General features: G+C 47.0%; 1 protein-coding gene across 1 annotated transcript; it reads left to right on the forward strand.

The window, feature by feature from the left end:
• Nucleotides 1–21,754: 21,754 nt before the first annotated feature.
• SPACA1 (sperm acrosome associated 1) lies at nucleotides 21,755–373,535 on the forward strand. The gene is made up of 6 exons (XM_069236607.1): nucleotides 21,755–21,995; nucleotides 29,964–30,065; nucleotides 204,224–204,330; nucleotides 251,857–251,992; nucleotides 265,377–265,503; nucleotides 373,289–373,535. Exons 1-6 carry the CDS (start codon nucleotides 21,755–21,757, stop codon nucleotides 373,533–373,535), a joined length of 960 nt encoding a protein of 319 aa, XP_069092708.1.
• Nucleotides 373,536–576,716: the final 203,181 nt, after the last annotated feature.

A 576,716-nucleotide genomic window follows, 5' to 3' on the forward strand; every position in this document is an offset into this window, starting at 1 on the left:
GCCATCCCGGACACCCGGATGTACTACTGGGCGACCCAGGTGGTGGTGATTAACGAGTGGGCCTTGGTGAAACTCACGGAACGGGCCTATAGGGTAGACAGAGAAGCAATGGATAGCACAGGCTATAAGAGAGTCCTACACAACAGGCGGTGGACCCAGGATCTATGGACTCATACCATGACAGTAGTGCAAGCATAGAAAGAAGCTGGGAGAGGGGAAGGTGTTATCTACAAGCACCCCAGTCTGAACTAGAGATTAATTGAAGGAAGTGACTGTAATGAAGGTGTTCTCCAGATGGGCCTTGATTGGGATAGAACACCTGGGAGATGTATGGAGGGATAACGCTATGATACCCTTTGAGGATCTGCAGACTGAATTTGTCTTGCAAGAAGCGTGAAGATGCAGATATCTGAAACTGAGCCATGCGCTCCGTGGCCACCTACATATGGGGAAGCAAATCAGGGACATGACACTACTGGAGGACAGGGTCCTCACATAACCGATGCTAGAGCAGGCAATCTCGAAAATGTACAGGAAACTTATTAACAACTCCACTAACCCAAATGAGCAGTTGAGGGTGGCATGGGAAGAGGATGTAGGTCCCATGGATGAGGATTAATGGGCAGATGTCTTGAAAAGCACCAGGGAAATTGCAATTCAAACCGTTTCTGACTGGTGCAGCTTCAGATAGTGCACAGGTCTTAGCTTTTCCGGGTGCTACTACAGCTGATGGGACGAAGCCCGTCGGATCTGTGTGTGAGAGGGTGCAAGATACAGAGGACATTTTATCACATTCTATGGTCCTGTCCGCAGATACAGTTGTTTTGGAGGGAAGTGGTGGAGGAGATGCCACAAGTGATAGGAGGCATGGTCCATATCGACCTCAGGTGACTGATCCTATTGATTCTTAGGGAAAACGTATGGAAAAAATCCCACCTTATATGGCTAAGGTTAGCAGCAGGGTGGTTAAGAGAAATCTGGCCAGGGCATAGGGAGCCTCCCTTAAACCGAGAGTGATGGATTGGGTGGCAGATATGGACTGGTGCTGTAGGTCAGAAAGGATGCTCTACCAAAGCAGGAGTTGCCCAGTGAAATGGGAAAAAATATGGGGAGATTGGAACAGCATCCAGGGCATGTAAAGAGAAGGGGGAACAATAGGAAGGGAGGGAGGCTGAAAAGTGTAACAAGACAAGACTGCTTTGCTTGGGGTAGAGGGTGGAGAGAGGAATTAGGCTAGAGTGGATCGGGTGGTCAAAACTCCTGAGAAGGTTTGATACTCAGTTGCACCCATCCACCAAATGTAATATCAAGTCTCTGATGTGTATATTGTATGGCACCTGGTGTTTAATATATTTTTTTTTTTTTAAATGAATGTCGATGATGAGTGAGGGTGTTCCACTGGACTGCAGTGGAAACTGGCTGCAGTTGATGCTGGTGTTGGAATGATCAGAATGGAAGTGGGCCAGGGTGGCCGACCAAGAAACTAGAGGCATGGGCCTAATCCTCCAAAGCCACGAGCCCTAAAGCATTCAACAACATTGGCTTCTATCCTGAGGTGTTGCAGCCAGGCAGCTATCTCCTGCTCTGATGGGTAACCTAGAGTAGCAGGAGTCGAGAAAGAAAAACACAAATTGTAATGCTAAGTGTGAACACTTGTTTATACTGTATGGACACAGTGGCAGAGCATTGCTGGTCCCCTAGAGCAATTGAAATTTTAGATGTGATTAGTTACAGGGTCAACTTTTCCCCACAGGTGCATCACATAATGCAATAGCATGGACTGCAAGGAATTGAGTCTGAAAACCACCATAATCAAAAAAGTGATTTTCATTTAAAGTATTTCATAATGAAATTAAATAGACATACTGGGTTTAATTACTTCTCATTAATGATCAAGGCATATATTCTATACAACTAATAGCACACTTAAAAGTATATTTACAAGATTAATGGAGGCATGCTGGTGGGTCTGCTACTTTGCAGCATGTTGTGGGGCATCTGTAATGGATAATTTATTAGCATGTTACAATGAATTCCAGTGACCCTGCTCTTCTCCAACTATTTCTTCAATTCTACCCTGACTCCAAACGTATAGGCAGATTGAGTACTCTGTCACACTTGTGATTTATAACAGGTATCCTATTTGCCGTAAATTGACAGATCACAGATTATAAATGATGCTCTACAGTACAGGGAATGAGATATATTTTATTTGGTACATTTGTCACAGAGTATCCAATCCGCCAAACTCTAAATCAAGCACTTAGTCCTGCATCACACCCTCTTCTCCAACACAAGTTATTTTCAACAAATGCCTTCATATGGCAGTAGGAAAATGTTATTTTAGTGGAAGGTAGAATAGAGGGATTAAGCTAGGTAGAGGGTTAGCTATAGAATAGTGGGATGTCACTGATCATGTGTTACAAGTTTGCTTAGTCACATTGGTTGATGAATGGCATCTTGATCGAAGGAAAAAATTGGATCAGGTTGAAATCCATCGTGTAAGTCATAAAAAATATCACTTGGGCAGAAAAATGTGGCACACGCCAAGTTGAAATTTACAATCTTTTGGTAGAGAGAAAGAATGATGAAGTGAAGTACTAGTAGTAGGTGGATACGTGAGCACCGGAAGACCATATTATTGTTTGTAATGCATTGTAAACTTTGTAATACTGCACTGTTAACTGAAACAGATTCTAATTTCACAGCCCTACACTGCTGCACTCAATTAAACCATAGTACAGGTTGGTGATGAAGTGCAGTGGAAAGTGATGGGTAGGATATCTGCCTCGCTTAAATACAGTATTGTCAATAAGCAAGCAAGGTGACTTACCACTTTTGCCTGCCATCTCTGGGACTGCTCCGTCCTACTTCCTGCCTGGCTGTTGGTACTGTTAAGAGACTACAATGCCCACTCTGGAACCAAGTCTAACAACATACATGAATCCCATAATTTACATGCAGCATAATAAGATACTTATTTGAAAAACATCCTTTATTTATGTACAAAAATATGTTACATATTCACATAAGAGAAACCCCTATTGAAAAACCAAACTAGAAGGACAAAAGAAAGTGCCAAAAGAACAAGTGCTCGTGATTAGAAGAGAAAGAGAAACATCAATCTCACAACTATCCAATAGGAACAGAGATTAAAAAGAAATACCTGTTGGTTCAACCTTTTCCACATTGAATCATTAAGATAATTACAAGAGTATTAAATCCCCATTCAAGTCCTTCCTTCATTATAAAAAAGAGAAAACACATCCATGCTCAACCACCATCGTCGAGGTTTCGACCCCCTCTGGCTCTTGGGCTAATTCTGGGCTCACACACTGGTCTTCATCAGGACTAAAACGATAGGGGACCAACTTAGTACAATCTCACTCTTGAAGCCGCAATCTTCTTCAACATCACTTCACCTCGCCTCACATCCGAATCAACTAAAGATATACTCCTTCCACCATAATTTCACCAAATCTCTTCAAAGTAATCCTTTAGATAAATTCTACCCAGCCCCTCTGTGGTTTGTAATATAATGGCTGCTGGTACTGGCTGTGGCACTAGTGGTCTCTGCAGCAAAAAAAAAAAATCTTATTGAGATACCTGCTTTGCCACCTATGTAAATATTTTGCACAATGTACAACAGCAATACTTCACACTACAGTTTGGTTAGCAGTATCCTCTATTGAATCTATCCATTTGGGAGGTTTGTTGGTTGACAGCTTGTTAAAAAAGCCAGGTAGTCAAGTCAGCCAAAAACATTTTTCTCCTAAGTGAGGGACCAAGCTATGGAAGGATAAAACTGAAGCGCAATAAAGGGGTAGAAGGGAATGGTCAGTAAAGGACATAGGGCCAGATGTCTCAAGAAAGCCGTCTGAGAATCGCAAATAGCGATTTTTAAGAAATCGCTATTTCCGAGTCGCAATATGCTATGTAACATATTTGCGAAAGGGAATTAGCGATTTCTTAAACATCGCTATTTGTGTTTTGGGAGGCCCAAATACCGAATCGCAATTTGCGAGAACGCAATTTGCGATTCGGTAATTGAAAATTGCAAATTGCGAGAACGCACACCTGGCAGAGCCTGATGACATCACAAGCAGGAAGTGAGTCATCCCAGGCAGTTTGCAGGTGCCACACCCAAAGGAGCACCGAGAAAGAGACAGCCCAGCCACAGTGAGCAAGTCTGTGAACAAGGCAGGACTGCACATCACCATGGACACCTCTGCACAGGGAAAGGAGAAGGGAGAGAGGAAATGGACACTCAAGTTTAGTGAGCAGGAACTGGAGGTGCTCACTGAGGAGGTGGTGAGGAGCCATGACCGTCTGTTTGGAGAAAGCTCACTCCAGGTCCCTGAGAGTGAAAAGCGCAGACTCTGGGCAGACATTCAGACAAAAATCTGCGTTGTGGGAGTTGCGCAGTGCTCTGTGGAGGAGATAAAGAAGAGGTGGTACGACCTGCGTTCCCATGCCAAGGAGAAGGTGGCAAGACGACTCCAGGAGGCAAGGAGCACAGGAGGCAGACCACCCACCGAGACACCCTCTACCCCGATGGTAGACCTGGTGGAGTCGACACTCCTCCTGGAAGCTGTCAGTGGGGTCACTGACATCGAGACATCCGGCACACCAAGCACCAGTAAAGGTAAGTGCAATATTGAAATGTAACCCCATATGTGTATGTACAAATGCCCCTTAGGAATTAGCAAGTAGTGCAAAGCATTGTGATAAGTAGTCCATTCCACATCTTAGAAGCTGCACAACTATGCCTTATGGGAGTGGTAGTCCACAACCCAGAGCTGAAAGTAGCACATAGAATGTAATGAGGCTGGGTGACACCAAGAAGAACACAATACCCACAACATAGTGATATGATGTAACAGTACATTTATTACCATTGTGTAACCTTTGGTGAAACCTACATAACTGACATGCTGCACATTGTCGTTGCAGGTGTCCCAGGCCCAGCATTATCTGCAAGTGCTATTGTGGGGGATACTGAAACCCACCCACCATTTGACTCAAACACCAGTGAGTCACAGAATATAGCGCCTCTCAGACGCAGGGCTAGGGCGGTACCGCTACAGGAATTGAGCCAGGACTCTGACGACATGTAGGATGATGTCCACACACCTTCCCCAGATGGCAGATGCACTGTTAGGCAGGAGTCCCAGCCCCAGCGCAGCACAACACCCCGCAGGAGGCCTTTGTATGCAGGCGCACAGCATATTGAAGAAGGAGAGGAGCCATCAGTCTTCAGTGGCCTGGAATCTGCTATGTTGACACAGCAGTGCCTGCAAAACAGGAAAATATCAGCTTTACAAAGGCAGTTGCAGGCACACAATGCCATACATGGGGGGGCTGCATCGGCAGTTGGAGTGCCTAAATTCCAACCTCACAAAACTGCATGAGTGACAGATCCAAGCTTCTGAGAACACCAGGGAGCTGACAATTGCAGTGAGGGAACTGTGCACAGAGCTGCGGGACAACAGTCAGCCACCACAGGCAGGAGAGGCATTTTATGGGCATGTTCCCTGGTTTCTTTTGCTCGGTCAATCGCCTCGCTACTTCAACAGCCCTCATATCGTGGCATGCTGTGGCCGCACAGGTTGAGGCAGCGCACAGCAGTAGGGATGTGGCACAGGGACTGGTGCAGATCACTACTGTGCTGGACAATATGCTGAGTAACCGCTCCGCTACACCCAGTGAACTGGGACTAGGGGACACAGAGGATACATCTAGCCTCAGCAGCTTAGCAGTGCCCACCACTGATGCCAGGCGTCGCAGTGCCAGGCACAGCACTGCCACTGAGACTGACAACAGAGGTGCCAGTGAGGCCACTGTGCACTCAAGTGGCTTGCGTGGCCGTAGAAAGTGACTGTAATGGCCACAGGGGACTGTTTTCGTATTGTGTTATACAGTAAACTATGATTCAATAGTGAGATACTGTTATCTGTTTTTTTTAAGACACAACTTTTTTTTTCTGCTAGTGAAACAAATGTTACCTGATGTTAAGGTAATAAAATTCTAACTACCAGTACACATGTCGGTGAAGTTGTGTTGTCATTACTTACATCTGAAATGGTTGTGCGTGATGTCAGCACGCCTTTGCCTGCCCTCTGCTGCACTGGTCCTGTCTGCTGGCTGTAGGGGGGTTATGGGATCATCATCGTCATATGAGTCTGAATCAGATATTTCCACAAGTATGCCCCTGATTGTAGCTATATTGTGCAAGATCGCACATGTTGACACTATTCTACATGTCGTCTCTGGGCTGTATTGTAGTGCACCTCCACTTTTGTGGATGTACCTGAAGCGACTCTTCAGCAGGCCAGAGGTGCACTCCACCACATTGCGGGTTGCCCTGTGCACTGCATTGTATCTCCGTTCTGCTGGTGTTGTAGGATTTAGGTAGGGCGTCATCATGTAGGTGCGCACAGCGTAGGCACTGTCTCCTGGAAGGAACAGAGGGTATAATGAGTAAGTGAGACATCTGATTTCACAACAGCATCAATGCGCCAGTGTACAGAGGGACAATACCTAGTAGATATCCTTCATCAAACTCCCCAGCTAGCAGTCTTGTGTGAATGCCGCTGTGGCGAAAGATGTATGAATCATGAGTGCTCCCTGGGTACCTGGCCATGAGATCAGTTATGATGTAGGCGGCATTGCATATCACCTGTATATTCATTGAATGTTGGTATTTACGGTTGCGGTACAGATACTCTGTGGCTGATGGTGGACAGATTGCAACATGTCTCCCATCTATGGCACCTGGGACATGGGGAAATTGTGCTATCTGGTAGAAATCTATTTTTGTCTGCTGTATTTCCTGTGGGTGAATCTGATGTACTGGTGTAGCCTACTCAGAATGGCGTTGATAAATGCATTACAAAATCTAGAGAGGGCACTTTGTGATACACCTCCAACTGCTGCTATAACCCCTTGATAGCTCCCTGAGGCGAGTAGGTGGAGGGAGCATAATACCTGCACATGGGTGGGTATGCTATGAGTCCTATGTGTAGTGCGCTGCAGTATGGGTTGTAGCTCAGCTATCAGGTCAAGTATCATGGCTGAGTTCAACCTGTACTTCTCATATATTTCCTCCTCAGTCTGGTCAAAAAGTGTAATGCGCACTCTGAAAATGTGCTCCTGTCTCCTCCTCCCTCTCCTCAATCCTGCCAGGATCCTCATTCTCCTCGCCAAGACGTAGAGTGCAGCCATTGTGGAAAAGAGTCTGAGGCATTCTGGGCCTCTTTATATAGGTTGCACCTGGTTACCACCTGGTTTCACTTAGTGGTATTTTGCATGTGCAAAAGGCCATTCTGCGAAAAATCGTTGCGACTTGGTTTTGCGAGTCGCATTTTGCGTCTCGCAATTTCCGACTTGAAATACCGAATCGCTAATTGCGATTCAGTATTTAATGTCACAAATTGTGTGTCGCAAAATGCGACACGCAAAACCAGGTCGCAAAACCAGGTCGCAACGCTAAAAATCACTATTTTTGCTATTCCTTATTTTTGGTCTGCGAAAGCCTTTCATGCATCGCAGACCACGTTTTTGCATTCGCAAACTGCCAAATTTAGCGATTCGCATCGTTTGCGAATGCAATTTCGTTTGATACATCTTGCCCTACATGTGCTACATAAAGGCATAGAGAAGAAAGCTAACACCCTGATATACTGCTATATGAATAGTGATAAAAGTCTGCATCACATCTTAAATCAGTCCAAGCGAGAGCCAAGCACCTGGCTACCTCATGCCGAAACAGAATCTAGACAGTATAATTCGACATCCACTACACTCCTATTGTACAAAACCATCCTTGTCAGGCTGACACAGTGCACCACTACTCCCAGGGTCCAGATCTATTTAGAGTTTGTTGTTTGTATTATTGTTGCCTATATGAATTGTTTTTGTGCATGGAGGTGTCCCCTTTCTGCACAAACAATTCAGGGTGTTGTGTAATGTATGTGGCACCCTTGCACTGTGGCACAAGGGTGCCTGCATTTGTGCAGTAGACAGCATTTGATTTCAACAGAGTAGTGCGGGAGCAGGAATGTAACATATTATAAATGAATTATTATGTTGCATTCTTGCCCTCTCCCTTTAATGCAGTGCATCAAGTTTTCTTCCTGCATGAAATAAATGTTAATAACTCTATCCCCGGATGCACTCAGCAAAGTGCATAGGTAAAAAAACCCTTGCCTATTACTAAATCGTGTGCCCACTGTTTTCAGAACAAAGACAGTAGACACAACTGCAAACATCTCTGATGCTAAAAGTGCATTTATTTAGGTGCCTGGCATACACTAACATTAAAAAACACTTGCCTCAGCACGGTGCCATGCTCATAAAAAAATTTCCTTTTTGCACCAGAGGGCACACGTACTCTTGATAATTGTTGCAGAAATACAAAAATATATCTAATACATACATATATATATATATATATTAGTGCTGCAATATTTTTTTTGGGCTGCAATTACAACAAATACAGGTGGATTTTAATATACTTTTGACTGCTCCCAGGGGCTGGGGACCATAGAGAGGCAACTTTTTACCTCTTAAACCATAGAGTTGCTGCAAGGTTGGCGCTGTAGTTGTCTGACATCCACCCCTTCTTATGGCGCCAGTGAGATGGGGACGTGGGTGAAAGCGCTTCTCTGTAGCTGTTTTTTAGGCTTTCTAAAGAATTTGTATGATGCAATTTGTTTTTACTGTTTTAACGTGCTAGTGGTGCAATACTTTTTGGCTGCAGTTACGAGTACGGAGGTATATTTTAATATACTTTTGACTGCTCCCAGGGGCCAGGGATCATAGAGAGGCAACCTTTTACCTCTCAAACCTTAGAGTTGCCGCGAGGTTGGCACTCTATTGGTCTGACATCCATCCCCTCTTATAGCAGCAGTGATAAGGGCATGCAGTGGCCACGCACAGTGGGTGTGTCAAAGGCACACCAAAGGCAGGCTCATCTGTGCCCATCCATGCCCAAATGCGACCACCAGCCAGGAATCCTGGCCAAACCACTTTTAGTCCCATTAGCTATACAGGTGAGCAATTATTGACCCTGAGGCCACCGCATAGGAAAGTACTATGTCCAACTGTTGATTTGTACCATGCAGATGAAATGGATTGCTGCTCCTCCAAGTGTAAGTTTGAGTTAAATTTATCATCACTGACTGAGGAGGGGACAGGAGGTCCTCCCACAACCAAGGTCTCTTGGTGGATGGGGGTTACCAATAGTAGGTCACTTCCCAAACACAAGATAGAAATTAGAACACTATTATAAGTAGAACATTTGCACATCCTTTTTGTAACTGAAAATTGTCTACATGATAATGCGGGCCCTGACATTGTGATGGCTCTTCCACCTGGCTATTATATAAGAAGGCTTGATTGCACAGATAAAAAGTGGCGGTGGAATCACCATTATTTTATTAGAGGAATTTAGGTGTATGAATTCCCTCCTGTGAGAACTTTCAATTTGATATTTCACTCTCCCCTGCTTACACTTTCTCTGGAGTACCAATCTATGGAACACCAGGCCCTAGCCTTGCTATATCTGAGATTTTAGCCAGTCTAGTTGTCAAGAAAAGTCATATCACAATCTTAGGTGATTTTAATATACACCTGGATGAGGAAAGCAATGCAGTTGCACATAGATTATTAATTGACTTAGAAGATTCCAGTTCATTCAGAAAGTCTGTTCTCCCACACACGAAAAAAGATGTACACAGGACCCCATTTTTAGCAATAATTTAAAGATTCAGGTAGAATAACCTCTTCCCGTACCCTGGTCAAATCATTATTTTATTCTATTTTGTTTGGAGAAACCCATAACCATGCCAGCACACAACACTGCCCATGTTGTCTGCCCGTGGTCCATGCTCTCTTCCACAGCCTGGTTGAACATCTTACTGGCCTCAAGACCAGAGGTAAGAGAAAATATGGACAAAGCCTATAGTCAGTGGGAACAGTGGACTGAGAGATCATTAAACAAGTGTACCCCCTTAACAAGAACAGGAGCCAAGTGTAGCACAAGAAGAGCACCTTGGTTTAATAGCCACCTTGCCGTATTGAAGAAACAGAGAAAGAAATTGGAGAGATCAAGGAGGAATAATCATGATCTTAAGCTAAAATTTGAATACAATCAGGCTTTTAATGTTTCTCAAAATGAAATTAAGAAATCTCAAGTCTTGCTCAATGAGAAGATCAGCCAGGCATCCAACTGTTCAAAGGAGTTATTTAGGACTGTCGGATCGCTTATGCCCAGTAGACAGGATCATATTTTACCGCCATCTTCTGCGGATTGATATAATAAACTAACATTTTCTTTCAAAAGAAAGTCATGGATATCCATGACTCACTGGCAGGCAACACAGCTGCACCCATAGTCCAGGAAGACTACATCCTCTGCACCACAGGATCGGCAGTCCAATCCCAGTTCCTAAAGGTTAATTACAAAATTTACTGTGCGTTGATTAGTAATGTCAAGTCAGGTTCTTCCCTAGATCCAGTCCCTTTGAACATGCTATCTAAAGGTCTTCAAGTGCTGCTTCCCTCTATAGTTACTTAGATGAATCAGTCATTAAGGTTAGGGGTGCTGCCAAAAAAATGTAAAGATGCTGCAATTAGACCCTTATTGAAGAAGGCCCACCTTAATCCTGCCATTCCCAGCAACTATCTGCCCATCTCCCTACTGCCAGGGCTAGGGAAATTAGCAATTTTAACTTTTTAGAAGATAACCACCTTTTACATTCCACTCAAATGGGTTTTAGTGCACAGCACAGCCCAAAATCTGCACTTTTGATAGTGACAGAGGAACTAAAAAGTCTACTGGATCAAGGAGGCAATGCAGCTATTCTTCTTTTGGATCTAAGTGCAGCCTTCCCGGGGAAATTAGTAAATTGGTTCGAGGGTCATGTGCCCCACCTCCGCAGCCCTGGGGATCACCACCTCCCCAGGGAAAACTGCAAAAAATTGAAAGGGGGTCCATTTCTAATCCCCTGCAGCCCCAGTGCCTACCACCTCCCAGGGCTATTGTATGCTGGAGGGGGGGCACGCAGCCCCCCTCATGAAGCCACTGATGGTCCTGGGAACTGCCACCCCCCAGGGCCGGCTCCTCCTATGTCCCGGGTGCCCACCCCTGGGACATAGCTGTTTGCTGCAAGTCACAGCAAACACTGTGCTCTGATGAAGGGAGAACTGTCAAACAGCTCTTCCTTCATCGGAGCATAGGTTTCCTTTATGTGCCTGCCCCTGGAGATGCTGGCAGGCACACAGAGGACACTGCTCTCACAGAGAGGGGACTGCTTTAAGAGCCCCCTCTCTGTGAGAGCTATTCCGGCTCCCCAGGAGGAAGGAACTGGCTTGGACCATGGGGGGTGGTGCTTGAGGCTTCCCCCGTGGTCCCGGCTAGCCCGAAAGGCAATGAATAAGAGAAGGACAGCATTATCACTGGTGGTGCCCTGTGCAACAATGTTTGTTGGTGCTCCCCAGTTACCTACCTCCTCCACAGATTCCCTCACCACAACCCTTTATTAGTGCCCTCATTTTTCCATAACCACTCTCTCTCAGATGCATTTCATTAGTTTTGTAGCACCTATCATTTCAGTGTAGGGTGTCAGAGCACTTTACATCGGACAGACATTACATAGAGACAATCATAGTGTGTAAATCAGTGTATAAGAAATGTTACATAAAACAGAGCATTAAAATATGTAGGAGTCGCATGTTATCCATACTGGTAGGTAATATACTTTAAGAGTGCTCAGTTTGGAGAAGTGCAAACTCAGAATTTTAAATGTAACACCATGGTTGGGGGTTCTCCTCAATGAATCAGAACTGATTTACCCCAAAATGGACCCTTTTGCAACATTAGGATAATGAAAGACTAAAGAAAAAATAATAACACTCTAATCTATGGGATTAAATTTATAAACCGCAAGTAACAAAAGGATCTCCCTGACAAATGTAGTGACCCACTGACCGATTTGCATAATATGTACTTTGTGATTTGCATGGTATATGTTCTTTGCAGGAGGCACATTAACCCCCTGTGCTACCTTAATGCTTCCACTAGAGAAAACTCTGATCTCTATTCAGGCAAAACACTAATCACCTGAGTTATCTTGACATATTTATTGCTGCCTCAAAAATTGCTGGAGACAAGGACTGCGAAAACAAGTGTTTATAAAACAATAATATACCTGCCAACATGGCGCCCCCCCCCCCCCCCCCCCCCCCCCCAAAGTCAGCACCCGGTTCGGTGGCACCTGTCGCACCGCCCTAGAGCAGGCCCTAAACAGAAGCGAGAAACCAACAGAAAGGCAGAAACAGAGTGTAGAAACAAAAGGCAGAAACGGAGAGAAAGGCAGAAACAGAGGGCAAAAAACAAGCAGAAAATAGGAAGAGAGGCAAAAAAAGAAGGCAAGAAACGGGCAGAGATGTACAAATAGAAGGCAAGAAACAAACAGTAAGGCAGAAACACAGGCCAAGACGATGCAGGGTTGGGTGATTATAGGGGGTTGGTCGCAGAGCCTGGCCACAGACGAGGCTCTGCAGCCAACCCCAGCTGCACACAGAAGGACAGATAGAATGACAGACAGTTATAAAAATAAGTAAATAACAGATGGGGTTATGATTGGGATGATCAGATGGGAGAGGGTTAGGTATGATTCTAAAAAGTAGGAGCAGGCCAGGAGGAGAAGTGGAAGTAAGTAAAACAAAATGGCCATGCCCTTGTGTATATGGTGGTACAATCAGTGTAGAATGTGCTACCACAAGGAAGAAAAACCGCCTGAATGCCAAGAAGGGCATTTTCTGCCAGTTGGAGAAATTCGGTGGAATATTGCTGAGCTTTTGGTAACTGCAGAATTTTGTTAGTGAAATTCTGCAAGTTCTGCCCAGGCATATGCTCTAGAAACAGATGAAACCATATGCTTCCCTTCTGAAGATACATGCTTATAAGGATGCCATTGAATGAAACAACAAACCAACAAGGGGCCATAAACTGAAGAAGCCTCTTCTGAGGAACAGTCACCAGAAGAATAGTTTTTCAAGTAGATCAGAAACTGAAGTTGACCTTGAAACTATCAAGAATCACATTTTTCTTGCATCGCTAATCCTGGTTAGCTACCCTTGCACCATATCTGGCACAGTTTCAAATAGAAGGTGTAGATAATTATTAGGAACATATGGCTTCTCTTGGGGTAAATAAAAGAAAAAATGAATCTTCCAAGTGTGAGACAACGTCAAGCAAAAGGACACATCACTGATATGTTGAACCAATAAATCATGGCCGTAGATACTCATTTATTTAAAAAAAAATAAGCATTTAAAATTTCAAATTAAACTTTAAAAAATGAATAAAAAATATACTAACAATGACACCTACAATAAATATTTTGACTAATGTAAAATTAATTAACAAATTATATTTTTGACAACTATATTTAGGTCAATTATATTCAAAATAATGATGTATTTTAAAACAATATTACTTGCCAAAAAAATAATATTCTTAACAGCGATATCCTGTGGCACAATAATTGTGTACTAAAGATATTCTTAACACAATCTTATGTACCACAATATTAAAAACTTGATGGTTTGTGCAGTCACCTGATAGTGTTAATTATTTTCCTGTTATTGCTTCAGTTCCTGCTAAATTGTACAATTTCCCTATATGGGATCAGTATTTGGCAGTAAGAGTGTCAACTGTGCAAATAAAATAGAATTTCATGCAGTAGGGTATTTTTGAAAACAACTATGTTTACTTCTTGTTGTGGCTTCAAAGACGACATAATGGGTCTCCAAATAACTCTAGCTTAGGCTGACATCTACCTTCAGCATAAAGATATGATTTTCAACCACACCTTTGTAATACTGGTTTGGCTTCTGTGCAGTTTAGGACTTTAATCTGCCTGCCCCATCTCATTCACACCTGGAATGTGTGATATGTGACTTCTCATGTTGACCTGTAGTTGTTCCCTGTTGTTTTGATCAGGATCTACAAAAAGCAGATTCAAAAATTGTCTCCCCTCTAAATAAATAGGGATATGAAATCTGAGTGTGCATTACATTTACATTACTCCTTAGATTCTAACAGTGCTTCCAAACATTTGATAAATTCTAGTATCTGCAAGCAACACCGTGTGACTTCACAGTGCATAGGGGCTCTCCTTACCTTACACACCAGCACAAGGCTCTGCTGACTAAGGGCTGTATAAAGGACTGATTCCAGAACAGGATCAACACAGAGGACCTGATTTAGATTACGACAGTATTACCACCAATCTACTGCGGCTCTCTCACTCTGTCAAGCTGATGGTCTTCTGACTGCTGTATTTAGATCTATGGGTGTTCAAACGCCATCCTCATTGACTGAGTGTACTCCATGGTGCTATCTGCATCCCGCAGCCGATGCAGCCGACTCCAATGTTGGTGAGTAGCATCCATCGCCGTCGGGACAGCCGCATTGAGCTGACCATATCTAGATTACACAGTCAAGATGGAGGTGTATGAGCGGCGCAGTCCCATGATGACGAGAGTCCATTGCGGGACACGTTCAGCATTGGACTATGGCTGTGGCTTGAATCCAGTGGCACAGTGAGCAAGGGACCTATGTCTGGGCATACCCTGGCCACTTAGATCATATATGGGGTGATACCCTGAAACCGGTCCCAGAATGCTTGTTTTCAGTCCAGTTTAGTCTGTACTCTTCCCAAGGGTAGCAGGATCAGGACTGATTTGCATATGGTTAGGTCCAAACAAAATAGCAACGGATTAAGCCCAGGTCTGTGACTGGGGTGAGTGTTTGAAAAGTTTCAACACTTTGTCCACCATTTTGTTCTGTGGTGTTGCTATGTGCACCCTAAGTGGCCTAGTGTAGGCCCAGATGTGTGTCCCTTGCTCGCTGTACCACTGGATTCAAGCTAGCCTGGCTGATGAGGGGTGACACACCAAAACCAGTCCCAGGATGCTTGCTTTCAGTCCAGGGATGACCTGGCTTGGCAGTTTGAGCTGGACTGTTCCCAGGGGGAGCAGGGTCGAGACTGATTTGCATATGTCTGGGTCCAAACTGGGGTGACATGGTGGGCAAAATAATGATGGATTAAATCCAGATATGTGACTGGGGGTGAGTGTTTGAAAAGTTACAGCACTGCGCTGATCATTTCATTTTGTGGTGCTCCCTGTAAAAGCTGCTGAAATCACCTACATACGTTTCTCCATATTTGTGCTTTTTTAGTTTGGGATGCAATCTTTGTCTTCGGGAAGACCCTCCTCCACAGTATTTTGGAGCACTTCCTTTGTTCTTGATGAATGGGTTTCATATTTTGTCATAAACATCCCATGCTAGTCCCGTTAGTATGCCATATAATTACCTGCTTACCTGTATTGGCAGTGGAATGTGCTCCATCTCCCATGGCTACTTCAGATAAGGAAGAGACAGAACTTTCAGCTACATTGACTAGAAGAATTACAGATGCAGTCATGCGGTTCGTCTTTTCTGATGAATCCCTTAATGCTTTTATCACTAAATTAAAACATTACATTCCTGTTGCAACACCAGTGCCAGTCAGTATTGTCAGTATAGCAAAACCCTCATCTACACCAGTAATGTCTCATTTTGAAGAAGAAGAAAAGCCTCCTACTGGCACAGAAACAATTGTGGACACTGATATTAATCCTGAAGATGAATGGGAACATTTCTATTTTGCTCACTATTTCCACTTGTTCATCTCTCCAGTATGTAATGGGGGCATATTTATGAGAGACTTGCACTGCTGGAGCATCACTTTTTTTTATGCTCCGGCAGCGTAAGCCTCTCAGTTTGTATGGCCCCATTGGTATGAGTAAGACAAAGCAGCAAAAGTTCCTGCATTGCCTTCCTCTATGCCAGTGGGGTGTTTCATGGGCTTTGCAGTGGTTTTATCCACCTCAATGGATTATGACGCTGCCCCACATTTACTTAATCACGTAACCCTGGGACAGCCCCAAAAACCTACGCCTCCCCAGAGCAAAAGTAACAAGGAGAAATATTTTCATTTCTATGAAATAGGAAAACACCTCTCAGAATGGGCCGACCAGCTCCACGCATTACTTCTGCAATCTTCAAGCACATGAAGGACTTAAAGAATGTTTAGGGAAAATGCTTCACTGAAGATATTTAGTATATACTGGTGAAGTGTATATTGAAGCCATTCATTAATCAGGAAGAACAAACGTATTGATACAGAGGATGAATGCACCAGAATGATCCACATAGCACACCCATGACATGAAATCAGCCTGGCCTATTGTAAGAATCATTGGCTGCCCAGATGAGGAAGTGATTTGTGTTCACCTAAAACAAATTTATCCTTTTTTGGCTGTCTGGTGTTCACATTTTGGCACCTGCCTTGCCTTAAAAAATGCAAAAGATACAGACTGCTCAATAAGCCGTTGCCTCAGGTGAACAATTATGCCAATTCCCCATAATTATGGGTCCATATTTATGGGGAGTTGGCATAGGGCAGGAATGCACCATATTTATGAAATATCGTACATTCCTGTCCTTTCCCTTTGTGCTGGAGCACAATTAACTGCACAGGGCCAACACAGGCACCCTTGCACCATGGTGCATGGGTTCCTGCTTTGCATGAAGGTTTGTTTTTGTGCAGGAAGGGATGCCTTCCTGCACAAAACCAATCCCAAGAGGCGTTTTCCTCTTGGCAGCACACATGCAAAAGGGAAAAAAATGAGGCGAAATTAAAATATTTATCCTAATTACGCCTGCTCTAGGATGATGTAAGGTTTTGGCGCTGCCCTAGGATTACGTGATTAAGTAAATCTGGAACAGTGTCAAAATCCATGGGTGTTGTGTGGGAAAACCCACTGCAGCACCCATGGAACAACTCCCTGGCGCAGAATAACGCAATGCAGCAAATTGTGCTGCTTTGTCTTACTGCATATCTAAGAGACGATGCAAAGCCACACAGTGTCGTTTTGTATGGCCTCATGGATATGGATAAGAGGCTTGCACCGCAGGAGGGACAAAATAGGTCACACTTTCGGTGTGCAAACCTCTCATAAATATGCCCCTTTTGCATTCCAGATTTGTTTTTTTACCTTGTTTTAGACTGGCTCCCACTTTCTTTTTAGGAGCATCCCTGGCACCGTATGGAGTCCTCCCTGGTGCAATACTGCACATGTAGCATTTTGATTTAGGCATACTCTAAACTGTCTACATCCGCATGTATTTGCTAGATTCAAAATGCAAACGTAGAAGAATGAGCTCTTTGTAGTGATGGGCAGCGTTCCACTCACTCTTCGCTTGTTGATACAGCCCTTGAGCCCTTCTGCTATTGAGAGCTCTAGATAGAAAAACTAAGGGGGTCATTCTGACTCCCGCCGTCTGCGGTAACCACAGGGCCGGCGGGAGCCGCCGAATGACCGCACCGCGGTCAATTGACCGCGGCGGCCATTCTGGCTTTCCCAGTGGGCTGGCGGGCGACCGCCAGAAGGCCGCCCGCCAGCCCAGCGGGAAAGCGCCTTCAATGAGGAAGCCGGCTCCGAATGGAGTTGAAGGCGTGCGACGGGTGCAGTGGCACCCGTCGCGATTTTCAGTGTCTGCTTGGCAGACACTGAAAATCTTTGTGGGGCCTTGTTAGGGGACCCCTGCAGTGCCCATGCCAGTGGCATGGGCACTGCAGGGGCCCCCAGGGGCCCCACGACACCCGTTACCGGTCACAACCGCCAGAACCAGGCTGGCGGTAAGGGGGTCGGAATCCCCATGGCGGCGCTGCCTGCAGCGCCGCCATGGAGGATTCTGCAGGCCAGGGGAAAACTGGCGGGAAACCGCCGGTTTCCCTTTTCTGACCGTGGCTTTACCGCCGTGGTCAGAATTGGCCTGGATGCACCGCCAGCCTGTTGGCGGTGCATCCGCGGTCCCCGGTCGGAATGACCCCCTAAGACATGGAAGGCAAGAGAGTACACCATAATTTCAGCGTTACGCTTAAACGGGCTAAAGCAGTCTCAGTTGTAACTGCATAGGTTTTACAGACCCAGCAGTTTCCCATGCAGATGCTGCGGCACTGTGTTTCTGATTGTTGGATGGAAAAGAAGCGGACTTATAACGGTTGCAAGCAAAGACCATATCGATATATGTAGCAGAGCTATGGGTTTCCCTGCATTAAATAGACACCCTTTGGTTCGTACACTTTCACTGCACGCAGATATCTATGATAAAGTCATAGATCCAGTATTTGACGCAAAACATTTTTTCATTTAGCATATGAAATGCTTTCAAAAATGTTAAACAGGCATAACAGAAACATTTTCCCTGTGAGGCAACGGCATAACGAGCAATCATGCACTCGAAGATTGCAGGAGTCATGGGTGGAGCTAGGTGTAACTGTGCTATTCCCAGAGAACGAAAAGGGACTGGGGCCTTACTCCAGATACTCTATTTTCCTTACGAAGACTGGATCATTGAGCTGATATGAGATCTCAGAAATATATATCAGTTTTTCTTTGTTGTTTTTTTCCACCTGATCACTTTAACCCAAATTATGGCGTTTGTACAGAGTTTTGAAGTGGATTATATATGTGTATGTCCAGGATGCGTAATTCATATACTTTAAATAGCAATTCACGAATAGCATCACCAGTTCCTGAGAATTACAATTGGAGATTAACACAATACTTCATGCCCAAAAATCTTAGTGTACTGTGCAACACCCTTAACAATCTGTTTTTTTTAATATAAATCTTTATTGAACACCTGCTTAGTACGTGTTACTGAACATTGATTTCTTAGCAACAGTTTCAATAGCAATGGATTTACATATAGAAGCATTACAATTATAGGAGAAAATGACAGTGCATCGTTTTATCTGAATCCCATTGCAATGGCAGCAACCAATGTCCTAATAGCACCCCTCCCAGTATTGCAGTCAATTGTCCTAGACCTTCTTCCATTTTTGGGGACAGCCTCTACTTTGATGTATCACTTGCTCTGCCTGTTGGCACCAATCTAGATTAGCTTCACAGTCTTCAAGTTTAGGTGTCTTCCTAATTGTAGATGTCTATGACGTTCAGTCTCTATCGTCCCGTATTTGGCATGTAGATTCTTGAACGTAATGTAAGAACTGTATTTCCAGATGTCTCCCAGGCAGTCAATCTCTAGATGGCCCCATTTGATAAACCCCAGTAACCTTCCCACTTTCTGCAATAGGTCGCTGTCCCAAAGGGGAGTCTGTTCTGTCAGCTTTCCATCCCCTCCTAGCAACCTGTCGGCCACTCTCCAAATTCGAACCATGTGGGTTGGTATGGTCCTTTCAGTCGTCCATCTATATAGTAGGAGCAGGTAGTCTTGGTTCCCAAAGGAGATACGGTCTACCATCTAGGCAGGATCAGTTCTGTCCAGAAAGACCTAGCCATTAACCATGATTAGTTGGGATTCCCAATAGTATACAATCTGGATTTTTTGATCATCTACTCTGATCATTTACTAAAAATTTCAACTAATCCCATTGCCGATATTTGAGCTTATAGGAGTTTTAATGAACCTACAAAATAGTTTTAGTGTTTTCACCCATGTGTCGGATAATATCCTTCAAACAAGCAGGGAACTCTTTTCAAACTTTTCATCTGATTTTGATATGGCAAATTAATAGGCTCTGCTGTGTAATGACCCCCTTCACCTAGGAGGTGTCCTTGCCTGAACTTTGGATGCAAGTTCTCCCAAGCTATCTTGACCAGTACTGAACTCAGTCTCTCGAACCCCAAAACAAAAATATTTAAATTTAAAGTCTTTCCTAAACGTTGGAGTAGTCTTTAATGTACTCCACAGTACACACTTTTGAAATAGCATTTATTTCACACTCCTTTCTTCAATGTACAGTGACCACAGATTGCTTTCGGAATGCTCTCTATGAAGACAATTCTTAGGATTCTCAAATAGAGCGATTTATACATGAACCATCGACTACTCAAGGCCTTCGATCCTCCTTTCTTGTCATCTATAGTAATTGAGACCAAGTCCTATCAGACAACCTCAATGCAATAATGTGTTTAAACAAGTAGTGGTAAAGGGGGTCTCATCTCTCTCCACCGTATTGACCAAGATGGAAACTTGTTTTTTCATACTGTTACTCTCCCAGTAGCTTACCATGTACAGAGCAAATAAAATGTGAATTCAGACTTCCTAAACAGACTACACTGTGGTCAACATAAGTGTGATCTGAATCAAGAAATTAATTTGCCTGTGTTAAACACCCGTGGCTTCCTCTGAATGAAATGTTCACAGAACAGCACCCAGTGGTCAGAGTTTGAATTTTCCCTGGGATTCGGAAGAAAATCCATGGGAGATGCTTTTCCCTTTTTTATTCACAGAACTTCCTTTATGTGTTTTCCTTATTTCTCATCATTCATTGAACTTTTCTTACATTAAAACAGACCTACTACTCCTGGATAATTCAGGTAGCCATCTTTTGCTTTGACAATAATGTTAACAGAACAAGGCTGTCTACAAACAGATGGCTCCTTTATATCAAAGGTGCTAACTCCATTTCATTAAAGTCAGTTTGTCAGCTTAGACCTCATTTGTCCTACGCTGAAGAACCCTCGCCATGGCAGACCTGCAGCTAAACTGACACCTCGTGAGATATTTAACCAAGGTAGAAAGGAAACTGTCAACTAGAACCACCTACCTTGAGCACAAGCAAAAGGCCCAAGGAGGACTGGAGCTAAGGGATCTGCAGCTTAGAGCTGCCTACACAGCTGTGTAGTATGGTTGTTGACACAGACTGATGATTGCTTTCACACATCAAAGTAATTTATGTGCTGCCAGGGGTCACAGCTGCAACCTCTGGCTTGCCGTTTGCTACCCCTGACACTGCCTTTGCGAGCCTGGGAGGTGGTAAATTCAGTGCTAGGAACACTGTGGCAGCTCATCCTTATGGATGTCAGTTAAGGCTCCACTCTCTCTGTTTTCTGTCAATGTTTTATTACACTTACAATGAATAATAATATTATTCACTATTAGGTAATAAAAATGTAGTACCTTCCATGGTAGTGAGGTATGTCAAACATGCTTTTAAATGTATGTTGTGTGCATGCTTGCAGGTGACAGTGTGTTTATGTGAGAGTGTATGTAAGTGTGAATTTGTGTGTGTAGTGAAAAGGAGGTCAAAGGGCATGTGATGTTATTCCTGCTACCCTTGCTATTTCAGTGATTTGACGTCTATGCTTCCACATTAATTGAAACACAGCTTTATTAAATTAACTTATATCCGATGGGGGAGAAATAGTCAGAAGATGTCCCTGAACGCCTAAAGCAAAAACAAAAATAAATATAAAGAGAGCTATATATATGAGCTATGTCAACAAACAAAACATAACAAGACATAATTACATTAGTTGTCTATTTATCATTTAAAAAACACTGTGTCCTGTTATACCACTGAGAATGGATAGGACTAAATTAGCTGAAGGACTCTTTGATAGTTTAGCCAAGGGAGGAACAGTTTACAATACATTACAAAATAATCTTTGTTCACAAAAGGAGGGTTTGAAAAGTAAATTTATTAGACTTGAGAAGTTGAAAAAGAGTGAGTTCTCTAAGTGGTGGGATGGGGCGACTTTGAAACAATATAAGAAGCTTAACCGCATTCCCAGCGGTCTGCGATCTCCCATTTTTCCTACTTACGATGACCTGGACCCTGACCTTTTGACTCTATGGGATAATTAGTTAACTGCTAGCTCAATGAGACTTATGGATATTTTGATTACCAATGCAGAGAGGAAGGTTGATAAATTGCAGTCTGAAATTGGTATTCTTGAAAAAGAGATTGAGGACTTAAATTTGAAAGAGGCTACTGATAAAAACTATAAAATCCTAGAGGAGGTACTACTTAAATTTCAAGAAGAAGTTACTCAGAGAAAAGCAAGGAAACTCAAACGAGACAAAAGAGATTACCTGACCGGTGGGGTTTTTACCTTCGCAAGTAAATACGACCACTTGGTACACATGAACCTGGATTTAAGGGGTTCTAGTTTATCAAATGTTTTGACTCAACCTCCGTCAGTACCTCAATCACAAGTGATAGTGAGATGGAGAGTGGTTTAGGTACTTCGGCCCAGAAAGACATTATACCTAGTAATAATGTTTTTTTACAAGAACTTATGAGGATCAAACAAGGCAAATACAATTCAAACAAAAAGGTACCACCTACAGGAAAACCAGGAGGGGTGGAAGAGGATCAGGTGGTAAGACCAAAAGATCTAAGTGGAATAAAAATGAGATCCCAGGACAAAAAAACGTAGAAGTAGATGGATCATCATCCATCAATGTGATTAACTTTTCCGAATGAGAGCTCTCTTCGGGAGCTATAGGTCTTCTAGCGAAAGGTCTTAATTTCTGTCCCAGTAACTTTGAGGATCCCTGTAGGTCTAAGGTAGACTTATATAAGTTTGTGCGCAAACTGAAATTGAAGAATTTTTTTTTACTAATCTGTAGTGACCGTCCAACCACTGATTTGGGCCCACAGAGGTTACCACTAAGTACTTTATCCATTGAGGTGGTTCATGATACAGCTCTTCTGCTATCCATTGCAGAGTGAGATGAAGATCCTGTTATTTTGTCACGGATACTACAGGATTTAGATGTGGTGTCTAATACGAGTGTTTCTAGTGGTTTTAAAAGAAAATCACGTTGGACACCTAGAATGTTGGGTGTGAATTCTTTGGACAAATTTTATGACTTAGTATGTAAAGATTTTGATAATTATCTATTGAGAAACAGATTTCGGGATTCCTCCAAAAATAAGAATTTGAATTCTGACGAATTGCCTGCATTGAAATCTCTTAAACAAAAAAAAAATGTAATCATTAGACAAGCGGATAAGGGTGGAAATGTAGTAATTATGAATAAACCTGACTATGACAATGAGATTCTGTCACCCTTGAATGATGGGACATGTTATGAATGTATAAATGGTAATCCCATTCCTACTCTGACACATAAGATTAATAGCAGGTTACACGCCTGGCTACTACAGGGATTACTCAATAAAGATGACATTTTATATCTCAAGGTGGATCATCCCAGGTTTCCTTGCCTTTACACTTTACCTAAAGTACATAAAGAACTACCTTTTCCACCAGGTAGACCAACTGTGTCTGGCATACTTGGCCCGACTGAGAAACTTTCTGAATATGTAGATTTCTTCTTACAACCATTGGTATGTAATCTTCCATCTTTTATTAAAAATACCACACATATTTTGAGTATTCTTAGTGACATAGATTGGGAAAGCAACATGCTATTGGTTACATTGGATGTCACTTCTTTATATACTTGTATCAATCATGATTTTGGACAGACGGCTATTCAATACTTTCTCAATAAAAGATCGGCAAGCCTATGGGAACATACAGGCATGCTGATTGAAATGATGGATCTAATTCTCACATATAATTTTTTTCTGTTCAATGGTAACTGGTTTCGACAGAAACAGGGAGTGGCGATGGGCTCCAAATTCTCCCCCTCATATGCAAATCTTTTCATGGGGTGGTTTGCGGACAAGTGGGTTTGGGTCCCAGGGTCCACCCAGTGGCAGACATATATTTTATACTGGGGCCGTTACATAGACGATTGTTTGTTGATTTGGACAGGTGGTACGGAGAAATTGGTCGAATTTTGTGAATATTTGAACTCAAATACTATGAATGTCAGATTTACTTATCAATTCAGTTCTGAAAGTATTGAATTTTTGGATATGGAACTTTTTATTGTTAATAATAAGATCCAGAGTAGGCTTTTCCGTAAGGCAACAGCATGTAGTGCTATTTTGCACGCTAACAGTGCACACCCCAAACATCAAGTTCTATCTATTCCCTATGGAGAAATGGTGAGAGCACGACATAATTGCAGCTTGGATGATGAATTTATGTCTTATATAGATGACATGGGTAAGAGATTTGCTGCACAAGGTTACCCCAATAATGTTATTAGGAAAGCACAACAACGGGCAAGACAACTGAAGAGAAGCGATACTTTAAAAATGAAGGGTCGTCAGAAATCTGCAAAGGAATCCAATGAGGTTCGATTTGTAACTGACTATAATGATGCATCATTGACTCTGAGGAAATTTATGATAAAACATTGGGATACACTGCTCCAAGATGAGACATTAAGGTTGTTCACATCTTATCGTAGAGGTTTAACTTTGAGAAATATCCTTAGTTCTAGTTTTACTGCTACTATACCTACTAGAACCTGGCTACCATCACGAGGGGTAGATTTTTGCAAATGTGGACATTGTGGTGTGTGTCGTTGGGCATTCCACAGCATTAAGGAGTTCTCTACTTTTGGACAGCAGGTGTTTAAAATTAACCGAACAATTGATTGTAACACTTCATTTGTGGTGTACCTGATACCTTGCAGATGTACTCGGATTTACGTTGGAAATACTATACGTCCATTGAGAATCAGAATCAGTGAGCATGTCAGATCACTTAAAAATCATGATGTGAGATATCCTATTGTGTCACATATTGTAACATGTAATTCACAGGATGCACATAAGAGCTTTGAGTTCTTTGGTTTTGAATATGTTCCTAGAAATCCCAGAGGGGGCAATAGGGAATTGGCCTTACGCAGAAAAGAAGCACTGTGGATTACGAGACTACGGGCGGTGGAGTTGGGACTCAACTCTGATAGATAGTTATAATATTTTTTGGAAGACTAATAATGTTTAATAAATACTGATGTCACTTACAACAATATCTGTATATATATGGGCCCTCATTCTGACCTTGGCGGGCGGCGGAGGCCGCCCGCCAAAGTCCCGCCGTCAGGTTACCGTTCCGCGGTCGAAAGACCGCGGCGGTAATTCTGACTTTCCCGCTGGGCTGGCGGGCGGTCGCCTTCAGACCGCCAGCCAGCCCAGCGGGAAAGAGGCTTCCACGATGAAGCCGGCTCGGAATCGAGCCGGCGGAGTGGAAGCTGTGCGACGGGTGCAGTTGCACCCGTCGCGTATTTCACTGTCTGCGCAGCAGACAGTGAAATACATGTAGGGGCCCTCTTACGGGGGCCCCTGCAATGCCCATGCCAGTGGCATGGGCACTGCAGGGGCCCCGCGACCCCCCCCTACCGCCATCCGGATCTCGGCGGTCCGACCGCCGGGATCTGGATGGCGGTAGGGGGGGTCGGAATCCCCGCGGCGGTGCAGCAAGCTGCGCCGCCGCGGAGGATTCAATGGGGCAGCGGTACACTGGCGGGACCCCGCCAGTGGTGCCGGTCCGACCGCGGCTTTACCGCCGCGGTCGAAATCCCCATTGGAGCACCGCCGGCCTGTCGGCGGTGCTCCCGCGGTCCTCCGCCCTGGCGGTCAAAGACCGCCAGGGTCAGAATGACCACCATGGTGTTTAAACTTTTCTGTCTTTCTCCACTGTTTTGAACCTAACTTGACATTTTGTATATTCTGGCATACTTGTGCACAGTAGGTGTATGTATCATTAGTTGTATCTATTTTTATGTTTGTGATGTTTTGTATATCTTACTTGTATAAACAATTTCATATTATAAATGTGGATCCCATCCATACCGGTAACACTTGAAGTAAGAACCAAAATTATCTTTGAGATATAAATCCATTTCATTTCTATGGGAGGTTGGGTTCTTATTCTGTGACATCTTATATTTTATTCCTTTTGTTTCCCATACTTTTTTGTAATCTGTGGAATGAGCTGCTTTATTTATTTTTCTCCCTGTGTTAATTGGAGGGATTTACTTTTTTCATTAGATTCTCATATATTGCACTTGTAGCTTATTAGCTATAACTGCAGGATGCACAATAAAATTTGAGCTTGCTGCTCTTACTTTTACGTTCATGTCGTTGGTTCTTTTTCGGTTTCTATGATACTGGTGATATATAGAGGAACTTTTGGGTTTGTGTATCGCGGCTAGCTGACTCGCGGTAGTTTGGGCTTGATGTTTCTATTTCCACGATCATAGCGATAGTCCCTTGTCTGTCTCCATGATGCTGATGGCATACATAGGGACTTCCGGGTTTGTCTGACTGCGGCTAGCGTACTCAGTCATTTCGGTGTATGGATTGGAAACGCCGGCTGAGGGTTCCTTTTGTCAAGGGTGAGTTTAGAGTTTATATGTAACCAGCGGTGGTTGTGTTATACTGTTAGTGGCAATTATAATTTTGGAGTTTGATAGTATTACGTCAACCTTTGGGATTATTTCCTCCACAGCTCGTCTGGACAGGATTTGTGGCACTTTTGAGAACGTGGATATTTTTGCATGAAGTGTCTAGAAGGTATTATTGACTAATTATTTGATCTTTGAGTAGAATATGTCACACCTAATTTTTGGTGCTGTCAATGTTGATTCGATTTATATGTATGCTCTTTCAAGCCGGACCGGACCTTGTTGTGATGAACTACTGTTAATTGTGGAGGATCACTATTTTTGGAAGAACGTTATTTCGAGGTAATTGGATTTGTGATGTGATATCACTTTTGATGGGATTACATAATGTTTCTTTAGCATGTGGTTTCCTGCATGGCATTTGGACTCTTTTTCTCTTTCATTTGGTGTAATTGGTACTTTACACTATTGATGGGGTTATATAGTCGTTATAATTCAGGTGTATTTGGTGAGATCATGTTGTTTCATACATGATAATTGCGTGTACTTGATGGCCTTCTATAACAGACACAGGGCCTGATTCTAACTTTGGAGGACGGTGTTAAACCGTCCCAAAAGTGGCGGATATACCACCTACCGTATTACGAGTTCCATAGGATATAATGGACTCGTAATACGGTAGGTGGTATATCCGCCACTTTTGGGACGGTTTAACACCGTCCTCCAAAGTTAGAATCAGGCCCACAGTGTTTTTTTAAATGATAAATAGACAACTAATATGATTGTTTCTTGTTATGTTTTATTTGGTGACATAGCTCATATATATAGCTCTCTTTATATTTATTTTTGTTTTTGCTTTAGGCGTTCAGGTACATCTTCGGACTATTTCTTTCTCTTCCTTTCTATGGGGCTTAGTCACTTACTATGGGTTTTTTACCCATTGCAGTATCTGAGTATTTTGTTTCTTTACTCAAGTGATTTGTTTATAGAATTTACAGCCCTGAAGAAGTCTTTGGGATCATTTTCCCGTGACGAAACACGTGTTGGCTTTGTTTAGCTTCAAAATACCTTGTGAATTTCTGATGATTGGATTTCCTGGGACTTCAGCTTCATGAGGATTCTTCTTCAATAAATCTTAATAATCTGACTACATATCAATGAACTGATTGTTTGCCTATCGTTGATCACGTATTACTTTATTGTGATAGTGTACATGTAATATAATCACATTTTGTTTGAGTGCCTCATGCAGGCGTTTATTGTTATGGTTTGTTTAGCAAACTTCTATAGGGATGGGTGTAGTCCCTTGTGAGGGCACCTTTTAGTTACTGTGTGACCCTTTTCTTTGAGCGCCCTTCTTTTCTCCATTAATACACCCCTGTAGTGACTACTTATATCTGATGGGGGCTGGGCAACGTTTGGAAGACCTGCTAGATTAATGCACTTTACCTTTCCAATTTTGAAACCATCTTTTAACTGCAAATTTTGCACATATTGGGCCAGATGTACTAAAATGCAATTTTGCTTTTCCTAAATAGCGACTTCATAGAAATTGCTATTTAGGAAATGCAATGTAGAAATCACTATTAGGAAATTGCACATAAGGAATCCCATTGCATTTGTGACAAAGGGCAAGTTTTGCATTTCACAATTAGCATTTTCCTGATAGGAAATAACTATTTGGGAAATGCAAAACCAAGGAGGGCAGTGGGTAAAAGGCTCCCCTTGGTGCACCCCAAAAATAGTGGTGCACATGTAGAGCATACATGTGCCCAAGGGGCATGTGTGTGCTCTATTGCAATTTAAAAAAGCATTTTGGGGTGCTTTTATTTAAATTACACGTGCTTCCATTGATTTGAACTCAATGGAATTTGCATTCCCTAAATGCCCAAATCGCGTTTAGGAAATGCTTTGTACATCAGAATAGGAATTGCAAATAGGTAATCCTTATTTGCGAATTCCTGTTCTGGGGATCACAAATTGCAAATTCTACATGGTAGAAATATCAATTTGTGATTACCTAAAGGCCTTTGCACATCAGGAGAGGTTGTTTAGCATTTCGGTAGGTTTCTCTTTAATAATAAGAATTGACCTCTACCCAAATGAACCCTATCTGCAACGTTAGGATAATGAAAGACTGGTGAAAAAATCATAACTCTCCAATCTATACTTTGTAGTTTGCATCCAGCTCTTTGATGATGGTGTTACATTTTTTATTCTTAGCCTGTGCTTCTTCAGAACAAGTACTCTTAAACTACACTGCTTACCAGTATGGATGACTTGTGGCTCCTATACATTGTAGTCCTCTGTCTTAACATTTCCCATACACTGATTTACATATGTAGGATTGAATGTCTCTGTGCTCTGACACACTACCACGGCCGGATGGGCCATAGCGGGATTCAGGTGTTTTCCCAGGAGGGGGGAAAAGGTAGGAACCATCTGTAAAATCGGCCCCAGTAGCAAAAGCAGCAGTGCTTTGCACTTGCAACCCTCACCCTGACCCAGAGGCTAGTCCAACAAAATTGTGAGGGCTGCTTTGGGTTCCACCCCTGCACCCTACCCTACAATGGTATGAGTGATGCTGTACAACTATTTGAATGCATTAGAGAGAGAGTGGTTGTGGAGACATGAGTGAGTCTTTTAAAGGGTGGTATTGGGGTATCCAAGGCAGATGTGGCAATTGAGGGGCACCAGCAATTATTGTTACCCTAGTCTCCACGAGCACTAAAGCCAGCCCTGATCTCATATATTGGTTTCTTTAATTGCTGCATACGTTTGTGATATGCTTGTCTTAAGACTGCACTGATGTTTGGGATGTTTATTTTGAGATGCATTTATGGATTGCAATGGATTTGATTAAGAATGCACTAATAATTGTAAACTTCAAACTTGCAAAGTTTAAACATTGACAGGACTCTGCAGCTTTACGTGGAGTGGACAAAATACTTCTGCTTGATTGAGCATCTGTAACACATGCTGGGTGTACTCCAGGTAGCAAAGAGTCTAGAACAACTATTTTGAGGAGGATAGCCTCTAATTTCCATAATTCTACCACATTTGAACAGTATGCTATGCTACAGTCCTGCATGTCGTGTGTTGTGGTTGGTGTTGCACTATTAAGAAGTGGAGCTCATGCAGAGACTTCAATTTGATTTTAAATGGCAGTGTGGTTTTTGTAATGGTGGGTGAAAAATTCAGCTCCATTGGCAGAGTTTGTGGAGTTTTGCCCACTCTACACTCCACTTGGAGGGCAAAGTTCCACCAAAACCCTGTTAACCGATGCATGGCAGAGTTTTTTCTCATGCGTGGCCCATCAGTGTTAATTTGGTAAACATGAGTGAGAATTTGCGTCCTCTAGCACAATTTTCAGGTGCTAGAAAGCCTCCCGGCAAGATTTCTCAACATAGGACGCGACTGTTGAGAAAGCTGCCACTCGAGTAGAAAATCTCCTCGAGCAGCAGAAAGAACCAGCACCCTCTGGCATGCCATGTGGTGCAGTTTGCACTGATTTTATAGCAAAGAACAAGCTCCAGTGCTAAACATCAGCACAAACAGCACAACATGCCTAAATTGCACCCCTTGCGGAACTCCCCAGAATTTTGCAGTGTTTTTATGTAACTCGGCAGATTTCCGCAGAGTGAAATTCTGCAAGTTCCGCCCATGCCTAATTTTCTTTAACCTATAACAATACTGCTTGCTGCTGTCATCAAATCACAACCACTTTAGAAGGACAATGAGTAAACACTGAGTACCACCATCTTCACAATGGTCATGGCTAATTGTTGCTTTCTTTGTTCTTTTTTATAAGGCATTGGCATTAGAGAAGTTCTACAAACCCATGGCTGTCCTGGATCTGAACCCAAATGTCTTGTACGTGTGGAAGAATGCAGAGGACCAGAAGATTGTAGATGTGAGTCAAAGCCAATGCTACTGTGCAAAGCAGATGGAGTAGTGTTTTCTTTAATGGTTAAAATGAAAACATATTTGTAACTTGTTTAGTTATGTATGACTACAGCAAGAGAGGAGTCAGATGTATTGTTTAGTAGAGTGTCTACATTTGCATTTGACTGATTACTTAACCCCCAGCATTTTGGGGCGGGATCTTAGAAACCATACAGCAGATTAAGGGCCCGGGTTAGAATGTGGCAGATGGAAACGCTGTCTGCCAATGTAGCAGTTTCCTTAATGAAAATAGTGGCAGAGTAACAAATGCTTTTTTCTACAGTTTTCTGTTAGGGTAGCAAAGATTTCTAAGTCAAAATGACTGACGTCATGACTGAATGTGCTAGCTTGAAGAACAAATCCCACTGAAAAATCCATTAATGCTCAACTTGGTTGGTGGAATTTACACAATAGTATATGGCACTGGGAATATAAACCCAACGTGGTTGCTTATTTTTAGTTTCCATAAATTTAGTCCCTCTCACACTATGCAGGATCTAAGTGGTGTCTCCTTGATTGTACAGGACATTATTGTCAAGTCCCTATCAAGGCCAAGAACACTATATGTGACTGTTTCCCACTGAGGAAATTCCAAAAGACATTGCAGATCCACATCTGAGGTTACCGCTGCACCTTAGTGGAGCACATTGTGAAGTTGGAGAACTTTCTGTCAGTGGGATATCTGCCAGTCGCCAAACTTAGGAGAATACTTCCAAGTGGATTTTGCCACTGGTGCATCACTTTTTATGACACACCGGGAGCGCAGGCTGCAGACCCATATCTATAAGGCCACGCAAAGCCACTTTGCGTGTCTTTTCATGGCCTTGTAGATAGGGAGTAAGGCAACTTAGCACAAGTTGTTCCGTTGCCTTACTCTGCATCAAGCAGACATTCCAAAGGCATTGCAGTGGATGTCCCTATGCAACACCCAAAGATTGTGACACATTTCCAGATTTACAATGATTTGCTAACCTGGGAATGCGTTAAAAGCCTATGCCTTCTCAGGGGAACTGTAATCTGAAGAAATAAGTTAATTTCTCCTCATGTTTCCTCTTTCTATGTGTGCTGCATTCTGCAGCACCTATAGAAGGAGGAAAACACCTCCAGTGATTGTTTTTGTGCAGGAAAGTGCCCTTTCCTACACACAAAAAATCCTTCCTACAACAAAGACACCCTTGCGCCATGGTGCAAGGGTGCCTGCATTGGAGCACAGCAGCCAATTGTGCACTAGCAGAAGAGGACAAGAATGCACTGTGTCTCACAGATGCAGCACATTCTTGCCCTTTTCTTTTGACGCAAGGCAGCACAGCAAGAAGCTTTGCTCTGCTGCCCTGTGCCAAGATATTGTAAATAGGCCCCTTAATATTGAAAAGTATTCTGACTGCAGGATGTATCAGTGAAGCTGCTGTTTAGTACAGGATTTATAGGCACACCTAAACAACACAGGCCCTTACACATGTGTAACTTATAAAATCTGCAGGGCTTTAAACCAAATAACTTTATAAAGGCTATGAAAAATCTAGTGCACCGAGAATAATCTTAGTTTCTCTACCCTAGCTCAATGAGGCTCTCTTGGAAACATGACTCTTTGATATGAATTCCAAGGCTATTGATTTTAATGCTGGCACTGCAACAATCCCTTTACTAGTTCCTTGTTTGTTTGGGTGAACATCATTATACATTTGCCATTTTTCCCCTCCTTCCCAACTTGCTTTGAAATGAATCTAGTGCAGATAGGACCAGCAAAGTCTTCCCAAAAGATTCTATCATTTTATTTTGCCTTGGGAAGAGGACAATTTTCTTTTCCAATGAAAGCAAGTCCCAGCAAATACCCTTGTGGCTCCATCTGTCACAGCTCATTTTGCATTTTTCCCAACTATGCAGGGTAGGCCTTTCTTGATTGTCGACATTTTTTGAGGACTGACTTTGTTGTCTCCTTTTTGATTTCTATAATTTCTCAAACTATACTGCATATATTGTTGAAGATCAGCCTAAAGTAACTATAACTTGTGCCCCTCCATCCACAGTTTTGTAATCAATGATGTAATTTCAGATGTTGCAGTAATGTTATCAACGATGTCAAAGAACATGTCATAAATACATACATACATAATTTGAGCTTGAAATATTGCAGTACACCGCTGTAGCATTGCGTCACTACATATCTACATATTTGGACCCTGATTTTTTCAGAAATTCCTGAGCAGGTCAAAACAAGCACACTTTCTCAATAACAATTTAGTTTTCCACAAAATTTGGTATAATTCAGTTTAGCCGTTTTGACTGTAGCATTGTCCAAAGTTCCTAAGGAAAAGTGCACTTTAAAAACATGGTTTGGGATGCTTGATCTTACTTTGCCCCCAGTCGATGGATCACTATGAAACTCATCAGGAATGAGCTGAGTTGAACATAAATATTGTGGACATTTTCAGAGAGATTCATCAGACATCACCAAGGCAATCCCAAAAAATATATGTATTCTTTAAACGTGTCTTGCACTTTTTTTAAATGGTTATCGGCACACCCAGAATGAAATAAAATGGATATATCATTAAGTTGAGCTGAGGTGCCATATGTGCCTGTGCCACTGTGTGCTGGTCTGGAGGGAAGACCATGCTTTTCTGAAAAGAAAAAAAAAAAAATATATATATATATATAGATATAGATGGATAAATACATACACAAACTTGCTACTAAAAGTTTTTTCTTTTATTCCATAATTATAAAGTGCGAGGTGCCACATAAAGAGACCTACGCGTTTCAGCACAAACCTTCGACTGGGCCATCCCATGGTGCAGTGCAAAACAGCAATTTAAAGGAACATACTCCATGTTTTTCTTTTTTTACTTTTTTTTACCATTTCTAGTCTACCCACTCCATAAAGTTACAATGCACACAAACAGAACGTATACATATTTGCTTCATTAAATTTTTCTCACTCAGTCAACCTCTTCCCTATATGGGAGAAAAGGAAGTGTTTTTCGCTTTTGATCTCAATTATTGTCTAGCCCCTCCTGTTCACATTCCCATACCACAGTCTACTTGATCATATAATCATGATGTAATGCATGCGAAATAAGATAATTCAGAAAGTCTGTAAAGGATAATAGCTAATATATCTCTTTCCACAGTTGTCATTCCAAACAGATCAACTGTCCTCCCCATTGAGTCAGGCTGTCATCACATAATATTAATATTAATAAAGTATAATCAATAAAACAATGACAATTCAAACCAATTAGGACCTGAATCCCAAAAGTAATTCATCAACAACCTATCTTAGTGGAAATAAAAATAATCTTGCTATCCCATGATTTTAATCCAGAAAAGTACCGATTTAACCACAACTCCATTCCCAATGCCCTCTGCTCAATGAGCAGTTAGTCTCATATCCACATACAAATTCATGACCATGTGCAACCTTTATGGAGCGTATAAACTAAAGATTACAGGGACCCAGGTATTCCAAACAGTATCCATATAATTATGGTCAATCCCTGAGATCATAGGAGCACAAATCTTCCAAATAATATCAATATAACAGTCAATCGCTGAGCAATCAATCCCTAGATCAGATAGAAGATTCCTTCTCCAGTTCTACCTTAAGTTCATAAATGTACATACAGCTCAGCATCTGTATTTAAACCCCAGGGCATTTCTGTTCCAATTGTCAACCTCGACTCCGCCCTCCTGAGGATCAATTCACAATCTCCTCCTCTTAAATTTATCCTTACATGCTGGATCCCATAGTAGCGGAGATCCTAATATTCTGCATTGTGCTGTTCCCAAACATGCTTGGCAATAACATAGGTAAAGTCTTTGTTGGCTATTGCTCTTAAATGTTATAATCCACGTAACCTCAACTTATTTACTGTACTCCCCATGTATCTCTTGCCACCGCCACATTCCAGGGAGGAAACTACAAACAGAATTTCACACAATATCCGTTCTCTGAGCTTCCTCATAGACCCATCAAAGCATTTAAACTCTGTCATATTTTTAGCATATCGACATGCTTTGCATTTGGTACATTTAAAGAAACTCTCTAACTGCAGCCAATTTCTTGTCTCACTCCTTTGCAGAGGTAGGTAACTTTTATCCAACAAATCATTTAAAGATGATGTTTTTTGTACTTCATTCCAGGATGCTCAGCTATCCATTCTCTCAACTCTTCATCTTTCTTTATAATTTTCCAATTCTTCCTCAGGGCTGTCTCAATTTCCTTGTCTGAGCAATTATAATCCATGATATATCTGATGGTTTGATATGGTTTGATTTAGGTAATTTCCCTTTACCCTTTCATTCTTTTAGATTAACAGATCCTCTCTATCTTTTTTCAAGGCTCTTGTCATTGTATTCTCCAATACAGATATCGGGTATCCTCTTTTAACAAACCTCTAAAACATCTCTCCACCTTGTATTTTGAAGTCACTCAATTCAGAGCAGTTTTTCCTAGCTCTCAAAAACTCACCATATGGCACACTTAAGAGCTTTAGGATGTGAACTGTTGTCAAATAAAATACTGTTTGTGATATAACCTCGTACAGATTTTGTCACATTCAATGTACATTTCAATATCCAAGAAAGTAATTTTTTCTTTGCTTATCTCAGATGTGAATTGTAATCCAAATGGATTATTCTTTAACATGTTTATGAACATCTCCAATTCACCTTGTTCACCTTCCCAGATTAGAAATCTATATACTGGACCCAGAGAATGACTTTGTTTAGTACTTCCGCATTTTCCTCTGTCCACACATGTTCACTTTCCCAGTAGCCCATTGTGAGGTTCGCATAGGTTGGAGCAAAAGATATCCCCATAGCTGTTCTTCTCCTTTGAATATAATGTTCTTCTTCAAAAACTGAAAACGTTGTTAGTGAGACAGAACTCCATCATTTTCAACAGCATTTGTGTATGCTCCCATAAACTTAATGACCTACTGCGTAGAAAGTGTGCACAAGCTCCTAAACCATCCTCATGTTTTATTGAGGTATACGGTGACACCACAGCAATTGTTGTCATTACATATTCTTGTCTTCAGGATATGCCATTAATCCAATGTAAAAATTCCATAGAATCCCTATTGGACATTCTGGGGGATTAACCAGACTCCTGTGTATTTTGGGTAACACATATATTTTTGGTGTTATTGAATATCTTTTTTTCATATACATGAAGTCCTCGACTTCCAGCAGGCCCCTTTCATACTAATTATTCAATTTATCATGAAATGTCTTCATAATTTCACTTGTTGGATTCTCCTGCAATTTCTCATAGGTGTCCTGAATCGATAGTTGCCTTCTAATTTCTTGACTATATCCTCTACGATCCATTACGACTATGTTACCACCTTTATTCAACGCCTTTATCACAATATTTTTGTCCTTTTGTAAATCCTGCAGTGCCCATCAGTCGTCTTTGGTCATGTTGGATGTACACCCCTGATGTTTTTGTTTTTTCTTTCCTACCAATATCTCTCTGGTCATCGGCCATCAGTTCCTGGAACATATCAACTTTATTGCCTGGTGGTAATTGGGGGCAGAACCTAGATTTCCCTTTGGATCCATTTATCAATGACCTCTCCCATTTCCATGCATAACTGCCTATCTGATAGCACTCCCTCATGCTCCATGGGCATCATACTTGCTTCCTGTTCTAACTCCCATAGAGGCCGCAGTGGGATAATATTATTAATCGTCAAATTCGACATAGGCTGAGATGGTCTTGTATCCCTCCTTCCTGCTAAATATTTCTTCAATTTCAATTTCCTGCAAAACGTATACAAATCAATCCTTGAAGTTGCCAAGTCCATCCCTACACTGGGACAGAACATCAAGCTCTTATTCAGAAGGTTCATATGTTTGTCATTGAGGATTTTTGAGGACAGATTGATTACAAGATTGCCGTCCATCTCTGAATTTATTCCTTTATGTTCCTGTTTCCTCTTCCTCTTCCAGCTCCGCCTTGTTCTTTTCGGTTCATCTGATTTTCTGGCTTCATCACTTCTTTGCCTCTCCTTCGAGTTGACACTTGCAACAACCTCATTTCCCCTGGAAAATCTAATCTGGTCTGTGTCACTGAGGCTCCTTCGTCCCCCGAACTCACGTTGGAGCTTTCCTCGCTAGACAGTGTTGCAATCTTGTCTTGGATTCAATCCATTGCTTGTTTACTGTACATTGCATCAAATCTTCTTGAAAATGTGTACACCCTCCCTGCAATGTAATAATTCTTATATCTATTGAATTTTTTAAACTTTTTTTGTTGCACTTCTTTTCCATGTTTATCCAATCTCTTTTCTAGTTCCTCAAAACCTCTTATCCCCTCCTTGGTCATTTTATAATCTTCCAAGGCTTTTTCTAAATCTTTAATTTTATCCGTAGCTTGTGCAAGTCTTCTATCCTCATGAGTGATAAGAGTGTTCATCAATTTATTTGAACATATATATATATATGTGTATATAGAAAAAGAGTATATAAAATATATATATTCTATATATTTTCTTTTTAATGTATGGAGTGCCTCAGTGCTGCCTGTGGAGTATCATGGTACCATAAATGAAAACAAAATATGTTAATAAATTAAAAGTACACTGTAGTACCCCATAATTTACAAATATAGGGTACTACTGTGTAATTACCATTTTTAACATATTTAAATTTTCAGTAAAAAGTCTGTGGTGTACCACAGTAATACCTACAAATTACCACTATTATTTAAAAAAAAAAGTTCAGTTCTTGCTAAACTGTTGACAAAATATATAGAAACTGATAACTACATTTCTCTACCTTCTAGCACCTTAATAATGTGTGAATAGATAGGGAACAACAAGAACACCTACTACATAGAACTAAGATCCTAACCCAGAACATACTACCCTATCACACGCATGCACTGTGGTATACAACAAACTTACAGTGGTTTACAGTGGTACAATATAAAAATATAACTTTAAGTGTTTACACTGTTCACACATACTACCAAAAATTACCATGTGCACACAATAATATATTTTCCTGCCATACTACATCTACATCCATTTACACACTTTCACACTATGGCCCTCATTATGACCTTGGCGGGTGGCTAAAACCACCCGGCAAGATCTGACCGCAGGGCGGCCGCCAATGTGGCCGCACCCCCGCCGCGGTCATTATGAGATCTCCGCTGGGCCGCAACATAGGAGCCGGCTCCAAATGGAGCCGGCGGTGTTGCGGCAGTGCGACGGGTGCAGTTGCACCCATCGCACTTTTCACTGTGGCCCCCAGGGGCCCCGCGACTCACCGTACCGGCAGCCTTTTTCTGGTGGTTCAAACCGCCAGGAAAAGGCTGGCGGTCGGGGACTCATTATCCCCTGGGCAGCGCTGCAAGCAGCGCTGCCCTGGCGGATTATCACCGCAGGGGCAAATTTGGCGGGAAACCGCCAGCCCTGGCGGTGTGACCGCGGTCGTAATCCCCTCTGAAGCACCGCCAGCCTGTTGGCGGTGCTTTGGACCGCCAGCGTTGTAATGAGGGCCTATGTCTGTTTCAATGACCACACCCCACTGTATGCCTCTCCACTCTATGCTACTCTAATCTATGCCACTCAACACTACACTAGTACACTCTACGCATCTCTACTGTAAATCACTCAATTTTATGAAGCTCCAGTTTGCACCATTACATTGTACCTCTTCCACTCTACGCTACTTCACTGCACACTAGTCCACTGTATGGAACACCTCTCTACAACACTACAGTCTACACTAGTCCACTCTGTCCCTCTTCACACTATGGCCCTCATTACAACCCTGGTGGACGGTGTTAAAGCGGCGGTAAGACCGCCAACAGGCCGGCGGTAAAAATTTTGCAATTACGACCGTGGCGGAAACCGCCAACAAAGACAGCCACTTTAACACTCCAACCCCCATGGCGGTACAAACAAACAGCGCGGCGGTCACCGCCAACAGACAGGAGGAAGACAATGTACCGCCCACATGATTATGACAGGCCAATCCGCCACCTTTTCCAGGGCAGATTCACCGCGGATAAAAACACGGCAGAAACAGGAATTTCGAAGGGAAAACGCTCACCTCTACACACTCCATGAGGAACGAGGACACCATGGACCCGGAACTCCAAATTCTACCTGCGATAGTCTTCCTGCTCCTGTACCAGGAGCACGAACGCCGGCGGCGAAGACCACGGTGAGTACTGCATCTAGGACACAGGGGAGGGGGAGGCAAAATACAGGGACACACACATGCAACACCCCCACCCCCACCCTCACCCTCTACAACACACACTAATACATATCTCTATATTATAGTTACACCCCCCACACCCCCCTGAAGAATGCAAAGACCAAAGGAAATGATTGTAACCATTGTAATCTATTAAAATACATATACACTATAAAATATATATACACTATAAACAAATATATACACCAATATTACACCATTTATAGTCCGTGGACCACTGGGCCTAAAATGCATGGACGAGGCCCACACTCGATACCAGATCAAAACAGAGAGAACACTGCAGGGGCATCAGATAGAAATACAACAGGCACCTCAGGAGGAAGGGAAGAGGGGGCACCTCAGCCGGATGGGTGCATGACGGCAGATCCATGAGGGGGCTCAATGCCCACTGTTAAATCATGGGGAGTGCAAAGCCACAGTCTCAAGTCTCTACAGTGGGTGGGTTGCCCACTGTTCAATCCTGGGGAGTGCAAAGCCACAGTCTCTCAAGTATATACAATAGGTGGTTTGCCCACTGTTCAATCCTGGGGAGTGCAAAGCCACATTCTCTCAAGTCCCTACTGTGGGTGGTTTGCCCACTGTTCCATTCTGGGGAGTGCAAAGCCACAGTCTCTCAAGTCTCTACAGTGGGTGGTTTGCCCACTGTTCAATCCTGGGGAGTGCAAAGCCACAGTCTCTCTAGTTGATAAGTCTCCACTGGTTCTGGAGGGGGACTGGTGCCCAGAGTGCTTCATCCTGTGAAGGACAGAGGTAGTGGATGGCTCTCTCCACTGGTTCTGGAGGGGGACTGGTGCCCAGAGTGCATCACTCACCCCGTGACGGTCCCAGTTGCGTCTGAGCCCCTGCCGCTCATGGGCTAGCGATGCTTGAGTTGGCGGTGCCCTGTTCAGCAGTGCTTGATTTGGCGGTGCCCTGTTCAGCGGTGCTTGAGTTGGCGGTGCCCTGTTCAGCGGTGCTTGATTTGGCGGTGCCCTGTTCAGTGGTGCTTGAGTTGCCAGTGCTCTGTTCAGCAGTGCTTGATTTGGCGGTGCCCCTGTTCAGCGGTGCTTGAGTTGGCGGTGCCCTGTTCAGCGGTGCTTGATTTGGCGGTGCCTTGTTCAGCGGTGCTTGAGTTGGTGGTCCTTCATGGCCCAGCGGGGCTTGTGCTGGTGGTCCTTCATGGCCAAGCGGGGCTTGTGCTGGCGGTCCTTCATGGCCCAGCGGGCTTGTGCTGGCGGTCCTTCATGGCCCAGCAGGGCTTGTGCTGGCGGTCCTTCATGGCCCAGCAGGGCTTGTGCTGGTGGGGCCCTCCTGGGCAGCGGGGCTGGGGCTGGCGGGGCCCTCCTGGGCAGCGGGGCTGGGGCTGGCGGGGCACTCCTGGGCAGCTGGGCTGGGGCTGCCGGGGCCCTCCTGGGCAGCTATGATGGGGCTGGTGGGGCCCTCCTGGGCAGCTGGGATGGGGCTGGTGGGGCCCTCCTGGGCAGCTGGGCTGGGGCTGGCGGTGGCCTCCTCGGCAGCTGGGCTGAGGCTGGCGGTGGCCACCTGGGCAGCTGGGCTGGGGCTGGCGGTGGCCTCCTGGGCAGCGGGGATGATGGCAGTCTTCTCCGCTGTGCTGCTCTTCCCAGACTTGCCGGGTTTCTTCTGGCCCTTCCCCACCTTGGGAGGTGTCACAGCTGAGTCCACACTCCCACCGGGACCCCTGGGAGCGGCTTTGGTGGCTGGAGTCTTCCCCCTCTCCCGCCGGGCACTGGCCAACTTCTGATGCTTCACAGGGGGGGGACTGGCTGTGCTGTGGCTCCGTGCCACACTGGCTGTCCTGGTGGCCGGTGCACTCCACATACCTCTGACTACAGCCACCACTGGTCCCGGAGATGTTATGGCTGAGGTGCTAGTTCGGGACCTATGAGATGGACGGGGTGGGGGAGGTGTCGGAAAAAGGTCAAGGCTGGACAGGAAAAGTTTTTGGGACACACTGGGACGGGTAGCTGGAGGGGGTTTGGGAGTGGAGGAAGAGGTGGTGGTAGTAGGAGGAGTACGTTTGGTGACTTTGAGTGCAGGTGCATGGGCTGGAGGCTGTCGTGAGGTGGATGGCTGTTGGGTGGGTGTGTGCCTGCATTTGTGCATCTTGGGAGGGGGCGTCACAGACACACTGGGAGAGGACACAGGACGTGTGAATGGTAGTGGGTGTGGTGACTGCACGTGAGCGGGGTGTGCTGGTGGGTGTGCTGGTGAGGGACGTAGTGGCTGTAGAGGTAGTGCATGCAGGTGTTTGTGTAGATGAGATGGGGAGGGAGGAGGGAGATGACGAGGAGGGGGACACAGTGAAGGCAGTGGATGTTGGTGTGTCTGCATGTGTCTGATGCTTGCGTGAGTGCCTGTGGGATGTGTGGTGCTTATGTTTGCCTGAGCTTCCCTTGTGTGGTGAGGTGTGTGCAGGCTGGTCTGATGGTGTGCTTGGGATAGGCAGAGGTATAGGGGATTGGGTCCGGGTGGAGGAAGTTGGAGGGGGGAGGCTAGACACAGGGACAATGGCTGCCATCAGTGCTGAGGCCAGAGTTTGAAAGGCTCGGTGAAGGGCCGCCTGACCAGAATGAATGCCCTCCAGGAATGCATTAGTTTGTTGCAACTGCCTTTCTACACCCTGGATGGCATTCAAAATGGTAGACTGCCCAACAGTGAGGGACCTGAGGAGGTCAATGGCCTCCTCAATGAGGGCAGCAGGGGTGACTGGGGCAGGGCCTGAGGTGCCTGGGGCGAAGGTGATGCCCACCCTCCTGGGTGAGCGGGCACAGGGCGAAGGCTGAGGGGCTGCTGGGACGGCGGTGCTGGTAGGGGGGTGGCGGCTGTACCTGTAGATGTGGGGGGCACAGATGTTGCCGCCACCACAAGGGAGCTCCCATCAGAGGACGAGTCCGTGTCGCTGGTCTCAGCTCCTGTCCCCGCCGTGGAGCTCCCCTCGCCCTCCGTCCCACTGGTGAATTCAGAGTCCGTAGTGTGGCCCTCCATGGCAATGTGGGATGCAGCTCCCTCGTGATCCGGTGCCACTGCTCCTCCGCCTGATGATGCTAATGCACACAAGAACAGGGAGACCACAAAAGGGGGAGGAAACACAATAAAGACATGTTGAGTGCATGGATTACCGCTACCGTTGGCGGACAAGACAGACACAGAAGCCCCCTGCACTACGCCGCGCTCTTGGGCTCTACAGTGCAATTCCTGGGAAATGGCCTACAAGGCTATGGACGACATCTGCACACATAGATGACACAGGGGCATGAATAGCTGTACTTGGCACTCTACAGAGGTGGGGTGGGGGGCCACAGGGCCATGGCTTACGGAGGGGCCTAGCCTACGGAACTCGCCCTGGCCTATGGAAACCCACAACCCTCCTCCCCCACCCAGACAACTCCACTGCGCGCAAATTCAGCTGAATGAGAGTGTACTCACCCCCTTGTGTCTGCTGTGATGCCCTCAAGTGCCCATCCAACTCCGGGTAGGACACCGCCAGGATCCTGAACATCAGGGGGGTCATGGTTCGACGGGCACCCCTCCCACGTTGGGAGGCCATCCCCAGCTGAGCCTCCGCCATCTTCTTGCTCCAGCGGCGAATGTCCTCCCATCTTTTCCGGCAGTAAGTGCTCCGTCTGTGGTAGACCCCCAGGGTCCGGACGTCCTTGGCGATGGCACGCCAAATATCTTTCTTCTGGTGGGTGCTGACCTACATGAAATGTACAGGGGAAGAAGAGAAGTCATTACCAACTGCACCGTCAAAGTGAGTGGCCCCCATCCCTACCCTTGCCATGTGGCACATGCACCCACCGTCTTTCATGAAAGCAGAACTCTGCCCCCTTCCTTCTTACATCCAGCCCTCTCCACACAGGCATAGCCCATACAACATGCTCCCTGTGTACTTACCTGTTTGTCTGGAGGACCGTAGAGCATTGTGTACTGGGGGAGGACCCCATCAACGAGCTTCTCCAACTCCTCCGATGTGAAGGCAGGGGCCCTTTCCCAAGACGCACGAGCCATTGTCTCTTCCAGACTGAGGTCACAGCAGCACTTGCAGTGTAGGTCCTCTCCTGTCGAAGATCAGGTATCGAGTGATTCAACAGATAGAAAATGGCGGTCACGTCCGCGGCAGAGGGTACCATCACCGCCGGCGTACATCGTCATTGGCTCCTTGGTCCCATAGGGTCCAATGTTAACCAATGCAGCATTGCGCCGCGGTCTCCGACCGCCTACCGTGACGGTGTACATCGCCAGCGCAGTTACCTCCCATCCCATTGTCCGACTTTAGAGGTCAGGCAGCCGCCATTTCAGGGGCCCACATGGCCTAATTTCCAACTGCGTCACACATACCTAGGCCTAGACTCAACACACATACAGGCCACCTTTTGTGTATGATTGGTGTTCTGTGTAAACTGTGGGTACGTACCTCTGAGTTGTTTGACTCTGTGGTCGCTGTTGTCCTTCATAGGCACCATACGCTGGGACATGTGAGGAGATGGCGGCATCCTCTGGTGTACTGACCGCTGGTGGACCTGTCGACAATGGAGGAAAGACGTTTGATAATCACCTACAGGTTTGACCGTGCCACAATCCAGGAACTGTGTACCCAGTTGGAGCCAGACCTGATGTCAGCAATCCGCCATCCCACAGGAATCCCCCCCTCAAGTGCAGATGCTGTCAGTGCTCCATTTCCTTGCAAGTGGGTCATTTCAAACAACTGTGGCCATGGCATCAGGGATGTCCCAGCCTATGTTTTCCAACGTATTGTCCAGAGTGTTGTCTGCCCTGCTGAAACACATGCGGAGCTACATCATTTTCCCTCAGGTGGAGGATTTGCCTACAGTGAAAGGTGACTTCTATGCCCTTGGACATATCCCCAACATCATAGGTGCCATTGATGGGACCCATGTGGCTTTGCCTCCCCCCCCACAGGAATGAACAGGTGTACAGAAACCGGAAGAGTTATCATTCCATGAATGTACAGATGGAATGTTTGGCCGACCAGTACATCTCCCATATGAATGCCATGTTCCCTGGCTCAGTGCATGACGCCTAGATCCTGCAGAATAGCAGAATCCCTTATGTGATGGGTCAACTCCAGAGGCACCCTGTGTGGCTATTAGGTGAGCCCCTGGAAGCAAGACAGTGGGAATGGTTGTCTGGGGTTATCCCTACAGGTTAGTGTGTGTCTAACAGTTGTCCCTTTGCAGGTGACTCAGGGTACCCAACCTGTCATGGCTACTGACCCCAGTGAGGAATCCCAGGACCAGGGCAGAGGAACGCTACAATAAGGCCCATGGGCGAACTGATTGAGAGGGCCTTCGGCCTCCTGAAGGCCAGGTTCAGGTGCCTCCACATGACAGGTGGATCCCTATTCTACTCACCAAAGAAGGTGTGCCAGATCATCGTGGCCTGCTGTATGCTTCACAACTTGGCTTTGCGACGACAGGTGCCTTTTCTGCAGGAAGATGGTCCAGATGGCAGTGTTGTGGCAGCTGTGGAGCCTGTGGACAGTGATGAGGATGAAGCAGAGGAAGAAGACATGCAGAACAGGGACTCAGTGATCCAGCAATATTTCCAGTGAAACACAGGTGAGAAAACATTCTTGCCTACTACATGTACTTTTACACTACTACCTCTCTACTGTCTGTCGTTTTCACACAGTGTATGGTCACTGAGTTGTCACTTTCCCTTACGGTTTCAACGATGTGGGTCCCAACGTGTGTCATCTGCTTAGATTCCTCATGGACTAGAGCTGTGTGACATAGGTATGTTGACATTACTATTTCAATAACATTTGGTCAGAGTCATTGCAAATACACTATTTCGAAATCACAGACAGACTCCAGATCATTTTGTGCTTTAGGTGTGTTTATTTAAATGCAAAATATTGGAGGGGGAAGTTAAATGGTGAGGGGTGATGGCGGAGGAGTGTCCATGGCAGAGTCCAGTCTATTAGTCTCACAGGTGCATTGCCCATATGGGCATAGGAAGTGGAGCTGGGGCAGTTTAATTATGGACAGGGTGATTAGGTGGGACAGTGGGATGACAATCAGGGTGGTCTCATTTCTTGGCAGGGGTCTTGGATTCGTGCTCTGTCTTGTTCCTGGATCTCAGGGACCGTTTGAGGGGTGGTTCTCCGTCTGCAGGGGGTGGGGTGCTGGTGTGGTGGTCCTGTGGCAGGGCGTCCTGTCCACTTGCGCCGGCGGAGGTGGTGGGCAGTTCATTGTCCATGCTAGTGTCAGGGGCCCCTTGGAGTGCCACAGTGTCCCTCCTGCTGTTAAGTAGTTCCTTCAGCACCCCTACGATGGTGCCCAGGGTGGAGCTGATGGTTCTGAGTTCCTCCCTGAAGCCCATATACTGTTCCTCCTGCATGCGCTGGGTCTCCTGAAACTTGGCCAGTACCGTTGCCATCGTCTCATGAGAGTGGTGGTATGCTCCCATGATGGAGGAGAGGGCCTCGTGGAGAGTGGGTTCCCTTGGCCTGTCTGCCCCGTCGCACGGCAGCCCTCCCAGTTCCCCTGTGCTCCTGGGCCTCCGTCCCCTGGACTGTGTGCCCACTGCCACTGCCCCCGGGTCCCTGTTGTTGTTGGGGTGGTGGGTTATCCTGGGTTCCCTCTAGTGGTGGACACACAGCTGATTGACGTGTCCTGGGAACAGAGGTATGGGCCTGCTGGGTGGGTGCTGTGCTGGTGTTTCCAGAGGGGGGAAGGTCTGTGGTGGCCTGTGCCTGTGTGAGGGGAACTGACTGTCCCGATGCCCCGATGGTCCGGGCTGGTCATCTAGATCCAGTTGGACAGAGGTGCTGTCATCACTGTGGGCCTCTTCTGTGGGTGGAGTGGACATGTCTGGACCCTCCTGTCTGGTGACGTTCGGTAGGGGTCCTGCAGGGGTGGAAAGGCATGATTATTGCATCTGTGTGTGTCATGGTGTGCAATGGGTGGGTGACCGTGTACCCCTGTGCTGGCATTCCTGTGTGGGAGCTTGTGTGATGATGGTTTAGGGGGGTGTATGGCTATGTGCAGTGTGCATGCTTTGGTGATGGGTGTCCATGCTTTGTTGTTGCATGCAGGGCTTGGTGTTGGGATGTGTGGTTTGTGATATTGGTACATTTGTGAGGAGTTGGAGTGATAGGGATGGGGGCGAAGGTGGGGGTATGTGATAGCATGCAGGTAGGGTGGGGGATGTAATAGTTAGGATTTGACTTACCAGAGTCCATTCCTCCACCTACTCCTACACCAGTACACTCTGTGCTATTCCACTGTATGCCACTCCACTCTAGAACACTCCACGCCACGCCACAGTACGCTATTACAATATACTTCACTAAGGGCCTCATTCCGACCCTGGCGGTCCAAGACCGCCAGGGCCGCGGGCAACGGAAGCACCGCCAACAGGCTGGCGGTGCTTCATTGCCCATTCTGACCGCGGCGGTAAAGCCGTGGTCAGAAAAGGGGATCCGGCCGGATTTCCCCTGGCTGGGCTGAACCTCCATGGCGGCGCTGCAAGCAGCGCTGCCATGGGGATTCCGACCCCCTTCCCGCCAGCCTGTTTCTGGTGGTTTTTACCGCCAGGAACAGGATGGCGGGAACGGGTGTCGTGGGGCCCCTGGGGGCCCCTGCACTGCCCATGCCACTGGCATGGGCAGTGCAGGGCCCCCTAACACGGCCCAAGCATGATTTTCACTGTCTGCATAGCAGACAGTGAAAATTGCGACGGGTGCAACTGCACCCGTCGCACCCCTGCAACACCGCCGGCTCCATTCGGAGCCGGCTTCTGTGTTGCAGGGCCTTTCCCGCTTGGCCGCTGGGCCGCTGGGCCTCTGGGCCGGCGGGCGCTCCCTTGGCCGGCGCCCGCCGGCCCAGCGGGAAAGTCAGAATGGCCTCCGCGGTCTTTTGACCGCGGGCGGCCATTTGGCGGTTCCCGTCGCCTCCCGCCTGGGTCAGAATGACCCCCTAACAGTGTATTCCTCTATACTCTACCCTGCTCCACTCTAAAACACTTCAGTCTAAGCCACTACACTGTACTCCACTCTATGCCACTTCACTCTATGCTATTCCACTGTATGTCACTGCACTGTACCTAATTACAGTCTACTGTATACCACTCCTTTCTACACCATTCACCTCTACCCCACTTCAGTTTGTAATATTCCACTCTGTGCCAATCTACTCTACACTATTCCACTGTAAGCTACTACACTGTACCTCACTCCACTCTACATCAGTCAACTCTAGAACACTCAACTGTATGCCATTCCACTCTATGCCAATCTACTCTACGCCACTCCCTTCTATGCTATTCCACTGTCCACCACTCTAGTCTAACACACTTCTATGAATGCCACTGCACTATACATCACTACTCACTTTGCAGTCCACTCTACACTATTCACCTTTATGCCATTCCACTGTACAGCACTCTAATATACGGTATTCTACTGCATGGCACCCCATGATACGCCACAACACTCTATGTCACTCTACTCTACCCAGCTCCATTCTACGTCATTCCAATCTATTCAGCTCTACCTGTCACTCCAGTGTATGCCACTGCACTCTACCATACTCCAGTCTATGGTATTCCACTTATTCCACTCTACTCTATATGACTACGCTCTACACTTTTCTACTCTACACTGTTTCACTCTACCACACTACACTATATACCACTCTACTCTGCCATATCACTGTACACTAGTCCACTGTAAGCTGCTACACTGTACCTCACTCCACTCTACATCAGACAACTCTAGAACACTAAACTGTGTGCCATTCCACTCTATGCCAATCGACTGCACGCCAATCCACTCTACGCTATTCCACTGTACACCACTCTACTCTAACACACTATGAATGCCACTGCACTGTACACCACTACTCACTTTGCAGTCCACTCTACACTATTCACCTTTATCCCATTCCACTGTACGGCACTCTAATATACGGTATCCTATTGCATAGCACCCATGATACGCCACAACACTCTACGCCACTCTACTCTACCCTGCTCCATTCTATGTAATTCCAATCAATGCAACTCTACCTAATGTCACTCCAGTGTATGCCACTGCACTCTACCATACTCCAGTCTATGGTATTCCACTTATTCCACTCTACTCTATATGACTACGCTCTACACTTTTCTACTCTACACTGTTTCACTCTACCACACTACACTATATACCACTCCACTCTGCCATATCACTGTACACTATTCCACTGTAAGCTACTACACTGTACCTCACTCTACTCTACATCAGTCAACTCTAGAACATTCAACTGTATGCCATTCCACTCTCTGCCAATCTACTGTACGCCACTCCACTCTAGGCTATTCCACTGTACACCACTCTAGTCTAACACACTTCTATGAATGCCACTGCACTGTACAGCACTCCTCCCTTTGCAGTCCACTCTACACTATTCACCTTTATGCAATTCCACTGTACGGCACTCTAATATACAGTATTCTACTGCATGGCACCCCATGATACGCGACAACACTCTATGCCACTCTACTCTACCTTGCTCCATTCTACGGCATTCCAATCAATGCAACTTTACCTAATGCCACTCCAGTGTATGCCACTGCACTCTACCATACTCCAGTCTGTGGTATTCCACTTATTCCACTCTACTCTATATGACTGCACTCTGCACTATTCTACTCTACACTGTTGTACTCTACCACACTACACGCTATACCACTCCACTCTTTGCCATTCCACTGTACACTATTCTACTGTATTCCACTCCACTCTAACTCTCTTCACTCTTCAAAACTCCTTGCACTCTACGTCACTCCACCATGCACCACTTCACTGTACTGCACTCCACTGTACAACACTCCACTATGTGCAGCTACACTGTACACTCTTCCACTCAAGTCACTCCACTGTACTACATTCCACTCTTCTCCACTCAGCACTATACTCTATGACAGTGCATTCTACTGCACCGCCTCCACGCAACTGTGCCACTCTCCACTTAGTGACACTCCACTCGACAACAGTAAACTCTATGATTTCAATAAATATTTTACTAAAAATAAGAACCATTGAATTTCAGTGACAAAAACAAATGTTAAACCTTATGCACCTTTATATATTTTTTTATATTCAAACCAAACCTGAAATACACAAACATTAGAATTAGATTTTTTCTGGTAATACCTTAAATTTATAACTTGCACACCACCTTAGAAGTAACATAACTTTATTTTTTTAGCTACAAAAAAAGTTAACAAACAAAAAATATAAAATTTCTAAACATATACCTTTCATTTGTAACTCATGCAACACCTTCAAATTATTACTTCCATGCACAGTGCTCAGTGTATTCAATTTGGAAGCCACACTACATAAACAATAGCACACCTTGTCCATGCACTGCATATATGACACTTCCCTTCACTCTATAACACACCACATCACTCCACCGTACGACAATCAATCAATCAATCAAAAAAATGTATAAAGCGAGCTACTCACCTGTGAGGGTCTCAAGGCGGTGGGGGGGGCAGGAGGGTCACTGTTCGAACAACCATGTTTTGAGGTTCTTTCTGAAGAGCAGGAGGTCTTTGGTTTTGCGGAGGTTGGTGGGGAGGGAGTACCAGGTTTTGACGGTGAGGTAGGAGAATCCTGTGGTGGTGCGTTGGATGTGGGGGACTGTGGCTAGGGCGAGGTTGGCTAATCGGAGGTTGTGGCTAGGAGTGTGAAAGTTCACTCTTTCGATGAGGGATGTCGGACTGGTGTTGTTGAGGGATTTGTGTGCGTGGATGAGGATCTTGAATGTGATTATCTTGTTTATGGGGAGCCAGTGAAGGGTTTTGAGGTGTGGTGAGATTAGTTTGTGGCGGGGAGGCCAAGGACGAGGCGCGCAGCTGTGTTCTGGATTCTCTGGAGTTTGCGTGTGAGTTTGAGTGTGGTGCCGGTGTAGGGGGCGTTACCGTAGTCTAGTCTGCTGCTGATGAGTGCATGGGTGACTGTCTTCCCGGTCTCTGGGGGAATCCATTTGAAGGATTTTTTTCAGAGTGCGGAGTGTGAGGAAGCAGGAGGAGGTAAGAGGATTGATTTGCTGTGTCATGGAGAGGGAGGGGTCCAGGATGATGCAGAGGTTGCGTGCGTGGTTTGCGGGGGTGGGTGCGGGTCCTAGGGCGGTGGGCCACCAGGAGTCATCCCATATGGTTTTGTTGGGGCCGAAGATGATGATCTCGGTTTTGTTGGAGTTAAGCTTGAGGTGGTTAGCTGTCATCCAGTTGGCGGTGTCGAGGAGAGCTGCGTGTAGGTTGGTTTTGGTGGTGGTGGGGTTGCGGGTGAGGGAGAGGATGAGTTGGGTGTCATCTGCGTAGGAGAGGATAGTGATTCTGTGTGATCGAGGATGTTAGCTAGGGGGATCATGTAAATGTTGAAGAGTGTGGGGCTGAGAGAGGACCCTTGGGGGACTCCGCAGATGATCTTGGTGGTGGTGGAGTGGAAAGGTAGGAGGCGGACTCTGAGTCCAGTCAGTGAGGAAGGAGGTGAGCCAGTCTAAGGCCTTGTGGCGAATTCCTATGTTGTGGATGAGTGTGCGGAGTGTGTGGTGGCAGACAGTGTCAAAGGCTGCGGAGAGGCCTAGGAGGATGAGTGCCACGGTCTCGCCTTTGTCGAATTTGGTCCTAATGTCTTCAGTGCATGCGATGAGGGCGGTTTCCGTGCTGTGGTTCTTGAGGAACCCGGACTGTGAGGGGTCAAGAGTGTTGTTTTCTTTGAGGTGGTGGGATAGGCAGGTGTTGACTAGTTTCTCGGTGACCTTGGTGGGGAAGAGGAGGAGGGAGATGGGGCGATAGTTGGAGGGCCACTCCACTGTATGATGTGTCACACCACTCTATGACATCCCACTACACTGTACGCCACTCCACTCTATGCCCCTCCACTCTAAGACAGTCCACGACATACCACTCTGACATGACACTTCACTCTAGTCTATGATACACCAGTCCATTCTAGGACATGCCACTCTACTCTAATCTATGACAGGCCACTCCATTCTACAACATACCACTCCACTGTATGTCACTCCATTCTATGCTCCTCTACTTTAAGACACTCTACGACTTGCCACTCCACCTTACTCCACAATACACCACTTCGCTCTATGCTACTCCACTTGACAATACTCTACTCCACTCTGTGCCCCTCTACCCCACTACAACATGTCACTCCACTCCACTCTATGACATGCCACTATACTCTGTGACACACCACTCCACTCTACAACACACTAATCCACTCCAGGAAACTCCACTCTACAACACTCTGTCACTCCACTGTACTCTACCCTACTCTTGCACACCACTCCACTCTATTCCATAAAATGCTACTCCACTGTACACCACTCTTCTCCAAAGTACGCCCCTCCACTCTACACCACCCCACTCTACACCACTCCACTCTCCACACTATTCCACTCGACTTGATGCCACTCTACAATACTCTCCTCCAATCAATCTATGCCAGTCTAAGACACTCCACTCAATGACAGTCAGCTCTGTCACTCCCCTCTCTATACGCCACTCTAAGTGCAATCAGATATCACTGTAGTAATTTAATATTACCTATCTACTATGAAGCCACTATATGACATGTACTTAATTTACATTACGCTTGCCATGTTTTCTTTATATTGTTTACAATTGTGCACTTCTGATACCTGAAAAACATATAGTTGGTATTTTATTTTTTAAAGATTTTTTTAGGGACGTTTTTATTTTTATCAAAGATTAAGATGACCTACCAACAAAAAAAATCTTGAGAGACAGAAGGACAAGAAAGTAAATAAAAACACTAAGGGCCTGATTACAACTTTGGAGGAGGTGTTAATCCGTCCCAAATGTGACGGATATACCACCTACCGTATTACAAGTTCCATAGGATATAATGGACTCGTAATACGGTAGGTGGTATATCCGTCACATTTGGACGGATTAACACCGTCCTCCAAAGTTGTAATCAGGCCCTAAGGCTGTTGAGTTGAGGGGACATTAGTGAACCATGACCAGCTCCTGATTTATGATCATATCCCTCTCTCCCGCAACAATGAAAGCATGGCAAAGGAGACAGCATGTTGCAATACTGTCATGCTGCCTCATAATTTCTCTATTCTGCCTCGGCAGATGGATTGACATCATGGTACCAGGAGCAGGTACTGATGGAGGGACAGATTCACCACCTGGTGATGAAGAGGCTGATGTAGCAGAAGTCGTCAAAGGTGCTGCTGGAGGGAAAGATGCAGTGGGTGGTATAGGAGGCGCTGATGGAGCAGAAAAAGTTGAAGGTGTCGCAGTAGCCATAGAAGGCACTGCAGCTGATGCTTCTGCTTCTGCCTCTTCAATCTCCTTATGATACCTTCTTTTGGCAACCACTAAGCTTGTGAATGACTTGCCTGCAGTAGTTTTCTCATTCCTGTGGCACCAAATGAGTAGTGTTTCACTTTTTCACAGGAAATTACTTTGGTGCATTGGTTGTAGGTTACTAGCATGGAGTTCACCACTGTTCCGCCAGTTACCAATGAGAAAAAATCCTGCAGAATCAACTTGTTTAGTTTATTCCTCTGATGCACCTCTTCTGCCTCCTGCTGCAACTACATCTTCCTCCTTCTGCAACTCCACAAGATGATCATTGCAGGTGTTCAAAAGTTGCAGTGTGTCTTCTGAAGAAAATATATTCACTATTCCAAGCACAAGCTTCTGCTTGGAAGAAATCAAATTGAATGGGGATAATGAGTATAGACTTCCTGTTTTCTAATTGGTAGGGTTCTAAGTCAATAAAAAGCTGTTTTACAAAAGCATAAGTGCTGCAGTACTATTTTGATATTACCACATCACTATTGTGGTACCCGTATAGTTCACAAACACAACCTACAGTTACAACTCAAACACATAAACCCTAAAAAAACAAAACTAGCCAGCAAACTCTGGATCCAACATTTAAAGAAAAAAAAAAATTCTATGGTGTAAATTCTATGATGTAAATATTAGTTCAATATTTTCCAGAGACACTGCAGTACTACTGAGGAACTGCTATTGAAAGCAAAATGATCATGCAGACAATGCTGACATGCATATTTAACTTTGACCTACCTCAAAAGTACTGCAGTACCATAAATGTTTTAAAAGATTTAATAGCATAATTAACAATACTATATCATTACAAAAAATGTTGGGGAACAAATAAAATATATGCAAAGTCAATGAAAAAACAAAGGTTTAAGATGAGTTATAATTAGGAAAATGTAATTTATTTTTTCTATACTAAACCATCTTAAACTACACAAACCTTAGATATTTGAAAGTTACATTTATAACTTCAAATTACATTTTTTACCCCACCCATCACTTACTAAAACATGTGCACCGCCGAACACAGTGTCGTTAACTCGCTAGTTAGACTTCATGAACTATACCTTGCGCCTTCCCTATGCATAGCTTGTACCCTTTCATACTGATCACTTACACCATATTAAATCATAGCACTGCTAGCAACACCCACAACACCTCAAATGACATAGGGGGTCATTACAACCCTGGCGGACGGTGTTAAAGCTGCGGTAAGACTGCAAACAGGCCGGCGGAAAAAAGGGAATTATGACCGTGGCGGAAACCGCCAACAAAGACAGCCACTTTAACACTCCGACCGCCACAGCGGTACAGACAAGCAGCGCGGCGGTCACTGCCAACAGACAGGCGGGAGACAAAGTACCGCCCACAGTATCACAACCTACCAATCTGCCACCTTTTCTGGGGTGGATTCACCGTGGATAAAAACACATCAGAAACAGCCATTTCAAAGGGAAAACGCTCACCTCAACACACTCCACGAGGAAGGAGGGCACCATGGAGCCGGAACTCCAAATACTCCCTGCGATAGTCTTCCTGCTCCTCTACGATCATCAGCAACGCGGGCGCCGAAGACAACGGTGAGTACTGCACCTACGACATAGGGGAGGGGGAGGCAAAAGTCAGGGACACACACAACCAAAACACCCCCACCCCCACCCGACCCTCACCCACTACAACACACACACCAATGCATATCCAAACATCACAGTAACAACCCCCAACCCCCCCAGAAGAATGCAAAGACAAAAGGAAATGAGTTGAACCATTGTAATGTATCAAAATACAGTAAGCTAATATATACAGATACATATACACATTCAACAAAATATACATCATGATTAGTAGTGCAGGTATGCACCATTCAATGTCCGTGGACCACTGGGCCCAAAATGCATGGGCGAGGCCCACATCAGATACCTGACCAGAAACGGAGAGAACACTGCTGGGGCATCAGATCGAAATACAACAGGCACCTCAGGGGGAAGAGAAGGGGGGGCACCTCAGCCGGGTGACAGCACCACGCCAGATCCACGACAGGGCACCATGCCCATTGATGTATACTGGGGAGTGCAAAGCCACAGTCTCTAAAGTCTTTACAGTGGCTGGTTTGCCCACTGTACCATCCTGGGGAGTGCAAAGCCACAGTCTCTCAAGTCTCTACAGTGGGTGGTTTGCCCACTGTACCATCCTGGGGAGTGCAAAGCCACAGTCTCAAGTCTCTACAGTGGGTGGGTTGCCCACTGTACCATCCTGGGGAGTGCAAAGCCACAGTTTCACAAGTCTTTTCAGTGGGTGGTTTGCCCACTGCTTTATCCTGGGGAGTGCAAAGCCACAGTCTCACAAGTCTTTTCAGTGGGTGGTTTGCCCACTGTACCATCCTGGGGAGTGCAAAGCCACAGTCTCTCAAGTGGATGACAGTCGCCACTGGTTCTGGAGGGGGACTGGTGCCCAGAGTGCTTCATCCTGTTAAGGACTGAGGTAGTGGATGCTGTTCTCCACTGGTTCTAGAGGGGGACTGGTGCCCAGAGTGCTTCATCCTGTTAAGGACTGAGGTAGTGGATGCTGTTCTCCACTGGTTCTGGAGGGGGACTGGTGCCCAGAGTGCATCACTCTCCCTGTGACAGTCCCAGTTCCGTCACTGCCCCTGCCGCACATGGGCTACTGGTGCTTGACTTGGCGGTGCTTGCCCTGTTCAGCGGTGCTTGCCATGGCGGTCTTTTCCCTGTTCAGCGGTGCTTGACTTTGCAGTTTCTGACCTGTTCAGCGGTGCTTGCCATGGTGGACTTTGCCCCGTTCAGCGGTCTTTGTCCTGTTCAGCGGTGCTTGACTTTGCAGTTTCTGACATGTTCAGCGCTGCTTTCCCTGTTCAGCGGTGCTTGACTTTGCTGTCTCTGACCTGTGCAGCGGTGTTTGCCATGGCAGTCCCTCATTGCTCAGCGGGGCTCTGGCTGCCGGGGACCTCCTGGGCACTGACTCTGGCAGTGATCACCTGACCAGTGACGATGGGACTGCCCTCCTGGGCACTGACTCTGGCGGTGGTCTCCTGACCAGTGATGATCGGACTGCCCTCCTGGGCACTGACTCTGGCGGTGGTCTCCTGACCAGTGACGATCGGACTGCCCTCCTGGGCACTGACTCTGGCGGGGGTCTCCTGACCTGTGACGATGGGACTGCCCTCCTGGGCACTGACTCTGGCGGTGGTCTCCTGACCTGTGACGATGGGACTGCCCTCCTGGGCACTGACTGTGGCGGAGGTGTCCAGATCAGTGACGATCGGACTGCCCTCCTGGGCACTGACTCTGGTGGTGGTGTCCTGGCCAGTGACGATCAGGCTGGCGGTGGCCTCCTGGGCAGCGGGGAGGATGGCGGCCTTCTCCGCCGTGCTGCTCTTCCCAGACTTTGGCGCTTTCTTCTGCCCCTTCCCCACCTTGGGAGGAGTCACAGCTGAGTCGACACTCCCCCCGGGACCCTTGTGAGAGGCTTAGCCGGCTGGAGTCTTCCCCCTATCCTGTCGGGCACTGTCCAACTTCTGGTGCTTCACAGGGGGTGGGACTGGCTGTGCTTTGGCTCCGTGTCACACTGGCTGCCCTGGTGCCCGGTGCACTCCACATACCTCTAACAGGCACCACTGGTACCGCAGAGTTTTTGGCTGAGGTGCTAGTACGGGACCCATGAATTGGAGGGGGGGGGTGGGAAAGAGGTCAACGTTGCTCAGGAAAAGTTTCTGACGAACACTGGGACGGGTAGCTGGAGGGTGTCTGGGAGTGGAGGAAGAGGAGGTGGTTGTAGGAGGTGTAACTTTTGTGGCTTTGGGTGCAGGTGCATGTTCTGGAGGCTGTTGTGAGGTGGATGGATGTTGGGTGTGTGTGTGCCCGCGTTTGTGTACTTTGGGAGGGGGCGTCACAGACACACTGGGAGAGGACACAGGGGACGTGTAAATGGTAGTGGGGGTGGTGAGTGCAGGTGAGCGGTGTGTGGCGGTGGGTGTGCTGGTGCGAGTCCTAGTGGCTGTAGTGGTAGTGCATGCAGGTGAGAGTGTAGACGACACTGGAAGGGAGGAGGGAGACGACGAGGAGGGGGACACAGTGGAGGCAGTGGATGTTGCTGTGTCTGTATGTGGGTGATGCTTGTGTGAGTGCCTGTGGGATGTGTGGTGCCTATGTTTGCCTGAGCTTCCCTTGTGTGTTGACGTGTGTGCCAGCTGGTCTGATGGTATGCTTGGGATACGCAGAAGTACAGGGGATTGGGTCTGGGTGGAGGAAGTTGGAGGGGGAGGCTAGAGACAGGGACAATGGCTGCCATCAGTGCTGAGGCCATAGATTGCAGGGTTCGATGATGGGCAGCCTGACCAGAATGAATGCCCTCCAGGAATGCATTAGTGTGTTGCAACTCCCTTTCTACACCCTGGATGGCATTCACAATGGTAGACTGCCCAACAGTGAGTGACCTGAGGAGGTCAATGGCCTCCTCACTGAGGGCAGCAGAGGTGACAGGGGCAGGGGCTGAGGTGCCTGGGGCGAAGGTGATGCCCACCCTCCTGGGTGAGCGGGCACGGGGCGAAGGCTGAGGGGCTGCTTGGAGGGCGGTGCTGGTAGGGCGGGTGGCGGCTGTTACCTGTAGAAGTGGGGGGCACAGATGTTGCCGCCACCACAAGGGAGCTCCCATCGAAGGACGAGTCTGTGTCGCTGGTTGCTGATCCGGTGACCGCCGTGAAGCTCCCCTCGCCCTCCGTCCCACTGGTGTATTCTGAGTCCGTGGTGTGGCCCTCCATGGCCATGTGGGATGCAGCCCCCTCATGCTCCGGTGCCACTGTACCTCTGCCTGATGATGCTGATGCACAAAAGAACAGAGAGAGCACAAAAAGGGGGGGGACGACAGAAGAAAGACAGGTTGAGTGCATGGCTTACCACTACCGTTGGCTGACAATACAGACACAGCAGCCCCCTGCACTACGCCGTGCTGTTGGGCTCTACAGATGCAGTTCCTGGGATATGGGCTACATGGCTATGGTGGACATCTGCACACATAGATGACACAGGGGCATGTATACTTGTACTTGGCACACTACAGAGGTGGGGTGGAGTGACACATGGCATGCATTACGGAGGGGCCTAGCCTACGGAACTCACCCTGGCCTAGGGAAACCCACAGCCCTCCTCCCCCACCCAGACCCCTCCACTGCGCGCAAAGTCAGCTGAATGAGAGTGTACTCACACCCTTGTGTCTGCTGTGATGCCCTTAAGCGCCCATCCAACTCCAGGTAGGCCACTGCCAGGATCCGGAACATCAGGGGGGTCATGGTGCGACGGGCACCCCTCCCATGTTGGGAGGCCATCCCCAGCTGAGCCTCCGCCGTCTTCTTGCTCCAGCGGCGAATGTCCTCCTATCTTTTACAGCAGTGGGTGCTCTGTCTCTGGTGGACCCCCAGGGTCCGGACGTCCTTGGCGATGGCACGCCAAATATCCTTCTGGTGAGCGCTGACCTACATGACATGTACAGGGGAAGAAGAGAAGTCATTACCAACTGCACCGTCGAAGTGAGTGGCCCACATCCCTACCCTTGCCATGTGGCACATGCATTCACAGTCCTTCATGCTCGCAGAACTCTGCCCCCTTCCTTTTTACAACCAGCCCTCTCCACCCAGGCATAGCCCATACAACTTGCACCCTATGTACTCACCTGTTGGTCTGGAGGACCATAGAGTAGCGTGTACTGGGGGAGGACCCCATCCACGAACTTCTTCAACTCCTGTGCAGTGAAGGCAGGGGCCCTTTCCCCAGACACACGTGCCAATGTCTCTTCCAGAACAAGGTCACAGCAGCACTTGCAGTATAGGTCCTCTCCTGTCGAAGATCAGATATCGAGTGATTGAACAGATAGAAAATGGCGGTGACGTCTGCAGCGGTGCGTATCATCACCGCCGGCGCACTTCGTCATTGGCTCCTGGGACCCATAGGGTCCAATGTTAACCAATGCGGCATTGTGCAGCGGTCTTCGGCTGCCTACTGTGACGGTGTACAACGCCAGCGCAGTTACCTCACATCCCATTGTCCCAGTTTAGAGGTCAGGCAGCCGCCATTTCAGGGGCCCACATGGCTTCATTTTCAACTGTGTCACACATACCTAGGCCTGGACTCAACACACATACAGACAACTTTTTGGATTATGTTTCGTGTTCTGTGTAGCAGTGGGTACATACCTCTGAGTTGCTTGACTCTGTGGTCGCTTTTGTCCTTCCTAGGCACCGTCAGCTGGGACATGTGAGGAGATGGCGGAATCCTCCGGTGTACCGACCGCTGGTGGACCTGTCGACAATGGAGGAGCGACATTTAATCATCACCTACAGGTTTGACCGTGCCACAATGCAGGAACTGTGTACCCAGTTGGAGCCAGACCTGATGTCAGCAATCAACCATCCCACAGGAATCCCCCCTCAAGTGCAGGGGCTCTCAGTGCTCCATTTCCTTGCAAGTGGGTCATTTCAAACAACAGTGGCCATGGCTTCAGGGATGTCCCAGCCTATGTTTTCCAACATGTTGTCCAGAGTGTTGTCTGCCCTGCTGAAACACATGAGGAGCTACATCGTTTTCCCTCAGGTGGAGGATTTGGCTTCTGTTAAAGGTGACTTCTTTGCCCTTGGTCGTATCCCTAACATCATAGGTGTCATTGATGGGACCCATGTAGCTCTGGTCCCCCTCATAGGAGTGAACAGGTGTACAGGAACCGGAAGAGTTATTATTCGATGAATGTACAGATCGTATGTTTGGCAGACCAGTACATCTCCCAGGTAAATGCTATGTTCCCTGGCTCTGTGCATGACACCTACATCCTGCGGAATAGCAGCATCCCTTATGTGATGGGTCAACTCCAGAGGCACCGTGTGTGGCTATTAGGGGACTCTGGTTACCCCAACCTGTCATGGCTATTGACCCCAGTGAGGAATCCCAGGACAAGGGCAGAGGAATGCTACAATGAGGCCCATGGGCAGACTAGGAGGGTGATCGAACGCACCTTCGGCCTCCTGAAGGCCAGGTTCAGGTGCCTCCATATGACAGGTGGTTCCCTATTCTACTCACCAAGGAAGGTGTGCCAGATAATCATCATCGCCTGCTGTATGCTTCACAATCTTGCTTTGCGACACCAGGTGCCTTTTCTGCAGGAGGATGGTCCAGATAACGGTGTTTTGGCAGCTGTGGAGCCTGTGGACAGTGATGAAGAGGAAGCAGAGGAAGAAGACATTGACAACAGGGACTCAGTCATACAGCAATATTTCCAGTGACACACAGGTGAGAACACTTTCTTGACTACTACAAGTACTTTCACACTTCTACCTCTATCCTGTCTGTCAATTTCAACCAGTATTTGGTAACTGAGTTGTACATTTCCATTACGGTTTCACAGGTGTGGTTACCAATGTGTGTCATCTGCTTGCATCCTTCATGGACTTGTGATGTGTGACATAGGTATGTTGACATTACTATTGAGAACGGATTTTGTCATTGTCACAGCTAATACACTTTTTCTAAATCACAGACTGACTCCAGATTGTTTTGTGCTTCAAGGGTGTTGATTGAAGTGCTAATTATTGGAGGGGGTGGTAAAATGGTGAGGGGTGATGGTGGAGGAATGTCCATGGCAGAGTCCAGTCTATTAGTCTCACAGGTGCACTGCCCAGATGGACATAGGAAGTGGAGCTGGGGCAGTTCCAATATGGACAGGGTTACAAAGTGGGACAGTGGGATGACAATCAGGGTGGTCTCATTTCTTGGCGGGGGTCTTGCCATCGTGCTCTGTCCTGTTCCTGGATCTCAGGGACCGCTTGCGGGGTGGTTCTCCGTCTGCAGGGGGTGGGGTGCTGGTATGGTGGTCCTGTGGCGGGGCGTCCTGTCCACTAGCACCGGCGGAGGTGGTGGGCAGTTCATCATCCATACTAGTGTCAGAGGCCCCTTGGAGTGCCACGGTGTCCCTCATGGTGTTCTGTATGTCCTTCAGCACCCCTACGATGGTGCCCAGGGCGGAGCTAATGGTTCTGAGTTCCTCCCTGAAGCCCAAATACTGTTCCTCCTGCAGGCGCTGGGTCTCCTGAAACTTGGCCAGGACCTTAGCCATCGTCTCCTGGGAGTGGTGGTAGGCTCCCATGATGGAGGAGAGGGCCTCGTGGAAAGTGGGTTCCCTTGGCCTGTCCGCCCCCTGTCGCACGGCAGCCCTCCCAGTTCCCCTGTGTTCCTGTGCCTCCGTCCCCTGGACCGTGTGCCCACTACCACTGTCCCCAGATCCCTGTTGTTGTTGGGGTGGTGGGTTATCCTGGGTTCCTTGTAGTGGTGGACACACAGCTGATTGACGTGTCCTGGGTACGGAGGTATGTGCACGCTGGGTGGGTGCTGTGCTGGTGTTTCCAGAGGGTGGAAGGTCTGTGTTAGGCTGTGCCTGTGCGAGGGGAACAGACTGTCCCGAGGCCCACGATGGTCCGGGCTGGTCATCTGGATCCAGTTGGCCAGAGCTGCTGTCATCATTGTGGGCCTCTTCTGTGGGTGGGGTAGGGATGTCTGGACCCTCCTGTCTGGTGACGTTCGGTAGTGGTCCTGCAGGGGTGTAAAAGCATGATTATTGCATGTGTGTGTGTCATGGTGTGCAATGGGTGGGTGAGCGTGTACCCCAGTGCTAGCATTCCTGTGTGGGGGCTTTTGTGATGATGGTTGGGGGGGTGTTATGGGTATGTGCAGTGGGCATGCTTTAGTGAGGGGTGTCCATGCTTTGTTGTGTCATGCAGGGCTTGGTGTTGGGATGGGTGGTTTGTGTTATTAGTACATTAGTGAGGAGTTGGAGTGATAGGGGAGGGGAGGGGGTGAGGGTGGGGGGGTGTGATAGCATGCAGGTAGGGTGGGGGATATGATAGTTAAGATTTGACTTACCAGTGTCCATTCCTCCACCGACTCCTCCGAGGCCCTCAGGATGCATAATGGTCAAGACCTGCTCCTCCCATGTTGTTAGTTGTGGGGGAGGAGGTGGGGGTCCGCCGCCAGTCCGCTGTACCGCGACGTTGTGCCTGGAGACCACGGAACACACCTTCCCCTGTAGGTCGTTCCACCTCTTCCTGATGTCGTCCCGATTTCTTGGGTGCTGTCCCACTGCGTTGACCCTGTCGACTATTCTTCGCCATAGCTCCATCTTCCTAGCTATGGAGGTGTGCTGCACCTGTGATCCAAATAGCTGTGGCTCTACCCGGACAATTTCCTCCACCATGATCCTGAGCTCCTCCTCGGAGAATCTGGGGTGTCTTTGCCATGGGGTGGTGTAGATGATGTGTGGGGTGGTGTATGTGGTGATGAGTGTGGTGATGTGTAGTGGTGTGTGGTGTTTTGTGCGTGGATGTTGTGTGGGTGATGGTGTTGTGTGCCTCTGTGTGGTGGGGTTGTCTATTCTGTGCTCTCTCTCTGGCCTCCGTCAATCAGTTTTGGTCGTAGGGGTTTATGGGTGATGTGGGTGTGTGTTTTATATTGTGTTGGGTGTGTGGGAGTGGTGTTTGTATGTGTATCAGGTGTGTGTATTTCGAATTATCCAATGTGGCGGTGTTTTGGAGATGGGTGTGTATTTTGAGTGCGGCGGTGTGTACCGCCAATGGAATACCGCGGTTGAAAGACCGCTGCGTGGATTCGTGGGTCATGATAGCATGGGTGTGTTTCTGTTGACGTGACGGTGGAGGTTTTGTTTTCGCCAGTTTATCACTGACCTTTGGTGTGGCGGACTTGTGTGGGTGTCTGAATTTTGGCGGATTCCGAGATGTGGGTCATAATAGCTGTGGCGGATTTCCGCAGCTGTGTATTGGCGGTCTTCTGCACGGCGGTAAGCGGCTTTTACGCCAATGTTGTAATGACCCCCATAATTTCTTAGAACAATGTGCATGGTAACACAGAGTTTTAATTCATGTAGTCTGGTGAGCAAACTCACAACACTGTGTATGGAGGTGCACAAGTTATAGTATCTTTTGGGGTGGAAAATATAACTTTAATTTATAACTATAACACTCAAATTTCTAAAGTTTGTGTAATTTAAGTTGGTTTAGTATAAAAATAATAAATTGAGTATTACGTTTTCCTAACTATAACTAATCTTAAACCCTTGGTTTATTTATTGAATATGTACTGCTGAATGCCATGTGCAGTGTTGTGTTTGCTGCCTGCAGAGGTGGTTGGCCCCAGGGCCTGGCTACAGGCCTGGCCCTTCGGCCAACCCCCAGCTGAGCATGCAGAGTTGGGGTTGGCTGCCTGTGGGGAACTTGGTCAAAGGGCCAACCTGTAGGCCAGGCCCAGCAGCCAGCCTCTTGCCACGCACAGCTAAAGGCTGTGCACAGTGTGGGGTTGGCTGAATGCTGGGGGGCCTTCGCACATAGTGGGGTTGGCTGCCCGTAGGACTGATTGGCTACTAAGCTGAGTCACAGGCGAGTGACCTGTGGTCAACCTCTCACTGTGCACAGCTATAGGCCACAAGCGGTGAGGGTTGGCTATCTGTTGGTGGGCCTTTGTGCAGAGTGGGGTTGGCTGTGTGTTGGGGGTTGACTACAAGGATTGGTTGCGGGCTGGGTGTTACACAACGCAATTGTAGTTTGGATAATGAATTTTTGTGTCATGTTGATGAGATGGGTAAGAGATTTGAAGTACGGGGTTACTCTAATAATGTGATTAAGAGGGTACAATATCGGGCTAGACAACTTTTGAGAAGTGATACTTTAAAGGTCAAGGATCGAAACAATCTTGTTAAGGAATCTAACAAAGTTCGATTTGTAACAGATTACAATGATGCTTCTTTGATTCTGAAGAAATGTATGATGATACATTGAAATATATTACTTCAAGATGAGTCATTAAAGAATGTGATACCAGAAAGAGTGCTTACATCATATCGTAGAGGTAGAACTTTGAAAACTATTCTAAGTCCCAGTTTCACTACCACCACGCCCACTAGTACATGGTTATCTTTACGAGGGGCAAGTTTTTTCAAGTGTGGACAGTGTAGGTTATGTCGTTGGGCATGCCATAATATTAAAGAGTTCTCTACGTTCGTACAGCAAGTTTACACAATCAAGTCAACAATTGATTGCAATACTTCATTTGTTATTTATTTGATACGTTGTAAATGTACTCAGATTTATGTGGGGAGCACCATACGTTCATTTAAAATTAGAATTAGTGAGTATGTTAGAGTACTTGAAAAATGTGATGTAAGATATCCTATTGTAGCACATATTCTAACATGTGACTCACAAGATGCTCACAAAAGCTTTGAATTCTTTGGTTTTGAACATGTCCCTAGGGATCCTGAGGGGGGGCAATAGAGAATTGTCCTTATGCAAAAAAGAGGCATTATGGATAATGAGATTGAGGACGGTGGAGTTGGGACTCAACTCAGATAGAGAGTTGGAATATTTTCTGGGGGAAAATTCAGAGTAATAATTTGATGTTATCAAATATAACATATGTTCAAATTGTATGCAAACTCATATACATTGTTTTGGTGCAGTATGATTTGTTGGTCTTACTAATTAGGTCTCACCTCTTCTTGGGTCACTTGAGATGATAACCAAAATTCTCCAATAGAGATTTATACTTTTATAATTGTTCATGTTGTGATGTTATTTCAACATCACTGTGGTCATCTATACGTGTTTCGCTCTTTTGAATTTTATTTTCTATTTCATTACTTCTTGGATTTGTCTTACTCTTTTTTATATCTTTCCTTTGCATCTTTATTATTGTCCGGTTTTCTTTTCTTTTTGTTTTTCCCTCTATTTGTTGTGACTTTGATGGTGTCAATAGACCTTGAATATGACGGTTTGGTTGTTTATGACGATATTTGGTAACTTTAATGGGAGTTAGGGTTTATAGTTTTTGGTTACGCTCTTGCGAAGTGTGTGGTTATTGATCGCTAGGTTGTGGCAATGATTGCCGTTGGTTTCTGAAGGAGAATGTAAGATTAATGGTCCTATTTTTATGTTTAGGACCGTTGTCCTTTCTTTGTTTCAATGACGCTCGTAGCATTCATAGGAACTTCCGGGTTTAGCAACCACGGTCAGCGTACTTGCTGCTATGGCGTGGTGATTAGGAGACGCCGGTAGTGGGTTACATCGTTAACGGTGAGTTGCTGATCACGATGTTGTGTGCGTAAAGAGCGGTTAATTGTTTTAGTAGCGCCTAGGTTTATTTCCTTTGGAATTTGGTGACTCGTAATGGAATTATTTGTGGTTTTTTCTTTCATAGTTTTTCGGGTCAGCGATTGGTGAGCTTTAGAACATCAAGATGTATCCATGGGGATAACGATATAACCACATGGAATTCGAATAAGGTATTATGGACTTTGTATTCGTATATTGACATAAGACTGGTTAACTTGGCAGACACTCATGAGGTTTGTTTGTTTCTGGTGTTTGATAATACCATTGATTACGTGTGTATGTTTACTTTTCAATCAGATTTGGACCTTGTTGCTTATGAATAACAGATAATACAAATAACACGTAGTATTGGAGCTTTACCTGCACAGATATTGACCTATGAGTATCTGTAATCTTTTGCCAATAAGGTAATTCTATTTGGCTTTGGATAATCACATATGGTGCTATCACAATTTGATCACGTGGTGTTTGCATGGTGTTTTGATCATTTTTCTTCACAAGTGTGGACACCTTATAGTCTTTATTTTGGCAATTTATATTTGTGTTAGTTTAATAGTATATGATTTGGTCACGATTTCTTTCATGTGATGTCCTGCATGGGTTTAGTGCTTACTGGATTGAAACAGGGTTCTTGAAAATAAAAACCCCCGTGGGGTTTACTCTGTGCATTATAGTGCATTATTGGAAGTTTTCGTTGGTAGTTCTTTCTTTGTGTGGCGTTCAGGTATGTTTATTGGGGATACTCTCTTCTTCTTTTCTTACTATCTCTATGTTGTTTGCTTTTATCTTGTAAATAGGGGTCTTTAATACCCAGTTTATTATTCGAGCATTTAGGTTTCTCAACTCAAGTGATTTATTTATAATTTCCAGCACTGAAGAAGTCGTTGGGGTTATTTCCCCGTGAGGAAACACGTGTTGGCTTGGTTTTCTCATTGAATTCTTTGTGATTTTCCAATGAATGGACTGGTGGGATTCCAGCTTTTGGAAGAATTTCTTAAATAAATCATGTGGACTGGACTACATATCAGGAACTAATTCTTGGATGTTCATTTAAATTTACTGTATAATACTTCATTGTAATTTTGTGAATGTATGTTCTTTATTCAAATTCTTTTGAGTGCCTCATGTAGGTGTTTTTAGGTTCTGGTTTACTTGGTAAACCTTTGGAGGGATGGGTGTTATCCCTTGTGAGGGCACCTCATAGATCTATTGTGGCCTGTTGTTCCCTGAGCGCCCCTTTTCCCCTCATTAACACACAGCTTTAGAGATTATCAGGCGTTGTAGCCAACCTTGCAACGTGGAGTTGGCTGCCTGCAGGGACTTGAACGCAGGTCCCGGCTGTACGCCAGGCCATGTTGCAAACCCACCGCTGCCCACAGCCTGCGATGGCATCAGTGGTTTTGTAAATTATGTCATAAAACATGTCATGAGTGATGCAATATATGAGGTCATAAGCAGTGCATGGAGGGGGCACGAGTTATAGTTAGCTCTGCTAACTATAACTAGTGAATTTCTGTGTTTATATAGTTTAAAACATTAATGTTGTCACTGACATATTCACCTAAATATAACTTTACTTTAACCTTGTTCAGTGAATTTCTAAGGCTTTTAAGGGTTTGTTTTCTAAAAACAGTTCTTTTTATCTCACCTAGCTATAGTTTACTTTAAACTTAAGTTTTGTCAGTGAATATATATATATATATATATATATATATGTGTGTATATATATATATATATATATATATATATATATATATATATAAAGAGAGTAAGATTGATGGACATCAATCTATATAGATAGATAGATTGATGGATAGATAGATAGATAGATAGATAGATAGATAGATAAAAGCATTTAAATTCACCAGTTATAGTTTACTGAGCTAAGTATAATGTGCTCCCCTGTTCCCAAACCCCTCATAATATAACACTCATAGCATGCTAAATCACATCATTGACAACATCACAGATGACATCTCAAATTACATTGTTGATGGCATCACCATTAACACAATAGTCATTTACATCAGAGTTACTGAGTGTACACGTGGATGACTAGCATGGAAATGTAATTGTGCATTTTGAAAGTTTTATGATGCACTGTTCACAAATCAGTACAATTTTTCGTGGAAGTAGTGCTCCAAGCTAAACAAGGAAAAGGCTGAACACATCTGATATGTGTTGTAGCGTTATAATTGAAAGTAGGTTGTGGCTTAAATCCTAAGCCTGTTCCAAAAAATCTGTGAGGAAGGCAAAATTTGCTGTTATCAAACAATGTATATCTGCTCATGTGCTCATGTTAAATAATTGCAATATAGTTGTATAAAGACATTCTATGTAACAAGGATGTTTATAAGCTGTGGGGGGTTTTCAAAACTTTAAGGTTTTAATACATTGGGAGTCATTACAACCCTAACGGTCCAAGACCGCCAGGGCTGTTATGATGGAAGCACTGCCAACAGACTGGCGGTGCTTCCCAGGTCATTATGACAGCGGCGGAAGCGCTGCGGTTGCACCACCGGGTCGGCGTTTTCCCGCCACAATGGCCCTGGCGGTAGTAATCCGCTAGGGCAGCGCTACTAGCAACGCTGCCCAGGGGATTACGAGTCCCCCTCCCGCCACCCTTTTCCTGGCGGTTTGAACCGCCAGGAAAAGGCTGGTGGTATGGGGAGTCGCGGGACCCTGGGGGCCCCTGCACTGCCCATGCCACTGGCATGGGCAGTGCAGGGGCCCCCTGACAGGGCCCCGTGCAGCTTTTCACTGTCTGCTATGCAGACAGTGAAAAGCGCGACGGGTGCAACTGCACCCGTCGCACGGCGGCAACACCGCCGGCTCCATTTGGAGCCGGCTCCTGTGTTGCGGCCGAGATCCCCGCTGGACCGGTGGGCGGAAACCAGCCGCGGCGGGGGGGCGGCTCCATTGGCGGCCGCCCGGCGGTCCGATCATAGACACCCGCCAAGGTCGTAATGAGGGCCATTGTGTATTGTAGAATAATGTACAATGTAAGGGTGTCCACATTAAACCTGGTTTATCTGACACTGGTGTTGTAAACCCAGCTCTATGGTTTTATGCCACTGTGCTCATATGAGGAATGTGTAAACTGTATTGTACTAAACTAAGGAGATTTCCCACAGGGCCTCACAAAAGGATACTTTTCTATCACACAATTATACCTGCCAACTTCTCGATTTAAAATTGTGGGTCATGTGAAGTCTTGAATTAGGTAATCCCATTAAACTGAATAGAAATTAGACAGAGGTGTAGCGTATTGAATTATTTTAAGTCCGCAAACCCTGTAGGATGGTGTCACAGTGATCATAAAGTCATCCCTGTCATCAATTAGGTCATTTGAGATGTCATCAGTGATGCCATCAATGATGTCACTTAACATGTCATGAGTGATGTAATATGCAAGGTCTAAAGCAGTGCATGGTATGGAGCATGTTTTAGCTCAGTGTACTATATCTGGTAAATTTCAGGATATTTTGGGGTTTCTGTCAATTTCTCTCTTATTTCAACACCTAACTCTAACAATTCTTTAAACTTTTTTCAGTGAATTACTATGGGGGTCATTACAACTTTGGCGGGCGGCGCAAGTTGTAACCGCCGGGCGGGCGCCAATGCGGCCACACTCACGCGGTGCCCATTTTGACATCTCCGCTGGGCGGAAACCGAGTTTCTGCCCGCCGGCCCAGCGGGGATGTGGGCCGCAACACAGGAGCCGGCTCCAAATGGAGCCGGCGGTGTTGCCGCCGTGCGACGGGTGCAGTTGCACCTGTCGCGCTTTTCACAGCAGACAGTGAAAAGCTGCACGGGGCCCTGTCAGGGGGCCCTGCGACTCCCCGTACCACCATCCTTTTCCTGGCAGTTGAAACCACCAGGAAAAGGATGGCGGTCGGGGACTCGTAATCCCCTGGGCAGCGCTGCCCTGGTGGATTACTACCGCCGGGGCCATTGTGGTGGAAAACCGCTGCGGTCGTAATCCCCCAGGAAGCACCGCCAGCCTGTTGCCGGTGCTTCCGTCATTTTAGCCCTGGCGGTCTCGTACCGTCACGGGCAAAATTACCCCCTAGGTTTTTTTTATGTAACCTAAAGTTGGATTAACATATCTAAATATAACATCATTTTAACCTTTGATTTTTTCCAGTGAATTTTAGAGATTTTTTCATGTAACATAAGCTCTCATTACCATGTCTAACTAACCTTTGTTTTTTCAGTGATTTTCTGGGGCTTTTCTGTTCATATTCACCCAGCTCCTCAGTGAAGCAAGGCTTTTGCCTGTCCTAAGCAGTGGGTTGGTGGCAGGGCCTTCGACCATGTGGGAGTAAGTATTGCCACAGGGCCTGGCTTCTGGCTGAGGAAGCAATAGAATATGTTGAAATTCCTTCCATTTATAATTGCCTGGAATAGCTAGGAAGGTAATCATCTGGAAGGTCTTCACTCACCTAGAAGGGCAAAGAAAGTGCTAGCACATAAGGTGATGTGCACATTATGTGATCAAATGGTCCAGAAAGAATACCCTGGCCTTTACTCATGTGGAACTGTTAGCATGATCAAGCACCAACATGTAAAACCAAAAAGTCATCTCCATATTAGTGAGCAGATAATTAAAGAAGCACCACGAGTGTTTTTTTTAAATCTTACAATAAAACGAGTGCAACTATGCTGCATTAAAGTAGTTTTTCCTTGTTTGAAGAACAACAGTTTTAAAAAATATAACTAAGAATAAGACCATTTTAGGATAAACAAAAAATAGATAATAATGAAATGATCAATCTTCAATGAAAGTTCAACAGATGAAAAAAAACTAACAATAAAACCATATACTCCTAAAGGCCTTCCTGTGCAACTGTGGTTGACCACCAAAAGAGTGGGGTTTTGGGCACAGGGCTTGGCCAAAGTCATGGACTTGCATCCAGTTCCCATGCACACACCAACAGGGCAAATGCAAAAGGAAATGAAAATAAGTATGTCATAAACAACACACATTTAAACTCAGCTAAAAACTGTGTAGTCATTCTTGCTGAAGTGCCCACAAATTAAATATAATACATATTAATACAAATAATAGATATAACATCACATGAACTTCAACCATCCCCCCCTCTCCTTTTAAGTAACCAGAACAAACAGGGAAAGGCAGGTGATATAACATTAGCCTCCTTTTTCTTTAATAAAATCTAGATTTTCTCTTCTTGTTAATTGGAGAATTGCCATTTCATTACAAGATTGTAGGCTATCATTAGGCATGTTTAAAGCTCAAAAGAGCCAAACACTCACATGCTGATTCACTGGTTTCAAATACAACTTTGCAAAAACACTAGTATGTAACCAATCTGCTGTTTTGTAAATATTGAAATTGCTTCCTGACCAAAATACCTTGCTTGCCATTGTACCTGTAGATGAATGAAAACTGTAAAATGTCTTAGATTCACCCCGGACTCTTTCCTCACAGTCTTACCCCATTTTGCTACATAGCTTTCAAAATAGCTTTAAATGATCACATACGAAATCAACAATCATTCTTCTCCACTCAGCCTGAACTCTAACATTCTTTCATCAAATACTGTCATACAATTCCTCAAGATATACCTTTATACAGTCTCCAGACAATGGGTAAAAAAATTATACATTGTCTTTGATCTTTTCCAAATCTCAAAGTGAAGCTGATTCTGAGAATAACACGTTTACAAATCTCAAGATTTCTAACTTCAGATACTCATTTAAAAGAAATTAGGCAAAGTAAAATTGCTAATTTTTGAGTTAATTGTTTTATAGACAAATAAATATTAGTTGCCCATGAAATAAACAATTTAAAAACTAAAATCACATCCCACAATGTATCATAGCGCACTCTAGGTGGTGTTTTGAATCTAATCCCCTACATCACTCTACAGATTAATGCTTTACTTCCTATTGCAGAGTCTTTTACTAAAGCATGTCCTGCTGACACTCCTCATTGATAGTCCTGTAAGTCAAACCTGGTTGAAGCAATTCCACTAAAAGGTTTGCCACCTCTGTTATATGAGCCTCCATGGGATCCAGATCCAGATCCCTTTCCAGGCACCAACTACTCCATATTTTCCAAAATCCTCTATGCTGTTTTCTTATTACTGGTGTCAGTGATTTATCCAATAAATCCTTAGCCTCTCCTGAAAGACTTAAACAACTATTTGATCCCTCGATATTCTGGAAAAAGAAGGTTCAATTTCCGTTCTACTACCAATGGATGTTCTTTTCCTTCTCTCCCTAGCAATAACACTTGAGAATCTGATATCAAAAGAGGTTCCTTTATTGCTAATTCTATTGCTGCAGGAAACATGCCGCGCAACGTCGAAAGTGGGGAGGGGAGGGGGTATTACTAGAATACATTTATATTCCTGTCTCTTTACTTTCAACAACACTCTTTCTATCATTGGAATTGGAGGGAACACATATTCCTTGCCTAATTTCCAAACCTGTTGAAAAGCATTCAATGCCAACTCTTTGGGATCCGGTTTCCAACTGAAGTATTTGTTCACTCCAAAGGTTAGTCTGCTTGCAAGTAAATCTATGTTTATTGGACCCCATAGAGGTACTATCTTTCTGAACTAAACAGTATTTACCATACAATTGCTGCAATCCCTGTGATGTCTCAAGTTTTAATCTGCATTTTGTTTCTGTGAACCTGGTAAATATTCTGCTTTCAGGCAAATGTTGTGTTCTAAACAAAATACCAAAGTTGTCTGGCCAAGTCTGCTAATTGTTTTAATTTACTTCTCCCTGAACAGTTTATAAAGGTTACTGCCAACATATTGTCCATACATATGAAACCCACATAATTTGTCACACTTTAATTTAAGCTCATTAGTGCATTCAAACCTCCTACCTTTTCTAGGCAAAATTTGTTTCCTCTTTGAACATCTTCCACCTGTCTCTAAATTGTTCAAACAAGCTCCCCAACTTGAATTTCTCACATCTGTCTCTAAAACAAAATCTGTGATAACTCAGTTTTCTCCTGAGACATTGGAAAAATGTTGTCTAAATTATTATTCAGTCTGACACCTCTTTTTCTTAAGTATGAAACTTCTCGGTGCAGAATCTTAGTGAAATAACAAGGAGCCAAGTATTTTCCAAATTGAAGACATATAAACTAGAATAAAAGGCCTCTCAATTTAAAACATAAAACCTTCTGGATTACCACATCAATAGAATTTTTTCCCCATTTTATTTTCATTTCCTATGTAAATATTACAAAAATAAAACAGAAACTATTCATAAGTAGCATTCAATAATAATACGTCTTTGGGTGCTGAAATCACTATATTCTCCTCTAATCCCTTCATATTGGTCGATCAGATGTATTCGTAAAAAATTATATTTGCTATTTTACCTTAGCTGTAGAATCAACAAAACACTCAAAATATCCTTTTAATCACTTCCCTGCATATAAACACATCCTAGTTTCAGTCATTTTACATTTTGGCTTGTTATTCCACTAAATTCTGCCATATAGCTATAATACCTTTTAAGACTCCCAACACATTTTGAGTACACTTCTTCATATTTCTTGGTTCTTTTCATCTTATCCCAGCAGCTCTGCAGTGTAGGAATATTTTCAGTCCGCCAAAACTGCAGTATCAATGATGTAGCTACTGCAAAAACAATTCAACTAAAATATTGTTGATATTTAGCTAGCTGGTGTGTTTTCTCAGATACCCCAAACAGAACTAAGCTTGGCTCTATCTCAATCCTTAGGTTGGAGCTGCGATTTATTACTTTATTTATCTCCAACCAAAAGAGAGCTAATTTGGGGTAGTCTAAAAAGATATGTAGCCAATTCCCCTGCCCCTCCTGATGACACCAAAAACATTGGTCAGGAAATGAGGGAAACATTTTAACTATCTTCTCAGGGGTGTAGTAAGCCATCCAACTGGAGAGCAAAGACATTCTTTTATAATTAGCTGCCCTTAAACATTTGTAGCCAACTTCCAAGATAATTCTCCAATCTTCGCTGGAGATTACAAATTGTGTTGCTCTAAAAATGTTATTCCTGAATTCTGTAGTTAATTCAGAAATGGATTGATTGTCTAAAAACCTGTACCAATTTCCTGTCCCAGCTACTTTACTCTTTATCAGAGCCCTCCCTATCGGGTGCTGTTGGGTATTTGCCATGGGTATATTAGTACTAAGAACATGGGATATCTGAAAACAAGCTCAAAAAAGTCTAGTTGCCATGCTCTCCAGCCTCATTACGACCTCCTCCCATGTAAAGTATCTGCCTCTTAGAAAAAAAGTCTCTAATTTCCTTAAACTCTTTACTATTCCATTGACCTATCACCATTTCTGGAAGGTGCAGGCCAAAGTATTTACACTCCAGCAGTTGTAAATAAGTATAGCCTGATGTTTTTTTATGTGTTTTACTTCAATTCTCTGCTCTTTTACTAAGATCGCAAATATACTTGTATTGTGTCTGTTTTGGTAGTTTGGTAGTTTTAATAAATGTTGGAAAACTTATTGCTGATCCTGCAATTATCATTTCAACCAAGAATTTGTCCAGGGGTTCTCTGCTATCCAGATATAGTGCCAATGTGTCCTGCAATGCAGCCTGATAATAAACTTGAAAATTAGGAAGTGACAAACCCCCTTGGCTTATGTTGAGCTGCATTACTGAGAGCCTCACCCCTGGGGCTTTTTTCCTCCATATAAAATCTCGTATCATAGAACCCAATTCACGAAAATAGGAGCTATTTATTGAATAAAAAAAGAAAAAGAGGAAGAATTGGCATCTTAATTAAACAGACTCTCCCTACCAGAATCAACGGGAGAACCATCCACCTGTCCAAAAGTGCTTGTACTTTTTCAAGCATTCGAAAGTAATTACTGTTGAATAAGTGGCCATAGTTCTTCATGACATGTATTCCTAAATACCTAATGGATTTGGAAGAATTAGCCTGCTGTTGCAGTCCAGAGGGAGGATTGTCTGTTCCTGCATTAAATATGAGGAACTCTGTTTTACTTTCATAAATTTTATAACCCTCTATTTGGCTAAACTCATTCATTCTATTCAGGACCCTTTGTACGTTGTCATTCTCTGACTTTAAATATAAAATAATATTGTTTGTAAAGAGCTTAATTTTAGGCATATCTGCTATTGGTGACACATTTTCGTTTGAGCTGCATATTATGGGGGGCATGGGTTGGATAAAAAAGGTAAACAAAATAGGGGAAAGAGGACAGCCCTATCTAGTACTTCTTTTAATCTGAATTGTGCCTCTGACCTCTGAACTAATAACAATTTTGTCATAAGTATCCTGATATAGTTGCCATATCATTGATGTAAATTGGGAGGGAAAGCCGAATTTGGTCAGGCTGTATAGCAAGGCTTCCTAGTTAACTAGATCAAAGGCTTTCTCTGCATCTAACATTATCACTACCGCAGGAATTGCATTAACCGAGAAAAACTTGACTGCCTATATTAAAAAGTTTGTATTAGATACCATCAGTCTGCTGGCTAAAAAACCCTTTGGGTCTTTGTGTATTAATTGTTGCGCAACCAGTGTGATCCTAGTTGCTCATACCTTTGTAAAAATTTTGCAGTCAGCATTAAGCAGACTGATTGGGTGATATGCATCTGGTTTCAGCGGACTTTTGCCTTTTTTAAAAAAAGACTATTGTTGATTCTTTGAATGTTGAAGGTATTTCTACGCCCTCGAATATTGCATTGTATAGCTCCGTTAGAAATTGTACTAATTCCTCACAGAAGATTTTTTAGAATTCTATTGGAAAACCGTCTCCCCCACAAACTTTTGCACTTGAAATTTTCTGAATAGCTCCCTTAATCTCAGAGGGCGTAATTTTCTGTGATATGTCGTTCTGAACTTTTAATGGCATTTTTGATAACGTGAGTGGCTTATAATACTGATCTATCTGTGCAGGTGAAACTGCATAATTGTTCTCATAGTTCCTTCAGTAATGCAATATAAACATCCTGGCAATATCCTTCTCATGATTAACAATTTAGCTTGTCTTGGGATCCTGAATTAGATGTATTATCTGCCTTTCATGTTTTTTATGGGTGGTCCAAGCCAGATATTTACCTATTTGTTGGCTTTCTTCATAAACCTTCTGCTGGTAGGCCCTTGAGCTAGCTACTTCTTGAAAAATAAATTCATCTTTTTACTTTGCTTTTGTTTGATGATTGATTTTACCTCTTGCTGCTTCCTGTCCCTCTGCTTTCGTATAATCGTGTGTAGCCTTATCTATATCCGTCTGCAGTTTTTTAATTTCAAGCTCTCGCTGTTGAGTCTGTGATGCTTAGAAGAAAATAATCTGGCCCGACTGTAACTTTAAATGCCTCCCATATGTTGAACAAGGAAGCGGAGTTCTGATTACGCTGAAAAAACTCCTGTATGAATTTTCTCATATATGTGACCCACTCTTGATTACTAAGTTTAGATCTATCAAACTGCCATCTGGGCCTCTCCTTGCTAGTTGCCTCTAATTATGTTGACATCATAACTGCTGAGTGGTCAGAGAAAGCATTTGTCCATATGCGCGAGTGAACCGCCTTGAGCGTGCGAGAAACTAGAAAAAAATCTATCTGCAATGCTGTTTTATAGCGGTGTGAAACACAAGTGTATTGAGCAGCTGCTGTGTATTCTTCTTGCCAAGTGTCCGTTATCTGAAAATCGCTTTTTATTGCATCCAAAATATTCTTAGTTCTGGATTTTAGTTGTCTTTTCCCCTGATTAGAGGTATCTAATCTGAAATCTTGGATTAGTTAAAATCCCCTCCAATAATAAAGGGGCCTGTGGCATTCATTGCTATATTGTAGAGCTGTAGTAATGGTTCCACTTCATCCATGAGTGGCCCATAATAATTCACCAGATTGATTTGAATCCCTGATGTTATGGCCTTAAACCAAAGCCATCTCCCCCTAGGGTCTCTAATAACCTCTTTTATAATCCAGTAAACTCTGCTACTTAAATGTATTGCCACCCCTCTTGCCACCAGCCCAGATGAAGCAAATAGAGCTGCTGAGTACTGTTTTGGGATGTACACTTCAGGGTTACTTTTTAGATACGTTTCTTGAAAATAAATGACTTTGGGTTTGAATGATATCAGCCATTCTAACATTGCCTTGTATTTGTGCCTATATGAAATCCCATTTGCATTGCAGGAAATATTCTTAAATTTGACCATATCTCTTAATTAATTTAACAGTAGCCCTTTTACAGCCATACCTAATGTCTGCTACTTTGTTCAGCAACCTGAATTTTCTAGACCCTTCAATCAATCAATCATAGCATTTGTAAAGCGCACTTCACACTGAGAGGGTCTCAAGGCGCTGAAGAGGGGGGGTTGCTGCTATTGCTCGAACAGCCAGGTCTTGAGGTGTCTCCTGAAGGTTAACATGTCCTGTGTCTGTCGCAGGTGGATAGGAAGGGTCTCCACGTCTGGCGGTGAGGTGGAAGAGCGATCTGCAAGCCGTGGTCATTCTGTGGATGCGTGGAACGGTGGCGAGGGCAAGGTCGGCGGAGCGAAGCTGACGGGTCAGGGTGTAGAAGGAGAGTTGTCTGTTGGGGTATTCTGGTCCAGTGTTGTGCAGTGCTTTGTGAGTGTGGGTGAGGAGCTTGAGCGTGATTCTCTTGTTGACGGAGAGCCAGTGCAGGTCTCTCACATGCATCCCCTCGCTCAACCCTTGGCCCCACCCCATCCTACTCTTCCCTTCTTGGGTGATTTGAGCTTGAGGCCCTCCCTTCTAGGGACTCCAAGGACTCTCAGAGGACTCCCCCCCCCCTTAATCCCACCCAGTGATCTTGCTTTAACTCTACTAGTCCATTGTACTTTCCCATCCCTTTAACCCTACTATGGTGCCTTGACATAGCACCGTTGACGCAGAAGCAGCCTGGAGGCATCTTAGTCTTTTCCTTTTCGGACGCTTAGCAAGCTAAAAACATTTGTCCAATTGATTTACCTTAGCCTCACAGTCCCATACTAGCAGGCAATATTTTTGCAATCTCCTCCCATCTGTACTTCGTATGGAATTCAGAAAGGTTTTTACCGCTTCCACCGTATGAAATATATATATATATGCACGTCCTTTATATAAAACTTTCTGTTTTGCTAGCTGGAGCAGGCCAGCTGGCGCCCCCAGTTTCTGAAAAAAACATGATCAGCTCTTTCAGTTCTCGGTGTCTGCACACATCAAGTGCAGACATATCAGAGACAATTTTAAATAAATAATTTCCTGGAGTTACAAAGGTCTTTGCTTTAATGGCCAGTGAAAGAATGTTTTTCTTTAATGCGATATTTACCAAAAATTGACCACTGTTGTCAGTGGGTATTTTGCACCTATGGACTGCACAGCTGGAACTCTATGAGCATGTGTAATTGTAAGATCCATCTTGTTGTCAACAGGCTCCATTAGAACATACTGTTTAATCAGATCTGTGACTAATTTAATAACCGTCTGACCCAACTCTCTCCCTTCTGGTATCCCAGTGAACCTCAAATTAGAGGGGTGGGAGCGATTCTATGCATTATCCACTCGGATCTGAAGGTCGGTTAATTCAGCTTGGTATCTGGCAACTTATGCTTCCATCTGTGATCCACCATCCTCCAGGTCTGATACTCTTTTTTAAACGTCTTTATTACAAGTGCTCAATTGCTGTACGTTATTGTTTATGAGGCTGAGTTGAGGTTCTGTCTTACGATTTGCCTCCTCTTGTGATAGCTTTAAAGCCTTAAGTTCAGTAAGGATCTGGACAAGCATAGACTCTGTAGCTGAAGAGCCTTTGCCCACTTGTGCCCCTTCTGCCTGATTATGAGAAGTCCGCCCAGCATGCCCAGAACGTGGATAAGGCAAAGAGCTTGTATTTTCAGCTTTTTTGCCAACTTCCTGTTGCCCTGCTGTAACCCCCCCATCTGAATTGAGTCTGTCGTCAGCGAATAGGTTCTTGATCCGGGTGAGATGTAGGGTTCTGAGTGACGCTGAGTATTGAATAAATTATAGGGGGATGGAGACTGGCGAATAAGCATTGAGTTGCGTCTGGCCTGCCCCCCCTCCTTTAACCGTTCTGCTGAGAGTGCTAGTTTAGATGTTTCTTTGAGCTCCTTTGGTCCAGCCATGGTAGACAATGGATACCTCTGCAGTTGCCCATTGCTATTCTGTTGGGTGGTAATCTGACCTTGCTCTGTTTGTTCGAAGGGGTGCATGTCTTGTGGCCAATTCTGGATATCGCTGGTGTTCTGCAGATTTCCCTCTATCAGGCTCCTAATTCCCTGTTCCTTGCGCTCAGGTTCCATAATTGCACCTTTTGCTTTGGAAATGATCCGGTAATGGAAGGAGGGCTGTGTCACTTGAGAGGGGGAGTTGCTGTACTGGAAAGGTTGCGTCTGGGCTAGAGGTTTTCTCCCATGAAGTGGGACGTTTAGTTTTTAGATTTTGCGCCGCCTTTATATTTTTGCCGGATGGGCATGCCTTAGACTGTAGATCCAGAGGAATCCATTTCATAATGTCAGATAATTGTTTCTTTTTTGAGATACAGCAGGTCCTCGCCCCTCTTTTACTTATCTGAACCAGGTTGGTTTTCACAAACCGCACACACGCCTACACAGGCCATTTCCGTAGCGCACCAATCTTGTGGTGCCCCTATAAAGAAGGCCTAGTGCCACTCTCTCTGGGAGGGAGAATATATACTCCTTTGAACAAGCTTCAGGCCCTCCTCTACCATGCTGTTGTACCACTTTCTGTTCTCTGTCCTCATGCACCGTACCAATGGCCAATGTCCGTGTCTGCACTACTTTTACAAACCTTTAAATTGCAGTCCCTAATACAGTCCCTAATGCCTCCTTCTGTCTCCGTCTGCCAACAGAAGGTAGTACTTCATAGATAGAAGCAGTAGTAGCAAGGCACTGAAGATATGTACTAGAACAATTGGGAGAGCACAGAGCACTCACAAATAATATCAGTCAAGTTATTTAGTAGGTTGAGCATCTGCTGGAGCAAGTTGATAAAAGCTGATGTGCTGAATATTGCCAAATGCAGACAAAATTAGTTCAAGTGCTTAAATGCAGTCAAAAATGAAATCCAATACAGTCTAAGGAAGCCTTTTTATATTAATGTGTTCAATTTCACTGATAGCCAGATACCACCAAGTTGAGAAGTAAGAGGAATCATTTTTCTCCTTATTTTTCCCCCCTTTCACTCACCCCTGTTATCTATGGCCATGACTGGGATTATGCTGCTCATGCTCCTGCTTTCCGTGGCTCGAATCACTCTCCCTTTATTTACAATGAACTTCAGTTGCAGCTCCAGCACGAGTTCCAGAGAGGGGGGCCTTCATGGGCTTTATGGGCTTATTAGCCACGGGGTGTTCCTGAGCCACGTTAGCAACCCGGCCAGTTGCTTTCCTTGTAAAAACTGCTGCTTGCCGCCTGCCCGGTCAAAGCTTCCAAGCTGCATGGATTTCGCGTCCTACAACGCTGTGTTGCTGTGCTGATGCCTCTGTCACTTCGACATTAGCTGCAGAGCATGACGGGAGCTCCAGGCGCGGCTCTTCACCCACATTAATAGATATTGTGGAATAAGCATCCTTAAAGCCTAACTTTACTAACCAATTGTTTTCCTGCAAAACATCTCATAATTGATGGATTTCGTCACTCCTAAGTATATGCACATTTAGTAGCTGTTTAACCTCCTTAAATCTATTATCAGACCCCGGCTTTTATCTTTTACCCTAGGAAAATGTTTCTCACAAAATCATCTACTGTATTTGGCATATTTGCAATTGCAACTTTTTCTAACATCTGGGAAATCTCTGCATCAACCAAATTCATGTATTCCTTCTTAAAAGCTAACTCTTTCGGTTGTGCGATCTGGGCGGCAATTCGCAAAACCCTATCTTCAAACCTCCTATAGCTTCCAATACCCATGGATTGTTGTGATGTTTGATCAATTGTGAATCAAATACTGAAGCCTTCCACCCACCTTTTTTGGGAAAAAAAAAAAAAAAGATATATGTGGCTCACGTTCAGTTCCTGAAGTTTGGGATCTTGGTCTTTGCCATGGATCAATCTGTTCTCCCTCTTTGAGGAAAAAATAAATTGAGGATTAGAAGTTTCTTCAGTTACCTCTGTTGTTCTGGAAGTAGTAATGGGACCTCCGAATTCCACGGCCAAAAGAAAGTTCCCTCATGTCAACCCTTCCAAACACTCTTGAGCCAAACACACCTCTACCTTTCATGTTAGACTGGGCTTTAATGTAGTGATTAAAGGTTGGAACATATTTGCCCAAATATTTAACAAAATCTTCTCCAAAACGTAGGCCACTTGGTTCGTCTGATGCTTGATTATTAGACATAGCACTTAAATTGGGGTTTATTCGTAGAACAATAGAATTTCTGCTATTAAGTCAGCATTGGCATTGCCAAGCATACTGATTGCATGTTGGCCCTAACCCCTTAATAAATCTATGTCTGTGTTCATATCAATTAGGTTAGCTTACTCAGCCATATTCAAAATCTTTGCCAAAGTACCTAGACTACCCTATATTTCGCTTGGCATTGCTTAAGTGAGCATTCTATTGTAAAAAGAAAAGCAAAGAGCACTGGATCAAGATTTAGAGTATGGTTAACCTTATCAACTATAGGGAGTCTGGAAAAATCAACTCTAAACAAATTATACATTTCTTGATCTAAAGATTTTCTCAACCCTTTTTTATAAAACTTTTCACATGATCCATAATCCATCATTTTGAACTATGAGGAAGTCTGATCAAACTTCCATGGGAATCTTTAAATGCCTTTGAGCTTGAAGGGCTTTGCAAGTCCTCCTCTAGACTTACTATCATATTGACTCCCTCATGGGGATTGAAAACATGTTCTTCTTATTCATTATCACCATCCTCATCAAATAAACTTTCACTTTCATCCCCTAATATTATAAGACTTTGTTCTTCTCTGTGGCACAAGGGACATCTTTCTTCTTAACAGCATCAGAGCCACCTCTCTCAAATATGTTGATAAGGACACTCTTTTTAGCATTTCTTTTCAATGTCCTTAGGCTTTTTCCAATACCTTATCTTCTTTCTTAGTTTTACTGTCTTTCTCATCATCTGAAAAGGTCCAAAAGTCCTCTTCCTCCATTGGATTCTCTCTTTCATGTAAACAAAGCAGCTTCAACTGACTCCTTGACAAAGACTTTAAGGCCTTCTTCAATGAATTTCCTAACAACCTCCTGATTAATATAATTGGAAGCTTTTAGAAATGGCACTGTTTACATGCTCACCCCCAATCCTTTTGCCTTCTTCCTCCTACTTTTTTCTGGATTTTTGCTTGTTGGCCTCAGGACTCTGTGCTCTTTACCACTGCTAATCAGTGCTAAAGTGCTTGTACTCTGTCCCTGAAACAGTTTTAATTCATATATACCTGATTGGCATATTTAATTTACATGTAAGTCCCTTGTAGAGCAATACACCATATGCCCAGGGCCTGTTAAATAAGTGCTAGCGGTGGGCCTGCAGCACTTATTGTGCCACCCACTTAGGTAGCCCCTTAAATCTTGTCCCAGGGCTGCCATTGCAACCTGAAGACAGTTTCCCACTGCCATGTCGACTTGTTATTTAAAACATCGTGCCATCTTTAAACTCCCCTTTTATTCCATATAAGTCACCCCCAAGGTAGGCCCCAGGTAGCCCATAGGGCAGGGTGCTGTGTAATTGAAAGGGAGGATGTGTACTCTTTGGTTTTACATGTCCTAGTAGTGAAAAACTCCCAAATTCATTTTTCACTACTCTGAGGCCTACCTCTCCCTTAGGATATTATTGGGGATGCATTATTATATTTAATAAGCTGCAGTTCCTTAATCAGAGGTCGTAGATATATCATGTTTGATTTCTATGAACTTGTAATGACAACCCCTCTTTAATTGTAACTCGGATTCATCATTTCAAGCTCGAAAATGACACTTTTAGAAAGATGGCATTTTCCTGCCCTTGGCCTTCTGTGCCACATAACACATAAGTGGGTGTAACTGACAGTTGAGACTTTGTGAATTCACAACCAGATGCTCACACAATAGCGGGATTAGCAGAGCCTGAATGGGCCATTAATTGACTTGATGGGAGTTTGGAGCTAAGCACAGTCCTACAGGCAACTGAATAGGGTAGGCTTTGCCACCACACAATAGGCGTACCAACCCTGTATTGGCACTGGAGCCAGCTAGGAGCCATGAAAGTGGAGGCAAGTAACTCCTGGGTCTTCAAAGAACCCTTCTGGAAACTTCTCCCAACTTTTAGAGGCAGGGCACCAGGGTATAAAAATAGGGCTCTCAGACACACTCTTCTGTTCATTACTGGACCTGCCGAAGGACTCTCTGATGACTGCCTGCTGCTGTGACCTGCTGTGCACTCTTCCAGACTGCTGCTGTATCTGAAAGGGGTGCTTTGCTGCCTTGAGCCTGCCTTGAACCTTCAGAGGCCAGCCCTGCTCTGGAGCCCTACATCTTTACCTGCACCCAGGACTTTCAGAAGTGACTCCAAAGGCTGGTTTTACTGGCCTCTTGTTCAGAGCCACGGAGGCATAACAGTTTCCCACCAACTTGAACCCACACCTGGTCCCAGTCTGAGTGAGTCTTGAACCCCCAGGGTTTATCCAGCCCCTCAGTTCCATTGCTTTGTTTATCTCCACATTATAGGCCTAGGGCCTTTTCATTTTTAATTGCTCGTGAACCAACCAAAATGGGAAATGAGAGGGAAAAATGCTCATTAAAAGGAGAGTGAGTAAGTAAACTCTTTTCTAAACAGGAGAACAATATAAATCTGATTTGCAGTAACATTAATAGCATAAATTTAGAGAAACACTGTACAAAAAAGGACAGCTGTTTAATATATTGAAAGGGATTCTAACCCTAATTAACCCATACAATTTGGGAAAATTAATATGAAATAAGCAAAATGGCAGAAATTAGATTATCAAGCTGATTTTCTGTGAGAAGCAGTGAAGAGAAGAGGAAGTTGGGTGGATGACTGGGCCTTACATCCTCACTACGAGAATTATTTATTGGAACAGTGTGTTTATAATGTATTACTGTTTTTGTAGCAGGCTGCATGTTGGAAAATAAATAACGGTTGTTGCATAATGATAGTCTCTGGTTTATAATGAAATTGCATGGGCACTCAACTCCATATATTTCACAGGTAGAGTTTTGGGAACTGAAACAGTTGTACAAACCTGCATCTGCAGCTGCAGTTGGGACCTGAACAGAGCTTCAGTCTCAGATCTGTGACCACTTGGGCCAGGAGGAAAGCCCTCATAATCTGTCCGTCCGTTCGTCCATTGAGCACCTAATTTTCTCATTTTTCCTCGTGTCTACAAGGTGCGCAGGTACCCAAATCACAACTCACTCCAGTGAGGAGTCACTATGCAGGGCAGCCAGCCAGGCATGCGAAGGCTTAAAGGTCACCCAGGGACTTCAGTCCTGTGAGTAGGTGCCCTAGATGAGGACAGGAGTATCCTTGTGCGTCCCGGTGCTGTATAATATTTGGCAGGGCTGGCGCTAGGCATGGGCAGTGTGGGCTCGAGCTCAGCCGATAAAAAGGGGGGCCCTGCTTCACTGTGAAAGGCTACACTTTCAAAGTTAACCCATCTGCCCCTCCAGGGCCCCCTTCCCACCCGATCACATTACGAATGCAACATGTCTTGACCTTGCTGGTCAGAGTCTGCTGGCCTACCTGGGGATGCAGGGGTGGGGGAAGTGACAAACAGTATGGGAGACAACACAGTAGCTGCACCAGAAATTATGTTGGCTCAAGGTGTTAGATTTGGGGCATCACCTCTGTTAACTTACTGCCATTCTTGTGTGCCCTTTCAGAATTGTGTTTCTAGGCAAAAGAGCACCCCTTTGTTTCCAGGACCAGCCGGACACAGGTAAGGAGAGGTGGGGGAGGAAGAGAGCAGGCAGATCAGCAGGCTTTTGGTAACCTTTGCATCACCTTTAACAAAGGTTTTTTTCTGTAAATAGGAATTTTGCATTTGAAATGTATGCAGAACTGCCATGGTAGGACAGTGTTTTAAGAAGCATCTCCTTACTGCTTTGAGGCTCAGGGGAGCAGGCCCCCATCCCCTGGTCCTCGAAGCTCTGGATCAGGCTACAAAGTCCAGGTGTGGAGGCCACCTTCCCTGGGCCGTGTAGTGTTTCTTGAATAAGGCCTTTTGGTGGCTTTCAAAATGTATGCGTTTTTGAAGCATGCAAATCACAGTTTTGGAATACACTCATCTTGCAAGACATCTGCATTGGGTACCAGGCAGTGGCTTATCCTACCCTATCCAGGGGCCGGTATATAACTTCTGGGCACTTGCAATCAATGGTCTTTCCTTCCCTCATATTTGGTGTCGAACGTTTTTCCCGAGGACATTGGCGTTTACTTTTCTTTCTCTTGAGTGCAAAGTGAGAGGATTTGTATATTGAACTAGGGGACAATCTTGCTGGTGAGAACGGAAAGGCTATAGGATGTGTTTTTTTATCTACACAACAAAATGTAAAGAAATAAAAATGGGCTCAGGGGAGTTAGAACAGTGCACCATAGATGTTGCTTGATGGACACTAAGGGGCATATTTATACTCTGCTTGCGCCGAATGTGCGTCAAAACTTTTGACTCACATTCGGTGCAAACCCTGCCCCATATTTATACTTTGACGCCCGACCCCGCGGACGTCAAAATCCCACCATGTGCGTCATTTTTTGGAAGGGGGAACCTGCCTAGCGTTAATTATATGCAAGGTAGGCGTTCCCCTCCAAAAAATTACTTTAAGGCCTATGCGCCTTATTTATACTCTGGCGTCATTTTGACACACAGGAAGGGGTGGGCCTTAAAAAACGGCGCAGAGCCTGATGGGTGCAGTTTTTTAACACCTGGGTCAGGGCATGCGTTAAGGGACCTGTGGGCTCGGAAGGAGCCCAGAGGTGCCCTCCCCTGCCCCCAGGGACACCCCCTGCCACCCTTGCCCACCCCAGGAGGAGACCAAAGGATGGAGGGACCCAACCCAGGGAAGGAAAGGTAAGTTCTGGTAAGTATTTTTTCCGTTTTTTTAAAGTGGCATGGGGGCCTGATTTGGGCCCCCCTATATGCCATTGGGCAAGGTGGCATGGTTCCTGTCTTTGCTATGACAGGAGTCATGTCAATGGGGATTGTGCGTCAAAACAAATGGTGCAAGTCCGGTGTGAGGCCTGATTTTTGCCTCAGACCTGACTTGCACCATTTTTTGACGCACAACCCTCATTCTCCCATACACCGGCGCTGCCTGGTGTGAGTCATTTTTTTTATGCGTACCAGTCCGCAGCGCTGGCTAACGTCATTCCATAAATAAGGTGCCCCCATGGTGCGTTGGAATGGCGTTAGCCGGCGGTAAAATGTTTGACGCACAACTGCGTTGGCGCAGTTGTGTGTCAAAAAGTATAAATATAGCCCTCAGAGGCCAGCAATGCCAAGTTTCCTGTCTTCGTACATGATGTGCTGCTCCAGTACGTTTTTTCTATGAATTCTGGCCCTTATAGTCATGTTTATTCTATGATTAAACAGGGCTACTCATCCTATAATTCAAAGAATTGGATTGGAGTAGCACATCAGAAATGGACCTAGGAAAGTTTGCAGCTGTGAGGACCTTGAAAATATTTATTGGTGTTAGTAGAGAACATCTTATAAAGTCTGATGGCTGCACAAAGGAGTTGAAGACTGACTCCCAGGGAGGACACCTGTTCGTAGCACAGACATTTTAACCATTTTAACTCAGTCTGGGAAAAGCTGGGAGTGTTTGCTGCACTGTATGTTTTGTGGCAGGACCAGGACCTCTCTTGGTCTAGGAATGCTTCATGTTTCACATGTCTTGCTTACTTTACTTCCCTAAGAGTGTCAATCGGTTTCTGGATTTTGTTTTTTGTTGTGTTTTTTTCATATCAATATTATATTGTGCTTACTTTTAACCAACTTGCCTATAGGAATCTGTGTGAGTGTAGGCTGTTGGTCGGTGATTATTTATAAGAGTATATGACTGAGAGCTCTGGAGTTGAAATTATAGGTAGTGTGAGGTTCTCACAGAGGCTGCCAGTGGGCCATAAAGGTGTTTAGAATACCACCTATGGGGTTATCTAGGTTGAAGCATTCTTGTAGTAAATATTTACTTTGATTTATTTATTTTGCTGTAGAACTCACCTTATATATAAGTCAAACTGTACCTCTAGAGAAGGAGCAATCTCACTAACAGTGGACCTGGTTACTTGCAAATTATGCTTATACCGCTGATATTGGAGTAAGTGCCTGCAGATCGAGTATAAAGCTGTGTAGAAAGTCCCTACATATGTGAAGGGAGCTTCCTCAAACTGTAGCTTCTTTATTTTTTAGTTTATTTTTCTATTGTGTATGTCATAATGGAAAGACGTATGTTTTGGATAAAATGTACAGTATTATCAAAAAGGGTGATAGCAACATATATTGTCCACAGTGTTTAACAATGATGGCAGTACTATATGAGTCACCATAATAAAGGCAATCTCAAGTATGTTTTATATTGAGCTGGTTAAAGAATATTTATTGGTAAGCAGTAGGGGACAGGATATAAGATAAATGATTAACTTTTCACGCTTTGATTTGCTATTGAAATAGAATCCTAATCATATTTTACTATAGGTTTATTGTATATTTAAGAAACCAACACATGTATGTTCCCATTTCTGTATATAAAATATTTCATTTTACATTTAGGCTGCAGGGTCAAGCTTTTTAACATAAGGAAAAATGGTTAGCCATAACAGTATCACTGGACGGAAATATGCCTCTGGTGCATTCAAGAGGAAAAAGAAGCAGAAACAGATTGAAGAAGATAAAAGTCAGCTGGAAGCATTACTTAAGTTTATGAGACTAGGGATGCACAATGAGATGAAAAGTACAACACAGCAGTCTTCCTGTTCAAAATCAGGAGCCAGAAAAGCCTCAGGATCAGCACCAAGCATCAATTGCCGGTAGTGTACTCATTCAGTACAACAGTAAAGAGGTGAATAGCATCCTGAGTCAAGATCATAAACACATCACTACTACAACAGCCAGTATAGTCTCAAATTTTGAGGAAGCTGATCAAGACGGTGAGCAGCAACTTACAAAAGGACCAGTATCACAGTTGCAAGACCAGGAACTGGAGGACCAGCAGCAAGAAAAAGCCAATGCCACTTCCAACCCCCAAGGGCAGGTACAGAGGAACTTGGAGGGGCAACTGCAAGTTAACGTCACAATTAATATGCCATCTGAATATTGTGATCACGGAGTAAAGAACCAGTATGGCCAGCTGCTGAACATTGTAAAAGTGGCAAAGATTACGGTGAAACTACTGGCAAAACTGCCTGAACATTTTCCCATCACATTGACGATCATCTGGGGGAATGGCCTACTATTCAAGATGATAAAATACGTTGCTACCGGGTTGAAAGAGGACCTACGAAGGCTGGACATAATGCATGTGATTATTTCCCACGTGACTCTTAAAATCGATCCTTCAATTCTTCTTAGTTCTATAGGGAAATGGTAACAGTCAACAAATTAACCAACAGTAACAAGTTTATTCGAAGTACAAAAATGCAGTATGTTTTTTCTTCTGCAAATATCTTCCACTAACACTCAGGTCGTGAGCAGCGGTTTGTCTGACTGGCATCATTTTGGACAGTGTTTATATGAACATGAAAATTCTCAGGAGCATATAAAAAATATTAGGAAGTGGAAGGAGCTTGAACTTCGACTACAGAAGGAATGCACTGTTGATAAGCAAAACCTTGCTACAACCCAGCAGGAGAGGATGTATTGGCTAAATGTCTTGGAGAGGCTCCTAGCAATTGTACAGTACCTAGCAGAACATAACTTGGCATTCCGCGGCAGTGCTGACCAGCTGAACCAATGCCACAATGGCAACTTTTTAGGGCTTGTACAACTTTTAGGCAAATTTGAGTCAGTTATGATGGAGCATGTTTGCAGAGTTAACACAAATGAGATTCATACACATTATTTGGCAAACACATTCAGAATGTATTGATTGAGCTGATGTCTGAGATGGTTCTCAAAGAAACATATGGCATGTCTGAAAAGCCAAATATTACTCAGTGCTCCTTGACTGTACTCCTGATTTCAGTCATACAGAACAAATTACACTTATTGTGAGATTTGTCAGTTCTACAAATGGATATGTGACTTTTGAGGAACATTTCTTTGGATTCATTCCCCTGGAAGAGCAAACTGGACAGGTTCTTACTTCCCCTTGCTGATTGTCGTGGGCAAGGTTATAACAATGGTGAAAATATGCGTGGACAATACAGTGGAGTGCAAGCTCGAATCTTCAAAGAGAACAGAAAGGCTTTTTTTGTACCGTGTGCCTGTCACATTTAGAACGTGCTCTTAGGAGATGCTGCAGCTTCATCCACATATGCTGCCAACTTCTTGGGTATTATTCAACAACTTTACTCATTGTTCTGTGCATCAAAAAAAAAGGAGGAATCTATTAACTGAAGCTGGAGTGACCCTTTTCCTCAAAAGCCTCTCTGCTACTCGGTTGAAATGCCATCTGGAAAGGGTCAAAGAAGTCTCATTTCTGATGAGACTAATACATGAAGCACTTCTGTAGGTGTCTGAAATGGATAAAGATTTCAAAAACAGAGGTGAGGCATCACTAGCATTATAGTTTGAATAAATGCTATATTTGGTCACATAGTATGATTTTAATGAGACTCAACACAGTCAGTAAACTGATGCAGTGAGAGCATGCAGCTTGATGTAGCTGTGAAACACGTTCAGGAACTGCTTGCATTCTTGACAGAGTATCACCATGTGGGATTTACAGCTAGACTGATTTCAGCAAATGAACTTGTAGATTAATTGGAAATTCCAAAATAATTCAAATATAATTGAAGGATATCTAAGAAAAAGAAAATGTTTGGATATAAGGGAGCTGACACGCCAATAATGGACCCAAAAGAGCAATTTTGCATCCAGGTTTTCAGTGCTTTTGTTGATACAGCAACTATGTGCGTTGACAAACGATTTGAGCAGCTGAAAAAACACCAAGAGCAATTTGGATTTTTTTAAATAATATTTTCAGCTTGAAAGACATGAAAAGTGGAGACCTACAAAAGCACTGCAATGATCTACATCATCTTCTGTCACACAGCACTGCTGATGATGTTATATCTTCTGACATAGAGATTTCCTTTCTTGTTCAATCCTTCCTGAACAATGAAGAGCCTCATTTATGAAAGAGTAGTGCAGCATGGTGCTGTGCCAAAACTGGCAACACTGCACTGCGTCACTTCAGAAACGCAGGGATGCGCCATATTTAAAACAATACTGCGCACCCCTGTGTTTGTCCTAGATCTGGCACTAAAATGTGCTGCCTAGCACCAACACAGGCACCCTTACACCATGGTGTGAGGGTGCCAGTGTTGCAGGGAATCATTAATGGCATTTTGCTAGTCCTAGGTGTGCTGCAGAAAATATCAGATGAGAGTAGCCCATCCTCATTATTTAGTTATTGTTTATGTGCAGGAAGGGACACCTTCCTGCATATAAACAATCATTATTGGCGTTTTTCTCTTCCTATGTGTGCTGCAGAAAGCAGCACATATAGGAAAAGCACAAACAAGGAGAAATACAAGTATTTCTCCTCTTAGCACCATGCTAACACCACCTGGGCGGTGGCATTAGTTTTTGGCGCTACCTTAGGCTTACGAATCTTCATAAATCTGGAGCAGCATCAAAATGCAACGGGCGTTGAAGTGGAATTCCAACAGCAACACCCATTGCATGCCCCTCTGCCACATAAAACTGCATCAAGGGGACCATATTTACAGGATGCGTTAAGCCATGCAAAGTGGCTTAATGCCTCCTTTGTAATTATGGAAAATGGCACAGCACCATCAGAGCATCGCTAAAAGTGATGCTCCGGTGGTGCTAGGAGATTGTAAATAATCCCCTAAATATGTTAGTGGCTCTTCAGTATATTTATACTAATAGATTGGAAGATATCTATCTGAATTGTGTGCTTGCCCTAAGAGTACTGCTCACAATTCCAGTAACAGTATCATCTTCTGAACGCTGTTTCTCACACTTCAAATTGATAAAGACCTACTTACGCTCAACGATGTCCGAGGAACAACTATCAGGATTGGCCCTTCTTTCAATTGAAGGAGATATGGCAGCAACATTGGACTACAATGAAATTATTGATGCCTTTAGCAGAGGAAAGGCGAGGAAGATTACATTTTAGCATGTAGTACAATACATGAGATATTGATTGGTCTCAATGACTTTCCTTAATCAATATTGTCCTGTCCGAAATAACTCATTACACTTTTTACTGTGTTGTTTTTCAGAGTTCAACTTCTGTGTCGTGTCTTGTTCCTTCTTCAGATTGGGTTGTGAAATTTATGTTGATGTCTTGTTGCCACCTCTAGTTCCTTTAGAATTTTAGGGCATATCCTGATGTGCTCAGAGGATCGTCACTGACTAATCATTGAAGGAGTCGGTAAGTATTGCACTCATTTTGTTGACTTGTATTGTTTGCTTGTTTGTTATGAAGGAACTGATAACTTGTTATAGGTATTTGTTTGTATCAGAATGTTGGCGAAACAGGGCGGATTCTATCAATGACCTCCAGATGCCTACAGGACATGATACAAAGATGGCAATTTCTTTTATTTTTTCATTCTTACTCCTACTCTCATTGTCCCCAAGTTAGACGACCCCATAAAGTTGGAAATATATACAATAATAGTGCTGTCTTTTTGGGGGAATTGATGGATTATCATCAGAATCCTGCCATTCTGCCATTACTACTCCCTTCAGTTCTGACACCAAATCTAAAACCTTGGTTTGAAAATCACTTGAAACTACAGCATAGCTTCACTTTAAACACCGGGGTACTAGACCTTCCCTAATGAATCAATACCAGAGAGCCATTCAACAAGAATAATCTAGAACATTGGAGTTACTCTATTTATGTTTTAGTAGAATTGTATTTCTATGTGCTTATCAATTTACTTCTCCCCTCATAGTTCAATTGCAATCTTTCCTTTTATCTGCTTTTTATGTGAAATGCAGCTTTGCTCACCTGGTTTCCATCCTCTCATTGCCTTGTGAGGAAAATGTATTAATTCTGTATTCTAAATCCAAAAGCTTTGGTTCGTGGTTTTCTGTAGCCCTTTTTTGTTCTGATCAGTGATACATAGTTTTTAAATAAAAATAAAAAGTACTTGTTTCTAACCTCAACTTCATGTTGCTATTCCTTGTTGCATTATTTTTACCAGTAATTCCATTCAGTTTATTTTCCAAATTGCTCTCCAATTTTTATCATGCACTAATCTGGAAACAATAAATTGTCATGGAGTAAAAATATCCATCTTTGTGAAACCTGCACCTAGCTTTTCCATCCAGTGTGACTAATGTAATCCACTAATTATAATTTTAAAATATATGGACTTGTTTCATTTGGATAATTATATTTTTGTCCTTGTTACTGATATCCATATTAAAAGGCATATTTATACTCCGTTTGCGCCGAATTAGCGTCGTTTTTTTCGACGCAAATTAGGCGCAAAATTAACGCCATATTTATACTTTGGCGTTAGACGCGTCTAGCGCCAAAGTAGGAGTAAAGAGCGTCATTTTTTTGCGTGAACGCCTTCCTTGCGTTAATGAGATGCAAGGTAGGCGTTCCCGTCCAAAAAAATTACTGCGACGCAAATGCGTCATATTTATACTCCCAGGCAAAAATCACGCCCGGGAGTGGGCGGGCCAAAAAACCCCGCATTTGCGCCGGATTTTAGCGCCTGGGTCAGGGCAGGCGTTAAGGGACCTGTGGGCTCAAAATGAGCCCACAGCTGCCCTCCCATGCCCCCAGGGACCCCCCCTGCCACCCTTGCCCACCCCAGGAGGACACCCAAGGATGGAGGGACCCACCCCAGGGACATTCAGGTAAGTTCAGGTAAGTATAAAAAAAAATATATATATTTTTTTTTTTTTGGCATAGGGGGGCCTGATTTGTGCCCCCCTACATGCCACAATGCCCAATGACCATGCCCAGGGGACATAAGTCCCCTGGGCATGGCCATTGGGCAAGGGGGCATGACTCCTGTCTTTACTAAGACAGGAGTCATGTAAATGGCGTCTGGGTGTCGTTAAAAATGGCGCAAATCGGGTGGAGGCGATTTTTTTAGCGTCAACCTGACTTGCACCATTTTTGAGACGCCCTAACGCCATTTTTCCCTACGCCGGCGCTGCCTGGTGTACGTGGTTTTTTTCCACGCACACCAGGCAGCGCCGGTCTGCTTGCGCCGGCTAACGCCATTCAATAAATACGGCGCCCGCATGGCGCTTCAGAATGGCGTTAGCCAGCGCAAACATTTTTGACGCTAAACTGCGTTAGCTCAGTTTAGCGTCAAAAAGTATAAATACGGGCCTAGGTCTCTTCAAAGATGCCAAAAAAAGATCAATAATCCTGTGATTTCACTTTCTGAAATGTCACTTCTTGTGATGTCACATGCAAATCAGTGGGGCCTCACATCTTACCTTTTGCCCAGGACCCCAGAAGTCCTGGGACCTGCTCTGATATTTAGTGTACCCATCATATTGTGTATCCCCTACTCTTCGTCAGACCTCTGAAGTCTTGCTTATTGGACAGCTCGGATGGGCCCACAGCAGCCCTGCCCACTTCAGGAGAGGTGAACCTTGGATTTAGCAGACGGGAAGCAGCAGCACTTCGAGCAGAGCTGCTACTAGGAATAAACGAATTGCTCTGCTTGAAGGACACACTCAGAAAGGGTCTCAATACGTGCTTAACGCTTGTTTGTTTATCCTGCCGTGATGTCTGACTATTTGCACTGACATGCTCAAGATATTCATTAAATGTCAAGCAAAGGAGAAAAATAATCGGAGATGTCGAATGCTAAAAGAAAATATTACTTTGAGGAAATAGAACGAAATTAACCCGAGGAAAAGATAATAAAAAGGAGGGGGACCATCACAGTAACTGGAAAAAATGACTTTTTAGAAAAACAAGGGATATACACACAATTGTTAAAGAATGAGAGAACGCATGAGAGCAAAATGGAGGAAGAAAATATTTTGGCTTTTTAATAATACGTATTCAAATCGTAAGAGATACTGCTACAGGCGCAGAAGCAGCAAAGGCCTTCCATATTTGCATTTAGACATGCCTGGTGGTGATATCTCATATGGCTCCGACTCCCTACTGAACTCAGAGCTGATGGAAATCATACAACAAACATTATGTAAAATATGATAATGTCTGATCAAAATTCAAAGAAGTGTATTTCATGAACACGTGGAAGCTTTCACATTAATATGCCTCATAACAACTCTGCACTGAGAAGTACTCAGTAAAAGTGATTTTTAAACATGAGTTTTTAAACATGGCTGTAGAACCATTCCTGCCCCTGCCTCCACACTGTTGACAGTGCCATTAGTAAACTAAGAGAAAAGGCAGTTGTCATGGGATTGCTGTGTGCGCGTCCCAGATCATTATTGAGCAACATTATGGTCTAGTAAATCAAACATAGTAGGTTTTTTTAGAGCTTGTATACTGAAAACTTTTTTTTAAAGTACTTTAATATGTAATTATGAAGAAAATAGAGTTTTAGTGAAATAAAATATATACTTTAGATCACACAATGTAAGGAGGGACGCTGTGGTTTAGCTAGGCTTTCTGGTTTCACTTTGTGAAAAGCAGCCACTAAATGGGTATTTATGTATATCCTTTTATGTTAAGGCTTAGTTTTTACCTCTCTGCAATTTTCTGCAGTTTTTGTATGGCACAACACGACCCTTAGGCACCTGAGCACTTTACATCAGCATCAGTTCAATTACTCAAGGTCACATTTATTTGGCATGTAGAGGGTGCCCAGAATCACATAATGTTGAGCCGATGTTGAGACATGAACCTGGTTGCCCAGTTCCAAACTTTACAGCTCTAGCTGTAACGTCACATCATGGGCTGTGCAGAGGAATCGGGTTCAGGTTCCAATAAGACCTCGAGCTGAGCCAAAGCCAGGCTTCAAAAAGTTGCATTATGGAACTTGTAGGCTTTCCTTTTAACCAGCGCGGAATGTGGAAAAAATTACTAAAGTACCCCATAAATGGGGGCTGACATTGTGACAGATGAACGCGCTAGAGAAGCCCTGCCAAGGATCCCATATCCCCAGTCCAGGTTTTTTCTTTGAAATCTGGGACTCGTAGTCTTCTTTACAAGACAGGACTACATATCTGAGAATTCAGAGAAAAACCTGGGCTGGAGCAGCACATCGTGCATGGATCTGGGAGAGATACGAGGAGCAGGGATTGTTTTTCAACAGACTCATATATATATTTAAAATAGGGCTCAAAGAATTTGACAAATTACACTGTATGTGTACTTGGGTACTGTTTTGGTCACAAGCAGTCTACATTTAAAATAATTTCACAATAATGCACTTGCTATTGAGATCAGTGTGTAAGCAAATTCCCAGGTATAACATTGGGGAGGTAACTATAAAGGTTAATGCACTTGCTGAACAGATCTTGTACAATCTAGTAACAGGCTTAATTTAGCATAAAATAGCGTTAACTTCTCACAAGGTCTTGTCCCCACACTACCAGTAGATGGCATGACTCCCACAATCTGTTTACACGTTGATAAGTATGCTGCGTTGTATACTGAATTGTCACCCAAACGTATTATGTATTCATTGTATTTCTTGTTAAATGAACAATAACATAATTAAAACAATAAAATACCATTAAGGATTAATATGTCCGTCACAAAGCACAGTGTATAACATGCAAGTATTTTTTCTTTTGTGACAGCTTTGTATCTTAGGTAGACAGATCAGGGGGTTACTACCTTTTTTGTGGTGACCCTTGTGTTAGTAAGTGTGTCCTAATAATGACTCAGACAGATGCATCTGACATTCTTATAATGCATACATATGCCTTGGTTTGGAAACATCAGACATCTATCCCAAATGGTAGATGGGTCAAACATCTACCCCATCTACCATCAAACAAATACCCAAGTTTAGCTTTTGAGAAGTTATGAAGTGACAAGGTCTGTTAGACCTGTCATCCATTGGGTGGTCTTCCCCCAAACCTTTTGCCTTTCTCCTCCATTTTTGCTGATCTCATTTTTCCTAGCCTTAGGACTCTGCTCTCTCTTCCACTGCTAATCGGAACTAAAGTGCATGTGCTCACTCCTTAAAACATGGTCACCGTGGTTTATCCCCAATTGGCATATTTAATTTACTTTTAAGTCCCTAATAATGTGGTACTACCTCTGTCTAGGGCCTGTAAATTGAATGTTACAAGTAGGCCCACAACACTGATTGGTAGGCCTTGGACAGCCCAGAAGCCAGGGTGCAGTGTATCTAAAAAGTAGAAAATGTAGTTTTAGGTTTTACATGTCCTGGTAGCGAAACACAGTTTTTCACTACTGAAAGACATACCTTTCCCATAGAATAACATTGGTGTTACTTTATTAATAAGATGTTTTTCCAAATGGGAGCAGGTCACCAGTTTGGTGTATTTGGAACTGTAATTAAAAATCCTATTTTATGGTGAAGTCGGATTTTACGTTAAAAGTTTGAAAACGCTGCTATTAGAAAGTTGGCATTTTCCTGCCTTAGCCATTTAGTGCCATAACATGTCTCTGGGTCACATGACTGGGTGTAGCTGACAGATGGAATTTGTGTGTTCCTCCTTGACAGCCAAACACAATAGAGAGTTTAGGTGTTCCTGAATGGGCCATTGCTGGCAGGATGGGAGAGTGGAGCTGGACCCAGCCCTACTTATCCTTGAGTAGGCTATGTCATGACTCCACACAAAGGGCTTCCTACCCCCTGTAGTTAGTTTGGAGCTAGGGCAGGGAAGGCAGGAGTTCAAAGGGAAACCTCTAGAAGCTCCTGCCCACTTCAAAGGCACAGCTGGATAAAAAATACTAGACCTCAGACACCAACTCTTCAGTACACTTCTGGACCATTGGCTACTCTGCCAGGAAGCAGGACAACTGCCCTAGTGTGCTGACCTGCTACTTCTGCCCTCCTGCCTGGCGAAGAAGGACTGGATCTGTATATCTTCAACCCAGGACCCCAAAGAGACTCCAAGGGCTAGTTGGCTGGCCTCTTGACTTGAGCCTCAGAGGGACAGAATGCTCCAGTTAACTTGAACTCATCACCTGGATTGCACCATCTGAGTCTACCCTTCCACCACAGTCCTGGATCCCTGGAAGAGGGCCTACGATGCTCTGCCATTCTCTGTAGATCAAGTGGAATGGATGCATCTCCACTGCTTTGTGGCACAACGCTAATCAGAAGTGACGAGTCTCCACTGCTGCATGGATCATTACTGAGGCAAAGACCCACATTGCATCTCAACCAATCACAGCATCAGGACTGCCGATGTGTGACGCATCTTTGGTGCAGGGATTCACATCCCTTGTTGACGCAAGCATCTGCGACGACAAGGAGCTCAGTATCGCAGCCTCTCAGCTCCTCAGAACTGATTGAACACTCCGACTGTGTGATGCATTCTCAAGGCTGAAATTTGCATTCAAAGCCCTCATTGATGGGATCATCGATGACGGCACAGGACCTCACTGCAGTCTTGCCTCCCATCAGAACTGAAGCGTGGGTTCAGCTGAGCGACGCATCTTTGATGCAGAACCTCCTAATGCTTTACAAACCAGGATTTAAGGTACTAAGGCCCGTATTTATACTTTTTGACGCTAAACTGCGCTAACGCAGTTTAGCGTCAAAAAATTTTGCGCCGGCTAACGTCATTCTGGAGCGCCATGCGGGCGCTGTATTTATTGAATGGCGTTAGCCGGCGCAAGCAGACCGGCGCTGCCTGGTGTGCGTGGAAAAAAACCACGTACACCAGGCAGCGCCGGCGTTGGGAAAAGTGGCGCTAGGGCGTCTTAAAAATGGTGCAAGTCAGGTTGACGCAAAAAATCGCCTCCACCCGATTTGCGCCATTTTTAACGACGCCCAGACGCCATTTACATGACTCCTGTCTTAGTAAAGACAGGAGTCATGCCCCCTTGCCCAATGGCCATGCCCAGGGGACTTATGTCCCCTGGGCATGGTCATTGGGCATAGTGGCATGTAGGGGGGCACAAATAAGGCCCCCCTATGCCACCCAAAAAAAAAAACAAAAAAAAGAAATGTATACTTACCTGAACTTACCTGAATGTCCCTGGGATGGGTCCCTCCATCCTTGGGTGTCCTCCTGGGGTGGGCAAGGGTGGCAGGGGGGGTCCCTGGGGGCAGGGGAGGGCACCTGTGGGCTAATTTTGAGCCCACAGGCCCCTTAACGCCTACCCTGACCCAGGCGTTAAAAAGTGGAGCAAATGCTGGTTTTTTTGACCCGACCACTCCCGGGCGTGATTTTTGCCCGGGAGTATAAATACGACGCATTTGCGTCGCCGTCATTTTTTTAGACGGGAACGCCTTCCTTGCATCTCATTAACGCAAGGAAGGCGTTCACGCAAAAAAATGACGCTATTTGCCCATACTTTGGCGCTAGACGCGTCTAACGCCAAAGTATAAATATGGCGTTAGTTTTGCGCCGAATTTGCGTCGAAAAAAACGACGCTAATTCGGCGCAAACAGAGTATAAATATGCCCCTAAGTTCAGCGGGTCTAACTGGGTCCCTGTAGCTGGCCCACGCTCCATCACTCTGGGCCTGAACTTGTGACTTTGTTTCAGTCCAGCACAATCAGATATCCGCAGTTGGTGCTTTCTGACACTATTTTTAGTGAAATCTTAAAACCTGCATGTCTCTAGTTTTATTGTTTGATTTGTTGTTGTTTTGTTCTTGGTTTATTTATTAAAAAATGCTTTATTTTTCTAAACTTGTGACACATCCTGCTCTGTGCCATCTATCCAAGGGTTGAGCACAGGTTAATTTAGGGTTTGCTTGTGACTTCATCCTGAGAAGAATTGTGGTTGCTGACTGAGAAGGGTTTTGCCCCTGTCATCCACTAACCCAATTTCTTACAAGCTCTTTCTAAGGTGCTCTGCAATCAACTGAACACCTGGATAAAAAAATCAATTACATCAGATGCAGGGTTGAAAAATATGTTTTTTAAAATGGGTTCAAAGCTTGATCTGCCCTATGTTATATTACATCCTGTTGACATTAAGACTCTAACCCAACTCGTTATGAGATTGAAATCTGGTTCTCTGTGCACTTTATCGCTGCCAACCAGTGTTAAAGCGCATGTGCTTGCTCCTTCAAATATGACACAATTGGCTTACACCTGATTGGCACATTTAATTTATTTGTAAGCACCTAGTGTATGGTACTACATGTATCCAGGGCCTATAAATTAAGGGGCATATTTCTCAAAGATTTTGTCACCCATGCACCACGCAAGGGGACATAGGGCGCTGCAAAACCTAAAATGAGATTTACTAACCTATGGAAGGTCAGCTTGCGTGGCCCTGTGTGGCTTGGTAAGTCTGGAGTAACTCAAGGATCGCTGCCTTGCATTACTCTGCCCCAGGGAGGTGTTCCAGGGGTGGAGCGTGGGTGTTCCCGTGCAGCCACCCATCAATTGTGGTGCATTCCCAGATTTACCGTGAGTGGTAGGCCTGGAAGTGCATCAAAATGCTATGCCTTCCCTGAGGAGGCATATCAAGGAGAAATCCTTGTGTGAAGGAAGGTGTCCCTGCTTCTAGAGTTCTACCTTGCAGATTGAAGTAGACCTAGATCATCTTAGTGAACGCAGGACCCTCTGAAGTTACTTTAAGGGCTAGTTGGCTAGCCTCATGTGTGAGCTATACAGTTTAAAAAGCTCCAGAGACCTGTACCTGGTCACCCCGCTGGAAAGAGTCCTAACAGCCTCCAAATGGTGCGTCCCCACCAACCTGCACCTTTGGAAGTGGTGTTAGAGGTGCTGCTCCTGCCTACCCTTAAATCTTAGGACTTTAAAAAACTTTCACCACAAAGCATGAGAAGGACCAAAAGAAGACCGGGACCTAACTGTCAGTCCGTCCCAGGTGTATTGCCAGTCTGTCTGACTTTGCAGTAGCTCCTATGTGCTTTACCAAAGCAGCAAATCCTGTTCACCGGGACCTCTCTTTGATGGCATCTGACCTTGTGGAGCCCTATTTGGCTGCAGCTTGTAGCTCTCGCCTTCCAAAAAGTTGTCTAAGTTGGAAGGTAAAAATTTTCACCAGGCTTGATGTCAACCAGCTCCCCATCAACAACATACTCCTCGCCTGGAAATCTATCCTCTTATGCTTTCAGCTTCTTCTACTCAGAGCTTGTTCCTGCCTTTGTCAATTGCTTCACCAAGACTTCATCCATAGCCTGCTGCCTTGGCCCTTTGAGCTCTACCTTCTCCCACACTTCTCTCCAAAATGTCTTCTCAGTCCAAAGATAAGCCGGGATGGGGCCCAATCCACCTTGTGTATCTGGCTTGTGCTCTATCACGCTTAAACTTAACTTTTGACTTTGTGCCAGTCTTGCGCAACCAAATACCCTTGATTGGCACTTTGATCTTTTAGGTCCTAGATTTTACTGAACACTTTAAAAAATCATAACTTCGGTTCTACTGATTGGATTTGTTTTGGAGTCATTCTGTTTATTAAAATGTATCCTACTTTTCTAAATTGAGGTGAGATTTTTCTTGTGTTGTGTTTCATTTTACAGTATAACTGTTTGTGAGTTGCATAAATACTTTACACATTGCCTCTAAGTTAAACCTGACAGCTTTTGTGCCAAGCTAATAAGGATTGTGTTTGTTGCTTGAGTAGGGTTTCACTCCATCCTCAACCAATAACTCAATTTTTTACAGTATTGTGATTCAGTATTTTAAAAATATATTTCTCTACCACTTTTGAAGAATCATGCTGACAACCTATCCATATTCGTACATTAAAATATGTTCTCCATAACAGCTTGAAGACAAAATGCTTCTTCCTCACATTAAAGTCTTTTGCTCAATTCTTTTTATTCATTTTACACTTAAGGAAACAGCACTGGGCCCACGGTTCAATAGTGCTCTAGTTCAATATATGATAGGTAGGTCTCCTTGGTTTATGGTATTTATTGTAAAAATAAGCTGCAATTGATATGTTTCCACATTTATGTGATCACCAAATGTTTATTCATGTTTGAATGTCCAATATGTTTTTGCCATTTAGAGTACAATACAGGGCTCTGAAAAACATTTGCATTGTAGAACAGCTCAAACAGGTAGTTATTTAACCTTCATTATGTTTTTTTTAACTGTTGAATCTATCAGCAGAGCTATTGATTTAGCACTAATGACTGACAATAGTGAAAATTACTAAAAAAAAGCCTAGGGGGGTCATTATGACCCTGGCAGAAGGCGGAGAACCAGCGGTAAGACCGCCAACAGGCTGGCGGTCTTACTTCGTGGAATTATGACCATGGCGGTTACCGCCATGGTCATCCGCCGGTTCTCCGTTCCGCCCGCTGGGCTGAAGACCTGGGTCTCCAGCCCGGCAGCCGTCACTATACCGCCGGCGGTATTTTGATCCGGCTTACCACCGTTGATTTCCAGCGGTTTGAACCGCCATGAAATCCATGGCGGTAAGGACTATCAATGCCAGGGAATTCCTTCCCTGGCACTGATAGGGGTCTCCCCCACCCCAACTCCCTCCCCAAGCCCCCCCACCACCCTTGCCACCCCCCAAAGGTGGCAGGGCCCCCTCCCCACCCCGACCCCCAACATCACATCACCCATACCCACACGACACGCACGCAGGCGCCACCTACACACTTACACGCACGCACACACGCCGACATACATGCCTACATCCACACACAGTCAGACACACACACCCACATTCAAACCTACACGCACACATCCATACAGACATACCCACAGACATACACGCACTCATTCCCATACACACAACACCCCCGCAAGCATACACGCACTCACATACCCCCTCTACATACACACACGCACACCCCCATGCACCCACACAACACCCCCCCCAGCCCCCCCCTCATGGACGATCGACTTACCTGGTCGGACGATCCTCCGGGAGGGGACGGGAGCCATGGGGGCAGCTCCGCCAACATCACACCGCCAACAGAACACCGCCACGGCAAATCACAGGACGTGATTCGCTGGGAGGTGTTCTGGTGGCGTGGCGGTGGAGGTTGAGCAACCTCCACTTCCCTGCCTCCCGCCAGTATGGCTGTTGGCCAATGGTCATAATAGGCCGAGCGGCAAACCACCACCACTGGCGGTCTTCCGCACGGCGGTCCCTCGGCGGTCTTTAAAAAAGACCGCTGAGGTCAAAATTACCCCCTATATTTTCTATTTTCCTGCATTCAAAAAATAAATACAGGCAAGAAAATAAATGGTTGCCAGTCTGTATTTAGCAGTAAAAGACAATAAAAACAAAAATCTGTAACACTTTATTATAGTGTACAAATTTTTTAGTTCATCATAATTGAGGCTTGCACCATATAAACAAACATGCAGATTAAAGGTCTGCATCAAACGGTAGCAACACTAGGTCCCCCGTACTTACTTTTTCCCTCTACATCAGCCAATATCATCTGTATTTTCCAATGTACAACATGCTGCGTTAAATCTGCTATTGTAGCAATCGGTCTAAGCATTATCCAATCCTTGAGGCCTGATATTGCCTTTCAGCAAACAGTTCCGTTTGCTTATTGCAGTAGGTTATGACTTTACGTCAGTTTTCACATGCTGGTGCATATCCTCTGCCCCAGCACTGCACTATTTTTCTCATTGACATTTGGAGTGCTAGTGTGGTTAGTTTCCAGTCCCCAGCATAGATGTACTTAACTAGACAAAGAATATATATTTTGGGCAAGCACTTACTTTGTAAAATATTAAGAACAGGTGCCCAACATTTTTTAGGAGGTAACAAGTACTTCTCCCGACTCCACCTACTTCCTCCACAGGCTCCATCTACTTCTCTATTGGCTCAGCCCACATCCATAAGTGGCGCTGCAGAAAGCCAATCTGAATTTCAGCGAGCAAGCCTTCCTCAAATAAGTGTTTGAGAGGCGGAGCCACACCCCCAACACCCTGAAAGTTGTTGAGAACAGAAATAAAATCAAAAAGTACATGTAAAGGACAAGTGTGGCATAAATGTGCTAAAATGATTAATGCACTGAAAGGGGACACATGAAATATTCCAGTGCTCTATGTGCCAATCTGAGAAAAGGATACTGGCTTATGCCCTAGTTCCTGTATCATAATGGTCAACCTAAAATTACGAAGTTCCCAGTCTGGGATGACCAGAAGACTGAGAGTGGTGCTTTGTTCTTTTAGGCACAATACCTGTATTTATTCCTCAAAGTTGCACATCTCCAGTTCTACTAATTTGTTTTTTGTCTTTTTGGTGTCAAATATTTTTTTTAATTGTACTCTAGTTTTCAAAATTGTTGTAGGAGTGTTCTTGGGTTTTGTTTTCATTTTATCACTGTTTTTATGCTGCATAAATACTTTCCATATTGCATGTAACTTAAGACTGCTTTTGTGCCAAGCTACCAAATGGTTAAGAACAGATTAATTTAGGAACTTTTAGGACTCACCCTGACAGGCATTGTGACTGTTGCTTCAGAAGGGCTAACACCCTCTCCCTCAACCAATAACCCAATTTTCCACACCAGCCATATAATATTGTAGATACACAGCACCAAGATCTGGGCTGTGGCTGTGGTGAGTTTCACAAGGGAAAATGGAACACACTCTTTTACAAAGTAGAGCAGAACTTTAGAGAAATGAGTGACCAGGGGAAGGGACAGGTTAGAAGAAGGCTCCTCTGAGAACAGACGGGCCATGGAGCGAGAGGGGTAAGAGAAGGCCATTCTGAGAACACAGCAGGCAGGGAGAGGGAGGGAGAGTGAGAGAGCATGCGCTGCAAAGGAGAGAGGGGCCAAAGGGAGGAAAAGGGATGAGAGCAGGAGGGTTTGCAGGAGGTTTGTAGGTGAGAAGTTACGGAGGAAGAGTGAGAGCAGTGACTGCTGAGGAAAGAATGCCCAGGCAGGAATGGAATGTAGTGAGTCAGAGCAAGCACTGCAGGGGAGAGAGGGACTAGAGCTTAGAAGGGTGAGAAAGCAGACATTGTTGGGGAAAAAATTGAATTCAGCCCTGTCCCAGGATGCTTGCTTCTGGTCCAGGGAAGACCTGGCCTGGCAGTTCGGGCTGGACTGTTTCCATTGAGAACAGGGTCAAGACTGATTTGCATATGGCTGGGTCCAAACCGGGGTGGCAAGGTGAGCAAAAGAACAATGGATTAAACCCAGATCTGTGACTGAGGGTGAGTGTTTGAAAAGTTTCAACACTCTGTCCATCATCCTTTTGTGTTGCTAAAGTTGCCTTAAGTGGAAAGGGTATGCCCAGACGTGGGTCCCTTGCTCACAGTGCCACTGGAATCAAGCTAGCCTGGCTGATAAAGGGTGATACCTTGAAACCGTTCCCACAATGCTTGTTTCTGGTCCAGGGAAGACCTTGCCTGGCAGTTCGGGCTGGACTGTTCCTAGGGGGAACTGGGTCAAGACTGTTTTGCATATGGCTGGGTTCAAACTGGTGTGGCATGGTGAGCAAAAGAATGATGGATTATACCCAGATCTGTGACTGGGGGTGAGTGTTTGAAAAGTTTCAACACTCCATCCATCAATTTGTTTGTGTTGTGTTCAGTCCAGGCCTGACTCACACTGGGGCATGCACCTCACTTTCCCTGCCCCTTGCCTTGTCATCTTGGGATATTAAAAGAGAGTCATCATACTATTTAATAATTTGTTTTATTGTCTTTTCCTTTCTGTGTTCAAATGTGCAATTGTTGCCACTTAAAATATACATCAGTGCTCACCAACCATTTGAGAAAATAGTTTCTGTTCACTAAGTCCTCTAGTACTTCTTTCCTTTGTCTTATAACTAGTAACCTTCTGCCAGCAGTAAACATACTAAAGATAACCAGGTGCTGCATGACCCGTCTACCATCAAGCATGAAATGCTGTTGGTAAAACTGCCCATATCATAGTTTAGAACCTTTTTATATTCGAGCCAAAACAGACCTACCTCTGTGAAAAAATTATGTAGGTTTCTATGCAAATCATTATTCTGAAAATTTATTTCAGAAAGCCAAGACAAAACGTGTGAAACAAAAGACTTGAGATGATGGTCATACATGAGAAACATCGGGTGCCTGTGGGTATTCCTGTTTATTGTGTTGATGCTTAAGTTATAGCCAATCATCAATTACTGATATTGCATGGGTGTAAACAGCTTCGTATCTCGTATTTATATTTTATTTTTATTTTGTCCGTTTTATGTAGCATAAACTCCATCCTAAGGCATCTGAGCCCTTCACATGTGCACTAGCTGCATTGCACACAGACACACTTTATTTTGCATGAGGAAATTCAGCGATTTGCCCAGAATCACAGGATGGTGAGTATGCAGAGATCTGAAGCTGGTTCACCTGGTTCCAAAGTCGGCGCTCTGATTTAAAGCCAGATCCTCTCCCTTCACGTTTTCATCGATAAGGAAATACGAAATGATCAACAGTCACTTCAAATTTCAAATAATCTACGATATGACATAATTTCTGTCCATGATTAGTTTAACAGTCACTTCTTTGTGAGTGGTAATCCCAGTTCTAATCCTGGCTTTTCACTTTACTAAACAGTTTAATCTTGTGCACAACCTCATTCATTGTCAAATACAACAGCACAGCCACATTCAATGGCCAACCATCTGGAGCTCGTCCTTTCCCCTGGCCATATCTGGTCGCTTTGAATAATTCTTGCTCATGGCCTGTATGGCGCTTTATTCACATCAGAGACTTTGATGGTATAGCGCCAAAAATGGATTCTATGTACACCCAATACAACTATAGAATTACAGTGGTGCATGAAAAGGGGCATCTGGACAACCTCATGACTTGAAGATATGTCCGTTCCAGGAGTGATCTATTGAGAGTGGCCAGTTGAACAATAAAATGTTGCTTTAATGGAATTGCTGTAAAGGCTTGTTTCGGAGCCCACGCTGGAATAGAGCTGGTTGATCCAGTACATACTCTAGCACGTGTGAGGTAAGCTTTGAAGCACTCACTTTTTCTAAAATGTTTTGCAGCTTTATAAACTACAAAATTGGGCCAACATTATTGTAAAGTTACAAATGGATAGTAACATTGAAAAATGCATATTGAAAGGTGTTTAAAAAATAAATAAATACAGACTTACTGGAAAAAGTAGCTGACGGACACTACCAATGGGATGCACTTTACCAATGTCAGACTAGGGTGAGGATATACATGTGCCCATACACACTTACTTTAGTTCAGCGTAATGCTCTTATCGGTGCAGGTCAGGCAGGTGAGTTCCAGTGCCCACAGTTCTGATTGGCCTGCCATGCTTTCTTCCCATTATGCTGCAACTGGCAGGCTCACATAGCACAGCAATTAGAATACTGACTGTATTTATAGAGTAGCAGTGCAGAGAAGCACATGCACACCGAGGTCTAATAGTGACTGCAGTTTGTGGTGGGCCAAGGCTACAAGCACGTAAAGGCAGTATTATGACCAGCTTCAGCTGGCTTCAGTTCAGTGCAAACTGATAAAAAAGAGTTTGCTATGCACTTTAAATTTGTGCCACAGCATCCTAAAGTTTGTCCTGAACTTGCCCAGCTTGACCCCTCAACCCAGCTTAGCCTTTAGCCCGCCCTCAACCACCATTTACCATCAAATTAGAAAATGACAATGTTCCTTTGTGAAAGGTGGTAATATCACGAAAATTCGTGCATTTTTGAATACTCATCATACAAATACCTACTTTATACATTAAAACACATTGATATAAAAAATAAACATATACCCATATTTTAACAATAGAAAATCCATATTACATTATCAAATAAATGTAAATTACCCCAAAAAAATAACTCAATACATAACATCAATAAAATAAAATATGTATAATCACTGCCTTTATTCCACTATATATATATATATATATATATATATATATATACACTTAAATGCATTTGTGCGTGTGTATATATATGTTAAATGGTTTTAATGAGTTTATGTTAGGTTTCAAGCAAAAGGTAAACCAGCAAAAATCCTGTATTAAGTTTTATGGCCCTAAAAGTACAAAATCAAAAAAAAAAAAATTATTGAAGCAAGACCTATTGTGAAAGTAGCTAGCTTTAATTATCTAGGCATTTTAATGGATGCAAACGGGCGTTGGGATAGGTTATTGACTCATAGGGCACAAAAAATGGAGGCAGCAGGTAATGCCATCCTGAATTTGCAAAAAGGCTGGGTCAAAAACTGGTATGGGAGATGGTTCAGCTTTTTAAAAGCTAATGTTTAGCAGTGGGCACTTATGGAGTCTTTGTTTGGGGTTATGCTGCTACAGAGAAATTCCAGGCAGTATATATATATTTTTTTGTGCAGGCTCTTGGCTATTCCTAGAACCACTGTGAGTTTTATTGCACATATGGAATTAGGACTACATTTTATAGAGGACCAAATTAGCCTGGCACCACTCCTCCTATGGTTAAAAAAATGGAGGACACCAAATGCAAGCTTTTCAAAGCAGGTTCTTGAGGATTGTGTAAGCTTGGACAAATTGTCTGCTATCCCATGGCTTATTTACCTTACCAGGCTAAGACTAAGGGCCTCATTATGAGTTTGGCGGTCGTACTGCCAGACTGCCATAGTGGCGACTGCCAAAAGACCACCATGTTGGCGGTCATACAGACTACCATCTTACAAGTTACACAGGCAGAACTGCCAAAAGCCAGCCAAAAAACCTGCCCCACCAGTACTTTGAAGGGTGGGAAATAGGTGGTCCGACCACCAGCACCAACAGCCCATCAACAAACCACCAAACCTATTACAACTACAAAGTCGCAGTGGTGGTCCGAACCACGGCGTTTCACAGTCAACAAAGTAATACACCACACTACATTGGATGGTTTTGAAAACAACACAGCTGACACACATTGCTACACGTGACATTTCTGCAAAGAGTGAGAAAAGGCCTCTTTTTGACATAATTAGCTCCCACGTTGTGCCTGGTAAATGATGTAGCCTAGAAATTGTTAGTGCCCAGGGCCCTTGCTAACCAGGTTCCATGGGCCAGATCTCTTTCCCCAAAATTGTTGTGATGCATTGGTACAATTGGAGACACCTTTAGCTGCCACCATAAGTCCCCAGTAAATGGTACTCAGGAGCCCAGGGCAAGGGGTAGGCCCCTGAGGGGAGCAGCAATGATTGTGCCATCCTCTAGGGCCATGCATTCTGGTACACCCAGCATAGCCTGTAATGGCAGAGTGTCCTGATGACTACCTAAAATGCAAACTTGACATGGAACATTGTCTGTGTGCCCTGTCCGTTACACACGACATGTAATATAGGTAAGTCACCCCTCTGGCAGGCCTTCCAGCCCTAAGGCAGGGGTCCACTATACTGCATCTAAGGGCATAACTGCATGATCAATATGCCCCCATTGTGTCCTTGCCAAACCTGGGACATAGTGAGTGAACAGCAGCTGCTTTAAATGCATGTGCTGGACACTAGTCAGTACGAGTTTCATAGCTACATGATGGCCACTCTGAACCCTGGGTTGTTTGGTATCGAACAACTCAGAATGATACATCCAAACTGGTACAAGTGATGGGCTTATTACAAAATGTACCCAATGGTCACCTTAGAGATACCCCTTGCAAAAGTTACCTACCCTAGCATGGTTGCTGGCCGGTCATATCCAGAATGCCAACACTTCTCCTTGAGGGCCTCTGCTCTCTGGGATTCAGAACAAAGCCCTTCCTGGGTGGAGGTGCAACTCCCCCCTCCCTCAGGAATGTGAACCTTCCTGCTGGCGAGCTTCAAAGGGCTCACCGCCCTGGAAACTCTGACCCCCTGACCCGCTGCTAGCAGCAGATGGCAGCCCCCATTCAAAACCCCCACTTTTGGTGGGAGCAATGGTGGGAAACCTAAACATAGGGCAAGAGGAGTGGCCCCACCTTGTGTGCACCACCCCCAAGGTGTTGCATGCGAGGTGACCTCTCCATTTCATTTTCCTCCATCTTGGATGGACGGAGAGTAGCTAATTAGGTATAGAGATGTGACCTCTGCCCACCAGAAGTTGTCACTTAGTGGGTGTAGCCCCCCTTAGGTAGATGGCCCATTGGCCACTACCAGTTCCCCCTAAAATGTCCACTAAAAATTGTATCTAGTGGGCATCCCTTGACCAAGAACTCAGATTTGATGGACAGAAGACGACAACCACCAAGAAGATCCAAGGCACGAGAACGGTGGACTTCCTACACCAAGAAAAGGTGGCAAACCTTGCTTGCTGCACCCAGGACCTGACAATCACCGCTGAGGAGCTGGAAAAACTCTAAAGAACCCCAGAGGATCTCCAGGCTTCACAGATTTCCATAGAACTCCCTCCAGAATGGAGATATCAATCTAAATTCACAAGGAACCAACACGACAGTGAGGTACACTTCAGTGACTGGATGCTAACTCTGGAACCAGATGCTGCAGCAAGACCAAACTTCAAACCAAAGACATGACTGATCCCTTCACGTTATTTTTTTCATTAATCTCACAATTATTTCCTGTACATATGTAAATAAACACACCTATCACAAAAAACACTGCCTACTACAATTTTTTCTACATTTTCAGTTGTTGAATTGTAAACCCATGTGATGCACATGAGGAAGACATAATGTGGTAATGGAAGGAGGTCTATGTCTCAGGTAGTGTCATGCTGAGGCTAATTAGCAACACAATGATACATGTGTCTGGTCACACTAAACATTTTATTGCACAGTATAGAACATAGGCAGGTAAAATGTCTGGACTGTCATAGCCAAGAATGGCTAAACCATGTTGAGTCAGGATAGATATCCCAAAGGTACTGTCCCCTAGACCACAGAGGAAAGGGCTTTGTCAGACCTTGCCCCTTACAACAGGCTAACAGATTAGTGGATATTGTCACTAGCTTGACCCTTATCATATACCAAAACCATGTCTGCCAACTTAACATACCCCATGGCACAGACAGAGGGCAGTACAACAGTCCCTGATCATAGGTCTATCCTATTACAATGACAAAGCATCTGGTGGCATGATACAAACCTATGTCAGTGTTGTGGCACAGGCACGGTGGACTGCAATGACGAAAAACATCGAAAACTACACAAAGGTCATACAAGATCATTGTCAACACAATGTAAACGGAAAATGCATGGATTGCACTGGATGACATGTTTCAAGGCCACGTGATCACACACATGAGACAATTGGAGCCACATCAAACAAGTATATTGTGCACTTCAGAACTCCATCCATCCACTATAAAAGCTGCTTTGGCACAGGACTCTTACATCCCATATCTGTGACCAATACTACCTAGATCAATCCATGTCTACGCCATATGTCAAGAAAGCAACAGCTACCTGCCAATGTTACAACTCTGAAATGCCCACAGGAGGATAGCATGGTGAGAAGACATGGATAAAACATAATACAAGGACTTAAGGCTGGAATAACTATACATATGACTCAAACCTCATTTCAAACTTCAGTAGATCAACTCACATTGCAATGAGACTTACACAAACAAAGCGGATCATCAAGGTAGTAACATTTACAAGTCTGCATTAGCAAGCAAACCTTGGTTGTATACTGCATAGCGTGAGATCCCCTGTCTGTTGGAGAGAAAGTGCCCTACTCAACACATCCTGACCCCTACAGTTTCCCATATAGTTACAGTAATCACATGATAATACATACTTACACTCAAGTGAAATAGAGGTTGACGAGATCTGCGTGCAAGCCTTCACCTTCTTCTTCATCATTGTCATCCTCACTTGGCATTTCAGGTTCCTCACCTGGTGGCAATGCTAGGTCCACCTCATCTGGAATATATGGGATATCTCTCCTCAAGGCAATGTTGTGAAGCATGCAGCAAGCCACAATGTTCTTATGTACTTTTTCAGGTGAGTAGAGGAGGACTCCACCTGCCATTTAAATATGGCTTTCAGGAACCCAAAAGCCTGCTCCACGACATGCTGTGTTCTTCCATGGGCATAGTTGAAGCAGACTCCCCCTGGCATAGTTGGGTTCCTCACCAGTGTCAACAATCATGGATGGTTTGGGTATGCAGAGTCCTCTGTAATGGAATGGGACATATGTGCAACTAAGAGTCCCTCTCATCGGAATTTTTGCAGCAGACATTGCAAACAAATCTGACTTACCAACCATCCAGGCACTCTCTGGGTACAGTTGTGACATCAGCTGTGGAATTGCACTGTTCCGCATGATGAAGGCATCATGGACTGAACTTGGACAATTGGGCACAGACCTGTGAATTGTAGAGGTGTGCCAAACAAAAGACTTGGACATTGATGGAATGGAAGTTCTTCCTGTTCCGATAGACTTATTCATTGCCATGCGGTGGAACCAAGGCAATATGTGTACCATCAATGGCTCCCACAACATGTGGGATGAGTACCGAATCATGGAAATCATCCTTCACATGGGCAAAATCCTCATGTTGAGCAAACCGAATGTAGCTGTCCAGGTGCTTTTACATTGCTGAGAGTACATCCTTTAAAACAAGACTGAACATAGGCTTGAACATCCCAGGAGATAGGGCCATTGTATTTTGGAATGACCCTGTGACCAGGAAGTGCAACACTGCCATGACTTGAATAATGGATGGTAAGCTATTTGGATGATTAATAGCAGACATCAGATCTGGCTCCAACTGACGACAAAGATCCAAGATTGTTTGCCTATTCAGTTGGTGAATCTGGATAATGTGTCTTTGTTCCACGGCCTGAAGGTCTGGCAGTGGACAGTAGATTGGAGGATGTCTTATCTTTGCCCTCCCTCGGTACCTATGTAGGACATGTAATGAGTTTAAACATCATTCAGTTTGTCCCTTGTAACATACATAAAGCATGTCAATGACAAACTGTGACAAGGCATGTCATAAATTGAGGACATGATACACAGTACACATCACCATTGTCAATTACACAGAATTAACATGTTTCCCCCTTCCTTTGCCACAAATCTGTCACATCATCTATCTGGACAGCAACAATTTGTGCATGAAACTTGCCACTTGGACTGTGACTTGATGTCCCAATGTTCATAAATGGTGTCAAGCTCGAAGGATCTACAGGACAAGGCAAGCACTCATCATTGGTATAAACAACATTTTCAGAGTTGTGACGCATTTTTCTTAGCCATATACCATATATTATGCCACTAAATTGGCAGGTGCCTGCCCTACTCCAGTGGACATTAGGAACCGCCAGTGACTGCTGGAGGAAGGCGTCGTGGTGGTAAGTGGTTGCAACGTGGCAGACCAGCCATAGGCTGACATTGTTGCCTTTGACGGACATAGGCCAATGGCTGTGCTCACCAGCTGTGATGGCCGCGTATGTGGCAGATATGACTGCCATGTTCTAAAAAGTCCCTCACTTCACTCCTGACACTGCTGCCGGCAAGACCTCCATGACCTGAGCTGTTGTGTACCATCTCTGGGAGCAATCATGCCATGTCCAACAGGTGATAGGGTGCCTGCCTTCTGCTAATGGTGTTCATTGCTAGACATTGAGTTCGTAGACATTGGTGTGTGTGTGTGTGTGTGTTTTGAGTGTACCCTGTTGTACCTTATGTTGGATGCACAAAACTAAGTGAGGTGACATCACAGCCATCCCCATAAATCACTTGACACATGGATCTTTTCAATGTGAGATCACATGTATTTGCATGACAGCATGAGCTGTGTATGCATGTTGTATGTGTCAGGTGTGTGCAAAGTGAGCTATGTGTATGTTGGTACTGAGATTAAAAAACACATCTGGCATTACTAAACTGTTACCCCGAATGCATATCCTGACTCACTCTGCCCTGCCGGTTGCCACACACACCACATGCCAAATTGCTGCTGGCTACATGATGTACTGTCATGCATGAAAATGATAGGAAGGGAGTGTCAAATAGGTTCTGTCTGCTCAGCCTGCAGAGACCAGGGCCTGTCAAATGTATATCCCAGTATGGGTCCAAGTCTAGGCTGGTGTTGAGTCATTGTGATTAACTGTGATACTGTGCCAACTCCATGTATCCAAGTATGTCCTATTATGTGAACCAATCTAGGCTCTGTGCTAAGATGCAGCTTATTGAGTTTTTTCCCCTCAATCAGTTATTCAGTTTTTGTAAAGCACAGCTACTCACCTGTGAGGGTCTCAAGGCACTGGGGTGTGGAGGGGGCTGATCCAATGAGCCACATCTTGAGGTTCTTCTTGAAGATGGTGAGCGATGGGCTTTGTATGAGGTGCAGGGAGAGGCTGTTCCAGCTCTTTGCTGTGATGTAGGTGAAGGATTGTCCTCCAGTGGTGGTTTTACAAATGCGAGGGATAGTAGTCAGGGCCAGCTGGGCAGAGCGGATGGATTTGGCAGGGGTGTGGAAGGAGATGCAGTGGTTCATGTAGGCTGGTCCTGCGTTGTGTATGGCCTTATATGTGTGGGTGAGTAGCTTGAAGGTGATTTGTTTCTCGACTGGGAGCCAGTGGCGGGCTCTCAGGTGTTTGGAGATATGTTCTCTGTGTGGGAGATCCCGGATGGGTCTGGCGGCGGCGTTCTGGATGAGTTGTAGTTTTGTTTATGTTTCTAGTTGAGATGCCAGCATAGAGGGCATTGCTGTAGTCAAGCTTGCTTGTGACTAAGGTGTGGGTGACTGTTCTGCAGCAGTCTGCTGGGATCCATTTGAAGATTTTCTGAAGTTTGCGGAGTGTGTGCTAGCAGGAGGAGGCAACTGAGTTTTCTTGACGGTTCATGCATAGGGAGGAGTTTAGGATGCTGCCGAGTTTGCAGGCGTGCTCAGTCAGTGCAGGGGGGGCACTGAGGGATGTGGGCCACCAGGAGTCGTCCCAAGCTGAGGTGGGGCTTCCGAAGATGATGAGCTAAGTCTTGTCGGAGTTGAGTTTGAGCAGCTTTCTTTCATCTAGGCGGAAACAGCTTACATTCCTGAGAGAAAGTTCCTTTTGGCCGGGTCTTCAGTGAGGGAAATGATAAGTTGTATGTCATTGCACATGACACGATGAAATTCCGTAGTTGCGAGTTGATTGCTTTCTCCAGTACTTTGGTGGAGTAGGGTAGCAGCAAGATATTTGGAGAGCCATCTCCAAGAAGGTGTGGACCCTTGGAGGTTCACAGCTGGCAGAGCACCCACTGTAGAAAGAGGTGGGAGGACCTGAGATGCTGAGTCCAGAAGATTGCAGAGGCCCAGCTCAGCTGTCCCCCCAACATGGGCGGGGTGCCTGTCAGACCATGGCCCCCCTACTGGCTTGCATTTTGATGGTGGCCTACCCGAAGTTCAATAGGCATTTGAGGGAAGCACAGCAGCCACAAAGGGGTTAGTAGTTAGTGATTTCCTGCTTGTTCCGTTGTCAGGTGATTGAGTGGGATACTAACTGCTCTCCCTGACAATTAGGTATGAGCCATTTATCACACAGTAGTTGGGAGATTGTTTGTGTCGACATGTCATGTGCATCAAACTGGTGTATCTTGCCTTTTGAACATGGATCCTGGTACAAAGCTGGGGGAATCCTCAAACAACTTTCTCCGCAGGAACCACAAATGGCTGTGTTGTAGGAAAGTACCATCTTGTACCATCTTGCCTGGCATGTTACCCCCCTATTTCACTGTATATATGTTGTTTTAGTTGTATGTGTCACTGGGACCCTGCCAGCCAGGGCCCCAGTGCTCATAAGTGTGCCCTGTATGTGTTACCTGTGTTATGACTAACTGTCTCACTGAGGCTCTGCTATCCAGAACCTCAGTGGTTATGCTCTCTCATTTCTTTCCAGATTGTCACTAACAGGCTAGTGACCAATTTCACCAATTTACATTTGCATACTGGAACACCCTTATAATTCCCTAGTATATGGTACTGAGGTACCCAGGGTATTGGGGTTCCAGGAGATCCCTATGGGCTGCAGCATTTCTTTTGCCACCCATAGGGAGCTCTGACCATTCTTACACAGGCCTGCCATTGCAGCCTGAGTGAAATAAAGTCCACGTTATTTCACAGCCATTTACCACTGCACTTAAGTAACTTATAAGTCACCTATATGTCTAACCTTTACCTGGTAAAGGTTGGGTGCTAAGTTACTTAGTGTGTGGGCACCCTAGCACTAGCCAAGGTGCTCCCACATTGTTCAGGGCAAATTCCCTGGACTTTGTGAGTGCGGGGACACCATTACACGCGTGCACTATACATATGTCATGACATATGTACAGCGTCACAATGGTAACTCCGAACATGGCCATGTAACATGTCTAAGATCATGGAATTGTCACCCAATGACATTCTGGCATTGGGGAGACAATTCCATGATCCCCCGAGTCTCTAGCTCAGACCTGGGTACTGCCAAACTACCTTTCCCGGGGTTTCACTGCAGCTGCTGCTGCTGCCAACCCCTCAGACCGGTTTCTGCCCTCCTGGGGTCCAGCCAGGCTTGGCCCAGGAAGGCAGAACAAAGGACTTCCTCAGAGAGAGGGTGTTACACCCTCTCCCTTTGGAGAAAGTTGTTAGGGCTGGGGAGGAGTAGCCTCCCCCAGCCTCTGGAAATGCTTTCATGGGCACAGATGGTGCCCATTTCTGCATAAGACAGTCTACACCGGTTCAGGGATCCCCCAGCCCTGCTCTGGCGCGAAACTGGACAAAGGAAAGGGTGGTGACCACTCCCCTGAACTGCACCTCCCCTGGGAGGTGCCCAGAGCTCCTCCAGTGTGCTCCAGACCTCTGCCATCTTGGAAACAGAGGTGCTGCTGGCACACTGGACTGCTCTGAGTGGCCAGTGCCAGCAGGTGACATCAGAGACTCCTTCTGATAGGCTCCTCCAGGTGTTGCTAGCCTATCCTCTCTCCTAGGTAACCAAACCTCCTTTTCTGGCTATTTAGGGTCTCTGCTTTGGGGAATTCTTTAGATAACGAATGCAAGAGCTCATCAGAATTCCTCTGCATCTCTCTCTTCACCTTCTGCCAAGGAATCGACCGCTGACTGCTCTGGAAGCCTGCAAAACTGCAACAAAGTAACAAAGACGACTACTGCGACCTTGTAACGCTGATCCGTCCGCCTTCTCGACTGTTTTCCTGGTGGTGCATGCTGTGGGGGTAGTCTGCCTCCTCTCTGCACTAGAAGCTCTGAAGAAATCTCCTGTGGGTCGACGGAATCTTCCCCCTGCAACTGCAGGCACCAAAAGACTGCATCACCGGTCCTCTGGGTCTCCTCTCAGCACGACGAGCGAGGTCCCTTGAACTCAGCAACTCTGTCCAAGTGACTCCCACAGTCCAGTGACTCTTCAGTCCAAGTTTGGTGGAGGTAAGTCCTTGCCTCCCCACGCTAGACTGCATTGCTGGGTACTGCGTGATTTGCAGCTGCTCCGGCTCCTGTGCACTCTTCCACGATTTCCATGGTGCACAGCCAAGCCTGGGTCCCCGACACTCTAACCTGCAGTGCACGACCTCCTGAGTTGTCCTCCGGCGTCGTGGGACCTTCTTTTGTGACTTCGGGTGAGCTCCGGTTCACTCCACTTTGTAGTGCCTGTTCCGGCACTTCTGTGGGTGCTGTTTGCTTCTGAGTGGGCTCTTTGCCTTGTTGGATGCCCCGTCTGTCTCCTCACGCAATTGGCGACATCCTGGTCCCTCCTGGGCCACAGCAGCATCCAAAAACCCTAACTGCAACCCTTGCAGCTAGCAAGGCTTGTTTGCGGTCTTTCTGCACGGAAATACCTCTGCAAGCTTCTTCACGACGTGGGACATCCATCCTCCAAAGGGGAAGTTTCTAGCCCTCTTTGTTCTTGCAGAATCCACAGCTTCTACCATCCGGTGGCAGCTTCTTTGCACCAACAGCTGGCATTTCCTGGGCATCTGCCCACTCCCGACTTGATCGTGACTCTTGGACTCGGTCCCCTTGTTCCACAGGTACTCTCGTCTGGAAATCCATCATTGTTGCATTGCTGGTGTTTGTCTTCCTGGCAGAATTCCCCTATCACGACTTCTGTGCTCTCTGGGGAACTTAGGTGCACTTTGCACCCACTTTTCAGGGTCTTGGGGTGAACTATTTTCCTAACCCTCACTGTTTTCTTACAGTCCCAGCGACCCTCTACGAGCTCACATAGGTTTGGGGTCCATTTGTGGTTCGCATTCCACTTCTAGAGTATATGGTTTGTGTTGCCCTTATCCCTATGTGCTCCCATTGCATTCTATTGTGACTATACATTGCTTGCACTGTTTTCTATTGCTGTTACTGCATATTTTGGTATTGTGTACATATATCTTGTGTATATTTGCTATCCTCATACTGAGGGTACTCACTGAGATACTTTTGGCATATTGTCATAAAAATAAAGTACCTTTATTTTTAGTATATCTGTGTATTGTGTTTTCTTATGATATTGTGCATATGACACCAGTGGTATAGTAGGAGCTTCACTCGTCTCCTAGTTCAGCCTAAGCTGCTCTGCTAAGCTACCTTTTCTATCAGCCTAAGCTGCTAGACACCCCTCTACACTAATAAGGGATACCTAGACTTGGTGCAAGGTGTAAGTACCCCTTGGTACCCACTACAAACCAGGCCAGCCTCCTACGTTGGTTGTGCAGCGGTGGGATAAGTACTTGCAACTACTTACCACTTTGTCATTTTGTACTTTTCATAAGAGAAAAATATACAAAACAAGTTCAGTGTATGTACACCTAACCAAAAAGTTTTGCTTTTCTTCTCTTACTCCTTTGCTAAGTGCTGAAAAGTACCTCTAAAAACTTCCAAAAAGTTCTTAAAAAGTTTTTAAAGTTTTTTTTTCTGTTCCTTAAAAAGTACTGAAACTTTTTCTTTCTTTTTCTGTCCCTTAAACCTTTTCTATCATGTCTGGTACAGGTCAAACTGTAGGTCTGACCAGAGTTGCTTATGACCACCTTAGCTGGAAAGGAGCAAGGAGTCTCTGCATTGAAAGAGGTTTAGGGGTAGGGAAGAATCCCTCAAGAGAATTGTTAGTTAATATGCTCATTGAACAGGATAAGACCTTAGTTGGCACCTCTGGTGAGAGATTAGCTGATGGTTCACGCTCTGATTCTGGGGCACCCCCAGTAAAAGGGTTAGAAGGGAACCTTCCCAACCTGCCCCTTAGCAGCCCACCTAGCAGGGTTGGTACTGATGTGAGTTCTCATCATAGTATAGAGGTTACTCCTTTAGGCCAGGTTGTTAGAGTGCCATCTGTTAGGGACAGGTCTCCCTCTGTTCATTCACACCATTCTTCTGTGTCAAAGCATGCCCAACCCACCCTCCCTGAAGACAGAATGTTAGAAAGGGAACTCAATAGATTGAGAGTGGAAGAATCCAGACTGAAGCTCAAGAAGCAACAGCTGGATCTAGACAGACAAGCATTTGACTTGGAAAAAGAAAGACAGAGGTTGGGGTTTGGACCCCATGGTGGCAGCAGCAGTATTACAGATAGTAATCCTGTAAAAGAGCATGATTCTAGGAATCTGCACAAAATAGTTCCCCCTTACAAGGAGGGGGATGACATTAACAAGTGGTTTGCTGCACTTGAGAGGGCCTGTAATGTACAGGGGGTCCCTCAAAGGCAGTGGGCTGCTATCCTATGGCTATCTTTCAGTGGAAAGGGTAGGGATAGGCTCCTTACTGTTAAGGAAAGTGACGCCAATGATTTTACCGTTCTTAAGAATGCGCTCCTTGATGGTTATGGCTTAACCACTGAACAGTACAGGATCAAGCTCAGATAAACCAAAAAGGAGTCTTCACAAGACTGGTAGACTTTGTTGACCATTCAGTGAAGGCCTTGGAGGGGTGGTTACATGGCAGTAAAGTTTCTGACTATGAAAGCCTGTATAACCTAATCCTGAGAGAGCATATTCTTAATAATTGTGTGTCTGATTTGTTGCACCAGTACCTGGTAGACTCTGATCTGACCTCTCCCCAAGAATTGGGAATGAAGGCAGACAAATGGGTCAGAACAAGGGTGAACAGAAAAGTTCATACAGGGGGTGACAAGGATGGCAAGAAGAAGGATGGTAAGTCTTCTGACAAGGGTGGGGACAAATCTAAAAATGAGTCTTCATCAGGCCCACAAAAACACTCTGGTGGGGGTGGTGGGCCCAAATCCTCTTCAAATCAAGTAAAGAAACCATGGTGCTATTTATGTAAAATAAAATGCCATTGGACAACTGATCCCAGTTGCCCAAAGAAAAGCACCAAGCCGCCTACCACTACAACCCCTGCTGCTACACCTAGCGCCCCTAGTAATAACAGTGATGGTGGGAGCAAACCTACTAATAGCCAATCCAAGGGAGTAGCTGGGCTCACTTTTGATAATTTAGTTGGGGTTGGTCTTGTTAGGGAGACCACAGAGGCTGTTAGTCTCTGAAGGTGCCATTGATTTGGCCACCTTGGTTGCTTGTCCCCTTAATATGGATAAGTACAATCAACTTCCCCTAATAAATGGTGTTGAGGTTCAGGCCTACAGGGACACAGGTGCCAGTGTTACCATGGTAATAGAGAAACTGGTCCACCCTGAACAACACCTACTTGATCACCAGTACCAAGTGACTGATGCTCATAACAACACTCTTAGCCACCCCATGGCTGTTGTGAATCTCAACTGGGGTGGGGAGTTACTGGTCCAAAGAAAGTTGTGGTTGCCTCAGATTTACCTGTAGACTGTCTACTAGGGAACGATTTAGAGACATCAGCTTGGGCAGAAGTGGAGTTGGAGGCTCATGCAGCAATGCTGGGCATTCCAGGGCATATTTTTGCTTTAACCAGGGCTCAGGCCAAAAAGCAAAAAGGACAGGGTGACTTGGATCCTGGAAGTATGGACCAAATGCTCCCTAAAGCTAGGGTTAGTAAAGGTAAAACACTACCTACTATCCCTCCCTCTACAGTGGATTCAACTTCTGAGGAAGAAGAATTTCCACCCTGTGCAGAACCTACACCAGAGTAGCTGGAAGCAGACACTGCTGAGCTTTTGGGTGGAGGGGGGCCTGCCAGGGAGGAGTTGAGTGTGGCACAGCAGACCTGTCCCACACTAGAGGGTCTAAGACAGCAAGCTGTCAAACAAGCAAATGGGGATGTCAGTGACTCTCACAGAGTTTACTGGGAGGACAACCTCTTGTATACTGAAGCAAGGGATCCAAAACCTGAAGCTGCCAGGAGATTGGTGATTCCTCAGCAATACAGAGAGTTCCTCCTAACTCTAGCCCACGACATTCCCTTAGCTGGACATTTAGGGCAAATGAAAACTTGGGACAGGCTTGTCCCCTTGTTTCATTGGCCTAGAATGTCAGAGGACACAAATGAATTTTGTAAGTCCTGTGAAACCTGTCAAGCCAGTGGCAAGACAGGTGGCACTCCAAAGGCACCCCTTATTCCACTGCCTGTGGTTGGGGTTCCCTTTGAAAGGGTAGGGGTTGACATAGTTGGCCCCCTTGACCCTCCTACTGCTTCAGGCAATAGGTTTATCTTGGTGGTAGTGGACCATGCCACCAGATATCCTGAATCAATTCCTCTAAGGACCACTACAGCTCCTGCAGTGGCAAAGGCCCTCCTGGGAATCTTTTCCAGGGTGGGCTTCCCAAAAGAGGTGGTATCAGACAGGGGAAGCAATTTCATGTCTGCTTACTTAAAGGCCATGTGGAAGGAATGTGGTGTGACATTCAAATTCACCACACCCTATCATCCACAAACAAATGGACTGGTTGAGAGGTTTAATAAAACTCTCAAAGGAATGATAATGGGACTCCCTGAAAAACTCTGGAGGAGATGGGATGTCCTGTTACCTTGCCTCCTTTTTGCTTACAGGGAGGTACCCCAAAAAGGAGTGGGCTTCAGCCCCTTTGAACCCCTATTTGGACACCCTGTAAGAGGTCCTCTAACACTTGTGAAGGAGGGTTGGGAACAACCTTTAAAAGCTCCAAAGCAAGACATAGTGGACTATGTACTTGGCCTAAGATCTAGGATGGCTGAGTACATGAAAAAGGCCAGTAAAAACCTTCAGGCCAGCCAGGAGCTCCAAAAGCAATGGCATGACCAGAAGGCTGTTCTGATTCAGTACCAACCAGGGCAGAAAGTGTGGGTCTTGGAGCCTGTGGCCCCAAGAGCACTCCATGACAAATGGAGTGGACCCCACATAATTGTTGAAAAAAAGGGAGAAGTCACCTACTTGGTTGACTTAGGCACTGCCATGAGTCCCCTTAGGGTGCTCCATGTCAATCGCCTGAAACCCTACTATGACAGGGCTGATCTCACCTTGCTCATGGCAACAGATGAAGGACAGGAAGAAGAGAGTGACCCTCTCCCTGATCTCTTCTCTTCCACAGAACAAGATGCTCTAGTGGAAGGTGTAGTTCTAGCAGATTGTCTTACGGCTGAGCAGAAAGACCACTGCATAAATCTCCTGGGTCAGTTTTCTGAACTCTTTTCTACTGTGCCAGGCACCACTTCTTCGTGTGAGCACACTATAGATACTGGAGACAGCTTGCATGTCAAAAGTAAGATCTATAGGCAGCCTGATCATGTCAGAGACTGCATAAAACAAGAGGTTCAAAAAAATGCTTGAACTGGGAGTGGTTGAGCACTCTGAAAGCCCATGGGCCTCTCCTGTGGTACTTGTACCAAAGCCTAATTCCAAAGATGGGAAAAGGGAAATTAGATTTTGTGTTGACTACAGAGGTCTCAACCAGGTAACTAAAACTGATGCTCACCCTATACACAGGGCAGATGAGCTAATAGATACACTGGCATCTGCCAAGTATCTAAGCACCTTTGATTTGACTGCAGGGTATTGGCAGATCAAGTTATCAGAGGATGCTAAAGCAAAAACTTCATTTTCAACCATTGGAGGGCACTACCGATTCACAGTAATGTCTTTTGGATTGAAAAATGCACCTGCCACTTTTCAGAGGTTGGTGAATACAGTCCTGCAAGGGCTGGAAGCTTTTAGTGCAGCATATCTAGATGATATAGCTGTCTTTAGCTCCAGCTCGGATGATCACCTGGTCCACCTATGGAAAGTTTTGGATGCCCTGCAAAAGGCAGGCCTCACTATCAAGGCTTCAAAGTGCTAGATAGGGCAGGGGAAAGTGTTTTATCTGGGACACCTGGTAGGTGGAGAACAGATTGCACCACTTCAGGGAAAATCCAAACTATTATAGATTGGGTTCCCCCCTACAACTCATACTCAGGTGAGAGCCTTTTTAGGCCTCACTGGGTACTACAGGAGGTTCATAAAGAACTATGGCTCCATAGCAGCCCCTCTTAATGACCTCACGTCAAAGAAAATGCCTAAAAAGGTATTATGGACAGCAAACTGTCAGAAAGCTTTTGAGGAGCTGAAGCAGGCCATGTGCTCTGCACCTGTCCTGAAAAGCCCCTGTTACTCCAAAAAATTCATTGTCCAAACTGATGCATCTGAATTAGGGGTAGGGGCAGTCTTATCACAACTTAATTCTGAGGGCCAGGATCAACCTGTTGCTTTTATCAGCAGGAGGTTGATCCCTAGAGAAAAGCGTTGGTCTGCCATAGAGAGGGAGGCCTTTGCTGTGGTCTGGGCACTGAAGAAGTTGAGGCCATACCTGTTTGGCACTCACTTCATTGTTCAGACAGACCACAAACCTCTACTTTGGCTAAAACAAATGAAAGGTGAAAACCCTCAATTGTTGAGGTGGTCCATATCCCTACAGGGAATGGACTATACAGTGGAACTTAGAACTGGGAGTACCCACTCTAATGCAGATGGACTCTCCAGATATTTCCACTTAGACAATGAAGACTCATCAGGTCATGGCTAGTCTTATTGTCCTTCGTTTGGGGAGGGGGTTGTGTAGGAAAGTACCATCTTGCCTGGCATGTTACCCCCATATTTCACTGTTTATATGTTGTTTTAGTTGTATGTGTCACTGGGACCCTGCCAGCCAGGGCCCCAGTGCTCATAAGTGTGCCCTGTATGTGTTACCTGTGTTATGACTAACTGTCTCACTGAGGCTCTGCTATCCAGAACCTCAGTGGTTATGCTCTCTCATTTCTTTCCAAATTGTCACTAACAGGCTAGTGACCAATTTCACTAATTTACATTGGCATACTGGAACACCCTTATAATTCCCTAGTATATGGTACTGAGGTACCCAGGGTACTGGGGTTCCAGGAGATCCCTATGGGCAGCAGCATTTCTTTTGCCACCCATAGGGAGCTCTGACCATTCTTAAACAGGCTTGCCATTGCAGCCTGAGTGAAATAACGTCCACGTTATTTCACAGCCATTTACCACTGCACTTAAGTAACTTATAAGTCACCTATATGTCTAACCTTTACCTGGTAAAGGTTGGGTGCTAAGTTACTTAGTGTGTGGGCACCCTAGCACTAGCCAAGGTGCCCCCACATTGTTCAGAGCAAATTCCCCGGACTTTGTGAGTGTGGGGACACCATTACACGCGTGCACTATACATGTGTCACGACATATATATAGCGTCACAATGGTAACTCCGAACATGGCCATGTAACATGTCTAAGATCATGGAATTGTCACCCCAATGCCATTCTGGCATTGGGGAGACAATTCCATGATCCCCGAGTCTCTAGCTCAGACCCGGGTACTGCCAAACTACCTTTCCCGGGGTTTCACTGCAGCTGCTGCTGCCAACCCCTCAGACAGGTTTCTGCCCTCCTGGGGTCCAGCCAGGCTTGGCCCAGGAAGGCAGAACAAAGGACTTCCTCAGAGAGAGGGTGTTACACCCTCTCCCTTTGGAAAAAGGTGTCAGGGCTGGGGAGGAGAAGCCTCCCCTAGCCTCTGGAAATGCTTTCATGGGCACAGATGGTGCCCATTTCTGCATAAGCCAGTCTACACCGGTTCAGGGATCCCCCAGCCCTGGCGTGAAACTGGACAAAGGAAAGGGGAGTGACCACTCCGCTGACCTGCACCTCCCCTGGGAGGTGCCCAGAGCTCCTCCAGTGTGCTCCAGACCTCTGCCATCTTGGAAACAGAGGTGCTGCTGGCACACTGGACTGCTCTGAGTGGCCAGTGCCAGCAGGTGACGTCAGAGACTCCTTCTGATAGGCTCCTCCAGATGTTGCTAGCCTATCCTCTCTCCTAGGTAGCCAAACCTCCTTTTCTGGCTATTTAGAGTCTCTGCTTTGGGGAATTCTTTAGATAACGAATGCAAGAGCTCATCAGTGTTCCTCTGCATCTCTCTCTTCACCTTCTGCCAAGGAATCGACCGCTGACTGCTCTGGAAGCCTGCAAAACTGCAACAAAGTAGCAAAGACGACTACTGCGACCCTGAAACGCTGATCCGGCCACCTTCTCGACTGTTTTCCTGGTGGTGCATGCTGTGGGGGTAGTCTGCCTCCTCTCTGCACTAGAATCTCTGAAGAAATCTCCCGTGGGTCGACGGAATCTTCCCCCTGCAACCGCAGGCACAAAAAGACTGCATCACCGGTCCTCTGGGTCTCCTCTCAGCACAACGAGCGAGGTCCCTTGAACTCAGCAACTTTGTCCAAGTGACTCCCACAGTCCAGTGACTCTTCAGTCCAAGTTTGGAGGAGGTAAGTCCTTGCCTCCCCACGCTAGAGTGCATTGCTGGGTACCGCGTGATTCTCAGCTGCTCCGGCTCCTGTGCACTCTTCCAGGATTTCCTTTGTGCACAGCCACGCCTGGGTCCCTGACACTCTAACCTGCAGTGCACGACCTCCTGAGTTGTCCTCCGGCGTTGTGGGACCTTCTTTTGTGACTTCGGGTGAGCTCCAGTTCACTCTACTTCATAGTGCCTGTTCTGACACTTCTGCAGGTGCTGCTTGCTTCTGAGTGGGCTCTTTGTCTTCCTGGATGCCCCCTCTTTCTCCTCACGCAATTAGCGACATTCTGGTCCCTCCTGGGCCACAGCAGCATCCAAAAACCCTAACCATGACCCTTGCAGCTAGCAAGGCTTGTTTGTGGTCTTTCTGCACGGAAATACCTCTGCAAGCTTCTTCACGACGTGGGACATCCGTCCTCCAAAGGGGAAGTTTCTAGCCCTCTTCGTTCTTGCAGAATCCATAGCTTCTACCATCTGGTGGCAGCTTCTTTGCACCAACAGCTGGCATTTCCTGTGCATCTGCCCACTCCCGACTTGATCGTGACTCTTGGACTTGGTCCCCTTTTTCCACAGGTACTCTCGTCTGGAAATCCATCGTTGTTGCATTGCTGGTGTTTGTCTTCCTGGCAGAATTCCCCTATCACGACTTCTGTGCTCTCTGGGGAACTTAGGTGCACTTTGCACCCACTTTTCAGGGTCTTGGGGTGGGCTATTTTCCTAACCCTCACTGTTTTCTTACAGTCCCAGTGACCCTCTACGAGCTCACATAGGTTTGGGGTCCATTCGTGGTTCGCATTCCACTTCTAGAGTATATGGTTTGTGTTGCCCCTATCCCTGTGTGCTCCCATTGCATTCTATTGTGACTATACATTGCTTGCACTGTTTTCTATTGCTGTTACTGCATATTTTGGTATTGTGTACATGTATCTTGTGTATATTTGCTATCCCCATACTGAGGGTACTCACTGAGATACTTTTGGCATATTGTCATAAAAATAAAGTACCTTTAATTTTAGTATATCTGTGTATTGTGTTTTCTTATGATATTGTGCATATGACACCAGTGGTATAGTAGGAGCTTCACTCGTCTCCTAGTTCAGCCTAAGCTGCTCTGCTAAGCTACCTTTTCTATCAGCCTAAGCTGCCAGACACCCCTCTACACTAATAAGGGATACCTGGACCTGGTGCAAGGTGTAAGTACCCCTTGGTACCCACTACAAACCAGGCCAGCCTCCTATATGTGTACAGTGATCATTCATGCACTTTTTGTTGTTGTAGTGGGTGTAATTTTGACACACAAATCACTTCCCCTGAAAGTCACGACAAAAGGTAAGTGGTTTAATGATCACTGCCCTCTGCCATGTGTCTGGGCATATTTGTATGTAGACATCTGCCACCCAGAAGCAAGTTATCTTCAGTGAATCATGGGTGCTGGTGTCTCACTGCAGTCTGTGATGTGTTTGTGCCCAGTATAGATGTGGCATGACTTACATGGCTAATGGTTTGCAGATATAGCAAACTACTTTCCCTTGGTAAGTTGGGAATGCCCATTTAGTATAATTATGTCCCATGACTGTGGTCAACACTCCTCATGCCTATAGATCAGCATGTGCCCTTTTCTTTTTGAGGCAACATCCTTAATCTGCAATTTCATGCATGTTCTACCCATGTTGATGGTTGATGTCTGTATTCCCTCACATGTATGTGCCTGGAAAACTGTTAGTGGAACAATACATTCCCAATGGTGGCCCATTTAATGTTGTGCCACAGACAAGAGTATGTCAGCATTATTTATTGTCTAACAGATACCTTCATGAGTCATAGTATGAAATTTGGCATTTAGAACTTCAGTAGCCTTGGGGGACCTGACAAGTAGGCCCAGATTGTGAAAAGTGCACTACACATGTTTAATGATTGAGGATTGTTCCTTGGCTGATGTCTTGTATCTTGGAGTGACTTGCAGTGATGTTGACATCACATGTGTTTGGGTACAGGCATTCATCCACAGACAGATACCAGGGTTGGCATGTGTAAGGTGTGGATAGTGATGTTGTTTCTTATTGGATGACAGGTTGGGGTCCTTCTATTAGTCCTTGCAAGTTCTTTGTCTCGCCAGCATGCAAGGTACAGATGTTTAGTACAGACACACTCATATGAATTCATTGTAATGGGTGTCAGACATTAGTGGTGATTATCCTGGGGCTTACTGATTCATTGTTGTGTGTACTCTGGAGAAATCTTTCCCCGACATATTGGACCTGACGTCAATGTTGTTCCTTTTAATGACACATGTGAGGCCTATCTGAGTGACATTGATACTACCTCCTTGACTCTATTGGGATAGGTGTCACTTTTTGAGCTGTACATTGTGGAAATCTGTCCATTGAGACATGGGGATTTCCATGTCAATTACTCCAGGATATTGCACCTTTGTATCTTAGATTGCTGGATTTCATTTGCATCATCTCCAATTGTTGTATATCATGTAAGTGCAAAATAGATGTGTGCATAAACTGGTGTGTGAAATATGGGAAGATACTTTGCAAAGGGGTACTATTGTTGGCTACAAGTTAATTGGGGTCTGCTGTATGTGACACAGTTGTGAGGATGGAGAGGTCACCTGGTTGTTGTATGGTTATTGTGGTTGCAACACTTCAGCCATGCAATTGTAGTTCTCTGAGATGCTGATTAGCCTGTGGGTAACTTTGGTAAGTCTAGATGGCATGCATCTTTTACTTAAGTGGCACATTAATATACCATTTAGGTAAACATTTTTAATGGAGCCTACTTGACATGATGGTATTGTTTATCAATCAGAGTTGTGATTGAAGTGTTATCATGTACATGTTATGACTATATATCTTGTTCTTTTTGCAGCATCAGCAGGAGGTGAAGGAGATGGGGCACAGCCGAGTGAGGAAGCATCTGGCCACAGGACCACGGGTCAAGATACCACTGGGACAGAGGGACCCAGTTCCCTGGAGGGCAAGGGGAGTGTCACGGGGAGACAGGATCTACATCCTCATCATTGGCTACTCCCTAGTGGTGGCTGGCAGACCCATCGGGGACCCCCCAGTACAATCATTTTCTGCCTCCCTCATTCTATCACTGCCCTTCCTGTTGCTCCCCACCTAGTTGGCTGTACCCGTTCACTCAAAAGGGTGGGTGTCTCCTTTGCCACAAACACCTCCGCCCAGCCCCTGTTACCCCCGCTGCCCTCAGTGAAGAGGGTCTTGACCTCCTAAGATGTATCTCTGTGGGTCAGACAGCTATTGTGAATGCCATCCAGGGACTGGCAAGTCAACACCAAAACACAAATGCATTCCTGGAAGGTATTCATGGTGCAATGTCTGCCATACAGAGATCTTTTCAGGCTCTGGCCTCCACACTGACGGCAGCCAGTCACCCCCCACTTTCCATCCCCCCTCCAACCCCTCTTTCCGGTCCAAATCCCCCCTTTCTCTACCTAACCAAAGCACACAAACACATCCTCATGAACCCACCCCAAAAGACAAATGTGGAACACACAAACACAAGCACCACAAGACACACCGGCACACACGCAAACAACATCCACCCACAGACACATCAACAGTCACAACTTCCCCTGACACCTCCACCACGTCCAGCATCACACACACACAACATCAAGCATACCTACAGACACCATCACAACAGTCACTGACATAGCCACCACACTCATCCTACCCACAGACACCCTAGCAGACCCTCAGACACCCACCCAAGAAACACACTCATACACACCACAACTACAGGCAAACCTAGATCCACCACATACACAATACCTGCAGTGACAACCCCAACAGACAATCAAGGCATCCCCTAGCACCTTCACACCCCTAAGCCAAAGACACATAAACCCCCTCACTCACCCACTCAACAGATAGCCACCACACACAAGCATACCTCTCATAAGCACGCACCTAAGACATCCACACCTACACAGCCTATAACCACTCCCTGAACCTCCAAATCCCATCCCCTTCCAATGACCATCCACATGTATCAAAAAAACATTTCCTATTTGACCTTAACCTTTGCCCTGTTCCCCATCCCAGACCCAAGTAGCCATTTCTCTTCCATCCACCAAGAAGAAGCCCACCCCTCCCAAAGCGAAGACTACTCCTTCCAAGCCCAACCCTCCCTCCCAAATCCAATCTCCCCCCCACCAAAAATCGCTGAGGTGTCTGCTTGCCTCCTTGATGCCCCTTATTGTGAAGGTTACATGGCAGATGGCAGTTAGGAGTCAGGATTAGGCACAACAGTGTGCCTTAATTGGACTTTTCCAATGACTCGCCATGGCCTATGTACAGTCATAGTTGTTCAAGTGAATAAATCCATTTGTTTTGTTTTGTGTTCACCTTTGCCCTGCCATTCCTTTTCTAGCTTTCGGTTGTTCCTGAGTTACTTTGGTTTGGTTGTGAGCCTCTAGTTGTATGTATTTAAGCCTGCTTGTTGCTTCAGTTTCTGTTGTTAGCAGTATATGAGTTTGTGTGTAGTGCTGTTGTCCCCCAAGAGAAGTGTATATGTTGAGTGTATAGGTATGTGTGTATAAATGCAATGGTGGTATCATGGCATTGTGCACTGTTTGGTATGGTAAGTGTTCATTTTTGTGATGTTCAATGTGAGCAGGTATGGTGTTAGACTTGTCCTCTTGATCTGGCTTATGTATACATGTGATGTGTGGCAGCTTGAGATTTGTATGTGCAGACATGGAGTGTGTTGAATTTTGTTTGCATTTTCCTGTGCATGTGTCCATTTAGGTGTGTGTCCCTTGCAGATAACTCCTGTAGAGGTATGTTCCATGCGGTAGGAGTTGTATGTGCTTTGTTGACTTTCCCTTCCCCATTGTTTAGATGTGCATGACAAAGGGCTTTGGTATTGTTTGTCCTTAAGACCCGTGAATGGCCATTTCCTGTGAACATATTGTTTGAGGGTCCTGTTCAAAGTGTTATATGTCCCAATCCAATGCAGTCTTCTTCCCTGTGTATTCCAGATGGCCCCATCCAAATCGTGTAGCTATAGTTGTTATGTAGCTCTTGGTGTATTTGTCTCTCTGTGTTTTGTGCATGCCATTGTGCTTCCATTGTGCTGTGATGTGTGTGTCCATTGCAGGGCTGTTTACTGGTGGTGTTGTTTGTGTTCCATGCCATATCGGTAAGTATTTGTGTTTTATATTTGGGCAGTCCCTGGCCAGTGCGGAATGTGCATGTGTGAGCTGTATTTGTATAATTGCTCTAGGTGTCTTGTTGTTGCTGTTTGTGACCATGTTGGGTAGCCTTCAGTGTCTCTGTGCCTGTGTTGCGAGGCCATGTGTATTTGTGTAGTGTTGCAGTACAGTGTGAGTGTGCTGTCCAAAGTGTGCTTATTGTGTGTGTGTGTGTGTGTCAATGTTGATGAATGTCAGTGAGTGTGTGAAGTATGAAACATATACCTGCTGCCTTTGGTATACCCCCCATGAAGTAGCTGCCGCTACAAGCTGTTTTTAAAAGTTTAATGATACTAGTAGGTTTGGGTACTTAAGGTTGATGGCGTCCACGTCAATATTGATTTCATTGTTATTCGATGAGCAGCAGCAGCGGCATTATGTTTGTGCCTGGCTCCATGACAGCCCGGGCGTGTTAAGCTGCCTGCAGGTGAGTGTCTCTCTTTAAACTGTCCATTCCCGCCAGCTTATACATGGTGGTTGGACCTCCACTGTCACATTGGTGGTGTGCAACATTGTAATTGGTCCGGCGCAAGCACTGTCTCCGCTGGCCTGTTTGTGCTTCCTTGTGACTATGGCCGTCTGTGCTGCCTGGCGGTGCCAGTGGACCGCTGGCGGTCTTCTGTTTGTACAACTGCCAAAATCATAATATGGTGGTCTGCTCTGCCAGACCATTTGTGGTCAGACCGCCACCGCCAATATGGCAGTCATGGGACCGCCAAACTCGTAATCAGGCCCTAAAGACTGCTCACTTTTTAGTGGGTTTTTCCACAGTAGGCTCTTGGTACACTTCCCTCCCATGTTGCCGATATGACACTGTTACTGCACAATCCACCCAGCACTTTATGTTCTTTTGCACATTTGCCCTTAAGGGTGCTGAGGCCAATGCTGAGGCACTGTTTCTGTCAGGCTGACTGGCAGCTTGGTGGTGCACGTGCCCCTAAGGGCCTCACTACAACTTTAGGCTGTCCAACACGCGGGCAACGAAAACCACAGGATGAGACCACCATCAAACCGGTAGCCTCACCCCCCTCATAATACAATGTTTCCACTGGGCAGACCAGCGAAAACATCATATTAGGACGTTTCTGACAGTCAGTCTGGCAGAAACTGCCACAGCATTGGCCTTGGCTCCCCTGCAATGGGCACTGCCATCACTGACCACAACTCTGACCACCGCCACCCTGTCAGGATCTATGATTCTGGTGGTGGTGGTGGTGGCAGTCCCCTGAATGTTGGACCACAAGGGTTGTAATCTGGCTGTTGGACCGCCAGGAGTGAGGTGGCCCGACCACCACCATGAGTTTTGTGGTCTTAAGACTGACAAACTCATAATAATGTTCTAAGACGTTGTCAAACCGGGATGATGGATGTGACCTTCAAAATGTGCCCCAAACCATTCACTCAGATATGCATTATACATGGGGAATATCATAACTCAATTATATCTTTTGTATATGCCCTACTCCCAAATAAACAAAGTAGCACTTAATCCAAACTCTTAAATCATGTTAAACATAAAACAAATAACTACTCCTCACAAAAAAATATACTTTGAACAAGCCATGATTCAAACCATTTTAAAAATCAAACCACACACAGCCATACAATGCTGTTACTACCATTTTAAACAAAGCATATGGAGACATCTTTAATAGATTGCACTAAGTGTAGAATATGCTACAATCAATTTGCCTTTGAAATAAGAAAAAATTATAGCACTAGCAGATGTCCCTATCACAGAGATAGCTAACCTCAATTGTTTTATAGAAGGTATTTTTATTTAAAAAACAGATGCATGTGCCAACCAGAATTCAAAATTACCATGGTGTAATTTCTATGACAGCACCTTGCCACAGGAAGCCAAAACAAACAACGCAGAGGAAGGATGGCACAATGCCTTCCAATTCACACAAAGCAGAACCCAACCCACACTTTATAAATTCATAGAAACCCTCAAAAAGAAAGAAGGTACCAACAACTACGAATGGAGCAATCAGTAGTGCAAATTAAACCTATAATTAGTAAACTAATCAATATAATGTTCGACATGCTACAATGTAAAGTAAAACTCTTCATAAACAACAGAAGAGTAGACGACTTAAAAGTAATAGCCAAAAGCCTATTGTAAATTAAATACTAAACTACAAAACTCCCAAAAAATGAAAAGCATAATCTTAACCAACATAATTTTTCTTTTATATAAATAAACATTATCTTATTTCATCAAACAAAAAATTAAATGAAACTCCATTTTCAAATAAGACTGATAAAGTAGAATAATATGTATATTATGGGCCCCATTATGAGTTTGACAGAAACCTCCGTCCTCCAAACTCCCGACAGGTTGGCCTCCACCTACGTGGCGACTTCCCAAAGCTATTAAGAGTTTCCTGCTAGGTCAGCGGGCGGAAACCTAGGTTTCTGCCTGCTGGCCTAGCGGGAAACAGGCTATAGTATTGTCTCTGGCTCGTAATTGAGCCGGCGGCAATGCTGTTGCCTGCAGGGTGCACCAGCACCCTTGCAATGTTCACTTTCTGCAAAACAGACAGTGAACATTGTGATGGTGCTGGCCGGGTGGCCCTCCTGCCCCCCCTGCACCTGTTCTTTGCCAGCCTTTTCATGGCGGTGCTGTTGCCATGAAACCGCTGGCGGAGAACAAGGTTGTAATCCCCAAGACAGCACTGCTTGCAGCGCTGCCCTGGCAGATTAGAATCTCTGCCACCGCCAGACTGCATGGATCCAAGATCCTGGCAGAGTTGGTGGTTGTCTGGTGGTCCGACCACCAGGGTGGTAGTGTGGAGACCAGGGTGGTAGTGTGGAGGATGGACCGCTCCATAAAACTCCTAACCCTCGCCAACCAGAAACCTCAAAAAACAAATTCAATCCATGGTAAAAAATAATTATGACACATAAAATGTACTATATCAAAATAACAATCATACAAACTGACATACATCACAACATATAATATTTCCCACCTAGACCAAATAAATACATTTTTGCTTACTGTTCTGTAGATAATGCACCATATTCATGTAGTCAAAAAGTACATACCACCATAAATGGAAGAAAATAATTTTCATAAAGCCCAAACAAATGCAAAAATAACACCAGTCCAATAGAAATCCATCAAAGCAATTCAAAGTATCCAGGAACCATAAAAAAACACACAAAAAGTGTTTAAAAAAAGAAACACTCCAGGAAAAATAAAGGAAATCATAATAAAAAAAACATTTGGCTTATTAGAAACCAAAACTTATTTTCTTAAAAAAATGAAGTCCATTTGTCAATAGGACAAGTTTACAAAAAAACCCTGCAATGTAAAGTAGAGCACCACCCACAAAAAACAAGCAAATAAAAAAATAACATACATATCACCCTTAATAAAAAAAACATAGCACAATATAACATAACATATCTAAACATTAATACAACACTAGAATTACTACAATTAAATCCACAAATAACACTATAACTAATTTCAACACCCCAAATCTCCCTTGCCTTCAAAACTAAAAAAAAACTTTAAAAAAAGACTTACCTGTTCTAACGACCAGCAGCACCTTCTGTGACCGGAATCCCAGAAAATAGATTAAAAATGAGACAAATAGACCACAAAATATAAGGTAGCAGTAAAACAAAATGGCTGCAAAACGAGACTCAAAAAATACTATCTCTCCATAGAAGTCAATAGGGAATATGACTTAAAATTTTTTAAAAACAATCACAAAGTTGTACAAAATAGTTCACCATGTTAAAAATGTTGTAAAATATGTGACAAAACTGTAAAGTATACAGTAAGTAATAGTCTAAAAACATACAAGTTTTAAATGTATCTTGAAAGAAATATGCACATTTTATAAAAAAAAAAAATGAAATAAATGGTAAATAGTGGTCACTTATTAGCAATGTAAGAAAAAGTTTAAACATTTAAAAAAAAAAGAAAGCAACTATCATCAGAACATTTGCTAACAATGCATTTATTAAATTTAAAATGTTATTCTGTTAAATGTACATAAATACATAAATGAAATAATATAAAATTACAAATATTTTTTCATTTGTGAAAGTTTATTTTTTAAAACAATTTTGTATTTAAATTATATGTATCAATATCCTGTTTAATTTAGCAGAAAATTTAACTTAAATATTAAATACATTTTTTAGTTGTTAATTAAAAAATAATTTTATGTTATTTTTTTGCATAGCATTAAAAATGCTGGGGCAGAGTTAATGTGGCAAAGCGACTGATGCAGACGGTAAACTCCCTGCACACCTGCAGATCGTTGGATATTCCCAAAATGAGTCTTCAGAACTAATACTAGACCTGAATGCTTTCACATTGCCTACATTTGGAATGGTGACTGAGGTTAAGCCCCTGAGCTGCTGCATCTTTCCATTGACCCACATTGTCAATGTGTAACGTTTACTACTGACAGGCCCCTTACTCCCACAGGTCTGTTGTCACTTTTCCCTAAGGTGTGTTTGTTCTGTACTTGCTTCTATCACAAGTGAGAAACATACATTGCAGATAGTTAGTTAGTTCTGGAGAGATCACTACTTGTGGATTACTAGCTTTGTAACATTGAACCAATCAGACCAAACGTGCCTTGGTATGCTGAATGTCATCTTTGTAAGAGTGTCACATAGAGTAAAATGTGTGTCCTGTGTTACTAGTACATACCACACAAACTCAGTCAGATGCAGCATTAGATTCATTGTATAGTCCACTTCCACACATTCACAGAGAGGAAGCTCTCATTGACACTCATGCCAATCCTTTCATTGTGACCTAAGTCTCAGGTTGTAGTCTTGACTATGATAGTAGCCTGTATGGACCATATGCAACAAGTCAATGTGCCTGGATATAAAGGTGTCATTACAGTCATGCACAAGTAGTTTAACCTTCAGAAAGTCAGTGGTGTGTTATGTTTCATAGTGGCTCCCATTATTGTACATGTTGGGTGGCCCGGGCCACATGATGTTAGTGGATTGGTTCACCAGTGTAGGTCATGACTAAGGTTGTGGATAATCTGCAGAAGGCTACTGAATGTGTTTGTCCCTGTACCTATACACATATGCAGTTTCCACAAGTAATATGTTAACAAATTAGAAATGTTTGTGCTAGGTGTCTACAAAATGTGTGTTAACCAAACAGATATCCTAAATTATGCAAGTATGATCACTTCATTTGCCTATTGTATCCATACAGGTCATTGCCCATCACAAGCAGGCCATTTGGGCAGCCAGCGTCCGGAAGATGCGGACCCTTGGGGTCTATCGCTGACGCAGTATACACTCTCGGAAAAGGTGGGAGGACCTGAGACGCTGGGCCCAGAAGATCATGGAGGTCCAGCTGGTGCGGTCCTCCCATTGTGAACGTGGTGCACGGCGGACCCTGACCCCACTAATGGCCCACATACTGGTGGTGGCCTACCTGGAACATGATGGGCGTTTGAGGGAATCAGAGCGGCTAAAAGGGGGTGAGTCCTGGGCAGATTCATACATGTTATATTGTCACCATTATGAGTTACAAGCAGCCATCTCCCCCTGAATAATCGAGGTGGCTCATGTGTGATGCACAAGAAGAGTTGATGTTTGTGTAGGTCTGGTAGTAGGTACATGCTGATGTGCCTTTCCTATTGTCCAAATGACCAAGTACACAACAGAGTCCAGTCCACTACTAATATGCTCTACTGAGCAGACACATGGCTGAGTACAGTGATGTTATGGGTGACATTTGTACCCAACAGACCACTTGTCTTCAGTGTGTCATGCGTGTTGGTACCTCACTACTGTTTCTCATGTGATGGTAGCTCTCATTCATGTGACATGGCATATAGGCCCTCATTACAACCCTGGCGGTCGGTGTTAAAGGGGCTGTAATACCGCCAACAGGCTGGCGGTAACAAAAATGGAATCATGACCACGGCAGAAACCCCTAACACAGACAGCCACTTTAACACGCAGACTGCCACGGCGATAGCAAGAAACACTGCGGCGGTAACCACCAACAGCCAGGCGGGAGATAATGTACCACCCACCCCATTACAACCCGTCCATCCGCCAGCTTTTCCGGGGCAGTACCAACGCCATCAAAAGCACGGCGGAAACAGTACACAGAAGGGAAACCACTCACCTCTCGACACTCAAGGAAGAACCAGGACGCCATGGAGCCCGAGCTGCAGGTCCTCACCATGCTGGTGTACCTTCTCATATACCAGGAGTACTAACGGCGGCGGCAACGACCACGGTGAGTACTGCACCAGCACATAGGGGAGGGGGAGGAAAAAGAGAGTGACACACACACGCAACACACAACATTCCCACCCCTACCATCACCCCCAAAACCATACACACAAATGCATGTAACAACATTACATGTACACCCTGTAACCCTCAGGAATAATGCAAGGACAAAAGTAATTGAGTCAAATGAGTGTTATATTAGAAAGAGTCAGTTAATATTTCTAAAACAATATTTACAAAATATACAATATGTAAAAAAGGCGTCCACTCAAAATATCCGTGGCCCACTGGGCCAAAACACATAAGTGAAGCCCATAATTGACTCCTGCCTCAATACGGAGAGAACACTGCAGAGACACCAGGTCAAAAAAACACAGGCACCTCAGTGGGACGGGGAAGCGGGGGCCACCTCAGCCGGAAGATGGTACAACGCCACTGCTCCTGGAGGGGGCTCCATGCCCACAGCGATGTCCTGTGGAGCGCAGGGCCACAGTCTCTCTAGTTTCTCAAGTGGGTGATTTGCCCACTGCTTGGTCCTGAGGAGTGCAAAGCCACAGTCTCTCAAGTCTCTCTAGTGGGTGGGTTGGCCACTGCTTGGTCCTGGGGAGTGCAAAGCCACAGTCTCTCAAGTCTCACAAGTGGGTGGGTTGCCCACTGCTTGGTCCTGGGGAGTGCAAAGCCACAGTCTCTCAAGTGGGTGGGTTGCCCACTACTTGGTCCTGGGGAGTGCAAAGCTACAGTCTCTCAAGTGGGTGGGTTGCCCACTGCTTGGTCCTGGGGAGTACAAGGTCACAGTCTCTCAAGTGGATGGCTGGGTGTTTTGTGCCCGGTGAGCGTCATTCTGCCAAGGATAGGGTAAGTGGATGCCTTTCTCCACTGGTTTTGGATGGGGATTTGTGCCCAGTGAGCTTCATCCTGCTAAGGATAGGGTGAGTGGATGCCTTTCCTCATTGGTTCTGGAGGGGGCTTTGTGCCCAGTGAGCTTTATCCTGCCAACGATAGGGTGAGTGGATGCCTTTCTCCACTGGTTCTGGAGGGGGCTTTGTGCCCAGTGAGCTTCATCCTGGCGAGGATAGGGTGAGTGGATGCCTTTCTCCACTGGTTCAGTGATGCATCACTTGGGGGGTGCCAGGTCACAGTCCCTCACCTGGGTGTCAGAGCCACGAGATTTGTAGTGACCAGGATGCATGATAGTCCATGGAGGCAGGGCTACAGTCCATCCGCCGGCAGCTATGGCTGCACAGTGGTGGTAGTGCCAGTGCTGGTGGGGGTGCTGCCAGTGGTGGGGGGAGGCAGCAGCCCTTCTACTGTAGTGTTGCCTCGGATAGCTGCCCAATGGGGCTGCTGCTGTTGGCAGTGGTGCTACTGTCAGCGGTGCAGATGGCAGTGCTTGTGGCGGTGCAGGTGGTGGTGCTGGTCGCGGTCCAGGTGCCGGTTCTGCCAGTGGTGGGGGAGGCTCCAGCCCTTCTCCTGCAGCCTCGGACGGCTGCCCACTGGGACTGCTGCTGACAGTAGTGGTGCTTGCGGCAGTGCAGGTGGTGGTGCTTGCGGTGGTGCAGGTAGCGGTGCTGGCCGCGGTGCAGGTGGCGTTGCTGGCAGTTGTGCTGGAAGCCACTAGGCCTTCACCTGCAGGCGAGGACGGCTGAAGTGTATTTGCTGGTGTTCTGTGCCCCTTCCTGCCCTTGCCAGATGGTGGTGTCACCTTGGGTCTGGCAGCTGGAGTCTTTGAGGTGGCCTTGCTTTGTGGTTGTGGCTCTTTACCCTTGCTGGATGCTGTCCCCTTCTTCACCTTGCCAGGTGGTGGAATGTTCTTTGCCTTGGCAGGGGTTGGTGGCACACTGGTTGGGCTGGCAGGTGCCCCTTTTGAGCCTCTGACAGCTGCAGGAACCACAGCGGACGTGTACTTGGTGGCTGAGGTGCTGGGCTGGGTTTTGGCCACCCTGGCCCAAGGAGAAGGACGGGGGAGGGGTAGGGAAGAGGTCAATGTTTGCCAGGAAAAGCTTCTTAGGGACATTGGGCAGGAAGAGGGTGAAGGTTTGGGAGTGGAGGAAGAGGGATTGCTTGTAGGAGGTGTCAGTCTGCTGTGTTTGGGTGCAGGTGCATGAGCTGGATGCTGCTGTGAGGTTGATGGTTGTAGGGTGGGTGTGTGCTTGCGTTTGTGTAATTTGCGCGGATTGGTCACAGACACAGTGGGTGAGAACACAGGGGACATGTGCATGGATGTGGGGGTGGTGACTGCCAGTGAGGGGTGTGTAGTGATAGGCGTGCTGGTGATGGAGGTAGTAGATGAGGATGTAGTGCATGCAGTTGTGAGTGGAGACGCTACTGGGAAGGAGGTGGACGAGGAGGAGGAGGGGGACACAGTGGAGGCAGTGGATGTTAGTGTGTCTGCATGGGGATGGTGCTTGTCTGCGTGTCTGTGAGATGAAGTGTGGTGCTTGTGTTTGCCTGAGCCACTTCTGTATGTTGATTTGGGTGAATGCTGGTCTGAAGGTGTGCTTGGGATAGGCTGGGGTTGAGGGGATTGGGACTGTGTAGAGGAATTTGGAGGGGGGAGGCTAGAGACAGGGACAATGGCTGCCATCAGTGCGGAGGCCAGAGCCTGAAATGCTCTCTGTTGGGCCACCACGCCTCTCAACACCCTGGATGGCATTCAGAATGGTTGACTGCCCAACAGTGAGGGATCTCAGGAGGTCAATAGCCTCCTCACTGAGGGCAGCAGGGCTGACTGGGCAGGGCCTAAGGGGACTGGGGCAAAGGAGATGCCCACCCTCCTTGGTGTGCGGGCACAGAAAGCATGCTGAGGGGCTGCTGGTAGGGCAGTGCTGGTAGGCGGGGTGGCGGCTGTACCTGTTGTTGGGGTGGGCACAGAGGTGTCTGCCACTGCCAGGGAGCTTCCATCGGAGGAGGAGCCTCTGCCTGTAGTGTCCCCTCCTGTCTCCGTCATGGTGCTCCCCTTGCCCTCCGTCCCACTGGTGCCCTCACCGCCAGTGGATTTGGTCTCCAGGCCCATGTGGGTTGCAGCTCCCTCCGTCACCGCTGCCTATGCTCCTCCGCCAGATGATGCTAATGCACTCAAGGACAGGGTGACAAAACAAAAAGGGGGGGAGGAGAGACAGAGGATACACCTGGTCAATGCGTGTAACAGCACTACCGTTGGGGTATACAACATACAGGGAGCTGCCCTATGCACTAGGCCATGCACTACCAGTTACAATGCTAGTCACTGGCCCATGGGGTACCTAGCATAATGTCATCAGCTGCACACCTGAAACAAACAGGGACCTGACCAGTAGTAGATGCTCACTAACACCATTGGGGTTGGAGTGCGTCAAAGCCTGACCAACAAGGGACCTACCCTGCCATGTTCGCACTGGTCTAGTGGCACCCAGAGTCCACATCCCCACCCAGGTGAAACCATAACGCGCACAAACTCATGAATCTGAATTTTTACTCACCCCCTTGTGGCTGCTGTGATGCCCTCAAGTGCCCATCCAACTCCAGATAGGCCACCGCCAGGATGCGGAACATCAGGGGGGTCAGGGTACGACGGGCACCCGTTCCTCATTGGGAGGCCCGCCCTAGCTGGGCCTCCGCTGTCTTCCTTGCCCAGCGGTGCAGGTCCTCCCACTGTTTGTGGATTTGGGTAGTCCGCCTGTCAAAGACCCCCAGGGTCCACACCTCCTTAGGGATGGCACGCCAAATACCCTTTTTCTGATGGGCGCTGACCTGCAGGAAAAGTACAGCAGAAAAGGGGTTAGTAACACCGTCCGGAACGTCACACTCATGGCCCACCATATCCCTCCCATCCCCTAACGCACGTTCATTGACCACCAATCATGCAGCACTCTGCCCAGGACACCTCAGCCCCCCCTACATGTGGCTTACACACACAGCACTCCATACATTCATGGCCCAGCCATCATCTACACAGTGTACTCACCTGGTTGTCTGGAGGACCATAGAGTAAAGTGTACTGGGGCAGGACCCCATCCACCAGTCTCTCCAACTCCTCCGCAGTGAAGGCAGGGGTCCTTTCCCAGACACATGAGAGCCATTGTCGCTTCCAGACACAGGTCACAGCAGCACTTGCAGTGTAAGTCCTCTGCTGTTGAGGATCAGGTAGAAAGTGATTGTTTAAATAGAAAATGGCAGTCACGTCTGCGGCGGTGCGTACCGTCCCAGGCGGCGTACATCGCCATTGACTCCTGGAACCCATAGGGCCCAATGATAACCAATGCAAAGTTGAGCGGCGGTCGTCGAACGCCTACCACAACGGTGTACAATGCCAGTGGAATTACCTCATTTCCACTTGACCCTCCTCACAGGTCAGGCAGCCGCCATTTCAGAGGGGCACAGGTGATGGCACCTAACTGCGTCACAGCAGACATTGGCACATCAACTGACTCTCGGATTCACATACTGGTTCTGTTAATGAAGAGATGCATCATTATTTCAATAGATGTATGAATATGACCCTCTGCTCACCATTTTCCTCCCTAAGCTTCAACCGCTGAGGATGAATATGAGATGGAGACATCTTCCAGTGTACAGACCCCTGGTGGACCTTGCGACAATGGAGGACAGACACATTATCCTAACCTACAGACTTGATAGGGCCACAATCCAAGAACTGTGTGCCCAATTGGAGCCAAACCTGATGTCAGCTCTCCGCCAGCCCACAGGTATCCCCCCTCTAGTGCAGGTCCTGTCAGTGCTCCTTTTCCTGGCAGTGGTTCCTTCCAAACAACAGTGGCCATGTCATCAGGGATGTCTCAGCCAATGTTCTCCAATGTGTTGACAAGAGTGTTGTCTGCCCTGCTGAAACACATGTGCAGCTACATCGTGTTCCCCCAGGTGGAGGATTTGGCCACAGTGAAAGCTGACTTTTATGCCCTGGGACATATCCCCAACATCATTGGTGCTATTCATGGTACAAATGTAGCATTTGTTCCCCCCCCCGGAGAAATGAACAAGTGTTCAGGAATAGAAAAAGCTTTTACTCTCTGAATGTGCAGATGGTGTGTTTGGTGGACCAGTACATCTCACATGTGAATGCAAAGTGTCCTGGCTCTGTGCATGATGCCTTTATCCTGAGGAATAGCAGCATCCCATATGTGATGGCTCAACTCCAGAGGCACAGGGTGTGGCTAATAGGTGAGCCCATGGTCCCCACCCAGTGTCCTTTGGTATATGGGTGTAGGGTTGGCCCTAAGGGTGAGTGTATGGCTAACAGGTATCCCTTGATATTTACAGATGACTCTGGTTACCCCAACCTGTTATGGCTACTGACCCAACTGAGGAATGCCAGGACAAGGGTAGAGGAACGTTACAATGAGGCACATGGGTGAACAATAAGTATAAAAGAAAAAACCTTTGGCCTCCTGGAGGCCAGGTTCCGGTGCCTCCATCTGAAAGGTGGATCCCTGTACTACTCACCCAAAAAGGTATGCCAGATCATCGTTGCATATTGCATGATGCAGAACCTGGCCTTGAGACGCCAGGTGCCTTTTCTGCAGGAGGATGAGCCTGGAGATGGTCTTGTGGCAGCGTTGGAGCCTATGGACAGTGAGGAAGAGGAGGCAGAGGAAGAAGATGTGGACAACAGAAGTAATGTTATACAGCAGTACTTCCAGTGACACACAGGTAAGACAATGTAACTTCACTTTACTTTTCAGTTTTCTGTTAGACATTGTACATAGCAGCCTGATTTCCCTATGTCTATGGCCACTTACTGTACCCTTTGGCATCTCCATTTTCAGATCGCTGTGCTCCTGGTATGTTTAATGCTGCCCACTAATGGTAATTCCGATGTAAATATAACTGTACATATGACTTGCAATGCTTTGATAACGTTGTACTAATATATATTTGAACCATTTGACAGACTCCAGATTTTTATTTGTTCCAAGGGTGTTTTTTGAAGTGCTAATAGGTAGGGGGGGATATGCAATGGGCTGGGGTGTTGGTGGGGGAATGTCCAGTTAGAGTCCAGTCTCTTGGTATCACAGGTGCATTGTCCAATAGGGCCCGGGAAGGGGAGTAATGGCAGTTCAGGGTGGACAGGGAGACAGAGTGGGACAGAAGGGTGACAATCAGGAGAGTCTTATTTCCTGGCGGGGGTCTTGGCAATGTTCTCTGTCTTCTGCCTGGATCGCAGAGACCAATTGCAGGGTGGTTCTCCTTCTGCAGGGGGTGGGGTGCTGGTGGCCTGTTGGTCCTGTGGCAGGGCCTCCTGTCCACTAGCCCTGGCGGAGGTGAAGGTCTGTTCTTCGGTGTAGCTAGTGTCAGGGGCCTCATGGTGTTGGCCAGCACCCCTGCAATGGTGACCAGGATGGTGTAGATGTGTTTGAGGTCCTCCCTGATCCCCAGGTACTGTCCCTCCTGCAGTCGCTGGGTCTCCTGCAACTTGGCTAGTCTCTGGCCCATGGTCTCCTGGGAATGGTTTTATGCTCCCAGGATGTTGGTGAGTGCCTCCTGGAGAATGGGTTCCCTGGACCTGTCCTCCCCCTGTCGCACAGCAGTCCTCCCAGCTTCCCTGTTGTCCTGTGTCTCTGTCCCCTGAACTGTGTGCCACTGACCCCAGGTCCCTGATCGTCCTGTGTTTTTGGGGTTGCCTGGGGTCCCTGTAGTGGTGGACACACTGCTGATTGACGTGTCCTGGGGACAGTGGCATGGGCCCGCTGGGTGGGTGCTGTGGTGGTGTTTCCTGAGGGGGGAGGCTCTGTGCTGGGTTGGGACTGTGGCAGGGTAACCAACTGTCCAGAGATCCCTGATAGGCCTGGTTGGTGATCGTGATCCAGGCGTGCAGAGCTGCTGTCATCACTGTGGGCCTCTTATGGAGGGGGACTGGATTTTGCTATCAACTCCTCTCCGGTGATGTTGAGTAGGGGTCCTGTGGGGATGCAAATGCAGCGTTATTGTATCTGCGTGTGCCATCTTGTGCATGGGTGTGTTTCCCTGTATGGTTGTGATTTCCCTGTCAGCTTTGCCTTGTGTGCGTGGTGATTTTGTGGACTAGGTCTTTCTCTCTACTGGGCATGCTATGGTGATGGGTGTCCATGCAGGTCTGTGATGGTGGCCCATGGAGTGTTGTGGCATGCAGGGCCTGGTATTGGGATGGGTGGGTTGTGATAGTGGGGTATATGTGAGGTGGTAGTAATAAAGATTTGACTTACCAGAGTCCAGTCCTCCTGCTACTCCTGCGAGGCCCTCAGGATGCATGATCGCCAAGACTTGTTCCTCCCATGTTGTTAGTTGTAGGAGAGGAGGTGGGGGTCCACCGCCAGTCCTCTGTACAGCTATCTGGTGTCTTGCAACCATGGAACACACCTTCCCCCGTAGGTCGCTTCACCTTTCTGATGTCATCACTTGTTCTGGGGTGCTGTCCCACGGCGTTGATCCTCTCCACGATTCTCCGCCATAGCTCCATCTTCCTTGAAATGGACGTCTGCTGCACCTGTTATCCGAATCGCTGTGGCTCTACCCGGATGATTTCCTCCACCACAACCCTTAGCTTCTCCTCTGAAATCCTGGGGTATCTTTGTGGTGCCATGGATGTGGTGTGAGTGGTATGTGTGAGGGTGTGTGTTGTGATTTGTTGTGGTGTGTGCTGTGAGGTGCGTGGATGGTGTATGAGTGATGGTGTTTTGTGGCTCTGATTGATGCTCCTGACTTGTCTCTCTCTGTTTACTAGTTTTTATTTTTGTTGAAAGGGTTGTGGGTAATGTGGGTGTGTGTTTTATAGTGGTGTGTGGGTGTGGTGTGTGTATGTGTGTATGTTGAATTGTCCAGTGTGGTGTGGTTTTGTAAGTGTGTGTGTATTTTGAGCGCAGCGGTGTGTACCGCCAATGGTTTACTGCGGTTGAAAGGTGATTCATGGGTCCTGATACTGTGGGTGTATTCCTGTTGGCGTAACAGTGTGGGTTTTGGTACCGCCGATTTATCACTGACCTTTGGTGTGGTGGACTTGTGTGGGTGTCTGTATTGTGGCGGATTTCTCTGTGTGGGTCATAATACCTGTAGCGGAATCCCGCTGTGGTCACGGTATGTTGGTGGCCGTCTGCACAGCGGTAGGCGGCACTTACCACCAGGGTTGTAATGAGGGCCTTAATATGGGGGGCAGAGCCAACAGTCATTGCCTAATGATGCAGCCGGCTTGAGCTCTTTGCTGCCCGCGATCCCCTGGCCACTCTACTCTGCTGACCCCACTCCTGTGGATATAGAGGTGGAGTCCCCATACTAGCGGTGACCCAGCTGAACTTCTGTTTTTGGTCCACAGAGGGGGCAGGAGGGAGCAGTCCAATCCAAATTCTAGACACTGACCCTCAACTTAAAATGGTTGCCTTGCTATGTTCACTGAGGGTGCAATAAAGCTCGGTGTCAGCATCCTGTCATTCTGCCAACCTTGCTGCACATGTGGGGGACGTCTAGAGAGTTGGGCCCCTGGTTCGCCGTGGTGAATACCCTTGGGGTTCGCATATCGCGTGGGAGGGCTGCGACTAGGCTCCGGCACCGCCCAAGGTGGCAGCCCCACTCTAATCTTTGTGGCATAGTCATCAGGCATATCACAGAGTTTGCTTCACTCTCCCTGAGTTTGTGGGTGAGACTTCTATTGGATTATGCAGCTATGGAGGAGCCCTGACTAAACCTTTGACACATACTGAGATTCCCAGGGAAATCAGGCCCCCCCATGCATTGTTTCCACCATTTTCCTCAAATCAGCACGCTTTGTGAGACGACTGCGACCGAGCACCCCCAATGCCCGGGGTAGCTGACCCAGTGTAATAGTGGTGGCTGCACACTAGCTGCTATCTCTGGCTTACATTTCTTTTCTCAGTGCCTGAGAGTGAGCGGCGTGGTGGACTGTGCTGGATGTAAAGGTGAGTGCTACTTTGGGTATCAGGCCTCCTTGTTCTTAGCCATTTCACTGGCCTCAGCCCTTCTGTTGGTCACACCAATGTTCCATGGACCGCGAGTGCGGGGGATTGTTGGGGATTGTCGCTTCCATCCCAGCAGAGGCCCCTACTGACATTCTTGCCACCGTTTCCTGTGCCTAATGGGCTAGAACCAGCTGGAGGGCTCCCAGATGGGTAGATTACCTTTGTGGTGGCACGTCTGGTCCTATGGGTCAGCCCCTAGAAGTTTGAACTGCTCCGTGTATCTCTGGTTTGCTTACTTTGACGTCCTGATGTCTTCCTTGTGACACTTGGTGAAAGGCTGGTGGGGGGTTTTCTGGCACACCCTGGGGACACCTGCCTGGGCTTATAGCTAACTAGTTGTTCGCTGCTGTACTAACAGTTGGGGAGTCTACTAACCCAGAGTTTTACTGGGTCCCGCACATCTGTGTAGCCTGTGCTTTTGCCCTGTGAACTTCCGTGTGACGTTGGACACATTCTTCGTAGAGAGGGCTATGGGCCCTCCTTGGGAGACAGTTGCCCAGCTAGGCTTCCGTATAGACTGTTGAACATTGTGACACAGTTACATTGCACTCCATTCTGCCTGCTGGGACTCTTATGCGGCACATGCAATGGCCCAAGGAAGATGCAGCTGCCAGCGCCCTCCAGGAGGGGATCAGGCAGAGCGCAGAGGCTGGGGACAAAGCTTATATAATGCTTGTATGGACACCAAATTGAAGGCACTTTTGGCGTCCATTGAGTCTTCTGGTGAGCGCTTGGAGGGTAAAATTGACTCGCTATCGGTGCAATTGGGCCTCCGACTTGCAGACACTGTCGGGTAAGGTCTCTTTCCTGGAGAGCACTGTGCAATCTGTGACCCCCACAGTCCACTCTGTTCCAACTTCCCCCCTCTATCAAGTAGTGTTTTCCTAGACAAATTACTTCATGGTTCCTCATTTTGACAAAGTGTCAAGTTTGAGATTGCCTTGAATAAGTTCACTACATATGAACATTGTTTGTACTAGATTTTATACACAAAACCACAAACCACTGAACATACCGTGGTGATAGTGTCCATCACAAATTGACATCTCCTGCTTCATTCAGCTGTAGTGTCATCAGAGTGCTGCGAGTAAAAAAAAGTTTGTTTAATTATTAGTATCTTTAACAGACATGAATACAGTGGTTAAATCTAATGTGTCAAAGTGAAACAGAGGGGCATATTTAAACTGTCTGTGCCGAATGTGCGTCAAAAATTTTGATGTCAAATTGAGTTCTGGTAATTACTAACTTAAGAAACATAAGGTATACCAAATATTATATAGCCCATAAGGCATTATGGGGGTCATTCTGACCCTGGCGGCTGGTGACCGCCAAGGTCACCGACCACGGGAGCACCGCCAACAGGCTGGCGGTGCTCCCGAGGGCATTCTGACCGCGGCGGTTCAGCCGCGGTCAGAAAGGGTAAACCGGCGGTCTCCCGCCGGTTTACCGCTGCCCCAGTGAATCCTCCATGGCGGCGGAGCGCGCTCCGCCGCCATGAGGATTCAGACACCCCCTACCGCCATCCTGTTCATGGCGGGAAACCCGCCATGAACAGGATGGCGGTAGGGGGTGCCGCGGGGCCCCTGGGGTCCCTGCAGTGCCCATGCCAATGGCATGGGCACTGCAGGGGCCCCCGTAAGAGGGCCCCAAAAAGTATATCAGTGTCTGCTTTACAGACACTGAAATACGCGACTGGTGCAACTGCACCCGTCGCACCCCTGCAACTACGCCGGCTCAATTCTGAGCCGGCGTCCTCGTTGCAGGGGCATTTCCTCTGGGCCGGCGGGCGCTCTTTTGGAGAGCGCCCGCCGGCCCAGAGGAAATGTTTGAATGGCCGCCGCGGTCTTTTGACCGCGGTGCGGTCATTTGGCGGCGGTACCTTGGCGGACGGCCTCCGCCGTCCGCCAAGGTTAAAATCACCCCCTATATTTGGTATCCACCAAAGAAACTTGATGGAAAAGCTTGTAGAATGAAACCACAAATGTCAAAACATACTCTAGTCTGCTATCAAATAAAAGGCAACTTGAATTGGTCAGTTGTTAAAAGATAACTCCTGAAATGTAGGGGATACCAGATAGTAAGCAATGCAGGAGCCATAACATGTGGTTTTCCCATAGTGAAAGATGTTGAAAAACATAGGGAAGGGTACTATTTCGAAGGTGTTCATCCAGCCAAAAGAAAGACATGTCACATTGAATCCTGGTGAATTCTAACTGAAGAAAAACTAGGGGATACCAGATATTATGGCCCTCATGAGGCATTATATTTGTTATCCCCTAAAGGGACTGGATGTGAAAGCTTGTGGAATAAAATTAAAATGTGAAAGATACTGAGGTCTGCTATCAAATAAAAGGCAGCTTTTGTTGGTCAGTGGCTAAAAGGAACCCCTTGGAAAGTTGGGGATACCAAATATTACAGCAATACAAGACTCATATTATGTGGTATCCCATAGTAAGAAATGTCGGAAAACGCAGGGAAGGGTGCTTTTTGGAAGGAAAATACTGCTTTAGGCCATCCAACAGAAGGCCAAGTAAAATTGAATCCTGGTAAGCTCTAGCTCGAGAAATATGGGGGATACCAAATATTATAGCCCATATGAGGCTTTATATTTGGTATCCCCTCAGTGAACCGAATGTGAAAGCTTGTGGAATGAAACAATAAATGTGAAAAGATACTGTAGTCTGCTGTCAAATAAAAGGCAACTCGAATTGGGCAGTGGCTAAAAAGTAACCCTTGAAAAGTCAGGAATACCAGATATTACAGCAACACACAAGCCATAATATTTGGTATCTCCATAGTAAAATATATTGGAGGACAGGGAGAAGGGTACTATTTAGCAGACAACAACTGTGTTCACCTAGCCAACAGAAGACCATGTCAAATTGAGTCCTGTAAGTACTAACCCGAGAAACATAGGTGATACCAAATATTATAGCCCATTAGGCAGTATATTTGGTATCCACCAAATGAACTGGATGTGAAAGCCTGTGGAATTAAACCTAAAATGTGAAAAGACACTGTAGTCCACTATCAAATAAAAGGTAACTTGAATTGCTCAGTGGCTAAAAGGACACTTTTGGAAAGCAGTGGATAGCAGATTTTTATAGCAATACTGGAGCCGTATTATTTGGTATCCCTATTGTAAAATACATTTGAAAACACAGGAAAGGGTGGTATTTCGCAGGGAAATACTGTATTCATCCACCCAACAAAAGGCCATGTCATATTGAATCCTGTTAAGTTCTAACCTAAGAAATATAGGGAATACCAAATATCATGCCCATATGAGTTATTATATTTTGTATCCCTCAAAGGATTTGGACGTGAAAGCTTGTGGAATGAAATAAAAAATGTGAGAGGATACAGTGGTCTGCTATAAGATAAAGTGGAACTTGAATTGGTCAATGGCTAAAAGGTAACCCTTGAAAAGTAGGGGATACTAAATAATACAGCAAATGTATGAGCCGTAATATGTGGTATCCCGTTTAGAAAAATATATTGGAAAACTGAAGCAAGGATTCTGTTTGGCAGAAAAATTAATGCATTCATCCAGCCAACATAGGGCTATGTCAAATTGTGTCCTGGTAAGTTACAGTCCTAGAAAAATAGAGGATACCAAATGTTATAGGACATATGAGGCATTATATTTTCCTTATCTATCTGCCTTAAACGTGTAACCACTTAGATTTCAGATCTCGTTATACATAGCATATAGGAATCTTTTAGAGCAGGGTTTTTCTTGGACCTAGCAGGAAATCCTGCAGGTCTACTTCCTCTGATAAAAGACTAAGATGTTCTTTAACTGCTGCTTAGGTGTCAGTATGTAACCATTGTTGGCACAGTTTTCCCACACTGTATGTAGTAACTATACCAGAGTGTTGACCCGAGACATAGCGAGGGTCTGGCCTGTAATCTTGAAACCCCTGAAGAATTAACAAAATGTGTCTGACATCCATTTGTGTCCAAAGACCACAATAACCACCTGCTGGGACTCGAAAGTCTTTCAAATGAAATCAAATGTGAAAGCTTGTTGAATTATATAAAAAATGCAAAACAAGACTGTAAACATCTAACAACTAAAAGGCCATTTAAACTGGTTAGTGACTAAAAGGAAACCTCTGAAAAGTGGGGAATAAGATATATCAATGCGTGAGTGGGTTTGTTATCCCCTTACAAAAATATATTGGAAAACACAAAGATTGGTGCCCATTGTTAGAAAAATTCCCTGAATGGTCTTGTAGTGTGGTCAGTTTTTACATATCCTTTGCACATTAGCTTCAGGCTTTAGGCCTTTGTGCATTTTGCCCTGGATGTATTTTATTCATTTGCTCGCAGCTTAGAGCCTCTGTGCACTTTGCTCTAAATGCTTTTATTCGGCTTCGTACTGTTATTTTTCAAATAGCCAGTTCTACGGTCTTGTTTTATATTTCATATCACACTGTTAAGCCTACTTCAGCACTGGAGTTCTCCTTAACACATTCCTGTTCACTCTGTGCTTCAGTCAAGGATACAGTCTGGTACATTGTCGATAGACGTGGTAGGAGGTTAGTCTTTGGCATTCCTGCGTAGGGACATTTTGTGATCACGCTGACAAGTTAGTTAGAAAAACACTTCCTTGTCCCAATACACGCAAGAGGGAGATTCCGACCAGGGAACCACAACTAGACGCTGCCTGCCTCGTTGCAGAGGCTGAACCAGATCACAGGCCTTTGCTCAGGTATGAGGGCTGATGTCTCCCGAGGGATTCAGAAAGGCAAGTTAGAAGCTTAACATGCTGTGGTCAAAATAGAACTAGCTAAGGGAGAGTAGAAATAGTTAAACACCATGATAGCGTTATTCTTATGTTTCACTCTCCTCGTGACTATTTCAATCCTACTGTGTTGTATGGTTCTGGTTATTGCGGCTTGCGCCTTATTATCTAAAATGCAGTTGTTTTATTAAAACATTATATAAAACTTATACTGCCTTTGTCATTTGTATATGAGATCTTACTGTAAATGAGAGAGTTGTTTTGGATCTGAGTGACCACGACTTCCCTGAGAAGTTCCAAAGATGTAATGCGCTCGGCTGCCCAATCATCTCTTCCCTTTTGAAGAAATGAGGCACTGCTAGTTAGCCGGAGCAAAACCGGATTTAGAGTGACCGAGGTCCTTCCAAGTGGGTCAGACTCAGTCTCCCACACCATGAACGATCCTGCTGCCTAGAAATCCAGTAGTCTCATTTAGGATAATGAGAGCCCACGCGACAGTCTCATATAGAGTCCAAGTGTAAGGCTGCCTGAAATCACCTTTACTGTCTGAGTTTTGGTGAGGTACTGCTTGTGAGCCGGGAGGGTTGGGCCGACAGTTGCGACTTGTTGTAGGAATGACTCAGTTGCCTATAAAGAGAAGTGCTGTCACCCCTAAACCAGCAGTCTCACTAGTGAGCGAGGGTCCAACTACGACATTGGTGCAACCAACAATGGTGTTTTGACACTAATTTATGGGTATCCTGAGTATCTCTGTCTCACACATAGTAGGTACCCTAAGTACCATTATATGGATGCGTCTGTGGTCTTAGGGGTAATCCTCTCAGCTGAATAGGGAGCACCTAACTAAGCTGTAGGTTGTTCAAGCTTGAACATTTTAAAAAGTTGCTATTCCCCATATTGTGTTCCTTCTATATACCCATTATTCAACATGGCTAATGCACTAAACATTTCAGAAAATGTCAGACACGCATTAACACAATGTATAGTCATCCATGGCTTCACAGATGAGGGTGGGAATGTCTCATTTATAATGGGAGATCATGAAGCTTACCAAACAGAAACATTCTTCTCATGGGTCACCTTTCCTGAAGAAGACGATACAACACATACATTCCACACATATCAAATAGTGAACATACCTGTATTTAGAGATACCACTTTCTTATAAAGAACATCAAAATTGATTCAATAGTGCCCTACCACATATAATACAACCTGTGAGATTAGGTCCCCTAAGTAATGACTGACCAGAGTGGCCAATGTTTGCTCCATATATGCCACATCTTTGCATACAGGCAATGAAAATAGCTGACGTGCGCACACTTTATAATGAGCTAGTAGCACTTTACAGACGACTGGTAGAGAAGATTCCATTCTGGATTGCACAAAAAACTAACCAGCTGAAAGCAGTGTTTCCACATACAAGACCCCAAGTTAAATATGGAATTCTCATAATGTGCTTGTCTTTCGAAATGGTTCCCTCAGTGGACTACTGTGCCACATGGGGTACAGTCTTCTCTTTAATTTACACTACCAAGCATGGTCCCCTGACACTTGCCAACTTACCTGAAGTGTTAAAACTAATTCAAAATGAGCACAGGGCTGCCCCAGCCCTAGATCTGGGTATGAAACTGATTTGCAACTTCTACATAGTCTTTTTAATAATACTCACTAACATTAAAGAGGAAGCAGTAGTGTTGGCTATATGCCAGCGGCTCCAGGAGATTCTACAGTTGAAACAGGGATGTCAATTACCCAAAAATATTTCTGTAACCTATACTAGTAAAGGACAGGATGGTTTGAGAGTGAAGACGAAGAGGCCTGAAATTCAGAGTACCACTCCTAAGGATGGTGCTAAACAAGAACAAGAGGGTTCTAAAAAACACTGGGTTAAACAAAAACAAAATAAAGAGAGAAGAGTCCGGAGAGCTTCGAAAGGAGATATAATCTCAGAAGTACAGCAACTTTGAAGGCTCCAGGCAGATATACTGATGCATGCTCGTCTCGTTCCTTTCAGGACACGCCAGATAGATGTAGTGAGAGAGTAAGCCAGCCAGAGCAAAGGACTGACTACATAAAACAGAATACTCACAGAATCCCTCAGACAAGAAAGAGAACTGTTCTGTGTGAGCCACTCACCTGAATTCCAGACTTTCCGACGGGGCAATGACAATTTCCCAATCCCAATGAGTACTAACATGACCACGATGAAGAGTACATTGCCCTTTCGCAAGTCCTCAAGGGGAAGGGGTTTTGGGAAGAGAACAAGAGAAAATACCAGCTTCTGCTTCGTGGACTGCAGAATCGGACTGCTGGACCCTGGACTGCGTGTCATGTTGGGTGTCAGGACTTCTTATTCCTCAAAATACTGGGTTCATGGTTTTTAGGATTCTGGGCTGCAAAAGAAATACTTCATTATTACCTTGAACTTGCATAAACTATTGTACATAGCATAATGTCAGTTATTTGTTGACAGATTGTTCATACGTTTCTATAAAGCTGAACACTCTCTTCCTCTTTTCACAATACTTTCTGAAATTCTGAAGCAATATCCAAACTCATATACTATCAACTTCACTAATGGGCTTCTTTGTGCTCTGGTGTAATCTCTTGTCAATAATAGTTTTGATAAACTTGCCCTATTTCTGATCTCCTATTTCTCAGGGGAGCACTTGTTACAGGAAATACGTCTTTCCTTAGTGTCTGTTTAGCAGTTTCTTTAATTCCCACTCAAATGATAAATCACACTAGTTTTTATGGTCATAAATTGTCTAAAAGACACAGCTCTGTTTTGTTTCATTTCAGCAATTAATCTTTCTTGCTTGAAAATGTCAGAAGAACCCAAACTGGTTTTTTTTCAGCTTTCTTGTTTTCTCTCTTTTACAGGAAATACAGGATCATCAGCAGAAGACGGAATAGGAGTGCCAGGACTCAGCTAGAAGACAACCGGAGGGCGAGGATCGCCGGAACCCCACTGGAGACTGTTCAGAGGACAAGAATTACTGGAACTCGACTGGAGGCTGGTCGGACAACGAGGAACACTGGAACTCAATTGGAGGCAGGCTGGAGAACAAGGAATTTGACTTGCACTGTTACTAGACTGGAGGAAGGCTAGAGGACAAGGAACGTGACGTGCATGGAAACAGGTGAGCAGAGCAATATGTACAAAGCCAAGCAAGTCCTAAGACTCACAAGCATCCTTAAATAATCAAATGTTCACATGTTCCTTTTGGCAGTTGATTGCTTGTTAAGGAAATGAGCAGTTATCCTCCTGAATGGTACATGTTCACTACAGATTACATTGTGAAGACCACATGTTTTGGCAGTTACAGTCAAAGCAGGTGGAAAGGCAGTTGGTTGCTTGTTAAGGAAATGAACAATTATCCTCCTTATTGTGGCACATTCTCAATACAGATCACATTATGAGGAGCACATGTTTTGGCAGTTACAGTTGGCACAAGTTTAGTAGGTGGGATACAATGTGCCTAATCAACAAGCATTGGTTATAATAAATGAGACATTTAACAAGCATTGGTTAATGCAAACTTGATATTCAAGAATGTAATGCATATACACAAATAAGTCTGAATGTTGCAAGCAACAACATCTTACTGTAATCAAGCTCTTGGATGTGCTAGTGTACCCACAACAAGGACAGAGCCCCACAACAAAAGCCACAATTCAAAAAGACGAAGGTGGCAGCCATTTTATTTAAACACACCAGCAAACTTGAGAACATTGCTGAGGAACAAAACGTGGGCCCTGCTGGATAGCGCAGCAGAAGTCACGATATGTCACCAGAGTCTTAAAGAGCAACTCGATGTGACAGCAACTAATGACCATCTTGTAGTCGAGACTGCAGACGGGTGCGTCATCCTGCCCGACGGGGTTTATGATTTAAATATCCAAATTAGACATAGAGCACACTGTTAGTGTAATTTTTTGGGAATAACTTAACTGTGATGTCCTATTGGCAGAAAAAGACTGGCCAACCGAGTACATCCGCAAACTCCCACATGGGGAGGATGTAATTATGCCTTCTTTCTCAGATCTTGTTCCAGATGCGGTAAAAGAAGCCTACGCTGTTGACTGGGCTGTGATGCAGGCACCAGCGCTGTACCGCAACCACATAGCGTGGGTTAAGGATCCCCCCTACCATTTAAAACCTATAAGGTCTATACCCCAGCCCGAACCTCAATATCTAGTCTAACATGAGGCTAAATTCCCAGTGAGGGAGATTCTCACTCAACTCGAGTACCGGGGGGGGTAATAGAGACCTGTGTCTCTGCAATGAATAACCCGTTATTCCCTGTTGCAAAACCAGACCATTCATATAGACTAGTCTTAGATTATAGACACTTAAACAACTACACATGCACATATGCAGTACACAATGCACACAGCACTGCACTAATTAACAATATAGTGCATAAGAAACACAAAACAACCTTGATATTTCCAACGTTTTTTTCTTCCAAAACTTAGCGCATGAAAGTCGGGACATGAGTGCATTCTCATTTGGCTTGCAAAAACACTTTTATCGTTTGCTCCAGGGCTATAAGAACAGCCCAGGGTTGTTTTCTGCTCGTGTAACATCAGTATTGCATGATATTGATCCTGAGGCGTTGTCCTATGTGGATGACATTTATCGCACAGATGAGGACCTCAGCATTCATCTTGCCAGGGTTGATCATAATGGATTTGCCGTCTTACGCTGCAAATTTAATTTCAGGAAAACTAAAACAGCCTTCCTCAGTGTATTGTTCCTGGGATACAAGCAAATTGGTGAAGGCAAGAGCCTGGCCCTACACTTCTTAGAAAAATGCGTTCAACTTCAACCACCAAATACCATCAAAAACTGCAGTCATTGCTTGTTTTTTTTAACTTTGGTAGAGCTTACATTCCAGATTATGCACAATGCTGAAACCACTTTATGATTTGATTCGCCCGGATTTCTCAAGCAAACACTGGACAGTTGAACACACGTGAAGCCTTAGAGGGTTGCAGCAAGACATGCTAGAAGCAAACACTTACATACATGTGACAACAAAACAAATTTGGTCATCAAAATAACTGCTGGTGCCATCGGGTTCACCTATGTCATCTTAAACACTGTGACACTGTGCCCATAGCATACAAATCACATTTGTACTGAAACGCAGAACAACTCTTTGCACCCACAGAAAAAAATCTGACTGCTGTACAGATGTCTGTCATTAAGGAGAGGCCACTTGCCCAGGGAAATGCATTATTGTCATTACGCCATTGCTGGCCTCAGAGGCTGTCACCAAAGCAATCATTCCTAATGCCAAAGCATTACATCTACCTTGGATTCAATGGACAACCTCCCTGACTAAAACTGATGTTGACTACATCTTTGACCCAAAATTTCAAACACAAGAATTTCTACAGAACAGGGGTACCCCGCACCAACTAACATCTTGCCACTTGACAGATACCAAACTGTCATTTACACTGATGGTTCAGCACAACCTGCTGTAGGTACAAAACATCAATACTCATCCACTTGTGCAGTGTATTTCACCCTCACCATACCTACACGCAGAGGCTGGGGGACTCCACCACTGAGCTGGCTGAGCTTAAAGCTCTTATCTTGGTACTGGAACATACGGATCCAGAACAGCTCACATTGATTGTATGTGATTCGTACTACTGTGTCCTGTCCTACAATGATTACCTCAAACATTGGTGGTTGAATGGGTTGAGACTCAAAGGTGAACACCATAAAACAGAATTCTGTGGGGGAGGGTGGCAGATCTAGAGGATAAGCCACCAGATTCTCATGTAGTACATACACTGAGCCATCAACGTGTATGAAACACTTGGCTAATTTAGCAGCCAAATCAGAACTAGCTTTGGCTTCTGTTGCAGCAGTGACTCGTTCTCACACGAGATTGGATAATAAGATTCAGGCTGCCGTGAAAGCCTCGGCAGAAAGCCAGTCTTTACCAAAAGCATACCCTGCAAAATATTCCTACCATATCAGTGCACAGAATGTTGCCTTTGTGATAATTCCTGCGGGGAGAGGTCGAGTGATTCCCCACTCAAGACCAGAGATTAGATCTCATCACAGCAGTGCCTGAGGGTGTTGCATTTTCTCATGCTGGTTTGGCAGCCCCAATATCACTCTTACAGAAATGTTTCTGATGGCCGGGTCTAAACAAACAGACCAAACAATACATCCTTTGCTGTGACATTTGCTAGAAAATAAAGGGCTCCAACATCAAATGCCCACTGTAGGCATCCCTCTTAGTGTCCAATAGGCCACTGCAAAGTGCATACCAGGACCACTTGGTCCCTTATAACCTGATGGTGCATACACATACATCTTAGTCGCTGTAGATTCTTGTTCTAGTTTCCAGTGGGTATGGCCACCGCGGTAGTATGATGCTTGAACTGTTATTGGTACATATGCGGTTGCAGCATTCTACTCGGGCCCTGATGTTGCCTTGAGAGCATTCAGAGACACCATGAGGATGGAGGGTCTTGAATTCCATTACTGTAGGAAGTTGGCTCTGTATGTGCTATTTCAAAGTAAAGAATAGCATGCACAGAGTCCAAGGGTTCCCCTTAGAGGTAAAATAGTGGTAAAAAGAGATAATACTAATGCTCTATTTTGTGGTAGTGTGGTCGAGCAGTAGGCTTATCCAAGGAGTAGTGTTAAGCATTTGTTGTACATACACATAGACAATAAATGAGGTACACACACTCAGAGACAAATCCAGCCAATAGGTTTTGTTATAGAAAAATATCTTTTCTTAGTTTATTTTAAGAACCACGGGTTCAATTTTAACATGTAATATCTTGTTTGAAAGGTATTGCAGGTAAGTACATTAGGAACTTTGAATCATTTCAATTGCATGTATACTTTTCAAGTTATTCACCAATAGCTATTTTAAAAGTGGACACAGTGCAATTTTCACAGTTCCTGGGGGAGGTAAGTTTTTGTTAGTTTTACCAGGTAAGTAAGACACTTACAGGGTTCAGTTCTTGGTCCAAGGTAGCCCACCGTTGGGGGTTCAGAGCAACCCCAAAGTTACCACACCAGCAGCTCAGGGCCGGTCAGGTGCAGAGTTCAAAGTGGTGCCCAAAACGCATAGGCTTCAATGGAGAGAAGGGGGTGCCCCGGTTCCAGTCTGCCAGCAGGTAAGTACCCGCGTCTTCGGAGGGCAGACCAGGGGGGTTCTGTAGGGCACCGGGGGGGACACAAGCCCACACAGAAATTTCACCCTCAGCGGCGCGGGGGCGGCCGGGTGCAGTGTTAGAACAAGCGTCGGGTTCGCAATGGAAGTCAATGAGAGATCAAGGGATCTCTTCAGCGCTGCAGGCAGGCAAGGGGGGGCTTCCTCGGGGAAACCTCCACTTGGGCAAGGGAGAGGGACTCCTGGGGGTCACTTCTGCAGTGAAAGTCCGGTCCTTCAGGTCCTGGGGGCTGCGGGTGCAGGGTCTTTTCCAGGCGTCGGGACTTAGGTTTCAGAGAGTCGCGGTCAGGGGAAGCCTCGGGATTCCCTCTGCAGGCGGCGCTGTGGGGGCTCAGGGGGGACAGGTTTTGGTACTCACAGTCGTAGAGTAGTCCGGGGGTCCTCCCTGAGGTGTTGGTTCTCCACCAGCCGAGTCGGGGTCGCCGGGTGCAGTGTTGCAAGTCTCACGCTTCTTGCGGGGAGATTGCAGGGTTCTTTAAAGCTGCTCCTTTGGATAAAGGTGCAGTCTTTTTGGAGCAGGTCCGCTGTCCTCGGGAGTTTCTTGTCGTCGTCGAAGCAGGGCAGTCCTCAGAGGATTCAGAGGTCGCTGGTCCCTTTGGAAGGCGTCGCTGGAGCAGAGTTCTTTGGAAGGCAGGAGACAGGCCGGTGAGTTTCTGGAGCCAAGGCAGTTGTTGTCTTCTGGTCTTCCTCTGCCGGGGTTTTCAGCTAGGCAGTCCTTCTTCTTGTTGTTGCAGGAATCTAAATTCTTAGGTTCAGGGAAGCCCTTAAATACTAAATTTAAGGGCGTGTTTAGGTGTGGGGGGTTAGTAGCCAATGGCTACTAGCCCTGAGGGTGGGTACACCCTCTTTGTGCCTCCTCCCAAGGGGAGGGGGTCACATTCCTATCCCTATTGGGGGAATCCTCCTTCTTCAAGATGGAGGATTTCTAAAAGTCAGAGGCACCTCAGCTCAGGACACCTTAGTGGCTGTCCTGACTGGCCAGTTACTCCTCCTTGTTTTTCTCATTATCTCTCCTGGACTTGCCGCCAAAAGTGGGGGCTGGGTCCAGGAGGCGGGCATCTCCACTAGCTGGAGTGCCCTGGGGCATTGTAACACGAAGCTTGAGCCTTTGAAGCTCACTGCTAGGTGTTACAGTTCCTGCAGGGGGGAGGTGGGAAGCACCTCCACCCAGAGCAGGCTTTGTTTCTGTCCTCAGAGAGCACAAAGGCTCTCACCGCATGAGGTCAGACACTCGTCTCTCAGCAGCAGGCTGGCACAGACCTGTCAGTCCTGCACTGAACAATTGGGTAAAATACAGGGGGTATCTCTAAGATGCCCTCTGTGTGCATTTTTTAATAAATCCAACACTGGCATCAGTGTGGGTTTATTATTCTGAGAAGTTTGATACTAAACTTCCCAGTATTCAGTGTAGCCATTATGGAGCTGTGGAGTTCGTTTTTGACAGACTCCCAGCCCATATACTCTTATGGCTACCCTGCACTTACAATGTCTAAGGTTTTGCTTAGACACTGTAGGGGCATAGTGCTCATGCACATATGCCCTCACCTGTGGTATAGTGCACCCTGCCTTAGGGCTGTAAGGCCTACTAGAGGGGTGACTTTCCTATGGCACAGGCAGTGGGAGGTTGGCATGGCACCCTGAGGGGAGTGCCATGTCGACTTAGTCATTTTCTCCCCATCAGCACACACAAGCTGGCAAGCAGTGTGTCTGTGCTGAGTGAGGGGTCCCTAGGGTGGCATAAGACATGCTGCAGCCCTTAGAAACCTTCCCTGGCATCAGGGCCCTTGGTACCAGGGGTACCAGTTACAAGGGACTTACCTAGGTGCCAGGGTTGTGCCAATTGTGGAAACAATGGTACATTTTAGGTGAAAGAACACTGGTGCTGGGGCCTGGTTAGCAGGGTCCCAGCACACTTCTCAGTCAAGTCAGCATCAGTATCAGGCAAAAAGTGGGGGGTAACTGCAACAGGGAGCCATTTCTTTACACAAGCCCCCCCCAGCCCACAGGCCAGGAGACTCAGCCAAAGCTGGGAGAGTCTTCCTAGTCTGTCAGGCGAGGAAGAGTAGAGGAAATAGGCTGGTTTGTTGCAGGGCCTACTCTGCCTTACATCCTCCTGTTCAGGTCATTCCCTCTGGGGAACTGACCCACTTCCACAGTGATAGGACCTAGTCTGAACTGCCTCTTGTCTGTGCTTTTTATGTCTTCACCCATTCTCTCTATTTTGGGGTTAGAGGTATCCACCTCTGCTAATCTTATCTTAGCCAGGGTCACCCCTAGCTTACCCAAAGAGGTTACCCAGAGCTGGAGTAACCCCACCATGACCAACAGGGTCAGGGGGCCTAACTTGCTATTTGGCATGGGGTCAGACCACCATGCCAAGGATAGTGCAGCCATAAAGGCTAACACCCAGCAGAGGCCACTGACAGCTATCAGTGCCCAGAACCACACCTTTAGCTCTTCACCTACAAGGGAAGGGGCTAAGTTACAGGCTTCTTTGGGTTCAGGGTGCCTGTCTGCTGTATTAGAGTGGGGGGTTACCACATCTTGTAGTAAACACCCTTCTTCCACTCTTTCTTCTGTTAGCTGAGGAGCCACCCACTCAGGCTTAACAGTTGCCTGACTAGCCAGGACTTCTTGTGGGTCAGGTTGGACTTTATCAGAGCCACTTTTGGAGTTCTCCCCTACTGGAGCAGAATCTCCTTGGCTTGCTGGAACCTTGGCTAAAGGTTGTCCACCTTTCCTACTCTGTTTCCTTTTCTTTTTCTTCTGGGGCCTACTTGCATTTACTGCAGAGGCAGGCACTCCAGAATCCTTGGGAGAGGACTGGCACTGGACCAGTTCCTCTCTTGGGCTCTGACTAACCTCTGGGTAGTCATTTCCAAGGAGACAATCAAGGGGGAGGTCTGTACTGACTACCACCCTTCTCCAGCTAAAAGTCCCACCCACTTCTATGGGCACAAAAGCCACAGGCCTATCAGTGACCCTGTCTGGGCTAACTCTTACTCTGGCCATCTCACCTGGGATGTACTGGTTTGAGAACACCAGCCTGTCATGCACAATAGTGTGACTGGCACAAGTGTCTCTCAGGGCAGTGGCTGGGATTCTATTCACCAGTAGGTGGTGGAAGTGTCTACTTCCCTCTGGAATCTCCAACTCACCTGTTGGGCCCTTTTTCCAGTTGAAGGCTATGAAGACCTCCTCATCTGAGGAGTCATCCCCAATGGCTACACTGGTCACCCCTGGGATTTTGCTAGGGGGTTTGTTTTTGGGACAAGAAGTGTCCTTGGTGTGGTGCCCTGTCTGTTTACAGTTATGGCACCATGCCTTAGTGGCATCCCAGCTCTTACCCTGGTACCCACCTTTGTTTTGGGTTGTGTTTCTGGGCCCACCCACCTGGTCTGGTTTTTGGGGGCCTACAGGGGACTCTTTTTCTTTGTTTCTAGTGTCACCCACTTTCTCCTGGGGAGGCTTTGTAACCCCTTTCTTTTGGTCACCCCCAGTGGAAGTTTTGGTTACCCTAGTCTTGACCCAGTGGTCTGCCTTCTTTCCCAATTCTTGGGGAGAAATTGGACCTAGGTCTACCAGATACTGATGCAACTTTTCATTGAAGCAGTTACTTAAAATGTGTTCTTTCATAAACAAATTATAAAGCCCAACATAGTCATACACTTCATTTCCAGTTACCCAACCATCCAGTGTTTTCACTGAGTAGTCAACATAATCAACCCAGGTCTGGCTCGAGGATTTTTGAGCCCCCCTGAATCTAATTCTATACTCCTCAGTGGAGAATCCAAAGCCCTCAATCAGGGTACCCTTCATGAGGTCATAAGATTCTGCATCTTTTCCAGAGAGTGTGAGGAGTCTATCCCTACACTTTCCTGTGAACATTTCCCAAAGGAGAGCACCCCAGTGAGATTTGTTCACTTTTCTGGTTACACAAGCCCTCTCAAAAGCTGTGAACCATTTGGTGATGTCATCACCATCTTCATATTTAGTTACAATCCCTTTAGGGATTTTCAACATGTCAGGAGAATCTCTGACCCTATTTATGTTGCTGCCACCATTGATGGGTCCTAGGCCCATCTCTTGTCTTTCCCTTTCTATGGCTAGGATCTGTCTTTCCAAAGCCAATCTTTTGGCCATCCTGGCTAACTGGATGTCCTCTTCACTGGAGTTATCCTCAGTGATTTCAGAGTTGTTTGCCCCTCCTGTGAGGGAACCAGCATCTCTGACTATTATTTGTGGAGTCAGGGCTTGAGAGGCCCTGTTCTCCCTAAATAGGACTGGTAGGGGGGAATTTTCCTCCAAGTCACTATCTTCATCCTCTGTGTTGCCATCCTCAGAGGGGTTGGCCTTTTCAAACTCTGCCAACAGCTCCTAGAGCTGTAGTTTGGAAGGTCTGGGGCCCAATACTATTTTCTTTATTTTACAGAGTGACCTTAGCTCCCTCATCTTAAGATGGAGGTAAGGTGTGGTGTCGAGTTCCACCACATTCATCTCTGCACTAGACATTATGCTTCTAAAAGTTGGAATACTTTTTAAGAATCTAAAACTAGTTCTAGGTTCTAATTCAAACTTTTACCAAACTTTTAAACTCTAAAAGAAATGCTAAACAGGATCTAACACAAGGCCCTAGCAGGTCTTTTAAGAATTTAGAAAACTTTTCAAATTGCAAAAATCTATTTCTAATGACAATTTTGGAATTTGTCGTGTGATCAGGTATTGGCTGAGTAGTCCAGCAAATGCAAAGTCTTGTACCCAACCGCTGATCCACCAATGTAGGAAGTTGGCTCTGTATGTGCTATTTCAAAGTAAAGAATAGCATGCACAGAGTCCAAGGGTTCCCCTTAGAGGTAAAATAGTGGTAAAAAGAGATAATACTAATGCTCTATTTTGTGGTAGTGTGGTCGAGCAGTAGGCTTATCCAAGGAGTAGTGTTAAGCATTTGTTGTACATACACATAGACAATAAATGAGGTACACACACTCAGAGACAAATCCAGCCAATAGGTTTTGTTATAGAAAAATATATTTTCTTAGTTTATTTTAAGAACCACAGGTTCAATTTTAACATGTAATATATTGTTTGAAAGGTATTGCAGGTAAGTACATTAGGAACTTTGAATCATTTCAATTGCATGTATACTTTTCAAGTTATTCACCAATAGCTATTTTAAAAGTGGACACAGTGCAATTTTCACAGTTCCTGGGGGAGGTAAGTTTTTGTTAGTTTTACCAGGTAAGTAAGACACTTACAGGGTTCAGTTCTTGGTCCAAGGTAGCCCACCGTTGGGGGTTCAGAGCAACCCCAAAGTTACCACACCAGCAGCTCAGGGCCGGTCAGGTGCAGAGTTCAAAGTGGTGCCCAAAACGCATAGGCTTCAATGGAGAGAAGGGGGTGCCCCGGTTCCAGTCTGCCAGCAGGTAAGTACCCGCGTCTTCGGAGGGCAGACCAGGGGGGTTCTGTAGGGCACCGGGGGGGACACAAGCCCACACAGAAATTTCACCCTCAGCGGCGCGGGGGCGGCCGGGTGCAGTGTTAGAACAAGCGTTGGGTTCGCAATGGAAGTCAATGAGAGATCAAGGGATCTCTTCAGCGCTGCAGGCAGGCAAGGGGGGGCTTCCTCGGGGAAACCTCCACTTGGGCAAGGGAGAGGGACTCCTGGGGGTCACTTCTGCAGTGAAAGTCCGGTCCTTCAGGTCCTGGGGGCTGCGGGTGCAGGGTCTTTTCCAGGCGTCGGGACTTAGGTTTCAGAGAGTCGCGGTCAGGGGAAGCCTCGGGATTCCCTCTGCAGGCGGCGCTGTGGGGGCTCAGGGGGGACAGGTTTTGGTACTCACAGTCGTAGAGTAGTCCGGGGGTCCTCCCTGAGGTGTTGGTTCTCCACCAGCCGAGTCGGGGTCGCCGGGTGCAGTGTTGCAAGTCTCACGCTTCTTGCGGGGAGATTGCATGGTTCTTTAAAGCTGCTCCTTTGGATAAAGTTGCAGTCTTTTTGGAGCAGGTCCGCTGTCCTCGGGAGTTTCTTGTCGTCGTCGCAGCAGGGCAGTCCTCAGAGGATTCAGAGGTCGCTGGTCCCTTTGGAAGGCGTCGCTGGAGCAGAGTTCTTTGGAAGGCAGGAGACAGGCCGGTGAGTTTCTGGAGCCAAGGCAGTTGTTGTCTTCTGGTCTTCCTCTGCCGGGGTTTTCAGCTAGGCAGTCCTTCTTCTTGTTGTTGCAGGAATCTAAATTCTTAGGTTCAGGGAAGCCCTTAAATACTAAATTTAAGGGCGTGTTTAGGTCTGGGGGGTTAGTAGCCAATGGCTACTAGCCCTGAGGGTGGGTACACCCTCTTTGTGCCTCCTCCCAAGGGGAGGGGGTCACATTCCTATCCCTATTGGGGGAATCCTCCTTCTTCAAGATGGAGGATTTCTAAAAGTCAGAGGCACCTCAGCTCAGGACACCTTAGGGGCTGTCCTGACTGGCCAGTGACTCCTCCTTGTTTTTCTCATTATCTCTCCTGGACTTGCCGCCAAAAGTGGGGGCTGGGTCCAGGAGGCGGGCATCTCCACTAGCTGGAGTGCCCTGGGGCATTGTAACACGAAGCTTGAGCCTTTGAAGCTCACTGCTAGGTGTTACAGTTCCTGCAGGGGGGAGGTGGGAAGCACCTCCACCCAGAGCAGGCTTTGTTTCTGTCCTCAGAGAGCACAAAGGCTCTCACCGCATGAGGTCAGACACTCGTCTCTCAGCAGCAGGCTGGCACAGACCAGTCAGTCCTGCACTGAACAATTGGGTAAAATACAGGGGGTATCTCTAAGATGCCCTCTGTGTGCATTTTTTAATAAATCCAACACTGGCATCAGTGTGGGTTTATTATTCTGAGAAGTTTGATACTAAACTTCCCAGTATTCAGTGTAGCCATTATGGAGCTGTGGAGTTCGTTTTTGACAGACTCCCAGCCCATATACTCTTATGGCTACCCTGCACTTACAATGTCTAAGGTTTTGCTTAGACACTGTAGGGGCATAGTGCTCATGCACATATGCCCTCACCTGTGGTATAGTGCACCCTGCCTTAGGGCTGTAAGGCCTACTAGAGGGGTGACTTACCTATGGCACAGGCAGTGGGAGGTTGGCATGGCACCCTGAGGGGAGTGCCATGTCGACTTAGTCATTTTCTCCCCATCAGCACACACAAGCTGGCAAGCAGTGTGTCTGTGCTGAGTGAGGGGTCCCTAGGGTGGCATAAGACATGCTGCAGCCCTTAGAAACCTTCCCTGGCATCAGGGCCCTTGGTACCAGGGGCACCAGTTACAAGGGACTTACCTAGGTGCCAGGGTTGTGCCAATTGTGGAAACAATGGTACATTTTAGGTGAAAGAACACTGGTGCTGGGGCCTGGTTAGCAGGGTCCCAGCACACTTCTCAGTCAAGTCAGCATCAGTATCAGGCAAAAAGTGGGGGGTAACTGCAACAGGGAGCCATTTCTTTACAATTACTCTTACCCATATTATCCTAAGGGTAATTTGGTTGTGTAGAGGAGGAATTGTGACCTAAAGCAGTCCAGCAAGAGTATTAGGTTTAGGCCACAATTGGCTTCATCAGCTATATGGGGTCCAGAAAGCACTGAATAATCTGCTAAAATAGGTCCTTCGGGATCGCACTCCTTATGAGGTCCTCTTTGGGATACCTATGTATGTCCCAGATCTAGATGGCCCTGGTATGGTTGCGGCAGACATACCATTTGACATAAATGAACACTGTCTTAAAGGAACTTCAACAATTTTGTGATGATATTTCATCTGTCAGTGCCACCACTTTAGGAATAAGGTGTTTACCAACAACATCTACAGGTTGGATTCCTAAAGTTGGGGATCTGGTTCATAAAAAGGTTGATGTGAAGAAGGTATTCAGCCCATCCCAAAGGGGAATGGTTCCAGTCCTGGGAATTCAAGGCACCAGAACTGTCATTCTACCACCGCTGCCAGGTTCCAGAGGGAACAGATTTGCCTCCATTACAAAAACATCAAATTGCATCATGTGGCCGATACTGCACAGTAGACCCCGAAGTCCCTTGGGTAGTTCCCGGTCCCCTGTCACTACCAAACAGGATATACCTCTTCAAAGGAGAAACAATGCTTCTGAATACACCAGCATGTACAACAATGTTACAAATGCCTCCTCAAGCATGGGGAGGGTAGAGAATGAGCTTCTGCTAATTCCTGTTACCACTTTACCAACAAGAAGTGCCCAAGATGAGGCTGTTTCTTTCTCTAATGCAACACAAACTGGCAACATTGTCGACTGTGAACATCAATGTGAAGTGGATCCACCCACCAACTCAGCACCGGCTCCTGTGTTTGCACAGACTGCTGCTGGTTACTTCATCGACCAAGATGACTCTTCTTCAACTTCATCTACATCTGCAACTGAAATTGTTTCAAAGACATGTGAGCTGTAAATAAGGCTTAAAAATAACTATTTGGTCTATCCATGGCATTATTAGTGGATACTACTGACATTGCTTGCCTTTCCGTTATGGAGCGGCTTTGTGACTGTTCTCTTTCTTCTGGTAAATGGTCATTACCCTCCTGAAAGCCCTTCTGTTGAGCCAGTAGATGAAGTGTTAACACCATATCTTTCCTCACTTAAGGTTCGAAGAGACTTGTCTCTTGTAAACATTTCAGCTGTCCATATTCTGGGTGGGATTGTTTGTAATAAAGTGACTTTTGATAGAAATGGGGGTATTGAGGTTATCCGAATTCCTTACGTATTTAAGATTTTAATGACTGATATAATTACATCTGGTGTAGCTTCTGATGACTGGAATATTAAAACAGTTGATTCTATGCTGTCTGAACCGCAGGATTACACTGTATTTGAAAGTGAAGATGTGTATATGAACACAACGAATCATGGTTAAATGTTCTGTTATCATCATTGGGGACATTACTTTCTGCACAGAGCAACTACATATAGAGCAATATTTAACTACACACAATGGGAACATTGTTCAACTCCACTTGTGGGGAGCCCTAAAAGTTTGCATATTTCTCTGGGCATGACAGTATAAAAGCAGTCATATTATTTTAAAATTATCACCTTCTAAGATGCAGAAACATTTGCTTACTGACACCAAATTAATCTATTCAAATTCCTTTGTTTCCGGCTTGCTGTTGAAGTTTATGAATACTGGAAGAATACTATTGATGTGAATACAAGATTCGTAAATTCAGGGTAGGGAAGCTTTGTTTAGAGCATGCCTGTACAAATGATATTTTTAAATAACAGAGTTCAACACACATTTTGCTTAGGGTTAGAAAAAATAAAAGTAATGAACGCGCCCAGTATCCTCACACCAGCCGAATTCACCAAATGACAAGCATTCCTAAATGTCACCAAAGAAAAAACTAAGGCCCTGATTTATACTTTTTTGCGCTGCATTACTGTCATTTTTTTACGCAAAAGTGGTGCAAACTTACAAAATACAACTGTATTTTGTAAGTTTGCACCGATTGTGCGTAAAAAAATGACGGAAATGCGGCGCAAAAAAAGTATAAATCAGGGCCGAAATGCTTGGGTTTAGAATGCTAACTATAATTCCACACTTTCGAGTCCCAGCGGGTGGTTATTGTGGTCTTTGGACACAAATGGATGTCAGGCACATTTTATTCATTCTTCAGGGGTTTCAAGATTACAGGCCAGACCCTCGCTATGTCTCGGGTCAACACTCTGATATAGTTACTACATACAGTGTGGGAAAACTGTGCCAACAATGATTACACACTGACACCTAAGCAGCAGTTAAAGAACATCTCAGTCTTTTATCAGAGGAAGTAGACTTGCAGGATTTCCTGCTAGGTCCAAGAAAACCCTGCTCTAAAAGATTCATATATGCTATGTATAACGAGATCTGAAATCTAAGTGGTTACACGTTTAAGGCAGATAGATAGGGAAAATATGGAAAAGACTTTACCAGTTGTCGATAATGGCATGAACACTCTGTTCAACAGAATATATACCATTAACAATATTGTGTCATCTGCGATTGACATCATTCAATATGACATGTCCCTTTTACAGCATTGGCAAAGTCACCTGCGTTCCATCATGCAGTTGGGTAGGACATTGCAGATGCTGAAAAAATTGCTGCGTCCCTTGGAAATACATCAACAGTAGTGAATTGTTTGCTGCTTTTAAGTTGTCCAGGGAGCAACAGATAATGGCTAAAAAGGAAGCAAGTTATACCTTACTTAACATTGAAAAGTTAGAAAAGTTAGAAAAGCTTTTTACTGTAGCAGAGACACCATCAACAGTATGATTAGTACATGGGGCTAAGAATCTGCAAATTTCCACCTTTTGTTTCACAAAATGTTTGAAACATTTTGCTATGGGCAGATATGAGCAGCTAGAAGATAGAGTGGGAGTTGCCTTTTAAGTTCAAATGTATGAACAGCGAAACAGAGGTCTTTCTGAGCGGAAGTGAATGTGAGATTACTCTTAGTCAATCAATGATTTGCAAATAGGTGTTCCTTCATGGCTTTTGCATGTGGAGGTTGTGAACTTGGCATGCCTTCTAGAGGATACACCCATCCCTTTAATTCGTTCAGCATTTGATATACTTTTGAATGGAAGTTATGTGGTTCTGAACGATGTTGCTGCGGATTGAGACCAGGAATTGCCTACACAATTTCAGTGTCTCAAATTGTACCTCAAATTGTTGTGGACATGTTTTATTCAGCCCAAACAAGAATAGCAGGAATGTGGCCTCACATTGATACTACTAATGTAAATTTTGACAAGCTGAGCAGACTAAAGGTGCTACAGTTCCAAAAGCAAGTGGCGTTGACATTGGCCAAGGAGATGTACACTCTCCAGATAGCAAAATCATCAGCTGAGATCCAATCCTTATTAAATACCAACTTCCATAAAGCACTTTGGAGAACTGGTCTGCAGAATATTCAACGCCTCGAGCTCTGCAGGGATTGTAAACTTTTTTTAAGGCTGGTTGGTCTGGCTTTGTTTCCACCTTCTAGACTGTCTTCGGAGTCATTCCTTCAGCTATCCATTCATTCTTTTCGAGTGTGTATGGTGGATTTCCTATAACTTCGGAGTTGATTGGCAGAATACTGCTACTGCTATTCCTGATATGTAGTGGTTGTGCTTTCTCAGGTAAGCCGAGTGATGGAGCTATCATCAGACCAGCTCTGTCGTGATCGCATGATGCGGTACTTGTGTGCCCTGTTGCTCAGGAACTGGGGCATGATTGGTCATTGTCATTCTGACCAGTCCTTTGGGGCGTGCAGCCCATCTTTCATTGCACCTTGTGCCTCATTGGATGTACCCCGTTGGTGTGTCTTGCTACACATCCACAACATGTGGAGAAGGAACTGTTAATGTTCTAGCTGAGGGTTCCTTCACGGTTGTTCCCCATGTGACTGGGGTTGATTTTCGAGGCCACATATGAGCCATCGCCTGTGAACTACTTGGCTCTAGTAATATCTGGCACTATGCATGGTGCTGCCTACGCAGGTGATCCTGTGTCTGAGGCTTCTGAGCATTTCTGCTCCGTAGATCCTTCTGCCAATCCTGTGATCGATCTGACATCTGCCGATGTGGAGTCCTTCCTGGAGTCACTCCCAAATTATGACTTCAAAGACCTTCTACACAACCATTCGTATTGCTGAAAAACTTGATCATTGGCTTTTTCCAAATATAACGTCAATTTGCCTTTTATATTTGCCCTGTATTTGGTGCACCTTGCTTGTCATAGTTGACATTGTATCTCTTTTGTATGTTTTAGCTCAGTTTTTAATTAGATTTGAGACTTTTCTCTCTGAGCACTCTCTGGACTCATGCACCCTCGCTAGTGAGTTAGCATCCTTGTTTAGGCAATGGCGCATACCTCCATTCCCAGGAGACGATGGGCCAGGTACTGTACACATTGCAGGATACCCAGCGGCTTCAGGAGGGACAGTATCTGGGGATTAGGGAGTACCTGAAGGACATCCACACCACCCTGGTCACCATTGCAGGGGGACTGGCAGACATGGCCATCACCATGAGGGAGGCAGTGGCACACCACCGGATCCCTGACACTAGCCACACCGATGAACAGCCCTCCACCTCCGCTGCCGCTAGTGGACAGGAGGCCCCACCACAGGAACAACAGGCCACCAGCACCCCTCCCCCTGCAGAAGGAGGACCACCCCGCAAACGGCCCCAGGCAGAAGCCAGAGAACATTGCCAAGACCCCGCCATGAAATAAGATTCTGCTGATTGTCACCCTTGTGTCCCACTCTGTCACCCTGTCCACCTTGAACTGCAATTGCTCCCCTTCCTATGCCCCCTTGGACAATGCACCTGTGATACAAATAGACTGGACTCTATCCTGGACTTTCCTCCACCATCACCCCAGCCCATTGCACATACCCCTCTACCTATTAGCACTTAAATAAACACCCTTTGAAAAAATACAAGTATGGAGTCTGTCAAATGATTTAACTATGTATTTGCTTAAAAAGGTTTAAACACTGTAATACAGCTGTACAGTAATGTATACATAGGAATGGCCTGTAGTTGGCTGCAGTCAACACACCAGGTGCCAGAGTGGGTCTCGGATATCTGAAAATAGAGATGTACAATGTCAAATACAAAACTCTCAATGCAAAGTGAAGTTACAGTGTCTTACCTGTGTGTCACTGGAAGTACTGTCGTATAATAGCTATTCTGTTGTCCTCATCCTCACCCTCTGCCTCCTCATCTTCACTGTGCACAGGGTCCACTACTGCCACACGCTCATCTCCAGCCTCACCCACCTGCAGAAAAGGTACCTGCCGTCTCAAGGCAAGGTTATGCAACATGCAGCATGCCACGATTATCTGGCACACCTTCTTGGGTGAGTAATACAGGGATCTACCTGTTAGATGGAGGCAATGAAACCTGGCCTTCAGGAGGCCGAATGTCCTCTCTATTATTCTCCTTTTTTGCCCATGTGCCTCATTGTAACGTTCCTCTGTCCTTGTCCTGGGATTTCTCACAGGGGTCAGTAGCCATGAGAGGTTGGGGTAACCAGAGTCACCTGCAAATATCAAGGGACAGCTGTTAGCCACACACTAACCCTTAGGGCCCACACCGTATCCAAACACTAACATCCACTGGGTGGTAACCAGGACTCACCTATTAGCCACACCCTGTGCCACTGGAGTTGAGCCATCAGATATGGGATGCCGCTATTCCTCAGGATATAGGCATCATGCACAGATCCAGGATACTTTGCATTGACATGGAAGATGTTCAGGTCTGTCAGGCACACTATCTGCACTTTTATCGAGTGAACGCTCTTTCGATTTCTGAAGACCTGTTCATTTCTCCGGGGGAAACAAATGCAATATGTGTACCATCAAAACACCCAATAATGTTGGGGATATGTCCCATTGCATGGAAGTCAGCTTTCACTGTGGCCAAACCCTCCACCTGGGGGAAAACAATGTAGCTGCACATGTGTTTAATCAGGGCATACAATACTCTGGTCAGCACTATTGAGAAGATTAGCTGAGACATTCCTGCTGCCAAGCCCACTGTCACTTGGAAGGAACCAGTTGCCAAGAAATGGAGCACAGATAGGACTTGCACAAGATGGGGGATCCCAGTGGGCTGACGGATATCAGATATCAGGTCAGGCTCCAATTGGGCACACAGTTTTGTCATTGTGGCCCTGTCCAGTCTCTAGGTGAGGATGATGTTCCGGTCCTCCATTGTTGCCAGGTCCACCAGAGGTCTGTACACAGTGGGATGTCTCCATCTCCTTTTCATCCGCAGCGGGTGTAATCTAGAGGGCAAAATGGGGAGCAGCTGGTCAGTATACCACATTTCCAAACAGTACACTGCATTGCATGTTGTGACTGCAACAGTATGTTGTTGGATGGGCCCAAATGGTGCCTATGTGTACTGTGACACAGTTATGTGCCATGGCCTGCCCCCCCTGAAATGGCGTCCGCCTGTCCTGTGTGGATGGACATGTGGAAATTATGTAAAGCCGCTGATGTTGTGTGACGTTGCGGTAGGCGGTTGAGTACCGCTGTGCAACTCCTCATTAGTTATCATTGGGCCCTATGGGTTACAGTGGCCAATGGTGATGTACGCCGGCGGTGACGGTACGCAACACCGTGGACGTGACCGCCATTTTCTATCTGTTCACTCACTTGCTACCTGACCTTCAACAGGAGAGGACCTACACTGCCTACGTGCCATCGCCAAGGATGTGTGGACCCTGGGGGTCTACGGCAGGTGGAGCACCCACTGTCGGAAACAGTGGGAGGACCTGAGACACTGGGCAAGGAAGACGGCGCAGTCCCAGCTGGGTATGGCCTCCCAATGAGGAAGGGGTGCCCGTCGAACCCTGACCCCCTGATGGCTCGCATACTGGTGGTGGCCTATCCGGAGCTAGATGGATGCTTGAGGGCATCACAGCAGCCACAAGGGGGTGAGTACAGTTTCCCAATATACTGCTTGCACGTGGTTGGGTGGTGAGGGATGTGGGCCTGTGGGTGCCCCTAGGCCAGGCCGGACATTGCAGTGTAGGTCCCATGTTGGGCAGGAGCTGACGAACACCACCTCCTAACAAGCTAGTAGGCATCCACTACTGGGCAGGGGTCTGTGAGTGTCAGGTATGCTGCTATAGGCGTTAGGTATTCCTGTCCATGGGCTGGTGACTAGCATTGTGACTGGTAGGGCTTTGCCAAGTGCGTAGGGCTGTTCCCTCTGTGTGTGTGTGTGTGTGTGTGTGTTGTATACGCCAACGATATTGTTGTTGCTGCCATTGACCAAGTGTATCCTTTGTCTCTTCCCCCCACTTTTTATTTTGTCACCCTGTCCTTATGTGCATTAGCATCGTCTGACGGAGTAGCAGAGGCACCGGAGGGAGCTGCATCCCACAGGGGAGCACCACGACGGAGACAGGAGGGGACAGTTTGATGGAAGCTCCCTGCTGGTGACCCCAAGCAATGGGCAAACCACCCACTTGAGAGACTGTGGCCTTGCACTCCCCAGGACCAAGCAGTGGGCAAACCACCCACTTGAGAGACTGTGGCTTTGCACTCCCCAGGACCAAGCAGCGGGCAAACCACCCACTACAGAGACTGTGGCTTTGCACTCCCCATGACCAAGCAGTGGGCAAACCACCCACTTGAGAGACTATGGCCTTGCACACCCCAGGACCAAGCAGTGGGCAAACCATCCACTAGAGAGACTGTGGCCTTGCACTCCCCAAGACCAAGCCGTGGGCAAACCACCCACTAGAGAGACTGTGGCCTTGCACTCCCCAGGACCAAGCAGTGGGCAAACCACCCACTGGAGAGACTGTGGCCTTGTACTCCCTACGACCAAGCAGTGGGCAAACCACCCACTAGAGAGACTGTGGCTTTGCTCTCCCCAGGACTACGCAGTAGACTGTGGCTTTGCACTTCCCAGGACCAAGCAGTGGGCAAACCACCCACTAGAGAGACTGAGGCTTTGCACTCCCCAGGACATTGCACAGGGCATGTAGCCCCCTCCAGGACCAGTGGTGTTGTACCATCTTCTGGCTGAGGTGCCCCCTGTTCCCTGCCCCCTTGAGGTGTCTGTGTATTTTCGACCTGATGCCCCTGCAGTGTTATCTCCCTGTTGTTGCAGGAGTCAAGTGGGGCCTTGGCCTATGTGATGTGGCCCTGTGGCCCACGGACATTGAGGACTGGGCAGTGTATATATATATATGTATATACTGTTTTGATTTTGGAGCATGATTTTCTAGTATTTTATCTTATTACACTCACTTTAATCAATTCCTTTTGTCCTTGCATTATTCCTGAGGGGTACGGGGTCAATATGTAATGTTACTGCATCTGTTTGTGTGTATGGTGTTGGAGGTGTTGCATGTTGCGTGTGAGTGTCAGTCTCATTTTCCTCCCCCCTCCCTTGTGTGCTAGGGGGCAGTACTCCAACGTGGTCATCTTCGCCGGCATTGCTGTTCGTAGTGCATGAGGAGGTATACAAGCATGAGGAAGATGTGCAACTCGGGCCCCATTGGGTCGTGGTTCTTCCTTGAGTCTCCAGAGCTGAGTCCTTTGCCTTCTGTGTACTGTTTCCGCCGTGCTTTTGATGTCATTGGTATCAACCCGGAAAAGGTGTTGGATAGGCCTGTTGTAATATTGTGGGTGGAACATTGTCTTCCGCTTTGCTGTTGGCGGTGTCCGCCGCGGTACTTGTTGTTACCGCTGGTGCGGTCTGGGTGTTAAAGTGGCTGTCTGTGTGGGTGGTTTCCGCCGTGGTCAGAATTCCATTTTTTTCACCGCCGGCTTGTTGGCAGTATTACCGCCACTTTATCACTGACCGCCAGGGTTGTAATGAGGGCCAAAGAGACTTGGGAGCTCCTTTATGGAGCTGTTGCTTGCTCCACAAATGTTCCTACTCTTTTACATTTACCTGCAGATGTGACTAATGACAAAGGTGATATAACCTTTGCAAGACCAGTTAAAGCTGTTTACTCTTCTAAAGCTATATATGTGCTCATTCTCACAAAGCCATGGGAATGTACAAGGGATGGATACAGGATTACCAAAAGGCTCTATATTATAAGAATGCCTCTTTTTCTGCAGCAAATCAGTGCATTCTGGAATTATTAATGTAAGTTTAGTTCAAATAAACAAATCAGACTGAAACACCTGAAAACAATGTTTTGTAAAAGCAAAAACCCGAAGTGGAAATGTTATATCCCAGTAACACAGAACCATCTAATACTTAGGGTGATTTTGTCAAAATAGAAGCAATTGCATAGGGCCCTTTATGAAGTGACCAACATTGTATAATTGAGAGGCTTCATTCCAATCTCTCTCCAGAAGCAAGAAAAACTATGGTCCTGATTTAGAGTTTTGGGTATGAAGTTAACACTTTCAGGATGTCAGTGGACGATACCTCCGACATCCCGAGGGACCTCCGCCTGCCAAATTTACAGTTGTTTACTGGCCCTGTGGACAACTCTCTACATTAACAGGAACTGCTGTCATGACGGTCCTGTCTATGCACAAAACATTTGAATGACAGTGCAGTCAGACATGATGGCTGGCTAGCAAAATTTTAAAGAAATGTTTGTTTTTCAAAAACAAGCTACCAAAGCAGGAGTTTGTTTTTGAAAAAAAAAAAAAACTACTGGCCCCACATGTGGGAGTTTTCTCCCTGGGTGACAGGGTCGCTATTTTTTTTCTGTCCCTTACAGTCAGATTTTACTCTAAAAAGGATAGATGGTATAGTCCTTCCTTCAATGGCCCGTACTTTGTTGGCCCATCAGAGGAAGTATTCTGTTGAGAAGTTACAAGCAAAGGAATGGGATTAAATTCATTGAACTGAATGCCATTGGAATATGAATGAATTTTCAGATTAAGTCAGAGAAAGATATATAGGCCCTCATTTTTACCTTGGCGATCTTTTGACCGCCAGTGTTAATGTGGCAGTATCACCGCCAACAGGCTGGCGGTGTTTACTGCACATTATGAGTGTGGCGGTTTGGCCGCTACCAACTCGCCGTCATAATGGTATGAACTGCGATGCCGTAGATGTTCATCTCCGGCCTGGTGATCTACAGAAGATCGCCTGCAGCATTATGAGCCAGCCTACCACCATGTTTTCAGCGGCAGCAGCACCACCATGAAAACCATGACAGTATGGCTACCAGTGACAGGGAATTCCTTCCCTGTTACCGGTAGATGGCTCAAACCCAGCAAGCCCCTGATCCCCCCTACACTCACAGCACCCCCTCATCCCCGACAGTCACAGTTCCCCCACCACCTACACACTTAGCACCCCCCTCGCCACATACATGCATACATACACCCACACACACCACTCATGCACTCATTCACTTACACTTCCATGCACGCATTCACTCACACATACTCACACACATTCAGGCACGCATACACACAGACATCTGAACACGCACTCACTTCAACATTCATACACACGTTCACTCACACACATAGAACCATGCATATACCACTACACACACAGTAGCATTCACACGCACACACACATGCAGACACCACACACTCAGACAAGGGCACACAACACCCCCCACCTTCTCCCCTGTCGGACGCCTGACTTACCTTATCCGGCAAGGAGGTCGTTCGGCAGGGCATGGGAAGGCGCCTCCTTCTGGGGGGGCAGTGCAGGTGGTAGTATTGCCAGAGTGCTGCCGTCCGCCAGCATGGCCCCTGCCAGATTTCTGCCCAAAGTGTGGCAGAAGTCAGGCAGTACCCATAATATGGCGGTCTAGTCATAATGAGGGCCATAGGCATCAAAGACACAGAAGAAAAGAAACTTTTTTATGGTTATTTTTAAAGTACTTGGCTACCCATAGGCCTCCCAGCTCCAAAGTATACTAGCTACACCATTGAGAAGGAGGGAAACTAAAAGTGGAGGATCATTGAGACGGCTGAGCCAACAACCAGATTTTTAGTTTTTAGTTGCTTACAGAAGTTCTGAATCCTGGCTATTCAAATGGGGGGGGGGGGGGGCACGTTGTTCCACAACTTGGCTGTGTTGAACTGAAATGAGCCTTCACTCCTAGCTCTTTTGATGCGGGGTACAATCACCAAAGATGCATTCAAAGATCACAAGGACCTGGTCAGCATATAAGGGGTTAAAAGAGAATTGCACAGTATTGGACCTGAGGACTCACTGAAATTGTATTTGTTCAATTTCTTACAAATATTGTAAGAAGTAAGACACTGAATTAACAGAGACATTTTGTTACCTCAGTTTTTGTGACCAACGGATCAGTCATTAATACTTATTTTCCAGACACGGGCTGTTGATCCGCTCCTGAGTTTTCAGAACTTATATGGGGTGTTTCTCTTTCATATATAACTTTCTGGCTGTCACTCAGACACTGCCTTTCTGCTAGGTGATGGCTCTCACAGCAGCAGCAATAGTGCTGGCTCCAAGCAGAATAATCCAAAACAAGGATTCAATCAAGCTTAAGATCTCAGCACCTGGCTGTCATCAGCCTTTCAGAGTAGTCATCAGGCTCAGACAAAAGAACAGTCCGGCTAAGAAACTTTAACAATAGAAACCTACGACATATCCCTTGGCAGAGCTAATCACTGGCCTTCAACCAAGAATTACCTGACAGAATTTTGTTTTGGGTAGCCTTTTCTCCATTTTTGTTCAGTGATGGGTCTTCCCCCCCCTATTGACAGGGATGCAATCTATGCACTCCCACTGTGTAGGAAAGCTGTGTCTACTCTCCATCACATAATGCAAAATGCATCACATCGGTATATTCTTTAAGCCTTCCATCACACAAAGAGTCTTACTACTCTGCACTTGGGGGCAAATTTACAAAGTGCTTGCATTGCCCTTGCATCAGGCAAGGTGATACAAGGCAGCACAAGCCATTAAACGGGATTTTCTAAGCCAAGCAAAGCCACCTGGCTTAGTAAATCCAGACTAACGCAAGGCAGTGCAAATTGCTGCCTTGCATTACACAGTGTTCAGAAGGCATTCCATGGGTGGTGCATGGACGTTCTCATGCATCCACCCATAGACTTTGATACAGTCCCAGATTCAATGAGGTGAATAAGTCTGGGGATGAGTCAAAATAGCAGGCCTTCCCATGTGAGGTGCAACAAGGAAAAATATCTGAATTGCTCCTTGTTACTTCCTCTTTCTATGTGTGTGCTGTATTCTGCAGCACACCAGTACACATAGAAAGTGAAAAATGCCTCAGAGCATTGTGTTTATGTAGGAATGTACCCATTCTTGTACAAAAACAATCCTATTTGTAAAGCAGGCACCCTTGCACCATGGCGCCAGGGAAGGGAGAGAACAGAAAAATGTCATATCGCAGTGGATATAGCACATTTTGCTTTCTCTCTGTCAATCAACGGAGTGCAGCAGCTTGTCTTACTGACTTGCATTTCGTGACTTCTTAGTTAATCCATCCTCTTGCTACATACCTACCTCATATGCACACACATGGAATGTCAGCACAAAGATCTGGGGGGGTCACACGCAGTCCCTTGTTTGGCGATCTGAGAGGATCTATCTAGAGCTTCCATCACCCCTTTTCTGCTCATCAGAGCCTTCTTACGATCTTGAGGTTCCATTTTCTGATTGTCATATCCCTTTGACCCCTTTGGTAGCCATTATCCATTTTTTTCTGACTTCAGCAATCTGAGTTTCTCAAACCATTTCTGCCATCCTTCACAGACCACACTCATTTTCACCCATCCACCTTTAAACTCCTGTGACAAGTTTCAATCTCTCTGCATTCAGACCCACTTTCAGACTACCGTACCAGCATCAGGCAATGTCTTCTACACTCAGAGGTCAGTGTGTAACAGTCCCTGCTTTTTATTCAATTTGCATGCTCTGATTTTTCAGCAAATACTTGCCAGTTCTATATGTGGGCTGAAGAGGCGGGGGTTTCTAGGGTTTAGCAGTATTAGAAGAAATTAATAAGAGCCATTTAGAAAAGGAATATCCTAATGCATTTGGCCTGGACTCACTAAGGTGTCCTCCTCCTCCTGGTCTTTTTTTTCACTTCCAGGTCCTTCTGTGCCTTTAGGCGTTGGGGCCTCCTAGTCCTGTTCCAAGTCTGAGTTGTTTTGGTTCTTCTGATCCTCATCCTCATCCAGGTCTAATTAGTTCTGGTCACCTTGGTACTGGTTTCCTGAATCTGGGGGTCCTAACTGTAGTCCTTCCTGACCCTGGCCTTCCTGGCCCTGCTCCTGGCTCATCCTTGTATTAGCCCTTCCTGGGCCTCCTGATCCTGCTATTACCAATATTTATCCTGATATTCTGCTGAGTCCTTATCCAACTATCCATGTTGTTATGTTTCTCCTAGGGCTGGCACTCATTGTCTTCCTGGTTTGGAGCATCCTGATTCTCCTTGTTCTGTTCTTTGTGATCCACCTGGTACTGCCTTCACTCGTGCTAGTCCTCCTTATTAGGTCCTCTTGGACTGGTCCTGGCCATTGTGGTTCTGGTCTGGTCCCATTGATCCTCATGGCTCTGGTTGTCCTGCTCCCCCTCATCCTCGCTAGCCTGGTCCTAATACCTTAGTTCCTAGTCATCCTACTCCTTGGTTCCAACCTCGCTGGTCCTCTTAGCCCTGTTCCTAGTCCTGCTTATTCTGATCCTTCTAATCCACCTAATCCTCCACCATCTGATCCCTGGTCTTAATGACCATAGTCCACCTATTGTTGACCTGATTTGTTCTCCGGGTCCTCCTCTAAGATGCCATGATACTCTTGGCCCTAGTCCTCCTGCTTGTTGTCATCTTGGACTAAATTGTCCATTTTATCCTGATCCCCCTTGTTCAGGTCAACCTGTTTTTAGCAACCTGTATTAGCACCCAAGATAGCCATCATATTTCCTGTCATCCTGACGTTCCTTGTCCTGGTCCTCCTTTTCGATCTCATTCTGGTCCTGCTTGTACTGGTATGCCAGGTCCCGATACTCTGAGCCTTTGTGATTTGAGCTTCCTTTTCCCTTTGATTGTGGTGGCACTGGTTCTCATCACCCTGGTCCACTTAGTTCTTGTCCTTTTGTCTCTGGTTGGCTGGTCAGCTCTTCTTTATTCTTCAGGTACTTATTGTTCTCCTACTCTTCCTCACTATTAGTCTAGTTTGCCTAACAATAGTCTTCTTATTCCTGGCCCTTAAACTCTGTGTTCTCTTCCTGGTGTCATCCCTACTAGACTTTAACCTTTTGTTTCTGGCCCTCCTTGTTTGGGTCTTCGTATGTCTAATCCTCTTGGTTTTGGTCCATCTGGCCATCTTGGTCCTTTCAGGTCCCCTTCTCCTAGCTCTTTCTTTTCTGTCCTGATCCTCTTGACCCTTGTCAATTGAACCTGCTGGTCTCCTCTGCCTACCTACCCTCTTGTATCCCAGCCCTCTTATGCCTTGCCCTCTTAGCTCTTGTCTTCCTGCATTGGAGCATCACTGTGCCTTTTCTTTATAGTCCTTCTGGCACTGCACCCAATGGTCCGGGCCCTCTTGGCCTGTGTTCTCTTTGTTTGGGTTCTTCAGAGCCTGGTCATTTCAGTCCTGGTCCTCCTGGACATCCATGTCCAGTCACCTTAGTTTTCAAGGCTCTGGCTGGTCTTGTGCTCCTGATCTTCCTCACCCATGTCCTGCTACTCCCAGGTCTTGGTCTTTCCACTCACTTGATACTCTGGGCCTTGGCTCTTTGGTCATTATCTCCTTGGTGCTCCTAGGCCTGTTTCTGGTCCTATTGGTACTGATTCTTCTAATTACCCTTGCTCTGGTCCTCATCCTCCTGGCTCTGATCCTGCTGGTATTCTTGGTACTGACCCCTTCAATTTCCTTTCCTAATCTAGCCCCAGGTCCTATTGACCTGGATCTTGTCTTCCTGGATCTGGCCTGATCCTGTTTAACCTGGTCTTCCAGCAGTTTGTCCTTGTGCTGCTACACAAACTCATCTTGATCCACCTTTATTAGCGCCTCTTGGGCCTTGTCATCCTCTAGGTCATCTTTCCAGGACCACCATTATGTGATCATCCTGGTCTTGATGTCCCTGGTCCTCATCCTCCTGATCCTTCTTTTCCTTCTCACCCTGCTCCTCCTGGTACTCAAGGTCCTGATGGTCTTTGTCCTGATCTTCCAGGTTCCCTTAGTCCATTGTTTCCTGGTCCTGTTAGAGGTGTTCCTTCTAATTCTGAATGCCTGTGTCTCTGGTCCCAGCTACATGGCACACCTGGACAAGGTAATTTTATTATTGGTTTTCAAAGTCCTTGTTTTTCTTGAGATTCTGTGCACATTATCCCTGATCCTCTTTGTCATAATTATTATAGTTTGGGTTCTCCTGGACCTAGTTCTCCTGGACTACCTAACACACCTCCTCTCTTAGTCTTGGGCTCCTTGATCCTGTTTGTCCTGGCCCTTTTTGTCCTATTGTGCTTGTTATCATACACTTTACCTTATGGCCTCCTTTGGTCTCCTGGTACTGGTCCTTTTTTTGGTATGTTTACTTGGGTCTGCTACACCTGGCCTTGGTTGTCCTCATCCCTTTGGTCCTGGGTAGTGAGCACAGGCCCCCATAGCCCTTCCTATTGTTATGGTCCAGGACCTTCTGTTCCTTGCAGCTTTGTTCTTTTGAACCCTTGTCCACTGGGTTCAGATCCCCCATTTCACATTCTCTTGGCCTTCCTGGTCCTTCTCATCTGGTCTGAGTACTCCTAGTGCTGTTTTTCATTGTCCTGAACTTCATTTTCTAGTTGCTCCTGGTCCCCTCTGGAATTACCAACCCTGGTCCTCATTGATTACGTTTCCATGGGCCTGGTTCTTCTTGTCCTGGTCCTTGTGGCTCTGGTCCTAATTTTAATCCTCCTCCTCTTACTGCTCCCTTTCTTCCACAGCGCCCCATCCACAATTACTTCAGTCAGATACAGCCTCCAAGTCTGTCACAGAGACTTATTTTTGTCTTTTTTTCAGATGTCTTTGCTGAGACAGCACTGTCAAGTACAACATTGAGGGCTCAGTAGAGGCCGGACTTTGCCCACTTAAACACTGGCTAACATGTTAAAAATCAAAACTACCATTCTCAAAATGCATTGTGAAGGTGTCTAAAATAATAATGTGACTGAAGGGGCTGCTCGTGACATGGGACCAATAAGCATCAATGCCCTAAACCTACTCTGCTGGGTGACTAGTATGAAAAAGTGTAGTTGCAGTTCATGTCAACATGATGACGAGACAAATGAGTTATGTCTTATCAAACAGATGCTACTAACGTTTCTGTACCAGTACTTTTACTGGATAGAGGATTTGAAAACCAGTACATCCATCAATGTATATTTGTATCATATTTTAATTGTTTCACTATTGCATTTATGAGCACTGTGCTGTCTGCACTTTATTGATTTATTGTCTAGCACTTTCTTGGAAGAATAATATATTGCGATTTTTGTTAATGAATAAGATCTGCATGTATTTGAACCTCATGGGTAATCTCGACTGAGACCCATGGAAATGTGTGTCTTCTGTTGGACTGTTATGAGGCACTAGCAAGCAGTCTAGGTGTTCATGTTTCCTCCATCCGAGAGACCATGGACACTTCCTTATGAATGAAAAGCTATGATGGAGAAGCAAATGCAGTAGTGCAGGGAGCAACTGTAAGTTAGCACTTCTGTAGTGGTGATTGGCTGGTGAGCTTTCTAACCTGCAACAATAAACAAATATTTTGTTATGCATTACAATCCACTTAAGTGAATGACTGGATTCTAAATCCAGTCATCACTTCTATGACACAGTGACAGTGGGTAATAAAACTTTTTAACCACTATTGTTGTCTATTTCATGTCACTCAGAGAAACTCAGTGAAAACCATCCCATAATTCACTGTTACCCATCTACACTTCTATATTTTATTGTACCTGACTGTCCAGTCGAGTATGGTACCAGACTCTTACCAGCTCTTCTCTAGCTGAACATTAGGGCATTATCCAGCTCCTCCAAAGTGGTCTTTATAAGTACCCCAAAATATACTGGACTCCCCATGTCCTGCAGAGAGATATCAATAACAGCAATAGTTCAACCATCTCAGAACTAAAGATTTTCAATTTTTGACTACTTCCATGTTTCTTTGCTCTGAAAGCTTCAGAGTTACCAGTCTCCACAGAAATATTGGTGGATACCATTTTGACCATGGCTTGTTATTTTCAAACATATGCGTTTTTGAAGTTTTTCTCAGTAATCTAAAAAATAAAAGCATCTAGCTTACTGGACCTACAACAGTCCCAAATCACCTTATATTACTTAGGCACACCCTGATCTGAGTGTCATATTTGTTAAGCTTCCAGCTCTCTGCGGTCACCCTAATAGTCAAATGCAACTACCCAATTATGAATGACTAGCACCCTTTATCTCACCGGTAGCCACGAGCATTATCTGAGAGCTCCATACACTAGAGGTACACTGAAAAGTAGATGACTGTGGCATCTTGCTGACGTTTTGGTACCTGCCTAGACGATGCTATTACCAGTGCTTGTACTCCCCTGGAGGTTTTATTAAGGAAAATGTAGCATGAGATAAAATATATTATGGGGGTCATTCCAACCTCGGCGGTAAAAGGCGCTTACCGCCGTGCAGAAGACCGCCATAACACCGCCGCGTTCGCGGTAAACCGCCACGGTCATTCTGACCCACAACAGGCAAACCGCCAAAATACAGACATCAACAAAAGTCCGGCACACCAAAGGGCAGCGAGAAACTGGCGATGACCAAACCTCCACCGTCACGCCAACAGAAATACGCCCACACTATCACGACACACGAATCCACGCGGCAGTCTTTCAACCGCGGTATTCCATTGGCAGTACACACCGCCGCGCTCAAAATACACACACATATACAAAACACAGCCACATTGGATAAATCGAAATACACACACCTGATACACATACACACACCACTCCCACACACCCAACACAATATAAAACACACACCCACATCACCCACAAACCCCTACTCCTAGAGATTCGTGAACACGCACAGAGATAAGAGACCCGAGCACCCAGACGCGCAATTCACTGTCACCCAGCAATATTACCACGCACTTCAAACTACACACCAATACACATCACCACACTTAGCACCACACAATCCACCCCACACGTCACCCAAACCACCCCATGGCACCGCAAAGACACCCCAGGTTTTCTGATGCTGAACTCAGGGTCATGGTGGTGGAAATTGTACGGGTAGAGCCACAGCTCTTAGGGACACATGTGCAGCACACCACCATTGCCAGGAAGATGGAGCTATGGAGCAGAATAGTCGACAGGGTCAACGCTGTGGGACAGCACCCAAGAAATCGGGACGACATCAGGAAGCGGTGGAACGACCTACGGGGGAAGGTTGCGTTCCATGATATCCAGGCACAACATCGCGGTGCAGCGGACTGGCGGCGGACCCCCACCTCCTCCCCCAGAATTTACAACATGGGAGGAGCAGGTCTTGGCGATCCTGCATCCTGAGGGCCTCGCAGGAGTAGGCGGAGGAATGGACTCTGGTAAGTCAAATCTTAACTACTTCATCCCCCCCAACCCCACCAGCATGCCAACTCATACCCCCACTCTCATCCCCACCCCATCACACCTACTCCTTGCAAATGTCTCACCCTCACAACCCACCCATCCCAACATCAAGCCCTGCATGAGACCACAAAGCATGGACACCCATCACCTAAGCATGTCCACTGCACATACCCATCCCCCCCCCAAACCACCGTCACAAAAGCCCCCACACAGGAATGCAAGCACAGGGGTACACAGGCACCCACCCATTGCACGCTATGGCACACACAGAAGCAATAATCATACTTTTATACCCCTGCAGGACCCGAACGCCACGTCACCGCGCAGGAGGGTCCACAAATGTCCACTCCACCCCCAGAAGAGGCCCACAGTGATGACAGCACCTCTGTCTCCCTGGATCTAGATGACGAGCCCGGCCCATCGGGGACCTCTGGACAGTCGGTTCCCCTCAGACAGCCACAGGCCACAGCAGACCTTCCCCCCTCTGGGAACACCAGCACAGCACCCACCCAGCGGGCCCATCCCTCTGTCCCCAGGACATGTCAATCAGCGGTGTGTCCACCACTACAGGGCACCCAGGTTAACCCACCACCCCAACAACAACAGGGACCTGGGGGCAGTGGTAGTGGGCACATGGTCCAGGGGACAGAGGCACAGGGAAACAGGGGAACTGGGAGGGCTGCTGTGCGACAGGGGGGGGACAGGCCCAGGGAACCCACCCTCCACGAGGCCCTCTCCTCCATCATGGGAGCATACCACCACTCCCAGGAGACGATGGCGACGGTCCTGGCAAGGTTTCAGGAGATCCAGCTTCTGCAGGAGCAACAGTATATGGGGTTCAGGGAAGAACTAAGAAACATCAGTACCGCCATGGGCACCATCGTAGTGGCTCTGAATCAGGTAGTCACCACATTGCGGGACACTGTAGCACCACAAAGGGCCCCTGACACTAGCATGAACCAAGAACTGCCTACCACCTCCACCGGCGCTAGTGGACAGGAGGCCCCGACACAAGACCAACAGGCCACCAGAACCCCACCCCCTGCAGAAGGAGAACCACCCCGCAAGCGGGCCCTGAGATGCAGGAAGAAGACAGAGTAAGATGCCAAGACCCCCGCCAGCAAAGGATACCTCCCTGATTGTCATCCCACTGTCCCACATTGACACCCTGTCCAACCTTACACTGCCCCTGCTCCACTTTCCACAGGCATCTGGACAATGCACCTGTGATACTGATAGTCTGGACTCTGCCATGGACAATCCTCCACAATCACACCTCAACGATTTGCAACCACCCACCAATTTAGAGCACTGTAATAAACACACTTATTGCATAAAACAATCTGGAGTCTGGCTGTGATTTTGTACAAATGTATTAGACATTACCGTGCCAAATGGCATATTCACATTGTGATGCCACCATACCAATGTCACACAGCTGTAGTCCATGGGGAAATAAAGCAGATGTCACGCAGTGGGGCCCACATCTCTGAAATCGGAAGGGAAAGTCACAACTCATTTACCATACACTGGGGGAAAAGGACAGACAGTAGAGAGGTAGTAGGGGTTAAGTATATGTAATATGCCGGTGTGGATTATTACCTGTGTGTCATTGGAAATACTGCTGTATTACTGTGATCCTGTTCTCTATCTCGTCCTCTTCGCCTTCCTCCTCTTCACTCTCCACAGGCTCCACAGCTGCTACAACACCACCATCTGGACCATCCTCCTGCAGAAAAGGCACCTGGCGTCGCAAAGCCAGGTTGTGAAGCATACAGCAGGCCACGATGATCTGGCACACCTTCTTTGGTGAGTACATTAGGGATCCACAAGTCATATGGAGGCACCTAAACCTGGCCTTCAGGAGGCCGAAGGTCCGCTCGATCACCCTCCTAGTTCTCCCATGGGCCTCATTGTACCGTTCCTCTGCCCTTGTCCTGGGATTCCTCACTGGGGTCAGTAGCCATGACAGGTTGGGGTAACCAGAGTCTCCTAATAGCCACAGACGGTGCCTCTGGAGTTGACCCATCACGTAAGGGATGCTGCTATTCCGCATGATGTACGCGTCATGCACTGACCCAGGGAACTTGGCATTAACATGGGAGATGTACTGGTCAGCCAAACAGACCATCTGGACATTCATGGAATGATAACTCTTCCTGTTCCTGTACACCTGTTCACTCCTGCTGGGGGGGGACCAAAGCAACATTTGTCCCGTCAATGGCACCAATGATGTTGGGTATATGTCCAAGGGCATAGAAATCAGCCTTCACTGTAGCCAAATCCCCCACCTCAGGGAAGACGATGTAGCTCTGCATATGTTTGAGCAGGGCAAACAACACTCTGGACAACACCTTGGAAAACATGGGCTGGGACATCTCTGATGATATGGCCACTGTTGTTTGAAATGACCCACCTGATAGGAAATGGAGTACTGTCAACACCTGCACTAGAGAGGGGATCCCTGTGGGTTGGTGGATTGGTGACATCAGGTCTGGCTCCAACTGGGTACATAGTTCCTGTATAGTGGCTCGGTCAAGCCTGTATGTCAGTATGACATGTCTTTCCTCCATTGTCGACAGGTCCACCAGCGGTCTGTACAAGGGAAGATTTCTCCATCTCCTTGCATGTCCCAGCGGACGGTGCCTATGAAGGACAACAGCGAGCACAGAGTCAAACAACCCACAGGTACGTAACCACAGCTTGCAAATAACACGATTCCCAATGCATTGAATGGCTTGTATGAGTGTCGATGCAAGGCCTAGGTATGTGTGACGCAGTAGAAAATAAGGCATGTGGGCCCTTGAAATAGCGGCTGCCTGACCTGTGAAGTGCGACAATGGGATGTGAGGTCAATGTGCTGGCGTGGGACACCGTGGCGGTAGGCTGCATTGGTTAACATTGAACCCTATGGGTCTCAGGAGCCAATGACGATGTGCGTCGGCGGTCGCGTTATGCACCGCCGCGGTACGCACCGCCGCGGGCGTGACCGCCATTTTCTATCTGCTTAATCACTCGATACCTGATCTTCCACAGGAGAGGACCTACACTGCAAGTGCTGCTGTGACCCCAGTCTGGAAGAGACAATGGCTCATGCGACTGGGGAAAGGGCCCCTGCCTTCACTGCTCAGGAGTTGGAGAAACTCGTGGATGGGGTATGCGCTACTCTACGGTCCTCCAGACCAACAGGTAAGTACACTGGGACCATGCTTTGTGGCCAATGCCTGTGTTGAGTGGGGTGGATGAAAGATGGTGGGGAGGGGAGCGAATGAGGCATGCATCAAACGACAGATGAGAGCATGTGCCACATGGCAAGGGTGGGGATGGGGGGCCACTCACATCGAGCATGCAGAAGGTGATGATTATTCTTCTCTCCCTGTACATGTCACATAGGTCAGCGCCCACCAGAAAATCGCTATTTGGCGTGCCATCGCCAAGGACGTCCGGACCCTGGGGGTCCACCAGAGACGGGGCACCCACTGCAGGAAGAAATGGGAGGACATCCGACGCTGGAGCAGGAACACGGCGGAGGCTCAGCTGGGGATGGCCTTCCAATGTGGGAGGGGTGCCAGTCGTACTTTGAACCCCCTGATGTCCCGGATCCTGGCGGTGGTTTACCCCGATTTGGATGGGCACGTGAGGACATAACAGCAGACACAAGGGGGTGAGTACACTGAAATCCTAGTGACTTTGCGCGCAGTGGAGGTGTCTGGGTGGGGGAGGAGGGCTGTGGGTATCCCTAGGCCAGGGCGATATCTGTAGGCTAGGCCCCTCCGTAAGGCATGGCCCTGTGCCCCCGCCCCCCACCTCTGTAGGGTGCCAAGTACAGCTATTCATTGCCCTGTGTCATGTATGTGAGCAGAGCTCGCCCATAGGCTTGTAGGCCATGTCCCACGGATTGGGTAGTCGACCCCAAGTGCGCGGCGTAGTGCAGGGGGCTTCTGTGTCTGTCCTGTCCGCCAACGGTGTCGCCAATGCATGCACTCAACATTTCTTTATTTTTTCCCACCCCCCTTTTTTTGTTGTCTTCCTGTTCATTTGTGCATTAGCATCATCAGGCGGAGGAGAAGTGGCATCGGAGCACGAGGGAGCTGCATCTCACATGGCCATGGCGGGCCATGCAACTGACTCGGATTTCACCAGTGAGACGGAGGGCGAGGGGAGCTCCACAGCGGGGACTCGTGCGGATGTCAGTGACAGCGACTCGTCCTCTGAAGGGAGCTCCCTTGTGGTGGCGGCAACATCCGTGCCCCCCGCTACAACAGGTACAGCTGCCACCCAGCGCACCTGCACCGCCCTTCCAGCAGCCCCTCAGCGTTTGCCCCGTGCCCGCTCACCCAGGAAGGTGGGCATCTCCTTCGCCCCAGGCACCTCAGGCCCTGCCCCTGTCACCCCTGCTGCCCTCAGTGAGGAGGTCATTGACCTCCTGAGGACGATCATTGTTGGGCAGTCTTCCCTTTTGAATGCCATCCAGGGTGTAGAAAGGGAGGTGCACCAGAGTAATGCATACCTGGAGGGCATTCATTCGGGTCAGGCTGCCCATCAGCGATCGTTCAACACTCTGGCCTCAGCACTGATGGCAGCAATTGTCCCTGTCTCTAGCCTCCCCCCTCCAACTTCCTCCACCCATACCCAATCCCCTGTACCTCTGCCTATCCCAGACACACCATCAGACCAGCCTGCACACACCTCAACACCCAAGGGAAGCTCATCCAGACATAAGCACCACACATCACACAAGCATTCACACAAGCAACATCCACATACAGACATACCAACACCCACTGCCTCCACTGTGTCCCCCTCCTCCTCGTCTCCCTCCTCCCTCCCTGTCACGTCTCCACTCACACCTGCATGCACAACATCTTCAGCCACTAAGTCCATCACCAGCACACCCACCAGAACCCCCCGCACACGTGCAGTCACCACCCTCACTACCATTCACACGTCCCCTGTGTCCTCTCCCAGTGTGTCTGTGACCCCCTCTTCCAAGATACACAAACGCAGGCAGCCACCCACCCAACAGCCATCCACCTCACGACAGCCTCCAGCCCAAGCACCTGCACCCAAAGACACCAGACTTCAAACTCCTACAACCACAACCTATTCCTCCACTCCCATACCTACTACACCTACCCGTCCCTCTCTTCCTAAACTAAATTTCCTTTCCAAACTTGACCTCTTCCCAACAACTCCCCCACCCCGTCCATCTAAAAAGACTCCAGTCAGCACCTCAGCCACCACAACAGCGGGCCCTGTGAAGACAGTCTGCCATGGACTGTGGAGTCCCCCACCCTCAAGGGCAGACAGCTCAGTAGGGAGCCAAGGCACGGGCAGCCCACCGCCGCTAAAACATGCGAAGATTGTCAGCGCAAGAGGCCTAAAACACCTGGGACTAAAATCCCTATCATGGCTCCGGCAGGGAGTGTGGTGCCACCTGACACACCGCCAAAGGTGGGGAAGGGCCACAGGCGACCAGGGAAGGCTGGGAAGGGCAGCATGCCCGACATGACCGCCAGCAGCCCAGCTGTGCAGAAGGGCCCCGCATGCCCCATCCCAGGTGGGCAGAAGGTACTGCAGCCCAGGAGGGCCCCACCAGGCCCATCCCAGGTGGGCAGGAAGGCGCAGCCAGCCACCGGTCAGGTGGCGAATGACCTCCACGCCATGGGCTGATCCGCTGAACTGGGCACTCATCTGAAGCACCGCTGAACTGGGCCCTTCATCTCAAGCACCGCTCCGCTGCGCACTGCCGTCACAAGCACCGCTGCGCTGGGCCCTTCATCTCAAGCACCGCTCCGCTGGGCACCGCCGTCTCAAGCACCGCTGCGCTGGGCCCTTCATCTCAAGCACCGCTCCGCTGGGCCCTTCATCTCAAGCACCGCTCTGCTGGGCACCGCCGTCTCAAGCACCGCTCTGCTGGGCACCGCCACCTCAAGCACCGCTGCGCTGGGCCCTTCATCTCAAGCACCGCTCCGCTAGGCACCGCCGTCTCAAGCACCGCTGAACTGGGCCCTTCCTCTCAAGCACTGCTCCGCTGGGCCCTTCATCTCAAGCACCGCTGGCCCATTGGCGGAAGGGGCAGGCCCGCATCTGTGTCGGGCAGGGCTGCACGAAGCACTCCGGGCACTAGTCCCCCTCCAGTACCAGTGGAGACTGATATTGACTTGAGAGACTGTGGCTTTGCACTCACCAGGATGGCACAGTGGGCAAGCCACCCACTGTAGAGACTTGAGACACTGTGGCTTTGCACTCCCCAGGATGGCACAGTGGGCAAGCCACCCACTGTAGAGACTTGAGAGACTGTGGCTTTGCACTCCCCAGGATGGCACAGTGGGCAAGCCACCCACTGTAGAGACTTGAGAGACTGTGGCTTTGCACTCCCCAGGATGGAACAGTGGCCATGGAGGCCCCTCGTGGATCTGGCGTCGTGGACTCATCTGGCTGAGGTGCCCCCCCTTCCCTTCCCCCTGAGGTGCCTGTAGTTTTCCTATCTGATGCCCCTGCAGTGTTCTCTCCGTTGGAGTCAGGTATCCTGTGTGGGCTTTGCCCATGTGATTTGGGCCCAGTGGCCCACGAACAATGCCTGATACACATATCGGACTGGACAATTTATGTATATAAAGTTTTAGATGTGTGATATATTTTATACTCAGTCATACAATATATTCCAAAGTTTATATTCATTTCCTTTTGTCTTTGCATTCTTCCGGGGGGTTTGGGGGGGTAACTGTGATGTGTTGCTATGCATTGATGTGTGTGTTGTAGTGGGTGAGGGTGAGGGTGGGTGTGTCGCATATGTGTGTCCCCGTAATTTTTTGCCTCCCCCCTCCCCTGTGTCATAGGTGCAGTACTCACCATTGTCTTCTGCGCCGGCGTTTGTGCTCCTGGTAGAGGAGCAGGAAGACAACCGCTGGGAGGATGTGGAGTTCGGGTTCCATGCTGTCCAGATTCCTCGTGGGGTGTATGGAGGTGAGCGTTTTCCGTTTGAAATGGCTGTTTCTGCCGTGTTTTTATCAGCGGGCTACCGCCCCGGAAAAGGTGGCGGATTGGTGGGTTGTGATAGGGTGGGTGGTACATTGTCTCCCGCCTGTCTGTTGGCGGTGACCGCCGCACTGTTTGTTTGTCCCGCCGAGGCGGGCAGTGTGTTGAAGTGGCGGTCTCTGTTGGCGGTTTCCGCCAGGGTCGGAATTGCATTTTTTTTACCGCCAGCCTGTTAGCGGTTTTGCCGCCGCTTTAACGCCGTCCGCCAGGTTTGGAATGACCACCTATGTGTGTGCATCTCCACCAGACTGTTGTGATAGACATATGAGACACTTGTTGCACATGAATATCCATGCATAGCCATATTTGTATCAATTAATTTAAACTAATAGTAAACAGTGTCGTAAACTGTAAAAACTGAGGCCTTCCAACCCTCTTACAAAAGACATACTCACAGACATCTATTAATTTGAATTTTATCCCAAAACTAATGGTGGGTTGTGGTTTGGGCAATACTACAGCCACATGCATGCCAGGTATTTCTGCTTATCAGTATTGTAATCTGTTTTTACTGATCTGTTTCTTTACTAGTTTGTTAAGGAATTATTATTTTTCAGAGAAGAAATACTAGGTCAATGGCAGCATGTGATCTTTGAAAGTGGGGCTGCATAGTACTCACCCCAGTTGTAGCAGTCAAGCCTGGATTCCTTCAGGGAGGTTAAGGGAGTTCTCTGACACCTCTCCTCCTTAAATACAAATTTGACTAAGTAGTGCCAGATAGGGTGTTTTACATGGCAGTTCTCCAATGAACTTTCTAAAATCCTATAGCCCCTGAAAGGGTGCTGATGAAAATTTCCAGTACTTTTGTGGTATGCCAAGCAAGCTACTCCTTTTCATTACTGTTGTACTGACATCCCTGTTGAACACTTTGAGAAGAGATGGAAAACAGGTGCATTTGTCAGCACAATTTTCCAGACAAATGTCTAAAATGCAGTAGATGACACAGGCAGTCAATACTAAGAATCCCTTAGAAGGGGCTGAGTAGGGAAATATAAAATAAACAAATCTACTAATCTCAGAGAGCACATAGCAGAGATAGACATATTTTACATGAGTTTAGTGTGTGTGAAAGCAATGTTCCTAGGAGCTAACAATGGATGCACTGACTGGATGACAGAGAGATAAATTGTTACCTGACAAGTCCGATGATGGGAACAGAAGAAGAGGAGCCAATCATCGACATGTGAAAGACAGCTTAGTTATATTTTAGATTGGAAATTCTACTTTCATTGGACTAAATGTAAAGTACGATTCTATGACCAATGGCAATTTCGGAAGAGTTTTAGATGATTTTAACGTAGCCCGACTACACAGAAAGAGCAGTGCTAATTTTTCTTAATTCCTTTGCTGAGAAGCGCGCCTCTTCAATCGTTCTCACATTCCGTGCTCATTACTATTTTGGTTATGCTACTTAGAGACATTTATCTTTAACTTTATTGCTTGAACATTTGATGCGGAATAATGATTCCTTAGATCATGCTTTACAAATGCTTCAGATAGTTTAGAGTCCCCTGTTCTGAACCATTCCTTTCATGGTCCGATGCTGACCGAATAGATGTCCAATTGACGAAGACAGTGGCAGCTTGCTGATCCATACTGAGGAAAGGTATTAATCAATTGTTATTGTTTGATGTAATTTGTCTTTTGTTCCTAGGTACCAACTGCTAATTTTGATAGAGCCATAGCTAGAATTTGTTTCCGAATTTATGTTGCCTGAATTGTTTTGCATGAAGTCCCAACTTGCTATTCTAATCAGAAGGTTAGTGAGGGATGACCCTTAATGTTATTAGGTTGCTATTAATCATTAATAGATGTAACTCAGTTGCTGAATCAAAATGTATGCTGTTTACATTGCACTGTTATTCTTGTTATTGGTTTGTACTGTAACTCTAGAGTGCATAATAATTCATGCTTTGGTTATGTTGAGATTCTTTAGAAGATTTGGTCCACCAGTGTTGTTTCTGTATGTATATCATTTGATTTTGAGACTAAGTTATGTGATATTAGCATTGTCAATATAGGGAAATAAACATTTGAACTTTTACTTAAAGGTGTGGTTATTCATGACCAAAAGTGTCATGGTGCGTGAAATTACTGACTCCAAGAATATTGATACTGTAGATTGATATTGTTAATGATTTGTATTGAAATTGAGTCCTATGGTGGGATTTTCTCTAAGCACACTCAAAAGGTCCATCGAACCTCTAATGTGTCCCCTTATGAATTAAAGGTAAGAACCCAAATAAGGTCAGACACACTAACACCTACAATATGCTGAGAAAAACCACTATCATGCTAATGCAATCCTTTTACAAAAGGTAGGCATCATAATGCAGTGGGTGTCCACAATATTTAATAAATCACCATCACTCAAGAGTGAGTGTTATACCATTTTTGGACATCTTCATGCTACCATTATTCTGAAAAAAGCATAATTTCAGAAGTGGGCATTATGATGTCACAGACACGCTCAATAAGCCAGCATTTTCCAACATTATGCTAGGTCCATAATTACAACAGTGGTGAACACCATTACCATCATGTTATAAATGCCCACAATATCAGAAAACCCTCCATCATGCCAGGGCCAGAAAAGTACAAGGAATGGACAGGATCATGCCATTGATGCACACAATATGCAAGAAATGCCTTATATTATGACAGTGCTGGGATTATACTCTGGGTGTAAACCATCACACTGTGGAGCCACAGTTTGCCAAGTGCCACCTCAATTATGCCAGAATGTTATACCAAGTAGGCATTGGGCAAGTCATGCATGTATTTGTCCACATTATGCCAAGAATGACTGCCGGAATGACAGACCCAGCATTACCAAAAGTGGACACCATAATGCCCATGGCTGCCCACATTGTGCCAAGAAGTACCATCATTATGCCAGGGCTTCCAGTAGCAAGAGTAGAGACGATCACATCATGGATGGCAATAACATGTCAGGGATTACCACCATTAGACCGGTGCCAGCATTATACCAAGTTTGGGTACAACTTATATACATGCACACACTCATTAATTTATTTATAGTGTCTACATAGTTTTTGGTTAAGTCTGTCTTTCCTTTGAAAACTGGTTTTGTTTTCTTAATTACTTTGCCATTGTTTGTCGAATCTCCACAACATTTTCCCAAACAAGTCATCTAATTGGATTTAGCATGGCATGTACCATGCAGATACGTTCCTCTAGTAAAACAATTTTGTCCTGAGAGACAAGAGTCATTTCCACCTACCCACTCTCCATGTTCCCTGGAATGGCCAAATAGTTTTACTGGAGGAACAGCTAGCATTGATGTGACCCCCACAGTAGCCTATATACCTGTATCCAAGAGGGTCCCTGCATTTTGATGAATGAAATACTATTATAAGGTTCTAGAAGTCAAACACCTAGTTAACAAAGAGCGTTCTTACTCTCTTAGTGAGATTTAGGAATTATGTTTGTTCCTGATGAATCACCACTAGATCCCTGAGACTATATAGGCGAGAAACATGTTGACTATTGGTTCTGTAGTGTAGGGCATACACACACACACAGTTTCGTCACACATACACCAACAGTTGAGTTGTTAGGTATACACGTTGTCACTTTTTAGGGAACTAGACCATTATTATCTGCTGTTTTCCCTCTCTCTGTTTTTAATCTTGGGATTGGTGTCAGATTTGAGTATTTTTTTGTTGATCTTTAGTCAGTAGATAGTCTTGAAAACTTGTTTACTGACGTTTGGCAACAGCAGCAACACATGGAATGACATCTGGTGGCCATCAGACCAAGGACCCGCACCCACTCCCTCTGACCACACCAGAAACCTTGGAATCATCATTGACAACAAGCTCACCATGAAATCACAGATCAGCTCCATCACCTCCAAATGCTTCCTCACTTTGTGCATGCCAGGTAAGATCTTCAAGTGGCTAACCCTACACACGAGATGCACCGTGACACAGGCCCTTTTCTCCAGCCGACTTGACTACTGCAATGCCCTCTACATAGGAATCGCAACACTCCTTCTACAAAGACTTCAAACCATACAGAACGCTGCAGCCAGACTTACCCTCAGCCTTCCCTTAAGAGCCCACATCACACCCATCCTCCGGAAACTCCAATGGCTCCCCGTAAGGAAGAGATTACAATTCAAGCTGCTGACCCACGCACACAAGGCTCTACACAACCAATGGCCCACATACATTAACCACCACCTGAACTTCCTCCAATCATCGAGAACACTATGCTCTACCTTCCTTTCACTTGCACATACTCCCCACATCTACTGAAGGAGAAGTGGAAGACACTCCTTCTCTCATATCGCAGCAAAAACCTTAACAGCCCCCCCATGCACCTCCGGACCAACACCTCACTTCCAGAATCACAAATGGCCCTCAAATCCTGGCTGTTCGAGTAAGCCTCAAGGATCTGCAAGTCGCTGGATACCCCATTGGGTGATTAGGCATACTTTATAAATCCTGATTGATTGATTGATTGATTTGACACCCATAGGTAATTGTGTACGTTTTTGTTCCTGTTTCTCACACATCCATTAACCACTAGCAATTTACTCAAAAAGATCTTCAGCAGAGAGCCCTCTAGAAGGGCCCACCAAGGAATTGCAGTGCCGGCCTGAGAAGGAGCATGGCCTGATGGAGAAGCATGTCACCTATTAGTGAGTGAGACATATTGTTCCGAAAAAGCTAATGCTTGCGGGCACTAAAGACTCCCTCTATAATAGGTAGAGTGTCGTCTTGAACTTCGGAACAGGGCATCTCAGTTTAGTGTGTTGTCTTGAACTTCGGAACAGTACATCTCAGTTTATAGATTAGGGGGCATATTTATACTCCGTTTGCGCCGTGATTGCGTCGTTTTTTTTGACGCAATTTTGACGCAAAACTAACTCCATATTTATACTTTGGCGTTAGACGCGTCTAGCGCCAAAGTCCATGGAGTTAGCGTCATTTTTTTGGGTGGACACCTAGTTTGCGTTAATGATATGCAAGGTAGGCGTTCCCGTCTAAAAAATCGACTCCGAGGCATGTGCGTCGGATTTATACTCCCGGGCAAAATTCACGCCCGGGAGTGGGCGAGTCAAAAAAAATGACGTACGGCCGCTTTTGCGCCGTTTTTTAGCACCTGCAAAAGGCAGGCGTTAAGGGACCTGTGGGCTCTGAAGGAGCCCAGAGGTGTCCCCCCATGCCCCCAGGGACACCCCCTGTCACCCATGCCCACCCCAGGAGGACACCCAAGGCTGGAGGGACCCATCCCAGGGACATTAAGGTAAGTTCCGGTAAGTGTTTTTTTGTTGTTTTTTTTGTGGCATAGGGGGGCCTGATTTGTGCCCCCCTACATGCCACTATGCCCCATGACCATGCCCAGGGGACAGAAGTCCCCTGGGCATGGCCATTGGGCAAGGGGGCATGACTCCTGTCTTTGCTAAGACAGGAGTCATTGCTATGGGGGTTGGGAGTGAAAAAAAATGGCGCAAATCGGGTTGAGGCGAAAAAATTGCCTCAACCTGACTTGCCCCATTTCTTGACGCCCAAGCCCCATATCCCCCCTACGCCGGCGCTGCCTGGTGTACGTCGTTTTTTTTAACGCACACCAGACGGCGCCGGCGGCTAACGCCGGCTAACGTCATTCAATAAATACGGCGCCCGCATGGCGCTTCAGAATGGCGTTAGCCGGCGCTAATTTTTTTGACGCAAAACTGCGTTAGCACAGTTTTTCGTCAAAAAGTATAAATATGGGCCTAGGTTTTTGAGAAAATAACGTTAGAAAAGTGTCTCAAGAAGACCTTGTCGTTCAAGCTCATTTATAAATGGTGCACAAACCAAAGTTTGTGAGCTCAGATTATAAAAATTTCAAGTCGTTCAATTTCATGTCTGCAGAACTAAACCAAGGTTCATAGACCCTAAGCTCTCTATTTGGATGGCCACAAAATGTTACGGCCACCATTATAGGACATGAATACTCGATCCCCACATCCTAAAAAGTAAAAATAAAGGAGCCCTAAAGGGGGCAACACCCACTACCTCAGGTAGAGGTGGAGCACTGAAGCGCCTCCTTGATTTTTTTGAGAGTCACTGACACTGAACTGGCCCCACCAAGGTCTGCCAATTCAGGACAAGACAAACGTGTGAGTTTCAGTGGATTTCGGTTTTAATTCACAATCATAACTTTACTTTAACTGTGGCTTCTTCGGTGAATTTCTGAGTTATTTATAGGCATGCTTTAAGGTAGTAGAACCAATCCTAACCATTAATTTTGGTATTCAGTGAATATATATTTACAATAAATCACAATAAAAGTTAAGTTATGTTTATAAAATAAAATCTAAAACCCACTGAAATTTGCTCGTTTTTATTAGCTCCGCAATCCATAACCCTCACAACAGCCATGCAAACCGTAACTTGGACGCCAAATGCAATGCTAATGACCACACCCTTGATGTAATAGATGTAATTCCAAAATGTCATAAAACGACACCAGTAGGTGTAGCACATACAATTTGCACTCGCTACAATACTTGCAATGTTCAATGTAGTGCTTAACTATGGGTCCAGCTGATTGAGAAGCTCAAAAAACGCCACCTTATACAGAATACAGTTGCCACATCCAATATTCAGATGTGGAGAAAATATAATTTTTTTAATTCCTTCATCATTCCTTTTCCTATATATAGGAGATACCACCCCCGCCAATGCATTTCGTTCTTAAGGGAAACTTCACCAAGGCCGAAACCATCCATATACATATAATTACAATTAAAACATGCCTACACACTATACAGTACAATACGCATAGTATGATTTACAATTGATAACCTACTTGGTATACACATATGTGTACATTTCCTAGTGTGGTCCCCGAAACTAGGCACAGGTATCCTTGGTCAAGAAGTAATTCATTTTGCTTACAAAAAGTTATTCTATTAATACGTATATTTATGAGGGCGTCGGAATCATACACAACCTCCTCATGTAAAAAACATACAGTGCGTAGGATTGTCATATCAATTGTGGTCATCAACAACTCAAAAGATTTTGTCCGTTTCTTTACCATTTTAAAAGTGGTATAATAGTGCATTTCTATATTTTATTCACGCCTGAACATACAGGTTAAGTACCTTAATTGGATGCAAGAAAATGTGTGTAGAAAACTATCATCTCACGGGAAGAAGAAAAAATAATTTACCAAGGACCCACTCTTTGCCTTATTTATTAAGGTCACCACCCCCGTGTATTCTGCGTTAAATATAGAGAAACCCAATCAGATCAAAGCCTTATGTTTATATACATAGTAAAATGCTAGTCTCATCTCTTCTATTCAAGTACCACTTAGTTTTATACCCATCCAAGGATTCAGTCAAACAGGGACCCAGGACCTGTCGTACTTCTCGAATATTTGAGTCTTTGAAATCCAAAGTAAAAACAAAATACAAAATACCAATGTCCTAGGTCAGTGGTTCCCAACCTTTTGACTTCTGTGGACCCCCACTTTATCATTACTAGAGCTCGAGGACCCCCACTGACTCTTTATTGGAATCCGGGTACCCCCCACTGAGCCATTACTGAAAGTTGGGGACCTAATCTATTAATATTATTTATTTTTTTAAGCAGTCACGGACCCCCTGAGGTGGCTTCGCAGACCCCCAGGGGTCCCCGGACCACAGGTTGGGAACCACTGTCCTAGGTATCTCAGCCTTTTCTTATACCCATGCATTATATAAGATTCCAAGGGGCAAATTTATAGTGCCCTTGCGCCACATTAATGTCATTGTTTTTTACTTTAATGTGGCCCGACGAGGCCGAAACCACTGCACCTTATTTACAGGGTGGTGCAATGCATGAATTGTGCCATTGTGCCACTCTGTAACCCTTTGCGCTACATTATGCCTGCGCATAATGTATGCAAAGGGGGCGTTCCCCTGTTTGGGGGGCCGGAAAAATGGCGTAAGGAAATCTATGAGAGCAGGCATTAAAAAGGGCCTTCCATTCTTTAGAATGGGGCCCTATGTACTCTGCAGGAGAAGCGCCAATATTTTGGAGCTACTCCTGCAGAGTACATCAATAGCATCATGAATAATGACTGCACCCTCCAAATAATACCTTCTCATTTAATAGGGCATGGCGTTCAGTTTTTTACATATTCATTGCTATGAATGCCAGTGGAATCAACACAAGTAGGGGAACTAACAAAGAGCACTGCAAGCGTAACTTTTCCCAAATTTACAAAGGTTATCGGATAATTGCGACATTACTCAAGACTCACAGTTGCGCATTATGGCATTCGATATAGATGTAGGCATAGTTATCCTGAATGACCAATCCTACTGAATCCTTCCATAATGCGTAGAGATGTTATTATGTGGCCATAGGCATGAGTGCAATAAAGGGTCAAATGCAATAGTAACTCTCCCAGGCAGCATGTTGCTGAGTGCCTCTCTTCACACATAGTTAATCATCCACACCCTTTAGACCTCATTGGCGTCTGTGTTCACAGTCATCTGGAGGGATTTTAGACAAGTTTCTTAGTGTTCTAGGCATGACAGCTGGTAGAAGAACTGCAAAGTTCAGTACTGGGTAAAGTGCATAAAACTGTGGGGGTCATTACGACTTCGGCGGATGGAAAAGCCCATCTGCAGAAGTAGAGATGGACAGGTTACTGCCAGTGCGGCCACCTTCCCGCGGGCCACATTAAGAGTTTCCCATTGGGCAACAGCATTGTTTCTGGCTCTATTATATTAGAGCCGGCAGCAATGCTTTTGTATGTAGGTTGCACCAGCCAGTTGGGCCCTTGCACTACCCATGCCAAGTGCATGGGCAGTGCAGGGGCCCCCTGCAATCCGTCTCTGCCAATGCTTACATGGCAGGGCTACCACCATGTAATAGCTGGCAGAGAAGGAACGCATAATCCCCAGGGCTTGCAGCACTGCCCTGGCTGATTAGGACCGCCAGCACAGCCAGCCCCTCCTCCAGAGGATAACTGGCAGTGCTGGTGTCTGACATAATGTGGCAATCGGACTGCCACATTGGCGGCGGTCTGACTACCACCGCCGCGGGTCGTAATGAGACCCTGTGTCTCTTCTGCATTTGCCGAATCATGAGTTTTGGAAAGAGTGTGGCCAAGCCTTATAAACTGTACTTTTCAAAATGGTGGTCTGTTCATAGAATGCTATCTGAGTTTCCCAATCCAGGATGAAGTAGAGTTATTTTCATTTGACATCAGTTTTTGTTTGAATCATATTTGAGGAGGCATATTCACAGCGCATCTAACACTTTAGTTTTTTGTTGCGTTTTTTGTCTTCCTACTACCATTTTTTACCCTGGTTTTTGCTTCTAGAAGTTGGACCTTTTAGTACATTAGTACATCTACTTCTGGATACTTCTATATCATCCTTTTTCCTGATGTCAGAGGGTGTTTATTGCCTTGCCTGTAACTTCAGAATTAGTTTTAATCTTCAGGTAGTAGTGACAACATTTCCAGACTAGTCTCCTAATTCTCTGCTCTTCATTGCACTGTGCTAAAATTCAAACATGACCATGTCTGCAGCTCCTTCATGTTCCTAAGTTTATTTGTAGGGCTTCACTTGTTTGTGAACTGCCACAGCATTCTTCCACTCTGTCTGCACAGATCTAATGGCCTGATTCCCACTGATACTTGTGCACTTAAGAAAAACTTAGGGGCAAGAAATCTGGCATTTAAGAGGGAAAATCCCCTTTCTAATTCATATTAGAACATTGGAATGCTGGAGGCTCCATTGAAAACAATGGAGTGCTGCAGGCTTTTACTGGCCGGTAAAGCCCACAGCGCCAACATTCCAATGTTCGCTTTGTTCACAGCAACAGCTGTGAACAAAGCCTCACGGAGCCCCAGGGGATTTTAATCTCCTCGGGCTCCGTGAAATTTTTTTTTTTTAATGGAACATTCTGCCCTGTGTGGCAGAATGTTCTAATAGCCTTAGAACCCGCCGTAGCGGGCTCTACCGGCTATTAAAGTCCCTCTCCCTTGTTAAATGCCCTCGCCTTCGGCTCGGGCATTTAACGCGGGGACCGGGCCTTTAATAGCCAGTAGAGCCCGCTACGGCGGGTTCTAAGGCTATAGAAACGAGAATGCTGGAATGTCACAGTCATAAATCTGATTTACTCATAGTACATTTCTGCCTGTGCAATGGAATTTATATTTTAGCAGATCTGCCCACAGTGGTGGGTTTGCGGGCATTAAGTGGTGGGTCTGTCGTCAAAAGCTGGTCAACACTTACAAACTTGTAACATTATATTTGTTGGAAATCATGTCTCTGATTAGTTTCGCAAACTGAAAACATAGGATCATGGATTCCTATTGTGGGCAGGAAAAAATCTGATGGTGAGAATGGGGTTCCTCAGACAAAGTGATGGTAGGTAAGAAATGGGGAAATTTTCAACATATGTAAAGGATATGTAAAACTTGCGATAGTCACAGATACCCAAGCGTATTCCTGGATTTATTTATGTATTCTTTGAAAGATGGAAATGCACTCTAACTATAGGTGTGCCCTATCGTGAGTGAATTTCAAACTTTCAGACCAGGGGTTTTATGAATTGGGCCTGTTGACATAATAAGACTGAGGCCATAGTTGCAGTGGATCCACCCGTCTATGCGTTTATTTGGGCAAGTACAAAAGGGCAGATGGATAAACTTGAATAAAGCAACACTTGATCAAACAATGCAATGTAGTTGTAATGTAATTAATGGAGTTATTTACTGATTGTATGTTGTATTGTTCTCTCTTAATATCAGGGACCTGATGCACAGTACCAAATATGAATGAGTGTAACACAGGCCCCTACAGACCCTGCAATGCAGAGGGGCCCTGACCTTCAGCGAGCCCTCAGAACTTCAGGGGGCCCTAAATCAGCGCCAGGCCAATGAATATCTGTGCGAAAAAACTAATGGGCACCTCATCACATTTTGCAGTGGGACCCCATCATTTTGCGTTACACCACTGTAATGTGAAGTTGCTAAATAATTGTTATGCGCTGAGGCATACATTGCTAAGTAGTGATTTGCCCAGGGCCGGCTTTTGGGCGGTGCGAGTGGTGCGACCGCACCGGGCACTGACCTTAAGGGGGCGCTGTGTTTAGCAATAACTTCCGAAACTTGCGATTTAAAAGCACCTGTTGAAAAGTTACTTGTGCGTTTAGCCTTCAAGAAACAATTAAAATGTCAAGATACCTCTTGTGATTAATATTCTTGCTAGAGAGAGAGATGGGAGTTTTGCCTAGTGCTAGCTTTGGGAAGCAGCCTGAAGCACGACTCCCGAACAAGGAAGTCGTGGAAAACTAAAGCGGATCAACGCTTTCGTTATCCATTACTTCCTTGTTCGGGGTCTTAACCATGCATGTGCTAAACAATACGCATAGTATGATTTACAATTTTAGGGGTGGGGTGGGGGGGTTGGGTATTTTTAGTTTTGGGGGGTGGTTTAGGTTTAGTGGCGGGGGTCGAGGCATTTTTTGTTTTAGGGGCGGGGGTGGAGGGTCGGGGTATTTTTAGTTTTAGGGGCAGGGTGGGGGGGTCTGGGGTATTTTTACTTTTTGGGGGTGGGGGTTGGGCTAGTTTAGGTTTTAGGGGTTGGGTGGTGAGTCGGGGTATTTTTAGGTTTTGGGGGCGCGGGGTCGGGGTGGTTTAGGGGCCGGGGAGGGGTGGTCGGGGCATTTTTCGTTTTAGGGGTGGGTGGTCACGGTATTTTTAGTTTTGGGGGCTGGGGTGTGGGGGTGGCTTAGGTTTAAGGGCGGGGGTCAGGGCATTTTTAGTTTTAGGGGTGGGTTGGGGGGTTGGGTCATTTTTTGTTTTAGGGGCGGGGTGGGGGGGTCTGGGGTATTTTTACTTTTTGGGGTGGGGTTTGGGGTAGTTTAGGTTTTAGGGGTGGGGTGAGGGGTTGGGGTGGTTTTAGGGGCGGGGTGGTGGGGTTGCTGTCATTTTAAAGGCGGGGTGGGGGGTTGGGGTGGTTTTAGGTTTAAGAGGTGGGGTGGGGGTTGGGGTGGTTTTAGGTTTTAGGGGTAGGGGTGGGGGGCTCGCGGTAAGTTTAAGGGCAGAGGGTTGGGGTGGTTTTAGGTTTCAGGGGCGGGGTGGGGGTTGGGATAATTTTAGGGGCAGGGGTGGGAGGTTGGGGTGGTGTTAGGGGCGGGCTGTGGGGGGTCGCAGTAATTTTTAGGGGTGGGGGTTCCAGGGGGGTCGCATGCTGAAACAACGCATGCCATTCACTAATGCCTTTACCAGGAATGCCTTTACAATGAAAAATCGTTGTTAAGGTATTCGTGGTAAAGGCATTAGTGGTAACAACGCGGTCATTGTTCCGACCCCGTTCGTTAGGCGTGCGTGGTTCCAGCATGCGTTGTTGCGACATGTATTCGGCAGCTTTGGCTCAACTTAAAGTACCATAGAGGGTTAATATGCCTGCTGCAAAAAAACAGAACTATGGGACATATTTAAGAAAAGTGGTGCTGCACACAGTGCAGTGCCCCTTTTCTTGCACTCCTTAGCACCCCCTAATGCCACCATGTGTGCATTATATTTCAAATACAGCACAACATGGCGGTAGTTAAGGGACTAGTGTCCGAATTTTTTACGCTAGTCCGGCGCTTTGCAGGATTACCATCAAAAATGTTGAGCTAATCTTGCAAAGCACCCAGAGGCCCATTGTAACCAATGGAAGCCTCCTTTTAATGCCTGCTCTGAGCAGGTGGTAAAAGTGCCGGAAAAAAATGACGCAAAGAAATGTTACAGATTTTTTTTGCGTAATTTTTTTGGCCCCCCCTAACAGGGGATGTCCCCTTTGCATATATTACGCCTTGCGCAGGCATAATGTAGCACAAAGGGTTGGAAAGTGCCGAAATGCGTGCATTGCGCCTCTTTGTAAATATGGTGCCGCGTTTTTGGCTTTCTAACGCCACATTAGTGTAAAAAAAATAACACTAATGTGGAGTAAAAATGGCACTAGGGGCTCTTAAATACGCCCCTATGCAGTGCTTAATTTGTGCTTGATGTTTCCGGGGCAGGGCACCAGCACTTATTTTTGAGGACCTGTGCTTATTTTTCTGCCTCAAGCATGTACTGCGAGAAAAAGACGGAAGGAAGAGAAAAACGAAAAAATGCCACAGTGGGAAAAAGCAGAAATCCGCAAGAGTGAGCTGAAGGTGCCTGTAAATGGATTGAAGAGGCCCAAGATGGCTTTAGGATTTTGCTGCCTCTGTTTTCCGTGTTCACACATTTAATTGCAGCAGCTGCGTATTTTAAGACGAGGGCTTTGGGCACCGGCACCTTTTTATTTACAAATTAAGCCTTGCCCCATGGAGCATATTTGAAAAAAGAGGCGCTGCACAGAGTGCTGCACCACTTTTCTTGTGTCCTCTAGCGCCCCCCCTAATGCCACCATGTGTGCGTCATATTTAAAATACGGCGCACCATGGTGGTAGTTAGGGGACTAGCTTCAGAATTTTTTATGCTAGTCCAGCGCTTTGCAGGATTAGTATCGAAAATATTGACGCTAATCCTGAAGAGCACCCAGAGGCACATTGTAACCAATGGAAGCCTCCTTTTAATGCCTGCTATGAGCAGGCGTTAAAGGTGCTGGGAAAAAATGATGCAAAGAAATCTGTTGGATTTCTTTGTGCCATTTTTTTTGTCCCCCATAACGAGGGAATGCCACCTTTGCATACATTATGCCTGACGCAGGCACAATGTAGCACAAAGGGATACAAAGTGGCGCAATGCATGCTTGCGCCACTTTGTAAATATGGCACAGCGTTTTTTGCCTTCTAACGCCACATTAGCATTAAAAAATGATGCTAATGTGGTGTTAGAATGGCCCTAGGTGCTCTTAAATATGACCCTAGATTTTATGTGGCTAGCTGAGTGGATTAGTAAAGCCAGCCTTTACAAGTGCTTTAAAACACACGCACGTATATGAAAGGGGAGCGATGGAGAGGTGAGGGGCACATTTGCCGGGTGGTAGTGAGTGATACCGAGGAGGTCATGGGATGGGGGGGGGGGGCGACACAATATAATGTCGCACAGGGCGCCACCAGTCCCAAAGCCGGCCCAGGATTTGCCAGTAATTGAAAATGGAGTTCACGCATTGCAACTTTGTGAGTCACTAAAATCACTATTTTTCTCAGCAAGTACCACTCACACCAACTGAGACTGCTGAAGCTGTTTATGCCTACCTCGTGAGCAGACATGAGCCTATCATCCTGTAGCAGGAAATAGGAGACTAAAAGTTTTGAATATTACTGATGCCCTAGTACATGTAAATGTCCCAGTATATACAAATTAAACTGTTCCCTAATGTTCTCATGAATGCAAAACAATATCATTATTATGTGCCCCCCGTGGATTGGGAACATGTAATAAAGATATTGTTTTGGAATTCAGCTGATGTTTTTAGGAGCACTTCCAAGGATGGTTTTACAAAGGATCAATGGATAATATGAAATAGAAATATGAAAGTCTGGATGAATGATTTAAGTTTCAATGTTATTAAAAGCGTAAAAAGTGACAAATAAACAATGTCAATTGTCTCGCCGGAAGTAGTACAATCGTTGGGATGACATAAACTCCATGGATGAAAGTGGTTATTTATGGAATTAATTGAGCCCCGAGATCAGCGGGGCGTACTCTTCAGTTCACACGAGAACATGTAAATCTGGATGACAGTATTTCAGAGAATAAGAAACAACAGTGCTTTAGCGACTTTGCTGAGTGCCTTAATGGACCAAAGGGATTGTGCGTTTTGTACATCATTTCTGGTACACACGTCTGCTTGGACCACAATTTATTTGTTTATGTCTCTTCATTATTGTAGAAAAAATATACATTTTTAATATATTTACAGTAAATCAAGTGTTGTGCCTCATTGCACTGTATTTATAATCTCATAGAGTAATTTTCTATTACTTTTTTATCCTCGCGCAACCTGCCACAGTGCTATCACCACCATATACTTGTGGCACCTTAAGAAATCCACCTTCGCTGTCATCTTCCTCCACCTCCATCTCACCCTCATTAACATATTATGTTGTGTAACATGCCACACAGGTGTTACAATCCATCCATGTATTCACCTCTGATTTAGATTGTGTTGTGCTAACGTGGGGTGATCTTGTGGTTACGCTCCCCCCATGCCTTCCTTTAGCCTTATCTAGGAGATAACCACCAACCTATTCAGTAGCACAAATAAGCTTGTGTATTGTGTTGCTTGCTCCCCAAGTACATGGCCACTCTGTCTGAGATTATTTAACTTGCAGCACTTTTGATCTAGGTATTGAAGGAGCATTGCCCATTCCTGTTTGTCTATGTATTTTTTTTAAGCGGATGATGAACTTAGAGCCACATGTGTGCGTTCTGTTGCTCCATTTCGATTAGGGAAGTATGCCATGGCATGCAATGTCTCCTTCACTACCGGTAGGGCGTTAAGTGTGTCAGGGAACTACTTGTGTTCCTTAATGTTCTAGAGCATTGCTCTTAATGTAGAGTGAACACGAGACCGAATGCTGTGAAATGTCATTGGCCATTAAGATGGTAGATTTGGAAGAGCCTGAGGTAGATATGTGCATTGAAGTGCTTACCTCCAATTGTGGTGGTAATTCATGTCCATTTTGAGTGCCATTCATCTGTCGTGAGTGTAGCTCCTGAATGAGATATAGTAAGACGTGCTTATGATTCTGATATTGGTAGATGAGTTCTGCATTCTGCTGCATTAAGGTGCCCTATAGTCTAGTGTGTGTATACACTGTTCTTGCTCCAACTTCATTCATCCCGCAGAAAGTATTTAGACTTATTTTAGGCAACCACTTCTGAAGTTTCCAAATCCGGGGAACCAGTTAGTGTGCTGGCTCCAGGGTTCATGTAAAAATAATAATAATGCGATATGATAATCGTGTTTGTTCTGTATTACCGATAGCCCCCCTACTCAGCCAGAGTTAAAACTTGGTGATAAACTAAAAACAATTCCTATCACCAGGATCCATTGTTACAAAAATAGCTTGTTCTTACAAGCGATTTGCTGATCCAATTAACAGTCATAATTTCTTAGTTGTTATAGTTCCTTATTTTGTAAATGAATGTAAGTGCCAATAAACATTTTCTTCTCATAGGGGGTACACCTGTTTCAGAAACTTTGAAAAGCGTGAAGATGACTTGCAATTACATTCTCCCTGAATTGCGCTTTACCTACTCATGGAAGAAGTTAATGAAAGACCAGGTGAGTAGTGACTGCAGAATGAGTCTTCATGTGGTTAGTTTCTTGTTTCCATTATGAATTTAATTAAGGAAATGCACGAGGAGAGGGCAATTGATTGTTGAAATGGTATCGTTAGGAAATATACTGGTCTTGGAATAATAGTGAGAACAATTGTACATTCTTTATTTTCTTTGAGTCCTGCTAACAATATACACTTTAATCATAAAAAATGAAGGGCAGTCCTATCTTTTTATGTGTGGAGGCTCCACAGTCGTAAAGATACTACTCATAAAATACCTTTGTGAATAGCAAACAATTGTAAAATTACACAAAAATGTAGATTTACCTTTGTGAATCAGGCCCAATGTGTTGATTGATAAGCAGGTGGGTTGTTATTGAGCTGGCATACACAAAACCAATACATGTAACCTTTATATAGTGTATCTACACATGCATACCAACATGCAACACTAGTAAGCACATTCCCACAGTTGATGCCTACATACATATTTGCAGCCACTCCAGCAAACCTACAGGCATCCATTCGCAAAAAAGCCAGCACAATTACAAACAACTCTGACCACTGACCACCAGATATTCAGTCCGCTATGCACACAGAGCAAAGGACAGATTATTTTATGGTGCTTGCTTATACAGCATTTTCTGACGCATTAAAGACGCATCAAAGCGCTACAGATGACAACACAATAGAAAGAAGGAACCAAGAGGGAAAGAATGAGGAAAGAACAGTGTAAATGAAATGATCTTCCCTTCCCCAAAACAGAGTGTATTGGGTAGCTGATTTTAGTCATCTGTCTAGCAAAGTAGAAGCACCAGAAGAAAATTGTGAACAGAGAAGGAAGGAAAAGGCGAGGTGAGGTATAAATCAAGTGGGAGGAAGCAGTACAAGGGATCAGGGTTTGACAGGGTTTACAAATCATAAGGCAGCGATATGCAAGGGTCTGCTAGGTTCCCAGCTATGCACAGCAACACACTGAGGCTACAGATAAAAGCACCAAACACACAGACACACATTCAGGGTAAGATAACAGATGTAGGCCCTCATTACGAGTCTGACAGTCTTAAGACCACCAGAATCGTGGTGGTGGTCAGACCGCTGTGGTTGTGGCGGTCTGACAGCCACATTATGACCGTGGCGGAGTTGCCATGGTCTGACCGATGACACTGCCAGGTTGCCGCCAATCGACAGCCTGGTGGTCTTGGCGGTAGTAATCCTCCCGCCTTTACAAACTTGTAATGAGGGCCATAGTAGGTACACAAGCAGGCACCCATAGAGGGACAGTGGGGCAAACTAGAAAGGAGACATGACTAATGAATGTATACCGATCTTCCTACTGTCTACTTGTTAGAGATGGCATTTCTGGTTGGCTAGGGTATGCACCTAAGACAGGCAGAACCCACCCCCTCTAGTTAGGGCAAGGGAGTTACACGTCCAAGATAACCCCTGCTCATCCCCTTGGTATCTTGGCATGAGTAGTCAGGCCTATCCCAGAGGCAATTTGTAAAGCGTTTGATTAACACACACAACACACATGATGCACTATCCCCACCACAAAGGAAACAACACCAAGTTATATGAAAATAAACTATAATATACAAAATGCAATTATTAGACCAAACACAACATGTCAGTAATACCCTGCTACACAGCAGTTGTCGGAACGTTACACAGTTGTTACTCTGCAGAACCAGCAGTAGTCACATATAACACACAGGTTACTTATTATTCTGCAACATAAGCAGTAGTCAGGAATCACATTACAAAAGAAATGCACTTGTCATTAAAGTATTATGAATGTCTATACCAAGAGCATTATAAAACACATGACAAGTCATAGGACATATCAGCAAGTCATGCCCATAAAAGGAACATCAACACCTATATGTAAGACATTATAAAAATAGACAGGTTAACATACATTTCAATAATGTCCATACCAGAAATATAAAAACTTTGTAAGTCCCTAAAAAGTACCTGTTTTATGATGAAAAGGCACTTCCAGGGCCTCATGATGATTTTGTGGGGGGGCAACATGCACCCCCTACGGTTTTTGTAGCAGGTGATCTCTGCCCCCCCCCCGCCGGCCACAACAGGCCCTCCAGAGGAGGCAGGGCCAAAGCCAACAAAAACAATTGGGGCCACAGATGGGGCAGGGCCTCACCCATCTCTCTTGGGGGCCCGACCGGGGAGACCTTGTGGTGCGGTGGGGCCTCCGGAAAGGCTTCCGCCCCACCCGCGGTCTCAGGAGCACACCTGCATTTGTAAAGGCTGTGCCCTGGCTTCGCACAATAGGGTCGTTTACCCCCCACTGATGTTTGGAGCCTGTGCTGGAGGAGAGAAAGAGCACTCCCAGAACCAGTTGTAACTGGTTGGAACCCCCTTTCCTCCCCATTGCAAAACACACTGTAAACCTAGTATGAGTACAGGGGAATTTTCCCCACAATTTAGACATCCTTTGGACATGCTTGGGACATTTCTGGGAGACCAGAACATACATGGAGCTGGATAAACACGCTGCTGGATGGACTCACCAGGAACCACCTTGGACTGCCGCTGTTGTGCTGACCTGTGACCTGCTGGTCACTGGTAGAATCTGCTGTTGCTCGCAACCCTTGTGCTGGCCTGTTTGTTGAGCATTGCAGTCCTGTGTTCCCTCCTGTCCTGTCTCCCTGCATCTACCTGCTCCTGATCCCCTTAACAGTGCTCCCTTCCTTGAGCCATCACGCTTGGGGAGGAGTAGTTGTGAAGCGCTGTGGGTGTTAGGGATGGCACGCTTTAAAAGCGCTCCTTTTTCTTGCCAGATAATCCCCGCTGTAGCCCGGGAACTCCGAGTACATTAGAACTGCGCGCCCGATGTGCCTAAGGGGCACGAGAATGATGAGGACAAGAGCCAGTGTGCTCTTAAGAGATACCCCTGGGTGTGGCATACTACAGGGCGCCCCCGGGGTGCCGCCAGGTTCCTTCTTTCATGTGCTCTTCCCGCTGTAGCTGAGAAGAGCAGCAGAGCAGCAGGCACACCGCATCGGGTGCGGCTGCTCCCTTAGTGGGGTAGATTCCTCATACAAGGCCCCACCAGGCCCCACTCCACCAAAGAGCTTAGGAGGAGAGGCAGACCTCAAAGAAAGCTCCCCGCCCCACGAGGCCCTTAGCCCTAGCGGAGATCGCGGGCGGGTGGAAGCCTCATCAAAGGCCCCCACACCACCTGATCTTCCTGGTTGTTCCTTGGTGGGGTTTTTGCTCTGTTAACCCTCCCTTCTCAGAGGGTCCATACTGGCCGGGGACCACCCACAAGATCGCGGGTCCCAGTAGGAGCCTGAAATACGAACCTTCGGGTGTGCGTGCTGCCCCCTCCTCATTAACCATCACCACGAGGCCCCCGTTGTGCACAAGGAGCACTGGGGGCCCCCTTGTATGCTTTGTGGCACTGTTGTGGCACTGGAGATGCCCTTCAAATTCGAAACAGGTACTCTTGCCGCAAAACACTTTCTAGATGGTTCTTTTAGGGGCTTGAGGGGGCTATTGGGCTAACCTGTTTTGGGTTTGATTTAACATACATGTGTTGATGTTTCTTTTTGTTGGCATCTACACTGATCTGATGTCCTGATTTGCCATATGGTTTAAAGTGTTCCTGATATAGGCCTTTATGATACTTTTATGACAAGTGTATTTAGTTCTTTACTGTGATTCCTGACTACTGCTTATGTTGCAGAATCCTGAGTACTTATGTGTTCTAATGTGACGACTGTGTATTCGTACAGAGTATTAGTAACTTGTGTAAACATTCTGACAGCTGCTAAGGTAGCAGGGTATTACTAACGTGTAATGTTGGTCTAATTATGTTTTGTGCAATACAGTTTATTTTTACATAGCTCAGTGTTGTGTTTACTTTGTGGTGCACATTTTGCGTCACGTGTGCTGTGTGTGTTGTGCAAACACTTTACACATTGCCTCCGGGTTAGGCCTGACTGCTCGTGCCAAGCTACCAAGGGGGTGAGCAGGGGTTATCTTGGACATGTAACTCCCTTGCCCTGACTAGAGTGGGTGGGTTCTGCCTGGCTTAGGTGCATACCCTGGCCAACCAGAAACCCCATTTCTAACAAGTATACAGATGCACCTCTGTAACACCTCCACCCTCCCTGTGTACAGGCTGTGTGTAAAGTATGCACAAAGCCCAGCTGTCACTCTGCCCAGACGTGGATTGGCGTCAAGCTGCAAAACACCAGAGTCAGATGCACAGAGAAATGCTCACTTTCTAGAAGTGGCATTTCTGTAATAGTAATAAAACATCCACTTACACCAATCAGCAGCATTTCTCACAACCATTACAACCATACCAAACATGCCTACGCTACCCCTTATAAATCAGACAATACCCACTAGACATAAGGCAGGGCATTTCCAATGCAATCCTATGAGAAGGCAACACTCACAACAGTGAGACACCAAATAGGCTGTTTGTCACTACCAGGACAGGTCACGCAAGCTGGCACATGTCCTGCCTTCTACATACATAACACCCTGCCCATAGGGCTAGGTAGGACCTACCTTAGGGGTGACGTACATTTGGTAAGAGGAGAGTTCTGGGCCTGGCAGGTACTTTTAGATGCCAGGGCCCTGTGGCAGCAAACTGCGCATGCAGGCCCTGCGCTAGCAGGCCTGAGACACGTTTGAAAGGCTACTTCAGTGGGTGGCGCAAGCAGCACTGCAGGTCCACCAGTAGCATTTAATTTACAGGCCCTAGGTATAGAGATACAGCTGTACAAGGGACTTACAGGTAAATTAATTATGCCAATTAGGTATAAGCCAATCATACCAACTTTAGAAGGGAGAGCACCTGCACTTTAGCACTGATCAGCAGTGATAAAGTGCTAAGAGTCCTAGAGCCAACACCGAGAGGTAAAAAAAAAATAGGAGGAAGGAGGCAAAAAGTCAAGTGATGAACTTGCCACAAGGGCCAGGTCCAACACTACTTATTTCCTTTTTTATCAAATTCATATTTTGACTTTGCATTGGCAAACTTGCTGTTACTGGGTAATGGATGTTGTGACCCATGAAAACCTATTACATTCTTAGCTATAATCATAAAAGTGTGATGATGTGTCAGAAAGCAAATTTTAAATTTGATAAGGTGAGGCCTCTTAATAAGCAGGTGCTGTTTAGATATAAGGATATTCAAGTTCAGAGGAAAGCTGATGTGTATGGCAGTGGATACAACCAAAGCAAAACTAAATTGTACCTCGCATGAATTTGGGTTTGGATACGGTGGCCTTGTTGGATTAAGATGATATAAAAGGAGAGTGAAATCAGAGTCTCATTGCTTCCCAAAGCAGTTTGTGTTTGGCAGTCATCTGGGTGTCGTGGAGCCAGTGTCTTGTGGTAGGAGTGTCGCATTGGAACATTTGACTTACTGCTCTTTACAGAATCTTGCTGCTCAGATCATTTTCATGATCAATACCATTTTCAGTGCCTTGTAGTATAGTACCTATTCTGCCCATGCAATATTTCGATCATATTTTTAAAAATATTCTTGACAAATTCTTTATGTTGCGCTTTGCATCCCTCCTATTTCATTGCCGGCATTGTAGATATCATTTCTTCCTGTATTTGCAAGACTGAAACTTATTTTGAACTTACATGCATTAAACTATCTAGTAAGTTCATAAAAGTCATAAGCAAAAACTATATCACAAGGATTTTCAAGAGAGCACATAATAACCATTGTAAGTAAACTGCATTAAGGTTTAAAGAGGAAAGGGTTGAGTTAGAGGGCTTGTTACTCCAGGTAATTAGGTAAAAGGATTGCATATGATTTGAATGTTACAAGGTATTTTTCTAATCTAGTATTGTTTCATTGCAGACTTCCCTAAGTGGATTCTGAAGAAGTGTGACAAGTCTTGCATCAGTGTTTTCTCTTTTTCAGTTTTTAATCTTCTCTTTATGTATTTATAGGCTGCTGTCATTTCTTTTTCTTCTGTTTTTTTTAACCAGTTTTTGATGGCTTTTAGGACTCCACACATGTTAACACTGCTAACCAGTGCTAAATTACTTGTGCTCTTTTCCTGAAAACATTGTAGAATTGGTTTACACCCAATTGACATACTTAATTTACTTCTAAGCCTCCAGTAAGATAGCACTACCTGTGCCCAGAGCCTGTATAGTAAATGCTACTAGTGTGTTTGAGCATTAATTGTGCCACCCACTTAAATAGCCCTTTTAACATGTCTCAGGCATATCATATCAGCTATGTCTGCAGTTTTAAACTGACATTCCAACCTGGCAAAGAAACCTTTTTCCAGTCCCAGATCTTCCTTTTTAAAACATGTGTCACCCCTAGGGTAGGCCCTGGACAGCACAGAGGATAGGGTACAATGTATTTAAAAAGTAGGAAATGTACTTTTTGGTTTCACCTGTTCTAGTAGTGAAAACCCCTTCAATTTATTTTTCACTACTACAAGGCTGTCCTCTCCCATTGGATACCATTGGAGTTAGTTTATTTCATTTAATATGCTGTAACATCCAAATGGGAACAGGTAACCAGCTCATGTTTGGTGTCTTTGGAAGTGTAATGAAAACTCCTCTCTTATAGTCAGATTGTAAATTACTTGTATGAAAATGACGGTTTCAGAAAGTTGGCATTTTTTTTGCCCTTGCCTTTTAGTGACTACAGGCTGTTACTGGACATGACTGAGTATAGCTGACAGTATTCCTCCTATATAGCTACACACATTAGAGGGCTTCTGTGTGCCTGGATGGGCCATCACTGGCAGGATGGAGGGATGAGCTGGGCAAAGCCCTACTTATACTTGAATAGGCTGTGTCCGGCCTCCACAGAAAGGTCTGCATACCCCTGTAGTCAGTCCGAGCAAGGGCATGGGAAGCAGAAAACATGTGCAGGGAAACCCCTAGAAGCAAGTCCCACATCAAATGAGATACATGGTATAAATATTGGACCTCAGACACCAACTCCTCAGTACACTTCTGAACCTGTGGAGAATCTGCCAGGAAGAAGAACTGCTATGCTGCTGAAAGAACTGCCATTCAGCTGCTGAAAGAACTGCCACTCAGCTGGTCTGCTGCCTTGCTGGATTTCTGCCCTCCCACCTGATTCAGAGGGATTGGACCTGCATCTGAGCTTAGGACTCCCCGATGGACTTCAAGGGCAAGGTTACAGTGGACTCTTACTACTATATAAAAAATAGTGTTTTTTTACATGGTAAAAGCACTTTTTCCATATGTCATTGCAGTGCTTTTAAACTGCAGCCCATTCAGGTGCTCTGGACAGCTATATATTTTTGTCTTGCATGTGGTCACTGTAAATACCCACGGCAGCCCATCGATGTAATTTATCTACTGTGCTATTGGTACATTGTCTGCATAATTTACTATGGCCTTACAGGAAAGACCAATTGGGTGAAACCAATTGTACCAACACCATTTATGGCCAGAGCATACCCACTGTGGCATTAAATAGCAGTGCACAGTGCACTGAATCCTTATACCATCCAACTCTAAGGTCCAGAGGAAGGTGGAAAGCATGGGTGACCATTCCAAAAAGCAATGTGGATGTGATCCACATTGTTACACACTGCAATTGCATAACATGCATTTAGGATTGGCAGTTATCTCCAGCTGCTCCAAACACTGAACAATTTTGTCAGGTACATTTCTTAATAGAAGCAAAGTAAAACTATAACTCTAAACATGCAGTGATCAGTAAAATGAAAGACAAGAACCAAAGCATTCCAATATTAAAACAAATTACTTGCATTTTAGCATTTTTCAACAGAATTAACAGACTACACTTCATGCTCATTCTTCACAACTATTTCCTACAATATGCATGTAGTTGGTGTTTGTCTTATTTTCTTATTCTTGCTCTCTAAAGACTTTAACCTCTTAGGTGCGGGCGTCGGCCACTGGCCGACGCCCACACACCCTCCCTGGTGCGGGTCACGACCAGTGGCCGACACCAGGAAGGGTATTAATAAATCCTCGGGTGCGTCGCACCCGAGGATTATTTTTTTTTTTCAATCTTCCCCCGGGAGACACGGAACCTTCTGTGTCTCCCCCCCACCCACCCCTTCGCGGCGCGCTGACGTTTCAAAGGTGTTTTCCCCATCAAAGCAGGAAGCAGCCTTGCGGCCGCTTCCTGCTTTGATGGGGAAAACGGCCTTTACTACGTTCGAGAAGGCCTCGTGAGAAAGGGGAGAGTCTCCCCTTTCTTACGAGGCCTTCCTGAAAGTGTTTCCTGGCCCCCGGTCGCAGCTGTGCTGCGATCGGCGGCCAGGAAACACTTTCAGGTTTCCTGGCCCCCCGATCGCAGCACAGCTGCGATCGGGGGGCCAGGAAACACTTTGAAAAGGCCTCGTAAGAAAGGGGAGACTCTCCCCTTTCTTACGAGGCCTTCTGAAACTGTTTCCTGGCCCCCGATCGTAGCTGTGCTGCGATCGGGGGCCAGAAACAGTTTCAGAAGACCTCGTAAGAAAGGGGAGAGTCTCCCCTTTCTTACGAGGCCTTCTGAAAGTGTTTCCTGGCCCCCGATCGCAGCACAGCTGCGATTGGGGGCCAGGAAACACCACTAGACGCCAGGGATTTCACTTTGGGGGGCGGCCCCCTCGGAAAACGGGCCGCCCCCCGGCATAATTTTTCTTTAAAAAAAAAAGGTAGGTGCCCCCTGGGGGGGGGGGGGCGTGGGCAGGGTGACCCCCTGTGGGGGCAATCATTTTTTTTTAGATGTTGTAGGGTTTCCCTGGGGGCCATTTTGGCCCCCAAGGAAACCATACAACAACAAAAAAAAACAGATGTATATATAGATCTATATATATCTATGTAGATAGATATATCTATGTACATGGATATATCTATAGATATATCTATGTAGATATATATATATATATATATATATATATATAGAGGTAGATCTATATCAATCAAAGAGATTTATAAAGCGCGCTACTCACCCGTGAGGGTCTCAAGGCGCTGGGGGGGGCACGGGGGGAGGGAAAGGGGCTGGGAGGTTCACTGTTTGAAAAGCCAGGTTTTGAGGCCCTTCCTGAAAAGAAGTAGGTTTTGGGTCTTGCGAAGGTGGGTTGTGAGGGCGTTCCAGGTTTTGGGTGCAAGGTAGGAGAAGGATCTGCCCCCGGTGGTGGTGTGTTTGATGCGGGGGACAGAGGCGAGAGAGAGGTCAGCTGAGCGGACGTTTCGAGTGGGGGTGTGGAAGGTGACTCTCGTTGAGGTAGGCAGGGCCTGTGTTGTGGAGTGATTTGTGTGCGAGGATGAGGATCTTGAAGGTGATCCTTTTGTCAATGGGGAGCCAGTGGAAGGATTTGAGGTGTGGAGAGATGTGTTCGTGTCGGCGGAGGTCGAGGATGAGTCGTGCTGCTGAGTTCTGGATGCGTGTAGGTTGCACTTGAGTTTTAGAGTGGTGCCGGCGTAGATGGCGTTTCCGTAATCAAGCCTGCTGCTGATGAGTGCGTGAGTGACAGTTTTTCTGGTCTCTGTGGGGATCCATTTGAATGTTTTTCAGTATACGGAGTGTGTTTGAAGTATGAGGAGGTGAGAGCGTTGATTTGTTGGGTCATCGAGAGGGAGGAGTCTAGGATGATGCTGAGGTTGCGTGCGTGGTTGGCGGGGGTGGGTGCAGGGCCTAGCGTGGTGGGCCACCATGAGGGGTCCCAGGTGTTTTTGTGCGGGCCAAAGAGGATTATTTCGGTTTTGCTTGAGTTGAGTTTCAGGTGGTTGGCTGTCATATATATATCACTTTTGTCAATATGTGTGTGGTTTCCCTGGGGGGAAAAGGGTCCAACTTGTCTAGTGGCAGTTTTAGTGCCATAAAGAAGCGCAGAAGGTTTATATGCCTACTGCAAAGAGCAAATCTGTATTTTATGTAAATAGCTGAGTACATTAGTAAAGTCAGCCATTACCTGCGCTGTAATACCAATGAAATGTATGTGCGGGGTGGAGGGCGGCTATGGAGAGATGAAAGGCACTTTTGCTGGGTGGTAATGAGGGAATCCGAGGAGGAGGGAGTGGGAGCACCAATAATGATTGTTGGACTGGGCGCAGGAGGTGCTAAAGACTGTGACGAATGGTATGTGACAAGGTGTTTTTTTGAGTGTCTTGAAAGTACGTGCTGATTGAGGGAAGAAGCGCAGGTAAGGTGGCCTCTACTGTTGCACGTATCTCACACACACCTTCGATTTTGTGACTGTCTACGTAGGCTAGTGTTTTAGAGCAACAGTTTAGCCAATAGCAGAGATGGCATCTTGATGGATGACTACTGCCTGCACTCGGGTTATAGAGGACCGCTCTGACATAGGATCAGAGACTGAGACATCAGATACTGAGACAGCATCTGAGGGGTGGGACAATGGCGCAGACTCTGGGAGTGATTTTTCAGTCAGAGGAGTCCCATTCGATAACTCCTCTTCCAGTACATTATGAGGGAGGTGATGAGGACAGTCCTGCTGTCCCTTCGCAAGCTGTTCGTGCAACTGGGTAATAGTGGGTTAGGCCAACCCAGAGAGCAGGTGAATGCGGCGGCAAGCAGAGAGAGAGAGTGCTCTCTTGGGAGCTCCCCAATTTAGTTCAGCCCCAAATTCCACCACCCAAATCATATTGTGGAGACATCAAAATTATCTATGGCAAAAACAAACTGGTTTTGTAAGGCAGGCACCTGTGTTTTTGGTCCTGGATTCGGCGACCATATAGAGAAACACACTAAACCCAAACATTTCTGGAAACTAGACATTCGGGGGAGTCCACAGAGGTGTGACTTGGGGGAATGCTGGGTGGAAGGAAATTTGTGGCTCCTCTCAGATTCCAGAACTTTCTGTCACCGAAATGTGAGGAAAACTTGTTTTTTTAGCCACTTTTTGAGGTTTGCAAAGGATTCTGGGTAACAGAACCTGGTCCGAGCCCCGCAAGTCACCTCATCTTGGATTCCCCTGGGTTTCTAGTTTTAAAAAAATGTGCTGGTTTGCTAGGTTTCCCCAGGTGCCGGCTGAGCTAGAGGCCAAAATCCACAGGTAGGCACTGTTTTCTATGAAAAAATGTGATGTGTCCACGTTGGGTTTTGGGGCATTTCCTGTCGCGGGCGCTAGGCCTACCCACACAAGTGAGGTATCATTTTTATTGGGAGACTTGGGGGAACGCTGGGTGGAAGGAAATTTGTGGCTCCTCTCAGATTCCAGAACTTTCTGTCACCAAAATGTGAGGAAAACTTGTTTTTTTAGCCACTTTTTGAGGTTTGCAAAGGATTCTGGGTAACAGAACCTGGTCCGAGCCCTGCAAGTCACCCCTCCTTGGATTCCCCTAGGTCTCTAGTTTTCAGAAATGCACAGGTTTGGTAGGTTTCCCTAGGTGCCGGCTGAGCTAGAGGCCAAAATCTACAGGTAGGCACTTCGCAAAAAACACCTCTGTTTTCTTCCAAAAATTTGGATGTGTCCACGTTGCGCTTTGGGGCGTTTCCTGTCGCGGGCGCTAGGCCTACCCACACAAGTGAGGTATCATTTTTATCGGGAGACTTGGGGGAACGCTGGGTGGAAGGAAATTTGTGGCTCCTCTCAGATTCCAGAACTTTCTGTCACCGAAATGTGAGAAAAACTTGTTTTTTTTAGCCACTTTTTGAGGTTTGTAAAGGATTCTGGGTAACAGAACCTGGTCCGAGCCCCGCAAGTCACCCCTCCTTGGATTCCCCTAGGTCTCTAGTTTTCAAAAATGCACAGGTTTGGTAGGTTTCCCTATGTGTCGGCTGAGCTAGCGGCCAAAACCTACAGGTAGGCACTTTGGAAAAAACAGCTGTGTTTTCTATCAAAAAATAGGATGTGTCCATGTTGTGTTTTGGGGCATTTCCTGTCGCGGGCACTAGGCCTACCCACACATGTGAGGTATCATTTTTATCGGGAGACTTGGGGGAACATAGAATAGCAAAACAAGTGTTATTGCCCCTTATCTTTCTCTACATTTTTTCCTTCCAAATAAAAGAGAGTGTGTAAAAAAGGCGTCTATTTGAGAAATGCCCTGCAATTCACATGCTAGTATGGGCACCTCGGAATTCAGCGATGTGCAAATAACCACTGCTCCTCAAAACCTTATCTTGATCCCATTTTGGAAATGCAAAGGTTTTCTTGATACCTCTTTTTCACTCTTCATATTTCAGCAAATGAATTGCTGTATACCCAGTATAGAATGAAAACCAACTGCAGGGTGCAGCTCATTTATTGGCTCTGGGTACCTAGGGTTCTTGATGAACCTACAAGCCCTTTATATCCCCGCAACCAGAAGAGTCCAGCAGACAAAACGGTATATTGCTTTCAGAAATCTGACATTGCAGGAAAAAGTTACAGAGTAAAACATAAAGATAAATGGCTGTTGTTTTCAGCTCAATTTCAATATTTTTTTATTTCAGCTGTTATTTTCTGTAGAAAAACCTTGTAGGATCTACACAAATGACCCCTTGCTGAATTCAGAATTTTGTCTAGTTTTCAGAAATGTTTAGCATTCCGGGATCCAGTATTGGTTTCACACCCATTCCTGTCACTAACTGGAAGGAGGCTGAAAGCACCAAATATAGTAAAAATGGGGTATGTCCAGTAAAATGCCAAATTTGTGTTGAAAAATGTGGTTTTCTGATTCAAGTCTGCCCGTTCCTGAAAGGTGGGAAGATAGTGATTTCAGCACCAGAAACCCTTTGTTGATGGCATTTTCAGGGAAAAAACCACAAGCCTTCTTCGGCAGCCCTTTTTTCCCATTTTTTTGGAAAAAACAAAATTTTCACTGTATTTTGGCTATTTTCTTGGTCTCCTCCAGGGGAAACCACAAACTCTGGGTACCATTAGAATCCCTAGGATGTTGGAAAAAAAGGATGCAAATTTGGCGTGGTTAGCTTATGTGGACAAAAAGTTATGAAGCCCTAAGCGCGAACTACCCCAAATAGCCAAAAAAGGGCTCAGCACTGGGGGGGAAAAGGCCCAGCAGCTAAGGGGTTAATGTGTTTGCTATTTGGGCTCAAGATGGCACAGGTATTTGATATTTGTAATTTATGTACTGTGCTCAGCTACCAGCATCAGTTTACTTTTCTTGCTGACAATTGCTTGATCCTGGTGGTGGTCTTGTGTTGGTAAAACCATCAGCATTGTAATCTGGTGGCCGGACCACCAGGGTTGCTGCAGTCAGACCGCCATCATGGGTACAGCGGTCATCAGATTGCCAAACTCGTAATCAGGCCCTTAATTGTTAACTGTAATTTACAGTGTTGTAGTGGGTTGTTGGATTTGTAGTGGGATAGTATGGGAAATTAAATAAGCAAATACTAATTATTAATGAATAATTGTTAAGTAATTATGTGTTTGATATTAATTGTGCAAATTTTGTAATACTGATATATTTTAGTTATATTTTAGGTGCATGTTGCTAGCTTTGTATTGGGTGGAAAGATTAATAATGAATTAACAATGAAATATTAATATATTACTAATTATGTACTTGATTATTCATTATGTAAATTGTCTAATCATTATATTTTTTTGTGATGTTTTAAGTGCGCACTGCTGGGTTTGTAACATTATAGGGTGGGAAGTTAATTTGGTAATAGTTAACAATTAGTAATTATTCGTTCATGTATTAGTCATATGAAAGTAGTGCTATACTTATTTATTCAAGTTTAGTTGCTGGTTGCTAGGTTGTAGGTCTATAGGGTGGGAAGTAAAGTAATATTTAACCAATTAATTATGAATGTAGTAATATTTAATTATCAGTTATGCTAATTGTGTAATGTTTTAGCTATGTTTTAAGTTATAATTACTTAACAATTAATTATTAATTGTTAATAAATTATTTAATTGGTTATCAATTATGTAAATCTCGCCATACTTATTTATTTTAGGTACATATTAGATGCAGGTTGCTTGGTTTGTAGGGGTATTGGGTGGGAAGTTAGTTAAGTAATAATTAATTAACAATATAATGCTAATTGTTAATTAATTATTTCGTGATTATTGATTACTGGGCTATAGTTATTTAGTTTAGTTATATTGTAGGTGTGGGCTGCTAGGTTTGTAAGGGTATGAGGTGGGGAGTTACGTGATAAATAAATAACAACTGTTTTCAATTGATAATTACTTAATTGTTTATTAATTATGCAAATTGTTTCAATTTGTTTTATTTTTTAGTATTTATAAATATTTGATGTTAATAATGTTTAGAAGTGGGAATATTAACCGTCTGCAGTTCAACACTTTCCCTGCTGTTGCATAGACTTGAGTGGGAATAGTTAATCTAACCCCTCCAAAGTGAAATGCTTTAGCTATTGTTGCACTATTTGTAGTTGAATAGTAAATATAACCCTGCTATATCCAGTATCCCAGAGTCTAATACTTTTCCTGGTAGTGGTTAATTATATTTTTGTTATTATTTAGGTATTTTTAATTGTATGTATAATTTGTTTATATGTTTATCTTGCATTTTTTTGTTTTTGCAAATGTCTATTTTTCTTTTTTCTTCTTTTATATTTTATTTACTTAGTAATTTATTTCATGTTTTGTAATTGAACTACTATTTTTTCATTTCATAATCTTGATTCAGTTCGATCTGACCATGAAAATACACAAGCTAAAACATCTAAAAAGAAACACAACAGTATATATATAAATAAATTAAAATTCAACCCAGTACATAATAAAAGTACATCAAGCAATAGATGATACAATTATGTGCCCTAAGATTTCTGTAATTTAGTACCAGCACTAATAAAATTTATAACAGCAAAACAAACAGACCATCCATATACGACCTAAAGTGCTGGTGCTTTAAAATTGGGCTAATATACCGGGCCCTAAGTGAAGAGAACAAGTTATAAAATAGAATAAAGTGCACAGTAGATTGTGGAGAAGCATTTTCACATGGGCAACAAGAAAAAAAAGTTATTCTCGAGCGTCGATGGGAAAAGCAACAAGATGATACAATGTATTAAGCCTTAAGCATGTCATATGAAACCTTTGTTGAGGATTGATTAACCAATATAAATCGGGGCTCAAAGAAGATACATTAAAAATCTGCACAAAACTCAAAACAGTCTCCATAATAAGGCAGCTTACAATTCGCTCTTCCTCCTTAAAGAACAGAAAGCACCTTTTGACTCTATCTTTGGTTTTGTAACACGTTTCCTCTGGGAGAGACATAAAAGAAGTTCCAACCAAGGCTGTATAAATTATCCTTCACATGCCTCAACCAAGTAATAGCGTGCACATTGTCTAATCTCAAGCAATCTGCTATCACTTTGCGGGAAAAACTCCACTGGGATTACTCCACAATTTGATCCAGAGTAATAAAGGAGCCATGCCTACAATGTCGTCTAAAAAACCCATTCCTGTTTTAATGTAGGTAATAAAACTTGCCGTCTTTTGTGGCATTGCTAAAAGATGACAAAAAAACTTGTTCTCCACAGCCTGCAACTTCCTTGGTGGAACATACCCCCAAAACACCAGATCCATATACACCTATCGAAAGGCATTTGCTTCTGTTTAACTGCAGCATCTCCCTAATTGGCTTGGACCCTAGCCTATTAGCAAATCTAAAAATTGTATCACAAGCTGCCTCCATTTTAGCTACTCTTTGAACCATCAGCGTCTCACAAGAGCCCTTTGCATCAAAAAAAAGTCCAAAGTGGCTAAAAAAAGACACCCTCTTAATTGGGATCCCACCAACATTCAAACTTTTTGTTTTATTATTTCTGGGCTCACTAACCATTACAAAGTATTTCTGGTAATTGACTTTAAGCTTTAGGTTTATCATAAAGTTTTTGAAACCATTTAATAGTTTTTGCAAGCTGTTAGTCATTAAACCCAATAAAACAACGGCATCCATGTACAATAAAGCCGGAACAGCCCATGCACCAACGTGTGGCACATCCTGAGTTTATGATTCTAAAATGATGCCTAAAAGAAAATAATATGTAACAAAAACAGAAAGGAAGCTAAGATACAGCTCTGCCTCATGCTCCTAGGAACCCTACTGAGCCTTCTACAGTCCCCCTAGAGTGTGTAATGGACCTTAGTTGATGTATCAATGTGGAGGCCTTTGATTAAGATCAGCAATAATTGATCTACTCCTGCTTGTCCCATTAATTCCCAAAGAACCTCTCGATGTATTAGATCAAAGGCACATGAAAGGTCCATGAATCCCCTGGCTTTACATACTTCCCCCAAATAAGGTTCAAATACAAGGCTTGCTCAACAGTCCCCAAGCAAGGTCTAAAACCATACTGGAATGGGTAAAAGAAGGTTTATGATTCGACCAATGCCTCCAATTTATCTAAAACTAGCCACCCTAAGATCTTGACTATGGAAACTAGTAGTGAAACTGGACGGTAATACAAGGGTAAATTACGATTGCCCTTTTTAAAAATGGGTACTCTGACGGACTCCCGCCAAGAGTTCATGAGGTTTCCCTTAACTGCTGCTCTCAAGACAGTAGTCAACAATGGGCCTCAAAAGTCTATATTATATTTCTGAAGGTATGTTGGGACCCCATCCGTACCTGGGGCCTTAGCATTGGCAGGACCCTTAATTGCTTTCACAACCGACAAATAATCAACTAAGTCACCTAGCCAGTCCTCATTATCTACAACAGGCGGTATCCCATTATCTCTCCCTTGATCTAGTGGAAGTGCTTCAGGTTTGAAACTAGCAGTGAAAGGAGCCATCCAATCCTGCTCACTAAAATAACAGGCAACACCCTCTAATGGGACGATTGTGAGGAAAGGCTGGCTAACAATTTCCCAAAACAGTTTATGATCTTTTAAATATGCTGCTCTTTCCAGGTGATACCAGGCCTTAATTCTAACTTCCTGTTTTCCCCTCTGTAGGGTTTGCTTATAACCTCATGTGGCTCTTCTTATATCCACTACATTGCAAGGCTCTTGGGCTGCTTCTTTTTTAAGGCTTTGAGTGCAACTGTGCACTCATGGCTAAACCATGATTTTCCTTGGCATTTCTTCAGGAGTTCTTTCTGAAAGTAAATTAGACACTATGGCCATACTAAGGGGCATATTTATACTCCGTTTGCGCCAAATTTGCGTCGGTTTTTTTTACGCAAATTCGACGCGAAACTAACTCCATATTTATACTTTGGCGTTAGACGCGTCTAGCGCCAAAGTTCATGGAGTTAGCGTCATTTTTTTGCGTGAACACCTTCCTTGCGTTAATGATATGCAAGGTAGGCGTTCCCGTTTTAAAAAAATGACTCCGATGCATATGCGTCGTATTGATACTCCCGGGCAAAAATGATGCCCGGGAGTGGGCGGGTCTAAAAAACCCGCATTAGCGCCGGATTTTAGCGCCAGGGTCAGGGCAGGCGTTAAGGGACCTGTGGGCTCAGAATGAGCCCAGAGGTGCCCTCCCCTGCCCCCAGGGACACCCCCTGCCACCCTTGCCCACCCCAGGAGGACACCCAAGGATGGAGGGACCCACCCCAGGGACATTAAGGTAAGTCCAGGTAAGTATTTTTTTTTATTTTTTTTTGTGGCATAGGGGGGCCTGATTTGTGCCCCCCTACATGCCACTATGCCCAATGACCATGCCCAGGGGACAGAAGTCCCCTGGGCATGGCCATTGGGCAAGGGGGCATGACTCCTGTCTTTGCTAAGACAGGACTCATTTCAATGGGGGATGGGCGTCGTAAAAAAATGGCGCAAATCGAGTTGTGGCGATTTTTTTGCCTCAGCCTAACTTGCACCATTTGTGGACGCCCATACGCCATTTTCCCCCTACGCCGGCGCTGCCTGGTGTACGTCGTTTTTTTCAACGCACACCAGACAGCGCCGGCGGCTAACGCCGGCTAACGTCATTGAATAAATACAGCGCCTGCATGGCGCTTCAGAATGGCGTTAGCCGGCGCTAATTTTTTTGGCGCAAAACTGCGTTAGTGCAGTTTTGCGTCAAAGAGTATAAATATGGCCCTAACATTTTTAGAAAATGCCAAAATTTCTTCTGCAGGACTCTCTGGTGACAGGCAGCAAACAATTTCACTACCCCCGTCTTTCACTAATCTATTGAAGAGCTCTTCGGGTTGATTTTATCCCACTTCAAATGAGTCCCTCTATTTGGGATGTAACTAATGGGCAGCCTAACTTTTTCTTCTCTGCAGGAGCCTGAGTTAAGAGCCAACCATAAATTGATTGGATTATGGTCACTAAAAGGTAAGGGAAGTACTTTAGAATCCCGCAGAATACACACTAATTCAGAAGATAACAGTAAATAATCAAAAACACAACCCTTGCTTCTGCCCATAAAGGTGGGAAGGTTCTGGCTTATTATGTCATATACATCTATTAAGTTATAGGACAAGATCAGTTTATTTATTGCATCACCACATGCTGAGTGTGTTAAATGGGCAATAGCTTCCCCGAACATGTCACTGAAGCCACATATACGTTCCCCGCTAAAACAGCATTTAACTGTATGAAATACCCAGCCCACATAATAGAAGTGGGGGCTTTCTTTGATCTTGTAAAGAAGGCTGAAAGACTCTTCTCTAATTCTTGCACAAAATCCATGGATTGTGAAGAAAAATGGTTGTAACAAAAATTAATTAAAATCATGTCTAACATAGGAGCCTTTTGCAGGTGTAATATAAAAAAATACAGGTTCATCGCTATGACCTTAGTTCCCCCTGCCAGCTGACCATGGTAAGGCAGGGGAACAATAGGATATATATCCCTTTAATACAACAGAAGTGATGGCCCAAGTTTCTTGGTAACATATAGTATCTTAGTTGTTGATGTAATTAGCCCAATCTGTATTCACATGTTTATCCCAGACCCCTGCAATGTTCCATGGAAGGAAGCACAAGCCATTATCATTATCCAAAGCCCTTATACAATCAACCGATTCCTGGACAATGATACAATTTGTAGGAACACAAACCGAGCTAGTAGATAAAATATCTCTACTATTCATGAATCAACAGCTGCACTGGGCATCAGTAATTATCTGATATACCTGATAAAGCATCATAGCGATTGGGATGAGCAAACAATACTGGCCAGCTCGGCTTAAAAGAAGGCCTAATTGGTGTATAGCGTCTATCTGGCCCATGTTGGCTCAAGTTAAGAAATTGACCTAAAGGTGGGGAGTAAAAGAAACCCAGTGGACATGCCTTTATTCTACTATTGTTCAAATTCAAGAAGTTCAGGCATGATAGTAAGACATGAACACTCTCTGGATCTTTAACATTTAAAGCAATACAGTCCCCTTCAATAGTTTTTAATGTTGGGCCAACCCAGCTAACTCTACAAGCCATAATAAGATCATTAATCACCCCTGGGTTACAATTAGCATTTCTCGCACACCAGAACACTGATTTGTTCATTAGACTCCTAGAATTCACATGCCTGCCCTTTTCCAAAAGCAGAACACCAACCAGAACCAGGGTATATGGGGTGTTCTCAGTGGGGAGATGTAAACAGTCAGGGGTCCCGTTAGATTTATTCAAGGGAATCAAATTCGGATTGGCCGGCAGTTTCCCTGCTCTGATCCCACTGGGCCGTCTGACCCGACCCTAGGACTAATAACAGGCTTATTATTGATAAAAGAACTAAAGGGATTATGTTGCTAGAGGGGGATATGGGGCACCCTAATATGCACATTTAACTGTTGAACCACACCTCCCCCAACTTCTGTAATGTCATGTGTATTAGTCTGACCAGACAAGATCAAACAGTTCCCCGTGGTTGATGACTGTGAGTTGGCCTTGCTTGTAACATTTGTTAGCTGGTTAAGCTGTCCTTGATCCTCAAAAGATCATTTATCAAACTTCCAATATGAGAATAGAAATCCCCCAATGAGGATACTTCCCTCCCACCAGCAGACCGACAGTCTCCAACCCCCAGCTTCCATACAGAGCTCCGTTCGTTATGATGGGTGAAATGCTTTTGTTTTTGTTTATGCTTTTTCAATCTCATGACAATCTCAGTTGTTCTCTTTCCCCCTTTGTTGGCACTCTAGTTCACTGTATTACCCTTGGTTAAGACCAGAGGTTGAGAACAATCTGGTGACTCAGTATGTGTGGTATTACAAACAACCAAAGGAGTAAGTGGCATTGGGTGATGAACTGTCCATGAATCTGGCAACACATCCACATTTGGGGTTTGATCAAGGGCCTGTGGTGGAGAAAAAGAAGATAGAGAAAGCCTTCTCTTTGCCAGCTCTATCTCTTTAGAAATTACCCTCACTGCTCCTTGTAGAAACCTGTCCTCCGTGGAGGCAGAAGTGGGTACCAGTTGCATGTTTTTGTGCTTACCCATATTTTCCACCCCACAGGGATATGCTAAGCATAAAATTCAGGAGTGCAGCAGCAACAGCAATTCTCCCCAAAAACAACTAATCAAATCGACTCACAGATAAATAAGCTTCCAGGTATCTCGCTGTCCTCACAATCACACAGTCTCCTAGGTCAATCTGCATACTACAGGGTGGGCCATAAAAAAGGAAGGCTAAGGGGGGGCCCAGCCCAGCCTCGTCTTGTCACCGATGGGTGCAGATGGGCCCGCTCGTGGCCCGGGCACTCATCATGCGCGTCCCATGCCGCAGGAGTGTGGTGTCAAATATATGCACCTTCAGGTGCAGGAAAGTCATTGGAGGCCCCTCCTGCCATGGGTGGTGCTGATGGGGTTTGGTGCACCCCCTGATCTCCTGTTACTGTGCACCGTGCAGCAGGGTGAGGTGTCCAATTTATGCACTTATGGGTGCAGGAAAGTCGTTGAAAGCCTCTCCTGCCACAGGTGGTGATGGGGAGTGTAGTGCACACCACCCCCCCGGTCTCCTGTTACTGCGTCGCTGTTAATATTTTTATCTTTCATTAAAATACTATACGTGTGTGTGTGTTTGTATGTGTGTGTGTGTGTGTGTGCGTGCGTGTGTGTGGGTGGGTGGGTGATGTTGTGTGTGTGCATGTGTGTGTGGTTTAATGTAGTAAATCCTAAATATTTATTAAAGTTGTACAATAAAATATTTAGGGTTCACTACTTTAAAGTAGTAAACCCTACATATTTTATTATAAATAATTAATACTCCACTAATATTTAAAACTTTATGTAAATATATACTTTTATGAAAACACACACGCATATATGTGTGTGTGTGGATATGTATATGTATGTATATATATTGTAACACAAGTATTGAAAACACAACACTGCCTACCTCACTATTGCATCAGTGATCCAACACTAACAAAAAAGGCAGCCCATAAACTTCTAGAAACCAAAAAAAGATATTACAAGAAAGGAGCTAAAGTGGATAGCTTAGTCAGGTGTGTGTGGGGGGTAATAAAGTTGAAATAGGGGGTCAAAAAATGTTTTGATTTGATAATGACTTTGGCACAGTCTCACAGATATGCACATTACTTGGCAGGCACTGGTAGCAGGTTGAGTCCATAACAGGGATCCCTGGATTTATTGACATCTGATACAGTGGTGGGAGGACAAAGTTAAAAGAGGGAACCAAAATATCATCAATTTGCTAATAACTCAGATTTTTTTTAGATCACCAGTTAGCAATTTTGGTGTGTTTAAAATACTTTTGATATGTTGCATTTTATACAGATGCTTCAGGAGAGCATGTTTAAAGTATGTGGGAGGGGGTGCTAATACTTTTGAAACCTTTGACAAATCTGCACAATCTTTGTCAGGAATTTATGTTTAGTTTGCTATTGATATATCAAGTTAAGCTCTTCTGACAATGGAAGAAGGATAAAACTAAAGTATTGACCAAAAAAGATTTGATTTGTAGTAACTTTGACACTATTTGACAATGTTCAAACGTTGAGTTATCAGAATTGGGTTCAACTGCATATGTAGCTAACATTTGGCTGCACGAGAGGTTGGTGGCCTGCAGTGAGCCACTGTTGTGATCAATGGAAGGCTGTATCAAGCAGTGGTTAGTTTCAAGGTGGACCTGGCCTCATGGAATACGCATAAAAATTAAAGAAAATTCACATTTGTTCATTGGTAAAGAGTTGTAACTATGTTCTCTAGGACAACAGACAGAGGACGGACTCTCCTAATCTCTGTGTCTTGCGCGGAAGAACATAGTTACAAGTAGATGAGGAATTTTGGGGGGGAAAGAGTATATATAATTTGTGATAGGGGATGTGTAGTTATGGTTAAGATGTGTTACATTAATGTCATCAGTGCTGTCATCAATGATCTAATTTGAGATGCCATCAGAGATGCTGGGTGGGATTATGAGCAGTGCATTGTGGGGTTATGAGTTACGATTTGCATATTTAACCATTACTGGCCAGCTTAGAAGTTTTTGGGTTTTGTCTCATAACCATAACTTATACCGTGCTTGTGAGATAATTTCAAGGGATGTTTTTAAACAGAAGTTCCTGTTTTATGAGCAAATTAACCCACAACTCTCTCAAAGTTTTTTCCAGTGTCCAGCCTCATTCTACTAGGTCCACATTACCCAACATTACCTCCCACCTCATCATTCAGTATTCAGTACATCACACACCTGTTAAAAAAAACAAAAAACTAAATCTCTATGCAATATATTACGAATATACACACAGATGGATATTTGACATATTTTATTATCTGGCCTTCTCAAGTACTAGGCTCGAATCCCGTAGCTGTTATGCCAACTGGCCGCTGTATATTTATCTGTGATCATTGACCAGAGAACTATTGTGGACGGGCAACCTGAGTTACAGCTGTCTCAAACCGAAGCCTTTTCACCCTGCTGCTTGTGACCTTTGCTTGCATTTAAAATTGGTGCAAAATTATTTATGCTCACAAACCAAAAATCTATTTTTATGACTTGTCTTTTTGAAAATTCTGCTAGTGGATCTCTCTGACTTCCAGTGATAACCCTAGATAACCCGGTGATCCCAGAGACAGGACGTAGAGTGAAAGTCTGAGTAGCCAGCTTCAGCAGAAATGCCAACTCCTCCAGCCAATGCATCCTGCAGAAAATCCCCAATAAATAGCCCACAGAGCTGTTCTGTTTTTCAAGCTATAGTCTCTATTTCGCCTCCCTTCTAGATTTACGCTCATTTAATCAAGCTTTTTGATCACAGCGGTGCACTTGCATTAGATTTTTAAAAATTATTTTCCAGGCCAGATGGCCCCTTGCTCTATACGAGGGAAGGTGTATTTGACAGCAGTATCAGGCCTGTTCTACAGGATGTAGGCTTTTCCACAGTGTAGCCTCATGGCCATGTATATAAAGGACCACTTTGAAACATTACTTGAAACATCTTTTGACACAGGCTGTAAAGTCACTATATTGGAAGCTGAATTTTACCTACTTTTCTTAAATAACACGATCTGCTCACTCCTCATCCCTACAATCTTGTTAAATCTCACGAGAAAATTATATTATCAATATCCACTGCTGTGTTTCATTAGTGTGTTAAATTAATATTTGCTGGCTTACAAAATGAGACTCCTCGATTTCCAACCCATCCATACAATTCCTCAAGGTTTGCAGAGAAGTGCTGAATGTATTCTACATGTATAAGCATGTATCCGCCTAAACTTTATATGAACCTTTGGTGTTTTTTATAATCGTACATACGGAACACTAAAAAATTTTATCTGCATGGTGTTTGGCCCCTCCCTGTAATGTCGCCTACGTTGATGAAAACACGTTTCAACAATGCAGAATTTGTTTTCCTAAAACTGTTCATAAATCAAAAGTTAGATTAAAAATATGGAATATTTTTTCACGCCTGGATGAATCTTTCTGTGGCTTTCAATGTCTCTAATCATATTAACATTAGCCCGTTTGCAGAATCACCCCACATCAACCTTTTCACAATATTTTCATCAAAAGATTCCACATGATGACATAACTTCCTTAAACCAATTAGTACTTGGGGGCGTATTTAAGAAAAGGGGTGCTGCATACAGTGCAGTGCCACTTTTCTTGCGCTCCTTAGTGCCCCCTAACGCCACCATGTGAGCGCCAAATTTAAAATATGGTGTACGCTAGTCCGGAGCTCTGTAGGATTAGCGTAAAAAATGTTGACGTTAATCCTGCAAAGCTAATTGAGGCCCATTGTAATCGATGGTGAGCCTCCTTTTAACGCCTGCTTTGAGCAGGCGTTAAAAGTGCCTAAAAAAAAACGGCAGCAAAGAAATCTCTTACATTTATTTGTTCCATTTTTTTTGGTCCCCCCTAATGGCGGAATGCCCCCCATTGCACACATTATACGCAGTGCAAGCATAATTTAGTGCAAAGGGTTACAAAGTGGCGCAATGCATACATTGCTCCACTTTGTAAATATGACGTGGGGATTTTGGCCTCGGGCCACATTAGCGTAAAAAACAATTATGCTAATGTGGCGCAAGGAGGCGCTAGGGGCTATTAAATATGAACCTTCATGTTTTTGTTAGTGTGTGCTTTATCCTGTACCAGAGTACTTAAAAAAAAAAAACATTACATTTTTTTTGTTTGTGATGAGAATGGCCATATCTATAGGAAAATGGCGGAGCGCAGCGCTGAGCCAAAATTGGCAGCACTCCGTCATTTTCACAACACAGGAATGCACTATATTTTATTGAATATGGCGCACCCATGTGTTGTCCCCTTCGCTGGTGCTAAATTTAGATGCCTGCGCCAATGCAGGCGTGCTTGCACCATCGTGCAAGGATGTCTGCGTTGATGGGTGTGATTGTTTACGTGCGGCAAAGTGTCCCTTCCTGCACATAAACAATCACTAATGGCGATTTGGCACTTTTGTGTGTGCTGCAGAATGCGCACAAACAGAAGCTCCAAAGCGTCATTTTCAAATTATTGTTTATGTGCAGGAAGAGACACCTTCCAGCACATAAACAATCATGTCTGGCCTTTTGCTCTTTCTATGCATGCTGCAGAATGCAGCACACATAGAAAAGCAAAAAACGAGGAGGAATAAAAGCATTCCTTCTTGTTGCGCCTTGCTAACTCTACCCCTGTGCTGGCGTTAGATTTTGGAGCTGCCTCAGGTTTACACAACTCGTAAATCTGAGGCAGCGTCAAAATGCAATGGGTGTTGCTGTGGCACGCCCACAGCAACACCAATTGCATGCCCCTTCCACTCAAAGGGCTGCGTGTGAAGGGGTCGTATTTTCAAGGTGGTTAAGCCACAAAACGTGGCTTAACGCCACCTTGTAAATAGGGCTCAGGGCATAGCGCCACTGGAGCGTCACGAAATGTGACGCTGCGGTGGCACTAAGGGCTCATAAATATGCCCCTTGGAGATTACTGGGTCACTGGGTCACTGGGTCTACTGGACAGAGCATGCATTCGTGCACTTAAAGTTTAGGCATAAACTAGTGTGAGCAAATGTCTGACTTTCATCCACAGAACTTTGCCATTTGAGCCCCTAGTGTCCATTTGGGACCTTCTCTGAGTCTAGGCACACTGAGCTAGCAACCTACCTTCAGGCCACACCACGTGACACTTCATTCAGAGTGCCTGGACAGGGCACTGGAGCATTCAGGCTTCACAATAAGACATGGAGCCTATATTTAAGCTTTGATTTTCTACCCCATTATTAAAACCTTCCTCCCAGAGTACCTAGATGCTCTGATTAATTGGACTTAACCTTGGCTCTATTTTTAACAATCATATAATAATTAAGCACTTATTGTGCTCATATAGTCATACAGCCGGATTTACAAGGGTGTTTACTTACATCCGTAGAACCTAAGGACGCCTCTAACATAATTTACAAGCGCAAATTCATGTTGGTGATGAATTGGTGATGAATTTGAACTGATAAATGCATTTACTAACACTTATAATTCTGCCAGTATAGCTCCATTATCCATAAATGTTTTTGTAGTTCTGGGCAATCTATGATAGGATTATCCAAAAAAAGTAGGTAATAACTATAATGTTTGACTTTGTGGATAGCTGCAACTTTGGCAGTTCCATTCTCACCCTGGCTACAGTTGAAGATGTACTCCTGTCGAGGGCAGGGTAATCTTCGCATCTAGGTGGTTGATGGGAGGGAACATCCGGAATATTGGTGAAGGCCTAAGGGAACATTGAAAAGAGTATTTTCCTAGTGAAGACCAAAAAAAATGAATGTACAAGCACACTTCTGCTTTTTGTTCATATGTGTGAAAAAATGCACGTTTGAGTTTGATTCCTGTGTGCGAAATAAATATGCATGTGAGTACTCTTGAGTGCTGTGGTAGTACTCCTGGCATTTCAGTAAAGTCATAAATTGGTACAAAGTCTAGGGGTTAGCCTCTTAGTGTGCGTGTCTGACTTTACATATTTGACTTTTGTAAATTGATTCCATTGTTACCAAATGGCCAGGAGTAACTGCAAGGCATACAATGTAAATAAATACATGAATACATATGTATTTCACGGCATTGTATTTTATTTCACTAAACTTATGTAATGCGAACCTTACCAACATGTTTGCATAAGGAACTATAGAACCGCCAATACTGAATAATTATTTTAAATGATTATGTTTTGACAGCTTGTATTGTTTTTCTGTTTTCGAACACAAAAAAATACAAAACATGTCAGTTAAAATTAGCAGTCCATAGCATGTAAAGTGAACATTCACTGCCACTGTCTGTTAGTAAAAACAATCCATGTTTTGCAATAAATAGTAACCTACAGGGGGGTTGCAATAATCCAGTCATCCATATACATTCTCTTCTCCGCCATACACGTCTGTAATCGAATAGCAGCTATTCACGGGTGGTTAGTCTGCACTGCCCCATGCGTGGTGATTTCACCGTGGTTCTCCATTGGTCAGTTTGGCGTATTTTGGTACACTTGATCGGCCTAAATTGTCAGCAGTATAATTTTGACGCTCTCCTCCATGTGTACTTTGCAACCCTTGTCCAGCAGTCCTTAACCAGTTGCGAAGAAATCACTTGGGAATTACAAGCCTTTGACCTGGAAATCGCCTGCCAGTCCTTTCAGTGCTGGCTCAGTTAATTAATGAATTGAATATTTCAAGCTTTTTCTTCTTTTAGCCATATTTCAACATTAAAGCAAGTAAATCGTTCAATTCTGGAGCATGTGTGCTGTACTTAAAAGATGTGTTCACACAACTCCTTTTGAATCCGTTATGCTCATTAGCAATGCAAGGCAAAATATATCTTTCGAAGATGTTTAAAATGTACAGATAGCTGTATTTACATTTGCAAGAAGATGCTTGTAAAGAGATTAGCAAAGCCAAAAAGTCTGGCGTATAATTGAAAATGAAAGCCTGACCTATGGACTTTGCCAATGCTTGTTCTAGCGTCTTGACAAAAATATCAGCTGTTTCTCCCCTGAAGAGACCTGAGATAGTGTCGTCCCGGCCGTGACACCTCTGAGGCTTGAAGGTATATAGTATGACCAATCTGAGGTCAGTACTAGTAGAGTACAAGTATGCACCTGGGAGAAAAGAATAATACAATATATAAAATGGAGACATCTGTAATGTATTGGCATTTACACATGATTTTCCTCTTCCACCGACTTCAGCAGAATGACTTACATATATTAGGACATTTTTTTTTATCTCTTTTCAAAATGATTCCTGGAATCGGTGATCCTGTAAATCACTAAACGTGATGAAACAGGCGGTTAATCTGTTCCTTGCAGAAGTCCTTGTATAAGCAAATCACCAAACAAATGTGAATTGTGTTACGTCTAATTCAGAGTGTCATCCTTCTGAGGTCAACCCAATGATTACAAAAATATGGTCGTAATAGACACCTCTTTTCGACCACTCTGAGGTAATAAAAATGGCAGGAAGACATTACATCTGTATCACAGTAATTGGTAATTGTTGAACTGCTCTAAGTTTTGCACTTGCTACGATATTATGCTTCAGAATATGTGTCCAAATAATAAGAATACTGTATGAACAGTGAGGCTGATTTATAAAAGGAAAGCTTGCTAGGTAATGTAATTAAACCTGCTATCTGTAAACAATTTAAGCAATCAAAACGTGTGATTCACATAAGGAAATTGAAGAGGAAATTGCATGTTTACTCTGCCAGGAAGAGCAAAGTGCAGGGCCGGACTTGTAACCCAAAGCAGCACTGGCAAATTTTGTCAGACCTGCCCCCACAGCGTGCATAGCGACTGAGCCTGACCACCACAATGGGACTTGAGTGGTTCTCCTTCTAAGAACTTTTGGGAAAAATGGCAAAAATGGGGCGCTGTACAACACATTTTTAATTATTTATTCAATTGTATTAGTTTTTAAAGCATAGTAAATGATGACCTTAGACTGCACCAGGATACGACAACTTTATTGGGGTTCTTCAATGATTACTGCACCATCACATCTAACAGTACCTGTCATCTCTCCTCATCCCCTCTCTCTCATGTATTTCAATTGTTTTATAGCACCTCTCTTACCAGTATAGGCTGTTGGAGCACTGTACATCACACAGACATACACAGATGATGAAGCAACACATGCATAAATCAGCGTATAGAAAATTTTACAAAAGACAAAGCGGACTGCAATGTGTAGAATTCACATGCCATCTATACTGGTAGGCATTTTTTAAGAGTGCTTGGTCTGGAGAAGCATAAACTCAGGATTCGGAATGTAAAACACATTAGGGTTAACTTTACTAATAGCAATTTTTTCGTAATTTCTACCCAAACAAACCCTTTTTTAGCAATATTAGGATATTCAGAGACTGGCAAAAACATAACGTTCTAAACTGCGCCATGCAGTTTGCTTGCAGCTCTTCGATGACAGGTCATAGCTCACTGTGCTAGATTATGATTGTTACTTATGAACTGCAAAGTAACAAAAAGATCTCTATGACAAAAGCAATATTCCCCTGAGCTATGCACATAAAATACTGTTCTGTGAGCTGCTTAGAACATATTCTTTGCAGCAGGCATATTAACCCTCTGCGATACATTAGATGAGTAGAAGCCTCCACTAGACACAACTCCCATCTCTTTCCAGCAGGTACATTAATCACCAGAGTTATCATTGCACTTTTTATTCTTGCCTGAAAACTTTTTTATATAGAAGGAACTCCGCAATGCTTTTAAAACTGCTGTACTGCTGCAAAACTGCCCCCCCAGTAACAAAAGCACCCCCCACCCTTCCAGCCATCCGGGAAAATACCTATTGCCCTATTTGGCAAGTCAGGTCTTGTGCATGTATAGTCTACCATGTGTAATCAGCCATAGATAGTAAATCTGATTGGTACTCCAGATATTAAGGGCACTCCTTTTGCTGCAGCCTCCACCCACACCTTCCACCTTGGGTTCAACAATGCATAACCTGGCTCCAAGAGAGATTACCTCCTCTCAAGTAAGGCAGACCCTCCCCATGGACACCACATTCTCCAATGTGTACACTCCATCATTTTATGTCAGCAGTCAGGGGTAGCTTTTATTAGGAAAATATGAGCTGGGTTTAACTTCAGTCTACCAGAACTTGTGTTAAAATGGCCTGGTTCTCAGGATCCTGCCAGCCCTCTTTTTGCTGCAATCTCCATCCTATGCCTTCCACCCAAGTCTCTACATGCATCCCTTGGCTTCAGAAGGAAAAACATGCCCCATGCTCCTCTGTACTCACTTGGACAGCCCCAATATCAGCAGTGTGTACACACATCTTTATTAGAGAAGTATGAGATGGAGTTTGTTTAATCACACAAAATGGAGAGGGGGAGGTAAGCTCCACTGTACATCCTCCCTGAACTAGATTCTTTGCCACAAAAGGGTATGGTAGGATATGAGAAACAGAGATTTCTTTCCCTATTTGGAGATACAATTCAGAGCCCGACTTGAACATCACAGGAATCCTGTCAAGTCACATGGGAAAGCCATTTCTTTTAGGAGAGGAAGCTTCCCACGCTGTACGTCATGTTTCATCATGGCATCCTCTCCCCACTCTGTTAGGACAATGCCACCAGGGCAGACTCAACCTCCTAGTGGGTTTAAAAGAATGAGGGAGTTCTTAAGCAGAGTTTAAGTGGACAGGTTACGGGATGCAGATAAGTTAAAAAAATACCTTGAGGTACCCAGACATATCACCTTTAATATTGGGACCCCAGGTATATCTAAAAACCTTAATGATATGGTCAGTGAGAACAATGGGTCAAACCATCCCCCTAAGCCAATATGTTTCTGCCCCTATGGATAGCCTAACTGGTCTTGGGTATTTGTCAGGGCCAAGGATCCCTAATGGACTGCCTATTCTGCAACAGCAAAAACTTGGTGAAACCAAGCATGATGGCCTCTTGATGAATGAGTGACGGTAGAGGACATTGTCCTCTCCCAGACCGGGGAGATGGTATCCCCTAGTATTAAGGTGCAACTTTAGGTCTACCTTGTTTTCCATAAACGGCCCATCCACAGCAAAACAGAACTATGCCACCTCTTCAGAACTAATCTCTTGCATGATCTAATCATATTACACCTTTTTCCTGGATGACATTTATTGCCCTTAAATAGTGCCATCCCTAAAAATATATTATACTTCTTTCTACTCTGATTCTAAACTCTTGCTCGGTTATAAACCGCCAAAGAGAGATCAGACTGTTTAGTATAATAACCCAGCTCTTTACTTTTATTACTGGAACATGCTTGGCTCCAGGTACAGACGACACTCTAACAACTTGCAGCCTACCCCTCAAGCGGTTATTCCATCAGGAATCAGCTGCAGGCCGTTTTCCACCTCAGCTCACTCAGTGTAAGGCTCGACTTGGTTTCTGCTCTCACACGCTTAGTCCTATTCAATGCAAGGGATACACATTTGATTCTACCTTCAGCAAGAGGCACCTCAAGTGACTGAAAAGTGTCTCCTTGTATTTATTACAGCCACGTCAGGATCTCTTGTTTTAAAAAGTAACCAGTGCACACTGGGTATGTACACCACTAAATCCTCAAGTGAGCTTGCTCCACATTCATGTGATACCTGTTGATTACTCCCCTAAACAACCATTTACACAAATTAAAAGATGAAAATCGTTGTTGTGAAGAGGCTTTTGTCCTTCTCTTAAACACCATAAAGTCACTTCTGGACCATGGCAGTACTCTTCATTACACTAGGACACAATCACATGAAGCATCCGACTTCATCCCTGAATGAAAAAGCCAATAAAAATGGAGATGATTACAAAAGAAATGGGTTAGAACCACGTGCCAAATGACTAATCTAGAATACCTTATGCTAAAAAGACTACAAAATGAAATCCTGACAGGTGAAAGATTTGTTGGGCCATTAAATGATCATAGCAGCCTCCAAGCCCGATGAAGAATTTAGCAATAATCTAATAACGTCTTTCGAGAGAAAATGATAACGACCAGCCAAACACTGGTCACAACTGGTAAATGATAATTGCCAGCTTTAGAATTCTCCATGACTTGTTAACTTGTAACATGCCTTGGATATCATTGAGTCAGTACCATCCAATACCTCCCTCTTATGAAGATGTTTTGTCTCTTCCACGCATTCTTAAAACCAATGATTCCCCAAGCCATTCTGTGCACGGCTAGCTGCTTAAACAACATGCCCCTCATTTCCCACTGGCAATATCCCTTGGTATCATCCTCTCAGTTCTAGAGGCTATTGTTCCCAGCTTCCTAAAAGACTACCTTATCACAACTCTCCTATAAAAACAAACTCCCCATCAAAGACATGTTTTGTTACTGACCAATAACCTCCTTTCTAGTGCTCTCTAAACTATTGCAGAGAGCTGTCATTAAATGACCAAAAAGCTTTCTATACACTAATGAACCATTGTCACTGCGCCCCTTCAGTGTACTAAGGATTTCTCTCCTACATATTGATGTGACGGCTGCCTCTTTAATGCATGTCTTAGAACTGCTAACGCGTCCCTTTATGTCAATTTATACACATTAGGACTCGTTTTAGGCTGATGAATCTTTTGACCCAGTAGTGAGACACCGCAGGACGAGATAACTGATCAATATGTCAAGCAATATATCAATGATGTTACCAATATTTATCACCATGATACACTTTACTTTGGATAAAGACATTGATTAAACTGTTTGCGCAACCATGACCTTTAAGCCATGAATAACCACACCTTATTTAGAATTTTATGAATTTTATTCCCTATTGATTACAATCTACTAGCGGAAGTGTCAATCTCAAAACCAAGAAGCATAAGAACATAATCACAACGTGGCAACTGTAATAAGATCTCACTAATACAAGAATCACGAACATAAGAATATAGCACAGCGTAAACATAGATTAGAACACAGAGAATATGATGCAAGCCTCAGTTCAGCAATAGCGCAACGTCAGTCTTGTCTATTTGTGTCAGTCAGGGTGAATAACTAGCCTAACCACTAATTAGCATCCGCATGTTGGGCTTCATGCAAAATAATTTAGAACACCAATTTAGAAAACATCTAAACTATGGCCTCTATTAAAAAATACAGCAGTTGGTACCTAGAAAGGAAAAGCAAATAGACAAATTACAATAGCATTGTCATAATTACCCTCCAAGGATTAAGTCAGCACACAGAATCAGTCTTCGACCTCAGGACATCAGTCGAATCGCCATCAGTCTAACTTCATCTATGGGACAGGGGACACTTCCCTCATAAGGAGGAGAAGCAGAAAAAAAAGGCAGTCTTTGGGTGAGGATAATTTATTAAGTCTCAAATCACCAAACAGAGTGACAGAGTTTCTGGATGAAATCAATAGCATTCCCTACCTAATTCCAACGACCCTTCTGTGACATGAGTTTTCATCCCTTTTTCGTAGCACCTTCCCCCAAAATTCTATTGGATATTCGCTATACCCCACTATCTTTGACCTATCAAATTATTCATTAGGTCATTCCAATTGTCACCCCACGATAATTTATAACACTTTGATTGGTCTTCATAATTGACGTCTTCGTAGGTGGCACATCCGGGGGGTTTCATCACCGTCTTGGCACGTCCCTCGGGTCATGAGCTTCTTTGTCCATGGTCCAATGTCCTTGTACATTCTTTCGTATACTTTTGTTTCAAAATCTGTATAAAACTTATACTATGGCAGCTAGCATGCGGATGGGAACAGGATGAAGTTGGATACATAAGAAATGAACAAATGCTGGGTCATGGCCCTTTACGAGTTAGCACACTGGAAAACAGAAAATATGCTTTAATATTAGAGCTACACAGCTAAATCTTCAACTTACGCTAACTTAAGGCCTATGGGTTTTAGTAGAAATGCAATATTTGTAAACGCTAATATATGCTCAACTAATCATGGTGCAAGCAATCATTTCTTATAACCGATATTAGTCTATGTGCACGATAGTAATTTCACGTTTCATAATTATAATTCAAATACACATTAAGCAGCTACTATTTATTGTCATTTTATATGCAGCATTGTTAGGCATCTATATAAGCATTTCACGTTTAATATATGTAATATTTAGACCACGCTCTCTCAGTCCCTCCTCTGATGACGCTCGTCATCACACAAACCTTTCCCTTTGACTTTTGACTTTTTTTTTTTTTTTTGATTTTTCACCTTGCGCATAATACGCATTTCAACATCTTGCCCTTTATGTGAACTTTCCTAGATTTCATTGAACATTTTCTCCCTTTCACTTTCTTCATTTCTCCCGGTTCGTTCCAGTTTTTCTTTATTTTGTCATTAATTTTGCATGCCCCCCATAATCCTAATAGACAGACCAAGACAATTAATAGACCCATCAATATTTTTGCAAGTACCCCATTCCAAATGCTGGTAAACCAACTCCCAACTCAGGCAATTCCCTTTCCAAATTTCTCCCAAACACCGAGTTCTTTCAAATCCTTCAAATTTGTACTATCTCTAGTAAGGTTAGTAAGCATATTTCTAATCTTTTTACTGTTATCTGGAATGAATGAACAACAGTGACGCTCATTGAACGTCTTGTAGACTCCTCCACTCTTAGCTAAAAGGATGTCTAAAGCAAGTCGAGTTTGAAGAGTCCTAGCTCTTTCTGCGGCAAGTTCAGTATCCATCAGGAGTATAGCTCCTGTGAAATTTGTCAGCATGTTATCCACTATAGTAGACAACATTTGAATCTTCATAGAATTCAAGATAACCCCTACTGAAGGGATTATGGCTCCAAATTTGTCACCAATGACAGCCGCCACTGATTCTCGTTTTTGTCTAGGATGTTGTAATTCAGACGTCTTAGGTATCTGTTTTAAGTCATCAATTTGGTAAATCTTTGGGAATACTATTCCCAAATAACATGTCCCATACCATCCCTTAGGGAGACGGTAATAAGCATTAAGCCCACAGATGTAATAGATCTCAGGGATCGCTGGATCCTGTCCATTCAGCATAAAGGTCCATTTACTCTGAAACAAAAACACATGCCTGCATTCACACGTTCCCACAAATAGGTTGTCCTGCTCAGATTTTGGCCTATATATACAAAGTCTACCTACATGTAATGCATCTATAGCTAATTTCCCTTGTGTCTTGATGGCGGTGTAAGCATAATCATTTGCGTATGTGTGTTTCTCTAACCCTTTTTCTAATCTTTCTTTCAATGCTTTGCGTCTATCATCAGTGTGATCTAAAAAGCTTTTCTCAACAGGTGATAATAAGCAAGTCAAGTTATTGCGATGTGCATAAGCTGTCCCGAATGTAAGCGTCGGCTCAAAGAATCCTCTAACTATTTTTATATCATGTTCCTTAGCTAACTTGTTTAAAAATTCAATCAAAGGCACAAAAGAAAACACAACCTCTAAGTTTGAATAAAAGTATTGCACATGCTCCTGATTATAGAATCTTGTTAGTAGCAAGCTGCAACTAATTCCGTAAGTAAAAGGGAGGCTATGATATGTAACTCCCTCCTGCACAGATGAAGTAATTTTAGTACATACATAACATTCCATGGTTTCCACATACTCATTTAGTAAGTGATAGAAGACATTAGTAGAAAGTTCCCCCTTTGCATTAGTTCCCTCATGCATGTGTCTTGCATCCTGCTCAAATCTTTCCCATGGTGTTAGTGTGATAGTTTCAGGTTTTGAAGTAGCGTTAGTAGTTTCTTTCTCTATTCATGGCATTCCTACAATCACTCCCACGATTATCACTGCACACACAACACCTATTATAAGCCCTAGCCAACCACACACTTTACCTCCCTTGCTACTACTTCTACTGTAAGCCATGCTCGTATAAAATCGGATAGTAGATCAACAATCAACTTGAGGATGATTTAGAATATTCCCTTGCTTTCTGCGTATATTTACAGCGTCTTTATTCACTCCAGGACCCTTTTGTCAAATGAGGTTAGCAGCGTGTCGTAATCAGGTTTTTAAAGTCAATCCGGTTTTAGTGTCACTTTCGGTAATTTATAATGTCTCAGTTTTCAAATTTTCAGAACTTTAACCAAGCTTTCCTCAGATTCGTTCAGGTACCATAGTATTGACCTGGTACTTCTCGATCAAAACAGAATGCTAGAAATTCTTGTTGCCATACAGATGTTGTAGTATACGCCCATTCAGGACCTGTATACCTTCTGTTTGCGACTCTTTTTCTTTTCAGCTTTCGTTCACCCTGTTGTTCTCCTTCACTTAGATCTTCCACTCGAGATGTATCATTCTCTTCTATTATTGTGTCGTTTGATACGTCTCTTATCTTGAGGAGTGGTCTATCTGGCCAGTTATCACCTTTATGCGTCTTCTCTTGATGTGTCTTTTCAGGACGCTGGACAGCACCCTCCTCTTGCGATATGGTGTTTTCACTTGATGGACCTGCAGCTGTCTCGGGAGAATCTGGCACGTTCTGATTTCTCTTTACAGTTTCCCCTTCTTCTTCTGGGTCTGTGCCGGGTTCTAGTTCTAACCCGTACTTGTCTACTTCTGGGAGAACTTCTCCTTGATTTGATTTTCCTGCCGCCTCTACTGAGATGGGCACTCTGTCACCTCTCTCGAACTCATTGACTGTTTGAGGGACAAGGCTATTCTCAGTGGGCTCTACGATCGTCTCAGTTCCTTCTTGACTGTTTTCTGGCCCTGAGACTTCTCTTCCTGAAGTTGTTGTGCCGGAAACTTCAAGTTCCTCTTCACCAGGACACGTTACCCTTTTTGTGTGACTGGCATGTATCCAGTTGGGAACTCCGGCACATTTCACAGCAGTAGTAGTTGTCAAGATTACTTGATATGGCCCTTTCCAACGTGGTTCTAGACACGATTTTCTCACGTGCTTCTTGACAACCACCCAGTCACCAGCTTGGAGAGAGTGGCCTGGATCGCCAATCGGTGGCAATGTGTTAGCTTCCACCTGGTGAGAGAAAGAGCGAATCACATCAGCCAAACCTTTGCAGTAATCCAACACCATATCATCTGTAATATTCACTAGCGCATTTGCAGGTACTGCTTGTAATCTCATAGCTCTACCCATGAGGATTTCATGGGGGGATAGTCCCGTTTTCTTGTCTGGGGTATTTCTCATTGACATCAGTACTAGAGGCAAGGCATCTGGCCATTTCATGTTAGTTGCTGCGCACATTTTTGCCTCGATTTCAAAGTACCGTTCATTTTTTCTACTAGTCCTGATGCTTCGGGGTGGTAGCTACAATGCAGCTTTTGTTCGATGTTAAGTGCGGCACACAGGAGTTTAATCACCTCATTGTCGAAGTGTCTACCCCTATCCGACTGAATAGAGACCGGAAACCCGAATCTTGGTATCAATTCCCTAAGTAGTAATTTTGCAACTGTAAGACTGTCATTTCTACGTGTGGGATATGCCTCGATCCAGTGACTGAAAACACACACAATCACCAACACGTACTTCAATCCTCCACAAACAGGCATTTCAAAGAAGTCCATTTGCATCTTTTTGAATGGACCCCCAGCTCTCCCAGTGTGGCTCAAAGTTACCACGGTTCCCTTTCCGGCATTCATCTGTTGACAGATGATGCACCTGTGACAGATAATTTCTGTGGCATGTCTGAATTTTGGGTTAAACCAATCAATTTTGAATGACCTGATCATTGCATTTCTTCCAAGGTGAGCCTGTCCGTGATAGAGTCTGGCGAATTGAGATAGAAGACTGTTTGGCAAAACTAGTTTCCCTTCTTCTGAGACCCACAAATCATCAGCCCTCTGTACACATTGCATTCTTTGCCAAGAGCGTTTCTCTTCTTTGCTTGCATGGCTCTGTAATGTTTTTAACTCATCTAATGTGTCAACTACCCGCAATGCAAGGTTCAAACATGTGTCGTTTTCAGTTTGTGGTAATAATTCCCATTGCTCCTTGAACGATATACAGTTCAATGCGCAAAATCTTGCGACTTGATCTGCATAGCCGTTTCCAATGGACACAAAGGGGGTCATTCTGACTCCCGCCGGCCGCGGTAACCGCAGGGCCGGCGGGAGCCGCCAGAATACCGCTGCGCGGTCAGAAGACCGCTGCGGTTATTCTGGGTTTCCCGCTGGGCTGGCGGGCGACCGCCAGAAGGCCGCCCGCCAGCCCAGCGGGAAACACCCTTCCATGAGGAAGCCGGCTCCGAATGGAGCCGGCGGAGTGGAAGGGGTGCGACGGGTGAAGTTGCACCCGTCGCGATTTTCAGTGTCTGCATGGCAGACACTGAAAATCTTTGTGGGGCCCTGTTACGGGGGCCCCTGCAGTGCCCATGCCATTGGCATGGGCACTGCAGGGGCCCCCAGGGGCCCCACGACACCCCATACTGCCATCCTGTTCCTGGCGGCCAAAACCGCCAGGAACAGGATGGCGGTATGGGGGTCGGAATCCCCATGGCGGCTCAGCTAGCTGCGCCGCCATGGAGGATTCCCCAGGGCAGCGGAAAACCGGCGGTACACCGCCGGTTTTCCGTTTCTGACCGCGGCTGTACCGCCGCGGTCAGAATGCCCATGGGAGCACCGCCAGCCTGTTGGCGGTGCTCCCGCGGTCCCCAACCCTGGCGGTCTCGGACCGCCAGGGTTGGAATGACCGCCAAAGTCTTGTGATCTAATATGAGCACTGCATTTCACCACGGCAATTTCAAGAGGTAACTGAATCGCATGTAACAAATCCTTTATTTGTTCACCATTTTTCACAGGGGAACCAGATGAGGTCATAAAACCTCTCTGTGACCAAAGTTGGCCAAAATCGTGTACAATTCCGAATCCGTATCTGCTGTCAGTATAGATAGTGACTTTCAAATTTACAACTGCGTGGCATGCCTTAGTAAGGGCAATCAATTCTGCCACTTGTGCGGAAAACACTCTTTCGATCCAGGAGGCTTCAACAATACCAGTTATGGTACATACCGCATAGCCAGCTCTCAGTGTTCCAGCAGAATCTCTTAGACAGGACCCATCGACAAACATAATACAGTCATTTTCTTTTTTTAACTGGGTGTCCTGAATATCTGGGTGAGGTTTGGTACACAGCTCAGTTACTTCAAGACAATCATGTTCGAATTCTCCTCATTTTTGATCTCAGTATTTTCATTAGGAAGTAAAGTTGCCGGGTTCAATACATTACAACGCTTGAGTGTGACATTTGGTGATCCCAGTATGATCGTCTCATACCTAGTGAGACGAGCATTTGTCATGTGTTGAGTTTTAGTTCGAGTCAACAGAATTTCAACTGAATGTTGAACCATTACTGTTAGGGGGTATCCCATGACTATGCATTCATATTGTGTAAGGCTCTGACCAACTGCTGCGACTGCACGCAAACAACCCGGTAAGGCTGCTGCGACAGGGTCCAAGGTAGCTGAAAAATATGCTACAGGGTGATTTGCATCTCCATGGACCTGTGTTAAGACAGACAAAGAACAAGCATCACGTTCATGACAAAACAACAGGAAAGGTTTCTCATAGTCTGGCATTCCTAATGCTGGTGCCTTGCACATGCATTCTTTTAACTCCATAAATGACTCAAGTTCTTCCTTAGACAAGGTTATAGTATATGGCTCATCCTTGATTTCTTTGCCCGTCAATTTTATCAATGGTTTTGAAATTATCGAGAAGTTGGGTATCCACTGGCGACAGTAGCCCACCATTCCCAAAAACATCCTGACGTCTCTTTTTGTTGTTGGGGGGTTCATTTGCAAGACAGCTGTTATTTTTTCCTTTGATATTCTCCTGGAACCCATTTCAATTAAGTGCCCTAAGTATTTCACCTCCTTCTGACAGTATTGTAGCTTTCTGGGTGACACCTTATGTCCGTTCTTTCCCAGATGATTCAGTAATGCAATGGTATCTAACTGTCTCTAGTTTTGGACGCAATTAGCAAGTCGTCAATGTACTGCACAAGTGTTGAATTAAAAGGCAGCACCAGTGGCTCCAAATCCTTCTTCAATATCTGATTGAAGATGGACGGTGACTCAGAAAATCCCTGAGGAATTCTGCAACAGCTGTACACCTTATCCAGGAATTTGAAACTGAACAAAAATTGGCTGTCCTCATGAAGAGGTATTGAAAAGAAGGCTTGTGATAGGTCTACCACGGTAAACCATTCAGCATCACAGGGGACCTGGAAAATTATTACTGCTGGGTTGGGCACCACAGGGCAACATTTTATCACAATTTTGTTTATTTTTCTCAAATCCTGCACAATTCGAACCTTTCCACAGGGCTTCTTTAAACCCATTATGGGAGAGTTACATGGACTGCTCAAGACCTCTTTCAGAACTCCCTGCCTGAGAAAGTCTGCAATTATTTGTGACACTTCGATGAGAACATCTTGGGTCATGTGGTATTGTGGCACTTGAGGGAACACTGCATTTGGTTTTATTTGGACTTTGACTGGTTCCACCCCTTTTATTAATCCTACTTCTTTCCCGGTCAAGTCCCATACTTTCTCTGTTACTGTCCCTTGTACAGTAGTTCGACAGGCAGGTCAATCAAGGTATGCATCGGGAATAGAGTAATCAGAGGGTAGTCTTCATTTGTTCCTGTTTCTTCCCCTAAAAACTGACTTTCATCTCCTTCATCGTCACTATTTGTCTGCACTTCAATTCCTTCAATGGAACAGGTAATTGAACATTTTGTTTTACACAGTAAGTCTCTTCCCAGTAGGGATACTGAACTCGAGTCACAGACTACGAACCTATGTAGCCCCTGGAAGTTGCCAATCTCAACCTGCACTGGATCTGTAATCGGGTTAGTCAGATACTGATTTGCTACGCCAACCACTCTTATGGTACGCCCTGAGAGAGGCAATCTTGAAACTTTTGCACTTCTAACTGTGGAGCGTGTGGCTCCTGTGTCAACCAGGAACTAAACCTTTTAACCCATCACCTTTCCTTCTACATATGGGCCTCTCTGATCCACCTCTAAGGGCGCTGCAAGCCTGCACTCCTCACTGTCTGAGCTATCATCTGACCAATCCTCATTCATGCCATTTTCGCCTCGTAATGGGAACTGTTGTACAGTATTATTTTGATTTGTTATCTGGCCTTTGACCTGCTGAGGAAGCATCACCTGTTGCTGTCCCATCGGAGCCTTTGGTAATTGCATTTGCTGTCTAGGCACCATAGGAATCTGCTGCTGTACTGGTTGCATTTGCACTGACTGAAAATGCGGCATTTGCATCTGCTGCATGGGCTGTACCCCTTGCATTTGTACCAGATTGTTCTGAAAATTCGGGCTTTGTTGTCTCATTTTTGGACCTCGTGAATTTTGTAATGCACCGACATTTGCAGCCTGCTGAACAGCACCATTCTGCACCATATTCGGGCACTCCGTTTCCAGTGCCCCACGCCCCGCACACGTGACATGGTGACATCTTTTTCATCCCTTGAACATCATTTTGAATTACAACCGTATTTAAGTCTGAACCGCGGTTCACAAACCCTCTGCCTCGACCTCTCGGTTGTGCCTGAAACACACCATTCATCTGCGGTTGCTGCTGTATCATCTGTTGAACTCCATTTCCCTGTATTCCAGCCTGTGCAGCCCTTATCTGCATCACCCTCACCTTTTCTTTCAGCTTCTTTTGCTTCAATTCAATCTCATCACTACAGTATTTCGCATACTGTAACACCTCATCGTTCGGTTTTGCTTGCCAACAAATCAAATGATTCTTAATCATCTGGCTAACTTCTGGTCGCAACCCTTCAACAAATCTAAACACAAGATGGTTCATATCCTTTGGTTCAATAGTTTCAGTACCACTGTAGTGTTTGAATGCTTTTAGCAGTCTTTCGTAATAAGCATGTATTGACTCTTTAACCTCTTGAGAGGTTCGGTCAATTTTCTGCCAATCAGTCACCTTCGGCGACACCTTTTGTTTCAAAAACTCAATCACCTTATGATAATATTTCATCACCTCTTCAGAGGGTGCCCCGGTCACCTTATCTCTTGCCGGCTCCTTTGTCAGCCAATCTACCCCTCTCTTGAACTCGAGCCACAAATCAGGCGGCACAATGATCTCAAACAAAGTATTCAAATCTTCCCAGAGACACTTTGCAAGTTTCACAAACCTATCTGTTTGCTGATACCACTCGATCGGTTTCTCTCTCAATCTGAGATAATCGTTAGTAAAGCATAGAATGTCTCCTCTGGTCCAAGGCACATGAACTAGGACACCACCAGCTGTCTCTCTCATAGGTAGTATTTTTACTGATTCCAAATCAGGTGAAGCCTTGGCTTGATTAGACCCTGGGCTGTCACCTTTTCCCTTGTCTCTTTTCTTTGCCCATCTGCCTTCCCATTTCCCCAAAGTCCCCCAAATTTGTGCGCTTTGTAATAATTCTCTCAAATGTGCCTTCATTCCTGCAGACCTCATGTGTTCAAAATCTTTTGAGTCAAAATCTAATCTGTAACTTCTTTTCAAATGTTTAGTGTTTCCGATATCAATGTTGTATTTATCTGCCAGGTTTGATAATCTCTGATGCACCTTGCCTACTTCTTTGGTAATCTTAGGGCATAGGTATCTCAATTCTGCCTCTGTGTATGACTCCAATCTATTTACTCCCATTGTCCCTTCCACTAATCCAGCAGCTCCTGCCCCTAGTCTTACAAAGTTCAGGTATTCGTCTTGTTTTTATTTCTCTGGTTCAACTGTAACCACTGCAGTCTTCTGTGAAGTATAAGTCTTTTCTAACCATTCATTTAACTGTTGGACTGTAAAACCCTGCAACAAAATGTTCCCTGCATGCATCATTGGGGAATGTGAGGTATTCGTACTCATTGTTTGTGGCCTTAAAACTCCTAAACCTGTTTGTCGCATAGCTTCGAGGGGTGCTCCCACTGGACTAAGGTCCATTAAAGACCTCTGTTGTTCAATCGCTTGCTCTCCTGGGGCCATTATCTGTGGAGTTCCCATGGACCCTCCTCTTATCGCATCCTGAGTCATCATTCCCTGATCACATACGCCTTTTTTACCCTGTGCATACAATGGCACTGGTGGACCAACAGTAATTGGTAGCGATATGGCGGCAGGTGTCTGACCCGGACCCAGACTCCGTGGATCAGTGACTCCATAGGTCTGTTCTAAGGTACCCGGAATTGGTACTAATGGTGGACCAGCTACAGGGTTGTACCCTGGTATCAGCTGTGGTTGTGGTTGGGATAGTAACTTCGGGGTTGATTCAATCTGTACTAAGTTTGACTTTGTGTATATCGGGTCTGGCGGCACTATCAAATTTGTAGTCGTCTCAAGTACTGGGACATCTGGGTAGATTCTCTGTGTCTGCGGTGGAGGTTGCAACTGTATCGGTATGTCTGGTGCAGTGGGTACACTGACACCATTCTGTATCGAAGCCGTATCACTAGTCTGTACCGTATCAGTAACTCCCTTTTCCTGTGTCTGGTTCCCAGGACCCATGCTAGTACTTGGAGCACTGTCGCTCACCGCAAAAGGTGGCGGGCGATCATGTAACAGCCTGTCCATAAATTCCTCATTGTCTGAATCATCTTCCTCTTCCCAAGATCTTTTATTCTCTTTAGATTTGCCTGAGTCTTTGTCTGTTTTACAGGAGGCTTTCTTTCCCTGTATCTCTTCTCCCTGAGGTATTGCTGAGAATAATTTTATTCCATCAACAATCCCCCTTCTCCACATTTTACTCTCGTTATCCCATCTAGCCTCTGCATTAGATTTTTCTGCCCTTCTCAATCTTCTTTGAAACTTTTCTTGCCTTTGTTTAAGAGCCATTAGATCCCAAACCGCTAATGCCTCATACTGAGCTGGTCTCGGAGGTGGTTTCTGTGTACTTAACATCCACCTCAAGTTTTCAAGAATCCTCGTATTGAACGTTCCATGTTCCGGAAATGCTAAACATCCCTCCTTCTCTGTTAATTTGCGCCACTGTTTCATCCATAAACAAGGCGCAACACCTTTTTCTTCCATGACTATATAGGCTGGAGTTCTCTCGGGTGGTGTAGGTTCCCCATCTGTTGCTACAATATATACGTCTCCTTTCAGAGCGCTCTTGAATGCTTTAACAAAATTCATTTTGCGATTTTCTCTTAGTTTTGTATTTAATCAGAAGTGACTTAGTTCCCAGGACACTCTTCACCCACCTTCCTCAACCTATTGCCTCTCACGGACGACAGCCAATCCGTGCGCGACCCCTCTCGACAACTGACCTATCTCAGCGCGGCTCAATGACGTCACACTCACACACGCTACAGCTGACAAAGTCTTGCGGCTTGTCCGCTCCTCTGTGAACCCATACAGACCCACGCAAATTATTGCGAGCACTTTAAATGACAACACAAATCTGCCGGTTTACTACAGGAAGGGTAATACATTCGCTTCAGAACTTTACAAAGATTTCACTTAAAGCCTCGGTCGCTACTCTCTCTTTATCAGTTCCCGCATACGCAAGCAGAATTCAACCCGCAAATTCAACTCTCGACTTGTCAGTGACTCCTTCTAGTACACTTTAGAATTTGTCAAATCTCCATCGAAGGTTTCACACACACATTAAGATTCAAACTTGAATTGTCAACCACGCCCGATTGACCTATTAAACCGTACAGATTACAACACAACTACACTGGTCTTCATACTCCGGAGTCTTAGACCTCAACAGGTTCGTACATAACAACCAACCACGTGGATAATTTTGAGCATTTAAGCGCCACACTAACATGAAGTACGCCGACTTCCCTACTCTCATACTGCAGAGTACGCCCACTCCTCCTAAAACAACATTTACTTGGTCTAAATGCACACAAATTTCATAATCACCTGCAAAAAGCATAAGCTAAGCAAGCGCAAAAACCCTAAACCACATACATTATGGCGCAGAGAACATTCCCAACTCACTTAGGCAGGCTCCGAGATCCCGGGAAAGTAATGGTGAACTTAGAAACCCATCATACCTTCAATTTGCATTATTACAGAAAAACAAATTAAACAATGATTCTCCGTCCTAGGGCCCCCAAGGGCCAAACCGTCGCTCTGCTACCAGAACTGCTAATGCGTACCTTTTTGTCAATTTATACACATTAGGACTCGTTTTAGGCCGATGAATCTTTTGACCCTGTAGTGAGACACCGCAGGACAAGATAACTGATCAATATGTCAAGCAATATATCAATGATTTTACCAATATTTATTACCACAATACACTTTACTTTGGATAAAGACATTGATTAAACTGTCGGCGCAACCATGACCTTTCAGCCATAAATAACCACACCTTATTTAGAATTTTATGAATTTTATTCCCTATTGATTACAATCTACTAGCGGAAGTGTCAATCTCAAAACCAAGAAGCATAAGAACATAATCATAACGTGGCAACTGTAATAAGATCTCACTAATGCAAGAATCACGAACATAAGAATATAGCACAGCGTAAACATAGATTAGAACACAGAGAATATGATGCAAGCCTCAGTTCAGCAATAGCGCAACGTCAGTCTTGTCTATTTGTGTCAGTCAGGGTGAATACCTAGCCTAACCACTAATTAGCATCCACATGTTGGGCTTCATGCAAAATAATTTAGAACACCAATTTAGAAAACGTCTAAACTATGGCCTGTATTAAAAAATACAGCAGTTGGTACCTAGAAAGGAAAAGCAAATAGACAAATTACAATAGCATTGTCATAATTACCCTCCAAGGATTAAGTCAGCACACAGGATCAGTCTTCGTCCTCAGGACATCAGTCGAATCGCCATCAGTCTAACTTCATCTATGGGACAGGGGACACTTCCCTCATAAGGAGGAGAAGCAGAAAAAAAAGGCAGTCTATGGGTGAGGATAATTTATTAAGTCTCAAATCACCAAACAGAGTGACAGAGTTTCTGGATGAAATCAGTAGCATTCCCTACCTAATTCCAACGACCGTTCTGTGACATGAGTTTTTATCCCTTTTTCGTAACACCTTCCCCCAAAATTCTATTGGATATTCGCTATACCCCACTATCTTTGACCTATCAAATTATACAAATTATACATTAGGTAATTCCAATTGTCACCCCACGATAATTTATAACACTTTGATTGGTCTTCATAATTGACGTCTTCGTAGGTGGCACATCCGGGGGGTTTCATCACCGTCTTGGCACGTCCCTCGGGTCATGAGCTTCTTTGTCCATGGTCAAATGTCCTTGTACATTCTTTCGTATACTTTTGTTTCAAAATCTGTATAAAACGTACACTATGGCAGCTAGCATGCGGATGGGAACAGGATGAAGTTGAATACATAAAACGAAGGCAAAGAACAAATGCTGGGTCATGGCCCTTTACGAGTCAGCACACTGGAAAGCAGAAAATATGCTTTAATATGAGAGCTACACAGCTAAATCTTCAACTTGCGCTAACTTAAGGCCTATGGGTTTTAGTACAAATACAATATTTGTAAACGCTAATATATGCTCAACTAATCATGGTGCAAGCAATCATTTCTTATAACCGATATTAGTCTATGTGCACGATAGTAATTTCACGTTTCATAATTATAATTCAAATACACATTAAGCAACTACTATTTATTGTCATTTTATATGCAGCATTGTTAGGCATCTATATAAGCATTTCACGTTTAATATATGTAATATTTAGACTACGCTCTCTCAGTACCTTTCCATGTCCTCTGAAACAGTGGTCTAGGCCATCTTACTGGAACATTTGTAATTGTTTAGTGCCTTTGGGGCTACCAGCAGGCAAGTTTCGCTCCTTCCTTAGAAACCACACTCATAAGTTCAAACTAGTCCCCTTTCCAGCTACTTTCTACTGCTGCACAGTTCCCAAACTGAGGTTCTTCTTTTTGTGATGAAATTGACTCCTCTATTTCATATACTAAAACTCCAAAAGACTGTGTCCTTGACTTCCAGCTGTTTGACAAAGTCTCTCTCACATATGTATTGCATGGTGAAAACGTGTTTTGACCACTCGTCCCTCCCACAAATTTATTGCATGGTAAAAACGTGTTTTCCAGTTAAGGAGGATTAAAAATTATCCTTCCCTTGTTCTCACCAAATCATCATTCAGAGTTGGAGTAGAAAGGGAAAACCCTAAAAAAATGGTGGCTGTGCAGAGGGTGTGGTTTTCCCTTTCAAGAAAACATTTAAAAAATGCATTGGCAAAGTCAGTAGGAATTGCCCTTGCTTCCTGGTGCAGCCATTGGCTCGTGGTTTTTTTTTGTCCCCAGAGACGTGTGTGCCTACACAGGGTCCATCTTTAAGTCCAGTTTCCTGTGTTTTTTTGTAACTGCATTACAAGATGCGTGCATCTTTTTTTCTGAACGGTTTTGATTTGCCAATGCTTGTGAAGCAACTCTCTCCACCATGTCCCCTTCCAAAAACCAAGTCTGGCTTGGTTTGCCTGCAGCAAGACAGTGGAGGTTTGCACTGCTGTTCCATCCTTCACTGCTGTGCTCTCTCCAGCACAGGCTTATGCTATAGAATTTGTTAGTTTTCTTGTAATAAATTGCTTGTTACCGGCTACCCCGAACTCGCCCATTAAGGGTACGCATCAGTGGAAACGGGAACGTGTACTGTAATAAGGCCCCAAGTCAGGATTTTTTATTTTTTTTCCGTTAAAGAATTTTTCATCGTTTGAAAACTACGTTTTCTTGAGTGCAGGAAAAGCACAACTTTTCCACTTTTACTTACGAGGGACATCTGAGACCCTACGACCAAAAGTAATGTTCTTTCTCCGATTGACATACGTTTAATGAGCAATTTACATCATGTGTAATTTACCCACGTGTCTCAATGGAAGTTTTTAGAATTAGCGGACTTGAATAGATCAGGCCCAAACGGAGGCATAATTCACTCGTGGAGTAAGTTATTCAAATGGCCCATACTATTTATGGATTGGCAACTGCATTTAGGTAGCATTGTGGAAGTGTGCTACGTGTCTTGAATGTCAACTGTTCAATTAGGTGTGTTGATATATTATTAGTTTTATTGTCAGCTTTCTACCAATGTGTTAGTCTGTCTACCTAGGTTAACTAAATAGTTTTCGTATACATGCTCTAGATGTTGTTTCATGTATGCTACATTAGTCAAGTCAGGATTTGCAAAGCGTTGGAGCTGCATTCACTTTTGTCCACTTTCCATGAATTATTATACATGTCCTTCGAAAAGTTCACTCAAAATTATATTTATTATGTTTTTATTTTTTAAGTAGCAACCCATTCCTCTTCCTGAAGAAGCAAACACGCTGGAGGTGAAGAAAGAAAAAAAGCCTGTGGTTTATCAATGCGACACCATGGAAAACAATATTCTGATTGCCACCATCAAATTCATGGTATATCCAAAAGGGGGTATGATCATAGTAGCTTTTCCATATTCTTCGTTAATACATTTGCTGTATCATTCAACTTATGATTTTATTTGGACATTATTCATTCTGGAGTAGAACACTCTCGAAATCCCATTTCGTATTGCATTTTAAACACGTGCACTGTTTGTTCATAAACTGTCTCTTTTTCCTCCAGTATCACAGGATTTCCAAAACTACAGGCGGAGCACTTGAACACTGCTTGGACGAAAATAGTTAAAGGGCCCATTTCAAAGACTGCATTTTCTTGTACCTAAAGCAGTTCTATGATCAGGGCCGGCTTTTGGGCTGTGCGAGCGGTGCGACCACACCGGCGCCGACCTCAGGGGGGCGCTGTGTTTATCAATAACTTCCGAAACCTGAGATTTAAAAGCACCTGCTGAAAAGTTTCTTGTGCTTCCAGCGTTCAAGAAATACTTAAAATGTCAAGATACCTGTTGTGATTAATGTTCCTGCTAGAGAGAGAGATGGGAGTTTTGCTTAGTGGCAGCTTTGACTCCGCATAAAGTAGCATAGATGGTTAATATGCCTGCTGCAAAAAACAGAACTATCAATCAATCAATAAATCATTAAATGTATAAAGCGCACTAGGTACCCGTGAGGGTTTCAAGGCGCTAGGGGAGAGGGTGCTGCTATTGATCGAAGAGCCAAGTTTTGGGGAGTCTTCTGAATGCGAGTAGGTCTTGGGTCTGGCGTAGGTTGGTCGGGAGTGAGTTCCAGGTCTTGGCGTTGAGGTAGGAGAAGGATCTGCCACCGGAGGTCTTTCGCTGGATGTGGGGGACGACGGCCAGGGCGAGGTTCGTGGAGCAGAGCTGGCGGGTGGGGGTGTAGAAGTTGAGTCTGCTGTTTAGGTAGGCAGGTCCGGTGTTGTGGAGGGCCTTGTGTGCGTGGGTGAGTAGCTTGAAAGTGATCCTCTTGTCTACGGGGAGCCAGTGAAGGTCTCTCAGGTGAAGTGGTTGCGGCGGGGTACGTTGAGGATCAGTCAGGTGGCGGCATTTTGGATGCGCTGGAGGCGTCGTAGGTGTTTGGCAGGGATGCCTGTGTAGAGTGCGTTGCCGTAGTCTAGCTTGCTGCTGACGAGCGCCTGTGTCACGGTTCTTCTTGTTTCAGTCGGGATCCACTATAGAGCATATTTAAGAAAAGTGGTGCTCCACACAGTGCTGCGCCACTTTTCTTGCACCCCTTAGAGCTCCCCTACTGCCACCACGTGTGCGTCATATTTAAAATACGGCGCACCATGGGGGTAGTTTGGGGACTAGCATCAGAATTTTTTATGCTAGTCTGGCGCTTTGCAGGATTAGCATAAAAAATGTTGCCGCTAATCCTGCAAAACACCCAGAGGTCCTGAGCAGGCATTAAAAGTGCCAGATAAAAATGACGCAACAGATTTTCTTTTTGCGTCATTTGTTTGACCACCCCCGAACAGGGGGATGCCCCTTTGCGTACATTATACCTGGTGCAGGCATAATGTAGCTAGCACAAAAGGTTACAAACTGGCGCAATTCATGCATTGCGCCTCTTTGTAGAAATGGCGCAGCGATTTTGGCCTTCTAACACCCCATTAGTGTAAAAACAATTACACTAATGTGGTGTTAGAGTGGCACTAGGGGCTCTTTAATATACCCCTATGTCAATGCTTAATTTTGCTAGTTGTTTCTGGTGCGGAGCACCGGCACTTCTTCTGGAGGGCCGGCACATATTTTTCTGCCTCAAGCATTTACTGTGAGAAAAGACACATATGGGAAAGACGGAGGAAGAGAAAACGAAAAAGCGTCACAATAGGAAAAGCCAGAAATCCGAAAGAATGAGCTGAAGGGGCAGGGAGTGCCTGTAAAGGGATTGAAGAGGCCAGAGATGGCTTCAGGATAACGCTGCCTCTGTATTCTGTGTTCACACCTTTAATTGCAGCAGTTGTGAGTTTAAGAAGAGCGCTTTGGGCACCAGCACCTATTTATTTACAAATTAAGCACTGCCCTATGGGGCATATTTGAAAAAAGTGGCTCTGCACACAGTGCTGCACCACTTTTCTTGCGCCCTTTAGCACCCCCCTAATGCCACCAAGTGTGCGTCATATTTAAAATACAGCGCACCATGGCAATAGTTTGGGGACTAGCGTCAGAATTTTTTATGCTAGTCCGGTGCCTTGCAGGATAAGCATTAAAAATATTGACGCTAATCCTGCAAAATCACCCAGAGGCCCATTGTAACCAAAGGAAGCCTTCTTTTAATGCCTGCTGTGATCAGACATTAAAAGTGCTGGAAAAAAATTACACAAAGAAATCTGTCAGATTTCTTTGCGCCATTTCCCCCCCCCCCCCACCCCCCCCCCCCTCCTTAACAGGGGGAATGCCGCCTTTGCATACATTATGCACAAAGGCATAATGTAGCACAAAAGGTTACAAAGTGGCGCAATGCATTCATTGTGCCACTTTGTAAATATGGTGCAGCATTTTTGGTCTTCTAACGCCACATTAGCTAAAAAAGAAATTGCACGCAGTGCTGCACCACTTTTCTTGCGCCCCTTAGCACTCCCTTAACGCCACAATGTGTGCACTGTATTTAAAATATGGCTCAATATGGCAGTAGTTAGGGGACTAGTGTCAGAAATTTTGACGCTAGTCCGACGCTCTGCAGGATTAGCGTAACAAATGTTGATGCTAATCCTGCAAAGCATCCAGAGGCCCATTGTAGCCAACAGATGCCTCCTTTTAATGCCTGCTCTGAGCAGGTGTTAAAAGTGGCAGAAAAAAACAGCGCAAAGAAATCTGTCAGATTTCTTTGCACCATTTTTTTGGCCCTCCCTAACAGGGTAATGCCACCTTTGCATACATTATGCCTGGCGCAAACATAATGTATGCAAAGGTGTAAATATGGCATGGCATTTTTGGCCTTCTAATGCCACATTAGCTTAAAAAACTGACGCTGATGTGTGAATGGTGCTAGGGGCTCTTAAATATGCCCCTATATTTTATGTGGCTAGCTGAGTGGATTAGTAAAACCAGCATTTACAAGTGCTTTAAAACACATTAATCTATGTGAAAGGGGAGCAATGGAGAGATGAGGGGCACACTTGCCGGGTGGTAGTAAGTGAAACCGAGGAGGAGGTCATGGGGTGGGAGGGTGCCATAATGAACTGTCGCACAGGGCGCCACCAGTCCTAAAGCTGGCCCTGTCGATAATAGCTATTCACACAATGACTGCCGGAGACCTCCATCTCTCCTGTCTTTCCTTTGCATAGGTCTCTGTCAAGGTGTAGAAGAGAAAAGGGGGAGTTGCTGGACAATGGGAGGAGATTAGGGAATACTAAATTGGAGGTGATTGGGAACACTTAAGCAGGGACATGCTAATACAAATACACACCCAAAAAGTGCATAACCATTGTAGTTCACAAACTACATTTCTAAAGCTACTACAGCTCAAGGTGCCAAAACCAGCTAAAATGTACTCCGGACCAGCCTTGGATTAAGCCAAGCACCACATATGGCGCTCACAGGTACTGCATCACAATCCCATGGAAAACAGTGGTAGTGAGTAAGTAAAAAACACCCCACATGAATTACTGCTAAATTAAATAAATATTTCAACACGTAAATTATTTTTAATTTTCTGTTAATTGATATATAATCAGTAAGTATTTCAATATTTTAAAATGTAATAAATATAATTACATCTTTAAAAAGTAATTTAATTTATTTCAAAACATAACATTTACCATATATTAAACAAAATGAATGTTTATGACTCTGGGACTTTTTTTTGCTTGTTTCAAAATTATTCATAACTTAAAGTAATATATTTAAAGTCCCTTGTGCCGCCGTAGCTTCATTTATTTTTTTAAGCTACAGTGGTGCAGAACAGTCCCCCACCCAGTGCCTTAGTTACACATTGGAGCAATGGTACCATTGCACCAGTTTGTAAACCCTTGCGCCACATTATACCTGCACTAGGTAAATGTATGCAAGGGAGGCATTCCCCTGCTACGAGGCCCACAGGAATGGCCCCGTGAAATCTACAAGATTTCACTGCATCTTTCTAGCATCATTTTTTAACACCTGCTCAAGAACAGGCATTAAAGTGACGCTAGGCTATTTTGGGCCTCCTCGAGCTTTGCTGGACTAGCGTCAAAATATTTGGTGCTGGTCCATCAAAGCACCACAATGCATCATAACTTCTGATGCAGCTGTGCTAAGGAGCGCCATGGTGCGCTGTATTGTAGATATAATGCTATCATGGTGTTGTTAGGGGGAGCAGGGTGATGCCAGCACACTGGCGCATGATGATGCTCCAGTTTGTTGTAAATGGGGCCCTAAGTTTTTTTGGTCCTGTTTATGATGGCTTAACTATTCACACAAAACGATGCTTTGCTGTGAACTTCCACTATTCTTCTGAAGTCAAACAGTGAATTTGAAATTTTGCAGGAAACAATCTCAAAGCATTAAGGGGCATATTTATACTCCGTTTGCGCCGGAATTGCGTCGTTTTTATTGACGCAATTTCGACGCAAAACTAACTCCATATTTATACTTTGGCGTTAGACGCGTCTAGCGCCAAAGTCCATGGAGTTAGCGTCATTTTTTAGCGTGGACACCTACTTTGCGTTAATTATATGCCGAGGCATGTGCGTCGGATTTATACTCCCGGGCAAAAATCACGCCCGGGAGTGGGTGGGTCAAAAAAAATGACGTACGCCCGCTTTTTAGCGCCTGCAAAAGGCAGGCGTTAAGGGACCTGTGGGCTCTGAAGGAGCCCAGAGGTGCCCTCCCATGCCCCCAGGGACCCCCCCTGTCACCCTTGCCCACCCCAGGAGGACACCCAAGGCTGGAGGGACCCATCCCAGGGACATTAAGGTAAGTTCAGGTAAGTGTTTTTTTTAAAAAAAAATTGTGGCATAGGGGGGCCTGATTTGTGCCCCCCTACATGCCACTATGCCCAATGACCATGCCCAGGGGACAGAAGTCCCCTGGGCATGGCCATTGGGCAAGGGGGCATGACTCCTGTCTTTGCTAAGACAGGAGTCATTTCTATGGGGGTTGGGAGTGAAAGAAAAATGGCGCAAATCGGGTTGAGGCAAAAAAATTGCCTCAACCTGACTTGCCCCATTTCTTGACGCCCAAGCCCCATTTCCCCCTACGCCGGCGCTGCCTGGTGTACGTTGTTTTTTTTAACGCACACCAGACGGCGACGGCGGCTAACACCGGCTAACGTCATTCAATAAATACGGCGCCCGCATGGCGCTTCAGAATGGCGTTAGCTGGCGCTAATTTTTTTGACGCAAAACTGCGTTAGCGCAGTTTTGCGTCAAAAAGTATAAATATGGGCCTAAATTCGAAAGAAAGGTGTTAAAACAACGTATTAAACAAATGACACGAAAAGATTAGAGATGAAAAATGAGCAATCACGATAAACGATAGGCTTGTAGTACAGTATGGTTTAAAGATTGGTTCCTAAAATAGGAATTTATTACTTTTATATTGATTTGTTGAACTCTATAGCGGTTTTTAATTATTTGTATTTGGATTGAAGGACGTTGATTTGTTAATGTTTACAGTAGTTTTAAATTATTCAAAAGGGGCCTATTATTGTTACTGGCCTTTTCATTTGGTTTGGGATCAAGGTGCATTCTGGTCAATGAGTGAACCTTGCAAGTGTGTGATTGAGCATTGATTCACTGCCTAAAGTTATATTCAATTTAAGTAAATGGTATGGTGCTCGAATCAGTAATCAGAGTTTGCTGCGACTGGGACATTTCTTGAATGGCTTTTCGGGTGCATCGTACAGCCGACCACCTGTTTTATACTCCTGCAGAGTGTAAAGTGAATGAATTTATCCCTATATATTTCTAAGATAATACTTCATTATCAAATAGCATTGCTCAGAAACAGAAAGGGGCAAGCAAACCTTGTTCTCTTCGTTTTTTCACAGCACCATCCTGCCAAATAATCAAGCCTCACACAGTATTTATTGTCAGAGTAAGGTGTTTCCTAACAATTCCTGTTTTAGTCCATTTCAACGGCAGTGCCCAAAGCCTCTAGGAACCATTTCCTTTAGGCTCTTCCTTGTCTTTCAACAAAATTGCTCTAGAGCAATAAACCTTAGGGCAACTCATCACTTAGCAGTGGTGGCCTGTAATTTTAGAAAGGAAGGGGGTGGGCGGGAAGCACACTCACACTTATTCATTCACACACGCACGCATATCCATTCACAACACGCATCAACATTCAAACTTACATGCATGCACCAAACATTTATTTTAAAAAACACACACACACACTTAGACGAGTTGTCACCGATTTACACTCGCCCTCTGCGCTTCAGGGCTTAAACCTGAAGCACCCAGGTCGAAGTCAATGGGTGATGCTTCCCCTCGTCACTGAGGGGGAGAGCCAGAGGCATCTTTGCTGAGCTGAGGAGGTCACGCCCGTAGGAGCTGTGACCTCTTCAGCCCAGCAAAGGTCAGCTCAGGCAGCCAGGAGTTTGCGCATATTGCGCATGTCTCACTCCTGGCTGCCTGATCTGAACATGAAGAGTGTCTGTCAGGCTGACCTTTGCTCAGCCTGACCGACACTCTCCATGAGGGGCAAAAGAAAAGGTGGGGGGGGTGCGGCCCCTCTGCACTAAAGGTCGGGCCGCGGCTGTCACTTAGATGGTGAAATGGAATTATTCCATTGTTCCCGAACTTATGTGAAGGGTCGGACAGATCTAGAATAGTATCAAGTGTTAGTAACATGTATTTACCATTAACACCTGTGTGAATTCTAGTAAGTGTACCATCCCCTATCATGGCATTACACAGATGGGATAGGTGAATTCTACATGATTTGCCTTCCTGATCTCCCAAAACTCGGATCCCTGCGTTCCTGTTGGAGAAGTATTGTTGCCTGAAATGGATATTGGTCTCACTATTGTCCCTCCTTTTGGATAACTAAGCAATCAAGTTCATTAAAAAGTTCTCTTTGAACAGTTCATGTTGGAGTACTGATCACTCGAGGCGTCATTTAGGCTTCCAGGTGTGGTGCAAAAGGCCCCCGTCTTCACTCTCCAGAGGGATGGCCACCCACTATAATTAGAGACTACTGTAGTGATGAGGGGATAATTTTGGTGAAGGTGCTTTGCTGAATGGTGTGAATGCTTTTCTTAAAATAGTGATATCTACTGGTCTAGCAGTTTGGGCTGTACTTTCTCAATGGAACAGGGCCAGGACCGATTTGCATGTGGAAAGTTTCTCTTTAGAGTGACATAGTGGGCCTGTACTGAAATACTACCTTGAGTGATCACAATTGCCTGAGATTAGTTCAAGCATTCCATCCATTTGCCTTTGTATTTTTTTGTAATAGACACCCTAAGTGCAACAGGTATGCACAGACATTGGAATCTTGCTCAGTATGCCACAGGACCCAAGTAATACCTCACTGGAATGTCATAAATAGTATAGATTCAGTCTGGGGTTGCTTGTGTTGAACTCGGAGGGAAGGTGACCTGGCAGTTTGGGCTGAAATATTCCTGTTCGAACCAGACCAAGATTGATGTGGATATGACAGGTGTCTGGCTAGGATGACATACATGGCAAAAAATGACGGAGGAAAGTTTTTCAGAGTCTGCCATGTCATATCAGCCAATCCGCTTTGTTTGTTTTGCACAAACAAACCACTAAGGTGAATATTTCAGCAGAAAAAAAATATCAGTGGGCCTAAAGCCCAATATGTCCTCAAGGGGGCAATGACCACTTGTCTTGCCTGGGACTGGCTTTGTATTGTGTTCCATGGCAGGGAAAAAATTGCTATGGATGGCACGTCTTAAATAGAGTTTATTCTTCTAGAGCATGGACCCTATGGCTTTATCGTTGATTGACTGGAAGATCACTGGTGTCTGATGATGGAGGCAGCTGAGCCTTTGCCTTTGGAAACATAGTGGCTCTCTTGCTGCTATACGAGTTGGAGAACCATGGGTTTGGCTGAACCTTGCCATTTCAGAGAAGGGCTCCCACTCTAGCAAATTATGAGTGCTACACTAGTTCTGTTGCCCTGATCTGCAACCAGCACAGAATCCCTCTCAACATCCTCTTACTTCCTCATGCAAGGATAATCCTCTTGTTGCAGGGGTTCATGGCTTTATCAGGAAAACTCTGCCAGTGCCCAAACGAGAAAGCAATAGACGTTCTCCAAGTACCTATACAATAGTCCTCAACAAAAGATCACAGGAAAATGCAACACCTCTCACTTTGAGGGTCATGGAACATCCTACCCATGGCTCTTACTGCAATTCCCTGCTGGAAGAACCAGGGTTCAGGTTTAAGGGGATGCTGTCCTCTCTGAGCAATTATCTTGGGGAACACTCGGGGCTGATTCAAGGTGAATGTCAGTATCTGGAAATGATTCTCCCTCGTACGATTTTATGGAACCTTTTATGTCATGTCAACACTGGAATGTTAAGTATACATCTTGAAGTTTTCTTATGAATGAGCTTCCAAAGCAATCAAGTGGATGATCCCCTGAAGAGTTTCCACCTTGAAGGGAATACAGTTTACCACTTGATTGAGGGTTTTCAAGCCTATCTTGGATCCTTCCAATCCTTTGGAGACCAAGAACATGATCAAGTAAAATTAACACCCCACGTTTTACAGAAGGATTTCAATTATTCCTTGTAGCTACAAGAGATACTGTATTGCCTTCCTTTTTAATGGAACAGTAGGACTACGTTGTTGGTCTGATTACAGAGACAGGTTTTGGAGAGGTGAACACATGAACTTATAGTGTTCTGATCTCTTGAAGAACTCTGGCGTCTGAAGCACCTTCCTCTTTTTTGTTAAGAAAAGTTCCAAGGATCCCCACACTGAAAACTCTTGACCATTTCCTGCACAGTCAGGATCTCTCCTGTCTCAGATGAGAAGTTGTTTTTTGCTGCTGGTCTTGATGATGAGTATAACCATTTCCCTCTATGTGTGTGGGCTTGTAAATGACTGTTATTGTCAGGCTGTGAGCACAACATCTGGCAGTCTGCTGACAATCCTTCCCAACTCCAAAGAATACACGTCTGCCAGTACATATACAAACACTGAAAGCAGGGCAACATATTGTAAGGAAGGGGAAAATGGGATAGAGAGAGAAAAGGGGCGTATCTATAGACCCCTAGCACCACAGGACCATCACTTTTGGTGACGCTCCTGTGGCGCTAAGCACTGCGCCATACTTAAATATACAATCATTTGAAAATGACACTTTGGCACTTCTGTGTGTGATGCATTGGGCAGCACACACCGAAGTGCCAAAGCACCATTAGTGATTGTTTATGTGCAGGAAGGGACACCTTCCCGCACATAAACACTCATACCCCTCAAAGCAGACATCCTTGCACGATGGTGCAAGGATGCCTGCGTTGGCGGCAGAATTTAGCGCCAGCACAGGGGACAACACAGGGGTGCGCAGTATTCACTTAAGTACTGCGCAACCCTGTGTTTCTAAAGTGACACAGAGCAGCGCTGGCAATTTTGGTGCAGCACCACGCTGCACCACTTTTCCATAAATAAGGCCCAAAAGAGACAACCAGGACTTCACAGCCTCTCTGCAGGGTGTTTTCTCAGTTCGAGTTTCTCACTTTTAAGCAATAATATCGCTGACTGGTGGTTCAAACTGTTGAGTGTACAAATATTAAGAAGTGCAAACAGAATTTGCACAATAAAGAGTCATGTGTATATAAGTAATTATGTTGTAAACTTCAAATGTATTTGCTTACGAATACTAGGATGGCAACTTAAGCCACGGACTGAATACTGAAGCCAGTGTATAGGAAGAAACGTGATAAGGAGAAGGAAGCAACACAGGAAGCAGCGTATTGAGAAACAGAAAAAAACAAAAGCTAAAACAATATCTACAATGACAATCTAGAGAAAATGCCTAAACAGTAAAAAACGAACAAGGGGGCTGATAAGGGACAAAAAAGAAATTTGAAGGAAATGTAGTCAGTGAACGAACTAAGACAACCAGCAAAAACACCGTGCAATGCAGGATGCTGCCACGCATTGGCCCAAGAGAAATCCTTTCCTAGAACGCACTGCAGCCTAAAATACCCTAGAGGTCCCTGCCCAGGACTTCCAGTCTGCCTAGCTCTCTTGGTCCCCCAACCATCAAAGCCTGGTTCGCCACAAACGTACAGGAGTATGGCTCACAAGCCCTTTTGTTCTCCTCCAGGGAACCCACTGAAGCTAGTTTAGATATGCTTTGCCTGTTCTTGACATTTATCTCCTGGAGCAAAACCTCTTTTCTGGATTGTTAGAACAGAAGGTTGAAGTTGCTTTCTAAATCAAGAGAAATGTTTCTTCTATGTAAATGGTTTGTGTATTTTATCCTCTGCCTTTGTTCCACAATTATATGTCCCTTCAGAGGGCAAACTAAGAGCCATTGATTTTTGGGATTTCCGGACTGCATCTGTGTGCCACTCATTTAGCGGTAGAATACATAGAGCATCAACAGAGGGTCCACTGACCAAGGCTGATGCTCACACCACATTGAAAGAAGTATTTGATAATGATTAAATCAGTCATTCCAAGCCTTCCAGCAGGGCAGACACCATTCCATTTTCCACAGCCTTGAATAATATTTTAAAATCTGAGATTCAGAAGTTATTGCTCCATAAATACCCTCTGAATGCTAGATGGGATCCTCTTTGGACATTAATATACTCTCCACGAATATGGCCACGAATTAATAATCAGCTATAGAACTTAGCAGTTTTGTGTCCATATCTACAGGCGTGTATGGGTGAGCTATGAAGTGAGGCATATTAATTTTGTCAGGACTGTTGCTGATTCATGCTGAATTATGTCTAATACATTGGCGTGCATTTGCAGGTCCATCTGAGGTGTACGTTGAAACCAGCATAGCAGGGTGTTATAGGAAATGCCAAGACAGGTGCAGCGGGGTCTTGAAAACATATTCTCTTGAACAAGTGGAGGGATCCTCTGAAAAACGACTTTCTCTCTGTTTTTACTCAACTGTTTTCCCCTAAGGCCCTCTATGTCTCCTTTGTCTGAGGGAAGAGAATGTGATGATGTCCTTCTTAGGGCTTGCTTCCTCAAACGGTGGCGCAGACCGTTTACTTTTTCAATTTATTGTTGTAGTGGCCTCAGTTACTGTTGGCCACTTCTTCTCGGACTCGGTATCCCTAGACGTGAGTTCTCACCTCTTCTTAGGGGGAGAAGGGGACATCCAGGGCGAAGAGAAAAAAAGACGCGCCTTGGTGTTGGCCCCACAAATGTTTTCCAATTCTGAAATGCAAATTACATGCAGAAGTCCCAATAATATTAATCTGATGAAGTACACCAGAAAATCCCTTACCTTTTTCTCAGCCGGACACTTATACTCTGCTCAGTTCCCAACTCACTTCTTTTTGGTTGAGAATTAAATTCTGCGCTCAGGTGTTGGTCTCACCTCAGATAGACCACTAGGGAAAGAGCAATGACAAAAAAAATACACTCACTCACTTTCTCACTATCACCTGAAGATGGCAATAATAAGAGTCTTTGACTTAGCGTCACAAACGCTGGGTGGTTTGTTCGCATAGCTTTCAGCACGATAGGGATCACGTCCATTGCTCCCTAAAATGTATAATTCTGCCAACTTTTATTCCCAAAAGGAAAGAAGAGAATAGGCAAATAGATGAAGGCACCAGCCCAGCATGCGCACTTGGGGCCTGATTTATACTTTTTTTAGCGCTGCATTTGCATTTTTTAGCGCTGCATTTTTTTAAGCAAAAGAGGCGCAAACTTACAAAATTCAATTATATTTTGTAAGTTTGCGCCGCTTTTGTGTCAAAAAATTACGCAATGCGGAGCTAAAAAAGTATAACTCAGGCCCTTAATGACAAATCTTAGTGCAATTTCCCAAGTCCTCATCTCAGTCAGGATAGGAAAACCAGGAGGATGCTAGGAATGAGAGCCTGTTTATGGTGCCCAGATGGAGGTGGACAAAGCTTCCTTTTGCAGCATTTCCTGAACTTTTCCTGCGTCAATATGAGAATCACCTCACACGAAATGAACGCTAGGTACTTGGAAGTGTTCATTTCTTGCAACATATGTACTCAATTTATGGAGACAGAGAACACACATAAAAGTGCAGGTAAAACTCTTTTTATTGATTTTTGACATTCAATTTATAATAATATGATGACTTTAAACCATTATTAAACATGCATGCTTTTTACGTGTAATCTTTAAATATTAAAAACAAATATCAGACTTTTCTCAATGTATTTATCCAGCGGCAGCTCCTCTGCTATGTCGGTGGATCGTTGCCCCCCCCCCCGCCAGCAGCAACTGCTGCAAATCCAACAAAAGGATAATAAACGAGGGGCATATTTAAAAACCTCTAGCGCCATCTACCAACACATAAGCATCATTTTTTTACGCTAATGTTTCGTTAGATGGCCAAAATCCCCGCCACATTCACAAAGTGGCGCAATGCATGCATTGCCCCACTTAGTAACCCTTTGTGCTACATTCTTCCCGCACCAGGCATAATGTATGGAAAGGGGGCATTCTCCCATTAGGAGTGCCGAAAAAACGGCACAAGGAAATCTCAGAGATTTCCTTGCGTCATTTTTTTCAGCACTTTTAACGCCTCCTCAGAGCAGGCGTTAAAAGGAGGCACACCATTGAATACAATGGGCCCCTTTGTACTCTGCAGGAGTAACACCAATATTTTGGTGCTACTCCTGCAGAGTACATCAATAGCGTCATGATTAATTACCCTATTGCCCCTTGCCCCGCGCCATGGTGCGCTATATCTTAGATACGGCACACACATGGCGGCGGTAGGGAGGCACAAGGAAAGTGGCCCTGCACTGGGTGCAGGGCCACTTTCCTTAAATTTGCCCCTGAGTTTATTATCCTTTCGTTGTTAAAGGGGCGGGGCACTGGGGTTGATGGGGATGAGGAGAGTGCACTGTGCACTCCCCTCAGTGCGCATGTGTGTTTGGCCATCTGTCTTTGGCGCACTGTGAGCACTATGCTTTCTCCAGCCTGGCACTGTGTTTGCCGGGCTGGAGAGATCAGGCACAGGCTCCTAGTCTGCCTGGGAGCTGCCTGGCTTGGTGCTCCCAGCCAATCCTAACGGTGCTCTGAGCAGCGTTAGAATTGGCTGCAGGGCTGGCTGGGAGCCTGTGCTGCCTGCTGAAGAGACGGAGGAGCAATGGCCCGGCGCGCAGGAACGTTTTTTTTCTTTATATTTTCATATTATTAATATCCCCCAGTGCGCCACCCGCCCGTTGTAACCCTACCGAGCAGCGACTGTATTTATCAACAACTGTATTGTATTTTCTTTTAGTTATTCAGCTTTATATTGTTATTCATTAAACTGTAATGTTCTTTTGAGCAGAAATGGAATCCAGAAGCTTCCGTAATAAAGAGAAGGGAGAAGATATGATTCTGGTGTGCGTCATAATTAGCAGTACTTTCTTATGCATCGGGGTGATCATCGGAATAATTTGCTTATTTTTGTTCTGGTAGGTGATGTACCAATTAATTTGTTAGTTGACATATATGTTCCTTTTCTTTTTGATGTTTAAATCACAGAGACCCTTTTTTAATTGTTTTGGCTATTTACTGAGCTTTCCAACAGCATCAGTAGGCAACTTCTTACAATCTACCTTCTTAAAGTAAGGGGCATATTTATACTTTTTGGTGCAAAACTGCACTAATGCAGTTTTGCACCAAAAAGTTTAGCACCTGCTTGCGCCATTCCTGAGCACAAGCTGGCCACAATATTTATGGAATGGCGTAAGCTGGAACAAAGGGTGGACTAACGTAAAACAAAAAAAAATGAAGTTAGCTGGGTGGGGATGGCTGTATGGTAGAAGTGGGTTTTGCACCAAAAAATGACATTAGGCTGGTTAGAGTAAAAAAAAAAGATGACTCTAACCAGCGTAGTGTAATTTTCTGATGCAAAACTATCCATACCACATGACTCCTGTCTTAGAAAAGACAGACGTCATGCCCACCACCCCAATGGCCAGCACAGGGGACCAGTGTCCCCTGGGCATGGCAATTGCACCCAATCCACTTTAATAAAAAAAAAATGACTTACCTATACTTACCCTACTTACCTGGGATGGGGTACCCCATCCTCCGGTGTCCTTCTGGTGTGTGTGGGGATGTTCCGGGGGCTTGAGGAGGGCACCTGTGGACCCATTCCATGGTGTTTAACCATGGAAATGGGTCCACAGGTCCCTTAACGCCTGGTATGACGCAGGTGATAAATAATGGTGCAAAGCAAGCTTTGCACCATTATTTATCCCCTCCTCCCACCCGTTCGTCATTTTAGCACAGGGGGGATAAATATGGGGCTATGGGGTTAGCACAATTTTTTAGATGGGAACACCTACCTTGCATCTCATTGACGCAAGGTAGGTTAAAACATCTGAAAAATGGTGCAAACGCCAATATTTTGAAGTTAGATGGGCCTAATGTCAAAATATAAAGTTAGTTTTGTGCGAATTTGTGTAAAAAAATGACACTAATTCGGTGCAAATGGGGTATAAATATGCCCCTTAGTTATTTCAAGTAAGTGCTGAGGTTTGATGTTGTCCAAAGTTAAGCATGAGAAGCTCGATTGTGTTTTCTGTGTGTGGTTTATGGTACTTAAAGCTCAGTTTCTATGATGGAAAATGCAAAACTGCATGCCCTTAAAGAAAAGAAAACAAACATTGTCAAACCCACAAGCTCTGACATTAGCTGCCAGCCTGATTACCAGTGCCATTTTGTTAGCAAATATTTTTGTAAAGCTTTATCACAAAAACTGAAACAAATTAATTCCTTTGTGTGCACAGGCATTGGACATACATGTTTTTGCGGTTAAGTTTAAGAAAAATAAGAAATATGTATAATTTGTACTAAAAATGAAAGTTCTGAGCTGATTCCAGACCTAAAAAACAGGACTTGGACTACTTGCAACTGATATTGGGCATTGTGGCATCGCAACAAAATGCAGATGGTATAAATGTTTCAATTATTCACCATGGCTCTCATATAAATATCTAAAACGCTGTGTCTAGAAAATGAATTTTCTAAAAAGGGCTCCCGAAAAGATCTTCAGTACTAACTAAATTGAGACTTATTTTGTATTCTGTTTTTTCATTTGTGTCACGGTTGCAAGAGCCTGACAGATATATGAATGAATTAACTTGTGCCCAAGGTAACTATAACTCGCGCCCCCGACATGCACAGTTTTCTCCTTAATAATCTTACTGCAAATGTTACATTGATAATATCAATGATGTTATCAAAGATGCCATGAGTGATGTAATATGTGGAGTAATTACCAGAGCATGGTGAAGGTGCGAGTTATAGTTGCATTAGGGCATGAGTTATAGTTGTTTAAGATTAACCATACCTATAACTGCTGAATTACTATAGCTATAACTATAAGGTCCCTGTAACCTTTGTGTTTTTTAGTGAATTTCCATGTTTTTTTCAATTCTTTTTCCTAACAATAATGTCCCTGTAACCTTTGTTTTTTTTTGTGAATGTCTATGTTTTTTTAACAGTAACTTTAATTACTGTACGTTAACCCAACCACTGCCGCGCACAACCTTCGGCACAGAAAGGTTTTGGGGGCATGATGGGAATTATTAAAAACCATGGAGGGGGGCACAGGGCTCCTCTCCAAGGGCTCTTTTTAGCACCGTGGCAACCACATTCCCAGGGCTTTATTAACAAATGAACGAGAGCCGCGTGGGCCCCACTCCTAGGGATTTTAAATGCTCTAGGGACCTCCGTCTCCCCGGGGCTAACAAAACACTAATATGGGGGTGACACACAGAGCCCTGGAGACCACGTCTCCCTGGGGCCAAATATTTATTTTTAACTGGGAGGGGAGCCATGTGTCCCCTTACCTGGGCAGATTTTAGACCCTGAGAACCCCATCCCTGGGGCCCAGCCACTTCCACCTGGGGGCCCTGGCCCCACCCAGGTCACTCAGTTTACAATAATGGGAACCACGGTGAAGCCTCAAGGCCCACGTGGTCCAAGCCGGCTCCCCACCTCCTGCAGGAGCTGGCATCGCTCTGGCACACAGGGACCTGCTAAATATGCAGCTCCCGGCATGCAGGAGCAATCTTTCATTTTTTTCCCTGCCTGCATGGAAGTGGACAGGGAAACAGATGAAAACTCCACTCCCAGTGAATGGAGCATGTTGACAGCACCAACTTGGTGGAAGCAGAGTTAGTGTTTATTCTTACGTTGCGGAAGCTGTCACAGCTCCTGCCTAGCAAAAGCAAAATGCTGTCTCCCAAGGGTGGCCACTTCGGGAGATAGCAGGAACCGGCCTTGGGGGTGGCAGTCCCAAAGCCAATACTGGCTCCAAGAGGGGGAGTCCCAAGGCCCCCTCTTTTAATTAGCAGAGGCCAGTCCTTGTGAGGTGGTGGCCCGAGGGGCCATGAATGGCCCCTCCCTTTTTATGAATATTGTACTTTGCCCCGGGGAGTGATGGTCTCCGGGGCCCAAGGGTGCCCATGGCCCCTCGCACCTTGTTTGTTTAGACCCATGGAGGTGGTGGTCCCTGGGGCATAATAAAGCCCTACGAGGGGGGCCTCGTGCACCGCCCCTTTTTTAAAATTCCCACATGCCCCCCGGACATGACCCACCCGTGGGCTTTTTCAAATAATTGGCAAGTTTGCAGATCCTCAAAAAGGTTTGCTGAAATGCTTTTTTTAAAACACTTTTTTGCCTTGGCAGGGTCACAGGGCTACCCCAGGACCATGGATAGGGGGTCAGGATCTTCCTACCATGCACCTTTTTCTTTTTTTTCGCATTTCTGTTTGGGACTCTGCAAAGTTGAGTCTCAAAATGGCTGCCAACATGTCCTGGTTGAGGTGTTGGTAGCCAATCAGATATCAACATGGAGACTCTTGGATCCACAGAGGATCCGCATGCCTAGAAATCTAGTTTTCTTCTTCCTTTAATATCTCTAGAACTAATTAATGGATTTACACCAAATCACAAAATGCAAGATTTGCGTACCAAGATCTAGCTTCCTGCCAGATTTAGTATAATTCCGTTCAACTGTTCAGGCTGTAGTTGTGTCTGAAGACCCAATGGGAAAATGCATGGGAAAAACATGTTTGGGAACCCCCCTTTTTCTTGGTCCTTGCTTGTCAGATCACCCTGAAACTTTCAAGACAGCAGCTGAACTGACTGTTGTATTAGTTTAGAAAATGTCTTGAGGATTCATCAAATGGCACCAAAGTTATTGGCAAAACAAAAAAAGCTTTAGCTATAGAAACTAGGTCCTAACTATCACATTACATTTTCCTAGCTGACTTCACATCTCTTGAGACACATAAAATTGTAATTTGATCCTCAATACATATTCACAAAATACAGCTTTGGACATTCTTCTCTTTGATCCTTTCAGCCGTGTGTGGTGACAGTTGGCTGCAGGGCCTGGCCTACAGCCAGACCCTGCAGCCAACCCCCTAACCACCCAACCCCATGCTGCGCACAGCCCTTAGGACATACATGGCAGGAGTTGACCACAGCCTGCCTCTCTGGGTGTGAGAATTGATGGTGAAGGGTGTATCTGAGGATGAGAGTGGGTGTGAGAGTGTCTGGGTGTGAGAGTGGGTGCATCAGTGTATTGGTGAGTGAGTCTGTTTCTGTGTGGTTCTGTGAATGAGTGTGTGAGGGTTCCAGTGGGTCTGTGAGTGGATGCATGAGAGTCTGAGTAAGTCAGTGAGCAGATACATGAGGGTCTAAGTGGGGATGTGAGTGGGTGCATGAGGGTCTGAGTGGATCTGTGAGTGGGTGCATGAGTGGGAGTGGGTCTGTGAGGGGATACATAAGAGTCTGAGTTGGTATGTGAGTGGGTAACAGAGATTGAAAAAGAGAACTTGAGAGAGAGAGGGAGAGAGAAAGACAGTGAGAGGGAGAGAGGTAGAGGGTTTTTTAGGCTTTGATAGATTATATACTTAGAATGAAATGTTTCTGGACAAATTAAAAAGAAAAATGTATCTATAAATTAAACATAGTGAGATCACCTTTCAGTATCCTTACCCTCCCGTCTCTCCCTCCCTCTCTCTCTGACTCTCTCCCTCTCTCTCTCTCTCTCTCTCTCTGTCTCCTCCTCCCCCCAATCCCATTATGGGATGGAAGTGAGAAAGTGACAGGACCGCACGAGGGCCTCAAGGCACCCACGGTCCTAACCAGCTCCACACGTCCTATTGGAGCCGGCATTGCTCCCACTACTTAAAGCAGCTCCCTGCATATGGAAGCAATGTTTTCATATTTGTGTGCAGGGAAGACAAATGAAAACTCCACTCTCTGCAAGGGAGAGCTGTTTGATAGTTCTCACTTGAAGAAAGTGGACTTTGTTTGCTTTTGCTTGGTTGGAGCTGTCAAAGACCCCTCCCCTTTGAAGTTTTAACCAGCACAGGGGATAGAGCTCCCAGGACCTCGATGCTCAGGAAGGTAAACTGCTAAACACCTCCTCTTTGTTTTACAAGGTAGTCCAGTCGCCAATTCATATTTTAAAAATGCTGCGATCCAGTGGGACTCCCCCAGGGCTCCTGCAGGACTCCAGCGGGACTCCTGCAAGATTGCAGTATTTGATTTTTTTTTCTTTATTTAGGCCACAAGGTAGATCTCTTCGGGACCTCCCCTGCTTCCACTCAGAGGTCATATTATCCTTACTCTGCCCCTTATATCTTTTTTTGTAAAAAAAAATCTCAGGACAGTGGACTAAGGGGGTCATTTTGACCTTGGCGGACGGCGGAGGCCGTCCGCCAAGGTACCGCCGCTGAATGACCGCACCGCGGTCAAAAGACCGCGGCGGCCATTCAGACATTTCCTCTGGGCCGGCGGGCGCTCTCCAAAAGAGCGCCCGCCGGCCCAGAGGAAATGCCCCTGCAACGAGGACGCCGGCTCAGAATTGAGCCGGCGTAGTTGCAGGGGTGCGACGGGTGCAGTTGCACCCGTCGCGTATTTCAGTGTCTGCTTAGCAGACACTGAAATACTTTGCGGGGCCCTCTTACGGGGGCCCCTGCAGTGCCCATGCCATGGGCATGGGCACTGCAGGGGCCCCCAGGGGCCCCGCGGCACCCCCTACCGCCATCCTGTTCCTGGCGGGAGACCCGCCAGGAACAGGATGGCGGTACGGGGTGTCAGAATCCCCATGGCTGCGGAGCGCGCTCCGCAGCCATGGAGGATTCACAAGGGCAGTGGTAAACCGGCGGGAGACCGCCGGTTTACCCTTTCTGGCCGCGGCTGAACCGCCGCGGTCAGAATGCCCTCGGGAGCACCGCCAGCCTGTTGGCGGTGCTCCCGTGGTCGGTGACCCTGGCGGTCACCGGCCGCCAGGGTCAGAATGACCCCCTAAGTTCTTAAGCCTTTTAACGTCTACCTGCTAAATTGTATTCTCGTGTTGCAGGCAGCCATTCAGATTGCTTGCTCTTGCAGAAGCTTGCCTCCAGTGGGAGTGAGTAGACCCAAGTGGGGAAAAGTACCCCAGGCCAAACGGAATGCTCCATTTCTTTAAATTGGGGTTGAGGGCCTCTTGGAGTCTCTCATATAAAATGAATAAAAGGAGTTAGTGCCTACCCTGAGTGGTTTGTCCCTCATCAGGGAAACGTGAAAGAACCCGCAGCGTAGTTCTCTGCTCTCGTATTCTTGCCTGGGACCACAGGCACATTTCCATCAGGCCTACTGGTGTCTAAAGGTTACTTTTTGTTGTGGAACTTGATTTTATTGCTCCCTTACCAGACCAATCCTCTGTCTGGGATCCGGATGCTCTCTTCTGCCATGGGGTGCATCTGCCCACAGCCCCTCATCAGCCAACAAGCAGAATACCCTCCTTGCCACCGTCCCCAGGTCCCACAGCTTTCTGGGGTTATTTGCATGGAGCATGTGTATAAGCAGAGTCAAGGGCAGGTCTGTAAAAGTCCCAGGAGAACCATCTAGTGTCCTCCAGAAGCCCCATTCACCCTACTGTCTCTCAGGGGCCCAAGGGAGACCAGTGCCTGGCCCTAGAGAGACTTATCTTAGTCCTGGGTGCCAGATGAAGTCAAAGTCCTGTAGTCTATCTTCTCAGTGGAGTGAGGTGGCTTCTCCTTCTAGCTGGGCATTCTTTTGCCATTGCCGCTCCCAGTTCCAGTGACTTCTAATATGTAATTCCTTTGTGTGGAGATTTTTAAGTGGGGTAGAACATTTGGGAAGGCAGGCACATCTGCCTAATCCTATGGTGCCACATCATCACTCCACCCATGTTTCAATCCTCCTGCACAGCATTTCCACCCCCCTGCACAGCATGCAGACATACTTAAAGAGTGCAACTTCAAGTGGTCTACTTCCCTGGGAGTCTCAGCCCTACCATCAACAGACACAGTTGCCTGATGTCTTCAGATCAAAACTTCAAAGGAATGTCTCCATTGTGTTTGGCTCTAGAGGTCTGGCCTTCCTCCTCTATGTCCATGGGCATGGGCTTGCCCAGTCCAGGTGCACTGCGAAAAATCAAATAGCACATGAAGATTTCATTTATCCCCCTTCCTTTCCCAGGAGCAGGACCATGCACTATTAATGGCTCTGTTGTGTGAGGAGGTCTTTGTTTCTCCTGTTGGTGAGCATTGTAAATAACTTGGACAAGAAGGGGAGGAAAAAAACTAGATTGTGGCTGAGTCAGGGAACTATGGTAATTACTAAAGTGCCATAAGAAGTACAGTTATCACAAACGTAACTGTGTAACTACACTTAGGGGGTCATTCTGACCCCGGCGGGCGGCGGGAGCCGCCCGCCTGGAGGGAACCGCCGAATGACCGCGGTCAAAACACCGCGGCGGCCATTCTGGCTTTCCCGCTGGGCCGGCAGGTGACCGCCAGAAGGCCGCCCGCCGGCCCTGCGGGAAACCCCCCTCAACAATGAAGCCGGCTCAGAATGGAGCCGGCGGAGTTGTAGGGGTTTGACGGGTGCAGTGGCACCGTCGCGATTTTCAGTGTCTGCAAAGCAGACACTGAAAATCTTTATGGGGCCCTGTTAGGGGGCCCCTGCACTGCCCATGCCAGTGCCCATGCCAGTGGCATAGGCAGTGCAGGGGCCCCCAGGGGCCCCACAACACCTGTTCCCGCCATCCTGTTCCTGGCGGTAACAACCGCCAGGAACAGGATGGCGGGAAGGGGGTCGGAATCCCCATGCAGCGCCGCCATGGAGGATTCCCTGGGCCAGGGGTAAACCGGTGGGAAACCGCCGGTTGCCCTTTTCTGACCGCGGCTTTACCGCCGCGGTCAGAATGGCCCAGGAAGCACCGCCAGCCTGTTGGCGGTGCTTCCGCAGTCCCCGGCCCTGGCGGTCATGGACCGCCAGGGTCAGAATGACCCCCTTATTAGTGTATGTTTCCCCAAAATTGATGCCTGACTGGTATCTCTAGGCCTACGTATGGAGAAACTGGTAAGTGGTACATATTTCACCAATAAGTAAGGCTCACAGTTTTCCTTTTTTACTGATTTTTTAAGATAAATACTGAAAGAAAACAATCAATATCCTTGTGTATATTAATTTTTAAATATGGAAAAATACAGAAAATAGATTTTCTTCTGGATCATTCTCACTTCTGTCAATCATGCATGCTAGATCAATAGCTAACAGGTAGGGGAGTTAAAAAAATATTTCTTAATGAAGCTTAAATAACTGCAGGAGTACAGATGTTAAGCTGCTCTACATTCCAGATTAATTAAGATGACTTTTATTGTACTGTAGATTGCTAAAACTCTTCGGACATTCAAACATAAGAAATTGATTTTGGTTTACAAAACATGGAAATATACCCAGTGCAGTTTCTTTTTTTGCACTAAGCATACAATAAATATGGATACATACAGACTGAAATGTAAAAAATACTAATATTATAAAACCAGGAGCCCTGCCAATAAGGGATAATGCAGTGGGCACACTGCTTTTCAGTAGGCACTACAGACCTACACTATAAATGCCCACGCACATTGTAAGGACTACACCGGGTCAGTAACAACCCCTGAAGAGTCTCTTCTGTGACAGCCTACCTGTGTGCAGATACTGGACTCAGTTAGATGGCAGTCTAACAAGTTCATCTTATACACATATGCAAAAGTGCTCATTTGTTTGTAGGTAACCAATCCAGAACTTCTTACCTTAGCTGTGCAGGAGCAGCCTTATTTTAAAAAGCGGGCCTTGGTTAGGTCTCTCAGTCCATTTCCATAGAGTTTACTGAGAGTGCAAATCAGGCTGTGAGACTCACTCACTCAAAGTAAAGGTTCAAACTAGGGTAGTCAAAAAGCGAACAGAAAAGAAATTAAATGGATGGAACCTACTTTGCTGCAAATATCCTTTAATGAATGCATATTTACAAGATATACTAGTGCCCACATTGGTAATAATACCATAAACCTCACAAATGTAGCCACCTTAATGGACACTTTGTGAAATTCTGCTTTGCTGAATCATAAATGGGCCTACATTCCAGCTCCTCTGTTTTCTGAGAGTAGAAATATAGGACTGAATTTTACCTGATGAAAAATTCAGCTAGTAAAATTGGTTTGGGAATGGGCTACAATACAGCCCAGAACGAGTATATGTCCCCAACCTTCTCCTCCACCAGGCATTATTCTCCCCTTCTCTCGCCACCATCCCTCATCCCCTCACCCCATGATACTGGGGTCATCTTGTGGATATTTACCTCCATCTCAGTGCAGGTGGTAAATGCCTGTGTTAAACCCTGTGCAGTTTTGCATTCTGTGTGACTGTCTGCCTGATGATAAATCCATCCCCATGTAGGTATTTCACATTACTTGGGATTTAACTCTTAATAGGTGATTATATCTGTGGAGGAACAAGGCAGTAACAAAAATTCTGGCCACCCAGAATATTCACAAATGTATCCACCTAAATTTGAATCAGGGCCATAGATAGATAAACTTGCTGAACATCTCTTACTAACATTGATCATGTGTGTTTACCAAGCACTCTAAGCCCTTGAATATACAGGTTCTGTTGTAGATACATATCCTCACATACTACAACATTATTTTGCTCCATACAATTTACGTGACTGTTTTCCTTTAGCACACGATTGAATGACAAAGCTATATCAAATGCATAGATAAACGTATTCACTCTTGATAGAAGATATGAAAAGGGAAGTAGAACCTGCTAAAAATGTGGGGAGAGAATGGATGCTTAAAGAATGTATTATTTGGAGATAGACACTTGGGTGGGGACATTCCTGCAAAGAAGAGAAAGCTATTGACTTTAGGTAATTGAAAAATAGATCCTAGGGGACGTGGCTTTATGCCGATGGAGTAGGCGGCTTTAAAGTGAGGCTCTCAGTTGACCCTTCCATAATCCTGCCCCGTTCTCCAGTTATGGATGCTGCTCTGTTTCTTATTTTGGTGAGCATCTGCACAGTTTGGTCAATATGGCAGTACCCCCACACCAGGGGAGAAGTGGAACCCCTGTACCTCCTAGACGACACAGCAGACCCCTCCAATCTGGCAAAGGGGGCTGGTTACAAGTTGCCTATCTGCCACAGATGAGGCTGCCACCCCATATAACTGCGCATGGAAGGCAAATTAAGGAGCTGGCATCTGAACAACTCCTCTGGGTCAATAGAGAATGGGCCCGGGGAGGAACAGGGAACTGCTGTATATCTCCAGCCCTTGAATGGAAGTTTTAATGGTGGCCTGACCAGCTTGAAGTCCAAGCATTGGGTGCACCACTGACAGATTCTGTGCCACTACCTCTACGGGCCCTGCAATGGCAACTACAGAAAAGGGGCGAATTCTAACTCCTGGAGAGTACTTGCTGAGCCCGGTCCTTACAGCTGGGTCCCCTGTGGTGAGAACTTCCTGAGCCCTTTGGACTACCCTCTACCTTGGAGATGATGGAAAACTATTCGGGGGTGTGGACCCGAGTTACAGTAGCGTTGGCAGATGTGAGCAGTCGCCTGTGTTGCCCATTTCCTGACATACCAGTTGGAGTGCCACTGCATGGGATGCCAGTTGCTGTGGACCCAGGGGACTTAACTTGAGCCTGGGAGGGACTGTCCACTTAGAGCTTGTGGGGTATAAAAGCGACTGTGCCCCTAATGCATCTGATGTCTTTGAGCCTGCTGCAACCCACCCAGAGTGGGCAGAAGGGGTCCTTTTGATAATGTGGTGCTGGAATCCCTACTGACGTCCCAGTCCCAGCAGCTTGGGTCACTCACTTCCACCCCAGCCTGGTTGTCAGCCTGAAATTTGATTATTTGGGAACGTGGTGCCCCCTCCTCAATATTTGGAGCCATTCATGTTGGAAATATGCAACAACTGGGGCCCAGGGAGAATGGCTGCAGAAGAAGACTGCATTGGCTGGAACGATGAGCCCATCGAGGAGCTGTCCCCACTCAACCTAACAAATTTGATTCTATGATGCAGGCCATCAAATACACAAAAGAAATTCCCAAACTCAAGATGGACACAGTGCTGGCAGACATAGGATTACTCCACAATGACCAATACAAATTAACAGAGTCACAAAATATGAGTAGGTGTTGAAAACATTGTCCCTGTGACAGGGGACCTAAAAACACAGCTAGCCATGCGATTGAAAGACACTGAGTGCTGGACCACAGGGCAGAGAACAAAGCGGGGAGAGGGTGAAGGAAAAACATACCAGTGGTGCACCCGCTGGAAGAGTGGAGGGTAGGCATATGGTAGCCTACTTGAGGCTTGCCTCTAATATACTGTGGCTCACTAGGGTTTGTCTCCTTTCTTCTTTCTGGAGTGGGCCCACAGAGTCTTGGTGCACCCACCTCCCTAAGGGGATCTTCCCTGCCCTGTGGTGGGAAGACTGCTAAACTTCAGGCTGAGACCACATGCTGCAACAGGCCCGCAAAATTGGCAAGCTTTGGATAGAGAACAGTAAGCTGATAATTTTCACTGATTTTAAGCTGCCAGTGCAGAAGCAGGGAGCATCTTTCCTGTAGACCAAGAGACAATTTTGCAATGTGGGCCTTAAATATGCAGTGGTGTATCCAGCAAAACAATGCATAATCACTGACTGGGGTGTCAAATTATCTTTGGATCCATGTGAAATATGGGACTGAGTGGAGAGTAGCCCCACACTGGCCCCCAATGTGCACTCACCCCGTTCCCTTCTCCACTCCAAACTTGCACATGAGGGCTTCCTGTCAGCAGTCCTGGCTCACCAAGACAGACAAAGTGCAGTGGAAATTAAAACAAAGCTCACCACTTCCGACACAGAAAGGGCCCTAAAACCAATAGGAAACACTGACTTTGGCCTTGATATGGTTTCACTCTGGACTGTCACCCAAGCACTTGTCTGCCCCACGTTACCCCCAAAGTGGCAGAAGGCCTTGGCTAAGACCGCCAGACCTTTTTGTTGATGAGTGGGAGGTAGCCTGGTACTGGGGTACTCTACCAAGATGCCATAGACAACTTAATGTACAGCTCTCAAGGATACTAGGGATGTAATGATGGTCACACTAAACATGTGGCGAAAGCTGGATGGTAAGTGGTACAGATGGGGCCTCTTTGTCTGCTGGCACTAACTCCACACCCTAAGTAAGTGGGCACTGTAGTCTGCTGGACCATTGAGTTACTCTATAATGTTTGGATAGGGGGATGTTGCCTTCCTATCCTGGGGATGGGGAGTTGGGATATATGTTTTTTTGTTATTGTGTTTTTCATTGTGGCAAGCACCATGTAGGAATAGCGGGATGGGTTGTCATGTTGGGTGATGGACAGAACCCGGAGCACACTAAAGAAGAATATTACGTAGATGACAGCTAGGTAGACTACATATAAAGTAATATCCTGGAATGTCCGTAGACTAGTATAATCTGGCTAAACAATATAAAGTCCTGGCCTACTTGAAATCCAGTCGGGGACACATAACCCTACTTCAGGAACCTCACCTGAATAGATATTATGGGGGCAGCACTGCATAGGCACTGGAAGGGCCACATCATATGCACTGAATAATCAGCCTGTGCCAGGAGGGCATTAATTTGAGTGATACCTGGAGTTCAGTTCAAGATCCTTCATGAAAAAATTGATGCAGAAAGATGATATACTGCCCTTAGCAGCCTCCTGCCTGGCAGGGATATCATGATAGTCAATGTCTCCATCCCCCAACACAGACCAGGGAACATTCTTTTATACTATTTCCCACATTATAGCCCTCTTTGTGCCCTGTTCGGTCCACATTGGGAAAGACTTCAACTATGTAGCCAAAATCGAACTGGATCACTGTCCCCAACAAGAGACTCCCCCACTGCTCACTTAGTGAAGAAATACTCCACATAGCAGGAACACTGGGGCCTCCCAGATGCATGGAAGCTGGCCAGTCCCACAGGTAGAGGCTATTCGTACTTCTTGGCCTTACATGACCTTTACCTTCACTTCAAAAACATTCTTATGCTCACCAGATGTCTTAGAATGTGTACTTGACACAGAGGGGCACATTTACAAGCCCCTTACCCCACCATAGCGTTGTTTGTTTTTTAATGCTATGGCTGCGCAGAACAGTCCCCCACTCCATGCCATATTTACAAAGTGGCACAATGGTACCATTGCCCTAGTTTGTAACCCCTTGCACCACAGTATACCTGCGCCAGGATGTAATAATGCATGCAAGGGAGGCATTCCCCCACTAGAAGGCCCGCAGGAATGGCGCATTGAAATCTACAGGATTTTACTGCGTCATTCTGCCATCATTTTTTAACACCTACGTAGGGCAGGTGTTAAAGTGATGCTAGGCTGTTTTGAATGGGCCTCCCTGAGCTTTGCTGGACTAGTGTCAAAAATGTTTCCGCTAGTCTAGCAAAGCGTCACAACTGCGTCAGAAAGTTTGACGTAGCTGTGCTAACGAGTGCCATGGTGGCCTGTATTGTAAATACAGCGCTGCCATGGTGTCATTAGGGGGCCACAGGGTGGCGCAAGCAAATTGGTGCATTGTGGTTGATGCACCAGTTTGATGTAAATGAGGCCCAAATATCTGGCGAAGACCATCTCAGATCATAATTCAAACCTCATTACCCTGACCTGAGATAAAGTATGAACTCTCATCCTGAGTTGTAGACTTAAAATAGATAGCCTAGAAGATCCTAGTTTTAGAGAGACCATATGAGAAGTGATCCAAAACTGTTTTACTGATAACAATGGTACCACCTCCTCGATGCTGTCCAAATGGGAGGCATTCAAGGTGGACATAAGGGGACAATGGGGCATATTTACAAGCTCCTAGTACCTCCTTGTGCTGTCCTTGTGTCATTTTTTTAATCTAAAGTGGCGTCAGGAAGGCCTTTTTCCTACACCAGATTTAGAAAGTGGCACAATGCAAGCATTGTGCCACTTAGCAACCGCTTGCACCAGGCATAATGTATGCAAGGGGGGGGGGGGGCGCTTCTTCGTTAGAAGTCCCAGAAAAATGGTGCAGTAAAATTTACAAGATTTCACTGCACAATTTTTCCGGTCATTTTTAACACCAGTCCAAGACAGGCATTAAAATGACGCTCCCATTGTTTCCAATGGGCCTTCCCACGCATTGCTGAACTAGCGCCATAATTTTGACCCTAGTCGACCAGTGTGCCACAGTAGTGTAAAAAATGTTGACGCTATTGTTCTAACATGCTCTATTGTATTGTAAATACAGCGCTACCATGGTGACATTAGGGGGCGCAGCGGGTGTAAGTAAAGTGGCACATCATAGCTGATGCACCACTTTCTTGTAAATATGCCCCAATGTATCTTGGAGTCAGTAGGAGTCTGTCAGGCACTACTGAAGAAGATTACAGAGCACAAGACATTGCTTATACTTTTGGAATGGGATAGACCTGAATGGCCAGAGCTGCAACAGGAGGTACTTGTAGGAGGTTGACCTGGTCTTTGGTACTTACCCATTGTACCTACACCTTATACCAGGTCCAGGTTATATCCCTTATTAGTGTAGTGTAGTCAGTGTCTAGAAGCCAGGCTCCTTAGAGGTAGCTGTGTATGAACAGTCCAGGCTTATCTAGGAAACATGCAAAGCTCATGCAATACCACTGAAGTCACACTTTTTTCTTACACACATGAAAGAAAACAATCGGTGTTACAAAAATAAAGGTACTTTATTTTGGTGACACAAATATCAAAAATACCATAGAGGCTATACTCCTTTAGGCGGTAAGTAATATACAAATTATATACACTAGCATGCAGAAATAGGCATACAAACAGTTAGCAAACAGTGCAATTAGTGAAAATCAATCAGAGAGAAATAGCCCTGGGGGGGGCACAAACCATAAACTAAAAAAATGAAATGCGAGAGTTGGTCCCCCACCAAAGTAAATGGAGTGTGTAGTGGGGAGCTGAGAGTACTAGGAAAGCCCAAAGGTAAGTACCACAAACCACCCCAGCGACCAGGAAAGCATGAGTAAAAATCACTGTAATTTCCCCAGAACACCCACAGAAGAAAAGAAGAATAATGCAAAGCCCGAAGAGACTGTAAGACACCAACAATGGATACCTGGACAAGAGAACCTGTGGAAGAAGGAGACCGGGTCCAAGAAGCACAGCAGAGTCCAGGAAAGGCAAGAGCCCCTACCCACCAGACTGAAGGTTGCAAGAGGTGAGTCGATGATGAAGGAGAGTCAGCAGTGCACCCAATAAGATGAAGTTGAGTTCCTGGAGGATGCAGTTGATGTCCCATGCCGGAAGGAGGATTACAGTTGGGTTTGTGTCTTTGGATTCCGCCAACAAGCCTTGGCACACGCAAAACTCACGGTTAGCAGAAATTGGAGCTAACGTGGACCAGGAAGGACAGGTAGACTCTACTCAGAAGGGAGAGTCAGGGGGGGACATCAGCAAAACAGAGAGCCTACAGAAGCCCAGGCAACACCTACAGGAGTCCCACAGGATGGGGACACAAAAGTCGCAGAAGAGGCCATTGCAGCACTACAAAAAGGACTCCCACACCATTGGAGAACCACTCAGAGAGCTGTGCGTTGCAGGATGGAGTGCTGGGGCTGGTGCTTCAAGATGTCTGAAGATCTTGTGGAAAAGATACCAATGAGCCTTGGCAGCTGCAAAGGATGTGGTGCACAGGGTACTGTCCTGCGTGGGCAAGCAAGGGCTTATCTTCACCTAGGTTGGACAGCTGCAAGAGAGGACCATCAGGACTACTTCAGTCCACCACCCATGATGCAGGATCCACGCAGCTTGGCAGGACGGGGGATCCATGCTGCTGGTCGTCATTGCAGTTGGTGCCTGCAGAAGCAGGGGGGTGACTCCTTCACTCCAAAGGAGATTCCTTCTTCCTTCTGATGCAGGCTGAAGACAGGCTATCCTCAGAAGATGCATCACCGGGGAAATGTTGCAGTTGCTGGAAGGAGATACAATGTTGCAGGACGCGTCTTGTTTCTTTGTTGTAGCTTGTCGGGTCCTGGAGCATCCAGATGCAGTTTCTTCTGTCAGAAGTCGAAGTGAAGGTTGCGGAGGAATCCTGCTGGAGTCTTGCTATCCAAATCTGAGGAACCACCCAAGAGAGAGACCCTAAATAGCCCTAAAAGGGGGATTGGTCACCTATCAGGAGGAGGCTCTGAAGTCACCTGCTGGCACTGGCCACTGAGATGCTTCTAGAGTTCCCTGCCAACCTTGAATCCAAGATGGCAAAACCTAGGGACCCTCTGAAGGCGCTATGACCACCTGGGGTGGTGATGGACAGGGGAGTGTTCACTCCCCTTTCCTTTGTCCAATTTGGCAACAGAGCAGGGACTGGTGTCCCTGAACACCAAATGTGCCCTTCAAAGCCCTCCCAAGCCTATAACACCTATTTCCAAAGGGAGAGGGTGTAACAACCCTCTCCCAAAGGAAATCCTTTGTTCTGCCTTCCTGGACACAAGCTTCTCAAACAAAAGGAGGGCAGAAACCTGTCCGGGAGGTGGCTGCAGCTTGGGCTGCCTGGAAACCCTCAGAAGGTTGTAATGGCAATACTGGGGGCCCTCTAAGGAGCCCCAAGAGTGCATGGGATCATACAACCAATGCTTGCAAAAGCATTGGGGTATGCTTCCAACATGTTTGATACCAAACATGCCTATGTTCGGAGTTACCATTATGTAGCTGGACATAGGTATTGACCTATGTCCAGTACGCATGTAAAATGTTGTCCCCACACTCACGAAGTCTGTGAAAATGGGCCTGGAGTTCGCAGGGGCACCTCTGCTAGTACGGGGGTACCCTCATACACAGGTACTTTGCACCCTGCCCTCTGGGCTAGAAGGTCTGCCAGAGGGGTGACTTATAAGTGACCTGGTGCAGTGGAAAGTGGCAGTGAGAGGGTGCTTGCACCTTTTCACGCAGGCTGCAATGGCAGTCCTGCAGAACCCTGTGCTTGGGCTCACTATGGGTGGCAAAATATATGCTGCAGCCCATATGCATCTCCTGGAACCCCAATGCCCTGGGTACCTAGGTACCACATACTAGGGACTTACAGTGGGGCACTAGTGTGCCAATTGTGGGATGAAATACAGAGTTTTGGGAGAGAGCATAATCACGGGGTCCTGGTTAGCAGGATCTCAGTGAACACAGTCAAACACGCTGACATCAGGCAGAAAAAGGGGGTACCCATACCAAGAAAGAGGGTACTTTTGTAAAGTACTTGACAACAAAGATACTGTGGCAGAGAGCCTGGAATGCTTCCGATACTTTAACTATGAGAAATATATGACCGGAGTACAAGCAGGACAATATACGACTGGAACCCTGCTGGCATGGCTGGCCAGCCGAACCACAAGGCTCCCAAATTTTACAAATTTTACAAATGGGACCAGATAAACCAGGCCTTTGCCGATTATTGTACCACAGTGTACTCCAGCAGCAGGAGAAACAGGGCAGACTGCACACAACACTTCCAAGAGGGTCTAACCCTTCCCCCTCTCATGCTAGAGACTGAGTAGGAACTTTTTAATAACAATAGAAGAAATTATGACAGAAGTGAAGAGAATGACCATGGGAAAGGTTCCGTGCGCAGATGGCCTTCGGATAAAGTTCTATGCATCAAGACATTTGCTCCCCGATTGGCCGCTTTGTAACAAGATGCACAGGATGTGCACTTCTTCCAATACTCACTGAAAGGAGCACTGATAATTCCCCTATGAAAACCAGGGAAACTCACTAGAGATATGACAGAGAACAGACCTTTATTGATGCTGAACGTCGATTCTAAGATCCGTAGTGGTGTTATGGCCAAGAGTCTTCTTATTCACATGCAAACCCCTATTCACACTAATCAATTGGGATTTATCCGAAGCCAAAAAGTGCTGTTGAATATCCGAATATTGTTGTCCATCCTGATGGATGACTCAGAAGTTCAGGTGCAAGACGTGTTTATGTTAGAAGATATTGAAAAGGCTTTTGATAGACTGGAGTGGGACTTCTTTAAACTGTAGAAGCCCAAATGGGAATGGGACAGGGATTCATTAAATAGATGTGATTACTATATCCAACTTCCACCTCAAAAGTTCAAATGGGGTGATTGATCTACAAGCAATATTTGGTGGAGAGTGGCTTTCCCATGGCCCCATTGCTATTTGATATAATGGTGGATCCCCTGGCGTGTAGCGCTTCCTTAGGTTTTACAGGGATATGCCCCAAAGTTGTCATGCATTATATCTCATTATATGCTGGTGATATGTGTCTCTTTCTCAGTAACAGGCAAGCGGACCCAGAGAAGGCAGCACAGCTCCTCAATTAGTTTTGAACTGCCTATGGATTGTTCAAGCATTGACTCAAAACCTTTCCCCATTAGGACTCCTTCCAAACATATTCCAGAAACACACTTGAATTCACTGGGAACTGACATCAATAAAGTAACAGCCATTGTAGCAGTCCGGTCCAGTGTAGCTTTTTGATGAAGCTTTTAATCTCTGTTCTCGGAAGGATAGTCATTTCTTAATTGGTGACGCTACTGCTCCTACCATATTACTTTATAAGGCTTTTGGTGACCAGCCTTGAAGTAAATTTTGAGACACATGGACACTATCCTAGTGGATCTGGTACGGGGTGGTGGAAGATGGTAATTGAACTTAACTAAACTTTACCACCCTACAACAGACGGCATTTTAGAGGTCCCAGATTTTGAAACATATTATTTAGCAGCCCACCTTCAGTAGTACTTGCACTGGCTACAGGATGTGCATGGGGGAGCTAGGATTGCACTCCTATTGCCCCAGCCCTGGATGTCCTGCTATCACTCCTCCTCGATCCTAATGAACTGCCACTGGAGATCGTAGTGACCTGAAGGTGATCCAGCACTACTGGAATCGAACACTACAGAAGACATACACACCCATGCCATACACTCCCACACTCCCATTATGTATCTTGGCTACGCTTACACAAGGAGACAGCTGGGGACGGTTATGCGGGTGGGTGGACTTTGTGGTTGTGACCGTTGGCTCCCTGTTTCATAATAGTAAACCACTAATCTTTGAAGAATGATGAAAGGAATACGGTGTCCCGGTGGGGCATTTTCTTTTAAATGGCACCTTGATGGTGGCCATGAGGAGGTAATGGGGGAGAGGGGGTTCAGAACTCCTGATACACCAAGACTGTTGATCCCTCTGCTCTAGAAAGCCACATGTATGCTGGTGTCAGCAATTTATCAAGTATTATTTTAGAACATAACCCAACCACTTACTAAGTCCAAAGACAAATGGGGGTAGGATCTGTGGTCCCTCATTTCTGAAGGAGATTGGACTAAAATCCTGGTGGCCAACCCGAAGGTCTCCCACAATGTGCAGTTTAAACAAATCAACTACTATGTGATACAACACATGTAGGAAGTTGGGTTACTGGTTGAAGGGGGTGAAACCCTGCTCAAGCAACAACCACAATTTCTGTCGGTGTGAAGACACAAGCAAACCACAAATTTACCAGTGCTTTACACTCTGGTAGCTTGGCAGAAACAGTCAAGCTTAACTTAGAGGCAATGTGTAGAGTATTTATGCAGCACTTCAAACAGTAATAAAGTGGAAACACAACACAAAAAAAATTCCACACCAATTTAGAAAAATAGAGTATATTTTAATAAACTATTTGGGACCAAAATGATAAACATCCAATTAATAGAACTAGCGATATGCAGGTTAAAATTTTAATTGAACATAGTGCTAAGAAGCACAAAGCAGCAACTGAGTTTATCTGGTCACACCAGACCATGGCAAAGTCACAAGTTCAGCCCAACCATGATGGAGTGATGGCTGGATAAAGGAGCCCTGTTAGTCCCGGTGAACAAAGTACCTTAAATCCTGGTTTGAAGAGCATTGCAAGATGCCTCGTTGAGGTTGTGTCATGGAGCAGCAGTTCCAAGGAGTTGCAGGGGTTCAATTCGAAGTCCTGCATCTTCACTGAGGAAGCTGTCAGCAAGGGCCTTGTGATGCAAAGGCCTGCATTGACGATGTGTGGTGCAGCAGTGGTTCTGCGAAAGCTGTAGCTGCAATGCACAGTCCTGCATAGGGATGTGTCGTGAAGCAGCAGTTCTGAAGCAGCTGCGAGCAGATGTGTTGTGCTGTGTCCGTTCTGTTCACGGGACCACAGCTTGTCTGGCTGAGCACCTTCAGGCAAACTTCCAAAGATCTAGGAGTGGGGTGGCACCTCTTGGGGGGGTCCAAGACTCACAGCAGATAGAGTATAGGGGCTGGGTTCAAGGTGGTTGGGACATTTTCTAATCCAGAGGCCAGCCAACCAGTCTTGGAGTCAGTTTGGTGGTCCTGGGTTCAAAATTCAAGTCCAGTCCTTCTCATTCAGGCATCAGGATTTCAGGGCAGCAGAGCATTAGAGCAGAAGAGTAGCAGTCCTTCGGGCAGAGCAGTATCTCGGAGTCTTCCACAGGTCCAGAGGTGTATTAAAAAGTTGGGTCTGATGGTCCATTATTTATACCTGTTGCCCACTGTGAAGTAGGAGAAGGGTCTGGAGGTTTCCACCCTCAGAGGGACTTGGAATTTCCTGCCACTTTACCATGGCCTCGATTGTCAGGGGTCACAAAAGACTAGTGTGAAACCCTTTGTGAGTGTGTTCAGATGGAGTTTTTTTTTGTCATTGACTAGTGTGGTAGGTGACAGCTCCTCTGTCTATCAAGTCAGAGTTGGCCAATCGTGCCAACACCCATTCTCCGTTGCCTCACTGTCTGGGAGCAGCTACACCCAGTAATGTGACCAAGAATAAAAGCTTTAGGCACTATATGGTTAGGACAAAAAAATTCCAACTTTTCAAAACTGGCACTTTCAGAATTGAGACTTCAAATCTGAATTTATCATTAAATAGGATTTTATATTACATTTCTTTGGACACTACTCGACATCCCAATCTGCTCCCAATTGAAAATCACCATGTATTAAAGGTGATAAGGGGAAACCAATGATATTCTATGAGAGAGGTAGGGCTTGCAGTACTTAAAATTAATTTAGCCGTTTTTCTCTACAAGGACATGTAAACATTAAAAAATACATGAGAAACTTTTTAAATACACTGCACCCTTTATGGGCTATTTAGAGCTTACCCTAGGGGTGACTTTTATGTATAAAAGATCATTTAGGCCTGGCGAAAGGTTTATTTTGCCATGTTGAAATGTCAGTTTAAAACTGCACACATAGGCTGCAAAGGCAGCCTATGTGACATGTTTAAAAGGCTGCTTAAGTGAGTGGCGCAATCAGTGCTGCAGGCCCACTTAAGCATTTACATGCCCTGGGTACAAGTAGTGCCACTGTACTAAGGACTTACAAGTAAATTAAATGTGCCAGTTGGGTGTAAGCCAATTTTAAAATGTTTAAAGGAGAGAACACAGATACTTTAGCACTGGTTAGCAGTAGTAAAGCATGCAGAGTCCTAAAAGCCAAAAACAATTAGATCAGCAAAAATAGAGTAAGGCAAAATATTTGGGTGAAGACTACACTAAATCTGACAGGTCTAACAATGTGCATACCTCACCCCAGATAGACTTAATAATTATTTTATTCAGACCTCCCATCAGTGTCCTAGATGTTGTTAAGAGGGAGGTGAAATTTTACACATGCTATGAGGATGCCGACTTCTGACTGGCTACTGGTTGGAAGTACTTAGGGGCATATTTATACTCTGTGTGTGCTGAAATAGCATCATTTTTTAACGCTATTCCAGAGCAAACTTAACTCCATATTTATATTTTGATGCTAGACCCGTCTAGCATCAACATATTGCAGTTAAAGTCATTTTTTGCCTGCACAAAACTACCTTGCATCAATGAGATGCAAGGTAGGTGTTCCAGGGCGAAAAATTACTCTTGGGCCCTTGCGCTTTATTTATCCTCCCATGCAAAATTTGTGTACGGGAGGGAGGCGGACCTAAATAATGGTGCTAAGCTTACTTAGCGCCATTATTTAACGCCTGAGTCAGGGCAGGCAATAGGGGACCTGTGGGTTCATTTCCATGGTGGATCACCATGGAATGAGTCCACAGGTGCCTTTCCCAGGCCCCAGGGACACCCCCACCAGAGAGACAGTGGAGGACTGGGGAACCCCATCCCAGGTACATACAGGTAAGTAAAGGTAAATATTTACCTTGCTTTTTAAAAATGGGGCCCAGATATCTGCCCCCAAACCAGGCACTAGGTGCAATGGCCATGCCCAGGGGATCCTTGTCCGCTGTGCTGGCCATTGGCATTGTGTGCATGACTCCTGCCTTTTCTAAGGCAGGAGTCATGTGGCATGGTAGGTTTAGCGTAATTAAATGACGCTAATCTGGTTAGAGTCATCTTTTTTTACTCTAACCAGCCTAGCATAATTTTTTGGTGCTAATCACCCATCTCCCATACGGCCACCCCCCACCCGGCTAATGTAAATTTTTGTGACGCTAGCCCACCCTTTGCGTCGGATTGCGCCATTCCATTAATATGGCACCCGGCTGGCGTCCTGGAATGGAGCAAGCCGGCGCTATCCTTTTTGTATAAATCAGGGCCTTAGTTACCTAAATGATGTTTCAGACGGCAATATCGACCTATTGCCTTTGAAATGTGTACTAGGACACTGCCTCCAGCCAACCAAAAACATATTGACATCTCAATTTATTGGCCTAGAGCTGATATTTTCCAAGAGCTGCATAACAATGCACTGGAAAGCGTCCACTAGACGACAGGTTGACAGATGGAAAGCAGATTTCCTATAGTGGGTGACATTGGAGGGAGGTACACTCATAAGAAATGCTAGAAGGAACACAACCGGGGAGAACCGGATAGAGACCAATGAGGAGAGGATTGCCAATTCCTCCCCTAGATACTCCACTACTTGATGGTCCTGGAGAATGTGATTCTACCTTTAAGGACCCTGTACACAGCAACACTTTCCAGTTGACATGCTGAGACTCGAGACTGACGGCTGTGTCTTTGAGTACCCCGAACATGCCGGTTGAGAAGCACCTGGTGGGACCTCATCAACTGCATTGCTTTTCTTTTCAAAGTTTGTTTATTAAACTGGATGCACAAAATCAGCATGAAGCCTACATCACTCAGCAACCAAGAGGCAGAACAGGATGTTGGTTACAATGATAAACTGATAGTAACAATATGGAACAGGTAAGTAAGACCATTGTACTTACTGGTAGCAAAACCTGCCTCTCATCTTTAGTGACAAAGAATATTACTATGTTGTATGCAATAAGCTTATGGATCCGTAAAATGAGGAGGAAAGGGTCAACCACAGGGGGGGGAATAGAAAGATCGATACAATAAAACATGTCAACAAACAACATTCAGGTCAGTATTGCGCAAGAATGGGGTAATATGGTAAAGGAGAAGTCGGCTGTCCAGTACTAGGCTGTACTGCAACCTTGGAGGGTTCTCCGTGAGGTGGTTGGCGAGGTATAGAGTTATGAGTGTCAGAGGAACAGCTCCAACGCCTTCAGTCTTGGTGGAGTGATGCAGACAAAGTCTATGCAAGAGAGGTGAGCTTAGAGAGGATGCCAGAATTTGTGAAAGTTGCATCCGTCCCAGATCATTTTTGGCTGAGTTGCTCTAGTGCCATGACTTGCCAGAGGCGGGTGATCCATTGTGGCAAAGAAGGCATTGATTGCTGCTTCTAAGCCAAGGCAAACAGCTGCCGTGCTGTGTGGAGCATGTAGCTAGTAAGTGTCCAGTCTGCATGAGTCATACCCACCAAGCTCAGGGGCCGTAAGCCCATGATAACTATGTGGGAGGTAGCAGGGATACGGTAGCCCAAAACATCTTTAATGAGAATCTCCTTCCAAAAGGTCTCATTAGGGGGGCCTGTCCACCATGTATGAATAAAGTCACCAACAGCTTGTGTGCATCTCCTACAAAGTGGGGAGGTGCCTGGAAAAATGGCTGACAGGAAAGAGGGGATATAGTACTACCGGTACATACATTGATAGGCCGTTTCCCACAATGAGAGACTAAGGTATGCTTTGGGGACATTGTTCCACAGAGTGTCCCATTGCTTAGGCAGAATTTCTCCTGCCATGTCTCTATTCCATATGGATTGGTAGGGATGCATGGGCATGACTGTGGAGTGTTGAAGAGTGTGGTAGGTGTTGTAGATTAGCCCTTTCATCTGGCCATAGGTCCGAACCAGCATCTCAACTGGGGTATAGGGGCATATGAGCCTGGGTAGATTGTGGGTGGTGCGCCCAGTGACACAGCTGTAGATGCTCCATCTGGGCCCTGTCTGAGAGGCCATGTTCCTCTTGGCATTACTCACATGTTTTAAATTCAGCTCCCTGGAAAAGGTCTTTCAGTGTCCTGCATCTTTTAGCAGTCCATGCCCGAAAGGCTTCGGGGGTGAAGTGCTGGAGTAAATGCTGGATTGTGGGAGATTGGAGTGTTCGGGGAGGGGAAAGTGGTCAGTCCATGTGATATCACTAGCTTGTCCCATATTTCTAGTACCGTTCTAGTTGGGGTTGCGGCATATGCGCTGCCAGGACGGGCATGCTTAGGAAGTCATGCCAGATACCACAGTGGCCTAAAAGCTACGGCCCTGTCCATGTGGAGCAAATGACATTTGCTCTCATGCGCCCCCAGGTAGAAATGAAGCGCAGATGCTCCCCTCTATAGTACTCAAGGTGATTGGGGCACGCCAGCCCCCCCAATCTCTGGGTTGCATCAGAAGTGTGGAGGATATCTGAGATAAGTAACAAATTGTCAGCAAATAGATTGACTTTGTGCATGTGGCCCCAAAAGGGTATTCCTATTATTGCCTGTGTTTGGTGTATTGTTATCACCAGGGCTCTTGCCAGTGCAATAACAGCGGTGATAGGGGGCATCCCTGCCTAGTTCCAGCCTATGGTAATAGGGCCTGAAGCTCGCCCATTAATCTGTACCCTTGCTGACAGCACAGTATAGGAGGCCACAATTCGACTAGACATTGTGGGGCCCAATCCTACTTTCTGGAGGACCAAGCAAAGAAAGGTCCGGTCAACTCTGTTGAATGCCTTCTCTGTGTCTACTGACAGGATGCATGCCGGAAGTTGGTGACGCTGGGCCTTTTCTGCTAGGTGTGCTATTCTGCACACGTTGTCCACACCCTGTCGATTGCGGATCAACCTGACCTGGTCAGGGTGAATGAGGGATGGGAGATAGTGTTCTAGTCTAGAGGATAGAATTGTGGTAAATATTTTTGTATCTGTTTTGAGGAGGACGATGGAGTGGTGTGATGAACATAGGGTCGGGTCCCTACTTTGTTTAAGTTTTAAGGAGATTTCAGTCTCAGCCATTGTTGGGGTAAAGCCTGATGTGGCCGTAAATGAATTGAATAGCCATAGCAGATAATCGCCAAGTTCAGGAAGGAAAACCCAATGAAATCTGATCAACAGTCCATTCGGCCCCAGCGATTTATCCAGTGAGAGGGCCTTAAGTGACAGCCGGATTTCTTCTTCAAGGATAATCGGGTTATCAAACTCCTCAGAGTGAAGCGGGCACAGTCAAACTCAGCTAAGTAGGAGTCAATATGAGTTTGAGAGGTAACTTCTCAGGTGTATAGAATGTGATAGTAAATCTGGAAGGTGTGGCATTTTTCGGGTTCTGTTATTGCCATCCGCCTGATGGCATGCAGAACGTGGCGATATATGAGCATGCCTGTTCATGATGCAGTCTGCATGCCAGAGTGCACCCACTTTGTTTCCTCCTTCATAATAGCGCTATCTGAGGGCTTGCATTGACCGTTCTGGTTTATTAGTTCTATGTGCCCGCAGTTGGCCCCACAGTACAGTTAACTGGCGCATTCGCCTTCTGGAGGGGTTCGCCTTGTCCGTTTGTTCTAGGGTCGCGATTTCAGTGGTTAACCCATCCTCCACAAGTCTAGCCTCAAAACCCCCGGCAATGGCTGTGGAGGAAATAATTCCTCGTTCAGTGGCTTTAAAGATGCCCAGAGCACAGGGAGGGGCACGTCACGGTCAGTGTCATGAGTAAAATAATCTGTGATACCTCTACGTATCTCTGCCACATCTGCTGGATCCTGGAGAAGCCACAGCAGCAGCCGCCATCGCAGGATCTCCATCTTGGATGGTGATAGACTGGGCTAGGAAAGAGCAACAATGGCATGGCCTGAGATTGATATGTCTGATACTTTGGCATGTTCTAACGCGCAGAGAAGGGTATGAGTGATAAAAATACAATCTATGCGTGAGTATGTAGAGTGTACATGGAGTAGAAGGAGTAATCGCGAGGGTCAGGGTGCATACGTCTCCAAGCATCCACCAACCCCAAAAGATGTGATTTCCATTTTCAACTGCGCTGACATTGCCCCCGTTCCCTGGTAGGTGAGAGTGTGGCAATCCAATGTTGGGTCCCAGACTAAATTGAAATCTCCTCCAACTATCATGTCCCACTAAACCCCCCATAGCTGTTCCCTATGAATACGGTGAATAAAGGCATCTTGAGATGTGTTAGGTGCATACAGGTTCAGCATGGTAAGCTCAATCTTCCCCTTAAGGAGATGTAGAATGAAATACAGTCCTTCCTTATCTCTTGTCACTTTTGTGATAGTGCACCCCAGAGCTGACTTACAGAGTATTCCTACTGCTGCCGTTCTAGTGCAATAGTAGCCCAGTAGCGGAAGGGGTAGCACGAATGCATCATGTGCTGCTTGTCGGTTCATCTCAAGGGTGTCTCCTGGAGGAAAACTAGATCTGGATCTTGGCACAGGATGTAGCCCCATACTTGTTTGTGCTTACTTGGGGATTTGAGCCCACAAACGTTTAGAGAGAGAAGTTTAATACTATTAGTAAAAAACATCATAGTGGAAGGAGATTTCAATGCCTTGTAGCTATTGTCACACCCACCCACCCTGAAGGGGCCTTGTCCATCTATGGTCAGAGGGAGGTGGGGCAAGGATATTGAAGCTCTTAGGGCAAGACATGACGTCAGAGCGCTTGTAGACCTGAAAAAGAAAACCATTAGTAAACAATAAACAACAAATAGGGACCAATCAGGTCCAACTTGTGTAATCAGTTTCTACACAGACCAGCACCACAATTTCTGAGTCTCATTCGAGGTGTCACCTTCTCGCATACCGAACAGCTGAATGGGGATCATCATGCTCTAAACACAGTTAAGCCTTAGGAAGTAAGGGGATATCTCAGTGGGCCCCCTTCAACCACCACCAGTGGAGGCCAAGTGCGAAGGGCTTTGTCACTCATGAGGTCCACCAGGGAAGAGCATGCACTCATCACCGGCGTGTGCTAGGGACAATGGTATTGTGTTGTGGCCTAGGAGAAGTCGGGCACTATGGAGCCTCGGATCAAAATGTGACTGCGGTGAATGCAGGCAGAGAGCCAGTGGGAGCCAGGGCTCATAAATGATGTATAATTTCTCTTTTTGCCTCTTGAGTCAGTGCTTTATTTGAGCTTTTGCCAGTACATCCATGGCATGCTGTGGTCCAGACAGGTTTAAAGCGGGGCTTGGGTGCTACGTCTTCAGAAGTATATGGTTGTCTGCAAGAAGGCAAGGTAAGGCCCAGTAGACTTTCCACTTCACAGAGAGAATGCAATGCTACCTTCTCATATAAAGAGGAGTTCAAATGGATCCCACACTGGTATTTGATGTCACTGCTTCAAAATCTCAGCTGCGTCAAAGCATTATGGGGGAGAGGTCATGATATATTTGTATAATGTTTACCTGAAAACCCAGCTCACTTTTTTGTCATGCAATGTGGAGGATGGATTATTCCTCTGTGAAGTAGTACAGGCAGATTAAGACATCAGAAGATGCGCTGAATTGGCCCGGGGCATTGGCCACTCAGTGAGTGCAATCTAGAGTGGACAGGGGGCATCTGAATCTTTTAATGCGCATACCGTGTTCTGAGGCGTCTAGTCGTTATATCCTCGACAACATTTGTTTTTTTTCACCATAAATCATACCAATGGTATTTTTGTCCAGTGTGTCGTATGTCTCATATATCCCACTTTAGTCTTGACATTTCTCTCTCCCCGGGAGCACGCAGTACATATCATATGTAGTATCCTTGATGACTCCTTCCACATACTTGTACATGTACAGTTTAAACTCTGCTGCTTTTTGACTATCTCTTTCTAACTTGATTATTGTGCCATTAGTACCCGCCAGCTCTCCTTATCTTTTGTTATTAGCTTTATCTTGCTATGTTATGACAGGAGGTATTCATCATTGATAGGAGTTTTTATGTTGATAACTCACCTTGCCTGTTATGGTCTGCATATATTTTCCACACAGTTCAATAACCAATCTAACTAATGTGTGATTTAAGGTTTGTTCTCTGTGTATATGCTTAGACCACAGTGGATTTTTCAAGCCTGATGTTTTCCCCGATGAGGCCCTACCTTTAATATTTGGAGGGTAAGCATTGTGGAACGTGCGCCAAGTTGGTCCTTTCTTATTTATCACTGTTGTATTTTTTTTCACATGGCACCTTTGGGATTCCTCACGAGTGTATGGGGTATTATCTCAAGATATTGTGGACACATCACTTTTGACGACAATGAAATTCTTTGACGTTGGTTTCTTTCTTCTCTATTTTTCTAGGTTCTGATCTCCCTATTATGGGATTCCTAATTGTCTAAAAGATTAGGTACGTGCTAAGGTCCTGACGAATCGCATAAGATCATTTATTGACTAAAACTCAGCGAGAAACATGTTGACCTATGATACAGAGTAACACAGGGGATCCTGTGTTTACTTTTCTCTTTACTATTCTCCATTGTGAGATTTAGTAGCTGTATTTTAAAAAAATATATTTCTTATGGGGAGTGTACATTATTTTACCATATCCCTATTTATTGTTTTTAATCATGTCAGAGGTATCAGCATTAGATTAAATATATAAACTATTTTTTACCTCTAGTCATTTTTAACTATTCTTATACCAATCCTTAATAATTTTTTGACCGGTTGTGCATTATCCTCAAAAGATCTCCGGCAAAGAGCCCCCGTGTGGGGCCCGTCAGGCATTGCAGCGCCGGCCTGACGAGGAGCATAGCCCTATGATGAAGCATGTCAGTGGAGGGTGAGTGAGGGCTCTTGCTTCAAATACTTTTGTTTTCCATTGTATGCAGAACCACTAAGGTTGAAAGAAACCCTCTTTGTATTTTGGAACCGTATGTACATTATTTGATTTATTGGAATCTGAATCTCCACGGAGCGAGTGGAGAGGGCCGCTGTAAATGCCATAACGTTTGCAACTTCTGCTCCCAGGGCACCCCTCGGATGCAAATGTTATTGCGCCTACCCCTATTCTCGAGGTCTTCCTACTTGGCTTGGAGCTCAATGTGTTGTTCCTTAAGGGAGGCAATGAGTCTCCAGAGCGCCTTCTTGTCCTCCGAGTAAGCATCCACAGTGCGTTCTAGGTCGTCAACCTGTTCTTCTCTCTTGGTGACGTCCTTCCTGACGTCTTTGATGCAGGTCTTGATACTGCCTGCAAAAATTGCACCATATAGCCTTGTGTGACTGGGACCGTGGAGGGAGGCATGTTAGATTCCTTGTGGGTGGGTGTCGGTTTTACTTTGTCTACCATTCCAGGCTTGTTCCAGAGGGAGGGTAGTGGAAACTCCTTGGCAGACTTATTGCACAAGATATTCATGTAGGTGAAGGAGAGGCTCCTCTCACCCCAGGAGTGAGTGGAACGGTGTCCAGTAGGTTGGCTGTTAGAGGTTTATGCAAGAGAGACAGCTTGCACACAAAGAGGGGGAAGTTTCAATGCAGCAGCTGATTAGCCAACAATAGCTGCAAGCATGCAGTGACTTATACTAGCGGACCATGCTCTGCAATAGGGGAGCAGTGGTCAAGACCCCTACCATGCCACAGCACTAAAGAGTTTGTAGGACCACTACTTCAGCAACTCCACTAGGAGGGAATCGCTGCTCAGTGCCCCAGGAAGAAGTCCCGAGCCTTGCAAAGGCCAGAAGGCCATGTGGTGCTCAGCTGATGGTATTCGGTTCCCTGGAGGGGGCTCCACACGCTAGGGGCACCAGAGGGGCTTCTGTCAAGATCTGAAGGGGCAGGATGAAGGCCTCTACCCTCAAATAGACTGCAATGCTGAATGTAGAAGGCACCCCTGGGGCCCCAGTCTCCCCATTGTCTGTGAGCGTGGTGTGGCCTACTGTCCCTGATGCCCTTCAATCACAGGGCGCTCAGCTCCATTGCCATCCCTTTCTTGTGCTGCGAGTCCTAGTAGAGGCCGATGACTATGCCCCAAGGCAGGTGAGAGCATCAGGGTGGGCAGAAGCCTGCCGTGCCGGGGGGGGGGTGGCAATCCAGACACCTCGAAGCCCACATTAGCCTCCGGGTCAGATGGTGGTCAGCACCCCCAGGAGCTTCAGGGGCTGTGTCTCGTGGCAGTTCCCAAACTTCAAAACAGCAGCAGACAGTGGCAGGACTCCTGATGCTTGGCCATATCTGCCGCAGTAACAGGCCGCTCACCTTCACTGAGGCAACCGAGGCCTCCTCAGCTCACCCACCCAGGTCTCATTTCAGTCACAGCCTCACTGTGAAGGCGCAATGTCCAGTTGCCAGTGCCAGTTTAAGTGGGAGGTCGATCTGCCCTTGACAAAGATGGGTTCCTGGCCTGAGGCCTCAAAGAGCGTACGGTAGCACGGATCACAAAATGGTAGTGCCCGTCTGAGCCTACCAGTCGTCGCCACTTCCAGCGTTCGGCCAGAGTCGGTCCTGCGCCATCCACAGAGTTCTGCAGACTGTGTGTGACTCTGTGTGTTTCCCCCATCGCTCGTATCACAGGAATCGGCTCTGGGGCTTGGGATGGTGGTTCAGGATTCAGCGTGGAGGCCAGAGAGATGACAGAACACATCTCCCTCCATTGCTTACCAAGCCACGCCCCACCTGCATTTCTTATACACCACTATCCCATTATGAATCGCATGGCAAGACGGAGACCAAGGCATGCTATAAAGAAGGGACTGGAAATTGTTGAGTTGGGGTTGATCTGTTAACTTGTTTAATGGCTAAGCAATTGGCTATCACCTACTATCAAACACTACTATACTACTTAAACAGTTGATGGCAGATTGAAGGGGCCACAGTCCACTGCTTGATTGTCAGTCCGTATCATTTCTTGTTCCTTTTGAAGGTGAGATGCCCCATCCCCTGCGACATACCCATACTATTGCTATGTACTAGATTGGTATATATTAAAAAATATATAATTAAATATGTTTGCAAAAAATTAACAATTCTGTTTCTGAATAATCAGCATTCCGCTGTGTTACTGTTGTGTGCAGCAAAAGATAATTGCCATGACTAATAAGATGATTTTACCTACGGCCTGAATTCAGAGACACATGTCCACTACACTGCTGTTGTGGCAGAAGTTTTCTCTAGGCAGAGATCCACCTGTACGTAAGATCACAAAGCAGAGATAAAACTCTATGGGGACTGGCTTATGGCTTAACATCTGTGCCATTGCTCACATGACTCTTTGTTCCATTGACTCGTCCCCTCCTAATTGTACCCAGATGTCCTCAATGTGTTCTCTAGTTGGCAGAGGTGTACACCCTTGTCCAAGTAGAGACCACAATCCTAGTCAGGGTTAGAATCAATACATTCTAAGTTATCATGTGCTCACCCTCTGGTATCATGGAACAGAGCGGAGAGGCCTAACTGAGAAGGCAATGTATGAAGTATTAGGAAAATAGATAATATTCATCTGAGTAAATTAAGATTAAAAAACTACAAAAATCCAATATGCACAATTTGAGATATAACTTTTTAAAGGTTTAAATGAGTCTCAATCCTTAAGAATCAGTGGTTGTATCCTTGTAACACACAGTCCCTGGGATGCCTAAAAAATAACAATGCACGGGGACCACAGAGGAGGAGGTGCGTTAAAAAACTAGGGTGCTGCATCAAATTTTCCAGTAAGGCACAGACAATGTGTCATTTCTTTCCTTGCTGCAAGGAGATGCATCGACTTCCAGGAGAGCAGCCTTGGTTTCTCACTGTGATGCGGTGATATTTTGATGCCCGGGGATGATGCTTTGAAAATCCTTGATGCGCTGGTAAGAAGAAGCAGGCGCTGCATCGATCCGGTAGGCGATGTAGTGATTTTTCAGCCATGAGGCAGGCGCTGTGTCAATTTGTGAAGGGCTTGCATCGATTTTCTTATGCACAGGGATTTTCTTCTTTTTTGGTGGCGTCTTTTTGGCACTGAGACTTCACAACAGGAGGCAAGCTCAATCCAAGCCCTTGGAGAGCACTTGTGGGGAAGGCAGATTCCTTCCAGTAGAGTCAGAGGCAAGTAGGCTTCAGGGCAACAGGCATTGCAGCAGTCCTTCTCAGCAAAGCAGTCCAGATGAGTCCTTTGGGCAGCCAGGCATTTCCTCTGACAGAGTCCAGGTATAGATCCAGAAATGTCTGGTTTAGTGGGGTCGGAGACCCAGTGTGTATACCCATATACCTAAAAATGCCTTGGAAGTGGGGAAAACTTCAAAGAGTTGTTTTGAAGTGCACAAGTTTCCCTTTCAACATAGCCCTGTCTGCCAGGATCCCTGTGAGGGGTTATGTGTGAGGGCAGGCCACTGGCCTTTGAAGTGTAAGAGAGAGTCCCTTCACCCTTCCTGCCCAAGGAGACCCATTCACTGTGCAGATGAATGCAATTGTGACTGAGTGTCCTGTGTTTATGGCTCTCTGGGTGGAATGCACAAGGGGAGCTGTCATCCAGCACAGCGCAAATGTGTCTTGGAAACAGGCTATAAGGCACAGATGGTATTAAGTGCAGAGAAATCTCCACTTTCAGAAAGTAGCATTCCTAAAATAGTAATATTAAATCAAACTTCACCAGTAAGCAGGATTTTCTGTTACCATTCTGATCATACAAAACACAGCCGTACAAGTAAATTAAATATGTGAATTGGTTATGAGCCAATGTTACCATGTTTAAGGGAGGGAGCACATGCACCTTAGCACTGGTTAGCAGCAGTAATAGTCCAGAGTCCTAAAACCAACAAAAATGAGGTCAGAAAAAGAGGTGGAGGATGGGAAAAAGTTTGCGGTGACCCTTCAGAGAGGGCATTTCTAACACACATCCCTTTCAGCCTTAAGCCAGGGTAAACTAATCAATACCTTGATGTTCTTCTCTGTTTAGGGCGATAAAACATGGACAATGGCCCACTACTGCAGGGGCACTTGCTAGTTCTATGCCTTTCCTAACTTAGTTGGGTCCATCTATCTATACTATCTGTGGCCACTGAACTGACACTATCTGTGAAGCACCTAACCTTAATTTGCTCACAGATGCATCCCCTTAGGTAGACAGTACCACAATGGCCAACAAAGTGATGTGGTCCGTTCCACTCCTTGGGTGAGTCCTCCCTCACCTTGACCCTACATCTGGGCTCCCATACCCTCCTCAGGGGAGCGGTACTTCCAGACAACTGAACTGTCAGGGTGCCCTTAGGGACCATCCCTTCCAGTTCTCCTAACACCAGGGATAACTTGTTGCCCAGAACGCAGTCTATGGTCATCTGGGGATTAACTATGACCCTTTTCCCGGAGTCACATCCCCACCCCACTCCAGGGAAACCAGGGCCATAGGGCAGAAAAAATAATCCCCGTGGGCTGGAGTCACCCTACACACCTGGCCGATGTACTGCGCTGGAGTAACTGCCCAGAGTCCTAAAGCCAACAAAAATGAGGTCAGAAAAAGAGGAGGAGGATGGCAAAAAGTTTGGGGTGACCCTCCAGAGTGGGCCATTTTTAAACACGACGTAACTCTGGCACATGAGTCCACCCAATACTTATTCTTTCATCCCTCTGGCATTCCAGGAACGGGCACCTCATAGACTGTCTTCTTCAACACTAAACCCTTTCTGCTTCCCCTCGTCCCACTTGATTACTGGCCCCAAATGGGTACTGAAAACATACCTTCAAACTGGAGGTCCATTTCCAGTGTTTACATAACAGATGCCTACGGCGGGGGAGGTTTCTTCCAACACATCAGGGACATTTTATGGGCTTTGTGTGCAAGAATTTACATACAGCCCCGCCAAGTGCCATGCATCAGGCGTTAGAGTAATGCATTTTAGTGCTAGTGTCCACATCATCGCACTAAAATGTATTAGTACGAGGCACATTCAACAAGGCTGCATTCAGCACACCAATATAGATTTAGCCCCGTATTTATACTTTTTTTAGCGCCGCATTTGCGCCGCTTTTTGACGCAAAACGGCGCAAACCTACAAAATACAATGGCATTTTGCAAGTTTGCGCCGTTTTTGCGTCAAAAAACGACGCAAATGCGGCGCAAAAAAGTATAAATACGGGCCTTAGTCTTTTTAAAAAGGCACTGCTTTCAATAAGTGTTTTGTCTTGCCCCCAAAGCAGCTACTTTTGTGCCTACAATTTCAGCCAATGCTTGCGATGGTACAGGGTGCTGAGGCTCTACCAATGAGAGCAGAAATCACATAGGCCACTCAGAGGCTACTGTGCCCCGAGGGTGCTTCTGAAGGAAAACAATAGAAAGCTCTCCAGCTCTGTCTCTGCAGCGATGGAGTGAATCCCAGTGTCAGGCCACCTGGAAAGACTGCCCCTCAAACCAGGCATCATTTCAATTTCCTGGGTGAGGCCTTGGTCAGATGACATAGGGGGTCATTATGACCGCGGCGGTTGGCGTTAATATGGAGGAAATGACTGCCAACAGGCTGGCGGTACTTTTCTAAAGCCAAACCGCCAATGTACCACACCGACCGCCACAGTGGTAATGACCACCGGCCTGGAGACTTTACTCTCCAGCCCATTGGCCATCACTTGCCTGCCTGCGGGATTATGACCCCGCCTCCCACCATGGTTTTCGTAGCATCCTTACTGCCACAAAAACAATGTCGGTAGACACTATCAGTGACCGGGAATCCCTCTTCCATCCCTTCCCCTCCCCAGGTGTCCCCCCTTCCTCTCCAGACCCCCCCATACACGCCCCTCCCTTCACACATGCACACCCGCATACGCACGCCCATTCCAACATTCATCCATGCATTCATACATCCATTCACACACACATCCACACACACTTACATACATACACGCACACACGCATTCATACAACTCAACATAGACACACTCACACATCCATACATGCACACACACGCACCGCACACAACACGCAGCACACACCCACATACACACACACACAGACATGCACACACACCCCCACACACACACACAACACCCCCCAACCCCACTCCCCTGTCAGAACACCTGACTTACCTGTAGCCAAGGGGTCCTCTGGCAGGAGACGAACGGTGCACCGCTGACAGAACCAGCGTCCACCAGCAGAACACCGCCAGGCCATATTATTCTCACAATACGGCTGGTGGTGTTCTACTGGCTTTGAACTTCTGCTGGCAGCAGCACGACTGTACCGCCATCCGCCGGCATGGCCACAGCCAGATTTCCACCATCCTTCTGGAGGAAATTCGTCTGTGGTCATAATCCAGTGGACGGCTGTTAGCTGCGGCGACAGTCATTTGGTGGCCGTCGCCACAGCGGTAGGCTTTTTTTTACTGCTTGGGTCTTAATAACCCCCATTGTGTCCCAAGCCTACAATGCCTTTAATTGAGCAAATTCATCTCATTGCTGCAGAGTGCCTTCTGTGATCAACAATGCTGTTGCAGTAAGCAACTGTCAGGGAGACCAAATCTTCGGGGCCTGCGCACGTTCCTAACATGTCCACCACTAGACAGCTCCAAAGCTCCGATAGAAGTATCACAGAGCCCCAGAGAGTCCAAGTGGGGGAAAAGGGGATTAGGTAGGGAACAGGTGGGAAGGAGACCTGTAGGAAGCAAAAGGTTAAACAACACAATATCAAGATATGATCACATTGACTTTCAATAGACTATGGTTCTAGGAGTTCTCATACTGTAACCATGGATAACCTAAGAAGTGACTAAAGCTAGACCTCAATAAATCTGGGTACCTGGAAAAAGCAAGAATGGGTTAATACAATGTTTCATATGAACTTTTCACAAAATGTCATTTACTGTCTAGAAATACAAGAACCTTCTAGAATAATGTTTCAGAACAACCATTGCATTTTTACATGAGGACAAAAGGCTATCTGAAACATTCCCTGGAAAACAATAGGAATTGTACTAGGGACTTAATATGCACAAAGAATGTCACATTTTGAATTTAGCATCTTCACCAAAAATCTAAAAGCTCGGGATAAATGTGTGCACTTCAACAAACACTGCACAACAAAGTTTTAATTGCCATGAAATGATCGAGCACACTGTTGCCGATCTGAACGTCAAGTTTTAAAAGCTGAAAATGAATTGCGCACACTGCAGATTCGAACAAGAATATGCCAATGCCATGAAATGATCGCGCACACTGTTGCTGATCTGAACATCAAGTTTTACATGCTGGAAATGTACAGCGCACACTTACGATTCGAACAAGAATATGCAAATGCCATGAAATGATCGCGCACACTGTTGCCGATCTGAACATCAAGTTTTATATGCTAGAAATGAATCGCGCACACTGCCGATTCGAACAAGAATATGCAAATGCCAAGAAATGATCGCGCAAGCTGTTGCCGATCTGAATATCAAGTTTTACATGCTGGAAATGAACTACAGCACACTGCCGATTCAAACAAGAATTTGCAAATGCCATGAAATGATCGCGCAAGCTGGTTCCGATCTGAACATCAAGTTTTACATGCTGGAAATGTACCACACACACTTCCGATTCGAATAAGAATATGCAAATGCCATTAAATGATCGCGCACACTGTTGCCGATCTAAACATCAAGTTTTACATGCTAGAAATGAATCGCACACACTGCCGATTCGAACAAGAATATGCAAATGCCATGAAATGATCGCGCAAGTTGTTGCCAATCTGAATATCAAGTATTACATGCTGGAAATGAATCGCGCACACTGCTGATTCAAACAAGAATATGCAAATGCCATGAAATGATTGCGCAAGCTGTTGCAGATCTGAATATCAAGTTTTACATGCTGGGAATGAATTGCGCACACTGCCGATTCGAACATGAATATGCAAATTCCATAAAATGATCGCACAAGCTGTTGCCGATCTGAACATCAAGTTTTACATTCTGGAAATGAGGTGCGCACACTGCTGATTCGGACAAGAATATGCAAATGCCATGAAATTATCGGGCAAGCTGTTGCCGATCTGATTATCAAGTTTTACATGCTGGAAATTAATCGTGCACGCTGCCTATTCGAACAAGAATATGCAAATGCCATGAAATGATCGCGCAAGTTGGTTCTGATGTGAATGCCAAGGTTTACATGAGAGCAATGAATCGTGCACTCTGAAAGTTTCACAAGAAGGCCCAAAACTCGAGAGTCTTTGAGAACGGGATCGGGGCTCAGTCTGACCTCCGCCTTACAGCCCTGCTCAAGGATCACCAACATAATGTGGGGCAGGCCTAGAACATCAAGGTAGGCCTCTGGATCAGGAGCTCAGGAACTTGCTGCTGCTTTGCACCGGGACCTCTGAATAGTGAGCACATGGAGCTGGGCTGGCTCCCTTATATAGAGTCTGGCCCAGCCCACAAACCACACCCAGTCATGCTGCAGGGAAAGCTTCTAGAAGGTCCTAGAAAGGGACCACACCCTAACACACTCAGTAAGCCTGCAGCAATACCTTGCAAATGAACAGTTATTGCAAACATCATTAATAGTGTTTTTCAAGGTTAAACTCTGCAATGCAAAAGGTTAACATACTGCATATAAACACAATGCATGAATTATGCTCTTGAATAAAGGCTGGGTTTTTGCATTTTTGTCGCCCGTAGAGCACGCACTGTCCTGATGTTGACAGTACTCCCCTCTCCCAAGTGCGCTCTAGGGCCTGGTTTGCCGGTTTAAGACGATGAAAACTTCTCACTAGTCGTGGAGCATGAATGTCAGATGTGGAGACCCATGAGTTACTTTCGGGACCGTAACCTTTCCAAGAGATCAACGACGTCTAAGTTTGGAATCCAACACCTTTTTTAACTTCGTATTCCAATTCCCCCGTACTAGAACTGGAGCTGGTTGGGAGCGTACCTTTTGGACTGCTTTTTTTTTTTTAGGAGGGAAGTATGGAACACCGGATGAATACGTAGTGACCGGGGCAACTGCAGTTTATAGGTCACTGGATTAATTTGCTGGAGGACAGTGTAAGGACCTATGAATTTGGGATTAAACATGTGCTTTTTCTTGAAGTCTATATGTCTTGTAGAAAGACACACTTTATCACCTGGTTGATACTGAGGTCCTTCACAATGTTTCTTGTCGTAGGGCTTTTTGTATTTTTGTTTAGCTTTTTGTAGATGCTGTTGTATGAGTTTCTGGGTTTAGTGGAGTTGTTGAATGTTTTCCGACACAGCTGGTATAAGACAACTTTCTTGAGGAATCATGATGGGCAAGGTGTCAGGATGTTAGCCAAACAAGCCAAAAAAGGGTGTGACACCAGTGGAGGTGTGAAAGGAGTTGTTGTAGGGTAGTTCAGCTAACCAGAGCATTGATGTCCAGGAATGAAGTGCTTTCTCAGCGTAAGCACGCAGGTATTGTTTCAGTGTCTGATTCAGGCACTCAGTTTGGCCATCTGTTTGAGGATGATGGCTAGTAGATAGTGTGGATGTCATTTTGCACCACGTTTTCCAGAAGTTGGAGGCAAATTGCGATCCTCGATCGGAGAGAATCATTCTCGGCAGCCTGTGATAACGAACCACTCTATTCAGTAGGATTGTCGCCAGTTCACTGGAGGTGGGAAATTTCTTACAGGCAATGAAATGTCCACATTTTGTGAGACTATCTACCACCACAAGGATTACTGAGTGCTGTTGAACAACTGGTAGACCTGTGATTAAGTCTAACGAGATGTGTTCCCAAGGTCGAAGTGGAGTTGGGAGTGGATGCAACAAACCTTTTGGTTTTGAATGACTTGTCTTGATGCGAGCACAGACTTCGCAGTTAGTGACCATTGTTTTAACGTCTTTTGTCAGGGTAGGCCACCAAAAGTAGCGTTGGATTAATTCAAGAGTTTTAGGAGTGCCTGGGTGACCTGCCGCAGGTATAACATGCAACCAATTAAATATTAACTTGAGAAGTTTGGTAGTGGGCACGAACAAACGTGCGTCATAGAATGGTAGTCCTTGCTTGATTGATCTTTTGGTATCTGCTTGAGCCCATGCCTGCCATTTCTCAATGGTGAAGGAAGTACGTATATCTTCAAAGAAGTCTTCGGTCCTTATGGTGCAGAGGACCTTGTCTGGTGCAATGATAGCTCTGGAAGGCTGGATTGTAGGTAACATGGTAGACACTTGGCGGGACAAGGCGCCTGCTTTGCGATTATCTTTACCAGGATGAAAGGTTACCACAAAATCGAACTCAGCAAAAGTCTAGCTGAACTCATGAACTGGAGATTGCGATGATCAGTATATACTGTGATACTGTACTTGGCACCTAACAAATGATGTCTCCACTCTTTAAAGGCATCACAGATCACCAGAAGCTCTTTCTCAGCAATGACATAGTCCTGTTCGGCTTTGTTTAGTTTTCAAGACATGTAAGCTATAGGATGAAGTTGGACAGTGTCTTTACTTCGTAGTGACAAGACTGCACCAATAGCCAGATCTGAGGCATCTGCTTCAACTATGAATGGACGATCCACATCAGGGTGAGTCAAGACTGGCGCAGTGGAAAAAGCTTCTTTCAAAGTTGAAAAGGCTCTGTCAGCCTCTGGAGACCACACAAAATTTTCTTTCTTTCTCAATAACTTGGTGATTGGCGCCACTGTCTGAGAGAAATGGTTTATAAACCTGCTAAAGAAGTTTGCAAAACCCAGGAAGCACTCTACATCTCGAACAGTCTTTGGAGAGGGCCAATCGGATGCAGCTTGTACTTTCTTTTCTGCCATGACCATACATTGAGGGGTAAGGATAACCCCTAAAAACTCAACTGTGGTAACATGAAATTCACACTTGGTTAGTTTGCAAAATAAATTATGCTTTCGAAGAGCTATGAGAAATCTTCTTGACATGTTGTACATGTTCGGTTTCATTGTCAGAGTAGATCAAAATATCATTGATATAGATTAATGCAAATATGTCTAAATACTCTCTGAGGAAATCATTCAGGAAAAATTGAAATGCTGCTGGAGCACTGCACAGTCCAAAGGGCATGACTGTGTATTCAAAGAGACCAGATCTTGTCACCTCATAGATCGAGCTTAGTGTAAATCTTTGCTTTTTTCACTTGATCCAACAAGACAGGAATCAGAGGCAAGGGGTATTTGTTCTTGACTGTGACCTTGTTCAAACCCCTATAGTCAATACAGGTTTGAAGGTTCCCATTAGCCTTGGTGACAAAAAACAAAGGAGATGCTGTTGGAAGGGCGGATGAAGCCATTCTCTAAGAATTGATCTAGGTACTTTCGTAAGTGTTGATTTTCATGTTCTGACAAGGCGTACACACGACAGCTAGGGAGTTTCGCACCTGGAGTTAGATCAATGTGGCAGTCATAAGGTCTATGAGGAGGCAAGGTTTCTGCTTCTTTTTCATCGAACACATCTTCATAGGATGAATACTGCCTGGGCAACTTTACTTCTTTCTCCGCTGATGTGGCTATGTGAAAGTTGCCATTTTTGGCGACTCGAGATGTCTGGAGACATTTCTTATTACATAAGGCGGAAGAGAACACGACTTTCCATTCTCGCCAGTTAATCTCAGGATTGTGATGAGTAAACCATGGTAAGCCAAGGATAATTCCATACTGAGGAGCATGGATAACGTCAAAGATGAGCTTCTCTTCACGTTTGGTTCTTTGATCTTCCCCATCACAGATCACCCACAAGGGGACAGTCTGGCGAGTTACTGGGCCTCCAGTCAAGAGTTTTCCGTCTACTGCTTGTGTTATCTCTAGAGTCTTCTTCTTGGTGCATGGGATCCCCCATGCGCGAACCAATTGGGCATCAACAAAGTTCCCGGTAGCCCCAGAATCTATGAGGGCGTTCTTGAAATAGTTATTTTTCTTTACTTGAACTTTAATGCCCAGCTTGAGATGTCTAGACTGTGAAGGGTCCACAGTGACACCCAAGAGCAACCCTTCTTTACATCTTGGATTATCTAGTTTTCCAGCTCGATTTGTACATTGGCTGCAATTTTCTGGACAGGACCTCATTTGCTCTTTCGTTTGATTGGACAATCTTTGGCAAAATTACCCTTGCGCCTGCTATAAAGACATTGTCAGTTCTTTCTACGTAGGTCCTTTTCGTCTTTCGTCAAAGGTCTCTTGATTGTTCCGATTTCCATAGGTTCTGGAGTGCTCTCTTTCTGAGTTCTTGATTCTCTATGATCGTGAACACGCCAGGAATATTTCTCAGTCTTTTTGCATGTTCCCCTTTCTCCTGCAAGACGATGATCCAGTCTCAAAACAAGGTTTATTAGATCTTGACAATCTGTAGAATGCGGGTCTATCTGGGCAAGAATGTCCTTTAACTCATCCTTGGGTCCTTTGTAGAACAAGGCCACTTGCTTTTCTTCAGGCCAGGATGTCTTGGCTACCAGCCAATTAAAATTAACTAAGTAGGAAACTAGATCTTGGTTACCTTGTCGCAAGTCTAATAGTTCACGCTCTGCCGACAATGTCACTGTTCTTCAATCAAACACTCGTTCAAACTCACGAACAAAATTTCTCCAATTGTAAAGCAGGGGACAGTGTTTACACACAAGAGGGATTGCCCATGTGGCTGCCTCCCCAGTCAGATAAGATAACAAGCAGGCCACCCTGGATTGGGCATCAGGGAAAGTGTTTGGTCGGCAGGTAAAATGTAATTCCACTTAAACCAAGAAAGATTGCGCTTTCAGAGGATCACCTGAAATACATTCTGGAGGAGCCAGTGAATAGCTGAGGGAACGTTGAGGGAAATGTTCGTAGGAGGATTACCTCCAGAAGCTTGAGAAGGAGCACCAGACCAAGACACACTCAAAGGACTTTGTTCCTTCTTTTCTACCCTTTCCTGCAAGTGACTCACTCTCTCAGCTAAGCTGGCTGCTATATCCTTTGATGACACTACCTCTGCTTGGAGCTGCATGATAACTTTAACTAGCTCATCCAATGTGGCCAGGCTGAGAACACACGCAAACCAGGAGGATAATAAATTTGTGGGCTCACTATTCTGTCAGGGAGACCAGATCCTCGGGGGCCTGCGCACGTTCCCAACATGTCCACCACTAGACATCTCCAAAGCTCCGATAGAAATATCACAGAGCCCCAGAGAGTCCAAGTGGGGGAAAAGGGGATTAGGTAGGGAACAGCTGGGAAGGAGACTTGTAGGAAGCAAAAGATTAAACAACACATTATCAAGATATAATCACATTGACTTTAAATAGACTATGGTTCTAAGAGTTCTCATACTGTAACCATGGATAACCTAAGAAGTGACTATAGCTAGACCTTAATAAATCTGGGTACCTGGAAAAAAACAAGAATGGGTTAATACAATGTTTCATATGAGCTTTTCATGAAATATCACATACTGTCTAGAAATACAAGAACCTTCTAGAATAATGTTTCAGAACAAACATTGCATTTTTACATGAGGACAAAAGGCTATCTGAAACATTCCCTGGAAAACTATAGGAATTGTACTAGGGACTTAATATGCACAAAGAATGTCACATTTTGAATTTAGCATCTTCACCAAAAATCCCAAAGCTCGGGATAAATGTGTGCACTTCAACAAACACTACACACCAAAGTTTTATTTGCCATGAAATGATCGTGCACACTGTTGCCGATCTGAACGTCAAGTTTTGCATGCTGGAAATAAATCGCCCACACTGCCGATTCGAACAAGAATATGCGAATGCCATGAAATGATTGCGCACACTGTTGCCAATCTGAACATCAGGTTTTACATGCTGGAAATGAATCGCGCACACTGCCGATTTGAACAAGAATATGCGAATGCCATGAAATGATCGTGCAAGCGGTTGCCGATCTGAACATCAAGTTTTACATGCTGGAAATTAATCGCGCACACTGCAGATTCGAACAAGAATATGCAAATGCCATGAAAAGATCGCACAAGCTGTTGCCGATCTGAACATCAAGTTTTACATGCTGGAAATGAATCGCGTACACTGCTGATTCGAACAAGAATATGTAAATGCCATGAAATGATCGCGCAAGCTGTTGCCAATCTGAATGCCAAGGTTTACATGAGAGCAATGAATTGCACACTCTGAAAGTTTCACAAGTAGGCCCAAAACTCGAGAGTCTTTGAGAACGGGGTCGGGGGCCCAGCCCGACCTCCGCCTTACCACCATGCTCAAGGATCACCAATATAATGTGGGGCAGGCCTGGAATATCAAGGTAGGCCTCCGGAACAGGAGCTCAGGAAGTTGCTGCTGCTCTGCACCGGGACCTCTGAATAGTGAGCACGTGGAGCTGGGCTGGCTCCCGTAGATAGTCTGGCCCAGCGCACAAACCACACCCAGTCATGCTGCAGGGAAAGCTTCTAGAAGGTCCTAGAAAGGGACCACACTCTAACACACTCAGTAAGCCTGCAGCAATACCTTGCAAAAAAACAGTTATTGCAAACATCATTAATAGTGTTTTTCAAGGTTGAACTCTCCATTGCAAAAGGTTAACATACTGCATGTAAATACAATGCATGAATTATACTCTTGCATAAAGGCTAGGTTTTTGCATTTTTGTCGCCCGTAGAGCGCGCACTGTCCTGATGTTGACAGCAATAAGCAATTTATATCACAGACTGTCTATATAGAGAGACCATTAAAGCATTGCTTCGCAATCAAACGTATTCTTTATCACATCTAGGCCAGAGACTTTCTAAATGTTGCAATGGTATGTGTTCTCCAAACAAGCGGTAAAAAGTATGTTACTTTATGTTGACATTTTAATAAGACAGCATGAAATGTGCATAACTGTACTAGAGAGTACTATGCTCAATGAAGCAATGTGCTGCTTTTATACAAAATGGTTCTTACAGTTTTATGCCTATAGCATAAAAGAACTATGGTCATATGTATGATGTTGCTTACTACTGATTCAACATTATTTGGTTACATGTTCTGTTGTAGATTCCCTTCTTCCCATGTAAATAAATCCTGCTTACTCACATAAATTTCTACATTGAGATGTTTACAGTGCCGCAGCCTTTGTGGTATCCTGTCCACCTCATCACTTTTCCCTCTACAAGATGTACATAGGCTTATATGTGTTATGATGCAAAAAATGAACTGAGGAAATATGTTGGTGACCTTGCATGAGTACTTTAATCATGAACGTTCCAGATTATTGCTTTGCACAGAAAAGAGTAATATATCACCTCTGCATGATTACTGGATTGTAACCACTTCTTCCACTCATGATGAAGTGTTACTCAAAGTGCCACACATGTGCAATGAAATGTCACACATAGACGCTCTGAAATAATGGAAATGCCACACATAACCATACTGAAAACGTAGCAGCTATGTGCATGGCCTTCATGCACAAAGAAGATGCCCCCAAAAATGTTGACTGGCCCTCATGTGAAAATGGAGTAAACAAACCAACGCTTTGTCTATTGGCATCTCACTTGTCTGAAGTTTTTTCAACAGTCTGAGATAGTGCCTTCTCCTTCACTCTTAATGGTAGAGGGGAACGCAGAAGCAAATAGACGGGCATCCACCATTATGTATGTGACTGTCCTTTTACTACCCTTTTCTCAATCCAGCTCATCCTGGCATTGTTGTACGAGAGAAAGATTCTTCTGGTACCCTGCGAGTAACACTCTGTGGTGTAAACAGTGGCAATCAGTACACAGAGGCAAAAGGGTGTTACGTTTTTCAGGTTTCTAGAGTCATAATGTATCTACTGGAAGATTAGTTAAAGTGTGCCAATGTTCTAGGGTGTGGAAAGAGGAAAGTGCTGGAACATGTTAACAAAATGTCAAAACAGTGATAAAGCATTAGTGATGTGAAATATAATACCTGGGAGCCTGCAATCTCTATTTAAAATTCACCTCTAATTTCCATATTATTGTGGAGTTGTGACATCTGTAGTAACCTGTAATGAAATGTTTCATTGACTGAATCACTGTCCACTTAAAGACTTCCAGTGGGCAAGATATAAGGGAGAACACAAATGTTTACCATTTCCACCAATCTCTCAGAAACCAACTAGGACAAAGGTCCAAAGTTAGAAGGCTTTTTGTTATTAGTCTCAGTTGTACATCAGGGAACTAGGTTGCATTGTCTTTCTTTCTTTTGTTGTATCTGCACTGTGAGATCTGATAATTCAAACTTTGCTAGTTAAACCTTAAACCAAGATTCCACAAAAACCCCTTCAACAATTTCAAAACCTTTAAGTACTGCCTTTGACAATAAATGAAGTATTATAGGCACTCTTTGCTTTTCATAGAGCTACTTTATGTATGTATTAGAAATTGTCTTTCTGGTGGGCAATCGGGAACCACAATCCTAGTCAGAGTAAGTCAGATACACACCATAAATTAACCTGTGTTCAACCTCTGGTAGCTTGGCACAGAGCAGGCAGGCTTAACTTAGGAGGCAATATGTGAAGTATTTGTGCAACACTTAAAACAGTAAAACAGAGAAAACATCACACAATAAAAATCCACACCAAGTTAGGAAAATAGAGCTTAATTTAATTAGCAAAACAAGACCAAACCAAAACAAATCCAATAAGTAAAAGTTGAGATGTGAATTTTTAAAGAATATCTGCAAATATAGGCCCTCATTATGACATTAGTGGTAAGTGCTGCTTACCGCCTTGCTGACTGCCGCCAGCATTCCGCGACTGCGGCAGTATACCGCTACGTGTATTATGACCCACACATAGAAATCCACCACTATACAGACACACACACAAGTCCGCCAGCCCAAAGGTCAGTGATAAACTGGCAGTACCAAAACCCACACCGTTACACCAACAGAAATATGCCCACAGCATTATGACCCATGAATCACCGCAGCGGACATTCAACCGCAGTAAACCATTAGCGGTACATACCACTGCGCTCAAAATACACACACAAATACAAAACAACACCACATTGGACAATTCAAACTACACACACCTGACACCCATACACACACCACACCCACAAACCACTATAAAACACACACCCACATTGCCCACAACCCTTTACCACAACAAACAATTTACAACTGAGAGAGAGACACGCCAGGAGCACCCACAGAACCAGAGCCACAGAACAACATCACCCATACACTATCCACGCACCTCACAGCACACACCCCAACACATCACCCCACACACCCGCACACACATCACTCACATGACACCCATGGCACCACAAAGAGACCCCAGTTTTTCAGAGGAGGAGCTAAGGGTCATGGTGGAGGAAATCATCCGGGTAGAGCCACAGCTATTTGGATCACTGGTGCAGCAGACGTCCATTGCTAGGAAGATGGATCTATGGCGGAGAGTCGTGGATAGGGTCAACGCCGTGGGACAGCACCCCAGAAGAAGGGATGACAGGAAGAGGAGGCACGACCTACAGGGGAAGGTGCATTCCGTGGTTACAAGACACCAGATAGCTGTACAGAGGACTGGCGGTGGACCCCCACATCCTCCCCCACAACCAACAACATGGGATAATGTGCCTGCCCTCCATTGTCGTCAGGTCCACCAGGAGTCTGTACACGGGGGTGTGTCTCCATCTCCTATTCATCCTCAGCGGTTGAACTCTAGGGTGAAAAACGGTGAGCAGATGGTCATTTTCAAAGATATCCTCAGAGTAAAATGCCTTGCATTTTTATACAGAAACAGTATGTGAACGTGTAGGTCCGTTGATGTGCCTGTGTCTGCTGTGACACAGTTAAGTGCCATGGCCTGTTGCTCCCTGAAATGGTGGCAGCCTGACCAGTGAGGAGGGACAAGTGGAAATGGGGCCATTCCGCTGACTTTGTGTGCCATTGCGGGAGGCGGTCGACGACCGCCGTGTAACACCTCATTGGTTATCATTGGGGCATACAGGTTCCAGGGGCCAGTGGTGATGTATGCCGGCGGTGGCGGTACGCACCGCCGTGGATGTGACCGCCATTTTCTATGTGTTCACTCACTTGCTACCTGACCTTCAACAGGACAGGACCGACACTGCAAGTGCTGCTCTGACCTGTGTCTGGAAGTGACCATGGCTCAAGTGGCTGGGGAAAGGGCCCCTGCCTTCACTTCGGAGGAGCTGGAGAGACTAGTGGATGGGGTCCTACCCCAGTACCCTTTACTTTATGGTCCTCTAGACCAACAGGTGATTACACTGTGAGCACGATGCATGGGGCATGAATGTATGGAGTGCTGTGTGTGTAAGCCACGTGTGGGGAGGGCTGAGGGGTCCTGGACAGAGTGCCGCATGTTTGGTGGGCAATGTCTGGGCGTAAAGGGATGGGAGGGATATGGTGGGCCATGAGTGTAAGAGGCCGGACGGTATGACTAAATACCTTTTCTTATGTATCTTTTTCTGCAGGTCAGCGCCCATCAGAAAAAGAGTATTTGGGGTGCCAACACCAAGGATGTGTGGATCCTGGGGGTCTTTAACAGGTGGAGCACCCACTGTCGCAAACTGTGGGAGGACCTGTGCCGCTGGGCAAGGAAGATGGAGGAGGCCCAGCTGGGGATGGCCTCCCAATGAGGAAGGGTGCACGTCGTACCCTGACCCCCCTGATGTTCTTCATCCTGGCGGTGGCCTATTCGGAGTTGGATGGGCACTTGAGGGCATCACAGCAGCCACAAGGGGGTGAGTACAGTTTCAGAATCATGAAATTGTGCACGTTGAGGTGTTATCTGGGTGGGGGATGCGGGTCTGTTGGTGCCCCTAGGCCAGGACGAACATGGCAGGGTAGGTTCCATGATGTGCAGGCTCGGATGCACTCCGACTCCAATAATGCTAGTGGGCATCTACTATTGGGCAGAGTCCTATGGGTTTCAGGTGTGCTGCTATTGGCGTTAGGCATTGTACCCCATGGCCTGGTGACTAGCATTGTAACTGGTAGTGCATTGCCTAGTGCATAGGGCTGTTCCCTGTGAGTTGTGTACGCCAACGGTGGTGTTGTTGCTGGCATTGACCAAGTGTATCCTCTGTCTCTTCCCCCCCTTTTTGTTTTGTCACCCTGTCCTTGTGTGCTTTAGCATCATCTGGCGGAGGAGCAGAGGCACTATCGATGGAGGCAGCTGCATCCCACATGGCCCATGAGGCCGAATCCACCAACGGTGAGGGCACCAGTGGGACAGAGGGTGAGGGGAGCACCACGGCGGAGACTGGAGGGAACATTTCGGACAGCGACACCTCCTCCGATGGAAGCTCCCTGGTGGTGGTGGAAACCTCTGTACCCAACCCAACTACAGGTACAGACGCCACCCCAGTACTAGCACTGCCCTCCCAGCAGCCCCTCAGCATGTTTCCTGTGCCCGCTCACCCTGGAGGGTGGACATCTCCTTCGCCCCAGGCACCTCAGGCCCTGCCCCAGTCAGCCCTGCTGCCCTCAGTGAGGAGGCTATTGACCTCCTGAGATCCATATCAGTTGGGCAGTCAACCATACTGAATGCCATCCAGGGTCTGGCAGGGCATTTGCAACAAACAAATGCATTCCTGGAGGGCATTCACTCTGGCGTGGCGGCCCAACAGACATCATTCCAGGCTCTGGCCAACTCACTGATGGCAGCCATTGTCTCTGTCTCTAGCCTCCCACCTCCAACTTCCTCTACACAGTCCCAGTCCCCTCAACCCCAGCCTAACCCAAGCACACCTTCAGACCAGAATGCACCCAAATCAACACACAGAAGTGGCTCAGGGAAACACAAGCACCACACTTCATCCCACAGGCACTCACACAAGCACCATCCAGATGCAGACACACCAACATCCACTGCCTCCACTGTTTCCCCCTCCTCCTCCACATCCACCTCCCTCCCAGTAGCGTCTCCACTCACATCTGCATGCACTACATCCTCATCCACTACCTCCATCACCATCACGCCTATCACTACACGCCACTCACTGGCAGTCACCACCCCCACATCCATGCACATGTCCCCTGTGTCCTTTCCCACTGTATCTGTGCCCCCTCCTCCCAAAGTATGCAAACGCAAGCACTCAGACACCCAACAGCCATCCACCTCACAACAGCATCCAGCCCATGCCCCTTCACCCAAACACAGTGCACAAACACCTCCTACAACCACTCCCTCTTCCTCCACTCCCAAACATTCACCCTCTTCCAGCCCCAGTGTCCCTAAAAGGCTTTTCCTCTCCACCCTTGACCTATTCCCTGCCCCTCCCCTGTCCTTCACTTCGGGCCAGGGTGGGCAGAACCCAGGCCAGCACCTCAGCCACCCAGTCCACGGCCACTGTTGTTTCTGCAGCTACTGCAGGTGTGAGAGGCTCCAAGGAGGCACCCGTCAGCACTGCCAGTGTGCCTGCACCACCTGCCAAGGGCAAGAAGGGGCCACAAGCTAGCAAGGGCAAGGAGGCACCACCAGCTAGCAAGGGCAAGGAGGCACCACCAGCTAGCAAGGGGAAAAAGGGACCACCAGCTACCTAGGACAGGAAGGGAACACCAGCTGGCAGAAGCAAGGAGGCACCACCAGCTGCCAAGGCTGCCAAGGGCAATGTAAAAGGCACAGACGCCGCAGGCAGGATTGATCTGGTGCCAGGGGCTGGAGCAGCATCTGGGCAAACAACACCAGCCATGACACTTCAGCCATCCGAGGCTGCAGGCGAAGGTCTGGAGCCTCCCCCCACCACTGACAGCACAACTACCTGCATCACTGCCAGCAGCGGTAGCCACAGTGGGCAGCCATCCGAGTCTGCAGGGGGGGAAGGACTGGAGCCTCCCCCCAACCACTGACAGCAGAGGTAAAGTGTCCAGAGTACTAAAGCCAGCAAAAATGAAGTCAGCATCACAGGAGGTCAGAAGGCAAAACATCAGGGGAAATCACACCAAGGATGCAGATCTAACAGTATCTTTAGTTGGGGGAGCTAGTCTACATGACACTCAGAAGAGTAGTTCTTTTGCCATTTCCTCCAGCAGTGCTTAGTAGGGTTTTTTCACTACTCTAAGCAGGCAACTGAGCCATCTTACTGAATGTTTCTTTTAGTGACCCATTGGTTTAGGCAGAACCGGTTCAGTGTAAGTAGTAGAGAAACAGGCAACCAATTAGTAAGCTGTTCAGGCAGCTCGTAGGATTTAGGGGATCTTCTTCTATGATAATCAGAACACCAAACACCTGAGTCCACCAGGGATAAATCTTTATGTTTGGAGAAGTCAGCTGATGGAAGAAATTCTACTTGGTGATCAGTTTGGTAGGACTCCAGATACTTCACTGACTGCTTTATTTCGTCTTAGGTTGAAAGATAAAATAAATATTTGGATCCTGTAATTAGAGCTTGACTACTTTGTTGTTGTGTAACTGACACTGCGTCCTGCCCTCAGGAAGTATTCATTTTTAGGACTGGCTTTAACCAAGACCTTTTGATTTTAAAACAAAATATGTATAATATACCTATTAAGGGGGCTGTCTGCCAGCTGTCTTCATCCACTGGCCTATGGGTATGTCATTCACATCTTGCTTCCTCCCACTACAACATACAGCATGGGCTAGGTGTCAACCCACTTCAGGCTCTTGGTAACTTCATATTGCATGCCTGCATTTTGCTCTTTCAAAAGGTGCACGTCGGCGCACTAGATAGTTCTCTCTTCTCAGTGACAGTGTTTTTGTTATTTTATTGCTCTGGTGTTGCCTTTATGTTTAGAGTCCAGTATGATAGCAGGAGACTTTCTAACAGCTCTTTTATGTGAATCACAGGGCACATTCCAGCTTTATCAGTTACAATGTCTTGCTAATGGTGTTGTAAATTACTTTTAGAGTACCCTTAGCTCCTTTTTCTTTTCTTACTACTTCTAGTTCTCAGCATACCAAATTCCATTTGAAACTGTTTTCATGGTGTTGTCATTTTTTTTTGTATGAATGCAATGAAGAACATTTTTGAATGTACTCATGTATGTTATTCTGGTACGTATGTTCATTGTTAATTAAACAGTTATATTTATAAACCAATATAGTCCTTATGTCCTGGTAGTAAGGCTCTTGTATGTCCTGCTTATATAGGCATCTGATAATATATTACTATTGTAACTTTGTCACGTGTTCCTGTTTTTTGTCCTATCTAGCTATGTGTCTACATACCATTGCAATTCTGTCTGTCTGTCCCTCTACCTTTGTATCTCTGTCTGTCTATCTGACTTTGCAGCCCTATCCATCTGTGTGTCTGTCCCTCTACCTATGCAACCTTATCTTCTATCTTTGCAATTCTGTCTTTCTGTCTGTTCAAGCCTCTCTTCCTGTTTGTGCAAGCCTTTGTGTATTTGTCTGTGCGAGACTGTCTGTCTGTGCAAGCTCTGTTTGTCCAAGCCTCTGTCTGTCTGCCTGTGTGTTCAAAGTTGTTTGTCTGTGGAAGCCTCTCATTCTGTCACTCTTTCTGTGCAAGCCTCTGTCTGTCTGCTAAATCTCTTTGGCCCTCATTCTAAGTCTGGCGGGCGGCGGAGGCCGCCCGCCAGACTTCCTCCCTCCAGAATACCGCACCACGGTCGTTAGACCGCTGCGGCTATTCTTAGTTTTACACTGGGCTGGCGGGCGACCGCCAAAAGGCCGCCCGCCAGCCCAGTGTAAAACCCCCTTCCCACGAGGACGCCGGCTCAGAATTGAGCCGGCGGAGTGGGAAGGTGCGACGGGTGCAGTGGCACTCGTCGCGTATTTCAGTGTCTGCAATGCAGACACTGAAATACAAAGTGGGGCCCTCTTACGGGGGCCCCTGCAGTGCCCATGCCATTGGCATGGGCACTGCAGGGGCCCCCAGGGGCCCCACGACAACCCATACCGCCATCCTGTTCCTGGCGGGAGAACCGCCAGGAACAGGATGGCGGTATGGGCTGTCAGAATCCCCCGTGGCGGCGCCGCCACAGTGGATTCCCAGGGCAGCGGAAAACCGGCGGGAGACCGCCGGTTTTCCGCATCTGACCGCGGCCAAACTGCCGCGGTCAGAATGCCCTGCGGGGCACCGCCAGCCTGTTGGCGGTGCTCCCGCCGAAACTGGCCCCGGCATCAGAATCACCCCCTTTGTGTCTTTGCAAGTCTCTCTGTCGGTCTGTGCAACTCTGTCTATGCAAGTGTCTCTGTTTGTCTGTGTATGGCTTTTTGTCTGTTTAAGCTTCTGTCTATCAATCTGTGCCTGCCTCTCTGCCTGTTTGTGCAAATCTCTCTTTCTGTTTGTTGAAGCATCTCTGTGTGTCTGTTTGCAAGAACGTTTTCCAAAAATATTACAAAAAGTATGAGTTGACAGCAAATGGCAAGCCAATTGGCTTTTTTGGGTCCGGTGATAGCCAAGACCCTTTGAGTTTTCTACATAGTTACATAGGGCCTGATATAGATCTGGGTGGAGGGAATACTTTGTCATATACGCAACGGATATTATGATCCCCATAGGACATAATAGGATCGCAATACGGTGGACGGGATATCTGTCACATGTGACGGAGTATTCCCCTCTGCCCAGATCTAAATCAGGCCCATAGTTACTTATAGCGTTTTTTGGCCAGACTTCTGGGCATATTTATCTTCTGTTTGCTCTGAATTAGTGTATTTTTTTACGCAAATTCTGCGCAAACTTAACTCCGTATTTATATTTTGGCGCTAAACCCGTCTAGTATCAAAATATTGGAGTTAAAGTCATTTTTTTGATGCTGAAACCACCTTGCATCAATGAGATGCAAGGTAGGCATTCCTGTCCAATAAAATGACTCAAAGCCTGTAGCGCTGTATTTATCCTCTTGGGCAAAAAAGGTGCACGGGTGGGAAGCGGGCCTAAATAATGGTGCTAAGCCTTCTTAGCAACATTATTTAATGCCTGGGTCAGAGCAGATGTTAGGGGACCAGTGGACCCATTTCCATGGTCAAACACCATGAAAAGGACCCACAGGTGCCCACCCCAAGCCTCGGGAACACCCCCACCCACAGCAGAGGGACACCAGAGGATGGGGGACGCCATCCCATGTAAGTAGGGTAAGTATAGGTAGGTTTTTTAAAATATTTTTAAAGTGCCATTGGGGGCCCTGAAATGCCCCCCCCCCCCAACCTGGCACTGGGTGCAATGACCATGCCCAGGGTACACTGGTCCCCTGTGCTGGCCATTGGGGTGATGGGCATGACTCCTGTCTTTTATAAGACAGGAGTCATGTGGTATGGATGGTTTTGCGTCAAGAAATAACGCTAGGCTGGTTAACTGCATTTTATTTGCCTCTACCAGCCTAGTGTCATTTTTTGAGGCAAAACCCTCTTCCCCCGTACCGCTCCCCCAAAAGACTAATGTAATTTTACTAGATGCTAACCCACCCTTAGCGCCAGCTTGCGGGATTCCATAAAATTGGTGCCCGGCTGGCTCTCTGGAATGACACAAGCCCACGCTATACTTTTTGACGCAAAACTGCGTTTGATCAGTTTTGTGTCAAAAAATATAAATATTGGCCTTCATCTATTAGTCTGTTGTTGTGCCATTCACATTTTTTCCCAGCCACTGCAGCATGGTTCATGGGGTAGTGGGTTAACTCATTTCAGCAACTGGCTAATTGATCTGAGTTACAGCATGCTGCCCTATCACAAGGAAGCATACAAAAAGTGATAGATGGTATGCTTAAATTAATCTCAGCAACTGGTAATTACCTGGGCCGCATCCCAGTCCATCGTTATTATGGAAGACTTGCCAACTCAGAACGGACCTAGCCATATGCAAATCAGTCTTGCCCCCAGCTCCAAAGGGAACTGTCTAGCCCAAACTGCCAGGCCAGGTCCTCCCTGAAACAGAACACAGGCAACTCAGGACTGCTTTAGCCGTGATTTGGGTTCATAAGCCAGGTATATTTTACTAGGAACACATCCTCGTACAAAGTAGCCCTCTTCTGCGCCAGGGACTACTATGATAATGTGTCCTTTTTTTAAAACCAATAAATATTTTTGGCATTGGTCAATTTTTTTTTTTTTTTAGATTGATGGCCTGGATGGTTCCTCAACAATGAGGTTTTGCACAAACTCTGACAGAATGAAACAAGAATTGTCAAATTCGAAAGGCTGGCAGCCCACGCCAGACCTATTGGCTTTGCCAATGCTTGTTGCTCCTGGAATGGGTGTTTGTATCACAAGCAAAATAGCAGTGGACTTGATGCATTGTGTTTTCTACATAGTGGTTGGGTTATAGCTGATTCTTCACCAGGGGATTTTCCACTTATCCAAATAATCAGAAAATATTCAAAATCAAGCAACGTTCTTGTCTTTTTTTGTTAAAAATAAAAGGCCAGTTTACTACCCACAGGAAATTTGTCTGGCACAGTTGACTGAACACCATTCTAAAAAGTGTTCTAAAGAAAAACGCAAGCAGGAATGATGCCTTACAATAGAAACACTACGTATAGTGAAACATAGGCCCTCATTCTGACCTTGGCGGGCGGCGGAGGCCGCCCGCCAAAGTCCCGCCGTCAGGTTACCGTTCCGCGGTCGAAAGACCGCGGCGGTAATTCTGACTTTCCCGCTGGGCTGGCGGGCGGTCGCCTTCAGACCGCCAGCCAGCCCAGCGGGAAAGAGGCTTCCACGATGAAGCCGGCTCGGAATCGAGCCGGCGGAGTGGAAGCTGTGCGACGGGTGCAGTTGCACCCGTCGCGTATTTCACTGTCTGCGCAGCAGACAGTGAAATACATGTAGGGGCCCTCTTACGGGGGCCCCTGCAATGCCCATGCCAGTGGCATGGGCACTGCAGGGGCCCCCAGGGGCCCCGCGACCCCCCCTACCGCCATCCGGATCCCGGCGGTCCGACCGCCGGGATCTGGATGGCGGTAGGGGGGGTCGGAATCCCCGCGGCGGTGCAGCAAGCTGCGCCGCCGCGGAGGATTCAATGGGGCGGCGGTACACTGGCGGGACCCCGCCAGTGGTGCCGGTCCGACCGCGGCTTTACCGCCGCGGTCGGAATCCCCATTGGAGCACCGCCGGCCTGTCAGCGGTGCTCCCGCGGTCCTCCGCCCTGGCGGTCAAAGACCGCCAGGGTCAGAATGACCACCATAGTCTCCGCTCATTTAAGAAGCTTAAAACCTGCACCATCCTATCATGCCAAAAGTCAGTCAATTTGTCCCACTCTGGACCCACATTCTACACCACTATTTGTGGCTGGAAACACTATGACCCATATTTATACTTTTTTAGCGCCACATTTGCGTAGTTTTTTGATGCATAATTGGCACAAACTTCCAGAATACAATTGTATTTTGGAAGTTTGCGCACCATTTGCGTAAAAAAATGAAGCAAATGCGGTGCTAAAAAAGTATAAATATTGGGGTATATTTTTGGGGAGAGGATTTCTATTTTTACTTGACGACTTTGGACATCGTGGCTATTTTTAACCTTTTTTCCTGAAGAACATGGATTTCTCCACCATTTTTTGTTTTTTGGGGCTTTCTTCTCCCTGCTGCCTGAAACAATCATGCAGGCTCTGTATTATATATGTACAGCCTGAGGAGGAAAAATGTTTAGGAATGATTACCTCGAATTCTGTGACGGGTTGCCTTCCAGACTTTTGCTTCATTATGAACTGTGACATTTGCAAGAGGATGTCATATAGGAGGTTGAAGGACAGAGATTGTGTCCAATTTAGGGCTGTGAAGAGGGAAATTGTCAGATCACAACTGTCGGGCTCAGCATCAGAATCAGAGGAAAGGCTAATGTGTTCACCTGTTCTCTCTCCTATTGCACCTCTTCTGCCACTTCAGGAGGTGAGAGGGCAGTATCACGTAGTCCTGGGGGCTCCTGATTGACTTTAAGGCAAATCTACATCCAGAGGACCTTTGACTCATTGTTCGACCTCAAAGCATTGACATTGAAGCATTTCGGTAACTCGATGTTGAGAGGTTCACAATACTCGTATTTGGCGGAGAGGCACCTCTCGATGTTGAGAAACATTTCGACATTGGGGATTCCAGTCTTCGAGAGTGTCTCCTTTCTTGATGAGAGCTGGGTTGCCTTCAATGTCACATGCAATCAAAAGGATAATGCAGCATATGCCATCAGCTCCAGTATTTTGTAAGTTTGCGCCAATTCTGCATCAAAAAATGAAGCAAACGCAGTGCTAAAAAAGTAGAAACATGGGCCTATATTTTTGGGGAGGGGTTTCGAATTTGACTTGACGACTTTGGGCATCGTGGCTATTTTTAACCTTTTTTTCTGAAGAACATGGATTTCTTCACCCTTTTTTGTTTTTTAGGGCTTTCTTCTCCCTGCTGCCTGAAACAATCATGCAGGCTCTGTATTATATATGTAAAGCCTGAGGAGGAAATTTTTTTAGGAATGATTACCTCGATTTCTGCAACGGGTTGCCTTCCAGACTTTTGCTTCATTATGAACTGTGACATTTGCAAGAAGATGTCATATAGGAGGTTGAAGGACACAGATTGTGTCCAACTTAGGGCTGTGAAGAGGGAAATTGGCAGATCACAACTGTCGGGCTCAGCATCAGAATCAGAGGAAAGGCTAATGTGTTCATCTGTTCTCTCTCCCATGGCACCTCTTCTGCCACTTCAGGAGGTGAGTGGGCAGTATCACGTAGTCATCGGGGATCCTGATTGACTTTAAGGTACATCTACATCCAGAGGACCTTTGACTTATTGTTCGACCTCAAGACATTGAGGCATTTCGGTAACTCGATGTTGAGAGGTTTACAATACTCGGATTTGGCGGTGAGGCACCTCTCGACGTTGAGAAGCATTTCAACATTGGGGATTCCAGTCTTCGAGAGTGTCTCCTTTCTTGATGAGAGCTGGGTTTCTTCAATGTCACATGCAATCAAAAGGATAATGCAGCATATGCCATCAGCTCCAGTAGCTGCATATGCTGTCTGCTCAGCTGAGGATGATGTTCAGGCAGTCATTCATGTGGATCTGAGCCTTCTAAAAAGAGTTCAGCATCCTTCGAAGCATATGAATTAAGTGGATGAGTCTTCTGTTTCTCCTTGTAGGAATTACATTGTTGCAGCTGACAAATGTGGATGTGTGGGTAGAGATGTTTGACTTTTTGTTCCACTTTCAAGGCTTCTCTGATAAAAGAACCAGGGAACCTGAACTGATGAGGGAATTCTCATGACAAAAGGTACAACACATCTGAATCTTATAGTAAAGGAGGTGCCGGCTTTCTCCTAATTCGGACTCAGATTCGAACTCCTCAGCAGTTAGGTGTGAACAATTTTCAGGATCATCTGAATCCATTCCTTCAAGGGTGTCTCAATTTGATGATGTGATATAATTTCCCAAGACATCCAACACATCTGCAAGGAACTTTAATATTCAGACAGTAACGTTGAAAATGAGCACATCACGGTTCTGAGCCTGTTGGGGCCAATGACAAACACTGTTGCATGTTCTTTTTCTGTGTTTCCTTTGAAGAGTGAAGAAATTAAAATCTATGGATTCTGATTTAAAGTTCCTGATAGGGGGGCGTGGTCTGGCCGCGAGGAAGTATGGCCGCCTGACTCCGGAGCTCTGCACTCTGGATTATACCGGGGGAGGACTGAGGTGTTGCCGATAGCCAGGAGTGTTTCCCTCATCTCCCGATTCCCTCCCAAACAGACAGAGAGAGTCTCCGGGCCCGCTTGCCACCTACCGGGGTGTGTGGGGAGACGATGGTGCATTGTGGCCCTCTGCCCTGTGGTGAGCCGCGGACTGGATTTTGCCTTCACCAGGAAGGAGAGCAACATCAGGAGGCCTGCTGGCACAGCTCGCGCTTGGCTGCGGTGCTGACAGGTGGTGCTCGCCTTTCCTCCCTCCCAGTTTCCCAGACGGCCCCGCAAGAGCCGGGCCACGACATGCATTGCCCCTGTTCTGGCGGCGGCTGCAGGCTGCTGTGACGTGGACAGCCGCCTTCCCCCCCTTTCTGGGAACAAAGTAGCTGCTCAACCGGGGACGGCCGCAACACACAGACCACCGGACGACAGCCTGAGCTGCGGGACGTGGGAAGTCCCAAACCCACTAGTGGAGGCATTACCCTCCAGCATGCAAACTCTACCATGCTCCCCACCGTATAGTCTGTACACTCTAGCCTGTCCTCCCAGGGGCCGCTGGGACAGGGAGAGGAGCCTTTCTGGTGAGGCGGTCAACTTTTCTTCCATGGGGGAGACCCACCAGCCCTCTCCACGGCCACTCTGAGACTGCAATCTCTTATCCCTAGAGGAGAACTTACCTGGCTGAGAGGTCTGGCAACTGCATAAGGCGAGTCCCGCCCGTCTGCAATAATGTATGACAACAATGGCAGGAACATCTGGCCCCGGCGAGCTACGCTAAGCTAAGTGCCCGACGGTGTTGTGTACTGTCAAAGTGCACGACCAGGTCACGATTCAGCAAGGGATTAGGGGACACTTACGGGACAATCTGTTTGCTGGTGCCAGAGTGGGATACATGGCCTCACGAACCACTTCTACCCCACGAACAAGGCAAGCTGCTTAAGCTGATTGTAGCCAGGGTTACACAATCAACCTGTCTCCATGTGCACTGGATCTCTTGCAAAGAAGAATACCCTCAGACCCCACGCTGCAGCACCACCCCCTCGTTGGTACGGTGAAGCTCCGTATTTCTACAGAACCCTCCTCTCCGGGTGGCGATCCCCACTGGCAAATCAACAGGTAAACACTCCAGCCAATTGATGTTTTCGGAAGCTATTGCGCTGCCTAGGCCCATGGCTTTGCCAAAAGATCCCCCCCAGCTCTGCTGCAATGCTGGCGGACTCACGCTCGGATGATGCCACGGAGTGTATACTCCAGGAAATTACTGCCGTGGGCCACCCCTTACAAGCTATGGACTCAAAGACTACAGACCTCTCCGCGGCATCCACCTCCATACGGGCAGACATAGCCAGTTTCCAAGATAAGGTCACAGACCTGGACCATCGCCTCACGACTGTTGATGGCCAACTTGCAACGCTGCCAGATCGAGACTCAGAGCTGCAGTTCCTTCGTGCAAAGATTACAGACTTGGAGGATAGGAGTCGGAGGGAAAATGTAAGGTTTTTTGGAATACCTTAACACAAGGAGGGCCCATATGCCAGGGCTTTCCTTAGGGACTTTTTGCCCGAACTCACTGGCCTCGTCTTTTCCCCGCCATTGGAGTTTTAATAGGCCCACAGAATCGCCCCCCCATAAAGCTAACGCAGGAAAGGCCCGTCTCATCATTGCATGCTTTCTGCGTCATGAGCAGGCCCACCAGGTTATAGCTGCTGCGAGAACTCAGGGTCCGTATTCTCTGGAGCGACATGAAATTCGAGTGGTCGCAGATTTCTCACAAAAAAACGAACGAGAAACGGAAATCGTTTCTGGCCCTCCAGAGACGCTTTCTCCAGCAGGCTCTGGAAGAATGTATAGTTCAATGTACCTGAAAATATACTGCAACACCTTCTGTCCCTACTCAACGCCGCCTGGAACATGCTAAATTGGAACTAAATGCTCTCTTTACCTCTCAAGCAGAATTTGCGTTGCAGAGGTTGAAGGCACGCCATTGTGAACATCCAGAAAAGGCAGGGCATTTATTGGCTGCCCAGCTGCACCAAAGGGAAGCAGCATTAGCCATCCCAGTCCTACGTGACTCGGATTGGCACGACTTTTACCCAGGCGATAGCAGATGAGTTTGGACGATTTTATCAGACACTCTATACCCCCGAAACAGTAGAGGATCATGATAAACTGGCCACATTCTTTGAAAAGGCACATACACCTATCCTCTCGAAGGCAGGCCTGGCACTCTTAGGAGGGAGATCAGCAGGGAAGAGATAGCACAGGCAATTGCTAAACTTCCTTACCATAAGGCCCCATGGGAGGCTGGGTTCCCGGCAGAATTTTATAAATGGACTGGAGCAGAAACAGTGGACTCCCTATATGAGGCATTCCGCGGGGCAGATCAAACAGGTTCCTTGAACCCTCTTTCTAACAAAGCTTCCATAGCGGTCTTACCCAAAACCGGGAAAGGACCCTGCCCTATGTGGCAGTTACCACCCCATCAACCTAATGGGGACATCAAGATACTGGCGGGAATCCTGGCGACACCCCTCAAGAAAGTTATTCCATCCCTCATTCATCATCTGCAAGTGGGTTTCGTACCCGGCCACTCCTCCAGGAATCATCTATGAACCCTACTGCATGCCCTCTGGACTGCATGGGACTCACGGGAAGAGGCCCTTGCCCTCTTCCTTGATGCTGAGAAGGCATTCAATAGAATAGAATGGTGGTATCTTTTCGAAACTCTTAATCGATAAAGTACGCTTGTTGTATGGCTCACCAACGGCACAGGTCAATTGCGTTTTTTTTTTAATCCGATGTCTTCTTCATCAGGCGAGGACCCGACAAGGTTGCCCTCTATCGCTGTTACTATTTCTCCGAGCTGTGGAACCCTTAGAGGCAACTATGCGCAGATCATGCCTCATTACCGGAGTACCCATCCCTGGCGGTAGCTCCAACATCTACCTCTATGCCAAAGATATCCTGTTAACACTCTCAGACCCAGCTCAATCGCTACCAGTGTGTAGGTAAATTTCAGCTGAATTTGAAGCACTCTCAGGTTACAAAAATAAACTGGGATAAAATTGAAGCGCCCCCTCTATCCCCTGTGACAGTAAGCGTGACCATACAGGACTTCCCAGTTAAGTGGAAGCAGTCACGTCTTAAGTGCCTAGGCATATAAATTAACAGGGGCTAAGAACATATGGTGGCAGACAACCTAGACCCACTACTTGCCAGCATGAAGAGGGACTTCGACAAATAGTCACAACTAGGTCTCTCCATGTGGAGAAGAGCACAGGTGGTACACATGGTGTCTCTACCAAGGTTCTTATATGTTCTTGGAATGTTGCCCCTACAGATCCCCCTGACTCTCCTCAGGGAGGTAGACCATCATATACAGGCCTTTGTTTGGGGGTCCATGCGTCCCAGGTTGCCCAAGGCCACAGTACTAGTTCGGCGTGAATAAGGTGAGTTACGTTTGCCCTCGGGGGAGCATCACGCCCTATCGCTGCATCTTTCGCAACTTGTCTTCCTGCTACCAGGAGCACCGGACCCACCATTGTGGGTGGAGGCAGAACGTACGATCTGGCCGGCGGTAGAAAAAATGGGACCATGGGGAAACCGCCAACACAGGAAACCACTTTAACACTCCTTCCGCCACGGCGGTTGCAACAAACACCGCAGCAGTAACCGCCAACAGACAGGCAGAGGACAATGTACTGCCCACCACATCACAACCCGCCAATCCGCCAGCTTTTCAGAGGCGGCACCAACGCCATCAAAAGCATGGCTGAAATAGGTATCGGAAGGAAAACCACTCACCACTCGACACTCAATGAAAAACCACGACACCATGGAGCCCAAGCTGCAGGTCCTGCCGATGCTGGTCTACCTCCTTCTACACAAAGAATATCAAAGGCGGCGGCGACGACCACGGTGAGTACTGCACCTAGTACACAGGGAACGGGGGTGAGGAAAAAGAGAGTGACACACACATGCAACACGCAACACCCCCACCCACAACACCATTACACACAAACATATGCAACAACAGTACATTTACACCCCGTTACCCCCTAGAAGAACGCAAGGACAAAAGGAATTGAGTGAAATCAGTGATATTTTTGAAATATGCATATAAATGTAATGAATAGAAAAATAGTATATACAAATATTTACAAGATGTACAGAAGGCCGTACACTGTCCTTTGCAAATGTCTGTGGCCCAATGGGCCAGAAATCATGGGCCAAGCCCACACTTGACTCCTGCCTCAATACGGAGAGAACACTGCAGGGACATCAAGTGGAAAACACACAGGCACCTCAGGGGGACGGGGAAGTGGGGGGCACCTCAGGCGGAAGATGGAAGAATGCCACTGCTCCTCGAGGGGACTCCATGCTCACTGCTAGGTCCTGGGGAGTTCAAGCCACAGCCTCTCAAGTCTCGCAAGTGGGTGGTTTGCCCACTGCTTGGTCCTGGGAAGTTCAAGGCCACAGTCTCTCAAGTGGGTGGTTTGCCCATTGCTTGGTCCTGGGGAGTGCAAGGCCACAGTCTCTCATGTGGGTGGTTTGCCCACTGCTTGGTCCTGGGGAGAGCAAGGCCACAGTCTCTCAAGTGGATGGCTTCTCCACTGGTTCTGGAGGGGGCCTTGTGCCCAGTGTGCTTCATCCTGCCAAGGATAGGGTGAGTAGATGCAATTCTCCACTGGTTCTGGAGGAGACCTTGTGCCCAGTGTGCTTCATCCTGCCAAGGATAGGGAGAGTGGATGCAATTCTCCACTGGTTCGGGAGGGGGTTTTGTGCCCATTGATGCAGCACTTGGGGTGTGGCAGTTCACATTCCCTCACCTGGGTGTCTGAGGTACGAAATTTGCAGGGAGCATGATACTCCATGGAGGCAGGGCCATACTCCATCCTGCGGCGCCTAAAGCAGCAAACTGGTGGTAGTGCCAGTGCTGGTGGGGGTGCTTCCAGTGGTGTTTGGAGGTGCCAGGCCATCTCCTGCAGCCTCGGACGCACACTGGGGCTGCTGCTTGTAGTGGTCCTACTGTCAGCGGTGCAGGTGGCGGTGCTTGCGACGGAGCTTACTGCGGGGATGCTGTTGGCGCTCTCTGTGGCGCAGGTGCTGGTGCTACCAGTGGTGGAGGGAGGCACCAGCCTGTCTCCTGCAGCCTCAGACAGCTGCCCACTGGGAATGCTGCTGCTGACAGTAGTGGTGGCAGCGGCAGGGCAGGTGGCAGTGCTTGTGGCGGTGCTTGTGGCGGTGCTTGAGGTGGTGCTGGCCGTGGTACAGGTGGCGAGGCTGTCGGTTCTGATGGTGGGCATCAGGCCCTCACCTGGAGCCTCCGAGGTCTGAAGTGTCTTGCCTTCGCTTTTCTGCCCCTTCCTCACCTTGGCAGATGCTGCTGGGACCTTGGCTCTGGCAGCTGGAGGTTTGGAGGAGGCCTTGCTGGGTGGGTCGTGCTCCTTGGTCTTGCTGCATGCTGGCCCCTTCTTCACCTTGACAAGTGACAGAACTGTTCGGTCCTTTGCAGCAGTTGGTAGCACACTGCCTGGCCTGACGGGTGCCCCCTTTGATCCTCTGGGAGTTGCAGGTACCACAGCGAATGCCGACTTGGTGGCTGAGGTGCTGGCCTGGGACCTGAACACCCTGGCCCGAGGTGAAGGACGGGAGCGGTGAGGGATAGGGAACTGGTAATGTCTGCCATGAAAAGCTTTTTAGACACACTGGGTCGGGAAGATGGAGTGGGTTTGGGAATGGAGTGGTTGTAGGAGATGTCTGTCTGCTGAGTTTGGGTGAAGGTGCATGGGCTAGATGCTGTTGTGAGGTGGATGGCTATAGGGTGGGTGGGTGCTTGCGTTTGTGTACTTTTGGAGGAGGGTTCACAGACACACTGGGAAAGGACACAGGGGATATGTGCATGGTTGTGTGGGTGGTGACTGCTTGTGAGGGGTGGGTTGTGATGGGCGTGCTGGTGATGGAGGAAGTGGATGAAGATGTAGTGCATGCAGTTGTGAGTGGAGACGAAACTGGGAGGGAGTTGGACGAGGAGGAGGAGGGGAACACAGTGGAGGCAGTGCATATTGGTGTGTTTGCATGGGTGTGGTGCTTGTGTGAGTGCCTGTGAGATGAAGTGTTGTGCTTATGTTTGCCTGAGCCACTTCTGTGTGGTGATTTGGGTGTATGCTGGTCTGCAGGTGTGTTTGGGATAGGCTGGGGTTGAGGGGATTGGGTCTGGGTAGAGGAAGTTGGAGGGGGAAGGCTAGACACAGGGACAAGGGCTGTCATCGATGCTGAGGCCAGAGCCTGAAATGCTCTCTGCTGGGCCGCCACGCCACAGTGAATAGCCTCCAGGTATGCATTTGTTTGTTGCAAATGCCTCTCGATGCCCTGGATGGCATTCAGTATTGCTGACTGCCCAACAGAGAGGGATCTCAGGAGGTCAATAGCCACCGCACTGAGGGCAGCAGGGCTGACTGGGGCAGGGCCTGAGGTGCCTGGGGCAAAGGAGATGCCCACCCTCCTGGGTGAGCGGGCATGGGAAACACGCTGAGGGGCTGCTGGGAGGGCGGTGCTGGTAGGAGTGGTGGCGGCTGTACCTGTTGATGGGGTGGGCACAGAGGTGTCCCGCTACCGCCAGGGAGCTTCCATTGGAGGAGTCACTGTCTGTGGTCTCCCCTCCTGTCCCCATCGTGGTGCTCCCCTCGCACTCCGTCCCACTGGTGCCCTCACCCTCGGTGGATTTGGCCTCCAGGCCCATGTGGGATGCAGCTCCCTCCGTCGCCGCTGCCTCTGCTCCTCCGCCTGATGATGCTAATGCACACAAGGACAGGGTGACAAAACAAAAATGGGGGGGAGGGACAGAGGATAAACTTGGTCAATGCCAGCAACACCACTACCGTTGGTGGACACAACACACAGGGAGCAGCCCTATGCTCTAGGCTATGGCCAAACATTTCCTAAGACAGTCATCAGCCCATGGGGTACCATGCCTAACGCCAGCATCTGCACACCAGAAACCCACAGGACCCTGCTCAGTAGTAGATGGCCACTTACACTATTGGGGAAGGAGTGCGCCACAGCCTGCCCAACTAGGGACCCACCTTGGCATGATCGCTCTGGCCGAGGGGCACCCACAGCCCACAATCCCCACCCAGGTACCTCCTCACACGTGCAAAGTCCGCTATCAGAATCTGTACTCACCCCCTTGTGTCTGCTGTGATGCCCTCAAGCACCCATCCAACTCTGGATAGGCCACCGCCAGGATGCGGAACATCAGCGGGGTCATGGTGCGACGTGCACCCCTTCTCTTTGGGAGGCCAGCCCCAGCTGCGCCTCCGCCATCTTATTTGACCAGCGGCGCAGGTCCTCCCATCTCTTGCAGCAGTGGGTGCTCCGCCTGTGAAAGACCCCCAGGATCCACACCTCCTTGGGGATGGCATGCCAAATACCCTTTTTCTGGTGGGCGCTGACCTGCATGGAAAAGACAGGAAAAAAGGGAATCATTCACCCGTCCAGACCATCAGACTCATTGGCCACCAGTTCCCACCCATCCCCTGACACACATACACTGACCACCTTACATGCTGCACTCTGGCCAGGACACCTCAGCACCCCCCAACATGTGGCTTACATCCACACCACTCCATATATTCATGGGCCACGCATCATGCTCACAGTGTACTCACCTGTTTGTCTGGAGGACCGTAGAGAAACGTGTACTGAGGTAGGACCCCATCTACCAGTTTCTCCAACTCCTCCGCAGTGAAGGCAGGGGCCCTTTCCCCAGACTCTCAAGCCATTGTCGCTTCCAGACACAGGTCACAGCAGCACTTGCAGTGTAGGTCCTCTCCTGTTGAAGGTCAGGTAGCAAGTGAGTGAATAGATAGAAAATGGCTGTCACGTCCATGGCGGTGCGTACCGTTACTGCCGGCGTACATCGTCATTGGCTCCTGGAATCTATAGGGCCCAATGATAAGCAATGCGAAGTTGCGTGGCGGTCATCGACCGCCTACCGCGACGGCGCACAATGCCAGCGCAATTACCTCATTTCCACTTGTCCCTCCTCACAGATCAGGCAGCTGCCACTTCAGGAGAGCACAGGGCATGGCACATAACTGCGTCACACATACATTGGCACGGCAACTGATTGTAGGATGCACAAGTATTTTCTGTAAAGTAAAAAAACAGCATTAGTGTAATAGATGTGGGAATGTGACCCTCTGCTGACCGTTCTCTTCCATAGGCTCCAACCACTGAGGCTGTATATGCGATGGTGGCATACTCAGGTGTACAGACCCCTGGTGGACCTTGCAACAATGGAGGACAGACACATTATCATTACCCACAGACTTGATTATGCCACAATCCAGGAACTGTGTGCCCAATTGGAGCCAGACCTGATGTCAGCTATCCGGCAGCCCACTGGTATCCCTCCTCTAGTTCAAGTCCTGTTAGTGTTCCATTTCCTGGCAAGTGGTTCCTTCCAAACAACAGTGGCCATGGTATCAGGGATGTCTCAGCCTATGTTCTCTACCGTGTTGACCAGAGTGTTGTCAGCCCTGCTGAAACACATGCGCAGTTACATCGTGTTCCCCCAGGTGGAGGATTTGGCCACAGTGAAAGCTGACTTTTATGCCCTGGGACATATCCCCAACATCATAGGTGCCATTGATGGTACACATGTGGCATATGTCCCCCCCTCCCCCGGGACAAATGAACATGTTTTCAGGAATAGAAAAAGCTATCACTCTCTGAATGTGTAGATGGTGTGATTGGCAGACCAGTACATCTCCCAGCGAATACCAAATACCCTGGCTCTGTCAATGACTTCTTTATCTTGAAGAATAGCAGCTTCCCATATGTGATGGGCCAACTCCAGAGGCACCGGGTGTGGCTAATAGGTGAGCCCAAGGTCCCCATACAGTGTAAGTAGGTGTCTGGGTATGGGGTTGCCCCTAAGGGTTAGTGTGTGTCTAACATGTATCCCTCAATATTTGCAGGTGACTCCAGTTACCCCAACCTCTCATGGCTACTGACCCCAGTGAGGTATGCAAGGACAGGGGCAGAGGAACGTTGCAATGAGGCACATGTGCGTACAAGGAGGATTATCGAACAGACCTTCGGCCTCCTGAAGACCAGATTCCGGTGCCTCCATCTGACTGGTGGATCCCTGTACTACTCACCCAAGAAGGTGTGCCAGATCATCGTTTCCTGTTGCATGTTGCACAACCTAGACTTGAGATGTCAGGTGCCTTTTCTGCAGGAGGATGAGCCTGGAGATGGTCTTGTGGCAGTGAGGAAGAGGAGGCAGAGGAAGAAGATGTTGACAACAGGAGCAACATTATTCTGCAATCCTTCCAGTGACACACAGGTAAGACATTGTACATTCATATGACATTACATTTTACTGTTGGACATTGTACAAGACAGCCTCTTACCCTATGTTTCTGGCCAATGACTTTACCATTTGCCATGTCTGTTTTCAGATACCTGGGCCCCACTCTGGTTCCTGCGATGTGTACTGCTGCCCACTACAGGTCATACCAATGTATATATAACTGGACATATGTATTGAAATGTTTACAGCTTGTTAACCTAATACATATTACAATCCATTGACAGACTCTGTACTTGTTTTTGATCCAAGGGTGTTTATTTAAGTGCTCATAAGTAGAGGGGGATGTGCAATGGGCAGGGGTGATGGTGGAGGAATGTCCAGTTAGATTCCAGTCTCTTGATATCACAGGTGCATTGTCCAAGGGGGCATAGGAAGGTGAGCAATGGCAGTTCAAGGTGGCCAGGGTGACAGAGTGGGACAGAAGGGTGACAATCAGGAGAGTCGTATTACATGGCGGGGGTCTTGGCAATGCTCTCTGGCTTCTGCCTGGATTGCAGTGCCGTTTGCGGGGTGGTTCTCCTTCTGCAGGGGGTGGGGTGCTGGTGGCCTGTTGGTCCTGTGGCAGTGCCTCCTGTCTACTTGCGCCGGTGGAGGGCTATTTATGTGTGTAGCTAGTGTCAAGGGCCCGTTGTTGTGCCACTGCCTCCCTCATGGTCTTTGCCATGTCACCCAGCAACCCTGTAATGGTGACCAGGATGGTGTAGATGTTTGTTAGGTCATCCCTGATCCCCAGGTACTGTCCCTCCTGCAGCCGCTGGGTCTCCTGCAGCTTAGCTAGTATCTGGTCCATGGTCTCCTGGGAATGGTGGTATGCTCCCAGGATGTTGGATAGAGCCTTGTGGAGAGTGGGTTCCCTGGGCCTGTCCTCCCCCTGTCACACAGCAGTCCTCCAAGCTTCCCTGTTGTCCTGTGCTTCTGTCCCCTGAACGTGTGCCCACTGCCACTGACCCCAGGTCCCTGATCGTCTTGTGTTTGTGGGTTTGCCAGGGGTCCCTGTAGTGGTGGACACACTGCTGATTGACGTGTCCTGGGGGCAGTGTCATGGGCCCGCTGGGTGGGTACTGTGCTGGTGTTTCCTGAGGGGGAGGCTCTGTGGTGGTTTAGGACTGTGTCAGGGGAACCGACTGTCCAGAGGTCCCTTATGGGCCAGGTTGGTCGTCCTGATCCAGGCGTGCAGAGCTGCTGTCATCACTGTGGGCCTCTTCAGTGGGTGGTCTGGTTGTAGCTGGCACCTCCTATCCGGTGACGTTGAATAGGGGCCCTGTGGGTATGCAAATACAGTGTTAATGTATCTGCATGTGCCATCTTGTGCATGGGTATGTTTCCCTGTATGGTTGTGATTTCCCTGTCAGCTTGGCCTTGTGTTCATGGTGGTTTTGTGGGCTGGGTGAATCTCTGTGATGGGTATGCTGTGGTGATGGGTGTCTATGCAGGTCTGTAATGGGTGACCATGCTTTGGTGCTGCATACAGGGCTTGGTATTGGGATGGGTGGGTTGTGATGGTGGGGTACATGTGAGGTGGTGGGGTGATGGGGGTGAGGGTAGGGGTATTAGTTTGTGATGGCATACAGGTTGGGTGGGGGATATAGTAGTAAATATTTTATTTACAAGAGTCCAGTCCTCCTGCTACTCCTGATAGGCCCTCAGGGTGCATGATCGCCAAGACTTGCTCCTCCCATGTTGTTAGTTGTGGGGGAGGAGGTGGGGGTCCACCGCCACTCCTCTGTATGGCTACCTGGTGTCTTGCAACCACGGAACACACCTTCCCCCGTAGGTCGTTCCACCTCTTCCTGATGTCATCCCTTGTTCTTGGGTGCTGTTCCACGGCGTTGACACTGTCCACGATTCTCCGGCATAGCTCCATCTTCCTTGCAATGGACGTCTGAGGAACCTGTGATCTGAATAGCTGTGGCTCTACCCGTATGATTTCCTCCACCATGACCCTTAGCTCTTCCTCCGAAACCTGGGGTGTCTTTGTGGTGCCATGGATGTGGTGTGAGTGGAGGTGTGAGGATGTGTGGGGTGATGTGTGGGGTAATGTGTTGTGATGTGTGGTGTGAGGTGCGTGGATGATCTATGGGTGATGGTGTTCTGTGCCTCTAATTGAGTGGGTGCTCCTGCCTTGTGACTCTCTCTGCTTCCTTTATTATTATTTGTTTTGTTTTAAGGGGTTCTGGGTAATGTGGGTGTGTGTTTTATAGTGGTGTGGGTGTGATGTGTATATGTGTGTCAGGTGTGTGTAGTTTGAATTATCCAATGTGGTGTAGTTTTTTAAGTGTGTGTGTATTTTGAGCGCGGCAGTGTGTACCGCCAATGGTTTACCGTGGTTGAAAGACCACTGTGGTGATTCGTGGGTCGTGGCACTGTGGGCATGTTCCTGTTGGTGTAACGGTGTAGGTTTTGGTACCGCCAATTTATCACTGACCTTTGGTGTGGCGGACTTGTGTGGGTGTCTGTATTGTGGCGGATTTTTCAGTGTGGGTCATGATACCTGTAGAGGAATACCGCCGCGGGCACGGTATGTTGACGGTCGTCAGCACGGCGGTAGGCGGCATTTACCACCAGGATTGTAATGAGGACCAGAGTAATGTTTTTTATATGTCTTGACAGTGAAATATTACTAAATTCGTTTTTCACTGTTGCAAGGCCTGTCCCTCTCATAGGTTAACATGGGGGCTACCTTTAAATCTTTTTAAAGTGTGGATTCCCTTTGGGAGCGGATGGCCATGTGGAGTTTGGGGTCTCTGAGCTCACAATTTAAAAATACATATTTTAGTAAAGTTGATTTTAAGATTTTGTGTTTCAAAATGCCACTTTTAGAAAGTGAGCATTTTCTTGCTTATACCATTTCTGTGCCTGTTTGTGGATTCCCTGTCTGCGTCAGTTTGACAGTTGGGCTGGTTGCACCTCACCCTAGACAGTGACACAAAGGGAGCTGGGGTGTAGCCTGCATTTCCTGATGAGCCATCTGTGCTAGGAGGGAGGGGAGGAGCGGTCACTCACACCTGAAAGGGCTGTACCTGCCCTCACCCAATGCAGTCTCCAACCCTCTGAGTGTCTGGGGCCTGGTCTGGGCAAGGCAGGATTTCACATTCAAAAGAGACTTTGCTTTGAAGAAGGCCTGCTTCAAAGGGGAAATGTAGTATAAGAAGGGCACCCAAAAACACAGACACCCAAGAACACTTCTGGAAACCAAGAGTAACCTCTGCCTGGAGAAGAGCTGAAGAGCTGAGAAAGAAGAGCTGCCCTGCCTGTGACTGTGCTTTGTGGAGCTATCCTGCAGTTGCTGCTTCTGCCAGAGTAAGAGGGAAAAGACTGTACTGTGTGTGCCTTCCCTCTGGTGAAGATCTCCAAGGGCTTGATTTAGAGCTTGCCTCCTGTTGTTTGAAGTCTCAGGGACAGCAAAGACTTCTCTCTGCTAGCACCTGGAGTCTCTGGAGACAGTCAAGTGGCAAGAGTGGGGGGAAATGTAAGGCTCCCCTCCAACCTTTACCTGTGGTTAGTACTCCCTTTGAGAGGGTAGGTATTGACATTGTGGGGCCTCTGGACCCCAAGACAGCCTTGGGCAACAGGTTCATCCTAGTCTTGGTGGACCATGCCACCCGGTATCCAGACGCCATTCCTCTGAGGTCAGTCACTTCCCCTGTGGTGGGTCATGCACTGGTGGGGGTGTTTACCCGCATTGGGTTCCCCAAGGAAGTGGTATCTGATGGGGTACCAACTTCATATCCACGTATATGAAGTCTCTGTGGAAAGTGTGTGGGTTAACCTACAAGTTCACCACACCTTATGATCCCCCAAAGTAATGGTCTGGTTGAGAGATTCAACCGCACCTTGAAAGGCATGATCATAGGCCTGTCAGAGCCCTTGAGGCAGAAGTGGGACATCCTCTTGCTATGCCTTCTGTTTGCCTATAGGGAGGTGCCTCAAAAGGGACTTGGGTTTAGTCTCTTTGAGCTGATTTATGGCCACCCTGTGAGGGGATCTTTGAGTCTGGTGAAGGAAGCTTTGAAGAAAGCTCCTAGTAACCCCCCCAGGATGTATTTAGCAACAAGCTGGCTGTGACAAACCAGACTGCCTGCTTCAGTAGTCTTGGTCAGGAGAACCTGGAAGCAAGCCCGGAGGATATGAAACGCTGGTATGACCAGAATGCCACTCTGGTCGAGTTTCAACCTGGGCAGAAAGTGTGGGTGATGGCCCCAGTGGAGCCTAGGGCACTCCAGGATAAGTGGACTGGGCCATTTTTGGTGGTGGAGCGCAAGAGTGAAGTCACCTACCTGGTGGACTTGCAGTCTCCAAGGAACCCTTTAAGGGTCCTGCATGTCAACCGCCTCAAACCTCACTTTGAGCGGACTGAACTGTCCATGCTCCTTGCGACAGATGATGGGGTGGAGGAGAGTGAGCCTCTTCTTGACCTGCTGTCTGCAGGAGAAAAAGACGGGTATGTGGAGGGAGTGATCCTCTCCCCCTCCCTAACTAAGAAGCAGCAAGGTGACTGTCGCCATGTGCTGGGACAGTTTGCCTCACTGTTTTCCCTGTTCGCAGGAGTCACACACTTGGGCAAACATGATGTGGACACTGGCGACAGTACACATATTAAACAAAAAGTTTACAGGGTGACTGACAGGGTCAGGGCATGCATTAAGGATGAAGTATCCCAAATGGATATAAGATGGGTGTTGGAAAGCAGCCTCTTTCTAGCATTGTTACCCCCAATTTTGGCCTGTTTGTGAGTGTGTGTCAGTGTGTTTTTACTGTGTCACTGGGATCCTTCTAGCCAGGACCCCAGTGCTCATAGATAAAAACCTATATGTCAGTGTGTTTTGCCTGTCTCACTGGGATCCTGCTAGCCAGGACCCTAGGGCTCATAGTTTGTAGCCTAATGTGTATGCCTGTGTAGTGCCTAACTGTGTCATTGAGGCTCTGCTAATCAGAACCTCAGTGGTTATGCTCTCTGCTTTTAAATTTGTCACTGTAGGCCAGTCACTTCATTTACCAATTTCAATTGGCACACTGGACCCCACTTATAAGTCCCTAGTATATGGTACATAGGTACCCAGGGCATTGGGTTCCAGGAGAGCCATATGGGCTGCAGCTTTTCTTTTGCCACCCATAGGGAGCTCAGACAAACCCTTACACAGGACTGCCACTGCAGCCTGCGTGAAATAGTGCACACACTATTTCACAACCACTTTCACTGCATTCAAGTAACTTATAAGTCACCTATATGTCTAAGTTACTAAGTGTGAGGGCAGCCTTGCACTAGCAAAGGTGCCCCCACATAGTTCAGGGCCATTTCCCTGGACTTTGTGAGTGCGGGGACGCCATTACACGTGTGCACTACATATAGGTCAATACCTATATGTAGCTTCACAATGGTAACTCCAAATATGGCCATGTAGCATGTCTAAGATCATGGAATTGTCTCCCCATTCCAAATCTGGTATTGGGGAGCCAGTTCCATGCATCATGGGGGCTTCACCATGGACCCCCAGTACTGCCAAACCCACTCTCTGAGGCTTGCACTGAACTACAGCTGCTGCCACCTCACAGACAGAGTTCGGCCCTCCTGTGGTCTGGGCAGCTCAGTCCTAGGAAGGCAGAACAAAGCATTTCCTCTGAGAGCAGGGTGTTACACCCTCTCCCTATGGAAATATGTGTTACAGGCTGGGGAGAGGTAGCCTCTCCCAGCCTCTGGAAATGCTTTGAAGGGCAGAGATGGTGCCCTCCTTGCATAAACCAGTCTACACCGGATCAGGGACCACTTCTCCCCTGCTCTGGCGGAAAACTGGACAAAGTAAAGGGGAGTGACCACACCTCTGTCCATCACCACCCCCGGCGTGGTGCCCAGAGCTCCTCCAGTGTGTCCCAGACTTCAGCCATCTTACTTTGCAAGGTGTGGGGGCAATCTGGAGGGCTCTGAGTGGCCAGTGCCAGCAGGTGATGTTAGAGACCCCTCCTGATAGGTCCATACCTGATAAGGTAGCCAATCCCCCTCTCAGGTCTATTTAGGGTTTCTCCTGTGGGTTCTCTTCAGATTCTGCTTGCAAGTTTCCTTCAGGAATCCTCTGCAACCACTTCAGACTGGTCTGACCTGGGATCAACCGCAGCCTGCTTCAAAAAACGCTGTAACTGCAACAAAGTGTCTACAAGAGACACATTTCTTTGGCAATCTCAGCTCCAAATCAGTAACTGCAACAGTTTCCATGGTGTGCATGCTCTGGGGACTCACTGTCTTCATCCTGCACCAGAAGACTCGAAGAAATCTCCTGTGGAGTGATGGGATCACTCCCCTGCTCCAAGCAGGCACCTTCCAAGGCGACGGCCACTACCATGGGACTCCTCTCACAGCAACGAGCGTGCTCCTAAGGACACAGAGGGTGAACATCATCGACATAGACTGTCCTGAGGTCCTGCTGATGCAATTTGGAGGAGGTAAGATCTTGCCTTCCCTGAGAACGATGGTACGCCTGTGTATTGTGTCTTCTTCATGTCCTGTGGCCTCTGTGCACTCTTTGCAAAATTCATTAATGCACAGCCTGGCCCAGGTCCCCAGCACTTAACCCTGTGATGCTCAACTCGCTGACTTGTTCTCCGGTAGCATGGGACCTTCTTTTGTTGTGCTGCATCAACCGCGTTTTGCACCTCCTTTGAACCCAGATCCTGCGACTTCTGGGGGTGCTGGCTGGCATACTGAGGGCTCTCTAAAGTGCTGAGAGCCCCCTCTTCCCTCTTCCTCCTCTCACAGAGATGAGGCCTCCAGGTCCCTCCTGGGTCCATCATGCCCATTTTAATGAAAAATGCACTTTTGCCGTAGCCAAGGCCTGTTGGTGCCTTCCAACACGAAATCTCATCTGCAACAATCTTCACGCCGTGAGACATCTTTTTGCATTATGCAGGAACCCGCTGGCATCTTCGTAGGGTGCATTTCTGCAGTCTTCCACTAAGAAGGGACTCTTCTTTTGCACCCTCTTCTGGGTTGGCAGGGGCTCCTGTCCTTCCTGGAACTTCCTTTGACTTCTGGACTTGGTCCCCTTACTTTGCAGGTCTTCATGTCCAATAATCCAGCAGTGGTTCTTTGCACACTTGGTTGGCTGCTGCAAAATCCCAAAAATGAGGTGTAGTGTGTCCTAAGGAAACTTGCAGTACTTTACTCCTGCTTTTCTGGGCTCTGGGTGGGGTAATTTACTTACCTTTACTGTATGCTTACTCTCCCAGTGATTCTGCACACACTACACTTGACTAGGGTGGAATTCGTGATTCACATTCCACTTTTTTAGTATATGGTTTGTGTTGTCCCAAGACCTATTTTCTCCCATTGCATTCTATAGGATTTCCTACTGTTTACATTGTTCTGTGACTATTTGCTTGTCTAATTTTGGTGTGTAGTGTATATATTGTGTATGATACTTACCTCCAGAAGGAGTATTGTCTCTAAGATATTTTTGGTACTGTGTCACCCAAATAAATGCCTTTATTTTTGGTAACACTGAGTATTGTCTTTACTTGTGTACAAGTACTGTGTAACTATAAGTGGTATAGTAGGAGCTTTGCATGTCTCCTAGTTCAGCCTAAGGTGCTCTGCTATAGCTACCTCTATCAGCCTAGGTTGCTATAACACTACTAATGTACTAATAAGGGATAACTGGACCTGGCACAAGGTGTAAGTACCCTCAGGTACCCACTATAAGCCAGGCCAGCCTACTAAAAGAAGCTGGCAGCCTAAGAGGAAGAAATCCACGCACAGAACATCGTGCAGGGAAAAGATCGACGTGACTCCGATCTGCGACTGGGAAATCGACGTGCTGCCGGCTTTGCAGCTGAAAATTGAGACTCACCCGTATTGCAACCGAAGAATCGATGCATGGAGCTGGAGAAACGACGCGCAGCATCACTGACGGAGCTGTTGAGATCGCAACCCACGCTCCGTAGTTTTCGGGATCATCGTCCGGCTGGATTTCCGACGCAAGTACTGCTGGGCATGTAAAAACAATGGAAGGCCTGCCCGGACCCGAGAGTGCTGACCGGATTGACACATCGTTCTCCTGCAGAGAGAAGAAACGACGCGCCCGACCCGACGAAAGGAGAAACAACGCAAAGTCTCGCTCGTGAGTGAAATCGACGCATCGCAAGCCCTTTTTGACGCACACTCACCCGTGCAGGGTTATATTTGACGCACCCAAGGTACATTTTCACGTTAACAGTGTTAGTGTGTGTTTAAAACTACATGAAGACTCTTTTTGCTTTATAATTGATAACTTGACTTGTGTATTGTGGATTTTTGTCGTTTTGGTCTTGTTTTGTTTATATAAATATTCTCTATTTTTTCTAAACCTGTGTTGTGTCATTTTGTAGTATTTTCATTAAGTCACTGTGGTGGTCATTCTGACCCTGGCGGTCTTTGACCGCCAGGGCGGAGGACCGCGGGAGCACCGCCGACAGGCCGGCGGTGCTCCAATGGGGATTCCGACCGCGGCGGTAAAGCCGCGGTCGGACCGGCACCACTGGCGGGGTCCCGCCAGTGTACCGCCGCCCCATTGAATCCTCCGCGGCGGCGCAGCTTGCTGCACCGCCGCGGGGATTCCGACCCCCCCTACCGCCATCCAGATCCCGGCGGTCGGACCGCCGAGATCCGGATGGCGGTAGAGGGGGTCGCGGGGCCCCTGGGGGCCCCTGCAGTGCCCATGCCACTGGCATGGGCATTGCAGGGGCCCCCGTAAGAGGGCCCCTACATGTATTTCACTGTCTGCTGCGCAGACAGTGAAATACGCGACGGGTGCAACTGCACCCGTCGCACAGCTTCCACTCCGCCGGCTCGATTCCGAGCCGGCTTCATCGTGGAAGCCTCTTTCCCGCTGGGCTGGCTGGCGGTCTGAAGGCGACCGCCCGCCAGCCCAGCGGGAAAGTCAGAATTACCGCCGCGGTCTTTCGACCGCGGAACGGTAACCTGACGGCGGGACTTTGGCGGGCGGCCTCCGCCGCCCGCCAAGGTCAGAATGAGGGCCTGTGTGTGTTGGTACAAACATTTATACCTAGCACTCTGAAGTTAAGCCTACTGCTTGTGCCAAGCTACCAAGGGGGTAAGCAGGGGCTAGCTGAGGGTGATTCTCTTTTACCCTGACTAGAGTGAGAGTCCTTGCTTGAACAGGGGGTAACCTGACTGTCAACCAAAGACCCCATTTCTAACAGGGGGGAAAACAATTAACTGGGAGGAGTGGCGGACTCATGGCGTTTCCTGCAGATCCAGCACTGCCTCCGATTCTGCATGGGGGCATGTCCTTGGCAGCTCCACTGCTCCCAGTATTCAGCTACTTAGAAACATGGGGTCTCTTCCGGGGAGTCGTGTCTGGCATACATACCCTGTTGAACCGTGACCTGTTCTCCCTCCCTCTTTTGGTCTCCCTCAAAGCTAAATGGCAGGCACGGCTACAGACAGAGTTGGAGGATTGGGCTGACCTGATTGAGGCGAGAGATCATGGGACACGGGAGGCTCACTTGAAGTTCAGTCTTTTCAAGACTCTGCATGAATGGTACTGGACACCCCAGAAACTTCAGGCTTCAGGGTTACTGCCCCATGCCTCCTGCTGGCATTGTTCCCACCCCCGTTGTAACCTGCTTCATATACTACACGGCTGTCTGTTCATCCAACCTTACTGGCAGGCAGTGGGGAACACCCTCGTGGGAGGAGTTCTACCTCTATCGCGCTCTCTCACCCCCTCTCTCCTCTTACTGCACGATAAAAGTGACGTCCAAGGTCTCCTTTGCCCACAAATACGCCTTCTGCACACAGCACTGGCAACGGCCAAATTATGCATTCTAAGGCATTGACGCGCAGCCACACCCCCCTCTCATGATGAATGGATCTCAGCAATGTACCAAGCTGCCTCTCATGAACGACTCATTTACAGTCTACAAGACAAGACAGAAATATTCCTCCGGACTAGGGCCTCTTTGCTTTTTACTCCAGACGATTGAACGCTCACATGGTTCCCCGATGAAGGGCACAATATTGCAGTCCTCATGTGTGGTGCCACGCCCGCCGTACCTATAAACTCTACTGTTCATTATCTCATCCATAACCATGAGCAAAACTATGGCCCTCATTCTGACCTTGGCGGGCGGCGGAGGCCGCCCGCCAAAGTCCCGCCGTCAGGTTACCGTTCCGCGGTCGAAAGACCGCGGCGGTAATTCTGACTTTCCCGCTGGGCTGGCGGGCGGTCGCCTTCAGACCGCCAGCCAGCCCAGCGGGAAAGAGGCTTCCACGATGAAGCCGGCTCGGAATCGAGCCGGCGGAGTGGAAGGTGTGCGACGGGTGCAGTTGCACCCGTCGCGTATTTCACTGTCTGCGCAGCAGACAGTGAAATACATGTAGGGGCCCTCTTACGGGGGCCCCTGCAATGCCCATGCCAGTGGCATGGGCACTGCAGGGGCCCCCAGGGGCCCCGCGACCCCCCCTACCGCCATCCGGATCCCGGCGGTCGGACCGCCGGGATCTGGATGGCGGTAGGGGGGGTCAGAATCCCCGCGGCGGTGCAGCAAGCTGCGCCGCCGTGGAGGATTCAATGGGGCGGCGGTACACTGGCGGGAGCCCGCCAGTGGTGCCGGTCCGACCGCGGCTTTACCGCCGCGGTCGGAATCCCCATTGGAGCACCGCCGGCCTGTCGGCGGTGCTCCCGCGGTCCTCCGCCCTGGCGGTCTTTGACCGCCAGGGTCAGAATGACCACCTATATCTGCTTCGAATGACCCTCCGCTCCCTCACTCTTGTTCTACCTCTCATGTTATATTACCCCCTCAGTCATTTGCGTTTGCATTTACTATCTCCCTTGCTCTCAGTCCTTACCTTTTTCTTTTCCTTTCTCTCTTCATCACTCTTCTCCTCACCCTCCTCATATGTATTGTTCTTATTTTCATCATCGTTGTTCTCACCCTTATAGTCAGTATTGATCTTCCATATTGCTTATAGGACTGAGCTAGGCTCCTATCCTTATGGTTGCCCCTTTGCCCCCCCTTCTCTCTTTACCCTCTTCTATCCCCATTCTTCTCTCTTCTGCTTTTTCTCTTCTCTTATTTTCATATCTCTGCTCCTTTATTCCTCTCTGTTTACTACTACTCATCCTTGGTCTCTTATTTCCCCCTTCACAGATATCTGCCCTCATCCTGCTCTTCTATCTATACACATTATCGATACATACCTCCCCCATTCCTTATCCGGAGAATTAGGATACACACGATTGGTCGAGAATTATACCTATATTTCACCTTGCCCCAGCTGCTCCTCTTCTGCCTCACCTCCGTCGCCATCCCGAGGAGGCCCATGCTTAGTAGATGAAAGGGCGGACAGGTGTGCCCTCTTAGTCTTCCCTATGGTTCTTTGCCAAATGCTGCCCCTCTACGGAGGAGTCTGCTAGTGTGCATAAACTGGTCTAGCCATGGACAATCGGTGTCAGACCCGGTTCTTCTTCTTGTAAAAGTGTCCATGAACACTTGCACTCGCTAATGTATCCACGTATGGTTGTTTAGCTATTTTTGTATCACCAGGATTGACTATTCTAATGTGTGGTTTTATACGATATTTCACTTCTTTCTTAAATAAAGAATTACAACACAAAGTTCCTGAGAGATTTAGTACTGACTGATCTCTGATGCTAGATGTAGCAAAGAAAAACATGGTCTTGGAGGTTTTACCTTATTAAATCTGGTAGAGAAAGTGAGCACCAGATGGGACTTTTCTGGGCAAGGAGGATTTTCGGGCATTGTCAAATAGGCCAGTCCAACCTCTCTTTTAAGATATTACAAGAAGTCCAGTTGGGTCTCTGTGCATCGTGTTTTTGGAGTTTTTTCCAAGAGAGAAGAGAGACGATGGGATAGCATGATCTTCTCCGATAGCTGGATTGGGTGACCAAGCCACTGCTGTTACCCGCCATGGTGTGTCTTCATGGCTTAAGCGTACTACTTTAACCCCACATGGACAGCAAAAGCTGTTAGAGCTTCCACTCAGTGAGTCATCTTTGTTTTGATCACAGGCTGTTGAAGAGATTCAAAAGATGAACCTGAAAGCAGACAACTTGAAGTCATTGGATCTGGAAAAAAGATAGAAGTTTCCTCGTACACTGTTCAAATGTTTTTATGAGAAGTAAACAGCTTACACACACATACCTTCCTGGAAGCGTTAGCTTCAAGAGCAATCATCAGCAGGCCTTTCAGTGGAAAATTCAACTTGTGGAAGAGTAGCTGGTCAGCAGCCTTCTGCAACAACTGAAATGGCCTAGACAACCTAGAACAACTGCAGTCTGCCTGCCCCACTGTTCAGTACCCCGTGGGAGGTAGTAGTTTTAACTGGCCCATTGCATGGCAGCTAATTACAAAATAATGTGTGCTAGATAATGTGAGGATGCGGTGCAAAAAAAGCATAAATCAGGGCCTGGGTTACTATATGGTATTACATGAACACAAGTTTTATCCTTATCTCTGATCACCCCCAATTTCAGAACTGAGGTTTTTGGTTGTTAGAATATGTACCCTGTACAATCAGGAACCACAACTTCTAGTCAGGGTAAACTAGATACACACTTAGAGGTAACCTTTGCTCACCCTCTAGTAGAAAGGCACAGAGCAGGCAGGCTTATCTAAAAAGGCAATGTGTGAAGTATTTGTGCAACACGCACAGTAACACAATGAAAACACTACAAAAATATTACACGCAGGTTTAGAAAAATAGAGAATATTTATCTGAGTAAGCTGAGAACAGAACAACAAAAATCCAATCAGTAGAAGTCACAATATCAATTTTTAAAGAATAAGCCAACAATAGTGCTGAGATGTCAATAGCACTAAAAAGGCTATTTGAGGTTGCGCTAGACCGGGGTGGATTAAAAGTTCCAGATCCCTCTGAAAGAATTCCATGGATAGAGCAAGAGTTGACGTTGAGGAGGGATGTGGAGGAGTTGTATTGGTTCTGATCCATGTAGTCTGGTATATGTGTCAGTCTTGATCCTCGCAGTCGGGTCCCGCATCAGCATCAAACTCTGTGTGTTGCCATCAAACCTCGCAGTCAGGTCCCACGTCATCGTTGAATCGGCAATGCTATGGCGTCGAAGGGCACTTGGTCGGTTCCAAGCTGTGCAAAGGCTTGGTTGTGTTGGTTCGTGCAGAAAAGGCAGCTGCAAAACCACTTCCAAGGCCCAGGACTGGATTGGCATGTCAGACAAAGGTAGGAATCACAGATGTTAGAGTCCAGCAGCAAAAGCAGAGCTACAGACATTCTTTGATGTCCTTCAGACTGCAGGATTACAGTGGGCAAGCAAGCCCAATGGAGTCACTCGGGTTATATGAGAGGATCCAGTCCTTCCTTCTTCAGCTGGGCAAATATAAGCAGGCAGCAGGGTAGCTCATGAAGTCAGAGAGCAGTCCTTCTTAAAAATCAGTCTGCAGTGTAGAGGTTGTTGTAGCACAGTAGTCCTTACTCCAGGCAGCGTTCTTCCCAGGTCCAGTAGTGTACTGATTTTGTAGGGGTCAGAGACCCAGTTCTTATACCCAAATGTGCCTTTGAAGTTGGGGTGACTTCAAAGAAGGGTCTTTCAAGGGCACAGATGTCCTTTCTTCCTATCACTAGCTCCATACTACTAGTAGGAGTAATCAGCCCTTTGTGTGAGGACAGGCACTTCCCTATTGAATTGTAAGTGTCAGCTCCCCTCCAGCCTTCCTGCTAAGGTAGGTCCATCAGAATGCAGATGAATGCTCAGACACACATAACCTTCCTGGGTTTGTGGCTGTCTAGAGGGAATGCATAAAGTGTAGCTGCCACCCACCCCAGGCATGTATTAGATGCAGGCTGCAAGGCACACATAGCAGAAAAATGCCCCCTTTCTAAAAGTGGCATTTCTAAATTAGTCATGTTAAATTCACCTTTACCAGTCAATAGAATTTATAGTTACCATTCCAATGATATGAAACATGATATAGCTACTCCTTTCTGATCAGGATTTACAGCTTAAAAGTATATTAAGGAATTTCCAATGCTGGCCTATGAGAGGAGTAGGCTTCGCAGTAGTAAAAAAAGAGTTTGAGAGTTCTTCACTATCAGGACATTTAAAACCTTAAAATACATGTCCTGATTTTTACTTACATAGCACCCTGCCCCATGTGCTACCTAAGGCCTACTTTAGGGGTGACATATGTAATAGATGGGGAGTTTAGGGCTTGCCAGGGGTGTTTAAATGCCAAGTCGAAGTGGAAGTGGATCTGCACACACAGGGCCTCATTTACGAGGCCCTAGCGGCAGACTGCACCAGCGAAGCATCATTTCTTTTTTACCCTCCTGTGGCAGTGTGCCTGTCCATATTTAGAGGACACACAAAGCCACCTTGTGTGGCTTTTCATGGCCTTGTAAGTATCGACCCCTTTCACGCATTACACTGTGTGAAAGGGGCATTCCATGGCTGCTGCTTGGGGTGTTCCCATGCAACACCCATGGAACCCAAAGGAAATCTGATGCATTCCCAGATTTACAAGTCGGGGAATGCGTCAGATTCCTACCCCACCTTATGGGTGGTGTAAGAGTGACGCACTGGTGAGAAATATCTTTGTTTCTCTGCGTTGTTTCCTCTTTCTATGTGAAAGAGGAAAACACCTCTTGTGATTGTTTTTGTGCAGGAAGGTGTCCTTTCCTGCACAAAAACAATCATCCCTATAACGCAGGCACCCTTGCACCACGCTGCAAGGGTGCCTTCGTTGGTACATGGCAGCAATTCGTGCGCCAGCGCAGGGGGTGAGGACAGAAATGCGCTGTATATTGTAGAAACAGTGCATTTCTGCCCTTTCCTGGTGGCACACTGAGGCGCAGGAAGGCCCTTGCTGTGCCGTTCTGCGCGACAAGCCTTGTAAATGAGGCCCAGAGGCTCTGGAGTGACGGGCCTGAGACACGTTTAAAGGACTATTTAAGTGAGTGATGCAATCAGAGCTACAAGCCCAATTGTAGCATTTAATTTACAATCCCTGGGTATATGGAATACCACTTTACAAGGCACATAGAACTAAATTAAATATGCCAGTTGTGGATACACCAATATTTAGGGGAGGAGCATATGCACTTCAGCACTAGTCAGCAGTGGTAAAGTGCTCGGAGTCCTAAGGCCAACAAAAAAACCTGTGGCAAACAAGCAAAAGGTTTGGGGGAAGCCCACCCTAACGCTGACAGGTCTAACACCATTGTTGCCAGTATATTGTGCGATAATCTGAGCGAGGAACCTCTCCTGGCAAGTGGTAGCCCTTATATTATAAATATTATAAGAAATTGGTATTTCCGACATATGTTTAGGAGTGTCTGAAAAAGTTATTTGCATCAAGGTGTGCGGCCCAGATGTTTTCTTATGAACATATAAGGTAACAGGATGTCAGTTCAGACTACATTATTCCAGCTATATGTCTGTATTTGTTCTTATTTACCCATGGCATGGTGAGAACTAGACATTTGACCTATGTAAATGTTGCATCAGGTGTTATAGCTATGTCATTTTTTGAATGACTTGACACTTTCATAGTTTTTAGAAAGATAAGGTTAGATGACATCTAAATCACATGGCAGACAGGACAATGATTCTTTATAAATCAGGAAAGATGGTGACTTCCATTCTCTAAGATTAAGAAGATAGTGACCTCCGTTCTCTAAGATGGAGTCAGAGCCTACCTGAAATGCAGTCGGACCTTAGGGGCTTACGTTAAAATGAGCCTGTCGAGAGGGGGACTGACCCAAACCTCCTCCCACATAAAATATATAAATGAGTTTGCGTTCCACCAACACCCCCCACTCTCCCCAGCAAGGGCTTGGCCCTCCCTCGGGGTAATTGTAAAATAACGGCGAGCCCAAATTTCTCTGTTGTAATTTTAGGTATGTTTAACTGGGCAAACATTCAAAGGTGCATAACTTGGGCCCTACTGGGCTGATTTTCCTCATCTTGGCTCATTTCACTCCTGGTGGCAACCTCTAGCCTTCAGTAGTATTTTCAAAGGGCCTCCTGGCCTCTAACAGGGTGCCCTTGGCAGGGACCTGGTTTTGGTTTCCTGCATCATTCTTATTCTCACTTTGCTCCTGGTGCTCCTCTCCTGCTGGCGGGGAATCTTGCAAACCCCTGTACTACCAGCCAATAGGGTACACTCCTGCCCACAATCCCAATCCTCAGAGCATCCTAGCTGCCTTGCAGGGCACTTAGGGTAGCAGGAAACAAACCCCGAAGTGAACCTGAAAAAAGGTGCTTGAAAAAATTATCTTTTTACTGGGTGGCTGTCAGACACTATTTTTCTAAATTATTTGGGGACAATCTGGATATGAAGGTCAGTGTAGGTGGAGCTATACAAATTGACTATTAGTTGTTCCTGGAGTCAAGCAAACTTAAAACAATTTGAAAATTGTCCTAGGTGGCTTCAAAGATTTCTATTTAGCCCTACAATAACCTCTCAGTGGAGGTGTGATTTAATATTTCTTTAGTCCATTTTTGAAACGGTGATTTCCACGGAGATCCATTCAGCGCAGACTCAAGCAATCTTGTGTGTTTGTAAGGTTATAGCAAACTAAACAGTAATTATGCACTGTGGTTAAAACCAACATTAGAATTTCCCTGTTTATGTTAATGAACCACTATTGGGTATTGCCCACAAACCCTTTTGTAACCATTAATCACACTCAAGAAATATTGACACAACTATATGTATATCAAATTGGTGTGAATTATTTAAGTGATATTTACTTTTCAGAGAATAAAATTTTCACTGTTTTCGATATCTTCAGTTGTATGTATCCCTCCCTCCCAGTTTCACTTTTTTACATCGTTTTCATCTGAACGTCACTTATACCCTTCCTTAAGAAAATAAGGTCCACCCTTCAACTTAAGTTACATTTCACATAGTGTAATATTGCACTTACGCTTCCTAATCCTCTGCATTTTTCTGATTTTAGACAAATTGGTTTCTTGAGGCTTCGTGAGCTACTGTAACAATTGTTAGATAAGTCATATTACTCCAAGACTGCCCATTCAATTTTCCTCCTTTTTGAATCAAATTATAGCTTTGTCAATTTAAGTCAGGGCATATCTGGTTTGCAGAAATATTGATTTACGTCACTATGTTTCATTCCTTTCTTTCTCTTCTCTTTTGGAGTGTCTCCAACATTTAAAAGTGTACAGTTCTTAATTTTGCGTACAAAAAAGAGATTATGGCCCATATTTATATTTTTTGACGCAAACCAGCGCACCAGGCGGGCGCCTTATTTATGGATTGACGTTAGCTGGCGCTGCAGGCTGGTCAGAGCCAAAAAAAATGACTCTAACCAGCGACGGCGTTGGGAAAAATGTGGGCTGTATTGTATTGTATTGTATTTAATTATTTGTAGAGCGCATTCCGGCAGAAGCATTGAAGCGCTATTCAGACCAGAGATACAGAGAAAGAATACAAGCTACCCTGAATATCTAATTAGCAAAGAGCCAGGTTTTAAGACTTTTCCTAAAGGAGAAATTAGTCGATATTTGACGCAGCGAGACAGGCAGACCATTCCATAGCCTGGCCGCTTCCACCGTAAAAGCCCGATCTCCCCATCTAGCTTTTTTACAACGTGGCACCTTGATCATAAATTTGGAGGACGATCTCAGGTGTCTCGGAGGTTGATAAAACAACAAGGTGGATTTCAGATAATCGCATCCCTCCGACTGAAGTGCTTTGTGTGTAAGACAGAGGGGGTGATTCTGACCCCGGCGGTCAGAGACCGCCGGGGCCAGGGTCGGCGGGAGCACCGCCGACAGGCCGGCGGTGCCCCGCAGGGCATTCTGACCGCAGCGGTTTGGCCGCGGTCAGATGCGGAAAACCGCCGGTTTTCCGCTGCCCATGTGAATCCTCCGCCATGGGGATTCTGACACCCCCTACCACCATCCTGTTCCTGGCGGGTCTCCCGCCAATGGCATGGGCACTGCAGGGGCCCCCGTAAGAGGGCCCCACTTTGTATTTCAGTGTCTGCTATGCAGACACTGAAATACGTGACGGGTGCCACTGCACCCGTCGCACCTTCCCACTCCGCCGGCTCAATTCTGAGCCGGCGTCCTCGTGGGAAGGATGATTTGCCCTGGGCTGGTGGGCGGCCTTTTGGCGGTCACCCGCCAGCCCAGGGCAAATCCCAAAATACCCTCAGCGGTCTTTCGACCGCGGAGCGGTATTTTGGTGTGGGAAGTCTGGCGGGCGGCCTCCGCCGCCCGCCAGACTTAGACTGACCCCCAGAGTGTTTTAAAAATAATTCTCTTCCTAATCGGAAGCCAATGTAGGGATACAACACATCTCTTGGCAGATATAACACATCTCTTGGCATGTGCGTCAAAAAATGGTGCAAGTCAGGTTAGAGTCAAAAATCATGGCTCTAACCTGACTTGCGCCATTTTTTGGCAAACAACCCCCATTGAAATGACTCCTGTCTTAGACAGGAGTCATGCCCCCTTGCCCGATGGCCTTGCCCAGGGGACTTCTGTCCCCTGGGCATAGCCATTGGGCACAGTGGCATGTAGGGGGGCCCAAGTTTTTTTTTATTATACTTACCTCTACTTACCTGGAATGGGTCCCCCCCATCCATGGGTGTCCTCCAGGGGAGGGCGAGGGTGGCATCGGGTGTCCCTGGGGGCAGGGAAGGGCACCTGTGGACTGCTTCCATGGTCAGAGACCATAGAAGTGAGCCCACAGGCCCCTTAACGCCTGCCTTCACCCAGGCGTTAAAAAACAGCACACATAAGGCTGTGCGCCATTTTTTAAGGCGCGCCCGCTCATGCTTCAAAATGACGTGGGAGTATAACTAAGGCGCACAGGCCTTAAAGTAATTTTTTGGAGGGGAATGCCTACCTTGCATGTCATTAACGCAAGGCGGTTTCCTGCATCCAGAAAATGACGCACACGGGGAATTTTGACGTTCGCGGAGTCGGGAGTCATAGTATATATATGGTGTTAGGTTTGCGCCGAGTTTGTGTCAAAAGTATTGACGCAAATTTGGTGCAAACAGAGTATAAATATGCCCCTATGATTCCTGTACTGCACAGCCTATTTTGCAAATAGTTTCTAAGATGTTCTAAATCTTATTTATTTTCCGACTCTATGGGCCAGATTTATGCTGGCCTAGCGTTGTTCCAATGCCACATTAGCGTCATTGTTTTACGCTAATGCGGTGTTGGAAGGGAAAAAAAACGATGTGCTATTTACAAAGTGGCACAATGCTTGTATTGCGCCACTTTCTAAACTCTTGCTCCACATTAAGACTGCGCCAGGCATAATGTATGCAAGGGGGGGGTGTTCTGGCATTAAGGGGGGTGTAAAAATGGTGTAAAGGAATCAATGAGATTCCTTTGCACCATTTTTATCAGCATTTTTTAACACCTGCTAACTAAATTCCATGCTTTTATTCTCAAAGGGGAATACTCGTTGTGCGCACTGCTGATTAATAGCAGAAAAATGCTTCTTATTCCTCCATAAATTCACAATTTATATAATTATTCACAATGTCCTTGTTGCTTGTATACTTCTTTTTAATATTTATACTCCAAGTTGGCATCAATAAAATGAAACCAATTTTTATTGCAACAGCACATTCTCGTGAATTAGTAATGAACTCACCCATGGCATTTAAATTCAACCCCAGTGTAGTTCGGATCCATCGCTCCTTCATCAGGGTGTACAACGCATATGAAGAATGAAATTATCAGTTTGACGCACAGTTTTCCACTCATCATCGCAAAAGCGTGTTTGATTTAAAGGGGTATAGAATCTTCCGTCCCAAAACACCCCCTGGACTCTGCCGCCTGCGGAGAAAGCAAGCTCCGCCATGAGGTCATACGCGTGGCTGCTTGTTGATAAATGCGCACAATGCTCCGAATTCAGTAGAAGCGTGAATTTATGGAGAAACAAGATGCAGACTTACTCTGCTTCTTGGCAGTACACGAAGAGACTATTTCTCTTTAGGAGACAGAGGGGCTCATTCCGAGTCCGGCGGGCGGCGGGCGGCGGGCGCCGCCAGCCGGGCGGAAATCGCCCAAAGACCGCACCGCGGTCAAATGACCGCCGGGGTCATGTTGACTTTCCCGCTGGAACGGCGGGCGATCTCCAGAAGATCGCCCGCCGGCCCAGCGGGAAAGCCCCTGCAACGAGGAAGCCGGCTCCGAATGAAGCCGGCGGAGTTGCAGGGGTGCGACGGGTGCAGTAGCACCCGTCGCGATTTTCACTGTCTGCATAGCAGACAGTGAAAATCATGGTGGGGCCCTGTTAGGCTATATGTCTGTCTGTTGGACTCTGCCTCATTCCTTTCCAGACCCCTTCACAACACACTTAGAGGGTGTCACCCTTGGCTGGGGCTGTGTAACTGGGTCGTTAGAACCCTGGTTACTGACGATGACCCTGGGCCGGATAGCCAATACCCAGGGGGCACTGCTGAATGCGGTAGAAACCCAAATATCTGGGTTTCCAAGGACACAAAAGAAGAATTCCAGACGGGTGCAGCATCACAGAGGAAGACAGGAGACGCCGAGGGAGAAAGGACAGATGACGAGGGCCAGAGAATGAAGGAGGGTGAAGAAACCACAGACGACCGGGACCCGACGACGCGGCACACAGACCTCCGTAGAAGAGCACTCTCCCACCACGTCCCTGGACGTGGCTGTTGCAGGTACGTTCCTGCCTCTGCCATCAGTATAGCGTGCTTCTCGGGAGGGGCGCAGAGAGTGGGCGGTGTGGAGAGAGACGGGGAAAGGCATTTAGGGGCATATTTATACTCCGTTTGCGCCGAATTAGCGTAATTTTTTTCGACGCAAATTAGGCGCAAAACTAACGCCATATTTATACTTTGGAGTTAGACGCGTCTAGCGCCAAAGTATGAGGAAAGAGCGTCATTTTTTTGCGTGAACGCCTTCCTTACGTTAATGAGATGCAAGGTAGGCGTTCCCGTCCAAAAAAATGACTGCGACACAAATGCGTCGTATTTATACTCCCGGGCAAAAATCACGCCCGGGAGTGGGCGGGGCAAAAAACCCCGCATTTGCGCCTCTTTTTAACGCCTGGGTCAGGGCAGGCGTTAAGGGACCTGTGGGCTCAAAATGAGCCCACAGCTGCCCTCCCATGCCCCCAGGGACCCCCCTGCCACCCTTGCCCACCCCAGGAGGACACCCAAGGATGGAGAGACCCATCCCAGGGACATTCAGGTAAGTTCAGGTAAGTATAAATTTTTATTTTTTTTATATATTTTTTGGGCATAGGGGGGCCTGATTTGTGCCCCCCTACATGCCACAATGCCCAATGACCATGCCCAGGGGACATAAGTCCCCTGGGCATGGCCATTGGGCAAGGGGGCATGACTCCTGTCTTTACTAAGACAGGAGTCATGTAAATGGCGTCTGGGCGTCGTTAAAAATGGTGCAAATCGGGTGGAGGCGATTTTTTAGCGTCAACCTGACTTGCACCATTTTTAAGACGCCCTAACGCCATTTTCCCCAACGCCGGCGCTGCCTGGTGTACGTAGTTTTTTTCCACGCACACCAGGCAGCGCCGGTCTGCTAGCGCCGGCTAACGCCATTCAATAAATACGGCGCCCGCTTGGCGCTTCAGAATGGCGTTAGCCGGCGCTAAACTTTTTGACGCTAAACTGCGTTAGCGCAGTTTAGCGTCAAAAAGTATAAATACGGGCCTTAGGATCAACTGATATTGGTGATCCAACAAACGAACACTTAGAGTAACTTTATTTTGTTGTTTCTGCCTTGATATTATTGGTTTTTTTTTGCCCTACTAACGTGCACCAGGAGGGCTGTGAAGCCAACAGTCCTCCTGAACCAGTTTACTTACTTCACCTGGAAGACCTACAGGGACACTTCACTCTTTAGTGACAATTTGGACACCTATTAAGGATTACCTTACCACCTCCCCCTCCTCACTGCACCACCCCTCCTAACCTCAACTATGCAGTCCCAGAATATCCCACTTACAAAAGGGAGTAAAAGTGGCCAACTAATATCCTCTACAATGTAGATTAAGCCTACGATTGAAGACATGATACAACAGTTGGCAGAGGGGCAACGCCATGTACAAGTCGTCTGGGAGGCACACCAGAGGGAAGCCAGAACAGACCGGGAAACCCTTCAAAGCACGTTAAAGAGCCAGGCAACCATTACAGCAAATAACCAGCTGGTGGACAAAACCGCTTTGCAAAAACTAACGGATACTATGGCCTCAACGAAAGTTCATCCCAACGTGCACAGTTCAGTCTTCCAAAAGTATCAAGAAGGTGAAGATCCTGATGCATTCTTCACGAACTTTGTGAGGGTGGCCACATCCGCTACATGGCCTGAAGACAGAAGGGGGCAGCATGTGGCCCCATTATTGACGGGCAATCTCCAAGCTGCCTATCAAGCAGTTAACCCCGGGGGAACCACCCTTTATGCAAAAGTATTTTGGAACAAGTTGGTTTTGATACTGAGTATTACAGGCTCAAATTTAGGAAAACCAACTGGTGCCCATCAGAAAACCTTTGTGCCCTTTATTACAAAGTAAAGGATTTGGGGCTCAAATGGTTGGGCCTATTGGTACCAATAGAGAAGATGTTATTTGAACGATCCTCCTTGAACAATACCTGTGGCCTTACCAGCTGTCACCCGCAATTGGATCAAGCAACACCCCAAAGTAAATACCAATATGGCAATAGATCTAGCATGTGCGTACCACTGCTCCACCGATTTTAAAACTGGGCCATCGAAAGGAGCCATTCCTACCGGTCGGCCTATAGGGTCCTCCTATCGTCCTGTATCCTGGAAAACACCCAAAGAGACTTCTTTTCCCAGAGTCATTGAGAAAACCCCGACCCAACACCTCAGTGGTATAGTTGTGGAGAGTGAGGACACATTGCTTGAGTGTGTCCCCACAAGGAGGACAAGCCGGAACCTATGGAAATCGGCAATACCCGAGGAAAAGTTTTGTATACGGGAAGAGAAAACTCGAAATATATAAAGGAGATGGTTGTTAATGGACACAATGCCACCATACTGGTTGATTCCGGCGGCAGCCAGTCAGTCATTAGAGCTGATCTGGTGGATCTGAACGCTCAAAACCCTAGGAACCTTGTCTCTATATGTTGTATTCATGGTACCTTGAGGGAATACCCTGTGGTCTCTGTTTCCCTTGAGTGGGAGGGACGACAGGACATAATAGAGATGGGAGTCATCAACCAATTGGTGAAAGAAGTCATCATGGGCACTGATTATACATATTTTGCTGACTTATTGCGTAGCACGCAGGGCAAAAACCAGACCGACCTATGGTGGGAAGAGGCACCTTTTGCCGGAATACACATAGGACCGGGAGAAGACTGGTACAAACCCAGAAAGAAGGAAAAAAGAGAAGGAAGGAAACTGTACCATTTGAGAGAGGAAAAGAACGAAACGATAGATGCACGAACCATACCGGTCACCTCTATTCCCTTGTTCTGCAATAGTCAAAGAGAGGATCATACCCTCCAGAATGCCGGGAAATCAGCCAAACCAGAGATAACAGGAGAGGTGGGTCCTATTTTGTGGTACAAAACGGCCTCCTATATAGAATCACGAGCCCCAATAACCAAGAAAAGAAACAGTTAGTAATCCCAGAACCCTATCGCATTCAAGCTTTATACCTAGCACATAGTCACATGGGGGGGAGGACATTTCGGAAGGGAAAAGACGGAAGAATACCTTCTGCGCCACTTTTATTGGCCTGGGGTATTTTCCCTTATTGAGCACTTCTGTCAGCAATGTCCTAGATGCCAGCTAATAGACCCGGGCCAAAAAGAGAACACCCCTGTACCCGCTACCTATCATCGTCATTCCCTTCTAAAGAATAGGTATGGATTTGGTGGGCCTACTTATTCCTTCCTCAAAATGATACACCTATATCCTCATCCTAGTCGACTATGCGACATGGTACCCGGAAGCTATACCTTTGTCCAGTATGACTACTAAAAGTGTGGCCTATACCATGGTCGGGTTCTTTTCATGGGTAGGGTTCCCCAAGGAGATCCTGACGGATCAGGGAACACCATTCATGTCACATCTCATGACCCAGATATGTCAAATAATAGGAGTTAAACACTTACGAACCTCCGTATACCACCCACAAACGGACGGCCTTGTGGAGAGGTACAACCGTACATTAAAATCCCTTTTGAAAAAAACATTTCCGAATCGGGGAAAGACTGGGACAAAATATTACCCCTGGTAGCTTACACAATAAGAACCCATGTACAATCCTCTACAGGCCATAGTCCCTTTGAATTAGTTTTCGGTCGACAAACCTGCACCCTCTTAGACATGGCTGCGGAGATGTGGGAAGAAGAAGGGGGGAAGACCTATTAGAGTACACCCAACAGCTAAAGTCCCAAGTCCAGACAGTATGGGAGGATGTGCGAATACACCTCGAAAGAGCCCAAGACAAACAAAAGCGATACTATGACAAAAACACTCAACTCAGATAGTTACATACTGGAGATAAAGTCCTTAAGTTACTACCTAGTTCAGACAACAAACTGTTAGCGAAGTGGCAAGGTCCATATAAAGTACTGGGAGCAGTAACTCCTGTAACCTATACGATTGAGTTGTCAGAAAACCCCAACAAAACACAAATATATCATATAAATCTACTAAAGAAATGGGAAGAACCTGAATCGACCACCCCTGCTTTGACATCAGGGTTCCTTGTAAACACTGTTGAGGAACTAGAAATCGGGTTATGCCCAACAGAACAAGAACCAGTCCCCGAAAGACCCCACATAAACACCTCCTTACTGCTTTACCAACAAGAGCAACTCAGTTCTCTCCTTATCAAGCACAAATCCTATTTTCCTCAAACACAGGGAAAACCACTTTAATCGAACACCAAATCAAGACTCAACCTGGGAAGGTCGTTCGCCTTCAGTCCTTTCGAATCCCAGAAGCCTGAAAACAACTAGTAGAGCTAGAGGTGGAAAAGATGCTACGGATGGGAATCATAGAGCCCTTTCTTGAGCCTCTGCTGTTCCCCAGTCGTTCTGGTACCGAAACCGGATGGGTCCATCTCTTTTGTATTGATTTTAGGCAGTTAAACAATATGGCCCTCATTACAACCCTGGCGGTCGGTGTTAAAGCGGCAGTTAGACTGCCAACAGTCCGGCAGTAAAAAAAATGGAATCACAGACCATGGCGGAAACCGCCAACATAGACAGCCACTTTAACACTCCGACCGCCACAGTGGTAGAAACAAACAGCATGGCAGTCACCGCCAAAAGACAGGCGGAAAACAATGTCCCTGCGATAGTATTCCTGCTCCTCTACCAGGAGCACGTACGACGGCGGCGACAACCACTGTGAGTACTGCACCTACAACACAGGGGAGGGGGGAGGGAAAAGAGAGTGACACACACAAAACGCAAAACCCCCACCCCCACCCTCACCCACAACAACATACACACAAATACATGCTGCAACTTTACATTCACCCCCCCCCTGGAAGAACGCAAGGACAAAAGGAAATGAGTTGAACGATTGTAATCAATCAAAATCCATTAGTCAAAACCCTAAATACAGTATAAATAATTATGTACACCAACTATACAAGTTCGGATAGTGCACCATTCATAGTCTGTGGACCACTGGGCCCAAAATGCATGGGCGAGGCCCACACTCGATACCAGACTCCAAATGGAGAGAACACTGCTAGGACATCAGATCGAAATGAAACAGGCACCTCCGGGGGAAGGGAAGGGAGGGCACCTCAGCCGGATGAGTGCACGATGCCAGCTCCACGAGGGGGGTCCATGCCCACTGTTGCATCCTGGGGAGTGCAAAGCCACAGTCTCTCAAGTCACTCCAGTGGGTGCTTTGCCTACTGCTTTATCCTGGGGAGTGCAAAGCCACAGTCTCTCAAGTCTCTCCAGTGGGTGGGTTGCCCACACTTAAACCTGGGGAGTGCAAAGCCACAGTCTCTCAAGTGGATAACAGTCTCCACTGGTTCTGGAGGGGGCTTTGTGCCCAGAGTGCTTCATCCTGCCAAGGACTGAGGTAGTGGATGTCTTTCTCCACTGGTTCTGGAGGGGGCTTTGTGCCCAGAGTGCTTCATCCTGCCAAGGACTGAGGTAATGGATGTGATACACCACTGGTTTGGGAGGGGGCTTTGTGCCAAGAGTGCTTCATCCTGCCAAGGACTGAGGTAGTGGATGTGACACTCCACTGACGGTGGTGCAACATGCAAGCTGCCCAGACTCCTGGAACTGACCACCAGCCTCGGACGACTGACCACTGGGGATGGCAGCCATGCCTGCCGTGGTGCCACTGCCTCAGGATGGCGGCGGTGTCAGTAGCAGCGGTGATTGCGGCTGCCTCAGTGGCATCGGTGCTGGAGGAGGTCTCAGTAGCGTCGGTGCTTGCGGCGGGCTCTGTGGCATTGGTGCTGGCGGCGGGCTCTGTGGTATCGGTGCTGACGGCGGCCTCTGTGGAATCGGTGCTAGCGATGGCCTCTGTGGAATCGGTACTGGCGGCGGTCTTTGTGGCGGCGGTGCTGGTGGCAGGCTCAGTGACTGTAGTGCTGGTGGCGGGCTCAGTGACTGCGGTGCTGGTGGCGGGCTCAGTGACTGCGGTGCTGGTGGCGGGCTCAGTGACTGCGGTGCTGGCAGCGGGCTCAGTTATTGCGGTGCTGGTGGCGGTGCGTGTGGCGGTGCTGGTGGCGGTCTTGTCCGCCGTGCAGGTTGGTGTCGACATGGACCTGCCCTTGATCTTCTTGCCCTTCCCCACCTTGGATGGTGGCACAGCTGTCTTGCCACTATCCACTTTTGTTTTGCCTGAGCCCTTGGTGGCAGGAGTTTTTGCCTTCTCCCTCCGGGATGTGGGCAACTTTTTGACTTTTTGGAGGTGGCGGAATGTCCTTGCCCTCGCTCCGTGGAACACTGGCAGCCCTGTTGCTTGGCGCACTCCAAAAGCCTGCAATTGCTGGAACCACTGTGCCTGGTGATGTGGTGGCTGACGTGCTGGGTTGGGACCTGGAAAGGCAGACCCTAGGGGACGGATGGGGGGGGAGGTGTAGGGAAGAGGTCAACATTAGTTAGGAAAAGCTTTTTAGACACACTAGGACGGGTAGATGGAGGGGGTTTGGGAGTGGAGGAAGAGTTAGTGGATGTAGGAGGTGTGTGTTTGCTGACTTTGGGTGAAGGTGCATGGGCTGGAGGCTGTTGTAAGGTGGATGGCTGTTGGGTGGGTGTGTGGCTGCGTTTGTGTACTTTGGGAGGAGGGCTCACAGACACACTGGGAGAGGACACTGGGGATGTGTGAATGGTAGTGGGGGTGGTGAGTGCACATGAGCTGTGTGTAGTGATGGGCGTGCTGGTGATGGAGGTAGTGGCTGAAGATGTATTGCATGCAGGTGTGAGTGGAGACGAGACAGGGAGGGAGGAGGGAGGCGTGGAGGAGGGGGACACAGTGGAGGCAGTGGATTTTGGTATGTGTGCATGGGTATGATGCTTGTGTGAGTGCCTGTGTGATGTGTGGTGCTTATGTTTGCCAGAGCCACCCTTGTGTTTTGAGGTGTGTGCATGCTGGTCTGATGGTGTGCTAGGGATAGGCTGAGGTACAGGGGATTGGGTCTGGGTGGAGGAAGTTTGAGTGGGGGTCCAATGTTATCCAATGCAGGATTGCGCCGCGGCCTACCACGACGGTGTAGGACGGCAGTGCAGTTACCTCATATCCCCCTCGTCCCACATTGCAGGTCAGGAAGCCGCCATTTCAGGGGGCCACATGGCATAAATTTGAGGGCAGCAGGGGTGACTGGGGCAGGGCCTGAGGTGCCTGGGGCAAAGGTGATACCCACCCTCCTGGGTGAGCGGGCACGGGGCAAAGGCTGAGGGGCTGCTGGGAGGGCGGTGCTGGTAGGGGGGGTGGCGGCTGCACCTGTAGATGCGGGGGGCACAGATGTTGCTGCCACCACAAGGGAGCTCCCATGAGAGGACGAGTCCGTGTCGCTGGTGTCAGCTCCTGTCCCCGCCGTGGAGCTCTCCTCGCCCTCCGTCCCACTGGTGAACTCTGAGTCTGTAGTTGTGCCCTCCAGGGCCATGTGGGATGCAGCTCCCTCCTGCTCCTGTGACACTGCTACTCCACCTGATGATGCTAATGCACACAAGAACAGGGAGACCACAAAAGGGGGGGGGGACGATAGAAGAAAGACATTTTGAGTGCATGCATTACCGCTACCGTTGGCGGACACGACAGACACAGAAGCCCCCTGCACTACGCCGCACTCTTGGGCTTCACTGTTCAATTCCTGGGAAATGTCCTACTAGGCTATGGATGACATCTGCACACATAGATGGCACAGGTGCATGACTAGGTGTACTTGGCACTCTACAGAGGTGGGGTGGGGTGCCACATGGCCTGCCTTACGGAGGGACCTTGCCTACTAAACTCACCCTGGCCTAGTGAAACCCACAGCCCACCTCCCCCACCCAGACACCTCCCCTGCGCGCAAAATCAGCAGGATGAGAATGTACTCACCCCCTTGTGGCTGCTGCGATGCCCTCAAGCACCCATCCAACTCCGCGTAAGCCACCGCCAGGATCATGAACATCAGGGGGGTCATGGTGCGACGGGCACCCCTCCCATGTTGGGAGGCCATCCCCAGCTGAGCCCTCGCCGTCTTCTCGGTCCAGCGGCGAATGTCCTCCCATCTTTTATGGCAGTGGGTGCTCCGTCTGTGGTAGACCCCCAGGGTCCGGGCGTCCTTGGCGATGGCATGCCAAATATCTTTTTTCTGGTTAGCGCTGACCTACATGATTTGTACAGGGGGAAGAGAAATCTATTACCGACTGCACCGTCACAGTCATTGGCCCCTATCCCTACCCTTGGCATGTGGCACAGGCCCTCACCGTCGTTTCATGCACGCCGCACTCTCCCCCCTTCTTTCTTACATCCACCCCTCTCCACACAGGCATAGCCCATACAGCATGCTCCCAGTGTACTTACCTGTTTGTCTGGAGGACCGCCGAGTAGCGTGTACTGGGGGAGGACCCCATCCATGAGTTTCTCCAACTCCTCCGATGTGAAGGCAGGGGCCCTTTCCCCAGACACTCGAGCCATTCTCTCTTTCAGACCGAGGTCACAGCAGCACTTGCAGTGTAGGTCCTCTCCTGTCGAAGATAAGGTATCGAGTGATTCAACAGATAGAAAATGACAGTCACGTCCGTGGCGGTGCGTACCATCACAGCCGGCGTACATCGTCATTGGCTCCTAGGACCAATAGGGTCCAATGTTAACCAATGCAGAATTACGCCGCGGTATTCGACCGCCTACCGCGACGGTGTACAACGCCAGCGCAGTTACCTCACATCCCATTGTCCCACTTTACAGGTCAGGCAGCCGCCATTTCAGGGGCCCTCATGGCTTCATTTTTATCTGCGTCACACATACCTAGGCCTAGACTCAACACACATACAGGCCATTTTTTGGATTATGAATCATGTTCTGTGTAAGCTGTGGGTACGTACCTCTGAGTTGGTTGACTCTGTGCTCGCTGTTGTCCTTCATAGGCACCGTCTGCTGGGACATATGAGGAGATGGCGGCATCCTCCTGTGTACCGACCGCTGGTGGACCTGTCGACAATGGAGGAAAGACATGTGATCATCACCTACAGGCTTGACCGTGCCACAATCCAGGAACTGTGTACCAGCTGGAGCCAGACCTGATGTCAGCTATCCGTCATCCCATAGGAATCCCCCCTCAAGTGCAGGTGCTGTCAGTGCTCCATTTCCTTGCAAGTAGGTAATTTCAAACTACAGTGGCCATAGCATCAGGGATGTCCCAGCCTATGTTTTCCAACGTGTTGTCCAGAGTGTTGTCTGCCCTGCTGAAACACATGCGGAGCTACATCGTTTTCCCTCAGGTGGAGGATTTGCCTACAGTGAAAGGTGACTTCTATGCCCTGGGTCATATCCCCAACATCATAGGTGCCATTGATGGGACACATGTGGCTTTGGTCCCCCCCCACAGGAGTCAACAGGTGTACAGAAACCGGAAGAGTTATCATTCGATGAATGTACAGATGGTATGTTTGACCGACCAGTATATCTCCCATGTGAATGCCAAGTTCCCTGGCCAAGTTCCCTGGCTCAGTGCATGACGCTTACATCCTGTGGAATAGCAGCATCCCTTATGTGATGGTCAATCCATACTGTACTCCCTTTTGGATTACACGGGCCCCAACAACCTTTCAGAGACTCATGGATAACTTGTTGCAACACCATGGTAACTATGCTGCCGCCTATCTAGATGACATTGTGATCTATAGCGAATCATGGTCCGAACATATAAGTCACCTAGACAAAATATTTTACTTGCTACAAAACGCAGGACTCGCTGCCAACCCCTCAAAATGTCACCTAGCGAGCGACAAAATTGCATTCCTTGGCTATTATATGGAAAAGGACAGATTAAACCGCAAATAAGCAAAATAGAACCATCCTACAAATACCTACCCTGGCCATGAAAAAAAGAGTTGCACTCCTTTCTAGGCCTAGTAGGTTACTATAGAAGATTTATCCCACACTATTCCACCTTGGCTGCCCCTTTGACCGATAAGGAAGGGACAACCTACAAAGATATCAAACCTGACGCTGGCCCAACGACATAGGGCCAGATGTAGCAACAGAAAAGTTTGCGACTTGCAAATTGCGAGTCAGACCGACTCGCAATTTGGAACTCGCAAAATTGTATGCAGAAAGGTGTCTCAGACACCTTCTGCGACTCGCTATGGGGTTGCAAAGACCCACCTCATGAATATTATTGAGGTGGGTCACAAATTGTGACCCCATAGCAAGCCCCTGCACTCACAGGGATGGTGGCCTGCTGGAGACAGCAGACCTCCATGTCTGTGACTGCTTTTTTAATAAAGCATTTTTTTTTTTTTTTAAATTGCAGCCCGTTTTCCTTAAAGGAAAACGATTTGCAATTCAAAAAAATAATGAAACCATTTGGTTTCATTTTTTCACAGTAGGCAGTGGTCCATTGGACCACTGCCTGCTCTGAAAAAATATTTTCAGGGACATTCACAAAGGGGAAGTGGTCCCATGGGGACCCCTTCCCATTTGCGAATGAGTTACCACCCACTTCAAGTGGGTGTTAACTGCGAATTGCTTTGCGCCCGCTTTCGCAATCACAAAGCAATTCTGCATCGCGGTGCGAGTCGCAAATAGGAAGGGAACACCCCTTCCTATTTGCGAGTCGGATTCACATTTAGCGAGTCGGTACCGACTTGCAAAATGTGAATCAGCATCGCCATGGCTGTTTTGCATGTCGCAAACTGCGTTTTTCGCAGTTTGCGACATGCAAAACGGTTCCTACATCTGGCCCTTAGTTATTCCACCCTACAGAAATGCCTTACCACTGAGCCAATATTAAGTTGTCCAGACATCCAAAAAACATTCTACAAACGGACGCTTCTGATGTGGGTATGGGGGCATATTGTTTCAAAAAGATGAGGTTGATAATAACCACCCCATTGTGTTCATTAGTTGCAAACTCCTTCCCCGTGAACAACGCTACCCCGTAATCGAGAGGGAGTGACTAGCAGTCAAATGGGCCATCGAAAATCTTCAATATTATCTCCTGGAACATCCCTTCATGCTGTATACCGATCATGCCCCTCTTACTTGGTTGTCCCGACTGCCCAAGGCTGTACGTGGGGTCCTCCATCTGGCAGTGGAGGGCCAGGGGCCTGGCTCTTGACACTGACAGCTGTGTCCTCTGTTGGGTGTTGATCTTATAGGCTAGATGATACTCAGAATGAGTCCTAGGTTTATACATATATTACAAATGGAATTTCATCGCAATTAAGCAGTAATAATTCAGGTATTCATTTTGAACCCAACAGCACCAATTAAAAGATGGCTTAATTCTTAGCACATTTAGGCCCATGTTTATGAAAAATGATGCACAACTGTGTTAGCGCAGTTGTGCGTCATTTCTTTTAATGCGAGCTAACGTCATTCCATAACCCCATCCGTGTGCCAAATTTAAAAAATGACGCACAATGGTGCTAAGGAATTGTTAGCAGCAAAAATAATTACACTGACCATTGCGACATGCCTTAAGGGAAAATGTTGCTAATGCAGCAAAAGTGGTGCTAGCCCGTTTTGCTGCACGTATTTTTCACACAAAACAGGTTAGCGCCATTTTTTACTGCATTAGCATAAAAAAAAACAACGCACAAGCAAGCAAATATAATAAACAGACAGATGATGGTGGTTGCAGGACAGGAGATAACCCAGGGAGATTTCAACCACCCAAGTACCAGCCAGGAAGTTCCACCAAAGTTCAAGGAGAAGAGGAAGTGAAAGTGTACGAAGTAGTAAGATCCTCTCCCTCTGTCTACGCTTCCGGCTGCTGTGATGGTGTTTGGGGTGCAGCGGTGTTGGTGGGGGACCTCTTGTCATCGCTGACGTCTGCGGCGTTTGCCAAGCTAGAGCAATGACACTTCCATGTTGTCCTGGTGGTTGATAATGCTCCTTTTGTGTTTTCCTTAAATGGTGGTGTGTGGCTTCTCATTAACTCTGGTCTGATCAGGCGTTATATTTTGTTGCTTATCGTTCTTAGCATCATTTTTTTAGGTCCGCCTCCTTAGTGTGCGTCTTTTTTGCATCTGGAGGTAAATATGGCGCTGGGGGGGCTAGCGTGATTTTTAGGAAGGGAACACCCACCTTGCTTATCATTGTCACAATTCGAGGCAAGGTGGGTTGGCGCTTCCTACAAATTACGCTAAATTATATATTTTGATGCTAGATGGGTCTAGCATCAAAATATAAATATAGATTTAAGTTAGTGCCCCTTTAGCGTAAAAAAAAATAGCGCTAAGTTGACGCTAACTTTCCATAAATCTGGGCCTACATGTTTCTTCATGTTTTACTTAAGCAGAAAAAAAACTTACAGGACAGCAGACCCACTTTTCTTTAAATGTGTTCCTATTCCTAATGGCCTGTCTCCTCTGATGACTCTCAGCATGCACGTCCTTATGCCACTCTAAAGCCAATTAGTTGAGTGTAGCAAAGACATGCACCACCATGGAGATAACTGGGACTCTAGCATTTTAGACTGGGATTCCACTGATAGGCTTCTGCAGGGCAACAACAGGGAGAAGCTTTCATATATTTCTGAGGCATTGATTCATCAACATGTAAGCCAGAAAAGAGCCAAAATAGGGTGTAAGGAAATGGCTCCCTGTTGCAGTTACCCCCACTTTTTGCCTGATGCTGACTTGACTGAGACGTGTGCCAGGCCCCAGCACCAGTGTTCTTTTACCTAAAATGTACCATTGTTCCCACAATTGGCACACCCCTGACACACAGTTAAGTCCCTTGTAAAAGGTACCAGTGGTACCAAGGTCCCTGTAACCAGGGAAGGTCCCTAAGGTCTGCAGCATGTGTTGTGCCACCCTAAGGGACCCCTCACCTAACACATGCACACTGCCATTGCAGATTGTATGTGCTGGTGGGGAGAAAAGCAAAGTCGACATGGCATCCCCCTCAGGATGCCATGCACAGAAAATGCTGCCTGTGGCATAGGTAAGTCACCCCTCTAGCAGGCCTTACAGCCCTAAGGCAGGGTGCACTATACCACAGGTGAGGGCATAGCAGCATGAGCAATAAGCCCCTACAGTGTCTAAGTCTATTCTTAGAAATTGTAAGTACAGTGTGGCCATATTAAGTATATGGTCTGGGAGTTTGCCAAAAACGAACTCCACAGCTCCATAATGGCTACACTGAATACTGGGAAGTTTGGTATCAAACTTCTCAGAATAATAAACTCACACTGATGCCAGTGTTGGAGTTATAAAAAAATGCACACAGACGGCATCTTAGAGATGCCCCCTGTATTTTACCCAACCCTTCAGTGCAGGACTGACTGGTCTGTGCCAGCCTACAGCTGAGAGACGAGTTTCTGCCCCCCTTGGGTGAAAGCCTTTTTGCTCTCTGAGGACAGAAACAAAGCCTGCTGTGGGTGGAGGTGCTTCACACCTCCCCCTGCAGGAACTGTAACACCTATCAGTGAGTCTCAAAGGCTCAAGCTTTGTGTTACAATGCCCCAGGGCTCTCCAGCTAGTGGAGATGCCCGCCCCCTGGACACAGACCCCACTTTTGGCGGCAAGTCCAGGGGAGATAATGAGAAAAACAAGGATGAGTCACCCACCAGTCAGGACAGCTCCTAAGGTGCCCTGAGCTGAGGTGACCCCTGCCTTGAGAAATCCTTTATCTTGATTTTGGAGGATTCCCTCAATAGGAATAGGGATGTGCTCCCCTCCCTACAGGGAGGAGGCACAAAGAGGGTGTAGCCACCCTCAAGGACAGTAGCCATTGGCTACTGCCCTCCCAGACCTAAACAAACCCCTAAATTCAGTATTTAGGGGCTCCCCAGATCCCAGGGAATCAGATTCCTGCAACCTAAAGAAGAAGAAGGACTGCTGACTTGAAGCCCTGCAGTGAACGCGGAGACGACAACTGATTTGGCCCCAGCCCCACCGGCCTGTCTCCCTCCTTCGACAAACTGCAACAGCGATGCATCCAACAGGGACCAATGACCTCTGAAGCCTCAGAGGACTGCCCTGCATCTAAAGGACCAAGAAGCTCCCGAGAACAGCGGCCCTGTTCAACAAACTGCACTTTCTGCAACAAAGAAGCAACTTTAAAGACCCCACGTTTCCCGCCGGAAGCGTGGGACTTTCCACTCTGCACCCGACGCCCCCGACTTGACCTGTGGAAAACAAACACCTCAGGTAGGACTCCCCGGTGACTGCGAGCCCGTGAGTAGCCAGAGGTGACCCCCCTGAGCCCCCACAGCGATGCCTGCAGAGGAAATCCAGAGGCTCCCCCTGACCGTGACTGCCTGTAACAAGGGACCCGACGCGTGGAACCAACACTGCACCCGCAGGACCCGACGCCTGGAACCAGGACCTGAAGGAACCGAACTCCAATGCAGGTTGCAACCCCCAGGTGACCCTCTGCCAAGCCCAGGTGGTGGCTACCCCCAGGAGCCCCCCCTGTGCCTGTCTGCATCGTTGAAGAGACCCCGGGTCTCCCCATTGATTCCAATTCAAAACCTGATGCATGTTTGCACTCTGCACCCGGCCGCCCCTGTGCCACTGAGGATGTACTTTCTGTGCCTGCTTGTGTCCCCCCCGGTGCCCTACAAAACCCCTCCTGGTCTGCCCTCCGAGGATGCGGGTACTTACCTGCTGGCAGATTGGAACCGGGGCACCCCTGTTTCCATTGAAGCCTATGTGTTTTGGGCACCTCTTTGCCCTCTGCAACCGACCAGCCCTGAGCTACTGGTGTGGTAACTTTGGGGTTGCCTTGAACCCCCAACAGTGGGCTACCTTGGACCCAACTTTTAACCCTGTAAGTGTTTTACTTACCTGTGAACTTAACGTTTACTTACCTCCTCCAGGAACTGTTGATTTTTGCACTGTGTCCACTTTTAAAATAGCTTATTGCCATTTTTGTCAAAACTGTACATGCTATTGTGATTATTCAAAGTTCCTAGAATACCTGAGTGAAATACCTTTCATTTGAAGTATTACTTGTAAATCTTGAACCTGTGGTTCTTAAAATAAACTAAGAAAGGATATTCTTCTATATAAAAACCTATTGGCCTGGAGTAAGTCTTTAAGTGTGAGTTCCTCATTTATTGCCTGTGGGTGTACAACAGATGCTTAACACTACCCTCTGATAAGCCTACTTCTCGACCACACTACCACAAAATAGAGCATTAGAATTATCTACTTATGCCACTATCTTACCTCTAAGCGGAACCTTTGGACTCTGTGCACACTATTTCTTAGTTTGAAATAGTATATACAGAGCCAACTTTCTACATAGGGCATTTTGTGCTTTATAAATCTCTTTAAATAAGGGCAAGTACCCTTTCTTAATGAACTGATTGCTAGCTTGATCTAACAGAAATCTGGTAAAGAACTGATGCAAGAGAAAACAAAATTCTTACATGAACTGCCGTCTCTAGCATTGGTATCATTCATAGCTTCACATGCAAATCGCTCTTCCACCAAAGCAACCTCTTGATGACATTCACATTGAAGTATTAGCTGTGGTGCTCTCTAGGCAAATTAGACATATGTGCTCATTCACCTCACTGGATGCAATGTGATGTGCCTGAAGTACGTGTTTTGGGAAGCCGCAGCACCACACAATTTAACCTTTTTCACCACCCACAACTCCTATGTTGATGAAGACATAATAGCCAATTTCTCTTATAGACTGCGTCTTGAGAGCTAATAAAACAAGCATTTGCAATGCAAAGGTCTTGCGTTTGCTTGAGCTCAAGCAATTAGCATTGTCAACTTCTAACCAGACTTTTCTTGCCACATAAATTGAAAATTAAAATAAAACAGTTTCACGTAACTAACTGGACTTTTCTTGCCATATAAACTGAAAAGTAAAAGGTTCACATAAGCGAGCTGACAGCCGCCATCAGTGCAAAGCAGACACACAAAGGGAAATAAAAGTTCACTTGCAGTGAAACGTATCGGCAAATGTGCAATTGTCTACGTAACCGGCAAAAGTGCAATTAACTGTAACAGGGTCGATGTCATGCAAAGCGCTCGACTTCTGCCAAGCGAGATCGCGCTGCGAAAAAAGAGAAAAAGTAGTCCACAAACCGGACGGAAAACAGCGAGCCTCGTATGTTTTCAGTACTTGGTCGCTGCGCTCGAGGAGGGCTAACCACCTGAAAAGGCATGAGGTATGCATGTCTTCCACTAATGAAAGCAAGCAGATTTTAAAAGGCAAGTCCACAGACCACTGAAAGACACTGATGTGCCATGGGCGTGGTTTGAAGCCCAAAGAGAAATAACACGGAACGAAGCGCTTTGCGCTTGCCCGTAAAAAGGTTTATAGTATCTAAATGGCACAGCAGCGCCAATTGAAATAGGGCCTGTCTGCATAAGCACATCTATTCACATTTGGTTCCAATGATTAAAGCTAGATCTCCATGCTATTTTTTGTGCCCCTCAAACCCAGGCAGCCTCTTGTTCAGGAGGAGGTGCCTTAATTCCATCAATTTGAATAGATGATGGCCATATTTAACATATTTTAATCTGTAGGTATTACTACGGAGTTTATCCTGTGAGTGTCTAGTGCATCCCTACCTCATGTCACTTCAAAGAGTGTTCTAAAGTGTTCAGAAGTTAGACCCTAACGCTCCAAGCACTAAACAAGCACTTGCAATGCAATAAGTCTCACATTTGCTTAAGCTAGAGCTTTTGGCATTGCAAATTCTTAAGAGGACTTTTCTTGCCACATAAATTGGTCAACCCTGCCTCATAATTGCATCTTTTCCTGCCATATAATTCCAGTGGCCCTGCGTATAGCTAAAGCACTTCCATATGTCTTCTTTCTTTATAGCAAGGGAAGCTAGAAAACATTATTCTGCCACTATAGCTTTCTTTTTTTTTAGTAAATATGAGTTTGCTGCACATGGGCATCATCCATCACATGCTTTAATACTATTTCTAGCTCAAATAGATCAAAATCTTTAGAAATGTGGGTACATGGGCCTGCAATGCTGCACCAGCCACTTTGCAAGCCTTAATCTTTCACCTCTCTGCTGCTGACACTGTATTCAGCTATGTCCAGAGGTTAAAAAGTATCCCAGATGGTTTAAGCATCCTCACATGATCAAAGATGATCTCTGACTTGTTCTGAAGTAGCATTTTTGCAGGAGAAAACTCAAGACTTCATTCCAAACATGTCCCATCTCTTTTTAAAATTCAGTATCTTCGGTCCTAAAGGGCTACTTCCTAACATAAAGAATGGGTATATGTCACAATATTAGGGTGGAAGTATCCACCATATATCACATTCCAATATCGACAATGACTATACAATCAGAATAAGTTTATATGGGAAAATACAGCTCTGCTATTCCTAACATCACATCTCGCTCTCTTCACAATAATTTGGCAAATGATACTGTGATGCAGGCATGTTTGTAGGTCAATATTTCGTATTAAAATATCACAACAGCTATATAACAGTACCACATAAATATTGAATAGCTTATCTTTAATTGCATGGTATGCCATATCATTGTTTTTCCCTGCTGTGTCATGCAATTTTCATTACTGAATAATTAAGCATGCCTGCTACATTAATTGGTCCTCTGTTGCCACATAATTGCAGTGCCACTTACTATAATGCTAAATGAATTTAGTTACTAAGGAGGACTTTCTGAACTGTATGTTTTCTATCTAAATTCAAAGGGGCCTAAAGAATACTTTCCATGGTGTGACCCCACCACTGAGACAAATTTGGAGCCCCCTTTCTAAACAAACTTTCTTTCCATCCTTTCTTATACATTGTTGAAAGGAGCCTGGAACCTACTTGCTTGAGAGCAAATTTAGCAAAGGCCCAGTAATTCTGTCAAGATCAGCAACACAAGATCCACTGGAAACACCATCTCATGATCTGTTATCATCAGGCTCAAAGCAAAAACTGGTATTGGTGAAAAAATGCACAAATCAGTGCACAAACAGATTACACTTGTTACTATGTCCCCCACTATGAATGAACAACTTGTAAGTGATTTACTGTTTTACGCTCCTTCCACTGCAGACTTCTACTGATGAAAGGCCCGACACATGCACACACCCACAACACACGCACAAGCACACACACACACATGCACTAACACACATACACACACCAACACACTCACACGCACTCACAAGCTCCTGTAAACTGAGAGTGCAAGATCAGATCCACACTTGTGTCTCTGTCCATCCGGCGTGGTGCGTCAGTGTGCCTGCCCAAACATGGGCACCATTCACATTGAAAAGTTTCATGTACTATATACCTCACTTTCAGCAAGCATCTTAAGACTTGCTTTCTTTGCTAGTTCATGGACTATTATCTTACAGACAAACTGAGTTAAACTCTCTACACTACCAGCAAGGTTAATGGTCCTCACGGTTCCTGTTCCACTGGTGATTAGCTGATTTCTCGACTTTTCTGACTTCATGTGAAGCACCCTTTTAACCATGAATCCAGATGAGCTGAATACCTAGACTAAAATAAATAAAAATAGCCGGATGCAACATCTGCATGATTCCCCCACCCCCCAAAACACACATGGGTGTTATTTTAAGAGGGAGAAGTGCCAGGAACACAGCGTGTTCTGGTTTCTTTTTAGACTTTTGAGGATGAACAAACCAAGCAGAAGAAAGGTCAGAAACAGATAACGGTTGCAAATTCTCACTCAATTTGGTGCTCTGGGTCATACTAGTACCTCCATGTTTATCAGACGCAGGGAGGACGAGGAGCTGCTGCTTCCGTGGGTCTGGGCACATCCAGCATGGGAGAGAGGAAGAGGGAGGGGTGAACGTGTAACAGCTATGTGCAAGCCAGGATTTTAAGGTGCAGGCACTTCGAAGAAGAAGTGCTCAATGTAAATAATAATTATAAATAGTGAAACAAGATATAATGGGAGGTGGTGGATTAGGGACGGCACAAGGAGAGTAAGTAAACTGGGACCTGTGCCGGCCCCAGGGTGAACCCAAAGCTGAACAGTCACCGAAGACACAAGCAGGGACTGGTGCCAAATGAGCAGGAAACAGTTAAAACAAAGCCAGTTCAAAACGAGCTGCAAGAGGTCAAACAAGCGGGAGGGGTTTGGTGCATGGATAGGCGCATTCAGGATGTCTGATAGTTAAGCTTGCAGGAAACAAAGCAATTTTGTAAGTATGATCCCCAGGTCATAGTGTACAGTGTGTATGTAAATAATGCCATCAAGGGAGTGCAATCAAAGTAACCTGTTGGCAGTCAAAGTAAAACCAGTGTGTTTCTCGATGTGTTTGAAAACATCAGCTGTGCGTGTTTGCCTCAGAAAGCCAACAAACACAGCATTCCAAACACATGACCAGAGCCAATCTATACAAGACAAAGAGAACGAGGGCGAGCAAGCCCTGGAACTCCCCCCCCCCCAAATGCTTTTGTTTTATGTTTGCAGAGGGAATTAATGGGGGAAGGGAAACTTGCTGGAGGACTTGCTCAAGGAAGCGTGGCTGCTCTGAAACACACACTCATAAGGTAAGATGAGCAGGCAAATACAAAAAAAAAAGTCCCTTACAGAAGACATAAACAGGACATAGTGTAATTATACAGTAGTTTGTGCTGCTCCCAAAGTGAATAAGGCAGGACAAAGAGGCAGAACTGACCACTAGCAAGCAAGCTTTTTTAAAGGACACAGTAACCAACAAATGAAATTGCTGGAACCCACAGTAAAAGTATACTTAAAAGTATACAACACATCGAATGCTTATGCTCGACCTAAAAAACACTTTCATGAAAGGACACAGAGAGGGTCTTATCTCTACTTTATGGTTATCCAGTGAACAAGCCTGAGCTGTGTTTCTGCAAAAATTCCCCTTTTGTTTTTTTAGGCACATGACTTTTTATCAACTGTTGCTGTATGTAATATAAAAAGGGAGATAAAAAGGGGACAGCTAGGTCGTTCCACTTAAACTTTATTGGAGATTCTGCACCCCGAGGTGGGATACTTTTACAAAGTGGTACAACCTAAAGGTAGCAGATGCATGAGATGTGAAGTGTTACACATCCCTGATGCATGTTCTACTACATAGCAATCGAAAAAGTACTTAAAGTATATTTATAAGCTCAACCCGGTGCAGATATCGGCTACTGCATTGCTAAACATTTGTTTCTTTGCCTACAGGAAAACTACAAGAGATATTGAGAGAAACCTTGTACCTCTTGCACATGCACCAAAAGGTGGTGGACAAGGAGCAGACTATCGGTCTTTAAGTGCACCTCCAGCAAGCTACGGCGGTGCACACTCGGCAGACAACAGCGGTGCACCCCCAGCACGCCACAACACGACACCATCGGGAAGCCACGGCAGTGCATACTCAGAAAGTCCTGGCAGTGCACATTCAGCAAGCTACAGCAAACATGTACATTAAAATGAGATTGTTTCACAAACAAAACTTAACAGGGTTGATGCATAATAAAGTAATTTAAGTAAGAAAATATACGCCTTTTAGTTAATTTACTCTTCTTTTTTTGTTGTAAAAAATGCTTTTATTTCCCAAGTGAACTCACTCTGAACGCTCATGTTAATTGATAGAGTGCTTATTGTTTTGGTCTGTCCATATGTCAAATGAAAAATAGTATATCAACACTTTCAAAGACAAAAGCGAAAGGTGTCATACATTGTTGAAGATGTCTTCTACGCACAGAGACGTTTAAAGGCATGGGCAAAGTGAGTAATTGCCCAGGGATTCCACCTTCTGCAGGGCTCACCGGTAATGTAATCTTGCTTTCACTTTATCTTACCTTTGTAAATTTTTCTAGCGAATCTGACTCGGTGCATTTATAGAATCTGAGATTGAAGCAGGCTTCAATTAGCAGACACTATGCAATACAATTCAAAGTTGCTCAAAACAAGGATCCCCAAAATATGTCTTGCTCAGGGCCCCAAATGTTCTCAAGATGGCACTGTCTAGTGTCTGCACATAAGACTTAAAACAAGCATTCTATACAGGAAACATTATGGACATTTCAAAAGATCTGTGTTGTTATGTGGTAATCGGGCGAGGCCTTATCTTACAGTGTGCTTACACAAACTATTATCAGGTACTATTAATCGTAGAAACCCGTAGAACCCAGAAAAGTCCATCCGGTGTTGTATGAAACTGTAAAGCATTGCTAGTAGTTTAAAACAATAGAATCAGTTATAGTAGTGCGCTGAAAACAAATGAAATTACATTGCTGCAGCTGTTCCCTTGAATCTTAAATCCCAAGCAAAGTCCTCATTAGTTCACACCATCTTAAACTGGGCAGAGGGGGAGGAGGGAGGGAGAGAGAGTTCTATTTGTCTATTTTTTCCTTTCTTATGTCGCCTTCTGTCCTGCTTATTTAACATATTGCCTGTAAATTGTAACCAACCTAGCACATTTCCTGCTGAGAAGCCACAGCACTTGCACGTCAAAACGTCAAGTGTTAAAAAACATAAAAGTCCAAGGAATACAGGTATTATCAGATTTTTTTGGATGCCTGACTCCTTCTCTACTCTTTACTTTTGTTGCACTACTTTTTCATCAATCATCTCAAAGTGTAATCGTTATTACCTCCCGTCCCTCCCTTGCTTTCTTTACTTAACCAATAAGGCCCCTTGCCTTGCTTAGACCCCTCCCTTCCCCTTTTAAAATGTCCACAGGCCCCAGGCTCTATCTGTTTCCTTCTTTCTCCCATTAGACTTACCTCTTTTCTCCTCCACATCGGAGCCTGTGGGAGCTTCCTGTTTTCCATCACAGCGGGCTGCGATGCTGCTGGTGGTGATCCCAGGCATGGCAGAATCTCCGCGAGGTGTGCGCGGCTTCCATGAATGACGCGGCCTCTGGGTTGGTCCAACAGAGTCGGACGGCTCTCTTGTGGCTGGGGCTTTTCTTCCGGGGAGGCACACATCCCGGACGTCTTGCGGATCGACATGTGGATTTTGGACCTGCTTTTTTCTATCTTCGTGTTTTGCCCCGATTGGAAGACCTTGTTGGCCCCATTTTTATTGGTGTTTTAGGGAGGTTCTCTCCCTATATTAGGCTTCCGCTAGTTTCTAGGGGCATTTTATGGTGTAGATCAGAGTGAAGCAGCAGAGTACTAAGCGGAGGCACATTTTGTTCTCCTCTTCATCCTCAGAAAGGGAAGACATTACTGTTCCCCTGAAAAAAAAACATATGGCTAGGGGTGCGGTGGACGGACCTGCGTCTCTCATGTCTAGGGAGAAGGTTCAAGATTTGATAGAAGTGGCTATGTCCAGGGCCTTCTGTGTTTTAGGCATCTCTGGCTGCTGATAACTCCTCTTCCTCTGGGGGTGAAGCTCCTTCTACTTCCTCTGGTGGGAAGTATGTGTCCCATGAGGAGATGTGGGACATTTTGGCTCATGTAAGGGACAATCTGGGATTCTCTTCCTTTAAGCCGGCTGAGGCAGAGTCCCATTTGTTTCCTCAGTATGTTACCCATTCTCATTTTGCAGTGACTTTCCAGGGTCCACTCAAAGATATGGTTTTCTGTGAATTCAAGTAGGTGGACAAAGCCCAGGTTCCACTTTTTTTTCAGAAATTGTATTTGCTGGAAGGAGAGGATGCGCTGCCTCCTTCTGTTAAGTTGGATTCCATGCTAGCTATGTTACTTGGTAAAACAGCAGTCAACCCAGAGGATTGTGCTACTTCTGATGCTACTGATCTGTGGGCTGAAGAGGGCTTTTTCGGCTGAAAATTTGGCTCTAAGGGCTGGTATCTTTTCTGCATATTCTGCGCAGTCTTTGGTTCAGGGCTTTGACAAGCTTGCAGTGGCAGTGCAGGAGGGCTCTGAATGTTCCGAATTGTTGACTGGTATGGAGCTCCAAGCTCGATTGATGGCAGACATGTCTTCTGATATTATCCACACCTTGGCTATGGCTTCTGGAGCCTTGATTGCGGGCAGGAGGTCTCTCTGGTTACAGCAGTGGAAGGCGGGCCATATGGAGAAAGCTGCACTTCTGAGAGTTCCTTTTGAGGGTCAGGCGCTGTTTGGGTATAAATTGCCTGCCATGATTTCTAAAGCTTTTAAAGAACAGAAATATGCATTACCTTATAAAGAGGGTGCCTCATCTAGTAAGGGGTGGAAGAAATATCCAAGGTTTTCTCCCAGTTTGACCCAAGGTCTTTTTTATCCAGGAAATGTAGATTTCTGTCCTGCTTTTCTCCTAAGAGTTCTGTTCCATTCACGAAAGGGGCTTCCAAGAAGGGCTTCTGACAATCACAGTCATTTGGATGATTGGCCGTTTGGGGGAAGACTACAGCATTTTCTGTCAGTTTGGTGAGAGGATGTCACAGATCTCAGGGTGCTGAACATTGTAGAGTATGGATACTCCATAGAGCTCAATCTTGTTTCTTCAGATACTAGGGTTCGTAAGACGCCCTTGCCGGTGGTAGGTGGAAGGAGATTGACCCTGTTCGACGGGGTCCAGGGCTTGGTTTTGAAGGGTGCCATCTCCAGACTGCCTCTGGGGGAACGCTGAAGAGGGGCTTATTCCATCCTGTTCCTCATTCAGAAGGTGTCAGTGGGTTTTCATCCCGTCTTGGATCTCAAATGGGTGAATTCTTGGATCAAGACTGTATGTTTCAGAATGTTGACTATGCAGGCGATTGTTCCTCTGATTGGACCTGGGGATTTTTTAGGTTCTCAATATCTGCAGGATGCATTCCTAAACATCCACGTCACAAAGTCCTCTCGGAAGTTCCTGCGGTTTGCTATCGGGACAGACCATTTCCAGTTCTGCGTTCTTCCTTTTGGCATCAAACCCTCTCCTAGGGATTTCACAAAGGTGCTGGCTCCTCTGATGACTCTTCTTCATTCAGAGGGGGTGTTCATGCATCCTTATTTGGACAATCTTTTGGTGCAGGCTCCCAGTGAGGTCCAGTTGCGGGTGCATGTAGCAAGAGTCTTGCAGGTCCTCCAGGGTCATGGATTTTTAATAAACTGGGAGAAATTAGATTTGGAGCCCTCCCAAGACTTGGTGTTCATCGGGGCTCAGTTTCTAACTCTGCAAGTGTTGGTGACTGTCTCAGAGAGAAGGTTGCACTGCCTCCAGGAGCAGGTGGACACTGTGTTGCCACAGGTAGCTCCCAGGGCTCGCCAATGGTTTCGTTTGCAGGGTAACTTGGCATCAGTGGTGTTTTTGGTTCCTTGGGCCAGATTTCATCTACTTTGTCTGATCAACTGGATTCTCTCCCATTGATCTCCGGATCCTTGTGATCTTCAGGCAAGGATTCCTGTGTCGGGGTCCATTCGGAGGGAGTTGGGTTGGTGGCTGGTGCCAGCCCATCTCCAGCTGGGGGTTTCTATGTCTCCTTCAGTTCCTGTGATATTGACGACCGATGCCAGTCTCTCTGGGTGGGGGGCTAGGCTGGGTTCGGAGCAGGTATAGGGGGTTTGGTCTCCCAGGGAGTCAGAAAGGTCCTTCAAGTGGAGGGAGTTGAAAGCTGTATTTCTGGCTCTGGTGCATTTTCAGGTGCTCCTGAAGGGGGAAGCAGTGTTAGTGCAGACAACTTGGTAGCCAAGTCACACATCAACAGACAGGGAGGAACCAGGTCCAGGTCGCTGAATCTGATTTCACAGGACATTTTCTTGTGGGCTCATAGCTCTGTTCTGTCTCTTAAAGCCCTATACATTCCGGGTGTGAACAATGTTCAGGCAGATCTGTTGAGCAGGGTCATTCTTTCGTCCAAGGATTTTTTCCTTCGGCCGTCTTTATTCAGACTGCTGGTGCGGAGGTGGGGTCGTTTGGTTGTGGACTTTTTTGTGTCCCCAACGAATGTGAAGGTGGTGAGGTTCTGCTCCCAGTTTCGGTGTCCTCTGGCTTGGGCGGTGGTGGATGGGCTAACTTGTAGGTGACCGCAGGGTCTTCTTTATGCATCCCCCCGTTTCCGTTGATCCGGTCTTTTCCAGTAAGAGTCAAGAGGGTAGGTGCTTGGGTGCTTTTGATTGTCCCCCCTTGGCCTCGGGCGAATTGGTTCCCTTGGCTCCAGATGTTGTCCAGCGAGCTAGAGTGGGTTCTTCCTCTCCACCCCTCGCCTCTGATTTTTCCATGCTTCTCCCGGGGGTCCTTGCTGAGGCTGCATTTGACAGTTTGGAGGTTGAATGGCCTGGTTTGGCGGTGCTGAGGGTGCCTGGTCCTTTGCTTGTGACCTTGCAAGCCACTAGGAGTATATCCACTTTGCATTCCTATGATCCTCGGTAGAAGACTTTTTCCGCTTGGTGTATGTGACAGCAGGTTGATCCTTGGCAGAATTTAAAGGATGAGGGGAATGTGATGCCTACATTTTTTCAAGGGCTGTTGAACTTATTTCGTAGGCCTGTGCATTTGTTTCCTAGTTTGAGTCTGCAGTTGGTGTTGGATGTTATATCAGGCCTGCCCTTTGAGACTCTGGAAGACAATGATTTGAAGCATTTGAGTTTCAAGACTTGTTCCGTGGTTGCTATCACTTCTGCCAGGTGTTTAGGGGTGTTGGGTGCTTTGTCCTGCAGATTCCCGTTTTGCAAGACTTTTCCGGTTTGGGTTGTTCTTGTTCTGGTTCCCTCCTTTATCACTAGGGTTAATTCGGCTTTTCATGTCCGCCAGGAGGTGATCCTACCTGCTTTTTGTCCGTCCCCTTCCTCGGAAGAGGAGGTCAGGTTGCATTGTCTGGATGTGCGTGGGACTTTGTTGTGGTACCTTTAGATGGTTGCAGAATTTTGGAAAGGAAATTCCTTGTTTGTGAATTTTGGTCCTTCTAGGAAAGGGTGAAAGCCTTCTACTTCTTCTTTGAGACATTGGATCCGGTCAATGATGTTGCTGGCCTATCTTGTGAAAGGGGTGGTGCATCCTTCTGGGATTCAGGATCGTTCCACTAGTGGTATGGCAGCTACAGTGGCTGAATTACAGGGTGCATATGTGGTGGAGATTTGTAGGGTTGCTACTTGGGCCACTCCCTCCAATTTTGTTCGGCACTGTAGGATTGCTGAATTAGGGCATCTGGAGTCGGTTTTGGGGCACAGGGTATTTTCCACTATGATGGAATAGGGGTGTTTTTTTGTGTCCTGCCTCGTTGTGATTAAAGTTTCTTTCTGTATTGCAACTCAGTTGTTGGTCTCCTGATTACTTACTATGGCCCTCATTACAACCCTGGCGGACACTGTTAAAGCGGCAGTAATACTGCCAACAGGCCGGCGGTAAAAAAAATGGGACCATGACCCCGGCGGAAACCACCAACACAGACAGCCACTTTAACTCTCCGACTGCCACGGCAGTAGCAACAAACACTGCGATGGTAACCACCAACAGACAGGCTGAAGACAATGTACCGCCCACCGCATTACAACCCGCCAATCCGCCAGCTTTTCCAGGGTGGTACCAACATCATCAAAAGCACGGCAGAAACAGTGTTTGGAAGGGAAACCACTCACCTCTCAACACTCAACAAAGAACCAGGACGCCGTTGAGCCTGAGCTGCAGGTCCTGCCGATGCTGGTCTACCTCCTCATCTATCAGGAACACCAAAGACGGCGGCGACGACGACGGTGAGTACTGCACCTAGTACATAGTGGAGGGGGGGAGGAAAAAGAGAGAGACACACACACGCAAAACGCAAACACCCCCAACATCATACACACAAACAGATCCAACAACATCACATATACACCCCGTAACCCCCTGGAAGAGCGCAAGGACAAAAGGAATTGAGTCAAACCAGTGATATTTTGGAAATAGGCAGATATACTATAGAATTTGAAAAACAGCATTTACAAAAATATACAATCTGTACAGAAGGCCGTACATTGTCCTTCACAAATGTTCGTGGGCCACTGGGACAAATATCATGGGCCAAGCCCACACTTGACTCCTGCCTCAATACGGAGAGAACACTTCAGGAGCATCAGGTTGAAAACATACAGGCACCTCAGGGGGATGTGGAAGGGGGGGCACCTCAGCCGGAAGATGGTACTATGCCACTGCTCCTGGAGGAGGCTACATGCCCACTGCCTGGTCCTGGGTAGTGCAAGGACACAGTCTCTCAGATGTGTGGTTTGCCCACTCCTTGGTCCTGGGGAGTGCAAAGCCGCAGTCTCTCAAGTGGGTGACATGTTCCATTGCTTCTGGAAGGGGCTTTGTGCCCAGAGTGCTTCATCCTGCCAAGGATAGGGTGAGTGGATGCCTTTCTCCACTGGTTCTGGAGGGGGCTTTGTGCTCAGTGATGCAGTACTTGGGGTATGCCAGTTCACATTCCCTCACCTGGGTGTCGGAGGCATGAGATTTACAGGGAACAGGTAGCATGACAGTTCATGGAGGCAGGGCTAGACTCCATCCTGTGGCAGCTAAGGCTGCTAAGTGGTGGTAGTGCTGGTGCTGGTGGTTGTGCTGCCAGTGGTGGTGGTAGTCTCCAGCCCATCTCCTGCAGCCTCGGACGGCTGCCCACTGTGGCTGCTGGTGCTGGTAGTGGTCCTACTGTCAGGGGTGCAGGTGGCGGTGCTTGCGGCGGGGCTGTTGGCCGTGCTGGCCGTGGTGGTCTGGGTTCTGGACATCTTGGCCCGAGGGGAATGACGGGGGAGAGGCAGGGAACAGGTCAAAGTTTGCCATAAAAAGTTTTTTAGACAGACTGGGGCGGGAAGAGGGAGAGGGTTTGGGAGTTGAGGAGGAGGGAGTGGTTGTAGGAGGTGTCTGCTCAGTTTGGGTGAAGGTGCATGGGCCGGATGCTGTTGTGAGGAGGATGGCTTTTGGGTGGGTGGGTGCTTGCGTTTGTGTACTTTGGGAGGAGGGATCACAGACACACTGGGAGAGGACACAGGGGACGTGTGCATGGTTGTGAGGGTGGTGACTGCCAGTAAGGGGTGAGTGGTGATGGACGTGCTGGTGATGGAGGCAGTGGATGAGGATGTAGTGCATGCAGGTGTGAGTGGAGACGCTACTGGGAGGGAAGTGGAGGACGAGGAGGAGGGGGACACAGTGGAGGGAGTGGATGTTGGTGTGTCTGCATCTGGATGGTGCTTGTGTGAGTGCCTGTGGTGTGATGTGGTGCTTGTGTTTGCCTGAGCCACTTTTGTGTGTTGATTTGGGTGATTGCTGGTCTGAAGGTGTGCTTGGGATAGTCTGGGGTTGAGGGGATTGGGACTGGGTAGAGGAAGTTAGAGGGTGGTGGCTAGATACAGGGAGAAGAGCTGCCATCAGTGCTGAGGCTAGAGCCTGAAATGCTCTCTGTTGGGCCGCCATGCCAGAGTGAATGCCCTCCAGGTATGCATTTGTTTGTTGCAAATGCCTCTTGACACCCAGGATGGCATTCAGAATGGTGACTGCCCAACAGTGAGGGATCTCAGGAGGTCAATAGACTCCTCACTGAGGGCAGCAGGGTTGACTGGGGCAGGGCCTGAGGTGTCTGGGGTAAAGGAGATGCCCACCCTCCTGGGTGAGCGGGCATGGGAAACATGCTGAGGGGCTGCTGGGAGGACAGTGCTGGTGGGGGGGTGGTGGCTGTACCTGTTGATGGGGTGGGAACAGAGGTGTCCGCCACTGCCAGGGAGCTTCCATCGGAGGAGGAGTCACTGTCTGTGGTCTCCCCTCCTGTCCCCATCGTGGTGCTCCCCTCTCCCTCCATCCCACTGGTGCCCTCACCGTCGGTGGATTTGGCCTCCAGGCCCATGTGGGATGCAGCTCCCTCCATCGCTGGTGCCTCTGCTCCTCCGCCAGATGATGCTAATGCACACAAAGACAGGGTGAAAAAACAAAAAGGGGGGGGAGACAGAGGATACGCTTGGTCAATGCCAGCAACACCACTACCATTGGCATACACAACACACAGGGAGCAGCCCTTTGCACTAGGCCATGCCCAACCAGTTGCTAAGATAGTCACCAGCCTAACGCCATCAGCTGCTCCCCAGAAACCCACAGGACCCTGCCCAGTAGTAGATGCCCACTAACACTATCGGGGTAGGTGTGCTTCAGAGCTTGCCCAAAAAGGGACCTACCTTGCCATCTTCGCCCTGGCCTAAGGGCACCATAGCCCCCACACCCCACCCAGGTAACTCTTAACGCACGCACAGCAGGAGTCCGAATCTGTACTCACCCCCTTGTGGCTGCTGTGATGCCTTCAAGCCCCCATCCAACTCTAGATAGGCCACCGCCAGGATGCGGAACATCAGGGGGGTCATGTTGTGACGGGCCCCCTGTTCCTCGTTGGGAGGCCCCAGCTGGGCTTCCGCCGTCTTCTTTACCCAGTGGCGCAGATCCTCCCACTTTTTGCTGCAGGGGGTTCTCCCCCTGTCAAAGACCCCCAGGGTCTGCACCTCCTTGGCGATGGCACGCCAAATACCCTTCTTCTGGTGGGCGCTGACCTGCAGGTAGAAGACAGCAGAAAAGGTCGGCACTCTGGCCAGGACCCCTCTGCCCCCATCACATGTGGCTTACACACACAGCAGTCCATACATTCATGGCCTATGCATTATGCTCACAGTGTACTCACCTGTTTGCCTGGAGGACTGTAGTGTAACGTGTACTGGGGTAGGACCCCATCCACCAGTTTCTCCAACTTCTCCGCATTGAAGGCAGGGGCCCTTTCCCCAGACACATGAGTCATTGTCGCTTCCAGACAGGTCACAACAGCCCTTGTAGTGTAGGTCCTCTTCTGTTGAAGGCCAGGTGGCAAGTGAGTGGCTAGATAGAAAATGGCAGTGACGTCCACGGTGGTGCGTACTGTCACCGCAGGCGTACATCGCTGTTGGCTCCTGGAGCCCATAGGGTCCAATGATAACCAATGCAAAGTTGCGCGATGGTCATTGACCGCCTACAGCGACGGTGAACAACGCCAGCACAATTACCTCATTTCTATTTGTCTCTCCTCACAGAACAGGCCTCCGCCATTTCAGGGGGCACTGGGCCTGGCACCTAACTGCGTCACAGCAGACATTGGCACAGCAACTGATTTTCGGAATCACATTTTGTTTCTGTAAAGTAAATAAATCAGCATTAGAGCAATAGATGTGGGAATAAGACCCTCTGCTCACCGTTCTCTTCCATAGGGTTCTACCGCTGTGGCTGAATATGAGATGACGGCATCCTCCGGTGTACAGACCCCTGGTGGACCTTGCAACAATAGAGGACAGACACATTACATACAGACTTGATTGTGCCACAATCCAGGAACTGTGTGCCCAATTGGAGCCAGACCTGATGTCAGCTATCCGGCAGCCCACTGGTATCCCCCCCTCTAGTTCAAGTCTTGTCAGTCCTCCATTTCCTGGCAAGTGGTTCCTTCCAAACAACAGTGGCCATGGCATCAGATATATCTCAGCCTATGTTCTCTAACGTGTTGACCAGAGTGTTGTCAGCCCTGCTGAAACACATGCGCAGCTACATCGTGTTCCCCCAGGTGGAGGATTTGGCGACTTTTATGCCCTGGGACATATCCCCAACATCATAGGTGCCATTGATGGTACACATGTGGCATTTGTCCCCCCCCCCCGGAGAAATGAACAAGTTTTCAGGAATAGAAAAAGCTATCACTCTCTGAATGTGCAGATGGTGTGTTTGGCGGACCAGTGCATCGCCCATGTGAATACCAAATACCCTGGCTCTGTCCATGACGCCTTTATCTTGAGGCATAGCAGCATTCCATATGTGATGGGCCAACTCCAGAGGCACTGGGTGTGGCTAATAGGTGATCCCAATGTCCCCACACAGTATGATTAGGTGTCTGGGTATGGGATTGTCCCTAAGGGTTAGTGTGTGTCTAACAGGTATCCCTCGATATTTGCAGGTGACTCTGGTTACCCCAATCTCTCATGGCTACTGACCCCAGTGAGGAATGCAAGGACAAGGGCAGAGGAACGTTACAATGAGGCACATGGGCGTACAAGGAGGATTATCAAACGGACCTTCGGCCTCCTGAAGGCCGGATTCCGGTGCCTCCATCAAACTGGTGGATCCCTGTACTACTCACCCAAGAAGGTGTGCCAGATCATCGTTGCCTGTTGCATGTTGCGCAACCTGGCCTTGAGACGACAGGTGCCTTTTCTGCAGGAGGATGAGCCTGGAGATGGTCTTGTGGCAGTGGTGGAGCCTGTGGACAGTGAGAAAGAGGAGGCAGAGGAAGAGAGGAAGAAGATGTTGACAACAGGAGCAACATTATTCTGCAATACCAGTGACACACAGGTAAGTCATCGTACGTTTATATGACATTACATTTTACTGTTGGACATTGTAGAAGAGAGTCTCTTACCCTATGTTTCTGGACAATGACTTTACCCTTTGCCATATCTATTTTCAGATACCTGGGCACCACTCTGGTTCCTGCTATGTGCACTGCTGCCCACTACAGGTCATACCAATGTATCTATACCCGGACATATGTATTGAAATGTTTACAGCTTGTTAACCTAATAAATATTGTAGTCATTTGACAGACTCCGTACTTGTTTTTGATCCAAGGGTGTTCATTTATAAGCTCAGAAGTAGAGGGGGATGTGCAATGGGCAGGGTGATGGTGGAGGAATGTCCCGTTAGATTCCAGTCTCTTGGTGTCACAGGTGCATTGTCCAAACTGCCATAGGAAGGTGAGCAATGGCAGTTCAAGGTGGACAGGGTGACAGAGTGGGACAGAAAGGTGACAATTAGGAGAGTCTTATTTCCTGGCGGGGGTCTTGGCAATGTTCTCTGGCTTCTGCCTGGATTGCAGGAACGGTTTGTAGGGTGAGTCTCGTTCTGCAGGGGGTGGGGTGCTGGTGGCCTGTTGTTCCTGTGGCAGCGCCTCCTGTCCACTAGCACCGACGGAGGTGGAAGGCTGTTCATCGGTTTCCCTAGTGTCAGGGGCCCGTTGTTGTGCCACTGCCTCCCTCATGGTCTTGGCCATGTCAGCCAGCACCCCTGCCATGGGGATCCGGGTGGTGTAGATGTTTGTTCGGTAATCCCTGATCCCCAGGTACTGTCCCTCCTGCAGCCGCTGGGTCTCCTGCAACTTGGCCAGTATCTGGCCCATGGTCTCCTGGGAATGATGGTATGCTCCCAGGATGTTGGAGAGTGCCTCTTGGAGGGTGGGAGAGTGGATTCCCTGGGCCTGTCCTCCCCCTGTCGCACAACAGTCCTCCCAGTTTCCCTGTTGTGCTGTGCCTCTGTCCCCTTAACCGTGTGCCCACTGCACTGACCCCAGGTCCCTGATCATCCTGGGTTTGTGGGGTTGCCTGGGGTCCCTGTAGTGGTGGACACACTGCTGATTGACATGTCCTGGGGACAGTGGCATGGGCCCACTGGGTGGGTGCTGGTGTTTCCTGAGGGGGGAGGCTTTGTGATGGTTTGGGACTGTGGCAGGGGAACCGACTGTCCAAAGTTCCCTGATGGGTCAGGTTCGTCATCCTGATCCAAGCATCCAGAGCTGCTGTCGTCACTGTGGCCCTTTTCGGGGGGGGACTACTGGATGTAGCTGGCACCTCCTCTCCGTGGCATTGAGTAGGGGTCCAGTGGGCATGCACATGCAGTGTTATTATAGCTCCGTGTGTCATCTTGTGCATGGGTGTGTTTCCCTGTATAGTTGTGATTTCCCTGTCAAGCTGGCCTTGTGTGAGTGGTGAATTTGTGGGCTGAGTGAGTCTCTGTAATGGGTATGTTGTGGTGATGGGTGTCCATGCAGGTCTATGTTGGGGGTCAATGCTTTGGTGTTGCATGCAGGGCTTGATATTGGGATGGGTGGGTTGTGATGGTGGGATGTGTATGAAGTGGTGGCGTGATGGGTGTGAGGGTAGGTGTAGTAGTTTGTGATGGCATGCAGGTAGGGTGGGGGATAATATAGTAAAGATTTGACTTACCAGAGTCCAATCCTCCTGCTACTCCTGCAAGGCCCTCAGAATGCATGACTGCCAAGACTTACTCCTCCCATGTTGTTAGTTGTGGGGGTGGAGGTAGGGGTCCACCGCCAGTCCTCTGTATAGCTACCTGGTGTCTTGCAACCACGGAACGCACCTTCCTCTGTAGGTCATTCCACCTCTTCCTGATGTCATCCCTTGTTCTGGGGTGCTGGCCCACGGCGTCAACGATTCTCCGCCATAGCTCCATCTTCCTAGCAATGGACGTCTGCTGCACCTGGGATCCGAATAGCTTTGGCTCTACCCGGCTGATTTCCTCCACCATGACCCTTAGCTCCTCCTCTGAAAACCTGGGGTGTCTTTCGGTTGCCATGGTTGTGGTGTGACTATGGCGGTCATTCTGACCCTGGCGGTCAAAGACCGCCAGGGCGGAGGACCGCGGGAGCACCGCCGACAGGCCGGCGGTGCTCCAATGGGGATTCCGACCGCGGCGGTAAAGCCGCGGTCGGACCGGCAACACTGGCGGTCTCCCGCCAGTGTACCGCCGCCCCATTGAATCCTCCAAGGCGGCGCAGCTTGCTGCGCCGCCGAGGGGATTCCGACCCCCCCTACCGCCATCCAGATCCCGGCGGTCCGACCGCCGGGAACCGGATGGCGGTAGGGGGGGTCGCGGGGCCCCTGGGGGCCCCTGCAGTGCCCATGCCACTGGCATGGGCATTGCAGGGGCCCCCGTAAGAGGGCCCCTACAAGTATTTCACTGTCTGCTTGGCAGACAGTGAAATACGCGACGGGTGCAACTGCACCCGTCGCACAGCTTCCACTCCGCCGGCTCGATTCCGAGCCGGCTTCATCGTGGAAGCCTCTTTCCCGCTGGGCTGGCGGGCGGCCTGAAGGCGGCCGCCCGCCAGCCCGCGGAACGGTAACCTGACGGCGGGACTTTGGCGGGCGGCCTCCGCCGCCCGCCAAGGTCAGAATGAGGGCCTATATGTGTGAGGGTGTGTGGGGTGATGTGTTAGGGTTGTGGTGCGTGGATGGTATATGGGTGATGGTGTTCTGTGCCTCTAATTGAGTGGGTGCTCCTGCCTTGTGTCTCTCTCAGTTAGCTATATATTTTTTTCACTGTAAGGGGCTGTGGGTCATGTGGGTGTGTGTTTTATATTGGTGTGGGTGCGTGGGTGTGGTGTGTGTGTGTTAGGTGTGTGTAGTTTGAATTGTCCAATGTGGTGTAGTTTTGTAAGTGTGTGTGTATTTTGAGCGCAGCAGTGTATACCGCCAACGGTTTACCGCAGTTGAATGACCACCGCAGTGATTCTTGGGTCGTGATACTGTTGGCGTAATAGTGTGGGTTTGGATATCCCCAGTTTATTACTGACCTTTGGGCTGGCGGACTTGTGTGGGTGTCTGTGTAGTGGCGGATTTGTCTGTGTGGGTCATAATACCCGTGGCGGAATACCGCCATGGGCACGGTATGTTGGCGGCCGTCAGCACGGCAGTAGGTGGCATTTACCGCCAGGGTTGTACTGAGGGCCTATGTCTCCTTGGTTAAGTAATGAAGGTGAGGGAGGGACGGGAGGTAATGGGTCCATCAGGGCTGGCTTTAGCGCTGGTGGAGCCCTGTGCAACGGTATTTTTTGGCACTTCCCACCCCATGACCAGCTCCTCGGATTCCCTCACTACCACCCAGCAAATGTGCCCCACATCTCTCCTGGCTTTACTAATCCACTCAGTTATCCACATAAAATATAGTTCTGTTCTTTGCAGCAGGCATATTAACCCTTTACACTACTTTATGGCGAGTCAAAGCTGCTGCTGGACAAAACTCCCATCTCCCTCTCTAGCAGGAACGTTAATCACAAGAGGTATCTTGGTAGTTTAATTGCTTCCTGAAGGCTGGGCGCACAAGAAACTTTTCAGGAGATGCTTTTAAATTGAAAGCTTCTAACTTATTGCTGAAGAAAGCATCTCCCTGAGGTCAGCACCCGGTGCGGTCGTACCGCTCGCAGGGACCTAAAGCCAGCCATGGCATCCATTACTTACTGTTAATGGCATTACTTCTAGTCCTACTCCCTCGCCTTCCTTACAGTTCCCTCCCGCCCTCCTGTTACAGGTCAACTGAGTTGCTTTTTGGCTTGTTTCTGTACAGGAGGGTTTTGGGGCAGTGGGACTTTTTAAAAGGGGAAGGGAGGGATTTAGGTCAGGCAAGGGGCCTCATTGGTTAAGTAAGGAAGACGAGAGAGTAGAACTAGAAGTAATGCAATTAACTGTAAGTAGTGGACGCAATACTTAAAGCAGAGGTTTGGTTAAAGAACGCCTTGATTCTCTCTCATTCTCCATGCCTTTGTCCCCTTAATCAAATTTTCCACTCTGAATCCTAGGTACTTTTTTTGTAATTGAAATCATGACATCTGAAATACTAAAAGGTTTTGCCCACTAAGGCCCTCGTCTAGAGATTTTCAGGCCAGTCACGACAATGACACTATTACAGGAGTTGCTTTATATAACAGTGCCGGGCAAGTCGATTTAAATGGGAGAATAATATGGTAAAAAGCATTGGCAAAGTCAATATGCCTATCTTTTTTTATTACTGATAACACGCGCAATATCTTTAGCAAAACAGACCCAGAACAACCTTTTGCGAACACACAGATGTCAATGTTAACCATGCGAAACAAAAATCACATTTTATTATTAAGTGTGATAGAAGTGAATTCTCTTGATGCATTGCTGGTGATTGGTCTTATGTATGTTCCTGTCTTCTCATGACACATTGACAGAAAACAAATAGCACTTATTGAGGGAGGTGTATCTAGAAAGATACAGGTGAACAAAGAGGTCCATTGACATGTTATCTTATCTTGCCCACATATCCCATTCCCTTTTACCCCACTTTTCCACCAGCACAATTCACTACCAGTTGTGTCCAGCATGTTGTATAGACAAGAGATTGGTGGGCTTCTGCAGCTGCATGTTTGGACATGAGGTTAGTCATTCTTGACAGAAAGCTATGCTCAAGAACTATCCAACTGCCTGGGTGACATGGAGTTGACACAACATAATCAATGCCTGGGTTATGGCCAATGCCCTTTCGGACAATGATCCTCAGATAAAAAAACCTGACATTGTCAGAACTAAAACTCTAGCTGCCATACATGGTAAGCTACTAAAGATTCAACAACAGAATTTAACCTTATGAGATCTGCAGCAATACCCTCTAGGACTAACACATGGACTTTGGCACCCCTCTTGAATCTTTCCCTAGTCTACATCCATTATGCAGCTGGCTCCTTTCCAACAACTGTTGCTGCTTCAAGATGTTTTTTTCACCCAGGGTCACACCTTCACTGCAACCTTTGACTGTTACTGTAGCCTCTCCCCCTCATTTGTATGATATATTGATGAGAACAAAACTATTGCAATACACAAATATTGTGAAATAATATCAGGAAGCAAAATATTGTGTTCACATACATTGTACGTCAACTAAAAAATGTGGAAATAAAAGTACTGCAGACCAGAATTTCACCCAAAAACAGGTAAGTATATTGGCTTTTAATTTTATTTATATGTGTCTGTGTGTGTGTGTGTGTGTCAGGTGGGTTCTGGGCATTGGTCATCTTGGAGCCCCTCCTGGCAGGGATTGTGTGATTGTTAACTTTAGAACTCCTGGTCTAGTAAGGTAAGTTACTATGCTCCCTAAAATGTCTGATGAATTCCCAGCGCCGCTTAAGAGCGTTACCTTTTGGCTATTTTTATGGACCTTGTCGGGGCCCACAAAGAGGCTCGTCGGCCAGTCCCAGGAAAAACTCCTTTCCGGCCACTTACTGAAAGCTCCCCCAACTTCAGTTAAGTAATTGTTTTTCTACCTTATGAAATGTGGAGGAGAACGATTGACTCCTACAGCCTCAAGTCTTTAGTGACCCTACCACACTCTCACTGCCAGACCTCGACCACCCACTGGAGGTTGTTTCATCCTCCCCTGTAATATGTGATAGTCTTGAGATGCAAGGACTTGGGAAAGAAGTTGCTCTGGCCCCTATTTTCATGGACCCCCCCAGTAATGTTTTGTCCTGGAATGTTGCAGGGATTAAATCCAAATTGGGCAGTGAGGACTGGCAGAGTTTTATTGCAGGCTATAAGTTGGCTTGCTCGCAGGAGACTTGGTCGCTGACTGATTGTTACATGGGGTTCTGTTCTTTTGCACCCTTGCTCTACCTACTCTCTTGGGCAGGGTGAAGGGATGGTTGGCCTGTTTGATATTACATAAATGTGGTTCCACAAAGGCCAAGCTCCTGAATTTTTCACCATTTTCAATTGCTTTTAATGACAGGGCTTGAGTTGGTGGACCTTCTGGTGGTACATTTTTCCCCAATATATTTGACCAATGGAACTCCAGTGTTGCAAATATGCTGAATGAGGCAATAGCGGAAATAAGATTTTCCACCTGGCTGATGTGCAACCTGTGGGGTGGTGATTTCAATTTGCACAATTTGCAAATTTAGCAATTCTAGGATCTGTGGATTAAAAAATGAGATGTGTCGGTCAATGACAACTTTTAAACCTTTCTAATATGGTGAAGCTTTAAATAACAACACCAAAGACTTGATCTTTTTTGATCTTCTCTAACAACTGTAGTCACTGGGTCCCGAATTTTCAGGTTATTTCAAATTGTGTTAGCGACCATAACCCATTAGTAAACTGCATAAATATTTAAACGGAGGGTACTGCTCAGGCAATTTATATGACTCCTATTCACATGTAGATCCACACAGGGACTTAGAATAAAATGTGAGTGGATTGACGCAAAGGCTTTTGAAGCTAAACTTGTCAGGGAAAACTTAAGTTTGATTAACAGCTGCTTGTCAACTCAGTCTACACATTTTGCCCTGTTCAGGGACTTTGAGCTTTTGTGTCAAGCAATATCCACCAAGCTGGTTGTTAAATGGCCCTTTTTATCTGCAAAGCAATACCGGTGGTTTGATACTGCCTGCACGAGAGCTCATATACAGCTAAAGGCTGCCCTTCATTTTACTCCAAGAGATAATGATTTAGTTAGAGTCACCCAGAGGAACTATAAGGCTATAATTGAGGCCAAAAGGAAAGAGTTGAGAAATGAAGCCTGGTCTGACTTAGAGGCAGCCAGTCATCTTAGGGATTCAAGGAAATTTGGAGAGCTCTTTAACAGCTCATTGTTTACTGAAGGTCCAGATACTAAAATAGATTGTGTGATATCTGGGAATGAGTGGGTAGCACATTTTTTCCGTATTTTTAAACCCTTTGGGCAAAGTGATTGTAGATAAGCAAAGGGATTGTTTGGCAACTAGTGATCTTTACCAGGTCTCTTAATTTAGTAAGTCAATCACAGTGAAGGAGTTGGAGTCAGCCATCAATCAGGGCATTTGCCTGAAAGTACCGGACCCGGATGGGGTTCCTTTACACGTTTTAAAAAATAATCCTGATCTTCTGGCCACAATCCTTAGAAATGTATTTAGAGCAGTTATTCTCGTCCCACTTCTGGATACTTGGAAGGAGTACATTGTGGTTCCAATCTTTAAAAAAGGGGACAGAAACTGTCCCAGTGTGTTATAGGCTGATTTCCCTGATTGATGCCACAGCTAAGGCTTTGGGCAGACTTTTGCTAGCCCGCTTGGAGGTGTGGGCAAGCGACAATAATATCTTGTCGAAACCCAGTATGGATTCAGACAATGCCATGGAACAGTTGAACAGTGTCTTATTTTGGCTTTAATTGTAAGCAAGTATACCAAGTCCATGAAGAGCTGACTACATCTGGCCTTCATGGACTAGTCGAGTGCCTTCAACACTGTAAATTGAGAGAAACCCTGGAGCAGGATCGTGTACAACAACCACTAGTTACTCTTCTCCTGAGGCTCCACTGGAACACCACAGTGAGAATAAGACATGACTTCAGAGGGGACACTACTGATTTCATTATTACCACTGAGGGGGTCCGCCAGGGGTGTATTTTGGCTCCATTCTTGTTCCTCATTTGCATTAATGGCTTGGAGGTCTTTTTGTTGCAGAAGAACTTAGACTATCCAAAGGTGGCATCAATCTTATTGTGTTGCTGCTTTACGCTGACAATGCAGTTCTTCTAGCTGGAAAAGCAAATGTTTTACAGAAAGTACTCAATGCTTTTGTGGAATTTATGTCTTCACTGGATCTGAAGGTGAATATAAAAAAAATAATATGTGGCCTGAAAGCTAACAAGACTAGACTTTCTATTTACAAGGTAACCCACTGGCTAAAGTCCCTAGCTTTTGTTATCTTGGGACCATTTTCATTAATCAGATGAAGTGGGGCCTCCTGATTGCAACAAGGGTACAGCATATTAACAGAATCGTTAAAGCACTTTTTTGCTTCGCAGCTAGACTTGGACAGTAACCTGTCAAAGAAATTATAACAATGCATAAAGCAAAATGTTTGTTGGTAGCAGCCTATGGGAGCGGCGTATCGGGATATAGTGACTGTCCAAAATTACAGACCAACAAGAACATCTTCATTAGGAGATTGTTGATGGTCCCCCAAGGGGCTTCAAACTTTTTTGCCACTCAGAAGTAGTTTTAAGCCATCTGGAAGACGTTATAGGTATTGCTCCTCTACTGTTGTAGGCTAAAATATGGTCTGGTGTTGAATTAGAACTTTCCAGACAAATTATTTTTGATTGTTTGTCCTTGCATAGTTACGAGGAAATTCCCTGGATAGGATATGTCAAGCGCACCTTTGCCGATCTGGGTTATATTACATTTTTTTAGTTTGTAACCCATATTCCCCATTCTGCTAGATCCCTTTTAAAGGCGGCATACGTGGAAAGATCTTTAGCTATTCTGCAAGGAGTCCCCTCATGCTTTCCCCCATTGAATGATCCCAATAAATTTGTCTCTGTTCTAGAGTGGCAATTTTATTTGTCATTTATTTTAAATTCTCAGTATAGATGTTATTTGACAAGATTTTGTTTGGGCACTCTACACTTTTTAGTGGCTTTTCAAACACAGGGAGGTTGGCTGGATAAACTTCCCCCTTGTCCATGTGTCAATGCTTCAAAACAATCAACCATCCACTTTATTTTGTCCTCTGTATCGCACTTTAAGGTCAACTTTTTTGCTCCCATCATTAGACTGGCTAGGCCTGGCTCGTATCCAGAGGGTTTCAGACTCTTACATTAACTTGGTTCTAAGGAAATATGTCTGGCTGTCATTAATTTTATAAGGGGGCCCCTTTCTATTAGGAAAGGATATGGATGGTGGTTGTCTTGAGTTAGTTGGATGATTTTGGTTTAGTTTTGAGTAAACTTATTATATTGTTGTTTTTTTGTTTTATCTTTGTTTTAAGGATTGGATGCTGCTTTTATTTTGATTTGCGATAGTTTTTTTAATGTTTTCTTTTTTGATGTGCTGTTATCATTCAATGACATCAAACAAAAGTTTTATGAATGAATATGTGTATGTGTTTGTGTAATGTTATTCAGATATTAAAGTTTAAATGAATAACACAATTAGAAGTTAATATTACATTTAAAAACAAATAAAAAATAAAATATTTAACAATACAAATAATTGACATTAACATTATTAATGATCATTTTAAAATTAATAAGTATATGTATAACATAAACACAGCAAATTATATAAAAATACAAATCATAAACCACAAAATAAAAAATGACAAATTGTTTCATTTGAGAAGTAATATAAAAAAGAAAAGAAACAAATATTACCACTCCTAAATAAACAGAAGTAGGGAAAGTGTGGGTCTTTCTTATATCCTTTCTAGGAGGAACTATGGACATGTTGTCAATCCTGCAAGTGAAACAATTCCCCACTTTTGATATAATCTCACAGAATTCAAAGACACTCTGAGGATGTTGTTCCCCAGACATACATTTGCAGACAATTGATAATGGACTGCTCAATCTAAAGAAAGGAATAAATACCTTCTTACTTGCCTTACAGCCTTTAACAGTCTGGCCTAGAGAGAACAGGGCATCCCTGTTTTATCCTGGGCTATAAGGCAAAGCCAAGAATGTTCAGTCCCTTACACAGAGTCCAGGGGATGATGAGTGGAACCTGCATTTCAAATGACATACAGTCCCTAAGACTATTATCTTCTGCTTTTCAAACTCTGTAATGTGCAAGGGGACTTCCAATTTTCTTGACATGTGCGTTGTTGTCCATATAGGTGGCCTCTTGATATACTCACATTCGAGGCAGAACACATTCAACAGGTGTGAACTGCGTTGTAGTGTCTCAGGAGCAACATGCTAAACTTGACAAATGTATTTTATATACTTCTACTGCGGAGTTCATAGGGTTTTTTTTTTATTCCCCTTCTGATATTCGATTTGATAAGAACAATGTAGATGCCAGCCTCAAGTGGCTCACTCAGTCTTCAGCAAAGGACATACAGAGTTTCCTTTGTTTTGGCAATTATAGTCAGTGACTCATATCTGAACTCTTTGACATTGTGGCCCTAGTTAACTGAATGTTAAGGAGAAAACTTTCATCACAAAGGACTTCGGAAGTAGAACAGGCTTTTCAATGTTTGAGAGTTTTATCATGGCCACAGTTTGAAAGGACCTGATCTGGCATACCCATTATTGAAGGTGGATGTATCATTGTTGAATGTTGAAGGAGTTCTATCTCGAATGGATCCAAATTTACATCTTGCTGCCTTTTTCTTGAGAAAACTTGGCAGCTGAACAAAACTGCTCCATAGCAGAAAAGAAGCTACTATCTGTTAAGGTAGCCTTTCAGGAATGGCAGCATTACTTCTTAAGAGCTTGGCACAGAGTCACTTTATCCCTCATTACAACCCTGACGGTCGGTGATAAAACGGTGGTAATACCGCCAACAGGCCGGTGGTTAAAGAAAATTAATTTTGACCACGGCGGAAACCGCCAACACAGACAGCCATTTTAACACACCGACCGCCACGGCGGTAGCTGCAAGCACCATGGCGGTAACCGCCAACAGCCACGAGGAAGACAATGTACCACCCATTGTATTATGAGAGGCATCAGGTCGAAGATACACAGGCACCTCAGGTGGAAAGGGAACGGGGACACCTCAGCTGGAAGACGGTACAATGCCACTGCTCCTGGAGGGGGCTACATGCCCTAAGCCACAGTATCTCAAGTGGGTGGTTTGCCCACTGCTTGGTCCTGGGGAGTGCAAAGCCACAGTCTCTCAAGTGGGAGGTTTGCCCACTGCTTGGTCCTGGGGAGTGCAAAGCCACAGTCTCTCTAGTGGATGCCTTCTTCCACTGGTTCTGGAGGGGGCCTTGTGCCCAGTGTGCTTCATCCTGGCAAGGAGGGGGTGAGTGAATGCTTTCTTCCACTGGTTCTGGAGGGGGCCTTGTGCCCAGGGTGCTTCATCCTGGCAAGGAGGGGGTGAGTGGATGCCTTCTTCCACTGGTTCTGGTGGGGGCCTTGTGCCCAGTGTGCTTAATCCTGGCGAGGAGGGGGTGAGTGGATGCCTTCTTACGCTGGTTCTGGAGGTGGCTTTGTGCCCTGTGATGCAGGTCCTGGAAGGTCACAGTCGCTCACCTGGGTGTCACACCTACAGTTGTTGCATGGGCCAGGACGCACTACAGTCCATGTAGTCACAACTACACACTGCTCGCTAGTGGTGACGGCTGATCAGTGGTGGCAGTTGCGGGGCCTGCCAGTGGTGGGGGGAGGCTCCAGCCCTTCCCCTGCAGCCTCGATGGGTGCCCACTGGGGCTGCTGCTGCTGGCAGTGGTGCTGGTGGCAGTGCAGGTGGTGGTGCTGGTGGTGGTGCAGGTGGCGGTGCTGGGGGAGGATCCAGCCCTTCCCCTGTAGCCTCAGACGGCTGCCCACTGGGACTGCTTCTGCTGGCAGTGGTGCAGGTGGTGGTGCAGGTGGCGGTGCTGGCGGCGGTGCAGGTGGCGGTGCTGCCAGTGGTGGGAGGAGGCTCCAGCCCTTCCCATGCAGCCTCAGATGGCTGCCCACTGGGGCTGCTGTTGCTGGCAGTGGTGCTGCTGGCAGTGGTGCAGGTGCCGGTGCTGGTGGGGGTGCAGGTAGCGGTGCTGCCAGTGGTGGGGGTAGGCTCCAGCCCTTCCCCTGCAGCCTCGGATGGCTGCCCACTGGGGCTGCTTCTGCTGGCAGTGGTGCACGTGGCAGTGCAGGTGGCGGTGCTGGCAGTGGTGTAGGTGGCGGTGCTGCCAGTGGTGGGGGATTCTTCATCCCTTCCCATGCAGCCTCGGATGGCTGCCCACTGGGGCTGCTGCTGCTGGCAGTGGTGCAGGTGGCGCTGCTGGCAGGGGTGCAGGTAGCGGTGCTGCCAGTGGTGGGGGTAGGCTCCAGCCCTTCCCCTGCAACCTCAGATGGCTGCCCACTACGGATGCTGCTGCTGGCAGTGGTGCAGATGGCAGTGCAGGTGGCGGTGAAGATGGCTGTGCAGGTGGCGGTGCAGGTGGCGGTGCTGCCAGTGGTGGGGGGAGACTCCAGCCCTTCCCCTGCAGCCTCGGTTGGCTGAAGTGCCATGGCTGGTGTTGTTTGCCCAGATGCTGCGCCAGGCCCCAGGCACCAGATGGTGTCTCCTTGCCCTTGCTAGCTGGTGATGCCTCCTTGCCCTTGCTAGCTGGTGGTGCCTCCTTGCCCTTGTTGGCTGGTGTTCACTTCCTACCCTTGCTAGCTCGCGGCCCCTTCTTGCCCTTGGCAGGTGATGCAGGCACACTGGCAGTGCTGGCAGGTGTGCCTCCTTGGATCCTCTCACACATGCAGTAGCTGCAGAAACTACAGTGGCTGTGATGTGGGTGGATGAGGTGCTGGCCTGGGTTCTGCCCACCCTGACCCGAAGTGAAGGATGGGGGGAGGGGCAGGGAATAGGTCAAGGGTGGAGAGGAAAAGCCTTTTAGGGACACTGGGGCTGGAACAGGTTGAAGGTGTGGGAGTGGAGGAAGAGGGAGTGGTTGTAGGAGGTGTCTGTCTGCTGTGTTTGGGTGCAGGTGCATGGGCTGGATACTGTTGTGAGGTGGATGGCTGTTGGGTGTCTGAGTGCTTGCGTTTGTGTACTTTGGGAGAAGGGGGCACAGACACAGTGGGAGAGGACACGGGGGACATGTGCATGGATGTGGGGGTGGTGACTGCCGGTGAGGGGCATGTAGTGATAGGCGTGCTAGTGATGGAGGTAGTGGATGAGGATGTAGTGCATGCAGGTGTGAGTGGAGACACTACTGGGAGGGAGGTGGAGGACGAGGAGGAGGGGGACACAGTGGAGGCAGTGGATGTTGGTGTATCTGCATCTGGATGGTGCTTGTGTGAGTGCCTGAGGGATGAAGTGTGGTGCTTGTGTTTGCCTGAGCCACTTCTGTGTGTTGATTTGGGTGCATACTGGTCTGAAGGAGTGCTTGGGATAGTCTGGGGTTGAGGGTAATGGGAGTGGGTACAGGAAGTTGGAGGTGGGAGGCTAGAGACAGGGACAATGGCTGCCATCAGTGAGTTGGCAAGAGCTGGAATGATCTCTGTTGGGCTACCACGCCAGAGTGAATGCCCTCCAGGAATGCATTTGTTTGTTGCAAATGCCCTGCTAGACACTGGATGGCGTTCAGTATGGTTGACCGCCCAACAGAGAAGGATCTCAGGAGGTCAATAGCCTCCTCACTGAGGGCAGCAGGGCTGACAGGGGCAGGGCCTGAGGTGACTGGGGCGAAGGAGATGCCCACGCTCCTGGGTGAGTGGGCACGGGAAGCTCGCTGAGTGGCTGCTGGGAGGGTGGAGCTGGTACGGGTGTGGGGGCTGTACCTGTAGTTTGGGGTGGCCACAGAGGTATCCGCCACCACCAGGGAGCTTCCATTGGACGAGTTGGTGCTGTCAGAACTGTTCCCTCCATTCTCCGCTGTGGTGCTCCCCTCGCCCTCTGTCTCACTGGTGCCCTCACCATCGGTGGATTCGGCCTCTAGACCCATGTGGGATGCAGCTTCCTCCGTCACCGGTGCCTCCGCTCCTCCACCAGATGATACTAATGCACACAAGGACAGGGTGACAAAACAAAAACGGGGGGAGAGAGAGAGGAAACAACCCAACCGTTGGCGTACACAACTCACAAGGCCAGCAACAACACCACTGTTGGCGTACACAACTCACAGGGAACAGCTCTATGCACTAGGCCATGCAATACCAGTTACAATGCTAGTCACCAGGCCATGGGGTACAATTCCTAACGCCTAATTCCTAACGTCATTGGCAGCACACCTAAAACCCTCAGGGCCCTGCCCAGTAGTAGATGCCCACTGGCATTATTGGAGTTGGAGTGCATCTTAGCCTGCACATCATGGAACCTACCCTGCCATGTTCTTCTTGGCCTAGGGGCACCCACAGGCCCACAGCCCCCACCCAGGTAACACCTCAACGCGTGCAACCTCATGATTCTGAATCTGTACTCACCCCCTTGTGCCTGCTATGATGCCCTCAAGTGCCCATCCAACTCCGGATAGGCCACTGCCAGGATGCGTAACATCAAGGGGGTCAGGGTGTGACGGGTGCCCCTTCCTCATTGGGAGGCCATCCCCTGCTGGGCCTCTGCCGTCTTCCTTGCCCAGCGGCGCAGGTCCCCTCACTGTCTGCGACAGTGGGTGCTCCACCTGTCAAAGACCCCCAGGGTCCGCAACTCCTTGGCGATGGCACTCCAAATACCCTTTTTCTGATGGGCGCTGATCTGCAGAAAAAGATACATAAGAAAAGGTATTAGTCATACCTTCCAGACTGTTACACTCATGGCCCCCCATATCCCTCCCATTCCCTTACGCACAGACATTGCCCACCAAACATGCAGCACTCTGCCCAGGACCCTTCAGCCCCCCCCACATGAGGCTCACACACACAACACTCACCTGCTTGTCTGGAGTACAATAAAGTAAAGGGTACTGGGGTAGGACCTCATCCACTAGTCTATCCAACTCCTCCGAAGTGAAGGCAGGGGCCCTTTCCCCGGACACTTGAGCCATGGTCCCTTCCAGACACAGGTCACAACAGCACTTGCAGTGTAGGTCCTCTCCTGTTGAAGGGCAGGTAGCAAGTCAGTGAACAGACAGAAAATGACGGTCACGTCCACGGCGGTGTGTACCGTCACCGCCGGCGTACATCACCATTGGCTCCTGGAAGCCTTAGGCCCCAATGATAACCAATGATGTGTTGTACGGCGGTCGTCGACTGCCTCCCGCATCGGCGCACAACATTAGTGGAATTACCTCATTTCCACTTGTCCCTCCCCACAGGTCAGGCGGCTGCCATTTCAGGGGGGAACAGGCCATGGCACCTAACTGCCTCACAGCAGACATAGCCACATCAACAGACCTACACATGCACATACTGTTTTGTCAAAAAATGCAAGACATATTAATCTGATGATATCTTTGAATATGACCACCTGCTCACCGTTTTTCACCCTAGAGTTCAACCGGTGAGGATGAATAGGAGATGGAGACATACCCCTGTGTACAGACCCCTGGTGGACCTGGTGACAATGGAGGACAGGCACATTATCCTAACCTACAGACTTGATAGGGCCACAATCCATGAGCTGTGTGCACAATTCGAGCCAGACCTGATCTCAGCTATCCGCCACCCCACTGGTATCCCACCTCTTGTGCAGGTCCTATCAGTGCTCCATTTCTTGGCAACTGGGTCCTTCCAAGCGACAGTAGCCATTGCAGCAGGGATGTCACAGCCTATTTTCTGAAACGTGCTGACCAGAGTGTTGTCTGCCCTGATGAAACACATGCGCAGCTACATCGTATTCCCCCAGGTGGAGGAATTGGCCACAATGAAGGCTGACTTCTATACAATGGGACATATCTCCAGCATCATTGGTGCTATTCATGATACACATATTGCTTTTGTTCCGCCCTGGAGAAATGGACAGGTGTTCAGAAATTGAAAGAGCTTTCACTCTCTGAATGCGCAGATAGTGTTCCTGGTGGACCAGTACATCTCCCATGTCAATGGAAAGTATCCAGGGTCTGTGCATGATGCCTTTATTTTGAAGAATAGTAGCATTCCATATGTGATGTCTCAACTCCAGAGGCACAGGGTGTGGCTAATAGGTGAGCCCATGGTCCCCACCCAGTGTCTGTTGGTATATGAGTGTTGTCCCTAAGGGTGAGTGTTTGGCTAACAGGTATCCCTCGATATTCACAGGTGACTCTGGTTACCCCAACCTCTCACCCCAGTGAGGAATGCCAGGACAAGGGCACAGGAACATTACAATGAGACACATGGGTGAACAAGGAGGATCATTGAGCGCACCTTTGGTCTCTACTGAAGACCAGATTCCGGTGCCTCCATCTAAACAGGTGGATCCCTGTGCTACTCACCCAAAAAGGTCTGCCAGATCATCGTTGCATGTTGCACAACCTGGCCTTGAGACTCCAGGTGCCTTTTCTGCAGGAGGATGAGGCTGGAGATGGTCGTGTGGCAGCTGTGGAGCCTGTGGACAGTGACGAAGAGGAGGCAGAGGAATATAGGATGTGGACAGCAGAACAACTATATAATTCAACAGTACTTCCAGTGACGCACAGGTAAGACATTGTAGCTTCACCTTCCATTGCAGTTTTGTGTTGGACATTGTACATGGCAGCCTGATTTTCCAAATTCTATGGCTACTTACTGAACCTTTTGGCATCTCTATTTTCAGATATCTGTGCCCCACTCTGGCTCCTGGTGTGTTTACTGCTGCCCACTACAGGTCATACCTATGTATACATAACTGTACATTTGAATTGCAATGTTTACAGCTTCTTAAACTAATACATATCTCAATCAATCGACAGACTCCATACTTGTATTAGTTCCAAGAGTGTTTATGTATGTAATAATAAGTTGTAGGGGGTATTGCAATGGGCTGGGTTGATGATGGAGGAAGTCCAGGATAGAGTCCAGTCTATTGGTATCACAAGTGCATTGTCCAAGGGGGCATAGGGAGTGGGGCAATGGCAGTTCAAGGTGGACAGGATGACAGAGTGGGACACAAGGGTGACATTCAGTGGAGTCTTATTTCCTGGCGCGGGTCTTGGCAATGTTCTCTGGCTTCTGCCTGGATCACAGGAACCTTTTGCGTGATGGTTCTCCTGCAGAGGGAGGGGTGCTGGTGGCCTGTTGTTCCTGTGGTGGGCCTCTTGTCCAATAGCATCAGCGGAGGTGGAGGGCTGTTCATCGGTGTGGCTAGTGTCACGAGCACGGTGGTGTGCCACTGCCTCCCTCATTGTGTTGGGCATGTCTGCCAGCACCCCTGCAAAGGTGACCAGGGTGGTGTGGATGTCCCTCAGGTGTTCCTTGATCCCCAGGTACTGACCCTCCTGCAGCAGCTGGGTCTCCTGCAACTTGGCCAGTATCTGGCCTATCGTCTCCTGGGAATGGTGGTATGCTCCCAGGATGTTGGTGAGTGCCTCATGGAAAGTCAGTTCCCTGGGCCTGTCCTCCCCCTGTCGCACAGCAGTCCTCCCAACTTTCCTGTTGTCCTGTGCCTCTGTCCCCTGAACCGTGTGCCCCCTGACACTGACCCCATGTCCCTGATCGTCCTGTGTTTATGGGGTTGCCTGGGGTCCCTGTAGTGGTAGACACACTGCTGATTGACATGTCCTGGGAACCAAGGGATGGGCCCGCTGGGTGGGTGCAGTGCTGGTGTTCCCTGAGGGGGGACACAGGGGACGTGCGCATGGATGTGGGTGTGGTGACTGCCGGTGAGGGGCATGTAGTGATAGGCGTGCTAGTGATGGAGGTAGTGGATGAGGATGTAGTGCATGCAGGTGTGAGTGGAGACACTACTGGGAGGGAGGTGGAGGACGAGGAGGAGGGGGACACCGTGGAGGAAGTGGATGTTGGTGTGTCTGCATCTGGATGGTGCTTGTGTGAGTGCCTGAGGGATGAAGTGTGGTGCTTGTGTTTGCCTGAGCCACTTCTGTGTGTTGATTTGGGTGCATACTGGTCTGAAGGAGTGCTTGGGATAGGCTGGGGTTGAGGGTAATGGGAGTGGGTACAGGAAGTTGGAGGTGGGAGGCTAGAGACAGGGACAATGGCTGCCATCAGTGAGTTGGCAAGAGCTGGAATGATCTCTGTTGGGCTACCACGCCAGAGTGAATGCCCTCCAGGAATGCATTTGTTTGTTGCAAATGCCCTGCTAGACACTGGATGGCGTTCAGTATGGTTGACCGCCCAACAGAGAAGGATCTCAGGAGGTCAATAGCCTCCTCACTGAGGGCAGCAGGGCTGACAGGGGCAGGGCCTGAGGTGACTGGGGCGAAGGAGATGCCCACGCTCCTGGGTGAGTGGGCACGGGAAGCTCGCTGAGTGGCTGCTGGGAGGGTGGAGCTGGTACGGGTGTGGGGGCTGTACCTGTAGTTTGGGGTGGCCACAGAGGTATCCGCCACAACCAGGGAGCTTCCATTGGAGGAGTTGGTGCTGTCAGAACTGTTCCCTCCATTCTCCGCTGTGGTGCTCCCCTCGCCCTCTGTCCCACTGGTGCCCTCACCATCGGTGGATTCGGCCTCTAGGCCCATGTGGGATGCAGCTTCCTCCGTCACCGGTGCCTCCGCTCCTCCACCAGATGATACTAATGCACACAAGGACAGGGTGACAAAACAAAAACGGGGGGAGAGACAGAGGAAACAACCCAACCGTTGGCGTACACAACTCGCAAGGCCAGCAACAACACCACTGTTGGCGTACACAACTCACAGGGAACAGCTCTATGCACTAGGCCATGCAATACCAGTTACAATGCTAGTCACCAGGCCATGGGGTACAATTCCTAACGCCTAATTCCTAACGCAATTGGCAGCACACCTAAAACCCTCAGGGCCCTGCCCAGTAGTAGATACCCACTGGCATTATTGGAGTTGGAGTGCATCTTAGCCTGAACATCATGGAACCTACCCTGCCATGTTCTTCTTGGCCTAGGGGCACCCACAGGCCCACATCCCCCACCCAGGTAACACCTCAACGCGTGCAACCTCATGATTCTGAATCTGTACTCACCCCCTTGTGCCTGCTATGATGCCCTCAAGCGCCCATCCAACTCCGGATAGGCCATTGCCAGGATGCGTAACATCAAGGGGGTCAGGGTATGACAGGTGCCCCTTCCTCATTGGGAGGCCATCCCCTGCTGGGCCTCTGCCGTCTTCCTTGCCCAGCGGTGCAGGTCCCCTCACTGTCTGCAACAGTGGGTGCTCCACCTGTCAAAGACCCCCAGGGTCCGCACCTCCTTGGCGATGGCACTCCAAATACCCTTTTTCTGATGGGCGCTGATCTGCAGAAAAAGATACATAAGAAAAGGTATTAGTCATACCTTCCGGACTGTTACACTCATGGCCCACCATATCCCTCCCATTCCCTTACGCACAGACATTGCCCACCAAACATGCAGCACTCTGCCCAGGACCCCTCAGCCCCCCCCACATGAGGCTCACACACACACAGCACTCACCTGCTTGTCTGGAGTACAATAAAGTAAAGGGTACTGGGGTAGGACCTCATCCACTAGTCTCTCCAACTCCTCCGAACTGAAGGCAGGGGCCCTTTCCCCGGACACTTGAGCCATGGTCCCTTCCAGACACAGGTCACAACAGCACTTGCAGTGTAGGTCCTCTCCTGTTGAAGGGCAGGTAGCAAGTCAGTGAACAGACAGAAAATGACGGTCACGTCCGCGGCGGTGCGTACTGTCACCGCCGGCGTACATCACCATTGGCTCCTGGAAGCCTTAGGCCCCAATGATAACCAATGATATGTTGTACGGCAGTCGTCGACTGCCTCCCGCATCAGTGCACGACATTAGTGGAATTACCTCATTTCCACTTGTCCCTCCCCACAGGTCAGGTGGCTGCCATTTCAGGGGCGAACAGGCCATGGCACCTAACTGCCTCACAGCAGACATAGCCACATCAACAGACCTACACATTCACATACTGTTTTGTCAAAAAATGCAAGACATATTAATTTGATGATATCTTTGAATATGTCCACCTGCTCACCGTTTTTCACCCTAGAGTTCAACCGGTGAGGATGAATAGGAGATGGAGATATACCCCTGTGTACAGACCCCTGGTGGACCTGGTGACAATGGAGGACAGGCACATTATCCTAACCTACAGACTTGATAGGGCCATAATCCATGAGCTGTGTGCACAATTCGAGCCAGACCTGATCACAGCTATCCGCCACCCCACTGGTATCCCCCCTCTTTTGCAGGTCCTATCAGTGCTCCATTTCTTGGCAACTGGGTCCTTCCAAGCGACAGTAGCCATTGCAGCAGGGATGTCACAGCCTATTTTCAGAGTGGGGCACAGTAGGGGTTGCCTGGGGTCCCTGTAGTGGTAGACACACTGCTGATTGACGTGTCCTGGGAACCAAGGGATGGGCCCGCTGGGTGGGTGCAGTGCTGGTGTTTCCTGAGGGGGGAGGCTCTGTGGTGGTATGAGACTGTGCCTGGGTCACTGACTGTCCAGAGGTCCCTGATGGGCCAGGTTGGTCATCCTGATCCAGGCGTGCAGAGCTGCTGTCATCACTGTGGGCCTCTTCGGGGGGGTTGGATGTTGCTGGCACCTCTTCACCGGTGACGTTGTGTGGGGGTCATGTGGGGATGTAAATGCAATGTTATTGTTACTGCGTGTGACATCTTGTGCATGGGTATGTTCCCCCTATGGTTGTTAATACCAAGGCAGCTTTGGCTTGTGTGAGTTGTGATTTGGTTGGCTAAGTGATTGTCACTAGTGTGCAGGGCTGTGAGTGGTGTCCATGCATTGTTGCATGCAGTGCTGATTACTGGAATGGGTGGGTTGTGATGGTGGGGTGTATGTGAGGTAGTGGGGTAATGGGCGTGAGGGTAGGGGTAGTGGTATGAGATGGCATGCAGTTAGGGGGGTGATGGTAGTATAGAGTTGACATACCAGAGTCCAGTCCTCCTCCTACTCCTGCCAGGCCCTCAGGATGCATGATTGCCAAGACTTGCTCCTCCCATGTTGTTAGTTGTGGGGGGAGGAGGTGGGGGTCCACCACCAGTCCTCTGTCCAGCTATCTGGTGTATTGCAACCACGGAACGCACCTTCCCCGTAGGTCATTCCGTCTCTTCCTGATGTCATCCCTTGTTCTGGGGTGCTGTCCCACGGCGTTGACCCTGTCCACGACTCTCCACCATAGCTCCATTTTCCTTGTAATGGATGTCTGCTGCATCTGTGATCTGAATAGCTGTGGCTCTACCTGGATGATTTCCTCCACCATGACCCTTAGCTCCTCCTCTGAGAACCTGGGGTGTCTTTGTGGTGCCATGGGTGTAGTGTGAGTGGTGTGTGTGTGTGGGGTGATGTGTTGGGGTGTGCGCTGTGAGGTGCATGGATGGTGTATGGGTGATAGTGGCTCTGGATCTGTGGGTGCTCCTGGTGTGTCTCTCTCTCTCAGTTGTAAATTGTTTGTAGTGGTAAAGGGTTGTGGGTAATGTGTGTGTGTGTTTTATAGTGGTGTGGGTGTGGTGTGTGTAGTTTGAATTGTCCAATGTGGTGTTGTTTTGTTAGTGTGTGTGTGTATTTTGAGCTCAGCGGTATGTACCACCAATGGTTTACCGTGGTTGAATGTCCGCTGCGGTGATTCGTAGGTCATAATGCTGTGGGCGTATTTTTGTTGGCGTAACGGTGTGGGTTTTGGTACCACCAGTTTAGCACTGATCTTTGGTGTGGCAGACTTGTGTGTGTCTGTATAGTGGCAGATTTCTATGTGTGTGTCAGAATACCCATAGCTGTATACCACCACTTACTGCCAATGTCATAATGAGGGCCTTTATCTTCTGCGCACAAAAAAATGCATTGCTTGTGAGCTGCCATTGGCTTGTGAGCTGCAAGAGCCCAAATTCAGTGCCTGCTCAGGTGGATGGTATTCTTCAGTCATTTTGATTTTACCATAACTTATCAATCAAGGCCCAAAAATGCCATGGGGATATCCTGTTCCGATTTGGATTCTGAGGCAGAAAAACTGGAGGCAGATCCATGTAATATTCTGAACGGGCTGACAGATTTGGTAGACTTTTCAAACTTCCTTGACACTCTCAATATTTCTCATGAGAAATTGCATCCTACGGAATAGCTACAAGGTTCCACACACAGTGTTTGTGTTGGTTTGTTTTTTTAAGGAGAAAGTCATTTGCCTTCCAATGGAAGCACCAAGGGGACAGGCTGTATATTGGTGGACCATTCATCTGAGGATACCGAAAATTCTACAGTCTTGTGAACACTAGTTTTAGTTGAATTTGCAAGCCAGGGTGTACATAACTTTGTTCAGATCTGTTTTACAGCTATTACGCATGCTCCTGGCACCATGACATACGCTAAGTGATAGAAATCGGGTCTCTAGTTGGCAGATGTTTGCACTCTTTCCAAGAGGGTACCACAATCCTAGTCAGGGCAAGTAAGATGCACACTAAAGGTTTGCCAGTGCCCATCGTCTGGTAGCATGACTCAGAGCAGTCAGGCTAAACTAAAGAGGCAATGTGTTAAATATTTGTGCACACACACAGTAACATAGTGAAAGCACCACAAAAGAACTCTGCACCAGTTTAGAAGAATAGCCAATGATTATCTGAATCACACAAGACCAAAATGACAAACATTGAACATACAGAAGTCAAATTATGAATTTTTAAAGATTAAATCAAAATGCAGTGCTTAGAGGACAATACCTCCTACCGGGGATATCTGGTCACGCTGAGCCAAGGCAAGTCTAAAAATTCAGACTGACTGCAATAGAACATGGGCCAGGTACAGGAGTCGCATAGACCTACTGAAAATGCCTTAATTGCTTTGATGATTGGTGACGTTGTGTTGATCCAAGAAGGGGATGGATCCCGCTTGCAGGCAATGCTGCATTACCTGATCGGGCAACGTTGTTAATGCGTCGACTTCCAGAAGCAATGTGTACCAGTTCTGATGCAGTGGTGCTACATCGGCCAGGTCGGGGCTGCGGTGAAAGTCAGGTTGTTATGTCATGCAGTCAGCAAGTGGTTTCTGCAGCTTTTGTGCAGGCAAAAGCAAGGCAGCGTTTCTGCAGTGCGATGCGTTGGATCCAAGTCGCATCAGTGTTTATAAATTGGTTCTTGAGTTGCAGCACTAAACTCACCTTCAAGGGCAAAGGAATGGATTTGACACCACTTGGTGGAGCGGGACTCACAGCAGAGGAGCCCTGGTGCTGGAAGCAAAATACAGGTGAAGTCTTTGATATCCCTGAGACTTCAGAAACAGGAGGCAAGCTCAGTGAGGCCCTTGGAGAAACTTTAGATTGCAGGATGTAGAGAGTTAGATCCAGTACTCTCACTCCCAGATATGGCGTCAGAGGCCCTGCACACACAGGCTCTGCAATGACAGGCCTGAGACACATTTGAAAGGCTACTATAGTGGGTGGCACAGCCAGCTCTGCAGGGCAAATAGTAGCATTTGACATACAGGCCCAGGGCACACATAATGAACTTTACTAGGGACTTACTAGTAGATCAAGTATGCCAATCATAGAGAAACCAATGTAACCACGTTATAGACACACAGCAAATGCACTTTAATACTGGATAGCAGTGGTAAAGTGCACAGAGTCCTTAAGCCAGCAAAAACGAAGTTCAGCACACAGTAAAAACAGGTCAAAATGCAAAAAGTCAGGGCAAACCACACCAAATGTTGCCAGGCTTAACACGTGTTCCCCCAGCAGAAAGAGGGGAGAGCTACCCAACCCCTTGGGAGTTCTCTTCACTAAGACAGAAAAACCTGAAAAGACCATCACCGCTGGTGTGTTCTATCCAGGATGGTGTTCCACTGTAAAGTTCAGTCCCTTTAGGGAGTTGGACACCCTAAATAAATTAAGATTATCACCCCTCATCCACATCAGCCATCTGAGGGGCCGATGGTCTGTCTGAACCCAGAAGTGAGTCACAAATAAGTAGGGTCTTAGCTTCTTCAGCACCAAGACCACAGCAAAAGCTCCCCTTTCTTTTGCACTCCACCTCTGTTCCCTTTGAAGTAGCCTCCTACTAATGAAGGCTCCATGCTTCATTTAGCTGTGAAAGCACGGCCCCCATGCTGTGCTCTGTGGCATCAGTCTGCACAACAAATTTTTGAGAGAAGTTGGGGGCCTTGAGCACTGGTACTGGGAACATGGCCTCCTTCAGGGTGTCAAAAGCAGTATGGCACGCCTCTGTCTAGATGACCTGACGCGGCTGTTCTTGGAAGTCAGCTCTGTCAAAAGGGCAACAATTATGCCCTATTCCTTGCAAATCTCTTGTAATAGCTAGTGATGCCTAAAAACGCTCTCACTTCAGTCTGGGTCTTCATGCTGAAATGGTGTCAATCTTGGGTTTCAAAAGCTGCACCTTGCCACCCCACTTGGTGTCCCAAGTAGACCACAGAGCCCTGCCCTATCTGGCACTTACTGGCCTTGCCAGTGAGGCCTGCACTTCGCAGGGCACTCTGCACTTACTGGAGATGGTACAAATGGTCCTTCCAACTGGAGCTGAAGATGGCCATGTTGTTGAGGTAGGCTGCCCTGAAATTCTCCAACCTAGCCAGGACCTAGTTGACCAACATCTGGAAGGTGACAGGGGCGTTCTTGAACCAAAAAAGTATGACACAGTACTCTTCTGGGGCTGAGAATGCTGACCTCCCTCTTGCCGCCTTGGTCAAGGCAATCTGCCAGTACCCAGGCATTAAATCAAAGATGCTGAGGTACTTGGCAGCTCCAAGCCGATCAACAAGCTCATCAGCTCTGAGGATCAGGTGTCAGTCTTAGTGACCGCATTGAGCCCCGGTAGTCTTTGCAGAACCAGAGTTAAGGTGTGACACCAGGTAGGGCAGCCTTGGGGACCAGAACCACTGGACTGGATGAAAGACTGTTAGAGTGCTCAATAACCCTAAGCTCTATCATCTTGGCAACCTCCTCCTTGATGCTAGCTGTCACCCTGTCAGACAACCTGTAACATTTTGTGCTTGAGAGGCACGCTAGCCCCAGTATCTATATCATGGGTGCAGCAAGGGGTGACCCCTGGGCTAAGTGGAAGCAGAAATGCAAACTGTCCCAGCAACCTGCAGAAATCTCTCTGTTGGTCTAGGGTCAGAGTAAGTGAGAGCCTCACACCCTCTACTGACCCATCCTTCTCTTTCGAAGATAGGAGGTCTGAGAGAGGATCACTCTCCTCTTCCATCCCATCATCAGTGACCAAGAGCATGGTCAGCTCAGACTGCATGAGGCGGTTCATGTGCAGGAGTTTGCATGTCCACCAGGTAGGTGACATCACTTTTGCTCTCCTTCATATCAAATGGGCCAGACCAGCAGTCTTGCAGAGCACAGGACTCCACAGGCACCAGTATCCACACCTTTTGGCCAGGCTGATACTCAACTAGAGTGGTATTCTGGTCATACAAGGGTTTCATGTCCTCCTGGCTAGCTTCCAAATTCTACTGTGCGAGTTTCCAGAAGCGGTCTGTCTGATTGTAGAAGGCCAGCACATAGCTAAATCCATCCTGGTGTGGCTTCTTGGGAGCTTGCTCCCAACCCTCCTTCACCAAACTGAGAGGTCCTCTCACAGGGTGCCCATGCAGAAGCTCAAAAGGGCTGAAGCCAATCCCCTTCTGTGGAACCTCCCTGTAGGCAAATAGCAGGAACATCCCACTACTACCCCATGGGTTTGGGTAGACCCATTATCATGCCTTTCAGGGTACAGTTGAATCTCTCAATCAACCCATTGGTTTGGGGATGGTAGAGCATGGAGAACTTGTAAGTTACCTAATGGGTCTTCCACATGGCCCTCATGTACAAGGACAGGAAGTTAGTAGCGCCGTCGGAAACTACCTCCTTCAGGAAACCTACTCAGGTAAAGATCCTAATCAGTTCCTTGGTCATGGCAGGCACAGTCACTGTTTACAGAGGGACAGCCTCTCGGTACTTGGTGGCATGGTCCACCAGAACAAATCTGTTGCCCATAGCTGTCTTGGAATCCAGGGGCACTACAAATATCAACACTCACCGCTCAAAAGAGGTGCTTGCAACAGGAAAGGATTATAAGGGGGCCTTGCATTTCACCCATCTTGCTACTCACGTGGCACAAGACCTGCAGAATGCATCTAAGGTCTTCCTCATTTGAAGGCTATTAAAAGTGGGCAAGAAGCCTGTCAAAGGTCTTGTCCTGCCCCAAATGACCTGCCAGTGGCACATCATGAGCCAGACCCAGTAGGATGGGTCTGAAGCACTGGGGTGCCACCAGCACATGGGCTGCCACAGGTTCAGGAGCCATAGGCTCACTATACAGGTAAACATTCTCCCAATAAATCGGTGCTTACCAGAGGCGTCACCAGCCCTCTGGGCCTGGGCCTGCTGCCGAAGGCCCATGAGAGTAGAACACTCACTCTGCACTGCGCAGAACTCTTCCCTGGAGGGACCTTCTTGCTGCCCATTGATCAGCTCTTGCACGTTCCCGAGTTCAGCCAAATATACCATTGTAGGTTCCGGGGCACCCGCCACAAGGTCAACCTCCTCCTGAACTGTGGGAATTTCAGGAGCAGGTTTCCCATGCCCTTTGCCCTTCCTCCTCTTGGCAGACATCTGGCCCACTTGTTCAGGCTCCAGGTCCTTCTGACCACGTTCACATGCTGCCTTGGACTGTGTGGTCAGACACACCCATTCAGGCAACCCCAACATCTCCAAGTGTGACCTGAGCTTCACTTTATTCCAGGCGGTATGCTCCAGGTCATCGCCCAGAAGACAATCCACAGACGTAAAGGAACCTGAGACCCCACACCCATTCAAAGAGAACCTGAGTCACCAAACATTGTCTCACGGTTGTCCACAGCAACAACGTGGTGGACCACATTAGGGATTAACTGCCCTGAAGACACCAGATGACACCGGATGGCAATCATCCTGGCTCCTGAGTCTCCACCCTTTGCCCATAAATAGTAACCCACTGCCTATAAATCTTAGCATTATCAGGCATGAGGGTTCTCTGTACCATTTCACTGTGACCCAGGGACACTAGCATCTCAGCTGTCTCCCCACCACTAGCTGAGGCCAACTTCTCCACAAGTGCTACACTCACCATCCCTGGCAACTGCCCACCAGTAGGGGGCAGTGTCTGCGTAGAATGTGTGGGGGTGCCCTTCTTGACCACAGCCAAAGCAGTTCAGGGATCCCTTACCTGCAGTTTTACCTGACGGGAAATATTTCTTCTTCTTAGTAGGGGATTGGTAACCCTGATCCTGGGAACTAGTTAGGGGCCCTTTTGAGAACTCCTTACTCTTATTCTGCCCCCCCCCCTTTCTTCTACTGGCAACGCTGTTCACCCTTAGCTGGATCTACCCGAAAAACTTTCTTGTGGATAGTGCTGACCCGGCGGGTCTGCCTCCTTAGCAAGTTCCCTGGGGTTAAAGACATTACTATCAATCAAGTACTGGTGCAGCTCAGTAAAACAAAGACTATAACATGTGCACTTCTGTAATCGAATTGTACAGCCTCTGATAGTCCATCACATTACTGCCCTTCAGTCAACTATCCAGTGCCTTGCAGAAGGGGCCACACAATCTACCCGGGTCTGAGGAACAAGTGTCACATTCTCCCTAAACTTCTGCCTATACATCTCCGGAGTCAACCCATATTTCCTGATAAGGGCCTCCCTCAGGGTGATATACTTCATCTTATCCTGCCCCTGTGGGGTTAGTAAGGAGTCCCTCTCCTCCGTTAGAAATTGCTTCCACAAATTGGTCCCCTAATCCTCTTTAGAAACCCTGTGCATTTGTAAAGCAATCTCATATGCCTCAAACCAGCAATCTATGCCCTCCCCTACCTTGTAGTCAACTATCAGACTCTTGGGTATATGTACTCCCTTGCCAGAGGACATTGATGATTTTGTTGTAGAGGCTCTCATTATAGTGATGAGACTGCTGGTTTTGGGCAGCAGCAGCACCAGGCGTGGGGGACTGGGTCTGATCCTGCGCCTTGTGACAGCTGTTGGCCTAACCATTCCGGCCAGCTAGCAGCACCTTACCAGTACCCAAGAGTAAAAGGTTATTTTGGTAGTCCTTAGCATGTCGTTTGGATTTCTCAGGGAACCCATGGTGGAACAGATCTTAACCCTTTCTCCCAGTCACATATGTTTCACACATACAAAACAAGCAGGACTAGGTTAAATAAGTTTTTTTGCATTCTGTGTAAAAAGGAATGTATTGTGATTGCAAGGATTATAAGGATCATAACACATAATAAAAACAAGACAGTGACAATAAAAGTGAAATATAGGGAAAATCCTACCATACTGTCACAACAATGGTCCTAAAATCCTTACCTGCACTACTAAGGTTCTCTACAAGCGCATGGCAGTTTAAACCCTAATCTGCACATCAGGTGCCCTGGGAGAACCCCATACCTGTGATTGTAGATGAAGAAGAGGTCTGTTGGTTTACTGTCAATCTTCCCACATTCAGGGAGAGACTGCATCAAGTCTCAGCAGAAACTGCAAAGGCGACATTCAGTGCAGTGTACAGAGGCAACTGATTGGAATTCCCCTCTATCATGTAGGGGGCAGCAAGGTGTTTTAAAATAAAACATCTGGTTGTTCTGAGAAAACTGCCCTGACGTGACAACATGTATATTTCTGTGTATAAGAGTTATAACGCTTTGTGCCAGCAATAATTCGTAACTTATCACGTACGACCTTGAATGAGGCACAGAATGAAAACATTGTGCAGAGAAAAGGTTAACAAAAGTCTGTGTAAAAGGACAAGCTCATAAAATAATAAAAACATCTCCACTAAAATAAGGCTTCTGCTAAAATAATAGAGAAATACAAAATGTGTGCCTCAGTGTGAAAGAGCACAAGCTGCAGGCCTAGGCTAAATTAACGTGCCTGTGTAATAGCTAAAATAACCTCACAACATCCTCTTCATTAACGGTTCAAATTGCAGTGGTCTATAACAAAGGCTGAGGCAAAAGACTGCCATTTCTACATCTCTAACCTTAAAATCAATACTAAAATGTGTACAATATAATGTCTATGTTGACAAGTAAACAGACAAAATGCAGGCCAAATTAAAGCTGGTGACTTTAGAATTTGAAAAACATAGCAATCAAAAATAAGGCCAAACCTAAGCAGTTCAGCAATAATCATGGTCTTGTAGAAAATCTCCAAGGTCATCAATTTCATTAGAATGCAGGAATAGGACCCCACTTCGGCAGATGTCATTGTAACTAATTTGTTGGCAAGGAAGGCGAGAAAGCACTTGTGTTCCATTGTCGGCTTCAGATAAGACAGTAGCATCCCGTGCACTGTCAGGTGTTGTAGAACAAATAGTCACCTGCACCTCAAAGGGTGACTCACAGGAAGCTTCCCGCAACAAACGCAATCTCAATGTGCATGTCTGGTAATGAGCCCTCAGCGAGAACATCAACAGATCAGCATTCAAAGAAGGTATGCCCTGCGTAGTAAGACATACTTCCAGTGCATGTTCGAAAGGGCACCACGAGCTGTGAAGGACAGGCCATATGCAGTTTAAAACCAATGTGAATGTCAGAGACCAGTTGCATTTCAGTTCTTCCAGGAGTTGTGCTCCAAAATACTGCATCATGCGTTCACAACACAGTTGGGTCCGTGGAAACGCCATCAGCCATCCTTAATGTGAAGGGGCAGCCATTGCGAAGAAAGAATAGCAATGGCAAAATGCTGCCAATTAATGCCAAAGTAATAAGGAATCCTTCCAAAACACTTGAAAAATAGTGTATGGCTGAAGGTATAATGCCAAATATAGAGAAAAAGCTCCTGACAAAACCAGAACCAACAGCCTTAAAAAAAATGTACAAAAATGTTTGAGGTTTTAAATGTTTGCCCAATTAATTTACCAAAATGTTTAGGAAAGTTAGTGTTTAAAAGGGACTGTATCCCTGCAGATGACCTTGCCACTTGGAGCGTATATGTCTCGTGGGCAGCTGTAAGCACCATGTGTTTTTGAAACAAAAACCTTTCAGTCTGCTTAGATTGTCAAAATTTACATTTGATGTAGCAATTTGAGACCATATCTCTGCTACTGTCGTAGGTTTGTGTTAGAGTTAAAAAGCACATTATCACAACAGGTGACAGTTTGGGAGATTTAAATGATGTAAGTAATTTTGCTCTCATTCCACAACAGTTCTCTTTGTTCAGAACTGTATAGCTCCCATTCAGGAGCACCTGGAACGCTGGACCAACCAAAGGGACAGGAACTCCCTTTAGATAACAGGCTAAATTCGCTACTGAAGCTTTACAGGCTTTACGCAAGAACAGCTATTAACAAATCATTGAATGGCTCACAGAAGTCTCACACTTACTTCTGCTAAGAAAGATATCTTCAGTGCCATTGGATCATTTGTACAAAAAGGGCATCTCTCACACCTCATGAATGTAATTGTACCCTAGCCTTTTATATCTTCCTACAGGAACATGCTTCAAGCACGAGGTGACTTGAAGTGTGAAAGTAGGCAGATTAATAACCCCATGACTCAACGGGACAGCACATGGTATTTCTGCCACAGTAAAAGGCAACTTTTCGAACTTTTTAATGTTAAGCATGACATAAGTTGCTTCTTGCTTAGCCATTGTTTGTTGCTGTCACCGGCAAACAGGTCCTTCGAGCTAACATCTTGCCATGGTATGCAACTACTTTTTAGGACTTGTAATGTCTAACCTAACTTTATAATGGATATTCCTTGGCTTTGGCCATGCTATAAAGATGACATGCCTTCTTGTATAATGTCGATCTTAGAAGAAATTATGTTGTTCAGCTTGTATATGCAGTTGGACAAGGAGTTAATTCCATTATCTACAATGGCTAATACTTTCTGTAAGATCTCCTGATCTATTTGACTTAACTGGGCTACAGCTTCTATTTGGGAACCTTTCCAAATGTCATTGTAAATTGCAGATAGGAAGCGCTTTTTCATTATTTTCTGGGGCCCAGCAGGAAATTATGTAGATCTGTGTTTTGGATAGGAGACTGAGGTGTTGTTTTACGGCTTCTAGTGAGGAAGATTTCAGCCACTGTTGGCATAATTTCCTATGCTATACACGGTGACAATATCCGAATGTTGTAATGATATGTAACAATGGTCAGGTTGGCTTGCTTTGAAACACTCTGTGGAGTTTACAAAATGTGCATACCAGCCATTTGTGTCTGCTGGCCAAATAACCACCCGTCAGGACCTGAAAATGTTGTGTTAAATGTTCTTTTCTGGCCCCACCCTTTGAGCTGTTCTTCAGTGACATTAGTTATTTTCTGCACATTTTTTTAATTCTGGTCACATTCATTTTCTTAAATTTTACTAAGCCTAGACAGCTAGTTTGCTGTATGGTGTCATTTAGAAAAATAATTTACAACAGAATAAGGCATGCTCTAAACATATTTTCCCTTCCTTTTATTTGCCAAAATTTGTTCTCCAAACACTTTTTAAGTCAATTGACTTTAGCAAATTTTCATAGCCTTCTTTCGCAAACTGGGAAACAAAGGATCCAGAATAAATCAATCTGGTATCTGTTAACAAAATACTTTGCAATGTCATAGGAGGTAATTTGAAATATTAAAACTTAGTATTTGTTATATCATGCCCAGTAAAATATGCAAATATTTCCATGTACATTTTGGAACTCCCCACTGGTGGGGTCAGACAATGTTCTCATTGTGTGTAATTATAAACAAATCTTAGGGTGCTAGCTTTATCTACGAAATGATGTCCGTAATGATTGTAACAGAACATTCCACCATAATTAGCAGTTGCTTGATACACATCTTCACTTTCTAATACAATATAATATTCAAACTCAGAAAACAATCCCAATAATCAGAAACTACTCCCAGTGTTAAAATATCCCAAAGAATCACATCAGGAATTGGTATAGCTGAAATGTTCACTAGGGACAAGTCCCTCCCAACCTTATTTGAAGACAAATGTAGTTTTAGGACCCCCATCTATGAGTTCAACAGCAGAGCATTCAGGAATATAATGACCATGTATCAGCAAAAAGAAAACACTGAGAAAACAAATTCAGAGAAGAAAGGCAAACACAGTTAAAAGGACCCACTGAATGTTTCATGGATGAATCAGATAGTTATTTTGAAGGAAAGTGAACAGCTTACGTGCTCTTGATACAGGTACTGCAGAAGATGTAGAAGAGTCAGTGAAGGAATAACTGATGTCAGCAAAATATGTGAAAGCAGTTTTTGCAAACACTGGAGTTGATTTTGTAAAGGTAGAACGGACGGATGTGTCCCTTGTTGAAATTGATTAACACTGTTCAGAAGAGTGGGTGTTTAGTGTCACAGATGAAGTTACTGGAACCAAAGAAAGATACGTTTCCACCCTCTCCAAGCTCAGGAAAGTGTCAGCTTTGCTGGCTAAAACTTGTAGAGGTACATCCTGGTTGGTAGTGAGAGGGGTCTGGAACTACCCAGGAGTCCTCTAGGTCTGCTGTGTAGGATCAGCCACATGATGCGACTTGACATTGTTGATGCAGACAAAGCAGTTTCCTTTAGAACCAGGAAGCGATGGTAAGATGACAGTTCTGGTACAGTGAATTCCCAGGACTAGAACTGGTTCTTTATATGAAGGACCAAATTCTTTTTTCTCAGAAACTTTTTCTCACACCAGATGCCCAACTTTTGGAATCCAGATGGTCGGTGTTACTGGTGCATCCCTTATTCCCAAAGGTGACGGCACATGCAGGTGAGTTTTCTTCACAGAACTGCTGCATTTCCTGCAAGACAGTGACACGTTCATTTATGTCAAAAGGTGTGTCTGCTGCCACTATGCCAGAGCCATCAAAATCTGGGACATATATAGGTAGGCCAAACAGATCCTCACATGGGGTGTGCCCTCCCGGGGATCTTCTAGCCAGATTATTATGTGGTTTCTGGACTCCTTATAGGTGATTAAGCCAACTACAACCTGTACCTAATACTCTTGCTGTTAAGGATTGCTTTAAGCCTCAATTTTTTTGCTCCACTATAATGTTACCCTCAGGATGATAGGGAGACGAACAATGCAATTGGTCCCTAAATGTTGCCATGGTGTCTTTGAATGTCACTGAGGCAAAAGCAGGGCCCTGGTCTAAATGAAATGCCATCACCCCATATGTCCCGATAAAGACATGCAAATCTTTAATACCAATTTGTGTGTCAGCTGATCATTGTGGCCATAACCACAGGAACCTGGAGTAAGAGTCAATAGCGACTAAGATGTATTCGTATGCACCCTCAGGTATCAAATGACTGCAATGGTTCAGGTACACACATTCTAGTGGTTTGTCGGAAATCAGGAGGGGTGTCTGCAGTGGGTGCTTAGCAATGGATTCTTTTATTTGTCGAAATATGTCACAACAAAGGACATAGGTGGTCATTCTGACCCTGGCGGTCTTTGACCGCCAGGGCGGAGGACCGCGGGAGCACCGCCGACAGGCCGGCGGTGCTCCAATGGGGATTCCGACCGCGGCGGTAAAGCCGCGGTCGGACCGGCACCACTGGCGGGGTCCCGCCAGTGTACCGCGGCCCCATTGAATCCTCCGCGGCGGCGCAGCTTGCTGCACCGCCGCGGGGATTCCGACCCCCCCTACCGCCATCCAGATCCCGGCGGTCGGACCGCCGAGATCCGGATGGCGGTAGGGGGGGGTCGCGGGGCCCCTGGGGGCCCCTGCAGTGCCCATGCCACTGGCATGGGCATTGCAGGGGCCCCCGTAAGAGGGCCCCTACATGTATTTCACTGTCTGCTGTGCAGACAGTGAAATACGCGACGGGTGCAACTGCACCCGTCGCACAGCTTCCACTCCGCCGGCTCGATTCCGAGCCGGCTTCATCGTGGAAGCCTCTTTCCCGCTGGGCTGGCTGGCGGTCTGAAGGCGACCGCCCGCCAGCCCAGCGGGAAAGTCAGAATTACCGCCGCGGTCTTTCGACCGCGGAACGGTAACCTGACGGCGGGACTTTGGCGGGCGGCCTCCGCCGCCCGCCAAGGTCAGAATGAGGGCCATAATGTTTGGTCTGTTTGTATAGACCTGACTACCAGTAATGTTTTTGCAATAAGGAAATAGTAGCAGCTATACCTGAGTGGGCAGAAGCGACTCCCTCATGTGCTGCTTTCATCAACTCCGGTCTCTGATCCTGGTTAATGATCACATGATCACCCACCCCTGACATCAATACAAAGGCAATGTTCTGTGCACTTATGTGGTAGGAATATATGGCAGGATACGCCTTTGGTAGGGGCTTGCTGTCTGCTGCGGCTTTCACAGCAACCAGTGTTTCATCATCCAACCCTGTTCTAGAACGAGTAAATGCAGCAACAGAAGCCTTGGCTACTGCTGATTTGGCTGCTTCATCAGCCAAGGTATTGGCTGCAGCGTATATCTGTATACGTTGATGACCCATTGTATGTACTTTATGGGCATTGGGTAGCATCTCTTTTAAATTTGCTGCTCTTCCCCACTGTAATTTGTGTTTGATGGTGTTCCCTTTTGAATCTCTGAATCCATTCTGGTGCCAATAATCTAGTAAGCTCCAGTACCAATACCAGAGCCTTAAGCTCTGCCAATTTTGCAGTGCAGTTCTCTGGGGTTGGCATGTAAGTGTTCTGAGGAAGGAATTTGCCCTCCTTCATTACACCACTCACAAACGCACAGTCTGCAGAGTACTGTTGTTTTGTGCCAACCACTGGTTGTGCTGAACCATCAGTATAAATTCATATTTGATATTGATCAAGAGGCAAGATATTTGTTGGTATTGGGTATGCAAGCTCATATAGAAGGAATTCTTGAGTATAAAGTTTTGGGTCTAAAACAGAGGCCCTCATTATGACATTTGTGGCAAATCCCACTTACCACCATGCTGACTACCGGCAACATACCGCCGCCGCCATGGATATCCGCTAACCATATTATGACACACACACCAATCTGTCACTATTCAGCCACACACACAAATCCGCCAGCCCAAAGGTCTGTGATAAAGTGGCGGTATAAAAACCCACACTGCTATGCCAACAGAACAACACCCACAACATAATGACACAGGAATCACCACGGCGGACATTCAATGGTGATAAACCATTGGTGGTACATACCTCCACACTCAAAATACACACACTCAAACAAAACAACGCCACATTGGACATTTCAAACTACACACACCTGACACCCATACACACACCACACCCACAAAACCACACCACAATAAAACACACACCCACATTACCCACAACTCTTTACGAATACCAATAATTGCCAGCCAAGAGAGACAGCTAGGGCACTCACACAACCAGTGCCACATACCACATATCACCTATACACCACCCACACACCTTACATCACACACCCCAACACATCACCATACACACACTCACCCACACAACTCACACTACACTCATTGCACCACAACGACACCCCAGATTCTCTGAGCAGGAGCTAAGGGTCATGGTGGAGGAAATCATCCGGGTAGAGCCACCGCTATTTGGATCACAGGTGCAGCAGATATCCATTGCTAGGAAGATGGAGCTATGGCGGAGGATCGTGGATAGGGTCAACGCTGTGGGACAGCACCGCAGAACAAGTGATGACATCAGGAAGAGGTGGAACGACCTACGGGGGAAGGTACTCTCCATTGCAACAAGACACCAGCTCGCTGTGCAGAGGACTGGCGGTGGCTCCCCCCAACTAACAACATGGGAGGAGCAAGTTTTGGCAATCATGCATCCTGAGGGCCTGGCAGGAGTAGCAGGAGGACTGGACTCTTGTAAGTCAGCTCTCTATTACTAGCACCCACTTACCTGCATGCCATCACATACCCCCACCCTTACCCTCACTCCCATCACTCCACCACCTCCCCCACACCCCACCATCACAACCCACTCATCCCAATGCCAAGTCCTGCATGCCATACCAATGCATGGACACCACTCACAGACCTGCATGGACACCTATTCCTCCTTGATCATGCACACTAGAGACAATCAGCTAGCCCATCAAATAGCAACTCACACAAGGCAAAGCTGGCAGGACAATAGCAAACCTAGAGGGCAACCCACCCATGCACAATATGTCACACACAGAAACAATAACACTGCACTTACAGCCCCACAGGTACCCCAGCCAATGTCATCGGAGAAGAGGTGCCAGCAACATCCAGTCTCGCCTGGATCTGGATGACCAACCTGGCCCATCAAGGACCTCCGGACAGTCGGTTACCAAGGCACAGTCTCACATCACCACAGAGCCTCTCCCCTCAGGAAACCCCACCACAGCACCTACCCAGTGGGCTCATACCTCTGTCCCCAGGACACATCAATCAGCAGTGTGTCCACCACTACAGGGACCCCAGGGCACACCACAAACACAGGACAATCAGGGAGCTGGGGTGAGTGGCAGTGGGCACACAGTTCAGGGGACAGAGGCACAGGACAACAGGACAACAGGGAAGCTGGGCAGACTGCTGTGTGCCACGGGGTGGACAGGCCCAGGGGAACCGACTCTCCAGGAGGCACTCACTGCGATTCTGGGAGCATACCACCATTCCCAGGATACGCTGGGCCAGATCCTGGACAAGATGCAGGAGAACATATTGCTGCAGGAGGGACAGTACCAGGGAATCAGGGAGGACTTGAAGTCCATTAACACCACCCTGGTCTCCATTGCAGGGGTGCTGGCAGACATGGCCAACAGTATGAGAGAGGCAGTGGCACACCAGCGGGCCCCTGACACTAGCCAGACTACTGAACAGCCCTCCACATGTCACACATCGAACTGTCAATGAAATGTGAAACAACACTGTCATACCTGTGTGTCATTGCAAATATTGATGAATGACTGAACTTCTGTTGTCCTCATCCTCAACCTCTGCCTCCTCATCTTGACTGTCAACAGGTTCCCCTGCTGCGACACGGCCATCTCCAGCCTCCTCCTCCTCCTGCAGAAAAGGCACATGGCATCTCAAGGCAAGGTTGTGCAACATACAGCATGCCACGATGATCTGGCAGACCATCTTGGGTGAGTAGCACAGAGATCCACCCGTTATATGGAGGCACCGAAACCTGGCCTTCAGGAGGCCGAATGTACGTTCAATAATCCTTCTTGTTCGCCCATGTGCCTCATTGTAACGTTCCTCTGCCCTTTTCCTGGGATTCCTCACAGGGGTCAGTAGCCATGAGAGGTTGGGGTAACCAGAGTCGCCTGTAAATATTGAGGGACAACTGTTAGCCATACACTATGCCATATGGCCCACACCATACCCTCACACCAACATCCACTGGGTGGGAACCAGGGCTCACCTATTAGCCACACATTGCCTCTGGAGTTGGGCCATCACATTTGGGATGCTGCTATTCCTCAGGATAAAAGCATCATGCACCAAGCCTGGATACTTAGCATTGACATGGGAGATGTACTGATCCGCTAACCATACCATCTGCACATTCATAGAGTGATAACTTTTACGATTTTTGAAGACCTGTTCATTTTGCCGTGGAGACAAATGCAGTATGTGTACCATCAATCGCACCAATGGTGTTGGGGATATGTACCATTGCATAAAAGTCATCCTTCACTGTGGCCAAATCCTCCACTTGGGGGAAAGCTATGTAGCTCCACATGTGTTTAATCAGGGCAGACAACACTCTGGTCAGCACTATTGAGAACATTGGCTGTGGCATTCCTGCTGCCAAGCCCACTGTCACTTGGAAAGAACCTGTTGCCAGAAAATGGAGCACTGATAGAACTTGCATAATAGGGGGGAATCCCAGTGGGGTGACGGATAGCAGATATCAGGTAAGGCTCCAATTGGACACACAGCTCTGTGATTGTGGCCCTGTCAAGTATATAGGTGAGGATGATGTGCCAGTCCTCCATTGTCACCAAGTCCACCAGAGGTCTGTACACGGAGGGATGTCTCCAATTTCTATTCATCCGCAGCAGTTGCAATTTATGGGGTAAAATAGTGAGCACCTGCACATTATCTGTACATTGTAACCACTTCAGTCCAATGCATATTGTGATTGTTACAATATTTTGGTGACACATGTTCAGAATGTGAAATTGTGAACTGTGATGCAGTTAGGATCCATGCCCCCCACCCTGAAATGGCGTCTGCCTGTGCAGCATGGAGGGAGAGGTGGAAATGAGGTAATTCCGTTGACGTTGTGCACCATTGCGGGAGGCGGTCAGGAACCGCCGTGCAAATCCTCATTGGTTATCATTGGACTCTAAGGGGTACAGTGACCAATGGTGATCTACGGTGACGGTATGCACGCCGCGGATGTGACAGCCATTTTATATCTGTTCACTCACTTGCTACCTGACCTTCAACAGGAGAGGACATACGCTGCATGTGCTGCTTTGACCTGTGTCTGGAACCTACCATGGCGCGTGTGACTGGGGAAAGGGCCCCTGCCTTCACCTCGGCGGAGTTGGAGTGATTAGTGGATGGGGTCCTACCCCAGTACCAACTGCTGTTTGGGCCTCCAGACCAACAGGTGAGTACACTGTGAGTACGATGCATGGGGCATGAATGCATGGATTGCTGTGTGTGAAGGCCTCGTGTGGGGGGGTTAGTGGATACGTCCTGGGCAGCGTGCAGCATGTATGCTGGGCCATGTCTGTGCTATTGGGGATGGGAAGGGGCATGGTGGGTCATAAGTGTAACAGGCAGGACGGTCTGACTAATACCTTTCCCTGTGTGTATTTTCTCTGCAGGTCAGCACCCATCAAAAGAAGGGTATATGTCTGTGTTAATGGGAATTGGAAGGGGCATGGTGGGCCATGAGTGTAACAGGCAGGATGATCTGACTAATACCTTTCCCTGTGTGTACTTTCTCTGCAGGTCAGCGCCCATCAAAAGAAGGGGATATGGCGTGCCATTGCCAAGGACGTGTGGACCCTGGGGGTCTACGGCAGGTGGAGCACCCACTGTTGGAAACGGTGGGAGGACCTGAGACCCTGAGCATGGAAGACCACGGAGGACCAGCTGGGGATGGCCTCCCAATGAGGAAGGGGTGCCGTCGAACCCTGACCCCCTGATGGCCCGTATACTGGCGGTGTCCTATTCGGAGCTGGATGGGTGCTTGGGGGCATCACTGCAGTAGCAAGAGGGTGAGTACAGTGCCCTTCATTTCTACTTACGCCTGGTGGGGTGATATCCGGGTGGGGAATGTGGGCCTGTGGGTGCCCCTAGGCCAGGCCTGACATTGCAGAGTAGGTCCCATGTTGGCCAGGGTTCTGATGTGAAATTCCTCCAACCTAGCTAGTAGGCATCCACTACTGGGCGGGGTGTGTGGGTCTTAGGTATGCTGCAGTTGGCGGTATGTGTCCCTACCCATGGCATGGTGACTAGCATTGTAACTGGTAGTGCATTGCCTAGTGCGTAGGGCTGTTCCCTGTGTGTGAGTGTGTTGTGTACATCAACGGTGGTGTTGTTGCCGCCATTGACCAAGTGAATCCTTTGTCTCTTCCCCCCCTTTTTTTTTTATCATCTTGTCCTTATGTGCATTAGCATCATCTGGCAGAGGAGCAGAGGCACCGGCGACAGAGGGACCTGCATCCCACAGGACCCAGGAGGCAGAGTCCACCGACAGTGAGGGCATCAGTGAGACGGAGGGCAAGGGGAGCACCACAGCGGGGACCGGAGGGGTCATTTGGACACAGATACCTCCTCAGATGGAGCTCCCTGGTGGTGGCGGACACCTCTGACACCTCTATGCCCAGCTACAGGTACAGCTGTCACCCCGTACCAGCACTGCCCTCCCAGCAGCCCCTCAGCAAGCTTCCTGTGCCCACTCACCGAGGAGGGTGGGCATCTCCTTCCCCCCAGGCACCTCAGGCCACCCCCAGGTAGCCCTGCTGCCCTGAGTGAGGAGGCTATTGACCTCCTGCGATCTATCTCTGTTGGGCAGTCAACCATTGTGAATGCCATCCAGGGGCTGGCAGCCCAAATGCAACAGTCCAATGCATTTCTGGAGGGCATTCACACTGGCTTGGCGGCCCAACAGAGATCAATCCAGGCTCTAGCCTCCTCTCTGGTGGCAGCCATTGTCCCTGCTTCCACCCTCCCCCCTCCAACTTCCTCTACCTAATCCCATTCCCCTCAACCCCTACTTATCCCAAGCACACAGGCAGATGAGCATGCACAGAGGACAACACACAAGAGTGGCACAGGCAAACAGAAGCACCACACTTCATCCCACAGGCACTCACACACACACCATCCAGATGCAGACATACCAACATCCACTGCCTCCACTATGGCCCCCTCCTCTTCGTCATCCACCTCTCTCCCAGTTGCGTCTACACTCACACCTGCATGCACTACATCCTTATCTACTACCCCCATCACCAGCACACCTATCAGAACACACATCTCAATGGCAGTCACCACCCCCACATCCATGCACACATCCCCTGTGTCCTCTCCCACTGTGTTGGTGCCCCCTTCTCCTAAAGTACACAAACGCAAGCACTCAGACACCCAACAGCCATCCACCTCACAACATCATGAACCTGCCCCCAAACACAGCAGACTGACACCTCCTACAACCACTCCCTCTTTCTCCACTTCCTAACCTTCTCCCTCTTCCCACCCCAATGCCCCTAAGAAGCTTTTCCTCTCCACCATTGAGCTCTTCCCTCCCCCTCCCCCATCCTTCACGTAAGGCCAGGATGGTCAAAACCCAGGTAGGCACCTCAGCCACCCGGTTCATGGGCACAGTAGTGTCCCCAGCAACTCCAGGTGGGAAAGGATCCCGGCCACCAGCCAGCCAGGTGGAAAGGGTGCCTGTCCCAAGTGCTGCAGGAAGGAAGGGCAAGGAGCCAGTCCCAAGTGCTGCAGGAAGGAAGGGCAAGGCAACAGCCCCAATTGCTGCAGGAAGGAAGGGCAAGGAGCCAGCCCCAGGTGCCATAGGAAGGAAGGGCAAGGAGCCAGTCCCAGGTGCTGCAGAAAGGAAGGGCAAGGAGCCAGCCCCAGCTGCAGGAAGGAAGGGCAAGGAACCAGCCGCATCTGCAGGAAGGAAGGGTAAGGAGCCAGCCCCAGCTGCAGGAAGGAAGGGCAAGAGGCCTTCCCCAGCGGGCAGTAAGGACAAGGAGCCTGGTGCTGGGACTCAGTCGGAGACCCCACCACCAACCATGATTATGCAGCTGTCCGAGGCTGCAGGGGATGGGCTGGAGCCTCTCCCCACCACCAGCTCCGCCAACAGCACTGCCACCAGCACCAAAACCAGCAGCAGCAGCACCAGTGGGAAGCCGTCCGAGGCTGCAGGGGATGGGCTGGAGCCTCCCCCCACCACCACCAGCAGCAGCACCACTGCCATCACTGAACAGCCCTCTCTGCCAGCGGACATTCTCTAGACCTGCGTCCATGGGCTGTTGTGTGGCCTGCCCCCTGCAAATCCAGTGGGTATGACACCCACCTGAGAGACTGTGACCTTGCACTCCCCAAGATCTGCCTCACAGGACACAATGCTCTCTCCAGAACCAGTGGAGATGCCATCCACTCACCCCATCCTCCCCAGGATTAAGATCACAGGGCATGATGCCCTCTCCAGAAGCAGTTGAGATGCCATCCACTCACCCCATCCTCCCCAGGATGAAGTTCACAGGGCATGATGCCCCCTCCAGAGCCAGTGGGCAGGTCACCCACTTGATAGACTGTGGCCTTGCACTCCTTAGGACCAAGCACAGGGCGTGTTACCCCCTCCAGGACCAGTGGTGTTGTAGCATCTTCCGGCTGAAGTGCCCCCCCATTCCCCGTCCCCCCTGAGGTGCAGGCCTATTTTCGACCTGATGCCTCTACAGTGTTATCTCCTTGTTGCAGGAGTGAAGTGGGGCCTTGGACTTCTAATGTGGCCATGTGGCCCACGAGCATTGAGGACTGGGCAGTGTCCTTACATTTGTAAATATGTATATACTTTTTCATTTGGATGCATGCATTTCTACTATTTTATCTTATTACACTCTTTTTAATCTATTGTTTTTGTCCTTGCATTATTCCTGAGGGTTACGGGGTAAATATGTTATTTTACTGCATCTGCTTGTGTGTATGGTGTTGGGGTGGTGGTGTTGCGTGTGTGTGTGTCACTCTCTTTTTCCTCCCTCCCTCCCCTGTGTGCTAGGCGGCTCTACTCACTGTGGTTGTCTTAGCTGTCATTGGTGTTCGTAGTGGAGCAGCACGTAGAAGAGCATGGGGAAGACATGAAGCTCGGCTCCATGGCGGCGTGGTTCTTCCCTGAGTCTCCACAGGTGAGTCTTTTTCCTTATGTGCAGTGTTTCCGCCAGGCTTTTGATGTCGTTGGTACTGCCCCAGAAAAGGTGGAGGATTGGACTGTCTTAAAACAGTGGGTGGAACATTGTCTTCTGCCTGGCTGTAGGCGGTTACCGCCGTGTTGTCTGTTGATTCCACCCTGGCGGTTGGTGTTTTTAATTGGCTGTCTGTCTGAGCTGTTTCCGCCATGGTCATAATTTGGCGGTATTTACCGCCAGACTTTTACTGCCACTTTATCACCAATCGCTAGGATTGTAATGACCCCCATAATCTATAATCTAGATCAGTGGCATTCAGAAACGTTGCCCATTGGATCCAATGTATTTTTAGTGCTTTAGTGTTTGGGACACTGTCTTTTGTAACAGCCTTGAGGGCTGGTATGAGGGTTATGACAATAATGTGTTTCCCCTGAACCAGAGATCTTTCTTTTATGACAGCCATCTGAACCTCAGTCAGAATCTTTTCTGTGGAAGCCAAGCTTTGTTCAGCTGTAGAATACAGGTATGATTTGTATGCTATAGGTACAGTCTCACCTTCATTGACTGTTACATAGGTGAATCCGATGGCACTGGCAAATTATTATGATGACCAAATTTGTTTTGTTATCATGTGTGATGTAAGTGTTTTGGTTTCAAACATGTCCTGCTGCAATGCTCTCAGAATGTGTGTGTGTTCGACCATCTAATATTTACTTGAAAAGTCAGGACATATTAAATCATACAATGGTTTTATACATTGTGTATAATCTGGAATTTAAGTTCTGGCAAAGATGAAAAGGCCTAATATGATTGCAGCTTTTTAATGCCTTTTGGTGGTTGTAACTGTGCTCATGTTTCTAGAACGTGTGGTGTCAGACTCTTTCCTTCTTCAGATAACTTGTAACCTAAAAATAGGACTCTGAGAAAGGCAATTGTTTTTTAATTGAATTTATAGCCTATTTCAGCAAATCCTAAAACAATGTGGGACACCTGTTTTAAATGTTCCATGAGATCATCATCCATAAGGTAAATATCATCTACATGGGACAATGCCTTGTGGTCAATCTCGTGTAGAATGGATGTTACACATGCTGAGAACAGTCCAGGACTGTTCTTATACCCCTGTGGAACCATACACAATTTTCTTTGCAAGCCTAAAGCGGCAAATTCCATTAAATTCGTGCTTTCAGGTGCTATATTTTAGCAGAAAAAAACAGTTGGTCATTTTGTAATTTTTTGCGCACTAAATTATTATTCATTGCTATACTGTGTGCATTTTCAATGACTACTTAAGTGTCTATGATCCTAGACTATTTTATAAGAATGGTCTGGCTTAGCTACAGGAAACAAGGGGTTGTTCATTGATGAGACGCTGGGCTCACATTACACCTTGATACTCAAGTTGTGTATTTCTCGCACTGGTGCTTTAGACTCATGCGTAATGGGATACTGAGGTTGAGGCTGTGGTTGTGATCTAATAGGTATTATGTGGTAAGGAGAATCTCTGTCCCACCCCACATGATTGCGATAGAGTGCAGGGGCTTTTGCCAATGCTTAATCTATTGTATAAGCTTTCCCTAATTTCCTAGGAAAAAGAAATGAGAAAGAAGGTTCATATTAACTTTTTCTCTTAACGGAGGGTTGCAGGCAAATTCTGGTGGACAGTATGTTTCTACCAATAGAATATTATAACATGGTGTCACCTTTTCCCAGAATATGACTTTCATTGTGTGCTCAATGTATCTTTCGAGTTGCAAGTACAATTTGTAAACTCTGTCAGGGGGGAGATGTGCCTGTCTGCAGTTTCGCCTTCTAAATAGTCGTTAATTGCTATTGCATCCAGAAGCCCTAGAAGATTCTGGCAAACTATTGTGACCTCTGCTGCACTGTCTAGCAGAGTCAGAACCCACTTCCTATTCTTCATTAAACCTTTATACTTGTGTAGAATTTTGAATAGCAACCACCTTTGTCTTTTTCGATTTTTGTTTCTGTTTGGGGAGGTTTCAATTTGTTTTCTATGGAAGTTTCAGCTGAGCGTTGTAATTTTTTTCCTGGTTTCATGTACTCGTTTTGTTGTTCGGAATGCCCACTTCTCTCACTTCACTTATCCGGTGAGTCCTGAAAGGAACAAGATTGGCTTGTATCAGTAAATTGATATCTATTTGGAGTTTTCAAACTATCTCTAGCTCCTAAGTTGTAATGTTTCTCAGAGATTCTCCTCCCTGTTTTACATTTTTTTGTGGTTTTTGTTTATCCTAGTGTTTTATAGAATCCACTATTACTTACTTGGTAGAATCCTTATTGAATTTATTGTGTAGTTGTTGTTTATTCAGTCTGGCTCCAAAACTGTCCTGACCTAGGCTGGAATAGGTCTCGGCAATAATCTTTGGCAGCTCTCGCTCCTGATTCTCTACAGGAATATCCCAGAGCTGCATGTGGACTGCCAGAGCTACTACTTCCCCTTTAAGATTACGTAATATTATTGGGGATACTTTGGCAAAGTTGGCTATTAAATGCATCCCTAATTCTACAGCCCGGGCAGCCCCATATTCATCTTGAATTTGTTTTAACACTTCTGGAAGGTTCGCAAGTGTTGGTGCCCTGTGTGCAGTAGTGTAGAGTGCAGCAAATACTGCATCCCAAGTGCCACAGTTGCCAAGGTTGCCCACTGAGGAAACCATCATGAACCCCAAGCACGTTGTGAGAATTCTATGTTTATCTTGTGGTCCCATATGGGGAAACACTGCTTACAAAGCGCTTATGGTTTGTGCTAACCAAAACAGAATTTCTTCACATTTGGTGAGTACTTTATCCATGATCAAATGTACTGTCACGGGGTTAATTCCTGCTGTGACCATATGTGGTTGCCCTGGAACAGCCCTTGGTGGGGCAGTAATTAAAGTCTGCATCACAAATTGAATTAAGCGTCTATATACTTGTACTAAATCATTATACAGGCGGCGCACTTCTGCTACTGCAACAGTGCTATCATTTGGGTGTGATGTATATGTGACCAGTCTTGGATATGTAGGACCTTCATTACTCAAAGAACCTAGTCTGACTTTGTGTGCAACATGTGGTAGGGCGCCAACAAGCCAATTTTGGTGTTCTTGATAAGATAGAGGTATTTCTAATTATGCATATGCTCTGTATTGTGCAGGTGCATTAACAGGAGTGTAGTGATGAAAAGCATGTGTGTTCCCATCAACTGCTGGTAAAGTGACCCAAGAATAAAACATTTCAGTTCTATATGCTGGATTTGCCTCAACTATGAACATAAGTGCTCCTCCCTTCCCCACAAAGCCATTATTTATTAAATGATTTGTGAGGGGGAGCCTTATGTTTGCTTCAATTACAACCTGTTGTGGTTCCGCCACATTTCATGTTGTACAGTTCAGAGATAGGGACACCAACTGGAGATTTAATGCTTTTAAAGGTTCAAGCTTGAACAGCCTACAGTCAAAATAGGCACTGCTTATCTTAGCTGAGGAGGATACCCCTAATACCAAAAATGTCTCCGTATAAGGTAATTAGGGTGTCTTTAGCATGTAGTAAGACTGAGATACTTGGGAGATCCATAATTCAGTCCTAACCAATGTTCGAAAGACACTCATTATAGTAACAAGGCTGCTGGATTTGGGGAGCAGCATCTCTGGGTGCAGGGGACTGAGTCCTGCGCTGTGTGACAGTTGCCGGCCTAACCCTTCTGGCCAGCTAGCAGCACCTCATCAGTGCCCAAGAGTAAAAGCTGATTTGTGGCAGTCCTTAGCATGTCATTTGGATTTCTCAGGGAAAACGTGGTGGAACAGATCTTATCCCTTTCTCTCAGTCACAAATGGCTCATACATGCAATGGCAAAACAGAAGCAGGACTAGGTTAAATAAGTTTTATTGAATTAACTACATTCTATGTAAAAAGGCATGTGTAGCAATTATAAGGAAGATAAAACACAGTAAAAGCAAAAGTGAAACATAGGAAAAGTCCTAACATGCACAACAATGGTTCTAAAATCCCTAACTGCACTACTAAGTTTCTCTACAAGAGCATGGGAGTGTAAGCCCTAATCTGCCCATCAGGCCCTCTGGGAAACCCCCATCTCCCATACCTGTGATTGTAGGTGAATAAGAGGTCTGTTGTTCTACTGCAAATCTTCCCACATGGAGGGAGAGCCTACGTGAAGTCTCAGCAGACACTGCAAACTCCGACGTGCAGTGTATGATGGCAACTGGTTGGAATTCCCTTAAATCATGTACGGTGCAGTGAGGTGTTCTTTAATAAAACATCTGATGTTCTGAGAAAACTGCAAACTGCCCTGACGTGATATCATGTATATTTCGGGGTATAAGGGTTGGGTCATGATGAACGCTTTGTGCCAGAAATAATTTGTAACTTATCACGTACAACCTTAAATGAGGCACAGCATTAAAGTGTTGTGCAAAGAAAAGAATAACAGACGTCTGTGTGAAAGGACAAGCTAATAAAATAATGAAAACATTTTCACTAAAATAAGGTTTCTGCTAAAATATTAGAGAAATAAAAATGCATGCATTGGAATGAAAGGGCACAAGCTGCAACCCTAGGCTAAAATAACTTGCCTGTGTATTACCTAAAGTAACCTCACAACAATATGCTGCCACCATCTGCCCTGGACTCAGCCTTCTGGATTTCCAGTCCATCTCTTTCATGCTCAGCTCAAGAGCCTAAGGAATTTTCCTTTCCTCAATGGCCAATATCTTTTCCTCCATACATTTTGCCTGGTCATTCTCCATTTTGAGCCTTTCCAGCTCTAACTTGAGCCTCCTGGCTTCCTGTCTGTCCTTCATCTCTTCTGTGGAGAGACCTCCAGAGGAAACACTGCTACCTGCTTTAGAGGGGACCCTCTCTCCATTGGTACTGGCCCCTCGCCCTAGAGGCAGTTCTGGGATGTCCAACAACTCCAGATGCATATGCTCTAGCCATCCACAACACTGCCCAACTCTGATCGGGCAGCTGCTTCCCTGGCTGCCAGCCAGGCCCTCAGTGCCTACAGCAGCTCCTCCTTTTCAGTAAGGCCTTTAAATAAAGACTTGAAATCTCTGCAGAATCCTTTTAGCTGGAGCACCATGTAGGCTTTCAATCTCTCTTACTCAAACTCCACTCCTGCAGTTGCAGCTGTTGGCTCTCCAGATTGAGACATGTTTGCTGCAAAAACTCAAAAATTGTCAAAGAGAAAAATAATGTATATTGGTGCGTAATGGTCTGCCATGTGAAAGTAGTGTACACCATTCACTGTATGCAAAACACAAATACAAGTCCTACCCTCACTGCTGATCACCAGTGTTAGAAATCGGGTCTTTAGTTGGCAGAGGCTTGCACTCTGTCCAAGTAGGGACCACAATCCTAGTCAAGGCACATAAGATACACACTAAAAGTTTACCTGTGCTCACCCTCTGGTAGCTTGGCACAGAGCAGTCAGGCTAAACTAAAGTGGCAACTTGTAAAGAATTTGTGCACACCCACAGTAACACAGTGAAAACGCTACAGAAGGACTCCACACCAGTTTAGAAAAATAGCCAATATTTATCTGAGTAAAACGACCAAAACAACAAAAATCCAGCATCCACAAGACAAGTCATGAATTTTTAATAATTAAATCTAAATACACTGCTTAGAAGACAATAGCTGCAACCAGAGCTATCTAGTCACGCTGAACAGGGGCAAATCCCAAAATTCAGTCCGACCACAGTGGAGTGCGGGCCAGGTAGAGGCCTGACGCACACCTGCTGAGAATACCTTGGTTGCGACGATGCTCTGTGATGATGTGATGATCCAAGGACGGAATGGGTTGTGGTTGCAGGCGATGCATTGTTTCCTGATCAGGCAATCCCGTTGATGCATTGATGTCCAGAGTAACAGTTTCGATGTGTCGGTGCTGTGTTGGCCAAGTCAGGGCTGTGTTGAAAGTTGGGTTGTTGCATCGGGCAGTCAGCAGTGTCTGTGGCTTCGGTGCCGGCAGCAGCAAACAGGCATTTTTGCAGCGGGAAGCATCAGTTCCAAGTGACACACCAATGTTGATGCATCAGTTCTTGTATTGCAGCACCACACATAAGTGCATCTGTTAATGTTCAGGGAAAGAGGAGGAATAGCCACAGTGTGTGTAGCAATGCTGGGGATGATTTGGTGGCAGTATTGCATGGTGCAAATAATGGACCATCAGCCCATAACTGATGACTAGGAGGCCACCATTTGGAACACAGGAACCCTTAGAATCAACTGCGACACAAAACAATGTACAGTTGTGTGCAAGGAGCAATGCAAAACACACGGGCTTACCAATGAGACATGCATACTGCTATCTAGGAGACACAAGAGTCTTCTACCAAGTATGCCAAGAAGCTTGGTATGCATCAGGAGTAGGCTTTTGACAACCTCAAGCTTCGGACACCGCTTTGGACCATGTGGTACACACTAGTGCAGTGGCCTTGCCCACTCACCTCAAGTTCCCACCTCTTAGTGATCTTCCATGATGATCTCTCGGTGTGTGCATCTTCCATCCACCCGCACATTGATGAGTACTGCACAGTGATGATAGCCATTGAGCTTTCAATGTTCTGGCACAAGTAGGGGCCTGATAGTAATTGATATGAAACAATGCCATTGATAAGTCTCAGGCATTAACCCTAACTGTCCTGCATGCCCCTCACATATGGAGGGGATGAAGATATGTGTATGTATGAGTGTAATGGATGTCACCAGCTGGTCAAACAGAAATGACGATGTTGCTTTGGCACTGACAAAGCTGTTGCTATGATGCTGAGTACCAAACCTACTGCAAACACTGTGTAGAGCTATGCTGCTACTCCCAATATCAAAATACATTTTTGTGCAATTTTTTTTGTTTCAATATAAGAGCTCTCCATACAGCTAATACTGCCTTTATGCCATACTTAAAATGAAACATAGACTTTACTTTTTCTGTAAGTGGATGCCGTCACCCACCCAGGGCTGTATCACATAAAGAGAGCATATGAGAATTACGTTTTGACTCAGTCTCTGCCAGAGTTTTAGACAGACTGGTGTATTAAGTAGCTGAAGAGCAGAAACTGTTATTTTACCACTTAGGGCCTCATTTATAACGCCTTTGTGCCACCGTTGCTTCATTTTATTTGATGCAGCAGTGGCAATAAGCAGTGCTTTGCACTGCTCCATATTTACAAACTGACACATTGGGCGAAATGCATCCGTTTGCAAAGCCTTACATCCCATTATACCTGCCTCAGGTAAAATGTATGCAAGGAAGGTGTTCCCGGGCAAAAAGTCACGCAGAACTGATGCAGTGAGCCTTTCACTCATTGCTGGAGAAGCATCTTTTTTTACGCTGGTAAAGCAATGCGTCAGTTTAGTGCCACAGAACTTCTGACGCATCTGCCATGAAGTTCTGTACAGTAAATAAAGCTCATCCATGGTGTTGTTAGGGAATCATTAAGCAGGGCAAGAAATCTGATGCATCAGGGTCGATGCCCCAGATTCTCGTAAATGAGACCGGTAGTGTTAAATGGGTGCTTGCACTGGAACTTTAATGTACTACTAATGGAGGAGCATCACCCCCCACCACTAGCTGCAGCTGCAAACCTTTTACCAAAAAACAATAATAAACTGTGTTTATTATCATTTTTTGTTGAAAGGAGCAGGCCGTGTGGGTGATGAGCAGTGAGGGGGAGTGCACAGTACTCACCCTCAGAACGCATGTGTGTTTGACTGGCTGACACATGCGCAGTATGCTCTCTCCAGCCCAGCAACACAGTTATTGGGCTGGAGAGACCCTGCACAGGCTCCCAGTCTGCCTGGAAGGCCCTGGCTGGGCGCTCCCAGTCAATCCTGATGCTGCTTTGAGTAGCATCAGGATTGTCCACAGGGCAGGCTGGGAGCCTGTGCCTGCAGCCTGGAGCTTCAAGGGACAGAGGAGCGGCTGGCGGCAAAGGAAGAGGTAAGTGTTTTTTTTAATTACTTTTAATTTGTATTAATCCCCCCCTTTCCTCACACGCCACCCTGCCCCTTTTGCTTCCTGCAAGCCACAACTGTAATACAGTACAAAAACACAGCAATGTGCACAAATTTCTTGTCACAAATTACCACCTCTTGAATCCTGTGTTATATACGATGGTAAAAGGTGTTCGGAGCAAGCACTTCTTTAACGTACCACCAAGGACATGAAATAGTGCAACTCAAAAAAAAAATGTGATCCAGAGTCAAGTTGTGGTGTGAAGTGTACACTGCTAACCTTGTGAAGTGTCTATTGCAGGATAATATCTTGCTATCCTACTAAGACGATAGACCTGCTGTATTGTGGGTGAACAATCTGGGCCGTGCTGTCAGGTTCATCTAAAGAGATGAACAGGAATATCATCATCTACATTCTCTTTTTAATGATTGATGTATATTATTATATGTTCAGTTTATTTTCCATTTAACAAATACATGGCCATGCTTTGATTTTCACAAATATAATTGTGTGTGTCTAGAGCTAGGCAGGGATAATATGCTTTTTTTGTGGACCTTGCACCGCCACTCTCACGAAAGGGTTTAAGCAATACTGTCCAGTCTGTGTCACATGAGGGTAAAGGGATAAACATTGCCTCTTTTATGACACTACCACATGTACACCAGCCGAGATGTTGAAGCACACCTGCTCTGTTTGCTTGCGGTGTTGCCATTGGTAACTGAAAAAAAAATAAAGTTAATAAACAAACAGTTGCCTTTCCAGAGGCATCACATCATCTCAGTTTTCCACATAGGATTATATTTATGTAATTTCATTGTATTGACACAATGCTCTCCACAAAGCGCTTTAGATATTTTTAGAGGCTGGTACAAAAAAGGATTGTTTTGCCTGTTAATATACCAATTGAAGAATGTTACAAGAGTATAATATTTAGGGGAGAGTTATTTTAAAGAATAGTAAAATACAGGATACATGTATTTCGTTTTTTTAATTATTACGTTTATATGAGTAACTTTATAGGTACAACACCACGTAGTCACAATACAAAGTACAAATCAACTCTTTGGCAAAACTGGATACAAAACTAGCCACTATAGCCTATATCAGTCTGTGGGAGTGCTGGCTTCCATTTCCAACTGTCTGGAACTGGTACAAAGGTTTACCATTAAAGCTAAAAAAAAAAAAAACACACATACAATCAATCAATCAATGAGGAATTTGTGAAGCGCACTACTCACCTGTGAAGGTCTCAAGGCGCTGAAGAGGGGAGGTGGAGGGAAGGGGGGGAGGTGCTGATACTACTCGAACAGCCAGGTCTTGAGAAGTTTCTTGAAAGTAAGGAGGTCTTTGGTGTAGCTCAGGTGGGTGGGAAGAATGTTCCACATTTTGGCGGCGAGGTGCGAGAATGGTCTACTGCCATTTGTAGTTCTGCGGACACGTGGGACGGTTGTGAGGTCGGCAGAGCGGAGATGCCGGGTCGGGGTGTAGAAGGATAGTCGTCTGTTGAGGTATTCAGGTCCATTGTTGTGCAGTGATTTGTGAGCGTGGGTGAGGAGTTTGAAGGTGATTCTCTTGGGAGCCAGTGGAGGTTTTTCAAGTGGTCTGTGATGTGGCAGTGGCGGGGATGTCCAGTAAGAGGCGTGCGGAGGCGTTCTGGATGCGTTGCAGCCTCTTCTGGATTTTGGCCCTGGTTCTTGCATAGAGGGCATTGCCATAGTCCAGCTTGCTGCTTATGAGGGCTTGGGTGACTGTTCTTCTGGTTTTGGTGGGTGTCCATTTGTAGATCTTTTGGAGCATGTAGAGGGTGTTGAAGCAGAAGGAGGAGATGGCATTGACTTGCTGGGTCATGGATAGTGAGGGGTCCAAGATAAATTCTAGGATGCGTGCGTGGCTGGTGGGAGTCAGAGAATGGCAGGTCACCAGGAGTCATCCCATGCAGAGGTGGTGGAGCCAAAGATGAGGACTTCCGTCTTGTTGGAATTGCGTTTGAGGCAGCTGCTCTTCATCCATTTGGTGATGGCCTTCATTCCTTCGTGGAGGTAGGTCTTGGCGGAGTCCTTGGTGAGGGAGAAGATCAGCTGGGTGTCATCGGCGTATGAGATGATGTTGAGGTTGTGGGATCGGGCGATATTACCGAGCGAGCCATGTACACGTTGAAGCGGGTCGGGCTGAGGGACAAACCCTGGGGTACGCCGCAGATGATTTCTGTGGTCTTTGAGCAGAATGGGGGGAGGCGGACTCCCTGGGTTCTGCCGGTGAGAAAGGAGATGACCCAGTCCAGGCCTCTGTCATGGATTCCAGCATTGGTGAGTGTTTGGTGTGGTGGCAGACGGTGTTGAATGCGGCCAAGAGGTCCAGGAGAATGAGGGCTGCGGTTTCACCGCTGTCCAGTATGGTTCTCATGTTGTCTGTGGCGTCGATGAGGGCGGTTTCCGTGCTGTGGTTGTTGCGGAACCAGGATTGGGAAGGGTTCTCCTTGAGGAAGCAGGTTAGTTGTCTGTTGGCAGCCTTCTCGATGACTTTTGCTGGGAAGTGGAGCAGGGAGATAGGCCGGAATTTCTTGAGGTTCTTTGGGTCTGCCTTGGGTTTTGTGAGAAGGGTGTTGATCTCGGCGTGTTTCTAGCTCTCCAGGAAGGTGGCAGACTCTAAGGAGCTGTTGATGATCTTCCATATTTGGGGTGCGATGACGGAGCTTGCTTTGTTGAGTATATGATGAGGGCAGGGGTCAGATAGAGAGCCGGAGTGGATGGTGTTCTTGATTTCGATGGTGTTATTTTTGTTGATGTGGGTCCAGGTGAGCAGGAGGTTGGTCAGAGGTGAATCTACGGTCTTGGTCGTTGCCATTGGGGTCTGGGTGCTGAAGCTGTTGTGGATGTCTGCAATCTTACAGTGGAAGTAGGAGGCTATGGAGTCACAGAGGTCTTGGGATGGCGGGATGTTGTTGGCGTTGGAGCTGGGGTTGGAGAGTTCCTTCACAACTTTGAAGAGCTCCTTGTGGCTCTGTGCTTTGTTGTTGAGTCATTCTCTGAAGGCAGTTCTCTTGGCATCTCAGGTGAGTTGGTGGTGTCTGCGGATGGTGTTTTTGAAGGCTGTGGGGTTGTCCAGATTCTGATCTTGGCACCACTTTCTTTCTAGTCTTCGGCAACTTTGCTTAGATTCATGGAGGTTGGCGGTAAAAAAGAAGTCCTTTCTGTTGGTACGTCTGTTGGAGGGATTCTCAGTCTCAGTCAGGAAGGTGACATCTGGGGAGGCATAGTCAAGTAGATTCCATATCTGCGTGCTTGTGGATAGAGCGGGTGTTGAGGATACATCTGAGATGGTTGCGTCCTGCCTTGGTGGGTGGGTCTCTGGCGTGGAGGCTGGTGAAGGTGCAGTTCCGGCTGGAGACGGGCCCACCGGTGGACACACACACACGTTTGCATCCAGTGATTAGTTTGAGCCTGTGGTTTCTGGTGCTCGGCACCAGCCCTTAATTGGCAACACTACCTATAATGACAGTCCACCACATGGTGGCACTGTTTGTCAAAGTTTGAAAATGAGCAAAACAACAGTTATTTAATAATTTAATATACATTGGAAATGACTAATAGCAGCTGCCCAAGCCATTACACCTTTGGGTGGCCTGGAATAGTCTGAAATATCACACATTTTGGAGCGAGATGCTTAGTAGTTGTGTTGGTACTGTCATCAGCACTGGTAGAAGCAATGCATGATGCAAGCTGACGACAGACCTGGTACTTCTTATTTTTTAACAAATTAAGCACTGGTTGAACCTCACAAGGTCTGGTGTGTTCCCACCAGTGACAGTGAGGATAGACATGCAGCCTGGTACAAGGGGCAGTCATGCCAGGAAAGTGGAAGAATAGAACCCATACCCGATAATATTGTTCAAAATGGCAAGGCATTGCATTGTAACCAAACCTCGCCATAGCGCATGGCACATATCAAGCAAAAAATATATGGAAAACTACCAGTCCTATCTCATATAGAGTGTTATAAGGACGCTGCAAACCTGCTCCACGGGACGATCTTCCTCGTGACTGAGGGGAGCCTGAACTACAAGCCCCAGACTCCTTAGCGGCATTAGAGCAGCCGTTTGCCATTTCGCACCCGGAGGTGCTGTGATAAGCATGCTGCAAAACCGCTCAGTGGGACAAACTTCCTTGTGACTGGGGGGGAGCCTGAACTACAAGCCCCAGACTCCTTAGTGGCACTAGAGCTGCTGGTTCCCTTTTCGCACCTGGAGGCACTGTGATAAGGATGCTGCAAACCCACTCCCCGGGACGAACTTTCTCGTGACTGGGGGGGAGCCTGAACTACAAGCCCCAGACTCCTTAGCAGCACTAGAGCCTTCGTTTGCCATTTTGCGCCCGGAGGCACTGTGATAAGGACGCTGCAAACCTGCTCCACGGGACGCGCCCGGGCGTGAGTTCGGCGAAGATCGGGCCAAGAGCGGGCCCATCTACGCCCGTCAGAGCCTGGAGGAGGCTGGGCTGGGTATACTCTGTTAATATTTTGTCTAGAGATTTGTATTAATCTTGTTTAGACTAGTAAAGAGTATTTAATATAGCAACCCCATATTTACAATGGGGAAAAGAAAGCAAAACCAAATTGGGAATGGTATTAACATAAAAACTCCAAGAACCTCTAATATGACAACTAATTATCTTACAGATGCAATGGGGAAAATTAACGGTAAATTATTAATGTTGAAGCACGTTTAGTGGCAACATTTTTTTTTTTACATGAGGCCATTATTGAAGTGAGTACTGAGGCTGCAGGTTCAATTATTGAACTAGAATCCCCAAAAGAAAGTCCCATTGTGGTGGACCCTAGGTTTTCCTTAGGCCCACCATTACCCATAGACACAATAGAAGAAAATGAACCATTGAACAGTATAGATGACCCAATTCCTCCACCACCAAAGAAAAAAAATATACAGATAACTAAATCTCACTCTGTGTCACCACCACCACAGCCCCGTAAAGGGTAGTAAAATAACTACTGAAATGTATGGAGGCCACCCAGTAGCTTTACCACCAGGCTATGATGGTGTCCTACTAAAAAGCATGGAAACTCTTTTTAAGAAACTACATGGCAAACTAGATCTTGTGGAGTCAAAAGTACTGATAGAAATTAAGGATATTAAAGATTGCATAAGTGAGATAGAAGCAAGTGTGAATTTAGTGATCAATGCGAAAAACCTGCCCCTTGGCCGTGATATCACACCAAATGAGAACCAAGTGGTTGTAGATAAAAGGAATAGCATAATGACAGGGAAGGAAGATCCTAATAAAAGAAGTATAGAATACCAGCACCCCATACAGAAAGAAACATCCCAGCCTAAGGCAACTATTATCAATCAAGAGAGACAACCAGATGGCACTTACAAATGGCAGTGTCTGAATAGAGACAGATCTGTGAAAGAAGTCTTACAACTACCACCAGATGCTACTCCATACACAATCATTCTTAAAAATGTTCCCAAATTGGGACCAAACATCGTTGAGACCTGGCCAGATCTACGTAATAAAGTAGTACACTGGATGTCGAAGAACATATGTGCATCAGATATATTATTTTGTGAAATTCTCTATGCAAGGCGAGTTGACTGAGTGGGATATTTGGAGGAAGAAGAGGGAGATTGTATTGTGGTCAATTTCCATGACCCCCGTTTTGTGGGCAACTTATTATTGGATCTAGATAAAAGACATCAAACCTGTAAAACCATGAGGAGGGAGATCATGGCTGTACCACTAGGATATTTCTATAGAACGTTGAACATTCCAGGCACAAGATACACAGGTGCCAAAAGGAAAACATCTAGTAAATTGGATAGGCACGACAAATTAGAGTGTTCCAATAGATTTATTCCCCTGAGCAATATGGAGGATCTGGATTGACTGCAGGAGGACATGAATAGAATAGGGACTCTGTTACTCGATAAAGCACAAATTACTACTATTGTGTCTAAACCAAATATTTGAAGCTGCAATGGTGATGTTGAGCCTGATGAGAGGTCCTTAGCAGGAGACTCAATTACACTAATGTTGTGGAACATAGCTGGAGTAAGAACCAAAATGGCTGATAAGGAATGGCACACCATGATATGTTTTTCACATATAATATGTCTACAAGAAACATGGCATACGGGATCCTTCTATATTGAAGGATATGCTATATTCTTTACACCAGCTTCCGCTTCAGCAAGCGGTAGGGCCAAGGGAGGGTTAGGAATATTGATCTCAAACCTGGTACCGTTTACATTGGTGAAATCCTTTCTTGACTCCTCTTATTATCAGTTTCTACATTTTCGGATAGACGGTGTCACAGGTTTTGTATTAATAAATTATTACAACAATAAATTTGATGATACCAACAAAGTAGTGGCATCAAACCTCCAGGATGATTTACAGATCTTTATAAATGATATAACATCTAGTTATATATTAATATGGGCTGGAGGCTTTAACATCAGGACGTGCCAGAACACTTTAGAAAAGATATGTGGATTTACTGATGACGGGGAAATGTACAATCACACTTTATACATGAGAAATATGGAGCCGTACTGAATGAAATAATATTTAGACATGATTTAGAATTGGTGGAACAAGATGGGGATAAGGAAACGAAGCTTCCAACGTTTATAGGGAGAGGGCATTTCTCAACAATTGACCATATACTAATTTCCAGGAGTAATATAGACATGATTGAATCTCTGAAGATTGAGCCAACTATCCATAGTGACCACTACCCTTTGTCACTTACTATGAGATTAGTTAAATCTTTTAACATAGGAGAAAGATTAGCAATGAATATAGAGATAAAAAGGGAAAATGGAATTGCCATTAAATGGACTGGGGTAAATGAAGCAGATTTGATTACAAAAATCGTGACACGATATAGACAAGATATTTTAACATGTACAGAATATAATCAAAGTCCATTTGAGATCTTAGTATCCTTTAACCAGCTTAGTAATGCCATTGCAGGGAGCCTAGTAGCAACATCGGGGAACAAAAGGAGAGTATAAGTGGTGTGGTTGGATCATAATTGTTCATTAGCAAGTCCAGAACTTAAACAAGCCCTGCAGGCTCGACCAAGAAATAGGGAAGAAGTAATCATTAAATGCTCTAGCTACAAACATGCATTGAAGATTAGGAAGTCACAATTGAGAGCAAGGGCATGGGATAATCTTGAGCGAGCAGCGGCACTAAGAGATAGTACCCTATTTTGGAAAACAATTAATCAACCATTCCTAAAAAATAGCGATGCACTCAAAATAACTGTACACGTTCCATCATCAGAATGACTTTCTAATTCTGGCTTGATTTTTAACCCAGATCATCTGATTATGTATCCATCGAATACTGGGATAATTGAGATCAAGCCACCCTTTCTGAAACCGGTTAGTCTAGGGGAAGTGAAATCTGCCATGGGAAGATGTCTGAAAGGGAAGGCACCGGGCCCAATGGGGTGCCAGTAGATGCCTATCTGACACATATTGATCTATGGTCCCCTATTTTGACCCAAGTTTTTTTGAGTGCATCAAAGGGATACATCCTAACCTCATGGACTGAAAGCATAATTGTTCCTATTTTTAAAAAGGGGAATAGAGGTGACCCCAAATGTGACCGACCTATTTCCCTCCTAGACACCTCTGTCAAATTATTTGGGAGAGTACGCCTAGAAAGATTAGAGGTATGGGCAACCGACAATCATATACTTACAGAGGCCCAACTGGGATTTAGACTTGAGGTTGGCACCTTGGAACAATGCATAAATCTTAATTTAATAATAAGTGACTATACAATAGCAAAAAAGGGTCATGTGTTCCTCTGTTTTGCAGATCTTAGCAGCGCTTTTGATTTGGTGAACCATGCAAAGCTGTGGAATGCCTTAGTAGACCTGGGTGCGCCCATAGATATAATTAATTTCTTGGCACAATTGTATAACCATATAACAGAACGGGTGAGATATGGAAGAAATGGGGAGTGTACTTCAGGTTTTAGGATAGGGAAAGGGATACGTCAAGGCTGTGTCTTGGTACCCCTTCTATTTTCCCTTTCTATAAACGGAGTAGATGGCCACCTAAAAAATATGGAAATCGATACCCCTAAAATAGGAGAATGTCCTATCCCAGTCCTTTTATATGCAGACAACGCGGTATTGCTGTCACGAACCGCCAATGGGCTGCAGCGGCTGTTGGAGGGCTTTGTAGATTTATGGAGGCAAGAGATATGTCGCTGAATATGAATAAAACTGTTGTAATGACCTGTGAACAGGGAAAGGCCAGAAAAAAAACGTATTTTATCAAGGCGCATAAATGCGAAGAGGTGAACAGATTTACATATCTGGGTGTCCAGTTTTCTAATATGGGCCATTGGAAACAACATTTAGAAATTATCAGGATGGAGTATATTAGGGCAACAGAGGCTGTCTTTAGATTTTCAAATAAAATTGCTAATAAACCCCTTAGGGAAATGCTGCAAATTTACAAAAGCAAATCAATTAGCAGCATTACGTATTGTTCGGCTCTCTGGGGCCTAACGTCCGTGACCCACTCATTACAAGTATTAGAGAACAAATTTCTCTGTAAACTACTTGCAGTGCCAAATACTACTTCCACACTAATGGTACATAGGGAACTGGGCTGCTCTTATGTAGAAGACCTATTATATACCAATGCCTTATTGGCTTGGCACAGCATCTGGTCTACAGAAGGGACTCGATTTGCCCAAAAGATTATCAAAGATTGCCTCACATTGGAATACCGGGATAGAATCCCATGGTTCACGCACTTAAAAGTTTTGCTGAAAGGCATAAATTTAGCACCAAATTTAGAGGATCCAGGTATCATACTACAATTTAGTAAAAAAGAAGTGAAAAATCAATTAACGGTATGGATGGATAGCAATATTTTATTTAACTCATATGAGTTTTAGGACGTTGAATTTTTAGTAGCTTTTCCAAAGGTGAGGACATGGAGCAAAAACCTACCGAAGTGCCCAATGTGGGGCGATTTGCACAATCTCCAATGCATTTTATTAGATCCTGTAAATTTTATCATGATATTAGGAAATATTTTTTAAAACCTTTATTTGTTACTAATAAACAATTTTATTGTAGAGAAGCTTTTAACTATATATGTAAATTGGACACCAAAGAGAAATGTGATTCAGTGATAAAATTCATTTTATATGCTATAGAATAAAGGAAAAAAATGACGCATTTAGAAAACCTCTGGTATGAGTAATGAATAATGGCCTTTTTTTATAGCAAAGGTCTTTATCTATTTATTTATCAGTAATGTTTTTAAATATTTTATTGAACATTATTATCCCTTTTAAAGAGTGTTTTACATCTTTTATGGAGTAAAATCCAAATAAAGATCGAATTGAATTGATTGAATTGAGTACACAAGAAATTCATGAGGTGGTTGTTTCTGGGCTTAAGGTACATGCATGCAGTGTGGGCATGCCTGCCAAACGTCTCGCCTGGAAATTATTGATTTATTTTTAGACAAATACGATCAAAGGAACACTCAGTTGATTGGTCAGTATACAAATTCATCAGTTCATTATTTGGTCAATTCAACTACCTTTCACACAATTACCTTATGTTTGTACAAACACAGAAAAAAGGCTCAATGTGTTGTATTGTGCACGTGACCTGCCACTTGTAGTTCAAGCTGTTCAGTCTAAAAAAATATCTGGATTCACATTAGTATGAGTCAGTTCCACAATCGTGTGGGTGAAAAGAAGGGGGGGGGAGTTTCCGTGGAAGTCTTGGAGAAATAACTTTTTGGTATTCGGAGAAACTCTTCAAATTTCTAATACAGGTCCCTGCTGGGGTGCTATTGGTGTCCCTACTTCAGGAAGAGCAACAGAAATCTATTTCTTTTATTTGAACTGGCCTGCTTTCCTAATCCAGAGTTGAAAACCTATTATTTGCCCAGGGAGTAAGTTTCAACGTGTTGTAGCCGTGACACAGTGGAGGGTCTCCTCAGGACTTGGAAGTGAGTACCTTCTCGAAAAAATAAACATAAAAGCTATAACTACTGTGTTGATTGTGTGAGTCAGTAATCTAGAAACGGGTGCCAGATGTGATCAAATGTCACAGCTGGTCATCGGCCATTTAGATGAGTCATCGTGAGATGCAGTTTTGAGATTCTCTGTCAGTCAATCCTCAAGTAGGGGTTCAGGCACAGACCACAATCAGACTGAAATATAATATCATTTTTTTGCCACTACCACTGCTTTCGACAGCCATCCATGTCTGTGAGTAGTCAGTAATATCACATTTGTTATCTCATGTAGGATGACCAAGTGGACTGAAAGGGGTACAAGTAAGCCATACGCATTATATATAGGGTCCCAAATGTTAGACCAAAGAATATGCAGTGTATCTGATCCCGAAGCATTGCACTTCCAGGTGTTGGAATGAGAAAACAACCCAGCCCTCTACAGGTTCATAGGGGTCCAGTACCAATTACATATAATTTCGGATACAAAAACTTAAGTGTAGCACCCCCCCACTGCTAAGGAATCTGTTATCCAGGGTGAGCTGAGCAGACTAGTCATCCCCAGAGTAGTCTCCATGCAGCAACCCTTGCGAGGATAGGTGAGTGTTCACTTAGCTCAATTTTGAGAATAGACATTCAGTAAACTGTAAAGGCTGGGGACCATTCCCTTTAAAAATTGCCCCACAATGTATTTTTTTTTTAATAAGTTAGTGTGACAGGGGCCTAGGAGCAGGGCACAAAAGCCTTTCCAAACAATGGAACAGTTGCCAATATTGGCAGATAAAACTTCCACCTAATCCAAATTCCCTACTAAGATGTGAGAAAGGGACACTTTTTGCCAAGGCTAGCCCCAACTTTTTGCCTGGTGTATGATGTAGCCTAGAAGTTGTTAGTGCCCATGGTCCCTGCTAACCAGGTTCCCTTTGCTAGAGCTCTTTCCCTAAACTACAACCTAGGGGTGAGAGGATCTTCTTTCTGGGTTGCAGAACAAAGCCCTTCCTGAGTGGAGGTGCCAACACCCCTTCCCACAGAAATGTGCACTGCCCTGGCAGCAAACTTCAAAGGACTTAGGACCATATGTACGAACACATTTTCCCATAGACACAGAATGGGTAAAACCCTTTGCTACATCTGGCCCTTACTGCCTTTGAAACTTAACTCCGAGGCCTGCTGCTAGCAGCAGATGGCAACTCTCATTGCAAACCCCCACTTTTGGTGCGAGCAATGGTGGGAAATTCAAACAAAGGGTAGGAGGAGTGGCCCCACCTGGTATGCACCACCCCTAAGGTGTTGCCTGCAAGGTGGACACTCCATTTCATTTTCCTTCCTCTTAGATGATAGGAAAATAGCCAATCAGGCATAGGGAAGTGACCCCTCCCCACAGGAAGTGGCCATTTAGTGGGTGTAGCCAACCTAAGGTAGATGACCCATTGGTCACTACCAGGTTTCCCCTAAAGGGCCAACTAAATAGAATATTTTGTGAGCACTCCTAGACCAAGAAAAGAAGACCAGCACCAAAAAAATCTGAAGCATGAGAACTGGGGACCTGCTGCACCAAAGACAAATGCTCAAAACCCTGCCTGCTGCAGCCAGGACAAGACAATTGCCACTGAGGAGCTGCTGGACAACTGGACAACTCTACAAAAACCCCAAAGAACTTCCAGGCTTCACCAATCACCAGATAACTTCCTCCAGAGTGGAGGTACCACTCTAAAACTTCAAGATACCAAAAGCCAGTGAGGGTTACTTCACTAAACAGCTGCTAACTCCTGAACTGGATACCACAGCTAAACTGAACTACACATTGATTACTGTGAGGATAAACCCTACCAGTGTGCCAAGATTGGTGGCACTCCACCCTCGGGAGGCCAAACCATGCCAATACCTTGGGTATTAGTCAGCCCACGTCAGACACCAAGAAAAACAGCCCACCTGGGTCTGCAAAAGGACCAGGAGGAAGCCCCAGTTGAGAGACTTCAGAAACAAACTGGATCTCCCACCAGAGTGCCCCTGTTGTCCTGTAAGCGAGCCTGGAACCCACCTACCTCCTGTTTCTGAGGGCATCCTTGTGCACAGCTCCTGGATCACCAATTCGCTCTGCACCCAGCCACCCCATGCTCTGCACCAAAGAGCCTGCTGTGCCCTAAGGGCCCCCACCCCTTGCAACCTCAACACCCCAAGAGATGCAGAGACCAAGATCCAGGAGCTTGACATGGAACCTTATCAGGCATATAGCTAAGCCCAATTAAGAAGACTCTGCAGACTCATATTGGAAAAAGTCCCAGTGCTGAGAAACTTAGGTTTCTGGTGGCCCAGCATGAAAAAGATAACCCCCAAGATGAAGAAGATGATGATGCATCTGTGGTGGTGTTGTAGTTGCACTCTCACTCCTAGGCAAAACTGCTGGTTTAGGGATGACAGCACTTTTGTTTGTAGGCAACTAGGCCAATCCTACAATAAGTCACAACTGTCGGCCCAACCGTCCTGGCTCACTAGCAGTACCTCACCAAAAACCCAAACAGTAAAAGTTGATTTCTGGCAGCCTTCATGCATGGACTCTAGAATGCGACATCTCAGGGGAGTCGTGGTGGAATGGAAGTTACCCTTTTCTCCCGTTAGCAATAAGTCTTATTCACACACACAATAAAAGAGATGCAGGAAAGTTTTCGATTGGTTTATTAAAAAAACTGCAATCGACTGTAAAATGCATGAGCTGCAATGATTAGGATAATGAACAATGCAAGAAGCAGAATTGTAAAGATGAGAGTCTTGAATTTAATGACCCCAACCATCTTGCAAAAAACATGAAATGGAAAATCTCCCCAAAACCTTAACATGGAGAACTTAGGGGCATATTTATACTCTGTTTGCGCCGGAATTGCGTCGTTTTTTTTTACGCAATCCGATGCAAAACTAACTCCATATTTATACTTTGGCGTTAGACGCGTCTAGCGCCAAAGTCCATGGAGTTTGCGTCATTTTTTAGCGTGGACACCTACTTTGCGTTAATGAGATGCAAGGTAGGCGTTCCCGTCTAAAAAATTGACTCCGAGGCATGTGCGCCCTATTTACACTCCTGGGCAAAATTCACGCCCGGGAGTGGGCGGGTCAAAAAATATGACGTCCAGCCGCTTTTGCGCAGTTTTTTAGCGCCTGGTCAGGGCAGGCGTTAAGGGACCTGTGGGCTCGGAAGGAGCCCAGAGGTGCCCTCCCATGCCCCCAGGGACCCCCCCTGTCACCCTTGCCCACCCCAGGATGACACCCAAGGCTGGAGGGACCCATCCCAGGGAACATAAGGTAAGTTCAGGTAAGTTTTATTTTTTATTTTTTTTGTGGCATAGGGGGGCCTGATTTGTGCCCCCCTACATGCCACTATGCCCAATGACCATGCCCAGGGGACAGAAGTCCCCCTGGGCATGGCCATTGGGCAAGGGGGCATGACTCCTGTCTTTGCTAAGACAGGAGTCATTTCAATGGGGGTTGGGAGTCGAAAAAAATTGCGCAAATCGGGTTGAGGCGAAAAATTTGCCTCAGCCTGACTTGCCCCATTTTTTGGCGCCCAAGCTCCATATCCCCCTACGCCGGCGCTGCCTGGTGTATGTAATTTTTTTTCACGCACACCAGGCAGCGCCGGCGGCTAACGCCGGCTAACGTCATTGAATAAATACGGCGCCCGCATGGCGCTTCAGAATGGCGTTAGCCGGCGCTAATTTTTTTGACGCAAAACTGCGTTAGCGGAGTTTTGCGTCAAAAAATATAAATATGGCCCTTAATCTCTAACCTACCAAGATCTGGGTGTGATAAACCTTATTGGCCAGTACCAGGTCCATGCGATGCACCCCTCAACCCTTGTTACCTTGGAATGAGGTCTCTAGATCAGACTCGGTGGTGACATGAAGGCTGGGTCTGCATCAAGGTAACGTGCAGCATAGATGGTGTTGATAGCATCTGGTAGGAATTCTCTGATAACCTTGTCTGCATGAGATGTTTTTTATGCAGATCTTGTAGGACCCCTGACACAGGTATGTTCCCAAACAATAGATAAGGAGGTATGCTTGGTGCAGCAATTATTTAAACAACTCCCTCCAAAAGTACATTTTGTTCCTGCCACACGTACATGGGAAAGGGATATGATGTGAAAACCTATGTATGTCACTTAACTTTGATGCTGATACTGACACCTTCATAGAGTGGCACTGATAACACAAAATCAAAACGTTTCACTAACTATAAACATAGCAGCCATTTTGAAAGAAATAATTAAATAATAGGCTAAGACAGAACAAGCTAAGTAGGTCAAAAGTCACTAGATGGCAGGGGCACAGGCCTGCAAACCAAATGGCTAAGCTAAACTCCTGATTCCCATTTAAACTAAATAGGATCCACTACAGTGGGTGAAGAAAACCCTGTGGATAATAGCGATGAGGGTAGCTCATCTAGCAGAAGCAATAGTGCACCTACAGAAGCAGACCTGGACATTGCCAGGCTGACCAAGAGACTGGCCTTAGAGAGCCAGCTTTTGGAAATTGAAAAGCAAAGAAAAGAGTTGGGCCGAGGACCCATCTCTGGTATAGCATATAAGACTTGAGGGAGAAACCCTTCAACATCAAACTCTCAAAAGGAGTTGCCCCTTCCTTCAATGAAAGAGATAATATAGTCAAATGTTGTTGTGCCTTTGAAAGAGCCTGTATTGGGTGGGAAATTGAGAAAAAAACATTGGGGCACACTGTTGTGGGAGTTATTCTCAGAAAAGTGCAGGGACCTGACACTGAATGAGGCAGATCCCAGATTCTATGACCTCATGCAGGGTACCCTGATTGAGGGCTTTGGATTTACAACTGAAGGGTACCGAATAAAGTTCAAAGAGGCAAAAAAAACAGAGCCAAACGTGGGTAGACTTTATGGACTATTCAGTAAAAATGCTGGGTGATTGTTTAGCTGGGAACAAGGTACAAGATTATGATGGGCTGTATAACCTATTCATGAAAGAGCACCTGCTAAGTAATTGTTTCAATGATAGGTTACATCAACATCTGGTAGATCTGGGTCAATTTTCCCCTCAAAACAATGGTGACCAAAACTACCACTAGTGGGGAGACCAAAAGAAAGAGGCCAAAATGCCCCCCAAGGGAAAGATGAGAACCAAGGCAAAAATGACAAAGAGTCTTCTCAAGGTCCCCAAAACCCTGCACAGGAGGGTGAGACCAGAGACTCCTAACAGTCTAGAGGTAGGTACAAATGAAAGCACATTGATCCCTACAAGAGTTGGTGCCACAACTACAAAACAAAAGGCCATCAAACTGGAGGTACCAGCTGTAAAAACAAAAAGAATGCCTCTAGTCGATGTACAGTAAATGCAGTTACCAATCTCCAGATGGGATAAGAGGTTTGGCCTGACCATGTCAGTGACCCCCACAAAGGCAATATTAGTCACTGAGGGTGGGGTAGAATTATCTGGTACTGTCTGGCCTAGTAATATGCAAAAATACAGACAGCACCCTTTGATTAATAGGGAGAAAGTAGAAACACTGAGGAACACAGGGGCTAGTGTTACCATGGTAACCCAGCACTTGGTCCACTCCAATCAGTTGCTGGTAGGGAAGTCTTATCCTGTCATCAGTGCTGACAATGAGACAAACTTCCATCCCATGGCTATGGTAACCTTTGATTGGGGTAGAGTAGTAGGGCAAAAAGAAGTGGTTGTGTCCTCATCCATCCCAGTAGTTTGCCTGCTTGGAAATGACCTGGAACAAAATTCAAATAGAAAAAGGAGAGCTGGATCCTGAAATAGCAGACCAACCTCCCAAGAGAAAAGGCAAAAAGACTAAGGAACAAGCTTCAAAACAGATCCCATATCAGGGCCCCTCTTCTCAGGAAGAAGATTCACCCTTCTTGGAGGGAACTGAGCCTGAAGAGCTTGGGACTTAGCACCCAGAGATCTTGGGCCCAGGGGGACCATCCAGGGAAGATCTGTGCCAGGGGTACATTTTATAATTACGCAAACACTGGTACCAGTGTGGATGTATTATTCTGAATTGTTTGATACCAAACAACCCAGGGTTCAGATTGCCCATCATGTTGCTGTGAAACTCGGGCTGACCACTGTTCAGCACATGCATTTTCAAATGGCTGCTCTGTTCACTCACCATGTCCCAGGGTAGGCAAGGACACAGTGGGGGCATATTGCTCATAGAACTATGCCCTCACATACAGTTTAGTGCACCCTTCCTTAGGGCTGGAAGGCCTGACAGAGGGGTGACATACCTACATTGCATTCAGTGACTAGTGGACAGGTCACACAGGCAGTGTGCTATGTCGAGTTTTCATTTTAGGTTTGAATCTGGGCATTCAGCCTGCAATGGCAGTGCTAGGTGCACCTGGATAAAGGGACCTACAGGTGGGCAAAATCAGTGCTGCTGCCCTCAGGGGCCTCCCCTAGTACCTCCTGCCCTGGACACCTAAGTGCCATTTACTCTGAGCTTATGGTGGCAGCCAAAGGTGTCTTCGAATGTGCCAATGCATCACAATGGTTTAGGGAAAGAGCTCTGGTTCAGGGAACCTGGTTAACAGGGGCGCTGGGCATTAACAACCTCTAGGCTACATCATACACCAGGTAAAAAGTGGGGTCTAACCATGTCAGAAAGAGGCCTTTTCTCACACCACCAAATGAGAGGATGAGACTATCCTTCCCCTAGTGAGTCTTCATCATCTAAGTGGAAGAATCAGGAGAGGCTATGTGCATTGGCATTGGCAGTCCCAGGACTGTGTTCCACTTGATACTCTATTTCCTGTAGGGAAATGGACCTCCTAAGCAGCTTGGTCTTTTTACTCTTCATTTGTTGTAGCCATCTGAGAGGCCTGTGGTCAGTGTGAACTATGAAGTGAGAGCCAAACAGGTATGGCCTCAGCTTCTTTAGGGCCCAAACCATAGCAAAGACGTCCCTCTCTATGGCACTCCCATTTTGTTCCCTAGGGAGTAGTTTCTTGCTTAAAAAAAGCAACTGGCTGGTCAAGCCCATCATCATTGTTCTGGGAAAGGACCACTTCTATTTCCATTTCAGAATTATCTGTTTGTACTATGAATTGCCTGGAGTAGTCTGTTGCTTGTAGGACTGGAGTAGAGCACATTGCATTCTTCAAAGTGTCAAAGGCCCTTTGACAACTCACTGTCCAGTTAAACCTTTTTGGGCATTTTCTTGGAGGTTAGTTTTGTGAGGGGGCAACTATGGCGCCATAATCCTTCACAAATCTCCTATTATACCCAGTCGAGCCAGGGAATGTCCTGAACTGTGTCTGGGTTGTGGGAGCTTCCAAAGCCAGGGTGGTCTGGATCTTGGGTTGGAGGGGTTGCACTTGGCCTCCAAAAAGCATGTGGCCCAAGTAAACAACTTTCCTTCAAGGACCTTCCCTAGCTGGATCAGGTGATCCTGCCCGGTGGAACTGTAGACAGCTATTTTATTCAAATAGCTGTACTAAATGTTTCCAGTACAGCAAGGACTTGGTTCACCAACCTCTGGAAGGGAGAGGTGCATTATTTAACCCAAAGGGCAGAACTGTGAACTGATAATGCCCACTAGGAGTAGAAAATGCTGACCTCTCTTTTGCTCCTGGGGGCAAACCCATCTGTCAGATCAAAGTTACTCAGATATTTGGCTGCCCTTAGTCTGTCTATGAGCTCATCCGCTCATGGAATTGGGTCTGCATCAGTTTTTGTGACATAATTGAGGCCCCTGTAGTCCACACAAAACCACATTTCTTTTTCTCTCACTTGGGGTGAGGCTTGGGGACTATAACTGTTGTGTAGCCATTTTAGTTATAGCTCCATGTACATTATTTTAGCAAAACTAGGCCTTCAGCTGTGCACTTTACCCTAGATATATTTTATTCAGCTTTGTTTATTATTTTAACAATAGCCACATTTGTGGTCTTGTTTTATTTCTCTCTATCTAGCACTATGTTCTTAAACAAGACATTTCCGTCACTCTGTGCTTCTCTCAAGGCTGCAGTAAGATAGGTTGCCGGTAAACGTGGTAAGGTTTTTTCTCTGGTATTCATAAAAACATACACATCCTTACGTAGGAACATTTTCTCAGAACATCAGCTGTTTCATTATAAAAACACTTTTATGTCCCATAAACGTTAGAGGGAGGATCCAGCCAGATGACCACGACTGTATGCTGATTGCTGAACGCTTTGCTACAGCTACTTATGCAGACATCAGGCCTTTGCTCAGGTATGGGGGATGATGTCTTCCCTGGGGAACCTGAAGGGCAGAACTAGAGCTTAACATGCTGTGCTCTAATATAGCCTAGGTAGGAATTAGTCTATTGATTCTAGTGACAATATGATAGCATTATTTCTATGCTTCTCTCTCATTGTCACAATTTTAATTCTGTCATGCTTTCTTGTCCTGGTTATTGCAGTACATGCTTTATTATCTAAGATGCAGTAGCTTCATTAAAACCTTATTGAAACAGATACTGCCTCTGCTCGTCCTTGTATATGTGAGACTAATGTTACTGAGAGAAACGGATGAGATCTGAGTGACCACGATTTCCTGAGGAGTCAATTGTGTCATGCGCTCGGCTGCCCAATCATCTCTGCTCTTGGGTAGAGATGAGGCACTGCTAGTTGGCCGGAGCAAAACCCGGATTGGGGCAACAGGTGTCACCTGTAGTGGGTTGGACTCAGTCTCCCACACTGCAGACAATTCTGCCGCTCAAATCCAATAGTCTCATAAGAATAATGAGAGCCTACGTGACATGGCACCTGCAACGTTTGGTCAGGCTCTAATTTTCAGGTCCTCCTAAGTATTTCTGTCTCCCTACATACAAAGACACCTCAGTACTATATACGGAGACGTCCGTGGTATTGAAGATTTCCTCCTCAGCTAAGTAGGGAGTACCTAACTAACGCTGTAGGTTGTTCAAGCTTGAACTCTAAAAGGATAATCCCCATTAGGTGTGCTTATCTTTGAACAAATTTATCATTTATGATGCAAATCTGCAACAGGTAGCAATTGCAGTCAATATGTGACTACCCCATACTGCACATTTACTGGCACATGGCCTAAAGGCCCAGAGGGGTCTAGTCACATTTGTTGTTGACGCACACCCAGCCTATAGAACAGAGCTTTTTTATTCTTGGGTCACATTTCCAGCTGTTGATGGGAACACCAATACTCTTCATCACTATACACCTGCAAATGTACCTACACAATACAGAGCATATTTATATCTAGAAATACCTCTATCTTATCAAGAACACAATAATTGGCTTGATGGCACCCTACCCCACACAATTTTACATGTTAGGTTAGGTCCTCTAAGCAATGACGGCCCTACCTGGCCTTTATTGGCCACTTATACACCTCACCCTGCTGCAGCAAACCTAACAGTATCTGTAGTTTGTTGCTATATACTGAGCTGAAGGCAATATACAGACAAATAGTACAGTTTGCAATGCAAACATTAAACACAAACCCAGCATGTGCTGCTCCGGCGCACCCACATGCAGTAACGCCAGGCATTAACCCTGCGACTGTACATTCGATTGATGGGTAAAGTACCCACCAAACGAGAAGAAACTCCTTTTTGGTTAGCTCAAAAAATAAATGCGCTGTAAGCAGTATTTTGCCATATGGGACCTCAGGATAAACACAGAATATTAACTATGTGCTTGCCATTTGGGATGATTCCCACTGTAGATAATTGTAATACATGGGGCACGGTATTTGCCACGCTTTATACTACCGCACATGGTACACCAACACTTGCCAGTTTACTGGAAGTGTTGAAACAAATTCAAGATGAATATGGGGCTGCCCCGGCCCTGGACTTGGGGATGCAACTAATGGGCAAATTGCCACAGTATCCTCAATTATATTACGTAACCTGAAAGGGTAAGCAGTCGCATTAGCGGTGCGCTTGCGGCTCCAGGATGTTCCTCACAGGATCAAGAACGTGAGCGGCCAAAGATTATCGCAGAGACTTACTCTAACATTGGTCGAGATAGTCTGGGGGCCAGACCAACAAAACCACAATTTCAAGGTAAATCTAATAAAGATTCTACAAAGCAAGCTCCTGAGGGTACTAAGAAATGCTAGGATAAAAAACAACAAACACCCAAAAAAGAAAGGGGAGAGTCTCCGCATGTGGAGACCCCACAGAATAGATATAACTTCAGAAATAGAGATAATTTAAAAATGCCTGACTGATGTCAACATACTGAGACATGCCAATCTCGTTCCTTTCAGGACTCATCGGAAAAACACAGTGAGAGAGGTAGGCAGTCAAAGCAAGGAATCACAACGCTCAGCAGAAGTTTCTGTTAAAAAAGAAGAGAAACTTCCCCCCAAAAAATGACAGTTCAAAAAGAAAAAGGTGGCAGCAGTTGCAGTTCGACATGTCATTCAAGAGGAGGGCTCTCTTGAAGAACAAGAAGTGGGTACTAGCGCTATTAGACAGCGTGGCAGAGGTCACAATAGTTCCCCGGAATCTTCTAGAACATCTGGAGGTGAAAGCAACTGATGACTTCTTACAAGTAGAGACTGCGGACATGCTTGTCTCCACGCCTGATAGGGTATACAAAGTAAAGCTACAATTAGAAGGAGACATTGAGAGCACAATCGGCACAATCGTTTGGGACCGTGTCGTAAACTTATATGATAATCAAGTGGCTGAAAGAGATTGGCCACCTAAATTTATCTGTACCTGCCCATATGGGTAAGATGTTATCATACCTTCTTTTTCACCTTTTGTTCCCGAAGAGCTCACAGAATCCTATGCCATTGATTAGGCATTGGCGCAAGCACCCGCGTTCTATCGCAACCACGTATGATAGGATAAAGATTCCCCCATCATGTAAAAATCAACCCCAACCTCAACCCCAATATCCGATAAAACATGATGCTAAAGCACCCGCGAGGGAAATCCTCACACAACTGGAGTACCAGGGTGTAATCAAACCCTGTGTCTCACCCATGAATAATCCATTATTCTCCATAGCTAAACCGGACCATTCGTACAAAATAGTCCTAGACTACAGACATTTAAACAGTCATACATGCACATACGCAATACAAAACTCTCATAGCACAGCACTCGTGAACAACACAAGGTGCAAAAAATACAAAACAACACTGGATATTTCCAATGTTTTTTTCTGTCAAAATATAGCACCTGAGAGTAGAGACTTAACAAGTTTCAGTGATAGGCTCCCAGAAAAAATTTGGTTGTTTACTCCTGGGGTACAAGAACAGTCCAGGACTGTTTGTGGCTCATGTGACCTCAATATTGCACGACATTGACCCTGAAGCATTGTCCTATGTAGATGATATTTATCTCAAGGATGATAAATTGCTGCAACATTTAAGATGGGTAGCCCGCATTGTTGTTGGATTTGCAGAGTTCGGCTACAAATTCAATTTAAAAAAAACAAAAATAGCCTTACTTAGCGTCCTGTTTATGGGATATGAGCTATCAAGTGAAGGAAAGAGCCTAGCGCCACAGTTCTTGGAAAAATGTGCACAGCTACAACCTCCAAATACAATAAAAAAACTGCTGTACCTATTGGGTTTCCTATATTTTGGCAGAGCTTACATTCCTGATTATGCTTCACGCATAAAACCTTTATATGACTTAATGCATCCTGACTTTTCAAGTAAATTTTGGACAGTCAAACACACATGCATTTTCAGAGCTTTGCAAACAGACATGCTTGCAGCACAACCCCTACACACAAGGGACAACAAAACACATTTGGTGATCAGAGTAATTGCTGGTGCCATTGGTTTCACCTATGTAACTTTTAATGAGGGTGAGACAGTCCCGATTGCATACAAATCACATTTGTATTCAGCAGCAGAACAACGCTTTGCTCCCACTGAGAAAATTCTCAATGCTGTTCAGATGGCCGTCATTAAAGAAAGACCTCTAACCCAAGGCAAACACATTATTGTTGTCTCTCCAATCCCAGATCGTGAGGCTGTAACCAAAGCCAGTGTTCCCAATGATAAAGCATTACATCCACGTTGGATTCAATGGGCAACGTCTTTGACAGCCACTGATATAGACTACATTTTGACCCAAAATTGCAAACACAAGAATTGTAATACGAGCTAGAATACCCAGTTCCAGCAAATACACTGCCTAATGATCAATATCAAAGAGTCATGTACACCAATGGCTCAGCACAACCTGCAGTAGGTACAAAACATCAGTACTCCGCTGCTTGCGCAGTTGTAAGTGGCTACATGGAGGATAATAAATTTTGTCCCCAGCATACGTTCACGCAAACCCTAGGGGATTACACAGCACAATTAGCAGAGCTAAAGGCTCTGGTGATGGCACTGGAACACACAGATCTGGCACGGCGTACACTGATTGTGATTACTGTGTCCAGTCCTTCAATGGATACTGCATTACTGGTGCCAGAATGGGTTCAGAGATTCTAAAGGTAACACCATTAAACACAGACTTCTGTGGGGGAAAGAGGCGGATCTGAAGGAAACGCTACCAAATGCCCATGTTGTACATACACTTGGACACCAGCACGTTGGAATACACATTGCTGGAAATACACTGTCTGATGAAGCCGCAAAATCAGCAGTAGCTACGGCTGCTCGGACGATGACATATGGGCTGCAGTGAAAGCTACGGCTGAGGGCACGCCCTATCCAAAAGCATTTCTTGCTAAATATTTCTACTGAATGGGAGGCTGCCTTTACCCCGAAGTAAAAATACCAGACGTGGGGGTTTGAGTAATTCCCAACAAATACATAAGATCAGAGTTGATTAAAGCAGCACATGACGGGGTAGCATCTGGCCATGCTGGTGTGGCGGCTACATTGTCATTGTTGCAAATACGTTACTGGTGGCCAGGTTAATATAAACAGGCCAAACAGTATGTCCTTTGTTGTGACATCTGCCAACAAATTAAGGGTTCCACCGTCAAACGCCCACGCAGGCACCCCTCCTAATTTCCAACAAACCATTGCTATGTGTGTACATGGACCATTGTGGTCCCCTAACACCGGACAGTCCATACAAGTAAATTTTAGTCGCTGTCGACTCCTGCTCCAGATTTCTATGGGTGTGGCCACAACGCTCTGCTGACACTCGGACTGTTAATAAAGATTTGCGCCTTTTTCTGTACATTTGCAGTTGCGGCTTTCCACTTGGACCAGGCCCCTGGTTTCGCTTCAAGGGCAGTTAGGGACACCATAGCTTTGTTAGGGGTCCAACTCCATTACTCGTCTCCATTTCATCCTGAGGGAAATAGTGTTGTGAAATGACTAAACCATAATTTAAAACACTCCTAAACAACCAGAGACTTAGATACGGGTCATAGTTTGCTTAATCACCTGTATAGTGTCCAGAGAGCACTTAACAATCTGCCTAGAAGGTCTCTGGAGGGTCATATGAGTGCCTGTTCAGAACTCCAATGTATGTTCCAGATCTTGATGATCTTGGCGTGGAGGCGGCAGACACACCCTTTGACATAAATGAATGTGTCACTATCTTGCAGGAATTATAACAGTTCTGTGATGACAACACTTCTGCCAGTGCTGCCTTCACAGTAATTAAGGATGTACCAGTAACACCTACCTGCTGGATTCCTAAAGTTGGTGATCTAGTATGTGAAAAGGAAAAGTGAAAAGGTTGCTGTGAAAAAGGAGTTTGGTCCTTCCTATCGTGCACCGGTTCCAGTCTTGGGAATACACAGTACCAGAACTGTCATTCTACCACTATTGGCTGGTGCTAAAGAAAATCACTTTGTACATATCGACAATGTCAAGTTACACCATGTGACCAATCATGTACACCAGCAGACAAAGAGGAACATCCAGTAGTTCCTGAATCCCTATCAGTACTGGTCAGAAAGTCCTTCTACAAGTTGTGAGCAACAACGCTGACACCTCTCCGAGCTTGGGGCAGGAGGAAAATGATCTTGCATTAGTTCCACTAATATCTGTTTCAACAAATAATATTGAAAGTACTGATCGATTTGACACAACTTCAACACAGATGAATGGTGTCATTTATTCTGAACGACCGTGGGAAACCCCTACCGGTTCTCCTCCTGCAAATATGGCTCCAGCTTTTGCACGAACTGCTTCTGGATACTTCACCGACATCAACAACACCTTTTCGGACTCATGTGCCTCTTCCACATCACAACTGTCAAAAACAGGTAACCTGATAAACTGGCTTAAAACAAATAATTTATTTTCCCATGGAACTATCTGTGGCTTCGCTTGAGTATATTGGCTTTCCTCCTTTGGATTGGTTTCGTCATAAAATTCTTTCTATTAATACATGATCATTTTCTTCCTGAAAGATCATCATTTGAACTGGTGGACAAGGTCCTAAAACCCAATTTTCCTTCTCACAAGGTCCGAAGAGACTTGTCTTTTGTGAATATTTCCGCCTGACGGGATTGTTTAGGATAAAGTAATATTTGATATATAGGGCCTTACAGAGGTCATTCAAATATAATTTGTGTTTACAATTTCAGTGAATGATTTAATAATGCCTGGAGTTGTTTCTGATGACTGGGATGTGAAAACAGTTGATTCTATGATGACTGAATTGCAGAATTATTCTGTATTTAAAAGTGAAGATGTTTATCAATCTAAAGAGAATTATGGTGATATGTTTTGCTGTAATTACTATGGGCAACATTTCATTCACAGAGCAAGTACCCCAAAGACTATTTTTAATTCCATACAATGGGAACATTGTCCAACTCCACCACAAGGGAGTTCTAAAACGTATTCGTAAAAAAGTTTGCATATTTTTCTGGGCACAATGTTAAAAATGCAGAGTCATGTTATTTTAATTTGCCGTGAATGGAAAAGTTACATTTATTATTAAAAGACAATACTTTTATTTATTCTGATTCCTTTGTTTCCCGGTTGGCTATAGAAGGCTATGAATATTGGTTAAAGTCGATTGACTTAAAAAGTGTGGGGGGATCACAAAATTGGAGCATGCCTGATACCTGTTCAAATGAAATTTTAAAATGAAACTGTACAACAAACAAGTTGTTTAGGCTTAGCAAAGATTAAGGAATTGAATACGCCCAGTATTCCTGCCCCTACAAAATTTCACAAATGGCAAAAATATGTAAATATAACAGAGGATCAGCTCGATGGATGGGTCCATAGTGGCACGTTTAATGCTTCACTGTTACGTTCTGGTGGGTGGATATTTTGGCCAATAGATACTTATGGGTGTCATAAACGTTTTAGAAACTTCACTGGGGATTTTAGAACTAGTAGGCCAGACCCTCGCCATGTGTCATCCGAACATGCAGGTATAGTAACAACATACAGTGTAGGGAAACTATGCCAGCAATGGTTGAAGAGTTCTTCACTAGATGCTGTTAGAGAACACCTCAGTCTCATGTCTATTAACACTGATTTTCAGGACTTTCTGCTAGCTCCCAGGAAACAATGCAGAAAGCGCTTCTTATACTTATTTTGGAAGCTTTCCCAACAAGAAGCTGCAGCCCGGTTAAGGCAAATAGATCAGAACAATTTACAGAAGGCATTAGCTGTTGTAGATAATGGGATTAATACCCTGTCCAACCGGATAAACACCCTTAATAACATTGTCTCTTCTGCAATAGACATAATACAAAGTGATATGTCCTTGTTACACCATGGACAAAGTCAACTAAGGTCCATTATGCAGTCGGGTTGGACACTTCAAACATTGAAGGCAGGTTGCGTTTCCGGGCAACACGCAAGGGATATATTTTCCACATTTAATTTAACATGACAACAACAACTAATGGCTAAGAAAGAAGTGACTTCTGTCATGGTAAACATCCAAAAGTTAGAAAAGTTGCCTTTTACTGTGGCTGAAATACCATCTGCTGAGTGGTTAAGACACAGGGTCATTAATCTGCCTATTTCAACACTCCAATTCACTTCCTGTTTAAAACACATTCCAGTAGGCAGATATGAAAGGCTGGGAGATAGTTACATCCATGAGATGTGGAAGCGGCCCTTCTAATACAACTGTCTCAATGGCATGAAAGAGGTTTCTTAGCGGTAGTGAATGCAAGACTTCTGTCAGTCATTTGATGGTTTGTAAACAGGGGTCCTTGCATGGAGCATGTAATGTTTTGGCAGTGAACTTGGCTTGTTATCTGAAGGGGGTTCCAGTCCCCTTAATTAAACCTGCATTCCAGATGGCAGCTATGTTCTCCTCAATGGTGAAAACTGTTGTGGGATGCAAGCCAGAATAGTTTATGTGGTTTCGATCCATAAGATTGTTACATGCTGCGAAAACATACTTTTTCCTCCCACAAGAAAAAGAGAGGTAGCTGACATTTGGCCTCATATTGCTACTTCTAATGTGAATTTTGACAAGTTGAGCAGACTCAAGGCTTTATTGTTCCAAAAACATGTCGCGCTCACAGCCGCATGCGAGACCTACACACTTCAGGTGGCAAGGTCATCAGCAGAGATACAGTCCCTTTTAAGTACTAACTTTCTGAGACACTTTGGTGAGCTCGTGGGACGAATATGTAATGGGTCCAGTACTGCTGGAATCGCAAATTTCTTTAAGGCTGTTGGTTCTGGTTTCGTTCACACCTTCTCTATATTCGGTCATCCACTCAATATTCTCCAGTATTTTCGGGGGATTTCCAATAACTTTGGCTATAATAGGTGGCATTTTGCTATTGCTACTTTTTCTGCGCAATGGCTGTCCTGCCGCAACAAGGAGGAATGAACGCACTCCCATCAGCGCAGCTGTGTCTTGAACACATTATGCAGTACTTAAGAGCAACACTCCTGGAGCAATTGGAGTGTGACTGGTCTCTGTCATTCAGACCGGTTTTGCATTGTGTGCAGCCCATGTTTCGGTGCCTCTGGTGCTTGTTTGAACATGCACTAAAAGTTTGTCTTTCTACGGAGCACTTGCTTTCATTGGACAATGATCCGTTGATGTTCTCGCTGAGGGTTAATTACTGGATATGCGCGTTGAGGGTGCATTTGCTACGGGGAGCTGCTTATGAGTTGCCCTTCATGGAGGATGCAACTCTAAGCTCATGATTGGGCACACCACGGAATGCTACTGCCTTGGCTGACGCTCAGGTAATGGAACATGAATGCTCGTTGGTTCTCCATGGCGATGAGTTTCCTACTTTACTACCTGCCGAAGTTGAAGATTTCCTGTCTTCAATTGTCCAGGATTCTATTTGCAACTTCCAAAATGACTCCGACTCTTGAAATTCAGCCTTTTTATGCCACAAGTTAATATTTTCAAATTGTTCTTTTATACATTCTCACGTGTCTTTTTTAACATGTCACTATTGACATTTTCTATTTTTATCTTAGATTGAACTTTATTAGCTTTTATACATATTTAGGCTATGAACCACCTTTAAACTGGCAAGGGGAGGGTGTTGTGTAACCATTTTAGTTATAGCTCCATGCTCGTTATTTTATCAAAATTAGGCCTGCAGCTGTGCACTTTACCCTAGATATATTTTATTCATCTTTGTTTATTATTTTAACAATAGCCACATTTGCGGTCTTGTTTTATTTCTCTCTATCTAGCTATTCTTTGCCAAGGCCAGCATTGTGTTCTTAAACAAGACATTTTCTTCACTCTGTGCTTCTCTCAAGGTTGCAGTAAGATAGGTTGCCAGTAAACGTGGTAACGTTTTGTCTCTGGTACTCATAGAAACATACACATCCTTGCGTAGGGACATTTTCTCAGAACGTCAGTTGTTTTATTATAAAAACACTTTTCTGTCTCATACATGTTAGAGGGAGATTGCAGCTAGATGACAAAGACTGTGGGGGTCATTACAACATTGGCGGTAAAAGCCGCTTACCGCTGTGTAGAAGACCGCCAACACACCGCCGCGGTGCGGAAATCCGCCACAGCTATTATGACCCACATCTCGGAATCCGCCGAAATTCAGACACCCACACAAGTCCGCCACACCAAAGGTCAGTGATAAACTGACGAAAACAAAACCTCCACCGTCACGCCAACAGAAACACGCCCATGCTATCATGACCCACGAATCCACACGGCGGTCTTTCAACCGCGGTATTCCATTGGCGGTACACACCGCTGCGCTCAAAATACACACACATCTCCAAAACACCGCCACATTGGACAATTCCAAATACACACACCTGATACACATACAAACACCACTCCCACACAATCAATACTATATAAAACACACACCCACATCACCCACAAACCCCTATGACCAAAAATGTTGACGAAGGCCAGAGAGACTGTACAGCATAGACAACCCCACCACACAGAGGCACACAACACCATCACCCACACAACATCCATGCACAAAACACCACACACCACTACACATCACCACACTCATCACCACATACACCACCCCACACATCACCTACACCACCCCATGGCACGGCAAAGACACCCCAGGTTCTCGGAGGAGGAGCTCAGGGTCATGGTGGAGGAAATCGTACGGGTAGAGCCACAGCTATTTGGATCACAGGTGCAGCACACCTCCATAGCTAGGAAGATGGAGCTATGGCGAAGAATAGTTGACAGGGTGAACGCAGTGGGACAACACCCAAGAAATCGGGAGGACATCAGGAAGAGGTGGAACGACCTACTGGGGAAGGTGCATTCCGTGGTCTCCAGGCACAACATCGCGGTACAGCGGACTGGCGGCGGACCCCCACCTCCTCCCCCACAACTAACAACATGGGAGGAGCAGGTCTTGACCATTATGCATCCTGAGGACCTCGGAGGAGTCGGTGGAGGAATGGACTCTGGTAAGTCAAATCTTAACTATCATATCCCCCACCCTACCTGCATGCTATCACAGACCCCCACCCTCCCCCCCTCCCCTATCACTCCAACTCCTCACTAATGTACTAATAACACAAACCACCCATCCCAACACCAAGCCCTGCATGACACAACAAAGCATGGACACCCCTCACTAAAGCATGCCCACTGCACATATCCTTAACACCCCCAACCATCATCACACAAGCCCCCACACAGGAACGCTAGCACCGGGGTACACGCTCACCCACCCATTGTACACCATGACACACACACATGCAATAATCATGCTCTTACACCCCTGCAGGACCACTACCCAACGTCACCAGACAGGAGGGTCCAGACTTCTCTACCCCACCCACAGAAGAGGCCCACAGTGATGACAGCAGCTCTGGCCAACTGGATCCAGATGACCAGCCCGGACCATTGTGGGCCTCGGGACAGTCAGTTCCCCTCGCACAGGCACAGCCCACCACAGACCTTCCACCCTCTGGTAACACCAGCACAGCACCCACCCAGCGGGCCCATACCTCCGTCCCCAGGACATGTCAATCAGCTGTGTGTCCACCACTACAGGGAACCCAGGATAACCCACCACCCCAACAACACCAGGGACTTGGGGGCAGTGGCAGTGGGCACACAGTCCAGGGGACGGAGGCCCAGGAACACAGGGGAACTGGGAGGGCTGCTGTGCGACAGGGGGCGGACAGGACAAGGGAACCCACTCTCCACGATGCCCTCTCCTCCATCATGGGAGCCTACCACCACTCCCAGGAGACGATGGCTATGGTCCTGGCCAAGTTTCAGGAGACCCAGCGCATGCAGGAGGAACAGTATTTGGGCTTCAGGGAGGAACTCAGAACCATCAGCTCCGCCCTGGGCACCATCGTAGGGGTGCTGAAGGAGATACTGAACACCAGGCGGGACACGGTGGCACTCCAAGGGGCCCCTGACACTAGCATGGACGATGAACTGCCCACCACCTCCGCCGGCACTAGTGGACAGGAGGCACCGCCACAGGACCACCACACCAGCACCACACCCCCTGCAGACAGAGAACCACCCCGCAAGAGGTCCCTGAGATCCAGGAACAGGACAGAGCACGATGGCAAGACCCCCGCCAAGAAATGAGACCTGATTGTCATCCCACTGTCCCACTTTGTAACCCTGTCCATATTGGAACTGCCCCAGCTCCACTTCCTATGCCCATATGGGCAGTGCACCTGTGAGACTAATAGACTGGACTCTGCCATGGACATTCCTCCACCATCAAACCTCACCATTTTACCACCCCCCTGCAATATTTAGCACTTCAATAAACACCCTTGAACCACAAAACAATCTGGAGTCAGTCTGTGATTTTGAAAATGTGTATTAGCAATGACAGTGACAAAATCCGTTCTCAAATGTAATGTCAACATACCTATGTCACACATCACAAGTCCATGAGGAATGTAAGCAGATGATACATGTTGGTACCCACACCTGTGAAACCTTAATGGAAATGTACAACTCAGTTACCATATACTGGTTGAAATTGACAGACAGGATAGAGTTAGAAGTGTGAAAGTACTTGTAGTAGGCAGGAATGTGTTCTCACCTGTGTGTCACTGGAAATATTGCTGGATAACTGAGTCCCTGTTGTCAATGTCTTCTTCCTCTGCTTCCTCCTCATCACTGTCCACAGGCTCCACAGCTGCCACAACACCGTCATCTGGACCATCCTCCTGCAGAAAAGGCACCTGGCTTCAGAAAACGAGATTGTGAAGCATACAGCAGGCGATGATGATGTGGCACACCTTCCTTGGTGAGTAGAATAGTGAACCACCTGTCACATGGAGGCACATGAACCTGGCCTTCAGGAGGCCGAAGGTGCGTTTGATCACCCTCCTAGTCTGCCCATGGGCCTCATTGTAGCGTTCCTCTGCCCTGGGATTCCTCACTGGGGTCAGTAGCCATGACAGTTTGGGGAAACCAGAGTCCCCTAATAGCCACACACGGTGCCTCTGGAGTTGACCCATCACATAAGGGATGCTGCTATTCCGCAGGATGTAGGCGTCATGCACTGAGCCAGGGAACATAGCATTTACCTGGGAGATGTACTGGTCTGCCAAACATACCATCTGTACATTCATCGAATGATAACTCTTCCGGTTCCTGTACACCTGTTCACTCCTGTGGGGGGGGACCAGAGCTACATGGGTCCCATCAATGGCACCTATGATGTTGGGGATATGTCCAAGGGCATAGAAGTCACCTTTAACTGTAGCCAAATCCTCCACCTGAGGGAAAACAATGTAGCTCCTCATGTGTTTCAGCAGGGCAGACAACACTCTGGACAACACGTTGGAAAACATAGGCTGGGACATCCCTGATGCCATGGTCACTGTTGTTTGAAAAGACCCATTTGCAAGGAAATGGAGCACTGATAGCACCTGCGCTTGAGGGGGGATCCCTGTGGGATGGCGGATAGCTGACATCAGGTCAGGCTCCAACTGGGTACACAGTTCCTAGATTGTGGCACGGTCAAACCTGTAGGTGATGATTAAATGTCGCTCCTCCATTGTCAACAGGTCCACCAGTGGTTGGTACACCAGAGGATTCCGCCATCTCCTCACATGTCCCAGCTGACGGTGCCTAGGAAGGACAACAGCGAACACAGAGTCAAACAACTCAGAGGTATGTACCCACAGTCTACACAGAACACGAAACATAATCCAAAAAGTTGTCTGTATGTGTGTTGAGTCCAGGCCTAGGTATGTGTGACGCAGTTGAAAATGAAGCCATGTGGGCCCCTGAAATGGCGGCTGCCTAACCTCTAAACTGGGACAATGGGATGTGAGGTAACTGCACTGGCGTTGTACACCGTCGCGGTAGGCGGCCGAAGACCGAGGTGCAATGCTGCATTGGTTAACATTGGACCCTATGGGTCCCAGGAGCCAATGACGAAGTGTGCCGGCGGTGATGATACGCACCGCCGCGGACTTGACCGCCATTTTCTATCTGTTGAATCACTCGATACCTGATCTTTGACAGGAGAGGAGCTACACTGCAAGTGCTGCTGTGACCTCGGTCTGGAAGAGACGATGGCTCGTGCGCCTGGGGAAAGGGCCCCTGCCTTCACTGCACAGGAGTTGGAGAAGCTCGTGGACGGGGTCCTCCCCCAGTACACGCTATTCTACGGTCCTCCAGACCAACAGGTGAGTACACAGGGAGCAAGTTGAATGGGCTATGCCTGTGTGGAGAGGGCTGGTTGTAAGAAGGAAGGGGGCAGAGTTCTGCGTGCATGAAGGACTGTGAATGCATGTGCCACATGGCAAGGGTAGGGATGTGGGCCACTCACTTTGACGGTGCAGTTGGTAATGACTTCTCTTCTTCCCCTGTACATGTCATGTAGGTCAGCGCCCACCAGAAGAAGGATATTTGGCGTGCCATTGCCAAGGATGTCCGGACCCTGGGGGTCCACCAGAGACGGAGCACCCACTGGCGTAAAAGATGGGAGGACATTCGCCGCTGGAGCAAGAAGACGGCGGAGGCTCAGCTGGGGATGGCCTCCCAACATGGGAGGGGTGCCCGTCGCACCATGACCCCCCTGATGTTCCGGGTCCTGGCGGTGGCCTACCCTGAGTTGGATGGGCACTTGAGGGCATCACAGCAGACACAAGGGGGTGAGTACAACATCATTCTGCGGACTTTGCGCGCAGTGAAGGTGTCTGGGTGGGGGAGGAGGGCTGTGGGTTTCCCTAGGCCAGGGCGAGTTCCGTAGGCTAGGCCCCTCCGTAATGCAGGCCATGTGGCACTCCACCCCACCTCTGTAGAGTGGCAAGTAGAGGTATACATGCCCCTGTGTCATCTATGTGTGCTGATGTCCACCATAGCCATGTAGGCCATATCCCAGGAACTGCATCTGTAGAGCCCAACAGCGCGGCGTAGTGCAGGGGGCTGCTGTGTCTGTATTGTCCGCCAACGTTAGCGGTAAGCCATGCACTCAACCTGTCTTTCTTCTGTCGTCCCCCCCACTTTTTGTGCTCTCCCTGTTCTTGTGTGCATCAGCATCATCAGGCGGAGGTACAGTGGCACCGGAGCACGAGGGAGCTGCATCCCACATGGCCATGGAGGGCCACACCACGGACTCTGAATACACCAGTGGGACGGAGGGCGAGGGGAGCTTCACGGCGGTCACAGGATCAGCAACCAGCCACACAGACTCGTCCTCCGCAAAATCTGTGCCCCCCACTTCTACAGGTACAGCCGCCACCCCCCCTACCAGCACCGCCATCCCAGCAGCCCCTCAGCCTTCGCCCTGTGCCCGCTCACCCAGGAGGGTGGGCATCACCTTCACCCCAGGCACCTCAGCCCCTGCCCCTGTCACCTCTGCTGCCCTCAGTGAGGAGGCCATTGACCTCCTCAGGTCACTCACTGTTAGGCAGTCTACCATTTTGAATGCCATCCAGGGTGTAGAAAGGGAATTGCAACACACAAATGCATTCCTGGAGGGCATTCATTCTGGTCAGGCTGCCCTTCATCGAACCCTGCTGTCTCTGGCCTCAGCACTGATGGCAGCCATTGTCCCTGTCTCTAGCCTCCCCCCTCCAACTTCCTCCACCCAAACCCAATCCCCTGTACCCCAGCCTATCCCAAGCACACCATCAGACCAGCCTGCACACATATCAACACACAAGGGAAGCTCAGGCAAACATAAGCACCACACATCCCACAGGCACTCACACAAGCATCACACACATACAGACACAGCAACATCCACTGCCTCCACTGTGTCCCCCTCCTCGTCATCTCCCTCCTCCCTCCCAGTGTCGTCTACACTGTCACCTGCATGCACTACCACTACAGTCTCTAGGTCCCGCACCAGCACACCCACCACCACACCCCGCTCACCTGCACTCACCACCCCCACTACCATTTACACGTCCCCTGTGTCCTCTCCCAGTGTGTCTGTGACGCCCCCTCCCAAAGTACGCAAACGCAGGCACACACCCACCCAACAGCTATCCACCTCACGACAGCCTCCAGCGCATGCACCTGCACCCAAAGCCACAAAAGATACACCTCCTACAACTACCTCCTCTTCCTCCACTCCCAGACCACATCCAGCTACCCATCCCAGTGTTCCTAAGAAACCTTTCCTGAGCAAGGTTGACCTCTTTCCCACCACCCCCCCTCCAATTCATAGGTCCCGTACTAGCACCTCAGCCAAAAAATCGCCGGTACCAGTGGTGCCTGTTAGAGGTATGTGGAGTGCACCGGGCACCAGGGCAGCCAGTGTGACACGGAGCCACAGCACAGCCAGTCCCCCGTGAAGCACCAGAAGTTGGACAGTGCCCGGCGGGAGAGGGGGGGAAGACTCCAGCAGGCAAAGCCGCTCACATGGGTCCCGGGGGGAGTGTCCACTCAGCTGTGACTCCTCCCAAGGTGGGGAAGGGGCAGAAGAAATCGCCAAAGTCTGGGAAGAGCAGCACGGCGGAGAAGACCACCATCATCCCCGCTGCCCAGGAGGCCACCGCCAGCCCCATCGTCACTGGCCAGGAGGCCACTGCCAGAGTCAGTGCCAAGGAGGGCAGCCCCATCGTCACTGGCCAGGAGGCCACCACCAGAGTCAGTGCCCAGGAGGGCCCCGGCAGCCACAGCCCCGCTGGGCAATGAAGGACCGCCATGACAAGCACCGCTGAACAGGGCATGCACCGCTGAACAGGTCATAAACAGCAATGTCAAGCACCGCTGAACAGGGCAAGCACCGCTGAACAGGGCACAGACCGCCATGGCAAGCACCGCTGAACATGGCAAGCACCGCTCAACAGGGCAAAGACCGCCATGGCAAGCACCGCTGAACAGGGCAAGCACCGCTGAACAGGGCAAAGACCGCCATGGCAAGCACCGCTGAACAGGGCAAGCACAGCTGAACAGGGCACAGACCGCCATGGCAAGCACCGCTGAACTGGGCAAGCACCGCCAACTCAAGCACCGCTAGACCGTCACGGGGAGAGTGATGCACTCTGGGCACCAGTCCCCCTCCAGAACCAGTGGAGAACAGCATTCACTCCGTCTGTCCTTAACAGCAATGAAGCACTCTGGGCACCAGTCCCCCTCCAGAACCAGTGGAGAACAGCATCCACTCCGTCTGTCCTTACCAGGATGAAGCTCTCTGGGCACCAGTCCCCCTCCAAAACCAGTGGAGAACAGCATCCACTCCGTCTGTCCTTACCAGGATGAAGCACTCTGGGCACCAGTCCCCCTCCAGAACCAGTGGAGACTGTTATCCACTTGAGAGACTGTGGCTTTGCACTCCCCAGGATTGAACAGTGGGAAAACCACCCACTGTAGAGACTTGAGAGACTGTGGCTTTGCACTCCCCAGGATTGAACAGTGGGCAAACCACCCACTGTAGAGACTTGAGAGACTGTGGCTTTGTACTCCCCAGGATTGAACAGTGGCCAACCCACCCACTTGTGAGACTTGAGAGACTGTGGCTTTGCACTCCCCAGGATGGTACAGTGGGCAAACCACCCACTGTAGAGACTTGAGAGACTGTGGCTTTGCACTCCCCAGGATGGTACAGTGGGCAACCCACCCACTGTAGAGACTTGAGAGACTGTGCCTTTGCACTCCCCAGGATACATCAATGGGCATGGAGCCCCCACGTGGATCTGGCGTGGTGCAGTCTTCCGGCTGAGGTGCCCCCCTTTCCCTTCCCCCTGAGGTGCCTGTTGTATTTCTATCTGATGCCCCAGCAGTGTTCTCTCCGTTTTGATCAGGTATCTGATGTCGGTCTCGCCCATGCATTTTGGGCCCAGTGGTCCACGGACATTGAATGGTGCATTACCTGCACTACTAATCGTGATGTATATTTTGTTGAATGTGTATATTTATCTGTATATATTTGGTTACTGTATTTTGATATATTACAATGGTTGCACTCATTTCCTTTGGTCTTTGCATTCTTCTGGGGGGTTTTGGGGTTGTTACTGTAATGTTTGGATATGCATTGGTGTGTGTGTTGTAGTGGGTGAGGGTCGGGTGGGGGTGGGGGTGTTGCGTGTGTGTGTCCCTGACGTTTGCCTCCCCCTCCCCTATGTCGTAGGTGCAGTACTCACCGTTGTCTTCGGCGCCGGCGTTGATGATGGTCGTACAGGAGCAGGAAGACTATCGCAGGGAGTATTTGGAGTTCCGGCTCCATGGTGTCCTCCTTCCTTGTGGAGTGTGTAGAGGTGAGCGTTTTCCCTTTGAAATGGCTATTTCCGCCGTGTTTTTATCCACAGTGAATCCTCCCCAGAAAAGGTTGTGATACTGTGGGCGGTACTTTGTCTTCCGCCTGTCTGTTGGCGGTGACCGCGGTGACCGCCGTGCTGTTTGTCTGTACCGACGTGGCGGTCGGAGTGTTAAAGTGGCTGTCTTTGTTGCCGGTTTCCGCCACGGTCATAATTCCCATTTTTTTCCCGCTGGCCTGTTTGCGGTCTTACCGCCGATTTAACACCGTCCGCCAGGGTTGTAATGACCCCCTGTATGCTGATTGCTGAACGCTTTGCTACAGCTGCTTATGCAGACTTCAGGCCTTTGCTCAGCTATGGTGGAAACTGAAGGGTAGAACTAGAGCTCAACATGCTGTGCTCTAATATAGCCTAGGTAGGAATTAGTTTATTGACTCTAGTGACAATATGGTAGCGTTATTGCTATGCTTCACTCTCCTTGTCACAGTTTTAATTGTGTCTTGCTTTATCATCCTGGTTATTGCAGTACCTGCTTTATCTAATATGCAGTTGCTTCATTAAAACGTTATTGAAACATATACTGCCTCTGCTTGTCCTTGTGTATGTGAGCCTAATTTAACTGAGAGAAACGGATGAGATCTGAGTGACCACGATTTCGCTGAGGAGTCAATTGTGTCATGCGCTCAGCTGCCCAATCATCCCTGCTCTTGAGTAGGGATGAGGCACTCCTAGTTAGTCAGAGCAAAACCTGGATTGGACCGACAGGTGTCACATGTAGTGGGTTAGACTCAGTCTCCCACACTGCAGGCGATTCTGCCGCTCAAATCCATAAGTCTCATTAGAATAATGAGAGCCTACGCGACAAAACTACTGGGCCAACCCAGGGGGGCTCTCAGCGGGTTCAGTGACACCCAAATCCAGCATCTTCTTAACTTCTGCCTAGATGCTTTCTCTGACATGGTCTGACTGTCTGTAACTCTTATTCTTGACAGGTAAGCTGTCTCCAGTGTCCATCATGGTACACCAGTTCATGTTTTCAAGGGTCAGAGAGAATAACTCAACATACTGGTTGAAGACTTGCCTGCAATCAGCTTGCTGCTGTTCTGTGAGGGTGTCTGACAAGACTGCTCCATCCACAGAACCATCTTGTGGGTTGCTGGAGAGGAGATCAGAGAGAGGTTCGGTCTCATCCTCCTGTCCCTCATCTGTAACCATGAGCATGGTCACATCAGCTCTATCATAGTAGGGTTTTAGGTGGTTGACATGTATAATTCTTTTTGGGTTTTTTCAACTGCCTAGGTCAACTAGATAAGTGATCTTCCCTTTTCTTTCAAGTATAGGAAAGGGTCCAGAGCATTTGTCCTCGAGGGCCCTTGGAGCAATAGGCTCCAACACCCAACACCCAAACTTTCTGCCCTAGTTGGAACTCAACCATAGCAGCTTTCTGGTCATACTAGAGCTTTTGCAACTCCTGGCTAGCCTGAATATTTTTTCTGGCTTTCTCCATGTACTCAGCCATTCTGGAACGTAGGCCAAGCACATAGTCCACAATATATTGCTTGGGCTCTTTGAGAGGCTTCTCCCAGCCTTCCTTCACAACACTTACTGATCCCCTAACAGGGTTCCCAAAGTTCAAATGAAGAGAAACCTACTCCCTTTTGTGACACTTCCCTATAGGCAAACAGCAGGTAAGGGAGCAGGACATTCATCTCCTTCTGAGTTTTTCAGGGAGTCCTCCAATCATGCCTTTTAGGGTCTTCTTAAATCGTTCAACCAGTCCATTTGTTTGAGAATGATATGGGGTGGTGAACTTATAGGTTACCCTCCATTCCTTTCAAATGTGTTAAGTATGCAGCCATGAAGTTTGAACCTCTGTCTGATACTACCTCCTTAGGGAACCCTATTCTACTGAAAATACCCAGGAGGGCTTTTGCAACTGCAGGAGTAGTAATGGTCCTAAGGGGTATAGCCACAGGAAATCTAGTGCATGATCCTCTACCATCAGTATGTATCTGTGTCCTGATGCTGTTTGAGGGTCAAGGGCCAAACAATGTCAACTCCTACCCTTTCAAAGGGAACCCCAACCACAGGTGGCATTAAGGGGGCCTTTAAGTGTCCACCTGCTTTACCACTGGCTTGGTAGGTAGTGTAGGACTGGCAAAAATCCATAACTTTTTTGGACATTCCTGGCCAATAAAAGTGGTTAACTAACATACTTGAAGTTTTATTTTGGCCCAAATTCCCAGTGAGAGGAATGTCATGGGTTAGAGTGAGGAAATATTATCTGAACATATGGGGCACTACCACCCTTCTGGTTGCACCAGATTTGAGGTCTCTGGCCTCAGTGTACAGAGCCCCTCCTCCCAATAAACCCTGTCAGTACCATTGACACTGCCTAACTCTTCCTGTGCAGCTTGCTGCCTCAGGCCTTCAAGAGTGGGGCAGGTTCTCTACCCCTGGCACAGATCTTCCCTGGACGGTCCCTCTGGGCCCAAGAGCTCTGGGCACTAAGGCCCAAGCTCTTCAGGCTCAGAGGTGCCCCCTGCAAAAGCTAACTACTCTGGCATGGTTGCTAACTGGTTCTATCCTGCCTGCCACCACCAGACGTCCAATCTACAACCTCTGGGTGAAAGTATCTTCTCTCTGGTTGCAAAACAAAGCCCTTCCTGGGTGGAGGTGCCATTACCCCCTCCCACACGAATGTGCACTGCCCAGGCGGTGAGCTTCAAAGGGCTTACTGTCTTTGAAACTCAACCCCAAGGCCTGCTGCTAGCAGCAGATGGCAACCCCCATAGGAAATTCTCACTTTTGTCAGGAGCAAAGGCAGTAAATTCAAACAAAGGGTAGGAGGAGGAGCCCCACATGGCATGCACCACCCCTAAGGTGTTGCCTGCGAGGTGGACACTCTATTTAATTGTCCTCCATCTTGGATGGAAGGAAAATAGCCAATCAGGTATAGGGAAGTGACCCCTCCCCACAGGAAGTGGTCAGTTAGTGGATGTGGCTACCCTAAGGTAGATGACCAATTGGTCACTACCAGGTTCCTCCTACAAATGCCCACTAAATACAGTATTTTGTGGGCACCCCTATACCAAGAAATCAGATTTAATGGACAAAAGAAGACTAGCACCAAGAAAATGCGAAGCACAAGAACTGTGGACCTGCTGCGCCAATGAAAAGGCGAGCCGAAAATCGCAGCTGAGGAGATGCTGGCCAACTGGGCAACTCTACAAAAACCCCAGAGGACCTCTAGGCTTCACCACTCACCAGAGAACTCCCTTCAGAGTGGAGGTACCACTCCAAAAATTCAAGAAACCTGCAAGCCAGTGAGAGTCATTTCACTGTCTAGCAACTTACTCCTGAACCTGATGCTGCAGCTAGATCAAACTATACACCAACCACCACAACAATAAACCCTGCCATTATGCCAAGTTTAGTGGCACTGTGCCCTCCATCAGCCAAGCCGTGGCAATACCCTGGGTATTGGTCAACCCACATTGTTCACCAAGGTAAACAGCCCGCCTGAGGCTACAAAAGGCCCAGAAGGAAGCCTGAGTCAAGGGACTTTAGAAACATCCTTTACCTCCCACCAGAGTGACCCCATTGTCCTATAATCAACCCTGGAACTAACCTACCTCCTGCTTCTGAGGGGATCCTGGCGCACAGTTCCTGGATTACCAATTCGCTCTGCACTCGACCACATCATGTCCTGCACTGAAGAGGCTGCTGTGCCCTAAGGGTCCCCCACCCCTTGTGACCTCCAACTCCCAAGGGGACTCCTAGGACCAATCATTCAACTTGCCTGTGCAGTGCTTTTCCAAGTTATTCCTCACAGTGGCCCTGCACGAGCTCCAGAGACCTTTTCCCACTGCTCCCACTGGAACAGGGTCTGCACAAAACTAGGGGAAACCCTATAACCCTAACCTGCCCAGGGTAAATACAAAATAAACAAGGCAAAAAAATGGCAGTTAGGGACAAATGTAGTACTAAATTTAAATAACAGTCCTTAATTCTGTTACTACTGGATTTATTTCTTTTTCATATTTATTTCCAAAAAGATTTTTTAATATAGCAAAAAGGATCTATGGTAATCTCACACAAAACTTAATACACATCACATAAATAAGTGTAAACCAAAAAATTACTGACCAAAAAATTACTCACAATACACAGGAGATAAATTACGTATAATATTTTAACAATATAATAAAGAAACCATCTTAAAATGGTGCCCTACGCATTTGAAAAGTGGTCACTATTATGTAACTCCACATGTGATCCACTGTTATTTGCTAAGATACTGGGCTTTTCGTACACTCGACTATCACTGTGTTGTGTATTTCTTTCACACAAACGTGATATCGTGCATCTCAAATCTTTACAGTATAGTCCATTATTTAGCAAGCCCAATCTACTTGCAATACAAAGAAGTCAACGCGTTTCGGCCTACTGATTTATGGCCTCATCAGGACTGGAGAAGGGCAATCATAGTTCTAGAAAAACAATTAAAAAAAAACTATTTCAGGTATACATTCATACATACAATAAATAAACAAATAGATGTGTGTGTTACATGCCAAAAGAATATTTGATATAATATAAAGCTTTTTTTAAAAAGAATATTAGCTCAATTTTGAAATATTACTTACTTCACAAAACAACAAAAGATAACTTTATATCAAACTTTGATAAACTCCTTCAATTCTTTTACAGTTGTCACAATTAACTTTCCAAATGGATCCTCTATTATTGTTACTATTACAAGCATCTCCTATCTTTACCTTAATTGTAGGAGGAGAATGGAAAAAAACCCATCCTGTACACCGTCCTTAAAAAATCAAAGCGGTTGCTTGTGTTTATTTCAAGTCGCCATAATGCGGCTTATATCGGCTCCCTAGCAGGGAAACAAAACCTTAGATCAGAATATTTCAAGTCTTTAATCCAGGCTAATACAGGGAGCTGCCCGAATTTCTCCAGCTGGCACAGCATACCCACCAACGACGTAGACCAACCTGCAAAAGAAGAACTTGGTAAACCAACTGAACATATTTTCAAGTGTGATCATCCATTGAATCCTATTGTGCATAATTATGCATGAAATAACTATTTTTATTTAAGTTCAAAAATTCATATCTGGAAAAGTATATTTAATAATCTTGGCCTTAAAAATTACATAAAAATCTGAAGTATTTTTATAAATTGGTCTTGAGTTGTTCCTGTGAGTGTGTGAGTTGAATGATTGATGCTGTGAGTACAGCAAATGCTTTGCACTTCTCCATAATTGGCCTAACTGCTCGACCAAGCTACCTTAAAAGAGCATTAGGTGATCTCTAAACCAGTGTGTAGTTGCCTGGACCCCCTGCACAGTGTGCCTAGCTTTGCACACTATATAGAGGGTCAGTCTCCTACATAAGGGACTAAAAGGATTTGAACTGGCTACCATAAAATAATTGTTCAGGCCGCTTGATACCCTTGGGCCTTCAGTTCTGCCAAAGTATTGTAGTTCTAACATACAAAGCATTATACCAAATCACTGCATTTTTATGAGGATATGGGCTAATCCCTACCAACTTGTGGATATGCTTCCATTTACCAATCACATCTGTAATCACCTGCTTAGTAACTGTTTTGGGGGAATTCTTGTGAAAATATACAATACCTAACTTTTGTTTGTGGACCTGCATGTTCTTTCTATGGTTACCCAGACAGGGGGTGGTTCAGGACTTGGGAGTTAACATATTTATTGTGGTGACTGATGCACCAGTGTGTAACACTGCTTATACGGAGGGAGCAGGGTACCTGAGGCAGTATGCATGTGCAGTTTGTGCAGTGTCAGTCCGAATGCCCCCATACAAACAGCCTGATATCCCTATACAAGTTAGTAAAGACCTGTAGAAGAGAAAAGTGCCAGCATTCAAATATATAATTAAAACATGTCACTACATCTTAACTACCTAAACTCTGCTCCACATGGAAATTCAACTTGAACTTGTGATATAATTGATTTAAGGTTGTCTCTCCTTGTGACTTCTAAACCTCTATTGATAAGAATGCCTACTTCTATCAAGCTCAAAGACATCCATCGTATAGGAGTCTGGCCTGGTTTGGTACTTGATCGAGCCATCTTGTCTCAGTTTATTTTGTTTCCAGAGAACTGGGAAAAAACCCGAACCAGAGACATGAGAGCTGCTTGAAAGATGTAATTGGCATATAAAAAGGATTCATTTGGCCTGCAGAAGTGCTTACAATTTTAACATTTACAGCGGGTTAAACTGCCACTTAGACACAATCTTGAGTCAGTAGAAAGAATGGAGGAAATCGTGGGAAACATTGTCATGAGCCTCTGCCCCTAGGGAATGACCTGCATAGGAAGCCACAACAGTTATCTAGGACTGAGGGTTTCTCATATAGTCAAAATTTAATTTAAAGGTGATGTATTATTCAAGTCTCACCTTGTCCAAGGTCCTGAAGAGGAGTCCGTACTCAATGCGATTGGACTTCTTCTCAGCATTTCGGGACCAAATGACAGCATCAAACGGTTGATCCTAGGCCAACCAGAGTTAACGTGTCAGTGTTTGCATGTGATTCCTAGAGGAACTGTCCAGCACAAAGCCTACCTCATGTATCAAAGATGAAATCACCGTTTGCATCCTGGTGACCAAGATCTTGTTAAAATAATGTATTTCTATGTTATTCAAGGAGATCCAGTGGTAGCTGCCACACTCCAGAGAATGTCTAACTGCCTTAGGAATAAGTGATTTAACACAGCAGTATTGGACGAATGGCCGAGTGTTTCTGGTGATTCAGCCTTCTTGTAAATGGCATAAAACCTTGGTGCTAGGAGTGAAGCCTCCCTCTTGTAGAACTCCTCAGTGAGATCATCCTATCTAGTAGACCTACAGGTGGGTAGACTAATAACTTCTGTTAAACCTGACATCCTTAGGGCGGTCTCCCCCCAACTATTTGCCTCTCTCCCTCCATTTTTCTGATTTAATTTTTGCTGGTTTTAGGACCCTGCATACTTCACCTCTGCTGACCAGTGCTAAAGTGCTTGTGCACTCTCCACTAAACATGGTAACAGTGGCTCATACCCAATTGGCATATTTAATATACTGGTAAGTCCCTAGTAAAGTGCACTACAGGTGCCCAGGGCCTGTAAATTAAATGCTACTAGTGGGCCTGCAGCACTGATTGTACCACCCACATAAGTAGCCCCTTAAACATGTCTTAGGCCTGCCATTGCAAGGCCCGTGTGTAGAGTTTCACTGTCACTTCTACTTGGCATTTAAAACTACTTGTCAAGCCTTACATTCCCCTTTTATAACATCTAAGTCACCTCTAAAGTAGTTCCTAGTTAGCCCACAGGGCAGGGTGCTATGTAAGTAAAAGACAGGCATGTACTTATAAGTTTTACGTGTCCTGGTAGTGAGAAACACCAAAAGTAATTTTTCACTACTATGAAGCCTGTTCCTCTCACAGGCCAGCATTTAGAATTCCTTGACATATCTTCAAATGGTAATTTCTGATCTGAGAGGCGCGGCATTGTCATGTTTTGTATGATTCGAATGATGGTGACTGGTGAAGTTGGATGTAACATTATTATTTTAGAAATTACACTTTTAGAAAGTAGGCATTCCTCTGCACTTACTGCTCTCTGTGCCTTACAGTCTCCAATCCATGTCTGGTCTGTGCTGGTTGACAGCTCCCCTTGTGTATTCCCCCAAGACAGCCATAAACACAGGGCACTCAGCAGCATCTGCATTAATCTGCATACTGATAGGTCTTCCTGGGCAGGAAGGGTGGAAGGGCTGTCCATTACACTTTAAAGGCTAGTGGCATGACCTCACACAAAGGACTGATAACCCCCCCCCCCCATCCCCTGGCAGACGGGACTGGGTTGAAAGAGGAACTTATGCACTTCAAAGCCACTCTTTGAATTTTTCCTCTACTTCAAAGGCACATTAGGGAATATATAGTGGGTCTGTGACCCCCTCAAATCATTTACTTCTGGACCTACAACTGAAGTCAGTCAGATGAACTGCTATGAGACCAAGGGACTGCTCTAGACTGCTTTTCTGGAAGGACTGCTCTCCTGCTTGTTGCCCTGCTGCCTGCTTCTCCCTGATTGTGCTGGAAAGACTCTTCCTTCCCCCACAAGTGATCACCAAGGGCTTGGACTGAGCTTGCCTCCTGTTAAGAAGTCTCAGGGCCATCAAAAACTTCACCAGAGAGAAAAAATCGAGTGCATCGGAAAATCATTGCAACACTTGCATTATTTGATGTAGTGCCTCTCATGCAGCTGAAAAATCGCTGTATTGCCTACCAGATTGATACAGTGCCTGTGTCATCCTCCCAGAGTGTTTTGGATTTTCCACGCATAGTCACTTAGCGTCAAAATATCCCCGCACCACAGTAAGGAGGCAAGGCTGCACACTCGGAAATCGACACATCACCTTGCCACCGAGGAATAAATAGACGCATCACCTCTGCTGGGACGGAAAAATTTATATATCGCTTTATTTTCCAACACATCACTTACTCTGTAGCCCTCTGTGTTTTTATTTTTGACATATCCCAGATACTGTGTGTTGAAAACACACATCCACTAATTCTTATGGATATGACCCATCTAAACCTTTAAAAAATGATATCTTGACTGTGCACATTGGATTTTTGTCCTTTTGGTCTAATTTTATTCAGGTAAATATTATCTATTATCTATATATTATCTATTATCTATTTTTCTAATCTGGTGTGGAGTACTTTGTGTGGTGTTTTCACTGTGTTACTGTATGAGTTATTGCACAAATTCTTATACATTCCCTTCTAAATTAAGCCTGCCTGCTCTGTGTCAAGCTACCCGAGGAGGCGGAACAGGATAATTTAGGTTGTGTTGTGACTTACCCTTACTAGATTGGGGTCCCTACTTGGACAGGGTACATACCTCTGCCAACTAGAGACCCAATCGTTAACAATTTCCGTTACCTCTTCTAAAATAATTTTACCAGCAAGAAGTGTTCTTCCCTCTGGTGACAAGGATAACATTTAGTGATCTCAAAATGTTTCTTCATCCTGTCAAATGTCTAAGCAATTAAAAGTATATAGGCCCTCAGAGAGGTTGAAAAGGTCTCCACAAATATCTATGGAGATAGAGGGAGGGGCCCACCTTTGTCATAAATTGACAACTGGGGTTCACTTTGATGTAACTGGAAAGCTGTCAATCTCCAAGCTTTGTGACTTTTATAATAGTTTTGCCATTTCCATTTCATAATCGCCTGTTGTGCTTTGGCTAAGAAAAGGGAGTTAACTACAAGATTTTCAGTCTCCCGATGTTTCCTCAGATCGAGGGATGGTCTAGCTGTGTATTGGGTAGTTAAGGATATGATGAACTTTTTTGTTCTGATTGTGCATAGTGACACATTACAGCAGGGTCTGCAGCCCTCTCCAAGTACCCTTCCTTGCTGTTAATAGCAGGTGGGAAAGTTGGAAGGTGTGTCCTTTCCTGTGCTGTATTGGTAGCTTCCATTACTGTAGGCAGGAGAATAGAACAGTAGTCCCATCTCCAATTCCCATTGAACAAGGTTATGATCAGTCATTCCATCCTCCCACAAAACACATTGCCTCACTTCAGACGCAATATCTGATTGAAGAAGAAATCAGTGTATGTCTTCATGCCATCCGAGTTAGAAAGAAAGGGGCATATTTATACTCCGTTTGCGCCGAATTTGCGTCGTTTTTTTCGACGCAAATTCGACGCAAAACTAACTCCATATTTATACTTTGGCATTAGACGCGTCTAGCGCCAAAGTTCATGGAGTTAGCGTAATTTTTTTGCCTGAACACCTTCCTTGCGTTAATGATATGCAAGGTAGGCGTTCCCGTCTTAAAAAATGACTCCGATGCATATGCGTGGGATTTATACTCCTGGGCAAAAATCACGCCCGGGAGTGGGCGGGTCTAAAAAACCCGCATTAGCGCCGGATTTTAACGCCTGGGTCAGGGCAGGCGTTAAGGGACCTGTGGGCTCAGAATGAGCCCAGAGGTGCCCCCCCATGCCCCGAGGGACACCCCCTGTCACCCATGCCCACGCCAGGAGGACACCCAAGGCAGGAGGGACCCACCCCAGGGACATTAAGGTAAGTTCAGGTAAGTATTTTTATTTTATTTTTTTGTGGCATAGGGGGGCCTGATTTGTGCCCCCCTACATGCCACTATGCCCAATGACCATGCCCAGGGGACATAAGTCCCCTGGGCATGGCCATTGAGCAAGGGGGCATGACTCCTGTCTTTGCTAAGACAGGAGTCATTTCAATGGGGGTTGGGAGTGAAAAAAAATGGCGCAAATCGGGTTGAGGCGATTTTTTTGCCTCAGCCTGACTTGCACCATTTGTGGACGCCCATACGCCATTTTCCCCCTACGCCGGCGCTGCCTGGTGTACGTGGTTTTTTTTAACGCACACCAGACAGCGCCGGCGGCTAACGCCGGCTAACGTCATTCAATAAATACGGCGCCCGCATGGCGCTTCAGAATGGCGTTAGCCGGCGCTAATTTTTTTGACGCAAAACTGCGTTGGCGCAGTTTTGCGTCAAAAAGTATAAATATGGGCCAAAGTATTCTTTGCTCCTACTGAGGAGTAGCAACTTCTACACATTACCTAGACCAATATTCTTGCAAACATCCTATAGTACTGCCCTGTCATTGTTGTTATCATGGTCCATGGGTTCTGCATTGTCAAGCACAGAGTCTATCACAAGATTTGAGTCAGACGATTCACCACCCACCACTGTCTTTGTGAAACTGAACTCAGTCAACAACCTGGATAACCGGAAAAGGAATGCATGCATGTTCGTATAAGATGTGTATAGAGAGCTCACAAAGAGAAAAAGACTTACCATACTGTCTTATGTTTTCAGAATTCTATGAAGAAAGGATTTCATAATGAATATGGCTGTGTTGCTTTTCTTTTTGGATTGTGGGGCAGTGGACTCAGTGACTGGTAGTGTGTGTAGTTAATTACTACTGCCCACCATGGCCAATTTCCTCCAGCATGCCTTAGTTTTAGGGATTCAAACTCTGATCAGTTAATCTCCTTTACCAAAGCAATAATTGCAACCTTAGTGTGTAAGTAACTTATTGTCTACTTTTTCTTGATTAAAGAATGCAAACCATTAAAAAGGAGACTTCATCATTGTTTTGGGCTTGCACTGTCATGACTTCATGGGTTGTAGAGAAAGAATGAAAATCAAAAGTGTCTGCTGAGAAAAAGAGGATCCGGTGGGATAGTGATAGTAACAGTAATAGAAAAGTCACTGGGGGGATTAGGCTCTCAATTGGAATGGTGGGACAGGCATGGAGTGTGTAACAAGTGGAGGCATAGGGTGATATAACAGGGGGCCAACTTTGTGACATATCTCCCCTCTTAGTAGGACACAGTTGGCCAACAGGAAGTTATCTGCAGGCATTAACTCACAAGGAGAGAATTTGATTTCCTTACCGGACACTGTAGAGAAGAAAACCATGGGAGTGGGACATGTCAATTGTATTTCAACCACAACATTGCATGGGTCAACATATCCAAGGAGGAAATATTAAAGCCTACTATTTTTTTTATGGCTTCTTTACCAGAGAAAGCAGGAAAGTCTCTAGGTTGTGGCTGTAAATTCAGAGGTTTTCCCATGAAAGTAACTGTCATTGTCACAGGTTATATGATACCATAATTTAAATCTCACTTCTTAAAACGGGGTGTAGGAATTTTCATGCTTGGCGTGGTCTCCCTTAACGTTTTGCCTCTGTTCCCCAGGTTGTTGATGTGTGCTGGACTTTGATTTTCCTGTTTTTGTTCCTCTGGACACTTTACCACTGCTAACCAGTGTTAAAGTGCAAGTGCTCCTTTAAAAATGTGCATGTAATTGGCTAATCCATGATTGGCATATTTGGTTTACTAGTAAGTCCCTAGTAAAGTGCACTAGAGGTGCCTGGGACTGTAAATCAAATGCTACTAGTGGGCCTGCAGCACTGGTTGTGCCACCCACATAAGTAGCTCTGTAATCATGTCTTAGACCTGCCACTGCAGTGTCTGTGTGTGCAGTTTTAACTGTAAATTCGACTTGGCAAGTGTACCCACTTGCCAGGCTCCCTTTTTTTAAATGTCAGACACCCCTAAGGTAGGCCCTAGGTAGCCCCAAGGGCAGGGTGCAGTGTATGGCTAAGGTAAGACATATAGGCGGTCATTCTGACGGCCGCGGTCGGCGGTCGCCGCCCGCCAAGCGGTTCCCGCCGAAAGACAGCACCGCGGTCAAAAGACCGCAGCGCTCATTCCGGCTTTCCCGCTGGGCCGGCGGGCGACCGCCAGAAGACCGCCGGCCGGCCCAGCGGGACAGCCCCTTCAACAATGAAGCCGGCTCGGAATGGAGCCGGCGGAGTTGAAGGGGTGCGACGGGTGCAGTGGCATCCGTCGCGATTTTCACTGTCTGCTAAGCAGACAGTGAAAATCTTTGTGGGGCCCTGTTAGGGGGCCCCTGCACTGCCCATGCCAGTGGCATGGGCAGTGCAGGGGCCCCCAGGGGCCCCACGGCACCCGTTCCCGCCATCCTGGGTCCGGCGGTGGACACCGCCAGAAACAGGCTGGCAGGAAGGGGGTTGGAATCCCCATGGCGGTGCTGCAAGCAGCGCCGCCATGGCGGGTTCCCTGGGCCAGCGGGAAACCGGCGAGAAACCGCCGGCTCCCCTTTTCCTACCGCAGCTTTACCGCCGCGGTCAGAATGGCTCAGGAAGCACCGCCAGCCTGTTGGCGGTGCTTCCGCCGCACTCCGCCATGGCGGTCATGGACCGCCAAGGTCAGAATGACCCCCATAGTAATGTGTTTTATATGTCCTAACAGTGAAATATTGCTAAATGTGTTTTTCACTGTTGCAAGGCCTGTCCCTCTCATAGGTTAACATGGGGGCAACCTTTAAATCAGATTAAAGTGTAGATTCCCCTTGGGAGCGGATGGACATGTGGAGTTTGGGGTCTCTGAGCTCACAATTTAAAAATACATCTTTTAGTGAAGTTAATTTTAAGATTGTGTTTGAAAATGCTACTTTTAGAAAGTGAGCATTTTCTTGCTTATACCATTTCTGTGACTCTGCCTGTTTGTGGATTCCCTGTCTGGGTCAGTTTGACAGTTGGGCTGGTTGCACCTCACACTAGACACTGATACAAAGGGAGCTGGGGTGTAGCCTGCATATCCTGATGAGCCATTTGTGCTAGGAGGGAGTGGAGGTTTGGTCACTCACACCCAAAAGGGCTGTGCCTGCCCTCACACAATACAGTCTCCAACCTCCTGGTGAGTGTCTGGGGCCTGACCTGGGCAAGGAAGGATTTCACATTCAAAAGAGACTTTAATTTGAAGTAGGCCTACTTCAAAGGAAAAATTGGGTATAAGAAGGGCACCCAAAACCACAGACTTCTGGAAACAAGAGGAACCACTGCCTAGAGAAGAACTGAAGAGCTGAGGAAGAAGAGCTGCCCTGCCTGTGACTGTGCTTTGTGGAGCTTTCCTGCAGTTGCTGCTTCTGCCAGAGTAAGAGGGCAAAGACTGGACTTTGTGTGCCTTCCATCTTGAGAAGAAATCTCCAAGGGCTTGATTTAGAGCTTTCCTCCTGTTGTTTGAAGTCTCAGGGACACCAAAGACTTTTCTCTGCTAGCACCTGAAGTCTCTGGAGAGACTCCTACTCTGTCCTATGTTGCCCATCCAGTTCCTGGGACCCTGAAAGGAGAAGCTGGCAACCTAAGAGGAGGAAATCCACGCATAGAGTGCTGTGCAGGGAAAAGATCGACGTGACTCCAATCAGTGGCTGAAGAAACGACGTGCGCTGGCTCCATGGCAGAAAATCAACGCTCGCCGGAAACGCGACCGAAGAATCGCTACACGGAGCTGGAGAAACGAAGCGCAGCATCGCTGACGGAGGCTGGTAGATCGCAACCCACGCTGCGTGGTTTTCAGATCATCGTGCGGCTGGATTTGCGACGCAAACACCGCTGGGCGTGTAAAAACAATGCAAGGCCTGCCCGGACCCGAGAGTGCTGACCGGATCGACGCATCACTCTCCTGCGGAGAGAAGCGACGCTCCCCGACCTGATGAAAGAAGAAATGACGCAAGATCTCACTTGTGAGGTTATTTTTGACGCACCCAAGGTACATCTTCATGCCAACAGTATTAGTGTGTGTTTTAAACTACATAAAGACTCTTTATGCATTTTAATAGATAACTTGACTTGCGTATTATGGATTTTTGTCATTTAGGTCTTGTTTTGTTTAGATAAATATTTTCTATTTTTCTAAACCTGAGTTGTGTCATTTTGTAGTGTTTTCATTAAGTTACTGTGTGTGTTGGTACAAAATACTTTACACCTAGCACTCTGAAGTTAAACCTACTGCTCTGCCAAGCTATCAAGTGGGTAAGCAGCGGTTAGCTGAGGGTGATTCTCTTTTACCCTGACTAAAATTAGGGTCCTTGCTTAAACAGGGGGTAACCTGACTGTCAACCAAAGACCCCATTTCTAACATTGGTGATCAGCGGGTGGGATTTCGACTTGTATTTGTACTTGACATACAGTGATTAAGTGTACACTGCTGTTTTGAGTTCAGACCACTATATGACCACATACTACTTGTCTTGTGATTTTGCTTTTTTCTCTTTGGGACTATTTTTGTTCTACTTCTATTTTTGCTGATCCCTTGATTGACTTTTTTGGGATCTTCATCTGGAAACTTGTTTTCTGCCTTTGGAACGTTGCACTTTTGTTCAACTCTTCATCATGGCTCAATATGGAGATGCATCAGCTGGAGCTGCTTTTGACATAGAGAAATTGGAGAGCTACACCGTGGCTCAGTTGAAGCAGTTCTGAAAAGATTTGGCCTGTCCCATTAAGAGCTCTTCCATGAAGGAACAGCTGCAAAAGGCACTGAGGGCCTGGTTGACAGCCAAAGAAGTTGAGGGGCACACAGAGGAGAAGCAGGGTGAGGAGGAGGGGGTGCAAGTCACTCACAATGTAGTGGTGGGTGGCCTGTTATGTCCAGGGCAGGTAGCAGTGGGTCCTCCAAGGGTCTGAAACCTGAAGAGTTGCAGGACAGACAGGCAGAGAGGGAATACCAATTGGAGCTGAAAAAGTTCACTCTAAAGATGGAGATGGAAAGGGAGATGGAGCAGAGAAGGTTAATGTAGGAAGTTGGCTCTGTATGCACTATTTCAAAGTAAGGAATAGTATGCACAGAGTCCAAGGGTTCCCCTTAGAGGTAAGATAGTGGCAAAAAGAGATAATACTAATGCTCTATTTTGTGGTAGTGTGGTCGAGCAGTAGGCTTATCAAAGGAGTAGTGTTAAGCATTTGTTGTACATACACACAGGCAATAAATGAGGAACACACACTCAGAGACAATTCCAGGCCAATAGGTTTTTGTATAGAAAAATATATTTTCTTAGTTTATTTTAAGAACCACAGGTTCAAATTCTACATGTAATACTTTGCATGAAAGGTATTGCAGGTAAGTACTTTAGGAACTTTGAATAATCACAATAGCATATATACCTTTCAAATAAAACACATATAGCTATTTTAAAACTAGACAGTGTAATTTTCACAGTTCCTAGGGGAGGTAAGTAATGGTTAGTTCTTGCAGGTAAGTAAACCACCTACGGGGTTCAAATTTGGGTCCAAGGTAGCCCACCGTTGGGGGCTCAGAGCAACCCCAAAGTTACCACACCAGCAGCTCAGGGCCGGTCAGGTGCAGAGTTCAAAGTGGTGCCCAAAACGCATAGGCTTCAATGGAAAAGGGGGTGCCCTGGTTCCAGTCTGCCAGCAGGTAAGTACCCGCGTCTTCGGAGGGCAGACCAGGGGGGTTTTGTAGGGCACCGGGGGTGACACAAGTCCACACAGAAAGTACACCCTCAGCAGCGCGGGGCGGCCGGGTGCAGTGTGCAAACAAGCATCGGGTTTGTAATAGGAATCAATGGGAGACCAAGGGGTCTCTTCAGCGGTGCAGGCAAGCAAGGGGGGGGCTCCTCGGGGTAGCCACCACCTGGGCAAGGGAGAGGGCCTCCTGGGGGTCACTCCTGCACTGGAGTTTCGATCCTTCAGGTCCTGGGGGCTGCGGGTGCAGGGTCTTTTCCAGGCGTCGGGATCTGAGACACAGGCAGTCGCGGTCAGGGGGAGGCTCGGGATTCCCTCTGCAGGCGTCGCTGTGGGGGCTCAGGGGGGACAACTTTGGTTACTCACAGTCTTGGAGTCGCCGGGGAGTCCTCCCTGTAGCGTTGTTTCTCCACCAGTCGAGTCGGGGTCGCCGGGTGCAGAGTTGCAAGTCTAACGCTTCTGGCGGGAAATGCTGTTGTTTTTAAGTTGCTTCTTTGGAAACAAAGTTGCAGTCTTGGGTGAACAGGGCCGCTGTTCTCGGGAGTTTCTTGGTCCTTTTAGAGCAGGGCAGTCCTCTGAGGATTCAGAGGTCGCTGGTGCTGGGGAAAGCGTCGCTGGAGCAGTTTTCTTCCGAAGGGGGGAGACAGGCCGGTAGAGCTGGGGCCAAGGCAGTTGGTGTCTCTGTCTTCTCTGCGGGGTTTTTCAGCTCAGCAGTCGTCTTCTTCTTAGGTTGCAGGAATCTGAGTTCCTAGGTTCAGGGGAGCCCCTAAATACAGAATTTAGGGGTGTGTTTAGGTCAGGGAGGGCAGTAGCCAATGGCTACTAGCCCTGAGTGTGGCTACACCCTCTTTGTGCCTCCTCCCAAGGGGAGGGGGTCACATTCCTATCCCTATTGGGGGGATCCTCCATCTGCAAGATGGAGGATTCCTAAAAGTCAGAGTCACTTCAGCTCAGGTTGCCTTAGGGGCTGTCCTGACTGGTCAGTGACTCCTCCTTGTTTTTCTCATTATCTCCTCCGGCCTTGCCGCCAAAAGTGGGGCCGTGGCCGGAGGGGGCGGGCAACTCCACTAGCTGGAATGCCCTGTGGTGCTGGAACAAAGGGGGTGAGCCTTTGAGGCTCACCGCCAGGTGTTACAGCTCCTGCAAGGGGGAGGTGATAAGCATCCCCACCCAGTGCAGGCTTTGTTACTAGCCACAGAGTGACAAAGGCACTCTCCCCATGTGGCCAGCAACATGTCTCGAGTGAGGCAGGCTGCTAAAACCAGTCAGCCTACACAGGTAGTTGGTTAAGGTTTCTTGGGGCACCTCTAAGGTGCCCTCTGGGGTATATTTCACAATAAAATGTACACTGGCATCAGTGTGCATTTATTGTGCTGAGAAGTTTGATACCAAACTTCCCAGTTTTCAGTGTAGCCATTATGGTGCTGTGGAGTTCGTGTTTGACAGACTCCCAGACCATATACTCTTATGGCTACCCTGCACTTACAATGTCTAAGGTTTGCCTTAGACACTGTAGGGGCACAGTGCTCATGAACTGGTACCCTCACCTATGGTATAGTGCACCCTGCCTTAGGGCTGTAAGGCCTGCTAGAGGGGTGACTTATCTATACTGCATAGGCAGTGTGAGGTTGGCATGGCACCCTGAGGGGAGTGCCATGTCGACTTACTTGTTTTGTCCTCACCAGCACACACAAGCTGGCAAGCAGTGTGTCTGTGCTGAGTGAGGGGTCCCCGGGGTGGCATAAGATATGCTGCAGCCCTTAGAGACCTTCCCTGGCATCAGGGCCCTTGGTACCAGGGGTACCAGTTACAAGGGACTTACCTGGATGCCAGGGTGTGCCAATTGTGTAAACAAAAGTACAGGTTAGGGAAAGAACACTGGTGCTGGGGCCTGGTTAGCAGGCCTCAGCACACTTTCAATTCAAAACATAGCATCAGCAAAGGCAAAAAAGTCAGGGGGTAACCATGCCAAGGAGGCATTTCCTTTCACAACCCCCCCCCCCAAACGAAAGAGGATGAGACTAACCTTTCCCAAGAGAGTCTTCATTTTCTAAGTGGAAGAACCTGGAAAGGCCATCTGCATTGGCATGGGCAGTCCCAGGTCTGTGTTCCACTATAAAGTCCATTCCCTGTAGGGAGATGGACCACCTCAACAGTTTTGGATTTTCACCTTTCATTTGCATCAGCCATCTGAGAGGTCTGTGGTCAGTTTGAACTACAAAGTGAGTACCAAAGAGGTATGGTCTCAGCTTCTTCAGGGACCAAACCACAGCAAAGTCCTCCCTCTCAATGGCACTCCAATGCTGCTCCCTGGGGAGTAACCTCCTCCTAATGAAAGCAACAGGCTGGTCAAGGCCATCATCATTTGTTTGGGACAAAACTGCCCCTATCCCATGTTCAGAGGCATCTGTTTGCACAATGAACTGCTTGGAGTAATCTGGAGCTTTGAGAACTGGTGCTGTGCACATTGCTTGTTTCAGGGTGTCAAAGGCCTGTTGGCATTCTACAGTCCAGTTTACCTTCTTGGGCATTTTCTTGGAGGTGAGTTCTGTGAGGGCTGTCACTATGGACCCATATCCCTTCACCAACCTCCTGTAATACCCAGTCAAGCCAAGGAATGCCCTGACTTGAGTCTGGGTTTTTGGAGCTGCCCAGTCCAGAATAGTCTGGATCTTAGGCTGGAGTGGCTGAACTTGGCCTCCACCTACAAGGTGTCCCAAGTAAACCACAGTTCCCTGCCCTATCTGGCATTTGGATGCCTTGATAGAGAGGCCTGCTGATTGCAGAGCCTTCAAAACCTTCTTCAGGTGGGCCAGGTGATCCTGCCAGCTGGAGCTAAAGACAGCAATATCATCAAGATAAGCTGCACTAAAGGACTCCAAACCAGCAAGGACTTGATTCACCAACCTTTGGAAGGTGGCAGGGGCATTCTTTAAACCAAAGGGCATAACACTAAACTGATAATGCCCATCAGGTGTGGAGAATGCTGTCTTTTCTTTTGCTCCAGGTGCCATTTTGATTTGCCAGTACACTGCTAAGTCAAAGGTACTTAAGAATTTAGCAGCACCTAATTTGTCAATCAGTTCATCAGCCCTAGGAATGGGATGGGCATCTGTCTTGGTGACAGAATTAAGTCCTCTGTAGTCCACACAAAACCTCATCTCTCTCTTTCCATCTTTGGTGTGAGGTTTGGGGACTAAGACCACTGGGCTAGCCCAGGGGCTGTCAGAGTGCTCAATTACTCCCAATTCCAGCATCTTGTGGACTTCCACCTTGATGCTTTCCTTAACTTGGTCAGACTGTCTGAAAATTTTGTTTTTGACAGGCATGCTGTCTCCTGTGTCCACATCATGGGTACACAGGTGTGTCTGACCAGGGGTTAGGGAAAAGAGCTCAGCAAACTGTTGCAGGACCTTCCTGCAGTCAGATTGCTGTTGGCCAGAGAGGGTGTCTGAATAGATCACTCCATCTACTGAACCATCTTTAGGGTTTGATGAGAGGAGATCAGGGAGAGGTTCACTCGCAGCTTCCTGGTCCTCATCTGTTACCATCAACAGATTCACATCAGCCCTATCATGGAAGAGCTTAAGGCGGTTCATATGGATCACCCTGTTGGGGCTCCTGCTAGTGCCTAGGTCCACCAGGTAGGTGACCTGACTCTTCTTCTCTAGCACTGGGTAGGGGCCACTCCATTTTTCCTGAAGTGCCCTAGGAGCCACAGGCTCCAAAATCCAGACTTTCTGCCCTGGGTGAAATTCAACCATTGCAGCCTTTTGGTCATACCAAAACTTCTGGAGCTGTTGGCTGGCCTCAAGGTTTTTACTTGCCTTTTCCATGTACTCTGCCATCCTTGAACAAAGGCCAAGTACATAGTCCACTATGTCTTGTTTAGGCTCATGAAGAGGTCTCTCCCAGCCTTCTTTCACAAGAGCTAGTGGTCCCCTTACAGGGTGGCCAAACAGAAGTTCAAAGGGTGAGAACCCTACTCCCTTCTGAGGCACCTCTCTGTAAGCGAAAAGCAGACATGGCAAGAGGACATCCCATCTCCTTTTGAGTTTTTCTGGGAGCCCCATGATCATGCCCTTTAATGTCTTGTTGAATCTCTCAACAAGGCCATTAGTTTGTGGATGATAGGGTGTAGTGAATTTATAAGTCACTCCACACTCATTCCACATGTGTTTCAGGTATGCTGACATGAAGTTGGTACCTCTGTCAGACACCACCTCCTTAGGGAAGCCCACTCTGGTAAAGATACCAATGAGGGCCTTGGCTACTGCAGGGGCAGTAGTCGACCTAAGGGGAATAGCTTCAGGGTATCTAGTAGCATGATCCACTACTACTAGTATGTACATATTCCCTGAGGCTGTGGGAGGTTCAAGTGGACCCACTATGTCCACACCCACTCTTTCAAAGGGGACCCCCACCACTGGAAGTGGAATGAGGGGTGCTTTGGATGTCCACCTGTCTTACCACTGGCTTGACAGGTGGTACAGGAGACACAAAACTCCTTAACTTTCTGGGACATGTTGGGCCAATAGAAGTGGTTGACTAGTCTCTCCCACGTCTTGGTTTGTCCCAAATGCCCAGCAAGGGGAATATCATGGGCTAAGGTCAGTATGAACTCTCTGAACTCCTGAGGCACTACCACTCTCCTAGTGGCACCAGGTTTGGGATCTCTTGCCTCAGTGTACAGGAGTCCATCTTCCCAATAGACCCTATGTGTTCAAGTTTTCTTGCCATTGGACTCTTCAGCAGCTTGCTGCCTAAGGCCTTCAAGAGAGGGACAGGTTTCTTGCCCCTTACACAACTGCTCCCTTGAGGGTCCCCCTGGGCCTAAGAGTTCAACCTGATAAGGTTCCAACTCCATAGGCTCAGTTCCCTCAGAGGGCAGAACTTCTTCCTGAGAAGAGAGGTTCTCTTTTTGTTGTTGTGTTGCAGCTGGTTTCCCAGTTGTCTTTCCTTTCATCTTGGTAGGCTGGGCCCTTTTTCCAGACTCCAGCTCTACTTTTTCACCCTGAGCCTTGCACTGTGCCCTTGTCTTGACACACACCAGTTCAGCGATACCCAGCATGGCTGCATGGGTTTTCAGTTCTACCTCAGCCCATACTGAGGACTCCAGGTCATTTCCAAGCAAACAGTCTACTGGGATATTTGAGGAGACCACCACCTGTTTCAGGCCATTGACCCCTCCCCACTCTAAAGTTACCATAGCCATGGGATGTACTTTAGTCTGATTGTCAGCGTTGGTGACTGGATAAGTTTGTCCAGCCAGGTATTGACCAGGGGAAACCAGTTTCTCTGTCACCATAGTGACACTGGCACCTGTATCCCTCAGGCCTTCTACACTTGTCCCATTAATTAAGAGCTGCTGCCTGTATTTTTGCATGTTAGGAGGCCAGGCAGCCAGTGTGGCTAAATCCACCCCACCCTCAGAGACTAATGTAGCTTCAGTGTGACACCTGATTTGCTCTGGGCACACTGTTGATCCCACTTGGAGACTAGCCATTCCAGTGTTAGCTGGAGTGCAGTTGGAAGTGGTACTTTTCTTGGGACAGGCCTTGTCTCCAGTTTGGTGTCCAGGCTGATTACAGCTACGACACCAGGCCTTTTTGGGATCAAAGTTTTTACCCTTGTACCCAAAATTGTTTTGTGAAGAGGCTCTGGGCCCATCCTCCTGTGCAGGTTTTTGGGGGCCTGTAGAAGACTCTTTACTATTTTTGTTTTTGGATGTCTCAACACCTTTCCCCTGGGGAGGCTTTGTGACCCCTTTCTTTTGGTCACCCCCTGTGGAAGTCTTGGTCACCCTAGTCTTGACCCAATGGTCCGCTTTCTTTCCCAATTCTTGGGGAGAAATTGGTCCTAGGTCTACCAGATGCTGATGCAGTTTATCATTGAAACAATTACTTAATAGGTGTTCTTTCACAAATAAATTGTACAGCCCATCATAATTATTTACACCACTGCCTTGAATCCAACCATCCAGTGTTTTCACTGAGTAGTCCACAAAATCAACCCAGGTCTGGCTCGAGGATTTTTGAGCCCCCCTGAATCTAATCCTGTACTCCTCAGTGGAGAATCCAAAGCCCTCAATCAAGGTACCCTTCATGAGGTCATAAGATTCTGCATCTTTTCCAGAGAGTGTGAGGAGTCTATCCCTACACTTTCCAGTGAACATTTCCCAAAGGAGAGCACCCCAGTGAGATCTGTTTACTTTTCTGGTTACACAAGCCCTCTCAAAAGCTGTGAACCATTTGGTGATGTCATCACCATCTTCATATTTAGTCACAATCCCTTTAGGGAATTTTAACATGTCAGGAGAATCTCTGACCCTAGTTATGTTGCTGCCATCATTGATGGGTCCTAGGCCCATCTCTTGTCTTTCTCTTTCGATGACTAGGATTTGTCTTTCCAAAGCCAATCTTTTGGCCATTCTGGCTAACTGGATGTCCTCTTCACTGGAGTTATCCTCAGTGATTTCAGAGGTGCTGGTCCCTCCTGTGAGGGAAGCAGCATCTCTGACTAGTATACTTGGAGACAGGGCTTGAGTGGCCCTGTTCTCCCTAAGTAGGACTGGAGGAGGGGAATTTTCCTCTAAGTCACTATCATCATCCTCTGTGTTATCCCCAGAGGGGTTGGCTTTTTCAAACTCTGCCAAAAGCTCCTGGAGCTGTTGTTTGGAGTGTCTTGAGCCAATTGTGATTTTCTTAAATTTGCAGAGTGACCTTAGCTCCCTCATCTTAAGATGGAGGTAAGGTGTGAGGTCGAGTTCCTCCACATTCATCTCTGCACTAGACATTATGGGGGTCATTCTGACCCTGGCGGTCGGTGATAAAGCGGCGGCCAACCCGCAAACAGGCCGGCGTTCCAAAAAATTCTAACTCTGGCGGGAACCGCCAACACAGGCCGCCATTTTAACACTCCGACCGCCACGGCGGTACCGAAAAACAGCGCGGCGGTCACCGCCAACAGGAAGGTGGCAGACAATGTACCGTCCACCCTATCACAACTCACCAATCCGCCACCTTTTCCGGGGCGAGAGCCCCGCCGATAAAAACACGGCAGAAACAGACTACGAACGGGAAAACGCTCACCTATACACACTCCACAAGGACGGAGGACAGCATGGAGCCGGAATTACACATCCTACCAGCTATTGTCTACCTGCTCATCTACCAGGAGTACGAACGCCGGCGCAGACGACAACGGTGAGTACTGCACCTACGACACAGGGGTGGGGGGAGGAGAAAAGCTTACGGGCACACACATGCGCCATACACCCACACCCCCACCACAAATACCTACACCCCAATGCCGAGCAACAAGTCAGAGTGACTCCACACAAACCCCCCGGAATAATGTAAAGACACAATTTAAATGTATGATAAAATATATGTATAAATAGCTCCATTGAAGGAATGGCAAATATGCCATATAAAAGATAAAAAAATAAGGAATTAACATAGTCAACAATATATCCATAGGCAAAAAGTCCTGCACATTCCGTCAAAGTTCCATAGTCCGTGGGCCAATGTGCACAAACACATGGGCAAAGCCCACACAGGAGACCAGATACCATTGGAGAGAACACTGCAGGGGCATCAGATGATAAAACTACAGGCACCTCAGGGGGAAGGGAAGGGGGGGGCAACTCAGCCACATGAGTCCACGACGCCAGATCCACGAGGGGCCTCCATGCCCACTGTCCCATCCTGGGGCGTGCAAAGCCACAGTCTCACAAGTCCCTACAGTGGGAGGCTTGCCCACTGGACCATCCTGGGGAGTGCAAAGCCACAGTCCATGAGATGGATTACCGACTCCACTGTTATTGGAGGAGGCATGGTGGCCAGAGTGCTTCCTGAAGCCCTGCTCGACACAGAACCAGCACTGTCAATGGGCCAGCGGTGCTTGAGATGAAGGGCCCAGCGGTGCGGTGCTTGAGAAGAAGGGCCCAGCGGAGCGGGCCTTGAGATGAAGGGCCCAGCGGAGCGGTGCTTGAGATGAAGGGCCCAGCGGAGCGGTGCTTGAGATGAAGGGCCCAGCGGAGCAGTGCTTGAGATGAAGGGCCCAGCGGAGCGGTGCTTGAGATGAAGGGCCCAGCGGAGCGGTGCTTGAGACGGCTGGGCCCAGCGGAGTGGTGCTTGAGATGAAGGGCCCAGCGGAGCGGTGCTTGAGACGGCGGGGCCCAGCGGAGTGGTGCTTGAGATGAAGGGCCCAGCGGAGCGGTGCTTGAGATGAAGGGCCCAGCGGAGCGGGGCTTGAGACGGCGGGGCCCAGCGGAGCGGTGCTTGAGACGGCGGGGCCCAGCGGAGCGGTGCTTGAGATGAAGGGCCCAGCGGAGCGGTGCTTGAGATGAAGGGCCCAGTGGAGCGGTGCTTGAGACGGCGGGGCCCAGCGGAGCGGTGCTTGAGATGAAGGGCCCAGCGGAGCGGTGCTTGAGATGAAGGGCCCAGCGGAGCGGGGCTTGAGACGGCGGGGCCCAGCGGAGCGGTGCTTGAGATGAAGGGCCCAGCGGAGCAGTGCTTGAGATGAAGGGCCCAGTGGAGTGGTGCTTGAGATGAAGGGCCCAGCGGAGCGGTGCTTGAGATGAAGGGCCCAGCGGAGCGGTGCTTGAGACGGTGGGGCCCAGCAGAGCGGTGCCTGAGATGAAGGGCCAGCGGAGCGGTGCTTGAGATGAAGGGCCCAGCGGAGCGGGGCTTGAGACGGCGGGGCCCAGCGGAGCGGTGCTTGAGATGAAGGGCCACGCGGAGCGGTGCTTGAGATGAAGGGCCCAGCGGAGCAGTGCTTGAGACGGCGGGGCCCAGCGGAGCGGTGCTTGAGATGAAGGGCCCAGCGGAGCGGTGCTTGAGATGAAGGGCCCAGCGGAGCGGTGCTTGAGATGAAGGGCCCAGCGGAGCGGTGCTTGAGACGGCGGGGCCCAGCGGAGCGGTGCTTGAGATGAAGGGCCCAGCGGAGCGGTGCTTGAGATGAAGGGCCCAGCAGAGCGGTGCTTGAGACGGCGGGGCCCAGCGGAGCGGTGCTTGAGATGAAGGGGCCCAGCGGAGCGGTGCTTGAGATGAAGGGCCCAGCGGAGCGGTGCTTGAGACGGCAGGGCCCAGCGGAGCGGTGCTTGAGATGAAGGGCCCAGCGGAGCGGTGCTTGAGACGGCAGGGCCCAGCGGAGCTGTGCTTGAGATGAAGGGCCCAGCGGAGCGGTGCTTGAGATGAAAGGCCCAGCGGAGCGGGTCTTGAGACGGCAGGGCCCAGCGGAGCGGTGCTTGAGATGAAGGGCCCAGCGGAGCGGTTCATGTCCCGGCGGGGCCCTGTTCAGCGGTTCTTGTCCCGGCGGGGCCCTGTTCAGCGGTGCTCCTCCCGGCGGGGCCCGTTCAGCGGTTCTTGTCCCGGCGGGGCCCTGTTCGGCGGTGCTCCTCCCGGTGGGGCCCTGTTCGGCGGTGCTCCTCCCGGCGGGGCCCTGTTCAGCGGTTCTTGTCCCGGCGGGGCCCGTTCAGCGGTGCTTGTCCCGGTGGGGCCCTGTTCAGCGGGGCTCCTCCCCACGGGGCCCGTTCAGCAGTGCTTGTCCTGTGTGTCTAGGGAGCCAGACCTGGGCAAGACTTCCCGCTCATTCACCATCCGAACTTGCGGTCGCAGCGCCCTCCTGTGATGGAGTCCTGGGCCCGTGGGTGTCGTCCGTCACACCCGGAATGGGGCTGGTGGGGCCCTCCTGGGCAGCTCGCCTGCTGCCTGACTTCTCCGCCCTGCTGCCCTTGCCCTCCTTCGCTGGAGCTCTGTGGCCCTTGCCTCCCTTGGATGATGTGGCAGGTGACGGGGCAAGGCTACTGTCCTTGGTGGCAGCCGTCTCAGGCTTGTCGCGCCGGGCCTTTTTCTTTTTTGTCCTCTTCCCAGGGGGGGGCTGGCTGTCCCCTTGCTGCTGGCCGATGTTCCTGCCCTAGGATCTGGTGGACTCCAATAGCCCTGCACTATGGTCACAGTAGATGCAGGGCTGGTGGTGGCTGAGGTGCTTTTTTTACTCTTACCAGATGGAGGGGTTGGGTCAGTGATTGGAACGAGCTCAAGGTTGGAAAGGAAAAGGACTTTGGGAGGACAGGGACGGGTAGGTGTAGTGGGTTTGGGAGTGGAGGAAGAGGATGTGGTTGTAGGAGAGTCAAGTGTGCTGTCTTTGGGTGCAGGTGCTTGTGACGGAGGCTGTCGTGAGGTGGATGGCTGTTGGGTGGGTGGCTGCCTGCGTTTGTGTGCTTTGAAAGAGGGGGTGACAGACACACTGGGAGAGGACACAGGGGACGTGTAAATGGCAGTGGGGGTGGTGACTGCACGTGTGCGGACTGTAATGGAGGGTGTGCTGGTGATGGAAGTACTGGCTGATGGTGGTGTGCATGCAGGTGTGAGTGGAGACGTCACAGGGAGGGAGGAGGGAGATGAGGAGGTGGGGGACACAGAGGTGGTAGTGACTGTTGGCATGTCTGCATCTGGATGTTGCTTGTGTGAATGCTTGTGGGATCTTTGGTGCTTATGTCTGGATGAGCTGCCCTTGGGTGTAGAGGTGTGTGCAGGCTGGTCTGATGGTGTGGATGGGATAGGCAGAGGAACAGGAGACTGGGACTGGGTGGAGGGAGTCAGAAGAGGGAGGCTGGAGACAGGGACAATGGCTGCCGTCAGTGGTGAGGCCAGAGCGTTGAACGATCGCTGATGGGCAGCCTGACCCGAATGAATGCCCTCCAGGTATGCATTGCTCCGATGCACCTCCCTTTCTACACCCTGGATGGCATTCAAAAGGGTAGACTGCCCAACAATGAGTGTCCTGAGGAGGTCAATGACCTCCTCACTGAGGGCAGCAGGGGTAACTGGGGCAGGGCCTGAGGTGCCTGGGGCGAAAGAGATGCCCGCCTTCCTGGGCGAGCGGGGACGTAGCGAAGGCTGAGGGGCTGGTGGGAGGGCGGGGCTGGTGCGCTGGGTGGCGGCTGTACCTGTTGTGGCGGTGGGCACGGATGTTGCCGCCACCGCTAGGGAGCTCCCTTCCGAGGACGTGTCGGTGTCGCTGACGCCTCCACGGGTCCCCGTTGTGGAGCTCCACTCGCCCTCCGTCTCACTGGTGTACTCGGAGTCTGTTGTATGGCCCTCCGGGGCCATGTGAGATGCAGCTCCCTCGTGCGCCGATGCCACTTCTCCTCCGCATGATGATGCTAATGCACACATGAACAGGAAGACAAAGAAAATGGGGGGGGGGAGAAATGAAGACAGGTTGAGTGCATGCATTGGCAACACCGTTGTTGGAGAGGACAGACACAGAAGCCCCCTGAACTAGGCCGCGCAATGGGGGTACACTACTCAGTTATTGTGACTAGTCATACGGGTCTATGGACGACAAATGCACACATGGGTGAGGCCGGACCATGGATAGCTGTACTTGGCACCCTACAGAGGTGGGGGGCGGGGGCACAGGGCTGTGTCTAACGGAGGGGCCTAGCCTACAGAATGCGCCCTGGCCTGGAGAAAGCCACAGCCCTCCTCCCCCACCCAGACACCTTCACTGCGCGCAAAGATAGCAGAATGTGCTGATACTCACCCCCTTGTGTCTGCTGTGATGTCCTCACGCGCCCATCCAAATCGGGGTAGGCCACCGCCAGGATCCGGGACATCAAGGGGGTCAATTGGCGGCTGGCACCCCTCCTACGTTGGGAGGCCATCCCCAGCAGAGACTCTGCGGTCTTTCTGGTCCCGCGGCAGATGTCCTCCCACCTCTTTCGGCAGTGGGTGCCCCGTCTGTTGTGGACCCCCAGGGCCCGGACGTCCTTGGCGATGGCACGCCAAATGTCGATCTTCTGATGGGCGCTGACCTATGTGACATGTACAGGGTGGTAAAGGAAATCGCATCAGTTTTCTGCCTGGTCAATGTGAGTGGCCTCCCTTCCCCAACCTTGCCATGTGGCACATGCTCTCATCTTTTGTGCGTTGCACTCCTCATTCGCTCCCCTCCCCACCATCTTACATACACCCCACTCAACACAGGCATAGCCCATTCAATGTGCACCCTGTGTACTAACCTCTTGGTCTGGAGGACCGTAGAGTAGCGCAAACTGGGGGAGGACCCCATCAAAAAGTTTCTCCAATTCTTCGGCAGTGAAGGCAGGGGCCCTTTCCCCAGTCGCAGCAGCCATTGTATCTCCCAGACCGAGGTCACAGCAGCACTTGCAGTATAGGTCCTCTCCTGTGGATGATCAGGTCTCGAGTGATTAATCTGATAGAAAATGGCGGTCACGCCCGCGGCGGTGCGTACCGCGGCGGTGCGTACCGCGGCCGCCGGCGCACATCGTCATTGGCTCCTGAGACCCATAGGGTTCTATGTTAACCAATGCTGCTTTGCGCCACCGCCACGGTGTGCCACGCCAGCGCAGTGACCTCACATCCCACTGTCACACTTCACAGGTCAGGCAGCCGCCATTTCAAGGGCCCACATGGCTGAATTTCTCCTGCGTCACACAGGCCTAGGCCTTGCATTGGCACTCATACAAGCCTTTCAATGCATAGCGATTCGTGTACTGTGCAAGCTGTGTGAACGAACCTGTGGGTTGCTTGACTCTGTGCTCCATGTTGTCCTTCCTAGGCACCGTCCGCTGGGACTTGCCAGGAGAAGGATGAATCCTCCCGTGTACCGACCGCTGGTGGACCTGTCGACAATGGAAGAACGACATATCATACTTACATACCGGCTTGACAGAGCAACTATACATGAACTATGTGCCCAGCTGGAGCCAGACCTGATGTCCCCCATCCGCCAACCCACGGGGATTCCCCCTCTGGTGCAGGTTCTGTCAGTACTCCATTTTTTGGCAAGTGGGTCTTTTCAGACAACAGTGGCCATGTCATCTGGGATGTCTCAGCCTATGTTTTCTAAGGTTTTGTCCAGAGTGTTGTCTGCCCTGATGAAATACATGCGGAGCTACATTATTTTCCCTGAGGTGGGCGAATTGGCTACAGTGAAGGGTGATTTCTATGCCCTTGGACATATCCCCAACATCATTGGTGCCATTGATGGGACCCATGTGGCTTTGGTTCCCCCCAAAGACAGTGAGCAGGTGTACCGAAACAGAAAAAGTTATCATTCGATGAATGTCCAGGTGGTCTGTTTGGCTGACCAGTACATCTCCCATGTAAATGCCAAGTTCCCTGGGTCAGTGCATGACGCGTATGTCATGCGAAATAGCAGCATCCCTTATGTGATGGAACAGCTACAGAGACACCGTGTGTGGCTAATTGGTGACTCTGGTAACCCCAACCTGTCGTGGCTACTGACCCCAGTGAGGAATCCCCGGACCAGGGCAGAGGAACGGTACAATGAGGCCCATGGGCGATCTAGGAGGATCATAGAAAGGACCTTCGGGGTCCTGAAGGCCAGGTTTAGGTGCCTGCATATGACAGGGGGATCCCTCATGTACTCACCAAAGAAGGTGTGCCAGATCATCGTGGCCTGCTGTATGCTTCACAATCTTGCATTGCGAGGCCAGGTGCCTTTTCTGCAGGAGGATGGTCCAGATGGTGGTGTTGTAGCAGCTGTGGAGCCTGTGGAGAGTGAAGAGGAGGAAGACGACGGGGACGACACGGACAACAGGGATACAGTCATACAACAATACTTTCAGTAGCACACAGGTAAGAAACAGCCACCCCAATTTACATTTACTTGAGGCCTCATGCGTCTCCACTGTCTGTGTTTCCCCCCAGTTCCTGTTAACTGATTTGTGAATTTCCCTTCCCTTTTCAGAGCTGTATGACCCACTGCCTGACTTCAGCTTTGTTTGCCCATGGACTAAAGCTTATTGAAATTGGTATGTTGTCATCACAAAGTAACTGGACATTATTGCACCGTTATGTGTAATACATTTGTTAAGAATACAAGCAGACTCCTGTTTTTTTAAGTGGAATAAGTGATTTATTTTAAGTGCTACATATAGGTAAATGATTGGGAAGCGGGGATGGGTGGGGGTGGAGTAATGTCTATGGCAGAGTCCAGTTCTCAGTCGCACAGGTGCATTGTCCATATGCCTGTGGAAGGATGGAGCAAGGGCAGTTCAAGGTTGGACAGGGTGACAATGTGGGACAGTGAGATGACATCAGGGGGTATCTTAGGCTGGCGGGGGTCTTGCAATCCTACTTTGTCTTCTTGTGAGATCTCAGGTTCCGCTTGCGGGGTGGTTCTTCTTCTGCAGGAGGTGGGGTTCTGGTGGCCTGTCGTTGTGTGGGGGCTGCCTGTCCACTAGCGCCGGCGGAGGTGGTAGGCTGTTCCTGGCCTGGGCTAGTGACAGGGGCCCTTTGGGGTGCCACATGGTCCCGCAATGTGGTGACGATCTGGGTAAGGGCCAGGACGATGGTCCCCATTGTGGAACCGATGTTCCTCCCTGAACCCCATGTACCGTTCCTCCTGCAGTTCCTGGATCTCCTGGAACCTGGCCAGTACCGTCGCCATCATCTCCTGGGAGCGGTGGTATGCTCCCATGATGGTGGAGAGGGCCTCTTGGAGAGTCGGTTCCCCGGGCCTGTCCCCCCCCTGTCGCAGAGCAGCCCTCCCAGTTCCCTGTGTTCCTGGGCCTCTGTCCCCTGGACGGTGTGCCCACTACCACTGCCCCCAGGTCCGTGTTGTTGTTGGGGTGGTGGGTCAACCTGGGTGCCCTGTAGTGGTGGACACACCGCTGAATTACGTGTCCTGGAGACAGAGGCATGGGCCCGCTGGGTGGGAGCTGTGCTGGTGTTCCTAGAGGGGGTTGGGTCTGGTGTAGCCTGTGGCTGTCTGTGGGGAACCGACTGTCCAGAGGTCCCCGATGGGCCGGGCTGGTCGTCTGGCTCCAGGGAGACAGAGCTGCTGTCATTGCTGGGGGCCTCTTCTGGGGGTGGGATGGACATCTCTGGACCCTCCGTGGCGGTGTGGTGGCGTTCGGGTCCTGCAGGGGTATAACGGTGTGGTTATTGCTTCTGTGTGTGGCATTTCGTGTGATGGGTGGGTGTCCGTGTACCCATGTGCAGGCCTTTCCTTGTGGGGGCTTTTGTGAGGGTGGCTTGTGGGGGTGATGTGTGTGTGCAGTGGGCATGCTTTGGTGATGGGTGTCCATGCTTTGTGGTCGCATGCAGGGCTTGGTGTTGGGATGGGTGGGTTGTGATGGTGAGCCTTTTGCTAGGGGTTGGTGTGATGGGGGAGGGGGTGAGGGTGGGGGTATGATTTGGCATGCAGGTGGGGTGGGGGTGGGAAGCAGTAGTGAAGATTTGACTTACCAGAGTCCATTCCTCCGGCTACTCCTGCGAGGCCCTCAGGATGCAGGATGTGCAAGACTTTCTCCTCCCACGCGGTAAATTCTGGGGGAGTAGGTGGGGGTCCGCCGCCAGTCTTCTGCACCGCAATGTTGTGCCTTGATACCATGGAACGCACCTTCCCCCGTAGGTCGTTCCATCTCTTCCTGATGTCCTCCCGATTGCGTGGATGCTGTCCCACCGCGTTAACCCTGTCCACTATCCTTTGCCATAGCTCCATCTTCCTGGCAATTGTGGTGTGCTGCACCTGTGCACCGAAGAGCTGGGGCTCTACACGGACTATTTCCTCCACCATGACCCTGAGTTCGGCGTCACTGAACCTGGGGTGTCTTTGGGGTGCCATGGGGTGGTGTGGTTGAGGTGTGGGGTGGCGTTTGTGGTGATGAGTGTGGTGCGTTTGGTGGTGTGTGGTGTTTGGTGCGTGGATTCTGTGTGGGTGATGGTGTTGTGTGCCTCTGTGTTGTGAGATTCTCTATTCTGTGCTCTGTCTCTAGCCTTTGTCAATGATTTTGGGTCGTAGGGGCTTGTGGGTGATGTGGGTGTGTGTTTTATATTGTGTTGGGTGTGTGGGAGTGGTGTTAGTATGTGTATCAGATGTGCGTATTTCGAACTGACCAATGTTGCTGAGTTTTCTATGTGTGTGTGTATTTTGACCGCGGCGGTGTGTACCGCCAATGGAATACCACGTTTGAAAGACCGCTGAGTGGATTTGTGGGTCGGAATGGTATGGGCGTTTTTCTGTTGGCGTGACGGTGGAGGTTTGGTCAGCGTAATTTTTTCGCTGACCTTTGGTGTGGCGGATTTTTGTGGATGTCGGGTTTTTGGCGGTTTGCCAGTTGCGGGTCAGAATGACCGTGGCGGTTTACCGCGGCCGCAGCGGTGTTATGGCGGCCTTCTGGCCGGTGGTAAGCGACTTTTACCGCCGAGGTCAGAATGACCCCCTATGTTTCTAAAAGTTGGAATACTTTTTAGGAATCTAAAACTAGTTCTAGAATCTAATTCAAACTTTCACAAAACTTTTAACTCTAAAAGAAATGCTAAACAGGGACTAACACAAGGCCCTAGCAGGACTTTTAAGATTTTTGAAAAATAGTTCAAATTGCAAAAAATCTATTTCTAATGACAATTTTTGGAAGTTGTCGTGTGATCAGGTATTGGCTGAGTAGTCCAGCAAATGCAAAGTCTTGTACCCCACCGCTGATCCACCAATGTAGGAAGTTGGCTCTGTATGCACTATTTCAAAGTAAGGAATAGTATGCACAGAGTCCAAGGGTTCCCCTTAGAGGTAAGATAGTGGCAAAAAGAGCTAATACTAATGCTCTATTTTGTGGTAGTGTGGTCGAGCAGTAGGCTTATCAAAGGAGTAGTGTTAAGCATTTGTTGTACATACACACAGGCAATAAATGAGGAACACACACTCAGAGACAATTCCAGGCCAATAGGTTTTTGTATAGAAAAATATTTTTTCTTAGTTTATTTTAAGAACCACAAGTTCAAATTCTACATGTAATACTTTGCATGAAAGGTATTGCAGGTAAGTACTTTAGGAACTTTGAATAATCACAATAGCATATATACCTTTCAAATAAAACACATATAGCTATTTTAAAACTAGACACAGTGCAATTTTCCCAGTTCCTAGGGGAGGTAAGTAATGGTTAGTTCTTGCAGGTAAGTAACCCACCTACGGGGTTCAAATTTGGGTCCAAGGTAGCCCAACGTTGGGGGTTCAGAGCAACCTCAAAGTTACCACACCAGCAGCTCAGGGCCGGTCAGGTGCAGAGTTCAAAGTGGTGCCCAAAATGTATAGGCTTCAATGGAGAAGGGGGTGCCCCAGTTCCAGTCTGCCAGCAGGTAAGTACCCGCGTCTTCAGAGGGCAGACCAGGGGAGTTTTGTAGGGCACCGGGGGGGACACAAGTCCACACAGAAAGTACACCCTCAGCAGCGCGGTGGCGGCCGGGTGCAGTGTGTAAACAAGCGTCGGGTTTGTAATAGGAATCAATGGGAGACCAAGGGGTCTCTTCAGCGGTGCAGGCAGGCAAGGGGGTGGGGGGCTCCTCGGGGTAGCCACCACCTGGGCAAGGGAGAGGGCCTCCTGGGGGTCACTCCTGCACTGGAGTTCCGATCCTTCAGGTCCTGGGGGCTGCGGGTGCAGGGTCTTTTCCAGGCTTCGGGATCTGAGAGTCAGGCAGTCGCGGTCAGGGGGAGACTCGGGATTCCTTCTGCAGGCGTCGCTGTGGGGGCTCAGGGGGGACAACTTTGGTTACTCACATTCTTGGAGTCGCCGGGGAGTCCTCCCTGTAGCGTTGTTTCTCCACCAGTCGAGTCGGGGTCGCCGGGTGCAGAGTTGCAAGTCTCACGCTTCTGGCGGGAAATGCTGTTGTCTTTAAGTTGCTTCTTTGGAAACAAAGTTGCAGTCTTGGGTGAACAGGGCCGCTGTTCTCTGGAGTTTCTTGGTCCTTTTAGAGCAGGGCATTCCTCTGAGGATTCAGAGGTCGCTGGTCCTGGGGAAAGCGTTGATGGAGCAGTTTTCTTCCGAAGGGGGGAGACAGGCCGGTAGAGCTGGGGCCAAGGCAGTTGGTGTCTCTGTCTTCTCTGCAGGGTTTTTCAGCTCAGCAGTCCTCTTCTTCTTAGGTTGCAGGAATCTGAGTTCCTAGGTTCAGGGGAGCCCCTAAATACAGAATTTAGGGGTGTGTTTAGGTCAGGGAGGGCAGTAGCCAATGGCTACTAGCCCTGTGGGTGGCTACACCCTCTTTGTGCTTCCTCCCAAGGGGAGAGGGTCACATTCCTATCCCTATTGGGGGGATCCTCCATCTGCAAGATGGAGGATTCCTAAAAGTCAGAGTCACTTCAGCTCAGGTTGCCTTAGGGGCTGTCCTGACTGGTCAGTGACTCCTTGTTTTTCTCATTATCTCCTCCGGCCTTGCCGCCAAAAGTGGGGCCGTGACCGGAGGGGGCGGGCAACTCCACTAGCTGGAATACCCTGTGGTGCTGGAACAAAGGGGGTGAGCCTTTGAGGCTCACCGCCAGGTGTTACAGCTCCTGCAAGGGGGAGGTGATAAGCATCTCCACCCAGTGCAGGCTTTGTTACTAGCCACAGAGTGACAAAGGCACTCTCCCCATGTGGCCAGCAACATGTCTCGAGTGTGGCAGGCTGCTAAAACCAGTCAGCCTACACAGGTAGTTGGTTAAGGTTTCAGGGGGCACCTCTAAGTTGCCCTCTGGGGTGTATTTCACAATAAAATGTACACTGGCATCAGTGTGCATTTATTGTGCTGAGAAGTTTGATACCAAACTTCCCAGTTTTCAGTGTAGCCATTATGTTGCTGTGGAGTTTGTGTTTGACAGACTCCCAGACCATATACTCTTATGGCTACCCTGCACTTACAATGTCTAAGGTTTGGCTTAGACACTGTAGGGGCACAGTGCTCATGCACTGGTGCCCTCACCTATGGTATAGTGCACCCTGCCTTAGGGCTGTAAGGTCTGCTAGAGTGGTGACTTATCTATACTGCATAGGCAGTGTGAGGTTGGCATGGCACCCTGAGGGGAGTGCCATGTCGACTTACTCGTTTTGTCCTCACCAGCACACACAAGCTGGCAAGCAGTGTGTCTGTGCTGACTGAGGGATCCCCAGGGTGGCATAAGATATGCTGCAGCCCTTAGAGACCTTCCCTGGCATCAGGGCCCTTGGTACCAGGGGTACCAGTTACAAGGGACTTAACTGGATGCCAGGGTGTGCCAATTGTGTAAACAAAAGTACAGGTTAGGGAAAGAACACTGGTGCTGGGGCCTGGTTAGCAGGCCTCAGCACACTTTCAATTCAAAACATAGCATCAGCAAAGGCAAAAACGTCAGGGGGTAACCATGCCAAGGAGGCATTTCCTTACAGTTGGCCATTGAGGAAAGGAAGCTTCAGCTGGCTCATGAACTTAGCTTGAAGGAGTTAGGCACGAGGAGCCAGTTTAGCAGAGATGTTGGCAGCAATCCTACAGTGCAGCCTGAGAGGAGGGTGCACATTCCTAAAGACCTGGTGAAGGATTACAAGAGGGAGGATGACATACACTTGTGGTTCAAAGGGTATGAGTCGGCTCTCCACATGAACCTGGTCCCTGAAGCTCATTGGGGGGCAGCTCTGTGGAAGCACTTTGAGGTAGAGGGGAGGGATACACTGACAGCCTTAGGGGATGCTCAGAGTCTCACCTACACTATCATGAAGGATGCCCTACTCACAAGGCATGGTCTCACCCTGAGCAGTATAAGGACAAGTTTAGGTCCTCTAAGAAGAAGGAACCCCAAACATGGTTGGAATGTGTTGATTCTTGTTGCAGGTCACTGGATGGTTGGGTAAGGTAGCTACGTTTGAGGGGCTTTACAATCTGATTGCTTGGGAGCACTTGTACAGTTTTTGTTTTCCAGAGCTGCGCCAGCACCTGATTGACAGCAAGCTGACTGATCCCAGGAAGCTTGCACAGGAAGCAGACTGCTGGGAGAGCACCAGGGTCCAAATGAGGTATGGGGGAGACCATGCAGAGGGTGGGCAGGGTCCCTCTCAGAAGAAAGGGGGGTACGGGGAAACAATGGGAGTTCTCTAAAGGGCCCCAAACTGATTCCCAGGGTAAGGATTTCCAACCCCCCAGTGCAAAGATGCCACGGTACTCCAAAGGGAAGCCAGTGGCAGGTGGTCCCCCACGTAAGTGCTATGCATGTGACCAGGTGAGTCATATGAGGGGGGGTCCCAAATGCCCCAAATGTACACCGGCACCCACTGGTGCGTAGTCCCAAGGTTTGGCCAGTGTAGTGCTTTGGGAGGAGTTGGTTTCAGGTGGGTGGGAACCAGCTGAGATGGCCCTTGCCTCACTAGGGGACAGTGAAATGGTCCAGAGAACCCTTGTGCCTGAGAACACTAAGAAGTACAGGCAGTGGGTGACTATCAATGGACAGAGGGTGGAGGCTCTGAGAGACACAGGAGCCACTGTGACTACAGTGAGGAGTCAGCTGGTGTCTGAAGAGCAGATTGATCCCTGGGTACTTCACCAAGTAGTTGCAGTGGACAACTCAGAGTGCCTGTGCAGAGTCACGCAGGTTCCCTTTGAATGGGTGGGGGGTCTCAGGTTCCTTGAAGGTAGCTGTGAGTCCAACCATGCCTGTTGATTGTTTGCTAGACAATAACCTGGAGGAGTCCCCTTGGAAGGAGGTGGAACACAGGTCTCACTTGGAGATGTTGGGTCTGCCTGGGTGGGTATGCATATCTACCCGGTCATTGGCAGTCCGTCAGGGTGGTCAAAAGCCCCTAGAGCCTGAAACAGGGGACCGCCAAGAAAATGAAGGCCGGGGGGGCGGGAAACCGGTTCCCAAAGTTTCCACGGTTCGGGAGGAGGTGGAGCCTGAGGGTGACTCCCCAGAGCCTACAGGGAACAGGTGGCTAAACTGGGGGAGGTCCCTGAGCTGTCTCGGTGGCAGCAGGAAGGGGGGCCCACCAGAAAGGCATTCTGTGAGTCTCAGAAGGTATGCCCTAATATAGAGAAGCTGCGGCAGCAGGCTGAAGCCCAGGAGGATGGCCTCCTGTATAGCGAGCCTAAGGTTCCTTAGACTGGTCAGCCCATGCGCTGTTGGTACCCCAGTGATTTATGGTCTTCCTACTGGGTCTGGCTCATGATGTGCCTTTAGCTGGACATTTGAGACAGAGCAAAAACAACAAGTGATGGACGGAATGCTGAACATTGTCAAACACTCACCCCCAGTCATAGTTCTGGGTTTAATCCATCGTTCTTTTGCTCACCATGCCACCCCAATTTGAGACAGGGCATGACCTTTGACAGGCTTGTCACCCACTTTCATTGGCCCCAAATGCGAAAGGATACCTCCTGTAGGTCTTGCCAAACGTGTCAGGCAAGTGGCAAGACTGGGGGGAAACCTTTGACTGCAGTTCCTACCCCCTTTGAAATTGTTGGTATTGACATTTTGGGGCCTCTGGATCCCAAGACAGCCAGGGGCAGCAGGTTCATCCTGGTCTTGGTGGACCACACCACCTGGTACCCAGAAGCCATTCGTCTAAGGACCCTCACTGTCCCTGAGGTGGGCTGTGCCTTGATGGGAGTTTTTACCCACATGGGGTTCCCCAAGGAAGTGGTATCTGATAGGGATACCAACTTCATATCTACGTATATGATGTCTCTGTCGAAGGTGTGTGGGGTAACCTACAAGTTCACCCCTCCTTACCACCCCCAAGGTAATGGTCTGGTTGAGAGATTCAACCGTACCTTGAAAGGCATGATCCAATGCCTGCCAGAGGCCTTGAGGCGGAAGTGGGACATCCTCTTGCCATGCCTTGTGTTTGCTTACAGGAAGGTGCCTCAAAAGGGACTTGGCTTTAGTCCCTTTGAGCTCATCTATGGCCACCTTGTGAGGGGACCTTTGAGTCTGGTGAAGGAATCTTTGGAGAAAGCTCCTAGTAAACCACCCCAGGATGTACTTATCTACATGCTGGCTTTAATAAACCAGACTGCCCGCTTCAGGAGACTCGCTCAGGAGATCCTGGAAACAAGCCAGGAGGATATGAAAGGGTGGTACGACCGGAATGCCACTCTGGTCGAGTTTCAACCTGGTCAGAAAGTGTGGGTGATGGCACCAGTGGAGCCCAGGGCGCTTCAGGATAAGTGGACTGGGTCATTTGAGGTGGTGGAGCACAAGAGTGAAGTCACCTACCTGGTGGACTTGCAATCTCCAAAGAACCCTTTAAGGGTCCTGCATGTCAACTACCTAAAGCCACACTTTCAGCAGACTGAGCGGACAATGCTCCTTGCAACAGATGATGGGGTAGAGGAGGAGAGCGAGCCTCTTCCTGACCTCCTGTCTGCAGGAGAAAAAGATGGGTCAGTGGAGGGAGTGATCCTCACCCCCTCCCTGACTGAGGAGCAGCAAGGTGACTGTCGCCACGTGTTGGGGCAGTTTTCCTCACTGTTTTCCCTGATTTCAGGAGTCACACACTTGTGCGCACATGATGTGGACACTGGGGTCAGTACACCTATTAAACCGAATGTTTACAGGGTGACTGACAGGGTCAGGGCATGCATTAAGGATGAGGTATCCAAAATACTTACCCTAGGGGTTATTGAGCACTCTAGCAGTTCTTGGGCCAGCCCAGTGGTATTGGTCCCAAAGGCTGCTGCACCTGGTGCCACACCAGAACTCAGGTTCTGTGTGGACTACTGGGGACTCAATGCGGTCAGCAAGACTGAGGCACACCCCATCCCCTGAGCTGATGAGCCCATTGACCGGTTGGGAGCTGCCAAGTCCCTCGTTACGTTTGATTTAGCATCTGGGTACTTTCAGATTTCCTTAACTGAGGGGCCCAAGGAGAGGTCAGCATTCTCCACCCCAGATGGACACTTACAATTTAAAGTGATGCCATTTGGGATGAAGAATGCCCCTGTCGCCTTTCAGAGGTTGGTTAACCAGGTGTTGGCTGGCCTGGATGAGTTCAGTGCCGCCTACCTGGATGACATTGCTGTGTTTAGTGCCACATGGGAGGAACATCTGCAACACCTCTGGAGAGTGTTAGAGGCCCTAAAGAAGGCAGGCCTCACTATTAAGGCGAGCAGGTGCCAAATAGGGCAGGGTTCTGTGGTGTACTTAGGACACCAGGTGGGGAGCGGCCAGGTGGCGCCGCTACAGCCTAAGATTGACACAGTTCTGGCTTGGGAGCCTCCCATGACCCAGACTGAAGTGAGAGCCTTTCTAGGTCTCACAGGATATTACAGGAGGTTTGTCAAGGGATATGGTACTATTGTTACCCCCTTATCGAGTTAACTTCTAAGAAGCAACCCAGGCAAGTGATCTGGACAGAGGCTTGCCAGAACGCTCTTGATGCCCTGAAGGCTGCCATGTGCACAGCACCTGTGCTGAAAGCACCTGACTACTCCAAGGACTTTGTTGTGCAAACAGACACCTCCGAGCATGGTATTGAAGCAGTACTATCACAGCCTAATGAAGAGGGCCTAGAACAACCTGTAGCCTTCATTAGCAGGAAGTTAGGAATGTAGGTGGAGTGCCATAGAACATGAAGTGTTTGCTGTGGTCTAGGCACTGAAGAAGCTAAGACCCTACTTGTTTGGAACTCACTTCCAAGTTCAGACCGACCACAGGCCACTCAGATGGTTAATGCAGACGAGAGGTGAGAATCCCAAACTGTTGAGGTGGTCCATTTCACTCCAGGGGATGGACTTTACGATGGAACTTCGTCCTGGTACAGAGCACGCCAATGCTGATAATCTGTCCAGGTTCTTCCGCCTTAATGATGAGAACTCCCATGACGTGGGGTAGTTGCTCCCTACTTTCAGCTGGGGGGGACACGTACTAGAGTTTCATCCTTGGTGTGGTCTCCCTTAACTTTTTGCCTCTCTTCCCCATGTGTGTTGATGTGTGCTGAACTCTGATTTTACTGTTTTTGTGACTCCGGGCACTTTACCACTGCTAACCAGTGCTAAAGTTCAAGTGCTCCTTTACAAAATGTGTATGTAATTGGCTTATCAATGATTAGCATATTTGGTTTACTTGTAAGTCCCTAGTAAAGTGCATTAGAGGTGCCAGGGCCTGTAAATCAAATGCTACTAGTGGGCCTGAAGCACCGGTTGTGCCACCCACAGAAGTAGCTCTGTAATCATGTCTTAGACCTCCAATTGCAGTGTCTGTGTGTGCAGTTTTAACTGTAAATTCAACTTGGCAAGTGGACTCACTTGCCAGGCCTAAACCTTCTCTTTTCTTACATGCCAGACACCCCTGAGGTAGGACCTAGGTAGCCCCAAGGGCAGGGTGCAGTGTGTGGTTAAGGTAAGACATACAGGCCCTTATTACAACCCTGGCTGTAAATGCCGCTTACCATCGTGCTGACGGCAGCCAACATACCGTGACCCCGGCGGTATTCTGCCATGGGTATGATGACCCACACCGAGAATGCCGCCACAATACAGAAACCCACACAAGTCCGCCAGACCAAAGGTCAGTGATAAACTGGAGATAGCAAAACCAACACCGTCACGCCAGCATGAATATGCCCACAGTATCACGACTCACGAATCAACGCGACGGTCTTTTAACCGCGGTAAACCATTGGCAGTACACACCGCTGCGCTCAAAATACACACACACTTACAAAACACCACCACATATGGACAATTCAAAATACACACACCTGACACATACACACACCACGCCCACACACTCACACCACTATAAAACACACACCCACACTACCCACAACCCCTTACAACAAAAAAAGAGACCAAGCACAGAGAGACAAGCAAAGAGCACACACGCAGTCAGAGGCACAGAACACCATCACACATACACCATCCACGTAAACCACAGTATACACCCCAACACATCACCCCACACATCACCCCACACATCACCTCGCACATATCACTCACACCACATCCACGGCACCCCAGGTTTTCTGAAGAGGATCTAAGGGTCATGGTGGAGGAAATCATCTGGGTAGAGCCACAGCTATTCATATCACAGGTGCAGCAGACCTCCATTGCAAGGAAGATGGAGCTATGGCAGAGAATCGTGGACAGGGTCGACGCCGTGGGACAGCATCCAAGATTCAGGGATGACATCAGGAAGAGGTGAAACGGCCTATGGGGAAAGTACGTTCCGTGGTTTCAAGACTCCAGATTGCTGTACAGAGGACTGACGGTGGACCCCACCTCATCCCCCACAACAAACAACATGGGAGGAGCAAGTCTTGACGATCATGCATCCTGAGGGCCTCGCAGGAGTAGCAGGATGACTGGATTCTGGTAAGTCAAGCCTTAAACACTTCATCCCCCCCACCCTACCTGCATGCCATCACAAACTCCTACCCCTACCTCACCCCATCAATCCAACACCTCACATATACCCCACTATCACAACCCACCCATACCAAGCCCTGCATCCAACAACAATGTATGGACACCCATCACAGCCCTGCATGGCCACCCATCACCACAGCATGCCCAGTAGAGAGACTCACCCAGCCCACACAATCAGCAATCACACAAGGCCAAGGCGACAGAAAAAGCACAATTATACAGGGAAACACATCCATTACAAAAGATGGCACACACAAATACAATAACAATGCATTTGCATTCCAACAGGACCCCTACCCAACGTCACCGGAGAGGAGGTGCCAGCCACATCCAGTCCTCACCAGAAGTGCCCACAGTGATGACAGCAGCTCTGCATGCCTGGCTCACGATGACCAACCTGGCTCATCCGGGACCTCTGGACAGTCAGTTCCCCTGCCACAGTCCCAACCCACCACAGAGCCTCCCCCCTCAGGAAACACCAGCACAGCACCCACCCAGTGGGCCCATGCCACTGTCCCCAGGACACATCAATCAGCAGTATGTCCACCACTACAGGGACCCCAGGCAACCCCGCAAACCCAGGTTGATCAGGGACCTGGGGTCAGTGGCAGTGGGCACACGGTTCAGGGGACAGAGGCACAGGACAACAGGGATGCTGGAAGGACTGCTGTGCGACAGGGGGAGGACAGGCCCAGGGAACCAACCCTCCATGAGGCACTCTCCAACATCATGGGAGCACACTACCATTCCCAGGAGACCATGGGCACAGTACTGGCCAAGTTACAGGAGACCCAGCGGCTGCTGGAGGGACAGTACCTGGGGATGAGGGAGGACCTCACAAAAATCTACACCATCCTGGTAACTATAGCAGGAGTGCTGGCTGACATGGGCAAGACCATGAGGGAGGCAGGGGCATAACAAAGGGCCCCTGACACTAGCCAAACCGAGGAACAGCCTTCCACCTCTGCCGGCGCTAGTGGACAGGAGGCCCCGCCACAGGACCAACAGGCCACCAGCACCCCATCCCCGGCAGATGGAGAACCACCCTGCAAATGGTCCCTGAGATCCAGGCAGAAGACAGAGAACATTGCCAAGACCCCCGCCAGGAAATAAGACTCTACTGATTGTCACCCTTCTGTCCCACTATGTCACCCTGTCCACCTTGAACTGCCATTACTCCCCTTCCTATGCCCCATTGGACAATGCACCTGTGATACCAAGAGACTCGACTCTACCATGGACCTTCCTCCACCATCCTCCCAGTCCCTTGTCCGTACCCCCATACTATTTAGCACACAAAAAAACACCATTTAAATATAAACCATACTGGAGTCAGTGTAATGATTGGAAAGATGTATTCTTACAACATTCTCAAAGCATTGCAACGTCTATGTTCATTGAATTATACCAATGTATGACAGTTGGTGGGCAGCAGGGTTACACAGATCTGAAAAAAGGGAATCCAAAGGTAACAGTCAGTGGCCATAGTCAGAGGGTAAGAGGCTGCCATGTGGAATGTTCAAAAGTATACTGAAATGTGAAGTTGAGTTACAGTCTCTTACCTGTGTGTCACTGGAGGTACTGCTGGATAATGTTTGTTCTGTTGTCCACATCTTCTTCATCTGCCTCCTCTTCCTCACTGTTCACAGGCTCCACCGCTGCCACAAGACCAACCCCAGGCTCATTATCCAGCAGAAAAGGCACCTGCCGTCTCAAGGCCAGGTTGTACAACATACAGCATGTCACGATGATCTGGCACTCCTTCTTGGGTGAGTAGTACAGGGATCCACCAGTCAGATGGAGGCACTGGAACCTGGCCTTCAGGATGCCGAAGGTCCTCTCAATAATCCTCCTTGTTCGCCCATGTGCCTCATTGTAACGTTCCGCTGCCCTTGTCCTGGGATTCCTCACTGGGGTCAGTAGCTATAAGAGGTTGGGGTAACCAGAGTCACCTGCAAATATCGAGGGACAACTGTTAGACACACATTAACCAGAAGGGACAACGTCATGGTCAGACACCCACTTATACTGGGTGGGGACCTTGAGCTCACCTATTGGCCACACCCAGTGCCTCTGAAATTGGACCATCACATAAGGGATACTGCTATTCCTCAGGATATAGGCGTCATGCACTGAGCCAGGATATTTGGCATTGACATGGGAGATGTACTGGTCCACCAAACACACCACTTGCACATTCATCGAATGATAGCTTTTTCTATTCTTGTACACCTGTTCATTTCTGCAGGGGGGAAGAAATGCCACATGTGTACCATCAGTGGCACCAATGATGCTGGGGATATGTCCCAGGGCATAGAAGTCAGCTTTCACTGTGGCCTAATCCTCCACCTGGGGGAAGACGAAGTAGCTGTGCATGTGTTTCAGCAGGGCAGACAACACTCTGGTCAACACGTTGGAGAACATTGGCTGAGACATCCCTGATGCCATGGCCACTGTTGTTTGAAAGGAGCCACTTGCCAGGAAATGGAGCACTGACAGGACCTGCACTAGAGCGGGTATTCCGGTGGGCTGGTGGATAACTAACATCAGGTTTGGCTCCAATTGGGCACACAGATCTTGGATTGTGGCACAATCAAGTCCGTATGTGATATAATGTGTCTGTCTTCCATTGTCGAGAGGTCCACCAGGGGTCTGTACACTGGAGGATGCCACCATCTCATCATCTGCCTCAGCGTATGTAGTCTATGGAGGAGAACGCTGAGCAGAAGGTCATATTTCCTCATAGATAGCATAACTGTGTTTGAATTAATGTCACAGAAGGAGTGTTTGAATTTGAGAGTCAGTATATATGCCAATATGTGCTGTGGCACAGTTAGGTGCCATGCCATGTGCCCCCCTGAAATGGCGGCTGCCTGACCTGTGAGGAGGGACAAGGGGAAATGAGGTAACCGTGCTGGCGTTGTGCTGCGTCGCGGTAGGCGGTCGATGACCGCCGCGCAACTCCGCATTGGTTATCATTGGGCCCTACGGGTCCCAGGAGCCAACAGCAATGTACACCGGCAGTGACAGTACGCACCGTCGAGGACGTCACCGCCATTTTCTACCTATTCATTCACTTGCTACCTGACCATCAACAGGAGAGGACCTACACTGCAAGTGCTGCTGTAACCTGAGTCTGGTAGCGACAATGGTTAGAGTGTCTGGGGAAAGGGCCCCTGCCTTCAACGCGGAGGAGTTGGAGAAACTGGTGGATGGAGTCCTCCCCCAGTGCACGTTACTCTACCGTCCTCCAGACAAACAGGTGAGTACACTGTGAGCATGATGTGTGGGCAATGCCTTTTTGGAGTGGTATGGATGTAAGCCACATGTTGGGGGTGCTGAGGCATCCTGGCCTGAATGCTGCATGAGAGTTGGTCACTGTATGTGCGTCAGGGCATGGGTGGGAATTGGTGGGCAATGAGTATGATGGTCTGGACGTGTGAGTAATTGCAATTTCTGCTGTCTTTTCACTCTAGGTCAGCGCCTACCAGAAGAAGGGTATTTGGCATGCCATCGCCAAGGTGGTGCGGATCCTTGGGGTCTATCACAGGCGGAGCACCCACTGCCGCAAGAGATGGGAGGACCTGCGCCGCTGGACCAAGAAGATGGTGGAGGCCCAGCTGGGGCTGGCCTCCCAACATGGAAGGGGTGCCCGTCGCACTATGTCCCCCCTGATGTTCCGCATCCTGGTGGTGGCCTATCTGGAGTTTGTTGGGCCTTGAGGGCATCACAGCAGCCACAAGGGGGTGAGTACAGTTTCAGAAAACTGACTTTGCGCGCTTTAGGAACTAGCTGGGTGGGGGATGTGGGCTGTTGGTACCCCTAGGCCAGGGAGATCATGGCAGGGTAGGTCCGTTGTTTGCAGGATCTGAAGCACCCCTACCCCTATGGTACAAGTGGCCAACTACTACTGGGCAGGGTCCTGTGGGTGTCATGTGTGTAGATGCTGGTGTTAGGCATTGTACCCCATGGGCTGGTCACTACCTTAGTGAGTGGTTGGGCATGGCTTAGTGCATAGGGCAGCTCAGTGTGTGTTGTGTACACCAACTGTAGTGGTGTTGCTGGCATTGACCATGTGTATCCTCTGTCTATCCCCCCCTTCTTGTTTTGTCACCCTGTCCTTATATGTATTAGCATCATGTGGTGGAGGAGCAGCGGCACCGGCAACTTAGGGAGCTGCTTCCCACATCCCACGAGGGCGAATCCACTGAGGGTGAAGGCATCAGTGGAACGGAGGGCGAGGAGAGCTCCACTACGGGGACAGGAGGTGTTACCAGTGACAGCGAATCCTCCTCCGATGGACGCTCCCTGGCGGTGGCGGACACCTCTGTGCCCACCCCAACAACAGGTACAGCCGCCACCCCCACTACCAGCACCACCCTCCCACCAGTACCTCAGCGTGTTTCCCGTGCCCGCTCACCAAGGAGGGTGGGCATCTCCTTTGCACCAGGCACCTCAGGCCCTGCCCCAGTCAGCCCTGCTGCCCTCAGTGAGGAGGCTATTGACCTCCTGAGATCCCTCACAGTTGGGCAGTCAACCATTCTGAATGCCATCCAGGGTGTCGAGAGGCATTTGGAACAAATAAATGCATACCTGGAGGGCATTCATTCTGGCGCGGCAGCCCAACAGAGAGCATTTCAGGCTCTGGCCTCAGCACTGATGGCAGCCATTGTCCCTGTGTCAAGCCTCACCTCTCCAACTTCCACTACCCAGCCCCAATCCCCTCTACCTCACCCTATCCCAAGCACACCTTCAGACAAGCATGCACACACATCAACACACAAAAGTGGCTCAGGAAAACATAAGCACCACACATCATCACACAGGTACTCACACAAGCACCATACCCATGCACACATACCAACATCCACTTCCTCCACTGTGTCCACCTTCTCCTCTTCATCCACCTCCCTCCCAGTAGCACCTCCACTTACACCTGCATGTACTACATCATTAGCCACTGCCTCCATCACCAGCACGCCCATCACAACACAACCCTCATGAGCAATCGCCACCCCCACAACCATGCACACATCCCCTGTGTCCTCTCCCAGTGTGTCTGTGAGTCCTCCTCCCAAAGTACACAAATGCAAGCACACACCCACTCAACCCATCACCTCACAACAGCCTCCAGCCCATGCACCTTCACCCAAACTCAGCAGACATACACCTCCTACAAACACAACCACTACCTCTTCCTCCACTCCCACACCCCCTCCATCTTCCTGTCCCAGTGTATCAAAAAAACTTTTCCTGTCTAACCTTGACCTCTTCCATATGTCTTCCCCCCCGTCCCTCTCCTAGGGCCCAGATGTCTAGATCCCAGGCCAGCACCTCAACCACCAACTCGGCGCCTGCTGTGGTCCCGGCATGTCCGAGAGGATCGAAGGGGGCACCCGTCAGGGCTGGTAGTGTGCCACATAAAGATGCTAAAGTCCACCCAATTCTGCAACCTGCCAAGGTTAAGAAGGGGCCGTCATGCAGCACGGACAAGACCAACACCCACCCAGAAAAGCCTCATCCAAGACAAAACAGGACAGTACCAATGTCCTAGCAGCGTCTACCAAGGTGGGGAAGGGACACAAAGGCAAGGGCAAGTCACTTCAGGGCTCGCAGCCTCCAGGTGAGGGACTGGTGACCATCATTTGTCCTGACAGGCCAGCAACCTGTACCACCACCTGCCCTGCCATCTGCACCGTCACCAGCATCATCCCCAGTGGGCAGCCATCCGAGGCTGCTGGAGACGGCCTGGTGTGTCCATTCACTACTGCAAGCACCTGCACCATGGGCAGCACAGGCAGCATCTCTGCCACAGACACCGCCGCAGGCACCGCCACCTGCACCCCCATATGCACCGCCACATTGCCAGCCGGTGCCACTACATCGGACATCAGCGGAATCCCCAGTGGGCAGCCATCTGAGGCTGCAGGAGATGTCCTGGACCCTACACCCACCACTTGAGGCACCATCACCAGCACTGGCACTACCAGCAGTTTGCAGCCTAAGTCGCCGCAGGATAGAGTGTGGCTATGCCTCCATGGAGTATCATGCTACCTGTTCTCTGCACTTCTCGTGCCTCAGACACCTAGGTGAGGGAATGTGAACTGCCACACCCCAGTTGCAGCATCTCTGGGCACAAGGCCCCCTCCAGAACCAGTGGTGAGATGCATCCACTCACTCAATCCTTGGATGATGAAGCAGACTGGGCACAAGACCCCCTCCAGAACCAATGGAGAGATGCATCCACTCACCCAATCCTTGGCAGGATAAAGCAGACTGAGCATAAAGCACCCTCCAGAACCAGTGGAGAAATGCATCCATTCACCCAATCCTTGGAAGGATGAAGCAGACTGGGCACAAAGCCCCCTCCAGAACCAGTGGAACATGTCACCCACTTGAGAGACTGTGGCTTTGCACTCCCCAGGACCAAACAGTGGGCAAACCAACCACTTGAGAGACTGTGGCTTTGCACTCCCCAGGACCAAACAGCGGGCAAACCACCCACTTGAGAGACTTGAGAGACTGTGGCTTTGCACTCCCCAGGACCAAACAGTGGGCAAACCACCCACTTGAGAGACTTGAGAGACTGTGGCTTTGCACTCCCCAGGGCCAAGCAGTGGGCAAACCACCCACATGAAAGACTGTGGCTTTGCACTCAACATGACATCACTGTGGGCATGGAGCCCCCTCCAGGAGCAGTCGCGTAGTACCATCTTCCAGCTGAGGTGCCCCCCCTTCCCCTTCCCCCTGAGGTGCCTGTGTGTTTTCGTCCTGATGCCCCTGCACTGTTTTCTCCGATTTGAGGCAGGAGTCAAGTGTGGGCTTTGCCCATTATTTTTTTGCCTACTCGGCCATAGACATTTGCAAAGGACCGTGTACGGCCTTCTATACATATTGTAAATATTTGTATATACTGGTTTTTCACATTGTTTACTTTATCTGTCTATTTCTAATATATATCAGATTTGACTCAATTCCTTTTGTCCTTGCGTTCTTCCAGGGGGTTTTGGGGGATAACTGTACTATTGTTGCATGTTTTTGTGTGTATGGTGTTGTGGGTGAGGGTGGGGGTATTGTGTGTTGCTTGTGTGTGTCACTCTCTTTTTCCTCCCCCCTCCCCTCTGTGCTAGGTTCAGTACTCACCGTTGTCATTGTTGCCGCCTTCTTTCAAATTCCTGGTGTATTAGTAGGTACACCAGCATGGGGAGGACCTGCAGTTCGGGCTCCATGGCGTCCTGGTTCTTCATTGAGTGTCGAAAGGTGAGTGGTTCCCCTTCAGTGTACTGTTTCCGCCGTGCTTTTGATGTTGTTGGTTCCACCCCGGAAAAGCTGGCGGATTGGTGCCTTGTAATACGGTGGGCGGTACATTGTCTGCCGCCTGTCTGTTGGAGGTGACCGCCATGGTGTTTGTTGCTACCACCCTGGTGGTCGGAGTGTTAAAGTGGCTGTCTATGATGGCGGTTTCCGCCGTGGTTGTGACCCCATTTTTTGGTCCGCCAGCCTGTTTGCCGTCTTACCGACGCTTTATCTCCATCCGCCCGGGTTGTAATGAGGGCCATAGTAATGTTTTTTATATGTCCTAACAGTGAAATATTGCTAAATTTGTTTTTCAGTGTTGCAAGGCCTGTCCCTCTCATAGGATAACATGGGGGCTACCTTTCAATCGGATTAAAGTGTAGAATCCCTTTGAGAGTAGATGGACATGTGGACTTTGGGGTCTCTGAGCTCACAATTTTTAAATACATATTTTAGTGAAGTTGATTTTAAGATTGTGTGTTTGAAAATGCCACTTTTAGAAAGTACGCATTTTCTTGCTTTTCTGTGACTCTGCCTTTTTGTGGATTCCCTGTCTGGGTCAGTTTGACAGTTGGCTTGGTTGCACCTCACACTAGACAGTGACACAAAGGGAGCTGGGGTGTAGTCTGCATATCCTGATGAGCCATCTGTGCTAGGAGGGAGGGGAGGAGTGGTCACTCACACCTGAAAGGGCTGTGCCTGCCCTCACACAATGCAGTCTCCAACTCCCTGGTGAGTGTCTGGGGCCTGGCCTGGGCAAGGCAGGATTTCACATTCAAAAGAGACTTTACTTTGAAGTAGGCCTACTTCAAAGGAGAAATTGGGTATAAGAAGGGCATCTAAAACCACAGACTTTAGAACACTTCCGAAAACAAGAGGAACCTCTGCCTGGAGAAGAGCTGAGGAAGAAGAGCTGCCCTGCCTGTGACTGTGCTTCGCGGAGCTATCCTGCAGTTGCTGCTTCTGCCAGAGTAAGAGGGCAAAGACTGGACTTTGTGTGCCTTCCATCTTGAGAAGAAATCTTCAAGGGCTTGAATTAGAGCTTACCTCCTGTTGTTTGAAGTCACAGGGACAGCAAAGACTTCTCTCTGCCAGCACCTGATGTCTCTGGAGAGACTCCTACTCCGCATTGCGGTGCCCATCCAGTTCCTGGAACCTTGAAAGGAGAAGCTGGCAGCCTAAGAGGAGGAAATCCATGCACAGAGCGCCGTGTGAGTAAAAGATCGAGGTGACTCTAATATGCGGCTGAAGAAATGACGCGACGCTGGCTCCGTGGCTGAAAATCGCCACAATGCGCAGCATCGCTGATGGAGGCTGGGAGATCACAACCCGCGCTGCGTGGTTTTCGGATCATCATGCAGCTCGATTTCCGTTGCAAAAAACGCTGGGCATGTAAAAACAACGCAAGGCCTGCCCGGACCCGAGAGTGCTGACCGGATCGACGCATCGCTCTCCTTCGGAGAGAAGAAGCGACGTGCCCGACCCAACGAAAGAAGAAACAACGCAAGGTCTCGATCCTGAGTGAAATCGACGCATCGCAAGCCCTTTTTGATGCACATTCGCTTGTGCAGGGTTATCTTTGATGCACCCAAGGTACATTTTCACGTTAACAGTGTTAGTGTGTGTTTTAAACTAAATAAAGACTCTTTTTGCCTTGTAATTGATAACTTGACTTGTGTATTGTGGATTTTTGTCATTTTGGTCTTGTTTTGTTTAGATAAATATTTTCTATTTTTCTAAACCTGCAATGTGTTATTTTGTAGTGTTTTCATTAAGTTACTGTGTGTGTTGGTACAAATACTTTACACCTAGCACTCTGAAGTTAAACCTACTGCTCTGCCAAGCTACCAAGGGGGTAAGCAGGGGTTAGCTGAGGGTGATTCTCTTTTACCCTGACTAGAGTGAGGGTCCTTGATTGAACAGGGGGTAACCTGACTGTCAACAAAAGATCCCATTTCTAACATTGGTGATCAGCGGATGGGATTTCGACTTGTATTTGTACTTGACATACAGTGATTAGGTGTACACTACTATTTTGAGTTCAGACCACTACGTGACCACATACTACTTGTCTTGTGATTTTGCTTTTTTCTCTTTGGGACTATTTTTGTTCTACTTCTATTTTTGCTGATCCCTGGCTTTACTTTTTTTTGGAACTTCATTTGGGAACGTGTTTTCTGCTGTTGGAACTTTGCACTTTTGTTTAACTCTTCATCATGGCTCAGTCTGGGGATGCATCAGCTTGAGCTGCTTTTGACATACAGAATTTAGAGGGCTACACCGTGGCTCAGTTGAAGCAGTTCTGCAAATATTTGGCCTGACCCATTAAGAGCTCTTCCAAGAAGGAGGAGCTGCAAAAGGCACTGAGGGCCTGGGTGATTGCGAGAGAAGTTGAGGGGCACACAGAGGAGGAGCAGAGGGGATGCAAGTCACTCACAATGATGTAGTGGGTGAGCCTGTTATGTCAGGGAGAGAATCTTCAGGGCAGGTAGCAGTGTGTCCTCAAAGGGTCTTACACCAGAAGAGTTGCAGGGCAGACAGGCAGAGAGGGAATACCAATTGGAGCTGAAAAAGTTCAGTCTAAAGATGGGGATGGAAAGGGAGATGGAGCAGAGAAGGTTGGCCATTGAGGAAAGGACGCTTCAGCTGGCTCATGAGCTCAGCTTGAAGGAGTTAGACACAAGGAGCCAGTCTAGCAGAGATGGTAGCAGCAATCCTACAGTGCAGCCTGAGAGGAGGGTGCACATTCCTAAAGACCTGGTGAAGGATTACAAGAGGGAGGATGACATACACTTGTGGTTCAAGGGGTATAAGTCTGCTCTCCACATGAACCAGGTCCCTGAAGCTCATTGGGGGGCAGCTCTGTGGAAGCACTTTGAGATAAAGGGGAGGGATACACTGACAGCCTTAGGGGATGCTCAGAGTCTCACCTACACTATCATAAAAGATGCCCTACACACAAGGTATGGTCTCACCCCTGAGCAGTATAAGGATACGTTTAGGTCCTCTAAGAAGAAGGAATCCCAAACATGGTTGGAATGTTTTGATTCTTGTTGCAGGTCACTGGATGGTTGGGTGAAGGGCAGTAAGGTAACTACGTATGAGGGGCTTTACGATCTGATTGCATGGGAGCACTTGTACAGTTTATGTTTTCCAGAGCTGTGCCAGAACCTGATTGACAGCAAGCTGACTAATCCCAGGAAGCTTGCACAAGAAGCGGACCGCTGGGAGAGCGCCAGGGTCCAAAAGAGGTATGGGGAAGACCACACCAAGGGTGAGCAGAGTCCCTCTCAGAAGAAAGGGGGGGTAAGGGTAAACACGGGGAGTTCTCTAAAGGGCCCCAAATTGATTCCCAGGGTAAGGATTCCCAACCCCCATTGAGAAGAAGCCATGGTTCTCCAAAGGGAAGCCAGTGGCAGGTGGTCCCCCACGTAAGTGCTATGCATGTGACCAGGTGGGTCATATGAGGGGGGATCCCAAATGCCCCAAAAGTACACCGGCCCCAACTGGTGCATCATCCCAGGGTTTGGCTATGTGTAGCACTTGAGGATGAGTTCGTTTCAGGTGGGTGGGAACCAACTGAGATGTCCCTTGTCTCGCTGGGGGACAGTGAGATGGTACAGAGAACCCTCGTGCCTGAGAACACTAAAAAGTACAGGCAGGGGGTGACCATCAATGGACAGAGGGTGGAAGCTCTGAGAGACACAGGAGCCACTGTGACTACAGTGGTGAGTCAGATGGTGTCTGAAGAGCAGACTGATCCCCGAGTACTTCACCAAGTAGTTGCAGTGGACAACTCAGAGTGCCCGTGCAGAGTAGTGCAGGTTCCCTTTGAATGGGGGGGGGGGCGGTCTCAGGTTCCTTGAAGGTAGCTGTGAGTCCAACCATGCTTGTTGATTGTTTGCTAGGCAATGACCTGGAGGATTCCCCTTGGAAGGAGGTGGAACACCCGTCTCACTTGGAGATGTTGGGTCTGCCTGGGTGGGTATGCGTATCCACCCGGTCAATAGCAGTCCATCAGGGTGGTCAAGAGCCCCTGGAGCCTGAAACAGTGGCCCAGGTGATCGCCAAGAAGAGGAAGGGCGCAGGAAACTGGCCCTTGAAATTCCTATTGTCTGGGAGGAGGCAGAGCCTGAAGGTGACGCCCCGGAGCCTGCAGGGGAACAGGTGGCTGAACTGGGAGAGGTCCCTGAGCAGTCCCAGTGGCAGCAGGAAGAGGGGCCCACCAGAAAGGCATTCTGTGAGGCCCAGAAGGTATGCCCTAATCTAGAGAGGCTGCAGCAGCAGGCTGCAGCCCAGGCGGCTGGCGAGGAGCCAGGATCACACCTAATCTACTGGAGGATGGCCTCCTGTAAAGCGAGCCTAAGGTTCCTGAGACTGGGTCAGCCCATGTGCTGGAGGTACCCCAGTGCTTTAGGGCCTTCCTACTGGGTCTGGCTCATGATGTGCCTTTCGCTGGACATTTGGGGCAAAGCAAGACCTTTGAAAGGCTTGCCACCCACTTTCATTGGCCCCAAATGCGAAAGCATTCTGATACCTACTGTAGGTCTTGCCAAACTTGTCAGGCAAGTGGCAAGAGTTGGGGGAAATATAAGGCGCCCCTCCAACCTTTTCCTGTAGTTAGTGCCCCCTTTGAAAGGGTTGGTATTTACATTGTGGGGCCTATGGATCCCAAGACAGCCATGGACAGCAGGTTCATCCTGGTCTTGGTGGACCATTCCACCCGGTACCCAGAAGCCATTCCTCTAAGGACCCTCACTGCCCCTGAGGTGGGCCGTGCCTTGATGGGAGTTTTTACCTGCATGGGGTTCCCCAAGGAAGTGGTATCTGATAGGGGTACCAACTTCATATCTACATATATGAAGTCCCTGTGGAATGTGTGTGGGGTAACCTACAAGTTCACCACCCCTTACCACCCCCAAGGTAATGGTCTGGTTGAGAGATTCAACTGCACCTTGAAAGGCATGATCCAGGGCCTGCCAGAGGCCTTGAGGCGGAAGTGGGACATCCTCTTGCCATGCCTTCTGTTCGCTTACAGGGAGATGCCTCAAAAGGGACTTGGCTTTAGCCCCTTTGAGCTCATCTATGGCCACCCTGTGAGGGGACCTTTGAGTCTGGTGAAGGAGGCTTTGGAGAAAGCTCCTGGTAAACCACCCCAGGATGTATTTAGATACATCCTGGCTTTAATAAACCAGACTGCCCGCTTTAGGAGACTCGCTCAGGAGACTCTGGAACCAAGCCAGGAGGATATGAAATGATGGTACGACCGGAATGCCACTTTGGTCGAGTTTCAACCTGGTCAGAAAGTGTGGGTGATTGCACCAGTGGAACCTAGGGTGCTCCAGGATAAGTGGACTGGGCCATTTGAGGTGGTGGAGCGCAAGAGCGAAGTCACCTACCTGGTGGACTTGCAGTCTGCAAGGAACCCTTTAAGGGTCCTGCATGTCAACCGCCTCAAGCCACACTTTGAACTGAACTGAATTCAACTGAACTGACAATGCTCCTTGCAACAGATGATGGGGTAGAGGAGGAGAGCGAGCCTCTTCCTGACATCCTATCTGCAGGAGAAAAAGATGGGTAACATGGAGGGATGATCCTCTCCCCCTCCCTGACTGAGGAGCAGCAAGGTGACTGTCACCACGTGTTGGGACAGTTTTCCTCACTGTTTTCCCTGATCCCAGGAGTCACACACTTGTGCACACATGATGTGGACACTGGGGACAGTACACCGATTAAACAGAAGGTTTACAGGGTGACTGACAGGGTCAGGGCATGCATTAAGGATGAGGTATTCAAAATGCTTACCGTAGGGGTTATTGAGCAGTCCAGCAGTCCTTGGGCCAGCCCAGTGGTATTGGTCCCAAAGGCTGCTGCACCTGGTGCCACTCCAGAATTCAGGTTCTGTGTGGACTACCGGGGACTCAATGCAGTCAGCAAGACTGAGGCACACCCCATCCCCCGAGCTGATGAGCTCATTGACCGGTTGGGAGCTGCCAAGTACCTCAGTACGTTTGATTTAACATCTGGGTACTGGCAGATTGCCTTAACTGAGGGGGCCAAAGAGAGGTCAGCATTCTCTACACCAGATGGACACTTTCAATTTAAAGTGGTGCCGTTTGGGATGAAGAATGCCCCTGCCACCTTTCAGAGATTGGCCAACCAGGTGTTGGCTGGGCTGGATGAGTTCAGTGCTGCCTAGCTGGATAACATTGCTGTGTTTAGTTCCACATGGGAGGAACACCTGCAACACCTCTGAAGAGTGTTAGAGGCCCTGCTGAAGGCAGGCCTCACTATTAAGCCGAGCAAGTGTCAAATAGGGCAGGGTTTTGTGGTGTACTTAAGACACCAGGTGGGGAGTGGCCAGGTGGCACCCCTACAGCCTAAGATTAACACAATTCTGGCTTGGGAGCCTCCCAAGACCCAGACTGAAGTGAGAGCCTTTCTAGGTCTCACAGGATATTACAGTAGGTTTGTTAAGGGATATGGTACCATTGTTACCCCCTTAACTGAGTTGACTTCTAAGAAGCAACCCAGGAAAGTGATCTGGACAGAGGCTTGCCAGAACGCTTTTGATGCCCTGAAGGCTGTCATGTGCATAGCACCTGTGCTGAAAGAACCTGACTACTCCAAGGAGTTTATTGTGCAATCAGACGCCTCAGAGCATGGTATTGGAGCAGTACTCTCACAGCTTAATGAAGAGGGTCTAGATCAACCCGTAGCCTTCATTAGCAGGAGGTTACTACCCAGGGAATGTAGGTGGAGTTCCACAGAACTTGAAGCGTTTTCTGTGGTCTGGGCACTGAAGAAGCTAAGACCCTACTTGTTTGGGACTCACTTCCGAGTTCAGACCGACCACAGGCCCCTCAGATGGTTAATGCAGATGAGGGGTAAGAATCCAAAACTGTTGAGGTGGTCCATTTCCCTCCAGGGAATGGACTTTACAGTGGAACACAGTCCTAGTACAGAGCATGCCAGTACTGATGGTCTGTCCAGGTTCTTCCGCCTTAGTGATGAGAACTCCCATGAGGTTGGGTAGTTGATCCCCACTTTCAGCTGGTGGAGACACATGTTAGACTTTCATCCTTGGCGTGGTGTCCCTTAACTTTTTGCCTCTGTTCCCCAGGTTGTTGATGTGTGCTGGACTCTGATTTTACTGTTTTTGTTACTCTGGGCACTTTACCACTGCTAACCAGTGCTAAAGTGCAAGTGCTCCTTTACAAAATGTGTATGTAATTGGCTTATCCATGATTGGCATATTTGGTTTACTAGTAAGTCCCTAGTAAAGTGTGGTAGAGGTGCCCAGGGCCTGTAAATCAAATGCTACTAGTGGGCCTGCAGCACTGGTTGTGACACCCACATAAGTAGCTCTGTAATCATGTCTCAGACCTGCCATTGCAGTGTCTGTGTGTGCAGTTTAACTGTAAATTTGACTTGGCAAGTGTACCCACTTGCCAGGCCTAAACCTTCCCTTTTCTTACATGTCAGACCCCCTAAGGTAAGACCTAGGTAGCCCCAAGGGCAGCGTGCAGTGTATGGTTAAGGTAGGACATATAGGGGGTCATTACAACCCTGGCGGACGGTGTTGAAGCAGCGGTAAGACCGCCAACAGGCCGGCGGTAAAAAAATTGCAATTACGACCGTGGCGGAAACTGCCAACAAAGACAGCCAGTTTAACACTCCAACCGCCATGGCGGTACAAACAAACAGCATGGCGGTCACCGCCAACAGACAGGCGGAGGACAAAGTACCACCCACAGTATCACAACCTACCAATCCGCCACCTTTTCCGGGGCGGATTCTCCGCAGACAAAAACACGGCGGAAACAGGACTTCGAAGGGAAAACGCTCACCTCTGCACAGCCCACGAGGAATCCAGACGCCATGGAACCAGATCTGCAGATACTATCTTCTTGCTCCTCTACCAGGAGCACAAATGCCGGCGGCGAAGACAACGGTGAGTACTGCACCTATGACACAGGGGAGGGGGAGAGGGAGGGAAAAAACAGGGACACACACACGTAACACGCAACACCCCCACCTCCACCCATGACAACTCACACACTAATACATATTGATACATCATAGTTACACCCTCCAACCCCCCCCCGGAAGAATGCAAAGACAATAGAAAATGAGTGTAACCATTTTAATATATTAAAATCAAGTACGCAAAAATACATATATACACCATAAACAAAATATACACCAAGCTTAGTAGTCCAGGTAGTGCTCCAATGAAGTCCGTGGAACACTGGGCCCACACGGTATGGGCGAGGCCCACACAAGATCCCCGACCATGACGGAGAGAACACTGCAGGGGCATCAGAGAGCAAGAAAACAGGTACCTCAGGGGGAGTGAAAGGGGGGGCACCTCAGCCGGTTGAGTGCACAACGCCAAATCCACGAGAGGGCCACATGCCCACTGTTCCATCCTGGGGAGTACAAAGCCACAGTCTCTCAAGTCTCTACAGTGAGTGTGTTACCCACTGTTCCATCCTGGGGAGTGCAAAGCCACAGTCTCTCAAGTCTCTACAGTGGGTCGTTTGCTCACTGTTCCATCCTGGGGAGTGCAAAGCCACAGTCTCACAAGTCTCTACAGTGAGTGGGTTGCCCACTGTTCCATCCTGGGTAGTGCAAAGCCACAGTCTCACAAGTGGATGACAGTCTCCACTGGTTCTGGAGGGGGCATGGTGCCTAGAGTGCTTCATCCTGCTAAGGACTGAGGCAGTGGATGACAGTCTCCACTGGTTCTGGAGGGGGCAGGGTGCCCAGAGTGCTTCATCCTGCTAAGGACTGAGGCAGTGGATGACAGTCTCCACTGGTTCTGGAGGGGGCAGGGTGCCCAGAGTGCTTCATCCTGCTAAGGACTGAGGTAGTGGATGACAGTCTCCACTGGTTCTGGAGGGGGCATGGTGCCCAGAGTGCTTCATCTTGCTCGTGAGGGACTCAGTAGTGTCAGTGCCCTTGGCGCTCATGGGCCAGCGGTGCTTGTTGCGGCAGTGCCCTGTTTAGCGGTGCTTGTGGCGGCGGTGCCCTGTTCAGCGGTGCTTGTGGCGGCAGTGCCCTGTTCAGCGGTGCTTGTGGCGGCGGTGCCCTGTTCAGCTGTGCTTGTTGTGGCAGTGCCCTGTTCAGCGGTGCTTGTTGCGGCGGTGCCTGTGGCGGCGGTGCCCTGTTCAGCGGTGCTTGTTGTGGCGGTGCACTGTTCAGCGGTGCTTGTGGCAACGGTGCCCTTTGCAGTGACTCCGTTGCTGGTGGTCCTATCTGGCCCTGCGGGGCTGGTGCTGGCGGTCCTGTCTGGCCCAGCGGGGCTGGTGCTGGCCATCCTCTCTAGCCCTGCGGGGCTGGTGCTGGCGGTCCTCTCTGGCGCTGCGGGGCTGGTGCTGGCCGCCCTCTCTGGCTCTGCGGGGCTGGTGCTGGCGGTCCTCTCTGGCCCTGCGGGGCTGGTGCTGGCAGTGGCCTCTTGGGCAGCAGGGCAGGTGCTGGCGGTGGGCTTTGGCCCTGCGGGGCTGGTGCTGGCGGTGGGCTCTTGGGCAGCAGGGCAGGTGCTGGCGGTGGGCTCCTGGGCAGCAGGGCAGGTGCTGGCGGTGGGCTCTTGGGCAGCAGGGCAGGTGCTGGTGGTGGGCTCCTGGGCAGCGGGGATGATTGCGGTCTTCTCCGCCGTGCTGCTCTTCCCAGACCTGCTGACTTTCTTGTGGCCCTTCCCCACATTGGAAGGTGTCGCAACTGACTCCACACTCCCACCTGTACCTCTGGGAGCGGCTTTAGTGACTGGAGTCTTCCCCCTCTCCTGCCGGGCACTGGCTAACTTTAGATGCTTGACAGGTGGGGGACTGTCTGTGCTGTGGCTCCGTGCCACACTGGCTGCCCTGGTGACCGGTGCCCTCCAGATTCCGGTGACTACAGGCACCACTGGTCCCGGAGATGTTGTGGCTGAGGTGCTAGGTTGGGACCTGGAGAGTCGGGCCCTAGGATGCGGGCGGGGTGGGGGAGGTGTGGGAAAGAGGTCAAGGTTGGACAGGAAAAGTTTTTGGGAAACACTGGGATGGGTAGCTGGAGGGGGTTTGGGAGTGGAGGAAGAGGTTGTGGTTGTAGGAGGTGTTAGTTTGGTGACTTTGGGTGAAGGTGCATGCGCTGGAAGGTTGTCGTGAGGTGGGTGGCTGTTGGGTGGGTGGGTGCCTGCGTTTGTGTATCTTGGGAGGGGACGTCACAGACACACTTGGAGAGGACACAGGGGAAGTGTGAATGGCAGTGGGGGTGGTGACTGCACGTGAGCGGGGTGTGGTGGTGTGTGTGCTGGTGATGGCAGTAGTGGCTGTAGATATAGTGCATGCAGTTGTGAGTGTAGATGAGACTGGGAGGGAGGAGGGAGACGAAGAGGAGGGGGACACAGTGGACGCAGTGGATGTTGGTGTCTCTTCATGTGTGTGATGCTTGCATGAGTGCCTGTGGGATGTGTGGTGCTTATGTTTGTCAGAGCTTCCCTTGTGTGTTGAGGTGTGTGCATGCTGGTCTTATGGTGTGTTTGGGATAGGCTGAGGTTCAGGGGATTGGGTCTGGGTGGAGGAAGTTGGAGGGGCGATGCTAGACACAGGGACAAGGTCTGCCATCAGTGCTGAGGCAAGAGTCTGAAAAGCTCGCTGAAGGGCCGCCTGACCAGAATGAATGCCCTCCAGCAATACCTTTGTTTGTTGCAACTGCCTTTCAACACCCTGGATGGCATTCAAAATGGTAGACTGCCCAACAGTGCGGGACCTGAGGAGGTCAATGGCCTCCTCACTGAGGGCAGCAGGGGTGACTGGGGCAGGGCCTGAGGTGCCTGGGGCGAAGGTGATGCCCACCCTGCTGGGTGAGCGGGCACGGGGCAAAGGCTGAGGGGCTGCTGGGAGGGCGGTGCTGGTAGGGGGGGTGGCGGCTGTACCTGTAGATGCGGTGGTACAGATGTTGCTGCCACCACAAGGGAGCTCCCATCAGAGGACGAGTCAGTGTCACTGGTGTCAGCTCCTGTCCCCGTCGTGGAGCTCCCCTCGCCCTCCGTCCCACTGGTGTACTCCGACTCCGATGTCTCGCCCTCCAGGGCCATGTGGGATGCAGCTCCCTTCTGCTCCGTTGCCAGTGCTCCTTTGCCTGATGATGCTAATGCACACAAGAACAGGGAGACCACAAAAAGGGGGGACGACAGAAGAAAGACATGTTGAGTGCATGCATTACCGCTACCGTTGGCGGACACGACAGACACAGAAGCCCCCTGCACTAAGCCGCGCACTTGGCCTCCACTGTTCAGTCCCTGGGACATGGCCTACAAGGCTATGGATGACATCTGTGCACATTGATTTCACAGGAGCCTGACTAGATGTACTTGGCACTGTACACAGGTAGGGTGGGGTGCCACAGGGTCTGCCAGCACAAGGGGATCTTGCCTCCTAAACTCGCCCTGGCCTAGGGTAACCCACAGCCCACCTCCCCCACCCAGACCCCTACACTGCGCGCAAAACCAGCAGAATGAGAGTGTACTCACCCCCTTGTGGCTGCTGTGATGCCTCTAAGCGCCCAACCAATTCGGGGTACGCCACCGCCAGGATCCTGAACATCAGGGGGGTCATGGTGCGACGGGCACCCCTCCCACATTGGGAGGCCATCCCCAGCTGGGCCTCCGCCGTCTTCTTGCTCCAGCGGAAAATGTCCTCCCATCTTTTATGGCAGTGGGTGCTCCGTCTGTGGTAGACCCCCAGGGTCCGAATGTCCTTGGCGATGGCACGGCAAATATCTTTTTTTCTGGTGGGTGCTGACCTACATGAATTGTACAGGGGGAAAAGAAAAGTTATTACCAAATGCACCGTCACAGTCATTGGCCCCCATCCCTACCCTTGCCATGATGCACATGTACTCACCATTGTTTCATGCACGCCACAATCTCCCCTCCATCTTTCATCAACCGCACTCCACACAGGCATAGCCCATACAGCATGCTCCCAGTGTATTTACCTGTTTGTCTGGAGTACTGTAGAGTAGCGTGTACTGGGGGAGGACCCCATCCACGAGTTTCTCCAACTCCTCTGATGTGAAGGCAGGGGCCCTTTCCCCAGTCGCACAAGGCATTGTCTCTTCCAGACCGAGGTCACAGCAGCACTTGCAGTGTAGGTCCTCTCCTGTTGAAGATCAGGTATCGAGTGATTGTACAGATAGAAAATGGCAGTCACTTCCTCGGCCGTGCGTACCGTCACTGCCGGCATACATCGTGATTGGCTCCTGGGACCCATAGGGTCCAATGTTAACCAATGCAGGATTGCACCGCGGTCTTCGACGGCCTACTGCGACGGTGTACAACGCCAGCGCAGTTACCTCACATCCCATTGTCCCACTTTACAGGTCAGGCAGCCACCATTTCAGGGGCCCACATGGCTTAATTTTTAACTGCGTCACACATACTTAGGCCTCGCCTCAACACACATACAGGCCAAATATCAGATTAGGATTTGTGTTCTGTGTAAGCTGTGTTTACGTACCTCTGAGTTGTTTGACTCTGTGCTCGCTGTTGTCCTTCATAGGCACTGTCCACTGTGACATGTGAGGAGATGGCAGCATCCTCCGGTGTACAGACCGCTGGTGGACCTGTCGACAATGGAGGAAAGACATGTGATCATCACCTACAGGCTTGACCGTGCCACAATCCAGGAACTGTGTGCCCAGTTTGAGCCAGACATGATGTCAGCTATCCGCCATCCCACAGTAATCCCCCCTCAAGTGCAGGTGCTGTCAGTACTCCATTTCCTTGCAAGTGGGTAATTTCAAACAAAAGTGGCCATAGCATCAGGGATGTCCCAGCCTATGTTTTCCAACGTGTTGTCCAGAGTGCTGTCTGCCCTGCTGAAACACATGCAGAGCTACATCGTTTTCCCTCAGATGGAGGATTTGCCTACAGTGAAAGGTGACTTCTATGCCCTGGGACATATCCCCAACATCATAGGTGCCATTGATGGGACACATGTGGCCTTGGTACCCCCCTGCAGGAGTGAACAGGTGTACAGAAACCAGAAGAGTTATCATTCCATGAATGTGCAGATGGTGTGTTTGGCAGACCAGTACATCTCCCATGTTAATACCAAGTTCCCTGGCTCAGTGCATGACGCTTACATCCTGCGGAATAGCAGCATCCCTCATGTGATGGGTCAACTCCAGAGGCACTGTGTGTGGTTATTAGGTGAGCACCTGGAAGCAAGTCAGAGGGAATGGTTGTCTGGGTCTGGGAATATCCCTACAGATTATTGTGTGTCTAACAGTTGTTCCTCGACATTTGCAGGTGACTCTGGTTACCCCAACCTGTCATGGCTACTGACCCCAGTGAGAAATCCCAGGACTAGGCCAGAGGAACGCTACAATGAGGCCCATGGGAGAACACGGTGGATAATAGAGCAGACCTTCGGCCTCCTGAAGGCCAGGTTCAGGTGCCTCCATATGACAGGTGGATCCCTATTCTACTCACCAAAGAAGGTGTGCCAGATCATCGTGGCCTGCTGTATGCTTCACAACTTAGCTTTGCGACGACAGGTGCCTTTTCTGCAGGAGGATGGTCCAGATGGCGGTGTTGTGGCAGCTGTGGAGCCTGTGGACAGTGAAGACAAGAAAGCAGAAGAAGAGGACATAGATAACAGGAACTCTGTGATCCTGCAATATTTCCAGTGAGACACAGGTAAGAATACAAACCTGCCTACTATATGTACTTTAACATTACAACCTCTCTACTGTCTGTCGTTTTCACCCAGTGTATGGTCACCGAGTTTTCACTTTCCCTTACGATTTCACAGATGTGGGTCCCACTGTGTGACATCTGCTTTGATTCCTCATGGACTAGAGCTGTGTGACATAGGTATGTTGACATTACAATTGAAAGTGCATTTTGCCACAGTATTTACTAATACACTATTCCGAAATCACAGACTGACTCCAGATTGTTTGGTGCTTCAAGGGTGTTTATTTAAGTGCTCAATATTGGAGGGGTTTGCAAAATGGTGAGGGTTGATGGTGGAGGAATGTCCATGGCAGAGTCCAGTCTATTAGTCTCACAGGTGCATTGCCCAAATGGGCATAGGAAGTAGAGCTGGGGCAGTTTAAGGATGGACAGGGTGACAAAGTGGGACAGAAGGATGACATCCAGGGTGGTCTCATTTCATGGCGTGGGTCTTGGCATCGTTCTCTGTCTTTGTCCTGAATCTCAGGGACCGTTTGCATGGTGGTTCTCCCTCTGCAGGGGGTGGGGTGCTGGTGTGGTGGTCCTGTGGCGGTGCCTCCTGTCCACTAGCTCCGGCGGAGGTGGTGGGCAGTTCATCGTCCAGGCTAGTGTCAGGGGCCCCTTGTTGTGCCACAGTGCCCCTCCTGGTGTTGAGTACTTCCTTCAGCACCCCTACGATGGTGCCCAGGGTGGAATTGATGGCTCTGAGTTCCTCCCTGAAGCCCAAATACTGTTCCTCCTGCAGGCGCTGGGTCTCCTGAAACTTGGCCAGTACCATTGCCATCGTCTCCTGGGAGTGGTGGTAGGCTCCCATGATGGAGGAGAGGGCCTTGTGGAGTGTGGGTTCCCTGGGCCTGTCCTCCCCCTGTCGCACAGCAGCCCTCCCAGTTCCCCTGTGTTCCTGGGCCTCCGGCCCCTGGACCGTGTGCCCACTACCACTGCCCCTAGGTCCCTGTTGTTGTTGGGGTGGTGGGTTAGCCTAGGTTCCCCGTAGTGATGGACACACTGCTGATTGATGTGTCCTGGGGACAGAGGTACGGGCCCGCTGGGTGGGTGCTGTGCTGGTGTTTCCAGAGGGGGGAAGCTCTGTGGTGGCCTGTGACTGTGTCAGGGGAACCGATTGTCCAGAGGTCCCCGATGGGCCGGGCTGGTCATCTAGATCCAGTTGGACAGAGCTGCTGTCATCACTGTGGGCCTCTTCTGTTGGTGGAGTGGACATGTGTGGACCCTCCTGTCCGGTGACGTTCGGTAGGGGTCCTGCAGGGGTATAAAAGGATGTTTATTACATCTGTGTGTGCCATGGTGTGGAATGGGTGGGTGTCCATGTACCCCAGTGCTTGCATTCCTGTGTAGGACCTTGTGTGATGATGGTTTAGGGGGGTGTATGGGTATGTGCAGTGGGCATGCTTTGGTGATGTGTGTCCATGCTTTGTTGTTGCATGCAGGGCTTGGTGTTGGGATGTGTGGGTTGCGATAGTGGAACATTTGTGAGGAGTAGGAGTGATGGGGGTGGGGGTATGTGATGGCATGCAGGTAGGGTAGGGGAAGTAATAGTTAAGATTTGACTTACCAGAGTCCATTCCTCCATCTACTCCTGCGAGGCCCTCAGGATGCAGAATCGCCAAGACCTGTTCCTCCTATGTTGTTAGTTGTGGGGGAGGAGGTGGGGGTCCGCCGCCAGTCTGCTGAACCGCAAGGTGGTGTCTTGAGACCATGTAACGCACCTTCCCCCGTAGGTCGTTCCACGTCTTCCTGATGTCATCCCGATTTCTTGGGTGCTGTCCCACTGCGTTGACCCTGTCCACGATGATTCTGCGCCATAGCTCCACCTTCCTAGCAATGGAGGTGTGCTGCACCTGTGATCCGAATAGCTGTGGCTCTACCCGGACGATTTCCTCCACCATGACCCTGAGCTCCTCCTCCAAGAACCAGGGGTGTCTTTGCGGTGCCATGGGGTGGTGTGGGTGATGTGTGGGGTGGTGTGTGTGGTGATAGGTGTGGTGATATTTAGTGGTGTGTTGTGTGAGGTGCGTGGTAGTTCTGTGGGTGATGGTATTGTGTGCCTGTGGATGCTTGGTAGTTGTTTATGGTGTCTCTCTCTGACCTTCGTTTGGAATTTTTGGTCATACGGGTTTGTGGGTGATGTGGGTGTGTGTTTTATATTGTATTGAGTGTGTGGGAGTGGTGTGTTTATGTGTATCAGGTGTGTGTATTTTGAATTGTCCAACGTGGCTGTGTTTTGTAATAGTGTGTGTATTTTGAGCGCAGCGGTGTGTACTGCCAATGGAATACTGCGGTTGAAAGACTGCCGCGTGGATTCGTGTGTCGTGATAGTGTGGGCGTATTTCTGTTGGCGTGACGGTAGATGTTTTTTGTTTTCGCCAGTTTAACACTGACCTTTGGTGTGGCGGACTTGTTTGGGTGTCTGAATTTTGGCGGATTCCGAGCAGTGGGTCATAATGGCCGTGGTGGGATTCCGCGGCCGCGGCGGTGTGTTGGCGGTCTTCTGCACGGCGGTAAGCGGCTTTTACCGCCAATGTTGTAATGACCACCATAGTAATGTGTTTTATATGTCCTAACAGTGAAATATTGCTAAATTCGTTTTTCACTGTTGCAAGACCTGTCCCTCTCATAGGTTAACATAGGGGCTACCTTTAAATCGGAATAAAGTGTAGATTCCCTTTGGGAGTGGATGGACATGTGGAGTTTGGGGTCTCTGAACTCACAATTTATAAATACATCTTTTGGTGAAGCTGATTTTAAGATTATGGGCCTGATTCTAACTTTGGAGGATGGTGTTAAACCGTCCCAAAAGTGGCGGATATACCACCTACCGTATTACGAGTCCATTATATCCTATGGAACTCGTAATACGGTAGGTGGTATATCCGCCACTTTTGGGACGGTTTAACACCGTCCTCCAGAGTTAGAATCAGGCCCTATGTGTTTGAAAATGCCACTTTTAGAAAGTGAGCATTTTCTTGCTTATACCATTTCTGTGACTCTGCCTGTTTGTGGATTCCCTGTCTGGGTCAGTTTGACAGTTGGGCTGGTTGCACCTCACACTAGACAGTGACACAAAGGGAGCTGGGGTGTAGCCTGCATATCCTGATCAGCCATCTGTGCTAGGAGAGAGGTGAGGAATGGTCATGCACCTGAAAGTGCTGTGTCTGCCCTCACACAATGCAGTCTCCAACCCCCTGGTGAGTTTCTGGGGCCTGGCCTGGGCAACGCATGAGTTCACCTTCAAAAGAGACATTACTTTGAAGTAGGCCTACTTCAAATGAGAAATTGGGTATAAGAAGGGCACCCAAAGTCACAGACTTCCGAACACTTCTGGTAATAAGAGGAACCTCTGCCTGGAGAAGAGCTGAGGAAGAAGAGCTGCCCTGCCTGTGACTGTGCTTTATGGAGCTATCCTGCAGTTGCTTCTTCTGCCAGAGTAAGAGGGCAAAGACTGGATTTTGTGTGCCTTCCATCTTGCCTTCCATCTTGAGAAGAACTCTCCAAGGGCTTGAATTAGAGCTTGCCTCCTGTTCTTTGAAGTCTCAGGGACAGCAAAGACTTCTCTCTGCCAGCACCTGGGGTCTCTGGAGAGGCTCCTACTCTGTCCTGTGGTGCTCATCCAGTTCAAGGGGACCCTGAAAGGAGAAGCTGGCAGCCTAAGTGGAGGAAATCCACACATAAAGCGCTGTGCAGGGAAAAGATCGAAGCAACTCTGATCTACGGCTGAAGAAACGACGTGCCACCGGCTCCGCAGCTGAAAATCAACACTCGCCGGAAACGCGACCGAAGAATCGACGCACGGAGCTGGGGAAATGACACGCAGCATCGCTGACGGAGGCTGGGAGATCGCAACCCACGCTGCATGGTTTTCGGATCATCGTGCGGCTGGATTTCCAGCACAAACACCGCGGGGCATGTAAAAACAACGCAAGGCCTGCTCGGACATGAGAGTGCTGACCGGATCAACACATCGCTCTCCTGTGGAGAGAAGAAGCGACACGCCCGGCCCGACGAAAGGAGAAATGACGCAAGGTCTTGTTCCTAAGTGAAATCAATGCATCGCAAGCCCTTTTTGATGCACACTCGCCCATGCAGGGTTATTTTTGGCACACCCAAGGTACATTTTCACGCTAACAGTGTTAGTGTGTGTTTTAAACTGCATAAAGACTCTTTTTGCGTTTTAATTGATAACTTGACGTGTCTATTTTGTTTTTTGTCTTTTTGGTCTTGTTTTGTTTAGATAAATATGTTCTATTTTTCTAAACCTGTGTTGTGTCATTTTGTAGTGTTTTCATTAAGTTACTGTGTGTGTTGGTACAAATACTTTACATCTAGCACTCTGAAGTTAAGCCTACTGCTCTGCCAAGCTACCAAGGGGGTAAGGAGGGATTAGCTAAGGGTGATTCTCTTTTACCCTGACTAGAGTGAGGGTCCTTGCTTGAACAGGGGGTAACATGACTGTCAACCAAAGACCCCATTTCTAACATGGGGTCTATAGACTAAGAACTTTGGGCCAGATGTAGGAAAATCCTGCATTGCGACTCGCAAATTGCGCGTCTGAGCGATTTGCAATTTGCGAGTCGCAATGCAGGATGCAGGATGGTGTCCCTGACACCATCTGCGAGTCGCCAGGGGGGTCACAAAGGCCCACCTCTTTAATATTAATGAGGTAGGTCACAATTTGCAACTTCCCTGCGACTCGCAGCACTCACAGGGATGGTGGCCTGCTGGAGACAGCGGACCACCATGTCTGTGACTGCTTTTCAATAAAGCAGTTTTTTTTTTTTGTAATCAGCCCGTTTTCCTTAAAGTACCACTGCCTGCTCTGAAAAAATGTTTTCAAGGCCATTCACAATTTTGCGAATGCGTTACCACCAGTGTGACACTGGTGCTAACTGCGATTGCTTTGCGACCGCGTTCGCGGTCACAAGTGCAATCCTGCATCGCGCTGCGACTTGCAAATAGGAAGGGGAACACCCTTTCCTATTTGCGACTTGCAGTCCCATTTTGCGAGTCGGTAACCAGGTTACCGACTCGCGAAATGGGAATAGGGAATCGCGATGTGGGTTTTGCGACTTGTAAAACCCTTGCTACATCTGGCCCTTTATTCTCTCAATGTTAGTCTTAAATGAAAAGTTTGGAGAAATAGATATGTTCTAGCCTTCCAAAAAGAATGGGTTTTCTCATTCCTGTCCGTTTGTAGTATTGTGCTTGCATGTTGGTGGCATAGAAGGCAAGTTATGATGGGGAGACGTTTGGTCAAGGTATTTAGAGTAAAAGGCCTGCTGCTGATTCTGTGTGCTTTCCAGAGTTCCAGGCGCCCTTCGAATCCAGTATTCAAAAGACATTGGAGCAGATCTGACAAAAAGTTCAGCATTTTGTACTTCTCTCCACCCCATGAATTCTAATACTGTCATAGTGCGAATGGTCTTTCAAGTCAGCATTTTTGTGTTGAATGTGCAATATTTCTCTCTGCCAGTCAGATTCTTTGTCAACGCATTCCTCAACATCTGTGGGCCTCTTTCCAGCAGAGTGCAGTTCCATGTTGAAGGCGGAGATGTCTGCTTTTGTGAATTTCATGCCGGTTGATATTTTAGTGATGTTGTGTTCGAAGTTGGCGAGAGCACATCCGAGAGAAAAATCTCCTTCATAATATGTTCAAGTGTGATGTGCAGGAATCTTCTAGGAGATTGCACATTGCATCTGCACACCACCCAAGAGTGCGTTGGAGAATAACATTTGATGAGCAGGTCAGGAGGAAGACATGCAGAGCTGCTAAAATATTCCCTGACTAGTAACCCAGACTATCGAGACAGAGTAAGTGGCAGTGAGATTAATTTAAACTTTTAGCTATCTCATTTCGTTACCTTTTGTTTGAAAGGTGATCATCTGCAAGTGATGACTAGATTTATAAAACTAATAAATAAATAATTCATTCTGTTGTCCTTTTCATGAATTGCCTCAGGTCTACAGCAAATTTCTGTCCAGTGACTTTTGGCAGTCACTCAGAGACATAACAGGAATACTAGATAGAACTAGCTGTTCTCAGACTTCTTTATAATAAAAAAATTAAAAACACAAATTCAGATATTTGTGCCAAGAATTTCACCCACACCTGCTGTCAACTTTATGATGATCTAGCTATGTTTTGTGCACTATTGGAGCTCCACCATTTAAGAGACGTGAAGATGCTGAATGCTGAGTTGACTGAGAGAACCATAATATGTGTAGGGCGTCTACTATTTCGAGGTCTCCCGGCCCAGGTAATCTAATTACCTAGCATATGTACATTTTCTATCCCTTATTAAATCTGGAAGGTGCTAATTTTTGTAGACAATGAATTCCAAAAAGCGTGCCTTGCACAGAGACGGCTCTGCCTCCTCGTTTTTTAAGTTTGAACTGCAATGCAGCTAACTGCTGTTCAACTCATAACTGCTGTTGGCAGTACTGTCTGGTCACTTCGGTCGAGACAAGTAGGCACTCGGGTCGAGGCAAGTAGGTCTGATCACCACGTTAAGGTAAGGGTTGCTTGATATTATATTTAATGAAGCCTGTGACTCTATAACAAAGGTAACTATGATATAGCAATAGAAATACAGATAAGTAATTCAGCATTCTATTCAGAGGTGCAGAGTAATTCTGTGGCTGTGCAAGATGGGAATTGAAGTTGTAGAGTTAGATGTGATATGTGCCCTTTGATGAGTAGATCAAATAGTCCAGTCACAAAAATTCCAATCTGCGAGAATAAACAGCGGTAGGGAATGCAGGAGCGCAGAAATGCATATACCAGTGTAAATTGGGATAAACATTAAAAGGCAGATTTACTATTTTTTCACGCAAAGCTGGGCCACATGCAAAGTTGCTTCACTGTGTTGCGTGAAAGGGGGACAGCAGAACTGTGCCATATCGCAAGGAAGTGCTATGCATTGCCTTGTGTTACTCTGTATTTACTAAACCACACAAAGTGGATTTGCATGGCTTAGTAAATAACAAAAACGATTCTGCATCAGAGCTGTGCCACAAAAGTGACACAACTCTGACACTAAGCACTGTATTTACAAGAAAACTGTGCATCCCTGTGTTTTCCCCTGTGCTGGCACTAGATCAGCTGCCTAGCACCAACGCAGCCACCATTGTGCCATGGCGCAAGGATGCCTGAGTTGCAGGGGTGATTGTTTATGTGCAGGAAAGGACATCTTCCTGCACACAATCATTAATGGTGATTTGCTCCTTCTAGGGGGCAGTACACAAAGAAAGAGCAAAAAACGAGGAAAAATAAAATAATTTCTCCTTGTTGCTCCAATCTAACGCCGCCCACAGCAACACCCATTGCACGCCTCTTTACTGCAGAAAACTGCATCAGTGCAGCCGATATTTACAAGGCAGCATTAAGCTAGGTAAGGTGGCACAGCACCAAGACGCTTTGGTGGCAAGGGTCTCGTAAATGAGGCCGGATATCTTAGTAAATCTGCCCCCAGGGCTTCAGGAATTCTGTTCTGAGAGGCAACAAATACATTCGGAATAATGTAGTGCACTCAGTTCTCCTCTAACCCGTTCTCTGTCTTCACGATTTAAAACATGATTAGCTGACAGAAAAGCAGAATGAATATTGGGGAATAGTTAAGCTTTGATACTAAATTAAGATTTACATTGGAGCCTTCAGACATTTTCTCTAGTGGAACCAAACATCGTCTGATCGAGTGGCAACAGCAAGAATCAACTTCTGGTCACTATGCCTAAACTTCAAATGCTTGCTGAGTACCGTGCAGCCATGCCTCTACCGCAATATGTTTTTTTCGGCACCCCTCTCCATTAAAACAGCTATGCGGAACAGTAATATGCATTTCAGATTTACTCTGCAACTGTATCCTAGGAAGTTCTACAGCATTCAAGACACGAAGCCTTCAAAAGAATACTAACGCGTTTATGATTCTTGTAAAGTCTGAGCACCCTGTGGAAAAAACTGCAGCAGCTTAGACAATGTTGTCCGTGACATTATCATAAATTTGAGTTATAGTTAACATAAATGACAAAGAAGCAATCGTTCTATTCACCTTGTTTAAAATATGTTTAAGTAATTAAGGTTTATGTGTCCTGCTCCACACAAAAGCATAACTCTCAATCCATCAAATGGGAATTGTTACACTCTTTAAGCAATGTTGTCACCTCTTCCAGTGCACTAACATGGTGCAACTTTGAACCCTGTGTGCAGCATTTTTAGTAACTTTTTAAGCATTTGAGTTAGCAACATTTTTGTGTTAAAATCTCTATTGCACTGCAGATAATTATACAGCCGGTTTGGCAAATTCAGACTCATACTCAGTTACACAATTTAGTTTTTCCTGTTGCCCAGACCATACCACGACATGACATGACATAAGAACGTAACATAACGCGGCTTAACATAAGTAATATAATGAAACAGAACAAATAAAATAACGTACAACATTGAACTAATAAAACATAAGACAACACAACATAATACAATGCTAAGAAATAAATATATAATCTTACATAACTTTGGAGAAAAGCGATGTTTGTAACCAGTTTCCTTACGATAGTGGTTTGGGTCTCGATCCCTGTCATGCACGCTCCTTTTATATTTAATTCGGTCTGCATCGGTCAAAAGATTTTTTATTCAATGGAGGAGCCGGTGAAGATGGCCACAGTTGATTGTTTTTTCCTACTATAGGAATGTTTTTTCACGAGCCCTCCTCACCCCCACCACTGTTGGGGACTGCAGGACCCAGATCACAAGGTATGTGAAACGCCTTCCCCTGCTTTATTCGTAACTCATGTATCACCTTGCTATTGTGCAATGATGGACTAGCTACTGGGCATCATGGATTTGAAAAGTAAAACTTATTTGTAAAATGTAAGACAACGTTGTCTATGAAGCATTTTTCCCTTGAAAACAGAAGCAATGTTTTCAAACAGGAGTTATTACTGCTGGTTGATTGTATCCCTTGCACACATGTCTGCACCCAGTAACAGAACGAAGAACACTGAACTCAGCAGTACCTCTAAGCAAGATATTCTTTAATAGACCATTACCCCTCCGCGGAGGTAAAAAGAAGGCCTTGTCATTCTGCTTGACAGTGTCTCTTCAATTAATGCCAATTATATTTAAGCATTTCTGTTCAGTGCTGCTGGCAGCTGAAAAAAGATCCATGTGATTGACTAGATGATAAATAAAATAAAGACAACCAAGGATATCTAGAGCGCACACTTTTTGCATCCCTAAGAAGAGTAATGAGTGAAAAAGCCCTTCTAATGAGTAACACCGTTAGATCTTCATGTAATCACTCATATGCATCTTCAATATATTACTTCATATCTTCCGCCAACACATTTCATCTTCAGCTTGGAAGCTTTAAGACTTGCTCTGGTCTGAAAGGCACATAGAGATTACACACAGTTTATTTTGGGAATAACAACAATAAAACCATTTAAGTAAAACACAATAAATACCACATCATCAAATCAACCATAAATGCATAGGCCCTCATTATGACACTGGCGGTAAATTCCACTTACCGCCATGCCGACTGCCACCAACATACCGCTGCAGCGGCGGATATCCGCTAACCATATTATGACTCACACCTACCAATCTGTCACTATACAGCCACACACACAAGTCCGCCAGCCCAAAGGTCACTGGCGGTATCAAAACCCACACCGTTACGTCAACAGAACTACACCCACAACAGTATGACCCACGAATCACCACGGCGGGCATTCAATGGCAGTAAACCATTGGCAGTACATACTGCCGCACTCAAAATACACACCTCTTAACAAAACAACATCACATTGGACAATTCAAACTACACACATCTGACACACATACACACACCACACCCACACCACTATAAAACACCCACACCCACATCACCCACAACCCTTTACAAATACAAACCATTGGCATGAGACAGACACCACGACCACAGACAAGACCAGAGCCACCTACACCTATACACCACCCACGTATCCCACATCACACACCCCAACCCATCATCCTACACACCCTCACCCACACCAGTCACTCCACACTCATGGCACCACAAAGACACCCCAGGTTCTCAGAGGAGGAGCTAAAGGTCATGGTGGAGGAAATCAGCTGGGTAGAGCCACAGCTATTTGGATCACAGGTGCAGTAGATATCCATTGCTAGGAAGATGGAGCTATAGCGGAGTATCGTGGGCAGGGTCAACGCCATGGGACAGCACCCCAGAACATGGGATGACATCAGGAAGAGGCAGAATGATCTACGGGGAAAGGTACGTTCCATAGCAGCAAGTACCAACTCGCTGTACAGAGGACTGGTGGTGGACCCCCACCTCCTCCCCCACAACTAACAACATGGGAGGAGCAAGTCTTGGCAATCATGCATCCTGAGGGCCTGGCAAGAGTAGCAGGAGGAATGGACTCTGGTAAGTCAATTCTCTATTACTATCACCCCCCTACCTGCATGCATTCACATACCCCCACCCTCACCCTCACTCCCATCACTCCACCACCTTCCACACACCGCACCATCACAACCCACTCATCCCAATGCCAATCCCTGCATGCTCTACCAATGCATGGACACCAATCATGACCTGCATGGACACCTATCACCACAGCATGCACACTAAGGAGAATCACCTAGCACACCAAATACCAGCTCACACAAGGCAAAGCTGGCAGGGCAATAACAACCATGGAGGGCAACACACCCATGCACAATATGCCGCACGCAGAAACAAAAACACTGCATTTACCTCTCCACAGGTAACCCAGCCAATGTCACAGGTGAAGAGTTGCCAGCAACATCCAGTCCCCCCCCCCAGAAGAGGCCCACAGTGATGATAGCAACTCTGCTCGCCAGGATCTTGATGACCAACCTGGCACATCAGGGACCTCCAGAGAGTCGGTTACCCAGTCACACAGTCTCACACCACCTCAGAGCCTCTCCCTCAGGAAACGCCACCACAGCACCCACCCACGGGCCCATACCTTTGCCCCCAGGAGAGGTCAATCAGCAGTGTGTCCACCACTACAGGGACCCCAGTCCACCCCACAAACACAAGACAATCAGGGATCTGGGTTCAGTGGCAGTGGCACACGGTTCAGGGGACAGAGGCACAGGGCAACAGGGAAGCTGGGAGGACTGCTGTGCGACAGGAGGAGGACAGGCCCAGGAAACTGACTCTCCAGGAGGCACTCATCGCAATCCTGGGAGCATACCAACATTCCCAGGATACGCTGGGACAGATCATGGACAAGATGCAGGAGAACATGGGGCTGCAGAAGAGACAGTACCTGGGGATCAGGGAGGACTTGAAGGCCATTAACACTACCCTGGTCTCCATTGCAGGGGTGCTGGCACACATGGCCAACAGTATGAGGGAGGCAGTGGCACACCAGCGGGCCCTTGACACTAGCCAGACTACTGAACAGCCCACCACTTCCACTGCCGCTAGTGGACAGGAGGCCCCACCACACGACCAAGAGGCCACCAGCACCCCTCAACCTGAGAAGGAGAACCACCCAGCAAACGTTCCCTGCAATCCAGGCAGAAGCCAGAGACTATTGCCAAGACCCCCGCCAGCAAATAAGACTCTCCTGATTGTCACCCGTGTGTCCCACTCTGTCAACCTGTCCACATTGAACTGCCATTGCTCCCCTTCCTATGTCCCCTTGGACACTGTACCTGTGATACAAATAGAATGGACTCTAACCTGGACTTTCCTCCATCATCACCCCAGTCCATTGCACTACCCCTCTTCTTCAGAGCACTGCAATAAATACACTTTGATAAAAAATACAAGTATGGTGTATGTCAAATGTTTTCATAATATATTAGTTTAGCCAGGTTTAAACATTGCAATTCAACTGTACAGTAATGTTTACAAAGGAAAGACCTATAGTTGGCTGCACTGAACACACCAGCAGCAATAGTGGGGCACCAACATCTGCAAAGGCACATGGCGTCGCAAGGCAACATACAGCATGTCACGATGATCTGAGAGACCTTCTTGGGTGAGTAGTACAGGCATCCACCTGTTAGGGGGAGGCACCAAAACCTGGCCTTCAGGAGGCCGAAGGTCCTTTCTATAATCCTTCTTGTTCACCCATTTGCCTCATTGTAACGTTCCTCTGCTCTTGTCCTGGCATTCCTCACAGGGGTCAGTACTCATGCGAGGATGGGGTAATCAGAGACACCTGCAAATATCGAGGGACAACTGTTAGCCACACACTCACCCTTAGGGCCCACAACATACCCATACACCAACATTCATTGGGTGAGAACCAGGGCTCACCTATTAGCCACTCCCTGTGCCTCTGGAGTTGGGCCATCACATTTGAGATGCTGCTATTCCTCAGGATAAAGGCATCATGCACAGACCCAGGATACCTGGCACTGATGTGGGAGATGTACTCTTTCGATTTCTGAACACCTGTTCAGATCGCCGGGGGGAGGACAAATGCAATATGGGTTCCATCTATTGCCCCAATGATGTTTGGGATATATCCCATTGCATAGAAGTCAGCTTTCACTGTGGCCAAATCTTCCACCTGGGGGAAAACGATATAGCTGCACATTTGTTTAATCAGGGCAGACAACACTCTGGTCAGCACTATTGAGAACATTGGCTGTGACATTCCTACTGCTAATCCCACTGTCACTTGGAAAGAACCAGTTGCAAGGAAATGGAGCACTGAAAGGACTTGCACAAGAAGGGGGATCCCGGTGGGATGACGGATAGCAGATATTAGGTCAGGCTCCAATTGGGCACACAGCTCTGTGATTGTGACCCGGTCAAGTCTATGGTTGAGGATAATGTGCCTGTCCTCCATTGTTGCCAAGTCCACCAGGGGTCTGTACATGGGTGGATGTCTCCATCGCCTATTCATCCGCAGCGGTTGCAATCTATGGGGCAAAAGAGTGAGCAGCTGGTCATTATCTGTACATTCTAACCACTACAGTTCAATGCATGTTGTGCCTGTAACATTTTTTTGGTGGCTTAGGTCCAAAATGTAAATTTGTGTCTTATAATGTAGTTAGGATCCATGGCCTGCAACCCGCCCAAAATAGCGTCTGCCTGCCCTGTATGGAGGGACAGGTGGAAATGAGGTAATTCCACTGACGTTGTGCGCCGTTGCGGGATGCGGTCAAAAAACGCTGTGCAACTCCTCATTGGTTATCATTGGGCCCTATGTGGTCCAGTGGCCAATGGTGATGTACGCCAGTGGTGACGGTACGCACCGCAGTGGATGTGACTGCCATTTTCTATCTGTTCACTCACATACTACCTGACCTTCTACAGGAGAGGACCTACCATGCATGTGCTGCTGTAACCTGTGTCTGGAAACAACCATGGCTCATATTACTGGGCAAAGGGCCCCTGCCTTCACATCGGTGGAGTTGGAGCGACTGGTGGATGGGGTCCTACCCCAGTACCGACTGCTGTATGGGCCTCCAGACCAACAGGTGAGTACACCGTGAGTACGATGAATGGGGCATGAATGCATGGAGTGCTGTTTGTGAAGGCCTCATGTAGGTGGGGTTGGTGGATGGACCCTGGGCAGCGTGCAGCATGTATGCTTGCCCATGTCTGTGCTAATGGGGATACGAAGGGGCATGGTGGACCATAATTGTAACAGGCAGGACGGTCAGACTAATACCTTACCCTGTGTCTATTTCCCTGCAGGTCAGCGCCCATCAAAAGGAGGGTATATGGCGAGCCATCGCCAAGGACGTGCAGACCCTGGGGGTCTATGGCAGGTGGAGCACCCACTGTCAGAAGAGGTGAGATGACCTGGGACGCTGGGCACAGAAGACGCCAGAGGCCTAGCTGGGGATGGCCTCCCAACGAGGAAGTGGTGCCTGTCGAACCCTGACACCTCTGATGGCCCGCTTACTGGCGGTGGCCTATCCTGAGCTAGATGGGAACTTGGGGGCATCACAGCAGCAACAAGGGGGTGAGTACAGTGCACTACATTACAACTTATGCCTGGTGGAGGGGTATCCGGTGGGGGATGTGGGCCCTGTGGGTGCCCCTAGGCCAGGCCTGGCAGAGTAGGTTCCATGTTGGTCAGGGTTCTGATGTGAAAGTCCTCCAACCAAGCTAGTAGGCATCCACTACTGGGCAGGGGTCTGTGGGTCTCAGGTATGCTGCAATTTGCGTTAGATGTCCCTATCCATGGGCTGGTGACTAGCATTGTGACTGGTAGTGCATTGCCTAATGCGTACGGCTGTTCCCTGTGTGTGAGTGTGTTGTGTACACCAACGGTGGTGTTGGTGCCGCCATTGACCAAGTGTATCCTTTGTCTCTTCCCCCCCTTTTTTGTTTTGTCACCTTGTCCTTATGTGCATTAGCATAATCTGGCGGAGGAGCAGAGGCACTGGTGACGGAGGGAGCTGAATCCCACAGGACCCAGGAGGCCGATTCCACCAACGGTGAGGGCACCAGTGGAAAGGAGGGCGAGGGGAGCACCACGGCGGAGACTTGAGGGGACAGTTCAAACAAGGATACCTCTTCCGATGGAAGCTCCCTGGTGGTGGCGTACACCTCTGTGCCCACCCCAGCTACAGGTACAGTCCCCGCCCCCATACCAGCACCGCTCTCCCAGCAGCCCCTCAGCGAGTTTCCCGTGCCCGCTCACCCAGGAGGGTAGACATCTCCTTCACCTCAGGCACCTCAGGCCCTACCCCAGTTAGCCCTGCTGCCCTGAGTGAGGAGGCTATTGACCTCCTGCGATCCATCTCTGTTGGGCAGTCAACCATTATGAATGCAATCCAGGGGCTGGCAGCCCAAATGCAACAGTTCAATGCATTCTGGAGGGCATTCACACTGGCTTGGCGGCCCAACAGAGATCAATCCAGGCTCTGGCCTCCTCTCTGATGGCAGCCATTGTCCCTGTTTCCACCCACCCCCTCCAACTTCCTCTTCCCAATCCTATTCCCCTCAACCCCAACCTATCCTAAGCACACAGTCAGACGAGCAGACACCCAGGACAACACATAGGAGTGGACATGGCAAATACAAGGACCACACTTCATCCCACAGGCACGCACACAAACACAATCCAGAAGCAGACATAACAAAATCCACTGCCTCAACTGTGGCCCCTTCTCCTCATCCTCCACCTCCTTCCTAGTAGCGTCTCAACTCACACCTGCATGCAGTACATCCTCAGCCACTACTACCATCACCAGCTCCCCTATCAGTACACACCCCTCATTGGCAGTCACCACCCCCACATTCATGCACAGATCCCCTGTGTCTGTGCCCCTCATCCCAAAGTACACAACCGTAAGCATTCAGATACCCAACAGCCATCCACCTCACAACAGCATCCAGCTCATGCACCTGCACCCAAACATAGCAGACTGACACCTCCTACCACCACTCCCTCTTCCTCCACTCTCACACCATATCCCTCTTCCCACCCCAATGTCCCTAAGAAGCTTTTCCTCACCACCATTGCCCTCCCCCATCCCTCACATCAGGCCAGGGTGGTCAAAACCCAGGCAGGCACCTCAACCACCCAGTCCATGGGCACAGTACTGTCCCCAGCAACTCCAGGTGGGAAAGGATCCCCGCCACCAGCCAGCAAGACGGAAAGGGTGCCTGCCCCAAGTGCTTCAAGGAAGGGTATGGAGCCAGCCCCAGCTGCAGGAAGGAAGGGTAAGGAGCCAGCCCTAGGTGCAGGAAAGAAGGGCAAGGAGCCAGCCTCAGCTGCAGGAAGTAGGGGCAAAGAGCCAGCCCCAGCTGCAGGAAGGAAGGACAAGGAGACAGCTCCAGCTGCAGGAAGGAAGGAGAAGGAGTCAGCCCCAGCTGCAGGAAGGAAGGGCAAGGGGCCTGCAGCAGCAGGCAGTAGAGACAAGGGGCCTGGTGCTGGGACTCAGTCGGAGGCACCACCACCAACCATGGTCCTCAGTCCGAGGCTGCAGGAGATGAGCTGGAGCCTCCCCCCACCACTACCAGCTCCTCCAGCAGCACCGCCACCAGCACCGCCAGCAGCAGCCCCAGAGGGCAGCCGTCCGAGGCTGCAGGGGATGGGCTGGAGCCTCCCCCCACCACTACCAGCTCCACCAGCAGCACCGCCATCAGCACCGCCACCAGCAGCAGCAGCCCCAGTGGGCAGCTGTCCGAGGCTGCAGGGGATGGGCTGGAGCCTCCCCCCACCACTACCAGCTCCACCAGCAGCACGAGCACTGCCACAAGCAGCAGCCCAAGTGGGCAGCCGTCCGAGGCAGCAGGGGACAGGCTGGGGCCTCCCCCCACCACTACCAGCTCCACCAGTAGCACTGCCACCAGCACCGCCACCTGCCCCATTGGGCAGCTGTCCATGGCTGCGGGGGATGGGCTGGAGCCTCCCCCCCCCACTTCCAGCAGCAGCATCAGCCCCAGTAGGTAGCTGTCCGAGGCTGCAGGGGATGGGCTAGAGCCTCAACCATCACTACCAGCAGCACCACTGCCACCACTGAACAGCCGTCACCGCCGGCGGACAGTGTGTAGTCCTGCGTCCATGGGCTGTTGTGCGGCCTGGCCCCTGAAAATCCTGTGGGTATGACACCCAGCTGAGAGACTGTGACCTTGCACTCCCCAAGATCTGCATCACAGGGCACAATGCCCCCTCCAGAACCAGTGGAGAAGACATCCACTCACCCCATCCTCCACAGGATGAAGCTCACTGGGCACGATGCCCCCTCCAGAACCAGTGGAGAAGACATCCACTCACCCCATCCTCCACAGGATGAAGCTCACTGGGCACAATGCCCCGTCCAGAGCCAGTGGGCAAGTCACACACTTGAGAGACTATGGCCTTGCACTCCCCAGGACAGAGTGATGGGCATGTTGCCCCCTCCAGAGCATGTGGGTAAATCACCCACTTGAGAGACTGTGGCCTTCCACTCCCCAGGACCAAGCACAGGCATGTTGCCCCCTCCAGAGCCAGTGGGCAAGTCACCCACTTGAGAGACTGTGGCCTCCCACTCCCCAACAGAGAGAAATGGACATGGAGCCCCCTCCAAAACTAGCACAAACAAACAGCCTTAAGAATTCAAATTATTATTGCAAAGAACAGGTCAAAGTTTGTTTTCAACAATCCATGACTTCAGGATACTTCTCTGTATTCCAAAATGTCCTTAGAATCCTTTAGGAATCTGTAGGTCTTGTCACTTGAAATCTGATATCCATGTAGTGAGGTGTGGGCTACAGAAACATTGCCTGACAGTGTGACCTGCTGAAACTGTAGTGCAATGTCAGTATGCTGCCTTGTAGCACAAATCCAGTCAGAGCCTGCACTCTGCGATACCGCAATTCTTTTAATCTCTGAGAGGCACTCAGAATAAGTGCTTCAAAGTGCTGCTTCTCTGAATACCGACTAGATGAAACTGTATTCAGTAGCTCCAACCCCACTTCGTGACAGCCTAAATGTAAGGGTGAAGAAAGTCTACCTTTAGTTCACTTGCTAGGTGTACCTTCCAATGCGATCTCATAATTTTCTATGAAATCTGTATGGTTCTGAGCTGCAATTTAAAAAATATTTGTTCAATAAATTAGTCCTATAATTAAAAACAAAGCATTTCTGTAACAAAATCGTGATGTGCACTAACTCACCATGCAAAAGGGGTATCCTCTTTCGGTTGAAGTGTGAGCAAGTCCTCGTGGTTTTGACATCCTTAAACACCTCCATTTTGAATTTGCTATTTACACAATGACGTACTCCTCATATATGTGTGACGTTATTCTGCCTTGTGTTACTCGTGTGTGGTTACAGGATTCCAAAAAGCAGCCTTCTTGATGTTAGTGTTCATAATGTTGAAGTCGTGCTCCAAGCATACATGCGGCTCATGTTCACCTTGCTGGGAACATGTATGTGAAGGACTACTCAATCAGTTTCAAAACAGTTTGCTTTCTTCTGTCTATTGCTGTTATTGTTAACGATTTATGAAGCAGTACTTTATTTACAATACCCTGCACCTTCTTGTGTATACTAATATTGAAGTTAACTGTACACTCCATGTGTACCTAAAACTTTAATCCACTGTAGTGTTAGTAAATATACAGAGGTCTTGTGAATCAGCAGTACAGGAAAACTGGAATATCCATCTAGTTAGAAAAATAGTGCATCATTTGCAAAACACTGTACAATCCTATGTTTGCTGCTAGTAGGTGACCCATCCTGTATGTGGGTAAAATACATGAATGGCCGCAGCTCCTCCCTCAAGATGGATTTGTCCTTTAATGTAGTGCCCTTCATTTGCTCACATCTTCACGATGGAGTGTGAAGTGTTTTCCTAACCCTAGTACATTTGGCAAATGGCTGTTGTCACATGTGTGGAAAAAAGTGCACGTCATGTTATAGGTAGTAGTCTGATAATTTTGTGTGAAGTATGGAGATTAGTTATCGACTGAGAAAATAGAACGTGAGGATCAAATCTGTAAATCTTCAACACAAGTCATAATCATGGTATGCTGTTAAATTATTATATCAGCTGTCCTATATTGAAACATTTCTAGATATCACAATATCGAAACGTTTGCAAACAAATAATGTAATTACCCAGCAAGTATCGAAACTCATGTTATAAAATACTGTCCTTATCTATCACAAACACAAGATGGAGAATGTGCCTGACTAATCCCTTTTTCCTGTCTGTCTCCAACCTTTACACCTCTCGTGATGTGTTTCAATGCATGAAATGAACTGTCCGAATTTACAACATTTTGCTGACATTATCAATAGTGTATGGTTAAGGGACTAAGCAATTTATTGCTCTTGTTTGCTCGACAATCCTTTCTCATGGAGGTCTTATGGTACGCCTGACACATTTTTTCCACATTTACATCTGAATGTTTAGAGCACAAAAATACATTTGAATATTTAGACCACTCAACAAATATAGGGGCATATTTATGAGAGCCTTGCACTTCCATTGCGTCACTTTTACCTCTCAACCACATTTATGAGGCCACGCAAAGCCACTTTGCATGACTTTGAATGCTCTTATAGATTTGGAGTAAGACAAGGCAGCGCAAGTCTCTCCCTTGCTTTACTCTGTGCCAGGGAGATATTCCATTGACATAGCGGTGGGGTTTCCTGTGCAATACCCATAGATTTTGATGTGTTTCCAGATTTACAAGAGCCTGTAAACCTGAGAATGCATCAAAAACGTACACCTCCCCAAGGGAGGTGCAACGAAGGGAAATATCTTCATTCTGTCTCATTTTTACTCTTTATATGTGTGCTGCATTCTGCAGCACATATAGAAACAGCAAAAAGCCCCCCACAGGATTTTTTTTATGCTGGAAGGTGCCCCTTTCTGCACAAAATAATCCTGCAGACTATGTAGACACCCTGACACCATGCTGCAGGGGCATCTGCTTGGGGCTAAGCTGCCAAACCAGCCCCAGCGTAGGGGGAAATTACAGGAATGCACAGTATTGCACAAATACGGTGCATTTCTGCCCTTTCACTTTGGCATAGGGCAGTGCAGCAAGGTGACTTCCTGCACTGCCACATGCCTAATCCCCATAAATGATGGCCATAGTCTCTGATAAAGTACCTCTTCCTACTTTGAAATTTACTGTAACCATTAAGGGCAAATCATACAATCCCCATGCTTTAAAAGAATCTCATGTTGATGTCTGGAGCTAACATTTTCATTTTTCTTCTGCAGGGTAGCTCATACTTAATAAATGTGTATAGGTAACACCTCATTGAAAACTAAGATTTGCTTAGTTTGTTACAAATTGGGCCAGTGGTGCATCTTGAGTTAAAACGGGCTAATATCTGTTAATTATGTGGTTACGTTTTAGCACATCATTACTGTACATTGTCATTACCTTTGGACCTCTATTGACATTGTTTGCTTTCTTCCTATTGTAGGGTAAAACTTGTCTTCGTTCTAGTGACTTTAGGCCTCATTTAGAGTTCAGGGGATGGGTTACTCTATCACAAATGTGAGGGTTATCCCATCCTGGGTTTTAAAATAGCCATAGGATATACTGCACTTGTAATACGGTGAACAGGATATCCATCATATTTGGGATGAAGTAATCCATCCACCGAACTCTAAATCAGCCCCTTATTATTTGATATCATGATAGTTTTATCCTCTTATCTGCTTTGTTGAAATAGTTGAATGCCAGAAATGGTGGAGGATTTTAAGAGCAGTTGTTAGACCTGGCATCCTTGGTGTGGTTTCCACTGTCTTTTTGCCTCTACTGCTTTTATTTTTGACTGTGTGCTGGACTTAGTTTTTGATGTTTTTTGGTACTCTGGGCACTTTACCACTGCTGACCAGTGCTAAAGTGCAAGTGCTCCCTGTGTAAATTGTGATTATGGTTGATTATCCCTGATTGGCATATTTGATTTACTTCTAAGTCCCTATTAAAGTGCACTAGAGGTGTCACAGGCCTGGAAATCAAATGCTACTAGTGGGTCTGCACCGCTAATTGTGCCACCCACATGAGCAGCACTATAAACATGTCTCAGACCTGCCACTGCAGTGTCTCAGTGTGCATTCTTGCACTACCAATTCGATCTGGCAAGCATGCCCACTTGCCAGGCCTAAACCTTCCTTTTTATTACATGTACATCCCCCTAATGAAGGGCCTAGGTAGCCACATGGGCAGGGAGCAATATATTTAAAAGGTGGGACATGTACTGGTGTGCTTTACATGTCCTGATAGTGAAATATTGCCAAATTCAGTTTTCACTGTTACAAGGCACATCCCTCCCATGGGGTAACATGGGGACTGCCTTTAAATACCTTTTAAGTGCAGTTTCCCGTTGGGAGCAGATAGAGATGTGGAGTTTGGGGGTCTCTGAACTCACAATTTAAAATTACATCTTTTGGTTGAGCTGTTTTTTAGATTGTCTGTTTGAAAATGCCAATTTAAGAAAGTGGGCATTTTCTTGCTTAACCATTCCGTGGCCACACCTGGTTGGGAAGTTTCTCCAAAGCTTGGACTGAGCTTGCCTCCTGTTAAGAAGTCTCAGGGACATCAAATACTTCACCTTCCAGCCTCTTGGTTAGCTTGCAGTGGAACCTAACTCGAAAGGTAGTGCGTATTCCAGTTTCTGGGCTCTTGGGAGTAAAAGCTAGCCTAAAAACAAGAGGAACCAGGTGCACCAACTCCAGACGACTCCAGGACTGACACCACTGCCCGACTCCACAAAGCCATCTGCAACTGAAGCCATGGTTCCCGCTGGAGTGCTACAACCGTGACAGACACTGTAGGCCCGATTCAGTCCTGCTGACATCCCGCAACTCTGTGACTCTGTGACTCCGTGACCGGCACCCCCCTCCTCGTCAGTGGTGTGGGATTGTTGGGAACGACTCCATCAATGACGTTTTTCAGATAAATATTGACTATTTCTCTAAACTGATGTTGAGTGCTTTTGTGGTGTTTTCACTGTGTTACTGTGTGTGTTTGTAAAAATATTTTACACATTGCCTCTGAAATAAGCCTGACAGCTTGTGTCAATCTACCAAGGTGGTGAGCAGAAGTTATCCTAGGCGTGTATCTCCCTTGTCGTAGTTGGGACTCTTGCTCTAGGCAAGACTGCTGGTTAAAGGATGACAGTACTTTTGTTTGTAGGTGACTATGCCTATCCTACAACAAGTCGCAACTGTTGTCCCAACCTTACCGGCTCACTAGCAGCATATCACCAGAAACATAATAGTAAAAGGTGATTTGTGGCAGCCTTTACGCATGGACTCGAGAATAAGACATCTCAGGGAGCGTCCTGGTTAAACGGAGATTACCCCTTTCTCACAGATATATCATGTCTCATACAAACACAGGCAATGACAAGGATGCAGTAAAGTTTCAATAGTTTTTATTTAACATAACTGCAATTTGCGATAAGTTGCATGGGCTGCAATGATTAGGATAATGAATAATGCAAGAAACAGAATTGTGAAGACGAGTCATTATTACAAAGACCCCCACCATCTTGCAATGCATAAAAAAGACATATGAGATGTAACATGCCCTAATACCCTAATGTGAGAGGCCTAACCTCCTACCTAGAGGAGAGCTGGGTTTGCTAAACCTAATCTGCCAATGCCATGTCCATCAGAGGAGTCCCCAACCCTTGTTACCCTGGAATGAGGTCTCTATCTCAGACTCCGCAGGGACACGAAGACTGGGTCAGCATCAAGACAACGCGCAGCATCGATATCAGCGATGGTGGCGATGCCCTCTGGTCGGAATCCCTCTGATTATCTGTCTAAAGTGCAATGTATTTATACAGATTTACCAGGACCCCTGACGTAGGTGTGTTCCCAAACAATAGATAACAGACTTGCTTGGGACGGCAATTAATATAAACAATCCCTCGAAAGTATTGAGATGGAAAGTCCCGAAGTGTGAACACCTACTGTTTGTTTGTCTTTGTTGCTTGATCTTTACGCCTTAGAGCGATGACACTGATAATGCAAAACATAACAAGTGGCCTAACTATAAACAAGGCAGCCATCTTAGAAGAATTAAATAATTAAATGGACTAAGACAGAGCAAGCTAAGTAGGTAAAAGTCACAAGGTGATGGGGCACGAGTCTGCAAGCTAGAGGCTAAGCTAACTCATGTTATCCCATTCAAACGAACTAGGATTCACTACACCCTTACCCTGAATAGAGTGAGGGTCCATGCTTGGACAGGTAAGTTAATTAATATTATGTATATGTGTCTTTCAGCCCTGGAGAAGTCTTGAGGCACCATGGTTTGGAAGCCAAACTTGTTGTCAGAGAATGAAAAGTATTGGTTTGAATATACATAAGAATGATTAAGTGAAGAACTATTGTATGGTATTAACATAGATTTTATAGCCCCTTCGCTGCCAGGCCTTTTCCCCCTCCTGTGCTGAACCTTTTTTTGGCTATTTGGGGCAGTTCGCGCTTAGGCCCTCATTACATTTTGTTCACATAAGCTACCCATGCCAAATTTGCGTCCTTTTTTTCCAACATCCTAAGGATTCTAGAGGTACCCAGACTTTGTGGGTTCCCCTGAAGGAGACCAAGAAATTAGCCAAAATACAGTGAAAATTTAGTTTTTTTTTAAAAAATGGGAAAAAAGGGCTGCGGAAGGCAGCTCGTGTTTTTTTCCCAGAAAATAGCACCAACAAAGGATTTGTGGTGGCAAGTTCACCATCTTCCCAACTTTCAGGAACAGGCAGACTCGAATTGGAAAATCTAATTTTTCAATACAATTTTGACATTTTACTGCGACATACCCCATTTTTACTATTTTTTGTGCTTTTAGCCTCCTTCCAGTTAGTGAGCAAAATGGGTGAGAAACCAATGCTGGATCCCAGAAAGCTAAACATTTCTGAAATGTAGACAAAGTGTTTCCCACAGAAAATAACAGCTGAAATAAAAAAAGATTGAAATTCAGGTGAAAAAAACAGCCATTTTTCTCCACGTTTTACTCTGTAGCTTTTTCCTGCGATGTCAGATTTTTGAAAGCAATATACCGTTACGTCAGCTGGACTCTGCTGGTTGAGGGGATATATAGGGCTTGTAGGTTCATCAAGAACTCTAGGTACCAAGAGCCAATAAATGAGCTGCACCTTTCAATGGGATTTTATTCTATAGCGGGTATACAGCAATTCCGTTGCTGAAATATAAAAAGTGAAAAATAGGTATCAAGAAAACCTTTGTATTTACAAAATGGCCACAAGATAAGGTGTTGAGAAGCAGTGGTTATTTGCACATCTCTGAATTCCGGGGTGCCCATACTAGCATGTGAATTACAGGGCATTTCTCAAATAGACGTCTTTTTTACACACTGCCTTACATTTGGAAGGAAAAAATATTGAGAAAGACAACGGGCAATAACACTTGTTTTGCTATTCTGTGTTCCCCCAAGTCTCCCGATAAAAATGGTACCTCATGTGTGTGGGTAGGCCTAGCGCCCACAAAAGGAAATGGCTCAAAACACAACGTGGACACATCACATTTTTTCACAGAAAAGAGAGGTGTTTTTTGCAAAGTGCCTACTTGTGGATTTTGGCCTCTAGCTCAGTCGGCACCTGGGAAGCCTAGCAAACCAGTGCATTTTTGAAAACTAGACACCTAGGGGAATCCAAGATGGGGTGACTTGTGAGGTTCTGACCAGGTTCCGTTACCCAGAATCCTTTGCAAACCTCAAAATTTGACGCAAAAAAAACACTTTTTCCACTCATTTCGGTGACAGAAAGTTCTGGAATCTGAGAGGAGCCACAAATTTCCTTCCACCCAGCGTTCCCCCAAGTCTCCCAATAAAAATGGTACCTCACCTGTGTGGGTAGGCCTAGCGCCCACGATAGGAAATGGCCCAAAACACAACGTGGACACATCACATTTTTTCACAGAAAACAGAGGTGTTTTTTGCAAAGTGCCTACCTGTGGATTTTGGCCTTTAGATCAGCCGGCCCCAGGGGGGGCAGAAATGGCCTAAAATAAATTTGCCCCCCCAAAACCCCAGGGAGCGACCCTTGCCTACGGGGTCGCTCCCCCTGCGTGACATTGGCTAAAAAAAAAAGTGCCTAGTTGTTTCTGCCCCCCTTGGGGGCAGATTGACCTAAAATCGGCCGATTTGCCCCCAAGGGGGGCAGAAATGGTCTAAATACAATTTGCCCCCCAGGGAAGCGACCCTTGCCTAATGGGTCGCTCCCCATGTCTAAAAAAAAATAAAAAAATTGCCCTGGCGCCTAGAGGTTTCTGCCCCCCCTACGGGCAGATCGGCCTAAAATTAATTTGCCCCCGCGCCCCCAACCCCCCTGGGAAGCAACCCTTGTCTACGGGGTCGCTCCCCTTGTGTGACATTGGCGCCAAAAAAAATCCCCGGTGCCTTATTGTTTCTGCCCCCCTTGGGGGTAGATTGACCTAAAATCCGCCGATCTGCCCCCAAAGCAGGCAGAAATGGCCTAAATACAATTTGCCCCTCCAGGGGAGCGACCCTTGCCTATGGGGTCGCTCCCCATCTGTAAAACAACTACAAAAAAAAATCCCCGGTGCCTAGTGGTTTCTACCCCCCTTGGGGGCAGATCGGCCTAATTAAAATAGGCTGATCTGCCCCCCAAGGGGGCAGAAATGGCCTAAAATAAATTTGCCCACAGGGGAACGACCCTTGCCTAAGGGGTCGCTCCCCTTGCGTGAAATTCACGAAAAAAAGAAAAAAAATCCCTGGTGTCTAGTGGTTTCTGTCCCCCTTGGGGGCAGATTGGCCTCATAAAAATAGCCCAATCTGCCCCCAAGAGGGGCATAAATGGCCTAAATATAATTTGCCCCCTATGGGAGCGACTCTTGCCTAAGGGGTCGCTCCCCACCTCTAAAGTCAAAAACAAAACAAACAAAACAAACACAATTTTTTTTTTATCCCTTGTGCCTAGAGGTTTCTGCCCCCCCAGGGGGGGCAGAAAAGGCCTTAAAAAAAAATGCCCCCCCTGGGAACGACCCTTGCCCAAGGGGTCGCTCACTCATGCCAATTTCCTTTTTAAAAATTAAATCCCTGGTGTCTAGTGGGCGTTTCAAAAGTCGGATTGCTTTACAATCCGGCTTTTGAAATGCAGAGAGAGACTTCAAAGTGCAGGAAATTTCTTTCCTTCCCTTTGAAGCCTCTCTTGCCTCCTCCACGTGATCGGAAGAGATCATTTCTCTTACGATCATTGCGCTGGAAGCTGAGCTGACGTCACAGAGGGGGTGGGGGGGTTGGGGGTGGAAGGGGAAGGTCCCCTTCCATCCCTGCCTTGGTGGGGTGGGAGGGGAACCCCACAGAGGGAGCACTAGCGCTACCTCTGGGCTCTGTGCCCAGGACGTAATGGTTACGCCTGGGCACATGAGCACTGTGCCTCAGGACGTAACCATGACGTCCTGGGCATAGAAGGGGTTAACTATGATCATGTCAATAGTCGATGTTTGCATTACTAACGGTTGCGTAATAAACATATAAAATTTGGTATGGGGTAAGAGGATATGCTAAAGCTAATATGTGTGTTTTTAACAGTTCCACGCCTATTTGGAAGCTAAAATTAGACAAAATATGCCCTTATCATCATCACTAAAATCTCTAAAATTATAAATGTTGACAGTAATGGGAGTCACAGTGCTTACAAATGTGTGTTTTTTGTCCAGTCACACTATAGTGTCAGCATGTTCAGCCATGAAATACCTTTCTTACTGCTGTGGACAAGAGCATGAAGGAGGACCAAAACTTGCTTCAGAAGTTTGTTCAGGTTCTGATTCTCCAAAACTAGCCAAATCGCTAGTGGCTGGGAAAGTGATACAAAATTTGCCTAGATTGGCCTACAAGCGAAATGCAGTTACATCGGTGGCTGCACCCAAATAAACAACTGTTGCTGAAAACTCTATCCCATGTTTGCATTCGGTCTGAGTACTATTTATTACAAAAAACAAGTAGTTTGTGAGTCACACAGCGTACCAACAAGAGGATCCCCCTTCACGGGCAATGGAGCTAATTCCCATAACTATGGCACGGTAGTACCTTTAATAGTGGTGATAGACAGTTGAATGAAATAGGAATTGTCAGAAGAACTATGTCAATGGTCAAAACAGTTCTCAATATTTCACCCCCTATTCTCCAAATATACTTTGCAATACAGACAAATGGTCAATCCATCTTCATTGTCTACTGCATGTAAATGTCTGACACTTCGACATATAGGGCCTAATTAGGAGTTTGACGGACGTGAAGACCCTCCGCCGAACTTCTGACGGGGAGGTTGCTGCCACACTGGCTACCTCCCCGCTGGACAGATTAAGACTTTCCCTCGAGGCTGACTGACAGAAACCTCGGTTTCCACCAGTCAGCCTAGCGGGAAAGTGGCAGGAGCATTGTCTCCAGCTTGTAATCGAGCACCAACACTCTTGCAATGTTCACTGTTTGCGCAGCAGACAGTGAACATTGCGAGGGTGCTAGGCAGAGGGACCCCTGCACTGCCCATGAAAAGTGCATGGGCAGTGCAGGACCACCCTGTGGCCTCCTGGACCTGTTCTCCGCCAGCCCTTTCATGCAGTAAAACCAATCAGGTTGTATTCAGCAGAGTAGCCGCTGATTCTGACATTCGCCACCGTCAGCCCATCGGTTCAATGATCCCTGTGGGGACGGCGGTACCCTGGTGGTCTGACCACAACTGCAAGACTGCCGGTCTCAAGACAGCCAGCCTTGTAATGAGGCCCACACTGTTAATGTGCTCATAAATCCTTATAGAAGTGTTACAAAGGTAATGACTTTGGAAAAATAATGGTACACACGCAAAAAGAACCTGTTAACAAAGAATCATCAACAATGTATCTTGGATTTCATTGTTATCAGGATAGATTAGAACTGTACACCTTACAATACCTAAATTTGTGCAAATACTAATAGAAATGTAATTGAAGCAGACATATGCTATTGCCTATAGCCACAAAGAAGCAGGCAACATGATTATTATGAAAGACATTCAGTCATGTCTTTTAGATGTAATCTTGGGGAATACATATGCAAAATTTAAAAAGTGCATTTGACTTAGTGCTCAGTGTAGTTACGAAATACATAAGAAACACAAAATGTATAAAATTATTGTCTGCACCTTAAACCAATAATACAGTTGACAAGTCAATCAAATGCAATTTGAGTGTGTTTCATAGAACTACTCCATTTTAGTCCTTTGAAGTTGACGTTTTGACCCACTAAAACAAGAGTCAGTGGGTTTCATCGGCTTAAATGAATCATCAAGTTTGATTCAGAGATATTGAATGTAGCTACATTGAATGGTGTTAGAAATGGGGTTTCTGGTTGGCTAGGGTATGCACCTAAGCCAGGCAGAATCTAGTCAGGGAAAGGGAGTTAGAGACTCAAGACAACACCTGCTCACCACCTTGGTAGCTTGGCATGAGCAGTCAGGCCTATCTCAGAGGCAATGTGTAAAGGAACATCATAAAATACATGGCAAGTCAGGAAAAACACATCATCATAAATGCCCATTACAGGAACATCAGAAAATCCGAGAACACATGGCAGGTCGGTGTTAGAAATGGGGTCTTTGTTTGGCAGTCAGGTTACCCCCTGTCCAAACAAGGACCCTCACTCTAGTCAGGGTAAGTCACACACAATCCAAATTATCCTGTGCCCACCCTCTGGTAGCTTGGCACTGAGCAGTCAGGCTTAACTTAGAAGGCAATGTGTAAAGTATTTGTGCAATAAATCATAAAATAACACAATATAGCACCACAAAAATACACCACACAGTGTTTAGAAAAATATATAATATTTATCTGGATATTTGCAGGTCAAAACGATCAAAGATGCAATAAGAAAATGTAAGGATACCACTGAAAAGTGATAGAAAGTATCTTAAGTCTTTTAAAAGCTAACAAAGTCTCTTTCAAGCACAAAGTCCCTGGTTTGCGTGAAAAATCTCCGCAAAGGGCCGCAGAGGAGGAGAAGCGGGGAAACAAAGGGATGTGCGTTGATTTCTCGGGCGGCACACGGTCGATGCGTCGTTTACTTTCCACGCAGGGACGGCTGTGCGTCGGTTTCCAGCGCTCGGTCGTGGATCCTCTTCAGGTTGCGGGGTTTTCAGACGCCCCAGGGTCTGTGCATGGAATCCTGGGCTTGTGACAAGCTCTGCGTCGTTCCGGTGGGCGGTGCGGGGAAATTTCTCCCTCACGGCAGGTGCTGCGTCGATTTTCCCTCTGGAAGTCGGGCGTCATCGTCCCAGGTCGGCTGTGCGGCGATCTGGTGGGCCGTGCGTCGAAGTTCCGGTCGCACCGCAGGCGCCGCGTCGATCTTTTCCTTGCGAAGTCGAGCGCCGTCATTCCGGTTTGGCGCATGGTGAATTTTTCACCGCGGGACAGGCTGTGTGTCATTTTTGGCAAGCTGTGCGTCAAATTTTCGCCGCATAAGGAGTCCAGTTGCAAGAGAGAAGTCTTTTTGGTCCTGAGACTTCAGTGAACAGGAGACAAGCTCTATCTAAGCCCTTGGAGAGCACTTCTTCACCACAGCCAGGGAGCAGCAAGGCAGCAGTCCTTCACAGAAAGCAGTCAAGAGAGTCCTTTGGGCACCCAGGCAGTTCTTCTTGGCAGGATGCAGGTTCTGGTTACAAGTTTCTTCTCCAGGAAGTGTCTGAGGTGGGAGGGCAGAGGCCCTGATTAAATACCCAAATGTGCCTTTGAAGTGGGGGAGACTTCAAAGAGTGGCTTAGAAGTGCAGCAGGTCTCCTTTCAGTTCAATCCTGTCTGCCAGGGTCCCAGTAGGGGGGGTGGCAGTCCTTTGTGTGAGAGCAGGCCCTCCACCTTCCCAGCCCAGGAAGACCCATTCAAAATGCAGATGTATGCAAGTGAGGCTGAGTATCCTGTGTTTGGGGTGTGTCTGAGTGAATGCACAAGGAGCTGTCAACTAAACCCAGCCAGACGTGGATTGTAAGACACAGAAAGATTCAAGTGCAGAGAAATGCTCACTTTCTAAAAGTGGCATTTCTAAAATAGTAATATTAAATCCAACTTCACCAGTCAGCAGGAGTTTGTATTACCATTCTGGCCATACTAAATATGACCTTCCTACTCCTTTCAGCAGCTACCACTCCAACAATGTATGAGGGGAGCCCCAATGTTAGCCTATGAAGGGAGCAGGCCTCACAGTAGTGTAAAAACAAATTTAGGAGTTTTACACTACCAGGATATGTAAACTACACAGTTACATGTCCTGCCTTTTACCCACACAGCACCCTGCCCTAGGGGTTACCTAGGGCACACCTTAGGGTTGACTTATATGTAGAAAAAGGGGTGTTGTAGGCTTGGTAAGTACTTTTAAATGCCAAGTCGAATTGGCAGTGAAACTGCACACACAGGCCTTGCAATGGCAGGCCTGAGACAAGGTTAAGGGGCTACTTAAGTGGGTGGCACAATCAGTGCTGCAGGCCCACTAGTAGCATCTAATCTACAAGCCCTGGGCACATATAGTGCCTCCTACTAGGAACTTATAAGTAAATTAAATAGTCCAATTGGTTATGATCCAATGTTACCATGTTTAAAGGGAGAGAGCATATGCACTTTAGCACTGGTTAGCAGTGGTAAAGTGCACCGAGTCTAAAAACCAGCAAAAACAGTGTCCAAAAAAAGTGGAGGGAGGCAGGCAAAAAGTTAGGGGTGACCACCCTAAGGCTGTCAGGTCTAACAGTCAGCAAAACATATTAGCATAGAGGCAGGATCAGCATTGCCAAGACATTGGTGGTCATTATGACTTTGGCAGTCAGGTTACTGAAACGCCGGCGACGGCGGTAGTGCCATCGCCAGGCCGGGGGTAATGACCGCCAAATAATGACCATGGCAGTGAACCCTCCCATAGACAGCCAATGTACCACACCAACCTCCAGCACAGTATGACCACTGAACACTGTTGTAGCTGCCTACAGGCAGGCGGAAGACAAGGATCCACCCACCATATTATGAAGGCACACCACCAGGATTTCCAGGGCGGTATCAATGACACCAAAAGCCTGGAGGAAACACATCATATAAAAGGAGACCCTCACCTCCAGGGACACAGAGGAGTCCGAGGCCACCATGGAACCTGAACTCCAAGTCTTCCCGATGCTGTACCATGCCATGGCTGTCCTGGAGCACCAACGCCGATGAAGATGACGGTAAGTACAGCAGCCTAACACACAAGGGAGAGAGAGAGGAAGGGGAGAGTGACACACACACGCACAACACACACCATACACACAAACACCACATACCTAGAACCAGCTGCAGAGTAAATCGACGGTAACAGTACCCAGGAACAAAGAAAGCCAGGACACATCGCTCTGTTCCAACCGTTGTAATCATGTTGGATGAAAATTCAAAATCCTAAAACATACCAACTGCATATTTATATGCAGGCCCAAAGGCCAGGTCAAAGTCTCTAATGCCCACAGGGCTAAGTCCAAGCCCCAACTTGACTCCTGACAACATTGGGACTCTGGTGTTCAGGGGCATCATGTTGGAAATGGGCAGGCACCGCGGAGTGTCCGGGGGGTGGGGTGGGTGTATTGGTCTTCTCATTGGGAGAGGGCTCCTTGCCCACTGGGTTTGGAGAGGGCTACTTGCCCACTGGTTCTTGAGGGGGCTGCTTGCCCACTGGTTACTGATGGAGCTCCTTGCCCACTAGTTACTGAGGGGGCTCCTTGTCCACTGGTTCTGGAGGGGGGTCCTTGCCCTCTGGTGATGGAGGGGGCTCCTTGCCACTAGTTCTGGAGGGAGCTCCTTGCCCTCTGGTGATGAAGGGAGCTCCTTGCCCACTAGCTCTGGAGGGGCCTTTTGCTCTCTAGTTCTGGGGGTCTGCTTGGCCTCTGGTTCGGGATGGGGCTCCTTGGCCTCCGTTTTGTGAGGGGCCTCCTTGGCCTTAGTTTTGTGAGGGGTCTCCCTGGCCTTAGTTTTAGGGGGCCTCCTTGGTCTTAGTTTGGTGAGGGGCCTCCTTGGCCTTAGTTTTGTGAGGGGCGTCCATGGCCTTTGTTTTGGGAGGGGCCTCCTTGGCCTTGGTTTTTTGGAGGGGTCTCTTTGGCCTTTGTCTTAGGAGGGGTCTTGGCCTTTGTCTTGTGAGGGGACTCCTTGGCCCAAGGTTTTGGAGGTGACTCCATGGTCTTGGTTGTCTGTTTGGGAGGGGGAGGCACTTTAGTCCTCTGTTTTGAGGGCGGAGGAATGTCCTTGGGGTGGAGGGCCGGCATCGCACTCATGTGCCCCTTAGTGGCAGCTGGAGAATTTGGGGGTGGAACAGTGTCAGACTGGATGCTTGAGGTACTGGCCTGGGTGGGTGAGACCTTCCTCTATTGGGTAGGACGGGGGGAGGGAAGAGGTCAAGGCAGGAAAGGAAAAGCGTATTAGGGCCAATGGTGCGGGATGTGGGAGGAGGGAGTGGAGTTGAGGTAGAGGGAGTGGTTGTAGGAAGAGAAGGTGTGCTGGATTTGGGTGCAGGTGCATGGACAGTGTGCATGTGTGAAGTGGATGACTGTTGGGGGTCTAAGTGCGAGTGTTTGTGTGCCTTTGGAGGAGGGCTGGCAGGGTGGGGAGGACAAACAGGACATGTGGATGGATTTTGTGGCGTCTGCAAGTGAGGTGGTGATGGTGGTCACTCGCCGGTGACCCCCCTCCCTCGCCAGATGATGCTAATGCACACATGGAGAGGATGACAAAAGGAGAGCGAGGGGGCAGAAAGAAAGGGAGCACAGGGTCAATCACAGCACCAACAGCACAGATGGCAGACACATCACTGTCACACACTGAGACTGAGAATGGACAGTATGGACCACACTGGCATACCAGTGCTAAGTACCACAGCATGTAGGAGCCAGACACTGCCAGCTACACACCAACGGGACCAACTAAGCCCTGTTTGCCATGGATAGCTACCTAGCTATCAAAAACATACATTTCACCCAATTAACCTAAGCTGGATCATGCAGCAATGTCTAAAATGGCATATTGGGGCATCCACTGACTAGTACCCAAAACCCATGCCAGGCAACGGAGATGGTGTACTCACGTCCTGGTGGCTGCTGTGATGCCCTCAAGTGCACATCCAGATTTGGGTAGGCCACTGCCAGTATGCTAGCCATCAGGGGGTCAGGTTCGGACAGGCACCCCTACCTCGTTGGGAGGCCGTCCCCAGCTTGGCCTCTACGGTCTTCCGGGCCTAGCGTCTCAGGTCCTCCCACCATTTCCTGCAGTGGGTGCTCCGCCTGCTAGAGACCCCCAGAGTCTGCACATCCTTGGCAATGACACGCCACAACCCCTTTTTCTGATGGGTGCTGACCTGCAGAGGAAACACAAACAGTGGGACACCATGAATCAGACAATCCAGCCTGTCACACATATGGCCTACAAACTGAATTAGCCCCTCATGAGGTACACACATGACCTGTACCCCTGCATTAACACTGCCACCAGCCATACCCCCAAATGACACTGCCAGCACACACACACACATCTCCATACAGCCATGTCACATGCAACGTACCCATGGTGTACTCACCTGTTGGTATGGAGGCCCATACAACTGCCTATATAGGGCTAGGACCCCATCCACAACCCTCTCCAACTCCTCTGACATGAAGGCAGGGGCCCTTTCCCCTGTTGCACGTGCCCTGGCAGGTTCCAGACACAGGTCATAGCAGCACACGCAGTGAAGATATCATCCATTGGAAAGTCAGGAATCAAGTGAAGTGGTAGAAATAAAACAGCAGTCACGTCCGCAGCGGTGAACACCATCACCACCAGCGTTGATCATCATTGGTTCCCATACTCCATAGAACCCCATGTTAGCCAATGAGGAATTGCACAGTGGTGCAGACTGTCTCCCGCCATGACGCGAACACCGGCTGAGTAAGGTCACTTACACCTGTCCCTGCATACAGGACAGGTGGTTGCCATTTTCTAATGCTAGTACAAAAGTACAGATTAATAGGTGCGTTATTGTAGTCGGATGTACTCACCTAGACAATTCCAGTGTCCAACATATAAGCATGCTCTGTGTACACTGCTGTAGTGTGTTCATGATTTCTGTTGTCACTCTCTTCTTACTTTTGGGTCCCTTAGGCAACAACCACTGTGGAGGAATAGGAGGAGGATGGAAGCACCCATGTACAGACCCCTTGTGGACTTGGTTACATTGGAGGACAGGCACATCATACTCACCTATCGTCTGGACAGGGCCACAATCACAGAGCTGTGTGCAAAATTTGAGCCTGATCTTCTACCTGCTATCCATTTCACCACAGTAAAACCCCCTCTTGTGCATGTACTCTCAGTGCTCAATTTCCTGAAAACTGGCTCTTTCCATGTGACAGTGGGCTTGACTGCAGGAATGTCACAACCAATGTTCTCCATTATGCTTGCAAGGGTTTTGGCAGCCTTGCTCATACACATGTGCAGCTACATCGTATTCCCCCAGGTAGATGATTTACCCACTGTGAAGGGTTGATTCTATGCAATGGAACAAAAATCACATGTCATTTGGGCCATTGACGGGACCCATATTTCCTTATTCCCCCCCAGGGCCAATGAACAAATGTACAGAAATAGGAAGAGTTTCCACTCACTCAATGTCCAGATGGTGTGCCTTGCTGACCAGAACATCTCCCACGTCACTGCCAAGACTCCTGGGTCGGTGCATGATGCCTTTGTCCTGAGGAATAGCAGTGCCCCACAGCTGATGGCACAACTACAGAGGCACAGAGTGTGGCTAATAGGTGAGCCTGAGTCCTTACCCAATGTATGTCAGTGTATGCTTCAGGAGTCATACCCCATGTCATTGTGCAGGGCTGATGCGTGCCCCACACTTCTTGCAGGTGATTTAGGCTACCCAAACCTGTCCTGGCTCCTGACCCCTGGTAGGAATCCGAGAACAGGTACAATGATGCTCATGGGAATGCCAGGAGGATAGTTGAAAGGACCTTTGAGCTCCTGAAGGCTAAGTTCAGGTGCCTCCATCTGACAGGTGGATCCCTATGCTACTTGCCTGAGAAGATCTGCATGATTGTTGTTGTGTGCTGCATGTTGCCCAGTTTGTCCCTCAGACAGCATATGCCCTATCCGCAGGAGAAGGGGTGACAATGCAGCTGTGGCAGCAGTGGACACTGAGGACAGTGAGGAGGAGGAAGAAGAGGAGGATGTGGATAACAGGACACATATGGTCCAGCAGTACTTTAAATGACACTCAGGTAAGACTGTTGAACTAAACAGTTCTCAATTTCAATGTTGTGCTGTGTGGCTGTAGAATAATGCTAGTCATTACCTTTGCATCCCACATGACTGTCACCTATTCCTTCCCTTACTGCAGATGTTGCTGTGGTTAAAACTGTGTAATGCTGTGATGTGTAGAGACTGCTGAGACACATTTGTAGGATGGATCAACATATTATTGGACATTCACACAGGATCATGCAATTCATTACGGTTCAATACATTTGACATTACCTTCAGATAAAGCACTATTACTCAAGTTGTGTCGAAGGGTGTTTATTACAAATTTTTATACATTGCAAAGTGCAATCGGGTGGGGTGATGGTTGGGAATAGTCCAGTGTAGTGGGCCAGTCTGTTTGTAGCACAAGTTCAGTGTCCAAGTGGCCATAGGAAGGAGAGCAATGGCAGTTCAAAGTGGACAAGGTGACACAGTGGAACACAAGGGGGACATTCAGGAGGGGCTCCTTATCTGGCGGTGGTCTTGTCCTTGGCAACTATCTCTGGTGTCTGTCTGGGTCGCAGGGAATGTTTTCAGGGTGTTTCACCTTCTGCAGGGGGAGGGGTGCTGATGGACTGTGGTTCCTGTGACAGGGCCTTCTGTCCACCAGCTGCAGCAGATGTGGAGGGTGGTCAGTACACTGGTTAGTGGAAGGGGCTTGCTGGTGTGCTGTGTAGTCCCTCATGATGTTGGCCATATCACACAGCACCCCTGCAATGGAGACTATGGTGGTGTTCAGGGCCTGCAATTCCTGCTTGATCTCCTGGTGGTGTTCCCCCTGCAGCCACTGGTTCTCCTGCATCATGTTTATCACCTGATCCATCTTGTCCTGGGATTGTTGGTAATCCCCAAGGACATTAGTAAGTGCCTCTTGGGCAGTCTGTTCCCTGGGCCTGTCCTTCCCCTGGTGCACAGCTGTCTTCCGACCGTCCCTGTCCCCCAGTGCCTGTGTCCCCTGAACGGTGTGCCCACTGCCACTGACCCCAGGACCCCCCATTGTCTTGCCTGTGAGGTGTGGACTGGGGTCCCTGAACAAGTGGGCACACTACTGATTGACATGCCCCGGAACAGAGTTCTGGGGACATTGGGTGGCTGCTATGGTGTTGGATTCCGAGTGGGAGGCTCTGTAGTGGGCTGGGTGTGGGCTGGGGTAGCTGACTGACCAGTGGTTCCTGATGATTCAGAGAGTACATCCAGACCCAGAGCTCCAGAGTTGCTGTCATCACTGGGGACATCTTCTGGTGTGAGACTGGGTAGCCGTGGTACATCCTCGCCGCTGAGATTGGCTGGGGCACCTGTGGGGATGGTAGTGGTGTATTATGCTACATATCTGTGAGATATTCTGCATCACTAGCTTCCCCTATAATATTGCTATTGCCCTGCCACCTTTGTTTGTGTATGGTGATGAATCGTGGGATTGTTAGTTCTCCTTGCTTTGCATGCATTGTTGGTGGGTGTACATGCAGGGCTGGAAGGGATGTGCATGCAGTGGGTATGGCATGCAGGGCTTGGCATTTAGGTTTGTTAATTGTGGTGGTGCACTTTGTGGGATAGATTGGGGTGATGGGAATAATGGTGAGGGGTCGAGATGGCATGCAGGCATGGGGGGGTGATAGGTAGTAAATGTTGACTCACCAGTGTCCAGTCCTCCGGCTACTCCAGTGAGTCCCTCAGGATGCAGGATTGCCAAGACTTGCTCCTCCCATGCTGTCAGCTGTGGGGGAGGAGCCAGGAGTCAAACACCAGTCCTCTGGATGGCGAGCTGGTGCCTTGGTGCAATGGAACGCACCTACACCCGTAGGTTGTCCCACCTCTTCCTTATATTGTCCCTTGTGCGCGGATGTAGTCCCACGGCGTTCACCCTGTCCACGATCCTCTGCCATAGCTCCATCTTCCTGGAAATGGATATCTGCTGGACCTGTGCTCCAAACAGCTGTGACTATTTCCTCAACCAAGACCCGCAACTCCTCATTGGTGAAACGGGGGTGCCTTTGTGGGGACATGGTTGTTGTGTGGTGTGTGTACATTGTGCAGGCGGTGATGTGTGACATGGTGGGGTGTGTGGCGCATGTCGGATGAAATGGTTGTTGTGATATGTGTGTGCAGTCCTCTTTTGGATTAGCGTCGCATAGTGTAGCCGTCTTGTCATGTTAGCAAAGGATTGCGGGTGATGCGGTGTGTGTTTTATAGTGCTGTTGGTGTGTGTGTTGGGTGTGTGTATTTGTGTCAGGTGTGTTTTTTTTGTTCTTGCCAATGAATCAATCAAATCAAGTGTGCCTCACATGCTGAAAGCAAATAGTTGCAAGGGGAAGGGGCCACAGCACCCAGCCCCTGGGGACAGAAATGGAGCACAGGGAGGCAGGGCCCAGCAACATGCCAGCATAAGGGGGATGCAGTCAGTAATAGTTTCTCCTAGTGACCCAGCAGGTCACAGGTGAGCACAGCAGAAGCAGTCCAAGCGGTTATTGGTGAGTCCCTCCAGCTGCATTCTGTGTCTATATCCTTAAGATGTTTCTTGTGAACACCTTACATGCGGAAAATCCCCTGTACTTATACTCAGTTTTCTAAAGCACTCACAAAGAAGGGGAGAAGAGGTTCCAACCAGTTCCAACTGGTTCTAGAAGTCTCCCCTCTCTCCTCCAGCACAGGCTTCAGACATCAGCTGGGGGTAAACAAGCCCTTTGTGTGAGGTCAGGGCACAGCCTTTACAAATGCAGGTGTGCCCCTCTTCCCCTTCTCTCAGCCCAGGAAGACCATTCAATAAGCAGATGCACCTCTGTAACATCTCCACCCTCCCTGTGTACAGCCTGTCTGAAACGTATGCACAAAGGCCAGCTGTCACTCTGTACCACTGTCCCCGACATGGATTGGAGTCACGCTGCAAAACACCAGAGTCATAAGCACAGAGAAATGGTATAAAAATCCACCTACACCAGTAAGCAGCATTTCTCACTACCATTACAACCATACCAAACATACCTAAGCTACCCCTCATAAAACAGACAGTACCCCTAGTGACAAGGCAGGGCATTTCCAAAGAAATCCTATGAGTAAGGCAGCACTCAAAGCACTGAGAAACCAAATAGGCTGTTTGTCAATACCAGGACAGGCCACACAACCAGGCACATGTCCTGCCTTTTACTTACATAGCACCCTGCCCATAGTGCTAGCTTGGGCCTACGCAGGGCTGGCTTACATGTAGTACAAGGGAAGTTCTGGGCCTCACAAGTAAATTTAGATGCCAGGTCCCTGTGGCAGCAAACTGTGCATGCAGGCCCTCCGCTAGCAGGCCTTAGACTGGTTTGAAAGGTTACTTCTGTGGGTGGCGCAAGCTAGTGGCATTTAATTTACAGGCCATGGGTATAGACATACCACTAAACAAGGGACTTACAGGTAAATAAAATGTGCCATTTAGGTGTAAGCCAATCATACCAACTTTAGTAGGGAGAGCACCTGCACTGATCAGCTGTGATAAAGTGCTCAGAGTCCTGGAGCCAACAGCAAGAAGTCAGAACAATTAGGAGGAAGGATGCAAAAAGTTTTGGGATGACCATGGAAAAAAGGACCAGGTCCAACAGATGGCCATCAAAATAGCAATGAGGATGAATACCACAGAATACCTTGGTACAAAGGCCATTGTTGGATGTGAGAAGATTCAGATCACAGGCTCATCAAAATCACTCAAAAAAGTATTCAACACCAGCAAAGACACAAAGAAGTCCCTTAGCCACTAGAAAAAAGATTAAAAACACCCTCTCCTGTAAAATATCATTTATTTGTGCCACTGTTCCGGTAGTTGCCAGTTCAAGAGTATTTACAGCTTGGGTACTAAGATTGCATAGAAGCATGCAGTGTCTGAATGTCTCTTTACTTTCTTCTGGACTGGGAGAAGGCTCAGTGGTAGAATGTCTCATGGTGGGCGTCATCAACAGCATGAACCAGACCATTATCTACCCATAGTTTATTCATCACAACAACAGTAGGTCCCACTTCAGTTCAGGGCACCATTCTGGGTTTTTGACGTGTGCAGCCATTATGGGGCCCTTTAACCAATTATAGTTAGAAGTATGGTGGAGGTTACCGGAAAGGACTCATACCCCTTTGGAAATTTAACTGTGGAAAGCCCATGATTGAGTTTCTGTGACACTTTTAGATATCACAAGATCTGTAGCCATCTTGGGTGCAGTTTACAATTTAAACCATACCCAGTGATATCTCATTGCTCCTTATTAAGATATCACCAGAGAGACTGAATCTTCTGTGGATCCTCGTTGTCAATGGTGTCTCCCTGAACTCCTGCTTCACCTGGAGATCATCAGTCTGGTGTTTTGATTCTTCTTCACATCTTCTTATTGATGGTAGCCTGTATTACAAGAAAAGAAAGAAACATTAACAAAGCAGCAAACTGTTCAAGAATCAAAGATGGTAGCTCACATATGCTCCACAAGTGCAGGTACTTACCATGAGGTGGTTAAAAGTATGATGCAATGTAACCAAATTTCTTTTAAGCACACTTGTGGGAACAAAAAGAAAAAAAAAGACTTACTAAACTTAAGACACATTACATTGCAGGTTTTAGACATTACTGCGCTAGAACTACTGACTATGAACAGCACAAACAAAGTTTGAGTTTCCTGAGTATTCCTGAGTATTTAGAGATTGCTGCACCATAATTGTTGACTATAATTAGTGCAAAGAACATTCCATTTCCAGTTGAGTTGAACAAGTACAATGTTAAGATGTTGTGTTAATCATAGAAAAGTAGAGCATAGGAAAGTATGTGTTGATATCATGTGCACTGTATTAGATGTATATAACCGTATCACACCCAGCTCAGTCCACAGTGGTAAAGAGGAAATGTGAAAGTAAGAGATAAGGGAGGAAGGAGTTGGAAGGAGTTGGATGACAGGAGGTAGAGCGAGAGATCAAGAAAAATAGGGTCATAGGCATTGCTTAAATTTACACCTCATTTTCTAGCAGCACAAATGAGACTCTGAAGTTGACATGCTGATGAGATGACTGCATGGACAATTAAGGCTAATGATTCTATGTTTGATCCGGATATGCAGTTCTCCCTCCATGTCTTTAAAAAAATCATGAATTTCTGCCCACCAGGGTTATGGAAAATCTGCATTTTATGGCAAGACACGGAGGCCAATAGCTTTGCCTCAAGTAGGCTCTCCTGTTTTGAATTTAAATTTATAATAACTGATAAAACCATGCCGAAAGGGAAATAGCCCTTATCAGTAAGTGTTAACAGATAAACTCTGATAAACATTTGCACAACCACAAATTAAAATGCCATTCGAAGAAAGGAAAGTAAGAGAGAATTAGTCATTTTTATTTATTTCTACAGGGACCAACACAATGTAGCTTTTGTTATACTAGGTAGCAGCAAGAAAGAATGGACTTGGATTAAAGGTGCAGAAGCTTGTTTTATATTTGGTCTAATTATATTGTACACTGTAGAAATAATGGGAATATTTAGATCATCTTTGATCATTTTGCAGTTGTAAAAAACATAGGTTGTTGGTTAACTGGCCTGGTGAAGCAGCAACCACAATCCTTGTCAAGGTCGGGCACAAGTAAACCGCACATTAACCTGTGCTTAAGTCCCTGGTAGCTTGGTTTAGAGCAGTGAGGCTTAATGTAGAGGCAATGTGTAAAGTATTTGTGCAGTACTTCAAACAGTAGAACATTGAAAACACTACTCAAAAAAAATTGCACACCAAGTTCTAAAAATAAATTTAATTTAATAAATAAAACAAGACCTAAACTACGAAAATCCAATCAGTAGAACTGGAGTTATGCAACATCAGCATAGTTAGGATTTTAAATTAAGATTCCAGAGACACCAAACATAAACTGATTGTCTCTTCTCCTTTAGAAATTAAACTTATAAATTGTAATAGAGCAATTCCAATGTAACCTATGGGAGAGATAGGCATTGAAGCAGTGAAAAATAAATGTTGTTGTTTCACTACCAGAACATGTAAAACTTAAAAGTACATGTCCTGTGTTTTAAATACACTACAGCCTTCCCTTTGGGCTGTCAGGGCATACCCTAAGGGTGATGTTTATGAATAAAAAGTGAAGGTTTGGGCCTGGCTAAAGGTTTATTTTGCCTGGTCAAAAGTGCTGTGTAAATTGCACACACAGGCTCTGCAATGGCAGGCCTGAGACAGGTTTAAAGGACTACTTAAGTGGTTGGCACCAATCAGTGCTACTGGGCCACTAGTATCATTTAATGTAGATGCATATAGTACCAATGTACTATAGATTTATAAGTAAAGTAAATATGCCAATTGGGTATAAATCATTATTACCATGTTTAGAGGAGAGATCACATGCACTTTAGCACTGGTTAGCACTGGTAAAGTGCCCAGAGTCCTAAGGCCAGCAGAAAATGATGTCAGAAAAAATGGAGATGGCAGAATGGTGGGAGGAGGGACACCCAAAGGCTGACAGGTATTACACATGCCTCCCAGCTTAAAGTGGGGAGAACTACCCAACCATGTGGGAGTTTTCGTCACTAAGGTGGAACAACCTAGATAGACCATCAGCATTGGTGTAGTTCCACCATATAGACCAATCCTTTTAGGGAGATGGGCCACTTCAACAGTTTAGGATTTTCACACCTCATTTACATGATCCATCTGAGGGGTCTGTGATCTGTCTGAACCTGGAGGTGAGTCCTAAACTGGTATGGTCTCAGCTTCTTCAGTGTCTATACCACAGCAAAGGATTCTCTTTTAATTATACTCCACCTCTGTTCCAGGGGAAGTAACCTCCTGCTAATGAAGGCTCCCAGTTGGTCTAGGCCCTCCTCATTTAACTTTGCTAGGACTGCTCCTATGCATGCTCTGAAACATCTGTCTGCACTATAAACTCATTGGGGAAGTCAGGAACCTTGAGTACAGGTGCTGTACACACGGCCTCCTTGAAGGTGTCAAAGGCTTTCAGGCAGGTCTCTGTGCACAACTCTGGGCTGCTTCTTTGAAGTCAGCTCTATTAAGGGTGAAAAAGTGGTGCTATCTTCCTTTACAAACCCCCTGTAGTATCCTGTGAGGCCCAGGAAGGCTCTCACCTCAGTCTGTGTTTTGGTGCGGTACCTAGCCAGGAAATCCACAGTCTTGGCCTGGAGGGGCTGCACGTTACCCTGCCCAACATGTGGCCCAGATAAACCATGCAACCCTGCCCTAGCTAGCACTTAATGGCCTTCATATTCAGGCCTGCCTATTGAAGCCCTGAAGGTGGTACAAGTGTTCCTCCCAGTTGGAGATGTAGTCAGTTATGTCATCCAGGTAGATGACACAGAGGCCCATATTTATACTTTTTGACGCAAAACTGCGCTAACGCAGTTTTGCGCCGAAACAATTAGCGCCGGCTAACGCCATTCTGAAGCGCCATGCGGGCGCCGTATTTATTGAATGACGTTAGCCGGCGTTAGCCGCCGGCGCTGTCTGGTGTGCGTTAAAAAAACGACGTACACCAGGCAGCGCCGGCGAAGGGGGAAAATGACGTATGGGCGTCCACAAATGGTGCAAGTCAGGCTGAGGCAAAAAAATCACCTTAACCCGATTTGCGCCATTTTTTTACGACGCCCAACCCCCATTGAAATGACTCCTGTCTTAGCAAAGACAGGAGTCATGCCCCCTTGCCCAATGGCCATGCCCAGGGGACTTCAGTCCCCTGGGCATGGTCATTGGGCATAGTGGCATGTAGGGGGGCACAAATCAGGCCCCCCTATGCCACAAAAGAAACAAAAAAATAATACTTACCTGAACTTACCTTAATGTCCCTGGGGTGGGTCCCTCCATCCTTGGGTGTCCTCCTGGGGTGGGCAAGGGTGGCAGGGGGTGTCCCTGGGGGCAGGGGAGGGCACCTCTGGGCTCATTCTGAGCCCACAGGTCCCTTAACGCCTGCCCTGACCCAGGCGCTAAAATCCGGCGCTAATGCGGGTTTTTTAGACCCGCCCACTCCCGGGCGTCATTTTTGCCCGGGAGTATAAATACGACGCATATGCATCGGAGTCATTTTTTAAGACGGGAACGCCTACCTTGCATATCATTAACGCAAGGAAGGTGTTCACGCAAAAAAATTACGCTAACTCCATGGACTTTGGCGCTAGACGCGTCTAACGCCAAAGTATAAATATGGAGTTAGTTTTGCGTCGAATTTGCGTCGAAAAAAACGACGCAAATTCGGCGCAAAAGGAGTATAAATATGCCCCAGAATGCCTACTTCCCAGCCAGGACCATGATGACAAACCTCTGAAAGGTGGCAGGGGCATTCCACAAACCAAGGGGCATCACCTGAAACTGGAAGTGGCCATCTGGTGTCGAGAACGTAGACCTCTCCTTTACCCCCTCGGTGAGAGAGATCTGTTAGTACTCTGATGTTAAATCAAGGGTACTCACAAACTTGGCAGCGCTCAGCCTGTCAATGAGCACATCAGCTTGGGTTGAGATGGGCATCAGTCTTCATAACAGAATAGAGACCCCACAGGTCCACATAAAACCTCAATTCTGGAATGGCACCTGGTGGGGCAGCCATGGGTACCAGCATTTCAGGGCTGGTGCACCTGATTATGGTGGGTCAACATGTATCTGACTACATCCTGAGGGAGGTTTCCTGGGAGCTTGCGTACACCCATCTCTGACAAGGCTAAGAGGCCTACTAACAGGACGGCCATAAAGGAACACAAAGGGTCTACACCTCACTTCCTTGTGCAGCATGAAAGGAGGACATCCCACTTATGCTTTATAAGCTCTAGTAGGCCTATATCATGGCTTTCAAGATCTTGTTGAATCTCTTCACAAGACCCTTGGTTTGGGGTTGATAGGGCTGGTGAACTTATAAGTTACTCCACACTGACATGAAGTTAGTGCCTTTGTCAGACACTACCTCTTTGGGGAACCCCACCAAGATAAAAATCTCCATTAGGGCCCTGGCCACTGCAGGTGCAGTCACCGACCTCAGAGGGGTATCATCTGGATAGGGAGTGGCATGGTCCACCAGGACCAGGAGGAACCTGTTTCCTAAAGCTGTCTTGGGGTCCAAAGATCCAACAATGTTGATGCCTACCCTCTCAAAGGGTGTGCTAAAAATAGGTACTGGGGTAAGGAGAGCCTTGAGACTTTCCCTTGACTTCCAACTGGCCTGGCAGGTGGGGCTGGACCTACAGAACGCTTTTGAGGCTATCTTCATCTGGGACCAATTGAAGTGGAAAACAGGCCTGGTGAAGGTCCCAATTGTCCTGCCAAGTATTTGGCATGAGCTAAACCCAGTAGGAATGTCTTCTAACACTGGGGGGACCACCAGCACACAGGCTGCCCCAGAGCCAGGAATCTTAGGATCACTACATGGAGGTCATTCTCAAATATATCAGGTGACCTTAAGAGGTGTCACCTGCTGCTTGGCCTCAGCTTGCCTCCTCAAGCCCTCAGGAATGGGGTACTCTTTCTGCACCTTGCAGAATTCCTCCTTTGTGGGCCCACCCTTGACTTGCCATCCAACAAACTCAGGCAGGTCACACATGTCTTCCACAGTTGGCTTGGGCATCCTTTTGCCCTGTCAACCTCAACCTTGGGAACTTCAGGGATTGGTTTTCCACACCCCTTGCCGTGCTCCTTCTTGGCAGCTGTCTGGGCCATTGTTCCAGGATCCAGATGCCTGT

This window comes from Pleurodeles waltl, chromosome 5, assembly GCF_031143425.1.
Source record: "Pleurodeles waltl isolate 20211129_DDA chromosome 5, aPleWal1.hap1.20221129, whole genome shotgun sequence".
Classification (NCBI taxonomy): domain Eukaryota; kingdom Metazoa; phylum Chordata; class Amphibia; order Caudata; family Salamandridae; genus Pleurodeles; species Pleurodeles waltl.

Coding starts and splice junctions, on each gene's coding strand:
- SPACA1 (XM_069236607.1), top strand. CDS start 21,755: ATGAGACTTATGGATATTTTGATTACCAATGCAGAGAGGAAGGTTGAT. Junction 21,996..29,963: donor TGGGGTTTTTACCTTCGCAA/GTAAATACGACC, acceptor CTTTTTTATAAG/GCATTGGCATTAGAGAAGTT. Junction 204,331..251,856: donor AGAAGTTAATGAAAGACCAG/GTGAGTAGTGAC, acceptor TTTTTTAAGTAG/CAACCCATTCCTCTTCCTGA.